The 576,716-nt window shown below is 34.4% G+C and overlaps 3 protein-coding genes across 3 annotated transcripts; all 3 read right to left on the reverse strand.

Annotated features, from left to right (window-relative positions):
• Positions 1-78,130: 78,130 nt before the first annotated feature.
• On the reverse strand, positions 78,131-342,266 carry PHEX (phosphate regulating endopeptidase X-linked). The gene is made up of 22 exons (XM_051985113.1): positions 341,787-342,266; positions 332,000-332,068; positions 316,398-316,559; positions 276,976-277,062; positions 270,069-270,295; positions 257,459-257,527; positions 255,536-255,652; positions 250,692-250,775; positions 249,686-249,831; positions 239,439-239,532; positions 216,225-216,353; positions 194,469-194,570; positions 162,720-162,797; positions 149,423-149,526; positions 138,508-138,566; positions 110,673-110,727; positions 104,315-104,386; positions 100,761-100,887; positions 93,722-93,787; positions 92,010-92,114; positions 85,067-85,143; positions 78,131-80,801 (listed from the first exon to the last, which is right to left on the reverse strand). Exons 1-22 carry the CDS (start codon positions 341,908-341,910, stop codon positions 80,699-80,701), a joined length of 2,256 nt encoding a protein of 751 aa, XP_051841073.1. The 5' UTR covers positions 341,911-342,266; the 3' UTR covers positions 78,131-80,698.
• Positions 342,267-381,575: 39,309 nt separating this feature from the next.
• SMS (spermine synthase) lies at positions 381,576-448,860 on the reverse strand. The gene is made up of 11 exons (XM_051985114.1): positions 446,163-448,860; positions 418,374-418,494; positions 415,674-415,767; positions 414,963-415,027; positions 408,952-409,127; positions 407,396-407,552; positions 406,502-406,589; positions 400,996-401,110; positions 397,671-397,750; positions 388,657-388,772; positions 381,576-381,961 (listed from the first exon to the last, which is right to left on the reverse strand). The coding sequence occupies exons 1-11, from the start codon at positions 446,209-446,211 to the stop codon at positions 381,922-381,924; spliced, it is 1,101 nt and encodes a 366-aa protein (XP_051841074.1). The 5' UTR covers positions 446,212-448,860; the 3' UTR covers positions 381,576-381,921.
• Positions 448,861-522,646: 73,786 nt separating this feature from the next.
• On the reverse strand, positions 522,647-573,043 carry MBTPS2 (membrane bound transcription factor peptidase, site 2). Its single transcript, XM_051985115.1, has 11 exons — positions 572,601-573,043; positions 570,021-570,169; positions 569,313-569,451; positions 564,183-564,286; positions 563,642-563,769; positions 551,633-551,751; positions 550,137-550,317; positions 541,615-541,709; positions 538,850-539,045; positions 532,409-532,484; positions 522,647-530,889 (listed from the first exon to the last, which is right to left on the reverse strand). The coding sequence occupies exons 1-11, from the start codon at positions 572,673-572,675 to the stop codon at positions 530,667-530,669; spliced, it is 1,485 nt and encodes a 494-aa protein (XP_051841075.1). The 5' UTR covers positions 572,676-573,043; the 3' UTR covers positions 522,647-530,666.
• Positions 573,044-576,716: the final 3,673 nt, after the last annotated feature.

Genomic DNA, 576,716 nt, shown 5'->3' on the forward strand with positions numbered 1-576,716 from the left:
AGGAATGTGTTACTTTACCTGTGATACACATCTCTGTTGCCCTTAAAGTGAGCCACAGTTTTAATTCTTAAAAAACTGTAGTGTTCCATGACTCATAATCAATCAACCTCAAAAGAAAAATAATATTGCTAAAAAAGAAAAATTGGTCTTTGTTTCATGAGATCATAAAAGGTCCTGCATGGTTTCCCATGGGTAATCCAGCCCAATCTCTTCAGCTCTTGAAACACATCATTACCCACCTTAGGGTCTATTGAGGCTGTTAATAGGCCAGTCCTATATTTGGCTATCTGCCTTTAGTAAATAATAGTCTAGACAATATTTGCATATGCATACACATAAGTATTCATATTCTATAACTCAATTTACATAAGTCTTTGCAATTTACAAAGTAGTTTTGAATTTATTATTAACATGGAGCCTTACATCAACTTTTCAAAAGGCACAGGATGGAGGGGAAGGAGAGAAGGAAGAAGAGAATTTACAACTCAAAAATTTTAAAAGCAAATGCTAAAAATTGTTTTTACATGTAATAAGAAAAAAATTAAATATTTGATAAATATTTTTTAAAATGAAGAGATATGCCTGAGACTGGAACTGGTCCTTGGTCTTTTCAGGATTTTTCCAATTTGCTATTTGTTACATATGCTACTTTTAATAAAAAACACATCTAGAGCTAAAATATTTTGAAAGAAACAATCACAACGGATCCAACCATTCTGGAGAGCAATTTGAAACTATACTCAAAAAGTTGTCAAACTATGCATACCCTTTGATTCAGAAGTGTTACTCTGGGGCTTATATCCCAAAGAAATATTAAGGAAGAGAAAAGAACCTGTATGTACAAAAATGTTTGTGGCAGCCCTTTTTTTTCTTTTTTTTTAATATTTTATTTTATTTTATAATAACTTTATATTGACAGAATCCATGCCAGGGTAATTTTTCTACAACATTATCCCTTGCACTCGCTTTTGTTCCGATTTTTCCCCGCCCTCCCTCCACCCCCTCCCTTAGATGACAAGCAGTCCTATATATGTTAGATATGTTGCAGTATATCCTAGATACAATATATGTTTGCAGAACTAAACAGTTCTCTTGTTGCACAGGGAGAATTGGATTCAGAAGGTAAAAATAACCCGGGAAGAAAAGCAAAAATGCAAATAGTTCACATTCGTTTCCCAGTTTTCTTTCTTTGGGTGTAGCTGCTTCTGTCCATCATTTATCAATTGAAACTGAGTTAGGTCTCTTTGTCAAAGAAATCCACTTCCATCAGAATATATCCTCATACAATATCGTTGTCGGAGTGTATAATGATCTCCTAGTTCTGCTCATTTCACTTAGCATCAGTTCATGCAAGTCTCTCCAAGCTTCTCTGTATTCATCCTGCTGGTCATTTCTAACAGAACAATAATATTCCATAACATTCATATACCACAATTTACCCAGCCATTCTCCAATTGATGGGCATCCATTCAATTTCCAGTTTCTAGCCATTACAAACAGGGCTGCCACAAACATTTTGGCACATACAGGTCACTTTCCCTTCTTTAGTATTTCTTTGGAGTATAAGCCCAGAAGTAATATTGCTGGATCAAAGGATATGCACAGTCTGATAACTTTTGGGGCATAATTCTAGATTGCTCTCCAGAATGGTTGGATTTGTTCACAACTCCACCAACAATGCATCAGTGTCCCAGTTTTCCCACATCCCCTCCAACATTCATCATTATTTTTTCCTGTCATCTTAGCCAATCTGACAGGTGTGTAGTGGTATCTCAGAGTTGTCTTAATTTGCATTTCTCTGATAAATAATGATTTGGAACACTCTTTCATATAAGTGGTAATAGTTTCAATTTCATCATCTGAAAATTGTCTGTTCTTCATGAGACTCACTTCCTACAATTCTATGTCTTTCGCAATAGGAGTTATAATAATTGCCCCAAGAAAAAAAGTTTTTCCTCATCCTCTTTCTCTTTGTCTTTTTCATTTTGTCTCTTAATGAAATGATGCGTCTTTGAAAATAACCTTTAATTTCCAAAATGTGATTTCCATAGCAATACACTTGGTTACAGATTCTGTAGTTTCTATAGAAGAGCCTAATTAAACAGGTCTCTACTATTTATAATAAAATGTTTGATTTGGTTTTTAAAAAAGAAGAAAGGAAAGGAAAGGAAAGGAAAAGAAAAGAAAAGAAAGGAAGGAAAAGAAAAGGCAAACAAAAAGAGAAAAAAAGGAGAGGAGAGGAAGGAGAAGAGAAGAAGAAGAAAAGAAGAGAGGAAAGGAAAGAGGACTGAGATTCCTAGCTCTTTACAAGTCCCCTTATTTGTAGCTTTAAAAATACTAATATAGATGAATAGACTTTATAAGGTGAACAGTAAACAGCAGGCTCAAGTGTTAGAATCCTAGTGTTAACTCGATGGAATTGACACAATGCTTATTGGTTCACACATTAGAGCAAATACTTACAAAGTGTTAAGTCATTAATATTGATAGAAACAATGCTTAAGTTAACACCTTTGAGAGTTCACACATTAGCTTACACATTAGTTCACACGTTTGGGAGATTTCAGGGTTCAGTATGAAATATCCACATTCACACCTCCCATAATCCCACTCTCAGAGGAGGAGTCAACCTTTGAGTTTACACCTCTAAAAGAGCATAAAAAGAACTTCAGTCGATCAGTCAGTCAGTCATTTCGGAAGATTGCCAGGAGTCGGAGTTGAGCTAGGGGCAGAAGCTAGCAGAGACAAAAGACAAGCTGCAAGAGCTCGTGGAATCAAGGAGGGAGAGAGGCCTCTAAGAAAGCTAACCAGGCCCAGGGAAAAAGACAAGACTTGGAAGGAAAAAATAAACGTTTGGATTTTATCAGCTGGCTGCATTTGGGGTGATTATTATTCTGAACTGAAACTAAGGCTGCCTCCAGAAAACCTCCCCAAGAAACTTGCTCCCACAGAGAACCATCATATTATACAAAAAGAAGAACACCACACTCAAGAGTTTTTTGATATTAATCATAAGTATCTACCATTTTTCAGTCTTTTACAAATTACTCATACAGAGATTTAAAGTATTTGGGTCTACGCAATAAAAAAATACCCATCACAACTTCAATATCATTCATAATCTTTTCTATTCAAATTTCTGATCTCTCCTTGTTTATTATCTGTTTTGCTTTCAACTGTTTTCTTCTGAAGACACATTTCATCCTCTTGAAAGGCTGTCACTTGCAATATTTATCCTGTGTCCTGTTGCCCTTATCTTTTCCCCTAAAGGTTTTTCTGGCACAAATAGTTCCTTTGTACCCAGACCTCTATTTAATTTCCAGCAGTAACTGGCATATGGTTTTCCCTACAGATATTTCTGAAGTTCCTTGGAAACCCAATTTAAAAAAAAAATCTTCACATTCTTATTTCAGAGAAACTATAGTATTTTTCTTGCTTTCAGTGACTGGCCAACAATAGGTCCCAGGTCAAGCCCCACTTGATCATTATTTCAGCCCAGATTGCCTCAGAGTGAATGTAAATAGCAATATTTTTTTTCTGTTTTTCCCCTCCTAGGTATATATTTATCAGTGTGTGTGAATACACATATATATGTATATATACATACACACATATATGTATAGACTAGATAAAAGAGGCCATTCTCTGTCTTATTTCTTATCTAGCCTTAATCACTGATTATGCATTGCTTCAGTCAAACTGAGGCCTGTTAAAGATCTTAACTTAAAAAAGCCAAAATCTCCCACTGCATCTGGGAACATCTAGATTCCTGCCACCATATCTTGCCACTGGACTCAGATAATTCTGCAGGAGAAAGTAAAGCTTCTGACTTTGCCTAGCCCTCCATTACTTAAATCCAATTCAAAATGCAAGTCATGGCACCATCTCCCTGATAAAATGGTTCTCTTCTAGAATGAAGGACAAACAACAAAAAGTACTGTTTTAATCCTAAGCATAGCATTTGATGGCTCAATATAGGTTAAGAGAGGGTCAAGAATACCTGGGTTCAAATCTTTCCTCTGATACATGCAGATTATTTGTGCCTTGCATATAATAAGATAATAATACAATATTATTATATAATAATATAATAAGATTGGTTGATCTAAGGCTATAAATTACAGATGATATGTTCTTCTGCATCAGTGATGGATTCCCCTACCTTAGAAATCTTCAAACAGAATCAGAATATTATTATTTGATTGAATACCCAAGCTTTGAGAGGGAAAATCTTTTTTTTTCCTTTCAATGATTCTTAGAAACAATGAGGTTCCTTAGATATAAGTATCACATCAACAGTGAGACTTTTCATGTTGTTCAAATCAAATTTGTTTTACCTTTATATATTTATTTGTTGAGTTTGATGTTCCAAGATGACCTTCTGCTCTAGTTTTCCCAATAACACTGCTTAAAAGTGATCAATTCTGTCAAAAATTCTTTTTTACTCCCAAATGTCTCTCAAGTCTATAATTGAACTACCTCCAGGGGGAGCTCTCAGGCTTCAATGAACCCTCTGGTATAAAATGGGAATAAGAAGTTCCATGGTTCTTCCAGCTTTAGTATGAAACCTTTCATCCAACCCTCAATATAGATCCTTCAGCCTTCAGCACAGAGCCTTCCTTCTTCCAAATTGTGTGTGGGGAGTAAAAAGGAAAGGGTAAAGAGGAGGAAGGAGTAATGACTTAAATAGTTCATTGTAGTTTATAGTATTATTATTTGGGGGGTTGGAGGAGCAAAAAGGTATTTGGGTTTTTGGCTGGAATTTAGCCCACTTTAATTAGTGTTATAATTTTGATAAAAATGTGCCTCTTGATATGAAGATGGTCTAAGCATTCAAATTCTTTTGGAATACCTGTGACCACAGACCAGAATACCAATATTTTAGAGTCCCCTGAATCCCAGAAGTGTGTTTACTTTTTCTACTTAGGAAGCAGTATGAAGAGAACTGAGTTCAAATCCAGCCTCAGTCATTTACTGGCAAGTCACTTAACTCTGTTTGCCTCAATTTCCTTATCTGTAAAATGAGCTGAGGAAGGCGGCTAACCATTACAGTACTTTTGTCAAGAAAACAGCTAATGAGGTCACAGTCATATACAACTGAAAAACAATAGAATAATAACAAAATAATAAGTAACATTTAATAAGTAATAACCCAGTACTGGGCTAAGCATTTTCAGTTATTTCATTTGATACCCCTAATAACCCAAGGAGGTAGGTGCTATTTTTATTCCCATGTTATAGATGAGTACATAGTTAACTGATTTGCCCAACATCTAAGGGAGAATTTTAATCCAGATGTTCCTAACTCTGGGCCTCGTGTTCTATCCATAATGCTGGAGTACCCTTTTCTTGGACCAAAATTAGGTCCAAAATAACATTTATTGCTCCCTCCATTTAAAAAAAGGTATTCTTTTCAAGACAATAATTAATTAACTAGTCTTGTTTGGATATAGAATTATATCAGATTCCAAAAAAACTGGTCTGCCATCACTGTTATATAGATGGATTAAGCTACATGAATTTTGTAATACCTTGCAAATTGGAAATTCTTTGATTCTGTATCTACATTTCTTGAATTTATGATTTATATTTTCATAATTAAATATTTAAAGATTACTTTAATATCTCTACCTCTTTATTGTTGAAGCCCAGAGATTCAATGGCATCAAGTAATTTATGCTCCCAAACTTGTCAATTTCATGTTTTATATATTGTACATTTTAGGTTGTCCTATTCCCTTTATTTGAAGCATATCCTAAAAATGGAGCATTGTATCTAAGAAGAGTTGTGTTTACATCTAGGTATATTAGAAATACTGCCATTATAATTATACAATTCAATTTCTAGTCTTTTAGTATTCATTTAGGTTTTGTTTTATGCAAAAATGTTCCCAGCTAAACACCCAAAAGTCAAATCTGAAAAGAAATGACCATTCTCTATTTCATCAAATTATGAATTGTCTTGTGAACTTTCTTCTTTATCAAATATTTATTACAAAACTTGCTTTGCAGTCTTGAAATAGATCCATGTTTTTGTATGTTGTATATTGTATGAAAAAATAAGAAAAGACAATGTTTTGATGCTTAATTGGTTTCATCCTGAGTCCACTCCGTAGACAGAGGGGAAAATATTATTAGCAGGATTCAGAATGAGAGCTATCATTTAAGAATGTCTAGGAAGACAATTTATGTGCCTGTTTCTACCTAAATCATTTAATTTCTTGTGTATAAGATGGATGAATGGATAAATGAGTTAATGAATAAATGAAAAGGTATTTTTTTAAGTACTTGACATGTGCCTAACACTATGCTGAATACTGGGGATGCAAATACAAAAATAAAAACAATCTTTCAGGAGCTTCCATTCTAAGTGGAAGAAGCAATACATATAGTTAAACTTGTCTAAAGAGAGGCACTGTTTAAACAGGTTTGTGTGGAGACATGGGATAGGATGAGGTAGGGCTGGGATGGGAGCCGTGCGCCCCCCCCCCCATTACTAACACAATGCTTCCAGGAATTTTAGCAGAGATTATTTGATCCAGATCATAGGCCTGAAGGGTGGGAGGGGAAAAAAAAGAGGGAAGTGAGAAGGGAGGGGGGAGAGAGGGGTGTGGTGCAGAGGGAATGGACAGAAATATGGTTGTCTACACTTTTTTAAAGAAAACCAACCAGTAGGGAAGAAAGTGAAATTATGGGCCAGTCACCAGTCAGGATAGGAGTCACTTAGGGAAGACATTTAGGAAATAAAAAGGTTAATATATAAGGCATGGCTTTTGGTCTGACTGACAAAGCTAAAAAGTGGTCAGGGAAGTAAAGATATTAAAAAAAAAAAAAAAAGGCATCAGGTGTACTGGCTGATGAGTATACCCAAGCATGAGGAGTCATAAGAAATGGTATCTGATGTTTTCATCTATATATGACGTCTTATTGATTTGATAGCTTGTTGAAAGCAATGTATTTCTTTTCAATTTCTTAAAAGCAGGGTCTTGCTGATGTCTCCTGGAGGTAATAATCTGTTCATAGTGCTGAGAAAATACTTCAGTTCAAGTGCATATTATTTACTTTACACAATAAATAACCCTCTCATAGTAGGATTATAGCTAAATATGATCTTGAAATGTTTCCAGTAGGAAGCTAAGGGAGGTGAATGGAGGGGTGTCACTTAAAAATCTCTTATTAAAACTTGGAACTTTTACTATAGGGAGAGATGGGGAGAGGGAGCAAGAGAAGAAAGATAAGAGAATAGGAGATTTGATTAAAATAACAAAAATAATATCTTACATTTATATATTACTTTAGAGATTTTCAAATGTTCCCATATTCTCATATCTGGAAATTAAAATAAAGCTGTATTCCAGAGAAAGGTATAAAAGTGAATGGGTAGAAAACTTGCCATAAAGCTGTAGTAGCCTAGCTAAAATCCTGCTAGTTTTGTGAGACTGAGTAAATTAAATAACTTGGGGAAAAGTTATTTAATTTCTCAATACTCTAAGCAAATCTCCTAAAACTATATTGCAAAAAAGTTACTAACCTCCATCAATAGAGGGATTTTTCTTATCCCAGAATTTCTGTATTAGTAAAATCATAGGTTCCTTTTTTGTGTTTTCTAAGAGGCTTTTGACTGAGTTAAGAGTAGTTATTGCTATTACTGATCTAAAATGACCCAGTAGAGGTCCAGAAACATTCCTTGACTTACCTAAAGAAGGCCTTCTTAAATTTTTTTCTACTCTTCACTCCTTTTCATCTAAGAAATTTTTATATGATTCCAGATATATAAAATAGATATACATATCAAACATTTACTAATTATAAATCAGAATTTCATGAACCCCAAGTTCAATTATAGACACAATAGTATCACAACTCACATTTTGAGTATCTTTGAACTAAAATGCCACACCATATTTATAAGTAGAAATTAAATTAGGGTGTTACAAAAGGTAGAAATATTCTACCACAAAGAATCCTTGGTTGTATGTTAGAGACAGAACATTAGGTTAGATACATCACAGACCTGACCTAATCTGAAGAGTTCAATGGCCAACCATGTTCATAATTCATTGAGTCTAAAAGGCAGTATGACATTTACATTTTTATGTCTAATATAATAGAAAACAGGGCCAATTATCCATATGTTAATGCCAAGCCATGCTTCCTCCAAAAAAATCTCAAAATAAATGATTCAGAAGACTTGAACCTATTGCCTAAATAACCCAGCTAATTCTCACTATGACAATTCCTTCTGCATATGCAAATATTGCCTAAATAAAATAATATATATATTGCTCCTGTTTTAGAATGTCCTCTGCTGGGGCAGTATGTCTCCCTCTTAGTGCCTTAGCATTGTTGAGTCCTTCTAAACTTCTGATGTTTGCAAATACATTGTGTGAGAGAGAGAGATACACATATGTAAATATGTACATATGTGTATGTACATATTTTGTGTGTGTGTTTATATATACACATGCATATATATGTTTTATTATGTGTCAATATAGATATACGGTGGGTGGTGTATGTGATGAGGTCCCGGGTATCCAGGTGGGCATTAGCAGAGAAAGCCTGAATCACTATAAATCTGGAAGCCTGGATACTCCCTGAGGCAAGTAAGAAAGAACACTGATGGCACCATCTCAGGATTAAGTGGGCCTTTTGTTCCTTGCATTGACAAAATCATCTTAACCCCAGAATTTAATGTATCCAAGTTATGATGTCAAATATATTGGCTTATATTTTCTCTATAAAAGAACTTGACTGTATCTCACCAACTCACTTAACTTCTCTATGAATTTAGCCCACCAGTCAATAATGTACTCCTTATTATATAGTCCACCATAAGCCTGCATTATGGCATCTTTTACCTTGCTATAGTTAACTTATCTGTGGATGTTGCCCACTTTTAGGAACATAATAAAATCTTTGTCCCTTGAGTTGGAGGATATCTAAGCTTACAAATTCTTTTGAGGCAATCAAAGACATTGGCCTGTAAACCCCATATACTTTTGGTTCCAACACTCATCATTTTGGTGGCCCAGTATAGTGAGATACTGACTGCATGCTGTAACTTCAACATATGGGTGTGAAGGTATGTGAATGTATATGTACATCTCCTACTAAAAATATTTACATCAAAACTATATTTTCAGGCAATTAAGAATAGGTCTTAAGTCAGAAAGACTTATGTTTCAGTTCAGCCCCAGACACATACTAGTTATGTGACCACAGGCAAGTCACTCCACTCCTCTTTAGTTGTAGAAAATTCTCTTAACACTATGTAAGTTGTAGTCAAGATATTAATCTGTATAGAAAAAGAGGGTGTCCATACCAGGATAAACTTACATCAAAGAAATCAGTCAACAGACACTTATATAGTTGTTCAAAGCACTATGCTGGTTCTTTTTTTTTTTATTTCAATTTATTTTTTGTTTAATATTTTTCCTCAGTTATATTCAAAACAAATTTTCACATTTGTATTTAAGATTTTTGAGTATTCCAAAAAGATCATAAAAAAGCGAAAAAGACCTACATGTACAAAAATGTCTCTAGCAGTCCTTTATGTAGTGACAAGGAACTGGAAATTGAATGAATGCCCATCAGTTGGAGAATGGCTGAATAAATTATGGCATATGAATGTTATGAAATATTATTATTCTATAAGAAATGATCAGCAGGATGATTTCAGAGAAACCTGGAGAGACTTAGATGAACTGATGCTAAGGGAAGTAAGTAGAACCAGGAGAAGATTGTACTCAGCAACAAGAAGATTATTTGATGATCAACTATGATTGACTTGGTTCTTTTCTACAATGAAATGATTCAGGCCAATGATCTTGTGATGGAGATAGCCATTTACATCCAAAGAGAGGACTATGAGGACTGAGTGTGGATCACAACATAGTATTTTCACTTTTTTATTGTTATTTGTTTACATTTTGTTTTCTTTCCCTTTTTTTTCCTTTTTGATTTCATTTTTCTTCTGCAGCATGATAAATGTTTAAGTGTGTATAGAAGAATTTCATATATTTAACATATATTAGATGACTTGCTGTCTAGGGGAGGAGGGAGGGGGAAAGGAGGGAGAAAAATTTGGAATACAAGGTTTTGCAAGGGTGAATATTGAAAATTATCTATGCATATGTTTTGAAAATAAAAAGCTTTAATAAAAAAAGAAAAATTCAGTGACAGAAACAGAAAGAGAGAAAGAGAGAGAGAGAGAGAGAGAGAGAGAGAGAGAGGAGAGAGAGAGAGAGAGAGAGAATGTTTCCATCTGTATTCAGATACAAACAGTTTCTTCTCTGGGTATGAATAAGATTTTTCATTATAAGTCCTTCAGAATAGTTGTGGATGATAGTACTCCTAAGAATAACAAAGTCATTTATAGCTGGTCATCTCAGAACATTGCTATTATTTTGCATATAATATATTTCACTTTCTTCATGGAGAACTTCCCAGGTGCTTTTTTTCCCTGAGAACATCCTGATCATCATTTCCCAGATAATAATAATATTCCACCAGAGAAACTTGCTTCAATTTTTTTTTTACAATTATTATTGCTAATTGTATTTTCCCCCAATTCTCTCTCTCCTTTTACCCTGTCCCTCCTCAAAAGTGTTTGGCTACTGAGCACTCCCTCCCACAGTATGCCCTCGCTTTTATCATCCTCCCCCCTTCCCATATCCCATTCCCTTCCTATTTTCCTGAAGAATAAGATAAATTTGTATACCTCTGTGAGTATGTATGTAATTTACTATTTGAGGCAATTCTGATGAGAGTAAGTTTCACTCACTCTTTCTTTTCTCTCCTCCCCTCTACTGTAAAAACTTTTTCCTGCCTCTTTTTTATGGCAGATAATTTGTACCATTCCACTTCTTCCTTTCTCTTTCTCCCAGTACATTCCTCTCTCGTGCCTTAATTTCAACATTTTTAAAGATATTTGCCCTTCATATTCAACTCACACCTGTATCCTCTTCTATATATATTCTTCTAACTGCCATAATAACAAGAATGTTCTTTTTTTTTCTTTTTTTATTTTAAATAACTTTTTATTGACAGAACCCATGCCAGGGTAATTTTTTACAGCATTATCCCTTGCACTCACTTCTGTTCTGATTTTTACCCTCCCTCTCTTCACCCCCTCCCCCAGATGGCAAGCAGTCCTTTACATGTTAAATAGGTTACAGTATATCCTAGATACAATATATGTGTGCAGAACCAAACAGTTCTAACAAGAATGTTCTAATGAGTTACAAGTATCATTCTGCTATGTAGAAATATAAACAGATAAACTTCATAAAGTCCCTTATGATTATCACTTTCCTAATTACCTCCTTATGCTTAGTCCATATTTGAAAAATCAAATTTTCCATTCAACTCTGGTCTTTTCATCACAAATGCTGGAAAATCTTCTATTTCATTGAATGATACATTTTACTCTGATGGATTATTTTCAGTTTTGCTGGGCAGGTGATTCTATCTACCCACTGTAATCCTATCTCCATTGTTTTCTGGATGCTTGCAATATTTTCTACTTGATCTGGAAGTTCTGGAATTTGACTATAATATTCCTCAGAGTTTTTATTTTGGAATTTCTCTCAGTAGTTGATCAGTGAATTCTTTCAATTTCTATTTTACCCTCTGGTTTTAGAATATCAGAACAGTTTTCCTTGATAATTTCTTAAAATATGATTTTGAGGCTCTTTTTTTGATCATAACTTTCAAGTAGACAGATAATTTTTAAGTTATCTCTCCTGGATCTATTTTTTAGGTCAGTCATTTTTCCACTAAGATATTTCACTTTTTTTTTTTTTGGTTTTACTTTATTGTATTTTGATTTCTCATAAAGTCATTAGCTTCCATTTGCCCAGTTCTATTTTTTTAAGGAATCATTTTTCTCAGTAAGCTTTTGTGCTTCCTGTCCCAATTGGTCAATTTTGTTTTTAAGGCATTCTCTCCTCATTGGCTTTTTATATTTCCTTTTGAATCTCTCTCAATTCTTTCCCTAATTTTTCCCTCTTCTCTCTTATTTGATTTTCAATGTCCCTTTTGAGCTTTTCTGTGGTTTTGTTATCAACTTCTGAGTGTATGTTTTGATCTTGTCAACATAATAAGTTTCAATGGTGAGAAACTTTTTTTTGTTTTCTGCTCATTTTCCTAAATACCTAAACTATTCCTCTGCTTTTAACTATTTGTTAAAGCAGGCTCTGTTTCAAGGATGGAGGGTGCACTGTCCCAAGCTTCAGGGGTTTTGTGCAGCTCTTTGTTTGGAATCCTTCTAAGAATCTGACCACAAGCACTCTTCTGCCCTGGAGCTGCTAGGTGTGTCCCAAACCCACTGTAGCCATAAGATCTAGTTTGCTGGCTGGGGCTGAGGCTCTGCTGACCAGGGTTGCATTGGAACTGCACACCAGACTCCCACCCCACTCTACTGACCTTCTAAATCCTCTCTGATGTCCCTGGGCTGAGAGATCCAGAAGCCTCCAGCTCTAAAGCTGATTCAGAGGTTCCTGGGTTGCTCTAGTGTAATGCCGGAGAAACTGAGGCAGGAGAAAGATTAGAGAGTTTTAATATTTTTATTAATGGGAGAGTAAGATTGACTGGACAGGACTCTCGTCTCAGATTATCCAGTCAGACAGAGATAAGTATACTGGGACCAAGGAATCCATATTGGTCCCAGGGCTGGAGGACCCAAAGAATCCAGTGTCCAGCATACAGCTGCCAGACGCCATTCTCCAGCAATGAATGGAGGAACCCCAACTTCTTAAATACCTTTTTGGAGACAAAGAAGAGAAAGGGAGGGAAAGTTTTTATCAGGGAGGGGAAACCATAAAACCCTAAAAAATCTGGAGACAAAGAAGTAAAGATATAGTGGGTTATCTTGGAATATTCTAAAGGAATATTGTAAATCCTTGAGGACACAAAACACTCAGGAATCTACTCTCTTATCTTGCTAATTTATAAGAGATTGAGACAGAACAGTTAAGGAAACTGAGACAAGGGAAACTTTTACAGGGAAACTGAGTCAGGACAGTTAAAGAGAACTGTGGCATAACATTCCACATTCTTTCTCCTAAATATTCAAATCATTGAATCTTAGCACCTTCCTCTAGATACCCAGGAGGTCTTTGACCCACCTTATGTAAAGCAAGTGAGCCAAAAATAAAACTAGAAAAATGTAAGGACTCATATGGCAAGAGCCAGTCTCTCCCTGATAACCCAAGAGTTAACAGCTGTACAAAGGCTCCCTTGTTGCAAGCATGTCAGGTCCTTTCCAGTTCTGGAGCACCATCTCAGCCAGAGAATCCAATTTGAGATGGACAGTTAGGTCTGTGGTCATTCTGCTTACAAAGCAGCAGGGTCCAAGGCCCATTCAGAGAGGCAGCCCTCTCCATGGGGGAAGGATGAGGCTTATAGTAGCTCCACCCATCCCCACCCAGAGAAACAGGGCTGCTATTAGAATACAGATTTCTGAGCAGATTATGCAGTTAGACCATCAAGGCAGGCAAACTCCAAACTTTTTAGGTGCCTCAAGCCAAACTTCAAGGTCCTTTGAAATCCTGAAATACTTAATGAACTGCGGTTACAGGAATGGAAAAACAGATCAGAGACTGCCAATGTCACGACAGGTGTCTGATTTCTAAAACTTTTCTAAAAAATAATCCCCAAAACTGAGTCTGCCAGGGCAATTTTAACAAAATAAGGGATTCTAAAACTAAAGCATCCAAATTCAATCTGAACAAGTGAGATAGTGGGTGGGGCAGAAATGCCTAAAGCAAAGTGAATAGGAAGCTAGGGGTTCCCATTCTTTCAGGTAGTTTGAAAAAAATATACCAGTTTTCCCAATGTTCTATCTCTACCTCCCCTTTTTTTTTTTCTCACAGAAAGGAATTATCAAATGAACATTCCCCATATAAATCCCAAGAGGGAATCAAAATCCCTATACATAACAGACTAATACAGTAGCATTTCCTAAAAAGCCCTCAAACATAACAGCAATAATTACACAGTTTTAACAAATCCCATCCCAAATCTTAAACACACAGTAATAGATGATCCAGGCAAGGTTCAACAGTCAGTCATCAACCATTCCCAAAGTCCCTCATATCAGTCCAAAGTACACTAGATGCAGGGTCCAGTCCATGGTCTCATTTTAAAACTGCTGCTTCAGGCTATGAAATGACAGGAGGCTCTCATTCCTTGCAGAGTGGGTGTGTGCCATGGTGACAATCAAAGCTGATCAAAGCTGATCCAGGTTCCAGAAGCAAGTCAATATCTGTAACTTGACCAAAATCTAGAACAAAAACACAAATCTAACACATAAAGATTGGATCAGTCTCAGATAGAAAGACTCAGTTCACCAGAGTGTTGCAAAACATGAGGAGGCCAAAATAAATTGGCCAGCAGTTTCCTTTGTGAAGAGATGAGTTTGCTTTACAGGCCAAGCAAATGGCTGCAGTCTTACAGACCTCTGTTAATTGTCCACTTATCATGTAGAAACCTTAAAGGAACAAAACACAAATATCCAGTAACAGACAGATGACCAGGCGAAATACTTAGTTGCCCAAGCATTTAGGATACATGATTACATATGACCAGACTGAAAATAGCAAGGCATGACATAACTGAATTGCATTAACAATTCTATTGACCATTGCTCTGATCAGAGAGATCAGTTACAGAAGGAAAAATGCAAGAACATAACTATAACATAACATAAGCAGTTGAGTTTTAACAGCTTATCAATCAATTGTCCCAGTAACTGTCAGAGGGTGGAGCTTTAAAACTCCCAAATAGCATTAATTAATTAACTCTAAGCCCAAAAACTTTTACCTCCAATAACAAATTTCATTAATCAAATTTCTGATAAATCTTAAACAAAGATTTATCATAACTTTATAGTAATAACAGAAAGAAATTTTGTCTCAGTAAGTTCACAACTTAGAACAATTATATCTAGGTAGATGTTACATGAGTGAACATTATACATACAAATCATTTTGCTTTTAAAATACCCAATACATAGAAAAACATCCCAAATTGCATATTGTCCATAACAAACATTTTCAAAAGGACAAAGAAAAAAAACTATTATGTTCAGAGGCCCTTTAAATAACCTCAGGATGACCCAATATAATCAATTTAAACTTATACAAAAGACCCAATTCCACATAAAAGAATTCAAGAAGGTTTTTTTTTAACATAGCAATTAAACTCTTAGAAATATTCGTACCAAAGTATGGATCACATTTACGACCATTTTCTTTTAACCAAAAAAAATTTATGTATCAAGAAACAAATATTCAATCAATTAACCTAAAAGGAAGCATGTCCTTAAAAATCACAGTTTGCTGCACTGCCACAATCAGATAAGAAAAAAAGCGGCAGGAACATACTTAGAAAGGAGAGGGGAGGAGAGGATTCCACGTGGCCACCCTTCCCCCACTCCTGCCCTCTAGGAAAAACTTCCCTCAGGTTCCCCACTCAAATTTCCTAATGGGGATCCTTTTCAAGATTTAGCCCATCAGTTTCCCAAGATCAGGTTTCTTCCCAAATCCACCCATTTCCAACTTTCTCTTTCTCCCTGACTACATGAACAATCTCCTTAAAGAACTTTCCTTCCAGATGCTCCTTTGGTAAAGTAGCAGAAGGCAGTGGGGGTGGGTGACTTCTTCCCCCACCTCTTCACCTACTCCCAAAAGTCTTTCACCTTCCTAAAACCATGCAAACCTCTAATTTCCCTACAAATCAGTCCTTCCTAAATCACCTGCATTCCTCTTTCCTTTTTCCTTCAAAAACCTGTAAGATTCACACTATAGTGAATAACCCAAATCTCCACAAAACCCACACATGTCCAGCAGAGCTGGATGTAAGGTATAACTTATATTAACAAATAACTCAATATATTTCAGAAGGTAACAAACTGAATCAAACTAATACAGCTGTCTTTAAAAGTTTTTTTTTTTTTCTTTTCCACCACATTTCTTCTAACAGCTATTAGCATCTTATCTCCAGAGCTTTTTATTGCCCAGGTCAGGTAAACTTGAATTTTATTGCTCTTTACTGTAGTAGGCTTTTCCTTAAAAAAGTTTAAAATCACAAGCAAATTTTCCTTAATCATTGTTCTTAAAACTTAACAAAGCTTTTAAATCAGCAAAAACAGACTAGAGGCTGTTTCCAAGACCTCCACCCCCAGAGAGAAGTTAGTTTCACCTTGAATTCCCTTTTCCCATTCCAGAATCCAAAGGGGTTTCTGTGAACTTCCAAGCCCATTTAGTGCTTTTCTCTGCCTTCACAGAGAATGCCTAGATATTCCATTCAAACTTCTTTCCTTTAAATGTTAGCACACTACTCTTCTATATATATTTTTTATCTTTCCGAACTTTCAAATCCCTTTCAATCTATTTTTTTTTCTTCCTTTCTCTCCCTTTTCTCCCTTTTTCTCACAGGCTGCTGCAATCAGCCAGAGACAGAGAGAGAGAAAGATTTTTCAAACTTCTTGATATTTTCTAAGCCTGCAACATAGAGGCTGAATTCTTATCTCTTACAAACTTGCTAACTTTTAACACAGACACACACAGACACACGTGGAGCTCCATTTTACTAAACACAGTTGCAACATTGTTCTTAAAAATTTTCAACCAACAAAACAGACAAATCACACAGAACATAGAACACACATCACACAGATTACACAGTTACAACATTAAACAAACATATAGCATATACCCAGAGGATATTTTCCAGCATCCCAGAAAATACCCGTCTCAGAATTTTTAAACCCGTCGGTATTTATTCTGAGACCACAGGTTGCTAGCAACAGAACAGACCAGAACCAGAACCAGAACCAGATGGTACCCCAAAAGGTACCCAGACAGACTTACTCTCCCGAATGCCGAATCAAATGCCGAATCGATTTCGTTGTCCACTGTAGGCCGGACTGAGGCTGAAGAACCACTTCCTTTTTTTTTTTCTCAAGGATCAGACTCAGGTCCTGAGCCCCCCTCAGGCCTAGGTGGAGACTGAGAAGTCTCTAATCTCTAATCCAGTTCTCAGTTTCTATTATCTCGGTGGGACCTCCAAATTGTAATGCCGGAGAAACTGAGGCAGGAGAAAGATTAGAGAGTTTTAATATTTTTATTAATGGGAGAGTAAGATTGACTGGACAGGACTCTCATCTCAGATTATCCAGTCAGACAGAGATAAGTATACTGGGACCAAGGAATCCATATTGGTCCCAGGGCTGGAGGACCCAAAGAATCCAGTGTCCAGCATACAGCTGCCAGACGCCATTCTCCAGCAATCCCAACTTCTTAAATACCTTTTTGGAGACAAAGAAGAGAAAGGGAGGGAAAGTTTTTATCAGGGAGGGGAAGCCATAAAACCCTAAAAAATCCGGAGACAAAGAAGTAAAGATATCGTGGGTTATCTTGGAATATTCTAAAGGAATATTGTAAATCCTTGAGGACACAAAACACTCAGGAATCTACTCTCTTATCTTGCTAATTTATAAGAGATTGAGACAGAACAGTTAAGGAAACTGAGACAAGGGAAACTTTTACAGGGAAACTGAGTCAGGACAGTTAAAGAGAACTGTGGCATAACACTAGCACACCATGAACTGAGACTGCACATTGGACTCCCACCTTGGAGCCACATATCTTTTTTTGCTGAACTTGTAAGTTGCCTTCAGTTGCAAAATAGTCTACTCTGCCTTTTGGGGTTTTGTAATGCTTTAAAATTTGTTTAGAATTTTTATTTAAAGGAGTTTGGAGCAGTTTGGGGAAAGAGGTAGGGCAAGTTCCTGCCTTTATTCTGTCACGTTGGCTCCACCTTCCCTCTGTTACTGGATTTTTGTTATTCACAGATCCAAGAAAGAAAAGAAAAGAAAAGGAAATCATATTCATCATAATGTAAAAAAAATCCCAGGTTCTGAGTAAATCATTTAGGATTTGGTCTAAAAAGGGGATTAAGGAATGTGGCTAAATCTGAACTAAATATAAATTTCTGATATGCATGATGTTACTGTCTCTTTAAGAAAATGCTGAAATGAATGGAATCATTCACATACTTTTCTAGACTATTCCCTTGACTCTTTAAATTACTCTCAATGATACTTCATTAAGGTATTACCAAAGTATTTAAAGATCTGACCCTTGAAAATAATAGTTTAAACAAATTAAAATTTCTGATTAGATTTTCTATGTAAAGGTGAGCCCATAGTGATATTTTATTTTAATGAAAATATATCATTCACTCAGTCCCACCTCTGAATGGGGTTGGAAGTATCTTGTTCTAAAGAGCAGAGAAAAATTATTGCAAAAGAATTGCTAGTTCTCTTCAATAAGTATCCAAAATGTAGATCTCAGATCATAGAATCTTTCTTAGTTCACTCAATATAATTGTCTTATAATGACTTTCTCCACTTCCATGGTAGCCCCCATACTAGTGTACCTTGGATTTCATTGGCTGGTAGAATTTTATCACTCCTAACATTCAGAACTATCCTTTAATCCAATAGTGTTTCTACTGGACCTGTATCCCAAAAAGATCTTAAAGGAGGGAGAGGGACCCACATGTGCAAAAATGTTGTGGCACCCCTTTTTTTAGTAGCAAGAAAATAGAAACTGGGCAGATGCCCATCAGTTGGAGAATGGCTGAATTAAATTATGGTATATTAATGTTATGGAATATTATTTGTTCTATAAGAAACTATCAACAGGATGATTTCAGAGAGGCCTAGAAAGACTTACAGGAACTGATGCTGAGTTAAATAAACAGAACCAGGAGATCATTATACATGGCAACAGCAAGATTATACATCAATCAATTCTGATGGATGTGGCTCTTTTCAACTACAGAGTCATCTGCACTCAGAAAGAGGACTGTGGGAACTGAGCATAGATCACAACACAGTATCTTTACCTTGTTTGTTGTTATTTGCTTGCATTTTGTTTTCTTTCTATTTTTATTTGATTTTTCTTGTGCATCTTGATAATTGTGGAAATATGTATAGAAGAATTACACATGTTTAACATATATTGCATTACTTTCTGTATAGGGGAGGGAATGGGGGAAGGGAGGGAAAAATTTGGAACACAAGGTTTTGCAAGGGTGAATGTTGAAAATTATCTATGCATATGTTTTGAAAATAAAAAGCTTTAATAAAAATAAAATGTAAAAAAATGATAATAAATATCCATCCATTTCAATTAAAAATATATATATTGCCCAAGGCTGGACATCTTAGAAGTAAATTATGTCACAAAATTCATTAGAATAAATCTATTCCTGATAGTACTATTCATTCTCTCTCATTACTTCTTAACCTATCAAAGTTGATTGCTATTCTCAGGAATACCAACTCTTTCAATAACATATAAACTGTGAGCCCACTGCCATGAGAGGTCTTTGGCACTTGAGAATATCACTGTATATATGTGTGCTCCACTCAAGTATTATTAATAAAATGATTAATTACACAGAAACTCTTGAACTTTTTAAGCATCACAAGAGTGCCACTCAGTTTTCCAAGTTTGAAAACTTAGTTATCTCTTATTATTCTTTCTCCTTCCCATCTCTCTCCTTAAGTACCCAAACCCCTTGGTTCTATGTCCACAATATTTTTACCATCTACCCCTTCTTACATATTCTTAATGTAACAACTAGAGACAACATCATCTGGATGGAAGGAGAAAGATGCAAAAAATCTGAACTTCCCCTTAATGATTCCCTGTGCAATTGCTGAAATTTGCTGACATATAAGTCTTTCTACCCTGAGAAAAGAAAGAGCAGAAAGCACAGTTTAATATATGTTCCCTTGAGATACTGGACCCATGGATGAGGATGTAAAAGATCCAACAATGAGCTGATAAGGAGGACTCCTGGACATTGGAGCTGACAGCTACAAGAAAATGGAAAGTGAAAACTGGGGAGCCAATGATCATCAATGGTTGCAGTATGGCCTTAGAAACAATAAAGGAACCATAAGGAGCAAAAATCATTCAAGGAAATAGTTCAATAAGCAGAGCAGAAGAAAGGAAGTTCAGAAGCCAAGAAGGCAGGAGAGGAAGGAGAAACAATGATACATCTAGAAAACTGGCCTCTTAGAAGGAAGAAAAAAGGAAAAACATGGCCAGTTACATGCATTCCTTCTTTAATGAGATAAATTAGAATATTGTTAATTTAATTTCATTATGATATTTTAAAGTCTTAAAACTGAATTTCTTTACAAATATATTTTGCCAGTCTCCCATCCCTGCTGCCCAGAACACACATCATGCATGTACACACATGCTTATTTGTCTGAATTAATAAGAGTTGATTATATTTCCGTCTTCTCTCGACTTTCTCATCTGTGCTTTTTACTGATTACTACTGGTAGGTGCCCATTATCTCTTAGTCTAGTTAGTTGGCCAAGTTGAAAGAGATAAATCTGAATGTCTCCCAGACAAATTTGTTGGCTGTTTTTGGTTCCTGAAAATCATTTAAGAAGTTATCTTTTGGGGGCAGTTAGGTGACATAATGAAGATTTGAGCTGAATTTTGCCTTACCCTAACTCCTCATCATAACCAATCAATTGCCAAGTCTTGTAGATTCTTGTCATTTCTACCTTCATAATATACAATCCCCTTTTCTCCATGTATACTGCAATTACCTTTGTTTAAGTCCTCACCACCTCTCATCTGAACAATTATGATAGCCTACTAATTGGTCTGCCTATCTCAATCCCTCCTGTCTCCACTCTATCTTTCATAGAACTGCCAAAGAGATATTCCTAAAGCATAGCTCTAACCACTTCATTCTTGTGCTGAATATCTTTCAAGTCAAATATAAATTTTTTTGGCAATTAAAGTCACTTACAACCTGACTCCAACCTCTATTATACATCATTTCCCTTCACGTGGACTCGAGTTCATACCGATATGCCTTGATATAATTCTTCATATAGGATATTCCATCTCCTACCTCCTTGCCTTTGCACAAACTAAACAGCATGCCTGGGCTATATACATCCTCCACACCTCTGTCTCTATCATACTTCAGCCAAAGGAGTAATAGAACTCTTACTCCAAACTGATTGATATGAGTCTCTCCATTAATTGAAAAGAATATTCTGTCTTGTGGCAAAATGAAGTTGATGAGAACAAAAGAATTTAATTTTCTTCAGTCTTCAAGTCCTCTTCAGATCTTTTTTAATTTCAAATCATTTTGGTCACTTTTGGCTTCTAGCTTCTAGAAGGAAGATGGAAGGAGCCAATCCCATTTCAGGTTACTAAAGGAAAAGACTGGGAAGACACGAGAGGAGTTGATGACTCCAATATGCCTTCATAACTACCTTTCTACACTAAAGACTTTGGGGAATTTTCCTATGAGTGAGATTTAGGATTGTCTTTCTTGGTTGATCTAAGTTTTCTCACTGCCTATGAGAGAACTCTTTTATTCTGTATTATCTGGTGTATATTCTTCTCTATATATGCTTTCTGATTTTTTTTGTTGTTTTTTGTTTTGGTTTGTTTTGGGTTTTTGCTACCAATTTTGGTAAACAAATTTCTTGCGATATATATGTTCATTGTGGAACTGGTATTTAGTAGGAAAAGGATCAAGTCTTGGATATAAAATTTGGAATTCTCCCAAAGCTAGATTAAACCTGATCAAATCCCCCAGACTAATAATATTTAAGGGAATATAAGATAAAGGGGATGCTCTACAAAGAAACAAAGTGGCTTTAGGCCCCAATTTCCAGCTTCCCTTTCTGGCAGGAATTAAAATCTCCCTTGAAGAAAGGTGAGAGAAGAAGCTAGAGGAATCTAGTCTGTCTCTCTCTGAAGCATACAACCTCATCCCCATGCAACTTCTTGGAGAATAGTCCTTCTTTTATATGTTTCCTTGCTACTCATGGGGCTCCCTACAATTCAAATTTCAACTCACATTCTACCTATTATATGAGTCTTTTGTTGATTGCTCTAGTTGCTGTCCTAGTTGATATTTTTCATGTATCTTGTCTAAATTCAATTTTTGATATTTATTTGTGGATATGTTATCTCTCCTTGTAGAATCTAAGTTCTATTGAGGGAAAGGATTCATTCCTTCTAGAAACTAGTACAATGCCTTGCACATAGTTGGCACTTAATAGATACTTGTCAATTGGCTTACTAAGAATCTGACAGTTCTAAGTTCAAATCTCATCCCAGACACTTGCTAGCTATCTAACCATAGATAGGATATTTTACCTCTCTCAGCCTTAATTTCTTTGCTATAAAATGGAGTTAATAATACCTATAGCACTTACCTTATTTACATATTGAAAGGTTCAACTGAAATAATCTATGTCAAGTGAAGTGAGTTATATGCACATATAACTATATATCCAAATCATTTTATTCCTGAATTCCTGAATTAAGATATGTAACTAAGGTTGGTTACAAGCCAAAATTTACCCTTACATCTAAGCCATTGCTTTTCTTCAGTAAAAGGAAATTAAGGCTTGATTAGACTTCAGCTCTTCTGATTTTTCAGTCAAATGTGTTTCCTCTCCACTAAAAATACATTGAGGTAATATATGTAAAGAACTTTTTAATATATTTTGTAATGGTTATTCAGGTATTTCAGGCATGCCTGCTTTTTTGTGATCCCATTTGGGGTTTTCTTGGCAAAGATAATGGAGTGGTTTACCATTTCCTTCTCCAGCTCACTTTACACATGAAGAAACTGAAGTGACTTGCAGAGGATCACCCTACTAATAAATGTTTGAGGCCTGACTTGAACTCAGGAAAATGAGCCTTGTTAACTGCAGGTTCAGCACTTTATCTACAATGCCACACAGTTGCCCCTAATCCATAAAGCCTTACAGGCACATAAACTTTTTTTTATTATACCATGACATAACTTTGAATCACAGAATGTCAGACTAAAAGAGATTCTAGATATTATCCAATTCAAATTTTAGTTCTCTTTTTAAAACTTAAAGAAGTAAAAATTAAGGGGAAGGAAGTGAAGTGTCCAAATCACACCTGATATATGACAGAAATGGTGCTGAAAGCCAAGTCTTTTAGCTAATTTGGACATTTAATTAATTGATTGATTGATTGATAGATTAAGGGGGTGCAGAGTCTCTGATTGCAAGCCACCACCTTTTCTGCTTTAATATATACTTTGTTGCCCCTGTATCAATGCCCTGCTTTGCCTAGCTAATGCTTCAGAAAAGTTTCCTCTAAATTGACTCTAATTTATAAGAAATCAATCCATTCTCCAATTGATAAATGGTCAAAGGATATGAACAGATAATTTTCAGATGAAGAAATTGAAACTATTTATAGACATATGAAAATATGCTCCAAATCATTATTAATCAGAGAAATGCAAATTAAGACAACTCTGAGATACCACTACACACCTGTCAGATTGGCTAGAATGACAGGGAAAGATAATGTGGAATGTTGGAGGGGATGTGGGAAAACAGGGACACTGCTACATTGTTGGTGGAATTGTGAACACATCCAGCCATTCTGGAGAGCAATTTGGAACTATGCTCAAAAAGTTATCAAACTGTGCATACCCTTTGAGCCAGCAGTGTTTCTACTGGGCTTATACCCCAAAGAGATACTAAAGAAAGGAAAGGGACCTATATGTGCCAAAATATTTGTGGCAGCCCTGTTTGTAGTGGCTAGAAGCTGGAAAATGAATGGATGCCCATCAATTGGAGAATGGTTGAATATATTGTGGTATATAAACGTTATGGAATATTATTGTTCTGTAAGGAATGACCAGCAGGATGAATACAGAGAGGACTGGCGAGACTTACATGAACTGATGCTAAATGAAATGAGCAGAACCAGGACATCATTATATACCTCAACAACGATACTGTTTGAGGATGCATTTTGATGGAAGTGGATCTCTTCAATAAAGAAAGCTAATTCAGTTTCAGTTGATCAAGGATGGACAGAAGCAGCTACACCCAAAGAAAGAACACTGGGAAATGAATATAAACTGCTTGCATTTTTGTTTTTCTTCCCGGGTTATTTATACCTTCTGAATCCAATTCTCCCTGTGCAACAAGAGAACTGTTCGGTCTGTACACATATATTGTATCTAGGATATACTGTAACCTATTCAACATGTAAAGGACTGCTTGCCATCTGGGGGAGGGGGTGGAGGAAGGGAGGGGAAAAATCGGAACAGAATTGAGTGCAAGGGATAATGCTGTAAAAAATTACCCTGGCATGGGTTCTGTCAATAAAAAGTTATTTTAAAATAAAAAAATAAATAAAAAAGGAAATTGGCAAATGATACAAATCAGGAAAAAAAAAAAAGAAAAGAAAAGTTTCCTCTAATCTATACCTAAGGAAGTCTCTAAAAGAAAGAAGTAATAACATTATCAGAACATATTTCCATAGCAAAAGAAAAGAGGGCCTGGCAATACCAATCAGATCAATAAAGGTAGACTACACAGTACAGTATAAGGGACTCTGGGTTTAGAGAAGAACATCTGGTTTCAAAGTTGCTCCCTATCTCTTGCTACCTGTTTGATATTGGACAAATTATTTAATTTCTCTGTGACTTATTTTCTTCACTTATATAAAGGTGTCTGTCTGCTTAATGACCTCAAATTTTCCCAATCATCTCTAAACTACTATCCTATCTGTGGTTATGTATGTAGTATCAAGTACTTCATATACAAAGTCCAATATTCACAAAACACACTGTACAACTGAACAAAAGAACAAAGATATTACCAGGAAAACAAGGATAGTCACCCATAAGACAGTTTTCTGTGCTGCTGAAAATCCACATGAAAGCAGTTATGTCTTCTTTGTGAGCCAGAAAGTTAACAAAGATGGAATTAGTCCAAATAAGACCTAATCTCATTTGCTGTAACCTTGAATCAGCCTCCAAAAGAAAAGGTTCACATGTTTATTCCTTCTCAGGCTTCTTGCTCATGACAGCCCAATGTTGTCACTGTGTGAGAACTTCTCATACAGAGGAGCCACATTGGTCTCCTTCTCTCAGGATACTTCATTATTATTTTGCATGGTCTCCTTTTAAGAAATGGCTCATTATGTCTTCCATGGGAAGGGTTAGCATTTAACTTTATATTTGGTTGCCTTCTAAACATACAAAAACGGCCATCACCAAATTCCTTCCTCATCAATGATCCTCACTTCTTAACACCTGTCAAAAACCTTTGAATCTGCAAAGCTGACAAAATGTGTTTTTGTCTGAGTCTGTGTCTAAAAGAGGTAGAGGGCAAGGCAAAGAAGACAAAATACTTGTTTTCTTCTTTTTGTAAGCTTTCTATCTTTTAATAAAAAAAAAACTAATATTTTAGGCACATTTGTTCCAAAGAGAAAAGTGAAGATTATGCAAACATCTGTCACTAAAACAGATGTTTCCCCAACTGCCTCTTCCCTGACTGAAATGAAACTGCCTGAGTGGTAGGCAAAACAATGTTGGCTTTGGTGACAGACATCTGTGCTCATGCACAATTGTGTGGCTAATGTCTTGGACAGATGTGATTTCTGCAGAACAGTGGAGAGGTAGAAAAGGTTAGACTGAGCAGGGGAGAAAAGGACAAACTAAGAAATCTAGAACTCAAAGTATGAATGCATTATGCAATGTTTACATGAGGACACTAAAGGACAAATTTATAGGGATCTTTACGATGTTCTTATTTCAGGCTGTGTCCCTTATTTTCATAAGAAATGAATGTTGTTAATTATCTCCATAGGGGGAATATACATCTCTCAGTCACAAACAGGGTGTTTGCTAAGGAAGTGCTGTTTGTATCCAAATGTACTATTATTTGTCCAAGGGAGAAAGGAAATAAACAAAGATTTATTAAGCACCTACTATATCCCAGAAATTGTGGTATATGCTTTATAAACTTTATTATATTATATTTAATATTATTAATATGTAATTTAATTATATTTTAGTTAATATATTATTACATACATAATATCATATTATAGTAATATTATAAATATTAACTCATTTAATCCTCACATGACTCTGAGAGGTAAAGGGAAAGTGAGGAAAGGAACAACTTGTAATGGGCTGGGACCTCAGTGCATCAACTCAAGCCTCAGCCCATTACAACAACTATTTATTAAGCATCTGCTATGTGCCAAACGCTTCAAGTGGTTTACAAATAGAATCTCATTCAATCCTCACAAAAGCCTTGAGAGGTAAATGATATTATTATCCATGGTTTACAGTTGAGGAAACTGAAGGAAACAGATGAAGTGACTTGTTTTAGGTCAAACAGCTAGTGTCTGAGCTGGATTTGAACTCAGGTCTCCCTAATTCCATGTGAAGTGCTCTATTTACCCACCTGCTCCCATAACATTGGGAACCTTGAAGCCAAAGGTCATAAAATATCAACTCAGCAATCTAAAGTAAATGTTGACCCAGTTTTAGAGATAAATAACAACTAAAAGAACCTCTTAGATCATTGTGTGGTCTAATCCCTGCATTAAATGACTTGTGCAAGATGACAAAGGTCACACAGAGATAGGATCAAATTATATCCTTAGATCTCATATCCAGCATACTTTCAATCATGAACTCTTTAAGATTTAATGATATATTCACATGAAATATTTCTTTTAGCCAAATCATTCAACTTAAAGATCAGGAATTTGTTAAGGATTGACTGAGTTGTATGGTTCTGATTAATGACAATCACAGTAGCAATGACTTTAATTTTATACTCTTTAGTTTAAAAAGAATTATCTCTTTGGATCTTCACAAAAAAGTATAACATAGTTCTTATACACATTTTAAAAAGAGAAATATGAAGTTCAGAGAGCATAGGTAGAAAATTAAAGTAGGAAAATACAAAAGGAAATGCAAAGAAAAGAAGAATGATTTATCTAATAAGCAGTCTTCTTTTTCTTTCCTGATATTCATATTGCCCACCTAATCTTTAGTTTTTGAAATTATGGTAAGGTAAGATGATAGAATATTAAAGATGCAACAGACTTTAACATTTTTTCTGGAATCTTTGCTCAAAAATCTAGAAAGCATGTGACTTTAGATGATTTTTTTAATGAAGCATTTAAATTGAAAAATCATTCAGAGAGAACTGGTCCATTTCGGTATTGGCATAAGGTTTGCAAATCACTTTACAAATATATCACAACCCTGAAATATTGGTATTATAATACCCAGATAAAGAAACTGAGGCATGAAGATATAAATATCTAAGTAAGGACTTAAACTCATCTTCCACTGTAAGTCTGGCAGTCTATGCACTGTTCCACTTAACTGACTATCTATGCAGTGTTCCATCTAATCATGCTAGATGATAACGCTATACCCTAATTTTAACACTTTTTTGTTTTCCAACCAACAGCATTTCACATCTATCACATCTACCCTACGAGGAGTTCTCATATGGCTAAAGAGCAGTCATTGGAACTAGCCTTTCTATACTCTATAATCACCACATAAAAGATGTTTCCCTCTTTTCCAAAATGTATTGTTGTTGTTCATCTTTCATTTACAAATATCATTGATATACTGCCTTGCACATGAATTGTACCATAGTGAGCTAATGTGGGACAAAGTGACTCTTCCAGAGTCATGACATTCTGATTGCAAGACAAAACTCACAATGATTAGCAATGGCTCAGGATGCAATGGATAACTGGAGTCTTCCATTTCTGATCAAGTTCTAAGGAGAATCTTCACATGCTTGGAGTAGACAATCTCCTTAATTCACCAAGGGGTTTGAGACTTATTGGTTATCCTCAACCCGATTTAATTTGTCTGCCAAGGCAGGATGTACCTGCTGCACATGCTAGCTTCTTAGAACCACAAGTGAGAGTTGGGTGAATGTGGACACCAAAAGTGAAGGAGCAATCCTGAAAATGGCTCAGCAAGATCTCACACCAAAGGTGTTAGTTCTCCCTGAATATCCCATACACTCCTTTCCCAAAGCAGTTGTTTTTATGAAAACACAATTTGGTAGGATTCACTGGGAAGTTACTTGCTGGTGCAGATAACTGAGTGAGAAGACACTAGAAACTTCATGTTTGGATAATTTTCATCAAGGAACTCCAAGTCCTCAGACTTCTGATTTTCTGGGAATTATATGAACAGCGCTGGTACCTTTGGGAACAAGCAATAAAGAGTGGCTTCCTTTGTCCCCTGAGTTGTGATTGAGTTAATTTTTGAGTGAACAACCTAGACGCTGATCCAGAGCAAATGAGTCTCATCCGTCCTCTTCTAAATACAATGAAATAAATGTCCTTGGGGGCATTTGCTTATCTACTGATCAGTAACTACTGAAAGTTGACTTTGGGTAGGTCTGATGGATAAAAATCTTCAGGTGTGATTCTGAAAGTTCTAAGAGGCAGGACCCTTGTAACCATGCACCTCTGGAATTGCAGCTACTGCTCTATTGATTCTATCATTCAGACAATGTACAAATACCCCTTCCACCCTTTCTGCTACTAAAACTGACAAAAATCTTTATCTTCGTAATGTTTTAAATTAGCGTGTCTCAACTAAAATTGCATATTTGTTTTTAGTTTATAGCACTCATCTATTTGTACTAGCACTACTTAAATCCTCATGTCTATTTGCAATGAATTGGCAATCTGATTTCATATTTGTCTGAACAAAGGGAAGGGACCATATAATTTATTTTGGAAGATCAAAGAGGGATCAGAAACCTATAAGCACGGGTTTCTGGTTTCTGTTTTAAACTACTCTGTACTGTTATTTCTATAAAATCTATTACATTTTTCAGTGGTTTAAAAAAAAATCAAACACTAGTCCCAATAAAATAAATGCAGGCATCCCTACCAGTCTTACTTATAAACAGAATACATTACAATATTTTAAAGAGCACTAGGAAGTTAACTTCCCTTTCTCTGGAGGGGAAAAATATCTTTCTCTAAAGAGCAGAGGTATTAGGTGGCATAGTGAGTAGAATAATGGGTTTGTAGTGAACAAGACGAGTTCAACTAGCTTTGCGACCATGAATAAGATATTTAACTGGTTGCCTCAATTACCTTAACTGTAAAATGGGGATAATAATAGCACCTGTCTTCCAGGATTGTTGTGCAGATCAAATGAGAAGATATTTGCAAAACATTTATCTTAGTGACAAACACATAGAAGATCCTTAGTAAATGTTTATTTCTTTTCTTTCTTCCTACTGTGCCTAGCATTTTACCATTAGTGAGTCATTCAGGATTGTCATAAATTTACATATGGCTCTTCTACTGTGACTCTCTTAATGTAAATGCCCCCATGAAGACAAATCTATCCATTAGCCAATATGTCATCATAGAATAGGTTTTGTCCAATCATCTCAAGGATTTCTGACTCTCTGTGACTCCAGGTGGGGTTTCTTGGCAAATGCTAGAGTTGTTTGCCATTTACTTCTCTAGTTCATTTTATAGATTAGGAAACTGAGGCAAACAGGATTAAATGACTTGCTCAGAGTCATACTGCTAATTAGTGTCCGACAGTAGATTTGAATTCAGATTTCCCTGAGTCTAGGCCTGGCACTCTATTCATTGTGCCACCTAGCTGCCCACATAGAACAGTTTACCACATGATTTTTTGAAAACTCTAAGGCAATATTAAATTATCATGTAGTGGGCCTGTTGAGGAAAGAAAAGAAAGAAGATAAAATGAGAGTGTTAAAATAGAAGCAAATTATATATGTATATATATATATATATATATATGTATGTATATATATAAAATAAAATTTAGAGGCCATCATTCCAAAAAGTGATTGAATAATGAGGCATGAATTTTTAGCATCTACTATAATACCTTGCATATGATGGGTACTTAATAGTTCTTGGTTAAATTTAGAATCATGACTTTTTTTTTTCAACTAATAGTTCTCCCAGTTTCACTTCCCCAATTGAGAAGGAAGGGGGAGAAAGAAAGAAAAGAAAAAGAAAACCTTTATAACAAAAACAAGCAAAATAAATTTCCACACTAGCCATATCCAAAAATATGTTTTATTCTATATCTTGGATCCATTACTATTCAATCAGGATGTAGGTAGTGAATCCTAATTGGACTTTGCATTGAGAGAATTGTCTTTACAACACTGTTATAATTGTATAAATTTTTCTCAGAAGGTTCTGATGCCTTCACTCTGCATCAGTTTAACCACAAAATAATATTTCACTATGTTCACAAATCAAAATTTTGTTCTTCCATTATTCACTTGATAGGAACACCCTTAATTTCCAGTTTTATTTTCCCTCTACAAAAATAGTGACTACAAATATTTGTAGACATATGAATCATTTTTATTTTTTCTTTCATGTCTCAAAAGTTATGCACAATTTAGTGCTTTTTCTTCGAATAATTCCAAATTGCTTTCCAGAATGGTGAGTTTAATTCATAGCTTCACTCATAGTGCATAAATATTCTCATTTGCCTGCAATCTATGCAACTTTTGTCATTTTCCTTTTTGTTTTTTTAATCAACTTTGCAAATCTGATGGGTATGAAAAGGAACATCAGAATTGTTATAATTTCCATTTCTCTAAATTATTAGTTAATTGGACCATCTTTGGTATAGATTTTTTTTTAACTATTCATTAAAGATAGAGCTAAGATGGCAGAATAATAGTAGCAGTGCAGCAACCTATCTACCCACCCATCCAACCCCACCAAAAATAAACACTCCTCCAAACAGATCTAGAAAGTACACCAGGCCAGATCTTGATAGGAATATGCAAGAAAAAACACAAGTTGTGGAGGTGGAAGGTGGGGGGAGGTAGGTTCATGTCAACAGAAAGCCATAGAAAGAAAAATTTGCAAACTACTAAGGATAAGGTCTGTATTTCTGAAGCAACTATGGAAGATTCCAAAGCCCAGAGAAAAGCTGAGGACTTGGAATTTAGGAATCATGGAATACAGGAACAAGTGTCAATTGGATGCTATTCAACCATTCAACATGTCCAACTCTTCATAACCCCATGACTATAGCACTCCCAGTCCTTCTATTCTCCATTATCTTCCAAAGTCTGTCCAAGCTGCATTCATTGTTTCTTTGACATATCTATCCATCTCACTCTCTGTCATCCTCTTTTCTTTTTGCTTTCAATCTTTCCCAACAACAGTATGTTTTCCAACAAGGCCTGTCTTTTCATTATGTAGCCAAAGTATTTAAGCTTCAGCTTCAGTATTTGATCTTTCAGTGAATTAATTTCTTTAAAAATTAACTGATTTGATCTCCTTGCTTTCCAAGGAACTCTCAAAAGTCCTTTCTAGCACCATAATTCAAAAACATTTTCAAATTCAATTCAAAAACATTCAAAAAAAGGAAAGCATTCAGCTTTCCTTATAGTCCAACTCTCCAATGCATGCATTGTTACTAGAAAAACCTTAGCTTTAAGTATATAACTTTGTCAGCAGTATGATGTTTCTGCTTATTAGTCTGCTATTCAGATTTTTCCATAGCTTTCCTTCCAAGGAGCATGTGTCTTTTAATTTCATGGCTATAATTGCCATCTGCTGTGATCTTTGAGCCCAAGAATATAATTTTGTCCACAGAGTTTTCTTAGCAAAGATACTGGAGTGGTTTACCATTTCCTTCTCCAGTGGATCACTTTTTGTCCAGAGTGTACTACATAAAAAGATCTGTGCACATGAGTGACATTCCAGAGTAGGTAATGAATTTCAGGATCACTTACAGAAGGGAAGAACACTGTTCAAATATGAAAATCCATTAGAACATGACCCTATGAGGGTAGAGGTGTGTGATTCATTGCAATCTTATCCTAAGCACCTAACATAGTGCTTGAAACATACAAGGTGCTTAATGGATACTTACTGGTTGATTAATTGCTTAACATCTAATAAATTTAATGAGAAATTTATAATGCCATGGAAATAGCACTGGCTTTGAAGTCATTGACTTCATTTCACATTCCCACTGTGTCATTTTCTACCTGTAGGGGCTTTCACAAATCAATTTATCACCCTGGGACTCAGTTTCCTCATCTCTAAAATAAAATCATTGGAATCAATGATCTATAAAGTCATCTTTAACATTTTGTGATCCTGTTATATAAGATATTATCACCACAGTAGTAAAAGTTAGTCAACAGCAGTCCAAGAACCATTTATTAAATATTTGCTATAAACCAGACACAATACTATGCAATAGGGACAAAAATTAAGATGGTCAATAAGCACTTATTAAGTGCCTTTTATGAATCCAGTACTGTGCTAAGTACTGTGAATGCAAAGAAAGGCCAAAAAAAAAAAAAAAAAAGGATACCTGAATTAAAGAAGCATTATTCTAATAAGGAAGGTAACATACAAATAACTATGACCATACAAGATATATTCAAGATAATGGAGGTAATCCCAAAAAGAAAATATCAGCATTCAAAGGTACTAGGAAATCTTTGGTATAGATAGCTTGTTTTTTTTTTTTCTTTTGAAATCTGTCCATTAAAGATAGAGCTAAGATAGCAGAATAATAGGAAGCAGTGCAGCAACCTCTCTACCTAACCACCCACCAAACCTCCAAAAAAGTAAACACTCCTCCATGTAGAAGATGAGATTTCAGGTAAGACTTGGTGGCATCCAGGGAAGTTAGGAGCCAGAAGTGAGGAGGGAGAGTATTCTAGGTTTGGGCCATAATCAACAAAATTCATGGAATGTCTTATTTCAGGAACATGAAGAAAGACGCAATTTCATAATGTTTGAAAGGAAGTAAATTATAATAATTCTGAAAAGGAGGAAGGGGAGGAGATGGCTCAGTGGATAAAGCACCAGCCTTGAAGTCAAGAGGACCTGAGTTCAAATCCAGCCTCAGACACTTAATAATTCCTGGTTGTATGACCATGGGCAAGTCAATTAACCCCAACTACCTCAGCAAAAAAAAAAAAAGAAAAGAAAAGAAAAGAAAAGGTAGGAAGAAGTCAGGGCTTTAAAAGCCCTGTAGTAATGTAAGTAGTAATGTAAGGTTGGGGTTTAGAAATGTGTTATTAGTAATAGGACCAAAAAGCTAAGGGATTCTAATATAGTGGATAGGGAAGAGTTAAATTAGTTCTCTAGGAGGTCTTAAAATAGGGAAATGAGAATACTGTAGGGTTAAGAAAAGGTGGAATGATAAATATTATGATCTAAAAGAATTTCAGAGTTAATTGACATGGAAATGTGTAGCTTTTTGCATGAGAGCAAAATCAAGGCCATCTCTAATTGTAGGTGAACATTAGCTCCTAGTAACTGAGTAGGCTTCTGAACTGGGAAGTTGCATATTTGAGGGAGCATCAATATATACATTGAATATATAAGAGCATAATTTGATGTGGAGAGAAATACAAAGTAACACTAAACTCACTGAGAATAAGAAAGGACAATTCCTGGGGATTGAGAGATAATGTCCACTAGGATGCTTTGCCTGAAAGATTCAGATATCATGAACTTCAAAGGAAGAGATATTGCTGAGTTCTGAAAGTGGCATGGGGAAATAAAATTATTCCAACTTCATCTCAACTACTGATTTGGGAAGGGGTAGATTAGAGGAGTACATGAGAAAGCATAACCAATACTGGATAGGATTTTTAAGGGAACAGATCTAAGAAAGTTCCAAAAAAAATGAAAGGAATAAGAAACTAAGAACTTTAGGATGAAAGAAAGTTTGTTAATCATGGAGCAGGAATTCTAGAGGACACAAGAGGGACAGAACTGAAATGGTATCTGAGGAGAATTAATATAGCAACCTATAAGCTTACTTTTTTATCTCTAAAAACTATTTTAGAATTATGTGTTCATAAAAGATGCTGAGTGATGAAAATATAAGGGAATAGATTGTATTTCACAGAAAATTTTCTATAGCATACCATCTCTTCACTGTAACTCAATTACTAAGAATTGAAGAGAATATAATATCCAACTGTATCTAATGTTTCTTGAATACTCCCCAAAAATATCCTCCTCCAGCAAACTTCTTTACATATTAAGCAAATCGAAGATGGCGGAGAGGAGGCTCACAGCTGCATAAGCTCCGCGCTTTCTCTCACTATCCATTTCATTACAAGCCTCTGAATTAATGCTTGACTGAAAAAAAACCCACATATAGTTACCAAGAGAAGCCCATCCTTGAGATCCGCCAAGAAAGGTTTGTCTTTACTGGAGAGCTGGGACGGTTTTAGATCGGGCGCGGGCAGCGGCAGGGAGAGCACGGGAGCAGACTGGAGAGGGGGTGGGGAGTGATCGCAGCTGTCTCTGTGGGGAGAGCTTCGCTACAGGTTTGGATACTTTGCTCCGGCAGCAAGTCAGCAGCCCAGCAGAGAAGCTAAAAACACCGGGGCTGAAGAATACAATCCCAAACAGCTGGAGTCTCTCGGGACCTGGCCGCCCCCCCCCCCCCTTCCTCCCCCACAGTGACTCAGCACGCTCTGGGATCTCAGAGCGCAGGCACAGCACAGTCCTGCTAGTGCCTCACTGCTGCCCCCTGCAGTCTGGAGAGGAAGCTCGGTAACACACCCAGCCCTTCCCCCAAAGAAAGACTCCAGTTTTTTCTGTTTTTCTTTGCTAGTTTGTCTCTGATTATTAGACAGAATGAGCAAGAAACTGAAGAGGACTTTAACCCTTGACAGCTTCTATACAGATAGAGAGCAGACTCTAAATCCTGAGGAGACTAAAAACAGACAGTCTCCAGGTGAATCCCCAAAGGAGGAGATCGTCTGTTCCTCAGCACAGATGAACCTCATAGAAGTAATTAAAAAGGCTCTCACAAGGGAGCTAGAAGAAAAATGGGAAAAGGAGAGGGAGGCTTGGCAAAAGAGCCTGGAGAAGTCAGTTAAAGAGAGAGTGGATAAAGAAGTAAAATCCTTGAAAAATAGGATTGGTGAACTGGAAAACAAAATTGGCGAAATGGAAAAAAATTCCACAGAACAAAAGAACTCAATGGGACAATTAGAAAAAGATTTTTAAAAAGTGAGTGAAGAAAATACTTCACTGAAAATCAGAATTGAACAAGTGGAATTGAATAACTCGAGGAGACAAGAAGAATCAGTCAAGCAAATCCAAAAACATCAAACAATGGAGAAAAATGTGAAATACCTTCTGGGGAAGACAACAGACCTGGAAAACAGATCCAGGAGAGACAATCTGAGAATCATTGGACTTCCAGAAAAACATGATGAAAAAAAGAGCCTGGACACTATTTTCCAGGAAATTATCAAAGAGAACTGCCCAGAAGTCATAGGAACAGAGGAAAAAATAAACATTGAAAGGATTCATTGATCACCCACTGAAAGGGATCCTAAAATCAAAACACCAAGGAATATAGTGGCCAAATGCCAGAACCCTCAGACAAAGGAAAAAAACATATTAAGCAAATCAAGTGCCTACTATGTGACAGGCATTGTGCTTTAGGCAGGTGATATCAAAAAAAAAAAAAAATCAAACAAAAAATCAATTTCTATTTTAAACCAGTTTGCATTCCATCAAGGACTATGACATATATATATATATATATATATAATTACATGTAAGTATATATAATTTCATATATACATAAAATTATATGAAATACATATATACAAAATCAATTGAAGATGTTTAAATACAAGATAGTTATGGAGGAAGAACATTTGTTGTTGGGAAGAACAGGAAAGGTATTGTGTAGAACAGGAGTAAGGACACAAAAACCCCACAGTGGGGGGGAGGAGGTCAGTGGAGTGACCTCTCAGAGGTCAATGAAAGGATGTCAAGGGTCTGAGAACTTGGGAGTGGGAACTTTATCTTTATTTTTAATAACTTGTAACAGAAATACAATATTTTGTTTTATTTTGGATTAGGGAAAAAATTATTATTCTAAGAAGAAATCCTCAGGTTTCACCAATTGTGACCACATATTTAAAATCAGCCAGAGTCAGGAATTCAGGTTAAGGGAAAAATCTTCAATCTTTATTCTCAGTAGAAGTGAAGAAGAATTGTGATAGCAATATGGGCAGCTGCGACAGGAAGCCAGCTAGCAGAGGGGGATCGTAGGTGAAGGGCAGTTGTGAAAGCAATGTGAGCTGCTGTGTTAAGATGCCAACCAGGACTCTCTCTTGCCTCTTCCCTTTCCACTCCCCTGCCTCCACGCACCAAAATCATCATTTCCTATACAACACATCAGGGCTTGCACAAAGTGGGGGGGAGGGGGAGGGACCGGGGGAAACCATTCTTTCTCCAAGTATATATATTAATAGAGTGTGGTCCAATTACTATTTAGCTTCATGTGCTTGGGACCTCAGTGCATCAATTCAAGCCTCAGCCCATTACAACCAATATACTATATCACACACATACACACACACACACACACACACACACACACACACACACACATACACACAACACAAATTTTAAAATGGTTGCAAGTGGGTGCTTGATCTGTGTCTTGGGAAAAAAATGAAACATCGGATAAGGAAGAAGTGATGTATGCATTGCAAAGGCTCAACAAGAGAAGATGAAGAGTCATGTGAGAACCAAAAAGAAGACTAATTTGCTTTTTCATAGTTTGGGAAGGGCAATGATATATATTTGTGCTGGTAAGATCTTACAAAATTACTTGATTTTAATCCTCATAAGTAATTATCTTTTGTTGTCAATATCAATATTTTCAATATTTCTTCAATGATCTATGATTTCATCAAGGTAGGCATTCCATCCATCAGAAAGATAGTAAGTCTTTGATGTTTTAAACACTGACGTTGTTGTTAATGTTCTCCCATAACCCAACAAAGGATAAACCAAACATGCCATAAGCATTCTTTCTTTGGTTTAGTGTAATTCTTCATTTTATCTACATGTTTTCTCTTGCTCTTGATACATAGCTGACCCACTTATTCTACCCCGTAGGTTATAATTAGAATATATCACAATTCACATATGTCTTTTTTGACCCTTCAATATATTTTGAGTGAGCCACAAACTACTGGGGGCTTTCTCTGAGATTGTGATGTTCCAAAGTTTAAAAACAATATTAAGTAAAACTTAAAATAAGGATGCATTCTGACAATGTTAAGGATGTGTTCTGCGTGGAGGAGCGGGAGAGGGAGAGAGAAAGAGAGAAAGAAACAGAGAGAGCGAGACAGAGAGCAACAGAGACAGAGCTGGAGACAGAGACAGAAAGACAGAGAAACAGAGATAGAGAGAGACATACAGAGAGACAGAGAAAGAAACAGAGAGAAAGAAAGAGGAAAAGATGAAGTGCCAAAAAGAAAAATAGAGACACAGAGAGTAAGATACAAAGAGAGTTCTACTTCGAAAGTTTAGAAGATATGGGGTGGGAGGTGGGGGAGAGATAAACTAATCCAACAAATACCAAAAAAAAAAAAAATCCTATTAGTGAAATCCAACAAATATAAAATGATTCTGAAGGAGCATTAACAACTAGAGGACTCAGAAAAAAATTTCTTGATGGAAGTAACACTTGAACTAAACCTGAAAAGAGCTAGGAGTTCCAAAAGAGAAAAGGATTGAATTCATTCCAGAAATTCAAGACATCTTCTGCAAAAGCAATAAAACATGAAATGGAATCTCCTGAACTAAGAATAGCAAGTGGGCCAGTTTGCCTAGAACCCATGATGAGCCTGGAAAGATAGACTGGAGCCAAATTTCAAAGAATTTTAAATGCCAGAGATTATATTTTATCTTCAAGTTAATAGGGAACCACCAAAGTTTCCTCAGCAGGGGATTGCATGATCAGACCTATACTTCAGGAATACTCATTTTTCATCTGTGTAGAAGCTGACTTAGAAAAGAGACAGAGAAATTAATTGGGGAGCTATTGAATTATCTAGATGAGAAGTAGTGAGCATCTGAAATAGAATGGCTAGTTTGTGGGAAGAGAGATAAGGAATGATATAAGTGATATTGAAGAGATAGAACTGACAAGACTCAGCATTTGACTGCATATGAAGAATGAATCAGAGTGCAGAGTTGAGGATGACTCCTAGGTTGGTGAACCTAGATATCTAGAAAAATACTAGTGTCTTCAACCAAAAAAATATATATGAGCAAAAAAATATGAGCAAGAATGGTAGATTTGGGGTGAAAAATATTGAGTTATACTTTGGACATGTTAAATTTAAGGGACATGCAACTAGAAATGTTCAGTAGATGGTAAGAGATGTGAGACTGGAACTCAGGAGAAAGATGAGGCTAGATACATAGATTGAAGAGTTGTCTCTATTAGGCAGTCAACAAGCACTGTGCTTGGGACTATCCTAAGTTCTTGAGATAAAAGACAAAATTGAAAATAGTTCTTAACATCAAGGGGACTATTCCTTAACAGATAATATGACAAGCACACATAAAACTATATGTAAAATAAATACCAAGTATATTCTTTCCTATTTAATCTTATGCATTTTAGGCACTTAAAAACATTCTCAGAAAGGGTTTAGACATTCCAACAATGAAGAGCCTTTGGGTTGGATGATTTGAGGTATGAGAAGGCAGAAAAACTAGGGGCCAAGAGAGACTTTGGGAATCTAGCATTCCAGTGGAACCTTGAAAGAAACTAGGGATTGCAAGAGGCATAGCTGAAGGCATGAATAACATAGCCACCTCAAAGTGGCTCCACAAAAAGTGTAGAGTGTTAGGTGTCAAGACCAGAGAAGACCTGTTTGGTGGGTATCTAGAAGGCAGTAGATGGGAGTGATGTATAAAAGTGGTATAAGGCCAGTTTGTAAGAGCTTCAAATGCCAAACAGATGAACAAATCCTAGACATAGACTTCAGAAAAAATCACTTTGGCAGTTATATAGACTATGGATTGGTCTATATCTTAGACCATTTAAGATAAAGTTTTCTTTTGGGGAGGAGTATTAGGATAAGAAGAGATTTGAGGCAGCTTTGGAGACCAATTAGAATGATATTATAATAGTGATTAAGGCTAGAGAAATGATTGTATCTTTTTTTCTTTTTTGGCTGAGGCAATTAGAGGTTAATGACTTGCCCAAGGTCACACAGCTAGGGAATGTTAAGGGTCTGAGGCCAGATTTGAACTCAGGTCCTCCTGGCTTCAGAGCTAGTACTCTATCTTAGCTAGTTGCCTCTAGAGAAATGATTTTATGAGTGGAAACATGAAATATGTTGAAAATGATTAATTTTTGCAACTGTTTGGATATGTAGAAAGAAAATGAGTGTCATCATCCAAAAACTGCTAGAATATTATGGCTTGGAAGTATTTTGAAATCATCCAATCCAAAGGCTCTTCATTGATTACATGTCTAGACCCTTTCTGAGAACGTTTTTAAATGCCTAAAATACATAAGATTAAACATGAAAACAATTATCAAACTTTTTAAAAGCAAGTTTACAGACTCCAAGTTAAAAATTCTTGGTCAAGTTTTATTTTAATGATTAGCCACACATGTGGAGGTGGAAGCACATAGATAGGACCACAGAGAGATTAGCTTTGCAGCCGCATGCTTAAATTAGAAAAGAGAATATAGTTAACCTAGATTCATAGCATATTCAATATAGACATACAACTCTGAAACTGGCTTGTATTTTGTGAAATTTATGACATAAAAGCAGGACTTTGTTCCTCATGCAAAATGTTGCTATTGGGCTGAATTATTATTAATTACTTTTCTAATTAAAAAATTTAATAATCTATTACATAGGCCTTTCAAATCCTACTCTAACACTTCATTGTCACATTTCATGACCTGCATTCTTAAAAAGCTGTGTCAGCACAGAATAAGTTCTGACAGGTCCCAGCAAGCTAAAAAGGCTACAAGTAGAGCCTGGTGACAGTCTGTCTATCATGTGAGGATTAAATTGTCTAAGTTCAGAGATGTTTATCACCAGGTCGCCTTCAAGAATATAAATTTTTCAACCCCAGTTTATCTGGGCTTTATACATGTCCAGATTATCTAAGATGCTGGCACCCACATGGGAGATAGCAGGGATCTGCATTTTGTGTTCACCTACTGGATGGATGGGAGTAGTCGCTTTCTATTCGCTAAGTAGCCAAAACAGGCTGTATCTTTTAAACTTCCAGATTAGAACTCTCTCTGTGTCTTTTTTTTTTTGCATGTCTGTCTGTCTCTGTCTCTAGTTCTCTGTCTTTTCTTTCTGGCTCTTTGTCTTTTTCTCTGTTTTTTTTTTTCTCTATCTGTCTCCCTCCTTTCCTCTCTCTCTGTCTCTGTGTGTGTGTATGTATGTCTGTCTGTCTCTCTCTCTCTCTCTCTCTCTCTCTCTCTCTCTCTCTCTCTCTCTCTCTCTCTCTCTCTCTCTCTTTCTCTCGCTCTCTCTTTCTCCATGCAAAGAAATGAAGGTCTTGTTTACTCACAATATGGGCACTATGCACTGAGTTATGTGAAGGAATAACTATCTCCTCTGTGACCCCAAGAAAAGAACCTGGAATTTTGTTCTTCAGTTCTACATTAGAAATATAACTCTCCAGCCATGGCAATCTTGGAAGCAGAATTCTAGCCTGGAAATTGTTGCCAGCTCAGCAAGGAAGCCCTGAGAAGCCAGTTTGTCAGGAAACAAATCATGGTGTACTTTGTATTTAGAACTTGGGGATACCATTATATAGAAACTTAATTAAGCTTATCCTAATCCTCTTCCCCAAAAGAAGACTTTATCTTAAATAATTAAAAATAAAATAAAATAGTAAGCTTTTTTTTTTTTTTTACTGAGTCATCCCAGTGGATTTCTTTCATTGAAATCTGAGATTGGACTAGATAATAATAGCTTACATTTATGTAATGCTTTAAGTTCTGAAAATTTTTTTCTTACATGTGTTGTCTATTTTAATCTCACAAACAACCCTATGAGGCAGGTGGTATTGTTATCCCCATTTTATAGCTGAGAAACCTGAAGCTGAAAGATACTAAGTAATTTGCCCAGCATCATCTAGCTGTAAAAGGTATGAGAAAGAATTTGAACTAGCCTTTCAAACTTCAAGTCCAACCCTCTATTCACTGTACCACATAGCTAATAATAATAATCATAATGTAATAAAAATAAATATCCTTTTATATGCTAATCATACTTTTCCAAAAGTTTTCACATAAATTATTTTACTTGAAACACTATTATATTTTTGTTCTACAAGCCAGTGAGACAGCAGATAGAGTGCTAGTCTTGAAATCCAGGAGAGAGTTTGACACTGATTATTTGTATGCCCATAGCCTGTCATTTACTTTGTCTAAGCCTTTATATTTCCTTATCTATAAAATGGGCATCATATTTTTTGTATTTATTTCATAGGGTTCAAGGTATGATATGCATACAAAAACTTTACAAACTTTAATATGCTAGATAATTTTTTGTTATTATTAACAAATATGACTGAGACAAGAAGGTTATTATTATACCATTTAAAAACTTAAGAAATTGAGGCTCAGAATTTTTTATTTTGTTTTATTTGTTTTTGCAAAGCACCATCCCAAATTAAGTTTCAAAGCTGAGACTAAAGTCTTAGTCTTCTGAATCTTATTGTCATGTTCCTTCCATTTTCATTACACTTTGATGACTTCTAAAGTCTCAATGAACCTCTAGATTCATAAATTTAAACTCACATCTGTCTAGGAAGAAAAGTCAACTTTATTTGAAAAGTCAGTTTCAGAACTCTATAAGGGTACCAGTCTTCAAAATCCAGTAGAGAGAGCCCTACACCCTAGGGAGAATTTCATACAAATTTCACAAAGGGAGAAAAGGACATCTAGTAACCAGGACCAGTTAGGTACCTTCTCAGTTATGTATCCTGCATGCCTGCCTTACCGCCATTGGATTGTAGTTCTAAGCCTACTTTTTTCCATGGATCTTAATTTACTTGTGGAAGAGTATGTCACTTGAGTAGTATTATTTTTATACCAACTGTCCCTGATCTATCTGCTTAGTAAATACCCTCTCAAAAAAGCTAATTGACTCTGATTTGTAATCAGTGGAGAGCATACTGGTGGCATGTTGTGAGCAGCAGTACTAGAAAATACAGATCCATAGGGTCACCCCTAAAAGCTAGAAAGAAGCAGTAATCACTATCTAGCAATGGGATTTGCTAAAGGAAGTAAGGCTTGAGGAAGGGGTCCCAGGCAAGATACTAATTTCCAACAAATTTCCAACATTTTGGGGGAAATGGTTACTTGAAACTTACAAGTGCTATATAATTTGGAACTTAGCTAAAAACAACAATTTTTCTATGAGCTGAAATATTTGTCACAAATCATAATATATTTACTTTTCACATGCTTTGTCACTTCTATAAATGGTAACCCAGAATATGTTTATATTTCTAGTCATGGCTTAGAATGCATTTAAATAAATACCAGCACTCTTGTTTTACAATTATTTGTCAAATTTCTCAAGAACATTAAAACATTCAGAATTGTTCGAATGATGTACACATATTTCAAATGTCAATTACACACTACATCTTCAGCTAAGCAGATTTTAAAAGGAACAAGAAGAAATTATGTTAGATGGCATCTTCACAATGCAGATCTTCTCTTTTGTTTCTTTAAACCAGGAGGAGCTTTTTTGTGTGTCATGGGCCCTTTTGGCAATCTGGTAAAACCTAGGGCTCTTTTGCCTAATGATGTTTTGATGACTGCATTCATAATGAAGGAAATGCTTCATTTCAACTAGTATTTAATAAAAATAAGGACATAATTTTTTCACATTCAAGTTTAATGACTTCTTCAAGTCCATCCATGACCTCTGTGAATCCCAGGTTAAGAACCCCTACCTCAAACTGATGTTGCTATATCTGAATGTCATTTTTAGGAGACTAAATTAGCCCTAACACTCTACAGAGTTGGGCAAGCAGTGTTCTGCAGTGTTTAGATTTTGGTCAGACATCAAAAACACCAAAGTCATCTACATCATCCTAGGCAATTGTCAGTTATCTTGACTTTTATTTTACCACTAGACTTTACTGAGTCTAGAAGAGAGGGTGAGACTGATGACTTCGTGCAATTCCATCTCACTTAAACCCTAAATTAAATTAATAATGTCATTGGTCCTCCTAGAAAATGAGGGATGTTTCTATACTATCAATGTGCTATTAAAATATATAAAGTAAACTAAAGAGACATAATTCACACTAATGAGTTTATGAGATCTTGTAGGAAAGGCAACAGGAGGTTCTCAATGGCTCTGGTCTGATGGTTTTGGGTTTCCTTATCAATTCTCTTCTTCTTTTGTGCATAGCCCAAGCTATCACAAACCTATTTTCCCCTGGAAATCTGCATGTAGTCCATGGCAAAGATCACTTTACTTTTTCACAGCCGAGACATATAATCTAGTAAAGAGTAGAAATGAGTAGTTAGAACATGCCCTCTATATCTATCAGACATATCTGACCTTCTGCAACTGAGTTTAATTATCTTTTACCTAGAAAAAGTACCCTGCAGCAGCAGCTATATTATGTGAAACTAGAAAAGCGAGATTAGGAGACCTTGCATACAGCTAGTCTTCAGTAGAACTAGAACGAAAATTTAGGTCTCTTGCCTCCAAATTTAGTTTTCTTTTCCAGTCTAATGACTCTACTATACCATCTTTCAAATGAGTCATTTTCTAACCTGCTGATTAAGCTGGTTAATGGTTCTACTAGACTTTTTAGGGATCTTTCCACTTGCCAACTTCTATTTGCAGAATTCTGAACATTTCTTTGGAAGATAACTTTCAAGAAAACACACCCAGATGTCATTAGAACCAGGAAAAGAAGAATCAATCAACATCAATCAATAAGCATTAGTAAGTATATTTGTTAGTTTACCTCCTACCTGGAGCCCATGTCCAATACAACCTCAAATAATTGTAGTTCTTGGATAACTGGATTTTTATTTGTTTAAACTGGAGTTATGATATTATCAATAGAGGGAACTCCTATGTGAATCTTCTTCCTTTATTAAGTTAGATAAACAGTTCATCTGTGACATTATTTTTAGAGAGAATCCTGGAAGATAAGAGAATAAGTAATTTGCCCATAATCACACAAATAGTATATCTCAGAGAATTGACTTGAACTATGATATTTTTGATTTCTAGAATGGTTCTTGGTCCTTGATAGTAGTACCCTCCCTCTCATAACTAATTTCCTGTTCACTTTTTGGCAATTTAATCAGATCACAAAGAACCTTCTGTAACCATTCTCATATTTCTCAGAGAAACTATTTATTTTTAAATGAATTTTATCTATATATTTTTTATACAACCTGTATTTTTTACTCTAACTCTCCCATCCTCCTCAGAGAGCTTCTTTTCATCAGAATATTTTTAATGAAGAAAAAAAATATTCTGTAAAACTAATCAACATATCAAAAAGGTCTTTACTCATTCCCCCCTACCTCTTCAAAGAAGTAAAGGAAGATGCTTTCTCAAATTCAGAAGAATTATTCAACTATTCCCTTTAAAACATCCATAATTTTTCATTTATTCACACATTCAAGCATCCAACAAATATTTATAGAGTTTCTATTTTATGATCATTATTCTATGATAGATCAAATACATAAAATAACCTAAGCAGACCTAATCTCTATTTCTGAGCTTATAGGAGATATCTTGGTATTCTTGAAAAGCTGATTTTCCACACTGATCTTTATTTAGTGTCTTTAAACAAAAGGTCAAATGGGCTTTCCATTCTCCTACTCCTTAAGACTCCTGAAACCCCAGCTGCCCTTCGATCTCATTGCTCTTATTTAAAAAAAAAAAAAAAAAAAAAAAAACACCAGACTTACATTCAACTTACAAAGGCAGACTCTGTGTCTGTCAGTCTGTAACAGTGATTGGATTCAAAAGGTGGTTTGGGGAACTTAAAAGAAATTGAACTCTGTGAAATGGTTTAGATTCATGGAAGTTTGCTAAAGTTTGGCTGCTACCTTACAAAAAGAAGCCAATGAATTTGACAATGAAGAGTTATTGACTGTATGGAGACTGAATATCAAAGTGAACAATTAATAGGAAAAACAGGTTGAGAAATCTCAATTTAAACAATATGCCATCTGGCCTGGAAGCAGTCATTCTATCAGTGTGACACCAACAGGTCAGATGGGGCAAGAGCACTATGTCCCGCTGCCAGACTCCTGAGTTTTATTTCTAGTTTAAGAGAATCTGATCTGTCATTCCTCTGGCTCCTGTGGGGCTTTAAATTCACATAATCAACATATCACTGCCAGAGATTTAGTAATAGCCATGGCAGTTTAAAGGTGAGTAAAGAATAATCACTCCCAAGCCAGATGCCATCACTTCTAAAAGAAAAAAAAAGGGGGGGAAGGGGAGGCAGACACTCTTTCTGGCCCAAAAATGGAAGCAAATGGCCCAGTGTGAAGGAGACCGGGTTTCTCACTGTAGTCAGGTTTCCTAGGTTCCTTAGGTCTAAAGCTAGATGCAATCAAAAAGTGGAATTTTCTTGATTGATACACTATTTACCATACAAGATTTACCTTTATCATGATTGGGAGTTTGTTTTATTTTTTAGTCAGTCCTATGGAGGGCAGATCAAGAAGTCAGAGTACTCCCCCATCCACCCACCTCACCCCGCCCCCCCCCCCAAAAAAAAAACCTCGAAATACAAAAAAAAGCATTGAATCCTGATGGGAAAAATCCAAGAAAAATTCATGAGTCACTTTTCCAGGTTGACATATGAAGACAGAGGGATCTGCAGATATCAGGGATAGAGTGCACTAGGATTAGTGTTCATAAAAGACAACCAAATAGAGGTTGTGTGCAATGGGACAGGATAAGATTCTCAGATTTATGTCCCAGATCCATTCCAGGGTACCTCATTGGGGACAAATCATATCTGGCCAATTTGTTGCCCACTCCTCAGTTCTAGGTGTCAGATCCAAAGCAGACTGAAGGAGGATAAGGAGCAGTCACAGGCTCTAAGTGGTATATCCAAAAAGAGGAAGTTCAGACATAAGCAGCTACAGTGTGGCTCGAATCTCAGAACTAAAATATTCCAACTTATAACCCTATCTGCACAAAACTAACTAGGACTAGTAGGTCATATCACAAGAGAGCCTGCAGTTCTATTACTAAACTACCAGAGTTCCCCAGTGAACTAACAGTATCTGAATCCAGTAGAGGTCTACTCCTGCTGAAATCCAAACCCAGATCAGGAATTTGTAGTAAGGGTCAGGAAGTTGAAGGAGAAATTGGGGAAGAGATGTAAGAATGCTTATACTTTATCTGGATCAGACTATTTTGGTTGCAATGAAATAATGAGTTCCCTAGCCCAAACCCTATCCCTGAGATCCTGGAAAAATACTACACTCAATATACTCAAGACAGCAATGATAGAACCAGTTCAGATATTTCCTACAGAAGTGTACAGAGCCTTACTCTAACATTCTTCTGGAAGTCAAGAGGTAGGGTGGGAGAATAAGCAAAAAAAAAAATTAAAAAAAAATTAGAGTAATCAAATTCCGTGAATGCTATGACAAAACAACAACAAAACTTAGATACTCTGTTTCAAGAAATCCTAAAAGGAAATTGCACAGATTTTTCAGAATTGGAGGGGGAAATGAAATAGAAAGAATTTAAGAATAAAGAATTTAAATTGAAGAGGAGCAGGAGGAGGAGGAGGAGAAAGAGGAAGCAGAGGAGGAAGAAGAGACAAAGGAGGAGGAGGAAGAGAAGAAGAACAAGAACAAGAAGAAGAAAAAGAAAAGAAGAACAAGAACAAGAAGAACAAGAAAAAGAAAGAAGGACCTATAAATGGTGGGGTAAGGGAAAGAAAATTTATTTTACATAATTTAATTTGGGTACACAAGTGGATACATATTCAAACAAGGAGAATGGACTGAGATAAGTGGCCAACACTTGAAATTTATTCTTATTTGAATTAATCCAAAATATTGAAGAATACACATGCACATACACACCCAATTTGGGTACAGAAATATAATTTACTCTTGGAAACAGTAGGGAAAGAGGGAAAAAAAGAAATAGAAGGAGGATAATAGAAGGTGGATCATTCTTGATCAAATGACTATATAGATATAGATATAGATATAGATGCCAAGAACATCTTATCCAAAATATCAAAATAATTCTAATGACATAACATATTTCCCTTTTCGAAGTACCAAGGAATAGGAATCTGAGGGGGGTACCCAGATATTGGGGGAAAGCTTAACAAGTTGTGGTATATAAGTAAGATATAGTATTATTACCCTTAGGAAATGACAAAGACCATGGTTTTGGAAAAAACTGGGAAGACTTATATGAAATGATGCAGAGTGAAGCAAAGAGAACCAAGAGAACAATTTATATGATGACAGCAAAATAGTAAAGACAAACACTTTGAGAGAGTTGGAAAATCTGATGAGGGTAATGACTAATGACAATTCAAGAGAACTTATAATGAAGCATATTAACAACCTCCTGATAAGGAACAAAACAAATGCATATATGTGTGTGTGTGTGTGTGTGTGTATACAAATGTGTGCATGCAAATATATGTATATTTTATAAATGATTACTATATAGAATGCTATATAATCATATATTACAATATTATTTATTATATAAAATTACTATATCTATTTCTGTGGATACAAATATACGAGAATCAACTCAAAAACATTTTTGCTTACCTTTACATGTTTGTAATAAGAATTTTCTTTTTCTCTTATTTCTTCTTTCAGAGGGAGGAAGAGAGAGTAGGCAGATTTTTGCTGGTTGAAAATAAAGTATATTATAAATATATATATGGGTATATATATATGTGGATATGTATAGATATATATGGTATATATATCTGTGTGTACATGGGGGGGGGTGTAAAATCAGACCTGCAATTTCATTGCAAAAGCCCCAAGTGAGGAAAATTCCTCTCCTAAAGCAGACAAACAGCCTCAATTGCCTAGGGCACTGAGAAGTCAATTGACTTGGCCCTGGAGACCCAACCAGTTTGTATCAGAGGCAAAACTTGAACACAAGTCTTTCTGATTTCAAGGATGGTTGTCTATACATTTCTCCTGCTGTTTCTATATTGATACAATACAATGCTAATGCATTGTTGTTGTCATTAATAATATAATAATAGTACTTGGAATTATTATAGCTGTTTAAGACTTACAGAATATATATGAATCTCACAATAATTCTTTGACTTAGGTACAAAGGCATAATTATTTCTGTATTAGAGATGAGGAAATTGACTTCAGAAAATTATGATTCTAACATAATTATAAAAATATTTTAAAATAATATTTGATGTTTCTGTATTACTTTAATATTTGTAAAGCATATTAGCTCATTTAATAGTCACAGTAACTCTCAATCAGTTGGTCATGACAGTTAATAAAATAGAATTTATTAAGTGACTTTTATGTGCCAATATTTAGGACACAAAAAAGGGGGAGGGCATAGAAAACCAACAACCCTGTCACTGTTCTCAAGCAGCTTGCATTCTAATGGGAGAAACAATGCACAAACAGTTATAAACACATAAGATATAATACTGAATAAAATAGAGTTAGTGCCAGAGAAAAGGCACTAAGATTAAAGATGATTGGGAAAGACTATTTATGAAAAGTAGGACTTCAGCTGTCACTTGAAGGAAGACAGAGCTAAAGAGAAAAAAGAGTTTCAGGCATGGAGGACAGCCAGTGAAAGAAAACAGAGAGTTAGAAAATAGTCATGTGCAAGAGGTTATGAGGAAGATGCTATTTTTATCACTATTTTACAAGGAAATAGGAGCTCTGGGAGATTATATTATTTGTCCATGTCGGTATAATTCTATCCCATTGTGCATCAATTGAGGAATGGCTGAACAAGTTATGATATATTAATATAATAGAATATTACTGTACTATAAGAAAGGATGAACCAGCAAATTTCAGAAAAATTGGAAAAGACTTACATGAGTAGATACAAAGTGAAGTGAACAGAACCAGAACATTATACAAAGTAACAACAATCCTGTAGGATGAACTATGAAGGACTTAGCTTTTCTCAGTAATGCAATTATCCAAGACAATTCTAAAGGATTTATGATGAAAAATGCTGTCCATATTCAGAGAAAGACTGATAAATTCAGAATGGAGATCAAAGCATACTATTTTTTCACTTTCTTTTTTTAAATTTAGATTTGTATCTTTTTTACATGACCAATATGAAAATGTTTTACAAGATTGTACATATGTAACCTATATCAAATCATTTACCATCTTAGGGAGGAGAAACTTAAAGAAAAGAAAAAGGAAGAAAATTGGGGACTCAAAAAAATTTTAAATGAATGTTAATTTTTTTTCTTTACATGTAATTGGGAAAATTTTTTAAATTAGTAAAAATTGTTATCCCATTATATCCCAAAGAGATCTTAAAGGAGGGAAAGGGACCCGCATGTGCAAAAATGTTTGTGGCAGCCCTCTCTGTAGTGTCTAGAAATTGGAAACTGAGTGAATGCCTGTGGTGTCTGGACTAGCTTTCTGGGAGATCTCTGGACAGGCCTTGGTTTTAGGTGGAGAAGGGTTAAAGGCAGGAGAGCCACCACTAGGATGGTCAAGGATGGAGTCTGGAGTCTAGAGTCTGGAGTCTGAGTATGAGCTTGAGCTCTCATTCTTGTTTCCAGTTTTCTTAGCCCTTAAATACCTTAGTATGATTATATCACTACAGCACACTGAATATGTGCCAACTGTAGAACCATTACATCACCATATCACACTAAATATATGCTAACTAGAATGATTATATCAGTACATCACACCAAATATATGTGAACTAGAGAACCATTATCTCATTAATCACAATGAGTAAACACCCTGTTGTAAGTATCCTTGCTTCAAGTAGAACACAGGGGTCATGCCCTCCCTGACTTCTCAGGAAAAAGTGTAGAAGGAGGTGGGAAGTTCTAATGTTCTTTTCTAAAGTGTAATATTCTCTGAGAGCAGGTTTCTCTGGGGGCTTCTGGGAGCAGCCTTAGTTTCACTTCAGTAAATACCCTAATGCAGCCAGGAGTTAAAGTCCAAATCCTTTATTGTCTCCTTCAAAATCTTATCTCCTTCACTTGGGGCTCAGCTAGTTTTTCTTAGAGGCCTTCTGTAGTCTTGGTTCTGATAGCTTAAACTGCCTTCTCTGGCTTGTGAATCTCCTCCACTGAATCCTGGCTGAGGCTCCGAGAGCTTTTAGTGGGCTTTTGTCCTCTAGTGGGCTTGTGTGTCTGGCCCTGAGAGCTTCTTGCTTATATGCTGTACACTGAGTATACATGAATCATTAAATCACTAGGAAACCATTATTTGTTGTAGGATTAAAAAAACGCTAAACTAGATTTAACCACTGTCTCCTCAATTCCAGTTACTTAGCACCTTGTAAGAATCCTAACAGGAAGCCAAACCAGATATTGTCAGCAGGTTTCCTCTGGGCTAAAAGGGTCTTATAATTTACCCAGAGTCTCACCCACTATCTGAGGCCCTCTACAGATGCCCATCAATTGGAGAGTGGCTGAATAAATTCTGGCATATGGATGCTATGGAATACTATTGATCTGTAAGAAATGACCAGCAGCATAATTTCAGAAAGGCCTGGAGAGACTTACATGAACTGATGCTAAATGAAATGAGCAGAACTAAGAGATTATTATACACGACAACAAGAAGATTATAAGAGGATAAATTCTCTCTTCAATAATGAGATGATTCAAACAAGTTTCACTTGTTCAGTGATGAAGAGAGCTACCTACATGCAGAGAGAGAACCATGGGAATAGAGTGTGGATCACAACATAGCATTCTCACTCTCTGTTATTATTTGCTTGCATTTTGTTTTCTTTCTTAGTTTTTCTTTTTCTTCCTTCTTGATCTGATTTTTCTTGTGCAACAAGATAACTGTATACATATATTGGATCTAACATGTATTTCAATATATTTTACACGTATTGGTCAACCTGCCATCTGGGGGAAGGGGTGGGGGGAAGAAGGGGAAAATTTGAAACAAAAGATTATGGAAGGATCAATGTTGGAATAATTACCTATGCATATGTTTTGTCTTTTTTCATTTTCTTTTTTTTTTTTATTACAGCTTTTTATTTACAAGATATATGCATGGGTAAATTTTCAGCATTGACAATTGCAAAACCTTTTGTTCCAACTTTTCCCTCCTTCTCCCCACCCCTACTCCCAGATGGCAGGTTGACCAATACATGTTAAATATGTTAAAATATAAGTTAAATACAATATATGTATACATGTCCATATAGTTATTTTGCTGTACAAAAAGAATCGGACTTTTAAATAGTGTACAATTAGCCTGTGAAGGAAATCAAAAATGCAAGCAAACAAAAATAGAGGGATTGGGAATTCTATGTAATGGTTCATAGTCATCTCCCAGAGTTCTTTCGTTGGGTGTAGCTGGTTCAATTCATTACTGCTCTATTGGAACTGATTTGGTTCATTTCATTGTTGAAGAGGACCACATTCATCAGAATTGATCATCATATAGTATTGTTGTTGAAGTATATAATGATCTCCTGGTCCTGCTCATTTCACTCAGCATCAGTTCATGTAAGTTTCTCCAAGCCTTTCTGAAATCATCCTGCTGGTCATTTCTTACAGAATAATAATATTCCATAATATTCATATACCACAATTTATTCAGCCATTCTCCAATTGATGGGCACCCCCTCAGTTTCTAGTTTCTGGCTACAAGAAAGAGGGCTGCCACAAACATGCTTGGACATACAGGTCCCTTTCCCATCTTTAAAATCTCTTTGGGATATAAGCCCAGTAATAACATTGCTGAATCAAAGGGTATGCACAATTTGATAACTTTTTGAGCACAGTTCCAAATCATTCTCCAGGATGGTTGGATGTATTCACAATTCCACCAACAATGTATCAGTGTCCCAGTTTTCCCACATCCCCTCCAATGTTCCATGTTATCTTTCCCTGTCATTCTAGCCAATCTGACAGGTATATAGTGGTATCTCAGAGTTGTCTTGATTCATGCATATGCTTTGTAAATAAAAAGCTTTAATAATAAAAAATAATAATTTAATAATAAGCATATATATCAATATAAAAAATAAAACTAAATTAAATAAATAAATAAAAAGAAATAAATGAAGATAAATAAATGAATGAATGAACAAATAAATAAGTCTGGAAATTGGAAAAAAATTGTTATCCCATCACTCGTTCATCAGATCTTATCTTGCCTACTTCCCACTTCACCCTCTATCCCAAAGCTTTTCAACCTGGGGTCCATGGAATTTGTTAAAAAAAAAAAAATTCTAATAACAATATTTCAATATAACTGGTTTCCTTTTCAACCTTATGTATTTTATTTCATTTATTTTTAAATATTATTCTGAGGACTTCATAGAGTTTCCCAGCCTGCTGAAGGGATACATGATAACAAAAAATGTTAAGAACCTTTGATCTAGGCTCTGTCTAAAAGCCTCCAGTCCTTCCCAGGATGTTAACTAATATCTAAAAGGTTTAAAGTGTGGTCATCAGGGCAATTTGCATTTTAATTAGAGATCACAGATTCTAAGGAATGAAGCTATAATCAATCAATCAATCAACAAGTATTTAGTGAACAGCTGTTCTATATCAGGCATTATTCTAGTGCTGTGTAAAATGCAAAAGCCTGAAGCACTGGTTTTCTTCCTTCAAAGAACTAAAACAGAAGTTGGAGCTTCTTGATTCAGGCTAAACTCAGCTATTTCTTTTCTTCTCAATTGAGAATTACAAGTAGACTCTTCATAATAAGGGCATACCCATGTAAGCTGCTGTCAAGCAACTAAGACCCAGGTTCATAAGTGCATATATTTAGAAATAGAAGAGAGGAGTTCTTAGAGATTATCTGGTTAGATGTGATTCAAATAATATTGTACCTTAACTAAAAAAGAGATACTTGGTGAAAACACTTGGTAATGAAGAGTTCAATCCAAGATTCTGATTTTCAGTCATTTTTTTAGTCATGTCCAATCTTCTTGACCCCATTTGGATTTTCTTGGCAGTTACTGGAGTGATCTGCTACTCCTTCTCCATCTCATTTTATAGATGAGAAAACTGAGGCAAACAAAGTTAAGTGACTTGCCCAGGATCTATTATACATCAACTGAGCTCAACCAAGAGCAAAAAAGGAATGTGCCCTAATATAGCTGTGTTAAATATTTAGCACCAGCTCTTCATACACATATACTTTTAAAAATCTACATTATTAATACTTTTTTAAGTCTATACAATCAATAAAACAATAAATCAGACTTTAATTTGTAATGACTGCCAATTTTTGAGATGCAAATTCTCACAGTGAAAATTTAAGACTCAGCTTAGCCACTTAGGGCTGGCTTCAGTTCATCCCTGTGTGGGCTCATAAGTAACCATCAAGTATGAGAGATTGCAAAAGCAAGAATTCCAAGTTTGAATTAGAGGACCAGACCTTTTAATAAGAAAAGGAAATTTCCAAAAGCCATGTACTTTTGGGGGGGGAAGAGAACTACATACACAGTTCTCATACACCATCAGCAAGGACAGTGAGTTTCTCAAATAGTACAAGTCTAGAGGGGGAAAAGAATTACTTATTTAGCAGCAATCATAGTATGCTTGCCTTCCAGGAAAAATCTAAAGTACAAGGTAATATTAAGAGTCAGGGAAAAGAGATTGTATATGGCTCTGTAGAAAAGAGGATCTCATAAGAATGTTAAAGGCTTGTCTTGATGGCAATGTCAAATTCAGTTTTTCTTTGTTGTATCTGATAGGCTAATTGGATGCTTTCATTATTTATAAACTATTGAATTTTTGCATCTTATGAATTTTCTATGAAATAAATTAAAGGCTAATATATACCTAACATGCATCTTGAATGCTTATATGAGGACTGGGAACCCCTTTTGCCTACATTTGGGCAAACCTAAATAGGAAGATATTGAAGGATTTTGAGAAGTAGAATAAGAGAGAAGAAAGCCCTCATAGCTTAATAACCTCTGTTTTCTTAGTAAAATATAAAGTGAAGTTATCTGCTAAGAGACAGGAAGAAACATGAAAAAGGAGATTTAAGATGAGAGAAAAAATTTCATAACAGCCTTAAGTAAGTGTTCTAACGAAAAAGCAACAGAAGGTCTGTTAAGGAAGCATAACCTTCCTTAACTTCATTTCCTTTTATGTAAAATGTAGATTAAGAATCCCTGCAGTACCTAATTTACCAGGGTTGTTGTTGAGATTCATATGTCATAATGTATTGTGTGTAAAGTACATCACATCAGAAATTGTTATTAGAAGGTGCCTTTCTCTTTTCAACAATGAAGTGAGACTGGCCAATTCCAACAGAATTATGAAGGAAAGAGCCACTGAATGTGGGTCACAAGCTAATATTTTCACCTTTTTTGTTGTTGTTTCCTTTTTTCTCATTTTTTTTCTTTTTGATTTGATTTTTCTTGTGCAGCATGATAAGTGTGGAAATATATTTAGAATTGTACTTGTTTAACCTATATTGGATTACTTGCTGTCTGAGGGAGGAGGGAATAGGAAGGGAAGGAGAAAAATTTGGGGCACAAGGTGAATGTTGAAAACTATTTTACATGTATTTTGAAAACAAAGAACTATTATTATTTAAAAGAAGAAGAAGAAGAAGAAGAAGAAGAAGAAGAAGAAGAAGAAGAAGAAGAAGAAGAAGAAGAAGAAGAAGAAGAAGAAGAAGAAGAACATGCCTTTATTTCATTTGCTCCTCACAATAACTCTAGATTGTGTTGTCATTCAATCATTTCAGAAGTATTGTGGCCCCATTTGGGATTTTCTTGGAAAAGCTATTGGAATGGTTCACTTTTTCTTTCTCCAAATCATTTGCAGATGAGGAAACTGAGACAAAGAGGGGAGTTATTTTCCCAAAGTTATTCAGCTGATAAGTGGCTGAGGCTGAATTTAAGCTTGAGTATTCCTGACTCCCAAATTTTACAATTTATTGAGTTGCCTTTGAAGGTCAGTTTTAGGAGTTTGAACTCTTGAAGACATTGGGATTTCTGGAAGTTTTTGTGTTTTTTGGTTTGTTAGTTTGTAACAATGGAATGAGATGATTGGAATAGTGCTTCAGAAAAGTTTTCTGGTTTCTGAATGAAGACTAGATTACAAAAGAGCAGCTAGAAATGAAGAGATCAAGTTGGTTATTGTTGTAACCAGGCTTAGTGGAAAGGATCATGATATAAGGTAATGGTAGGAGGAGAGAGGAAGATTGAATGTTAAGAGACATTTAATAGGAAAAAACTGCTAGGGTTTAAAATTTATTTTTTTCTTCTTTCACTCCCCACAGTTAAAGATGATACACAAGTTTTGAGCAGAAAAGGCTGAAGAATCTCATTTAAAATCAATATGAAAAATGAAAGGCAATTAGATTTGTATTTAGAGGTGGGGCTGCCATCTGTCTACTCATCTGTTTATAAAGAGATGATGCTTCATGGCTGATGAAAGGTGTGAGAGATATTTCTATTTAGTTCCTAACACTTATTTTAACTTTGGGATTTATAAATGGCATGGGCAGTCCATGAAACTTTGTGTTCTCTATTGTTTAAGTTTTCTGGTACATTGTATTCTACTCAGAGATATAGAGAACATGGAATCTATTCAAAGGAACACTGGAAAGATGATTGAAAGCCTGAAAAATACAACTAATGTTAATAAAAGAAATATAATTATGCAATAAGAAATGACAGAGGAGAACATATTGTATATGAATGTGATGGAATACTATTGTTGTAAGAAGTGTTGAAGGTGATGGTTTCAGAGAAACTGGGAAGACTTACATGAACTAATATAGACTAAAGTGAGCAGAACCAGGACAAGTTATACAATAGCAACAGCACTGGAAAGGCAAACAACTCTTTACAAGCAAAAAAAAAAAATTTCTCAAAAAACAAATAAGAACAATAGAGGAAAAATGATAGGGAGGATTAGAACTATGCAAGAAAGTTGTGAAAAGGGAATTAATATTGCTACTCATGAATAATGTAAAAACAATACAATAAAATTGACAATACTATCATGATTGATTTACTTATTTAGGGTCATATCAATCAAATTACTAAAGAATTACTTTATAGAGCTGGGAAAAATATCATAGCAAAATTGGTCTGAAGAAACAATGTCAAGAATATCAAGGAAATCAATAAAACAAAAATAGAAAGGGAGACTAGCAGAACCAGATCTCAAACCCGATCTACTACAAAGCTATAGTCACTAAAACCAATCTATACTCAGTACGAAATAGGCTGATCAGTGGAATAGTTTGAGTGTGCAATATAGAGAAGCAAATGATTTAAGTGCAATAGTGTTTGGTAAACCCAAAGATCCCAGGTATTGGGGGGAAAAACTCACTGTTTGCTAAAAACAAAAAAAAAAACAAAAACAAAAACAAAAAAAAAAACTTGAAAAGATTGAGAAGTAATCTTACAGAATCTTGGCATAGACCAACAACTCAAACTACATAACAAAATAAGTTTGAAATGTGAGTTTTACATAACAAGTGATATTATAAACAAATTAGATGAAGCCTGGAAGAAATCACCTGTCTGATCTATGCATACGGAAAGGGTTCATGACCAAACAAGAGCTAGGGAAATTTACAAGGAGTAAAATGATAATTTTGATTTCATAAAATGCACAAGATTTTGCAGAGATAAAAACAATATAGCTAAAATTAGAAGGAAAAAGGCAGGAAATCAGGACAGGATGGGATGGACTTTGCAGCAAGTTTATCTGATAATTTCCTGTGTGTTTTAGAAATGGGACTTTTGAGTCAAATTTACAAGAATATTAAACCCATTTCCTAATTGGGAATCAAAGAATATGTCAAAGAATATGAATCAGCAGCTTGCAGAAGAAATTAAAGCTATCAAGAAATATTAAAAAAGAAATGTTCTGTCACTAATAATGAGAGATGTGCAAATTAAAAAAACTCAGCAATACCATCTCACATCCATTAGAGAGGATAAAATAAAAAAAAAAAGAAAAGAAAATGATAAAGACTGGAGAGAATATGCTAAAAGAGGAACTAATGTCTCTTGCCTTGAACTTGACTAATAATTCTGGAAAGCATTTTAGAACTAAGCTCAAAAACTACTAAACTTCATGTACCTTTCAACTCAGTAAGGCTGCTTCTAGATTTTTACTCTCAAAGAGGCCAAAGGAAGAAGAAAAGGGTCCATATACACAAAAACATTCATATCAGCTTTTCTCTGTGTGTGATAGAAAAGACTTAGAAATGTAGGTAATGCCCATTAATTGGGGAATGGCTGAATAAGCCATAAAAATGATAAAGGAAATGGTTTCAGAATAACACTGGAAGATTTGTATGAACTGATATAAAATGACATTAACAGAACCAGGGGAATAATTAAACAGTAAAGAAAATCAACTTAGCAAGACCTAGTAACTGTGATCAACATAACTAACCACAATTCCAAAGGACTTGATAGAGAACAGATAGACTCAGAATACAGATTGAAGCTTATTTCCTTCTCTCTTCATTTTTCTTGCTTTTTTCTTTCTTGTAACATGACTAATACAAAAATTTATTTTGCATATCTATACAGATTAGTAATGATTTTTGTTTTTCTTACCTTCTCAGGGGAAGGAGGAGAGAGAAGTTTGAAGTGAAAATAAAATAAAATTTTAAAAAAGAATTAAAAGTAAGCAACTTTGAAAGACTTAGAAACCCTGATCAATTAAATAGTCAACCACAATTTCAAAGAATCAGTAATAAAGTATGTTATCTATCTCCTGGCAGAAGTGATGAACTTAGGGCGAAAAATGAGACATACCATTTTTGAACATCACTGACACTAGAATTTCTTTTTTTTTTTTTGACTACGCATTTTTATAAAATAGGTTTTCTTTTTCTTTCTTTTTTTATAGTGTGGGAGAAGATATAGAAGGATCAGAAAAAATGCTTGTTAATTGAAAAAATGAAATCTAATTTACAAAGTGAAAGAAGTGCAGCTTATAAATAAAGATACAAATGACTAAGATACAATCTGGAGAATAGAGGACAATGTAATATAGTACAAAGAATATATTGTACAAAAAGAAAGTATATTGTACTGTATTTACAATTTAGAAGGGGGTTTGGAGCTCTTTTCTAGCAATGGCAATAGATAGTATTATATAATCTTTGAAGGTTTGCAGTACTCTTTATAGATGTTATTTCTTCCAAATCTCCCAACAATCTTGTGCAATTATCATCATCTTTGTATATGTCAAGAAACAGTCTGAGAGAAGTTGAGTAACCTTGTTCTGACTCCTGTATGACTTTAGGCAAAATGCTTAACTTCTCTGAGACCTCCATCTTTTAATTTAGAAAATTTGAATGGATCATAGAATTAGAGCTAAATGTTACTTTACAGACCCTTTAGTTCCATGCATCTAAATATGCTAGTCTTCCTTATCCAGATTATTTTTCAGATGGGGAAACTGAGGCAAACAAAGTTAAGTGACTTGTCCATTGTCACACTGTTAGTAAGTTTCTAAAATCAGATTTGAATTCCTAAAGGTGAGTCTTCCTGACTGCAAACTCAGTACTCTTATCTACTGAGCCATTTGCAAAAGCACTACATTCTAATTTATCAAAAAAGTTCAGCCACTGAATCCTAGGATCAGACACTTAGAACTGAAATCCATCTGTGGTAATCTAATCAAACCCCCTCACTTTATTAATAAGTAGACTGAGACCTAATCAAAGTCACACAAGTAGCAGATCCACATCTAGGTTTGCTGATTCCAGATCTAATCCTCTTTCTAGACTAGCCAGACAACACCATGAATTAAGTAATGAAATTGGGGATCAGAAAGAACTGAGTTGTAATCCTGCTTCAGACCCCAAGTAAGTCACTCAACTTCTTTCAGATGGGTTTCTGCCATTGACTGGCAATTTAGCAGAGTAATCAGAGTTAGCCCGAATAAGGAAAATGGCACCATTAGAGAGAAAACACTATGAGGAGGCAGAGAGAGCATCTCGTAACAGGTTTAGTCCTAAAAGGAATTTCATCAAAGATCTTCATTATAAGCAAAATTTTTATAGGGCAAATATAGCCTTGGATTTTTTTCAGGTGCAAAGGTGGGAACTCAAGAGAGAAGCTCATTAAGCTAGAAGATCTGCACCTGGCGAATCAGGTTCTAGACCTGTCTAAAGTTATGCTAATCAATATCTTAAAGGTCTCTGTAACTATCTTTGAAGATGCAGCTGGATTGGAGACAGGACAGATGAATTAAAAATAAACTCTGACTTCCCATTTTTCTATAAGAACAGGATTGGGGCTTCTTTCTATTGGGGGGGTCACTGTATAATTGCCTTCAGAAGAGATTATTTAAAATCCAGCAGATTCTCTCTGGATGGAAGTTTCAAGGTGTGATCCAATTGAAGGTAGGAGAATGGATGAAATCACCTTTTAGTGTTCTCCCCATCTTTGTTTTCTCTTTTCTTTTTATTCTCTGGATATACGATTTAGAATTAGACTCATGTGGGGGTTCACAGTTGTGCGCCTTTCATAAAGTGAAGGGCTGCATGGCCAATCTCTGGTATTTTCAGAATGGAATCAGCCAAGAGAAGCTATGGCATGAGCAGTGACCAGATCATTTCAGGGATGATAATTCCAAAGCTATGTAGGCAATTTCTGATTAAATGATAGCCAAGGCAGAGACCAAAAATTGTTTCTTTAGCTGAAGGGCTGCATGGCTGATTTTTAATTAAAATGAATTAATATGGTGCTCTCATTTGTAAAAAACCGAAATGAAAAGAAAGAAATACAATGAAGCAATTTAGAAGAGGAAAATAACCCTTGGTTGCCAGCTTAATTCAGGATTCCCACTCTTCTTGGGGGGGTGGAGGTAGAAATACAACCAAGACCATTTCTCCCTCTTTTTCTCAATCTTTCTGTATAAAGTTCTCTATTACATCAGAGCTTTATAAGCTATTTAATATAGCCCCATGTAATTCCACTATAGGGCATGGAGATTATATATTGAAATCTTTGTGTATTCATTTACATTTATTCTTTTCTTTTCTTTTTTTTCATTTTGTTAAGTTTATCCCAGGAAAGTCAGTTCTGTGATTAGGAGGGAGATGGGGCAATGCAGAAGAGCTAGGAGCATTTGGGAAGGGCAAAGGAGGAGGAAAAATAATTCTCAGTGTCTCTGGAGAGTCATCCTCTCTGGCAAAAAAGCAACACCCTGACCACAAACAAATGGACACTGAAGGAATCTCCAGTGAAGATATTAAGGGAAGTTTGTTTTATATATAATAAGCACTTCCTAATGTAGATGATGTAAATGATGTAGATACTAAAAGTTGGGGTCTGTCATGTGAAGAATTCATAATGGCTATTCTCTTTATCAAAAGGTAGATTTATTTAGGGAAGAGGTTACAGACAAAATGATGGGATACAATAGATATCAGGAATAGTAAATATGAAATAGAGTGGGAGAATATATGAAAGACAAGTTCCTCAATGGAATTCATGATTACCCAGTAAAAAGGGAGCACCCCATGAGTTTGGGGCATGTTCTTAGTTGACAGGCTAACTCCTGAAAGGGACATAGCACCCTAAAAGAATTAGCTGTATGGAGGAGAAGTGGACTTGAGAAGCATAGGGGAGCTACTAAGTGGCATGAGTGAGGGGTAAAGAGAAAGACACCATGAGCCACAGTGCCCTGGCAGACTGACTCAAAGGAGGGCAGCAGCTATGGGATGGCCCATAAGTAGGTTTTATATGAAAAATTCAACCTCAGGGACATGACTGGAATTTCTGACAAAGCATGCAAGGTGAGACTGCTGGAGACCCCTACAGAAGATGGGTCTCAGGGGGTTGACATAATTTCAGAGTGGAGAGCTCCCTAGAGGGTGAGACCATGGAGATAAACTGATCCTCTGCCTTCTCCCTGCCTACCCCAAGGATTAATTTTTATCAATTCCTCTGTTAACTACACCTAACATTGCAGACTTCATCACTTCCTATGTATGCATCCAACTGACTTAATCTGCCCTCTTCTACAGAAACCTTTATATTCTAGAAAGAGTGTTGAACTTGAACCAGGAAGATCTGAATTCAAATCTTGCCTCTGACCTTTCCCAATGGTAGACCATGGGCATGTCAACTTTACCACTTTGAGACTCTGTTTTCCCCATTTTATATATATGTAAAACGGTGGCCAACTTTAAAGATTTGTATGTCAATTGTTGTTATTATTGTTGATAACCATCACCAAAAGGCGTGGAAGAGGGAAGAGGCAGTTAGCGTTTACAAAGACTTTACACATTTTATTTCATTTGATCCTACTCTAGAAGGTAGGTACAATTGTCCCCATTTTATTGATGAGAAAATTGAGGCTGAGAAAATTGAGGCTGAGACAGGTTGACTTGTCCTGGGTCAACCTAATATAATTAAGATATCATTTATAACAATTCAGCTAATATAATTTAAAAAAGGATTTGAAGTCAAGTCTTTGAACTTCTTAAGTGCCAAAAGCACCTTTCCCATTATTAAGGGTATTTGAAGAGTAATTATAACTTATGAGGTTTTCCACTGTTAGTTTTAGTCTATAATAACAATAAAATGGAATTTTTGAGCTTTCTTTTCCTGAAAAAACATTTCTCCTGGAGGAGCTTCTGACTAATTCCTTTCTCCAGTGCCTATGTACTTTTACTTAGATTATTCTCCTCTTAGTTACTACATGTTCAAATTGAAATTGAACATAAATCTCTGAAGGATAAAATTTGGCCGTTATTGATCAGTAAAATTTGCTCTGAACCATTTTGTGACAATTTACTGTGTTTTTCTCCTTGTTTTATTCAGGAGCAATTTTGCAGCACTCTTTTATCTTAAATGAATTCTTCAACCACTAAGTCAAACCTATTGAGAGTAAATGGAAAATACCATAGACAAGATGTTCACACATTATCATACTTTTAAAATAACCAAGTTGGAAAAAAAAAGATAAGATGCTTGCCAAAAAGAATCTTTTTAATATGCAACAGATTTAAGGTATCCTCATAGATTGTTTTATTCCATATGTCTCTCAGCAAAGACATTAAATCAAGAAAAGGTCAGAAACTACTTAGAGCAACATTTCATTTATCCAGTAATTTCAGCTATCTGGGCACATAACAGGAACCAGGAAGGAAAAAAAAATAGACTTGGTTAAAAAACAATTTAGATATTACAAAATACATGTTTTTTTTTAATACCCTATTTATTCTTATTTTGAACATAATTCTAATTCAAATCAAGCTAACAAGTACTTATTAAGGGCCTTCTAAGTGCTAGCTTCAATGTTAAGCATGGGAATACAAATACAAGCCAAATAAAAGAAAGCTCTTTGCCCCCAAGAAGCTTAAAATCTAATAGTAGAAAACAGGATGTAAAAGGAACCTGAAAGGGGAGAGGGGAGTAAGAGAAGTCAGTAGAGAAAGTCCTGTGGAAATGAATCAGAATTATACCTTGGAGAACAAGGCTTTATTTAGTTTTCCTTCAAAGTGGTTTGGGGAGGAATCAGAGAAAAAGGTTTCCGAGTTGAGGTGGGTATTTCGACTATAGTCCACAGGAAGAGTGAACTTTAGGGCCAAAGAGGTCAGTATGGTATGGTATGTGGTATGGTACAGACACTCCTATAAAAATAAATTTGTAGTACAACACGGAGAAGAATTCTGATGAGCTTCATTTTCTGTTTCCCAACCCTAAGATTTAAAATGGTACCCTGATGCACCAATTAGTACAGATGGTGTAATAATGTATGTGTCATTAGTATCACTTGAGAAGAGGTCATAAATAACAGCTTAATCTGTGTGAGGTTAGAAAAATGTATCTAAGACATAGTCCTTGCCTGGTTGAAATAGTTGAGGAGACTGAATAAAATAGGCAGTCACCTATTATGGAAGAAATATCTCCTTTTTGAATTTCTATTGAGTTTTGAGTTTTTGAGTTGCCTTTGAGTAAAGGCAACCATTACTAAAATAAATCTACCATACTACAGAAATGTATAGGTAAGAAAAACCTAGTTTTTATTATTATAATTAAGCATAGATTCAGATCTAAGACAAAAAATAAATAAATTTGAATGATGATTAGAATCCTAACAAGCCTTCTTATAGATAAAATTATATCAGTGCAATAGATACTTTTATATATTGAATTCTTATACATTTTTCTTAAGACATATACATTAAAGAAAAAATAGATTCTTAACTCCATGCTTCTATCAGTGTCATAAAAGTTGAACAAACTTATTTAAAGTCATAAAAATTGAACAAACTTATTTAAACAGAGCCATAATCTCATACATAAACAAACTTAAACAGATTCTAAATTTAGATTGCAGATTAAACTATAGAATTTACAAATAGACTCACTAAGGATTCAGGGACAGTTGAGATTCTTCCTTTAGTTTCTTATCTAAGGAATACTTAAGGCCCTAAGTAAATGTTTTAAATTAGAATAGGTTTCAGGCACCTGATTAGCCTCTCAGGTAGGAGAAATAGTCCTGACCTTCCTTTAACATTATTATTGCATGAATCGGGTTTTGACCAGGTAAGGTTAATATTGACAAAAGATAAATTTTTATTTAATCAAAAGTTGCAGGAGGGATGACCCTCAGACCCAAATAATAAGTATTAATAAAAAGAAATTCAAAAATTCCCACATCATAACAAACTCAAGAATATATCTGAGGTTACTAGAGAATGAGAAGATTCACCAATGGTGCCATCCTCCCTTCCCTTATCTTTTTTCATGGGTTGCTTGACTGTTCACAGGGCTTGGATGAGATAAAAATCAATATATATATTCTTTCTGATTACACAGAAAACTACCAGACCATTCCAGCTGTCATAAACCTTACAGTTCCTTCATTACCATCACCTTACCTATTTATGTAACTTAAATCTACCTCATCACTGAGCCTTTAGAACCTTTAGGCTTTTTCATCTATCCTACGATGAATTTTCTTTTATTGCTATCTCCCCACTTAGAATATGCTTTCCTATACCTTAAGAGCATACCCTATTTTGCCTTTTCTATTTGTGTCCTCAATTTTTAGTATACTATTCAGTACATGGATGAATATAATAAATGTTTGTTTTTTATTCATTCATCTTTTCTCTTGATAGCTTATAGCCAAACAAATTATTGAATAATTAATTACCTTCTCATGAGACAAATATATTAATAGCCCTTTCTAAGTCGGATTTTCCCTCAACATTTCACTACTAGTCATGTTGATCCAAGACCTATATTCTATTTTTTTGAAGAGATAAGGTTAATATTCCATGACTTTCTCCTTCATTTTTATCTCTTTGATGATTCATATTACATTCTAGTCTCATATGTTTTCACTTTCCTTTCAATTCTCTCCTCCTAATTTGGAAACTCCTGATCTCAGATAAAATACATTAGAAATAAAAAGCCATAGTTCAGTTTTTTTAAAGGTTGGAGAACGAGCTACTAGAAATGTAGAAACTGGAATTCAGAAGTGTGAGAGGTTGTAGAAGGGGGAAAAAATGGTAGTCCTTTGTCTTATTTTTCACCTAACCTGAAACTACAAGGAACTGTAATCCAAATCAGAGTTTGCTGGCAACTAAGCACATTATACTTACAAAGCCCAGAGTTAAAATGCTCCACATCCTATATCAAATGAATCACTTTTCTGGAAGCTATGCTGTATTTGAAAATGAACTTGATTGGGAGAATACTTTCTAGTGATCTCCTTAAAATTGAGCTCACTATCCCCAGGAAATGAAAAGGTAAAGGACAGAGTATGCTCCTATTGTAAAGGAAATTATTTTCTATCTCTGATCTTGCTATATCATTTCAGTAAATGTCTCTAATTAATGTTATTTGATTCAATGTGTTAATCATTGATAAATCAATGCTATGGGGGAGATCATAACTAATACTGACCATACTAGTACTGATAAATGATACTGGGGAGAATATACTAGAATATGAAATCTATCTAGCATTAGAAAGATAATTCCAAACCCTCAAGAAAATCCTTCAAACATGAAAGAGAGATAGCTACTGTAAATCTGGGGATACAATGGAGGGTGAGGGAGGAGAGGGAATAAAGTATATAGGCTACATAAGGAAAAAAATTAGCCTAGAATGCCAAGTATTAGAAGTTGCTCTATGAGAAAGCCTAAAGTTATAGTTATTTTTGCATTACTTGCATTTTTCCAATTTGCTTTCACAAAGAGCCTACCAATTTCAAATCCTAGCAAGAATATATGTATGCTTGTTCTAACATAACCTGGGAAGTATTGAATTTGCTTACTTGCAATTATTTTTTATAGTGTAATAAATTTGAAAGCTATATCACAAAATTGTTTTAATTTGTATTTCTCAGATTACTAGTGAAGTTGAATAGTTGTGCAAATGTCTATGATTTTTATAGTTTCCAACTGGCTGTATTCCTCTGGATTTCTTCACTAAAATCCAAGGATTTCTTCAAACTCAAAGAAGACTTCAACCTTAGGATTTATACCTGCCCCTGAGGTTCTTCCCTCCCATTAGAAGGATGGCTCTGTCCAGGACTCTGAAAACTCTCCAGCTGGCCATGTCTTCCTTTCCTATCAGATTGCACTCCTCTGGAGTTCTTCAATATACATACAAATTCCTGATTTCAGCTTCCTTTTATGGATTGTCTTCTCCATTAGGATAAAATCTCCTTGAAGGCAGAGGAGTTTTTTCTTTCATACTTCCCCAAAATGCCTCTGCACCCTATCAAATAATACCCTCCTTTCAATAAATAAGATCAGTAGCATATTGAAGTGGGGGAAGATAGCAATATATTCGCTATTTCTGAAAATATATATACATTATTCCAACCCTACTGCACATATCATCTCTCTATCATGAAGCAGGAAACATGTTTAACCATCAAATCATCAAATCCACCATTTTCCCTTTTATTTTGAATATATTTTTTATTTTACATCTTATGTAAAATATTTTATTTAATTTTATTTTACATCTTATGTAGTTAAATTTGCCTTGCCTCAATAATTTGTTCTTTTTTATTTAAATTGCATTTATATCTTTTTTATATTACTTTTTTCTCAAATATGTCCCTTCTTTTTTTACTCACCAAGATGCCACTTGTAGAAAAAATAAAAAGAAAAAAAAAAAAAAGACAAAAATGGACAGGGGGACAGCAGTTCAGTAAAAATAACCAATGTGTAACTAATTCTCGTAGTAAATATAACATTCCATACAAGTTTAATCTTTATTATTTTTATGCAACATCCAATTGTATTTTTCATTTCCATTATTAGAATAATTCTGTGCATCATTTTCCTAGTTGTGTTTACTTCATTGTCAGTTCATATGTCTTCCTATTCTTTGAATTCTTCATATTCTTCTCTTTAACAGAAAAGGTCTTTGGATTTATCAAACACTAGGTTACTATAGTTATTGACTACTGTGTTTCGTCTGGGTACCACGTCTATTGCTGTGTTACATCATTCTATTTCTGAATATCAGATAGATTTGTGAATACAGATAGTTTTATTAATTATTTCTTTATAACATAGTTTGAGATCTGGTATTGCTAGGCCATATTTAATTTTGTTGTTATTTTTCTCCAGTTCTATAGGATAATTTTTTAGTAGTTTGATTGATGTGGCAACTGAATAAGTAAGTTAAAGTGGAATTGTCATTTTTATTACATTGACTTAGCCTCCCCCTGAACAATTGATGTTTTCTAATTATTTAGATCTGTGTTTATTTATGTGAAGAATGTTTTGTAATTGTGTTCATATAGTTCCTGGGTTTGTTTTGGCTGGTAAATTCCTAAAGATTTTATATTGCTTACAGTAATTTTAAATGAAATTTCTCTTTCTATTTCTTGTTGCTAGTCTCTATTGCATATCAAGAAATGCTAATGGTTTATGTTGGTTTATTTTATATCCTATAACTTTGCTAAAGTTAATTATTTCAAGTAAAATTTTGGTTGATAATCTAGGTCTTTATATTATCAAATTATCTCCAAAAAGTGGTAATTTTGTTCCCTCGTTGCCTGTTCTAATTTTTTCAATTTCTTTTCCTACTCTTCACATAGAAATAGGTACTATATTTTGTCAAAAACTTTTTCAGCATCTATTGAGAAAATCATATGATTTCAGTTAGTTTTGCTATTGATGTAGTCAATTAATTAGATAGTGTAACTATTATTGAACCAACCCTGGAATTCTGATCATAGCATATAATCCTTATAATATATTGCTGTAATCACCTTGTTAGTATTTTGTTCAAAATTTTTGCATCAATATTCATTAGAGAAATTGGTCTATAATTTTCTTTCTCTTTTTTAGCTCATCAGCACCTTATTTATGTCATAAAAGGAATTTGGTCCTGTCTCAGCTTCTTGTGCCAGTAGTTGCAGGCTCCAGCTATTTACCTGATGCTGCATTGATATTTCCCTGAGGCCCACAGGGAACTCTTATGTCTGGTATTGTGCTGAGGGGATGGACTGGAAAGGTAGGTGGCACTGCTGGAGACTGTAGGAGTCTGGAAGCTTAACTGGTGCTCCCTAACTTCAGCTCACTGTGCTGAACTGGGCTCCTAGTGGTGATATCTGGCATGTGCTGAAGCCTAGTGGGTGTTTCTACATTTCCCCAGGACTAGATTGAAGCACAGTGATAGTTTTCAGAAATGGAGTCCACTGGTTCCCCTCTGGGATTAGCATTTGCTTGCTCTACCACATTGGGGCTCAGAATTTCTGAGTTTGCTGGTTTGCTGAGGTGGAGGCTACTACTGGCTTATTAGGAAATAATGGGTTTGTGCCCCATATTTAACCAAATGAGATGGATGGACCCCTCATGAAGATTCTCCTAGTTTTCTGAGCTAAAATATTTTTTCACCCTTTCTTCTTACTGGTTCTATCATTGTAGAACCATGTTAGAGCACTATTTTATAATTGCCCTGAAGTGAACATGGGAGAGTTAAAGCAATTTACTGCTTATTCCACTATATTAGCTCTGGGAGGTAGTCCTTTACCTCAAGAATTGTTAATGATGCTCCTAACATTGGCTAAAATCAAGTCCATTTTTTGCCATTTAATTTATTTTTTCATTTATCTATCTTCCAGTAGGTAGCTAGATCAATTATTGCATGAAATGCTCAGGAAGTAAAACAAATGGAACAGTAGATAGCAGTCAAGATTACAAGCATTATACTATTTTTTTCTTTATGTTCCTTTTTCCTATAAAGGTGTAAAGGGCAGGAACTTTGGAGAAATATTCTTAAGGCTCAGTATGATTAATTTAATCCTACAACAAGGTGTTAACAGTGGAATTGATAAGACAATGGTTATCTAGTTTAGCATGTGAGTTCTCTAGTTCAGTATGATTGATTTAATCTTACAACAAATAATGGTTCCCTAGTGATATGATGATTGGTTTATAGTCAGTATACTGTAATGATGTAATTGTAATAGAGTATATAAGATGGGGACAAACTCAGCCAGAGACAGAGTTCAAGATAGAGATCCCCATGGTGGCTTATCTGTATTTCTCCACTGAAACCAAGACCCATTCCCGAGGGCCTCCAGAAAGCTAGCTCAGGCCTGAGGTAAAGGAGACAAATTGTGAAGAAGATAATAAAGACTTTGGATTTTACCCCTCACTATTCTTGTGGGGATTACTTCACAAACAAGGCTGGTCCCAAGATCTCCACTAAACTAATCAGAACATTACATTTTGGCACCCAACATGGGGCAAAGTCCAGATTGACACAATCTTGAGTTCAGTGGAAAAGTCTCCATGACCCAGAAATTAGGGTGAGTACAAAAATAGACAAGCGGGAAACTTTGTTAAGGGCTACACTAGTATTTCAGTGGAAATAGGACAAATGCTTAAAAAAGAGCCTTCCCCAACCCAAGGGAAGTGTGCAGAAAGCATAGTTAGGCTAATAAAAAAACAAGGTTTGATTAAAACTTAGAAGCAGATCATTTAACTCTTCAAAACATTAAAATACACATCTCCTTGGTTCTCTAAGGAACCACTTGTCAAGTGGAATCCAGTAGGAGAACAACTAATTGAATATTACTATGATAATGGTCCTGATTCAATTCCTAAAGAAACATTATATATATATATATATATATAAATATGTATATTATATATATATATTAGACTTTAGGAAATTACATAAATATTAGAATAAGGAAAAAGAAGAAAGAGCAGGAGGGGGAGGGTACTGATAAAACAGTTGAAAAGCATGAAGAATTAGATAAAAAAGGAGTTAAATACAGTGCTGATGAAATTAAGGAACATGGTGCTTCACAGCAGGAGCCATTAGGGCATTCCCCATCCCTTGACCTATCTCCCTCAATTAACATTTCATGGGTGGAGGGAGAAGGAGGAGGAGAAGAGGCAGTGACACCATTAGCACAACCCATGCAGAAGCTTTTTCCACCCTCTGTGATAAGATTACAAAAGGCACTAGTTAAAGCTAAAAAAGGACAGGATATATCTGATTTAAGAATAGAAGAATACCTTGTTATTCAAAAGTTTGACTCTTCGGGTCAAGAAAGGAGAAGATACACTCCTTTTGATCCAGAAATTATCAAAGATCTGAAAAAGCATTGCACTTTTTATGGGGCTACATCACCTTATGTTAAGATGGTATTAGAGAATTTGGTTTATGAAATTTTAACCCCTATCATTGGAAATCTATATCAAGGACATGTTTAGAACTTGGACAAAACTTGTTGAGGCTTTCAGAGTATAGTGAACTATGTATAAGACCAATGAAAAATGCAAACTGGAGTTAATATACTAATCACCTTTGATCAACTAGCAGATATAGGTCATTATGCAGACACTTTAGCACAGATTGATTACCCTTTGATATTATATGAGCAAATTGCTGTAGCTGCTATCAAAGCATGGGGCACCCTCCCAGGAAAACAATATAGAGGGGAAGCCTTCACGAAAATAGAGCAAGGTCCAAATGAACCATTTGCTGATTTCGTGGGACATCTGCAAACAGTTGTCATACAAACTATTGGTGAAAATGCAGCAACAGCAATAATGATAAAACAACTTGTTAAAGAAAATGCTAATGAGGTTTGTAGAAGAATTATACTAGGATTCCACAAGGATGCTCCTTTAGAGGAGATCATAAGATGCTGTGCCACAGTGGGCACAAATACCTTTTATAGCCAGGCTATGATACAGACTTCCCAAGATCTGAACATGGGAAGACAAAGTCCCTTTTGACAAGGTACTTCCAGAGAGATTCGCCAATGCTTTCAGTGTGGTAAAGTAAGACATCTGAAAGCTAAATGTTGACATAGAGATAGAGTGAGAAAACAGGGTGGGAAAACAAGACCCAAAACCCTATGTCCAAACTGCAACAGAGGCTTTCATTGGTCCTCAGAATATAGATTGACTCAGAGAAATGGGAAGTGGGGCTGAGCTCTAGGATCCCAGGCAAAAAATAGGTGGGGCATGATGGCAACTGAAGTTACACTCAGAGAGTCTTTAGAAGTTCAAGATTCAGACATGATAAATCAGCCAAAAAGCAACCAGATGGGAGAAAGGGATTACAATTGGGGAGAATATAGGTCTTATAACCCAATGGAAGGACAGTGTCCAGTGCAAGCAGCTCCAATATAATCATCAGGTGATGAAGAGAGATCCAGAAAGTGGTGAATAGAAGGGACCAGATAGGTCAACTGCTTGGGGGAGAGGGTTTGCTTGTATCTCTACAGATGGAGAAGGAATCAGATGGGTGTCAACAAGCCATATTTGTCTTGTCCATTGGAGAGAGACAGAAAAAGAGAAAGAACCTCGAAACCAAAGAGAAGACCTAAGAAACATCTGACACTGAAAGAACATGGCTGATAATGAGACTGTTACAGAACTTTAAAACCCACAGAATCATTGGATTCCCTAAGATGAAGAATTATTGATAAGATTGTTGCAGGACTTAAAAACCCTTAGGAATCCTTGCATTCCCTGACACATGATGAGACTATTTCAGGACTTCAAAACTTGCAGGAATCATTGGACATGTGAAATGATGGACAATAGATTGGTTTTGGACTATCTCTTGGCTGCTGAAGGAGGTTCATATGTGGTTGTTATTTATATACCCTCCTTCTAGGATTTATGGGCATGTACAATTCTGTGTGTTGATTCATGTTGTTTAGTGTGTTATATGACTACTAGCCTGTGTTATATTACTATGTGCTTGTGTAATACTCCTATGTTGATGAGTTTATATATACCTGTTTCAAGTGAGACCCTTCAGAGATCTGCTAACAAAATCTTTTTTGACTCCACACTTCCATTTGGTGCTTTCATCTCCCTTCCTGAGATATCAGGGAGGGCATGATCACCCTCTTTCTGAGAAGTCAGGGAGGGCATGACCACCTATGTTCTAAAATAAAAGAAAGTGGGAGATGTAAAGAGCAGGAACTTTGGAGAAATATACTTAAAGCTCATTATGATTAATTTAATCCTACAACAAGGTATTAACTCAGTGGAATTGATAAAACAATGGTTATCTAGTTTAGCATGTGAGTTCTCCAGTTCAGTATGAATGATTTAATCTTATAACAAACAATGGTTCCCTACTGATATAATGATTGGTTTATACTGTGATGTATGTAATTGTGATGATGTAATTGTAATAGAGTATTTAAGCTGGGACAAACTCAGCCAGAGACATTTCATCTTTGATCAGGCTCCTGGTGGCTCTCCTTCTTCCTGCACTTTGGGAGAGACTGGTTCAGACTCAGAGGAACTCAGAGAGAGAGATTCACTCCATCTCACACCACCATGGTGGCGGTGGTCTGTCCTCCTGTTTCCCCCACTGAGACCAAGGCCTTTCTGAAGGGCTTCCAGAAAGCTAGCTGAGCCCCAGTTCAGACAATAAAGAATTTGGACTTTATTCCTGGCTATTCTCATGGTGATTACTCTACTGAAACTAAGGCTGATACAGAGACCTCCAGAAAACCAACCAAAACATTAAAGGAAACTAACTAGATCTCTAATAAATTATGAGCTAGTAAAGTTCTTTGGTATGGTAATAGAAATTTCCAGTCAAATCGGCAAAAAGTAAGAGATATCAATCCAAAAAAATTAAATTTATTAATCAAGCTTGGTAGTAAAAGGTAAAGTGGAAACTGGAAAGTAGTTAAAGTCAGAATCTGTGTTCTTATAAATAGATTTGTTCTTCAGTTTTTCTATCAGTCAAGTGGAAGGGCTATCAAAAAGTAATATGTAAAATAACTTTTGTCATCTCATCTTTAAGAGAAAAATAAAAGATTTTTAAATATGTAAGTCAAAGAAATATCAATTCCTGTAGAGTGACATTCCATTTCCTATGACATTTTCCTTGTTCAGTAATTTTTTTAGCCATATCCAATTTTTTATAATCCTGTCTGGTGTTTCTTGGCAAAGATACCGGCATGATTCATCATTTCCTTTTCCAACACAGATGAGTAACTAAGGCAAACAGTGTTAAATGACTTGCCCAGGATCACACAGCTAATAAATGTCTGGAACCAGATGTGAACTTAGGAAGAGGAATCTTCCTGACTTCAAGCCTAATACTCTACCCATTGTACCACCTAGCTGCTTAAGAGCTTAGAAGAATACACTAAAAGTCCAACACAGAGACCCAACTTGGATTCATTTATCCTATTAATTGTAGCATTTAATGAAAGAAAATACATAAAACATATTCAAATGAGGGATATATCTAAAAATCATTTAGACCTGATTAAAATTGCATATCAGATTTTTTTTCCCACTTATCTTAGACTATACAATTCTTTCTATTTGTACTTTCTGGTTATAACTCTAGCACATATACATGCACACACATTATACACACACACACATATATGTATATACACATGTGTGTGTACACTAACATACACACAAATGCTCACACACATAAAACTGCCAGATTTACTGAGACTATCTAATATTCATTTTTGTATATCTAATCCTAAAGGGGATTAAATTATCCAATTAAGCTGTTAATTAAGAGGATTCCTGCTGGGTAAACCATAGGCTACCAATGGCATTTTTAATCTGTTTTGGACCAAATAGACATAATTTTCTAAATCAAGAGAGCTCAAAGTTACTGCCTCTTCTATTACTTGGGCTGACACATGAATCTGAAGAATATGTAGGTGCCTTCAAGCCAATTTAATCCTGTACTTTCAAGCATATTTTTTTTCAAATTTAATTATACAACCAGACTATGAAATCTACTCAGTATCTCTTGGCAGTAGTAGAGTTAGTGATGTAGCAAGAAAGATTCTCTGTTCTTTCTATATCCTGGTCTCTATTTCTTCCCAGCTAAGCTTTTTCTTCTCCCAAAGAGATAAGAAAGGGAAGAAGATATAAAGCCATTCAAAAATTAAGCATTTAGGGGCAGTTAGGTGGTTCAGTGACTAGAGCACCTGACTAGAGCACCAGCCCTGAAATCAGGAGGACCTGAGTTCAAATCTGATCTCAGATACTTAACATTTCCTAGCTGTGTGACCTTGGGCAAGTCACTTAACTCCAATTGCTTCAACCAAAAAAATAATAATAATAAACATTTATTTTGTGTCTATTATATATGTAATCCCAAAGACAAAAGTGAAACAGTAACTGCCCTCAAGAAGCTGACATTCTAGACACTAAGTGGCATAGAAGCAACAAAGTGACTTCATATATAGGCAGTTGTAATAAGCTGGAGTTATAATAAGGAAAAGCTGAATTCAAATTCTCCTCCATTATTTACATGATCATGGGTAGGTCATTTTACTTCTCATTCCTGTTTCTTCATCTGTAGTAATAGTACCTATAAATGTAATAATATACACCAAATGCTTTGCAAACCTTAAAGTATTATTCAAATGCTGCTCTTTCATTTCTTACTTCTTCCCTACTTCCCAATCCCATTCCAGGAAGAACCTCCAAAAACATAACAGCTTCTAATGCCAGGACCCAGTCACAGTCATGCCCATGTGCCCTCTGATATACATACATATACACACAGTGCATCATAATAATCCCTCAAGTTTGGAACTGAAAATGCTGCTTTTAGTTTCTTACACAGGATAAGATACTCAGACACTTGTTGCTTAAATACCACAATTTGTCCTCCTAGGCTAAATGTAACATGTTTTGAGAAATGAACAATTACACAGAATGAATAAATCAGCAGAACTCTTTTATTAAAATTTGGTAACCTAAGGTCACAGAGACCTCAGAGGCCATCTAGCCAAACTTCCATGTGTATATATGTGTGTATGTATTCACATACATGTGATAGAAAGAGCCATCCAATTGATAGGTGAATATATCTTTATATACATAAAGATATGTATCATGATACATATAATGTATGAATAATTTATTATAAATTATGGATGACATCAGAATTGGCTCAAAGAAGAAATGACACACATACTGAATATGGATATACAAATCTATCTTACCCTACTGGAAAATAGGAAACAAATGGGATATGGAAAGGCGAGGAGGATGATAAATGATAGGGCATATTGAGGGAGGGAATGGTTAGTACCTACCTGAGGAGGGACAGGGACAGTTAACAATAGTAATTGTAAAAAGACTTTCAAAGCAAGTTTCTTCAATAATATCTAATTTGTCAAATATAGAGGGAACTGAGTCAAATTTATTTTTTTTAAATATAAGATTTATATCCCAATTGATAAATGATCAAAAGATATAATCTGTGCTCAAAGGGCTATAAATTCACCAATATCCTTTGACCCTATAACACCATTACTAGGCATAAATAACAAAACAGAGTCCAAATAAAAGGAAAATGATCTATATATACAAACATATCTATTGTAGCTCTCTTCTCAGGGCAAAAAAAAATTGGAAACTGCAGGTATGCCCATCAATTGGGGAATGGCTCAATAAACTGTGATCTGTGTTTGTTATGGAATATTATTTTTCTATGAAAAATGATGGCCAGGATGTTCTCAGGGAAAAAAAATCTGGAAAATCCTCCATAAACTCAAGCAAAGTGAAATATACTGTTTACAAAGTAATAGTGATGTTCTGGGATGGTCAGCTATAAATAACTTTGCTATTCTCAGTAATATAATCATCAATGATACTCTGATGGACTTAAGATGAAAAATCCTATCTATACCCCTGATTGTGTCTGAATAAAGATTGAAGCATTCTCTTTTTCTCTCTCTCTTTTTTACTTAATTTTTCTTGATTATTTTTAATTTAATAGGATGGAAGATCTATGTTTCTTTCACGGCTTAACTTTTATGGAAATGATTTGCATAACTTCATATAGGATTTCTTAATTGTGAGTAGGAATAAGGGAAAAAACTTAGAACTCAAAAAATTTTAAAACAAATGTAAATTTTTTGTTTGTTTTGAATGTAATTGGGGAAAAATATTAAATAAATAGAGGAAAAATGAGAATGGTGTACAGATTTCACAAAGCCAAATTCAAACTTTCTTTGCTCCAGTTTGCTGCCAGATTGACGTGGAATCCATGATTCTGATCATGTTATTTCCCTGCTCATAAACCTTCAAGGTTTCTTATTGCCAAAATTCTTGACATTAAGGGTCCTTCACAAACTGATTCTAATCTTCATCTGATATTATTCCCCCTAATGTGCTTTTTGCACCAGACTAGACTGTTACCCTTATGCCAAGTAATTTCCATATTTTTCTATTTCCATGCCTTTAGTCATGCCATTTCTTTACCTGAAATGTCCCTCTTTAAAATTTACTTTTCTCTGAAGGAAATCCTAGCCTTATTCTGTGAGCCTCCATACCAACTGCTAGCTTCTCTATGAAGCCTAAACTAATCCCTTATTTTATCACCCATCTGAGAAGCTTTCTTATCCTTTTTAATCCTTTTCGATTATAATTATTTACATATATGGCATGTCTCCCACTAAATTGTAAACCCTGTATGGTAGGTAAATGATTGTGTCATTTTCATTTGTATCTTTGCCACCACTGAGCAGTGATTAACTCATCATAGACAGTACATGTGTGTGGTATAATTCGATCCCTAATGCAAAGCTACATTATTAAGACTTATTATTTCTTCCTAAGCTACTTTTCCTGAATATACCTATAACTGAGTAAAGATTCCTTGAGGGCAGAGATTATTTTCTTCTTGGCTTGTATCCCTACCACCTATCACTGAAACTGGTATATATTGAGCATTTAAAATATGTTTGTTAAATTTAATCAAATTTATACCAAAGCTATACATTATAGCTGCTTCCTAGTCTTACCAATGAGATAATCAATGACTATTTCCTTTTACCCATATCTCTTTCCTTGCCTTAAGAAAAGGTAAATTCATTCCCTTTTACAGTCTCTGAGTTAGAAAGTCTTGTAGAATTCAGTATCTTCTTTTCACTTGATAGTATATCCAATTAATTTCACCAGATATAAGGAAAGAACACGAGAAATAGAACTAATTTTTATTGTCATTAAAATCACTGTACACATTATTAGGAGGTGGGAAAAGAATACAACCAAATGAAACTTTAGGTAAAAATTCAGACAATTAAAAAGTATAATCAGAAAAAGACCTTTTTTTCAAACCAGTGCTACACTGCCTCTGGAGTCAAGGATTATTTCTTATGAGATAAGCATATAATGTCTCTCAGTAATTTTATACGCAACTGAGTGTTTATGTAAAAGGTATTGACTAAAAAGAATATATTAAGTGATATGTGACCATCAAAATAATGATTGTATAAAAGCATTTAGAAATAGCAGTGTCTAGGAGAGAGAATTTTAGATATCTGGGATCTGAAAGTTGCCAGGGGTCCTGAGAATCTGTACCTGTTTTGCTCTGTGATGCTTGACAAGCCACTAACTTTCTATTCCTCATACATTTGCATCTCCAGTTTATAGATGACTGTCCCTGCTCAACCAATTCCATTGCTTGGCTGTTATGCTGTGGTGCCATGAGTCTGTGACATTATATTTACAAGCTGGACTTAAAGCTCCTCCTGAAAAAGGCACTAAATAAACTCCAGAGTAGTTTATGAATTCCAGGCTTGTGTTAGTCACATCAAAGCCCATCTTATAAAAGGAAAAAGAGAAACTGCAGCCCAATACCAGATACCCAATGGAAGCTACATAGACTTGTGTGATTGAAGCTCCCATCTACGATTGAAGCTCCCAAAAGACTCACGGACTTGGAAAACAAACAAATTACTTAGTATACCTTCAGGTTCTTCACTTATAAATAGGAATTATATAAAAATTCCTTCATAAGAACATCCTAGAGAAGCATTTTATATACCTTAAAGTGCTATGGAAAATGCAAGTTATTGTTAAACCTAGTCAGCATTTCTTAGTAATAGCACTCCGCACAATAATTGGTGAGATCTATCATAGCAACTCTACACAAAGATCAATTATCATTAAATATCATTTATTTCCTAAAAGGCAAGAAGGTGAAATGGAGAAAGCATTGCTCTTGGAGACAAAAAGACCTCCATTCAAATCTTATCTCAGACACTTACTAGCTATGTGACCTTGGACAAATCCCTTGATCTCTCAGGACCTCAATTCCCCATCCATAAAATAAGAGGGGTGAACTTAGTGGACACTAGGCCCCTTTTAACTCTAAACCTATCATGCTATGGTAATCTTCATTACAACTATCATTTCACAGTAATATATATATCGCATTTTACCATAGTCAAGGCACTTGCATGGAAGAGTGGGGTAGGGATTCTAAAGGTTCAGCCCAGTCAATGTGCTAGTTTCCCAATTCCACTTCTCATCAAATCTATATTCTTAGAACAACCTCTACCTTCCACTCCAAATTGTATCGGGTTACCTTTTCCTGCATCTTACTTAACATCTATTGTGTTCAAGACTCTTGACAAACATATGAACCATAGCAGCAGAATGGTGACATGAATATTTAAGTAATTGTATATGGAGTAGAAGGAACATGATGTCATGGATAGAATTCTGGGTATGGAGTCATGAAAACCAACATTTAAATCCTATTTATGACACTTATGATTATGATCTTGGACAAGTCACTTATCTATTCTTGAGCAACTCTACAATCATTATCAATCACAGGTGGTTATATTTTATGTTGATGGAGTAATGTCCCATACACTGAGTTGCTTGGAAGACAAAATTATAGTTTCTATGGCTGATATATATATATATATATATATATATGTATGTACATATATATGTATATATATAAACATCATATATAAGAAATGGATGGCATCATCTAAAGAACCTTGGAATCAAAAAACTCATGTTCAGGTCAGCTCTACCAACTGGTTATATGTCCTCAGACAAGTACTGTAATTTCTTTGTCCTCAGTTTCTTCATCTTTCTTGTCTACTAGGCAGAGATAATAATTTTAATTCTACCTCACAGCATTGGTATAAGGAAACTATGAAGGATTCACAAACATGAGCTAGTATTAAATCCTATGTTATTGGGGAAATTGTCCTACTTAGGACTAGCCAAAATAAATATCTTGCAATATTGTATACTACACAACAAAAATTTATAAAGAAAAATACATTTCAAAAACTGTGTAAGCCTCTGGCCTCTATCTTTCTAGATAAGTGATCATCAGCATCTTATAACAAGCAGATGAAATGATATATTTTATTCCCACTGTTTTCATTCAAATATTTTCTCTGACCTGCAGGAGGACATTCATTTAGAGTTGAATCAAAGGCATCCTGGAGAAAAACACAATTCAAATGCACTCTCAATGCATTCCTAAAACAGTATTAAATGTCCAAGTTCAGTGACAAAACAAATAGTAATTCAAGTACATAAACAGAAGCAGATGAAGAAAATGAATTCATCAGCACCTTAAGTCCAAATCAGTTTCATAATAGAGTAAAATAAACTAGTGTCACACTGGAATTCATGACCGATAAAATTACCGAAAGATAACCCTCTTTCAGCAAGACAGCTTTTTGCAAAATCAAATAGGAAAATGCACCAATCCTTGCCCAATTTGATGTCAAGGTTTTTCTTCTGATGGCAATCATTCCTCAAATCCAGTCACATAACTGGCCAGTTTCAAAAAAAACAAAAAACACATAATAATTGATAGTATATGTCAATGAGAATTGCATGGATGTCTCTACCAGAGATTAACACTGAAACATATTCAGTTTATCATTTCAGAACCATTAACAATGCTTCAGATGAATCAAACAAAACTGTTACCAGTAATTATTCTCAAGATTTGATAGTTCTTTTGAGATCTTAATATTTCTTTTCTCCTTTCACCCTATTCTCTCTCATTCTGCATCCAATGAATTAAGGTAGAAAATGAATGGTAAGTAGAATATGACAAGTGAATTGACTACTTTAAGATGGTTAAGGTCTTATCCTTGCTGTTACAGGGGTAAGGAAAAATGATTCAGCTAAAAGAGAATCTGCATAAAGCTAAAATCCCAATTTAAATATGCTGAGATTTCAAAATAGTGTGTTTGTTTTTTACTCTAAGTTTCTCTGCAAGGAACTGATTTTTATATTATATCTTTCTTTCCCTGTGGATTTTTACAAAAAACTTTTAAATAAATCAATATATCTAAAATGCACAGGAATCAAGGAATCATCCTATGTTTAATGTCTTTGCTTTTAATGATGAAAGGAAAATGAAGTGAGATTATAATAACAAAAATATAAGGGATTTTGGCTTTCCCTAAAAAAAGCAAGGTCCTCGTGATTCTGAGTTGTAAAATCAATGAAAACTAAATTTCTAAATGAGAACTTGGAAACATTTTCTTGACATCTTCTGTCTTTAGAAAGTAACCCTAGAATTGGAGAGAAACATATCTAAGAATAACTTGATGGACAGAAACTAAACAGAACAAAGCTTTTAGAGCTAGGACATTTCTTATTACATCAGTAGAACCTTGAGTTTGTAAGGTGAGGAACTAAATAATCATTTGGAAACCTCATGTCCTTTGGATTTTTCTACTGCTTCCATGTCTTTGGACAAACTTCCCTTTCTGGGTCATGGGTATCCAATTTTACCCAAAAAGTTATAAAATCTAAATGTTTTCCTTTTTCTTTTTTTAAAATTTTAAACCAAGGAGAAGGAACTTTTGTATTTAGTTAATATTGATTCTAACATGGTGGTCACTCTAATGAATTCTTGTTCTATCTTGAGAGTATCCAAAATAGAAGGCCAAAGTTTGATTTGAAAATAAAATCCTCAAAGTCTCTTCCATATTTTAAGCAATTGTTTAGGAAATACTATGTAAATGATGACTAGATATCATCAAATATTGTATCCTACATTATATAGCAAGACCTCCTGAGCCACAAGAAAGGTGTCTTCATCCTGGGGACTTGCAGGTTTGAAAAAGTGAATTTTTTATATGCACATTTGTCTTGGCCCTCCTGCAAAGTATAAGATTAAAATGGTGCTATTCCGCTTAGCTGTTGCTAACAACAAATGAAGAAGTAGCATGGATAATGGCAGTGATCCATCATAGTTCTACAAACACAGCAGGGTTTGAGGGAAGATGTATTTTTTTCCTTAAGAAACTTATTCTTCTCTTTTTTTTAATTTTAATTTGAAAAGTCCTAAAATTCTGATCACATGGTGATTAGTTTTGCAACGTACTGAAATTAGGAAGATGCAATCAAAATATAGCCATATCTGTAGAGAAACATGTCAGAAGTAGTGGTAGTTTATAATTCAGTCTTGGAGATTTTCTCATAATAGAATCTTGTCAGGATGAGATGAAGAAAAGGATCAGCTACCAAAGCCGGCAGGACTCTGTACCTCTGTTCATTGTTGAATTGACTGGACAGTTAAAAGCTTTCTGGAATTCCTCAAAGTTACTCACTGCACCATTAACTCTGGAAAAAAATGACAAAAACATTTACTATTTATTTTATGATTATTTGCTGTATAGAATCAGTGATGAGGGAAACACTGGGTCTAGAGCCAGAGTTCTGACTTCAAATCCTGCTTCTGACACTTACTATTTGTGTGGACATTGGGCAAAGGACTTGATTTGCATATACTTCAGTTTTTTCATCTGTAAAAGAAGGGAGTTGGACTACAAGGTTTCTTCCTCCTCAGATGTATGATTTCACTGGAAAGTCTATTTTAACTAAAAAATATCAAGCACTGTAATCTTAGAGCTGGGAGAAATGTTAAACAGAGATTATCTAATCCAATTTCTTCAAATTATAGGCAAGAAAAGTGAGGTTTAATTAGGCTATGTAACTTTTCTTTGTGGTGGTGGTTGTTCAGTCATTTCAGTCATCTGATTCTTCATGACCCCATTTTGGGAGTTTTCTTCACAAATAAAAGTGGAGTGGTTTGCCATTTCCTTCTTCAGCTCATTTTACAAGTGAGGAAATTGAGGCAAACAGTTAAGTGACTTGCCCAGGGTCCCACAGCTAATAAGTATCTGAGGCCATTTTTGAACTCAGGAACATGAGTTTTCTTGACTCCAAACCTATCACTCTGTGCACTGCAGTACCTAGCTACCCTTTTAACTTATATAAGGTCATACAATTAGTTTATGATTATTGGGACTAGAAACCAAACTTAATATACCATAAAACTCCAAGAAAGCAGGAATTATTTCTTATCTAGATTTCTTCTCTCTTGCAATATTTAGCAGAAGGCTCTATACAAAGGAAGTCATTAATTGAATTACTGAATTAAATCCCCTTACTGCCATTCCAGTGTTCTTTCCATCATGCCAAGTATATGATAAACCTCAAATTACAGAATAAAATATGTAATTTTCAATATTCTATACTTGGAATTTTTAAAGTTTTTTGAGTTTATGACTTTTTTAATGATACTTCCCCTTAATTGGCCTCTAGTTTTGAGGTTTCATTATTCTATACACACACATACCTTGTATTACTGCCTGTTATACTCAGATGCATAAAAAAGAGCAAAAAAAAAAAAAAGTGATAGGTTTGAAAGAGATGGTTGTTACTGACTAATGGTGTAAAGATGTCAGAGGAGATTTTGTACAATACATGACCTTTGAATTGGGTTTTCCACAGTCAAAGAAGGTAATTTTAGGCATAAGAAATGTTGATGGACATATCCATAAATAGTGCTCAAGAAATTCATGTGTTGTATTGGCTCGTGGTTTATTTAACTAATTAGGACTATTTACCACTTCAAAAAGTATTCTCACTCATATTTGGTATTTTTCTTCATTCTGATGATCTTACTTCTCTGGTGAACTCCCGACTACAATTTCTAGGGAAATTCCTGAATCTATTTAATTAAAGCTCCCCTTTAAAAGAAATGTTTTTATTTCACAGCTTACCAGAATTCTATCTATCTAGAGATGTCATGATGCTGGTACATCTGTGATCTCATCTACTTGGCTATTCCCTTCAAAGTTCATACATACCTATTCTCTTTCCCTTTCGAGTCTTTCCAAAAAGTCCCCAAAAAGAGTCTATTAACCAAGTTAGAAGGATTGCACCAATGAATCATACAGGCCCAATAGTAACACAATTTTAGGAACATAAATTAAATAAATGTTTGTTGATTAATTGATTAATGTGGGATATCAGATGACTGCCCTTGCTTTCTCTGGTTATAATAGAAACTCCAATGTGACCTTATCAATGGGGGTTTTATCCCAGTGATGTAGATTACAATTTATTCATGATTATCTATCCTGTGTAACTAATAAGTTTGCCATGGAATTATCCATTCACTGCTCTGAAGGGCATGTATTTCTTTATAATGCATGGATACCAATGATATTTTTTTCAATTATGACTAAAAAACATGGAACAAACTATCACCTCTATTTTGCTTCTCATCCAAATGTCCATTCAAAGAGTTAACCAAAGATCCTAAATTCTAAGTTATTTTTCATTTTTTTCTTTAAGAATTATTACCTTCAAGTATTCAAATAAATGTAATAGCATGTGTCAAATTTAAAAAACCCTAATTATAGCTTATTTTTATTGTATCATAATTAAAATAAAAATTTATAAACAAACTTATTTGTGATTATATAAAATCTTATGTTGTAGGCAACTAGTTGGTAGTACATATAGCAGTAAGCTTTAAAACCATTTTGCTACGCAATTAATCAAATGTGTTTTTTTTTTTTTTTATCTTCATCCTTTGTCAGTGGGAGCACACTTTAGTCCATTACATGCAAGCTGCCTTTCGGGGTAGTTTAGCACAGTGGGAGAGAATTTCCAACACAATGATTAGATTTTTATGTTGGATAGAGAATTTACTATCAACTTCTGAAAAGTTTATTATGGTTCATTTACTGGAGAGAATGAATAAAATCCCTAAAGTGTAGAAGAAATTTTGGAACATTATCTTTCCAAAATACTAAGGTTAAGACAGCTAGATTCAAAATATGGAAAATAAATATTCAATAAATTTAAATATTTGAATTAAATTACTTCTTAGCTACAAAACATGCCTGAATTCTTTTATCTTCGTGCCTTCATTCATGTTATTTTCTATGGTTAGAATGCTACTTCTTTGGCTGTTGAATTCTTGTCTAACTGGGGGGGAAAGCCTAATTGAAACCTGTATGCTACGTGATACTCTTACACCACAATTTAGTAACAACCTTCTCCCTCAGATCTAACAAAACACTTGTTGTACCACTCTAACGTACTTAATTATAACATACAGTAATATAAAATGTCTATATATCTGGCAAAGCTCTCTACTTCACCAGAATATAAGCTCAACACGGAAAATAATTTTATTTTATCTATCCCCTCCTAGTATTAAGCATACTATTATGTATGTAGAATATCAGTTGAATGTTATTGAATGAATTGTGCTTTTTTAGATTCCTAACAAGTCCACTCCCATGGAGAACTAAAATTAAAAAATAGATAATGTATTACAGAACCAAATAATTCTAAGCTTAATTTTGTATTCTAATTGATATAGTTGTGACAAATAAAAAATATTTAGAATTCAGAGTTCATAAAAGACTCCATTATGACTTTGTAGTTTCTGTATATCAATCACAAAATAGACATTAGAATAGAACATGGAGTAGCTTTTAACTGTATGGTGTAAGCTGTAATTATTATTATCAATCACTATATAACCTTGAGAAAACATCTAGTTCAATAATGGAATCATGGCAGGTACCCAATGAATGATTTTTGAGAGAATGAATAAATTAGTGAACAAATGAATTCATGCTTTAAATTGGATTGTTCTTCAATATTAATAAAACATACTTGAGCATATCAAGACTTCTTCCATTTCTAGTCTAGAAAACTGTGTCATCTGCCAATGGCACAGGTTGAAATATTCTGGTTAATCAAATACTCATAACAGAAACTTGTTATATGTATTACAAATTTTAAGAGTCTTAGAAAACTACATAATTTTAATAGAGGTGTAAACTGAAGTACGAAAGCAGTTCCCAAATCAGATTTCCTCACCAGGAGAGTATCCAAAGGACATTTATTCCAACCTAAAAAAATTTCAAAATAACCTCTCTATATCATACCTATCAAATAATATTTTATTCTTTTGTATAAAGACTTCCATTAAACTTGAACCTCCTAAAAAAAAAAGAAAAGAAAAAAAACTACAAAATCCACCCACATACTAGAATGACCATAATTTAATCTTTCTTTGATAATTCAAAAGGCACAATGGCCTTATACAAGACTTTAAGTGCTTATTTTAAATGAATATAATATTGACATTGAAAGGTTAGTAGATTGTAAGTTCTATTAAGGCAAACACCCTATTTCATATAACTTCTGTATCTAATGATATGATCCTCTGCACATAGTAAGTACTTAATAATTATTTTAATTAAATACCTGTTCATAGAGTATTTACTTAACATAAGGTGATAGTATTAATTCACCATGATATTCTATGAAAAAATCACTTGACTACTTTTTGAGTAAGGTTGTTATTTATCAAGTAAGGTATTCTACTAAGTAATTCATTGATCAGTCAACAAGAATTTATTAAATGCATATGATGTGCCAAACCATTTGTTAGAGAGAATTCAAATAACAAAGAATAAAACAAGGACTACTTAAAAGAAGCTTACATTCATGGAACTTTTGAGGACCAATTACTTTGTAAAGCACATAAGGAAAAACCATGGTGTGCATATTACCTAAACTGTGGAGGGCTATGAGCACCAATCTGGATTTGTTCTCTTGCAGCTTCTGGTCTGTAGGAGTTGCACCTCACCTGACACAGAGAAATCATCACATGGATTAAATTTCTCTATCAGTTGCACATTTTTACAATACCAAAATTATAATGAAATGTCATAATGCAGAATAATTATATGGCCAATGACCGACAATTGTTTAAAATGGTCAACAGTTCCTTTGAGAATAGCAGGATCCTCAGAATGGAAAGTTTTGTCAGGCAGAACACTTCTACAATTTGAGTCAATTATGAAGGATAAGACTTGAGATCAAGTCTTTTAAATTAAAAGAAAATATATGCTAAGATAATTTTTATTCACTTCATTGAAGCATAAATTTATGTAATATATCACCAACTTTTTTTAAGCATTCTCATTCAATCCAATATTGAAATATCATCAGGTATTAGACAAGATCATGGAAAATGATCTGACTTCTGGACCTAGTTCATAGTCATCCTCTCCCTTCTTTATCCTGCCATCACACTTAGAGACTCTAATATCTATATTGATACTTCTAATACCCTGTCCTTATAGTTTCTTCAATTCCTTTTAACTTCCATTCATCTCCAAAATCTAAACTTTGAAATCTACTCTATAGTTATCTGACCTTTTCCCTCTCCTCTTATTCTTCCCATATATATGTTGTATGCCCTATAGATTCATGATATCTAATTTCAATTGTCTGCTGCATAGCAATCCTTTTCTTCATCTATATTTCCAATTACATTCTTTTCTAAAGAATGTTTTACAGAACCGAATAATTCTAAACCTAAATCTTTTCTCTAGTCTCTAATTCAGCCCCTCATTCCTCACTTTAAATAGATAATCCCACCTCTTACTTTACTAAGAAATCAGAAGATATCCACCTAGAACTCTTTCAGTTCCCTTCATCCACTTTTCTATTTTTTTTTTCAATTTCTACATAGACTCTCCTCCTTTCTTCTAGTTTTAGAGAAAGAGGTGGCCCTCCACCTTAACAAAGCTAACCCTTTTCCCTGTATCCCAGGTTGCATCCTTACTACCTACCTGAGGAATTAAATCCATTAATATATTTTTCTTATTTTTCTTCTCTTGACCCTAAGTAAAGGAAGTTATTTTAAGTATATCTTTCCTTTCAATCAGAATATAAATCCATTAGAACAGACTGTGTTTTCCTTTTACCTTTGAATCCCCATTACTATTGAATATAGAGCTTTGCATACCTTCTCTCAAGACCCTGATGGACATAGCCCAAAACCGTGAACTGAAGAGCCCTGGGGATTTTTTTAGTTATTTTTCAATCATATCCAACTTTTTATGACTCCATTTTTTTGGGAAGAGATGCTCAAATGATTTGTTAATTCCTTCTCCAATTAATTTTATAATACGGAACTGAGGCAAACAGGGTTTAAGCAAAGTACTTGCCCAGGGTCACACAGCTAGTAAACATCTGAGGCTGGATTTATACTCTGAAGATGAATTTTCCTGAATTTAGCACTCTATCTTCTATACCACCTAACTAACCTGGGGAGAACAAATTCCCCCCAAAATGGCAGCTGTGTTTCTAGTGTGGCCTCTAAAATTATTACTGAGGTATTGAATTGTCATAATCTCAATGAAAGAGCCCCCCTTTTACCATCTCCAAATGTATCTGCTAATTAACTGCAAATTAGTTCAAGATTCTCAGGAATACAGTGCCCCTAAATCACCAAGCTTGCCTGCAGACTAATTTCTATAGCCATGATTGAATAATTTCTGGAGACACAACCTGTTAACTATTTCTTCCACTGCTGAAACTCCTGTAAAAGGATAAAGAAGTCATCAGAAGTCATTAGCACTGTAAAATGGTTCAAAATTGTAAACAGATATTTTTTGCTTTAGAAATATTTTTAAAAATACATTTTTTATTTGATTTATTAATTATATTGTATAGACTATGGGAGTTTCCATCCAATTTGCAGCTGAAATTTCCTATAAATGTTATCTCCCTAACTATATTGTAAACTGTTTGAGAGAAGGAACTGGATTTTTCTGTTTGATTCTCAATGCTTTGCACACAAGCACTTACTTAACACTTTTTTTTCTCTTTCATTTACTCATTCATCCATCCATTTTGTACATAGTTGATTTGGGCAAATATTTGACAAGGTTCTAAATTCCAACCTCACCACTTACTGCCTCTACAACCTTGGACAATTCCTTTAGTTTATGTTTCTTCATCTGTAAAATCAAGATTTAAGAGTAATGTTCTTGTTTCCATTCAAGCATTAACGTATTGATCACAGTCCTGGTAAAGAGCAGTCAAAGAAGGAATTGAGTAGTTTTAGTATAAGATTAAGTGATTGTTCTAGAATGTCAACCAAAAACTTTATTGTAATATACTGTGACCTTTATTTATTTAAGAACCCTATAAATGTTACTACAAATTGCACTTAGTTAGAGAGCTATCTGGTGCTATGGGTAGAGGAATGATGGTCAGTTTGGTTAGTTTTCTGTCTAAGTTATAAATATTTATATGGAGAAAAATATTAAATTAATAATAATATAATAAATAATTATTTATTAGCATAATAAATAAGTAATAATAAAATAATACATTAATAAGAATTATTTGCAATAGACAAATTTAAAACAGAGTATAGCATTAATATTTTATTTCTACAATGAGAGTTTTAGAAACATAAAAAATAAAAATGAGATATTATCATTAATGAATTAAAAGATGAAAGAAAAAGCATTATGTTACCAATGTGAATCATGAGATAGTAACTACTAAATACCTTGAAGCTCCTAAGCACAAAAGTATAATGTTTTGGATGTGGTAGGTGACTAATAAATGCTTAATTGCTTAATCAATGCAATGAATGAATCCCCAGTAATACTCTAAATTAACAGGAACTTACTCTCCAACTGGGGAAAGAAAAAATAATATACAAAAATATCAGAGAACAAGTACACTGCTTCACACATAGTAAGCATTTAAGATTTTAACTGATTTGAAATTGTGGAATAACTTTAAGAACATTGAGACCTTCATAGGTGAACTAATAAAACTTGAAACAAAGGACTGAATTGTACAAGTAAAAAGGATTCTCATTCATTTCAAAAGACAGACTATCAACATAACACCTATGATATTCATTTTCAGTATTCTAATCATACAAATTAATCTCTTAATCCATTTGACTATTTACAATGTCAAATAGGTGTTGTTGGGTTTTTTTTTTTTTTTAATTATATCAGGAAGAATCAGTGAAGTTTCTGTTCATATGAATAGAAAGACACTAGAACTCTGAATTGCAATTTTTTAAATTCCATTTTGCAATTTAATTGTTTACTTTTTTCAGAAGCTATGTAAAGCAAATTTGTTTCTACCATCCTCTTTTCCTCATTATCTTTTATATCATTTGGGAAATTTCTGAAAGAATATATCATATGTTTTACCAATCTTTTTTCAATTTTCCTGGAAGAAAAAAGAACTCTGTCCAATTCTTTATAAAAACAATTTCAATCCAATGTGCTATGAGATTTTCAAAGTCACTTTTCAAATCAAAATTGATTTACAACTGGTTCCCCCTGTCAGTTAGAGTCTCCCTAAGGCAAATTGTTCATTAGTAATGCTTTGGATCATATGAGATCTTTTTTTCTTTTAGTATAAAAATCTTATCTTTTTTTTTAAAAAAATCAGAACTGGATTGTAGGGGTTCAAATGTAGACTGTATATATGCTATGAATTACTATAGACACATTATAAATTAATTTATTGTTTCTAGCAACATCAATTAAGAGTTTGGCTATAAATTAAAGGAATGTCCAATACTTCCCATTCTTTCAAAAAATAACTAATGTCCTCTATAAGATTCAAATCAATTTTGCTTTTTATTTCCATTTTTGGTCCATTTCTGATCCAAAAACTTATATACCCAGCAATAATCAGTCAACAAGTACTTATTGAGCACCATACTGAGTAATGGGGGAAACAAAAAAAGTTATATCCTTAAAGTTTCTTTAAGGAACTCATTTTCTGAAGCAAAGAGAAAAATGTAATGTCAGAGAAACAGAGACAAGATAGAAATTAGAGAGATTTAATATTTTATTTGAAAGGGAGAGATTTACTAGAACCAAATGGATCCATGGTTTGGTCCAAGGCTGAATGAGACTATGGTTTCCAAGAATCCAGCAGTCAATGTGAGTTCTTAATGACATATATATCCATGGGGCTCCAAGCTATCAAGTGTTAGACCAGGGCAGGGACAGAATCAGAGCACTGAGAGGGGACAGACTATCAATCCAGTTCTGACAGGATGGAGGAAAGCAGCAGACATTCTGATAAGTTGGGATCAAGAAGAAAAATGACAGAATAGGGGGAGGCACTGGACATTCTGATATGTAGGGAAGGTCTGGAGTCATGATGTCTAAGACAGAAGGTCTTTCTCCTTATCTGGATCATGATGATTAGGAGGGAGGGATAGTGTTGCAGAATTGAGCAGAACAATTAGGAACTGAGGCAGAACAATTTGAGAAAACTTAGGCAAAACAATTTAGGGAAACTGAGTCAGCTCAATAAAAGGGAACTGTGGCATAACACAACTAGCAAAGTATAAGATATGTTAGAGTAGATAGAAAGTAATCTTACAAAAGAAGGCATTAAGAATTAGAAGACCAGGAATAGTCTTCTATAGAAAATGGTATTTGATCTCAGCATTAAGTATCAAATCCTTGTGAGAAAACTTGTTATGAGCCAGAACTCTGAACTTGAAACAAAGATTCTTACAAGGTGGGAAGTCAGTGGAATTGATAAAGACAATGGTTATCTAGTTTAGGATGGTGCTTAATAGTTCTCTAGTTCAGTACACCTACTTAGTACTTAATATAGTTCTACAAGATTCATACCTATGATAATGTAATTATAAGAGAGCATATAAGCTTGAACAAACTCAGCCAGATTCAGAGCCAGAGAAGATAAAGGACTGGAGACAGAAGCTCAAGCTTTTGGAGCCAAGGAAAGAGATTCATTCCATCTTCCCTCAGGCTCCTGGTAGCTGGCCTTCTGCACTTCCCCCACTGAGACCAACACTCTCCAGAAAGCTCCAGGCCAAGGCACGGAGGCAATAAAGAATTTGGACTTTAACACCTGGCTATGCTCATGGAGATTACTCAGACTGAAAAGAAGGCTGCTCCCAAGACCTACAGAAAACCAACAAGAGCATTACAAAAACTAGGGCTAAGGGACAGAGGGATGAAGAGACTTGCAAAAGAGACAAAGAATAGTCAGAAAGATACAAAAATGAACGGAGACACATTGGCTTAACATGGTAAGTAAATGAAATAGTAAAGGAAATTGAAGACTGAAAAAAATTTTTTTTATGTGATTGCTTTATAAAATAGTAATTATGCCCAATTCTGCTTCTGATACATATGACTATCTATAATGTCATAGTTCATAATATTTGGGACTCAATTAAAGAAATTGTAGTTCTTTAGCCTGAAGAAGAGAAGACTGAAGGATACATCATACTATTATTCTTTATTTAAAGATTTGTCATATAGAAGAATAATTAAGTTTAATCTTATCTCCAGAAAGCCAAAATTTAAGCAATAGGTAGAAGCTTCAGGGAGACAACTTGAGGTGCAATGTAAGAAAAAAACCTCCAAAACTTAATTGAGACTCCTTTTCCAGTAATGCGTGAGGACTTATTGGAATACAAATAGATACACACATGGATTAGTAGGTAGATGGATGGATGGATAGATAGATAGACAGACAGACAGATAGATGTCTTATTGAAGATAATGATGTGTCAGTGTTTGTAGAGGAAGATTTTTATATAAATATAGATCCATACTCTTTAGGGGTCCTTTTAGCTTGAAAATTATATAATTCTATGATAACAGACATAGGTAGAGCTCTGGGAAAATGATTTATGAAGAATTTTGAAGATTGTCTAGCATGAGGCCTAGCCATATCCTAGCCTCCATCTCTTTGTAGTCTGAGCCATTCAGAAACTATTTTATCATCTCTCCAACACACAACACATGAATCTTCAAGAAAAATTTCACTCTTATTAACACGTAAAAGTCATTGTCCTCTTCAAGTATTGGGACAAATTGATACACATGGCAAAGATCAGAAAGAAATCATGACTGAACTATATTCCTATAGATATTTAGTTCCACTAAGAGTTGATTTGTTTTGTCAGGACTTGAATAACCCTGAGAAAACTTTCCCAGAAAGCTAGCTAATAACCTTGTAAAATATAACCAGCATTGAGGAAAAAAATATAAAAATAAAAATTAAATATTAAAAAAGACATACAAGCAGCAAAGCCTAAACAATTTGTTGAGTTCTTTCAGCATCTTTCAGGTAATAAGGAGGATAGAGCTATTGTAAGAAAGCATATAAAGCATCCAGCATTGTTATGGTTCAGTTATTTCATCATGTCTGATTCTTCATTACCCTATTTAGAGTTTTCTTCGCAAAGATACTGCAATGATTTGCCATTTCCTTCTCTAGATCATTTTACAAGTTAGGAAACTGAGGCAAAAGGATTCAGTGATTTGTCTGGGATTGGAGAGCTAATAAGTGTCTAAGGCCAGATTTCAGCTCAGGAAGATGAGTCTTCCTAACTACAGGTCCTGCATTATATCCACTGCACCATCTAGCTGCTCCACTGTGTAGCTCCAATATTGGGGTTCAGAACCATGGACAGAGCTCAGAAGCTATCACAAATCACTAGTCACAGAGCAATTTGTTTGGCAGCAAAGGAAATTTACTAAGTCAAACACTGAAACTCTTTTGCATGTTGTGATGCTAGTGGAAACTTGAAATTTATCTCATTTATTTTTTATTAGAATTTTCATTAAGAGAACAACCTTAAGTCACACATTCCATATTTAAAGCTTTCTTTGTAATGCTACTCACATGAGCATAACTCAGAAAGAAGAGTTGATTATTGGTGAATTTAATGCCTGGTAGGAGGTCCTCTTCCACTCCTTGCCTTTTATCATTTATCCATTTCCTATAAGCCTAGAAGGAAAAAATAGAATGAAAGATGTTTATTATTTTTGTTAGTAACTTCAAGTTCACAAAACCACGGTTCTGAGATTAAAAGGGACTTTAGACATCATCAGGTCTTAGGTGACTTGTCCAGGGTTACACGAGTAATAGTAGCAGATCTGGAATTCAGACTCAAATCCTATGACTAAAAACTCAGCACTATTCCTACTATACTATTTCTCCTCAGTAATAATTATGTCTTGATTTGAGGAAATTTGCTATGCAAAAATTTACCATCTTGCAAATAATATAACCCATAATATGATGATATTTAATATGATATACTATGAGGCATTTAATGGAGTCTGATCTGTCACCCAATGAGGAATCTAGGATTACTAGCAAACTTACAAAGGATACCAAATCAACAGAACAATCATACTAAAAATAAAACAATTATAAATAAAAAATTATCACTTAAGGAATTACAAAAGTTTGACAGTAGATATAACAATTGATTTTGGTATTAGGAAGAACTAGATTCATCTTGTCTTATGTTATTATATGACTTTGAGCAAGTCATAGTTATTTTTCATGAGCAGAGGATGTTTCTAAATTGTTTAGGTGTCTTTTACACCTCTGAAATCATAGGTCTGGACCAAAAATAAGATAACTAAAAAAATTTAATTCCCTCCAGGGAATAAAAAGGTATTAACCATCATAATTTTTAGCCAAGGAGCATGAGAATTTTGAATGAGAATATTTATAATTAGATAAAGAAATATATACTCTCCTGCATATTAATCTCCAGGCAGAAGCATTTTATGCAATAGAATACCATTCATGAAATAGATTGGATTAGTAGGTAGAGAGATAAACTTGAAGCCAGGAAGACCTGAGTTTGAGTCCTATTCTGACACAAAAATGCTGTGTAATTCTGGGCAAATCACTAAAATTCTCTGTGTTTTAAGTTACTCTCTGAAATACTGAGTAGTATAGAACATGCCAGTTTTAAATGGTAAAAGAAATGTCCCCTATACCAGTGAAATGACAGTGCCAGCCCCTATCTCTATGTCCATTATGCTATTTGATTTCTTTGATTTCACTAGTATGATTACTACCTCTACTTCTATATGGATCACAATTCCTTAATATTTAGTAGAAATTATTTCACATATTAAAATGAGAAAAAGTTGGGGGGAGCAACTTTCTAGTGATGAATATCTTGAAAATTAGCTAGACTCTGACAATTAGCTCTGACAATAGACATTTAGACATCTCTAGATCCCTACATGAAGTCCTTCCATCTTGGAAGGATCTGACAGAAATTGCAACTTGCTAGTACAAGAGAAAAAAAAGGCTCTTGAGAATCCAAGGTCACCTCCATGATACATTGTGACATTATTGCAAAATTTTCATGGAGGAACAATATTTCATGGAGGAATAATATATTTTAACACTACCATGAATGTGCTACCTGGAAACTGTAACTTATTCATTAAATATATAAAATTCTTAATTGTGATTTTGTACCAGAAGCCAAGACTTTAGAGAGAGGTATATATATATATATTGGTATATTGGTATAAATTTTATATTCTTCTTTTTAAAACATCATGGAAAACAGTAATGCATACCCTAAAAGCTTCTCGCAAACCTCCATTATCTGCAATATTTTCTCCCAATGTCCTCTTCCCTTTCACCTAGAAAACAGGAGTGGGGAAAACATCCCATTAGACAGCTCCACAGTCAACTATCATTCAAACTAAGTCACAATATATTAAAGCAAACACCATGGTAGGCATGTTTTAAAGGAAAAATTATGTCTAATAAATCAAAGTAAGTCATCGTATATTTTGTGATCTCAAACTAAGCCTTGGAAGGTACTCTTCGGTGTAATAATTTATTTCTTTTTATGCTACTCTTTTGTAGGATAAAATAAAATGTAACAAAATATCAAGTGGCTCAGACTTTAGGGAAAAGAGAATATCAATAAAATTGATTATTCTCTAATTATAGCTGATTATTCAAATAGTATTCTAAATGCAGCCATGCATTGTTCTGCACAAATTAACAAAGCATACAGAGATGACAGCTTGCAGGGGTGACCAACCTTTAACCTCCATTAATCTTTCTTCCAGAATTTAAAGGAGGAAGCAGCTTGGCAATGTGGAAAGAACTTGGGAGGCCAGAAAGGCTTAGAATTGAAATCCTTTATTAGCTGGATGAATTGAGTGAAATTCTATCATCTCTTTTTGTCTCAATTTCCTCACATTAAAAAAATGAAAGAATTAACTAGAACTCTTCTACTATAGCTCACACTGATGTGATATTTTAAGGTCTTTTCATCTATTACTTTCATCATTAAATCCTGACAATAATCCTGTGAGGTAGATGTTATTATTATTCCTTTTTTACTGATGAAGAAACTGAGGCTTAAAGAGCTTAGTTGACTTGCCCACAATCATGGTAAGAGTAATATAATCATATAGACTGAGGCAGAATTTGAAGCCACATCATCTTAAGTCCACTACCCACCAGCATAGATCATTCTACCCACTATTCCATAGTATCTCTCAGTTATGTATTTGATTAATTCTGCTGTCTTGAATCCACCTTAACCTGTCTTTTTTTGGTCATATTATTTTCCAGAAGCAATGAACCCAGAATGTGCAGGATGGCCTATTTCAAGAACAAATACCTTTCCCCAGATTGGACATCATTTATTATTTACAATTCAAGCTGGAATCCCCGTGTGTCCTTGGGAGTCAAGACAGGAGCCAATCAGTCTCAACTAGGTTGAGAAACTGCTTGTGCAGCTGAGATCCTCATAGATAAGCAAATCATCCCATTTTCACAGCCTAATAGCTCCCAAGGGAAAAAGAATGACTCTTTTGCCATTCCCTAGTTCCTTTCCTTTGGGAGGGGTTTTGTCCTTTTCCCATCTTTATTGCATCTTCCCTTCTTCCTTGCCACACCCTTTTAGGAGGAGATTTCTATTTTCTCCTCCTTCCTTTATTGTATTATCATAGATATGCAAACTTCTGTGTGGACCATGAATTCTTTGCTCTGGTTTAGGATTCTACATGCATGTTCAAATCTAGTTTTCATGAAAGTTTCATAAAGTTGTGATTATCTATTGAAAATTCTAACATAACTCAATAAATTCAATTCATAAACATTTATAAATACCTAATATGTGCCAGACACTATGCTAAGTACTGGTAAAATAGTAAACAATGCTAAGGGGAAATTTCCAAAATTCGTGGAAATCATATCACACAGCTCCTCTTTTAATACCAGTAAGATTTTGTTCCCAGTTATAATCAACAAAAGTTGTTCATCAGAACATTAAATTAGCCTGGATCAAGATATTATGAATTTTTTTCAAGTCAAGGATAGTCTAAGGCTAGGCTTCTGAAACTGAAACTCATTCCAACAATATCAACAGAATCTAAATCTTATCCTCATTATGCAAAAATGAGAAAGATCTATATCATTTGAGTTAGCTTTCCAGTTGCAGAGAAGGATTTGTGCTGTGTCAGCTATAAATACTTTCATTCTCTCCCCCTCTGGGACCAAAAATATCCATCTGCATAATGACTCTTCAGATGAAGTATAATCTGTAGCTATTGGCAAGGAGCTAACTTGGGGGGAGGAAGGGGAAAAGGAGATAGGAAGGAGGGAAAATATCTATTGAGTCTAATACCTTCATTTTACAAATTAGGGAAACAAGTTCAAAAAAATGAAGAAATCTGCTCAACTCACATAACAGCAAGTATCAGAGCCAGAATCTGAACCCCTGACCCCTGACCCTAAAGTTACATCTTTCCATTATATTACATTGCCTCTCCATATATTGTTAGTGTTCCATAAATGCTGAACTCTAAATGAAGGAGAAGGATAACTTAATTTCTCTCCACAGGGTGTCTTTTTTGTTTCTTTCTACATTACTAGCAGCCCCAACCTCAACCCACTCTCATTTCATCCCTGCCAGTAACAAATACCTTTTTAAATCACATACTTCTTGAGTTAAAGATGACCCTAAGATTTCTGGTACATTTTCAACAAATTTTAATAGATAGTCATCCAGCCTACACCTAAAAAACCATCTAGTGATAGAAAACTCACTACTGAAGCAAGCCTCTCTGTTTTTTTTGTATTACTCTGACTATGGAGCAGTCTTTTCCTTATATTAACTAAAACTTTGTCTTCCTACAAGGAAGGAAATAAACATTAAGTGACTGCTATGTGACAGACAATGTGCTAAGTGCTTTACAAATATTATCTCATTTGATACCTCACAGCAATGTTATTATCCCTATTTTACAGTTGACAAAATGAGGCAAATACAGTTTAACTTTCCTAGATCACACAGACAGGAAGTGTCTGAGGTCAGGTGTGAATATAGATCTTTCTAACTCTAGGCCAACAGCTCTATCCATTGCATCCTCTTGTTGTCCTTATATATTTGTAATTTCTAGTCATTGCTCCTACATATAGCCTCTGTCAAGTAGAACAGGTACAACCCTTTCAATATTTGAAGACAATAATTCTTTTCCCTTTAATTATTTTCTTCCCCAGGCTCAACACTGTTAGATAGTTCAATTGATCCTTTTCTAGAAAGCATGGTTTCAATAATCTAAATCATCCTAGCTGCCCTCCTTTGTCAGAGTATCCAAAATTGCTGGGAAAAGCTAGATAGGGTCTGATAAAGACAGAATATTTTCAGATTATCACCCTTCTTATTTTGGATACCATACCACTTAACGTAGCCTAAAATCACTTTGTGTGTGTGTGTGTGTGTGTGTGTTAGCCCTAGCATATAACTGTGAGCTTACAGAGATATATCTGTGTATGTGCATATATGTATAATATATCTGTATGTGTGTGTACATGCAAATATGTATTAGTCCTGGGATACAACTATGAGCTTATAGGGATATATGTGTGTGTATATAAATATATATATATATATGTAAACTACAATTTAATCATATAATTAAAACCCCATCATTTACTTCAGCAGTAAGTGATTTTTTTAATCTACGTGGTAGAATTTTCATTTATTTCTACTAACACTCATCTGGTTGGATTCAACTCATCATTCCACCATCTAAGATTTTTTTTCTAGATTCTGCTTATGCCATCTACGATATTAGCACCACTCTCACTTTTGCTGAGAATCTTCTGAAAATATGATAAATTTCAATTTACAACATAAGATGAAATTTTATTATGTGAAAAGTCTAGGATGGTAAATAGTTTTAGATTCTCTACATAAAAGGTTCTAGCTTAGGCTTTATCCTGCCAATTCCTAATAGCATCATGCATATAGACATATTGGCAGGAAATAAAATGTGTTTCTTTGAGAATATGTATTATATTCTTATAAAAAGCATTTTCAAAATGTTAAATAAGTTAAAATAGTTATTGTTGTTTTTTTCAATTGTGTCAATTCAATTGACTCTTCATGACCTCTTTTGGAGTTTTCTGGGCAAAGATACTGAAGTGGTATGCTGTTTCCTTCTCCAGCTAATTGTATAGATGAGGAAACTAAGGCAGATAGGATTAACTGATTTTCCCAGGGTCATCCAGCTAGTGTCTGACATCAGATTTGAATTCCCGTCTTCTTGACTCCAGGCCTAGCATTCTATTCACTCTACCACTTAACTGCTTCCTCCATACATTTCTATCCCCATCCGCACAACATTTGCTATCTATAATATTATGCAGTAACTTCAACAGCTCAATCAAAGCCTCTAAGATTTTCAACTGTGCAGGACAGGGATTACAGTGGAAAAAATAACAAAGAAACATGTCATTGATAGAGGTTATTGGCTTTGATATTCTAAAATTCAGGATGACAAAAGTTTGCTGAATGGCTACTCTGTCATCCTTGTTTCTGAGTTGTGATTGACACCTCCACAGTTTTATGTTGTTTACTTGTAGATCAACTAGTCTGTAGATTTTCCAAGCTTATTTTCTCATTTACCTTCTACTTTTCCATTAACATATTTCCCAGAGGGCAGATAAAGGAAGAAGGTGTAATGAAAAGTAAAATTATTATTTCCAGGCTTATAATCACATAGTTGAGATACATCAGGGAATTACTTAGAAAAAAATTTAAAAACCATCTTTACCTGTCAATCATGTTTCTCTTTTGAAGTAAATTGGGGTTTCTATAATACTAACAGCATAGATTTAGAACTAAAAAGGCTATCTTGTTGAAACCCCTCATGGTACAGAAGAGGAAACTGAAACCTAATGCTGAGCTCTTGAAAGTGAGAAGCATATATCTGAGTACAAAGAAACCAAATTAATCCAAATTCTACCCTAATATACAAATGCATGATGCCTACCTAGCCTCCATGAAAGGCAGTGGGGGAAAATTTATAAACTGAAGCCCCATTTCCAAAGCCAGTACTCTTTCCACAGTACTATATTGCTCCTCATCATCACCATTACCATCAGTGACAAGGGGAGCCCCGAAACTCTTTCTCTTTCTCTCTCTCTGACTTTGGGAATGAGCTATGAGATAGAACACTCGCGAATTTCCTTGAAGGAGAAATTCTCCTTGAACCCTGCCTCTGTGAGACCCACCCCAGGGAATGAAGATAAAAATAGTTTATCTAGGTGGGGATAGTTGAGTCCTAGAGCTGGAGAATGCCAACCCTTTTGAAGTAAAGATCAAACCTAGAGATACTCATTCAATTCTATTCAAATTCCAGCTCAAGCCCCCATCAAGAGCAAATCCCAGCTTGTAGCCAAGACTTATATTATTAAAAAAAGCCAACTTGGGGCTCAGTCCTGGCTTAGGACCTAACATGGTAAGCCATGGCATGCTATGCCAAGGAACCCTCTGCCTGTTGAAATGATATTCTCTTTCAGCATTATCTTCTCTTTATCTTTCTCACCTATTTCCTTAACAAGACTTTATACCTCTCTGTAGGGATTTCTCTACTAGAAACTTTACTTCTCTGTCAGACCTTGCCCCTAAGGAATTCAATATTTCTATTCATGCATAGCAAAGGCTGACTTCCCAATAATAAACTTCTTTTTACCAATCCAGCTTTTCAGGTTCATAAATTCCTTTATGAAGGACCTCTGTGCCTCCAGAAGGGGGTTTCCACAACTCCCTGCCATGCACCAAATCCTAAGAGACTTAGTGGAGCCAAACCTCTTCATTTGATTCCCTGAATCCGGAACCTGACACTACCCTCATCATTTAACTCCCTGACCACCAGGAACCCTAATCTCATAATCAACATTAGCACCATCATCAACATTTTATTTAGAACCTTAATGTTTTCAAAAGATTTTATTAGGTCTGCACAACATCTAAAAAGTAGGTACAAGAGGTATAATTATCCCTATAATACAGATTGGAAAACAGAGGCTCAAAGAGTCTTTCAGAGTTTTGGGGTAGAACTGCTACCTCTATTTTGATTAAGATATATGCAATATTTACTGAAACTTCATTGTTTTAAATGCCATTCATTTAGAATTCATGATGATTCATAAGAGCTAGTCTATAGTTGACCTTTGGCATTTTTTTGAAGATTTAATAAACAAATTAATTGTATAAATAAAGTTGCTAATGTTTCATCTATTTAAGAAACCGGAAATTTAGCAGTATCATTTGCATATAAACAATTAATGTGCTTATTTCAAATGTTCTTAACTATTAGCCTAGATTAAAGGTATATTTGGAAATAATAAAAATTATTCCCTTTTTTAAAAAAGGTCTATATTATTGATATGCTAACTGATTCACTAATTAGTCCAAATTACTGGTAATTTAGAGGAAAATTTTTATAAATTATAATCGTAAATTATATGCCAACAAAATAAGTAGCCTGGCATATGAATAAAGATCTGTTCTTTACTCTAGAACAAACTGAGTTCAAATACTGTCTCAGACATATACTGGATATGTGATTCTAGATAAATCATTAAATCAGTAATATAGTCAACTTCTTGGTCTATATTTTTGCATATGGCTAATAGGGAATTTGTTTCACTTGACTATATCCATACATACATATACATTTTTATGTATATAGTCAAACAAAATAAAAGCTTTTTTGATCATACTATGTATATATATAATATATATATAATGTATAATATATATATATATATACACATATTTTTAAAAGGCTTTTCTTTTTCTTTTACAATAGTAGTAAATACAAAAAGAAGAGAAATAAATCCTTATTAATTAAACATTTTAAAAAAGAAAAATTCCCTACAAATATATGTAAACATATATAGATATATATATGCATGTGTATGCAGATATAGATATATATGAAAAAGAGAAGTTGCAAAATTTACTTATATTGGAAGAATGAGTTTCTTCATCAAGAATTTCCCTATATTAAATAAATCACATACCATAAAATTTGCTAGCAAATTCTAAAACCTATTAATTATCCATGTTTGGGAATTGTCTTCTTTCTGTTACTTTCAATAATAGTTAACATTTATATTACACTTTGCTAAGTACTTTTTAATTATCTCATTTAATCTTCACAATCTTGAGAGGTATATATAACCAAAAAACAATATGTTTATTAGAAGCATAAAATGTGATCAACTGTCATCCAGAATGGGGGAACTACACATGGGAGAAATCACCTGGATTTTTAAAAACTCTATGATTTTACTTACATTTAATCCAGCTTTCTTCCAATAATAGCTGCTATATTGGCTAACCATACATTTTGTTTTCTCTTTAAACTTTTCTTCAGAGTCATTAGACCACCAAGGATCAAGGTTTCCATTCTTATCATACTTTCTCCCTAATTGAAAAAAAAAGAGAATTTTGGTGTTATGTAATAAAACTAATTTTTTCCCTGTTCTCTATGTCCCATCCTTAGGCTACTCCCCAACCCCTTTCCTCATTTATGGAAAACTGTGGTTTAGTTGCCCAGAATAATTGAGCTTGCATAACCTTGGCAGCTGTATCTCAGAGTGGGAATAGCCAGAGATGGGGACAAAGCAAGGTCAAGAGTATGGTGGCCCAAGGCCCCTCCCTGTGCTTGCAAAATATATGCTTAGGAAGAAAAGTTTCCAGAAGACAACTCCTGTAGTCAAGTCCCTGAGGGCAGTTGGTTTATTTCTCTTCAATGTTGGATGTAAGTTCAGGGAAATAGGGGGCAGATTGCAGAGGAATTTGAATTTTTTTTAAATTCCCCCCTGTTTTTAAATGAATGTAGAATACACCTTTAAAATAACAGAAATGAAGAAAATATGGTAGAAACCCTGAAGAATAAAAGAAAAAGTACCAATTTGGAAGGCAGAAATACTGGTCTCATATCTTAGTTCTACTACATAACAATTATGTGACATTTGATCTCCCTAAATCAGTTTCTTCAACTTCATTATTGTTCAAAAGCAGTACTAAGACATATAGCATTTTACTTCAAGGAATTCTTGTGAGGATCAGCCTTTATGTGATGCATGGGAAGAAGAGGAGGGATGGAAGGAGGGAAGAAAGGGATGGAAAAATGGAGGAAGGAAGGAAGGAAAAAAGGCAGAAAAGAAGGAGGGAAGGAAAGAAGGAGAGAGGGAGGGAAGGAAGGAAGGAAGGAAGGAAGGAAGGAAGGAAGGAAGGAAGGAAGGAAGGAAGGAAGGAAGGAGGAAAAGGCAGAAAGGAGGAAAAGGAGGGAGGAAGGAAGAAGGAAAGAAAGGGGGAAGGAGGAAGGGAGAGAGGGAGAGAGGAAGAAAGGAGAGAAGGAAGGAGGGAAGGAAAGAAGGGAAGAAGGAAGGATAGAAGGGGAGAAGGGAGAAAGGAAGAAAGAAAGGAAAAGAGGAAGAAAAGGATGGAGGGAAGAAGGGAGGGAAGGAAAAAGCACCTAGTATGTTCCAAGCATAAGCATATCACAATTATTATCTCATTTGATCTTTACAACTCTGAGAGTTGAGTGTTATTAGTATCTTTATTTTAGAAATGAAGAAACTGAAGTTAGGCAATTTATACAGAGTCACACAGCTAGTAAGTATCTAAGGCTAAATTTTAATTTATGTCTTTGTGACTCCAGCTCTGTCATTCCATCCACTGTGCCATCAGTTGCCTCTAAAAGGCACTGGATCTGGAGTCTAAAGACCTGGAGTCTGCTCATACTCCTGTGCCTTACCACCTTTGTGATCTTAGTCAATTTGTTTCCCTCTCAGGGCCTCAATTTCATCATTTCATGTTTGATGGCCTCAAAGATCCCTTCCAACTCTCAATCACTTTCCAAGCTCTATAAAAAAAATCAACTATTACTCTTTTGTTTAACTCTACAAGTAGTCTAGCTAATTCTGGATACTTTGCTTTTACCTGATGTGACTTGTTCAGGACGGAATGACTGGTTGTCAGTGAAATATTCACTTGAGCCAAAAGAATAAGCTAGCCATTCAGCTGTGCTACAGATCCTGGCTCAGTTCAACTGAAATATGTTTTTTCTAAGTTTCCAGGCACTGGGAGGCATATTGAACCTCTATTATGTATCCCTTCCCAATTGCCAGTAGGGATTGGAGGGCCATCTGCCCTACTTAGATAAGGAACTATGACATAGACTTAGGGCCAAGACCCTTAAAATTAAATAAATGACAAAATGTTATCCTACATTTTTTCATTTCACTTTTAAATTCTTTACCCTTTCCCATTTAGACAAAAGTCAAAGTCTTAATGCATCTGAAGTAGATTCAAGTTTCCTACTGAAAACACACGGATATATAATAATTAAGATTTAATGATATAAAGAACAATCATTAACTTATCTCACAAATATGCTCTCTAAATAATTCTGTTGACTAATTCAAAGTGCTTGAGGTAAAGCTAGATACCACAACAACAACTTTGCCCCCAAATTTCTTTCTTCTTGGATTAAACTGAAACCACCATTCTTCTTATGCTCACAAAGAAAACTGAATAATTCAATCAATCAACAAAGACTTACTGAATATTTACCATGTAGAAGACACTATAAAGGACCAATATTCTCACTATCATAGTACAGTGATAAGTATACTAGAAGTACAGTGAAAAGTATACTAGAAGTCATATAACCAAGAATATAGAGTTCTCTCTGTATCTATTCTATCTGCTACTAACTCTCGGTTGGTTCTGGATTCTGCAGTGCCTTCACTGACATCTGAAGAGACATGGTAGTCAAGATGGTGGTAGCAGGTTGACTTGTCTGGCACATGATGCTTCATAATTCAATGGAGTATAAAAAATATTGAATCTGGAGTCAAAACACCTTGAGTTCAGATAACAAATCTGTACTTGTTTCCAGTATAAGTTCAGACACATCCTTTCTCCTCTCTGGCCCTTAGTTTCTTCATGTATGATAAAATGAAGAAGTTGGACATATAGAAAACCATATTTATATTTCTTATATAAAGAAATATAAAATAGAAAATTAAATACAAACTGAGACCCGGAAAGGCTTTAATTTGGAAAGGTCAAGATCATAGATAGTCATCCTGATTCCCTTTTGCCATAGGACTTTTGTTGACTCTGGAAAGAAGAGTGAAGCTGACAAGCTTGCACAGCTCTGCCTCACTTCAATCCAGTTCAGATTCAAGATATCACATTCATGACAGCATTGGTACTCTCTTAAAACAAAGAGCAAACAACAATTTTCACAACTTGAAAAACATGTGCAGAGTGGATAGAGAACTAGAGCTGAAATTAGGAAGATTTGAGTTCAAATTCATATCCAACAGTAAATTGCAAGACTCTAAAAGTCTCATTAATTGCCATCTCTCTGTTTCCTCAACTGCCAAATGAGAATTGTGAGTCATTTTTTTTTTTATGTAATTGTCTCAGATTAAGTTCAGAATAGTTGCAGTTGCCTATATCAATAGAGTCACAGGTCCAGACTCCCATCCAAAAAAAAAAAAAAAAATGTGATGAAATATAAAGAGATAATTACTTGGGAATAATAACAAGTTATATGAGCTAGACAGGGTTAAGCAACCAGGATTTGTCTAAGGTTGAACTTGATCACATCACTTACTTGAGTAAGGCTGACAACAAAGAACTAACACAAACTGAATTTGGAAGTAATTCCTACAACTTCTGTTCAAGAGATGTCTATTCCTCTCTGATTATCAAGTAGTCCTCTCAGTTTGACATTGACCACAAAGGGACAATTAGCACTCATGCCTTCAACACTGTTCTTTAAAAAAAAAAAAAAAAAAAAAAAGAATTGTAGAAGAAGAAACATTACTTGCCATTGTTATCAAATCCGTGGGTAAACTCATGGCCAACAATGACTCCTATAGCACCATAACTCAGAGACCTATAACATTGACGTGTAAAGAAAAGAAAATTAGATGGGTAAATCTCAGAGACCTATTTTTCCAAATATCAAATAATTCCCTACATTCAAACCAATTACAGTGAAGATAATCTAAAACAACCAATGCCCCAAAACTAGAAGAAAAAACTTGAAACCAGTAATGTTTTTCTCATTGAAATAGAAAGAAAAATCTAAATCGTAAGACAATTTTAGGTACATATCTTGTATGGCAGTATACATATACATGTACACATATATGTATACATACATATACACAGTTCATATTATATATAACTAAGCCTCCAGCAGGATTGAAAGGGTCTTGCCACTTATCTTGCCATTTATTTTCTAGTTGAGAATTCATCAGAAAGACACTACAATATTAAAAATAAAATTGTTCTCCTAATGTAGTCAAACAAAAAAAGCAAGGATCAAAGATTAAAAGGGATCTCTATGTTGTCAACTCTAATCATTCTCCTTTGGCTTATGTGATAGACAGGCCTGCAAATGCATGACACAGATTGTGAAGCATTAAACAAATTTCCATTAAGTTTTCAAAAAGAGGTGTTAACACTTTCCTTCATCTTTGCAGAAGCCAAAGAAAAATTATATACAATCACATCTAAAGTACTAAAAAGCCATAATTGAAGATTTAATCATTCTCCAAGTGGCAGATTATACCTACTTCTTGACTATTTTATTTGGTTTCTAACCTTCTGAAGAGGACAATAAAAAGCTGCTTTTAAAGCTGTAATTCATGAGATGTATACCTTGAATGGGGGGCTACAGTTGCTTAGAATGCTTTAGTATTTTTGTTGTCTACTGCCAACACACCACAACTAACGTCATAGGAACCTTGGATACAGATAATACCCATTACCCCATAAGAGCAGGCAGCTAAACTTTTTGAAGTAACATGTTATTACAAGACATAATGATCCTTAACATACTAATTGTTTGTCTTAACTGTACCCAAGGAAGTGTGCTCAGACTCAATTTTTCCCCTTGGTAACCATTCTTTCCTTTGTGATTTCCTTCCTGCAAGGTAATTTGCATTTGATAAAATGTTTCCTACTGTTTTTCCATCATTCCAAACCTTCATTAAAGAAATAACAGTAAAATTATGCATTTCAATCATGAAGCTATCATGCAATTTTACATAGTGAAGGCTTTTATCAACAGTAGTTAAGTATCTCTTCCAAGGCCTGGTATAGAGCTTTTCCTGATCTCTAAACCAAAAATAGTCTTTTCTTCAGTGAGTCTTGGTTCTATACGAATTTCAAACTAGCTGAAGTGAAGGGACAGCTCTCAAGCAATTGTTCTGGAAGTAGGGGGGAATACTTTAACAGGTCTCTTTCTGGAGCAACAAGTAGAAAAGAATACAACTATGGTGAGTAGTCTTATAGAACTAGAAGAGGAAAGCCTTCAGGGCTATTTAGTTAAATCTTATTTTATAGTTGAAGAAACTGAGGTACACTTTGTAGAGATTCTTGAATCTGTATGTAATCTTTCTATTTCAGAATTGCTTAAGGACACATACAGGCAGAGAGAGAGAGAGATTATAATAATAGATAGATATAATTAAATGATATATGGGAATAAAAATATTCCACTAGAGTAAATACATATTCTCCTTTCTGAATAAAATAATGTTTGAAATCAATAGATGTTATAAAAATATGTTTCTAAAATCTAAATATACTCACAAACTTCCTTAATAATGACTTGCTAAGGACCCACACTTAACACCACATACCAAGATAAGATCAAAATGGGTCCATGATCTAGGCATAAAGAATGAGATTATAAATAAATTAGAGGAACATAGGATAGTTTATCTCTCAGACTTGTGGAGGAGAAAGAAATTTGTGACCAAAGATGAACTAGAGACCATTACCGATCACAAAATAGAAAATTTTGATTATATCAAATTAAAAAGCCTTTGTACAAACAGAACGAATGCAAACAAGATTAGTAGGGAAGCAACAAACTGGGAAAACATCTTTACAATTAAAGGTTCTGATAAAGGCCTCATTTCCAAAATATATAGAGAACTGACTCAAATTTATAAAAAATCAAGCCATTCTCCAATTGATAAATGGTCAAAGGATATGAACAGACAATTTTCAGATGAAGAAATTGAAACTATTGCCACTCACATGAAAGAGTGTTCCAAATCACTATTGATCAGAGAAATGCAAATTAAGACAACTCTGAGATATCACTACACACCTGTCAGATTGGCTAAGATGACAGGAAAAAATAATGATGAATGTTGGAGGGGATGCGGGAAAATGGGGACACTGATGCATTGTTGGTGGAGTTGTGAACGAATCCAGCCATTCTGGAGAGCAATCTGGAATTATGCCCAAAAAGTTATCAAACTGTGCATACCCTTTGATCCAGCAGTGTTTCTATTGGGCTTATACCCCAAAGAGATACTAAAAAAGGGAAAGAGACCTGTATGTGCCAAAATGTTTGTGGCAGCCCTGTTTGTAGTGGCTAGAAACTGGAAAATGAATGGATGCCCATCAATTGGAGAATGGCTGGGTAAATTGTGGTATATGAATGTTATGGAATATTATTGCTCTGTAAGGAATGACCAGCAGGATGAATACAGAGAGGCTTGGAGAGACCTACATGGACTGATGCTAAGTGAGATGAGCAGAACCAGGAGATCATTATACACTTCGACAACGATATTATATGAGGATGTATTCTGATGGAAGTGGATTTCTCTGACAAAGAGACTTAACTGAGTTTCATTAGATAAATGATGGACAGAAACAGCTACACCCAAAGAAGGAATACTGGGAAATGAATGTGAACTATTTGATTTTTGATTTTCTTCCCGTGTTATTTTTACCTTCTGAATCCAATTCTCCCTGTGCAGCGGGAGAACTGTTCGGTTCTGCAAATATGTATTGTATCTAGGATATACTGCAACATATTTAACATATATAGGACTGCTTGCCATCTTGGGGGGGGGGGAGGAGGGAGGGAGGGGAAAAAACGAAACATAAGTGATTGCAAGGGATAATGCTGTGTAAAAATTATCCTGGCATGGATTCTGTCAATACAAAGTTATTATTAAATAAAATTAAATTTAAAAAAAAATGACTTGCTAGCTGGGGTAACAAATCATTCCCAAAATCTAGCTCATTAAATGTACCATTGGCAGCTTTTAAAAACTAGTTTGAACAGTGTATTCAATGTTTTACTCATTTCTGGGCTGGTCCTGGGACTGAAAATAACATATCTTTATAGAGCTATCCTTAGGAATGATGCTGGCTCAGTATTTAAAAGCATAAACAGATTTGTACCTCTCAATTGAAATTTAAAATGTTCATTATTCCTTTGTTTAAATGCAGATTTTTGGAGGAATTGTCATTAATGCTTCATCAAAGATTAGTTTATCAGATTACCTTCCATCTTAGGGGTAACTGAGATAGAATGGGACAAAATACAAAGTGAATTTGGATTTGGGGGTAAAAGAAGAAAGAGAAATAAGGAGGGAAAGGTTAAGATCATGGACCAAAAGGGATAGGCCTGTCCAGAAGACTAAAATGGGGAAGAAAATAGGAGGGAAATAGGAGCACAGGCAGCTAGATGATTCAGTGATTAGAGAGGTCTAAGCCTAGAGGCAGAAAAAGCAGAGTTCAAATCCTTCCTCAGACATTTAGTAGCTATGTAATGTTGGGCAAGTCAATTAGCACTGTTTACCTCAGTTTCCTCATCTATAAAATTACAAGAAGAAGGAAATGACAAACCAGTCCAGTTTATTTGCCAAAAATAAAAATAAATGGAGTCACAAAAATGTTAACATCATTGAAACAATTAAACAAAAACAAAATAGAATCATGCCTAATACTTAGAAAAGAATCTTTAAAGTGGCCAAAAAAAAAAAAAAACAGTGGAAAAGTAGTGGTAAGAAGATAAAAAGCAAACTCTTCAAGTTTACCTCATGATTTTGACTAAAGTTGTTTCAAGTATCCAAACATACTTAATAAGTACTAGCTGTATGACTCTGGGGAAGTCCTTTAACCTAGACAGGTATTCTGTTAAAGAGTAGGTTGGACTTAATTGTCTCCAAGGTGCTTTCCAGCTTTAAAGTTATGATCTTATGATACAATGAAGCAGTGATATTAAACTAATAGAAATGGGGTCCCTAAAAAGAATATAAGGATCTCTGTGTGCTACATGTGGGCTTAGAAAATAACATGTTAACATTATCTAAGTCCAACTGGGTTGTTTTCATTTTGTTACATTATTTTTAAATCTTAATAATTTATATATTATATACAATAATTTATAATATTCAATAACCACATATAATATAGCATGATATATTTGTAATTAACATGTTATATATTAATTATTTTGTTAAATATTTCCTCATTATATTTTAATCAGGATATTGCAAGCCACAATTAGCTAATCTGTTATCGTCCTCATATTTGCAAAGCAACCTGGGATTCTAGAGGATCCCTTAACCAAAAAAAAAAAAAAAAAAAGCAAGCTCATGTTTGTGATTTCAAAAGTAAAGTGATACCATCAAAGCTGAAGTCCCATTCCCCTGATCATTTTACCTGGCATTAGGATGCCTGGAGATCTCATAGATTTCTGTACTTAGAAAAAGACAGTAAGCATAGATAGGACAAGAGAGATCAGACACTTAGCTAATGCTAGATTTAGAGGGATCAGTAACAAGAATGCTAAACTGAGACTCATGAAGTTCCCTTTAAGTCCCAACTAAAACCTCATCTCCTACAGGAAATTTTCCCTAACTCTTCTTAATTCCAATGCCTTGTCTCTACTCATTATTTCCTATTTATCCTTTATATTGCATACTGTATACATATTTGCTTGCATGTTGTCTCCCTTTTTTTAATCTCTTTTTGTATCCTCAGTGCTTGGCACAGTGCCTAGCACATAATAGATATTTAATAAATGTTCATTGAATTCCCAATCCCTATATTTTTGCCTGCCTGCATTTTTGATTTCCTTCATAGGCTAATTGTACAATATTTCAGAGCCCAATTCTTTTTGTACAGCAAAACAACAGTTTGGACAGGTATACTTATTTTGTATTTAATTTATACTTTAACATATTTAGCATGTATTGGTCATCCTGCCATCTAGGGGAAGGGGTGGGGGAAGGAGGGGAAAAATTGGAATGAAAGGTTTGGCAATTGTCAATGTTGTAAAATTACCCATGCATATAACTTGTAAATAAAGAGCTATTTAAAAAAAATAATAAATGTTCATTGAATGATAAATAATAAAAGGAAGGAAACCTAAGTTTAATTCTCCCTTCAGACACTGATCTTGTACAATTCATTTACTTTTTCTGAGCCTTGGTAACCTACTCTTTAAATAACAAATAAATAAATAAAAATAATACTAGTGCTACCTTTCTCACAGTGGCATTGTAAAGAAAGTGCTTCAAGAACCATAAAGCACAATGGAAACAGGATTTGATTCAGCCAACTATATAAATTATCAAAACACACACAGGCATGCATGACCCACACACATAGAGTTGGTTTTGTTTTTGTTTTTATTTTTTAATTAGATCTGTGATTTCATTAGTATAGAGAATTTTCAGGGATGAATTTCCTCTATCAATGCAGATAGGCAACTTTTCTGAAATTTGTAGTTCTGGACAGTTGCCTGGAATACCAAGAGAGTAGGTGACGTGCTCAAATTCACACTGTCAGTATGATCTGGGTCTTCCAGACTTCAAGTTCAGCTCTCCACCCACTATTCCACACTGTCTCTCTATTTAAAACATGATAGCCAAACCCCAACAACATTGTCTAAATCTGTGCCTTTTCTCTTTCCTCCTTTATTTAGCCCTAAGACCTTAGTGACCACCAACTTAGTGACCAGCATCAAATATAAATGTTCCTTTTGGTTGGATATAAAACACTCTATTCATCCTGGGTTTCACGAGGAATAATAAATATAATGCTGAAATTCAACCCAGGAAGACTAAAGTTTAACATTTGCCCCTAATATTAGATATATGACCTAGGACAAGTCACTTAAGTGCCTAGCCTGAATTTTCTTATCGGTAAAACAGAGATAATAACATTCATCATAAAGCTCATATGAGAATCCAATAAAATCATTTATATTAAGTGTTTTATAAATATTATTACTATTTTACTAGGTTCATTCATTCATTCAAGGAATTCAAAATACATTTACTTTGTTCTTTCACTTTATATTCGCTTTCTTGATGAATTTATTATTCCATCCTTTTTCTTTTTTATTTACTCACCGTGGATATGCTGTTCCCCAGAAGAAAGGCTTTTGGAGTTCCCCTGCTGGAAATCCTGGGAGAAGAAAAATGAAGTGAATTTAAAGATTTGTGCTTCTTTCTATCTATATCCAAATAGTTTCAGACAATGAAGCAACTTCCAACTATAATTCTGCAATTTTATTTGAAAGCTATCAAAGAACCATTAAGATACCTTGTTTGGATCCAGCCTGCTAGGACCTTTGCTCCTGAATCATTTTGTTTTAGGCATTTTGCCAACTAATAGCTTTATCTTATAGAGAAGAAGACCAGAAATATCTTTGCTACATGTAAACAACCCTACTTTTCTATGCATACCCTGGGGTATTTTAATCATACTATTCCAAGATTAAGTTACCAAAAAAAAAAAAAAAAAAGAGAGAGAGAGAGAAAGCATCTTCAATGCCTTTTATTGATCCAAAGCAGAAACCCAGGGATCAGTGACATTGAAGGGTTGGTTTGGTTTGAGGTTTTAGATTTTGTTTTGCTTTTTTTTCAGAATGGGAAGAGATTGAACTCTATTTTCTTCCTTCTCCATTTTTCCTTTAACTTTTACAGATGTGAATGAGATCAGAACTTAGAGTCTGCTAGATGGTAGAGTGGAAAGAGTACTGGACCTAGTATAAAGTAGTCTTGAGTTCAAAATCAGCCTCAAAATAGTCACTAGCTGTGTGACTCTGGGCAAACCACTAAATCTCTGCTTACTTCAATTTCCCCTTCTGTAAAAAATGAAGATTAAAAATAGCATCTACTTCTTAAGATTGTTATAAGGATCAAATGAGACAATATTTGCAAAAGCAATTTACAAACCTTAGAGAGCTATAGTACCAAGGCCTAAAGCATTTCAGAATAACATCTTTAGTGTATTTTTATCATTATTGTTCATAACAGCTAAACATGATGCAAGTTGAGGTTACCCTGGCTTCTCCATTCTCACCAGAGCAACTCTACTAGGTCTGTACTCCTCAGAACTATTCCTATGAATTTAATTAATCTCATGACATAGGATCAATAAATACAATATTTTCATGGAACTAGTTAATGACATTGAGTAGATTCTATATTTTTATCATCAGATAAATTAATCTATCTGGCATAAGGGAGGCAGAGTGATATAACAGAAAGAATACTAGATTTGAGATCCAGCAGTTCTGCCCCATCCTAGCTAGACCTTGGACAAGTCACTTGAATTCTCCAGACTATGGTTTCCATATCTATAAAATTATTATCTTGCATGGCTGTTGTTAAATTTCAAATAACACTCAAGATAAAACACTTTGGAAAATTTAAAACCTATGCCAACAGTATTAGCCATTATTATCATTTCTAACATTCTACTTTTGTTGAAAATGATGTATTATAGTATGAGTTTTCTGGGTATAAAAAGTAAGTTCAAAAGGCAGATTTCTCAGTTCAGAATGTACTTTCCCTTATGTCCCATAATCTCTCTGATCCTCTCTCCATCTCTTTACTTCTTCTTGTTTCTCTCTATTTCTGGCTCTGTCTGTCTCTGGCTCTACCATTCTCATTCTCACTCTTCTTTCAATCATGCAGAAAATCTGTCAATCATGAATATCCTCTACTCAACAATTTAACAAATATTTATTCAAGACCTATTATGTGCAAGACAATGACAGGAACTGTGGATAGCAAAGGTGGGAACAAAAAAAGTCACTGCCTGCAAGAAATTCACATCTTTTTTAATTTTCAGAGACTGAAAATCTCTTAAAGAGGATATATTCTCTCAACTTTCATAATATTTATTGATTTCCAAATATTGCTGACTTTTGCAAATCAGTCTTTCATCTCTTCCTTCAGCACTGTGTTTGCTTTGAGAATTTCTCCAAAGTCCAAAATAGAGGCAAAGTCTCCATGCTTTTATAAAGATTCACTTGCCCATTGTATATCACTCCAATTTTGGCACATGTTTTAATCAGCAGAAAGATAACAAAACAAAAATATTCACCCCTTCTATTGCATAGGCCTCTCTACACATTATTGTGTGTAAAGAATTCTTAGACACTTCCAAACCCAGAGCAAAGAAACAGCTGACATTTCCAGGCACTCTTTTTGCAGCAATTCACTGTTACAGACCTCAAAATCACATCACTGCCATGATGTTACTCTGATCAGCTCTATCTGTTCACCTTGTCAAGTTCAAAGAACCCAATGCTGATAAAAAAAAAAAAAAGATTAATCTGATGCCCCTCTGCCTGTTTTGCTTGAGTGAATGAATAAATGGCTTAAACCAGGTTTTTGGCAAATGCAGACTAGCTAGAATGATAATTCCAAATCCTGACAGGGTCAACTCAATATCTTATCTTTTGAAGTAGATAAGTTGTATTAAGCAGAGCTGGAAAATAAAAACTGAAAAGAGTGTTTTCTTTTCTTTGGAGACTTCTATTACACTCCCATACATGTGTTTGTGTGTGTGTGTGTGTACATAAATATGTAACACAGAAAAAGAATATTTTCCTTTAGCTTGAAAAAAAGAAATAGAATGTGGTCATTGCTTTCTTTCAAATTTCCCCTGCAATATAGCTGCTATACTGTGTCATATTCTTATATTCAATAAAAAAAAGTCAACCATGAAACATTAACTTAGTACCTACTATGTGACAGGCAGTGTGGTAAGTATCAGGGAGACACTACAAAAGAAACAGTACTTGACCAATAACATGTATACATATCAGTATGTACAATATTTTTGCTGAGTTGTTTTCAATTATATCCAATTCTCCATAACCTCATTTGGGGTTTTCTTGGCACAGATACTGGAGTGGTCTGCCATTTTCTTCTTTCACTCATTTTACAGATGTGGAAACTGAGACAGAGTTAAGTGACTTGCCCAGGGTCACAGAACTAACTTGTATCAGATTTCAACTGAAAAAGCTGAGTCTTCCTGACTCCAAGCCAAGCACTCTATCTACTGTGCCACCTAGCTGCCTAGATAAAATTTAAAAATCAAAGTAAATAGAAGTTAACTGATGTCACAAAAGACTTTTATGGAAGATGGTGCTTAAGTCAAATTCACAAAATCATCCTAGGTCAGTTCTCTAACAATCCCAATTTTGCCTAGACATCAGGACAATTAAAAAACCATGGTCAGAGATAAAAAAATTTCTTTAGGAAAACACACTCTCTCACATGAATCCTAAAAATAAGTGATATCCTAAGAAATATATGGATGCATCTTGCCAGTTAATCTCCAAGTAAAGGAATTTGAAAATAAGGAGCAAAAGGGAGAAAAAACCTTCTATTTCTGAACATAGCTTTTCTTTGTGGGCCAAGTAGAAAAAGTTATAGAAAGTATTCTAGCACGAATTGTAGGATGAATTAGGTGACTACCTACAACCCCTTCCAGATGTCAGATTCCACAATGCCCAAATTTTATGGAATTAGGTTTCCCATAAGTATATGAGTTCAATATTAAAGGTTAGGCTTAAATTTTCAATAAGCAAAATATTTTCTAGGCTTTACAGTGTTGTAATAAAACATTGGTGGGGAAAGGGCATTTGATAGCTTCCTTCTATTTAATATACCTTTTGTGCTTTTAAAATAATTTTAGTCTGTCTCTCCAGCCCATGTTTTACAGAAATTACTATCATCATCCTTTCTAAAGAGAGTGTTCTATACTTTAAAAGGAGAAATATATTTGGACCTTTTCATATCTCCTCCATAAGCAATTTTAGATTCCATTGGGAGGAAGGGTGGCAGTATATATGTTTTTATGCTAAAAGAGGAAAATTGAGTTGAATTATTATCTATAATTCTATGAGAATAATTATATGACATCAAAGTATATTGATACATTTAATAGGATACTTATCCTCTGAAGTATCTCTGTTCAATAACAAACTCAGAATGTATTTATTTAACTTTTCCTTTCAAAGGCATCTGCCATTCCAGTAGTATTGCTATTACTGCAGACTAGAGGTTGTATAAAGTATATACTTAAGAACATAAATGAACAAGAAGCAAGGAAAATAAAGATTCAAGTATTTAAAAGTAGAGAATTTCAATAGTTAATGACCTTTAGTGAAAGTTCTTAACCCAGGGTCAATTAACGTTTTGTTTTGTTTTGTTTTTTGCTGAGGCCATTGGGGTTAAGTGACTTGCCCAGAGTCACACAGCCAGGAAGTATTAAGTGTCTGAGATTAGATATGAACTCAAGTCCTCTTGACTTCAGGGCTGATCCTCTATCTACTACACCAACTAGCTGCCCCGTCAATTAACATTTTAAAAATATATATGTTCTGAAATCTACATATAAATTTAACTGGTAACTTTTTCAGTCTTATAGATTTTATTTTATGCAGTTAAAAATGTTATTTTAAGAAGGGGTCCATAGACTTCATTAGTACACCAAAGGGGTCCAGAATATCAAAAAAAGAAATGGGGCCTCATGCTTTAGAGAATGGGGTTTCTCTGTAAAATGGCTTTCATTTTCATTTATATAAGAAAAGTACATTTCTACTTTCCTCCACACATCTATTTTAATTCTTTAGCCCACAAATCAAGGCCAGAATGTCCTAAATTCACAAAGGAAAATTCTTCATTGGTTTCTGTAGAATCCGATACTTAATCTCTTATTAATTAATTAATTAGGAATACTTAATCTCTTATTTCACCCACTCTTCTGTATTGCACTTATATTCCAAAGAACAAGATGCTTTGGGAAGGTAGACATTGTTGAGCTATAAAGATTCGAAGCATCCTGATCTAGTGGAAAACACACTGGATTTGGAATCCAAAAATCTGAGTCAAAATCTTGGCTAACAACTTGCTAACTTGCTAACAAAACTTGCTAACAACAAGATAGAGTTTATCTAACTTCTCTGGGCTTCATTTTCCTTATTTGTAAAGGGGTTGGACTAAATGACCTCTAAGGGCAGCTGTAAATCTGTGCTCCTGTGATCAAATAAAAAAGGATCAAACACGTGAGACATGAGATATGTCTAGAATTTATAACATATTCTTTAAGTCCTAGCAACTCCCCTTTAAGCTTATAACTCTTATCTATAACTTACCTATTTATCTCCTGAAATCCTAGGCACATTATTTAACCTCCTCATGATCTCCAACTTACTCAGCCTTATAATTAGAGTGAAAGGAATCATGATAGTCTTTTAGAACCACCAAATTCTAAGATTTTTCTGTTATTTGAAAGGTTTTATTATTGTTATTCACATTTACATGATGCTAATTAGGACTAAATCTCTCTCATTAAATTGAATGAGTTCATACCTCCTGTTTACTTGGATTCTGGGATTGACTAGATCCAAAAAGATGACAGTGACTTCAGTGCTCACTGCCAAATATCCTAAACCCAAATAGCTAATTTCTTCTTTTTTAAAATTCTTTTAAAGAAAAAGCTGGTTAAAAAAAAAAAAAAAACTTAACTATAAACCTCCAGAAGATCTAAATTAACCTAAATTTGAATTATTTTATTCCTGACTTATTTTATTGTTTGCTTTAGGAGCATCAGTATTATAGAATTTATAATTTTGAAAATCTATTATGAGCCAAAAAGCAAAAGTAGACTAGAAAGGGAATGAATGTCCCTAAACTATCCAATCCCAGAATCACAAAATGAGCTCTGAGGAATATTAAGCTGGGCATAGGGAAGTTCGAATGTCAGCTATAAAGGAAGCCATACATGTAGAAGCCTATCTAAACATGGGCAATCAGCCCCATACAAATGCAGAGTAATATAAAAGAGCATTCAAAACCTCTCTACATGTTCCAAAAGACCTATCAACAATACATTATGAACTTAATTGCACTTTGTCATAAAAGTAATCAACAGCAACAAATAAAAACTATTAGACGGGAGTTATAGAAGATAATATTTGCCAATTTCTGCTATTTCAATCAATCAAAAAGTTTTTTTTTTAAATTTTATTCTGAACCTAAGAAATAAAACAAGTATTTTCAAAATATAAGTAGAAAAGGGGGACAGGGAAGATAATTACACATGAAACTACAAGCAAATCTATACTATGCAACTATGCAAACTATGCAATTTCTTTTAAATATACAATAAATTTATCACATAGAAAGTTACATAACAGCAAGTATTTACTGAGCACCTATTATGTTTCAGGGACTGGGAATACAAAACAACTCCTATATGCTTTACATTCTCAAGGAAGAGGCAAGTGCATATCCACGTAAATATACAGAATAAATATGAAGAGAACAAATTTAAAATTGTTAAATATAAGGTAGCTGTGGGAGGTCCAGTAATAAATTGGGCACTTAAGCTTCCTCTTGAAGGAAAGAGGGGTTAGCTAAGGCAGAAAAAGCAGGAAGTATATTTCAGGCATAGGGAAATAGCCAGATGAAATGCTATGTGTGAAGTACACAGAGATCATTTTATCCTGATTATAGAATGTGAGACTGTATTAGAATCAACTTGAAAAGTAAGTTGAGGCCAGGTTGTAAAAAGCTTTGAAAGCTAAATAGAAGTATTTATATTTAGAGGCAACTGGTAACCACTGGAGTTGAGTAGTATGAAATCTAATGATCAAATCCGTGTTTTGACAGCACTTGTTTTGACAAGTTATTATACTAACTTGTCAGTTTGGTCTCCTTGCCTATATTCTATTCTCTCTCCAGACCAATCCTTCACATAGCTTTCAAAAGAATCTTCCTGAGTCACAGATGATGTCACCTTTCCAGCTCAAAAATCTTCAGTAGTACTGTATTGCTTTTAAGATAAAATACAAACTCTCAAGGGAGAGACAAATTCATATCCAAGTAAATATACAGAATAACTACAAAGAGAACAGATGTAATTGTTAATCTCAGTGTCCATATATCTCAGAATCTTTATCTCCTTGAAAGACTCAAAATAAGACCATCTTCTTCATTAGACTTCGCTGATCCACACAGAACAAAGTATTTTCTGCTTCTTGCAATATTTCTTCAGTGCATTATATGCACTTTATATGGATCCTTTCTTTAAAATGTCTCTCTTCTGATATGGGACAATTGGAACACTAATGCACTGTTGAAAGAATTGTGATCTAACTGAGAAGTAATTTAGGTCCATGCCCACAAGCAACCAAACTACATATACTCTTTGATCCAATAATAACACTATTAGGTCTGTATCCCAAAGAGATTATAAAAAGGTGGGAAAGATCTAAATGTGCAAAAATATTTATGGCAACTATTTTCATGTGGCAAAGAATTGGAAATTGAGGGAGTGCCTATTAAATAGGGAATGGCTGAACAAGTCATGGTATATGAATATAATGGAATACTATTATGCAATAAGAAATGATAAATAGGGAGATCTTAGAAACATCTGAAAAGACTTCTATGAACTGAGAGAAGAAAATAAACAGAGCCAGGAAAATATTATATACGATATCCACAATATGGTGTGGTGATCAATAGTGAATGACTCGGCTCTTTTCAGCAATATAATGATCTCAGACCAGTACAAAGGACTCATAAACGAAAATGATATCCACAACTAGATAAAGAACTGATAGACTCAAAATGTAGAACAAAACATATTTTCCCTTACTTCATTTTTTCTTTCTCATGTTTTTTTTCTTTTGATCTGTTTCTTCTTTCACAAGTGTGATATTATAGAAATATGTTTTACATGAGAGCACACGTATATATTATATATAACTGTCTGCCATCTTTGGAAGAGGGGAGAGGAAAAAGGAAGGAAGAAAAATTTGGAACTCAAAATCTTGTAAAAAGGAATGCTAAAAATGTAACTGGGGAAAAATAAAATAAAATTCCCCTCTCCTTAATAGTGTACATTTGCATATTATCCCTCTCTAACTCCAAGATAAATATAAATTCTTTGATGACAGGAATTTTTCCATTTTTGTCTCTGTAGCTACAAGTTGACATGTTTTTTTCCTACAAATGAAGCCAGAAAAAAAGAAGGAAATAAGCAAGTTGCAGATAAAAGAAATGATGGCCTTAAAATACTATTTTGAAAGGTAAATAAAGCAGTTTGAGCGCTGTAAGAAATCTCAGAGGTCCCCTTATTTTACAAATGAGGCAACAAGGGTCAGAGACATTAAGAGGCTTGCCCAGATTTTCTGGCAAATATCTGGAACAATATTCGAACCCAAGTTTCCATGACTCCAAGTCCAATGCCCTATTCACTATGCCATACTGCCTCTAAATTGGTAGTGTGGGCTTTTCATATATCCTAAAGTAACATGAAATATTTCCTGGGATACATTTGGATATCACATATTATAATATTTATACTAAGTCTTTTCAAAAAATATTACCATGAATATAATTATAGTTTATTCACCAACATTAGTTCCTAAAGATGTAGTAGAAAAATTCTCAAATGAACTTGAAAATATTCTCTAAATTAAATCAATATGTTCTCTTATACTCAATGACTTGACTGTAATTATTTGAAAAGGTGAAGATGGAGAGAAATATATAGATAAGCATGGGACCAGAAAAAGCAAAGAGAGAGGCCAAAGATTAGTCACTTACCTGGAAGCCTCATCATCATTTAATCAATCTACAAATCTTTAAGTGTCTACTACTTGCCAGGCACTGTGATCAGCAGTGGGGACAAAAGTTTAAAGAATTAAACAGTTCTAACTCAAACAAATTACATTTTAATGGGTGACACAGCGTATGAAAATATATGGAGCATAAATAATAGTTAAATACAGAATGTTTGAGGAGGGAAGTGCTAGAAGTTGGGATGTTTCAGGAAAGTCTCATATCTCTATATCAAGAATGGTGTTTTTGTTTGTTGTTATTGTTTCCAAGAAAAGAATTGGTAAGTTCTAGACCTCAATCTAAATATCATTGCAAAAATCAAATTGATTATATTACTGAACCCAAGATTGACGTGGGAGACATCCCTAATCATTTGATATATATTCAGACCACTGATATGTCAGAGCTAAACCAAGAATTAGCAAAAACCAAAAATAAAAAATAATAATGAACAAAAGATATAAGGTACAATTGAAATAAAAATCTCAAATTGTTTAAACAAGTAATTGGCCATCAAAATGGACAAGAGAAATAATACTGACACCAATTAAAATAATTTTCTATACAAATTTAATCACTTGAATTGTTACAACAAGGAGCCCACAAGAATCAAGAAACCACCCTAGTCAACTAATGTCTGCCAAATGGAGAGGGATGGCTGCCAAAGGCAATACCAGATTAGAAAATAGACTCATTTGTATAATCTTGTAAAGTGTGATAGACAATTTTTGAGTAATGTAACATCATGAAGCAATGGAATATAAAACCAGTTTGAAGAAAGTTTGGCAAAATATCCAATTAAGCAAAGAATATAAGACCCCGCTATGATTATTATTTGTCAATTTGTCAAAATTAGGCCATTAAAAAAAAAAAAGAACAGAAGGACAACAACAGAGTAAACTAAAAAACATTTGCAAAAATTACCATAAGAAATATTACTTAATTCCGAATATCTTGGTTTGAAATATGTTTAAAGAGGGTATAGAATTGGCACTGAAGAAAACAAAGATGAAAAAAATACAATTAGATTGGATCAAATATATAAAGAGAAGATCTGTGTGGGATATTTGATACCCATTTATTAAGTACCTGCTTTGTACCAGAAACTCTAGGGACACAATAAGGAACAAAATATAGTCACTGCCCTCAAGGAAATGACAATCTCATTGACAATTATAAGGACATTTAGGGAATAATATATAATGCATAAAAGAAGAGAAATACTTACCGTGTATGAAAATCTCTAACTTTATTAATATCCCAAAAAGACAATTAATATGCCTATTTTCCTCTTTACATGACATTTTTGTGAGTCATCTATATCTGAATGGAGGACATACTTTCTAAAGGCATTAGTATGTTTAACATATTTAACATGTATTGGTCTACCTGCCATTTGGGAGAAGGGTGGGGGAAAGGAGGGGAAAAGTTGGAACAGAAGGTTTTGCAAGGGTCAATGCTAAAAAATTACCCATGCATATATCTTGTAAACAAAAAGCTATAATAAAAAAAAAGGCATTAGTATGGAACTAGTTGACCTTCATAAATAATAACACTCAATCACAAATTTACCATTTTACATTTTATCAAGAGATGTAGAGAATATAAGACCCCACTATGTTTATTATTTGTCAATTATGAAAAAGTTCTTGGAGCAAAAAACTGGTCAATGATCATCTTCTGGTGATAAATATTAATCAAAGTACAATTCAAGGAAGTGTTTGCTCACTAAAATTGTTCACTGTGATATAAGAGATCCAGAAGATTCCCCGTAGATGCTGAAATCTTCCAGTTGCTTCTATTTGCAAGTGAGATTGTTCCAATTACATAAAGTACCAAGATATCTGCAGAGCCTATCAGAACAGATCTGTAATCACTTGAAAGTTTGGTCTGGTCACATGGAAAAAGCATTTACTCTTCAGAATTACCTATTGCAATCAAATCCAAAAAGTAGCCTTGTTATGGACTGCTCATTAGAACATGGCAATCGTTTTGTATTGATGGAACATTTTATATTTTCTCATAAGGGGATCTTGCTATCACTCCTGACAATGATCATTTTCATTTTTATATAATCATTGGCATCTTTTAGAGGTTGTATGAATGTCAATCTCTTCCTTTATCAGAAAGTGCAGAGTTCTAACAGATGTGACTCATGTCAAGCGATACAGCAAAAGATAACTTGGCCATCTTGGCCATCTGTTGTCTTCCTGCTGTTGCCTTCCTGCTGTAATATCCATCTGTTTAGAACTGATTTATAGGAAACAGCTTCTTAAAACAGCCCCCTTCTCGGACTCTCTCTTTTCCATCCTACATGCCTGGCATGAAACCTTAAGGTTTCAATGAAAATAATTCCCCCTTTACTAATTTTGATGTAACCTCATGACACAATGTTCAATACCTCATGCTTTACCTTTAATCTTTACCTTTCCAATAGGCCCATTCATATAGACAGTGATTATGTTATTTTTCTATTAACTAGTTTGTATATATAAACATTATGTTTATTAACTTTATGCTTTCTAAATATTTGTATATTCTTGTTGTCTTCTCCATTAGAAAATAAACTCATTGCAATTAGGGATCATTTATCAATACAGTACCTAGCAAAGTGCCTGGTATACAGTAAATGCTCAATAAATGCTTATCAGTTGATTCTATTACTTAAATGTAACAGTACAGATAGTGATTAACTAGTACAGGCATGGAGATGATATTCAGTTAGTAAGTACCTGTTAAAAAAGATAGAATACAATGGACATGGCTATTTTTCTCCCATGGTGCAGAGTACCATGGAAGAAAATACACATTTTTATATAGTATCTACTATATGCTTCAGGGAAAGCAAGAAAAGGAGAGAACCAAGACTCCGTTTTGTGAAAGTATATTTCTTCACAATCATAATGATGAAACTGAATTCTATGTGGGTCATAACTAAGCCTGCTCTCAGAGATGACAGATTGACAAAATATACTTCCCTCCCATAACTGAAAAGGTAAGGGACAATGGGTGTGGAATATTATGTGGATTGTGAAATACAGTCAATGCATTGATTCACTTTGAACTGCTTTTTTTTTTTTTGTCAATCTTTGTTATTCTAAGGTACCATCTCATACCTCTCAGATTGGCTAATAGTAAAAAAAAAAAAAAAAAAAAAAAGTTGTATATTGGAGGGATGTGGGAAAACTGGGATACTAATGCACTATTGTGTTGGTGTTCTCCATTAAGGAGAATAATTATATATATACAAAAATGTTTATATTAGCTCTTTTTATAGTGACCAAGTATTGGAAATCAAAGGGATAATTACTGGATCTGTATCCCAAGGAAATCATAAAGGAGTGAAAAGGATTCATAAGTGCAAAATTATTTGTAGCAACTCTTTTTGTGGTAGCAAAGAATGGGAAAATGAGTAAATGTCCATCAATTGGGGAATGGCTGAACAAGTTGTGGTATATGATGGTAAGGGAATATTATTATTCTATAAAAAATGATGAACAAGCTGATTTTTAAAAGGCCTGGAAAGATTTACATGAACCGAAGCTGAGCGAAAACAAGCAGAACCAAGAATAAATTGTACACAGTAACAGCAAGAATGTGCAATAATCAACTATGAAAGACTTGGTTCTTTTCAGTAGTTCTGTGATTCAAAGCAATCCCAAATGCCATCTGAATCCAGAAAAAGAACTAAGGAGACTGAATGCAAATCAGTACATGCTATGTTCACTTCTTTTTTTTTAATCTCTCCCACAGTTTTTCTCTTTTATTCTGATTTTTCTCTCCCAGTCATAAAACAATGTGTGTTAAAAAATAAAATAAAATTTAAACAAAGGAAATCAAAGGGATTCTCATGAATTGGGAGATAGCTAAACAAGCTATGGTATGTGATTATGATAGAATATTATTTTGCTATAAAAAATTGCAAGCAAGATGATTTCAGAAAAACTTGGAAAGACTTACATGAACTGATGCATAGTGAAATGAGAAGAACTGGGAGAATGTTGTACATAGTAACAGCAATGTGATTCAATGAAGAATCATGAATAACTTAGCTATTCTCAGCAATACAATGATCTAAAACAATCCCAAAGGATTGATGATGAAGCATACCATCTACCTCCAGAAAAATAATTGATATTAATTTAATACAAACTGAAGCATGCTATTTTTCACTTTCTTTTTTCTATTTTCTTTTATTCAAGTCTTCTTATTCAAAATTACTAATGGAAAAATGTTTTATGTAAAAAAAAGTCTTTGTTGCAAGTGATGGTTTGATAGATTGGATAGAAATATATTCAGAAATTAAAGTGAAGTGAAGCATAAATAAAAGATATCACAATAAGACATCATTTTCAACATGATCAATGCCATGTCAAACTTTGTTTTGCTTGACCATGCATGTTTGTTACAAGAGGGTTTTTTTTTTCATTTTATTCAATGAGAATATGGGAGGGGAGAGGAAAAAAAATAAGTGTTTGTTTATTGGTAATAACTGAAGTAAATTAAAAATAAAATATACCACTAAGCTTTAAAAATGCATTTTATAAAATCATGTTTAATAATGGTTTTCCCTATCTTGTCTGGAATAAAAATTCTGTGCAATGGCCAGAGGGTTCCACTACTGATCTAATTGAAGGTTTTGATCTGCTTCATTTTTGACCTACACCTACAAACCTAAACTTAGACAGCCTACTGATCGGTTCCTTCCCAAAGTGGAGTGTCACTAACTGGTACCCAACTTAGTTTGGATACCTGATCAGTTTTAGCCTGACCACATTTCAGAAATCCTGAAGTCCAGGAATTCACCAGCTTCAGTTTCTTTGACGTATAAATGATTATAGATATGTAATACTGCCAGCCAAAATGAAATAATTTTTAATTATTCTTTTCACAAAAGAAAAGAAAATGCATTTCCTCATATTGGAATACAAAAGTTTGTTCAAATTTTTTTTCTATTTCATAAAACTCAATGAATCTGAAATTTCCAGGTGTCAACTAAGACCACATGCCAGACATGAGGTAAGAAAAAAAAATCATTTGTTTTCATAAAAACAACAGGTTCTTATCTCCAACCCTTAAATGTCACTCTCTTTTGGCTTAGGGAAGCCAGCAAAGCTTTCAAATTCCCTTGCTAGCCCATTTGCTAAAGCAATCCACTTTAGTGAATTGTATAGTTTCAGGTTTTTATTATGGCTACTTCCTAATTGTTTTCTTGGGATGGTTGAAAGGCCTGCAATAGGGGATCCAGCTGTATCTCAACAGGGAACAGCCATCTGTGCAGAATCATCTGAGGAATGTGCTCAAGTGAGGTTCACCTTCCAAGACTGGTTTTGATGAGTTTTATTAGTAGTTATGCACATTTAAGAGAAGATCTCCAGAACTGCCTGTAAGGCCCTTAAGTATTTCTTTTAGATTGTCTAATTAGTCTTCTGGTGAACAAAACTATTTTCCCAGGATTCAAACCTTAGTTTGATCATTACTTAATTTGAGCCCTCCCACTAAAATTTCTAAATTTGCATAGTGATTTTTATTGAAATCTCAAGTTTAGGCCAACTTTTTAAGGCCTAACTGGGATGTCTAGTATAAACTACAACATTATCCTAATTCAATTTTTTTCTTAAAAAAAACAAAAAAAAAAAACTAGGAATCATTAGGGGAATTCCAAGAGATTTGTGGAAGTGACAGAAGCAAAGAATCACAAAACTTCCAAGTTTCAAAGGACCTCTAAGGGCAAAGAGTGCAAAGCATGATTGAATAAGAAACTGCTCTGCCACAAAGCAGACAAATGACCATCTAGCCTCTGCTTAAAAGGCGCTAATAAAAGGGAAAGCATTACCTCTCTCCCTAGGTAGCCCACTCTGCTTTGAAATAGCTTTAGTTATTAGAAAGTGACAATGAGCCTAAGTTTATTTCTTTGAAGCTATCATCCTTGATCCTTTGGTGATGGAGGCTTTCAACCTCTAAGATCTTGTATTGATGATAATAGGAAGACAAACTTGGATTTTCTTTCTGGATGAAAAGGGTGTAATGAATAACAGAGTAAGAATATAACAACTATCATGAAAATTGTTACATTGCATCTTTGCATAAAACTACTGGCTTTTTCAGATCACAAGATAACATAGAGAGAGCTGCAACAGACTTTAAAGGTCATCAACTCCATCCTTTTCCTCAATTTTGCAGAAGAGGAAATTGTCACACAAAAAAAGATTTAATAGCTTGCCCAAAGGCACACAGATATTTGATTAGAGTTGAAAGTCAAACTCAGGTCACCTGATCCCAAACTCACCATTCTTTTCATTACAGTCTCCCAAGGACAGTTAACCACAAGAGCATGTTTGCAAATGTTAATTCATTAAAATCTCAAAATAACCTGACAAAGTCAACCAAGACTTAATAGCCTTATTCTAAGAGAGCCCTTCAGACAAGTTATTGCTGCCTTTTGAATCCAGTTATAATCCACATTAGATTGTGGAAATATAACAGACAGGGAATCCTAGGCTCTGTAACATGCAAGTATATATTAAGTACATGGTTAAGAACTAGACTGTGATTTCATTAGTATAAAGAACTCCCAGACAAGGAAACTGAATCTAATAATGAAGGACTGTTCTTTTCTGTTTAACCCTGAACAATCCAATCATTTAGATTGTTTAAATATTGTCCTATTTTCCCTTTGCTTTGACACTATTTAATTTGAGCCTACCTTATAAAACTTCTAAATTTACCCAATAAATTTCTACTAGATTTCAATAAAATTCCCAACATCATACATCTATTTTAGATGACAGGTAGGATTTAAACTCAGGTTTTCCTGTCTCTAAACCTGATTTTCTATCTACTGTTCTATACTGTCTAAATGTGTGATCCCAAGGAAATTAGTTAACCGCTCTGAGAATCAATTACACCATTTGAAAAATAAAAGATTGGACTAGATGAGAAAAGCACCAACTGTGTTACCATGGCTAACTCACTTAAGCTCTTTGAAATCTATTTTTCTCACTTGCAAAATGGAGATTATCATGTTATAACATTTAGAGTTTTAAACCTAGAGTTTCTAGGTAATTTAATTATGTTGTTAATAATATCAACATGTTTATTAATAAAAAGATAGGTATCTTATTATTTCTCTTAGACCAAAGTCCCCTTGTGGTAATGGGATCATAGTTCATATGCTCTTGAAAAAGAAAATGTTCTTAACGTGACAATCGACTCTGATTAGTTAACAATTAATAAGAAAATTAATATTATAATGAAAATCTGGGCTACATTACAATGAGAGTTTGGGAGTACACAACTTGGATCACCCACATTTTAGTTAAATTTATCAATATGCATATCACTTTTACAATAAAAGGGAGAATTCACATTTTCCCAAATCTGCTTGAGTAGACACAATGAGCATGAATTCATCTATTAGCTTAAAATTAGAATTTCTTTTTACTATTTTTGATTTAGATCTTTAGTCTAGATAAGTCTTTAAGAGACAACATCAGTTATTTCAGGATGAGAAAGTCAAAAAGGGGAAATCTTTGTTCTAATTAAATAATTAATTATTAGTACAAGAGAGAAATAATCATTTCTCATAACATTAATGGTACCTACCTCACAGGGTTATTGTAAAAGTTAAATAAGAGTATATATTTTTTGTTTTTATTTTCCCCCAGTTATATGTAAAAAACAATTTTAACATTTGTTTTTAAAACTTTGAGTGCTAGATTCTGTCCCTTACTCCAGCTCTTCACTCTTTCAGTGAGAATGCAAACAATTCCATATAGGTTATGCTTGTGCAGTTATGCAAAACATTTACTTAATAGTCATATTGTGAAAGAAAACAGAACCAAAATATTCCTTAAGAAAAATTTTAAAAGTTTTTTGTAAAATATGGTTCAATCTATCCTCAGACTTCATTGTTTCTTTCTTTGCATATAGATATCATTTTTCATCATAAATCTTTCAGCCTTGGATCATTATATTGCTAAAAAAGTTATGTCATTTACAGCTAATCATCTTATAATTAATATTGCTGTTATTTTGTACACAGTCCATTTCACTTTTTATCAGCTCATGGAAGTCTTTTCAGCTTTTTCTGAGAGCATCTTGTTCATCATTTCTTATAGCATAAAAGTATTCCATCATAATCAAATACCATAATTCATTCAGCTGAAATGGACAAATCCCTCCTTCCTGCCTCGGGCCAGCAGAAGAAAGTTTGCTTAGTTAGATTGGGGATTTGTTTTGTATTTCAAAAGACCAGGTCAACAATCCCCTTAAGGTTATCTGTTCCAGGTGGGTGGTGCTGGGGGGGTGGTGCTCAAGATTAATCTCTTTATGCAGAATACCTACTCCCATCCTGTAGTAAAATGCTAATCACAGATTCCAATGTAACATAGCCGAACAAAGAAAAACGTTTATAAAAGCTGTCCTTAGTCCTGTGAAGGTACGGAATTTTGACCATTCTGTCCCGAGCTCGGTACCAAATAAATCCTAAATCTTCCTCATTACGGCTGTCTTGAATTTTATTGCCTGGGCTATTTCATGCCATTTGTCAATTGATAGACATTCCTTGATTTCTAATTTTTTGCCCTCAGAAAAGAGCTTCTGTAAATATTTGTGTACACAGAGGTTTTTTTTTTTCCTTTTTATTTGTTTTTTCAGTCTCTTGGGATCTAGATCTAGTAGTGGTATTGCTAGATCAAAGGATATCAAGGTTTTTTTAGCCCGTTGGGCATAGTTCTAAATTATTCTACATAATAATTGAATGGGTTCACAATTCCATCAACAGTGCATTAATGTCCATTTTTCCCCACATCCTTTCCAATATTGGTTATTTTCCTTTTCTGTCCTAATAGCCAATATAATAGCCATGTGGTAGTACTTCAAAATTATTTCAATTTATAATTCTTCAATTAATAATGAGTTGGAGCATTTTTATATGGCTATAGATAGCTATGATTACTTCATATGAAACTGTACTTATCTTTTGTTGATTTATCAATGGGAGAATGGCTAATAAGATTATTTATGTAAAGCACTTTGCCAACATTAAAACATTATACAGATGTCTATTATTATTATATTTGTAAAGAGCAAGTGAGTGGTGAGCAATCTGTTTTTGTATGTGGTTCAAAGATAGGAGAATTTCTAAATTCTTCTTTGACCCCTCTCCAAAGGGGACTTTTATTCTTGTCAGGAAGAGAAGCAGGAAGTTGGGGTCAATGTTCACCCTATTGTCCTCAAGCATATCTATCTGCTCCCTTAAATATTGTTAGTCTAAGGGATATGATTCGTTTTGAGCTAACTTCTGATCACTTTGTCACTTCTGGGGGGAAGGAGGACCCCAAACTCAATACCCAAGGTTTCACCCCTTTCTCACCAAAGACCAATTCCACAATGAAACACAGAGTGAAGAGCAAAAAAAAAAAAAAAATCCTATTTATCTAAATTGTAGCAAAATTTAAATCAAAGAAGAAATATTTAGAAGAATATATCAAAAATAGAGAAAGAGGAAGTGAAAAAGTTGTCCCATAGAGAGTAAGATAACTCAGCTTCACCAAGAGAGATAATCTTATATCTCACCCAAAATCTCTAGAGTGGCAAATCAGGGAACATAAGAGAAACTGCTCTTTCCTCCCAGTCTTTTCCTTCAATAATCTGCCTCCTCCATTCCTTTCTTGTACCTGAAAAAGAGTTTTACTTGGAGAGTCACAAAGGGAAGTCCCTTTTGAAGAGTCCCCAAAGGGACACTGACTGAGAATGGAAGTTCTCATCTCTTTCTATCTTCATTCTGTCCTTCATGTAGAGTTCATTTCCACCAAAAAGGAACTCCTTAACAATGGGCTTTGGGACAGAGGTTAAATGTATAAAGTTCTCTCCAACTCTAAGATCCTTTAGGACTACTAGACAATAATCGCTCCACCCACTATCCTACCAGAGAATAGAAGGTTCTGAAGGCAGGGATTATTTCATTCTTTTCTTGAAGTAAGAATTATTTCTTTCTTTCTTTCTTTCTTTTTAAACTTGGCAATCAAGTTTAAATGACTTGCCTAGGGTCACAGAGCTAGTAAGTATTTGATTCTAGATTTGAATTCAGTTCCTCGGGATTCCAAGTCCAGTACTCTATCCATTGTGCCATCTAAATGTCCTTATTTTACTCTTTATCTTTGTACCAAAGAGTGCCCTGCCCATCATAAGCATTTAGTAAGTGCTTGCTGATTTAAATACAGAGACCCAGGCTTCTTTTTAGAATATCAAGTGAATTAAAGTGTAAATGTCAGGAATATGGAGAATTAAGGTGATTCAGACTCTGTTAATTTGGTTTCCAATTTTTGTACTCAGGTAGATCCCAAATCTTGACAATGAATCCTGAGGCTGCCTCTATCTCCAAACACTATTATTTCAAATCCTATTATTCTGTTAATAGAAAAAGCCTACCTGTGACTTTCCTAGATTAATTGTAAGGTTTTCAACTAGCTCAGGCCCTGGCTTTGAAGAAAATATTTCTCAGATTTGTTAGGTACCTTATCTTGTAAATAGTGGAATATGCTTGATTAAATTAAAGCAATCAACTGCTCTGTGTACTTCAAATAAGCTAATAGAATTACTCATTTAGCCCTTAGGGATGCTTGTTTTCAATGCATTGGTTTATTTGCTTATAATAATTCAAGAATCTATTCAGATATATTAAAATGAAAGCTAATTTTAGACAAGGCCTTTACAGATATACATCCCATGCTGAATAAATTAAATTATATAAATTTATACTAAAGCTCTGAGTATGCTAAATAAAAAAATAAACATTTTTCAAATTAAAACAAAAAACAAGAATCAGATGTGCTGAGTATATTCATCAACCTAACTATTTCACAAAGAATTATAGTTACTGCCTCTGTGAGAGATCCTTGGCTTGGGACCTAAATTCCATCTACCCATGGAGCCCCTCATTGAGAAAAACAGTCTTTATGAGAATGGAGTTCAACATTCCTGCTACCATCAACATCAACAATTAACCAATTGTCAGTGATGAACAATTAGTCCAAAAGTCCCAAGAATAATAACTGTCTCACAAGTTAACTTCAGCCACTATTTTACACATTGTAGGCATTTAATAGATACTTTTTCATTCATTTATTTATTTAACTCCAACAACTAGGGAAAGAAAACCCAAATACACTATTCTCATTCAAACCAAAGTCTGGTAAGCAAACACCTAGATTTCTCTTGAATACTAGAAAATGCAAGGAACTTAGGATGAATACCATGTTAAGCAAGAGCAGTTCTTCTCTTCTCCTTAATTATCCCATAAAACCTCATTCTTATAGGATAATTAATCAAGAAAAATCCAAATTCTAGAGCCTCCATGTATATTGTATTTAAATTTCTATGATATCATGATTTAAATTTTCTTGTATTGCAATGAACTATACTATCCAGCTTGAATAAGAAAAATTCCCAGCTATCCCAACTACAGAGTAAAAGATTTTAAACCCTAGGCAAAATTAGAGGGTTTCACATCAAATCTAAATAAAAGTCGTGTGCTTCAATGTCTGCAATGTACAATATATACATTATCTCATTTAATCTCTCCAACAACCCTGTGCAGTAGATGCTATTTTCAACTCCTTCATCTCTCCTGCTTGCACACACACACACACACACACACACACACACACACACACACACAGAAATACATTTCAGTTAAGGAAATTGAAGTCTTCAGAAAGATTCAGGGACAGTGACTTGCACAGGGTCTTTCACAAAGCTAATGAGTATATAAGGCAAGAAGTGATGGAACTCAAGCTTGGTTCACCAACTACAACAAGCTATCCAATAGAACATTCTGCTGTTCTGTACAATAACTATGGGAGCTCCTAAGAAACAGAGTTCATAATGTTTTTACTAGTATCCTCTAAAGTTAACACAGTGCTGGTAAACAGTAATTGCTTAATAAATACTTATTTGAGTGACAAAGTAAATAAACAGATATGAGTACTGAGCTGAGACTCAAGACAAAAAGATCACATTCTAGTCCCCTGCTCTACCACTTACCACTGTCACTCACCACCTTACTACAACTTTGGCCAAGTCACTTTGAGACCTATTAGTATTTCATAATTGGCAATATGCTTCTACAAATGGTATTTTCTCTGATTGTCACAATAACATCATGAGCTAAGTATATGATATCCATTTTTAAATGAGAAAACTTGAAAGAGAAACTTCACAAGGTTGTTGGAGAAATTAAATGAGATAACGTATATATTATACTTTGCAGACATTAAATGAGCTGAAATAAATTCATTTGATTAAAAATTAAGTCCCACTGTCTTGTCTGGAAATAAAGAATTGTCTAGAATGAAGAAAGGACATTTTATAAATGGGCCACCATTAGACAAAAGACAAAAAGAGAATTTTTGAGACAGTGAGTTAATTCATTGAAACAATATCTAAAAACACATCACGCTAAGTAGTTCTGTCCTTCTTTTTAATCTGGCCTCTACATAAAGCCTTAAATTTCAGCAGTCTAAAAACTGGGAAGCCACTGTCTAAGTGGCATAATTTTTAGTCCAGCTTTGGCTCCATGTCTTGTTCATTTTTATTTGTCAAGTTATATTTTCTATTTTGATGTTGGGGAAAGTGAAGGTAAAATATTCATTAAAATATTTTGGGGGGGGAAATGAGAATGATTTGAAGATTAGTCATAATTTTCCTAGAATTTACTTTTTTTTAACCTCCTCATGGACTTATGGAGTATTATTACACTTACACAATATAGTGTATATTGTGCTAAAATTTAGATTGTATGCATGGAATTCTGTATGTTCGTGGGTTGTTTTTTTTTTTTTTAACAAATTATGTAAATACCATGCTTAAAAAGAAAATTAAAATAAAATAATTTGAGGAAAGTGAGACAAAAAGCAATCACGTGACATACCTGAATAAGGAAACAATAATTTATTAAGTACTTACTCTATGCCTACCATATTGCAAATATTGCCAATTGGATCCTAACAACAATCCTCACAAAAATGAAATGACTTGTCCACACACAGCTAACAAATGTCTGAAGACACAAACTCAGGTCTTCCTAACTCCAGGTCTAAGATTCTATCCAGCATAACTTCTAGCCACCTCAAGGTAACATACCTAGTAAAGTGTTGCAAAATAGATATTCAACCTCAAATCTTCCAAATCCAAATGTAGCATTCTCTCTACTACTTAAGTTCTCTAATTTCTTCTCAAGTCTCTTACAAGAACAGAACTAGACTTAAGCAACATAAATCAGAAGATGATAATGATACCTGAAATGAAATACATCTAATAATGTTACTAAGTATAGTTACTTATATGTAAACCAATTAAACGGATGGCTACATGCTTATATGATCAGTCTACAATCGATAGAAACATTTACTTTGGGAAGAATTTCCTATTTCTCAGTGAGAAAAAAAAAGGGAGTAAAGTAGTGAGGAGCTGAGGGAAGTCACAAGGAAAAAAACTCCACCATTATTTTCAGACAAGAATATTGGCTAAGAAAGAAGGAAAGGAGAAAGGGGATATAGACACCCAAAGGATTACTCATGCTCTTGCCTGTGAATGTAATTTACAATGAGAGCAAGCACTGGTCATTAGGAAAATAGGAACAGCTTGAATCACTTAATTAAAACACTGCTCAAAACTGTTCATTCCAAAACCATTCTACCCATGAGGCTGCAGAAAGCCAATATACTACTTTGAAACATCTTCTTCTTTTGATTAGCTCAGTTCTTCCAAGGTAAGAGCATGGAGGATTCTTGTAGGATCTGACCCTCTCTAAGCATCAGTGGACATCGAAAGCTGAATTAAAGGCCACTGCCCTCGTTACACATTCCAAACCCCAAAAGAGCAGCAAGCACACACATTTCATAATGGGAACTCTTATAAAAGCAGTGTTGTTGGTAGAAGTAAAAAAAAGTTAATTTGTACTTTTTATTGCAAAAACTAATTTCAACATAATTTTAAATTTTCCTTAAAAATCTAAAATTTAATGAAATAGTACCCCAAAGGTAACCATACACTTCTTCCCTGATGCTAAAATCAATCAATCCATGAACAAATATTTACAATCAATGTAATTTAGTGAAACTAGAGTTACTTCATTCATTTTCTTCATGCTGTGCCTGTTGGCAGAACCTTTTTTCTCCTATTAGAGCTATAATAGTAACAAAAACTCTTATTCATATAGAACTTTTAACTCTGGATACATCATTTCATTACACACAACAACCCTGATAGAGAATATTATGAGCTCCATTTTGCAGGAGAGAAAATGCAGCAGGGTTAGGTGACTTATTCGAAGACACACAGTTACTAAATATGTGAAACAGTATTGAAACTTAAGTCTTCCTGATTCTAAGCATAGTGTTCCACTGTACTATTTCATAACTAAATATTCTTCCAGGAAGTTTTTGTCTTTGGATGCCAAGAATCTTGGGTTTCAAATAAATAATAAGAAAAAAGAATTTCACATAATTTGAATTTTTTGTAAGCTTCTAACCAATACTCTTTTTGTTCTATTGAGTATGTATGTTAGGGCCATATCAGATTTGTCATACCTTTGTAAAATTGGACTAAGATTTATTCTTGGCTAAGCAAGGGATTGAGGCAATAGCAGAGAGGAAAAAAAGATCATTTCAATTAACTGAAATTGTAAGGTTTTTGCATGAACAAAATCGGTGCAACTGAATAAAGAAACTGTCAATTCTGCGTGAAATTTCTGTATCAAATATATCTGATAAAAATCTAATGTTTATAATATGTGGGATATTAACACAGTGGTTAAAAAAAAAAAAAGCCATTTTCCAGTGGATCTGAACAAACAGCTCTCAAAAAAAGTGTATACTACTAACAATCAAATGAAATACTGCTCCAATTTACTAATATATCTGAACAAACAGCTCTCAAAAAAAGTGTATACTACTAACAATCAAATGAAATACTGCTCCAATTTACTAATATAAGAGATTCAATCTTACAATTTGGCAGAAGACAAAAAATGTTGATGCATCTTGGGAAAGATAAATACATTAATACACTTTGGGTGGAATTGTGAATTGGGTCCAACTATTCTGTAAAACAATTTGAAATTATTCTTAAAACAAAAATGTTGCTAAAACATCAACAGTCTTAGACCAGTGATTTCACTGCTTGACATATACCCCAAGGAAGTCAAATGCAGAAAGGAAGATGCTAATATATACTGAAATTTTCATCCTTCAGCATTTCATTTGTGTTAACAAGGAATAAAACTACCCATCAATTAGGTTTTTTTAAGTGTATGAATATTACTGGGCCACAAGTTATAATGAATATGAAGAATACAGAGAAGTATTAGAAAATAAAATGAATTGATGACAAGAGAACCAGAAAAATATTATATACCCACTATCCACTAACAGCATAAAAGAAAGGATTACAACAACAAAAAAAAAAAAAAAAAAAAAAAAAACTCAGTGCTTTGTGAAGATAATTACCAAAAAGCTTTAGAAAAGAGAAGAGTGAAAAAAACTTTTTTTGTTGTTGTTCTCTCAACTTTTACAGAGATGGAGGTTATGAGTATGCAGTTTTACATATGTTTACATATATTATCAGATTTGGTTGATGTGTTAATTTTGCTGAATTACTCTTTTCTTTTCATCTTTTTATTCTTTGTTGCAAGAAATGACTCATTGGGTAGTTTGTTGGAGGAAGAGGTATATTTGGAAATGTAGGTAACATAAAAATAAAAGCCATCAAGAAAAATTTAAATCATAGAAGTAATCACTCTCCATAGCCACTTCACAACCTGTTGTGAAGCTCCAATGAAATAATGTTTAGAACTTCTCTGTCACCAGAAATAAAAACTATTATTTTGTCAAAGATAAATAAATGAACTCATTCTTTAAGAATAGATTTAGTTGTACTAAAATGATCACAATATTAAGAAACAAAAATACTTATTTCTAAGCTATGATAACTCTCAAAGATCTTTCCAATACATTAGCATCCTCTCAGTCAAATTTGAAAGATTAGGAAAAAATTTATAGTGTTTTCAAAATAATTTTAATGTGTGATGATTTTATATTTATGAATTATTTCCCCTTCCACTGTTCATCAAAATAACTAAATTATTGCTTCTGCCCTTGGCCATTATTATATTTAAATTTGCAATTATATAGGAGCTTTTTTACTCTAATGAAAAGTAGTGATAAAAATATGAGATTCTGAGAGGTTTTCAGACATGTAGGACAAAGCAGGAACAGTTACCCCAATACCCATGATGAGTGGCAGCTGTCTATTCTATCCTAGGATAAATGTCCTATAATCAAAAGCCATCTTGTCCCTACTTAGGAAAGATGAGTAATCAGATCTTTAGTCACTTTTAGGATGTAAAATCAGAATACTTATACATGTTAACAAAGTAGCCAAGAACTGAATAGTATTGACACTAAGATCTGCCTCTCCAAATACCTACTATCTCCTATAGTACAAATTTAATTTAAAAATCATCATGCTCAACATGTACTCAACTTCAATAACAAGGAAAAAATCTTCCTGATTATTAGTGTTGTTATTCATTCATTTACTTTTCTGTATGGATATTTATTTTTTTCCAGAGAAAGAAGCTTATGATTTTGATAAGTTCTCCCTATCTATGTAACAGATCAGCCATTGTTTGTGATTTATAAGTCTTCGAGTGTTGCCTAGGATACTGGGAAACTAAATGACTTGCATATGATAATATATCCAAAATCAATTAATCAATTCATCCATCAAAAAGTATTTTTTGAAGTTCTACTATGTGGCAGGTACTACACTAGCAAATAGGTGCTGATTTCAAAGAGCCTAAATATATATATGTATATTGTGTGTGTAAAAAAATACATATATGTGTATACATATTTATATGTATATACACAAATATGTCTACACAAAGTATTTATTATATATATATATATATATACACATATGCATGTATTATATGTAATAATAGGTACACATTTGTGTGGAGATATGCATACACATACAAAAAAAACAAGGTATCTATATTACTTATATAAAATAATAGATATACATTTGTGTATACAAAAAATATATACAAAATTGACAAGGTAATTCAGCAAGGAGGAATTAGCAGATGGGAGAATCAAGAAGAACCTTATATAAGGAGAATATGAACTTAACTTTGAAGGAAACTGGGGGTTCTAAGAAAATGAGGAAAGAGAGGTTTATGTTCTAGACAAAGGGAGAGGTTTGTGAAGAAGTACAGACAAGAAGATGGAGTATTGTGAGTATCAGTAAGAAAGGCAATTTGGTTAGTGTAAGAGGGCAGTGAAGGGAGGGATATGTAATAAAGCTGGGTGTGTAGGTGGAATTTAGGTCATGAAGGGCTTTAAATGCCAAACGAAAGTTTGTATTTTATTCTAGTGCAAACATTTTTAATATTTTTGGAGTCATGGACTCTGCCGTTCTGGAGATACTTATGAATCACTTCTCAGAACACTATTTTTAAACAATTGAAGGAAATTCTAAATTTTAGATAGAAATGAGTGAAAATAAAATTTAATTTTTTCCATCCAAGTTCATAAACTACCCCCTGAAATCTATCCAGGATCCAGTTAATAATCTCTCTCCTAAAAGTAAAAGGACATGAACCTCATCTCTTACTGAATCTAAGGCTAATTCTCTATCCAGTATTCTGTTAACATAATTGCATTACAAAATATAAAAATTAAATATATACTTTTTAATTCTAGTAGCAGAATTTCTCCTCCTCATTCCCCTTTTGGCTCCTAAATACTTAAGCAGGCCTGGGTATCTTGTTTATATTTTTTTCTTATCAACTCTAGTAGGGATATGCATTCCAAAGACAAAAATTTATTTTTAACTTTTTGCATAGAGCCTCATAATTTACAAAGTGCTCCCACCTCTCAATTAATCATTTGCTCAAATGATTTTGTAAAATAAAGTCTAGTTATCATTATTATTTTTATTATTACCTCCATTCCCCATTATCTCATCCTCACAACAATCCCATAAAATGGCTGTGTTATCATCATTTCCATTTGCCAAATATGTTAAGAAACTTGGGTTTCAAATGACAGAGACAATTAGAGTCCAATCCTAGGTCTTTTGATTCTAGATAGAGCATATTCATCCTACTATATCAGATGTTTTTATTTTTTTTTGATGTGTCTTGTGCCCCTTTGAAAGTCTGATGAAGTTCATGAATATTTTGTTAAAATAAAGTTTTTACATAAATAAAATAAAATAAATGAAATTACAAAAAAATACATTAAACTAGGTTATCAAGTCCTTTAAAAATCAAGTTCATAGGAGCAGCCCAGAGATCCAGTGGATGAACATTAGCCCGAAAATCAGAAGAACTTGAATTCAAATCTGACCTCGGATATTTGAAACTTATTAGCCATATAACCCTGGGTAAGTCACAACCTCTATTGCTCCATCAAAAAAAAAAAAAATCAAATTCACAAACCCCAGGTTAGGAATTTCACAATACTATGGAGCCTTGTATAACACTTCTGTGTTAACATGAGAAGAAAGTATTAACTTTCTCTATTTCATGATTAAATTTTTTTTTGGTTATAAATTTTGAGATTTTAATAATTTTAAATAACAGCTTATTTTAAATGTAAATGAAGTGAATAAATAGTTAAATCAAAGTGAACAGGAGAACAATTTACATGGCAATTACGATATCATATAGCTAATCAACTCTGAAAAACTCAGTAACTCTGATCGATAAAATGATCTACTACAATTCAAAAGGACTGATAAAAAAAACACTGTTCATCTCCACATAAAGAACTGATGGTTATAGAGATTAAAATATTTTTTCCTTTCTTTTCTTTTCTTTTCTTTTCTTTTCTTTTCTTTAGAACTTGATCAATACAGAGCTATGTTTTACATGATTTCATATATATAATAAGTATTGCATTTTTTGTTTTCTCAGTGGGTAAGAAAGGGAATAGAGGGAGGGAGAGAATTTAAAACTAAAAATAAAAGACACTTAAAATTAAGTTAAAATTATGTTCGTTTCCATGATTTCATTTGATATTTTAGTGCATGTATTAGATTCAAGAGGTCATCAAACTCAGGAAAATGCTTTCAGCACACTGAGAGAGATGAAGGAATGAAACATGTATACGGCCACAAGACCCAACAACCTCCTCACCATATCTGTTCCTTTTTTTGAAAAACATGCTGCAAAAATGTGTGATGAGAAATACATTTCAGTGGTGTAATAAAGAACCAAGAAGTAAATACTTACTAATCTGGTTGGTAGATGCACTATAAAAGGCATTGACTGTTGTTGGATTGGTGAACCACCTGGAAAGAGAGAAAGAAACACAACTGCCAATTATCATGTGATTAGCAAATACCCAAAAGAACACAACATACATTTGGGATATTGTTCAATAAAAACAGAAAGTTAATGGTCATATGGTACATCAGAGTAGTCATATCAGTTCAATGTTGTTGAATCGTGCTAATTATGAACAATTAGCATTCCTAGTTATATGTAATTGAGCTATATTCTATAAATTTCAAAAGAAATAAAATAGGTTTATTGAATTTTAATAATTTTAAAATAAAGTTGGGTTTCTGCTTTTGAAAGAGACTAAGTCAATAGCTCTAGCACTGAAGTATTCTCTTTACAGATAAGAACAAGGCAATACTGTGGGACCTTTTTGAATTTGCCAAAGTAAGCAAGACTCTGCCTAACAGGATTGGGTCAGGCTTAATTCTCCAAAAGTTCTTTGCTTCTAATCTGTTGGTTAGAAGTCCTTGAGGAAAGATAAGAACATTCAGAAAGTTTAGGGAGAGATATAGCAATAAAACTTCTCTATCTACTCAGTCCAGACATGGTTATATATCCTCCATCTGAAAGAAACCCCAACTTGATCTTTCCTTTTTTGCTAACTACAATTCTATAGTCCTTTATAATTAAACTAGAAAAGGTACTTCTACTTTCTCCCCCTCTTACTCTCTTCTTAACCTTTTATAATCTAGCTTCTGACCTTATCATTCCACCAAAATTACTCTCTCCAAAGTTAATGGTGATCTCTTAGTTGCCAAATACAATGGTCTTTATTCCATTATTCTCCTTGACCTCTCTGAAGCCTTTCACAAAGTTGATAACTCTCCCAGATAGTTCAGAGTTAGTTTAAATAGCAATTGTTTCTGTTTTGGCCAGAAACCCTGAGAGTCTTCCCCTCCCAAATTGATTTCCTTTTTTTTTTTTTTTTTTTTTTTTTTTTTACTAGTTAAAAGAGGTTATTCTTTGCCTCATTCTTACCTAACTTTAATAACCGAATGGGCATTGCTTCAAACTGAGACCTGAAAAATACTTTAGCTTAAAAAGGCCAAGGTGTCCCACTGAATCCAGGGTTTTCTTCAGTCATCCTGATCTATATCTTGCCACTGGACCCTGAGGGCTCTGGAGGAAACTTTACACAGCACAGCCCTCCTTCACTTAAATCAAATTCACTGGCAAGTCACAAAATTACCTTATAAATGTCATGGTCTTGTTGGAGAACAAAACACAAATAACAGCTCTCTGCTTCTTGATAGATTTTTCGCTCTAAGTTTTGGGATATCACTACTCCTCCTTCTCCTCCTATCAGACAGCTCCTTCTCTGTCTTCTTTATTGGATCCTCTTCCATCCATAGCTGTCCCTCAGGATTAGGTGCTGATCCATCTTTTCTTCTTTCTATATACCGCTTTACTTGGTGATCTCATCCCATAGATTTAATTACAATTTCTATGCTAATGATTCTCAAATTTACCTTTCCTGTTTCACCCTCTATGCTGACTTCCATTCTTAAATTTCCAACTGCTTTTTGGATTCAGTCTTAAACTGAATGTCCAGTAGACAATTTAAAATCAAATTGTCCAAAATTACTCCTCTCATTTCCAATATGTTACCAAGGTCTATTTCGTCTTTCTAACATCTTTCTAATATTCCTTCCCTTTTCTCCTCAGACACCATTACCATTTTGTGCAGGCCTTCATCACCTTACATTGGATTATTGCAATAACTTGGTAATAATCTGCTTACCTCAACTCTCCTCCCATTCCAATCCATATTCCATTCAGCCACTAAAGTGATCATGTCAGTCCCTACCCAGTAAACTCCAATAGCTTTCTATAATCTCCAGGATCAAATTCAAAATACTCTGGCATCTAAACTCTTCATACCATAGTGCCTTCCCTGCATTTCCAGACTTCTTATACCTTATTCCCTATCATATATTCTTTGATCCAATGTTCTATGACTGTTCCATGAATAAAACACTCCATCTCTTATCTCTGGGCATTTTCCCTGATTTTCCAACTAAAATCCCACTTTCTACAGGAAGCCTTAACTTCCTCTTAATTCTAGTTGCAGTTCCCTCTTTATTTTTTATTTACCCTGAATATAGTTTGCATATTTGTTTGCATGTTGCTTTCTCCAGTAGATTTTAAACTCATTGAGGGCAAGAATTAACTTTTGCCTCTTTTTACATCCCAGGGCTTAGCACAGGGTCTGGCACATAGTAAGTGCTTAATAAATATTGATTGATTAATTACTAAACTGTTTTACACAGACCACTGAATAATTAAATAATTAAAACTTTCTGCTACTATTATTTAAGATTTCTCACCAGCCTCATAAAAAAAAAAAAATGTCAAACCATTATTGGTTATATTGCTCAAAAACAAGTCTGGTTTCTAATTCTTTCAGTGCAAGCCACTCTAAATCTTCCACAGGACCATGGAGTCATTAGACCATTTATGTCTGTCACAGCCTGAAATAAGAAGATACTTTGGCTAAAGGTCAATTCAGCAAATTAGACCACTGATTGTGACCCTAAGACTACTTTGCCCAGCTCCTAAGCCTTCTGTCAGAATGACATTCTCTTCTTCTCCAGTCAATTACAGATTACAAGTCTTTCTCAGTTGTCACCTGAAATGACACCAGCTTCTTAATCAGTGACTAGTAAATGTTTCTACTAAATTGGGATTAGACTTGAATTAAATTCATTTGCTTTTAACCTGAGTTCTCTGGATGGCTTATTTTCCTGAGAAAACTAATTGAAATCGCTCAGTGATTTGGTTCTTAGTTGTACAATAGAAAAAGGAAGGAGAACCCAGTATTTAAATTCAATCTCTAATGCTTAATATCTCTGATTTTCAGCAATTTCACTTGAGTTACCTTGGCCTCAGCTTCCTTAGTTATAAAATGAGATCCTTGGATTAGATAGCTTCTGGGATTCCTTCCAGTTCTGTATCTATGATCTTTTGAACTCTGTCTACAATTTAGTCCAATACTGGAGGATCCAGTAGGATTTTTAAAAACATTGCATGTAAGGTAAAACACAAGGAAGAAGGAAAATCCAGAATGTTAGAGGAAATCTCAATTCAGGCTGTCACTCTGTGAGTTCAGGTTCAATGTTAGGTTGAAATAGAAAAGTTGACAAAGGAAGGTTTATTTAATCCTAATATAGAAAAAATGTTCAACAGGAATATAGCATATTTGCTCAATAGACATGATTCTCCTTGTCTCCATATTTCCATTTGGAAGTGCAACTGGTCATAAGGGCACAGAGTGCTCACCTCCATAATTTTGGAACATTCAAAGATCTGAATGGCGAAATGACTGAATGAGCAGATTTTTTTATGCCCTGAGACATAAAGCAAGCCATGTTAATATGACCAAAGACAATCAGGAAGCAAGCTGGTCAAGAGAAGCTGAAGTTACCTAACTTTGTTGAATTTATGGGGAAACTAGCTTAATCCAGTAGGAGGAGAAATGTCTTTAAATAATGGCCCTATCACACAAATACCAGGCAATTTGGCTTCCCTAACTTTACATTTGTAAAAAGCTTACATAATTCTACCTTCTCTGTCATTATCACCATCCCAATGTTTTCTGGATATATAACTAAAATAAGAGAGGATATCCAAATATATTCTAAACTGCTGGAATGTATGAATAAAAAGTAATCGAAAAACCCAAACCCCTCCTGGATCCAGAAATATAATTTCTCTTCAGGTGGTGGGCCTCTTTATTTATTGATCTTTGAGCGTGAATGTTTTTATCTTACTCAGGTTGGGTTAGTTAAAAGAAGCCAAGACTATGCATGAGAATTCCATCGCTGACCAGCACAGAAAAATTGGCCAGTGTTGTTTGTAGCCTAGGCCAATTCACCCCTTAAATAAACAATTTAGTATCCACCACCACCATCACCACCACTCCTGAAATCTCATCATATTAATGCTGAACTTTGTGTGTGGATCTACATAGCCCACTGTAGCTCATAACTCTTTAGTTCGAGAGATCTACCAGCTTCAATCTCTCTGATAATTAAAATTATAAGAGTATACTATTATGCCCAGTCAAAGGTTTATTTAAAGAGCACTTGAAAACCTGTGACCAGTGGCTTATCCTTATTCTCTTATTTTTAGCAAACTTTCTAATTCTATTATTCTAACTATCCCCATAGTATCTAGTATTACAGATACACATGATTATATTCCATTTATTATCTTTTTATAGAGTTTGTTATATACATGGAAATATGTCTCATCTCCCTACCAAAAAAAAGCTGTTACTTTTTTTAAATCAAAATATTATTTTCTATAATACATAGTACAGAGCTGGAATAACATAAGGAAATAAAATGAATACTCAAATAAATTACATATATTTCTTTTCTAAGATGTTTAGAAGACAAAGGGAAAACATAGAGATAAAGATATTATAAGGATGGATGAGAACATAATCTTAATAAAGAAACTCAACAAAAAAATTAAACTAGTTTTACTATAAGATGGTAAAGAATAGCTTAAAATTCAATATTGTTATTTTTTCCTATATTTTATATGGATATTTGGACTAGTTGGATTATATATGAATGAAATAGATAATTTCTAAGTTTTATGATTCAATTAACTCATATCATAAACTGAAATTTCTTATACTGCTGAAATCACAAGTATGGACCCCCAAAAATTGTGGAGAGGAAAGATTATTGAATTTGCAGTGGGGAAAATATTTGAGTCCCCACTCTAATATTGTATAATTAGGTCAAGTCATTTAAGCTTCTAAGACTCAATTTCCTCATTTTCAAATGAGTGACAATGATATACTATTTACCTCATAAGACTGTAGAAAATAAGATTTTATAAGTCTTAAAGCAATATATAAATGAACTATTATTATCTACTTATTTCATAAGGCTGTCATAAAAAAAGCTCTTAGTAATCTAGATATATACAAATGAAAGTTATGATCAGGGGTAAGCTAATAAATGTTTAATAACTAGCTTTGTGAAGTTTTATGCTTAGCCTGCACTATTAAAAATTTCCCATCACTTTTTTAAGTATAGATCATCAACTTAATAATAAATCTAGACCTGATTTGTATCATTTGCCAGCTTCTGGGGTGTAAATGTTCCCAATTAATATTTAACAAGTGGCTCCATGACAGCTCTTATAGTTTGGATCCAGCACACCTCTGGCTATTATGATTATTATTACCTTCATGAAAGAGTTGCTGATGTCAGTATGATAGAATGGGAAAAGGATTGAATTTAAAATCAGAGGACTTGAATTTATATATTTACTATTTTTGTGATACTATTGAGTAAGGCACTTTTTATCATTGAATCTCATTTACAAAATGAGACATTTAGATAAGATAACTTTTGTGGTCCTTTTTAGTTCTAAATCCATCTTATAAAATAAAGAGAAGAATGGCACTTGTGTATTCATTATAATAGGTAACTCAGAAGAAGAAACTCCAACTACCAACACAGAGCACCTTTTCTGCAATTTATAATCTTAGCTACCTCAAGCAATACATATGACTTGCCTGAGGTCACACAGCCTGTATGTGAACCCAAGTCTCCTGTCTCCAAGACCAGCTCTCCAATCCATTCCATGTTGCCTCATATATGAAATTAGATAATTAATGTAAAGTACTTTATGTAGCTTCTTAGCAAAGAGGATGATGGGAAGAGTAGTTATTTCCAGCTGGAAGGAAGATTCCAGAACCATTAGAGACAAAAACTGCCTTATTCAGGAAGAGGATGAAACCCAGGGGAATTTTGGAAGTCCTTACTGATTGGGAATGAGTGGAGAGGGGATATACACAAGCCAACTGCAAGTGAAAAGTGATACTACCCCAAATTGAATATAATCACAAGAAGTTAAAGTTTTATCTTGGAGATGTAATCTGTCTGGATAGAGTGTTAACAGTTTCTCTTGACTATCTCAGTTACTGGGACCTGGTAAATATATCTCTTCTCCATTTCCTTCCCCTCTCCTACTTCAATCATTGGCTGGTAAAGGGGTATCACCTTTGGAAGTTTTCTAATTTCTTTTAAGTTTTGTTTATATTCTGTGTGTATTTATATAATGTATTTTGTCTCAAGATAAAGATAAACTGATTTTTATTTCAGTTGAATAATTATTTACTATATAGGAACAATGGAGAAGGGTATAGGGGGGAAGGGGGCAAGGGGATAGGGAAGAAAGCATAGGTTCTCAGCTAAGAACCAATAACTGAAATTTAACCTTGAGCCTATATTGAAGTGCCCCCTCCCAACATCCCTGAAGATACAAATGAAGGGATTCATTTTAAAACTGGAAGGTTTTACATAAATGCAAACTACTTTTATTATTGTTCCTAAAAAATTTCCTGACCAATATGCCAGTAACAAATACATTTTAAACACTATTTTTCATATACTATGAGAGAGAATATAATACAAAGTAAGTGAAAACTTAAGAAAATGAAAAGATTCTTTAAAGTGGGGATTTGATCTATTTATAATATAAGCATATTTTAAATGGTAAAGGAATCGAGTCCAAGAGTGTTTTGTTAGAGTAGAAATGAAAATGAGTTAATGGGGAAACTGCTTTAAAGTAATTGCTGAAAAAAAAAGGAAATGATGTGATGAGGAAGAGAAATTACATTCTGACATGCTGAGCAACAGAGTAAATCCTTTATTTTTAAGCCTGCTGGTAATGTGACAATTTGGAGGATGGGACCCTAAATATATATCATTCAGGGATAACCTGCCAATTAATTTCCTTCTTGCTGACATTCCCATCATGCGAGGGACCTCTTCAATGCACATTAGTGCAGCTAAAATGAATTCCAAGAGAATGAAAGATAAAGAGTGTTTATCTCCCATGGCCACAAAGAAGCAAAATGTTATTTCAGTGCTTTACAAGCATTTATGTTGGGTTAAAGGAAATATAGAATCATGACCTACTGTTCAAAGTAAACTGCTATAGAGGAGATACTTCAGAATCATCCCCACTCAATTAACTCATGCATTTTCAAAGCCCTGAGATGGCTATTAAAGTCAATGGGCATCATAAAGCTAAAACCCCATGTAATGCCTCTAAAAGGTACCAGTTGGCAATATCCAGAAAAGAAACTTTACAGTACTATCTGGTTATTGTGCAGAGAAAGCTCCCAACATTCTAATGCTGATTTCACTGGATATGCCTATATGTGACAACAGAAATAACCACTGTGGATATCTAACATTCAAAACCTTCCAGAAGAAATTCCTCATGTTTATAAAACATGGGGAAGTCTGTGTTTATCCCATTTGCAGATGAGAAATTTGCACACTGCAAGGGGGAGTCAAGCTAATGTCAATTGCCTTTTTTTCTTAGCTTTATAGTTTTTGAAGAAAGGCAATCATTAAAATATCATTAAAAATAATCATGATTTTCCAATAATTCCATTGTTGGAAAGATGTTCTGAAATGTTATTAAGAATGACCAAAAAAGTTATTTCTTCAAAGAATCTTAAAAATCATTGCACATAGTTGCAAAAGAAAAGAATTTAAAACTATAATTAATCTAAATGTATAAAATAAAGAAAATGGCTAAATAATTTGTAATACATTAATATGATGGAAGGAAAAGATAGCATGGAATAATAAGAGAATCTACCTTTCAGTCAGAAAGAACCTGGGTTGAAGTCCTAATTCTGACACATACAAACTGGTGTCCCCAGAACATCACAACTTTTCAGTTCCCTTTGTAACTATATAAGTCTATCCTAAATTGTAGAATAATTGCAGGTGTCCATTAAAGGAAAGTTCTTCTTTCTTATTTCTCTATTCTGATGAAATTACAAGTCTGGTCTAAAATATAATTGAATGCTATGAGATCTGTTAGTGCCAGAAATACATTGAAACCTTAAAAAAAAAAAAAAAAACCCTTATAAAATAATACAAAATTGGGGGGGGGGGGGGAGGGGGAAGAAAGTAAAGCAGAATCAGAAAATAAAGTATACACTATGACCATATAAAAGAAAAAATCAATGAGACTGAAGGAGCAAAGAATCCTAAGTAGGACTTAAGAAAAAAAAAAAAAAAGACTGAAAATTATTAAAGTAGCTGAACATGTGAACTTCCATATAGTAAGTAGTATATACTATAGTTTAATTAGCTATTCAATATTAAGTTTTAAGTAAAATAACAATAGCTTACTTTATGATTATAAACTGTTTTCCCCGAAAAATTGCAGGTAATTATTTCAAGTAGCATATTATCACTGTTTGGAAGAGAAGGAAACATATTCAGAGATATAAATATGCCATAATTTAAAGATTTAAAACTGATATTTTATGTGTTATCAAATTATGTCAAAAATGACATATTTAGAAATATTTGTAGTCTTCACATGCACACACTAATAAACTGATTACTTTTTACTGAAAATTTAAAACATTATAGGATGTAGCCAATTGTTTAGAAGTAGCAAGATAGAAGGAAGTCTTGATTTCTAGCTAAGTGAGAATTAGTTATCTCTCCGACCTAGTTAAAAAAAAAAAAAAGCTTACCATTCTCTCTCTAATCTCATTATGATGACTACAGAATTCTCCATTTGATCTGGACCTTCTTTTTCTCTATCTCTTTTATACAAACTCATTGATAAAAATTAAGCAACCTCCTGCAGTATGCTTAGTTTACCTCTGTTTATTTTTCACTTAAAAATGCATGACTGATATATCTGATTCCCTAACCTTTGGGATCGGACACTGGTTCATGTAAACATACAAGGTTTTATTGCAGGGATGGAAAGACCCTGGACATCCAGCCAAACTCCACATTTAACATACACAGGCACTAAAACCCAAGGGTATTCTCTCTATAAACAGAATGATCCTACAGGCTTCACCTATGTCAGTTCTAGACAGATGTCTCAGAAATGAATGGCATGCTAGGACTGCCTGCTCAGGGTCAGTGATTTACTGTCTAAACCAGTAAATAGGCTTATTTTGAGCAGAGTATCTGGGAGAAGACAGAGCAAAGTAGTGTTCCCCGCTAAGCCAGAAGGAAAGAATCAGATATTTATAAAAAGACAAACTAAAATTCCAAGCTTTGAATAAAGAGACATTTTTAAAATTTCACCTGCAGAATAGAATTGTCTTTGTACTATCAAATGCTAAGTAACCACAAATATAACTGCTAATAACCAATATACCCTCATCCATTATTATTAAGAGAAATCGTAGTCTACCACTTGGAGGTATGATTAACCATATAAGAAACTGATTACATTTCCTTTACAAATAACATTTGTGAAGGCATTGAAATTAAATATTGTTTAAAAAAACTTTTTTATCTAACATATTAGAGAAAGGAAATGCCTTAATGAATCAAAAAGATTTCTCTAAAATATTATGGTAGGATACTACAAACTACCAAAAACTACCACACTTATTTAAATTTAATCAGGCAAATAAATATTCCTAATAGAAATGTAAATCTCAAGTTGCCTCTGGATCAATTTAGTGGAGTCAAGATGGAAGAATAAAAGGGCTCAATACAGGACAGAGATAATACAATGAAGAGACCAAGGATGAACAATGAGGAAAAGAGGCCAGTTTAGCAAAGGATAGGTTTGTTAATCCATTTATCTGCTAAATTTGAGAATTTGTGAAACTACCTTTTTGCTTGAAATCTATAGAAACTACAGTTTTAAACTACAAGGAAAAAAACTATTCATCTTCCAAATTTATTCTGTTCCTCATGTGATTCAGGCAAAATAATTCCATAGATCTTTGTTAATATTGTGAGGTGTCAGGAAAAGAAGCCAAAACCAACGGGTAGAATCAGGCGAACATCTAGATTTAATTAAGCAAGAGATTAAAGGGCCCTAAATGGACATTTTGAAAGCCAGAGAATCAGAATAGAAGATCTGAAGTCCAAAGGTATTAATTAAACAAACAACATTTATTAAGTATCTACTATGTGCTAAGTACTATTTTCTAAGTGATGAGGATACTAAAAGAAGAAAAAGGACCTCACAATCTATGGGAGAAATCAGTAGGAAGAAACATGAGGACTAAAACTTAGGAAATCAATCAGTGTTGAGACAGAACAACAGTTTCAAAGTCGTATCAAACATGGATCTAGATTGTCAAAAGATAATCTTAGCACTAATGATCAAATATGAGATCAGTCTAGTCCTGAAGCAAAGATCTGATCTGCATGCCCCCTGTATCACCAAATCATTGTATTTTTGACTCATAAAGGACTTCAGGAAATATCTAGTCCAGCTCTATACAAAGTAATACAGGCTTCCTAACACTCTCCAAAGTAATGGAGGTGAAGGAAGGTCAGATACTACAAAAATGAGGAAAGCATTACAATTGGAAGCAACTCTAACAACATCTTGAATCATTTCCTCGAAATTCATAAATCCTTTCAAATTGTTCTATTATTTTCTAGCATCACCTCTAACCTCTTAAACTTATTTCTTCAGTTTTTTATTATTTCTCAAAGTCTTTTGAATCTTTCTACTTGACAGATTGGGAGAAAGCCTTATTTTTCCTTCTTGATTGATTCTGCTTAGCTAAAATCAGAAGCAACTGTAATATTTGCTTTTTAATCTTTCAAAGTGTGTTAATAATATTGCAGGCAATTACTAAATCAGAGTGGGTTTTGTTAAATAATAAAAGTGCTAATTTCTAGAGTTTGGGAGTAAAATATCACCAACTCAACTTTTACTGCACTGTGAAAATTGCTATCATATATTTTTAGTCTTAAAGGTCACAGTTTCAACAATTGTTTTCTTCTGTTTCTTCCTACCCATCTTATCCATTTCAATTTACATATACATATCATGTATGTGTCATATATATATATAACATTTTTTTACTCACTCTGTTTTTGGAACTTCTTTTCTCAGCCAGAAGAAATCAGATTGTGCTAAATACTTGCGAGTTTGTAAAACATTGCCGAAATAATCACTTTCTGAAAATTTCATCTGAGGAAAAAATTATAATCATCATTATTCAAAATGAAGACAACAGACATATATAATTTGAAAGAAGACAATTTAAATTCACATATTAATTATCCCCCCCTCCCATCAGAGGAACTGTGTTCACAGTAAAGGAATTTTTAGATATTCCCAATTCCAATATTTTTCATGGACCTGTGCTTGGGTTTTTTTTAAAGAAATATTCAAAAAATAATTTGGTGATTTCCAAGTCACAGTAGAAAACAGAAGCTGCTGAAATGTACAATGTATTTCATTTCTTTATAACTGAAAAATGTACTTTGATCTTCAAAAAGAAATAGTTATTTGTTTTCAGTCTGTATGCCTTGCAGAAATACTTGGACTCTACCAAAATATGTGAATTGCGGTATCCTATTTTTCAGTAATATGCATCTTTTTCATCATAATCCATTTAGCCGAAATATTGCCATCCATTTCAGCAAATAGCATTAGTGCATGAATGGAACAAAATAGCCAAAACAAATTTAGAAAATTCTTTTCTTGTGTTTCTATCATAGTAAAATAGTATCTCCCCCCCCCCATCCCCAAATGAAGAATTTTTTTTTTAATTTGGCCATTAACTCCAAAAGACAATTCTGTTAAAAAAAAAAAATTATGCAACTGGGGAGAGATAATGTTAATTACTGTTTACCCTAGAAAAATTAGAAAATGAATGCATCTAAATAAGATTTTCTCCTAATAATTGTACATGTGTAATCTATTTATCACGTTGCTTGCTATTTGGGGGAGATGGAAGGGAAGAGAAAGAGGGAGAAAAAATTCCATGGGCAAGAAAATAAATACAGCTTATCCTAAGAATGAACTGTCTTTCCTCCCAGTACTCATGGGAAATCCCAAGGCTACATGATCCTGACTGGAGACTCAAAGAAAGAGAAAGAAATGAAGAGAATCTTTTCCCTTTTTAAAAGCCCATAAAGTTATCTGATCTTCTCAATTACCAATATCTCTTGGAGATTTCATCAACAAACAAAAGTTGATGGCTTCATCAATCCCCAAAGTGCTATTCCATATTGAGTCGCCAGAATGACCAAGAACTTCATTAGCCCCAAAACTCTCAAGCTCTGATTCATATTTGGTCTGCAGAAATCAGCAATAAGAGCTGTGTCCATGTTTTGCTTATTCCCTGGTTGTGTGTATATATTGAATCAACACACACACACACACACACACACACACACACACACACACACACAACTAAAATAATAGACTAAAAAGCAAAAGAATCATTGACATAAGTCAAATGGTTATTTTCAACTTATAATAGCCTGTGCTAATATTTCAATTATCTTTCAATTTTACTTTCAATTAACTCTTCTGATGACAATTTGCTAGAAGATAATTCACTTTTAAAATATTAAATATTAAAAATTAAACTATATAGTTTTCTTGTACCAAGAACTCCTCCCTGAATTGTCATTGGAAGAAGTTACAAAAGTATAAATGTTTTAGGAAAGAATATCATTATCTCTGTTTAGAAAACAATCCACAAAAGTTTTATAGAATAACAAACTATTTTACAAACATTTTACTTATTACTCATCCTAACAATCCTCCCAGGTTAGAAGGATAAAAAACTGCGGCAAAGAAAAATGAATGATGGCACGAAGTATCCCTCCTCAAATTGTTAGCACTTTGGATGTCTCCAAAGAGAGGTGGCTATATGGCACTATAGGCCTGGAGTCAGGAAGGCTTGAGTTCAAATCCAGCTTCAGACATTTACATTAATACCTGTGTGACATTAAGCAAGTCACTTAATTTTGTCTGCCTCAGGTTTGGAGATAATAATGGCACCTAAATCATGGTTTGTTTCTGAGAGCAAGTAAGATATTTGTAAAACATTTAAAACATTCCTAGCACTTAGCAGATAATTACTATTTGCTCTTTCCATCCCCCATTGCATTTCTCGTATGCTGCTTTTTATTACATCTATTCTGTATTTATTATAACTTTTATTAGAATATGAGCTCTTTAATGGAAGGAGTCATATTTCATCTATTAATCCAGCTCCTAGTAAAAGTACCTAAAACATATTGGTCATGTTTGGTAAGCTGAGTTATCTCTTACATTTATAAATACGTTATTGTGTCAGTGTGTGGCTAATAAATATTTTTCTTACAATAGGAAATTAAAAGTTCAATATTTTTAGATGCTTTATATATATATTACCACCAAAAAAAGAAAAACCATTAACATTCAAAGATCAGATACCATTAATTCAGTATGCATATATGTGTGTGTGTGTGTGTGTGTGTGTGTGTATACTACTTATAGTAGTAAGGTTCTACTTACAAGCTAGAAATAATGGTCACTAAATCTTAACTAGTTTCTGGTCCTCACATATATAACAGGCTCTATCCATCTAATTGTTGACTATGGGCTGCTTTTTTGCTGAGCAAATTTAAAAAATCTACGTTTCCTATAAATTACAGGAATTAATCTGTTGGAAACCTGAAATATAAAAATATAATTTTGGTTAGCTCAAACAATTATCAAAGTAAAAAATATTTTCTAAGTTTTGCTAAAAGATTCTAGGTCAAAATAATATGCTAGTGCTCATATTTCTCCCTTTATTCCTAACTCACATGGTTAATGGAGGGTTATTTCTTTTAAGGAATGATTCAAGATTTTCAAAGCATAAGAATGCAATAAATGAGTTTTAATAATAAAACACTTAAAATTCTATTAAATACAATTTGATCTTTCTCTGATGATTCAGATGATTCTTCTGGATCAAGGAGCAATGTAATATTCCCATTTTGAAGATCATTTGGAAAAATATCTGCTATGACATGTCTTAAAAAATGCTTCTTATAATCAATCAATTTATTTTTCAGTCACAAATAAAAAATGTAAATAAGTCAAGATACAGAGGGGCAAATCTGATTATTTTAGATGTTTATATTTATGATAAATGTTCATTTGCTATTTACATGACAAAAGCTTATATGCAAACATATTATTCTTCATTAAAATAATCCTATTCTCAGAGTGTTTTAAATTAGTTTCTGTTAATGTCTTCTGCTTCTTATATCATCAGGCTTATTCCCAGAATTCTTCACATCCTAAAGCAGTATCCCATATAACAAATATTATTTTATTATTAAATCAATGTAATTGAATAGTACATTGAAAAGATACAAAAACATGTGTAATGTGTGCTACCTATAAATCTCACACTTTCACAATTCAGTGCATTGGGGATGCTCTCATATCTCTAGACTGTTGTTTGGTTTTTATAATTTTGTTACATTCATATCTGATTTGTTGGTGTGTGATTGCTTTTTCCATTCACATCATGGTAGTTATTGTGTATATTGTTTTCTTGACTTTTCACTGCCCCATACATCTCTATATGATTCTCTGTGAATAAACATGTCATTTCTTATGACATAATAATATTACATTATATTTATATGTCATTTGAATAGCCATTCTCCAATTGATAATATAATATTTTATATTTATATTTTTATATATAAAATATATTTTCCAATTTGTTGTTATCACAAAAAATGCTACTAAAAATAATTTAGTATACATCGGGACTTTCTATTGATAGCTTCCTTGGGGAGTAAGTTCAGTAATGAAGTTTTGGATTCAAAAGGTATGAATAGCTTAGTGACTTTAGTTATATAATTCTAAATTGCTTTTCAAAATGATTGTATCATTTTACAGCTCCACTAAACTGTTTTGGTTACAATATTAATGATTGGCATATTTGATCATCTTTACCAATTTTCAGAATGTGAAGTAAAACTCCAGGATTGTTTTGATGTTTTCTCTTCTTAATTATGATTTTAGAATACTAATTTCTTCATGTGCTTGAGAATATTTCACAATTCTTATCCTTGTATCACTAATCTAATGGTATCCCTCAATGCTCCAGGATCCTCTTCTCTACTACCTCTATATTACTTTTCTTGGTGATCTCATCAGTTCCGTTGGATTTTATTACCATGCTTATGTTGATGATTTTCAGATCTACCTATTTAGTCCCAATCTATCTGCTGACTTTCTATCTTGCATCTCCAACTACTTTTCAGGCATTTCAAATGCTTTCTTCCTCAGTGATTCCTCAGAGAATCATTTGTGAAGTACCATTTGTTTGATCAAAGTTTTATAGAATTCTCCAGTAAATCCAGAAGGAGGTAGTGGTGGTGGTGGTAAGGGGTGGGATGGTGGTGATTGATCCCCTCAACCCTTTTAGTGGTATTTCATTAGGCAGCTAAATGGCACAATGGGTATTTCTTGTTATATAGAATGTGTGTGTGTGTGTGTGTACATACATATATAGATCTGATGTCAGGAAAACTTGAGTTCAAATCTAACTTTAGATATTTACTAGCTAAGTGATCCTGGGAAAGTCACTTCATCTCTGTTGCCTAAGTTTCCTCATTTTAATATGAGGATGATAATAAAATCTACTTCTCAGAGTAAAAATCAAGTGAGATAAAAATTGTAACATGCTTAGCATAGTATCATAAATTTTTGCTCGTAAATTTTGGCTTTTATTATCATTATTATTAATTTCCTTAAAGCAAGGTTTATTTCATTTTATGAGATTAGATTACTTAAGATCTCTTTTTGGCTTTCCAATAACCTGGATATTTTATATTTTTGAAGATATTTTCCTCTATTTCTTTTTGCTAACATATAACTGTATATTAGGTTCTCTTATGTTTTTATTTCATCTGGTTTTGTTGTGATTCCATTTTGCTCATTTACTTGATTCACTGATTTGATTTTCTAATTTATTCTTTTTAATCAGATTAGTGGATCAGATTAAAGAATAATATTATACCTTAATTTATCATTTCTATGGGGTTTCTGCTTCTAATGTATTTTTCTCTGATTTTTAGTATCTCCCCTTTTGTGTTTATTTAAGGTTGGTTTATTTGTAGGCTCTCTGTTTTTAAGATGCTAAGAAATATATATATTCTTTTCCATACCATTATAAAGAGTACATATCTTTAAACTCCAGTCTTTCCAGAAGTTTGTTCAGTTTCATGTTTTCCCTTTTGTTTATCTTTCTATTAAATTTATACAGAACTGTGAGAAAGATATTGAAGTCTCTTTTCACTTTTATGTTACTGTCTATGTGCTCTTGTAACTTAATGTTTTCTTTATGAATCTGGATACTAAGATATTTAGAACATATAAGGTTATTAATTAATATTGACTTGTTTATAGTTCCATCATAATGTAATTTCTTTGTTTATCCATTTTATTTAATGTTTTTGACTTTTCAAATAACACAATTGATACTCCTGATTTTTTGGATGTACCTGATGCATAGCATTTTTCTTCATTCTTTAAATTTCATTTTGTATATGTCTTTATTTTTTAAATTTGTAAGCAACAGATTGTAGATTGTGGTTTTTTTAAGCAACAGATTGTAATGTGTATTTTTTTCCTTACCCAATCTATTTTTTTTTGTTTTACTGAATTGTTAATCCATTTACATTGTTATGAGCATTGTGTTTGTGAGCACCCCTTGTTTCTCACAGCCCTCCCTTTTTAGTGTCCCTCCCCCCGCCTTAGAGTTCCTCCCCCTATCTTACCCCTTTCCCTCCCAGTTCCCGTATTCCCTTCCGCTTAACTTATTCCTTCCCTTTCCACTTTTCCCTTCTCACTTTTCAATGAGATGGGAGAAGTTTCACCATAGATTGAATATGTCTTAAGATTTTTCACTTAAAGCCAATTCTGAAGGCAGTAAGATACCCACTATATTCATCCCCCTCCATTCTTTCTCTCAGATATAATAGGTTTCCTATGCCTCTTCATGAGATGTACTACCCCCACTTTACCCTTTTTCTGGTACAATGTCCTTTCCACATCAATTTCTAGAACAAGGTATACATGTATTCTTTATGCATCTATATAATCAAAATATAGTTCCCAAGATTAATCTTTACCTTTTTAGATTTCTCTTGAGTTCTATATTTGTAGATCAAACTTTTTGTTAAGTTCTGGTTTTTTCATCAGAAATAGATGAAATTCGCTTACTTCGTTGAATGTCCATCTTCATCCCTGGAAAAAGATGCTCATTCTCGCTGGGTAAGTTATTTTTGGTTGCATACCAAGTTCCTTAGCCTTTCGGAATATCATATTCCAGGCCCTTCGATCTTTTAATGTGGATGCTGCCAGATCCTGGGTGATCCTTATTGTGGCTCCTTGATACTTGAATTGGGTTTTTCTAGCCGCTTGCAATATTTTTTCTTTCATCTGAGGGTTCTGGCATTTGGCCACTATATTCCTTGGTGTTTTGATTTTAGGATCCCTTTCAGTGGGTGATCGATGAATTCTTTCAATGTCTATTTTACTTTCTGTTTCTATGACTTCTGGGCAGTTCTCTTTGATAATTTCCTGGAAGACAGTGTCCAGGCTTTTTTTTTTTCATCATGTTTTTCTGGGAGTCCAATGATTCTCAGATTGTCTCTCCTGGATCTGTTTTCCAGGTCTGTTGTCTTTCCCAGAAGGTATTTCACATTTTTCTCCATTGTTTGATTTTTTTGGATTTGCTTGACTGATTCTTCTTGTCTCCTCGAGTCATTCAATTCCACTTGTTCAATTCTGATTTTCAGTGAAGTATTCTCTCCACTCACTTTTTTAAAATCTTTCTCTAATTGTCCAATTGAGTTCTTTTGTTCTGTGGAATTTTTTTCCATTTCGCCAATTTTGTTTTCCAGTTCACTAATCCTATTTTTCAAGGATTTTACTTCTTTATCCACTCTCTCTTTAACTGACTTCTCCAGGCTCTTTTGCCAAGCCTCCCTCTCCTTTTCCCAAGCTTCCTTCTCCTTTTGCCAAGCCTCACTCTGCTTTCCCCATTTTTCTTCTAGCTCCCTTGTGAGAGCCTTTTTAATCACTTCTATGAGGTTCATCTGTGCTGAGGAACAGACGATCTCCTCCTTTGGGGAATCACCTGGGGACTGCCTGTTTTTAGTCTCCTCAGGATTTAGAGTCTGCTCTCTATCTGTGTAGAAGCTGTCTAGGGTTAAAGTCCTCTTCAGCTTCTTGCTCATTCTGTCTATTAATCAGAGACAAACTACCAAAGAAAAACAGAAAAAACTGGAGTCTTTCTTTGGGGGGGGGCTGGGTGTGTTATCGAGCTTCCTCTACAGACTGCAGGTGGCAGCAGTGAGGCACTAGCAGGACTGTGCTGCGCCTGCGCTCTGAGATCCCAAAGCGTGCTGAGTCACTGAGGGGGGGGAAGGGGGGGGCGGCCAGGTCCTGAGAGACTCCAGCTGTTTGCGGTTGTGTTCTTCAGCCCCGGTGTTTTTAGCTTCTCTGCTGGGCTGTTGACTTGCTGCAGGTTCCAAACCTGTAGCGAAGCTCTCCCCGCAGAGACGGTTGCGATCACTCCCCACCCCCTCTCCAGTCTGCTCCCGTGCTCTCACTGCCGCTGCCCGCCGCCTGCGCCCGATCTAAAACCGCCCCAGCCCTCCAGTAAAGACAGACCTTTCTTGGCGGATCTCAAGGATGGCTTCTCTTGGTAACTATTTGTGGGTTTTTTTCAGTCAAGCATTGATTCAGAGGCTTGTAATGAAGTGGATAGTGAGAGAAAGCGCGGAGCTTATGCAACTGTGAGCCTCCTCTCCGCCATCTTAACCGGAAGTCCCATGAGCATTGTGTTTATATTTTCTTCTATTTGTCTCTAATATTGGGTTTTTCTCAAGTTATGTTTTTCTCTCTTCTCCAGTAAACACAGTACTACTTTTTTTTTCAATTACTTCAGTTCATTCTCTTTTAATAATTTAATAATTTATAGCCCCACTCTATTGTTCTCTCGTTTCTTTAGAGAGATTTATGATTTCAGAATCCATGTTTTTTTTCTATTCAAACCATTATTTTTCCTGTGTAGGACTTAAATTCAGCTCTCATAATTTTCATTTCTCTTTTAAACCTCTCAGAAATAGCATTTTTTGATTCCATATCCTTCTCAAATTCCACAGGGCCTACTATCTCTCCAAGTGTTGCATCACTTTTCTTTGTGTTGCAGTATTTATTCATAGATGCCTAAACTCATTTACAAGATCTGGAAGCTATATTTCCTCCTGATGTTAAAATTTTCCCTGTTGATTTATCTGTTTATGTTCAAAGACTTTGAGATTTCTTCTTCCAAAGAAGAGGATTTTTTTCCTTCCTCATTTTTTCCTATTACTCACTTTCTGATACCCTCCTTTCTGGTAATGGTTTCCTTGAGTACTGAATATCAAAGACTCTCAACCTTTTCTCATGTTGGTCATATCCTGGATCACTAAGATAACTGTTTGCCACAAGTGATTTGGGATGGGGAAGTGTCTATAAAACTGATCCTACTGAATATTGAACTCTTTTCTTCACAAATGCACACACACACACACACACAGAGTGATGAGTTCTAGTTCTGATTTTGTCCTGCTCTCCCTATTCCTCAGTTCTCTGGTCCAGCACCAGTAGTTTAAAGAGCTACCTTACTGATGCTATAGGGTTTATTTCTTTAGTTTACGTTCCACAAAGGGCAACGGGTATATGATGTGATGTTAAGCTCTATTTTAGACACATGTTCTGCTTCTTTTACTCTTTTCCCACATCTGAAGAAATTTTTTGCAATACATACTACTGCCTGAAGGGGCACTGGCTATGTGGTCCAGCAAGCTTCACCTAAAACATTGCCAGAGCATCAATCCTGCCTGTTTCTCACAACTTGAGCAAGCTTCTGCAAACTAGAGTCAATATCTCCCTAGCAATAGAGAAAGAAGTGTGACCAAGATTTGGGAGCCCATCTTTTTGTTTGGTTTTTCTTTTTTTTGTGGGTTCATATGTTGGATCTTTGGATTAGCTAATGTAGACTTGCTGCTGGCAGCAAAAAAAAAAAAAAAAAAAAAAAGATGGAAGAGGGGTGCTGAGTGAGCTCAAGGCATTAATTCATGGATTATTTTAGTTTGGTGGGGTTTTTTAAACTTTCCTTTGGATTCTGAATGTCCCATATGATGAAAACAGCTGAAGATACTTTATCTTTTATATATAATTTCTATTTTAGACACATTAAGGGGATCAGAGAAAATGTCTAGTCCTCCATCTTGATCAATTGGCTTCAGATTTAATCTTTAGTAGTTCAAAACACAATGATTTCTATGAAGGGTTCTTCTTTTCTGGATCAAGCTGACACTACTATAAAGATATTCAAATCAGTAGGGTAAAGGGAGGGAGGAAATATTATTCTGACTATAAAAAAGTCTACTCCTGGCCTTCCTATATTTATCATTAGAGGTTGTTTCCTTCCATGAAAGTCTCTAACTCTAATACCTTATCATGGTTGGGAGGCAATGCCATACCAAATAGGTCAGATCTGACAGAATCTGCCAATTGGTAAAAACCAATGTTTGGGAAAAGAAAAGAGATAACCTGGTCAGACCTGACCTAGAAGAAGATTAATTTGGCCACTATGTGAAGGATGGACTGGAGTGGAGAAATACTTGAAGAGTAAGGATAACAAATAATCAAACTATTTCATCCAGTCCAAGAATGACCCATGACCCAGTGAATGACCCAGTGGTAGAAATGCTAGAGAAGAGAAATTAACATATGTGAGAGATATTGTAAAAGGTAAAGTCAACAAGCATTGGAAACAGGTTGGATATGGGGATAGAAGAGGTAGTTAATAATGAACTTTGTAGTTTTTCTCAATTGTCTTACATTTTCCTTAATTTATTTTTGGAGTTTATTCCATTGTGAATAAGAGATGACCCATCTTACTAGAGTTATTGTAAATCTTCCACTTGAATAAAGTAGAATCATAAAATATAGAAACTATTTTTAGATACTTGGGATATATCATCTTCAAGGTATTTTTCCAAAACTTTGTTACATATTTACCATAGTTATACTCTGAAGTCATCAATTATCTACAACAAATCATTGCTTAAATACTGCAAAGTACAAGTGTTTTAAAGAGTTTCCATCATTCAGTTATTGTTGAAAAATCCAAGCCAAGTTGGTAATGACTTTCAATCAATCTCATCTTTCAACTTTTCAATTGAATGACCTTTGTGAAGCTAATTGTAAGCTCAGACCATTTCCTAGGAAACAGCTAACAGCATCACAAAATTCAGTGTAACAAGGAGCTTCCCTTCTTGGAAATCCCAATCTAGATGCCAAGAGCAAAATGCCAAAGATTAAATGGAAAAATAAAACTATTGCCCTCAGAGGTTACAAGGACATAATCAGTGAAAGGAAATGTAGTCAGTTTCACTAAAAGATATTAAAAGACTATGAATGTTCTTTAAAAAAAGGAGTGAGTATAATAAAACAAATAAAGCATTGCTATTGCAAAGTGTCTCTCAATTCCAAATTGATTCATTTTAAATCATGCTCAGAAATAAATCTGAAAATGTTAATGTTATAAAAAGTGAAGAGGGAAAAGGGATTGCTTATTTCCAAAACACCTACTGAAGCCTTTTTAAAAATTAGGAATGGTGAGTAGACCTGCAAGTTTTTCTGTATGGGGGACTTCCAGGTAAAGAAACTCCTTCTATCAATGCAGATCAACACCTTCTCTACAAGATGCAGAATTAGAGAATTGTTGAAAGTATCCATTCTCAAAATATGGTTCAGGGAACACTGAGAATCTCCAAGACATGAGGACAAAACTAAAGATAATTTCATTCTAATATCCATTTCTAATATGTTCTGAGATCAAAAGATTTGAGACCCACTAGTTGAGCTCACTGAAAGCTTAAATTAATTGCCCAGGATCACACAGCTAGAATATGTTAGAAGCAGGACTTGAACCTAATTTGGAAGTTGGCTCTTCATTTACTCCAAAATTCTGCTTCTTTCTAATTTTAGTTTACTCTTAGTTTTTATTTTTAAATATTCTTCTATTTAAATGCTTATAGGCAACATAAGCAATTTAGTATTTCAAGAGAAAAATGAAAACCTATATTGAGCATTTCAAATGACTTGCTTGTCTTTAAGACCAATATGTACCAAATACATTTATCAAAAATATATATTTTTTTAATTTTTTGGAAGCAATTGTGGTTAAGTGACTTGTTCAGGGTCACACGGCTAATAAGTGTCTGAGTCCAGATTCAAATTCCTGACTCTAGGACCAGTGTTCTATCCACTGTGCTATTATCTGCCCCAAACTGAAATATTTCTTGAGAAAAAAATTAAACTAGACTATATTTTTTCATCCCAATTAACCCTTCAGTAAGGTACACAAATTTTTTTCTTATTTAACATTATGCCTTTCTTCTTGGATCAGCTAAGAGAAGAAACAATGTAGTAGAACTGAATTGGCTCTGGATTTGGCATTCAAGAATCCTAGATTAGGATTCAATTCCTAATTCTGTCTCCTACCATACTTCAGTGGAGTCACAGAACCTCTCTGTGCTTCAGTTTCCTGATCATCAAAAGAGAACACCATACTACATGACTTCTAAGATCCCTTTTAGCTCTAAATCTACGAGACTATGATGAGAACCAATACAGTTTGAAAAATTAGTCATGAATTTGTGATTGATTCTACTATCAATTATCCTTTCCCCATCCCCACCCCCAAGCAGACTGGAGCAATGTACTTCCTACCATCCAGATACATAGTCCCAGGAAAATAGTAAGCACTGAATAAATATTTGTTGTATTGAGTTGAACCCCATGCTGGAAAACAGGACTAATACCCACCTGATGGGCTAGCTGCATTATTTTCGTCTTTTCCAATATGTACTGGTGTTTCAGGTGAAATGATCTGACCTGCGGCATATCCAAATCAATGTGTACTAGTGAGCCATGATATAAAGGGGCTCAATTATATAAACTCACAAAGGCATTTCTTAAAGAGAGCCAAGTTTGAGGATTTGGGAAGTCTATTTTACTGTCATCTGATGCAATCAGAGATACTTTGTATTGCCCATCTGGGAGCACAGTAGAGAAAATTCTTAATTAAATCCAATAAATCCTTTGCCTCTGACATCTTGTGGTGCAATAAACAGAGCCTGGATTTTAAGTTAGAGGAACTGGGTTTGAATCCTAGCTCTTCCATCTACTAGATCTGTGTTCTTAGAAAGATTAATTAATCTCTCTAGCCCTCAATTTCCTTATCTAGGAGATGAGGGATTTCAATGTGATCTCAAAGTTGGCAATGTGAAGTCCCATTATCCTCCAAAGATTCCTAGACATTTTCTTACCTTTCTGGTTTTTTGTTTGGGTTTTTTGCAAGGCAATTGGGATTAAGTGACTTTCCCAGGGTCACAAAGCTAATACGGTTAAGTGTCTGAAGCTGGACTTGACTCGGGTCCTCCTTATTCCAGATCCATGCTCTATCTACTGTGCCATCTACCTGCTCCTTACTTTCTGGTTTTAAAAAAGCTTAAACTTTTGACCTAAAAGATAAACACTACCATCTCACAAGAAGAAAATTCTAAATTTTACCTCAAATATTATACTTACTTCAAAAGTATCTTTTATTATGGTTAAATAATACTTAAGGGTTTGAGGAAAGAGGCATTGTTTTTAGTAAGAAATCGAGTCATAACTTTTATAAAACTGCAGAAATTTATATATAAAATAAGCAATGACAGGGGCTATAAATTTATTTATGTGATAGTTATGGGCACAAATCCTCTTCTCTGAAAAAACTCAGTTAAAAATAATATCTTTTCTTCCATAACCTCTATATAATATGCTATAGATATATAACATTAATGATATTGAGTTACTGAGACATATATGCACTTAAGTTGCCAAAACACTCATAAAATTTAATGATACTCTCTCTGTGTAGACAGATTAATCACAATTAATTCAATATGATGACACAAATAGGAAAAAAATTGTTTAAAAAGTCCATATGATTATCTGGCTAAATTAGACAGGACCTATTTTGTGAAATATTGGACATATTTAATTTTTAATGATTAAACTAGGTGAAAACATGCCAACTGTGTTTCATGGTACCCACTTAGCTCTGCCTTCATATTGACACTTCCTTGATTTTGAGGTTGATCTAAGTTTGTTTGGCAAATTTCATCTTCTATCAAGCCAAATAATGAATTTAAATGTCAGTGCTTTCTGGCACAACCACACTTAATTGCTTGGACTTGGGTTAGTTGAAAGAAATAAAGCCAGCAAAACTTGCCAGGAAAAAATACAGTAAATTTAACACTTACTGCTTTGAGGTCTTCATTAACATAAGTATCATTCATTATAAACTTGGGGTAGCCAACCTTTGCCAGAACAGCTCTTGCCTTGAAAAAGGAGAGAGAAAAAGAAAGACAGAATTTGATCATTTAAATCATCTGTAATAAAAAGTGCAGTGTATTCAAAAGGGTGACTTTCATCTGAAAATTTTAAGGAATTTCATCATTCTTTATATAGGAATAGCCCCTTAATATTCAAAAGTAGAAATTAATATCAATGTGTGACAGCACTGAGGAAATTTGTAGTAAACACTAGACTTAAGCACATTTAGTGAGAACTTATTAAAACTTGACAATGTGGTCATTAAGTTTGTGAGTTTCCACACAACTCAGTGAAAATTATGAGATTCTCACAAGCCTCCTAAAACCTTACTCATAGTATAGAACTCCAAAATAAACTGAAATATAGACTCTCAAGATGGAAGAATTGAAAGGGACTTCAAAGTCATCAAACCCAATTCCATCATTTCATAGATGAGACAATCAAGGCTCAGAAAGAAGTAGCTCATCCAAGATCCCATGAGATCCAAAATAAATTCTTAAACTGTTATGAACATATTGAATAAGAAATGTGATTCACTTAAAACTGATCTTATTTTCAAAATGAGATATTAAATAGCATCTATTTTAAATTATAGTATCCTTGAAACCTTTTATCTCAACAATAGTCAATTCATATCAAGATCAGAAGAGATGGAATTAAGATAGTAGGAAATCTGTCCCCTTGTACTTAGTGGTAGATATCAGTTTTTGCTCCAATGAAAATGCAACACAGAATCTCTGAGTTTTGTTCACTTCCTTTACTGTTCACCCTTTATTACTAAAGATGAAGAAAAAGACTGACCTAAAGTTGCTACATAATGCAAACACCAAATGGCAGCAATAAACAATAAAGCAAGGAGATTTAAAATTCAAACATCAATCGAAATTTTTTGACTACCACAGAACCTAGTTGGATACAAGTTATTATTACACAGACTCAGACATAACATAGATCAAATTCTGTCTTTCAAAATACTGCAGCAATCTCCATGAACACCTTGACATAAGAGCTTTCTGTCCTATTTTCCAACATTAGTTCCTAGGATTTAGCCCTGTAAGAGACCTCAGGAGAAAACTCCTTCAGCTTCTTCCTTTTACAAGCTCCAATATACTGAGAATTTACCATTATATTTTTATTGTATTTATAGCTTCTCCCTAGCACTAACCTGCATAATAGTAGCAACTGATAAAAATCCAAAAGTAAAAATAAAAGTTGGGACATAAATACAAAATTCCTGAAGAGCATAATTCTTCTGGAGCATGCTGATGAATTATAATGGTGCATTTTCATCACCCACTCTGGGAGACCAACTCTAAGTACTCTGCACTATTTCAAGTTGCAAAGAATATATCACATTTTGCACAGTCCTTGTAAATCACATAACCCTTTTTGCATTGTTATGACATGTAAGGAAGCAAGAAATTCATCAAGAAAAGTCGCATAATTCATGTGTGGGCATAAATATTTAGTCTCTCCTCATCTCACCCATCATCCGAGAAATGCATAACAACTTGAGTTCTTCATGATTTGACCCTTTATTCATCAACATTCAATGGATCATCCCCAGTGGGTGAAGGTGTTTAGGTTCCAACCCAGGTCACATATGTGAGTACTCATGGGAAAATCATAATCTCTTAATCACTTGCTATAAATATATGTAAGTACACAATGAAATATTTTGCCCCTAAAAGATCAAAGAAACAGTAAGATGACCCATTAATACAGAATTCTTTATAGCAGTTCTTTTTGTCATAGGAAAAAATTAGAGAATAAGGGAGTGCCCATCAATTTGATAATGTTTAAACAAAATATGGTATGTAAAAGTAATAGAGTATTATTGTACTATAATAAATTATGAAAGGAATGGTTCAGAGAAACCTGGGAAGATGTGGATGAATTGATGCAAGATGAAATGAGAACAACAATTTCTATGATAACTGCATCATAAAGGCAAACAACTTTCAAAGACTTAAGGACTCTGATCAATGTAATGATCAACCATGATTCCAGAGGATTACTAGAGAAGGGATGGACTCAGGGTACAGAATAAGGCATGAATTTTCAGACTTAACTAATTGCGGAAGTTTAATTAAATTTGCTTAATTATAAATATTTGTTATAAGTGTTTTATTTGTTTGTTTTTTCCTATCTTTTTTATCCTATGGGATTCTTGTCTACTCCTTGTTATATAAAACCTCTAGTGGACTACTAGCCAAGTTATATAGTTTATAGTTTACCCTAGTTCACAGGTATTGGTCATTCTAGCCAACCAATGAGGTCATTTCCAGGCACAGATCAGAAACAGAATTCTACATTTATATTTAATTTGTTACTAATAATAGTAATAGCAGACATCTACAAAAAAAAAAAAAAACTTAGAGATCTACAAAGCATTTTTTCATATATTGTCTCATTTGTCCCTTCCCAAAACACAGTGAGGTAGGAAATAAAAGTATTATCATCAGCATTTTACAAATGAAGAAACTGACATAATATCATTAGAAGGTGACATTTTTTAAGTCACTAATACTCAACCACCACCAATACCCTTCCCATTATTGTAACAGCAGGATTTAAATCTAGATCTTCTGAAGCTAGTACTCTTTCTACTACATTACCAGCATAGCCTACTTAGATTAAGGGATTAAGGAAGAACAAATGAACTCTGGAGCAACAAAAAATTAAGCCAGGATTCCTAAAAACAGACCAATTAGTGAAAACTGAAATAGAGTATATTACAGGAGCAAAATTCTCCAATTGTTCCTTTTTTACAGAATTTCAGAATAAGGCACTTTATTATTTTTATTTTTTATTATTTTTAATATGCTACAAAAAAATCTTAGTTTGTTGTAGTGTGAAACCCAATGGCATATTGTTTTTACACAGATGACTGAACTGTTTGAAAGACTGGATAACTTAAAGGCATTACTTCAGTTTTTCAAAGCCGTCTACTATTAGACGGTCTCAAGAAAGCAAGCAGGAAAACTCATTTGTTTTAATTCTTACTGACTTGGCTATTTAAATGAGGCAGGTAAATCTCCAATGTCTTGCATATATTTTAATTTGATCACTTTAATTACTTAATTAAACAGCCTTAGTGTTGCTTCGACATAATTGAGCCTCTTAACATTTTTTTTTAATTTAACCAACACATGAAACAAAATACAACAGTTGATGAATGATTGCCCTTTTAGAAATAATTTGCAGGGCAACTTTCAGGAATAAGCAAGCACACAATAGCTTCACTGATGAGTTCTATTTTGTACTAAGCAGTAAACATCAGTCAATACTAGTAGAATATATGTCAGCAAGAGGTTCTGAAAGAAAAGAAATGGCAACCAAATGACTGGATATTTAAATACTGTGCTCAGTATCTATCATTCTAAGCCCAGCTAATGGTGTTTCTAATAATTAGCTAGAGAACTAATGCAAACTTTCACAACATTAATATCCTTTGGGGCTATCAAGATCCCACACTGCAGTAACATTGTTATCAAACAAATCAGATTTTCATTTCTGGGTAAGAAGAATGGCAGTGATTTATTATGAATCTATGAAAAACTTAATTTAATCCCACATATTTTTTTTCCACCTGCTTTACAAAAGGGGGCATCATAGAGATAGGAAATGAGTTGAGGAGGGCAATGGGAATAGTATTATCATAAATGTGGCTTATCACTGGGCAGACAAGTCATAATGATGTTAATGTTATATATATGTGTGTATATATATGTTATATGGACCATCCAATATATGGAAATGTGGCTTGCTGCAGATACCCTCCTGATTATGACTCAAGGGTCCTTAGAAAGCCACAGGAAAAAATGCTATTTTAAGACCATTTATTCTATTTTAAAAAATACATATATTGATATCATTTTTTCCTTACTTGATTTTCCCCTAAATCCCTCTGAGGACTATTCCTAATAAGAAATAATTTTAGAAGAAAAAAATTTAGAAGAAAGAAAAGAAGGAATAAGGGGCAGGGGGAGGGGGGAGGGGGAGGAAATCAGCAAAACTAAACAATATGTCAAAAAGATCTAATATTATAGACAATGTTCTTTCTACACTTACTTCAAAAATCTGGGAGAGAAGTAAAACCTTTCATTTTTTCACCCTAAGTGGCTAACAATACATCTTTTCCTCATCCATGAGTCTGTTTTCTAGGAAAATGGGAAGTAGAAAGAAAGATATTTGTATTTTAAGTGCAAGTTTTTCATTCTTTCTCCTGAAACAGCAGGAGAACTATATAACATACATGTGGCTATAGCAATTTTAGGATTGGTGACAGTTTTCCTGAGTAGTCAGTGAGCATTGTACCCAGAAGTATAAAACCCAGTTTACAAATGGGATTTATAAGGAGAGATGTGTGTGTCTTTTTATTTGTTGTAAAGGGAGAACATGGGATGTGGCCCAGGTATCAGATCCAAGAACATCTCACCAGCCACATGATTACAGGCAATCTCCAATCTTTATTTCTGTCCCGCCTCATTTTTATATCATCCCTCTCACTAGATACATACAAGGTAGAAACAAAGGCTCTGCAGACCTTAAGGCACTGTACCAATATGATCTAATTGTCATTCACCTGAACAGAAATAGCAATTAATACTGCTAACTACAATTACACATTGAAATGATTATTTTTTTTCTTTAGAATAAACATCAAAATTGGAATGAGGCCTACAAAATCCTTTATACTTCACCTGTAAAACAACATCTGTCCTTCCTGAGGATGTGAATAGTCATCTTCTTACTGCATTCAGTCACCAGTGTTCTCTTTCATTAACATATACATTGTCCTGGAATACTCTCTTCCCAAAATGGAATTTGAAATATCTTAGAAAACACCCAATTCATTTATGGATGAGAAAAAATCTGATAATCAGACTTTCATTGGTGTTCTCTTTGTGGCATTAATAATGTGTGCAAAATGAGAGAGGGAAGGCAGGGAAGGAAGAAGGGAGGAAGGGAGGAAAGCAGAGGGAAGAAGAAAGAGGGAAAGAGAAAAAAGAGGAATTTTAAGAAGAAGATGGAAGGAGGCTTCAGAAACCAGGTAACTGTTATTCCTGTATATCTTGCCCTGGCACTCACAGGCTTCCATAATATATATATGTGTGTGTGTGTGTGTGTGTGTGTGTGTGTATATATATATATATATACACACATATACATATATATTCATAGACATCACTCTCACTTCCACTAAACTTGTTTCTCCTACCTAACCATGAAATCCAATTTTCTCCCATATCATATGTAAAATCTCTAATCCCTCTCCATCTTTAATCATTTCCAGTCTCTTGACATCTAATGAGCCCAAAAACCAGCCCCAAGCTAGATGATGTTACTATAACCAAAAGGGGGAAAGAGGGCTCTTCATTTGTTTCAGCTGCATGGCTCCAAATTTAATGACGCACAACTGCAGCTCCTATCTACCTTAGCTCCATAGTGTCCCCAGCTCTTGAATCCCAGATGCAAGTCTAAGAAGATAGGTAAAAGGTAGCCAGTAGAGATACCAAAGAAAAATCAACTGTAGGATTTAAAAAAAAAAAACAAAAAACTATTTTATTAATTTCAGATGCACACCATCATCCCCACTAACTAAACACAAAGTATTTCCAGGTAAAGGTCCAGCTGGGTCTGATTTAATGAATACCTAGGGCCCATTTGTAATCAGACATATTCATTTCCATAGAAACAATTAACATGTCTTGGACGCCTTTCATTCTCTGATTCAAGTAACTGCACAGTCCTCCCACTCTAGGGCACTCCATTAACTTGCTCAATAAAACCTTTTTTTTGCCTGAATAGTACAAAGATGAACTTCAGCCTAGCCTAAACTGTCAAAAAATTATATTAATGAGCATAAATAAATGAGGTCTTACTGAATTCTTCCAACATAGATACCTTCACATGTCTATAATATTCTTTCCCCATAATTGGTGCTCAAAGTGGTTGTTGTTCCTATGGTTGCTGCTGTTGTTGTTATTGTTTAATTGAAGAAGAAAAAGAGAATGGGGACTACTAATAGGTACAACAAAGATGTAGTAAATTTAGAATAGGAGACCATCTAATTCCAAACCCTCACTCTGTGAAGAGGAAACTGAAGTCCAGAATGGAAAATAACTAGCCTGGGATTAAAAAAAAAATAACAATAATAAAAAAACAAGAAAACATTAGAATTAGAATTTGAACCCAGATCCTCTGACTCCAAGTCTAACATGCTTTCAAAATGCTATTGTATTACTGTATTACAATGCCTCCCAAAATGATTTAAAATTCCATCGAAATGTAGAAAAGTAGCCATATGAAAAAAAAATGTGCTCTGAATCATTATTCGCCATTTTATATCTTTCAGATTGGCTAAGATGACAGGAAAAGATAATGATAAATATTGGAGGGGATGTGGGAAAAAGAACACCAATGTGTTGTTGGTAGAGTTGTGAACTGATCTAATTACTCTGGAAAGCAATTTGGAACTATGCCCAAAGAGTTATCAAATTGTGCATACCCTTTGATTCAGCAGTATCTCTGCTGGGTCTTTTATCCCAAAAACATCATAAAAGAGGAAAACAGACACATTGTAGCAGCTCTTTTTGTAATGGTGAGGAACTAGAAATTGAACGGATGCCCATCAGTTGGAGAATGGCTGAATAAGTTATGGAATTCTATAAGAAATAATGAGTAGACTGATTTCAAAAAAAGCCTAAAAAGAATTACATGAATTCATGCTGAGTGAAATGAGCAGCACCAAGAAAATACTGTATACAGTAACAAAAAGATTATGTGATAATCAACTATGATGGATTTGGCTCTTCTCAGCAATGCAATGATCCAAGGCAATTCTAATAGACTTGGAATGGAAAATACTATCCATATCCAGAGAGAGAACTATGGAGACTGAATGTGAATCAAAACATAGTCTTTTCCATTTTTGTTTGTTTACTTTTTCTTTTTCATGGCTTTTCTCTTTTGTTCTGATTTTTCTTTTACAACATGACATGTGGAAATATGTTTAAAATGATAGAACATATTATAATCTATATCAGATTGTTTTATGTCTTTCAGAGAGAGTTAAGAGAGGGAGAGAGATAAAACATTGAAACTCCAAATCTTATAAAAATGAATGTTTTAACTATCTTTACATGTAACTGGAAAAATAAAGTACTATTAAAAAGATAAAATAAAATGTAGAAAAGATTAAAGCCATGCTAAAATACTTGGATTTTTATTGAAACCAACACCTATTAAAAGCAAAGAATAATTTTGTTGCCCTTTAAAATTTTTTATTGGGGATGAGAATAAACATCAAAGTATTTGGAGTGGGGAAGAAATCGACAAAGTAGAATAAAAACATTTATTTCTAAAAGGCAAGGTTCACATGATTTGAAAAAAACATATGTAACACATGAACTCCATGCCTCCTACACATGCATAGCATTTCTTGAAGGAATTTTTCAGGTGCTTAATCTCCACAAGATGTCAAATTAGTTATTTAAACAAAAGAGAAGTTAGAAATGAACTTGAATAAATGTAATTCCCTCATCAATTTTACATTCCTACTGCATGAGAACCTTTTCTATTAAATTTTATCAATAATTGAAAAACTTCCTTAACAACCTTAAAAAAATACTTGTCTCACTTAGAAAAACTAACATCAGTAGTGTTCCCACTGACCCTTTCCCAAACTATCCATGACTGTGTTTGATTATATGTAGAGAAGGAAAAATGGGATCCAACAATAACTGGTTTTAGCTTCACATATTGATAAAGTCTCTAATGGGTACCCTATATAAGTAAGAATAAGAACAGCATTTATATAGCATTGTAAAATTCAATGTGTGTTATTTCATCTGATATTCATAATGATCCTATGAAGTAAGTACCATTATAAGTAATAATTTTAAATAATAAGGAAACTAAAACTGGCATATCCTAGGCCATAGAGCTAGCAAATGTCTCAGGTAGGATTCCAATCCAACTTCTGACTCTAAGTCCAATATTCACTGTGGCACCTATATATATTGCTTTTTTTCTGTCTTAATTTACAAATCTTGAGAGAGCAGCACTTGTAAACTAAAAAGCTCTAAGGTGATCATGGGTAAATTACATCCTCTCTTTCCTCAAAGTATAAAATCATATATTGTATTTTTATCGTATAAAATAATACAATAGGCAATGATTTCTGAAGCCCTGCCTTTCATGACATTGCTTAATTTGGGGGCTTACAAATTACCATCCCCTGTGAGGAAACTGGCCAAGCATTATTATCCCATTTGGTTTCAATAATTGTTTTAACTAGGTTGGCCAATTTTAAATCACTTTAAATGAATTTTAAGATGGGGAGGGGGGAAAGGAAAAGGAAAATAGCAAATGCCTTAGAGAATGCATGTATTAGCTACATGACATCATCAGAAACTCTACTCCTCTTTTTCTGTCTCAGTATCACAGCCAGGTTGTAAGGTATAAATTTTGTGACAATTCAGGTTTGTTAGAAATTATCCATAAATGGATTGGTTTGTTTTGACTCTCAGTAATTGTAGTCAAGATTAAACAATCTTAATATCTGGAATTATGCATTTAAAGGCCTAATTTATAGTACCAAGGGTTAAAAGCAGCAGAGAAAGGATGATCATGGGAGAGCTATCCTTGCTGTACACTGAATGAATAGAGAGATTTGAGCAAGGATGCTTACACTCATTCTTTTCTAGCTCAAAATATAACAACAAAAATCATAACACCGTAGAAAATGCACTAGACTAGAAGCTCAAATAACAGGTAGTAATTTATTACACGACTTTGTGCAAGGCATGCAATCTCTCTGGATCTCATTTTCTTCATCTGTAGAAAAAAGAATTTGGATTAAAGAATCTCTAAGGTTCTGTTGTGCCACAGTTTCCTTTTGATGTCCTGACCTAGTTTCCCTAATTGTCCCATTTAGTTAGTCTGCCTCAGGTTATAACCTTTCCCTCTTAATGTTTGATGAGATAAAGGTCTACCTCAGTTGCTCTACCCCAAAAACCCCAGGCTATAATCATTCCCTCTTAAGTGGTTGATAAGATAAAGGTTTTATATCTTTAGGCTATAATCATTCTTTCTTAATGTTTGATAGGATAAAGGTTTATTCATTTTAGATGTCATTAGAATATTAGTAACCTCTCCAGTACCTCCCTCCATTGTGTCATCCTAGGTGCCTCCCCCCATTAGGTTATCCCCATCCAGGTACCTCCCCCATTATGTCATTGTTCTTGTTATCCTATAAAAGAGTCTTGCTGTCTAATGCTCACTGCTGGATTCTTTGAGATGATAGTTTTGTCCAGCCCTGGGACCAAGATCCATTTGGTCCCAGTATATTTCTCCATTTAATAAACTATTAAATTAGTCTCTAATTTCTGTCTTGCTCAGTTTCTCTAGCATTATACTTCCAGGCCTATTTGTGCCTATGTGAAGATCAAAATAATCAAATTGATAGAGTAGCCAATAGTTGCCAAGCTTTCTGTGACCAATTATCTTGAAATCTGAGGTTCCATGTTAGCTGTACAGTCAAGACTGTAACAGAGAAGAGCTGTATATTCCTAAATGAGAGGTCTTCCTAGGAAACTTTGGTTACAACTTGGAACTAGTCAGTGAGGTCCCAATCTCAGGAACGTGTATAAGGGGATTAACTGCTTTTGAAATTCTGAAATGCAATAAATAGAATGAAGAAACTTTACCTCTATAGAAAGAATGCATAGGTATTCAGGGATTGTTTCCTGCCTGTAGATGGCAATGAAAAGAAAATCCTTTTGAGCTAGTGAATGGATATGTATATAAAAGGCATTAACTGACCAGTTGCCTACATCAATCGTTCTTTCCTAGTGGAGATTGTGGCAAGAACTGGTGGCAGCTTCCTGATGGGGAAAGAGCCTTATAGAAGGCCATATGAAACAATGATCTGGCACAATTATTATTTCCAGTATCATTGAGTTTATTCTCTCCTATTTTTAGATGAGGGCATATTAGAAATGGAGCAACTTAATAATCTTTAATAGATCAGAAGAGTCAGCATGTTTATTATCAGCCATCATCACTGCAACCAATCAAGCAGCAAATTTTCCCAGCCACTGATGTGTGTGTTATTAATGCAAAGTAGCAACATACCCATCAATAATCCCTCAGAAGCGATTTTTTTTTTTGGGGGGGGGAATTGTTTATAACTGGCCCTTTAAGCTTGAGCCCACTCTCCCCAATAAATTAGATAATCTCTAAAGGAGCTAGGTAGATAATCTTTCAACTCTAAAGTTTTCAACTCTAAAAACAGGTCATTTCAATTATAAAACCACGTGGAATTATGAAAAGAATGCTTCAGTCTCACGACTTTCCATGAGTTTCCCACCAACACCTCATAAATTAATCTCTACACTAATTCTAACCTATTTTATATCACTTATTAGATAGCTATGTCATTAGAAAGCACTTTGCAAGTAAAAATCACAGTCAAAATGCACTATCTGAAAATTTTCAAAAACCTACAAAGAGGTGATGAATACATAAAAGTTCTGACATTAACTTTTCTGTCAGTAGCTTGGCAAAGTCTACTTTTATGCACTCTGAGACTTCTAAAAATCCATGTTAATATAATTACAATTCACTGAAAAATTAGCATGAAATCTAGTTTGAAAGCTAAAATCATTCATAGCAGGGTAATACTCCATTTAATTATAAAGATTAATTCAACCTTCAGTCATTGGTGCATGCGTTGGGTCTTTTCATTTTTCACCGAAAACACAAGATTCAAATACCATCTGGTGCAGTAACTGCACACATATAAGCAACATCTCTTTGGGTTGCAGATTTTCATTTCAGGCCAGAAATGATACAAAGAGAAAGGAGGAGAAATGAAGAATGGCAATTGTGATTTAACATGAAAAATGAAGCTTGATCCAGAGATGATAGTGATCTATCCTCTCCTCAGGTGGCCCATGGCTTCCCTACCATCCCACCTGCCTTGGAAGCACACAGGCCACATGTGCTCACACCATTATTAACTGTTTTCTGAAGTAGCTAGGTGACAACAGGTGTGAGGGATCCAGCTAATGGAATTTTAACTATGTTATTTCCATGAGCAGGAGGAGGTGAGCAAGCTAGATTACCTTTGGGAAATCGTTGAGTACTTTTCCAACTATAAAATTCTCTTTGAAACAAAGGTCCATTTATTAACATCAACACTTTTCAAGCTATGCTCTGTGGGTATAAGACATGAATAACATCATCTCCAAAGAATTAAAATTTAGGTCACCCAAAAGGAAATATAAAGACACTCAGTAGGCTTGAGTAAACTCCAACATACTACCAACATAGAAGTACACATGAGAACCAACCTAAGAGAGATCAGAGAGCTATATGACCAGTAAAGAAGATTGGGCCAGTCATATAGCAAGAGATGACCAATCAACAGATGCCTACTCCACTGGTATCATGCAAGGTCAAGAGATCAAAAGAAAGCATTCCAGAATATTACATGATCCCACTACAGAGAATTTATGAAAGGATATCTGCAAGAATTACATTGGAGGCAAACTATTGAAGAGTTACAATTTAGGTATATCCAAAACAATGAGATAACTGATTCAATTAAGTATTGCCATGCTTTTAAATTTTGCATAACCCTTTGCTGTAATCACTATATTTTAATTACACCAAAAAAAAAAGTTTTTTTTTTTTAATAACACCTGATTTAGTGGAAGCTATCAGGTGCCCAGCTGTCTTGCAAGTAATGAGGATTTAAACGGGGGTTCCTCACCTGTAACATAAAGGGTTAGATTAAATGGTCTCTGAAACTTTCTAGATGTAGAGCTATGATTGTCTAATCTAGATTTGTGTTTGAAGTGCAACTGCATCGGAAGAACAGGAGAAAAAAATCCAACCCCTCCTCTGATGCTTTAAGTAGAACACAAGATGAAGTAATTCACTTTTTGAAAGTTCAGTTTTTTAAGTACAGTCAATCAAATGTCCCTGGGAACGGGACAACCTTCCATGGACATTGATAAAACTTTGGATGGCCTTCAGTGTTCATTTGCAAACAACTCCAATTAATATAAAAGTGATAGAATTTAAACGTCTGCTACTCACATGTCATCATCATTGGACATATAATTGGCTGAGGTCTTCAAGCTAGATATAGAGATCATTATATTATTTCAGTGGTTTGGTTTTTTTTTTTAAAAACCCTCAGAAATGAATAGTGAAACATACATAAATCTAATCTTTTCTCTGTCACTCTATTCAGAAGTGGTTCTTGTGGGTTGCCTACATGCCAAGTTTTGAGGCAGATCATGGCCCAGCTCTAAAAAGGCAATCTTAGGAGGCAAGCCTAAATTTCCACTTATACTCAGGGCAAAGCAACCAACCAAAGTTAGGGATGGTATAGGCTATTTGTAAACAGAGACCTAAATGCCATCATCAATTATTCATCTCTCATCAAAGCTGCTGTGTAAGAGCTGACAAAGCCATTTAATTTTTATTAAAGATTTAACCTAATAAGAAAAGGAGGAAGGAGTTCTTTCCTACCACTGTTGAAATTAAAGTCCCTAAGGGTCTGGGTAAAATGAGGCCAAAAGCCATCTGAAATAAGCAAGGGAAACCCCATTTCCCTGGTCTGGGCCCACATTACAAAATAAATTGTTCTCCAGCTTCAGTGCAAAAAAAAAAAAAAAAAAAGAGCTGCTGGCATGGCATTTACTGCTAGAGAGGAGAATCATCATCAGAGGAGCCCCTCCCCTTGCTGGGATTCCACTGTATTCAATTCAGTCCTTCATTTTCTTCAAGCAAACTAGAATCATATAAATACTGAACCTCTAACATCTAAATAACTGATCTTCAATAAGGGAGGGGTGGCAAGGAAAACCTTTATCTGTTTAAAAAATTTAAATAAAATGACTATTCACATAAATGCAGGGTTTTTTTTTTCATTTTAAAATGTTTATTTTAAAATAAGTTCATTTTTAAATGTTTCTGATAATATTATTGGATAAACAGACTTAAAAAACTCACCTGTATTATTTTTCAGAGCATACACTATAACATCTAGTCAAAGAATTAAATGTATGCTTTTATTATTATTATCTTGTAATAGCTAAAATTCATATAATTCTTTAAAGTTTCCAATGCATATATATGTTTATAAAATTTCATTTGATCCTCACTCTGTTAGATAGGTATTAATTTCACCCCATATAAGCAAACCAAAACTGATCAAAATTTAGTGACTTTAGTGGCTTTAGCCAAAACTCCATAGCTAGTATTTAAGGAAGAATTTAAATTCAGGTCTTCCTGACTCAGAGTCTATTGTTCTATTCCCAAAATCTCGTAGATTCCCCAATTTTAATAACTACTCTTGTTAATAATAATATCAAACTTCAGATAGTTCTTTAATGTTTAAAAAATGCTTTATTTACAGTAATTCATTCAAACCCTACCATAAATGTAAGATAAATATGACTGGTATTACTGAGCATACCCATAGTAAGAAGTTGCCTAATCCATTAAACACACAGTTATATTTGGAAAAAGGAAGATAAGATGTAGTTCAAGATGCAGCCATACGTACTAATAACTTGCATATTTGCAATACCTATGAACACTTAAAGCATTTTCAGCTCTGATGTATCATTTGATTTACACAAATCACTCATCCCACAGAGGTAAGCCAGAGTTATTATCCACATCTTGCAAATTAGGTTTAAAGTAGTACAATTAAAACTTCTAGCTAAGGTGCTTTAATCAGAGAGGATCTTAGCTTTCTCACATATACTCAAAAAAGATCTAAAATAACTCCATGCCAAATAATGATTAAAACACTCAAAGAGAAATTCCCAAAGAGAAATTACAATAAGTACCTTTTTCTGATCCTAATAAGCCCAGAATTCTTAAAAGTCCAGATGAAAGCCAAAATTCTACAGACCTTCTATTCTAGGGAAGCCTGGGAAAGCATAGTTAAACAAACCTGAAGCTTGAGATGCTAGACATACCAGGAAAGGTAGAAGTTAGTGGCATGAAGTCAGGTAATCAAGATCAACACCAAACACAACCTGTTTCAATCAAAGTACAAGATGGTCAGGAGTCTAATCTTAGCAAAAAATCCAAAATCAGGAAGGCACTGAATACTATGAATAAATAAAATATGCCCAAGAGGTACACACAGAAAAAGAGAGTAACTTCACAGTAACTACATCTCCTAAGGGAAAAAATGGCTTGGCCATGACATCAAAAGTATCTCAAGAAATCAAGCAAGAAGTTTTCTGTTTTGTTTTTTTTTTTTAATGAAAATCTAAATTGATTAAGAGCCTTGATGGAAAGAATTGAAAGGAGAATAAACAATTTAGAATAGAAGGCAGAAACTTTATTTAAGAAATGTACTTCCTGAAAAATAAAATGGAACAAATGGAACTCAATGGATTTATAAGAAAATAAGAAACAATAGAATAAAACCAAAAGATTAGAGAAAATGTAAGTTATCTCATATTAAAAATAAATGACACAGAAAACAAAAACATGTCAAGGAGACATTTTTAAATTTCATAATAATCAGATTCCCTAAAAACCCATGATTAAATTTAAAAAAAGGTTATATTTCATGAAATAATAGATGATGATTTCCTATATTTATTAGAACAGAGGATAAAATAAAAATAGAATCTACAGATCATCTCCTGAAATTCTAAAATGAAAATTCCTAGGAATTCTTCCAAAAAAAGAAAATAAAAATAATGAAACATCATACCAAAACTTTTGGGTGAGAACCAAAATATTCCTTAGGTAAAATTCATATCCTTCAAGACTTTTCAAGAAAGGAAACTCACTATATCACTGTAGGTCAGCACCTTCTCTACTACTTGTAGTCTTAAAAAGTTAAATAAAGCAATGAATGATTAAATAATTTGTTCAAAGTTATACACCCAATCCATGTCTGAACCTGAACTAAGGTCTTCTTGATCCTGAGACTTGTTCTCCCTCCCCCCAAGGAAAAATCTCATTTATTCAAATAGATAGTAAACTAAAATCAAAGTAAATATATAGATTTGATAAGCTCAAAGAATATACAAAGTGAATGGGTTCTCCTATTGGGAGTAAAATATTTCAGTTCAAATGAGCAAAAGTTCCTAATTTCACCATAGGTGATATTCCCAAATCTGTGAGGAAGCAAACTGGAAATTAGGGACATGTCAGAGGTCCACTTTTCCTCTACCTTTCTGTCTTCCAAATCTGTTCTCTTTCTTTGAGATGAATTCTCTATCCACTGATAATGTTGTCTCTCCCTCCTATTTTACAAAACTTGAAAGGATTATATAAAGTTGACTATTATTATAATTGTAAATAATGATGAAGACAAAGTATGTTATGTGCCCGTGAGTAACAACATATCAAATTTCAAATAAATAAGTAAAGGGGACAGCTGGATGGTGCAGTAGAGTTCAAATCTAGCCTTGGATATCTTAACACATACTATCTGTGTGACCCTGAGCAAGTCACTTGATTCCAATTTGCTTGTAGGTCTGAATCCTCTAATCCAAACTAGGCCCAATTCTTCTATACATGTGTATATTAAAGAACTAGAATATTGTAGATTGTTATCTGGTTAGCTACTGCCCCAAATATTCCCAAAGTGCTTAAAACCAGAAATTGTCTTCTAGACAATTTAAAAGTTCAAGTGGCCAAATCATTGCAATGCCTTCTCCTGTGGTTTGCACAACTGAGAATATCATTCTCTTTTTTCTCTTTTTCTTTCCTTTTTTAGGCAGAGTTTAGTCATACAGTGAATGTCTGAGATCAGATTTGAACTTAGTTTCTCCAGGACTGATGCTCATCCAATATTACTCTATCTTGAAATATAGCATTTATATAAAAGTACAGAGGTGGCTTTATAAGTATAATAGCTATTTGATTTAATTAAGGCAGTAGGAATAATAACTATGATTCAAGTAAGCCACCACAAAAAGATCTGATGGCTGTACTTGGAATCAAATCTTTGCTCCCCAAAGTTATATTCGTACTTTTAAATAGACTGGGGATATTCTTAGTATGGGGGCTAGCACCAAAATATTTACCATATCAAGATTGGAGAACCAAGAGACTTAGCATTATCATCAATGACAAATAATGATTAGCATCCATCTAAATATAGCATGGACTCTTAAGGAGTTGTGGGTTTATAATATTCTCAGGAATACAAACTATCCCCAAAGACTCCATATCTATAAGCAAATTAGGGAGATAATGGAGAATTCGGCATATCTACTGCCTTTATAAGACATAGCTAACTTCCAAAGTGACATGTTAGCTCTATTTTTAATAAAAATATTTTACATTATATTAAAGATAAATAGACTAACCTTCGATGTATTTGAAGTATGACTATCAAAACTGGGAATTCAAATTTCTTACTCTGGGAATTATTTGAATTCTGGTATAAGGGAACTTATAAGAAGGCTGGGTCTTTTTTAATGCTTTATGGATAGATATTATTCTAGTTTAAATGAGTTCATTGAGTAAATGGGCATATGGGAAAAATAACATAATTTTCCTTTTTTGGTTAACTATCTCTATATTGACAAGAATTTATTGTTTAATTCTAGACAAAAGAATCATTATTACCTATTTCTCAGGTGGCTAAGTAGAGGAAGAGGCAATTACAATATCTCTAGGGTAAGCAAATAATTCAGTAACCATACAAAAGTACTGAATACAGCTTACTGCACCAGTCAGTTCTGAGTCAGTACTCATATACCTCCAAGATTATCATGAATAAAATTGTTTCTATCCCTCCAGTGTAATGAGGGTCTAAAAGAAGAAAGGCACAGAGGAGAAGTACAACGTGGACTCCCTTTGAAGGATCAATCCTTTTATAAAATGTACTTTTTTAAAAGATAATTCAGTCTTTTTGACACACAGGACCAATAACATTTAAAACAAAAATTAAATTGATTTTGCAAAACTATGAGATGTTCTCTCAGAAAATTTGTGGTCACTGCTTCCTCACAGGGCCCTGCTTTTGACTTTTTAACTCTAAAACAAGGGAGTTAATGGTATAGCCAACAGAGCTCCAGGACAGAAGTCCAGAAGACCTCAGTTCAAATCTCTCCTCAAACACTTACCAGCTGTACAAGTCACTTAGCTTCTATTTACCTCAGTTTATCAATCTGTAAAGTCAGAATAATAATAACACTCATCTGCCAGTATTATTATGAATACCAAATGAGATAATAATGATGAAGTGCTTAAGTTCTACATTTTGTTGTTTGTCATTCAGTCATCTCAATCATGACAATATTTTGTGATTCCATTTGGAGTTTTGTTGGCAAAGCTATTGGAGTGGTTTGCTATTTCCTTCTCTAGTGGATTCCTTTTGTCAGGCAAAGGTTGATTGATTTGCCCATAGTCACAGAGCTCATAGGTGTCTAATTCCAATAGGAACTCAGGTTTTTCTGACTCCAGACTCCATGCTCCATACATTGAGCCACTGGCTACCTCCAAGTATTTCATAAATCTTAGCTGTTATTAAAATTTTAAATGAATGCATTTCCTTTTTTCCCTTTTCTTGATATCTGACTCTCGTGTTCTCTAGGGTCTATGTGAGTTTTCATCACAAGTGGTTTAGATGTTAGCTTCACTTAGGCTTTTCACAGTTATGTTAGGATCTGGAAAATGACAAGTCCTAGTACCAGGTTAAAGACAATCTCTTTCCCCTTCACCCATCCCCTGCTATCTGCCAGTACTGCCTGGGTTATTAATGGAACTGACATCTCTGCACAATTGACTGAGCAGTCCAGCAGCTGGATAACAAGTGGGGAAGCTGACAGCAGCAGATCTAACCCCAAAGAGATAAGCAAATGTGCTGCAGCTATTAGTTCAGTTCAGGGCAAAGAGAAAGAATCCTACACGGTGTTAAACCTCAACATAAAATTTCCAGATTTCTCAAGGAATATGACCCCTTTTCCAACAAATTTATGATGGGGAAAGGATGGGAGAAACAAAGAGGCAGAGGCAGGACTTACTTCAGAATAGGAAAATTCTTCCCCAGAGACAATGGCTAGAGGGCTAAGGTTGTAATTGAGAAGACCTGATTTCAAATCTACTGCACTTACTACCTATGTGACCCTGGACAAGTCACTTAACCACTCAGCTTCTGTCTCACCTCCTCAATCATAAAGCAGAAATTCCCAAGATTGTTAAAAGAATAAAATAAGATAATATTTGCAAAGTACCTGGCATATTTTATTATTGTTGAGTCATATTGATCACGTCTGACACATTGTGACCCAATTTGGTATTTTCTTGGAAATTTTTTTTCTCCAGCTAATTGTACAAATGAGGAAACTGAGGCAAACAGAGTTAAATGCCTTGACCAGAGTCTTGTAATTGTTGAAGCTAAATTTGAACTCAAGAAGATAGACTTCCTGACTTCAAGCCCAGTACTTTATTCACTATACAACCTAGCTGCTTCTTTTTACGTATATGTATATGTATACACATATAAATATATACATATATAGCACTTGTTTGTGTATATTGTATGTATACAAGTGTATATATGTGAGTAAAAATATGCAAGCAAATTTCTTATTGTAATATATTGCATATATTCAATCATTTCAGAAATACGTAATTCTTCATGACCTAGTTGGAGGTTTTTTTGGTAAAGGTACTGAATTGGTTTATCATTTCCTTCTCCAGTTTCTTTTACAGATGAGGAAATTGAAGTAAACCAAGTTGAATGACTTGCCCAGAATCATATAACCAGGAAGCATCCGGTGTAAATTTGAACTTAGCTCTTTCTGATTCCAGATTCTGCCCTTTTTCCACTGTATCATATAGGTGCCTATATTGTATGTGTGTGTGTGTGTTATTATATATATATATATATATATATATATATACACACACATATATATAGTATATATGTGTGGATGTTTGAATGGATAGATTAGTTAGATAGAAAGAAAGATGAATGGAAGGAAGGTAAGAAGGAAGGAAGGAAGGAAGGGAGGGAGGGAGGGAGGGAGGAAGGAAGGAAGAAGGAAGAAGGAAGGAAGGAAGGAAGGAAGGAAGGAAGGAAGAAGGAAGGAAGGAAGGAAGGAAGGAAGGGAGGGAGGAAGGAAGGAGGGAGGGAGGGAGGGAGGGAGGGAGGGAGGGAGGAAGGAAGAACAATACCTTACAAGTAAGAGGCAATATGAAACAGCAGACAGAAAACTGGTCTCACAACAAGGATGTCCATTTTCCAAAATACATAATCCCTGAAACCATGGACAAATCACTTAATTTTCAGGGCTCTGAGAAGATCTCTAAGATATTAAATTATGAAGAAATTGCTGAACTATACCAATAGTGAGAATCCTAGATCAAAAGAATGTCTGGCACAGGGCATACTTAGTTGCTTGGGGATCATATACCTAGGCAGTATAGAGTAGTGATTGAAGAACTTTAGATAAAAAAATCTGGGTTCCTGTACACAAATACTGACTGTTTCAACTCCCTCAGTGTTAGGGTCCACCTTCTAATAATGTAATGATACAAGTTCCCTAGAATGATGAAAACACAGCTCTAGGTCCTTTCTCTGGTTTAATGGACTGGATCTAGAATCAAGAAATCCTCAGTTTGAGTCCTGTGACTCATTGTCCCTAGTCTCGGTTGTAAATCAGTGTTGAAGAAGGCTCTATGGGGACAATATCACCCAGTTTGCAGCTTTGTACCCCCATCTGATAACATCACATATAAGCATATGGGGAGGAATTGAATTAAAAAGGTCCAATCCCCTTTTGCTGACTTAGACCAGTCCAAATTGCCTATATCCAATTACAAAAACTATCAATAAAAGCCAGCTCCAGCTTGAATTCCTTGCTTATCTCTAGTGATCAGACCATCTATGTGCTTCTATCTGGACATATTTTAATAAACACTTTTTTCTTTGTTTTGAGTTTTGCCTCACTAATCAAAGAGAAAGACTAAGCAAAGAATTTTCCTTTAAACCTTAGCTCATGATTCTAGTGAATCATTTAACCTCCCTCATTTATCTAATCCCTAAAATGGGGATAATGATGGCCCCTACCTCGCAAGCTTATTATGAGGATCAAATGAGATAATAAATGCAAACCTTAAAGATCTATATAAATCCTAGTTATTGTTTCATTACCCTATATAATATATGTATATGTACACATATGTATATATATGTATACATATATGTATATATTTAAATATGTGTATTCTCTAGAAAGAATGCAAATTTCCAGATGGAAGAGACTATTTCATTTTTATCTTTATGTTTATATTCCCAAATCTTGGGAATCATGATGTCTATCATGGTGTCTGGCATATAATAGATATGTTTGTTTGTTTGCTTCATAATCTAAAATTTTAATTAATCAATGGTCTTATTCTTCTGGTAAGTCCTTTTAATGTTGTAGATCAATACCCATTCATACCTACTTAGCCATGTTTTCTCACAAATACCCTTCCAGGGCTCAACCCAACATTTTGGAGTCCTTCCTTATACCAGGAAAGAGAGTTGCATAATTTGGGACTAGCTTGTGAACAAGAAAATTAAGCCTTAAAATTTTACTATCTGGAAATAAAACCAGGGGACATTTTCCATCATTTATTAAAGGTCACTCACTTGTTTCCCACTTTGAGAGTACTTCTTAGGTCATATGGCTGTCTCTGAATTGCTTTCCAAAGATATAATAATCCCTTGTGTTTATCTTGTGCTTTGGAGGTTGAAAAGTGCTTTCACATGTAATGGCATTTGATCCTCAACACGATCCAACAAGCAATATAGAATAGTTATCAAGATCACCTCTCTACAGGTGAGAAAATGGATCTTCAGAAAAGTCCAGTGACGTTTCAATGTCACACAACTTTTTAAGTGGTAAAACCAGGTGTAGAACTCTAACTTCCCCACTCATCTCAAACTATCTTTCCCTCCTTAGACATCCCCCTAAAAGTTCACACTAAAATATCAGATTTTGATTGGTTAACCAGGTTATTAACTCTCCAGTATGTATTCTTGATTCTCCTGGACTTTCCACAATACCACAGAAACCTCCTCACCCTGTAAGTTTACTTCACCCTGGATTTCTCACACTAAACAGGACATCTGTTTTAAGGTGGGTGCCTTAAGGTTCCCAAAGTATTTTGCATTTATTAACCCATTTAATTCTTATTATCATCCTATAATATATTGGATCTATTAGTAAGAAAGAAGAGAGACTGTGAATGCTTATATTAATAATGAAAATGAGGAGGAAGAGGATAGTATTTTTGGCACCTACTGTGTTCTAAGTGCTATTTTAGGAACTTAACAACTATTTTCTGGTTTCATCCTCACAACAGTCCTACAAGATACATGGAGAAAATGGAGGGAAACAGAGGTTAAATGACTTACCCAGCTACTAAGGATCACAAAAGACACTGACTGCAGGCCCAATATTCTATCCACCTATATTTGTCTCTTTGTCTCCTAGAAGTATATACAAATATTTAAAAATTATGGACCATGTGTTTGCATGTTTCCATTTGCAGCAAGAAACAAATATTATGAAGATCTCAAATTGGAATTAACCCAGTAATCTATATTTATGAACATTTCTATTAGCATAGAGTGCCCTATATAACAAGAATGATATAACTATGAAAAGAGCCTCAGAAACATCAAAGTATTTCTTTGAGGTAGAAAAGGTGATTTCTGGCATTTGTTTAAAAGACTGAATCTGAAAAATCTTTAGAGTTAAAAGAGACCATAGAAAGCTATGCATAATAGAAGCTTGAAAATACACTAAATGTAAACAATATTCCATCTTCCAAGCCACAAAAATGTTATCCATTTATTTTTTCTCATATCTCCAAATATTGCTATCCCTTCCCAATTTTGTCCTCATATTTTTTCTATCATGTAAATGAATATATGCAAGAAACATGATAAAAAAAATTATCTTGGTTCAAGTTCTTCCTTTGACATTTTGCTATGTGGGTGACTTTATACTGGTCACTTAAATTTCCTTATCTGTAAAAAAAAAAAAAGTGAGTTAAATTCAATGAGATCATATTTAGATCCATGATTCTGGAATTCAATTTACTTAGTATATTCCTCTTATTTTTTTTATATTACATAATTAAAAATATAACTAATAAAGTAAAAATGTGTAATAGAACCAAAAAAGAACTAAAAGGAAAGAAGCTTAAAAACATAAAGATGGAGGAATCCATCTAAAATTTTAATAATTGCCTGGCAACAAATTTCTCAAAATTTATTTTAGAATTCTACTCTCATTATTAGAGAAATGAAAATTAAAACAACTCTGAGGTGCACCTCTTAGAAATGACAAATGCTAGAGGGGATATAAAAAATAGGACACTAATGTATTACTGATGGAATTATAAACAGGTCCAATCATTATAGAGAACAATATGGAATTGTGTCCAGAATATATAAAAATATATTTCTAGGTCCCTTTGACCTAGAAATACCACTCTTAGGTCTATACAGCAAAGAAATAAAAAAAAAAAAGAAAAAGACCTATATGTACAAAATATTTACAACAGCTTTTTTTATAATAGCAACTGTGGAGAGGCCTATCTTGTATGAACAAGGTGTATGACAGGGACTCTTGAATATATCCTATCTGCTCAACTCACTATGGATTTCCCTTCTCATCAATAGTCTTGCCTTTCCATTCTTTTCCTATTCTATTCCTCCCCATGGAAATATAAGCTTTCTTGTATGCTTGTATTTGTATGCTTAGCACTTAGCACAATTTCTGGCACATATTAAGGGATTAAAAACCTCTCTCTCTCTCTCTCTCTCTCTCTCTCTCTCTCTCTCTCTCTCTGTCTCTCTCTGTCTCTCTCTCTGTGTCTCTCTTTCTGTGTCTGTCTGTCTCTCTCTCTCTCTGTCTCTCTCTCTCTCTCTCTCTCTTCTCTCTCTCTCTCTTCTCTCTCTCTCTCTCTCTCTCTCTCTCTCTCTCTCTCTCTCTCTCTCTCTCTCTGTCCCTCTCAACTGAGGAGAGGCCTATCAATTTGGAATGGCTGAACAAGTTGTATATGATTATGATGAAATATTATTATGCTATAAGAAATGTCAAGCAGGATGATTTCAGAAAAATCTGGGAAGACTTATATGAACTGAAGCTAAGTGAAGTGAACAGAACTAAAATTTTATACAAAATAACTGCAATAACATAATGACAATTAATCGTGAAAGACATACACTGATCCTAGAAAATGCTCAAGGAATCATGAAATACTATCTGTGAAGCAATCTTGATTTACCTTCTTATTGTGTGTCCTTTGTTGCTTTCTACTAGACTTTCCGATACTGAACTTTCTAAAATCTCTATCAAGACACCTGTCCAAATGCCTTTGGAGCCAGACGGTCATATCCAGTATGTTAGTTCTCCTTCTCAGTTTTGCATAATTGCAAATATGATGAGTGTACCATCTATGCTTTTATGTAGCCATTAGATTGGGTTACAATGGATTAAAATACTTATTAAGTACTTTGAAAAAAAACCTCCATAGAGAGAACTGATGAACTCAGAACAGATTGAAACATATTTTCTCATATTTTCCTTATTTTTCTTGTTTTTTTTCACCTACCACAATGAGGTTAATGTAAAAATGTGCTTTGTATGATTTCATATGCAAAATGGATTTTATATTTCTTGCCTTCTCAATGAGTGGGAGGAGGAAGGGAAAAAAGAGTAAGTTAAAACCAAAAATATTTTTTATAATTTTTGTAAGAAGAATGCTGTCTACTGACTTATTTGTTGATGCTAAATAACTCAAGAGCTAATGAACTTTTACTTGAAAACTAAACTTATTATGAATATCTATATACTCACTATAACACAAGTCATAACATGCATTTAACATTAATGACTTCCCTTTTACTAGAAATACTCAAGTGAGACTGGGTTCTTCTTGTCAAAGATGTTGTAGAAAGAATTAATGTTTTAAATAATGGAGAGAGAGAGAGAGAGAGATTTTTTAATCCCTTAATATATACCAGAAATTATGCTAAGTGCTGATGATATAAATACAAGCATACAAGAGAGCTTACATTCCCAAGGGAGAAAGAAATCTCTCACCAAAAGGAATGGAAAGGCAAAGCTACCGATGAAAAGAGAAATCCATAGTGAGTTGAGAAGATAGGATGTGTCCAAACAGCTTTGTCATTCAACTTATACATGCAGCAAACATCTCAGTTATTAGAGGTATCTGTATCTGTACCTCTATGTGGATATATGTATGCAAATAGGTTTCTATTTATGACCAAAAAAAAGGCAAGAAACAATTTTGCCGGTATATTTAATTTGCATTGTCTGGGCCCTTCATAAAATGGTTGTCCAAGCTAGGGACTCATCAATCTTGAAACTGGGACTCAGGAATTCTATGAATCTCAGAGAAGTTATATATGAATATATCACAAATTAATATAATGGCAAAAAGTCACCATATTAGTAATCCCAGTAGTAGCCCCTTTTAAATGGTCTCTTTTAGTTACTTTGTATGTATAGTGTTTATTGGCTTTTGTAAATCCTATGCATCCCCTGAATATTCTGTGTGAAATTAAGTCTACTCCATACCCACTTTTCTTGTGCTATCTTCAGTGTTTCTCCAGAAGTTGGGAATTCCTTTTACCTATATTTGGAAAAACCCTGAAGCAAGCTACAACCAAGTCTAATTTTAGAGATTTCCTAGATTAAGACCAAGCAGGAACAATGAGTCAAAAAGGAAAACTAAATTTCATGGTGTCAATCTCCAGAATCAGACCCAGTCTAAGTCAGCCAGAGGTTTTTTGTTTTTGTTCTGCTATTGTTGTTGTTGTTCTTGTTTGGGGGGATGTAGGGGGTAGAGGTGGTTCTAGGCCATCATGCATCATACATAAAAATGAAGGGACTAAACAAAATGACCTCTAAGATGCTCTCTCCCTCAAGAATCTATTATCCCACTGAAACTAGTTACTAAAATGGAATTTCATGTAAATCATAACATAAGGACCCCAAAGATATCAGGTTGGTAACAATCTAGTCCACTAAAGTTCAATTCAAGTAAACCAACATTGGAAAATCAAACAACAAAGCCAGACATTTATAATACATGTATAATAAAGCTGATTGAAACTTTACAATTTGATTTGATCTAAGACTATATGTTGCAGACAAGTTACCTGTCTACTTAGTGGAAGGAGTTGCCATAATTAGTGTTCCTCACATCAGTTAAATCCCAGGTCCCAGATTCCTTCTCCACACAAAGCAAATAAAATTTTTTCTTATATCTTTAAAGTGTCTCATAATGTTTCGTGTAAAGAAGGTCATTCATTTTTATAATCAGAGGTTTCCAAACCCTACGTGGTGGCTCCTTACACAGACATCACCACAATCTGCCACCACCTATGACTGTCTTCTTGTCCATAAGACCACTGTGGCTTACAAGGAGAGGAAAGGAGGAAAAGGGAAGAGTACAAAAGGAAAATAAAAAAAGTAAATGTATATTGGCATCCTTAGGCTCCAATTTCCTCATCAGTAAAATGAGGAAGTTAGATTAGATATTCTCCATGATCTCTTTTAGCTCTCAAATGCTATAACTAAACATTTCAAAAGAAGCTTATTTTTGGTATTTGGACAGATAGAAGCTTAGAGCTTAAAACATTATTCTTCTTTATTCATCATCCTATTCAATATGAAAAACACTATAACTCATTCCACAGGTACAGAACAATCAAAATTTCACTTTCATTTGCTACTCCTGACTCACTCTTCCTTAACTTAACATTCCTAAATAAAGACGGCAGTTGCAAACCAAGAAGGAGGAGATAAAAATCACACCAAGAATATAAGGCTGGTGGTGGGGAGGCATACATACTTGTACATGCAGGAAATATCTCAGTGTATTTGTCTCTATGTGGATGTATATTTATAGATATGTTTCTATCTATGACAAAAAAAGAGAAGAAGTCATTTTTGCAGGTGTACTTATTTTACATTGTTAAAGAAAAGTCAAAAATTCACAGACTGAAGGTTAATCAGTTACTAATAGTCAGAGGAGTATTAAGTCAGAAGAAAAAATATAGATAGAAAATAGTACAGGGAAAAGCTTAAATTTCATAGAATGTGAGAACAAAAGGACCTTAAAAATCATTTAACTCACTTCCTTCATTTCAAGATGAGTGAACTGAGATCTACAATGGTAAAATTCCACACAGATTTAGTAGCAAAGCCAGGATGAGACCCCTATATTTTTAGGCTCCCAGTTTGGGGTTCTTTCCACTGGGATGCATTAAGTGAGTTGAGAAAGAAAATAGCTCAGGATGGTGAGTGAGATGTGGGGGGGAAGCAGATAACTAAGGAAGAGAGGTGGGAAACTAGTGAGTCTTTTCCCTTGAATTAGGTGCCCTGTTTATGATTTCGTTTTTATTCTCATTGGAATGCCTTCCTTCTTTATCAATTGGAACCCACAGTTCTCTCAAAGGAGCATACTTAGTCTTTTCCTTATTATAGCACTACCACTCATACCCACCTCCTACTTCTCCACCCTTCACTCCACCTTCAATCTGACTGTTCTGTTTGTGTTTACTTATCTCTGAACATATTGTTTCTACCTTAAGTTTATCTTCTGTTTAGGGCAGAGAAGGCTATCATATTTGTCTTTATATCCCTAGCACCAAGTATATGCAAATATACAAAGTAAAAGTATATTGGCATCTTTAGGCTCCAATTTCCTCATCAGTAAAATGAGGAAATAATTAATAAATAATTAATTTATAAATTTATAAATAAATGAGGAAATAATTAACAATTCCCACTTTGTGGAAATTCCATTCAATGTCCCAAGATCAAATTTATGTTCATAAAGCACTTAATAAGTTGCAAAGCACCTCTCTCAAAATAATCCCATAATAAGGTAGGTAATATAAATATTATTCACCCAAATTTACAGATGGGAAAGCAAACTGGGTCATGGGCCATACAGCTCCTAAGTGGCAGAACTAGAAATCAAATCAAGTTCTGATTCCTAGTACTACATTCTCTGCTTTGTTTTTGAAGCTATAATGGATCTGCAGCTGCATCCAAATACACTATTGTGCATGGGAATCATTACAAAATGACCTCAAAGTTCTTGGTACTTTGATCAAGAAAAAAGATTAATAAAGATTGTTTTTTAAATTGTTTTAAATTGTTGTAACAAAAAGAGGGCTGACCTTGGACTTAAGAAGACCTGGTTCAAATGTATCCTTTCACACATATTAATTAACTGGATATATTTGGGCAAGTTGCTTAACTGCTCATGACAGCCAGGCCACTTTTTAAAACCAGAAGTTATAGAGACATGGCAAATCTGTGTGCATTGAGGAAATTATCATGCTACACAGCTCATAGTGCTGACAAAAAAAAAATCAGCACCTATTTGTGCTTTTAAAAAAATTAACAAATTCCTATGACCTGATATTTACTTATAAAAACTTTCTAATCATTTTCAAAATACATGATCACAAAAAGGATATTGCACTTAGTTCACAAGACTAGTTTTTAAAAATACCTTACCACAAGATCTAGAACTGGAAGGAGTTTTTGGAATTTTAATAGCTGGGAACAACATTGAAAACTAAAAAGATAATGTGACTTGCCCAAGGTTAGATAAATACAAAAGATTCAAATTAAGATCTTTTTATTATAAATTCAATGTTCTTTCAACTATGCAAGACTGTAACATAAAAACTATTCATGATCTCTTTCTAGAGGTGAGAAAGAAGTCAGAGATAACCAGTGTATTCTGCCCAGGAAGTAAGGCCACCATTGCTGATTACTCACCATGATTGCCTCCAGAAAGTGGACAAAACATTATCAATAAATTTCCTTCTTCAAAACAGCACCACTGTTATAAAAGTCATAATAATAAGCTCTTGCCCATTTTCACTCTCTGTCTTTGTTTTCTTCCCAGTTTCAAAAGGTTTATTACTATGGAATATTGTGGTCACCATTTAATGCCATATAGTACATAGTCAATTTAGGATCTTTAAACTGGTAGAAAAAGTAGAGCTTCTTCCCTCTCACTCATTATTTTCCAGTTTTTCTTATAAGTTTCCCAGTGACTCAGCACTAGTCCACCATACATACTGTTAACTGATGAGAAATCTTGGGCATAGAAGTAATGATAAATTTAAAAAAAAAAAAAATACAAGCCCAAAGAATAGTGCCAAGGTTTACCATGGGATGCAAGAAAATTATGTACCTCCATTTAAAATGTAGGTGAAAGTAAAGAATTTCTTCTTAAGGTAGGGATTATTAAATAGTAACAGAAAGTATCTAGAAAATAATCAGAGATTTCCATGTAAAATTCAAGTAATTAGTAGATAAAGCTCCCCCATTCTTGTTGGTTATTAAAAGGCAATCAAGTCAGATACAGCAGAGGAAGAATGACAAAGAAAAAATAATAATTTTCAAAAAACAGACAAGAAACAAAATACTGCATAAAAGTCTTTAGCTCTTCAACTATGTATGTTCTTTTCAAGTACCGAGAGCTCCATCCAGAGAACTTCTTGAGAATTGCACTTTATTTATTCCAGAGAAAAAGAAAAGCCAAATCTTTTGTAGTCCAAAATAAGACCCACCTTCATCCTCCCTAGAGAGCCCTTCCCTTTTATTGGATGATGAAGAAGAAGCATCCACATTTTTATTTTCATTTTTTGAGCATTCTGATATTCCAAATACAATCAGCACTTCAAGATACTTCCTGAGGCTTCCTGGGGAATCTAAATAAAATGATAAGTAGGTGCTTTTTCTTCTTCTACCTGTTCTGTTCATCTCTAAGAACTCTCAGGTCATCAGAAGCAAGTACTTTGTTAAAATAATAACAATGATGTAGCAGCTTCCACAGATGCATAATGAAATTCAGAGCAATCCTGTTGGCAAACAGGAATATATAATAAGAATAGAATTATGACTAGTTCTGTGTAAAGTGGGATCCCCAGTCACCTTGACTAGAATGTCAAACAGTGATGCAGCAGATCACTTTCAACCTTTTGCCATGTCCCTGAGATAAACACTGTATGGGCTTGTTGAAGAAGAGGTTATTGTTCCCAGGACATTATGTTTATATCACTCACACAATTCACATACTCAAGTCAGTCAGGAGAGGCTCTCTTCTACTAGAAGAGGTCAGGCTGCTAAACACTAAGCTACGGTAATAATATTCATTTTCTCTTTCCACACCATAACAACCAAAGATTCTCTAAAAGAGACTCCAACTCCTTAAATAAGTGAAAAAAAAAATCTTCTCAAAACAACAAACATCATAATGCTGAGAGGTTCCCCTACCCTTTCACCAGCTTCATACCTCAGAATGTAATTTAGTTCCCTCTGTGAGAAGCCTCTGCCCATTCTCTATAAGATGATGGACAGTCTTGACTGACAGGCTTTGGGGAGGGGCGAATAAGACTTAACCTTTATTCTGTTTTCCCCCCTTTTGTTCTTCTTCACTGTCAAACACCAAGAAAGCTTTTCATGTATGTTGACAGAAAAATGCACTGAAGAGATTACAGCCCTGAGGTGGGAGGATCCTTGCTGACACACCATCCACTCCAAGGGCAATGGGCAGGGAATATACAGTCCAAGAGCTTGGCTAGATTCACTGAAGGACAGAATTTCCTTCAGCACAGAAAATAAGGTGAGATTATAAAGTAATGACTTGGGGAAAGGGGCAGAGCTCTATTCAGAAATGAAAGTGATATGAATGCAAAAGATGTCCATTTAAAAATTTAAAGAAAAGAAAAGAAAATGATGGGATTGGTTGCCACAGGTAGTGCATGGTAATGTCTCATTACTTTGCAGTAATGCTATGTGTTAGAGAACATGTCAATCAGAAAAACCTCATATTTAGTGCTGGAAAACACTTCAGAATTCATCAAAGTAGCTAGGTAATAGCTATTATTCTATAGAATAATATAGAATGAATGCTGGAACTGGAGTTAGGAAGAACTGAATTCAAATACAATCTCAAACACTTTCTAATTGTGTGACAATAGGCAAATTACAATCCCTTCAGTTTCAGGTTTCCCAACTAAACAAAGGGATGATAAAAGCACCTACACTGCAGGAATCAAATGAGATAATGTTTGTGAAGTGCTTAGTCTAATGCCTAGCACATAATGGGCAATAAATAAATAAACAAACAAACAGATAGATAGATAGATAAATGAATGAATAAATAAATAATCGAGTAGATAAATGAATGAATGAATGAGTAAATAAACAAATAAATAGATACATAGATACATACATAGATATAAGTATATTTACACACATATATGCATAATGTCACTGCTGATTAGGCCAAAAGCTTTTATCTGTTCAATTTTTGACCTGAGCCAGTTCATCTCTCCTTAGATACATAGTAAGAGCTTAATAAATGTCTGTTGTCTTTCTTCCTTTCCTTCCTTAATTTATTTATAGATAAGAAAACCGAGTCTTAGTAAGCTTGAATGACATGCTCACAATCATAGAGTTAATAAGCAGCAAAGCTGCAAATTTAGAGTCAGGTTTGGAAATGGAAAATTGCTCCTTTTCCACTGTACTAGGCTTTGATCACTTGAGGGCTATCCCTAGCAGAGTCACTGAAGCTTAAAGTGATCACAGAATCATTAAACTGGTAAGAACCTTGAAGTTCACCTGATACAACCTCCCCATTTTATAAATAAAGAAACTGAAACATAGAAAAGTTAGATATTTTGCCTAAGATCATACAGGTAGTCTTAGTGGTCATGCTTTTTGGGTCACCTCTGAAAAATAATGCAGCAGGATGTGTTTCATTTGCTTACAAAGGCAGCATCATCCATAGAACCTAGGGATAACGGCATGCAGCAGGACACAGAGCCAATATAGGGTTTTCCCTTTTCTTTTGTCATTCAGGTCTTTCCTGCCAGATGTTCCTCTTAGCTCCCTGCTGTTCTGCATGCTGCCATATACACTAAGAGGCTTATGCAAAATCACTGGCTAACAGGAAGTGTGGCTAAACAGAATCACTCATAAAAAAGCTGAAGACCATGCTATAAAGTATTTCAAAAACACTAAAATACATGAAAAACCAATGGTTACATCAATTTGGGGAACTCCCAGTGTGGGAACTCTTTGCACAGATCTATTTATGATTTAGAACATAGGATCTAAAGAGTCCTTAAACTGAGGTTTGCAAGACACACACACATACACACACACACACACACACACACACACACACACACACACGTGTGTGGCTGACAAAGGGGTGTGTGACACAAAAAAGGTGAAAAATCCTTGTTCTAAAGAGATTATGAGGCACAGAGAGGTTAAATCATTTGCTTTGGATCATACAACTAGAAAATGTCACAGTTGCGATATGAAGCTGGGTCTTCCTGAGTTTATGCCCAGCATGCTATCCACAATACCATAACTACTATAATTTTGAAAATCCCATTAGAAAAAATGAAAGGGCAGGACTCATTTCCTCTTATTTCCAGAGAGTAAAATCTATTTGTACATTTCAAAACAGAATTTAGTTTTATAGGTGTTTAGAAGCTTCAACAACAGTGCAAACATCAAAACATTAAATCAGAATCAAGCATGAAACCACTTACCAAAAAAATTTTAAACATGAGATTTCTTTACCTTTTCTCTGGCTCTCCTCTTTGTCCCTGCATCCATCCACTCATTTTCCTTATCCAGCATGTCAATGAAGGCCCAGCGAACTCCTTCAATCAGTTCCTCCATCTAAAAAAAGAAAGTCACCCTAATAAGAAAGTCTGGGTATAAGGTAGAAAGACAAAAGGCAATGAGAAGATATAGAAAGCAGGAACCTCTGAAAGAGAGCTTCAGGGGCGAGCCCCATTTCAGGAAGACACAGTTTAATGAAAAGAGAGGTGCCTTCTTTGTACTGAGACTGGGACATTCCAGAAAGACCCTGCAAAGAAAGACTCTTCCTCAACTCAGCAGAAGTAGAGAGGAGTTGTAGTGACTGCAGCATTTACTTCTCCAAATCATTTCAAGGACCAGCAATAAACAGATTACATGGAGAAATTACCATAGCTCCTACCTTGTAACCTAAATCTGCCTGTGGCTATCTAGCTCTGACAACTCATTTCAATTTTCTATAAGAGCTGAAGGGGAAAAGAATAAAAAGTCAAAAAGTGAACAGAGAGTTGGGTATTTCAGAAAAATGACTGAAACTGAAAAGATCCAGAGTTAACAGAAGGCCAAGTAGAAAGACAAGGAACCCTGAGGGAAAACTTCTCCCACATGAATCAGAGCTGTTCTGGGTACCCCAGTCAGTTCTTTTCAAGTTTGATCCCTAGGGCAAACCAGATATTTTCTCAGTATCTTTGTTCTTATCTTCTCATTCACCTCACCTCCTCCCTCTCCCTCTCACTTTTCTTCTCCCTCTCCCTCTCCCTCTCCCTCTCCCTTTCTTCTTTTCTCCCTCCTTCCCTCCCTCCCTCCCTCCTTCTCTCTCTCTCTCTCTCTCTCTCTCTCTCTCTCTCTCTCTCTCTTTCTCTCTCTCTTTCTCTCTCTCTCTCTCTCTCTCTCTCTCGTCTCTGTCGCCCGTGAGCGCACATACACACACAAACACACACACACACACATTTTACAGAGGAAGAAGTTCAGAACCAGAGAAATTTCTTGCCTAAAATTAACAAAGGAGCCAAATGCAAGAACTAGGATTCAAACTCAAGATTTAAGGGTTGGGTATTTTTTGTTTTTTGTTTTTTGTTTTTGTGGAAATAAGAAAGGAACCCCTCAGGTCTTAGGGGGTGGAAATATAATAAGAAAAAAGTTCAATGCCTGAAGTAGGAAAACAAAAAAACAAGAAGGGTATTAGAAGTAGAAGACCAGGACCTCCGATTACAATTCAACCATTAAATGTAGAGATTCATCTCATTCACAAGATTAACACACTTTTTCCAGCCCTTAATAATTACACTCAAAAAGGTGAGATAGTAAATAGTTCTTGTCCAGGGATCTAACATCATAGGGAATTTCTCCATCTTACAAATTGGAACTAGATCCTGTTCCCATTGTCCCTGTCCAGACTACACTCTCTACTTATTCCCTCAGTTTGTTTTAATGCCAAGACAGTATTCATATCTGTATATCTAGATGCCACTGAGGACCCTAAAATTTAAAGCAAGAAAGGGAAAGGAAGGGAAGGAAAGGGAAGAAGAATTTACATAATAGTTACTATGTACCAGACACTGTGTTAAGTGCTTTTTACAAATACTGTATTTCATTTGATCCTTACATCAACCCTGTGAGGTAGATTCAATAGAAGTTCAATAACTTATCCAGGGTTATATAACTAATAAGTATATGAGGTAGGATGAACTCAGGTTGTCCTAACTCCAGGCCTGGTTGCTCAATCCACTGTGACAGATAAAAGGACTTATCTATTCCAATTTCCTCATTTTTACTAATAAAAAAAAAATTGAGACCCAAATGAAATGCATATTCTCCTACTCAGTCTAATCCTTGGGATTCTATTTACACATGCTGAAAGTCTTTGATTTGGCTCCAAAATCTGGATTCCAGTCTCAACTTTACTCATTGACTTTTTAGTACCTTGAGGTACCATTTTTCTCTACTAACTAATCAGAATCATCACATCATTTCACATGTGCCTCATTATCAGGAAAGCACTTCCAGTCAAGTTGGGCATCCATATCTGGCCCCTTCTAGACAGCCACTATTCATGTATGCCCCATTACTGATACTTGAGTTTCTAGAGAGGAAATCTTTAATTAATCTTAGAATAAGATCTTCCTCAAATCTGGTTTAAGCTTGGTGATAACAATTAATTGGTAAGGAGTTAGCACGAAAAAATCTAGCTGCTTAGATAAGAATTTTCTACTTTTTCTGGACAAAACGCTTATCTCAAGTTAAGTTTTATCTTGCCTTTCTGAGGTTTGGTATTTTTGTTGTTCTTTTTTTTAAAAATGGAAACATTTTCATAGAAAAGGAAGCTGTGTTTGAATTGTTTTTCTATCCCACAAGCTTATTTGTTTGGAATCATGTGTCTGATGCTTTTCAATAATTGGTAGGAGGGGAAAGATTTTTCATTTTGCAAAATTATAACCTATGATATAGCAGCCAACAAGAAAATCTCAAATGGCTTCAGGAAAGGAAAGAAAAGAAGCTACTGTAGGTATCTGCCTAATTTGGTTATTCTAGGACAGTTATCCAAATGTATAGCAGGTATTATATACAATGCTATATAACTAGGGCATAGAAGCTGGAACTTTGTCCATGGTCCTGACAGCACTTTCATTCCTTCAGAAGCATAAAATTAACAGTTAAGCATAAAGACCTAATTATTAAGAATAACTTGTTAAGACATGATACTATCAGATAGCATACTAGAGTGACATCCTTCCCTACCCTTTCATGCTCTCCCATTCAGCTGCATACAAGCTGAGATGGGTCTGCTGGGACCTGGATTTGTCATCCTCCCCTATCAGGCTAGTGTTTCTCCTCCATAACTAAAGCCATGCTTTGTGCTGACTGCCCTAAAACAAAAATTTCCAATTGCATTTCTTAATATATAAGTGAGGCGCTCTAGTGTAATTTAAGGCAAATAGCAGCCTCACCTGTCTTTGTCAATTCTGGCTAGAAAAGAATCCATGAAGTACTGAGTCTACATCTTTGGCTCTTACAATGAAATATATGCTTACCAGTGAAAGACCTGTCAGTTTTGGAAGGCTACATCTTAACTGCACCAGATAAGATGGTCTACTATACCAGGGGAAGGGCCAATTCAATGGATCTTAAAGATGGAGGGACTTCATTTTTTGTCTCTCTCTTCCTATCATCTGACATCAATTCTACACTCAAGAATGACAGGGGGGGGAGGATTCTGGTGTTCTTTTCTCACTCTAGAAATATGACAATATCTACTAGCTAAAATATATGGGCAATAACATTTAGGGAGTGACTGAACAAGTTGTGGTATATGATTATGATGGAATACTACTGGTCTATAAGAAATGATGAGGATGCTTTCAGAAAAAGATAGAAAAACTTATATAGACTAATACAAAGTGAAGTGAGCAGAACCAGGAGAACATTATACATATTAATAGCAACATTGTAAGTATAATCAACAATCTGAAGACTTAGCTATTCTGTTCAAGACAATGATCCAAGACAATACCAAAAAAATCATGATGAAAAATGCTATCTATCTCCAGAAAGATAACTGATGAACTCAAGAGTGCAAACTGAAGCATAATTTTTTGCTTTATTTTTGAGGGGTTTGTGCATATTTTATTTTACAAAATGGCTAATCGGGAAATATGTTTAGCATGACCACTTATACAATTGATATCATACTGCTTTCTTTCTCAAGTGGTGAGGTAAAAGCAGAAAGGAAGAACAAAATTTGGAACTCAACATTTTTTTTTAAAAATCAATGTTAAAAATGTTTACATGTAATTGTGAAATATTTAACAAAATAATAGAATATATACATGTATATTTAAAATACATGGACTGTTAGATAATATAATGGACAAAGCACTGAGTCTGAAGTCAAGAAGACATGAGTTCAATATCTGGCTTCAGATACTTACCAACTGGGTGACTCTGGACAAGTTACTTAATTGCTATTTACTTCAGTTTCCTCAATTATAAAATGGGGATAACAATAGCACCTATCCCCTGGAGTTGTTGTGAAAATCAAATGATACAATATTTGTAAGGCCCTTAGAATAGTAATTGGCACATGATAGTAAATGCTATATAAATATTAGCTGTTTTTATTGTTATATACCTAGGATGTAGCAGCCAAAGAGCAAAGTCAAAATCTCAAGTAGCATCAGGAAGGGAAAGAAGAGACATTATTGTACTATTTGCCTAATTTGGTTATTCTAGGACAGTTGTCCATATGTATAGCAGCTATCATTTTATACAGAGGCATAACTAGGGCACAGAAGCTGGAGCTTTGTCCATGGTGCTGACAGCACTTTCCAACCTAAGTTTGGAGTTGACTTTTTGTTTACTGAGTTTAGTTTACAGAGTAACCATTGAAAATGGATATTTCCAGTCTTAGAAGAACTTTGTGAGTTCATGAGGTCAGATATCCTAGTTTCCTCATTCAATGATAACAATGATTATCAGCCCCTAGAAGAGTTCCAGAATTAAAGAAGATGACAACTGATAGAAAAAGGAACTCTATGTCTGACTGACTTGTCTAAAGACATAGATCTTGAGAGAAATGTTTGGAAAGTGCAGAATCAAGGTAAAATGTAAAATGCCTATTCAGCAGCACTGCAAACTGCTTCACTTTCTGCTGTTTGTCTCAACTAAGAGACTATAGTAGTTTTTATGTCACTGTGGCTATTTAAGTTTTTCTGTTGATGTCAATGTATACTTATGAGATTTTTATCTTTTTAATATTTTTATTGTGGTTGGATGAAATAAATAGCTATTCAATATGTGATTTATATTGTATGCCAAATACCTTTTTACTTCCTCCTTTTGGAAGTCTACAAATATGACTCAAACCTATACTTAAGTAACTTTTCATAGGGCAAGCATATGAAGAGACAGAATTAGAGAAAGCCTAATCCCTCTCATCAGAAAAAGAGTTCCCCAGGAACTGAATCTCACCTCTATATATAGATCTAAAGCTAAGAGGGATTCCTTAGTGAGGAGGAAGTGGGTGAGCCCCATAGTTCCACCCAGCACCATCATTCCTTCCTAGATCCAGCAATACTTTGGTTTGTTTGTTTTTTTTTTAATTGTTATACTAGTAATTTTATTATAATATAAAATTCCTTTTTACATGTTTTCAATGAGATCATGTGCAAATTCATGTACCCTGAAATAGTTTGAGCCTGATAATATGATTAGCCTATAAGGCAAATGTTAGTCCGATCACCTAGATGCTATGTATGGACCATCAAGATATCTCCTTGGATGTTTATGTTCATGCCTTTGCTGATGCTATTTTATTCCTTCCAGGCATTCTTATCTCTCTTAATCAGCATTATCTTATCAGTCTCTTAATTATCATCCTTAATTACTATACTACAGAATTCTTTTATGGACATTTGGTACAATTTGTATGCTTTTTTTCTTTCTTTTTTGGTTTTTTAGGGACATTTCTACCTCCTCTAAAAAAACCATCCAGGACTATAATATTAGAATTCAGGAGTGATAACTTTAAGATCTTTGGTAATGAATAAAAGGTTTGTTATTGGGGGACAGATTTTTCTTTTCTTTTCTTTTTTGGTCTTCCTTCCATTTTAACTCTTACTTTTACTGAGACATCAATTGGTTGGATGAAAATTAATTTAGAACTCTGATATTTTAGAGACTGCCTACATAGGAGCTCACTTACAGTTATTCTGCTTCTTGAAATGGCTAAAATTTTTACAATATTTTAAAAGAATGAGTCTAAAGTATCATTAGGATATTCAGATATAATAATAGTAACAACAGTATTAGCATCTAATATTTATATAGTATTTCCTATATGCCAAGAACTTTATAAATATGATCTCATTTAATTCTCACAACAACTCTGGAAGGTAGATGCTATTATCATACCCATTTTATAGATCAGGAAACTGAGGCAAACAAAGGTTAAGGTTTTCCTGGGGTCATATAGCTAATAAGGATCGAAAGCTGGATTTGAACTTAGATTTTCCTGACTCCAGTCCAGCATACTATTCATTGTACCATACAGCCTATAGGCATTTGGAAATACAGGTCTGGAGATCAGAAATAAGAACAGAGATTGAGAAAAATCTAGTAATTATCTACATAGATATAATAAAGATAAGAGAATAAAGAGACAGAAGAAAATAGATTTAAAGATAGATTTATGGGAATTAACCACAATAAGCTTGTAAGTATAGAATAAGGAACCAGAAGAGGAGAAGAAAGAGAGTCAAAGAGAGAGAAAATTGAGAAAGGAAGGAAGAAAAGAAAGAAGAAAGAAAGAAGCCACAAGACAATAATAAGAAAAAAAGATGTGCAAGCCATTCTCCAATTGATAAATGGTCAAAGGATATAAACAACAATTTTCAGATGAAGAAATTTAAACTATTTCTAGTCATTTGAAAAGGTGCTCCAAATCAATATTGATCAAAGAAATGCAAATTAAGACAACTCTGAGATACCACTACACACCTCTCAGATTGGCTAAGATGGACAGGAAATGATAATGACAAATGTTGGAGGGGATGTGGGAAAACTGGGACACTTGTACATTGTTGGTGAAGTTGTGAATGGATCCAATCATTCTAAAGAGCAATTTGGAACTATACTCAAAAAGTTATCAAACTGTACATACCCTTTGATCCAGCAGTGTTACTACTGGGCTTATATCCCAAAGAGATCTTAAGAAGGGAAAGGGACCCGGAAATGTAAAAATGTTTGTGGCAGGCCTTTTTGTAGTGGCTAAAAAATGGAAATTGAATGGATGCCCATCAATTGGAGAATGACTGAATAAATTGTGGTATATGTTATGGAATATTATTGTTCTGTAAGAAATGACCAGCAATATGAATACAAAGAGGGTTGGAGAGCCCTGGAGTCAAATAGATCAGAATTCAAAATCAGCCTCTAACACTTACTACCTGTGTGATCCTGGGCAAGTCACTTAATCCCAGTTGCCTCAAAAAAGAAGGGAGAAAGAAGAGGAGGAAGAGGAGGAGGATGTGTGTTTAAGCTCACAATTGACAAATTAATTGTACAAAATTAAAATATTGTTTAAGGTTAAAAAAACCTTTTTTAATATATTATTTATATATATGTATATATATATATATAATATTTTAAAAAAAAAGATGTGAAGTTCTCTAAGCCAAAGGGAATGATTGGGATCAATATTCATAAAGGGTTTGATGAACACTATCAAATACTGCATAAGAAGAATCAGAACTGAGGCAGGGAAAGCAATTGTATTTGGGAATTTGGAGATCACTAGTGACCTTTGACTAAATAGTTTCAGAAAAGCAACAAATATGGAAGCCATATTCCAAGGAGTTCAAAAGAGAAATGAATAGTAAGGAGAAAGAGGCATTAGTAAAAACATCTTTTTCAAAAAGTTTGGCCACAAATATGAAGAGACAAACAGGTGAAAAAGTAGCCAGATAAACCTTCAGTCAAGCAAAATGTGCTGTTTTTTTAAATTGGAGTGACTTGAATATGTCTATAAGTAAATGGAAAGTAGCCAATAATAAAGGTGAAATCTAAGATACATGAGAGAGAGAAATTATTGCTGGGAGTTGATGCTAAAGAAGGCAGAAAGGCATGGAACAGTTCTGTGGGAAGATTTAGTCTTAGAAAGTCATAACATTGCTTTTTCTCTTACTAGAGGGAAGGAGGAAAGAGTGCTGAATCTGAGGGGTTTTAAGGATCAGTCACAAAGGTGAGTGAGGTCTCTCCTTGATTACATCAGTCCTCTCAGTGACACCTAAATCTTCTGCTAATAAATGTAGGGATCAGAGGTGTTCTGAGGGCTTGAAAAGAGAGGAAATGATTTAAATGAGTTACTGTGGAGAATGAGTCCATAGGAGAGAAGCAGTTAAGGCTGCAATGATGTAATGTGCTATCAATTTGTAGTGAGTGAAATCATTTGGATTTTGTGAATTTACACCAGAATGCTCAGCAGCTGGGAAAGAGAATCAGAGAAATCAGGTGCTGAGTGTTAGCAGGTAAGATTAAGTAAAGCCCTATTTCTTATTCATCTCTAAGGAACTGTGAACTATTTACAAGTACCTTGTAAATAGTGGTGTTGAATGAATGTGTGACAAAGGAATTTCATTATGCTACAAACACTGCTTAAAATGAGCAAACTAATACAAGTTTTATGTAGATTTTGTTTTAATGCTACCTGTTGTAACAGGACTTGACCTATCAATAATTATAAAACATGGATATGACAGAGATTATATTTCCTTTCTCTCTAAAAGTAAATAGGGCACTGAGACTGGAGTCAGAAGATAAGTTCAAATCCAATCTCAGACACTTACTTGCTCTGTGACTCCTGGGCAAGTCATTTAACCCTGTTTACCTCAGTTTCCTCATCAGCAAAATGAGCTGGAGAAAAAAATGACTAACTATTCCAGTAACTTTGCCAAAAAAAAAAAAAAAAACACCAAATAGAGTCACAAAGAGTCAGACTTGACTGAAAAACAATAACAAATTTCCCCCAGGAGGCAGAACTAGAAACAATAGACAAAAATTGCAACAGGTAGGAATTAGACTTGAAGTAAGGAAAACTATGTTAATAATCAGAGCTGGTCAGAAGGAGTTTGGAAAGAAGCTGGTAACTCAGTGTAGAGAGTACTAGGCCTCAAGTCAGGAAGAGTTGAATTCAAATCCAGCCTCAGATACTTACTAGCTTTGTGACCTTGGGCAAGTGACTTACTCAATCTCAGTTTGCCTTAATTCACTGAAGAAGGAAATGGAAAATCACTCCAATATCTTTGTCAAGGAAACCCTATGGGCAGCACTGGAGTTATTTGGTCAGGAAAAGCTGGATATGACTAAACAAAAACAATATGGCTCATGAGAGATGCTCATGATATTGCTCAAGGAGCTAGATGTTCTTACAGGCACAGAAACAGAAAAGTTTCTGTCTCACAAGTTTCACAAATATCTACAGGCTAGACCTCCCAGCAAACAAATGCAGCACAGATAGATCTGCTGATATTCAGTGCTTGAAGGGGGAGAGATTTATGTAGCTGAGATTGATTGTCACTGAACATCAAGATCTTCTCAGAATCAGTTATATAGGATGAGTGCAGCTTTTTTCTGTTGGATGTCTCACACACAGAGAGGGTCTGTTCATGTCTTTGTGTCATCTCCATAATACAAATACTAATCTCAGCTGGAAGCATCATCTTTCCCTCATTTTAAAAATAATCTCTTATATAGCAACTTCCATCTCTCCTTCACCTTACTTTGCAAAATGCCTACTTATATATCTGAAATATCTTTCCACCAGAATAAAAGCTCCTTGGGCAAAGTCAATGTCATTTTTATCTTTTTTTATCTAACAATGAGCACAATGCTCATTGGGGTCTAAGCCTGTCATTTCATCAATATGGATCTCAATATGGAAACATCCTCTACGCAAGCAGAATGCATTTGATGATAACTCTTAGTCTTGGAGAGTTGTCTGAGCCACTGAGAACTTAAGCAACTTGCCCATGATCTCACAGCCACGATGTATCAGGCACCAGCCTTGAATCCAGGTCTTTCTGACCAGCTCAGTTCAATAAATTAGACTGCCTCTCAGCCTCATCCATTTCAAGTTCTTAATAACTGGTTGCTGAATTGAATTGAATCTTCAAAAGATGAAGGATAGGCTTTATAGCCTAGGCTATAAAGTAATAAAAACTGGTTTTCACTTGTGGTTTGTGAAATCCATCTCATTGCTTTATAGCCACCCCTGAGATAGACAACAACTAAGGGAAACTACATCCCAGGGAATAAGACAACTTAAAAGATATTGATGGCAGAAGAGCGACTCAATTATCTTCCAGCTCTAATGAGGTGAACTCCTTGTACTTGGAGGTTGCAAGTTCAAACTCCACCACTGCGATTGGACCCAGGTGAGCACTTAGTTTTTCTGCAACATGCTGCAGCATGGGGTACAAGGAGAAACCTGCTTTGGCAGGAGATGTACTGCTCATGCTGAGCCATAAGGAAAAGGCAAAAAAGAGATTGCAGGTCATCTGCAGCAGAACAGGAGATTCAAAGCCACATCTTTTTTCATAAGAGAAGGGAAAACAGAATGAATCAGGTATTAGCACAGTAAGATAGAAAATTTGCAATCTCATTCAAATTTAGCTTAACTCAAAAGTTATCATACATTTTTTTCTGTTTAATTTTATTATCCTGCTGGAAACTGCAGGAAATGTATTCATCTATAATAAAAGAGCACTGAATAAAGATGGGGCAATAATGTTGCTAAGGGGAAGACAGACGGATTGGAAGTCAGGAAATCAGGGCTACCACTAATTATATTCTTTGGCCCAAATCATTTTGGATTTTAGTTTCTTCATATATAAAATGAGTAGAATAGACCAGGGCTTCTTAAACTTTTTCTACTCTCAATCCCTTTTTGTCCAATAAATTTTTACATTATCCCAAATTTACATTACAAATTCCAAGTTCTCAATGGCTCTGACTAAGAATTATCATCTAATATATATCCAAGACTAAGAGTTATCATCAATTTTTCATTATCCCATAAATATATAAATTAGATAAACAAATCAAACATTTACTGATAGTAAATCATTATTTCATGACCCCCATATTCAATTTTGACAGCTAACATGGGGTGGCAAACCACAGTTTAAGGAATTGGGAAACTAGGTTATCTTAAGAGTCTCTCTCACTTTAAGATGCTCTAATACTATATTTATCATATAAAATTCTTTAGCAAGTATACAAAAAACTGAAGGCAGCTATAGCCCACAGGATAAAATATGAGACCTAGAGACATGATAAACTGAGTTCAATTTACTAGATGTGTGATCCTGTCCAAGCCACTTAATTACTTCCTGCCTCAGTTTTCTCCTTTGTAAAATAGGAACAATACTAGCACCTGCCTCCCAAAGCTGTGTGAAGAAAAAATAAGATAAAGCTTTTAGAAATCTTAAAGTTATCTAAAATACTGTTATGTAAATGCTACCAAATGAAGAAACTCACAGAAATTATAGGTATTTTAAAAAGGAGCCCATGATGGATGGCAAGTATGGGGGAGGAGGGGGGAGAGTTATAATACTAAGTGGAACAAGTTGATGAATCATTTAGTATAGTGAAACCACAATTGACAAAATGTTTAAAGAATGAATATTGTGGTTAATTGAATTTTTGGTTAAAGTTAAAAACCTTTTCCCAAAGGTTTTTAATTTCAACTTCTTTGAAAATCCTTCTAAAATATATCAATTTACTTTCCTGCCACTAATGAGGACAAAATATGAAATTTATTGTATTGATCTAAGTGTAGGTCCCTCCCAAGCAGAAAATTTACCCCTAAATTGAGATTTCTTTGAAAGGAGCATGAGTCTGTATGTATATTTTTAAAGACACAAAATTGCTAAAGGCCAGTTGCTATCTTTTATCTACCATCATGGCTCTCCCTTTAGCAATTTTGTGTCTTATTTAGCCAAACACCTTTAAATAATATAAAACAATTCCTGAAGTGACAGAATCCACAAAAAAAATAGGGTGAAATAATTTTCCAGTCAAAGACAACTTTAGAAGGTCAGCATGAAAGGTTTGTCACATTTGGGTGAGACTGGAACATAGCTGAACACAGGCTGTGCCAGTGGAGACCAGGCCCCAGGAAATCATGAGCAAACCTTGGGAGCTACTGAATCAGCAGTAGCTATAGCCACTTCCATGGCCCTCAGACTATATATACAGTAAGGGGATTTAAATAACTGATCAGAAGGAGATTACAGGAGTTGCTTTGCTGGCACTTGGGGCAGGACTCTATTGCTTTCCCCATTCTCAGATTGGATCTGAGTAATACCCTGGGTAATAGTCCCAGGGTAAGAAGGAGCACTAGCCCACAAGAGCTTATGGCCACACTGGAGCTACTATTGTCCTAAACCATGGGCATCTCCTCCCCAGCAAAGGCAGCAATGAACAGGCCTGTCAGGTTGGAATCCATGATGCTGAGGTTGTGTATAGTGGCAAGGCAGGTCACTTGGCAGTTCCTGTAAGATGATGTGGCTGTATCATATACTCTCCCTGCTCACAAACCAGTAGAACTGGAAGGAGCATAGAGTACCAATATGCTGAGCAGAATGAGAAGCAGAAGGATTAGTGGCAGTAGTGAGAGCAACAAGTTAGAGATCATGGCAGCAGTGGAGGATGAGGGCAGTTAGATAAAATTAAAGTGTGAGAAAAGAAGAATGCACTGGGAGTAAGGGAAAGGGAGAGGTAGAATGGTAAATTATCTCACATAAAAGAGGCAAGAAAAAAGTTTTATAGTGAATGGGGAAGAGAGTGGAGGCAAGAGAGAGTGAGTGAACCTCACTTATCAGAATTTCCATCAAAATGGGAATAACCTACACACTCAGTTGGGTATACAAATCTGTCTTATCTTATAGGAAAGTAGGAAAGGAAGGAGATAAGAGAAGGGAAGGAGAATGATAATAGGAAGCACAGATTTGAGGAGATTTGCTCAGAAGCAAAACAATTCTGAGGAGGAACAAAGTGAAAGGAGAAAGAGAATAGAATAAGAGGAAGGGAATATGATGAAAGGAAATACATTTAGTAATCACAACTATAAAAAATTGAAGCAAATTTCTTTGATAAAGTATTTATTTCTCAAATCTATATAGATTCATTTCTCAAATCTATAAAAATAGGAGCCATTCCCCAACTGATAAATGATCAAGAAATACGAAATGATCAAGAAATAAGTCATCAAACTGTGGCCATATGAGAAGATGCTTTAAATCACTATTGATTGGAAGAATGCAAATTGAAATAATTCTGAAGTATTATCTCACATCTCTTAGATTGGCTAATAGAAGAGAAAAAGAGAATGACAGATGCTGGAGGAGATGTGGGAGAAATGAGACATTAATGCATTGTTGATGGCGTTATGAACTGATTCAGCTACTTTGTAGAGCAATTTAGAACAATGCCCAAAGAGGTATGATACTATGTATACCCCAAAAGGTATAGATCAAAATCTAGGAGTGCCACTATTAGGTCTGTATCCAAAAAGATTTTTGTAAAAGAGAAAAAAGCCTGTAGCTACAAAAATATTTATTGAAGCTCTTTTCTGGTGGCAGGGAATTAGAAATTTGGAGGATGCCTATCAATTGAGGAATGTCTAAACAAATTGTGTTTTGTGAGTATGATATAATATTGTTGGATTATAAATGAGGAGGATTCTCTCAGAAAAACTTGAAAAGACTTCCATGAGCTGATACCAAGTAAAATATACTGTGTATAAAGTAACAGCAATATTGGATCTAGGACAGTTTTGAAGGACTTATGATGAAAAATGCCATCCATCCTCAGAGAAAGAACTAATGGTATCTGAATACAAATTGAAGCAATTTTTTTAAACTTTCATTTTTCTTGAGGGGTTTTTTTTTGGGAAGAAGGGTCTATGTTTTCCTTCACAAAGTGATTAATATGAAAGTATGTTTTGCATATTTTATATAGAGATATAACATATCTAATTTATTGCCTTCTCAATGAGAGGGGGAGGGAGGGATGGAAAGAATTTGGAACTCAAAAATTTTTAAATGAGTATTAAAAATTAAAATGAATATTAAAAATTATTTTACATGTAATTTGGGGGAAATTAAATACTAAATAATTTTTAAAAGAAAACCAAAATTACGATATTAAAATATATTTATTAAAAAAAAGAAATTTTAATTTAAATAAATTTTCCCATTTTTATGAAATCATCAATGTATTTTCCCCAAAATGCTATTCTTTTACTAATAGTATAATTAGAATTAGGGCAGCTAGATGGCATAGTAGATAGAGCCTGGAGTCAGAAAGATTCTTTTTTCTAAGTTCAAATCTGACCTCAGATATTTACTTAGCTGTGTGATTCTAGACAAGTCGATTAACCCTATTTGCCTCAGCTTCCTCATCTGTAAAATGAGCTGGAGAAGGAAATGGCAAACCACTTCAGTATCTTTGCCAAGAAGACCTCAAATGGGATCATGAAGAGTCAGATGTGACTGAAATGAATAACAACATCCTCCTCCTACTCTTAAATTTCCTTAGTTCTCTTTCAGTTTTCTCTAAGTCCATAGGGAAAGAGATATCAGTATATAGTCATTATATTTACAGATTCTCTATTCACATTAATAAAAACAAACAAATGAAAAGAAAAGCATAGATCAATCTCTGTAGTAGGATTTCAGACTCACTGCTTAATTCTTGCTCATTGGACCTCTGATTTCTTTAAAGCCATAGACATATGGGTTAGTGCAATTTTTAATGAAATGGAAAAAAATCATCTTTTAAATCATCACGTGAGCAGGATTATCTCAGAAAAACCTAGCAAGACTTGCATGAGCTGATATCAAGTAAAATATACTGTGTACAAAGAAACAGCAATATTGTAAAATATTCAGCTATGAATGATTTAGTTATTCTCAGCAATATGATAATCTAAGACAACTTTGAAGGACTTATAATGTAAAACGTTATCCATTCTGAGAAAGAACTAATGGTATCTTAATACAAATTGAAGCATTGTTTTTACTTTATTTCTCTTGAGGGGTCAGCTGGTTGTTCTATATGACTTCTTTATTTACCTCTAATTTTTGAATTTATCAGAAGTGATATTCTATTATTTCCCATGTATTTATTAGTTATAGGTTATCCCAAACATCATTATATGAAGGAAAGGAAAAAAAGAAACCTTTTTTTAAAGCTGATATGAGATGATAAATTATGTCACCAATATCCTCCCACCCCCACCTCAAGCTATATAATAAACATCTATATAAACAAACATAATGATAATGCCATGTATCCATTTCAATACTTTCTGTGAGTATGCCCTTTGGCAACTTACTTATATGGACATCAATTTCTCAATCTTAGCTAATTTCTAATTTCTGCTAATTCAGCTAATTCAATAATTTCTGCTGGGCCTGAGAGCACTTGTATCTATTTTTTCTCCACTAAGGTGACTTCTCTGCTCTGTGCCCACACACATACAGTCATATTAGTATTAATCCTGGGGGAACCTGAATTTTAATAAGAGGGTCTTGCACTTATTGGCTTATTATATCTTCCAATTCAGTGCTCAAGAGAAAAATTATGTAAAGCTTAAATGTTCACGTCTTGAGTCTCCCCAAAAGGGATGAGTAGGTTAGTGGGTATAAGTATACAATATGAAGCAGGTATGGGACAGGTATTTATTTCCCACTAACAAAGTAATGTTTAAACACAAACAATATGAACTGACAGTAAGACTTAAACTAAATCAATCAATAAACATTTATAAAGTGCTTATATGTTTCAGGGATATAAAGTATACTACTAAATTTGTTCTGCCTGGATAAGAAGACCATTTAAATATGAAACAGTTTATGGAATTATTAATTAGGCATTTCACTTTTCACCTAGGCTCTGCACTGTGCTCCTTAGATTAGGTACTTCCTGGCAAGGCAAAGGGTTAACCTTGTTCCTTTGTCATTGGTCAGCTGCTCCTATACAACTCAAATTATTCTTCTGACTCTCCTCTTGGTTATCTATAAGTTCTAACCAAAGGATCTGGGGTTTATTGGACCTATCAGACTCAAAAGCTTATCCCATAGCCTGATAATCATTCACTTACTTTAAAAGGGCAACCCAAGATAGAAAAATCAATCAGGGGCCAAAAATCCACTAGTTGAATTCCCTTCCCCTAATTGCAATATGGAGCAGTTATATGTACAGTATATAGAGAATTGAGCTAGGAGCCCGGAAGAACTTCAAATCTGAGTGACCCTGGGCAAGCCACTTAACCCTGTTTGCCTCCATTTCCTCATCTGTAATATGAGCTGGGGAAAGAAACAATAAATCACTCCAGTATCTTTGCCAAGAAAATCCCAAATGGAGTCCCAAAGAGGCAGAACCAACTAATTGGATAAAAAAACAACAAATTACAACGTGGGAGTGGTCTTAATGCTGGCTGTGTGGAAAACAGCCAGCCCTCCTTTACCTCTCACTGCAAATCTGGAGATTATGCTATCAGAAGGGTAGTCGTAAATAGGAAGAAATGAAGAGTTATTTCCTTCTCAAGGTCCATTGATTCTTCTAGATGAGTGTAGCCAAGAGCGTATTGCTTCATAAACACAAAGCTCTGAGCCCCTACAGCACTAAGTTACCAGACATATATGGTGGCCAGAAATAAGGAAGGAATCTCTACAAATTCTTTGAACAATCCTGTGACATGAAAAATGAAGGTTTGGTCTAAATGACCTCTTTGATACTTTCCAGCTCCAAATGTATGATCCTGTCATCTGGGCAGAGCAGGCTGGAAAACTCTAATAAGCAACTGAAGCTGACTTTCTGGGAAGAGGGAGGTTAAATATTCCCCATTTCAGTTAGAAGCCAAAGTGATGCTAAACAGCCCCACATTAAGAGGAAACTATGCTCTTGCTTCTATTAACTAAAAGCAAGCTTCTTCCACTTTTTTGTTCTTGGACAATGACAACAGCAGATTGTGAAGGCAGAGGACTCCTCCAGTGAACACTTATGCAAAGATTACTTTTAAAATTCATATATTGTGTCAGCCTAACATAAATAGTAATAATAATAGCAAGGATTTATTTACATAGTGTGGCTTGGGGATTTTTTAGAGTTAATTGGAATTAAGTGACTTGATTAGGTTCACAAAGCTAGTAAGTATCTAAGGTTAAATTTGAATTCAGGTCCTTCTGACTCTAGGATGAGTGCTATATTCACTGTACTACCCTGCTATTTATATAGTGCTTTGCATATGTTACAACATTTGAAAAAAGGTATCTGCAAAGTGAGAGGGAAAAAAGAGAAGCTAAGTGGCACAATGAAACTGCCTGATTTGGAGTTAGGAAGTCCTGAGTTCAAATGCTACATCAGATACTTACTTGCACTGTGACTCCAAACAAATCACTTTAACACTCTCAGAAGTTTTCCAGTTGTTTCCAACTTTTCATAACCCATTTTGTAGCTTTCTTGGCAAATGGCAAACCCATTTTACAGATGAGGAAACTAGTGTCTGAAAACACATTTGAATTCAGGTTCTTCTGAATCCAAGTTCAGCACTCTATGTACTATGATGCCATCTAGCTTCCCCATCTCTCACCCTTCCTTTCCTCCTCTATAAAATAAAAGGTTTGGATTTCATGGTCTCTAATGGACTTTCTAATTCTAAATCTATAATCATAAACTTCTTTAAGACTTTACTACAACTAGGAGACATGGTTGTAAGAGTGTCTAGCCTGAATTCAGGAAAACTCAGTTTTCTGGCTTCAGATATTAGTTGTATGACTCTGAGCAAGTCACTTAATCCTGTTTGCCTAAATTTTCTCATCTGTAAAATAAACCAGAGAAAGAAATGGCAAATTCCTCCAGTATCTTTGCCAAAAGAACCCCAAATGGAGTCATGAAGAATCAAACACAACTGAACACCACCACCAAAAGAGGCTTTCAGATCAAGAAAGGAAAAGGATTTATCCATAAACCCTGTCACAAGGCTATAAAATTCTAATTAGAATAATATCTTAATTTGTTGTTATGTTTTTTGGGTTTTGTTTTGTTTTGTTTTGTTTTTCAGTTTTTCTTACTTGCCATGATTAATTCAGGAATAATTTGTAGAGAGCCTGAATTATAGGAATTTTTAACAGCTCTCTAACTTTCTAGAAATATGATAAATTGAATTAGCTGAACAAAAACCACTGATTGAATAAAGGGCTGGGGTTTACCTGGCCTACTCTAAAAAATAAATAAGACATTTTTCATTCGTTTTTAATCAATTATTTGCAAATATGTAAAAGTGTAAAACTGAAAGTCTAAACTACATAATAAGAGGGGAAAAAATTACTCTGCTTTGTAGTCTTATACCATTAACTGGCTTAGCTTGGCCTTTCTTCAGGGGGAAAACAAAGGCATACATCATCCAGCCCTAGTCAAAACACCATGAATTTTGAATCAGTGTGGTCCAAGTTAATAGTTCCTTACTTAATTGCTACTTCTTAAAGAATATTAACAAGACCTCTTAGCAGTTTCTGAGTAGGGACTGTAATAAACTAGAAAGCTTAAGAGGCTACTGCCTTGGCATATTAGAAGCTGAAAATCATATTATTCTTGGTCTATATTTTTTTTCCCCATTTGTGTCTGACTCTTCATTAGCTGATTTGGGATTTTCTTGATAAAGATATTGGAGTGATTTGCCATTTACTTCTCCAGTTCATTTTGCAGATGAGGAAATTGAAGCAAGCAGGATTAAGTGATTTGCCATAGATTACATAGCTAGTAAGTCTCTAAGGCTGACTTTGAATTCAGAGCATCCCAATCCCAGAGCCAATACTCTATTTACTATGTCACCTACCTACCAATCACGTAAAAACAAAGCTTCTTAAACTATGGGTTCCAACCTCAGTGGGGTTGTATAACTGAATGTAGGGGTTGTGAAAGATTTGGCAACAAAAAATATCAAATTTTTGCCAAGATTTCATTCTTTATGTAAAAATAAACAAGGATATCCAACTCATTAATATGCAAATTTGCTTTCATTTGTAATAAATGGTAAAACTAAATGTGCCAAAGAATTGTTTCAAAATAAATTTCTTTATCATTTAGTAACAGCAAATTTTTAATTTGTATACATATTGTATATCCAGGGCCATTTCTCAGGTAAAAAAGAGTAGTGAGTGGAAAAAAAGATTAAGAAGCCCTGATGTAGAATAGATGAATATTTGTGCAGCTTCTATGCTACTCCCAAAAATGACAAAAAAGAGTGTAAAGATATTACAAGAATAAGTTTTATTTTAGGTTGTATAATAATTATAGTTAGCCTTTATATATAACATTCATATAAGAATTCATGGTATCTCATTTACTCTTATAAGAACCAGAGAAGTGCTAATATTATCCCCATTTTCCAGATGGAAAACATCTGTTTCCAGAGGAAACAGAATCTGAGAGAGATTGTGTGATTTCCCCAGGGCCACAGTGGAATTTGAGTATTTGAGGTAGAATTTGAATTCGGTTCTTCAGATTCTAAGCCTAGCACTATCACACATTGCATCTGTCACCTGACCATGCCTAATCTTGACTTGTGGCAAAGAAACAGAAGGAATTATTTTTAATAATTCATACCTTTGATATTTAATTTTTTGCTGCTAAATATTCATCAACACAAAAAGGAAATGTGATTTTTGTCTTCAAAGGAGACTCCTAGGGCAGAGAATCCTTTTGGTAGGGTAGACTGCAACCTATCTATCTATGCCTTGAAATTATTTAAATTCTATAGAGTATTGTGAAGCATGTGGAATTATAAATAATTTAAAGGTCACATAGTTAATTGTCAAAATGGACACTGAACTAGTACTTATGGATTTTAATGATGCTCTAGCTAAAGTTTTTTTTTTTAATATTCTTAATGTTCCTTAGTTTATTCCATTATCCTGTCCAGAATTCATGATAATAGCACTATAAGCATTTTACACTAATGCATTCTTCCATTTACTATTTCCTAAAATTTGTTGTTTTGGAGAAGCTAGGTAGCACAGTTGATATAGGGAAGAGCCTGGAGTCAGGAAGACTGGGCTTCCTGAGTTTCAATTCTGACTTCAGATACTTACTAGATATGTGACCTTTGACAAGTCACTTAACCTCACTTGCCTCAGTTTTCTTATCTGTAAAATGAACTGGAGAAGGAAATGGCAAATCACTCCAGTCCAAAGAGGGTCATAACATGAATCAAACATGATTGATATAACTAATGCAACATTTATTAAATATAAAAATACTATAAATAAATAGTACTATATTTATTAAATATTATTTAATTTCTATTTAATAATTTTATGATATTGAATTTCCATTTATAATATTAATTACTATTTTCTATTTACTAATGCGCATTTTGTCAAAAAACTGTTTTGACATACTAAAGTAGAGATGAAATACTTGCCTTGTTGATTATTTCTAAAAGAAAAATCTTTGGTTTTAAATATAGATTATGAAGTATGATAAAGAGAACAGAAGGCCAGAAAATAGTAAAAATTACATTTTGTCAATTTTATAATAATTTGTAGTGTTTCAGAGCATGTCATCTTTCCCAAATTATCAAGTATTTGTGGCTCATACAGATTTAGTAAAAACTTCATTATTATTACTTTTTCCTTTAATTCGATGGTCAAGTTTGAGCATCCAGTTGCAATATTGTTCATCATTCTTGAAGAGCACCAATAGCATCACAAGAGTGATGTTTTGATTTGCAAAAGATGGTAATTAAAAGAAGTAAACTTAGGCATCCTAAAAAATTAAAGATATCTAAAAGTAAACTTGAGAAATGGTAGATGACATTTTCTTTTTTGGAGGTCTTCAAGAAATGGTTGCATAACCATTTAAAAGTATGTAGTAGAGCTTCCTTTTGTGTGTGAATTGGACTAGATGGTTGCTGAGTTTCCTTGAAACTCTCAGTTCTATAATTCCATAATACTACAATGTTTCTGTACTAAACACTAGAGCATTTCTGTTCAATTGGAGTCTCATCTGGGAATCAGCAAATTTAGCTCCTAGTCTGTTGTGCCAACTATTGTTCTAGGCTCCAGTATCTTCATTTCTAAATTAAGGAGATTGGACTAGAGGATTGGACTAAAGGATTTCAAGATTTCTTCTAGCTCTGAAACTCTACCATTTATAAATGCAAATGATGAAGCATGAATTAGCCAAATCTTTTCTACTTCTTAGCTAATTCTTGAATTCCACACACAGGAATCACAGTAACCAAAGCCTGGCTCAGTAAAATATGACTTAATGTTTCTTTTTATTCCATCTAATTTTAACTTGATCCTAGTTATATTGCTTGCTTTCTGTGCATTTTTAATATGGGTTAAGTTTCTTCTTCAAATCAAAATTGTCATCTGATCTAAATATCATAATAATTAGGAGACAAAAATTGACCAAAAATCTCAAATTAGTAGAAGAGGTACCATATTAGTACTGTACTCTGAGTTTTAGGCACAAATATGTCCCAAAACATTTTTAATTTAATTTAACCTTAATGTAATAGCCATGTTATTTCTGGACTACAAAAAGAGAGAAGTGTCCAAAATGGAATTATTCCCTATTTTCTCTAACATGCTTCTTTCCCCCCAAGATGACTACAAGTAAACATCGCAGTCTTGAACAAAGAAAGATCCTAATATATTAAAATACAGTTTTGAGGTTAGTATTAAAGAATGTCAAATAACAAAATCATCATCTCAATCCTTTGTAACCATTCCCCAGGAGGAATCGATGGTACTCCTCTCAGAGACTAGTATGGAAAAATCTTCTGAATAGAAGAGAGTAATCTCAACTGAATAAGAGAAGAGAGTGCTTATTTCCCTTTTAATTGAATCAAAGGAACTTTCTAGGACAAATTCACTTCTGGGAATTGAGGAAAAAATTGCCCTTCTGATGAGTCACTAACTCAATCACTTCAGAGTGGGCAAGGCATTGTTTTTGTTGAGAGTAATTCTTTGTTCTAAACTTTGGTTGCCCTCTTTAATCTATTTCCCTAAGAAAGGTCTTTTTCTTTGACCTGACCAACTTCTGAAGAGAAAGTATATAAACAGCATTTTTAGACCAAAGAAATATTATTTAATATTTCAAAAGAAGCTTTAAAAAAAAAAGAGGGTTTCAATACATTTCCACAAGAGGGCTTGGACTTACCATTTCCTTTTTATCTTCCTGGAAGTGAACATCCACAAACATTTTTCCCGCAACATAAGGAAGGGCACTTTCAATGAAGTTTACACATTTGTCCCACTGAGGTAATAAAATTGTAGTCCCTTGGATTACCTGTTGAAAATAAACATAGACATCCCTTTGAAAAAGCTATAGACTAGAATAATGGCATTCACCATATTAAAAAAAAAAAAAGTAGGATCTCCAAGACATAATAAACTCCTGGAATATGAATAAATTACATGACTTTTCTTGTTGGTATTTTCAAAGATGCCTTAGGACCAGGAAATACTTCAAATCTCTTTTTAAGTACAAAAAAAAGTTTCTATCTCATTTTAAGAATTAAGTTTTGTGGATTTTTTTGTAGTTTCTTAACTAATACCATAGCTTCAGCTAGCAACCCAAGTTATTCTGATCAGTTAAATCACTCTGTGAATCATTAAATATCACTGATTTTTTTTTAATGTTTTGCTCCTTTTACAAAGTTTGCAAATTTGGGGTCCTTGAGATGAAGTCCCAGATAACTAGATGGCATTGGCTTTGAAAGCCAGAACTACTAATAGGGTTGTAATGTTCCCTGAGGCAAACAGGGAAAGATACTGATGGGATCAGCTCAGAACAGTCCCATCCCTGTAGAGGTCTTGAGAAACCCTACCTTAATATATCCAATCAGAAAGCTAAGAAGTCAAACCCCCAAAGTTAAATTTCACCTATAAATTTATAGAAATAAATAAATAAGCTCAAAGCTTATAAATTTATAGAAATAAAATAAATTTGTAGATTGTTAGGACCTTATCACATTAGTCTTCCCCTGGCATAGCCTTTGAAAGTCACCTTCACTCCTTAGATATGATCTTTCTTCAGTCCAAAGTGTCAGTAGCAGTATGGCAGCCAAAAGAACTAATATTGCCTGAGATTGTATTCCTGAAGGAATAGCTCCCAGAGCAATGGAAGTGTCAAATTCACTGTGCTCTGCCCTGGTAAGCCTTGAGCTTGTGTACATTTCTAGGAATCAAAATTTAGAAAGCATATTGACAAGACAGAGTGAATCCAGAATTGGAGTAAATGATCATTTATAATTCCAATTTCCACTGAACCTGTGGTGGTTAAGAGATTAGAAACTAAAATTAATGTTACCTGACTGAAGGAACTAGAAATATTTAGCTTGAAGAAGAAACTATTTAGGGAGATAATGATAATAATTTTCAAATATTTGAAAGACTGCTGTACAAAAAGGGTTTGGACTTCTTCTGCTTAGTCCTATATGACAGTAATAAGTCCAATGAGGGAAAGTCATAGAAAATTGGGTTTTATTTCAATTTAAAGGAAAGTGCCCTAAAAATGAAAGCTATAGTTGGAATATCTTACTGTGGTAAACACTGAGTTATTCATAACAATGATAATCATAGCTATCAAGAATTGTCTAGGTTCACAAAGTGCTTTCCAATGCATAGAATGGTAAGGTTTATTTACAAAGTGCTTTCCCCACAAACCACTGAGCCTAGTATTATAGAAATGGTATCATCCTTACTTTGCAAAAAGATAAACTGAGGTCCTGGGAAGTTAAATGGCATGCTTACAGTTACAAAGCAAGGGAGAATCAATTGTAGGATTTGACCACTTAGTGACAATTCTTTTAGATCACATCAAAAAACAAGATTATAGAATGCCATTCTAGAAGTTTATCATCACTATAGGTAGTCCCCTGACAAATCAGAAGTCAGAAAGATTCATCTTCCTGAATTCAAATATGGTCTTAGATACTTACTAATTGTGTGACCATAGGCAAGTCACTAAACCCTGTTTTACCTCAGTTTTCTCATTTGTTAAATGAGCTGGAAAAGAAAACATCAAACCACACCAATATTTTTGTAAAGAAAATCTCAAATGGGGTCACAGATAAACAAGGCACAATTGAAAATGGCTTAACAGCAAAAATCATCACTTTCTCATTTTTTCCCCAGACAGAAAGTTTGTCCCCAAAATACAGCAATATAGACAGACAGGCAGACATATACATGTATATATGTGCATTTTCCAGTTTCTAGTCTTCTACTCTGAATTAATACAGCAGAAACTGTATTTCTCAATTTGGGTCAATCCTGTTGAAAATCAGCAAACTCCTTACATCATAAATAATCATAAGGGAAAGCAATAAGTTGTACAGGCAATTTCTAGAATATCTTCCTCATTCTATACTACTTTGATTCAATAGAAGTTTCAAGCTCATTAGTGGGTATAATAAGAATCATAGAAAGTTAGAAGTCATCTAGCCCAGAACCTTTATGTTAAAGAGAAGAAAATGTAAATCCAGAAAGACAAAATGACTTGCTCAAAGTTACATAATGAGGCAATGGCAAGGGAAGTATTTGAATTCAAGCCCTGTCTCCTTACTTCTCCACTACTTTGTGCTATGTGAATATGGAAATATACCTAATAATTACCTCACAATCAAAATCAAATTGGTTGCTGTTCAGTTATTTTTCAATTGACTCTCTATGGTCCCATTTAGGGTTTTCTTAGCAAACATATTAGAATGGTTTGCCATTTCCTTCTCCAGCTCATTTTACAGATGAGGAAACTGAGGCAAACAGGCTTAAGTGACTTGCTCAGGGTCACACAGTTAGTGTCTGAGGCTGGATTTAAGATGAATTTCTGATTCCGGGCCCAGCATTCTATCTACTGAGTTATCTACCTGCCCATATTCCAAATATGGTTTCACTCTATTTAAAACAGCAAATCTGGCAGAAAAACATTAAAAAATTTTCTTCACCAAAGCAATCATTTTTCTATGAAAAGATATGTGATTCTTTAAATCACCCACTAAAAAGAATTCTCCTTTCTTTGGTTTCTATTCTCCCTCCAAAACAATAATAATAATATTTAGCACTCACAAAATAGTTAGAAGTGATATAAGGATACTCTCAAGGTATCTCTTAAGAACTTTGGAATTGATTTATGATACGGGAGACACTGACAGAAGACCACCCAGCACATCACCTGTTCTTTAAAGAAGGTGCTATGCTCCATGAGCAAAGCAAAATTGAATTAGCTCAGAAGAAATGCAAGATGCGCAAAAATTACAGAATCCACCCCAAATGTTCATAGGGACTATTTGTATTGGTTTGATCGGTCACAATAGGATACACTGAAATTCTATTGTAATACAGTGAAGCCATTGTGGTCCTCTTTAACAACAAAGGACAACAACCAATCTCCCTCAAACAATCAATATTTATTAAGCACTTTCTTTTGCTAAGCACCAAGGATTCAAGCACAAATAAAAACAAAAATAGTCCTTATCCTCAAAGACCTTACAATTTAAATCTCTTCTTTAAAATTGTCATCACCATTCCAAGCTTCTGACACATCAACAGAACAAATCAATAACTATTAAATCAGATTAGGATTTTATGTGTCGGTAGACACATGTAGCAGGTATGCTTTGCAAAAATAAAAACGGTCTCTATTTTATTCAATCTATTATGTGTAGCACATATCTATATTTTCTTTACAGGTGATCATGTAGGAAACAGGATTGTGTTAAGTATCACTATGCACTTGATGGCTTACTTGGATATCCACCTTTGATTAAAGGCTTTGGTACAAATTATCTTTGACCCTGGCTAGAGTGACTTTGTGTATCTCAGCTTCAGTTACTGCATTTATAAAACTTGGATAACAATGCTTGTATTCTATTTGTATTACTACTTTCACAGAGGAGTTGAGAAAAAGCACTTTATAAACATTAATGTTTATTATTATGTAAATGATACTTAATCTTCTTATTTTACTTAGAAGCACAGCAAAGTGGAGAAAGAAATGGATTCCAAGTAAGGAAGATGTGAGCTCAAATTTCACTTCTGACCCATACCACGCATGTATTTACCATGCATGTTTTTTATCACATCACTTCTTGATGTTTGTCCTTTGTTTGAAGAAGACCAGTGACATCATAGAGTCAGGGATTGTGTGGTGTGTTCTGCTGTGGCTGATCAGTCCAATATGAGTTTGGAAGGCAGGACCACAGATTAAGCATATTGAGAATGAAAATGGCTCTGAATTTGCAGTTCACATTTCTTTTGTCATTTAATCTGTGTCAAGCAACTTTCTGTAAATAGGCTATAGTATATTATGTACTGCCTCAAATACTTACTAGCTATATGACCCTGGACAAGTCACTTAACCTATTTGCCTCAGTTTCCTTATCTGTAAATGGGGATAATAAAAGCATCTACCTCTCAAAGTTGTGGTGAGGATCAAATGAGATCATAATTATACAGCATTTAGCACAGTGCCTGGCACATAGTAAGCCCTATATAAATTTTACTTATTATTGTTATTATTACTGAAGGAGGAAGTTCATTGACATATTATAGAAATATAATATTTAATGAGAAAATGTCCAAGATGGCAAAAGACTGGATTTGTTTATTGTTTAATCCAAGATGTGCAGAATACAAAATAGGTGCTGACCCCAGAGACCTTCCAGATCTAATAGGTAGCATGTCTTACTTCCACAAAAGGATTGTATATTTTATTTGAAAGTACCTCTCTTTAACATATGAGAGTCAATCAGCTTAATTTTCTTAGCTTCCCTGTCTCTAAACTTGAATTCTTATATAAAATGTAACTCATAGAATCTTAGGCAAGTTAGCCTCCTATTTTGTGTATTCTCTCTGTTGGACAAATTTAAAAATTCAGAATTGGGATCCCTGATGGTTGATTCCAGAAGTTCCAAAATCTACCAGGACTATGACAATGAGTAAGTTTCCAAAGTCTCAGGATCAAAATAGGTGGGACTAGCTTATAACAGATCAACCAGCTCAGGTGTAATACAATAAGTTGCCCCTAATTCCAATCTAGATCTTAAGACTGAGGATTCTGGATGTCCAAAAAATTAGCTTTAGTCCAAGGAGTTCTTTAAGTGTATTTATTTTTGGATAGTTGTTAGTTTTTTGTTTGTTTGTTTGGTTGGTTGAATTTGGAGGGGAGGATTTGGGGAGAGAGTGGTGTGTATATATGTGTATATTTAGGCAGTCAGAGTTAAGTGATTTGCACAGGGTCACACAGATAGTTAATTTCTGAAGCCAGATTTGAATTCAGGTCCTCCTGACTCCAATGCTCCACTATCTACCCAGCCCCACCTTTTCTTTTTGGTGTTTTGTTTTGTTTAATTTTATTTTTCATAGTTAATAGTTGGTGCTTAATCTCTGTGAGCTATTTTGTATTTTTAGAGTTAACAGTTGGTATAATAACCTCTATAGATCTTTGATAATTTACTTCCAAAGTTTAAGAGATCTAAGAAACCACCGAGTATCCTCCCCTTATTTATCAGGAAATAACAGACCTGGAGAGTTAAACTAGAAAGTAGAAAATGGCATAGGCTGCTCTCTATCTATTCTCCTCTGACTCCAGAACCAGAGTTATTCTCAAGGGCCCATGTTTGAAGGACATGGAAATAAATACAAAGTTATATCAAGCGGTCAAAAATAATAGTGTGTGAATGTTGAAAAAATGTAGGATACTTGTTAAGTACCCTTGAAAATCTATCCTTGGAAAGAAGTCAGGGAGTCTAAGAAATAGGGATGGAAGGAAAATATGGACAAAAAAAATGAGTGAGGGCAAAAAGGCAAAAGGTAAAATACATGAAAACAACATCAGTCTGAAATGGGATTGTAGATCTGTAGTTTGAAGAGACTTTAGTGGTCATCTAGGCCAATCCCATCATTTTAAAAATGAAAAAACCTATGCTATAACTGATATGGTATAACTGAAAGAGAGGGGAAATAAGGTCTGAAGAAGGAAAAGTCATTGCCAACCAGGAGCAGGATGATTGTTGGATAAGACAATCATCATAGAAGAGGTAGAAGGGGAGGGAGGATGTCAGCTATCCAAGAGTTAGAAGAAGGGATTCCAGGAATAGAGAATGCCTGAGCAAAGTCAGTGAGGTGAGAAAATGAGAGAGTAGTTGTTCAACTTAAAATATTTAGAAACTTTAATAGCAAGTTAAGGAACTTGGTCAGAAGATCATCATCGGCAGAGAAACAGACAGAACTTAAAAAGTTGGCTATTCTTTCTATGAATGAGAAAACTGAGACCAGAGAAGTTAATTAACTTGCCACCAGGTTCAAAGGCCTTTTGACTCCAGATGCACTGATTCCTTTTTCACGCTATCTCTAGGAAATGAGGAGAGAATGAGTTTGACAATTTGGGGAGAGGTGAAGAAACAGTAAAAGGAAGATGATGTCCTTAAATTCATCTTTGCCAGTGACAACAGAGTACATTGAATAGATGTGGAGCAAGGCATATGATTAGGAGGATAATGGATAGGAAAACCAGAAGTAATCTGTGATGATTTTCTTCTTTTAAAATAATATATAATGGTTCTCTCTAGGAGCAGGTTTTCTGGAGGCAGCCTTAGTTGCAGTTGAAAGTAATAATCACCTCAAAACACAGCCAGGCGTTAAAAGTTCTGATCTTTTATTGTCTTCAATATAACCCGGTTAGTTTTTCTTAGAGGCCTATCTTTCTGCTTGGTTCCAAGAGCTCTTACAGCTTGTCCTTTGCCTCTGCTTTCTTCAGCCTCCAGCCAGCACAAAAATGGAATGAATCTGACTTGCCTCCAAGAGTGGGCTTGTGGGTTTCCTCCCAGAGTGCTCCCCTCTCAATCTAATTCAGCTGAATTCCCTTGACTGGGCTTATATATGATCTCCTCTGAGAGAATGGGATTATGGGTTTTCTCCCAGAGTGCTCTCTGGCCCTAAGAGCTTCAAGGGAGGTGTGAATTTACAAAGTTACAAAGTTTACTTTGTGAATCTCCCATACTTGTGAACTCCAATGAGTACTTAAATACTTCTTGCTTATATATGAGCTCTCTAAAGGTGTGAACACAAGCATTGTATCAATTAGTTCTACTTAGTACCTTGTTTCAGGTTCTGGCCCAAAACATCTCCTTGTAAGATCAGATCAATGATACTGAACCATGCTAAATTAGATAATTATTGTCTCTATCATCTCTAATGACTTAACAGTTTGTAAACATTCCAACAGTAATCAAAAACTGAATTGACCTAGAAGTAGTGGGAATAAGGCAAGCTATAGTGATATGAAGACTTTCTGGTTCTGAAGAAAGTAAAAAAGGAAGAAGTAGTAGAAGGAATGGGCTAAAGTAGGGAGAAATAAACCCATCTTAGGGAAACCAAGGGAGGGAAGATGATTAAAAAATGACTTAGTTGTGTCCATTGCTCCAAGACTGATCTGACAATGTCTCAAAGCCATTTATTTGAAATTGGATCTAGTAAGAGAAGGAAATGCTACTGTCATTCTTCAAAACTTTTCTTCTTCTGTCTCATAGCTCAAGCTTCTGCCTCAAGAAACAAACCCCAAACTATATGCAAATTAGTAACCCTCTTGGATTGTACAGTTAACCCTTGTTAACTCAAGGGCTCAATAAGTAATGCTGCAATCTGTTGAAATTTAATGTTCTCTCTCTCTCTCTCTCTTTCTCTCTCTCTCTCTTTCTGTGTGTGTGTGTGTGTGTGTGTGTGTGTGAGTGTGCATTTCTCTCTTCAACCATCCCTTGACTATTAAGTATAAACCATCTGAATTGTCTTAGAAAGACTCTGAAGATTGCCTGGTAAGATGAGATTGCAGATACTAAGACCGTTTTTCAAGGTAAATTTCCAAGCATTCAAACTCTACTGCAGAGAATGCAATTCCAATAGACTGACTACATTGTTTGAATGCCAAATGTACTTTTGCCTAAAAGACAATTTTACAGAGAAATCATACAAGTCAAAATGCTCACATGATGATCAGAAGTGATGCAAGGACATTTTCAAAGTCTCTCTGAAGATTTTTGCAATAAATTGCATGAAATGGGAGATGCTAACAAAGGACCACACAGCATAGCATGCCTGTATCAAAGAAGATGCTGTATTCTATAGTGAAGCAGAATTGCAATAGCTCAAGAAAACTGAGATATATAGATTAAGAGACATCTCCACTCTAAATATTCATATGGAATATTTGTGCCCAACCTATGGTGGAGCTTTCCAAGCTTATTGGTCTGATCAGCCACAGTCAGACATCTGATGTCATCTTTGTCCTCTTCAAGAAAGGACAACAACCAACCAACCAGAAATGTAGTCTGTGACTATACACTGACCAGTGGCCACTCTGATATCCTGGTGGACAAGATATGATTTGGGATTCAAAAGCAAAGACTGACAGTTGAGTTGATCCTCCCAAAAAAGAGACTCCTTTTGCTAATAATTGTGTCTTGTCTTCTATTAGTACTCATTTAGTAGATTAAATGACCTCAACAAATCCAACATCAATACTGCCTTTAATCATTCACTTAGGATGACTATAAAGGGCAGGAACTCTGGAGAAATATACTTAAGGCTAAGCATGATTGATTTAGTCCTACAACAAGGTATTAACTCAGTGGAATTGATAAAACAATGGTTATCTAGTTTAGCATAGTGATTAATAGTTCTCTAGCTCAGTATGATTGATTTAATCCTAAAACAAGGTGTTAACTAAGTGGAAGTAAGATAATGATTCTCTAGTTTACATGTACTTAGTACTTAGTATAGTTCTACAAGTTGACACCTATTCTACAAGATTGACACCTATGATGATGTACTTGTAATAGAGTATTTAAATTGAGGACAAACTCAGCCCAGAGAATTCCATCTTTTGTCAGCCTGCTGGTGGCTCTCCTGCCTCCTGCACTTTGAGAGAGAAGACTTGACTAGCCCCAGGTGCTTCTCCTGACTCCTGCATTCCTCCACTGAAACCAAGACCCATTCCAGAGGGCCTTCAGAAAGCTAACCCAGCGTCAGACGAAGGAGACAGACTGTGAAGGAGATAATAACAGACTGAGAAGGAGATAATAAAGACTTTGGACTTTATTCCTAACTATTCTTGTGGTGATTATTCTGCTGAGAGGAAGACCCTCTAGAAAGCTAACCAGGACATTACAGATGATCCCCCACAGACCAATAAGGGAAGCTTAAAACATGTATTAGTTAAATGAACTTGTCCAGAATTTAGGCATTCACTAAATGAATATATCCTAAAGAAGAGATATTCTTTCTCCCTTTCTACCTTCTTCCCCTAAACTTCTCTGCATAATCTGTCTTGTGTCATATCTAGTATTGTTCATGTATTTTTCTTTCTTATACTGAGTTGATCAAGCTCTAAGATGTCCCCAGGGACAACCAAGGACAAGATTGTTCCCACATTGTGAAATATATTTTGCATTTGCATTTTTATACCAGAGAAGACCCCACTTTGAAGTTCCTGAAGGAAAGTTCCTTTGAATTACAAAAATTAGTCCATCTGAAAGGAGCAATCCAGATCAATTACCCTTGCCAAAAATAATCCTTTTCTCTGGTATTAGGAAGCATTTAAAAAGAAAATTCCATTTATTAGTCAGCTTCAAGAAAAAGGAAGAGATTTAAGGAAGAGATTGAAAGAAATGACTAGTTTGAAAACTAGTTGAGGCCAGTTGAAAAATAAACACTATTGACAGTTGTCATCAAAGGCTATGAGGCACCTGCTCTGAATGCCCCAGAGCCTTTTCCAAGGGCCCTAGCTCCTTCCTACTCTATACTCCTGGAGGACCTCTTGGATATGTGATCAGGACCATGGACAACAATCTCTATCTCAGTGCCACTGACCCCTCCAAAAGTAGAGACTCTAAAAACTACAACACATAAAGGAATCCCAGACCTCTCCTAGATCCAGCTAGGAGTTCCAGCTCCCTCATAATGGTAGAGGTTAGATGAAGAAAATTCAAGGAAGCAAGTAGGGAGGACATAAAGGTATTTAGGTATTTTTTCCATTGTGCCTTTAAGAGAATTCCCACAGGATAGATACCAACCATCTTCTAACCATATTATTGAGAAAGGATTTATGAAATCAGGACAAATCAGGATGGCCCAAAGAAATTCCCCCAAACCTTAATCAAATCATGGGACCTCAGATTAAGCTAATTAGAAATCTCAAAAAAACATGTTCCCCCAGAAAGTAAATTAGAGTGAAATAAGCCTCTGTAACCAACAGAAGGATAAACACTTTAGGGATTATTGCTCCTAGTTTCAGAGATGTCCAAGGGAACCTAGGGAAGAAAAGTCCTGATTAGTGTGTGTGTGTGTGTGTGTGTGTGTGTGTGTGTGTGTGTGTGTATGTATAATATATATATAAAACCACTCTTGAAGAAGTATTACAAGCCATCTTTGTTTTTTTTTAACAAGTTAAGTTTAAAATGAAAAAGAGGGAAGTACAGTAGGCAGTCTTCAGAGTCTTTCTAAGACAAATTCAGATAGTTTGTACTTAACAGTCATGGGGGTTGAAAGGAGAAATACAGAAAGAGAAAGAAAGGGGAGGGAGGAAGAAAAAAAGACTTGAACCTCAGGATATCAAATTTCCTCATCCTCCTATACCCCTTGTTCCTCATTCCTCCTGATAAGAATTCTGTGGGATTCTCTTGGCACTATACAGTTGTGAAAATGGAATGATCAATGACTTTATTAACTACCTTGATTTCCTCAAGCTCCCCTACTATCTGGAGGAGGCCACATTGACCTAGAAATCAGAATCAGCCAAGCAGAGCCAAACTGAGCATCTCTTAAGCTATACATATCAGAAATTCTTTGCAATGTCCACTTGCTGAACCCCAACTTCCTTTGCTATGACAGCAGCCACAGAACCAACTCATATTGGTTTATGTTAATCCCCAATGATCTAAGGAGTCCCTGGGAATTTTCCACTCCAACCCAATTCCCTGTACTTAGTGGATATTTTAGGTAATCTCTAACAACAACCCAGATGGGTGACCAATGGCCAAAGTTGAATAGGACTCTATGTCATTACCCACCACCCCTAAATTGCATTTTTTTTGTCTTTATAAATCTTGCTGCCTAAACCCACTCCATTCCATGCATGTCTGCCTGCCTGAGAGGAATAAAAGCAAGTATATAATCTCACTCTGTTGATCTTTCTTGGATCCAGTCCTGGGAAAAAGTTGATACTAACTTTTAGGAAAAGTGACTAATTCTCTTTAGGATTCCTATGTCCAAGGGGACTCCACCATCATTCACATAAAAAGCACTTGCCTTGCTCCTCTCATAAATAGTGCCTTTTATTCCATGAAGTGGAAAAAAAAGTATTAGAATTGTTCGGCCTGTTGTCACTGGGGTTATAGCAAGGAGTAGATCCCTTTGCAACATCTTTATTTTACCTTTCCCAAAACTAAGAAGCTTATGCCAGAGAAAAAGGAAGTCTATTGCTTAGTTCAATATCTACAACTTCATTCTTTTGTGACACTTTACATCCCATGGTACTCTATGCATTGACAATTCTCAGTTTTGCTCCCTTGTGCATCCTATTTCTTCAGTTATTGACTTATGCTTTGCCTTTTTTGCTATCCCCCACCACCCAGATATCCAGGTTTTGTTTTTTTTTTAAAGCTAAGGTATATATAGTCCAAGACATTGCCAATTTATAGCCACCCCAAAATAAGAAAGAATAATGAACCCTTTGGGGGAAGGCAGCCACTGCCACTGTATATCAGAAAAAACTTTCCACTAAGGAGATCCCAAATTACCTGCTCCCATGGTCTCCAGAGGTACAGGAGACACTCATTTACCTCTGAAACTCCCTCCTTGCTATTCTTCCCCTAGGACTCTCCAAATATAACAAGCCTTTCATGTTCTTTTTTTTTTTTTTCACGAAAAACAAGGATCTCCCTCAGGAGTTTAGACTGTAACTTACTACAGTCTTCTATCTTGACTCAGTAGCCAGGGTTTCCTTACACTGTAGCTGCAGTCCTGGTAGAGGAAATCCAACCTTTTTTTAATTTATGGAATAAAACAAGTATTTCTATGATATAATATAATTAAAATGTAATTGTACATGAAACTGCAAATCTATTATGGGCTATACCTTTTAAATACATAATAAAGTCATCATATAATATTTTTCTTTTTCTTCCTTCCCCAACCCCACCCTGGAAATGGCTATCATCACACATAAATAGTTATATGTGAATATATATATATATCCACACACATGTACATATATGTATGTGTATAATATATAATTATGTTTTATTTTAATTTTATCATTTAAACTTATTTCATATTTAAAATTGAACAAGGAAACTTTCCTAGCTTAAAAAGACCAAAGTCTCCCACTGCACCAAGGCAATCTCTAATCATTCTGATCAATATCTGACCACTAAATCCAAATGGTTCCAGAGGAGAAAGTGAAGCTGGTGACCTTGTACAGCCCTTCCTCACCCAGATCCAATTTACTTGTATGTCATGGCATCACCTCCCTGATGTCTTGGTCATCTTTGAGAACAAAGGACAAACAACATCAATATTTAAAATTATATTTTACAATTTGTTCATATATGTGTATATCATATATAATTATTCTATATATACGTCTATTTATCAGTTTTTTCTCTAGATAAGAATGATTGAACAAATAAGTCATCTTGACTATTATAAATACCCAAATTAACTATAAAGTCTCGTCTTTGGTCTTAGATACTTCCCTCCGGTGCAATTCCTACATGATACTTAGCAGCTTTTACAACATGAGACTACCGAATACCCCTCTTACCTAGGCTCTATCAGCTCTAACTCTCTGTCCTCATCTCAGGCTAGCCAGATCTGAGCCTCTCACCAAAAAAAACTCTCACTTATTCCTAATACCCTGACTTCAGGCCAGCAAGGCTACACCTGATCCCCCTAGATCCTGAGGATATCCTTCCAGATCATGACTGCCTCTCTGCCTGTCAATAAGCCTTTTCTCTCTGTTCCTTCTCTTGGACATTGTTCTTGATAGCCAGATCACATCTTATTTGATGTTGGCTCCTGCCACTATTTACTCTGATAAAAATGCATGATTTTAGCTACCTTTGGAAGCTCCAAGATTTCTTAATGGCAGCTGGAATGCCTATCTGCAATGCTGCATGTTTTGATTCCCTCTTAGAAGCCATACAACTCCCTTCCTCCCTTGCTATTTGCAAATACCAGGCTCATATATCCTCAACTGACTTTTTCAGCCAAGAATATGCTCAGCACTGACCATGCAGTCCAGAGGCACTTTCCTCTCACCATTTCTTTTTTCAGTTCCTTGTTTCACTGTTTCTGTGACTTCTGGCCCTCTTCCATATCTCTGGGGCCACCTAGTGACTGCCCAGGCAACCGTATAAGCAACCTGGAGGAAGCTTGATTTGGCTCCTGATGACATTAGTATCTTGGTCTCCAAACAAGACCACAAAATGATTCCTATGGTGTTCTCCACTCCTGGAATCCCCCCAAAATAATCTCTGTGAAGCATGCAAACCAAAAAGAGTAATGGACGAAATCCTAAGGGATTGAGAAGCTCCTGGGCTCATACTATTAGATAAATTAATCTGTCAACAATACTTTATTTGCAAGCAGTATTATCCAGTGATTAGAATTAAGACCACTCCAGGAACTCATCCCCTACTTTGGGGACCTTTTGTTAATATCAAGATGAACTTTGAATTTCTTCCTAGGGAAGTTATAATGGACATATTGGACATGTTCTCTGGATGGACAGAAGCCTATCCATGCAGCAAGACTGATCCCAGTATTATCATAAAGAAATTGTTCATGGTTTGAAGTCCCACTAATCATAGACTCAGACAGGGACACACATCTCTCCAATAGAAAAAAGCCTGAGCATATTATGAATACCACCCTGATTCTTCAAGAAAATATGAAAAAGAAAAACCAGGACTTTAAATAACTGGCTGAAATATGTTAAGAAGCAGGGCTCAGTTAAGTCAAGGCTTTAACACTGATCCTTTTACTAGACTAGAATCTGGTCAACAATATTATCGCTCCATGAAGTCCTCTTTGGAAAGCCTTTAATAATGCTCCAGGCCTACTCTACATAGTTTGGTAGTTGATGATGACTATTAACTGACTTCTCTGCTTTCCAGATAGCTTTCAAATACTTTCAGCCCCATCACAACTACTTTATCACAGCCACTCATAGACTCAAACCACTCCCTGCATCCAGGAAACTGGGTCTATATTAAGCAGTTTAAGATTAAGCATAATCTTGAATCACATTGACCTCAACTCTTCCAATTATTCCTTATCATCCATGCTGCAGTCAAGGTATGAGGGAGAATTAACTGGATGCATACCAGTCATTGCAAATAAGTCTACCTTGACTTTTTACCTAACTGAAGTTATAGTCAGAAGGGAAGGTCCACCAGCCCTAGACCATGCCTCAGAGAAAAGGGAAACAGCCTCCCTTTTGAGCCAAGAACTTCAGCGAGTCAAGTACCTGGAGGTGAAGAAGCAGCTATGAATGAGAACTATCTAGAATGGCAAGTGTACCATTTGAGGGAGATGTGTACATGGGTCAATATCACTGTGTTCCTCTAGGAGCAGTGATTAGGTACCTTTTTGGCATTGATGAGTGAGACAAATCACAGTCACTAAGACCATGGGCAGACTTTTTACAAATGTGGACTTTTTAATAGCTTCTAACCTTACTATGGCTCTCACTACCTGTCATCATCATCATCATGGAACACTTCATTCAAGTGGGGCAAGGGATTCACTATCAACCTGAATATTTGTCCCTTCTGAAAGGAAATATGTGGATCATATCATCTCAATGTTTTAAACACTAGTAGCTTTTTCAGTTTAACGTACTGTTCTACACCACTGTTTGCCATTTGGTCAGCTAAAATACACAAACACATTTCATTATTAACTTTACTGTAGCAATTTCAATCTATAATCATTTCTAAGTAGAATGAATTCAAGTCATCCTAAGTCATCATTCTTAAATATGATGACTAAACTTCTTGTTGCTGTTCAAACATTTCAATCATGTTTGATTCTTTGCGACCCTCTTTAGAGTTATTTTGGAAGGTAGTGGAGTTGTTTTCCATTTCTTTCTCCAAATCATTTTATAAAAAAGGAAATTGAGGTAAACCACATTAAGTTAGATTTGAACTCAAAAAGAGGATTCTTCTTGATATCGGACCTGGCATTCTATCAGCCACCACCTATTACTAAATTGAGCTTCCCTAAGGAGTAAATGCCATAAAGCCAGAAGCCATGTCTAATTTAAACTTTTTTATTTCTATCAGTTAACAAGCAGCTGGGAATAGCAGATACAGGGAAGGCCTTAGAGGCAGAAAATTTTGTGACATTGCCTTTGGCAATGCTAGCTGTGTGACCCTGAACAAATCACTTAACCTTTCAGTATCCCCTAGACAACTTTCTAAGATTATCAATTCCAGACAAGTTACTCCATAAGTAGAGAATTCCCTGAGCCAATAGAAATCATAAGTCCAGACTTAGAAAGAAAATTCCTCCAGCACCTGACACTTTGTCCCAGACACTTAGTACTTTTTTCCCCACATGAACTGAAATTGAATACCAAATTTCAAATATAACAATTTAAATTCAAAATTTCAAGATGTGGATTTACAAAGGTTTTACTTTGTGTCTGACTCCAAAATAACTTGAATAAATGATAACAAAATTTGGCAGCAACTTTACAAATCATTTATAGTGATGGAAAATTCAATCGAAATTTATGAATGATTGAAATTGAATGAATTTGGGGTCTCTAATTTCCTATGTAATTTTTAATAACGTATCCATGATCCAGACCCCTTAAGTGACTCAATGGCATCCTCATGACAAAACTTTTTTTTCTACCAAAGATTAAAAAAAAAAAAAAAAAGATGCTCAGGATTGGAAGGAATCTTAGAGATCATCTAATTAACTATCTATCAAAGCTAAACAAGTAGTCATTGAGCTTCTCTAGTTCTAAAAAATTAATAATTTATTTATTTTAGAGTCAAAGAGAAAAAAATCCTATTAATCAACACATATCTATAAAAAATATTTATTTATTTCTAGTTATAAGAAGAAATACTGTTTCTCTGTTGTCAAATTCAATATCCTGCCAAATCAACCCATATTGGGTTGCAGCAGAGCCAGGGAAAATATCAGAGGAAAAAATATTGCATACCCCTAAATGTCATGTTGATAACAAATTGAAAATGTTTTGACAGTTGATGATATTTCATTCTTCCCCTTTTTCCATTCCATCTTTCCTGCCTTATGCCTTCCTCCCCCTATTACTAGAAATTTTTAGAACAATGTGAATTCTCTGATGTAATCAAGAGAATGCTGGGTTTCAAGTAATGAAGAACTAGATTTAACTTCTACTTACTAGCTTACTAGCTGTGGGAAGTTGGGTAAGTCATTAAACTCATGTCTCAGGCATCAATTTAAGACTGATCTAGACAATAATAGAAGCTCATTTCTCAGTCAGTAGAAAAACTCCCCAAGCAAACAATCAAAAATACTTCTGTTGTTTCTCTGAAATTTACAATGAAATGGGTGGACCCATTGGTGGCTGACTTCTTTCCAAGAATAGAACTCTGGTTTACTCAGGGGAATCAGATCCCTAGTGTTGTTGCAAAGGTTCTAACCCAGAAAACATTTACAATGTCTCATTGTTATAACAAAATATTTCTTAGTAACCAAGCAAATGGCAGATACAAACATTTAACTCTGATAGGATGTAGAATTAAGGAAAGAGCAACAAAAGAGCACTAGATTTGAAGACAGAGGAACCAGACTGGGATTTGGCTTTCCACCTATGTGATCATAGAAAAGTTATTTACTATCTCTTGAGCTCAGTTTCCCTCTCTGTAAAGAGAAGATTAGCAATCTCTAAGGAGTTATTAAAGGCAGCTAGGCAATGGATAATACTGGGCTAGAGTCAATAAGATTCAATTTTCTGAGTTCAAATCCATCCTCAAATACTTGCTAACTGTTTGAATCTAGGTGTTACTTAATCCTCTTTGCCTCAGTTTCTTCATCTATACAACGAGCTGGAAAAGGAAATGGCAAAGCACTCCAATGTCTTTTTTCCAAGAAAACCCCAAAGACTGAGATGCTACTGAAAAAACACAACTCAACAATAACAAAGGACTCATACAACTCTAAAATCTATGATGCTTGCAGGAAATTTTTCTAAATAATTCAGAAAGCTTCTAAATCAAATTTGAAGATAGCAGAGAGATGTGACTTTCGAATTATAGATCAACATACTAGCCAAGAAAAACCTGTAGTCTCTGGATCCATCAGTCAACACCTACTTTGTGCTAGGCTTTAGGAACATAAAGGCAAAGTCAAAATAGCCCCTACCCTCAAGGAGCTTGTTTTCTAAAGGAAAATACACTGAATGAGTGGCTTATAATCAGGAAGATCTCAATTAAAATTCTACCTTTGATACTAGTAATGACCTTTGATAACTTTATATTTTTATAAGCTTTCATCACAATAAACTTTAACAGAATACATGTATTTGGACCTCATCCTAGACTTATATTTTAACTTTGCGCAAATTTTATTGAATGTTTAAACTTACCTTTTGATATACATCTCAAGTAATCCACATTCCTTATCTGGAAACTGCTTAAGTGCAGCAGTCTGTGTATTTGTACCTTTTTTGGAAAATGGGCATATGGAGGCTATTCAGTTGATCCAGTCTTTGTACTCTAGTTTGAACTTTACATAATGTAAAACTTACATAGGTTTAGGATGGACAGGTTCTACCTGACAGTGTGATTTCAGGAAAAATCACTTCATTCACTCATTCATTTGGTAAGCATATATTAAATGCCTATTATATGCCAGGTAGTATTCTAGTCTCAAATGATACAGAGACAAAGATAAAAAATTCCCTGCCCTCAAGAACTTTACTCCTATGGGGAGTAGGGAAGAACAAACTAATAACATTGTCAAAGAGACATATGCAAAATCCAAACAGAGAAAATATAAGGTAACTTTAAGAGAAGTCATTCAGAGGAAAAAGAAAAGACCATATGCTGAAGGTAGTACTTAAACTGAATATTGTAAAGAAACCAAGGATTCTAACAAGTAGAGCTCAGGTGAGAGAGGAGCAGAGAAGCCAAGTGTATAGTGAAGGTAATCATGAAGTTGCTGGGATAAACAAGCTTTGAAAATTGGAATTATCAGGGATGAATCATAATAACTCATATTTACATAGCACTTTATGGCTGTCAGAGGTACAATTATCAACATTTCTTTCTTTGAGAAGTGTTTGGCAATGTGCTCTTAATTGGCGGGGGTGGGGGAAAGGAGGGTGGAAAGGGTGGGTTCACTGAGACACAATGAGATGGAGTAGAGAAATAGAGAGAGAGGAAGATAGACAGACAGAGACAGAAAAAGACAAAGAGAGAGAGAGAGAGAGAGAGAGAGAGAGAGAGAGAGAGAGAACGAACAGTTTGGACAAAGCTCATGAAGGGTGAGGCCACCATCTGGAAGCTTCCTATTTTAACTAATTCTTTTTGCTAAACTCATTCATTTCTAAGTGCTGAGACTATAAACACTGTCAAAAACCCTGGGACAAAATCCCAATGTCCCTCCCTTGTTATGGTTCAGAAGGTTACAAAATCCTTCCCAAATATAACATCATTTGAGGTTACAATAGCCCTGTGAGGGAATCATTCTCATTTGACAAATGAAAATAGTGAAGTGAGGCTTAGAAAGAATAAATGATTTGCTCGGTCTCTCAGCTGATAATATACTGAGCCAAGATTGAAATCCAAGTTTTTTAATTTTAGAGATCATTGAAATCAATAGCTATTTATAACAATACTTTAAGGCTTAAAAAACACTATAAATAATATCTCATCCAGGTACAATTATTATTACCGTTTATAAATAAAGAAACTGAGGCAGAGAGAAATTAAATGACTTACCAAGGTCATTCAACTCATAAATTTCTGAGGCTAGATTGAACTTGTATCTTCCTGACACTGTCTAAGGTAGAGGGCTGAAACTATTGGATTGATGCACTGAGGTTGAGACTCTTGAGTGCTTGAGGCTAATTACTGATTGGACAATACTCTATTAGCATATGCTTGGAAAATGGTCCTTCCCACTATCCTGTGCTGGCTCAATGATTGGTGTATATAGAGGATTGTAGGAGGGACTGGAGGTGGAGTAAGATGAGCCAGAGTCACACTTTGGCGGTAGACAAGGGAGAAGGTGGTTGAGAGATTCTGCTTCCATCCTGTTCAATCCTGCGTCTAAAGACCAAGAATAAAGACTAAGGACTTTTGCTTATCCTGACTCAGGCTGATTCTGGGGTGTCCTGGGTGCTAGCGCAGTTGTTACAGTCTAACACTCTATCTAGTTGTTTCTCAATATAGACTCTGAATATAGCTTAAAATCTAATCCACCTAATCCAATCCTTCATTTTATAGATGAGAAGACTGGGGACTAAAGAGGTTAATTAAGTTCCTTGCCAAAAAAGTCACATTGTGAGAGGCAGGATTTAAACCCCAGTTACCTTCCTCCAAATCCAGTACCTTTTCCCACCCAATCATACTGCTTCTAGTCTAGTGTGATTTCTGCCACAGTGGACTGCCTCAGTCACTTCTAATCTATCTATCCTTAGACCACACAAATCATCACAGACAGATGAACATTAATGCTCATTTTAAATTTCTTCAATGAGCTTCCACAACTTTCTTCAACAATGAAATCCATAACATATATATTGTTGAATGTATTGGATTCCATTCCAGAGGAGAGGGTAGGAAGAAGGAGGGGAAATTTTGGAACAGAAGGTTTTGCAAGAGTCAATGTTGAAAAATTACCCATGCATATGTTTTGTAAATAAAAGCTTTACTTAAAAAAAAAAGAAAAAATAAATTTTAAAAAAACAGTGAAATCTAATCAAAGTTTAGTGATACTGACCCTCAGAAAATTCCATTTTTATATTTAATTAAAATTTTCAATGTTTTGCTACTTATAGTTCTTATTTTATCCTTAGTGGTAATGAAAAACATCTGGTTGCCATCTCCTACATGCATCTTAAAATATACACATACACAGAATCTATTTTGTTTCTCTTATTTAATCCTTCCATAGGCAAAAAAAAAAAAAAAAAAAAAAAAAAAAAAAGTCTTGTAGCAATAAACTTTTTGCTAAATCTATCAATAGAATGGAAGCACTAAAGGGCAGAAAGTTTGATAATAAATGATAATAACACTTGACACTATTTATATAGCACCTTAAAGTTTACTTTACAAACATCTCATTTAAACCTTACAACCATCTTAGGAAATAAAGACTATTCTTATCACCATTTTACAAATGAGAAATCTGTAGCAGGTAGAGGTCAATAGATTCACTTAGTCATGTAACTAGACTGGATTTGAAATTAGGTCCAACTAATGTTCTTTCATTTTTTAATTTCTATATCCATGGCTTTTAGTAAAATCTTTTGGCAGATTGCACTTTGTTAATATTTGTTCATTACAATTGTGTTCTCTTGGTTTGAGTCCTCTGTTTACTAGTGTAGGTGTCAGATGTTCTATGCCTTCCCATCTGGGGCATCCTCATCCATGTTTTTCTATAAATCTTCAGTAAAGGATCCAGTTTACCAATGGTTCTTTTAACTTTGGAAGCACCAATGTTACATTTAGACTATTCATGTGTTTTCTCTCGTTTTCATTATTTAATGCATCCTTTTCCTTTTCTGATCTTACATGTCCTTGATGATGTTTTTTATTCTACTTTTCAGGTATAAATCATTATTAATAATGTAGAGGAAATGCATAAAATGTATAAACTATGAGTTTGGGAAAAACATCTCCTCCCCAGAAAAAAGTAATCTTAGATCCAAAAAAAAAAAATCCAGATCCAGGTTGTCAAGGACAAAATAAGCTTGACTGATTTCTATCATGAAGAGAGACTTCCACTCTCTTGGAATTTCCTGTTCTACCAGAATATTCTGACAACATTAAATTCAGAAAAATATATTATCCCTCTGGAACAAACCTGGTCTTTGGCAACTCTGGTTAATCAATTTTAACTTCAAGGTTAAAACATTCTTCCCCAAATCAATTGATTTCCAATTGATTTCCAATACCTTTTACTCAGTCTCGCAGTCCCCTCAGTCTCTGAAATAACTTTGAGTTGTTTAGTCGTCCAACTCTTTCTGATCTCATTTGGAATTTTCTTGGCAGAGATCCTGGAGTGTTTGGCTGTTTCCTTCTCTAGCTCATTTTTACAGATGAGGAAACTGAGGTATATGAGTTTAAATGACTTGCCTGGGGTCACCTTGTTGGTACTTGTTGGAGGCCATATTTAAATTCAGGAAGGTGAGTCTTAGTGATTTCAGACCTAGCACTTTGTGTATTATGGCACCACTTAGCTACCCACATACATGTTAAATCTATCTCCATTAAGTCAATGCTAAACTCTTTTAAGAATAGAGACTTTCATTTTTCAATTTTATATCTCTAGTACTCAGTAGTTAGTATAGAGAGGGCATTAGGCTTTGAATCAGAAAGGTTGAGTTCGTATCTTGTCTCAAACCTTTGTGAGCTGTAAAACTGCACTGATCCCTTAATTTCTTAGTCTCAGATTTCTCATCTATAAAATTCAAGTAATAATTGCACTTATGTCACAGGGCTATTGTGAGAAGAAAATGATACAAAGCATATAAAGCATTTGGCCAGCCTTAAAGTACTAATTAAATATGAGTTATTACCAATTATTATTAATTACCATTACTTCATAGGAGGTACTTGCTAAATTTTGAATGAATTTGTTGCTTTCTTTCCAATATGTGTCACTTACTTATATGGCCTAATTTGTATACTTAGAATCTGAATATATAGCTGTCAGTTTCTGAAATAACTTTGAGCCTCAAATTACAAAATCACAAAATTGTAATCATAATTACTAATTACAAAATTCCGAAATGGAAATAATAATGACACCTCAAATTGTTATGATCAAATGAGAATAAAAAATAATAAGTATTTTGTCAACCTTAATGCACTAAGTAAATGCTATTATTATTATTATTATTATTATTCCTATTAAGTCACATCTATGTTTTATTATGTTTTAGCTATAATTTTATTAAAATTGAAGGAAAGTAAATAAAAGCAACTTTTAAGTTTGTTTTGATTTTTACTTTTAAAGATTTTTGAGAAGACGTCAAATACTTTCAGATTTTGCTCATTATATCAAACCAGAATCCTCAGGTTAAAAAAAAGGAAATGGACCAAAATCTCTTAACCATGGATATAGACTCAAATGAGAAGAAAGAAGAGAGTAGATATTGAGAGTTGAGAAAGGTCTCAAAAGAGATTAAGGTTGAACCTGGACATCTCTGACAAAATTCAACAGGACAAACTAATGCCATGGGACCACTTTGTCCCTGAAACTCCATGAGGGGATACAAATTCATTTAAGTTCTAGTTTATGTCTGATCTGCCACACATCTCCCAAGAACATTCATCCCTATTTTTAATCTACTTTTATTCTTTAATGTTTAGAAATGCTAACAAACTGATCAAGCTAAAACTATATCACTCTTGTATAGTAAAATCATTTGAAAAAAGAAATTAATGTAATAGCCTTTCTCACAGTGCCTAACACAATATCTTGTCATGTTCCTTTTCTCCAAACCCTGGACCTACACAAATAATCCCTTTACTCTTCCCTGGAGGAGCCAAGCCACTCAGAATAGAACTCTATTGGAGGGCACAGTTGTCCTAACTGGTGAGTGAGTATAAATTCATTTCACCTTCTCTATACAGACCATCAATCCTTGTAGTCCTCCTTCCTCTCTCTTTCCCCAACAGTAATTAAATCAATCTTGCCATTGCTTTTGGAAAATGTCTTAACTCCACATTCTTGTGACTCTCTGAATCATAGTATCCTTCCCTGGCCATCACTCCCACATATATTGACTTCTCAATTTCAAGGTAATAGTCAGGGTAAGCTCTTTGGAGGTATTTGTATCTCCTGTGCCAACATTTGTATCTGGGACATGGCTGATGTTTAATAAAATGCTACTTCATTCAATCATTCCCAATAGGCATTTAATAAATGATTATTGAAATAAGTGTAATGACCCCAAATTTAGTTCTAAAAATGTCTAAACATGGACCTTGATAAATTATAATATGTCAGTATGTAGTGAGGAGTTCCATCCTTCAGTACAGTCCCTAAAGATACATTTTTACTGGATCTACTAATAAATATGAATGTTTTGAAGGAATATTCAAACTATTACATCATAATACAAATTTCTTATACTCACCCGAGAGAATTCAAGCCACCTATATTGAAAACGTCTGCTGAGATTTAATATTCTCGAATAAACCATTCTCCACACCAAATAGTTGGCAATAGTCCTGTTAAACATGAAAGAGACAGAAACATATGACTTGTACTTTGACTCAGGACTAGATGTACTGCAGACCACCCCTGAAATCTTTCCTGGAAAAGCTCTACCAGGTTTCTTAATACCGAAATAGAAATTTCACTGTGGATTATAAGGAAGGGAAGAGTGATTTTAAATGGTTCAAACTCAATAAATTAAACAAATTAACAGACAGTCCAATCTTGACTTGATTTCCCTCATTTAACTCCATTAGATACTTTTGTGAACATATTAGTTTAAGTTAAGGAGCTTGTCTGTAGATATGGGACTGAAATGAAGAGAATTAGCCTTCCTTGGGAAGGAAATTCTATTTCCTAAGGTTTTAGGTTATAGGCCTCCTGTTTGAATAGGGTTAAAAACTATGTGTGCATATGTACATATATATGTGTGTGTATATGCACATATATAGATGTACATATATATATAGTTTGTCTCTGTATAGATTTTGTTTATAACTAGTTGATTGCTTTTTGGCTTCCTCATTAAACTATAAATTCCTAGAAGCAAAGATTGGCTTCTGTCATTATCTGTATTATTCTGTAGCTATCTTTAGTGCTAACAAATATGAGTTTTGAAAAGATAGTCAACCTATGACACCATAGTATGGGTTCCTTATACTTACCCAAAAGAATTCAAGCACACTACATGGAACTAATAGGTACTAAATAAATGTTATCCTACTGACAATATCTAACACATATTTTTGGACATGGACAATGTGGGAATTTATTTTGCTTAACTAGGTATATTTATTTCAAGTTTTTTTTTTCCTTTTTACAGGAAATGAGTGGGATGGAGAGAAAATGATAATTTAAAAATTTAAATAAATTAAAATTTTAAATGTCTGTATTTAAGAAACAGAACTTATCAAATAGACTACTAGATCTAACACAAGTTCTTTTTTTAACCTTTTAAATCCAAAATATACTAGCTCATACTTTTGGTTTTGTTCAAACATTTTTTGACATTTCAACATAATTTATTAACCATTCCTCACTGATTAATTGAAGCTATAGTGATTCCACGGATAGAGTGCCAGGCCTAGATTCAGAAAGATTCACTTTCCTGAGATCAAATCTGGCCTCAGAGACTTACTGACTGTGTGATCCTAGGCAAGTCACTTAACCCTGCCTTAGTTTCTTTATCTGTAAAATGAGTTGGAGAAGGAAATGTAAAACTACTGCAGTATCCTCTATAAAGAAAATGCCAAATGGGATCATGAGAAGATGGATAAGATGGAAAAGCAAATGAATAATAATCATTAAGTGGGGAAGATAGATTAAGTGTGAGCATGGTAAAGTAGGAGAGAAAGGGACTAAAAGGTCCTGAATCATACTACTGAGTCAATTATGTTTTTTATAATATAAATAAGGGAAGTACCTATATGACAATATTTAATAAAATGTGCAAGTCACAACCCATTTATCACTTATAATCTTAAAGAACTGTCTCAGCCTCTCAGGTCTAAAAGACTAGACTTGTCTAGTGTCCCATAGCTGTTAAGTGTCAAGGAGAAGGATGTAGGCTCAAGACCTCAATCCAAGTCCAGCATTTTTATCACTGTGCTATGAGGCTGATTTAGTAAAGACTATTCATGCAGACCCTAGAATATTCAGAAGAACACATTTGACAGAGATTTTTGGGTAGAGAAGAGAAAAGAATTATATGCAGAATACATTAATAGTCAGTCTAGTGCTAACATAGTAGTATAACTAAGGCCTGTGCTATCTAGCATATGGTATATGGGGATATTTACCCAGTCAGACATGGAGCTGATGAGTTTCCTTAGTGTGTTATAAATATTGGAAGAGAATTCCATCAAGCTCTACTTCCGAGAGCTCATATTACCATGTCTGCAACAGTTATCACCCTAATGGCTGAGTCACTGCAACCTAATACTCTGCTACATCAAACAAATAAAAAAAAAAAAAGCTCAGCAATAGTCAATAAAAATAGCAATAAATTTTTTTTTTTACAAAAAGCTTTTTCAGCTGTGTGGTTATTTCCCCAAATGGCAATAAATAAAGTAATGGAAAATAAAAGTGCCCAAGAAGAAGGCACTAGACAAAAACTATACTATGAGATTGCTTCCTAGGGCATCCAGGTTTTTTTTACATAATAGTCCCTAGTTATCAATGTTCATTTTGAATACTTTTTTAAAAACTGGCAAAGCATGAGTACCATATCCAAGCCCTTTGAGGCTGTTTCTTCATGAAATACCCAATTATTAGAGACAGGCATATTGGGAGACCCACACTGTCAACAAACAATCCTTTCCTGAGCACTGTTTAAAAGCTTCAGACCCATAGGAGTCTTTCTTCTTTAGTGTGTTTACTTTGTATTTAGATCAGACTGTAGCCCATGGAGAGGAAGGATATGCTGGGGTCTCAAAGATTCCCTTAAGGTTAATGGAGGGGAAAGGCTCCTCCTTAGGAGAGTCTTAATACGAGCTAGCCCTGAACAGGATTCAAGGCACAGGACTAGACTTTTCTCAAATTAAAACTGATGTTAAAAGCAGCCTTAAAGCCTGGAAAGTATAGGACAAAAAAAAAGGCAATTCACTTCAAGGCAGTCATTTATTAAAGATCTGCTATGTGTAAAACACTGCTGGAGACATAAAGATACATTCCTCACTGTCCTGAATTCCTTGAGAACAGGGGCATTTTTGGTCTTTCTTTGTGTACACCGCCTAACACATAATAGGTGTTTAGTAAATGCAGGATGACTGGCTGACTTTTATGGAGCTTACAATTGAGTATGGGGACTGGACTAGGGCACAAGGGTTTATATTATGATGAAGAGTGAGATATATCTGTACAACAGGTCCAAGCAAAGTGCTAGAAGAGGAATTTGAGAAGGGAGAGATCATTTGCACCTGAGGGAAAGCAGGCTTTGCCTTAGGGATGGTGGTGGTTTGTGAGTCATATAATGCTTTAGGAGCTTAAATAAAATAGGCCATCCTCCAAACATAAAGATCCTTCAATCCACCCACCATGAGATCATTTTAAAAGGAAAAAAATAGATATCTATATACTGAAAAATAATTAGATAAAAATTCCCATATAAAAATCACTAACCTACTTGAGAGAAACCTGTTGTTTGTCCTAAAAATAATGAATTTTTGCAATACATAATAACTGGAAGATCAGAAATGGCAAAAATCAACCAAACAAACAAAAAAACTGCGTCCATGAGAATCTGAGGGCAATGATAGGTTTCATTCAAGTTTTATACTAGTAAAATTTGTGAAAATATATGATTGATAACCTTCTGGATGGAGCACTAGCTTCAGAGTCAAGAAGACCTAAGTTCAAGTCTAGCATTTGATCTGTTATTGAGACTTGATCTTGGACAAAACACTTAACTTACTTTTTGGCTTAAAATCCCTGGCCACTCTCTAAAATGATTTCTTAGTGGCAGAACAGGGATAGATTTCCATTGGTTCAGACAATTTTCTTGTCAACAATTCGTTATATCAGTGAAACCACCAGTCCCCCCCACCAAAAAAAAGGGGGAAATTGATGATATTAGCAATTCAATATATATTATTTATGGTTTACAAAATATTTCACTTCCAAAGACCCTAAGAGGAAAGAAGTCCTCCTGTTAGCACTCCCATTTCACAGATAAGGAAACTGTCACATGGCTAATAAGTGATAGAGCTGGAAACTCAGACCTAAGCCCTCTGAAACCAAGCCCATAGGATTCTTTCTATTACAACCTAAGGATTTCTCCTAAGGGAAGAAATCTCAAGTCTCTTTTTAGCAACATTTGATGGAGCCACACCCTAGTCAATATGTCATTCTCCCTACCCACCACCTCCTAAATTCATGCCTAATTTCTAGTCATTACACAATCTTTGGGACCAGAAGGTCAATTCAGTTCCTCAAAGTCAAGATGAACCTCTGCTCAATATACGATCCTACCTGTAAGTCACTGTAGTGACTAATGCTATGGCTCTTTTCTTAGACAAGAGGCTTTTTCCTACCAGCAAAGTTTCAGTTATAACTCAGGTCCTACAAAGTCACAGGTACTACAGCTATAACAGAACTATGACTACCCCTTTGAGTGTTCTCATTCATTCTCATTTGCCACCATTAAGGCCTCCACTTACTTCCAAGTCCTCTTTTCCAGGTATCTGCTAGATCTTCCTACTTGGATTTTTTGAAAACCCTTCAAACTCTACAAGACCAAAACATAGGTCATCATCTTTCCCCTGAAATCTAGTCTTCCTTCCAACTTCTCTATTTCTGTTAATGGCTTCATTATCTTTCCAGGTACCCAGGCTTGAAATTTTAGAATTATCATTAACTCTTTCCTGAATCTCAGTCCCTATATCCAAGCTGTTGTCAGTTCTATCTTTGAAATATTACTCATTTCTCCTTCCTTCCAATCTTCTTTTGCTTTCCATTTACACTATTGTAGCAATTTTCAACCAATCTTGTTACCTCCAGTCTTTCTCTTAGCTAAGCCATCATTCATTTAACTTCAAAATTTCTCCATTATACATGCCCCGCCCCCACCCAGGAACTTATTATTCTTTAAGATCAAATCAATCATTGTATTCACACTTCAGTGATCTTTGCCTCTGGGACCCCAGTGATTAGAGGATGAAACAAAGAGCTTCCCTACACCTCCATTTAAGAAGGATTGAGACAGACCAGCTGGCTCTTCATGTTCTTTTGACTACACTTCTTTTGGACTTCTTTTAGCAGTGTACCTTCACTTTTTAATTTTTCTTTTGTGTATGTCTTCTACCATTAGAATGCAGACTCCCTAAGTATACCATGAGAGCAGAAAATGTCTTTTTTTTATATTTGTATCCCTATCTCTTAGCACAGTGCCTTGTACACAGTAGGTACTTAATAGCGGAGTGCTTAACAAATGTTTACATAAATCTGACCATTTCATTTATCTACTCAAAAATCTCCAATGGTTCCCACTATCTACTGAATAAATAGCTTGGTATTCATGGTCTTCCACAAGCTAGACTATAGCTTAGGATCAAATATTTGGAACTAGAAAATTGGAGACAATTGATTCCAATCTATTTTCTGATTTTATTTCCAAACTGGACAATTTATTGTTTCTAGCTCTTGTCTTGCCCTCTTACCTCCCTGATTTTGCAAAGCTCTATCTCCCATGGCTATACTGGATTCCCCTAAAAGTTCTTATTGGATCATGTTTCCTTCGAGATCCAGGTCAATGCCATCTTCTGGATGGAGCCTCCCAGATTCCTCCAGTTAAGCGACCCCACCTTTCCTTCTGATTCTTCTTTGGTCTCTTCTATCAATTTATCCCTACAACTATGTCATTTTTCTTCTTTGTACTCCTAGACCCTCAAGTGTTCATTGGTCTGAATTGAATATGTTGAATAGGGTCAACAGTGGTGGTGATGGGAATAATGAAACCCAAGAAATAATAAATGGGCAAAGTAGGAATTAGAATAGACTTGGAACTATTAGACAGTGTCCAAATTTTGTATATTCAATGATCTGTTAAATGTCTATTAAATGAGATAATACTTGTAAAGTTCTTAGCACTGTGCCTGGAATTAGTAGGTGTTCATATGCATGTTGAATCCCTTTCCTATCCCCTTCCCCTCCATTCAAGCCCCACAACATCTCTCCATCTGTCCTCTATACTCACAAAATCTTCACCCTGGTTCAGGTGTTCATGCCCTCTTGCCTGAATTATTGCAATAACTCCTGATTGATATCCCTACCTCATGCCTCTCCTCTCTCAAAATTATTTACAATTCAGTTAACTACACTGAGCTGTCAAAGATATCTCTCTAAAATATTGGTCTGACCATGTCACTCCTCTGTTCAGTAAACTCCAGTGGTATCCTGTTGTCTCTCTGATCAAGCACAAATTCCTCTATTTGGCATTTAAAACCCTTCAAACATGGATTCAGTGTGCCTTTTCAAATTTATTATACATTATTACCATTCACATACTCCTACATCCAACAGATTGATCTTTTTGCAGTTTATCACATATAACTTTCTCTCTCTGTTCATATAGTAGTTCCCTCTCTATTGAAAAAATCTATTCTGTTTGCCCATGTGCATGTTCTCTCTCTGTCTCTCTTTGTCTCTCTCTCTCTCTCTCTCTCTCTCTCTCTCTCTCTCTCTCTCTCTCTCTCTCTCTCTGTCTCTCTTTGTCTCTCTCTCTGTCTCTCTTTGTCTCTCTTTCTGTCTCTCTCTCTGTCTCTCTCCCTCCCTCCCTCCCCCACTCTGTGTGTGTGTCCTATGTCTCTCTCTTCCTCCTCCTCCTCTTCCTCCTCCTTCTTCTTCTTCTCTCTCCCTATGTCTCTATCCATATGTGTATGTGTGAATATATATATGCATGTAGACATATTGCTACTTATCAAGCTTTCCCCCCTCCCTCTCACCACCTCCTAGTTAGAAAAGTAAGAATCTCCAAATGACATAAATACAGTCAAAAAATATTTTCCCACATTGATCACCCCAAAATGCCTTTCTCACTCTCTCTGTCAAGAGGTAATCATTCTTCTTTATCAGTCCTCTAAGATGATGATCACTTAATAGACTGGAGTTCTTAATTGTTCATTTTTATAAGTATTGTAATTACAATATAAATTGTTCTGATTCTGATTACTTTAACCCACATTAGTTCATAAGTCTTCCCATGTCTCTCTGACATTTCATTTTTATCTTTTTATTTCCATCAACCCTAAAGATGAATTTTAAATATTTTGATCCCAAGATGACAATACAGGACTCATAGGAAAAGATCCTAATGTACAGAAAGATTAAAGACAAAAGGAGAAGGTGTTGGCAGAGGATGAGATAGATAGAGAGATAGTGTTATGAAAGCAACAAACATGGGCTTTGATGGACTTCAATAATGGAGAATAGAAGGACCTGGAGTGCTATGGTCCTTGAGTTCACAAACCATCAGACACAACTGAATAACAAGAAAAAATTCCTATCAATTAGCTTCAAGACTTACAATAAATGCTTATTGATCAAATGATAGAATGATTTGAGAACACCAAAATAAGTATTTGCTAAGGCACCATCTGTCCTCAGTTCTACCATATTTCCAACATAGATAGTAGTTGAATACCATGTGGCAAAATCCTGGAGTTGAGAGACAAATTATCCAGGTTGTCTCAATGCTATACTGATTCTCTGTGTGACCTAAGTAAAGTCACATATCTGACTCAGTCTCCTTCTCTAAGTCACGGTAATAATATTCCTCTATCTAATACACAATGTTCTTGTGAAGATAAAATAATATGATAAGTGCATATGTGCAAGATAAATGTAAAGCCCTACCATTACCCTGGGCAACACACAGAGAATAGGAATTTCACTGCAATTCAGAGAATCTAAATTATTTCTGTCTCCTTTGAACCTGTCCCTGGTCAATGCAAATTGCATGGAAGAATTTTTGCACATATTTAAAATTAAAGTTTGAATACATATGGTATAGCTCTCTGGGGTAAATTTTCTGTCTGTGTTTTTCCTTTTGAACTTTACTGTTTACATTTGTTCAAGTTATCATCTTGACAAGAACCAGATTAAAATCCTCTCTCATTCTATTCTCTCACCATCTTTCTTTGTCCTTCTTTAAAATAAAAGGAGCTTTGAAAATCTAAAATATAATCATTATTACCATATAGATGAATTTTCTAATACAGTGAATTCTCCCAGGTCCTAGTCTAGCCACTGGTTGTAAATTAGATACCTTTAGAAACTATATTAATAAAATTTCCCGAAGCACCTATGAACTTGCAGCTGCTCAGTATATATCCAGGAAAGAGAGAAACTGATTCATTGAGTGCTAATGCATTACTGTGGTATGGAGAACTATAATTTCCCACTGAAATTCCTAGGTAAGTTAAAAATTAACTTAAAATCAAGTTACTTTATTGCTATGTGAAAAGTAAATGTGTCCTAGTTGGGTTTCAAAGAATATTAAATAAGCAAAGAATATGAGAGCCCAACCCTTTCATTTTACAATGGAGTTAAATGAGTTGCTCAAGGTCATAGATTCAAATCACTGTCTCTCTCTAGACCTCTGTTCTTGATGTCACAATAAAGATATTGAGATAAATGATCTCTAAAGTTCCTTACAATTCCAACATTTTATTTGTGTCCTGACACCCAATCTAATGATTTTCCCACTAAACTATGTTCATCTTCAAATAGCTGGGCAGATATGGCCATTATATTTTCATTTATGTACTGTACATGTGTACAATTATTTGTTGCATGAATAGCTAAACAAGTTGTGGTATATGATTGTGATGAAATACTATTCTACTATAAGAAATAATGAGCTCTATGATCTTAGAAAAACATGGAAAGGCTTGCATTAAAAAATGAAGAGCAAAATGAACAGAACCAAGACAATGTGGTATACAACAATGGCCATATTGTTTTAAGAACAACTTTGAGTGACTAAGTTATTTCAAAAATTATAAATACTACAAAGGACAATACTATAAAGACTAAGATAGTACCTGTATCAAGAGAAAAAATTGATCAAAAAAAGTATTTATAGAATGATCTTATATATGTGTGTGTATATGTACATATATACACAGATATATATAGAGATATAGATATATACATATATATATTTGTGTCTAATGATAACCATCTCTAGGACAGGGATATGGCAGGGGGAAGAAAAAAGGGGGGAAAGAAAGTTACATGATATGCTTATTATATATTATACATGTGATATAATAAATATGTATTATATATGGAATAACAAGTTGTACATAATAGATTTGCAGTTTCATGTACAATCATCTTTTTTTCTATTTTACTATGTTATGAAAATGCTCATTTTATTTGTTAAATTCAGAATAAAAATTTCTTAAAAACCAAGTATTTGTTGAGGGTTTTTTTGTTTGCTTTGTTTTGTTTTGTTTCACCAAGCATTGTGCTATACAACAAAGAAATTGTCCTACCCCTCAAAGAACTTATTTTTAGGGAAATCAAAATAAATTTTCCCTAAAAGGTAAATGGGCAAGGGCTGCCTTATGTTTGATGTTCAATGATTTTCCCCCTCCCTGCCTCCTACTGTCCTGCCCCCAGAAAGTCACTTAACTTTACTCAATTTCAGTTTCTTCATTTATAAAATAGGGGATAATAATAGCACCGAATTCCTAAGGATAGTCTGAGTATGAAATGAGATAATATCCATAAAGAGCTTTATTAACCTTAAAGTGCCCTATAAATGCTATCTGTTTAGCCAAACCTTCTCATTTTATAGATGACAAAACTGAACACAAAGAGAAGAGGTGACCTATTTGACATCCTTTAACAAGTAAGTGACAGAACCTAAATTTGAACTCAGGTCTTCTGACACTTGATCCACTACTCCTTGTGATTGTGGCACACTTGTCTGAGAAAGATTGGCAAAGAAGATCTGAGTTCTAATGCTGGCTCTTTTTCTGAGAATGAGAGATTCTACTTCCTAGGCATCCTAAAGATTTGTAATTACTACATGCAGTTTGTTATACTAAAGTTACAAGGTATTATCTTCTAAATCTTATTTTTTTAAACTGACACTTCCTGAAATTACTTTATTGCTGTTTGTATTTTCCCTTCCCATTCCCACACACACACACACACACACACACACACACCCCAAGAGGTTCCCATAATGGTTTTCTATCTTTTCATTTTTAAGTATGTTTAGTGTTACAAAATAGCTGATCCTTATGAAAAAGGGTTGGCTTTAAGAAAATTGAATAAAGCAAAAAACTTGAACAAAATGAAACGAAAAAGGAAGAGTCCTGTGGAAAGCACAGAAAAATAACATCATTACATAGCTTATTCCATAAACATCAGGGGAGATAATAAACAATTTAGGCCATTTAAGTAATTTTTACCCAAGAGGGCTGTGAATTGGGGTAGAAACATCATGAATGTGTTATCATTGCCAGGAACACATTATTTACACTCATGTTGCAGTACAGGCCTAATCTTCCTCAAAGGGCCACACATTTTTCCCTATGAGTTTTTTTTTAATTTTCACTAAAGATGATCTTTTAAAATAAAAACACTTTTACAGTGGCAAGAAAGAGACTTGAAATTTAGCACTAAACAAAGTGAAATTCATAAGAAAGTCCTTACTTTTTCCTCTCAGATCCTAGTATCCTGAAGAGATCTTTGAAATACTGTGGTACTCGGACTACCACGTTTTCTGATGGGCCTATATCCTTAAGTTCAGGGTAGAGTTTCGTATCTATGACTTTTTGGATATAACTGAGCCAGTCAAACTGAAAAGAAAAGGGTGGAGGGGGGAGAGAAAGGCAGAAGTTAATTATTGAGAACCACAGACAAAGAAAAATAAGCAAGCTGGCCACATGCATTCAGCTGTTTGAAAACAAGATGATAGACCCAGAGCTGGAAAAGGCCTTTGATACCATCTAGTTCAATCCCTTCAATTTACAATTGGGAATCTGAGACCCTGGGAGAAAATTTGGTGTAAAAACAATATTTAACTTAAAAGTACCTCTCCTCTAGAAGTAATAAATCAAACCTAAAAAAAAAAAACCATGCGCTCCCATTCCTTAAAATCTATAGCTTTATGTTACATAAAACAAAACACGTTCCTTAGCACTGCACAGATTTTGGCAGCATGTTAGATATGTCCTTTGTCACCTTTCTATGGGGCATCCTCCCAAGCAAGATTTAAAAAGGACCAGAGAAGCCTTAGATTATAGGATCCAATACTTGAAACTGTAAGGAATCTTGAGGATTACCTAATGCAGCCTTCTCATTTACAAATGAGAAAACTGAGGCCAAAAAAGTGAACTGATCTGCCCAAGATAACACAATGGCAAAGTCAGAATCTGAATTCAGGTTTTCTGTGTCCAAATCTGGATTTGTCAAATGGGAGTAAACCAGTTACAAATGCTTGTAACAACAGGAAAGGCTACATCTCCTCCATGTGTCAGGATCAACACTGTATCACTCAAATCAATCAAGCTAATGGACATCCTATTTCTCTAATTGCTGGCAGAGATGGTGATCACAAGAGATTGACAAGGCATTTTTTCCTAAGCAAAAAATTCACACATCTTGCTTTTTAAACAATCAGTTAAAATGAAAAGTTTTCAGATTATGTTTTACTAACCTGTGGTATCATGGCACTCAGTTCAGAAATATTCATTTTATTGTACATAGCTTCACTGGTCCGATTTTCATGTGGAATCATTATCTGTTGAAAACAAACCCAAATTATTTTTCTAAGTGCTTTTTTTGGTTTACTATGTGACTTCTGAGAACCTAGCTATGGCTTCTAATGACCATTCCAATCCAATTAAAATTCTTCATCATCATGGATTTTAATGATAGGTTCCTCGAGGGTAAAAACTGCTTCCTTTTTGGAAAACCCCTATCTTTCTAAATTTTCTTTTGTGTCATATTTAATTTTTGAGACTTTATCTCCCCTACATTCTCTCCTTCTTCCCACAGTTAGATACTACCCAAAACTTCATCTTATGTTGAACTAAGCTTAGGAAAAAAACAGAAAAGGCGAGGGAGGGGAAAGAGAGAGAGAGAGAGAGAGAATGAGAATAAGAGAGAGAGAGAGAGAGAGAGAGAGAGAGAGAGAGAGAGAAATAAAGAGAAGAAGAAAAAAAGAAAGTGAAAGATAGAAAAAAGAAAGAGAGAGAAAAAGAGATAGAAAAAAGAAAGAGAAAAAAGAAAAAGAGAGAGAAAGAAAGAGAAAGAGAGAAAGGAAAGAAAGAGAAAGAGCGAGACAGAGAGAGAAAGAAAGAGAGCAAGAAAGGCAGCTAAGTGGTACAGTGGATAGAGCACCAGCCCTGAATTCAGGAGGACCTGAGTTCAAATCTGACCTTAGACACTTACCACTTTCTAGCTGTGTGACCCTGGGCAAGTCACTTAACCCCAATTGCCTCAGGGAAAAAAAAAAAGAAAAAAACTTTCTGTTTTATTAAGCATAAAATTCCCTTAACAAGTGAATTACATGTTAGGAAAATTAATGTGAAATACTGACAATGATGACCATAACCTAAACAGGATTAGATTTCAAAAACTAAGTGAAACTAGATAATTCTGATAAAAACACCCCTCTTTCACCTGAAAATTTCTGGGGGTGAATGATATAAAGGAAATGGTGGAGTCATCCACATTTCTGATTTTATCAATACAGTGAATAGCATAGTTTCCCAATACTGAAATTCTCTGGAACCAATGCACATCAGCAAGTAATCTACCATTCTAGTCTTATAAATTTTCCTGGTGCACTGAGAAGTGAAATGACCTGCCAGGATGACACAGCTTATCTGCATCAAAGTCAAAGCTTGAACCCTCGTCTTGTGAACAAAAATTTTACTCCTCTTTATCAGAATTACCCAGAAAATTATGGTGTTAATATAATCGCAATATATCAATAAGAGGATCCTTTTTTCCTAGATTGAGAGAAAATTATTTTTTAAGATGAGCAGACTATCTGGAAACCACTAGTTCCCAATATTTTTATTATTTCTCAATATTTCTAATATTGTTATAGTCAATGATTTCTCTTTTCCTACAAGTTCCTCTAGACTTGAGATTCCTCCTAGATCCCTCTTCTAAGAGCATGGTTTCCAAATCATCTTTTGCACATATTCCCAGATTTCTATCTGTAGCACTAACCTTTCATACTCTCCCAGTGTCACATTTCTTGCAGTCTATTTTACTTCATCACTTGAATGTCCTGCTTTCATTGAAACCAAACTTTTAGCCCTTCCCATATTGAATATTTTCCCAGCTCAGCAACAAATTATCCCCATGGAATACGTTATCATATCATCCATTTCAATACACCACCATAGTTCTCAGTACTCCTTTGAAAAATAAAAATAAAATTTATTTTTCTGAGAGCCTTAGAGTTTTATATTAATGTGATCTCCTCATACTAAATTTGCCCTATTTTATCTCTGAACTATCACGCACAAGCCATTCTCCCTTTCTAGATATATATTCCTTCCCATCCCATCCATCACCATCTTTTACTCTTCCATATTTCAAAATTTTGTTCCAGAGAGATGTGTTTTAATTTCTCTTCAGTTTTATATTACAGTTCATCTTCCTATTCAAAATTCTTTCTCTTCCCTGGATTTTTGTGATACTGATCTCTCCTTATTCTCTTTCTGCCTGTCTCTTTTTCAGTCTCCCTTGCAGTAGCACCAGCCATGTACTGCCCTCTATGTGTGCTACCTGAGATCCTAGTACCTAAGGATCTGTCCTAGTCCATCTTCTCTTTTCTCTAGACCCTCTCTGGGTAATGTTCCAGAGGTTCTACAGACTGAACTAATACCTCAAGTGCAGTTGTCTCTCAGATCTACATATCCAGCCCTAGTTTCTCTCCTGAGTCCCAATCTCACATCATCAACTGACATTTTCATAAAACTCAATTCAACATATCCAAAACGCAATTGATCATTTCCCTTCTGAACTTTCCGATTTCTGACAACGGCACTAGCATCATTACAGTCAGTCAAAGTTACATCTTCTTATCTCACTCACCCCCCTCCCATAATCTTGTTAATTCTATATCTACATCCCATATCATCCTCTTCTTTCTACTGACATGTTTACCACTTTAGCTCAGGCCATCATCACTGCCATTACTAGTCTCCCTGAATCCAATCTCTTCCCTCTTCAATTCATTCTCTAAACAGCTTTCAAATTCATATTCCTAACACAGAATCCTGACCATCCCTGCTCATTCCAATTGCAAGAATCATAGAATAAAGCAAGAAGGCAATCTAAAGATCATCATGTCCAATTGCTTCAGCGCTTCCCTGTTGCACCTAGAAAAAAAAAAATACAAACTTCCCATCTCTTTGGCCTTGAACACTTTTCACAACCTATCTTTTTTTGTGTGTGAGAGGCAAATGGGATTAAGTGACTTGCCCAGGATTATATATCTAGAAAATGTTAAGTATCTGAGACCATATTTGAACTCAGGACCTCCTGATTTCAGGACCAGTGTTCTATCCACTGTACTATCTAACTGCCACTTCATGGACTATCTTCAATTTATCTTTTAAAACTGATCTCACATTACTCCTCATGTATTCTAAATACAGCCAAACTAAACTATATAATATTCTCTGTAAATGGTATTCCATTTCTCACCACTATGCTTTTGCTCTCTCCCCCACCTGAAATGTTCTTCCTCCTCACTTCTTGGAATCCTTCACCACTTCAAGGATCAGTTTTCAAATACTTCCCTTAAAAGAGATCTTTCCTGAACCCCCTCTCAAATATTTAGTACTTCATTTAAGCGAAGATGCACAAAGTCTCCTGCCTCATTCTCTCCTCTAGAATTATCAAAGCCCAGAAGCAAGGTAAATATCAAGACTACCAGTGCTGACCCAGGATGCAGAGGATGAATATCCTCTCACTTAATTAATTTATCTCATTTAATTCTCACAATAACTTTGGGAGATAGATGCTATTATGATCCCCATTTTTATAATTAAAGAAGCTAAGGCAAACAGAGATTGAGTGACTGCAGAACTAGTAGATATCTAAGGCTAGATTTGATCTCAGGTCTTCCTGATTCTAGGTTCTATACTCTAATCATTATGCTACCTAGCAGCCTCAATGAATAACTAAATGAATGGATAAAGGGAATCTTCTCCATGAAGCCTTCTCATGCTAAGTGTATACCTGTCATTAGTCCTATACACATTTCTATAATTATATTTAAAAGGATTTATTGTGCTAAACTGACTTAACTTCCCCTCCTTCCTTAATGTATAAAGTTCCTCAAGAAATATTATCATACATTTTGTATCCCTTTTAGTTCCCTAGTGGTATGAAGGGCAGTAGTTAGAGATAACTATATCTAGGCAGCAGCAATCAGGCTCTCCCAATAGAATGCAGTCAAGTTGCCTATATATTTTTGGAAACAGAGCATAGAGTGGAGAAAAAGTAGCAGCCAGCTGCCAAGTTCTGCCCCTGGTGGCCTCTGATGTAAATCAGAATCAATCACACTTAGACACCTGCAGTTTCACAAAAAGCAGAGCCCTATAGGCATTTAATAGAAAATAGAGGGTAAACCATAAGGTCAAAAATCCATGACATGCAGGCTTTCAAGATTATCATTCCTGGAGCAACAAATAGGAATGTGGAGGGAGATATGTTCTAGTCATGGTGGGAACAGAAGTTATGGTGAGCCTGTTATGTTCTTTCCATCCCACACACAGACTTGATAAGTCACTTCAAAAAAGTTGCCAAACCATAGAGTATCAGTAAACAATCATATATTCAAAAATATGCTTGTTAAAAAAAAAATCTCCCTTTTCCCCCCTGGAATCATAGGTGGTCTCCATAACTCAATTTAACTGTATTGTCTCCCACTGGTCCCAGAAATCTTTTGGAATTTTTCCCTCATGATTCTGCTAGCAAAGAGCCACAAAGCAAGGCCAAAATCTTGGGATTCCCATGACTCCCCATCACAATGATCCATTCAGTATTTGCTGATTGAGTTCTCCCAAACCAAGATCTACGCCCAGGCTTCTTCCTGTGACATAATGGGAGCAAGAATGGGGTTGGATAAAAGTGTGTAAGTCTTCTTTGTTCCTGTGTCAGCAGGTATTTTCTAAAGACCTTCTATGTCTAATTGCCTGGCACTGTACATTCCTCACACATATGGAAAATCTCCATAGGCAATTCTCCTGTTTGCCATTGCACATCTCCATAGTGCTTCTGTAGGCAGTGATAAATACATTCTCTCACCAGAGCCAAGCATTGGCATAGGCACGGCCTAAAAGTAGCGGGAACAAGGGACAAAGTATCCAATTACTCCCAGATGACAGTATCTTCTTGAATACAAAATAGATGCTACATGGTGCCATTTTCATGTCTAATAGGTTCTTTGAGCAGGTATGTTTCATAAATCCAAGACCTGTTTCTCAAACCAAACTTTTTAGAAGTTTTTTTTTTTTTAAATTTACTCACCTCAGCTATTTTAATTTCCAGCCTAAGCACTGATTTCATATCATGTTCAGCTCGAGAGACATTAGCACCCAAAAGCACTGCAGTATCCACCATGAACTTGTAAAGGGCATCTCGGTACTGGAAAAAATGGAGAGTCAAGTGACCATGACAACAAATCTCCTAAAATGTCTGGATATAGAACAAGGGAGGGTAGAAATGCCAATTGAAATAAATATTTTATACTTTCCAGTCAGCAATCATCATGCAGTTCCAGCCTTATGTAACACCACCTACCTACCCACCCACCACTTTGAGAGAGAGACAACTGATAACCACTCATGAACTGTTGCCATGGGAGACAGAGGCAGTCAGCCATCACAGATCAATGAGAACTATTTTTCTAGAAATTTATGATACTTGTTATAAATAAATGGATATGATAAGTGGATGTAATGGGTTTGAACAATTTAAAGTAAATCCAGAATAATAACCAAAAGTTCAAAAGTCCTCTTTCCAAGCAAATGAAACTTTAACAACAACAAAAAAAAAAAAATGATGGAGAAGAATAATAATGTCTAAAAGGGAGCATGATCTAAAAGCATGGGAGACAATGGAAAACTGATTCACCAACCCTAACACTAATATATAAACTAAGGAGATAGCTTGTTTTCCGGGTTGATTGGTTTGTTTACTTGCTCTGTTTTTGTTCTAGTTTATGAAAAATTCATTTTCACAAAGAACCTCATTCTCATCTCAGAGGAGACCAGGGAGAGGATAAACCTCCATTGAAGCATTAACATTTACTCCGTGACTATCCATTGTGTTCCTGATAATGTTATTTTGAAAGAACTTAATAGTCCAGCAAATAAAGGAGGTTCAAATGGCTACCTTCCTTTGTAAATATGAGGTCTCTTATTTTTGAAATCCTTTCTATCTAGGCAAAAAGTATTATGCAAGATAAGACCCTCAGCCAAAAAGTGAGGTAGCATTTCGGTACTTATCATGAACATTGAGGGAATTCACAACTCAACAGATGTTCACTCTATTCAATTCCAAAATGAAAGGCACCTGCCCCCTGCCTTTGATATGTGTCACCAAGTTAGTGAATCTGGCATCTGAACTCTTTCTCCAGTCTAGAAAACTACTTCAGGTTTCTAGGAAATGAGGAGAATTATGGGGCAGGGGACAGGCAAGTTTTTATTGTGCTTCAGTTCAGTAGTCTTACACTAGACCGGTAACCCTAATAGCTTGGGGATAAAGGGGATTAAAAGGGAATGGAAGGTTAAATATCTTCTGGAGGAATTAAATTCTTCTGGAATCTCAGAAGATATTTATAATTTTCCATCTCTAACCCAGTCTCCAGAGGTTCTTCAGATTAGGCTGACCCAGGACATTCTGTCTGGTTAATGCCACCTGATTCTTCCCTTTTCTATTAGAAATTCCTTCAGCACTTGGAAACTCACTTTCTACTACATTCTCATTTGTATCTGCTAATGGATTCTGTAATGAACTCTCTCATCTCTTCCATTTATTTGGAATATTCCACTGTTTTCTTGGTAGAAAAAAAAATCCTCTAGTTGTGATTTCCTACAGAATCCTTTTTGTTTGTTTTGTTTGTTTGTTTTTGTATTCTGCTATATGTATGGAAAGGAACCTTTATTTAGAGGAGAGAAGGATGTGTTTAAGTTCAGAATAAAATAACAAAATTTTAAAAGAAAAAAAATCTTTTCGAGGAAAAGGACTAATATAATTTAGACACCTATGTCTTCTAAAAGACCAAAATCAGAGGAAGGCAACATTTCTTGCTGTACAAAGAATCTGGAATGGTAAATTCTAATACTCCCAGCTCAGGGTAGCAGCATAGTCCATTTCTAATATTGAACTATGAATTTGAAGAGTGTTCCGCTTGTCAAAGACAGGCAATAAAAGACAAAGACAACTTACAGCTTTAGCTTCTGTGCTGTTATCAAGGTAATCTTCCCTCACTGCTAAGGAGAGAGTTGCTTGATCTAGCTGTTAAAATAAAAATATTACCAAGTTAGAAATTCACTGCAATTTCTTATATTGTAGTATACCATGGCTATGCTGAAAGCTTTTTTCTGTTGTCATAAAAGAAAAAAGATTATTCAGTTCTGGGTACAAATAGGAATTCAACAAATAATAATTTTTATAACTCAAGGAATTATCATTATAAATCAATCAGCCAAGAAATATTTATTAACTATCCACTAATATCAAGCAAGTAGGTATTTCAAGAGAAAAAGGATGCAGCCTGGAATCAGGAAGATCTGAGGTTAAAAATCTGGTTTCAGATATTTACTAGCTTTGTGATCCTGGTCAAATTAGTTAACCCCTATTTTAACTTTCTTTCTTTGTATTTCCCAGAAACTGGGAGATACCTATTTACCCAGTATCTCCCAGTTTCTGGGAAATACAAAGAAAGAAAAAAGAAAAAACCCTGCTTTCAAAGACTTCACAAACTAAGGAGGAAGACAACATGAAGACAGAAATGGATATGAAATAAGATACATATATGACAAACTGAGATGAATGGTTTTCTATATTTGCACTAGACTAAGAAACTGCTTGTGGAGCTGGAACCTGTGCACATAAGCTAACTCTCCAATTCTCATAGTCTAGCAGCATTGAAAGATAAAAAATGCTACCCTTGCCATCCCCTTGCTCCTCTCCAGAAGGGGTTTTGTCCTTTCCTCACCTTTACTGCACTTTCCCCTCCTATGCCACACTCCTTTAAATGAAGATTTCCAGTTATTCCCTCCTTCCTTTGTCCTGTATGGAATGCTGAGTTCCATGCGCATGTTCATTTCTCTTTTAATAAACCTGATTTTCATGTAAATTTCATGAAGCTGTGATTACCTGTTGATAATTGTAAATAATCTGAGAAGGAAGGCACTGAGTTACTCTAAAATCAGGTGCCAAGTACTTGTGTACTTAAAAGTACATTTTTAAAAAATTTCCAGGGTAAGCATTCACACCTCAGAAATCATGACTTGATTTATTGTTTTGTTGATTGTATACACTTAAAGTGTTAATTATGCAAAGTAAGCTTAAAAGTGCCTTCATACTTTTTTTTTAAATCCAGGTTGTTACATATTTTACAAAATACCCTTGTCCCAAATACTTCTTTGCATTTAATTATGTGTATATTATTTTCTCTCAGTAAAATGTAATCACTGAATGCAGGAATTATCTATATTTTTTGTCTTTCTATTCTTAATGCCTTCCTTTTATTTTCCTTTACTTTTAATATTATTTTATTTTTTCCAATTACATGTGATAATAGCTTTCAACATTCATTTTTTATAAGATTTTAAGTTCCAAATTTTCCTCCCTCCTTTCTTCCTATTATCCTTCCCCAAGATGGCAAGCAATTTGATATAAATTTTATGTTATATTATAATCCTGTTAAAAAACACAAACCTGGAAAAAACACAAAAGAAAAAAAGTGAAAAGTATGTTTCAATCTGCATAGCTCTTTCTCTGGATGTGAATAGCATTTTCCATCATAAATCTTTTGGAATTATCTTGGATGATTGCATTGCTGAGAAGAACAAAGTCAATCATAATTGATCATTGCACAATGTTACTGTTACTATATACAGTGTTTTCCTGATTCTGCTCACTTTACTCAGCATCAGCTCATGTAAGTCTTAGAGAAGTCCTTTTTAGATTAATGTTTTTAAATGCACAAAATAAAATACATCTGATTACAAAGAAAACCAATTATATGAAAATGCAGCAGCCAATTTTAAAACAAAAAGTTCACACTAAATCTAGATTGACATTTGTTGAAATTGAATTATTACAAATTATCAAAAAGGCAATCACAACATAACAAGCTGTGAAAACCAATGCCAAGTTCTAGTTATGGTTTCTTTTAAGATAAGAGCTGTTCCTGAAATTTTTAAGGCTTTTAGAGCCTTTCCTAGGTCATCCAACCTCCTTCTCTGAATTCCCCAACCTTATTCCATTCCTGGTTATCATGAATTAAAATTTCCTGCTTCTTTGGTGTCAAGGTACCCCCAGAGCCACAATACAAAAGGGATCCTGTTCATGTTACCTCCATGAGCTTGTCTCCTGAGCCTTTATGAACTGGCCCTGAGTAACAAAAGCTCTTTCTTCCCAGCTAGAAAAGCAATTTCTCGCTTGCTCATGCCTTAGGACATGGTAGGCTGAGCAGGTGAGGACTGATACAACGTCCTACTCTACATTTTCCTACCTCTTCCCTAGTGCCCTTTCATTTTATAGCACTTACTTAATAATCCCTTTTTCTCTTCATTTTCTGGCACTCAAAGATACCTAGCTTCCCATGAAAGATAACGCATCACTGGCTATCTCTTCACTGCTGGTTGAACCTTTTCTCATATTTTTAATTCTCTACTTACAGCAGGAGAGTCAAAATACTACTTGATCTCCATTGCCACTTCTAGGTTTTCCCTGTACCACTATAATTCATCAACCTTTCTTCTTCTGAGATTCATTTAATCCAGATTTATCAACGAATGCAAAATCTACTACCTATCTTCTTTCTCTCTTTCCCTCTCTCTCTCCCTTTTCCTTTCCCTCTCCTTCTACTTCTCCCTCCCAGTATTATCCACTGTACCACTTAGCTGTCTTTATGATTCCTTAGAGAGTGCCAATTGTCTCTTTACAAGGGAGAAAATGAGCTCAAGAGAGTAAATAGCTTTTCTATGATCATATAAGTGGAAAGTCTTATCCCAATCTAGTTCCTCTGACTTCAAATGTAGTGCTCTTTTGTTGCCTTTTCCCTGATTCTTCATCCTATTAAAGTGTTAAATATTTGTATCTGCCATTTGCTTGGTTACTAAGAAATACTTTGTTATAACAATGAGACATTGTGAATGTTCTCCCAACATTACCAATAGTCTCTAAATTCCCCAAACAAGTAGACTTTTCTCAATCCTTATACCTGATCTTTCTTCTATGTTTGATTTTGATGATCACCACCATCCACCATCTGGATACTCTCTCTTCTCTGGTTTTTTGGTGACTCATTTAATTCTGTTTCTACTTGTCTGATTGGGCTTTCTAAATCTTCTTTGCTGGATCTTGCACATTCATTCATTCATGACACATGCACTAATCATGAAAACCCCACAAGACAAAAAATAAATCTCTGTGTACTCTTCCTTTTTTCTTTCTTATCCTCTTATTTGAAGGTTTCTATGTAGATGATTCTCAGAGCTAATTACTTTCCCCTAGGATCTTTCCTGGACTCCAATCATCACCTATTAGCTGCTCTGTAAACATTTTAAGTCCTGATTGTCCAAAATAGAATTTATTTTCTTTTATCACAAAACTATTCCTATTTCAAATGACCTTACTACATATTTCTGGAGGCAGTCAGAATTAAATAACTTGCCAGGGTCAGAAAGCTGGTAAGTTTCTGAGCTGGATTTCAAATCAGGTCCTCCTGACTCTAAGACTGGTACTCTATTCACTGTACCACATCCCTGTTATATTTAAGGTTACTATCCTACCAGTTATCAATGCTTCACCCCTCAATGGATTCCTCAATTCCACACTCTCATTCATTATATGTATTCATTATATATGTGACATATAATATATAGATATGTATATATATACATATGTAATATATGTAACCATATATGTTATAAATGTACTTTCTGCAGGAGACTTTTCCTGATTTTCCTGTTCCTGGTGCCTTCTCCTCAAAGGATATCTTCGTTCTATATACCTATGATTTCTCCCTTTAGTAAATAAGTTCATTGAGGGAAGGGACCTTTTTTTTCTTTTTTTCTGTTATCTTCTTATCGTTTGGTACAATACTTGGAACAAAGTAAATGCTTAATAAATATCTGTTGGTTGATTGATTAAATAATTATGGAATCCTGGCATTTCAAAGCAACATTAGAGCCCTCATTAGGAAGGGAACCCTGAATTTTTCAGGTAAGAAAACTGAGACTTGGAGAAATGAAGTGACTTGCCTGCAGACACAGCCCTTTAGTGATGCTAGCAATGGAATTGGAATATGTTTCCTATTTCTTAGCCTAGTACAGTCATCCCTTTTATATTGAGATTTTCCCCATCAAGATTTCAATATATCACAGAAGAAATTAAATGGGAATTTGTGGGAGTTTTGTGGAAGCCACAGATGACACAGAAAAAGTTTAGAAACTCAGAATAGTATTATATAAAATCAATCCAACTTTTACAATAAGGTACTATAAACACCACATAAAAGAAAAAAGAAAAAATTCACATTTCTTCTTTGGTATAAAAGGAGGGCCAAAAAGTTTTATGAGGGTTTTCTAGATCACAGAAGTGCTGTGCCCCCCTGAGATGTGGAAGGGATAACTATACTATTTCTCATCTCTTCACTAATTCCTCTTCTTTTTTACTTGCCTATGAAAGCTCAGTCACAGAGCCAAGTACTAAAATCAAACCAGCATTCTAGAATTTCTTCAAAATTCTTGCTGTAGCCCTGGGTCATTAAATATAGCATTACATATATGTTTTCTTGGCTTTAAATCTAGCATATTCAAGCCATTTGGCAGTACTCCTGAGCAAAATAACCTTCATGGAAAGGAAATACCCAAAGCAACTAATACCAAGAAAGGTAATATTAAAATTGAACATAAACACCAAATGTCTGATACTTCAGATGAAATTTAGTTGAACTTGAGGTTGTTTATGATTTCAAGAAATAATTTTAACATTGAATAAGACTAGTTAAATAATGTCACAGGAAACTTAAAAAAACCCTTTGCAGTGATGGCAGTCATTTCACACTGCTTGTTTTTATGATTAGGAAATAGGCTAAGGTTATACTAGTTATCTTCTTCATTCTCCAAATCAATTTTAAAGCTAGGTTTTTTGAAAAAGTATGAAAAATTAAAACAAGTATTAGATATTAGTCAGAACCAGGATGTTTCCCAGGTAGTCTTAAACTGACTATCTTGACACAGGGAGTGTGTGTGTGTGTGTGTGTGTGTGTATGTGTGTAAAGTTCTTACATTTGTACCAAATCTGAACATTATAGACTAAAGGGGAAAAATGAAGAATCCAACACATTCCACTGGAAATAAGACTTTTCTTTAAGTTATACATGAACTAATATTTTAATTATAACAAATGCCTACATAGGATTCACCAAGGGGCTTTGGAAAGAAACATCTGGCAAATAATGATATAGAAAAAGGCAGGACAAAAAAATTAGAGAGATTTCATTTCTAATAAAACAACATTTTGCCATCTTTATGCTTCTAGCTGAAGTGTTAAACAAAAGTGAGCTGTTGAGTGATAATGATTTTACATCATTGTTTTCCCTAAATAGTAATATGCTCAGGCAGCTTCAACTGTCCAAAACATTCAGTCAAGATGCAATTTACATAAGACTTCCACTTTCCTTTAAGCCACAACTCTTACCAATCCCTCAGATAAAGTACACTGGAGGACATTAAGATAGATTTTTTTTTGGAAGGAAGTTTATATCCCTAATGGATTTTCTAATATCCCTAATGGATTTTCTAATATCTCAGCTCTACACACACACACACACACACACACACACACACATACACACACACATATATACATATACATACATAAGTACACACATGTACATATACATGCAAAGCAAACAGTGCTTATTTTGTGAGCAACTTTAGATAAGCCATAACAGTAAAAATTGACTCCTTGAATTGTTAGAAGGCACTCTCTCTGCAAGTATAGGTAATATCTCTTTGAATACAAAAAAAAAAAAAAAAATCTCAATTTTGCATAACAATGATACATAAAGATTCATAAGGTTCTTAATACTCAGGTCACATTTGAATTTCTTGAATATAGTCCCTTGCTAGTCAAAGAGGAAGGTCTCATTTGACAAGTAATTCTAAACATCCCAAGCTCTGCTTGCTTCTAAAAGTTTGACAATAACATAGAAGTTTTTCAGCTGAATGCCTTAGGCTTGACATTCTAATACATACAAGGTAGCCAAGGTTGCACTGGTATTTGGGTTGCTGCATAAATTTACATCCTACTTTGCCAACTATTATAATTGAAAGTAAAATGTTGAGATCCTCTGCAGATTTGTTGTCCTGAAGCAGACCTCCCAGAGAATCATATTTCCAAAAAGAAAGCAAGCCAACAGTCATTGAGGAAAGCTTCCAGCTGGGAAAAGGAAAGCTCGAAATTGAACCACCAGAGATGGAATCTTGCAGTCAGAATCAGGAGAAAGCAGGGATAAGGCTTTAGCCTTTCATATAAGTGCATCAGTACACATTCTGAGATTGATCACACACATACACATACACACTTGAATTTATTAATGAGAATACAGTAGCCTCATAGGATCCAAGCTGAGTTTTTCTACATGCAAACAAGTATGCTTTAACTGTGATTTGAAGAGTATAAAGAATAACTGGAGTGATCTAAGTACAAAAATGATAGTGATAATATAGAACTTGGAGGGGAAAGTGGCACTTATTATTGTGGTTTATAAAACTAATTGGCACAATGGATAGCGCACTAATCCTGTAATCTGGAAGCTTTGAGTTCAAATCTAGTCTCCCACTCCTATTTGCTGAGTAACCCCGAGTAAGTCATTTAACCTTTGTACACTTCAGTTACTTTATCTATAAAATGAGGATAATAGTAACACTTATTTCCCAGGATTGTTTGGGGGATTAAGTCTTAGCACAGTACCTGGAATATAGTAAATACTATATAAATGTTAGTTATTATCATTATTATTAAGGAATCTACTCATATTTATTCTTCTATTCAATGCTTTGTGTGATGTGACTGATGAAAGTATTCCCAACAAAGGTACTACCCCTCAGCATCTTCTCATCTTGTGCAAATTTTATCTATGTTCTCTGGAAAGTCCTCCAGGTAGTCACTGAATATAGCTTCTTCTAAATATCTTGACATTCTATGACTCTCAATGCAGAAGATATTTTTATAAAGATGATGAGGTATTTGTGGTTATTTTCTTTCTCCCTTATTCCTTGCCCTTCCCTTGTATTTCCAGTGCTTGACACTGGAGAAGAACTTCACAAATGCTTTCGCATTCTATTCTATAGCAGAACTAAAGGAAGTATTAGGAAAGTAAGATATATAATTGATAAATCAATTTCAACATTTCTAAACTTCTCAGAATAATTAAGTGAAATCCCTAATCATATTGAGTCTAGTTTTCTCCCACCAACCCAGTATGTCTTTTACTTTCTTCTAATACCATATTCTAACTTGTTCCTGTGGTACTGCTAAAATTATATATAATAGAATAGATTATGACATAATCTATTATATGTTTATGTGTAAATATATGTAATATAATTATACTTTTGATAAAAATTATAAATTTATATTTTATAAATTTATAAAAATACTTTTTAATAAGTATTATAATGGTATTATAATATTTTATAGAATAACCTACATTTATATAACTCTAAAATTTTCAAAGTATTTTCTTTAATTCTGTTAGTTGCTATTATTAGTAATAATATTCACATTTTACAGAGGAAGAAATTAAGAAGTTAAAGTGACTTGCTCAAACTGACATAACTAGTTACTCTGAAAACCAAGAATTGAACCTGTCTTTCTAACTTCAAGTCTAGAAAACTCTTTCCATTACAATATAATTTGCACTTTTTAATCCTGCTTTAGCCATAATTTTACTTTTTATGTAAAATATCTTTTAATTTATTTATTATTATCTTGTGAAAGTTGTACATTAGTCTCTAAGAGTCAGTTATGTCTATATTAACTTTTCAAACTTCCATTCTTCCTGAAATCCTAGAATAAATCAAGATTGTTTTCTTTTTTTGTTTGTTTATTTCCCTTCTTTTCCCCAGCATCTAAAAGTTTAATCTTCTTTACAAGATCCAGTATCTTGAAATATTTCAACTTTCCCTATATCATTCCTGTCATTCATGATTCATCAAATGTTTAAATTTCTTTAAATCTGGATGATAGGGTCCCCAGTTTACTTTAAATAGCAAATAAATATCTTTAAAAGAATGGAATAGTTGTGGAATTGAAAAAAGAACCTTCTTAAAACTAAATTCTTTACAAAGGGCATGATCTGTCATCATGGAACAGAAGTAGCATTGGACTATCATATTTCATTTTTTTCAATAGTAGCTTTTTTTATTTTTAAAATATATGCAAAGATAGTTTTCAACATTCACTCTTTCCAAACTATGTTCCAAATTTTTCTCCCTTCCTTCCTCTCATCCCCTCCCCTAGACAGGCAAGTAATTCAATATATGTAAAACATATACAATTCTTCTATACACATTTCCATATTAATCATGCTGAACAAGAAAAATCAGATTAAATGCTGGCAGATAGGTGCTATTATGAAACCCCTTTTATGGTTGAGGAAACAGACTCAGACGGGGGTTAAATGATATTTTATAGTTGATTAAACTGAGGCAGGCAGAGATTAAATGACCTACACAGTTAGCAAATTATATAAGGTTGGATCTGAATTTGAATCTTTCTGACTTCAGTCCTAGCACTCTATCCAGTGCACTAATTAGATATCCCAATCAAAAACTGAAACAGTGACTGGGCTAAAAGAAGAGAAACAACAAATATAGGAGGGAATTGTAAATGGACAGGTTCTTTTGGGTAAAAACTATGAGTAGATGATCTATATGCACTATGTCTCTACAGTCATGGATTATAACAAACCTTTCTAGAACAATGCAGGTAACAGACCTTAAAAATCAGATCTGAAATTACTCTTATTTGCATCTCCTTTACTCAATGATTCTTAAAGTTTGAAAGGACCTTATAAATAAATAAGGTGACAAGGATTTAAGTCCCTGTTATACGCCAGGGAAGCAATTTTTACAAATATCTCATTTGATCCTCACAATGACTCTATGAACCTAAATGGACCATAATGCCACTTTTGAAGTGAATTTAATGAGGTAGAACCCAGCTTTTTAAACTGTGGTTTGTGACTCCATGTGGGGTCTTGTAACTGAATGTGGGGATCACAGAACTATGATTTATTATCAATAAATATTTGATTTTTACCTATTTTATATACTTACATACCTGGAGTAATATAAAAATTTCTTGTGCAAAAAGAGGTCACGAGTAGAAAAAAATTAAGAAACCCTGACTTCAACCACAATTCAGCAGCTATAATAGCTGCTTAATATATCTGCCATCATATAATGGTAGGTCTGAGGGAGTATGACTTAGCTCACTTTTACATAATTAAGATCTAGAGAGAATAATAGAGATATTTTCAGGGGATTTATAGATACATAGATATGGAATACCGCAGTCTTTGAAGAATTAGTACACACTTCCTAGTTGTGTGACCCTGGGCAATTCAACCCCAATTGTCTCAATAACAACAAAAAAAAGAATTAGTTACAGGTCACCCAACTCACAGAGAAGAAGCATATGAGTAGGTGATAGCTGCAGCACATTACTAGAAATGACATGAAGCATGTCATCTGAAAGATGCAAGACTAGAAAAGGAGATGTTACTGAAGCAAAGAGGAGTCAGAATAACAAGCTTTATTTTCCTACGGCTTTCTTTTCTGGCTTCAATAAAAAAATATGTTGAAGTCTTGAGAAACAACAGTTTTAGAAAAACACTCCTAGTCATAAAGTCCCTGAAAGGATGAGGCTTAAATACAAAATGTGATGCTTATCTTTGGATATTTAAAAAAAACTGTCACAAAAAAAAAAAGAGAGAATTAGAGTTATCTCTCATCTCTCCCCAGGGAAGAATTAAAACCAATATGGAGACATCATAAGGAGATGCAACATAAGTGAAGAGGAGACTGAATGAACCAATGGGGCTATTCCAGGGAACATAGATCCAGAACATACCAGGAACTTTGGGAGGCCTCCAAGGAAATGGTAGTTCATTGCTTGGGCTCTGGTGAGTTGAAAATTCCCCAAGTTATTTGTGTGGACTGTTAATACCTCTCCCTATTTGGAGCATGATCTCAACTAGGTGAGTTGATACCTGAGACACTCGAGAAGAGTTCTACCTGTTTTGTTTTTCCTCTTTCCTATTAGGAGAATTAGTGTCCCAAGAACCTTTTTGGAGTCTAAAAGATGGTTCAATGCAGAATAATTCTAATTCCCTTTCTTCATGGAAGCCTTGTCATTTCAAAGCTTTACAGACAAAAATTATTTCTGACACTGTAGTGAGCCAGAGCTGAAAAGAATTTGGAGTTTTAGAATGTTGTCTCTTGGTAAAGTCCCTTGGTATTACTCCCCCCTCACTGGGAGAAGGAAGGAGGAAAAAGGAGAAGAGAGAGAGAGAGAAAGAGAGAGAGACACAGAGACAGAGAGAGATAGGGAAAGACATAGACAAAGAGAGACAGAGACAGACAGAGACGGAGAGCAATGGAGAGAGACAGAGACAGACAGAGAGAGAGACAGACAGAGACAGAGACAGAGACAGAGAGAAAGATACAGAGAGAGAGAAGGATGAAGAATGGAAGGGAATAGTTAGAGAAAGGAAAGAAGAGAAGAGGAAGGTCAAACTTGGCCCTTTGGACTGTAACTCTCCAGGTGACAAAATGTTATTCTGATGAGGGATGGGGAAGGGTGATTCCTTCTTTATCTAATATTATGGCTGAATTTATCATCTCTTTTATTTGAAATATGGCCTAAACTAAATGAATTTATATTTAGGAGTTTATATATATTTGGGAGCAGAGTTCTACTTTTTAGTGTTTCTTCTTTCCCAATCTTAGGTGAATTAGTATCTCAAGGACCTTTTGAGTGTGAGAAAAGGGAGCCCTTTCTTACTAAAGGCCAAGTTCCCCATGATTAAATCTGGTCAAGCCACATGGTTGGATATAGGAGAGGGAGAGGCAGGTACCCAAGCCCCGGTGGGCTCAGCAGCAGTTCTAGATAAGAAAGAACTTATCAACTAGGGCTATCCCAAAAATGGAACAGATTACCTTAGGAAGACTGAGCTCCCTGACTCAAGCTAGCACATTTTATATATCTGAAGTGTTTGGTAAATATTTCTTGAATTGATTTTAATGTTGCAATGGTGGTATAAACATTGATTGCTTAATCAAATTGATCAATTTGATTAAAAGATCTTTAAGTTCACTTCATCTTGGTAAGCTCTGTGATCTCTCATTATTAAATCTGAGGTGACCCATATGGTGTTGATGATCCAATGCTGGATTTTTATGATCCTTTGAAAGCTCAGCCAAAGCAAATTGTGATACGTTAATAGAAGGTCTTGTTAGCGTGCTGGAATAAACAGTGAATTTGAAGCATACAGATAAGTATGGTAAAATTTGTGTAAATTGATAAGTGAAATAAGCAGAACAGAAAAGGAGTAAGAGAGTCTTGACTTGATTTGACTGATGAATTGATAATTCACTTATGAAATTATGAAATGGAGCAGGCACATGAAGTTCTTTGGATACTTGCTGGGAAAGACTACAATGGCAGTGAGATGTAGGTCAACAAACATTTTAATAAGGCACAGAGGATGAAGGGGAAAACAAACATAGAAAGGATAGAGACAAGCAGTGAAAGGAATAGAGAGGCTGACAGGGTGGGGATGGGGATGAGGTAAGGGAAGAAGTCAGGCAGCAATGGGAAATAGGAAACAGATAACAATAAAACTATGGGTAAGAATTGGGAGCACTCAGCAGCAGAATTACAGATAGAGATCAAAAAGTGCTCCATGAGGGAAAATTTGGGGTCTCATTTTTATAGTTTTGGTGGAGGATATACTTTTATCTGTGCAACCTTGGGGTTCATTCATTAACATTTCCAAATTTTCTCAAAGTTGTTTGTAAAACTTTAAAGTTACACCTACATCATCACCTCAAAGTTATCAGCACCATTTGTGGTTCTGTTGGCCTTCCAGAACTTGTCAGAGATTTACATATCATAGGACCAAAAGGTCCCAATAACAAAGCCAAGATGGTGTCCCCTAATTCAGCAGAATAAGACTTTTGGTTGCTCTATGACATAATTTATAAATTATTCTCATTTGAACTTTGGGACAATTTATATGGAATTTCTAGATTTCCCTTTGCAATCCTAGTTCAGGCTATTGCTACTTTATACTGGCTCCTAATAAACTTATTATACTGACTAGAAGAGGGTAGAGGGTAAGCAACAGGACCAGAATACAACTGATGGGTCAGTTTTACTGAACACTTCCTCCCCATCACCTTTTTTTAATTCTGTTATTCTATTCTATGTTACTAGAAATGGCTCTCTGGTAGGGAAAAATAAAATGATATATTTGAAAATGAAAATGATATGTCAACAAAAAACTTTAATTTTCCAACAACAAAAGGAAAAAATGCAGTACTTCCAAAAATAAGCAATGTAGGTTAATAAAACCTGACTACCAATAATATATAAAGAAAAGTTATATGGCTCAGATCCAAGTCCAACAGAAGATGGAAATTTTCAAAGCTGGTGCTACAGGTTGACTTTTGTCTTCTCACAAGAAAACATGCTAAACATCTACCATGGAATTCCCTAAACAAATATGAAAGGACAGTCATCATACCTTCAATATGTGTTTGTTGGATTCTCTGTCATCAGGTGAAACATACAAACGGATGAACACAGAGTTGCTATATTGTCCACGGAACACCGCAAGGGTCTGAAGGAGGCTGAACTTCCTTTCTGACCACACACCTTCTGGACCAATGTTAGATTCTAACACAGGCCAGCGGAAAGGAGAATGTCTCAATATGTGTAACAGTGGCTTAGCATCAGCTTTTTCTATTGCCTCTGAAAGAAAAAGAAACCACAGTTGTTGATTTGTTCCCTTAAGGAGATTTACTATCAGGGCATTAGAGACTAAAATTTTATACTTAGATCTCAGAAAAGTTTTAGCGAGCAAAATGCTTATTACTTCAGAAGAAAAAAAGCATCCAGCTTGTACATGATGTAATTATACTCCATGATATCTATACCAAAAGAGATGCCTAAGGAAATTTTCTTCCTTTAAAAAAGAAAAATCCCAATGCTCCAATTCTCCAATGGATTTCTTCAAAGTAAGTATCCTCTCCAATGGTGCAGATTGCATTCCATCTACACCTACCCATTCTGTGCAATTCACCTTCTGTCTGTGTATTCAAAAAGGCTTGCTATGATGGAGTAAGGGAATAAAGTAAAATAGATAAGAAAATAAAACTTTTTTCCTTCCTAAAATATTCAGAACTCTATAATCTTTACCAAATAAAATCTTTACCAAAATAAAATGTTGGATCATACCAGGAAACTGTACTATACTCTATTAAGAAACAAGCTTTACCAAAGGAATAAATTTCTCACTTCATGTATTTTAAGTACTCATTAATTCATTTTGAAGCTTAATTTTTAATTAATGACCATTTATTTTCTCTACTTCCAACCTCTTCCACTCCATCTCTTGATATTAAAAAAAGAAGAAAAACAAATATACAGACAAGCAAACAATTTTCCACATCAGCCGGGTCCAAATTTTTTTTATCATGCTACAAAATGAAATGAGCAAGACTAAAAGATAAAACTATACAATACAATAACATTGTAAAGACAAATAACTTAGAAAACTCTTATCAATGCAGTGATCTACTACAGTTCCAAAGGACTGCTGATGAAGCATACTAATTAACTTTTTAGGGCCAGTGAGTCCACTAGTATCTCTTTGTTCACATATGATGCCCAAATAATCTGAATGACTGAATATATTTTCAAGAGTATCTAAGCTATAAAGAATGGGAATTCTTGAGAAAGCTAGAAAGGTAAATGTCCCTTCTCCCTGCTACAATCAGTTCTATAATCAGGTTCAAGCCAAAGCTGCAAAGCATTAAAGAAAGGCAGGCTTGTGAGCCCTTATAAAGCAGTACTAAAATTGCTGGCTTGGACTCCTGATATAAGGACAAGTTTATTTTAGTATGCCTGGGAATCTGGGATCTCTTCAGAATCTTGACCTAAATTGGACTCTACTAGGATCATCCCCAAACAAATCCAAGTTAGATGACTAGGAATTATCTTGCTTAGGATAATTCTTAGAACAGATTTGGACAAGCTGATGCACAAATAATTACTGAAGTTCTTTATATTATTTTCTTTTTTCTCAGTTACATGTAAAAAAAATGTTAACATTCATTTTTTTTTAAATTTGAGTTCCAAAATTTCTCCTTGACTCCATTCCCTATCCTCATTTAAAAAAAAAGTGATACAGATTCATGCAAAACAGCTTTCTATGTTATCATATTGCAAAAGAAAACTGTCCTCCAAAAAACAAAAAGAAAGTTTAAAGCTTCAATCTTAATTCAGATTCATCAATTTTTTTGAATGTACATACCATTTTTTTTCCATCAAAAGTCCTTTGGAATTATCTTGGATCCTTGTATTACTGAGAATAGCTAAATTGTACACAGCTGAACCTATACAATATTGTAATCTCCTGGTTCTGCTTACTTCATTTTGAATCAGTTCATTTAAATCTTCCCAGGTTGTTCTAAAAACATCATTTTATAGCAAAATAATATTCCATCATAATCATATACCACAACTTCTTAAGATATTCCCCAATTAACAAAGATAATTCCCCAATTCCTCAATTTCCAATTCTTTATTACCACAAAAAGAGCTACTATATATATGTATATATTTAAGAAATGAAGCTTTTATCAGAAAAATTTGCTGTAAAAAAATTTGCCAGTGCCCTGCATTTCTTCTAATCTTGTTTGCCCTGGTTTTGTTTGTACAAAAGCTTTTTAATTTAATATAATCAAAATTATACATTTTGCATTTTTAATGATCTCTATCTCTTGTTTGGTCATGAACTCTTCCCTCATCTATAAATCTGACAAGTAAATTTTTCCATGATCCCCTTATTTGTTTATGATTTTACTTTTTATATGTGAAATGTGTATCCATTTTGATCTTATCATGATACAAGGTATGAGATGTTGGTCTGTACCTAATTTCTGCCAAACTGCTTTCCAATTTTCCTAACAATTTTTTTCAAATAACTTCTTGTCCCAAAAATTTGGATTAATCAAATGGTATGTAACTAATATCATTTTTATTACTGAATAATGTCTATTTGGTCTATTCCACTAATCTATCACTCTAATTCTTAGCTAATACCAGATATTTTTAATATTTACTGCTTTGTAATGCAATTTGAGACCTAACACTTCTAGGTCACTATTCTTCAACCTTTTTTTAAATTGACTCCTTTGGTATCCTTGATTTTTCTTTGTTATAAATTAATATAATCTCCTTGTTAGTTTTTTTTGTTTACAATTTTTGCATTAACATCAATTTGATTAATATCAAAATTGGTCTATAGTTTTCTTTCTGCTTTTACTCTTCCTGGTTTAGGTATTAGCACCATATTTATATAATAAAAGAAATTTAGTAGTACAACTTCTTTGCCTATTTTTCCAAATGATTTATATAACAGTGAAATTAATTGTTCTTTAAAAGTTTGCTAGAATTCACTTGTGAATCCATTTTCTTGGAAAATTCAGTTGTGACTTGGTCAATTTTTTTTCTAAGACAGAATCATGTGAGTATTCTATTTTCTCTTCTGTTGATCTGGACATTTTATAGTTTTGCATATTTACATTTCATGTATATTGTTAAATATGAATATATAATTAGACAAAATAACTTCTAATAATTTTCTCTTCATTGGCAGTGAATTCACGCTTTTTACTTTCTATATTAGTAATTTAATTTTTTCCTTTTTTTAATCAAATTAACTAATGGGTTAATTATTTTATTAAAAAAATTTTTTTTAAAAACCATAAAATTAGATCCTGGTTTTATTTATGAATTCAATGGTTTCCTTAGTTTCCATTTTAATTATCTCTCCTTCAATTTTCATGATTTCTAATTGGTGTTAAATTGGAGATTTTAGATTTGTTCTTTTATTTTTTTTTTAGCTTTTTAGTTGTATGTCCAATTCATTGATCTGTTCTTTATTTCATTGATTTAAGAATTTTGAGATATAAATTTTCCCTTAGGCACTGCTTTGGCTGCAAGCCATAAATTTTGGTATGCTGTTTCATTATTGTCATTTTCTTTAATGAAATTATTCTTTAAGATTAGATTTTTCAGTTTCCAATTATTTTTTAATCTATGTTTCCACAACCCCTTATTAAATGTCACTTTTATTGCATTGAGCTTTTAAAAGATGCATTTAATAAATCTGCTTTTCTGCATTTGGTTGTAAGGCTCTTATGCCCTCATGTTTCATTATTTTTGTGAAGATGCCATGTACACTTGAGAAAAAATGTATAGTTCTTTCTCTCTTCATTCTATTTTCTTGAAAAGTCTATCATCTAACTTTTCTAAAATTCTATAAATCTCTTTACCTTCTTTCTTGTTTATTTCATGGTTAAGTTTGTCTAGTTCTGAGGGGGAAAAGTTAAGATCCCTCCCCCAACTAATGTGGTTTTACTATTTATTTTTTCCTGTAATTTATTTAACTTTTATTTTAAGAATCTGTATGCTAAACCATTTGATACATACATGTTTAGTATTGATATTACTTCAGTATCTGTGGTACCTTTTAGCAAAATGTAGATACCCTGCTTATCTCTTTAATTAGGTCTAGTTTTTTTTTTTCTTAATCTGAGATCATACTTGCTACCCCTGGGTTGTTTTTGTTTTGTTTTGCTTTTAACCTTGGCAAAAGCCTAACCAGATTCTGTTCTATCCCTTCACTTTTACTCTGTTTATATGTGTTTGTTTCAAAAATGTTTCTTGTTTAAAACAGACAAACATAATGTTGGATTCTGGTTTTTAATACATTCTACTATCCATTTCCATTTTATATGTAAATTCATCCCAGTAGTATTAACAGTTATAATTACTGTGTATTTTTCTCCATTCTATTTTTGTCTATTTATCTTTTGCTCTGTGATTTTACCCTATATCTTTTCAAAAGTCTATTTTGCTTCTGAAAATTGCATCCTTTAATCCACCCAGTCATCTATCAGTACCCTTCCACCTACTTTTCTTCTTACTTCCCTGTTGGGTAAAATAGATTTCTATACCCATTGGCATATGTATATTTTTTTGTCTATCTTTCCTTCCCCTAAAACCTTTTCTTTTCATACCTCTTTTTAGTGAGGTAATTTTCCTGATTCCACCTCTCTCTTCCCCCTTCTCCCAGTACATCCCTCTCTCTTATCTATTAATTTTATTTTCTTAAATCATCACATCATAGTCAACTCACACCATGTCCTCCTATTATTTACTCCTAAATGCCCTAATAATAAGAAAATTCTTAGGAGTTACAAATGTCATCATCCCATGCAGAAATGTAAATAGTTTAACCTTATTGAATCCCTTGCTGATTTCACTTTCTAGTTTACCTTTTTATGGTTCTCTTAAGCCTTGTGTTTGAATATTCAATTTTCTATTCAGCTCTGATTTTTTCATCAAGCATATTTGAAAGTTCTTTATTTCATTGACTATGAACATTTTTTCGCCTGAAAGATTATACTCAGTTTTGCTGGATAAGTGATTCTTAGTTATAATCTTAAATCCTTTGCCCTCCAGAATATCATATTCCAAACCCTCAGATCCTTTAATGGAGAAGCTACTAAATTTTATGTTATTTTGACTGTGGCTCCATGATGTTTGAATTGTTTGTTCTTGGTTGTTTGTGATATTTTCTTATTAATCTGGGAGCTCTGAAATTTGGTTATAATATTCCTGGAAGTTTTCACTTAGGGATCTCTTTCAGGTAGTGATTGGTAGATTTTTTCGATTTCTTTTTTTCTCTTCTATTTTAGGATATCAGAGCAGTTTTTCCTCAACAATTTATTAAAAGATGAGTCCAGGCTCTTTTTTCTCATGACTTTCTGATATCCCAATAATTCTTAAATCCTCTATTTTGAATCTATTTTCCAGATCAATTGTTTCACAATTTCGTATATTTTTTCCTTCTTTTGATTTTGTTTTATTGCTTCTTGATGTCTCATGGAGACATTATGTTCCATTTGCCCATTTCCAAATTTTAAGGAAGTATTTTTGTCAGTTTTTCAACCTCTTTTTCTATTTAGCCAATTCTATTTTTTTAAGGAGTTCTTCTCTCCAGTGGATTTTTTGTGCCTCTTTCACCATTTGCCAATTTTTTTTAAGGTATTATTTTCTTCAGTGTTTTTGTGCCTCTTTTACCAAGTTATTACTGACTCTCTTCTCATAATTTTCTTGTATTACTCTCATTTCTTTTTTCCAATTTTTCCTCTACCTCTTGTGTTTGATTTTTTAAATCTTATTTACGTACTTTAAAAAAATGATCTTGTTTCCAATTCATATTTTTCCTTTTGTTTTTGCATGTCGCTATTTTGACATCATTGTCTGTTTTCTGAGTTTGTGTCTTTATCTTCTCTGTCATCATAGTAACTTTTTATTATCCAGTTCTTTTTGTTGTGGTGGTTGTTTGCTCATTTTCCAACCTATTTCTTGACTTTCAACTTCACATTAAAGTTGGGTTCTTTTCCTAGGGTGAAGGAAGTACTGTCCCAAGCTTCAGGTTATTTTTTTTTAAAGCTAGTTCTGGTGGTTTGTAAATTTTGGTGCTTCCAAGGTGATCTAAGGAAAGGTATATTCACTGCTCTCCCAGCCTGTGCAGAAGAGATCTTCTTGTCCTGCAGCTACAAGCATTAGTGCTCTTTTTTTCACTAGAACTGAAACCAAGGTCTCTGCTCCCTTATGAACAGCCACAAGTATTCTTCTCTGTCCTGGAATTGTGACTGAGATACCTGTTCCCCTGCAGTAGCAAGTACTACTGTTCCTCTTCACCCTGGGAGTTACCCAGAATTGTGTATGGGTAATGCAACCAGGTCCTGAACCCAGCACCAACAACATGTCCTCCAAGTTGTTTTTAACCAATTGTCTGGCCCTCTTGCTCTTTGTGGACTGAGAATTCCCAAAGCTACAGCTGTCACTGATGCAATTGCCTCTCAGGCCCCCTGCTAAGATTGTCATGCATGGCCTATGCTGTGTTTAGGGCTTGACCCTCACCCTGATATGACAGATCAACTTCCTAGGTTTTCTTGGGCTGGAAAATTGTTTCACACTGACTTTTCATTAGTTCTGCCACTCCAGGATTCAATTTGAGTCATTGTTTTAAAGTTTTGGAGAGGAATTGGGGAGAGTTCAGGTGAATTCCTGCCTCTATTCTACTATCTTGATTCCAACCCCTGTTGAATTTCTAATATCCCAATTTATATCCAAAGAATATTTTAGATCTTTTAGAATCCAGTTCCCATAACTATAAATATTCCCTGCATCATCCTAATATTAGATGTGGTAGGTTCTTTCCAAAATTTAATTGTTGAAAGTTGTCAATAGCTTTAAACTTAAATGACACTTTTCAAGACACACAGAATTTCAAAAAAATGTGAGTTGTAAATATTCATTGGATTTTGAAACTAAACCAGGATACTCACTCTCATTCATGCAAGATGCATAAAGAATTTTGGCTTTCTGGATGGCTTCAGTGTCCCTCCTTCTGCTTATTGATTTCTCTAGAAGTGCTGTGAAGTGTAAAAGAAAAAGTATTAAGTGCCCACTTGTGAGTGGTATTATGCTGGATGTCACATAAATCAAAATAACAGTGATGATTCCTAAAGTCTAGAAATTAACAATGCAGAACAGCCAGCGAATACAAAGAAAGACAGAGATGAGGGTGGCAGAGGTGGGAGGAGGGGAAGGGGAATATTCATACAGAGAGCATATTCCAAGCAAATTCTTTAGGAAAACAAAAATCTTTTCTCCAAGATTTTATTTCCAGGTTCAAAATTAATGAATTGCCAGTTGCTTCTAACTCTAAACTAGAATGTTTATGTCCTCCACCAACAATAGAAGAGTCAAGAATTCACTCCCACTTGAATATGATGCCTAGCTCAATTATAGGATGAGAAATGGCATAGTGGAAAGAATGTTTGTATCTAGAATCAGAAAGGCAAGGTTCACATTTCAGCTCTGGCAATGATGATCTCTTAATTTCCAAATCTGAAGATCTTCTTTTGGTCATTATGCTTCTCTACCTATTGCATATGGCATATTAAATTATTTTCTCCTGAAAACACTCTCTTCCGAGCTTTAGTGACACTACTCTCTTCTGGTGAGTCTCTTACCTGGCTGATCCCTTGTTCTGAGCCTGCTTTGTCATCTCATCATCCACATTTCCTCCTTTAACTGAATTTTTCCTAAAGTTTTGTCTTAATTCCTCTACATTTCCTCTCAATGACTTCATTTGCTTCCATAGATTAATTATCATCTCTATGCCAATGACTTTCTATGAACCCAGGCCTAATCTCTTCCCTGTGCTATATTCCAATTGCCCATTAGACATTTCAAACTTAATAACCCAGAAACATATTAATCTAAACACATCTATAACTAAGCTTAATATCTTCTCTTATTTCAAAACTTCCCTATTTCTATCAAAGATATCATTTTTATCTTTGATACAGCATCTGTATCTGACATAGTGGGAGCTCAATAAATATTGATTGATTGAAAAGTATTAACTATTTCAAATTTTGGTTATATAATTTAATTCTATCTTAATTAAAATTCTATCTCAAATAAATGCCATCTTGCATTGATAGGTCATTTTTTAATTGTGGATCATGGGGAGAGGGTCAAAGGAAAATGAAAGCTTTTGTTCAGTTGCTAAATAGATGGTGAATCCTAACAAGTTCTAGGAACCAGGAGGTGGGAGTGAGAAACTACATATCTATTATTCTGACACTTAAATAGGTTAAATAAATTATCCAGTTCACTTCATTACGAATATGGCAAGAGTCAGAACCTAAAGCCAGACCTTCTGATTCCACATCCAGGAAATTGTCCTTTTCCCCATAATCTCTTCAAAGAAGATTCATAATATTTCATCCAAAGACTTTCCTAAACAATCTTGTATTCAACTACTTTGTGTATATTATTCTCTTTACATATATATGTATGACAACAAATGCATAATATATGTGTAAAAAAAGGACAAAATGTGTATATGTATATATGAATACACAAAAATTTCATATTTTGTACCTGTTTTGTTGTGCCACAGTTATCTTTTATTATGCTGACTCAGTTTCCCTAAATTGTCCTGCTTCAGTTCCCCTAATAGTTCTGCCTCAGTTTATAATTGCTCCACTCAATCCTGCAAAGCCACCCCTCCCTCTTAATCAGAATATTTGATAAGGATAAAAGAACTTATATTTTAGAATATCAGAATGCCTCTGCCCATCCCAAGCTATCAAAATATCAGATACTATCTTATCAAGATGCCTCTCCCCATATCTGTGGTGCCCCCCATTATGTTATCCCCATCTCCAGGGGTTCCCCTCATCCTGTCAGAACTGGATTATCAGAGTCCTGTTCCACTCTCGTTACTCTGACTCCACCTCTGCCTCGGTCTACCTCCTGTATCTGAGCCACGTGTATAAATGTCATTGAGAACTCAGATTGTTTGCTGAATGTTGGAGATGATAGACTCATTCAGTCCTGCAACCAAACCATGGATCCATTTGGTCCCAGTAAATCTCTCCCTTTCAGATAAAATAAAAATAAGTAATATCTAATTATTATTAGATAAATAATATCTAATTTCTATCTTGCCTCATTTTCCTCAGCATTACATTATCCTCCAAACCTAACACAGTACCTAATAACACAGTTGGTGTTTAATAAATACTTGTAGAAAAATTAGTTGTACTACATGCAAATATATTTGGAACACAGGACTGGACTCATTTGATCATAAAAAGATTAGAAAGTTTATCCAACTTGCCTTAAAATTGACTTGCTTTAAAATTGCCTTAAAACTAAAATGTTAAAAGCCTGTTTAAGATGTAGCTACATAAACAAGATGGCTGGCATGCAGCTATTTTGAAGCTGCTTTCAAAATGAATCACTAATTTAAAAGCACTGATGTATTTTAAAGAGAATAAGCTAATTAGCCTTTCGGTTCCTTTATGAACGAGGGAGACTAGGGCTCAGAAAGAAAAAAAAATGCTTTAAATGCATTTAAAAGTAGTGATATGACATAATGCATGTGAGACAAAGACTCCCAATTTTATTGGGGAATTATAGCAATTTCTAACTACAGTGAAACTATTTTCAATGGCTACTGCCTATCAACTTGAAAAAAAGCTATTACTTACGAACCCTGAGTATAACATGTTTCTGATACATCCTGAATAACCATGAGACTCACTGTAGAGATAATCAGATTAATAAAAAATTACATATTCACTGAATAGAATCCTACTCTTAATCTAAAAATCATGCTTTTCAAAAATCTGTAGCAAAAGCCCTTCTCTTGTTGCATAAACACCTAAGTAAGAGAAATGCAAGAAGATTTTTTGAAAAAGGAAAAGGAAAGGAGAAAGAGAAGGGCACTGAATTTATTCCATTCATTATTTCTTTCCTGTGGGCTATCACACAACAATACAACTGACTAAACTCTCCCCAAAAAAGGGGGTGAAAGGAATGAAATTTTAAAGAGATAACTGTATTCACATAAAATTTCTGTTAAAATCTTTTCACATGCTTTTTCAGTTTATCGTTTCAATGCAAATAAGAATCTGCTACAGTCTTCAAATTGCTCAATTTCATTTAGGTATTTGATATTGTTCAGGTATTGCAAATAATGTGCATACTACATACAACAGTAAGGAGATGAGTAGGAAGCCAAGGATTAAGGAAAATTTAAAATAAGTATTTACGAAGGTGTGTACCCAAGATAAGCTGTCTGTATAAGAAGTTAGGTAGGGAAGAGGGGGGAGAAGGAATGAAGATGATAAATAGTTCCATTCCAATGTAGAAATTATACACAGATCTAATTTGCTCTGCCAATTTTTTGTATTTTTTTGTATTTGTATATGACAAAATTTGTTGTTGTTGCTCCAAAGCAGATTCAAATATCCAATGTTCCTGGAATGCCATCATTCTCATCTTTTCTCCCTTCCACATCAGTCCTCCCAAATATACCCCCTCCCATTCTGAGAAGAGGCAGCATTTATATGCAGACCATGAGGTAGCAATCAGTGGGTAGCCATCATGTTTATGCATCTGTGAATGTGAATTAGTGAAAAGAGAGAAAGAAAACTAGACTAGGGATTCATTAATGAATGGGAAACAAAGCCTACCACAGACAGCTCCTCTGGTCATTAAAGTGTCCCAAAAGCCTTCTAAGTATAGTTCTGCAGTACAGCTACCTCTCCACAAAACTTTTATTGTTTAAGCAAAGGAACTTTCAAAAATCACCAGACCTTCATTCAAGTACCTTTTATCATGTTACCACAGAAACTGAAACCTCTGATTTATTCAGCCCTCTAGGCAGAACAAAGCTCAAGGTTTAAAATGTGTTCACAGTCACAAAACTTGTGCATTATAAATGTAAGCTTCAAACACCCACTATCCCTACCTAGAGAAAAACCATTTAAGAATAAAACAAAAACAATCTAAAATGGCACTATAGGCAGCTCTGTAACAAATAAACTAGACTGTTGTTTTCATCATCCTTCCTTTATCTACTCCTAATGGCAGCTTGCTAATTCAGTGGAATCAGGAAGATTCATCATCTTAAGTTAAAATCCAGCTTTATACACTTACTAGCTGTGTGACCCTGAATATGTCACTTAACTCAATTTGCCTCAGTTTCCTTCTCTGTAAAATGAGAAGGAAATGGTCATCCAACTCAGAAAAGAAAATCTCAAATGGGGTCATAAAGAGAGAATTCTGAGAAGTCTAGGTATTCTACTTTCACTACCCCCAACCCCATTTTACATATGTAAAATCTGAAGCTAGATGATTGTATTAGCCAAGATCACACAGAAAGTAAGAATCAGAACTAAGATTCATCCTTGGTCCTCTGACTCCATATCCAATGCTCTTTTCACTACATCAAGCTACTTTTCTTTCCTTCAAATAGCTACAAGTTACATAATAGTGGTCCCCCATCTACAAATTGAGAAGGTAGCATCAGAGAATTTATCCCTCAAATATCAATAGCTAGAATTTACAAAGCATGCTAAACCTTACACAACATCTTACATATACAATCTCATTTGATCCTCATGAACAGGAGAAATGCTATTATTATCCATATTTTATAATTTAGGAAACTGAGGCTAAGAGGTTAGGTGATCTACCCAGAGTCACACATTTAGTAACTTTCTAAGGCAGGATTTTAATTCAAACCTTCCTGATTCTTTAATATCTACTATCCCATTGTTGTCAAACTAAGTAGAAATAGGAAGTTAGCAAAACATATATAAAAGAAAATTAGCCAGCACAATAGATAGAGCTCTGGGCATGGAGTTAGGAAGACCTAAATTCAATCTGACTTCATCCACTTAGTAGCTGTATGATCTGAGTAAGTCACTTAATCCTGTTTGCCTTGGTTTCCTTATCTATAAAATGAGCTGGAAAATCATTACTGCAGTATCTTTGCCAAAAAAAAAAAAAAACAAAAACAAAAAACTCCAAAAAAGAAATCACAAAGTTTCAGACATGACTGAAAACAATAACAACAACAAACTTTATACAAATATCCTTGTGGAGTTCATATTGACTTACTCTTAAAATGTAATGCTATTTATATTTTATTGTATTTTTATTCTGTTAAATATTTTTCATAATTAATCTGGCTATAGATGCTATATGCAGCCAGTAGGTCATTTGTTTGACATCTCTGTACTATCCCATCCAGCAGCCCAAAAGGATAATGTGGGGTGAGTGGGGATGGTTATTACCAACAAAGAGGATGAGGGAAATCTCACTAGAAGAGATAGCACTTGAATTCAATAAGTAAAGAGGGGGAAAAGGGAGTTCTAACATAGGAAGAATATGAACCAAAGTTAAAGGCATGAGAACACATTGGAATCAGGAGTTCAGTTAGTTAAGAGCATAGCAATATGGTATCGAATTATGAGGGCCTTGATTGCCAAGAAGAATTTTTTGAAATTTAAGAGAAAAAATATGAATAACCTAAGCTTCTTTGATGTTTAAAAAAAAACTCCATGATTTCATCAATTAGGGCATTTTTTTCCACCAGCAAAGATTGCAGATGCTCAGTACCTTGGTCAAAATTTGTAATTACTTTGACCAAAATAATTAATCACCAATAGTGGTCATTATTCTTATTCTGGTATTTTTCTAGGCTGGTCCACAGATAACAGATAAACACTCATAATGAGGAGGTCCTGAGTAATAAGGTGGAGTTGGCAGATGGAATTATTCTTGGAGGCAAGCAGGGAAGGGTATTGATGGGGATCAGTTTAATTTTATAACTTCATCTTGCTGTGTCCAGCCAGAAATCCAAGTAATGTCAAACCCCTGAGGTTCCCCTACAAATCTATCCATAGCTCATTCCATCTTTGCTGAATCCCTTTTGGGTCAGTCTGCCACAGCATTCTGCCTCATGGTGTCTTTCTCCTCACTTCTCCTCTATGTCATGTGGTGTTTCTCCTCATTCCCTTACCATGCTTCATGGTGTCTCTCTTTTTAATAATTACCTCTTTTAGGATGCTAAAATCCCTTTTAGGATTTAGCCTGCCAACTAACAGCATACTCCAATCTCGTGAGATGTTTCCTTTCTCCTGGTTAATTGTGAGTTCCACTAAGGAACTTGTCCTTTCCATCATTAACTGTCTCTTTCCTTGCTAACTATAAGCTCTCCCAAGTCTAATTCTTATTTACTATTCCTGATGTCTATTGTAGATAACAGAAATGAAGAGATCTTCATTTTGTCCATAGCTCCTCTCCGAAATAAACCTACTTTGCCAAAGAGAATAACCATTTTAAATTCTTCACATGACTGAACGCCAACATTTGGTGCCTCAATATTTGGTGCTTAAACATCAATCTTATCATTTGGAACTAGAAATTGTTTACCTAAATTACTCAATTTAATTAATACTCAAAGATTTTCTTGAGAGAGTTTAGGTTCTACCAGTATAGCTTTAAGAGTCTGGGTCACATTCAGATCATTAAAAGATGATTTTGGTTAAAAAATGGAGGTTCAAAAGGACCAAACCTTTCCATCTTTCACAGCCAAATGGATATTAGGAATATGCAAGAGTTAAAACTTTTAAAAATTATTTCTTGAGACCTAACTGAGTTTCAATTGATAAATGACGGACAGAAGCAGCTACACCCAAAGAAAGAACACTGGGAAACGAATGTGAACTATCTGCATTTTTGTTTTTCTTCCCGGATTATTTATACCTTCTGAATCCAATTCTCCCTATGCAACAAGAGAACTGTTCTGTTCTGCAAACATATATTGTATCTAGGATATACTGCAACATATCCAACATATAAAGGACTGCTTGCCATCTAGGGGAGGGGGTGGAGGGAGGGAGGGGAAAAAAATTGGAACAGAAACGAGTGCAAAGGATAATGTTGTAAAAAAAAATTACCCTGGCATGGATTCTGTCAATATAAAGTAATTATTAAATAAAAATTTTAAAAAAAATAAAAATAAAGATAAAAATTATTTCTTGAGCTTGACTCTGTTTTTGATAATACTTAAAATCTACCTTTAGATGGCATTATGGCTGAAGGTCCCCTCTAATCTTACTATTTTTAGTCCTTGTTGATTTTCCAGACTATAAACTTCAATTTGGTTTACACACTCCTCATTTTATTTACTATCCTGAGAAATTTCATTTTTCTAACTCATCCTGCATAGTTATTAAACTCTTGTTGCGTCAGACCTAGAAAATCCAAATCAGCTTGCAAAGCCTGTTGTCATTCACATTTTTTAAAAAATAAAATTCAAGTTAACTAAGTCATGCTTCATGGATTCTATAAACTTTCTGCTTTCACATGGTTTGTGTGACACTCATCTTTTTAACTACTCAGACAGACAATCAGCCAAGCATGGGATTAACTAAGTCTGTTTGACATACTGAAAAGACAATAAAAGATGATATTCTCACTCTTCTGGAAAACTCATGCCTACAGATAGCAAGAGGCTGCTTGAATTGTTTATTTTTTTCTTTTATTTTCCACGATCCTCTTATAAATGATCATTGTGGGTACACATCAGCTTGAGGGAGAAAATGGGGTAAGAAATGATTTAGGAATCTTTAAGTAGCTCTAAATAACCCATCCAGATTGTATAATAACATTCTTTTTTAATGCAAAAAGTATACCTCTTTCTCTATAATTAGGTCTATTTTGTAAAACTGTCTAGCCCTAAAGGAAAGCTTAATGGAAGGCAACTTTTTTCTGCTATATTTATTATTAAGTATTACACTTTAGAGAAATGAAATGAAATTTTAGCATTGCACTTTAAAAGAAGAACATCAAAATAAATCTACCAATGCAATTTTTAAGCTCATGAAAACTGCCTCTTAAAATAATTTCCATCACATCTAATAATATAGCAAAATATCTAACATTTTCCTAAACTTGTTATAATCCATGCTAATTTTTCCAATAAAACATAGGAAAGGCAAATAAGAAAGTCTAGATGTATACATATACATGTATACATATATAAATACAAACATATAGATAGATAGATAGATAGATATAAACCTTTATATCTATTTATATATCTTTCTTTTTATCTTGGGATTCATGGACTAGATTTCTTTCTTTTTTTTTTTAAACTTGTTATTGACAGAACCTATGCCTGGGTAATTTTTTACAACATTATCCCTTGCACTCACTTCTGTTCCGATTTTTCCCCTCCTTCCCTCCCCTCCCCCAGATGGCAAGCAGTCCTTTACATGTTAAATAGGTTACAGTATATCCTAGATACAATATATGTGTGCAGAACCAAACGGTTTTCTTGTTGCACAGGGAGAATTGGATTCAGAAGGTATAAATAATCCGGGAAGAAAAACAAAAATGCAAGCAGTTTATATTCATTTCCCAGTGTTCTTTCTTTGGGTGTAGCTGCTTCTGTCCATCCTTGATCAATTGAAACTGAGTGAGATCTCTTTGTTGAAGAATAGATTTCTTTCTTAAGGACCATGCCTTAAACCCAAATCACTCTGGCTCTCATTGATTGGCCAACAAAAATCCCAGGCCAAGACCTCTTGGTTTATTTGGGGGTCCTGACTGCCTCAGCGCAAATGTAAATAGGAATTGTTTCTGTTTTGTCCAGAAACTTTGAGGGTCTTTCCCCCCAGATGGATTTTTTTGACTAGGTGAAAGAAGTCATTCTCTGCTTCATTTCTTACCTAGTCTTAATCACTATTTGAGCATTACTTCAATCAAACTAACACCTGTTAAAAAACCTTAACTTAAAAAAGTTAAGGTTTCTCACTGATACAGAGCCACATTCAATGGTCCTGTTCTATATCTTGTCACTAAAAGTAGAAAAGAATTCACACAGCCCTCCCTCACTCAAATCCAACTCACTTGCATGTCATGGCAACACCTCCCTGATGTCATGATCATCTTCAAGAATGAAGGGCAAATAATATGTATATATCTACATATATGGATATAGATAAATATAACTTTCTGCCTACCTTGCAATTAGAAATAAAATAATCATAATAGATATACCATAACAATAAAATATGCTTTCTGATCATTCCTGGACTATCTCAGTACTTAATATTTATTAATGTCTGAGAAAGATTTCAGGCAGTAAACTGAAAGGGCAAACATCATTTACTTTTTCAAGATGTTTCTCAGCCCTATTCTTGGAAAGACATTTTATATATTAATGATGTCTCATATATATTGATCCACAATTAGGAAGGTACTCAATTTAACTTGACAAATGTTTGCTGAATATTGCTAGGTGCAAGGACCACATTAAGTTTTGCAGGACATATAATAATAAAAAGAATACTAATAGCTAGCATTCATAGAGCAGTTATGGTTTACAAAGCATGCTTTACGTACTACCTCATTTGAATATCACAACTCTGTGAAGTAAGTACTATTATTATCTTCATTTTACAGCTAAAGAAACTGAGGGTAGAGATAGGGTAGGTGATTTTGCTAGGGTTACATAGCTTGTTAGCATAGGAGTTGTCAACTGGACTTGGGACTTCCTGACTATATTAGGGAATTTTTATCATCTAACTGCCTACAGATGAATTAAGTCACAGACTTTCAGATTCTTTCCTCAAGGATCTTAAAATCTAGTAGAGAAATGTAGAAATAATGCAAATAATTCTCTACAGGGGTTCAAAGGAGGAAAAGACCAGATTCTATTGCAGAAGTATAGGATAAAGGAAGGGAAAATCAGGGAAAACTTCATATACAAAATGGCTTTGGATGTGAGTCTTGAAGGATGCATATTAATTTAATAGGAAGAAATAAGAGAGGAAAGCATTTCAAACAGAACTCTAAGTAATCTGGAGAGGATAAGGAATGGTCCAAAAATGGGAAATACAGTTTGGAGCATAAAGGACATGAGAAGTAGTGTGAGATAAACTGCAAAAGGGAGGTTGTTTATGGAGGAGTTTAGAGACAAGAGGGAATAATTTAAGGTTTCTAAATAAGGGATTGGGCAACTAGGTAGCACAATGAGCAGAGTGCCAGGTCTGGAGTCAGGAAGACTCATCTTCCTGAATTCAAATCTGGCCTCAGACACTTACTAGTCATATGACTTTGGACAAATCACTTAACCTTGTTTACTACAGTTTGTTTAATGAGGGGAGCCCCAAAACTCTTTCTCATTCTCTTTCTCTCTGACTTTGGGGAGGAACACTAAGCTCTCTCCTGAGAGACCTGCCCCAGGGAATCAAGATAAAATGGTTTTCATTCTGTTATCTGGGTGGGACTGGTTGACTCCTAACTCTATTGAGTTGGAGATGAGTCCAGGAGTCATTCAATTACAAGATTTTCTATTCTGATTCCAGTTCAAACTGCTCCCAGCCTCCACCAAGAGCTGCCCCCAGCTTCTAGCCAAGGTTTCAATTATAAAAAGAGGCAACTTTGAGCTCACTCTTTGCAGAGGACCTAATATCCCACGTCAAGGAACCCTTCTCTTCCCTTGACCTAAGCTGCAACCATCTGCCCACTGAAATGATATTTTCTTTCAGCATTATTCCCTTTTTATCTTTTTCTCTCTATTTCCCTCACAAGACCTTATTCACTTTCTCTGCTAAGATAGAATTTTTCTGCTAAAAAGTTTATATCTCTCTGTTGGGACCTTGCCACCAAGGAATTCAGTCTTTCTAGTAAAGGCTGACTTCCCAATGCCAATAATAACCTTCTTTTAACCAAACTAGCTTTTTGGGTTCGTAAATTCCTTTACAAAAGACCTCTGCAGAGACCAAAGAGGTTCCCACAACTCCTGCCCTCTGTCAAACCTCATCATTTGGGGACACAATCCTGAACCGCTTCGTATTCATCTATAAAATGAGATGTATAAGGAAATAGCAAAGTACTCAAAATCTCTGCCAAAAAAAAAAAGTCCAAATGGGATCACAGAGTTAAACACAACTAAAACAAACCAAACAACAAAAAACAAGGGGAATGCATGCAGCTACACATGATAAGCACTTTAAAATGTTTTATCTAAATCAATAACAAGCATTTATTAAGCACTTACTATGTTCCAGCACTATGTTAAACACTAGGGATACAAATACAAGTAAAAAGAAAAAATAGTTCCTGCCCTTAAGGAACTTATATTATAATAAGAGAATATAACACTTAAAGAATCTGAAAAGCAGGGATGTTGGGGAGGTAACAATGTGAACCATGGTGAAAAAAATCCAGAGAATGGAGAAAGGCTGGTCTGGGCTCTTTTTCAAAATGGAGGTTCAAGGAAGAAATAGAAGGGGACCTCAGGATCAGAGGGAGAAGGCAAATAACAGATTACATTTAATTCAATTCATTATAATAGGGATTAAACACATGCTATATTCAAAGGATTTTTCTAGACATCATCTACACAAAGACAAAAATTAGACAATTTATGTTTACATTCTATGGGGAGAGGAGTAAGAGATGAAAAATGTACATAAATAAATAGATTTTAATTTGAAGACAAACAACTAGATAGAACAATGGATAGAATGCTGGGCCTGAAGTCAAGAAGACCTGAATTTAAATATGACCTCAGATACTTAATAAGTGTATGTTCCCAGAAAAAGTCACTTAACCTTACTTATTTGCCTTCACTTCCTCATCTGTAAAATGAGCTGGAGAAGGAAATGGCAACTCAATGCCAAGAAAACCCTAAATGAGATTACAAAAAGCTGGACACAACTGAAATGACTGAACAACAATAAATTTGAAGACAGAGAGGGCGCTAATAACAAAGGGAATCAGGTCTGCTCCACAAAAGAGGTAGCATCTTGATTGAGCTTTTTAAAAAATGATTCTAAGAAGGCAAAAGGAGACATGTATTCTAGGGCAATGTCTTTTATGAAAGAATGCAAGTAATTGATATAATGTTCAGTTAAGAGACCTGTTGGCAGTCCAATTTGTCTGGAATTTAGAGTTTAAGAAGTTGAATAGAAAGCTAGGTGAATACCAGATTGTAAAGAGCCTTAAATATAAGCCTAAAGGGTCTATATTTTATCCTAGAGGAAATAGGAACAAATGAAATTTTGTGAGCAAGGGAGTAATATGATCAAACCTGTGTCTGAGAAAGATTATTTTGGTAGTTGGATAGAGGTCCCAAAGATACACTGTGTCTACCTTGGATATAAATATAATCTATCATATGGTTTTCTTAATATTGCACTATCTGGGCATTCTTCATATAAATTCTGCCTTATCATAGTAAGTAATCTTTAGAATATATTAGATATCATCATTGCTAATATTTTACTCAGTTTTTGTGCATCCAAATTCATTATTGATGCTGTCTAATAATTTTCTTTCTTTTCTTTCTCTTTTCTTAGGTGAAGATAGATATGAGCTATTAACCTTTTTGTAAAGACCACTTTGACCATCTGGTCAAGCCTGGAAACCCCTTCTCAAAATCATGCTTTTTAAACATATTTGTAAAAATGCATAGTAAAACAAAGGAAATGAATTATATTAAGTTGTTGTCCAACTGTGTCCAATTCTTTGTGACATGTCTCCTTTTACTTGAGTTTTTCTTGGCAGAGGTACTGGAATGGTTTTCCATTTCCATCTTTAGCTCATCTAACAGATGAGGAAACCAAGGAAAATAGGATTAAATGACTTGTCCAGGCTCACACAACTAGAAACTGTCTGAGGACATTTTTGAACTCGATGATGTGGCACTCTATGTACTGTGTTACTGAACTAACCAATTATATGATGTAAAATTGTCAAAATATTTTTAAAAATAGGTTTATGAACCAAGGTTAAGAATCCCTGAGCTAGGAGAAGTCTGGTATCTTCTATTTCTATTTCTTCAAACAATTTATATCATACACGAATTACTTATTCTTTGAATGATTAATAGCATTTGTTTGTAAATCTATCTGGGCTCTTGTTGTTTTCATAGACACTTCAAGGAATGATGACCACGACTCATAAAATGCTTTGTCAAAGCATACAAAAACCAATTCTGCTAGCTCCATTTTTTTCCTCTCCAAAGAGGATCTCTGAATTTTCCATTTAACTGTAACATCTTTTGTCTAATTTCAATTATAGCAAGAATGTTAAGATTAATTTGATTGAATTTTCATGTCTACTAGGTTGCATGACAAGAATTTCCCTTTTAGAATAAAAACAATGTTTAAAGACAGCCTAAAAATGATAGGATTCTTGGTACCTTCTGCTCCTTTCCTATTATTCTGCTACCATGATTGGCCAAGATTATCCATAACAAAGAAAAACACAAACTAGCCTTCATCTTGCATGGCTCTCTTTACTTTGGCAAAAGATTCATGATGTGGTAGCCATTCTGTGATGAACCTTTCTCTCCTTCACAAAGTTGGTCTTCAAAAAGATAAAATATCCATAGTAATAGAAAAATAGATAATTCACATAAGTAAATTTCAACAAGTCACAAATGAACAATTAAAGTAAAAAACCATGATAACAGCCCAGATGGATTTACTAGTGAATCATTCAAAGAACAATTAATTCTTATGTGATATATTCTTTGCAAAAACAAACTAGAAGATAACACACTAGTTCTAGCTCAGGAGTTCTTAATCTAAGGTGAAAAAACTTGTTTTTAAAATATTTTGACAATTGTATATTATTTAATTGGTTTCCTTTTTGTATTTTAAGATTATGATGTTCAGTTTCTCTTTTTGAAATTTGTGTGAATTATCTATTTTTTGTCACTCTGGATATTTTATCTGCTTTCTGAGGACCAACCTAGTGATGTAGGATAATAGATTAGACACCATGTGATAACTCCTTTTAACTACAACCACTTATGAAACAAGGAAAAACATAAACTAATCTTCAACCTTGCATGGTCCCATTTACTTCTACAGAGATGATAGCAAAGTAGTAGGAAAGGGGCCAAAAGTGCCAAGAATTCCACAGGCTTTAGATTCTCTCTAAAAACTACTTCTTTTTATCCTAAATGTAAAATACTCATCTACTGAGAGTACTTGCTCCTGAGGGCAGTCAAATAAGTCGACATTCTTGAAGCCAGAAGACTAAAAGATGTACAGTAAAAGGAAAATTCAGAGTTCTTTTTTGGAGAGAAAAAAATTGAATTGGTAGAGTGATTTTGCCTTGACTCCACAAAGGGCAAAGGCACTAAGAAACATCATGCTATGATACATGTCCCAAAATATAAATGATTGCCATTTAAGCATCAACATGTTTTAGATGATAAAGAGGTAGGATAGAAAAAGGATGCAAATAATTCAATAAGACCCTCCATAATAAATCAATATATATTTTAACATTAAATCACTTCCGTATAAACATGGGCATAGGGGAAGATACTGAAAAATATGTGACAAAAGAAAAAAAGGTAAAGACGTAAAGTATACAGACATTTCATAGTTATATCTCATGCTGCCTTCAAAAAGTAAGTTGAGGAATGTTCACCTTTAGAGCAATATACATATATGTGTGTATATGTATGGATGTATCAAATATTTACTTTATAATTATATGAACATATAATGTAAGTAAATAACTTCTCTAAATGGCACCCAATTCAAATGAACTTCAGTGATCAATCTATGAGGAAAAGTAAAACTAAACTAAACAAAACCTCTCCTCGACTTAGTAAAGAGGTGGTGGAATATAGGTTCAGAATGTTGTATATACTGTAAGGTACTCATTGTCAATTGGTTTTTCATAATTGCTTCTCTGGCTTCAAGGGAGAACTATATGAGGAATAAATATATCAGAAAATGTCTGTGACATAAGAAACAAAAGTCACAAACTGAATTTTCTAATAAAAAAGAAGATAATCTATGTGATTCCTTTATTTTCACTTTACCTAAATCTTCCCATTCCCACCCCAAGTCGGCCAAACTAAATTATATAGTTTCTCTCCTACCTTCACTCAATCTCTCAGTCTCCACTTCCATTTTAAATTAGTATATGCCTTTTTCATCTAAGATCTAAAATAAAGTAATTTTAATTTTTGGTTTTGTATCCCACCCTTTCAGTCACTTTAATCTGTTTGCCCTGAATTTGTTCAGTACTTTCAACTCCTACTCACAAGCTTATTTTTTTAAAGGCAAGTTGTTATTATTGAAGGACAGTATACCAAAATGAAGGTTATGGAGTGTATTTGACTTTAAAAGAAAATTAATGCTGTGAAATTCCCCAAAGTCATGCTAGGAAAAACCTCTGAAATGGGGCAAAAATTATATGTGTGCATGTATGTATATGTGATATGCACTTGTTCACAGGAGCAGAGACTGTTGGGGGAACTGGGGAGTTTGGGGATTTTGTGGAAGTCCAGGAGGTATTGTATACCTGTATGCTTATGCATGTGCACATTAATACACATGTATACATATGCATATATATATACACACATAAACATACATATACATCTTATAGATAGATCGATCCATCATTTAAAAAAAAAAATTCTTGTTGTATTGGAAGGAGGAAGGAGGCAGGGAAAAATACAGGTAACCACAAATTCCCTGAGATTCTAGGGAATCTGAGCTCCAGACTTCCTGATTCCTCCCCTGTCTGTGAAAGTAGCATCAAAGACACTATAAACATAGGCTTGGAAAAAGCCACTTCCCAACTAAGCCCTGCTTTCTCTCTGTCACTGGACTAGGTGTCAGAAGGAGTAACTTTTCTATTCCTGGCTCCATAACCCACAATGTGGGGTTTAAGTAAACTGTCTTTTCTTTAATGTTCTAGTACTCAGTTTCCCAATCTGCCATTGAGGAATTGGGAGCCAGACTCTCCCCTCCTGACACTTTCTGTCATGAGAAAAGTCGACATCGTGCCTTGGACAACACTCGGAAGCCTGCCTTCCGAGCACCTGCCTGGGCAGCAGTACTGTCCCTGAGCCAAAACCCTAATTCAAGAAATAAAGATGCTAATGCTGGGGAAGAGTCTCACAAGACAAAGTACTTACCCCCGCAGCGTGAACCCACCACTCTTTCCAGGAGAAATCATTCCTAAACCACTTGTGAAAGGTCTTGCTCCCTTAAGCCCTTTTGCCAATACCTTTGGAGGCTTCTTCCAGAGCTTCAGCTAGGCTTAAATAAGAGCAACAATAATAACTAGCATCTGAATAGTCCATTAAAGTGTGAACAGCTCTTTACATATGTTATCTCACTTAATCCTCACAACTCTGGGAGGTAGAATGCTTGCTTGAAGGCAATATCAGATATACCATGAACTCCAAAATGACATTCACCATATAGAGAGAGAAGATCAAGAATGAGACATCAAAGCACTTCTGGGCCTCCCAGCTCCACCACAATTTCCCCTGTGCCATTTGGCTGCTTTCTCCAATTCTACAATTACTGAGAGAATGATAGCAGTAGATCCTAGTATGATAAGAACTCCCTCTACCAATGCAGATTGCATTTCTCTGTGATTTATTCCCATAATGAGTCATCTGAGTATTGAGAGCTGAAGTGACCCACCTCAAGTCTGCCAACCAATACTTGGTAGAAGTAGAATTTAAATACATATTTTCCTTACTCTGTGGGTAGTTTTTCCCATTATACCCAGCTGCTTTCCATGGCACCCAATACTCTGCTTACTAGTACTGTACACATATTCACATGTGTGTATGTATATATACATATGAATATCATTTTCTTGGTAAAATAAATGCAAAGAATCACTTAAGTTTTATGAGAGTGAATTAGCTATAAATTTAGATTAGATCAGCAGGTAGCAGGATCATTTCAGTTCAAAACTCCGAAGTATTTATTCCAGGAAGAATTACCAGCTGTGAATGTAAGCCAGTGAACTCTTAAGTATTTTCTTTCTCCTCTCCACATTTTTTGGTTTCCATATATGCCTTACTTATTCATGGAAAAAAAGAAATTTCTTTCTCATTTTATAAATGAAAATGCCCATAAATGTTTCCAAAATTGTCTTTCCCCGTGCAAACATTAACACTGATATGTCTTCCTAAACAAACATATTTTCTTCCTGACAAGTTATTATCCAGCCACAGCATAATTAATATTTCTCTTATGGGTAGTGCCTTTTTTCTTGAAATGTTCCCTTGATACTTTAAAGCAAACAGCCCATAATTACTAATTCATTGAAAGCTATGCATAGGTGCTATTACTCATGATGAATTAATGTGGTATTAACAGGCATGTAATTAATCTGTACATATGAGCAGAATCCACAATAAATCCAAAGTTCCTGAGAACTTTAAGAAAGAGGAAGGAAAGCTGAGAACAATAAGAAAGAAGTAAAAAAAAAAAAAGATTCAAAGAAAGATTTTTTTTCTCTGTGCCAAAAAACAAGGATTTTGCTCTTTTAAGGAATCTTTTTATTCTCTACCACATCTAGACTATAAAATTTAGCACTATAAAAGTTTTCATCAAAAATGATAATTACACAGACAGTGTAAAACCAGAATCCAAACACAGAACAATGGTTGCATAAGCAAAGAAACATTAGCATTCTCTTTCAGGGACAAACTCTGACTATAATTTAAGGAGGTTGGGGAACAGGAATTCTATGAATAAATGAAGATGTTAAGAGATCTAGTGAAATGTTATATTGAAGTGAGAAAACAATGTATGTCCTAATAAAAATGTTGAAACAACTAAATATGAGTAAAATGGTAAAAAAATAAAATAAATGAATTATTCAGAAGAATATTTTAAACATTACAATTGCTAGAACATTTAGGGACTTCCTACCAGTATTTGTATACCCCCAGAATAGAAGACTGATGTTAATTTTAGACTAGCTAAATATAAGGGACAGCTTATACTTAGGCTAGCTAAAAATAATATAATGGAATTACCTTTATTTAAAATGTAATCATTCATGAAGAATATAATTTCGATTCTTGAAAATAAAAATGGTTAGTCACTTTGAAGTCATATTTTGAATAAGACAATAGACTAAAATTATTGTAAAAGAGCAAAAATGAGATTGAAATATTCTAGTGAGAAAAAGATGTTGTTTTTCCCCCATCAAGTCTCTCAGAAGGCAAGTTGGGCAGAACAGGAAGACAGCGATGAGATTGTTCTGGCCTGAGCATGCCTGTGGGCGGCCTGTGGTTCAGCGGCTGTGCAATCATCCAGAACCAAAACTATCTTCTTTCCTCGCCCAGGGTTTCCCACACATCCACCAGAAGATGATACTTAAAAAAAGTATTAATGATTCTGGCTCCCACCTGTGATAGCCAAAGTCCAATTGCCCTTGTGTCCTGCTCAGGTGTTCTAGATTGATGCTGACCCAGCTGGCCTCAATTTAAATAGTGAGCTCCTGCTTTTTGTTTTCATTTCACTGGCTTGTCCCCATACGACCCTCTCTTTCACATTTTACATTTTTCCATCGCCTGACTGAAATGGTGGAGAAAAGGGAAATTGAGCAAAATGAGCAAATTAGCTCAGCTGTTGATGGTTGCAATTTAATATCAACAGTGCTAGCTGAGGAACACTGCCAGTGCTGACTAAAGGGATCACGATCAACTCTCCTCTTTCCAAAAAACTAAGAAATCTTTCTCAAGGGGCAAATTATTTTACAAGTTCTTTCTTCCTTCTAGACTTCCATGCAATTTAATTCCATAAATACTAAATATTCACTATGAGCAAAGACATACAAAACAAATATAAAATACCCTTTGCTCTCAAAAAAAGTTTACATTCTATTTGGAATAACAGACAACTAAGCATAATACAAACTAGAGAGTAAAGAAGAGATCTAGACAAAGTCCTCTAGAAAAACTTGAGACATGGATCACTAACAGCTGAGGAAATCATGGAAGTCTCCCTCTAGAAGATAGTGCCTTAGCTGAGTTTTGAAGAAAAAGGACTTTTCCAGCAGAAATGCAAGCCGAGGGCATTCCTGTCACTGAGACACAAAAGCAAGACATGGTCAATTGGTATGTGGAGTACACAGACAAATGAAATAAGAAATACTCCTAGAAATATAGACTTCAAATAAATTGTGGACTATTTGCCCATCTATGAAGATGGCCTAGGACATAACCTAAAGGAAGTCATGATAGGAATCAAGGAAATGATATAGAGTGACTACCATTATAGTTTTGCAACTATTATGTTAAATGTATGATATTATCCTTCCCCTTCCCCAAAAAAACTCACTGTGTAATAGAGATTCATAGACAATCTTCTTTCCTATTGATTCCTTTTTCATGGTGAAGCAATCAGAGTTAAGGGACTTGCCCAAGGTGTCATACATACTGCTTAGTTTCCCATGTACAATCCAATCTATTTTCTTCCTCCTACTCAAGTTTCTGAGTTAAAATTTGAATTCAGAATGAATGGATGCCCATCAATTGGAGAATGGCTGGGTAAATTGTGGTATATGAATGTTATGGAATATTATTGTTCTGTAAGAAATGACCAGCAGGATGAATACAGAGAGGACTGGCGAGACTTACATGAACTGATGCTAAGTGAAATGAGCAGAACCAGGAGATCATTATACACTTCGACAACGATATTGTAAGAGGACGTATTCTGATGGAAGTGGATTTCTTTGACAAAGAGACCTAACTGAATTTCAATTGATAAATGACGGACAGAAGCAGCTACACCCAAAGAAAGAACACTGGGAAACGAATGTGAACTATCTGCATTTTTGTTTTTCTTCCTTCTGAATCCAATTCTCCCTGTGAAACAAGAGAACTGTTCGGTTCTGCAAACACATATTGTATCTAGGATATACTGCAACATATCTAACATATATAGGACTGCTTGCCATCTAGGGGAGGGGGTGGAGGGAGGAAGGGGAAAAATCGGAACAGAAACGAGTGCAAGGGATAATGTTGTAAAAAAAATTACCCTGGCGTGGACTCTGTCAATATAAAGTAATTATTAAATAAAAATTAAAAAAAAAAAAAAAGATTTGAATTCAGATCCTCCTGACTGCAGGGTCAGCATTCTATCCACTGTACCATCTAGCTGACCTCCATTATTGTATAACATGGAAATTATCATGTTTATTAAGGCTTGTCAAGTTCATTGTAATAAATTTATACATATATGTATATATACCATGCACATGTATATGTACATGTATTGAGATAGATATTTGGATCCATGTTTGTATATGTGTGTATAACTCTATAAGCATATGAACCACAGTCTGTTCTCAGCCATACTTTAAAATTAATGATCTCAGTCATTTTCTCATTGTAATCCATGGCTACTTGAACAAATCTGAGTTCTTACAGAAATTTTTCTTCCATGTCTTAATGGATCCATAATCTCAATGATGTAGGCATATTTATTATATATAAGAACTTATCCATGCTTCCTTATTTTATGCAATTTATATTCATATCTTCCCATAAATTTTCCACTAGATATTCACCCAACAGACTGCTGATATTCATCAAAGTTTCTAAACATTATGTAGCTACCAATGTAGCAGTAAAATTATCTGTTCATTATCTCCAACTCTCTACACACAACAGGTCCACTTCCCTTTCTAGCAAGACATCTTTTGAAAATCTTTCAAGTCACTTCTTATATACTGACTTTTTGATGATATTCTGAAGCCTACTTAAACTCAATATATGTCTTTCCATTTCTCTTTGAATGATACAATTTTTACTGCCCAAAGATTATAGTCAATATATTATTTGCAATCATACCATGTCAACAGAAGAATCCTGTTGTAGAAAGGAAGGGATTTTTAAAATTTTTTGATAAAGTTTGGAATTGTTGAAAACTCTACACAATTTTCCAAACCCAATCTAGCCTACTTTCTTCCCCCTACTCCATTCTAGACCAGATTATTGTCCTTCTGCAGTATCTATTTATAAACTGTGTTCTGTGAACAGCTAGATTAGTAATCTGTCCATCCAACTACATAACATAGTCTGAATACAGACGTTCTTTACTCACTTTTTCTCCCCAGGATGGATTGTTAGCTCAAATCTATATGGAGCCTTTCTTCCATTTAAATTCTGTTGGACATAATCCATGAAAATTTGCCATTGCCAGATAATTTTTGATTGGCACATGTCTCCCCATTTTATGTCTCACTTTATATTGTTGTTAATATTATTCAGTCTATTTTGAGTCATGTTCAATCCTTTATGATCCCAGTTAGGATTTTCTTAAGAAAGATACTGGAGTAATTTGCTTTTTGATAAGGAAATTGAGGCAAACAGAATTAAGTGATTTGCCCCAGTTCACACAGCTACTAAACATTTATGGCCAGATTTGAACTAAAGAATATGAATCTTCATGATTCCAGATCTGGTGTTCTAACCACTGTGGCATCTAACTGCCTACTTTATATAATAATCATTAGACTTATTTTTATCTACCAAAAACTCAATCTTAACACATAGCTAGAAGAACCTTATTAGAATAGTCTGCCTATTTTCTTATCATATTTTCATCACTGATATCCTTAATACATCTATAGATAATTCATATAAAAACTGAAGAAATGACAAAGACATGTCAACAGTCATTGATGATCTCAATAGTGTTTCTTTCAGTAGTAATGCATAACTTGATTTCTTTTCAAACATTTCATGTCCTGTTCTTTTACTAGATATCTTTACCACTGATCCTTCAAATGGTCTACAATATTATGTTACCTTGTGCACAGACATTGTCTGGTCTTGTGGCTCCTCTTGTCTACCTTTTATTGATGCATTTTGTATTATAGATTAAAATATTAGAGCTTAACGATAATGGCCCCATCCTTATTGTTGTAAAAAATCACATTTAGTAGAAATATTGCCTGACCCTCTCTGTTTTAATCCATTTTGTTGTCCTTACAATTTTATCTTTGAATGTTCTGAAATGCTCATAAGTCCTGAAGTTGGTTTCATGCCAAGCTGTTTGCAAATTCATTTTTGCCTCCGTGGTTCTTCAATTGAATGAAATATGATTTTTAAAATGCATTTTAAAAACCTAAAAGAACTATATGCATGATAGATATTATTATTGGCTTAATGATGAGATAATACTGTTTATAACTTCTATCACCCTCATTCATGATGCTGTACAAAAAAGTTTATATTTTAAACTAATGTTACCCTAGACTGCCATGTATCTCCACTTGGAGGGAAGAATAAGTGTTTGCTAGCCAAGGCTGTTCCTGGGCTCCTTTGAACTTCTTATAGAAGAAATTGCTTTGTATCAGTTAAAATTCCCTAGAAAATGATAATAGTATATGTTATCTTGGAAAAGATATTTCCAGCCTTGGGTTCTCCCTTATGAGTCTAAGAGGACAAAGTTCCTGAATTGTTCAATTAAAATTGAGTAATAGCTGGAGAAGTTTCTGCCTCAGAGAAGCTGGCCATTTGCAAGAGAGAAAGTTTGTACCCCATTCCCTGGCCTTTCAGCAAGGCATGCATCTGAAATGAATTGTTTGAAAAACTAAGGGACAATCTTCAGCAGCCCCATAAACTATTTCATGTTCTGTTGATTGCCTCGAGATCTTAGGAAACCATATTTGTAAATAAATGTTACTGGTGCATGCTTAAAATATTTTCTGTCAGTGAATGCTTGTATTTGTGATTCATATTTCTTGGGAGTGGAGGAGAAAGACACATACTTGTGCTATAACTGATTTTCAGTGGACCTTGAGTATTTTCCTACTCTATTTTTGTGAGACCCTGCACTACTGTTCAGTCCTTTAAGATTCTTTGTTACCATTCTTTGAGCTTTCTTGGCTAAGATACTAGAGCATTTACTATTTTCTTCTCCAGCTCATTTTATAGATGAGGAAACTGAAACAAGCAGGATTAAATGACTTGTCCAGAGTCACATAGCTAAAAATGTCTGAGCCAGATTTGAACTTAGGAAAATGAGTCTCTACCCACTAAGCTGCTTAGCTTCCTGAGGAGATCCTAAATGTGAGTCAAATCTAAGATTTTTCTCTCCATGTCTACATAATTAGGGTAAGAAAGGCAGACAGACAATGAGAAAAAAAATGACTTTTCTCTTTAGAAGCTAGATCTCAACCCCATCCCCCCCCCACCAAGTCTGAACCCAGTTCCATGAGTCCATAAGATCAGAGCCAAAAGGCGTTCCTTATTGGAGAGGGATTGACCAGCTCCCATCCAGCAGCAGCATTACCATTGTTACATAACCCTTATATCAGGGTTGCTATATGGCAACAAGGCATGGAACAATCCTGCTTCCAAGAAACTAAAAATGAGTATCATAAAGAAGAAGACAGAGAGACACTGGGCTGATATGATCTAGTTGCAACATATGATCAAAAAGGAACATTGAAAAAGAATGGGAGATAAGATCAGAGGTGAAACAAGGTTGCCCACTATCACCATTACTATTCAATACTGTATTAGAAATGTTAGCTTCAGCAGTAAGAGTCAAGAGAGATTAAAGGAATCAGAATAGATAATGAGGAAACCATATTATGACTCTTAGCAGATAATATGATGGTATTTTTAGGGAATCTTAGAGAATCAACCAAAAACTACTATAAACAACTCACAACTTTAGCAAAGTTGCAGGAAACAAAATAAATCTACATAAATCATCAGCATTTTTATATATTACCAACAAAGTCTAGCAGCAAGAAATACAAAGAGAAATTCCACTTAAAATAACTGTTGACAGTATAAAATATTTGGGAATCTTATCTGCCAAAAGAAAGTCAGGAACTATATGAGCAAAACTACAAAATACTTTCCACAAATAAAGTCAGATCTAATTAGTTGGAAAAATATCAAGTGCTCATGGGTAAGCCAAGCGAATATAATAAAAATGACAATACTACCTAAATCAGCTACTTATTTAGTGCCATATCAATCAAACTTCCAAGAAATTATCTTACAGATCTAAAAAAAATAATAATAACAAAGTTCATCTGGAAAAACAACAGGTCAAGAATTTCAAGGGAATTAATGAAAAAAAATGCCAACGAAGATGGTCTAGCTGTACCAGACTTAAAACTATATTATAAAGCAGCAGTCATCAAAACCATTTGGTATTGGCTAAGAAATAGAGTAGTCGATCAGTGGAATAGGTTAGGTTCACAGGACAAAATAGTCAATGACTATAGTAATCTAATGTTTGACAAACTCAAAGACCCCAGCTTTTGGGATAAGAACTCACAATTCAACCAAAAACTGCTGGGAAATTTGAAAACTAGTATGACAGAAACTAGGCAGTGATCCACACCTAACACTTTATACCAAGATAAAATCGAAATGGGTTCATGATTTAGACATAGAGTGATATTATAAGTAAATTAGAAGAACAAAGGATAGTTTACCTCTCAGATCTGTGGAGAAGGAAGGAATTTGTGATCAGAGAAGAAATGGAAATCAATATTGAAATGCAAATATATAATTTTTATTATATCAAGTTAAAAAGCTTTTGTACAAACAAACCTAATGCAGACAAGATTAGAAGGGAAACAATAAACTGGGAAAACATTTTTACATTTAAAGGTTCTGATAAAGGCCTCATTTCTAAAATACATAGAGAATTGACTCAAATTTATAAAAATTCAAGACATTGTCCAATTCATAAATCGTCAAAGGATATGAACAGACATTTTCAGATGAAGAAACTGAAACCATTCTAATCATATGAAAAGATGCTTCAAATCACTATTGATCAGAGAAATGCAAATTAAGACAACTCTGAGCTATCACTACACACCTGTCAGATTGGCTAAGATGACAGGAAAAGATAATGATGAAGGAAAATGATAATGGAGGGGATGTAGGAAAACTGGGACACTGATACATTGTTGGTGGAACTGTGAACCGATCCAACCATTCTGGAGAGCAATTTGGAACTATGCTCAAAAAGTTATCAAACTGTGCATACCCTTTGATCCAGCAGTGTTTCTACTGGGCTAATATCCCAAAGAGATCATAAAAGAAGGAAAAGGACACACATGTGCAAAAATGTTTGTGACAGCCCTCTTTGTAGTGGCTAGAAACTGAAAACTGAGTGGATGCCCATCAGTTGGAGAATGACTGAATAAGTTATGGTACATGAATGTTAGGGAATATTATTGTTCTATAAGAAACAACCACCAGGATGATTTCATGGAGGCCTGGAGAGACCTACATGTACTGATGCTAGGTGAAATGAGCAGAACAGGAGATCATTGTACACAGCAACAAGATTATATGATGATCAATTCTACTGGATGTGACTCTTCAACATTGAGATGATTCAGACCAGTTCCAGTGATCTTGTAATGAAAAGAGCTACCTACCCAGATATGGGAGTGTAGGAAATGAGTGTGGTTCGCAATGTAGCATTTTCACTCTTTTTGTTGTTTGCTTGCATTTTATTTTCTTTCTCATTTTTTTCCTGTTTGATTTGATTTTTCTTGTGCAGCAAGGTAATTGTATAAATATGTATGCATATATTGGATTTAGCATATATTTCCACCATGTGTAATATATATTGGATTCCTTGACATCTGGGAGAAGAGGTGGGGAAAGGGGAAGGAAAATTGGAACACAAGGTTTTGTAAAGGTTAATGTTAAAAAAAATTATCCATGTATATATTTCAAAAATAAAAAGCTTTAATAAAAAAGGAAATTGAAAAAGAATGGGAGTAAAAATCATCATCAAGGAATTGTGTAATAGGGAGAGAAGATGGGCTGGTCATAAGGCAAGACTGCAGGATGATAGAAGGATAGTCAGAATCCTCTGCTGGTACCTTTGCAATGTTGGAAGAAAACAAGGAAAACCTCAAATATCTTGAGTGAACTCTGTGGGAGGAACTTTTAGAGATCATGGGCAAGGGTTACATAAGATGGGGAGGTGTGGATGGACTGCAATTTACATAATTGAAGAAATTTTCTGACCTGATAAGATTATAGATCCATTTGAGCACTCTCTGTGTTCAGAACTTCACAATTCTCTTCTTAAAGAATATATTTCTATCATAGGCACCATAGTTAGTTAGTCTCTTGCCTTCTTCATTTCTAGAGGCATATTTTTATTTTCTCACACATTTTTCTCCATCTTCCTCTTTTTTCCACCTTTGTATTGAATTCTCCAATTAAATATCAGTATGTCAAGGATTATTGATGTCATAAATGTAGGAACTCTACAGATCACCATCCTTCTATAACTTAATGAAGTCTTAGAGAGTTGACTAAGGATAACACATTAAGTGATTTGCCCTTGGACACTCAATAAGTGAAAAAGGTGGTATTAAAACCCATTTTTTACTCCAAATCCAGCACTCTCTCTATTATGTCACACTGTTGGCTATGTGTCTGCTCCAATATCAAAATATATGTTGCTTTCATACGAAGTTTCTTCACAAAATCTCTCTAACTCCTCATTTTCAGGATGAGGTATTAGTGCATGAGCTATATTTTTAAACTGTGGTCCTTTTTGCTTATGCCTCTCAGAAATATGGGAAGGCAAGATGATCAAGTGTTCCATGGAATGGTATTTCATGTTGTCTTCGGATACATGCTCAGGCCATTTCAGCCAATTCATTTATTTGTTTCTCCAAGTAGAATGTGTGGCCCTGCCAATCATTTGGCTATAACTTACATCTTCAGGTTTCATTTATAACTGAAAATGGCAATGATGTGTAGACTCAGTTCCCCCAATAATAATAAAAACTCAATATTATAAAGGTTTGTAATGTACTTTCATCACAACAATCCTGAAAATTAAATATTGTAAGTACTGTTATCTTCATATTCCAGATGAAGAAACTAAATCATCAGCAATCAAGTCACTTTTCCCAAGATCACAAAACCTATATTGGAGACAATTTTAAAACTCAAACTTCCTGATTTCAATGCAGCATATTTTTTATCATTATTCCATGCTGCTATTAAGTGAAAAGTTGATTTTCTGGTTGCTAAGACAACATCCTTATTCCTTTTTAAAAAGCTGATATTAATATGTTGTCACAGGAAGAAAGTATTTAGGGATTCTAAACTGCACATTGACTAAAATTTTAAACATTAGAGAGATTATAGATTCCTGATACACTCAACTTGTCCATAAGTCTTTGAATTATCAAGATATAAAATTATGAATGAGATGGATTACCATTCTAAAACTTACTTTTTTTAAGAACAAGTCTAAGTGACTTGCACACACACACATATACATGCATACACACATACACAAACACACACAAGATTCAAAACTTCCTGTTATTGTTCAGCTGCTCTTTGCCCTTATCTAACACCTTGGGATCCCATTTGGGGTTTTCTTGGCAAAGATAGAGTGATTTGCCATTTCCTTCTCTATTTCATTTTGTATATGAGGAAACTAAGACAAAAGGGTTAAGTGACTTGCCCAGGATGACATAGCTAATAACTATCTGAGGCCAGAGTTATACTCAGGAAGATTAGCCTTCTGGACTGCAAGCTCAATTCTCTGTTCACTGAGCCATTTAACTGCCCAAAGTATCGTAGCATGGTCCTTTTTCACTGATCTCTAGTATCATGAATTTAAAGATTGAAAGGATTTTAAAGATTGTTTATTCCAAATCCTTCATTTTTACAAATGAGAAAACTGAGAACCTGAAAGGATAAGAGTATTTATTCAATGGACAAAGTTATTGAGCAATTATCTACCAAGCAAACCCTGGTAGAACAGCTATCGTAAGAATAATTTTGACAATTGTACTTCATCGATTTGCGAGGTAAAGCAATGAACAGAGTGCCAAGTCTGGAGCCAGGGAGATTCATTATCATGAGTTCATCAAGTTTGTCTCAGTTCCCTCTTATGTAAAATAAGTTGGAGAAGGAAATGGCAAATTTCCATTTTTTCTCCAATATTTTCGCCAAGAAAACTCCAAATGGGGTCATGAAAAGTCAAACATGACTGAAAAAACAACTGAAAGTATAAAGATAAAAACAAGTCATGGACATATATATATATATATATATATAGTATTTAATTATACTTTAATATATTTAACATGTATTGGTCAACCTGCCATCTTGGGGAAGGGAAAAAATTGGAACAAAAGGATTTGCAACTGTCAATGCTGAAAAATTACTATGCATCTATCTTGTAAATAATAAGCTATAATAATAATAAAATAAAATAAAATACTTGCAATGATAGAAAAAAAAAAGTCATGGAGGCATTAAGTACGAAAGGAATAACTTGAATAATGCTTTCTGACTCCAATCCTATATTCATTTCCTCTACACCATACTGAAGTTCTTTTCATTTTCATTTTCAATATTTTTCTTGTTCCTCCCCTGCTTTTTCCCTTATTCTTTTTTCTTGACCAGAAAGATAATAATAATAAACATAGCAAATACTTGACAATGAACATTTCAACCCTCCCAAAACACAAGTACTATTTCAGGCAGACAGATCATCAAAACATACCAAGACTATTGCCAAGGTCCAGCAGGGTCATCAGTACAATCAGAAAAACATAAGCATTCCAGATTTATTCTTTTAATGGTCATGATGACAGATAGGCCAACAGATAAATAGCTAGATAGATGGATAGACACAATATCTACGGACACACAGATTTTAAGCAATTAGGGAACATTTTTAGATATCTGGGAAATTTTTCTAATTAATAAGTGCTGTTGTTGACTTTAAGAAAAATGTCCTTTATAAATTTGTCTTAAATTTGAATTTCTTGAAATGATACTTAAAAGCACATATATATATATATCTTTAGATATATATGTGTACATATCTATATATAATACATACATACAGTATTGTTGCAATGTTTAAAAGAAAGGTTTTCTTTCATTTCAACTTATTTGACTTATATATATTTTACCCCAAACAGGAAAAAAAAGGACATAATTCAAAGTTTTGGCACATAAAATGTTGAACAGGCTATTGTCAAGATCAGCCAGCTAATTTCCAAAATTGGCTGGCAGATGCCACTGGCACGGGCACTGGCAGTACCACAGAACTGTGACTATTAGAAAACAGTTCACTTAATCTCTCCTGATCTCAATTTCCATATTCATAAAATGAGGAGGTTGACCTAGAAGACCCCCATCTTCTTTCTAGCCCTGAAATTCTATGTATTTCTATGAACCTATTTGTAGGTGAAATAGATGGAACTGGCAATGGCTAAGCAAGAATATATTGCCATGGTCAGTAAAGAGTATAGGGATTGCATGAAAAGGAAAAAGAAAGCTCTCTATATGTTTATGAAATAAAATATAAGTTAATGCAATAGAATGCTATCTTCCAGAAAACAGATTTCCCCACTATGGAGCACATAAACTCATCAATTTAGTTCTTGAAGGGATCTGGCAAGTCATCTTATCTACTGAAAATGGCTAACATACAGGATGTCCCAAAAGTCTTAGTACAGTTTTAAGCATAATAAATTAAACCTACACTAAGACTTATGAGACATACTGTGGATAGACTTATAAAGCACTTACCAAAGATTAACCCATTTAATCCTCACAACAAATCTGTGAAGTAGGTGCGATCATTATCCTTATTTTGCAGATGAGGAAATTGAGGATGAGGGCCCCAGGAATTTGCCCAGTGCCATAGAGCTAACAAGTGTCCAAGGCAAGATTTGAATTTGTGTTTTTGTGACTTTGAGTTCAATGCTCTATCCACTGTGCCAGCTATTGCCTTCATACCACCATTTTATAAGTGAAATAACTGAGGTACAAAGAAGAGTCGAATATTGCTTGGGGTGACACAAGCAAATTGTGGTTAAGCAGGAATGACACAAAATTCAGAGTTCTATCTATCTACTCCACAATGCTGTCATGTTGGATATTATCTATTTCCCCTCAGTTCAGGAAATAAGAATCTACCTACACTAGGGAATTTTTTACATTTTCTCCAGGTCCTTTAGAGGAAAGTTAATTTAATGGAAGCAAATCACCTGAATGAAATCAAATCCAAACAGATTTCAAACAGTTTGGTGACTCCACTTTTCTTACCACTCCCTTTTCCTATCCCTACACATTCTGCCACAATCACAACAATCCCTACCCCACACACACATAAGACATGAGCCTCTCTCAGCAAGTTGGACATAGAAATAAGATTCCTAAAACAATTTTAGTTAAGCTAAGTGTCTCAGAGACAGACAGAAATCTTCACACAGCACTTCTCTATACACGCAATAACCATCAAGAAGGTTTGCATAATTTGACAATTTATTACTTCCTGTGTGACCACATGAAAAACAGCTGCACTGAGACCGTAGTGCTGGGGCTATTATCTAAGGAAAAGGAGTACCCATTTCTGAATCCAGTTCAGAAAACTTGGTTTTTTATCTTGCATTATAAAAGGAAGCTCCCTTTAGACTGTTAACCTAGGATCTCTGAACTTAAAAAAAAAATTCATAATTATTTTAAGATAATTGGATTCCTTCTTAATTCCACATATTTTATTTTATTCATTTAAAAGTGTGCTTCTGAGATGGAGCCCATAAGCTTCACCAGACTGCCAAAAGGTTCATAGCACAAAAAAAAGGTTAAGAACTATTTTTAAAGTCTATCCAAAGAAGTATTTTATGGATTGTTTTTTGTAAACCCATATTTATTAGGTCAACCTTAGCCTCTGTTGTTTCAGAGAAGTTAATAGACAGCTCAATTTATTAGTTTAACTACTGAATAAAACAGTTCCCAATGTAGTCAGACTTTATTAATATGAACCCCTTCTCTCTAAATTCGTCAAGTCATTGAGCACTTACTATGTAACTATATATGGATCACCTTGCTATAAGCATCGGATTTGGAAAGAAAGGCCAAAAACCAATGCTATCTTTAAAGAGTTCATAGTTTCATAGAGCAGATAACAGAAAAACAACTATGTACAAACAACATATATGCAGCATAAGTTGGAGATAATTTCAGAAGGAAGACACTAAGATTAAAGAAAACAGGGGAAAGCTTCTTGTAGAAGGCAGGATTTTAGCCAAGACTTGGAAACCTAGGGAAGCCAAGATGTAGAGGTGAAGAGGGAATCAGTTCCAAATTTGGAAGACCACTAATGCCTAGAGGCAGGAGATAGGGTGTCTTAGGAAAACATTTGACAGGAGTTGGAATGAAGGTTTAGAAAATAATTTGCTAATAAAGATAATACTTGATTATGAACAAAATTCTCAGAAATCCTGTTTAACTACCTGTGGAATTATTTTCAGCTTTGTGAGAAAGCAATTCTAGACACTGTCATGAATCCTTCCCTGGTTCCAAGATCTCTAAAGGTCAAATTCTGCAGTCCTCCATTCAGTTCTATTCTTGTCCTTTTGTGTGTGTGTGTGTGTGTGTGTGTGTGTGTGTGTGTTTATTTTAGAGTGCTTTTTCCAAATTCAGACCTTTCAATTACTTGAATTCAGACATCCCTCTCACCAACTGCTATCAGAGACAATTTATTTTGTACCTTTGACTCCATATTTCTCTTATGCAATATTACAGTATTTAAGATTTAGATGTGGAAGGAAGTTTAGATAGTCTTCTTCATTTTTCACATTAGGAAACTGAGGCCCACATGCTGAGTAACTTGCCTAAGAGCTCCAAAGTTATAAGTAAAAGAATTAGAATTTGAAGCCAAATTCAACCCTCCAATTCCAAATCCAGGTCTCTTTACCTCACATCACAATTCCATTTGATACAAAGAGTTCATCTTCCTTCTTACAAGGTCATAGTTCTGCCAGAGGCTTTTCTAAGTCCTAATTTTGCTGAATTGTCACAGACTTGCTCTCAGAGAATATGACTTTGAACCACTGTGATGTCCTGATAAGAAAAGTATTTTTCTTTTGGGTAATAGAAGCAAAGCAAAGCACTTACCTGGGTGTTCTTTGGCCATCCTCCCTGAAGGATTCAAAGATGTTTTTATTTTCCAACTAGAACCCCATATTCCACTTAAAGAAAGGATTCACTAAACCAAGCTGCTGACTTCAATAGAGAGCAATTTTTCATCAACCAAGTCTGTCAAATTCATTTCATTTTATAAATTGAACAGTCGACTCTTTGTGTTTTCAATCAACCATAAGAAAATGGCATTCTTTTTGACTGTGTTTTATTTTGGTATATTCTGTCTTTTTGTTAAGGATTAGAAAAAAATAACTGGATAGTGTGTTGTTTTTTGATTTGTATGATATTTACAAAGTCCAACAAAATCTAGTTTTTTGCAGGCAAGAATATATGACTTTCTTCCCACGTTTGAGAAGATGATAAGGATATCAGTTATTTTAAAGGTATGAAAACAAAGGTATATTGTAGTTTGAGAACCTGAGTCAGGCAGAGGAATTAGGAACTATTCAGGACTGAGCTCTAATTAGCATTTGTATTTTCTTTTTTCTACTCTCAACCTTTTTTCACCTCATGATTCTCCTATGGAAGGTAAGATCAAAGTGGGAAAAGCCATGGGCTTGAAATCAGAATCACTAGATTTGAATACAGGCTCTGCTATATTACAACAGGCTACAATTCCCTAAGACTATTAAGTTGTAGAACTGATACCAATCCTTACTGTCAGGAACTTACTTCCGAGGGAATTTATGCTAATAATGACATAGGATCAAATGAGGGGAAAATGGTAGATGATGGAGCAGTGATAAGAGTACCTGCTTGGTTGGAGTCAGATGAACTCTGAGTTCAAATCTAACCTCAGACACTAACTAGTTGTGTGACCCTGAGCAAGTCACTTATTCCTGTTCGCCTCAGTTTCCTTATGAACTGAAAAAGGATATGGGAAACTACTCCAGTATTTCTGCCAAGATAATCTCAAATAAAGTCAACGAAGTTGGACATGACTAATTCATTAAATAACAACAGGCAGCAAAGAAAAAAGTTTTTAAAAAGAGATAAAATGAGAGCCAAAGGGAGCATGAATCAAGTGCACATCTTTTGATATGAGAACAATGAACCCCTGCATGGGTTTCATCCATTCCTACCTTTCATGGTTGTAAAAAAAAAAAAAAGTCAGGACACCTCAGAGTGAACAACTCTACTTTAATGTACCCGTAATTTGAGCTCATCACCATTATCCTTGTCACCTTCAAATAAGTAGCTGTCTTGTGAACAGCCTGATTTTAAGAAAACTGCATCAAATGGGTAAGGTTTTTCTTCTTTATTAAAATTTTTTTCCCTTCTTCATATCTGAAGAAATTAATCTGAGACATGTGGTCCTATTATAAGAGAACTAGAATATTAAATATAAACCAAACAAACTGTTGGACTTGGAATGACCTAAGAAATCAAGCTGTGTGGCCATAGACAATTCATGTAATTTTATTGAGCCTCAGTTTCCTCATCTGTAAAATGGAGATAATAGTACAGAGTTGTTGAGAAGATCAAATCATAAAGTGATTTGTCAACCTTAAAATGTTTCTTAAAAGTCATTTATTCTCCTAATTAATATATCTGATATGAAAACTAATTAATTATGCCAAACTCTAGAATAGGTGTTTTAGTCAAAAAGGTATGTGTCAGCTAATATTTACTTTAGTTATTTGGGGTAAATGCTATTTAGCTTGAAAGGCAACATGACAGAGTGGATAGAGATCAGGCCTCAGAACACGAAGGTTCATGTCCTGATTCCAATTCATACTCTTTAATAATAACTAAGTCACTTAACCTCTCAATGACCAAGGCAACTCTTCAAGATTATAAATTACAAACTGATGATCATAGAAGATCTAGTCTGGACAAAAATATAAATATTATTAAATATCAGTATTACTAGCTTGTTTTTCTTTGGTTTTTAAAGACCTGAACATTTAAGAGATGTCTGACTATATTATGATATATGAATGTAATGCAGTATTATTGCACCATGGAGATTTGAAGCTCTATCTCTCATTTCATTAGTATAGGGAACTGCTAGGTGAAGGAACTTCTGCTAATGGAAGTTAGCACCTTCTTTACAATTCATTTTCTTACAGAGATGCCAGGAAAGCAAAGGGGTTAAGTGATTTAGCTGTATCATCACATGACAAAGTAAAAATGAGTAAGGCAAAACTTTTTGGTTCTGAAACTAGGTCTCTGTTCACATCATGGGGCCTCTATATTTAACCATAAGAATTGAACCAGAAAAATAAATGAAATAAAGAATTCAGAGAACATCAGATTTGAATCAACTGATACAAATAAAGAAGAACCAAAAGAACAATATACCCCCCAGATGAGGGACTCTATGGCATTGTGTCTGGGTTGTCAAACTCAGTCACTGAGACATTTCATTTTATTTACCCAGTCTTCTTACTTCAAAAAAAGGTTCTATGGAAGTCAAGAAGTGGGGGTAGGAGGAGAATCAATATTGGGAGATATTTGTAATGTAAAAAATAATAGAAGGCTAAATACAGTTTTTTAAAAAATAAAGGCATAAAAAAAGGAAAACAGCCTGGCATAGTATCTAGAGATTTGGCTTTAATCACCTTTGGCACAAACTAGCTTTGTGGCTGTGAGTAAGTCATAATTCAGGCCAAGTTAGCAAACTGTAAATTTAAGAGAAGCTATTGATCTGAATTGGTAAAAGTAGTTTGTTTTTTTTACAGTGAAATCCCTAGACCAATGGAATCATAGGTATACTACAATAAAAATTTAAAAGATGCCATTTGGATGAGCATTTGTTGAAAAAACTGGCTATCTGTATGACTCCAGGCAAGTCACTAACTCTGATTGCCTTGCCAAAAAATAAAACAACAACAACAAAACAAATCTGACCATACAAGTTTCCTATAATGCCAGAAAGTCTTACGTAATGGAAATAACCTCCATTTTATATCAAGGCCACAAAGTCACATTTCCTCTATTTTTCCATTCATGCAGAAGAAGCAACATATTTATATCATGCTTTCATTTCAAAGCATTTCAAGGATGATACTCATTTCTGAATGACAAAATCTCAATCCAGTAAATGCCTACTGCAAATACCGAGATTACAAATACAATAAAAATTCCCCAAGGTAGCTTCAGTTTTGGAGAGAATCCTAAAAAGTCCTTTAATAATTTCTAACTCTCATACTTTCTAACCCCCTAATACTTATTGAAGTTGGAGATCATATACAATTTCATTCTTTTTTTTTCAATTTTCAAGTACCAACTATGTGATAACCACTAAAGGAAATAAAAAAATAAATAAGATGGGAGAGGGGCTTATATAATAACCATAAATAAGCTCCTGTTCTCTGCCTTCCAGGACCTTATTATATATGGTTAATATTAGTAAAAAAAAATGATTGACAAAGAATATGTAAAAGTTATGTCATGTTCCCCTTCCCTTTTAGTATTTATTTTTAAAAGGAGAAAAAAAGCAAAGGGAAAAGAAAACTGAAAACTAAACTTAGACTAATATTCTACATGAGGAACAATTATTAGCAAATCTATTGCTTTGATCTTGGTAATTCTTCTTTGTAGGTTAATCATTTGTGATTTCAAGCCAAACTTCATGCCTGGTTAAGAACTGTCCTTCTGGAAAGGGACCTGTATGTGCACAAATGTTTGTGGCAGCCCTCTTTGTAGTGGCCAGAAACTGGAAACTGAGTGGATGCCCATCAATTGGAGAATGGCTGAATAAATTGTGGTATATGAATATTATGGAATATTATTGTTCGGTAAGAAATGACCAGCAGGATGATTTCAGAAAAGCCTGGAGAGACTTACACGAACTGATGCTGAGTGAAACGAGCAGGGCCAGGAGATGATTATATATTTCAACAACAATACTATATGATGATCAATTCTGATGGACCTGGCCATCCTCAGCAATGAGATGAACCAAAACAGTTCCAATGGAGCAATAATGAACTGAACCAGCTACACCCAAAGAAAGAACTCTGGGAGATGACTAAGAACCATTACATTGAATTCCAAATCTCTATATTTTTGCCCACCTGGCATTTTGGATTTCCTTCACAGGCTAATTGTACAATATTTCAGAGTCCAATTCTTTTTGTACAGCAAAATAAGTTTGGTCATGTATACTTATTGTGTATCGAATTTGTACTTTAATATATTTAACATCTACTGGTCATCCTGCCATCTAGGGGAGGGAGTGGGGTGAAGGAGGGGAAAAATTGGAACAAGAGGTTTGGCAATTGTCAAAGCTATAAAGTTACCCATACATATAACTTGTAAATAAAAGGCTATTAAAATTAAAAAAAAAAAAAACGGTCCTTCTGACCTTGCCTTTTATTAACTGAGGTTCAACTCCAAAAAGAAAAGTAAGACTGTGATTCCCTTGTCTTTTTGAAATGTATGCCTTCTCTCTAGAAGACAATAGATAAGTAAACATGATTCTTTTTTAACTAATTTTCTAATACTTGTTCTTTTCCAGAGACATTAACAAATTCAGTTTTTATCCTTAAAAAACAGGAGACAGAGGCTTTACAACACCTTCAAAACTCATTGTGGGTGTGGTTGATTCAATTTCATGACCTGACTCATTGTCTGGGGGAAAAAAGAAACACAGTATTTTTGCATTCTCAAAATAATTAAGTTTCCATGTCTGAAAAACTTCCTGCTTTCTTGGGTGGGAAATGGGATTTTATATTAGAATGCTCATCCCCAAAGGAAGCCACTTCTAATGAAGAATTTTTAACATGCATATTTCCACACTTGAATGTCACCAATATTCCACCCTTTTCTTCTTTCCTATTCTCCCCTACCACCATATTTGTGTAAATATACTTATATATGTAGAAAGGTGTCTCTAACTAGAACATCCACAGCACAAAAGCTAAGTTTTACTAGTTTTCACAATATAGATAGCAATATCAGAAAGCTACAAGGAAATTATTCAATCATTTTGCCTTATTTTGTCTTTTGCTCTGATTAAACTTCACTAACCCATAGCTAGTGAGCTTGAAATCTAGAAGATCTGAATTCAGATTTTGCCTGAGACATTCACTAACCTTAGAACATGAGCTTCTCCCTTAGACTTTAAGCCCCTGGAGAACCTTTCTTTGTATCTCCCAATGCTTTGCACAGTACCTGGCACATAGGAACTGCTTAATAAATTCCTATTTGACTGGCTGACTGATGGACTGCATGATTCTGGGCAAATCATTTAACCTATAAAATGAGAGGAGTTGGATTCAGTGGTCTCTAAGATTCTTTCCAGCCCTAAAAATAGACTCAGTCTATTTTTTAATTTTTTATTTTTTAACTAAATGCCTGGGGCATTTTAACTTGTTTTTATAAATACAGTGGTTCACTGCCTTAAAGAGTTCAATCTATCCTTGTCAGGGAGAGGCTTTCTGACTACCCACTCTTTGCAGATGGTAACAGAGTTCAAGAGCTCATTGACCAGGGATGGCTATTAGAGACAACACAGTGCCTAAAGGAGATACAACATTCAGCTAGATACAATATTTTCAGTGGAGGGAAGAGACAGGATGCTCATTAAAGAGCAAAGGAGAGTGGAAAATATCCCCAAAGGACAATGGCAGTCCTGTAATAAGGAGCAAAGGTTTGCCTTGGTGTGTATCTGTGTGTGTGTGTGTTCCTTATGTTCTAACCACATGGGTTCTGATGGATGTCTCTCATACGCATGTTCCTTACAGATGAACCCTTAAGATGTATTTCTTGATCATATGTATTCCCTATCAAATGAGATTTAGTACAGTACCTGGTATACAATAGGTACTATAGCAACTTTCCTTTTATATGTGCAAAATGGTTATCTCTGGGAATGTCACTGTATTTACATTCTGTTTGATTAAATACCATTTGCTTTGAATGAGTGAACTTTATCAGATAAAAATAAATACATTGGTTGGAACTCAGGGAGTTACGTTTTGAGTGGGTATCCTGACTCACAAAGTTCCAGAACTTGGAAAAGTTTTTTTCTGGAATTCTTTGTGTGAAAAGAGTGCCCAAGTGCTACATGTATTTATATAAATATAATAAGTGCACATACTGGAGGAGGGGTCTCCCCACAGGGATGTCTCATAAATTAACAAAAATCATATGAGCAACTATCTTGTTTACCAACTGCCAAATGCTTACTTAGGTCATCCAAAGTTCTTAAAAACCTGATCTACAACTCCAAGAACACATAATGAGGTGTTAAGTACACTTTGCAAACCATGAGAAACCAAAAGATATTAAGAGGTACTCTTTACCCTAAAGAACATCATATATTGATTATAAAGTAAATGTAGAATATACTGCTTTATTGGATTCTGGGACAATGAAACCTCAGTTAAACACAATCATAATTGTTGATCACTAGTCATTAAAACCAACAAAGAAAACTACTCCTAAGATAATATATAATAAAGTATTTCTTTGAGAATTCAAAAAGCCAGCTAGTCTAATCCAGAGCTGGAAAAAAATTATCTCTGTAACATTCCTAGTTAAGCAAAAGTGGGGGCCATAGGGAAAGGTATAGTAGTGAAGAGTACTATATCTGTAGTCAAAGGACCTCAGTTCAAATCTTGACTATTACTTCCTACCCTTGTGACTTGTGAAAGTAACTTAATTGATATCTAAATGACTCTTTTGGTTCTAAATTTACTCCTTTTTTTTTTTTTTTTTTTGAGATTGAGTCTCTATATCTCACCTAAGCTGAATCACACTGTCAATTAGCACAGAAGCTTTGATCCATTCCACTTCCAACCCAAATAGATTCACCATTCCCAGACATCCTGATAGTCCCTCCCTCTCAGGGCGCTCATTATATTGATGCTGAACTTAATCCAAAAACCCAATGGATTGGAGACCAACTGCAGCTCAGAACTCCTGAGCTCAAGTGATCCTCCAGCCTTAGTCATTCCAAATGGAACAATTACACACTACATCCGTTAGCCGATGTTTAAAAACTGATATACCTTTTTTTAATTATTACATATTTTTAAAAGGAACTTCAGAATTAAACTTGTTTAACGTATATTGGTTTGCTTGCTGTCTAGAGGAAGGTGGTGGGGGGAAGGGAGGGAGAAAAATTTGGAATAAAAGTTTTGCAAGAGTTAATATTGAAGACTATCTTTGCGTGTATTTTGACAATAAAACATTATTATTAAAAAAAATTTAATATTAAGAAAAAAAGAAAAAGGGTGACTTCAAAAAATTCATCTATTAACAAAACCAGTAACCCCAAACCGATTCCATTTCACAAACATTTATTAAGAGCTTACACTGTGCAAGTCCTTGTCCTAGGACCTTAGGAGTACAAAATAATATAATCTAATGGGAAAATAAAAATATACACATGTAAGTATGTCACAAGGCAGAGATGTGTCCAGACTCTGAGAAATATGCAAAAGAAAATGTTGCTTTTAGATGGTAGAAAAGATCCGGAAAGATTTTATTAAGGAGGCAACATCTCAAATAGGATTTTAAAGAAGAAAAATATTTAAAAGAGAAAATATAAATGGAATACAACAGAAGAACAAGAAACAAAAGAGGAACTATTTATCTGGTCAACATTTCCCCTGTAAAGCATACTACCAAGACCCAGGAGAAACTTACCCTTTAGTTTAAGATCAACATTGCGTCTCAGCCAAGGATAGATTCCATAGCTTGGCATATCTTCTGGAATTGGATTATCATTTATCCAGCCATCACAGGCAAACTGGAAAAAGTTTTCACAGGGATCCACAGACTGATTTATTTTGCTCAAGATGGCAGCCGCTGTAAATTCCAAAGAAATTAATCAAAATTTATTAATTGATTAATTAATTATTGGGTTTTATGCAATATTTTTCACAAAAAGTACATATTTAAAATCAGCTAATTTTTTTTATCCTTGGTGACTTTTACTCTCCTGGTGAGAATGAATTTACTTGTTTTCAATTACTCCATTCTGATGTTCCTAATTACTGTAAAGATTGAGTACAGAGACAGTGATATTATCATTATCATTTTTGTTATTATTATTGAAATTTTGGTATATTAATTTGATTAGCCAGCAATAAAATAATTAACAGTAACTGATTTTTCTCTTACTAATATTAAAACAAAAAGACCATGTAGTATCATGGACTAAGAAGTTCTAGGTTCAGGGATTTAAGAAATTCTAGGTTCAAGTCCCTTCTGTGACACAAACTAGCTATCTGACATTGAGTAATTCCCACAGTCTCTCAGTGCCCCCGGAAAACTCTTGAAGACTTTAACATACTGCAATTTTCCTATAGAAAGAGAATTCTCTCTATTAGATTGAAGTCTTAAGTTTATATTCCAACTCTATTTTTTGGTTAGCTGGTTAAACATGGGTCTCCATAGGCAAGCTGTGGGTAGAAGTCTGGACTTGGACTTAAGAAAACCAGTTCAAATCTGATCTCAGACATTTATTAGCTGTGTAACCCTGAACAAGTCACTTAACTTTTGTCTCAGTTTTCTCAACTATAAAGTGGAGAAAATAATAGCACCTGCCTCATAGGGTTGTTAAGAAAATCTAATGACAAAGTTTGTGAAGCACTTAGCATTTATATGGAGCACATAGTAGGCTCCATATAAATGATCATTCCTTTCCTTTCCCTATCATTTCACCTAGAAGATGAATGCAATCATCATTTAAGGAACTAAGGTCACTATTGATTAGTATGGAAGCTTTGACCTGCTCTATTTCTGATCTGAGCCAGCCCACACCATCTTAAGATTCTGGTGATTCCCTATTTCCAGGGGTTTATCATATTGATACTAGACTTGGTAGGGACACCTGATGAGCTTTAAGTCTATTTCAGCTCAAAATTCTAGAGCTCAAATGATCCACTAGCCTCAATATCCTTCACTTGCAGGAATTATAGACATGGGCCATCATACCCTATCTTCCATCTCTCTCTCTCTCTCTCTCTCTCTCATACACACAGCATTATTATTGGATACTAATCTACCTTGAATATATGTACTCAGGACATGCGAAACTAATTTTTGTCTAATTTGTGTTAAAAGATTTCCATTTTAGCTAAAGAAAATCTTTAGCTTGCAGCTAAAGATGAATAGATTTGAGAAAAGTGAGACATCTGAGTCAATTTAGGTAAACCTCCTAAAGTTTAGTTGCCTACCTAATCCATCCAGTTTGAAAAATGAAATTTTAAAAGATCTTTAGTCAAAAATTAGAATTCAATTTATCTCCATAGACATTTATTAAAGATGTGCTATGTTAGGTATAGAATAAACAAAAACAAAAATAACCTCCCTCAAGAAACTTACTTCTTAAAGAAGGCCTGAATAGGGCTGATGGTGAGAATAGAGATTTGTTTTTGTTTCTGTTTTTCTCTTAATATCCCCAGTGCTTCTCATACTGTCCTGTATACATGTTAATTAGAAGTTGAAACTGAAGTTAAATATGAGTGGAAAGAAGAAAAGATATATGACAGACATAGATGTAGAATCAATAGGACTTCATAACAGATTGGCTATAGAAGGTGAGAGAGATGGAAAAGTCAAAAATAACTCAACTGTTTCCAACCTCGTAAAGTTAGGGTTAAACCAGAACAGATGGTACTCCTTTCAACAGAACAAGATAAGTATAGGAGAGAAAGGTGATGAGTTCAGTTTTGAATATGATAAGTTTGAAAAGCAAGAAAAGTAGTCACTCACACTACACATATATATATATACATACATTTACAAAATACCTGCAGAGAAGTAGACTCTTGGGAATTGATTAAATCATTAAGAAATCAAGAATGAAGAGTAAAGAAATTGACAAAAGAATGAAAAGAAAGAAATCAAGATAATAAACATTTGTTACATGCCTACTGAATGCCAGGAAAAGAAAAGAAAAAAACTCCCTGCCTCAGGGAATTTATAGTCTAATGGAGGAGACATTTAAACAATTGTACAAACAAACTATGTACAAAATAAATTAGAAATAATCTCAGAGGGAAAGAGTGAATCAGGAAAGGCTTCTTGGAGAAGGTGGGATTTTAGCTGAGCCCTAAAGAAAGTCAGAAAGGAAAAGGAGAACAAAGGATTCTGGAAATGGAGATCAGACAATGAAATCAGGAGATGGAATATTTTGTGTGAGCAATAGCAAAGAGGTCCATGTCACTGATCCTAGGGTACATGGAAGGAAATAAGGTATAATAGAACTGCAAAGATAGGAAGGGGCCAGGTTTTGAAAAACTTTTAGAGCGGTGTTTTATATTTGATTCTAGAGACAATAGGAAAATACTGGAGTTTATAGCATGAGAGAGTGACATGGTCAGATCTGAGCTTTAGGAAGATCTACTTGATAGCTAAGTAAGCAGAAGATGGACTAGAAGGAGAGAGCCTAGAGGCTGTTAAACTAAGCAATAGCCTATTCTAGGCATGAGGTGAAGGTTCACCCTAAATAGTTGCAATTTCAGAGGAAAGAAGGAGGAACATGTAAAAGATACGATCAAAAGGAAAATATAATTTTAAGATGTATAACATATAGTGGATTGCTTGCCATCTAAAAGAGGGGATGGGGGGAAGAAAGAGAAAATCTGAAACACAACACTATGCAAGGGTCAATGTTGAAAAATTATCTGTGCATATGTTTTGGAAATAAAAAGCTTTTAAAAAAAGATATGACAAATTTTATTAAATACCTTGCTGAAAATCTTAAAAAGGGAAAATACATAGGCCTTGAAAACAGATTGGATGAGGGAGACAAGAAAGAGTGAAGAATTAAAGATGACACTTGGGTTATGAGCCTGGGTGGCAAGAAAGATGGGAGGAATTGGGGCAGGGGAGAAATAGTGAATTCAGTTTGGGATTATGTTGGATTTAAGAAGCCCGTAGGACATCCAGTTTGAATTGTTCAGTAGATGATTGAAAAGATAAAGGACCAAAGGCAAGGTCAGAAATGGCTAATTCTCTAACTGAAGATACTAAAACTGGTGAGCAAGAGGGAAATGCTAAAGCCTAGATAGACAAGAATACGCAGTAAGATTAGAGGGAGGGAAAGGGAGAAGAAACAAATAATTTACAGGGTGGAAAGTTACAGAGAAATCAAAGATAATAACTACCACAAGGCCATCAGATTTATTAATTAAGAGATCAGTAGAGTTCTAGAGTTGGAATGCAGATTATAAATATTTGAGGCATGAGATGTAAGGAAGACTTTCACTCAATAAGCATATTTTAAACACTTCCTTGTGCCTTACATCGTGGCAAGCACTGAAAATCAAGAGAGGAAAAAATTGTCCCTGCCATTGAAGAATTTATATTTTAACGGAGGGGATAAAGACATGAGTGGGACAAAGAGAGGGTGAAGACAATATATAAAAAACAACTACATAAAAGATCCCCAAAATGGTTGGAAGATAATCCAAGAGGGGAAGAAATCAGCAAAAGGACTAAAATATAGATTTGCAGCTCAGCCTGTAGGAAACCAAGAAAAGTAGGACAAGACTATGAGAGATAGTCAGTGCTAAAGTATGTAAACAGTAGATGACAATGTTATATTCAAAAAAGATCAAGCAGATGAGTTCAGCTCTCTGTAACTCTACAATGAAGAGTAAAGTAAGAAAAAAAAAATGTAGGATGGGATCAGGTTCTGAAAAGTTTCAAATGCCAAAGAAAGAACTTTTAATTTGATTCTGGAAGTACTAATAAACCAGTACTAATAAGCCACTGAATTCAATGAATGAAAGCAGAAAAATATTTAAGAAAAATCAGTTTAGATGCTAAGTGAAGTGAGCAAAGCTAGAACACTGCACACAATAATAATAAGCCACTAAATTCACTGAATGAAAGAAGAAAAATATTTAAGAAAAATCAGTTTAGATGCTAAGTGAAGTGAGCAAAACTAGGAGAACACTGCACACAATAACAGCAATATTTTGTGATGATTAACTATGACAGATGTATTTCTTTTCAGCAATACAGTGATCAAAGACAATTCCAAAAGACTCATGATAGAAAATGCCATCTATATTCAGAGAAAGAACTATAGAGACTGAATGCATAACAAAGCACAATTTTTTCATTGGGAGAGGGGGGCTGTTTTTCATGGTCTTTCCCTTTTGTTCTGTTTTTTATTTCACTACATGAATAATGTGAAAATATGTCTACATAATTGCATATGTATAACCTGTATCATAATGGGAAGAAGGAAAAATTTGGAATTCAAAATCTTTTTAACAAATTTAACAAATTAATATTGATATGCCCAAAGAGCTATCAAACTGTATGTATTCTTTGATCCAGCAATATCACTACTGAGCCTATATCTCAAAGAGATCATATGCAAAAATGTTTGTAGCAATTCTTTTTATAGTGGCAAGAAACTGGATATTGAGTGTATGAACATCAATTGGGAAATGGCTGAATAAATTATGAAACATAGATGTAATGGAATATTATTTTTCTAGAAGAAATGGTTAACAGGATAATTTCACAAAAGCCTGGGAAGACTTACATGAACTGAGACTGAGTGAAGTGAGCAGAACTAGGAGAATATTGTACATAGAAACAAGATTATGTGATGATAAATGATAATACACATTTCTCTTCTCAGCAACATGGTGATCTAAGAATTTCAATAGAGTTAGAATGCAAAATTCCATCTGCTTCCAGAGAAAGAACTATGGAGACTGAATGCAGATCTAAGCATACTATTTTCATCTTTTTGGTTTTTTTTTTTTCTTTCTCATGGTTTTTTTCCTTTTGTTCCGATTTTTCTTTCCCGGAATGACATATAAAAACATGTCAAAAATGATTGTACATGTATAACTTATTTCATATTACTTGCTATTTGAAGGAAAAGGGAGGTTAAGGATTGAGAGAGAAAAATGTTGGAACACAAAATCTTACAAAAATGTATGTTGAAAACTATCTTTACTTGCAATTGGGAAAAAATACTATTTAGCAAAAAAAAAAAATCAGTTTGGCAGATGAGTGGAAATGGATTGGAATGGAAAGAAATTTGAGGCAGGGAGACTTGTTTATAAATTTTTATTAATTTTATTTTTTAATTTATGGAATAAAACAAATATTTCTATAACATGGTATATTTTTTTAATGATTGCATATGAAACTACAAATATATAATGTACAACTTGCTATTCCATATATATGTGCATATATATATGTAAAATAAAGTTTACCATATAAATTTTTTCTTTTTTTCTTCCCTCCTTCCCCTACCCTGTAGTAGAGATGGCTTATTAGACACAAAGTAGGAAGATTTAATAATACAAATGAGAAGCGAAAAAGAGTCTGGATTAGGGAGGAGGAAAAAAGGGGGCATATATCATGTAGGGAGAAACACACAATATTTGTCAACTGATTTGGATATATGGAATGAATTAAAATGAGAAATCAAGGTTAACAAGAGATTGTAGGCCTGAATGAATGGAAGGGTTAATGATATCTTTGATAGTACTATTGCAGTTCAGAAGAAGTGTTTAGAGAAAAAGTTCCATTCTAGACATGTTGAGTTTGAGATAACAAATATAGGAAATATGGGACATCTAGCTTGAAACTTCCAAAAGGTAGTTTTTAAGCTCGGTAGAGAGACTAGTACTGAATATAAAAATCTGTGAATCATCTGTATAGGAATGATCTTTGAATCTAAGAAGCTAAAATCACCAAGTGAAATGATACAAAATAGAAGTACAAGGAGTAGAGAAGAAGTTCTTATTTAGAAATTTGACATTGAGAAGGAGGAAAGCTGCTGGATGATGATTTTAAAGGGATGACAAAGATTTTTTTGCTTTTTGTTTAAGATTAAGGAAAACCTGAGCCTAGATATAGATGGTGGGAAAGGAGTTAGCATAGACAGAGAATTAGAACATGAGAGAAGAGAGAGGAGGAGTGATTGATGAGATAAGTTTCTAAATGAGTCAAGAAGGGATCAGGAACACAAGTGGGATGCAAGGAACAAAAAAAGAGAAGATGGGTAGTGATCCAGAAAGGTTTTGAAGTATGGAGAAGGGGAGATAAGAGAGATCATGACAGATGTTCTCAATTTCTAAGTAAAGAAGGAAGCAGAATCACCTGCTGAGAGGCGAGGGAATAGGAATAGCTTTGGAGATTTTGAAGATAGAGAGGTTTTGGAAGAGTTGTTGTGGGAGGTGTGATATAGATTCAATAAAATGAATGAACAAAAGGACTCCTAAGCAGCAAGGAAGACCCAGATGCAGATAGTTAACAAGAAGCCAAACAGCATAGCTTTTATGACCTTCAGGATTGTTTCAAACCTTGGCAGTGGGAGTAAAGAAGGCAAATGGTGCAAGTAACCAAGACTGAGGACCAGCAGGATGTGAACAGTGAAGGAACAAATCAATTTCTTTTTTTTTGCTTTTTTGCCTGTGAAGATAAAGACTGGATTTATATAAGTTATGAAGTGGTAGAAATCATTGCTGGTCCCACTTCTGCACAATATTTATAATCACTAGGGCAGCCTTCATGTTCATTTTTCTTCACATACCCACATTATTTTCTGGCTTCCTTACAGAGTTAGGAAGGAAATACAGGGAAAAAAAATAAAAATAACGGGGGGGACTCAAACCTTAGAGTGTTTCCTATTTGCTCCCCAGGTGTTCTTGCAGGTACTTAGAAAAACTGCAAGATCAGCTCTGACCTAGGCCCCAGGAAAACACAAGAGAGCTACATCATTCACAGAGAATTTGGAAAGAAACCCATTCAGTCAAAACACTTAAGCTTCAGCTCCACAATCTATTATTAAAGAAAATTCACAGCTGTGTGTTATGGAGCACTTTTTTGCTGAGAAACTGGGATTTAGGCTTCCAAGGGACTGAAGTTGTCAAGATACCAAAAACCTCCTTTCCCCTAATTCAACTCTTAGTGAAGGACAAAAAGAAGCCTGGGTGGCCTTGCTTTAATAAAAGAAATACGATGATGTAGTAAACCTGTAAATGTTCAAGTTATAACATCTCCCAAGTCATTCAATTTAAGTAAAATTGTGGCTAAGCCTCTATCTCATACAATCGGGGTCAAGAGAAGTGCATGACATTATATCTTGACACAAGGTCTTATCAGATAGACAGAAGGGTAGGAGGGGGGGAGAAGGAGGGGGAGAGAGACAGAGAGAGAGGGTGAGAGAGACAGACAGAGACAGAGAGAGATAGGTAGATAGATGGGTAGAGATAGACAGACAGACAGAACTGGGGATAGATAGGTACACAGATAGAGAGAGACAGACAGACAGAACTGGGGATAGATAGGTACACAGATAGAGAGAGACAGACAGACAGAACTGGGGATAGATAGGTACACAGATAGAGAGAGAGAGACAGATAGACAAGAACTGGGGATAGACAGGTACACAGATAGAGAGAGACAGACAGACAGAACTGGGGATAGATAGGTACACAGATAGAGAGAGAGAGACAGATAGACAAGAACTGGGGATAGACAGGTACACAGATAGAGAGAGATAGACAGACAGACAGAATTGGGGATAGATAGGTACACAGATATAGATAGATACATAGATAGATATAGTGATTAAAGTAGGATCTTAAATGCTCTTCATATTCCCCCACACCACAGTACCACCTATCCAGCTCACACTTAAGGAGAAACAAATGATCCTTATTCAGGAAAGATGAGGAAACGAATAATGGAAAGGTAGAGGAAAAGAATGGGGTAACCCTTTCAAGATGCTAGTTTTTGTTCACACTGAGGAAGTGGAATTAAAGGCACCAAAAAAGCATTGGAATACCTTTCCCCCTAATCTTTATCTGAGGGGTATCTTGGTGACTCAGTGAATAGAATACAGGGGCCTAAAGTCCCAAGAGCTGAATTCCCAAGAGCTGAATTCCCAAATCCAGTCTTAGATTATTAGGCCTGTTATCCTGGGCATGTCATTAAATTCCCTCTGTCTCAATATCCTGATGTATAAAATGAAACTAATAATAAAACCTATTTCTCAGGGTTATTTGTAAGGACCAAATGAGATGGTAATTATAAGGCACTTAACATAGTATCTGGCACACAGTAAGTACCGTTATCATTATTCTTATTATTGTTCTTATTATTAAAAAGGGAAAGAGAGATCAAAAGATTGGGATTCTAGTCACAGCTACAACATTTATTAACAAATATGATCATGATGGGGGAGGGGGAAGGAAGGGGGAAAATTGGAATACAAGGTTTTGCAAGGGTGAATGTTGAAAATTATCTATATATGTTTTTAAAATAAAAAGTTTTAATAATAATTTAAAATATAAAATGGAAACAATCATTAAAAATGCAACTGAATTCTGTTTAATTATAACAATAAATCTTGGCACCAAAGAAGAGACAAGAAAAAAAAACACCATCATGGCTAACTCACCAAGTATCTCTGAGTGTCAAGTTTGTCATCTTCAAAATTGAAATAATATTCATATCTTACCTGCCTCATAGAGGATCAGAGAAGTAGGAAAAATTAAAGACAGTATCTATCTATCTATAAAATATAAATAAACTCTTTTAGACCATCTATAAACAGTCTGAAATTTTGAAAGCTCCTTCATTTTCCACTTCCCTTCATCTCACATCTCCCAGATATCATTACACATTAAATATGAAAATATGGCTCTATTCATTGCCAAGGCCAACTTCTATATATGTAACTGTCCATCTTCTCCTGCAGATTGCCCTCCTTCACTATCATCCCTCTTTTCTCAATAGTTTTTAATCCCTCCCTGTGTATTGATTCCTTTCCTGCTGATTACAAACATTCTATAGTCTCACATATTCTTTTAAAAAAAGTAGTTATGATATATCTCTTTTCTTCTTTACTAATCAATGGAGAAAAAAGTCATCTTCACTTAGCACCTCCACATTCTCTCCTCTCATCCTATTTTAAAGCCTTTTCAATATGATCTCTGACTTCATCATGCAACTAAAGTTGTTCTCTCCAAAGTTACCAGTGTTCTCTTAATTTCCAAATTTAATGGTCTTTTCTCAAATTTCATCTTTCTTAACCTCTCTGCAGCTTTCATCATTAATTTCCTCTGGGTTTTTGTGATACTATTCTCTTTTTGTTCTCCTCCTAACCATCTAACTATACCCTCTGAATTCTATTTTTGGATCTTCATCCATGTCACATCCGCTGACTTCAGGTGGTCCCTAGAGTTCTGTCTGGAGTTGGGGTTTTTTTTCCTCTGTATTGTCACTTATCCCCACAGTTTGCACAGATTTCATTATCATCTTTTATGAAGATGATTCCAAAATTTATATCTTGGTTTCTCTCCTAAGCTATAATTCTACATGCCATTTGAATTAACCTAAATATCCCAAAGTCATCTCAGACTCAAAATATCAAAAATAAAACATCACTTTTCTTCCAAAACCCTTCCCTTCTCTGAATTCTCATAACTGTTGAGGACACCACCATCTTATAATTATACAGATTCAAAATTTCACTTTTACTCACTACATATATCCAACCAATTATTTTTCAAATATGGCTCCATTTCTCCACTCACATAGCAATTACCCTAGTTCCGGCTCTCGTTAATAGATGCTAGTTGGTGTAATGGATAGAGTACTAGCCCTGAAGTCAGGAGGACCTGAGTTCAAATCTGGTCTCAGACACTTAACACTTCCTAGCTTTGTGGCCCTAGGAAAATCACTTACCCCCAATTGCCACAGCAAAAAAATAAAAATAGATGCTGGTTTCCTTCTCTACTTCTTCTCTCTCTTCTTCTCCCCTCTCTTAGGAAGGAAAGGAAGGAGGGAGAAAAAGAAGAAGGAAGGAATAAACAAAGAAAAAGAAATAATGAAAAGGGAAAAAGAAAGAAGAGAGAGAAGGAGGGAAAAAGAAAGAAGAGAGAGAAGGAAGGAAGGAAGGAAAAAGAGAGAAAGAAAATAAAGGATGAAGAGAAGGTACATTTATTTATGTATTTGTCATCTACTTCATTAGAATACCAACTCCTTGAAAACAAAGACTATGTTTTTCTTTTTCTCTATATCCCAACACTTAGCACAATTTCTGGCACATAGTAATTGCCTGATAAATGCTTGTAGATTGGCTGAATAATTGCCCACTAACTTAGCTATTAATATCCTAAATATAAAATCCTTGTTCAATGATCAACAAATGGACATACTCCTGGAGTAAATGAATAAATCTTGATATTTTCACTATAAATTAACCCAGAGATTTAAAAAATATATGCTGCTTTAGGAAGGGTAACTTATAAGACAAATGGCAAATTAAGAAACTCCAGGAGTTTCTTTTAGCTTGGATCCAATGGTAACAAGAAATATATCTGTATGGAACACTTTGTCTTTTTGTATTTCAGTATTCATAAGCATTTGCAAAAAAACAATTATGAAAATAATTGTAGCTTGAGCATCAATGTTTATAGATAATGAAGGTAGAGAAATTGCTTTGAAGAACTTATTAAGAATTTTTCAATTAAATCAACATATGCTACTGTAATGGGATGAGGAGATGTTCAAGGGCTGATCAAGAATCCTGACCCCCATCTACCTGTTGAAATGCAGAATGTAAGGAACAGATGGATCTTCCAGATTGAAAGGGGAAGATAATAGAATGGTTGAAATATAAGAATAGCCTCTATTGGACTTTGATTTTCCCAATTGCATCTTACAAAGCAGGGATGAAAAACATCCAGCGCTGGGTAATATAAGGTCCACGAAATCCACAGGCAATTATGACGTGAAAGCTAGGTACAGTAACCTCCCACTGCTTGAGTTCTATAAACTGATAATTTTGTATGTCCCAAGAATGATGTTATAAATAGCCAAATGGCTGTTGACAAAAAAAAAAAAAAAAAAAAAAAGCCTTCTCTACCTCTGTTATAAAGGATGCTACTTTCAGATTGATTGCCCAATCACCTGGAGCATAAATACATATTAAAGGACTTTTAGCTCAGAGTTCAAATGATGCTCCTGTTTTTGAAAGATATTGTTCTGAAAATGTCAAGCTTCAGAATACTACGGAGTTTCCTAAATTGGATCCATAATCACGCCAAAGAGTTTGGCCTATCTATATTTAGGAAAACAAAGTGAATTGAAGAATGCCTATTGCTCAAACTATAACATTCAAACAACCCATAGAATTGATTCATCTGTATACATGTCTTGGACAGAGTCTGCAAGCTGACAATGACCTGGGACATAATTGAAGAGAATTAACTAGATAGCCTTTAGGAAATTGCACGACTTCAAGAATTTCCCTGAAACAAGAGCTATCTTTTAACAATAATATTCTTCTAGGGATGGTGCATGGTTGTGAGTCACGGAATGCCACAGTCGACAAAAAATTAAAGTCAAGCATAACCTGAAGGACAATGGAGAATGCATAATGGATTTATAAAAGCTGCAACATATCACCAATGAAAAGCACGAAAAGCAGCACAAAGGCCATCATCAGAGAGATATATGTTTGAGAAAAGAGATGGTCTATCCACAAAGCAAGAATAAGTGATTGATATTCCACATACTCCATTGATATCTACAAATTGGTGATACCTCTTATGGAGGAGGTATGGGAAGACATGAATCACAGTTGCATAACATGAATAGGCACAAATGAATTATTTTGTGCATCAATGAACCACATTGATAAAATAACATTCACATATGTTCTGAAGAATTCATCTTGGAGGACTATTGTGAGGAAAGCATTTTATGACTTATTAAGTAACAATAATAACAATATGATGTTACCATATATATATAGCCCAACTTCTTTTTTTAATTTATTATTTTTTATGAAAGCTTTTTATTTACAAAACATGCATGGATAATTTTTCAACATTGACCTTTGTAAAACCTTCTGTTCCAAATTTTCACCTCCTTCCTCCCATACTCATTCCTAGATGGCAGGTAGTCCAATACATTAAATATGTTAAAATATATGTTAAATCCAATATATGATACATATTTATATAGTTATCTTGCTGCACAAGAAAAATCAGATCAAGAAGGAAGAAAAAACTGTGAAAGAAAACAAAATACAAGCAATCAACAACAGAGAGAATGAGAATGCTATGTTGTGATCCACATTCAGTTCCCACAGTCTCTCTCTATGTAGATTGACCCAACTTCTTAAACTGTGGATAGTGATACCTAATATGGGGTTTTATAATTGAATATGGGAGTCATGAAATTATGATTTATTATCAGTAAATGTTTGATTTGTATACTTTTTTATATATGCTTATATACCCAGGATCAGAAAAACTTCTTGGGGAAAAAAAATGATTGTGAGTAGAAAAAGTTTAAGAATCCCTATATATAGTATTATGAAGTATAAGTGTGAAATGTTGTTATTCTTCAACTCCAACTCACTTTATCTTTCCCCAAGCCCTTTCTCAGTACCCTGTTTCTAAGCCCTGAGTACAGACATAAAACCTTAACCACTGTTTCTTGCATAAACTCTCTAGTTGGCCAAAGCTCTTCTGATGATGTATACTAAACAGGTGTTCCCAGGGCCTCTGGGACTTCTGGGTTTCAAATTACATAATAGTGGAATGTATCTTCATGTGCTTTTTCTATAGAAATTGTAAAATCTCCATTTTATTTTTAAATTCATAAGTCAGTCCCACAAGTGAAAATTGAAAACAGAATTGCAAAGAGGGAAAAAAAAGCCAACTACATGGCAGGTGGCCTTATTATCAAGTGTCTTTCTGGAAAGAAGCCTCCAACACTATTATTACAGTTTATAAACAAGGGATGGGCAAAGTTTAAACAAAATAAGTGGCCTATGGGACAAAAAAGAATTTATAAATATTTATGAATTTTTTTAATGTTAGTAAACTCTTCCACCTCTCCAAATTTTTCTTTGCTCTCTCTTTCACACTCCTTTACCAATGTGTTAAACTATAAACAGAGTAAGTCATTGGCTAAGGTACATATTAAAACTGATACTTATTTTCTCAAGTGGGTTTCCACAGTCAACTAAAGAAAATCTATTTTCAGAGGCCACATACATCCTTCTGAGTAAGAACAGGGTGAGGACTGGGAACTCAAATAATTCTGGGACTAAAGATAGGATCAGGGGCTCCTTGGGTCCCTCGTAGAGCCCATTGCTAAATTTACAGGGTGAGCATTTACATCAGAAATCATTAACTACTACAAATTAAAGGTCACATTAAAGTTTTGCTCTTTGTCTATAACTAAAGTGTCAATGCTGCAGATTGAGCTTAAAAGTATATGTGCATAGCTTTCACTACCTTAACCGTTTATTAGCAAATCTATGAAATACTCTGTAAATCTTGCTTAAGTTCATCAGGAGTGAAGCAGGAGGCTCAGAGAATGAAGTCATCACCAGACTAGAGGCCTAGTGATTATAAGTTAATAATACCTTTTATTATTACTATTATTATTATTATGTAACTGGCATTTATAGAGTATTTTAAAGTTTGCAAAGTACTTCATATGTTACCTCATTTAAGCTTCACAACACCCATGAGTGGGGAACAAACCTAGTGGGTTTGTCAAGAAAATTGGGAAGCTCTAACCTGATTAATTTCTGAAATGCTCAAAAGAGAAACATGGATCAAAACCAAGATTTATGCCAGACAACTGGAGATCACTCAAGAATTTTTGTTGTTCAGAATTTTTTATGTCCTGATTCTTTATGACTCTTTATATCTTAGATTCCTTGTTGGATTATAAGATTCTAAAAGACAAGGATCACATCTTATTAATTTATGTACCATATTAACACCTAGCCTAGTACATTGAAAATATTTAGTTTATATAATATACAAATATTGCAAAAGGAAGGGAAAAAGGAAGGAAGGGAGGGAAAAGAGAAGGAAGGAAGGAAGGAAGGGAGAGAGGGAAGGAGAGAAGGGAGGAGAGAGGGGAGGAAGGAAGGGAGGAGACAGGGGAGGAAAGAAGGAGAGAGGGAAGGAAAAAAAGAGGTAGGGGAGGAAAGAAGGAGGAAGGGAGAGAGGAGGGAGGGAGGAAGAGAGGAAGAGAGGGAAGAAGAAAGGGAGGAAGGAAGAAGGGAGGGAGGAAGAAGGGAGGGAGGAAAAGAGGAAAGAAGAGAGGGAGGGAGAGGAGGGAGGGAGGAAGGAAGGAGGAGAGAGGGAAGAAGGGAGGGAGGAAGAAGGGAGGGAGGAAGAAGGGAAGAAGGAGGGAGGAAGGAGGAGAGAAAGGAAAGAGGGAGGGAGAGGAGGAAGGGAAGAAGAGAGGGAGAGAGGGAGGGAGGAAAAGAGGAAAGAAGAGAGGGAGGGAGGAAGAAGGGAAGAAGGAGGGAGGAAGGAAGTAGGAAGGGAGAGGAGGGAGGGAGAGGAGGGGAAGAAGGAGAAGGGAAGGAAGGAGGAGAGAGGGAAAGAAGGAGGGAAGGAACAAGGGAAGGAAGAAAGAAGGGAGGGAGAGAAGGAGGGAGGGAGGGAAATAGAGAAGGAGGGAGGGAAGAGAGGAAGGAAGAGGGAAGGAAGAAAGGAGGGAGGGAAAGAAGGAGGGAGGGAGGAAGGAAGGAAAAAAGGAAAGAGGAAGGGAGGGAGGAAGCAAGAGAGGGAGGGAGAGAGGGAAGAAGGGAGGGAGGAAGGGAAGAGAAGATAGAGAAGAAAAGGAAAGGAAAGGCGAGAAGAGGAATTTGACATTGTAAACATTCTTTGTGGGATATACACTCACATGTGACTTGATTGATTTCAAGACATTTAATCTGTAGGAATACACATGAGGTCCAAGGAAACTATAAGTCAACATCTTAGTAGCAATATGTAAAACGTCCCTCCAATGTAGCCAAACCCAAATATCAGAAATAAAAGTGAAAATCCATTGACTTCCAACAGTCTGTTGCTTAAGAAAAAATATGAAGTGAATTCTGCTCAACAATAGTATAAAAGCTGGTAGTCTCTATCTGTGGAGTACTTTAGAAAGGGTTTGTCAGGGTGAGATGAAACTGTCCAGAGTGAATTGCCTCAAGACTTGTTTGAGAAGAGATTGTTCAGCTTTCTCATTTCCATCATAATTTCCTTTCAGAGATGCTCAGAATACAATGCAGCTATTCCCTGTGAGCAAAACAAGAAAACCGGATACCTCCTGTCCAGGATTTCACACATAGGGTGGTTTTTTTTTGGTTTTTTTTAGCCAAACTTAACATTTAATCAAAACTCCAACAAACAGAAGTCTAAAAATGTCACCTGTTTTCTATTCCTTTCCTCAAGGTACCATAATTACAACTCAGTACAGGATGGGAAATTGTTACTTACCAACTTCAATGCATTCCGGTGTCAAGCAGTATTTCTGTTTAGCTTGAAGACTTAAAAAACCTTGGCTAACTGAAAAATAGAAAAGAAAAATAAATAAGTTTATTATCTGTGGTGCAGTGAGCCACCAACAGTGATGGATTCGCATGAGTGGGTTGTTTGGGATAGTACTTAGTCCCTTGGTTTTTCATACATTATGCAATAACCAGCAGTTTAATCCACAGAGTATCTCTTTAGAATTATATCATACCCATTTTAAAGAAAAGAAAATCAAGTCTTAGAAACAGTATGGAATACTGGAAAGAGAGTCCTGGATTTGAATCTTAGTGTAATGCCAGAGAAACTGAGGCAGGAGAGAGATTAGAGAGTTTTAATATTTTATTAATGGGAGAGTAAGATTGACTGGACAAGACTCTCATTTGGAATTATCCAGTGCTGAAAAGGAGAATCTCAAATCTTTAAGTACCTTTTTGGAGACAAAGAAGAAGAAAGGAGGGAAAGTTTCTATCAGGAAGGGGAAGCCATAAACCCTAAAAAAAAATCCAGAGACAGGATGTCTGAATACAAAGAAATAAAGATATCATGGGGTATCTTGGAATATTTTAAAGGGATTTTGTAAATCCTTGAGGACACAAAAGTCAGGAAATCTACTCTCTTGTTTATCTTGCTAATTTATAACCTGAGAGCGAATAATCCTTAGTTTTACTGGGTCAGAGGGGGATTTACAACTAAAAAGATTGAGACAGAGCAGTTAAGGAAACTGGGACAAGGGAAACTCGTACAGGGAAACTGAGTCAGGACAGTTAAAGAGAACTGTGGCATAACACTAGGTCTGCTAACATTATCTGTATGATCTTGAATAACTTATTACTGTCTCTGCAACTATTGTTTTCATTTATAAAATCAAAACATTTGATATTTCCTAGTTCCCTTTCAACTCTGAATGAACTATCTTAATGATTACATTAAATTGTCTTTTAAAGGCAGGAACTATCTTTTGCTTTACTTTGTTTTTTAGGGGTTTTTATATACCTAGAACTTAATATACTAACACACAAAGTAGGCACTTAAGAAATATTTATTGACCAACTGACTAACTTGTTATTTGAGCTACATCCATAATTTCTGAGCTATCATTGGGCATATAGAGTAATATGCATACACACGCACACATTCTAATCAGTGCAATTACAGACTGCATATTTACTATTCAAAGTCTAAATTGGCCAAACTGGAATGGTTCCTGATCAGGTTACTCCCAAAAGTGATGAACTTTTAGTTAATAGCAACTCTCAAAGATCATCTGGTAAGTGAGAAAGGAGTTGCAATATTCATTAGTGAAAAAAATATATAAGCCAACAATTTAACAAGCATTTTTATTAAGGTTGGTATTATACCCACAGCATCAAGATATTGGTGCTGGGGGCTTACATTTTTCTCAGAAATACAAATATAAACAGCTAAGTGTATGTGATTATTTGAGGAGGGAAAGAAAGCTAGTATCTTAGAGAAAGAGAAAAAGATTCCTTAGGAGGTGAGATATGATCTTGATGTGGGAAAGATTCCTTTCTAGAGTTCCATCCTCTCCTAGTTAATAATGTAAATTACTCTTTGACTCACAATTCCTGGTGCCTTTGAATTCCAATAGAAGATCCAGACCTGTCCCAGCCCCACCCGGATATGAGCCAACTTTGGGGCTACACCTAAAAGCCCCTTGAGCTAAGTATCCTATTATAAAAAGGCCATGCTGGGAACCCCTCTTTGCAGAGATTCCAAACATGGCTACCATGTGAGGACCCTCTGTCCACTGGACCCTCTGTCCAGTGCCCTCCTTATCTCTACCTTCGCCTATACTTTAACTTTGCTTATCCAAAAATAAACTTCTTTTATCAATCTAGCTCTCCGGGCCAATAAATGCTTTTATTGGGAACTCGCGCCGCTACTAGATCCCCTTGCACTGAATCTGTACCCCAAACCTGCCACTAGACCTTAACCCTAATTTCATTTAGGTACCCCAAATCTAGACCTCAACAAGCTGAGCCTTCAAAAGAAGTAGAGATCCTAAGAGACAGATGCAAAAAAGATGTTTCAGAAATGGAGACATGTATACTGCGTTTGTAACAATGTAGTCAAGTTAATTCTATTATATGAACAGCAAGGAGACAAGTTTGCAACATAGTATTAGTAAAGAAAAATAATATAAAATAAGCCTTAAAAATCTGAAGACAGCTTTAAATGATTGTTTGAAGCATTCATATTATGTCTCAGATGCAGCAGAAAACCACTGGAATTTATTGATCAGGGGATTGTTATGGTTGGGCAAAATCAAAAATGCTTTATTTAAATGAATAGATAGATATGTAGGGGGGACAATAAGGTTTTTTCACTAAACTGAAAACAGTGCAAAAGCAATGAAGTTTTGTTGCTAATCCCCAATAAGATAGTTATCTAGAACAGGGGGCTTTGATGTCCAACTTGAATTAGTCCCAACTTTGGTGCACTGTTCCTTCTCTGCTCATTCTAGTTACTCTGCTCTGAAGGTTATGAAAGCTTTTATCTTTTGAGTATGGTGGTTTTGCCCACTTGCCCTTAGCTGGAGGAAATATTTAAAAACTAGAATTTGATGGGGAAAAACTAATCCCACAGCTAAAATGGTAAGGGGGTGGCCCTTTAGAAAAGAGCACATAATCTGCAGCAAGAAGCTGTATTCAGCAGACTACATACCCAGAGGGCAACAACTACAATGAGCAAGCAAAAACCACCTCAAGACCATCTTAGGCTAGAAGACTCACCAAGACTTAACAACAGAGTATCAGTGGTGCAACAAGCACAAAGAAGTCACCAAATGCATTGTTACATAAATCCAGTAAGAGCAGTCAATATGGCCAGAAGGCAAGAGGGATGCAATAGCATCGGAGACAGAAATACCCTGAACATTTCCAAAATATATGTGCCTCTCATGCAATGATCTCTGTACATTCTCCTTGTCTCCAAGGAACATGATTCAGTCATGTTTAACTTTCATGACCTCTTGTGGGGTTTTCTTGACAAAAATACTTGAATGGTTTGCCATTTCCTTTACCAGCTCATTTTACACTTTGACTGGAAATTGAGGCAAACAATTAAGTGACTTGCCCAGCATCACATAGCATGTGATATGATCACATTGCAGACACATAGCTAGTGTCTGAGGCCAGGTTTGAACTCAAGAAAATGATTCTTCCTGACTTCAGATCCAGATCATTACCCATTGAGCTACCTAGTTGCCCAAGAGAATTTTTGTAGGAAAAATGTTACAATGCAACTTTTCTGACTGTTCCATTTCTTTAAATGGCTTTGCTTTGAATTAATTATATCTTCCAACTAGGGGAGAAAAAAAGGTAAACACATTAGTGAGTGCTCATAAAGTATAGCTTAGAGTGGAAGAAGAACTACAGAGTACCTTAAGCTTGAGTTAGCCATTCTGAGGGCCCTGCATCTGAAAGTGAGATGCCTCAGCTATGAAAGATTGATAATTAGAAGGATAGTGTGTGTGTGTGTGTGTGTGTGTGAGAGAGAGAGAGAGAGAGAAAGAGAGAGAGAGACAGAGACAGAGACAGAGACTGAGAGAAGTGGACAGACAGACATAGGTCAATAGAGAAAACGAGAGAGATGGATGGATAGACAGATGAAAGAGAGAGAGAGATAGATAAAATAGATAAGATAACTAGACAGAAAGACAGATAGACATAGAACTAGAGTGAACCTCTAAGACCATTCTAATTCAATTTACTTCTTTTTACAGATGAGGAACCAGAAGCCCAAGAAGGTTATGAAATTACTGTCACAAAGGTCGTAAGTGTCTGAGGCGATATTTGAACTCTAATCCTCTAACCAGAACTTTTTCACTGTGTCTAGATAAGTACACACATATCAGAGGATGCAAGGTGTCATAGTGGATAGAGTTCTGGAGTTCAGGAAGAAGTTAAAAATCATACTGATGCGGGAAAGATTACTTTCTAGATTCCCACCCTCTCCTAGTTAATAATGTAAATTGCCCTTTAACTCACAAATCCTGGTCCCTTTGAATTCCAATAGAAGATCTGACCTGTTCCCAGCCCCACCGGGATCTGAGCCAACTTTGGGGCTACACCCGAAAGCCCCTCGAGCTAAGTCTCCTATTATAAAAAGGCCACGGCCACGCTGGGAACTCCTCTTTGCAGAGATTCCAAACATGGCTACCATGTGAGGACCTTCTGTCCACTGGACCCTCTGTCCAGTGCCCTCCTTATCTTTACCTTCGCCTATACTTTAACTTTATCCAATAATAAACCTCTTTTATCAATCTAGCTCTCTGGGCCAATAAATGCTTTTATTGGGAACTCGTGCCACTACTAGACCCCCTTGCGCTGAATCTGTACCCCAAACCTGCCACTAGATCTTAATCCTAATTTCATTTAGGTACCCCAAAGCTAGACCTCAACAATACCTTAGACACTAGCTATGTGATGCTCTTAATCTGAGTTTCCTCATCTGAAAATGGGGCTGGGGGTGGTGGAGGGCCTTCATTGCAGTATTATTATTTGTATCTTATGTGAAATGATATCTGATGTGAAACATTCTTCAAACCTTAAAATAACATAAATGCTAGCCATTATATATTATAAATAAAAAAATATTCATCTTTCATCTGAGTCATTATCTAGTGTCCTCAAAAAGCAAAGCAACTTATTAAAATGCATCTCAAGATGGTCTGTCATATAACTATGAGGATTATATTATGTGATTCCATCAAAATAGCTTACAAGTTTCCTGGCAAGTGATCCAGATGTGGAAAGTCTTTCTAATTGGCCTAATTTCCCTAGCTTGCTAACAAGCATCAATCCAACTGAGCCTCACAGAAGACCACTATACTATACCATACAGGAACTCACAGGAGTTTTACATGTTTTTTCCACCATGGGATTTATAGCAGCTGCAAGGTTGAATTTCAAAAATATTTTTGGTCATTGGGGAAATCATGCTGATCTCATTATTACCATTATCTGTGAGCGGAAACAAGGAGTCATTTGGAGATGTCATCACAGGGGAATAGATAATTCCATAGCAGTGTGGGGACCTTTGTCTAGATCTCAGCTATCCAAACTCCCAACAAAATATCCAATGGAGAGAAGAAAACTTGCTTACACTAATCTAGTAAAGAGACTCAGTGCACAAATTAATATTAATGTTTCATCTGAAAGTGAAATATCTAGAGATAATTTGCTAACATCGTGATTTCTATTTTTTTCTTGATAGAATCTTGAAAAGGGTGGGGAAAAAAAACCCTACTTTTCTTTCATCCTTTCTTCTCACACAACTCATGAAACAGCATTTTTATCAGGATACTATTACAATTACCAGTAAATTATCCTTGGTCTAACACCAGCAAAAGGCCTGTCTGTTTGCTTTCCAGAAATGAAGCTTTTAAAAATGAAGTGCATTTTGTGTTTTTAAATTTAAAAAATAGTGCCTGTGCTCTTACATTTCTACACAAATCCTTCCTGTCATATAAATCACTCAATTCACATATTATTATGAAGTGATCTATTGAGATGTCAGTTGAATAGGTTATTAGACGTTAATGCATATAAATAATTAAAAACTAAACTCAATTATTTTCTCTCAAAAGAATTTAAGTTTCTTGGGAACAGGAACTAACTTTTGTAATCAGGGGTGGTAGCCCGAGATTGAAAAGAATATTTTGTTCTTTGTCCTTAGCCTCCTCTATTATCTCTTCCCCTCTAGAATGTAAGCTCCTTTGGGGTGGAGATTCATGTCCTATAACTTCTGTAACATCCAATTAATGAAGAATCAGGGGAGGGACTTGTGCTTCAGGATAGGAAATAAAATGCTGCCTTTGGAGTTTCAAGGCAACCATTCTTGCAAGAATGTAAAATAAGCCTTTCCTGTATTCAAAAGAAAACAAACAAACAAACAAACAAAAAACTAAAAAACTAAACCTAAGAAAAAAAATATTAAAAAACTAGAATTTGATGGGGAAAAGCATTCTACAACAATGATTTTGTGACTTAGGCAAACTTTTTGTAAACTTCCTCCTACAACACCGATCAGCAATTTTGATTGAATTAATTCATTAACAAAAGGAAATGTGACATTTTACTAATGGGGTTTAAGTGAAAATTTAAAAAAAGAAAATTAAATCTTTCTTTTAGGCTCCTCTTTACTAAAGGAAGCAAAGGATGAACAGAGACATGGAAAACATAGATGGGTGTGGAAGGAGCCAAACATGGAAAAATTTAATTAGGAATGTTCACATCTCCATGCCCCGATATTTAAAGTCTTAGATAACTAAAATAAACATCTGAAATCATTGCATAACCACTAAATGTAATAGTGGTAGTTCCTTAAGAGAAATAAAAAGATTTTTTAAAGAGTTATTATACTATGATCACAGAGAGGAGCTAAAATTGGAGTTTACAAATAGAAGATAGTAAGGTACAATACAGAAAGAACCGTGGACTGGGAAAGCAGGAGATCTGATGTACTGTCACTAATTCACTATTAAGATATTCTACCTAATGAAGAGGGAAAATGAGGAAGCTAGCATAAATAATTGCTGAGCTTCTTTCCAATTCTACCATTCAATAGCTATATATAGGAATATACAGAAGCCAGCTTGACAGTTCTGATTGAAATGATTGTTAAAATTTTTAGTGTGAGAGAGCATTTATACCTCAGAAATAAACAAACATCATAAATCAGGACTTGATTTATTGTTTTGTTGAGTTCTAGACTTAAGAATGTGGAGAAAATGTTAATGATGCATGTTAAATTGTCTCTCTGTCTCCATTTCTCTGTCTCTCTCTTTCCTTGTCTCTACCTCTGTGTATATGTCTGTCTCTGTCTGTCTCTTTCCATCTCTCACTGTCTCCATGTCTCTATCTCACTCTTTCTTTGTCTTTCTGTCTCTCTGTCTCTGTTTGTCTATTCCTCTCTCTCTCTTGGTCGGTCTCTCTCTCTCTCTCTCTCTCTCTCTGTCTCTGTCCTCTTTCTGTCTCTTTCTGTCTGTCTCTCTCTGTCCCTCTGTCTCTCTATGTCGTCTCTGTGTCATCTCTGTGTCCTCTCTCTCTCTCTTTCTCTCTCTCTCTCTGTTGTATGTTTCTTTGTGTGTATGTGTGTGTGTGTGTTTCTTCTCTCTCTCTCTCTCTCAGTCTGTCTGTTTCTCTCTCTTTCCCTCTCTCCCTCTTTTCTTTTTAAATAAATTCACCAGAACTTATATATTCAAATGAGAATTTTCTTTCCAAGTTGTCACTTTAGGAAATTATACTTACTCCAATGAAGTTGCTTTTGATCAAAACATGTGTCAACTCCCCTTTGGGGAAGTGTATTTTTGGAAGCAATTTGGGATAGCGGAAATAGATCCTGAAAGATTTTAATGTGAGTCCCACTTTTCTGAGTGACTCCACTACTTATTAGACATAGAGTCATGGTCAAAATATTGAATCCCTCTAAGTTTCAGTTTCCTCACCTATATATTTGGTGATGGTATCTGTCTTGACTGTTCATTGAATTCTTATGAGTACCATATGGGAGGCTCTCTATGAAAATTCTTTGTATATCAGTACAATGGAAAGGAATAGCTGGAGAGTCAGAGGATGTGAGTTCAAATCCCTTTTGGTACATTACCTGTGTGATCTTGGATAAATCATTTAATTTCTCTGCATCTAGATCCTTTTCAGTTCTAGATTTATGATCCTATATCCTATAAATAATTTGATTTAATTCAGCAAGCATGCATGGGATGAATATCTCATTTCTTTGTAATCATGCTTCATTTTTTGATGAAAATTATTATTCTCCAATTTGATATCCTAATCTGTCTCCCATTGACTTTTTTTTTTCTTTTCGAAGAGGCAATCAGAGTTAAGTGACTTGCCCAGGGTCACACAGCTAGTCTGAGGTCACATTTGTATTCAGGGCCTCCTGTCAGTGCTCTATCCACTATACTACCTCACTGCCCCTTTCCCATTAACTTTTATGTCCAAAATCAAATCTGACCACACTTCCTAATTCCTTGAACCCCAAGGACACATATTTTCTGTTAGTAGAGACATTTAAAAGAATATGCCATAGACTCTCAAGACAATTCCAAAGAAGGAGGTCCAAAGAACTTAATGTGAGATAACAAGATCATGAAGATAAATACCCAGCCTCCTTTGAAAGCAACCATTCTCCCTGAGATGTCTGAAGTCTATTTTGTTTGCATTCCCCAAATCAATCATAGTCTATTCCCCATCCCCAGTGGAATACTGACCTTTTGAAGACAGAGACTGTTTTATTATTTGGCATTGTGTCCTATGCACCTAGCACAGACCCTGGCTCCTAGTAGCTATTTACATTTCTTGAGTTGGACTGACTTCCTTTACACTTCTGTGGCAGCATATTATAAGCCCTTAGCATAGTTTTATAACTTTCTCCATAACATTTCACTAAAACACTGAATAGTGAAAAACTTAGGATCATTTTAGAGAACCACAAACCAAAAATCCCATTAGAACAATTTGTTCTCACAGAAAGCAAGAGATGCAACCAATTTTCTAAATCTACAACAACATAAAATGTAGAAAAATTATTTTCTTCTTTGAACAGAGCTTTCAAGCCACATAATTCTTACTCTTTTAAGACAAAAGCAAATCAGCAGTTTTGCTCTGCCAACACAACTGTGGATCCCTAGATTCTTTACATGCCACAGAACACATTTTTCTTTAGCCATGTGAATTGTTAAATATATTTAAAACTTTCTAAGTATAAACCTTGCTCCTATGTACCTTTTTGAGATAATCAATTATATTTAAGCATGATGATAAATTTAATATCAGAAGAGATCTTAGAGACCATCTAGGTCAGCCCATTTTACAGATGAGGAAACTAAGGAAAAGAAAGGTAAAGCAACTTGACCTAAGTCAAAGAGATGGTAAGAATTAATGGAGAACAACAAAAAGATTGCTTTCAGCTTCATAATTACTAAAAGCCTAGTATACCCCTGAGATATTTTATTTATATTAGGAATACATTTTTCATCAATGCCCACAGACTCAGGATAGTCTCATTCTAAAAGCAAATCAAATCAACAAATATTTATTAAAAATCAAATATATTCCAGATTCTGTACTAAACATGGATATATAAGGAGAGACAAACAATAGTCCTTGCTTTCAAGGAGCTCACATAATTACTTTACATATTTGATTATTTCTTCAAGAAAATCTCCATTCATCTCAACATTATGAAATATAATGGAAATAATTGGTTTTTAACTCCTCCCCACTTTATTTCTTGAGTATAGTAAAGGAATCATAAAAGTGTCTACTTTTTTAAAAAAGATGATTCAGTATATATGTCACTTGGACAAACACTTATAAAAATCAAAATGAAAGTTTAACTTGTTTCTGTTAAAGTTTCAAATAAATCAGGATTAATTTTGGTTTTCTTTTTTTAAAAAATTCAAATTAAGCAGATGAACTTGATTCTCTGAATCTATAAAATCTGATCCCTCGGTGGAATACTCAGAAAGATATTGTTTAATACCATAAAATCTTCCAATCAGTCAAAGTAGTTTTCATTTAGATCAGTGGTCTGAAGTATTTTATTCCCTTTTCATTTCATTTTAATAGAAACTCAAGATTGATGCACACATCTTCACAAACAAACCCTAATGGACCTATATTTCAATAAAGTTTACTATGTCAAACCCAAAGAAAGCCCACACTGCCACCACCTTTTCCTTTGCTTCCAATGGAGAACTTACCCAAAAAAAGAAGGGTCCCAAGCACAGCAGTTCCAGTGATGAATATGACCAAGGCAATTCGAATGGCTTTGTTGGCCGTCTTCCCAGTGCCTTGCTTTGCATTCTTGCCAGCCTCTGCTTCCATCAGATGAGCTCTAGATGGGCTTCTGGAAGAAACTGGCTTTCTTTTACTTGGTGATTGATCTCAATGTATTAGTAACTATCTGCTTCCATGGGCTTGCTCACTCCTTGTTATTTTTGTTATTGACAATTTAAAAATACATTCCTGTTAACACGTCTCTCTTTGTCCTTTTCTCTCAAGCAATTAAAAAAAATAAAAACAAACCTCCAAATATTGATCGTTCTAAGGATCACTCTGGCTAGGTCTGGTAAAACAGACAGTGGCTATTTTATCCAAGTCTCTCTGAAACAGCTGTTCGTCAGTCCCCTTTATCAGGAGTTCTGAGTATACATGGTTTACAGTGTTACTGAACAGATGTTTTAGCTATTTAAAATGTATAGTCACTTAGAAGAGGAAAAAAAAAAAACACAACACTTGTATTTATCAAATCTGGACTCATGTCAAAACTCCTGGAAACCACAAGACTGACAGGCCAGGATTTTCTCTACCTACTCAGAAAACTTAATTAACCACTGACCTCAGTTCCTTCTCTTTGCTGAAGCCATTCAGCTTAGCTGATTGGTCTTCATCAAAGAGATGCTGCCGGTGTGTGATTCTCTTTTTAAAGCTTCCTAAGAGTTCTTGGGATATCCTGTAGCACTTTATTTTAGGAACTTTTTGTATGATTGCATGTGCCAAAAATCAGTCATACTCAAAGGCAGTGCAAAGTAGCAATTAAGACAACCTACCAAGGATGGTGTTTTAACATCCTTTGAAAAAAAAAATTTGAGGTGAGGGGGGAGGGAGAAGAACAAAAACCACCCTCCTTCTGGTACTATGAATCTTAAAAAGACTCCAAGTATATGAATTCAGCCCTTCAAAAGAAATTTCAGAGGAAAGAAAGAGGGAACATATTTACACTGTCTTCAGCAATTTTACTAAAAAATAAACTCACATATTTTTCCTTCTAGTCAGGAGGAGGCATTCACTAGTTAGTCAATTTGTTAAAGAGAGAGAGAAGGAGGAAGAGGAGAAAATGAACAAGAAAAAGAAGAAGCTGTATTCAAGGTTCTTCTTTAGAACTTTTTTCTAATGCTAATCTGAGAATGTTGGTTTTATTTGGAAGACAGATTCTCCCATAATCTTAAAAATCTCTTCTCCTGAGTTATCCAATTATTTTTCATTATTGTTTTTATTTTATTTATTTATTAAGTTCCTATTACATGCAAAACACTGCTAGGTGCTAGGGATAAATAAAACATACCTTGACATCAAGAAGCTTATATCATTCTACTGAAGGAAGGAGGAAATTCAATATATATGTTTCCTATGTAAGATATGTGCATGTGTGTATGTACTTTTGTGTGATACACACAAACACACACAATATAATTCAGTGGACAGGGAGAGGGCCACTAATAACAGGAAGAATTGAAAATGATCATACAGGAACATAGAGCTTGAATTGCACTTTGAAGGAAACTAGGAATTCCAAAAAGCAGAATTAGGAGGAAGAGCATTCCAAGCTTGGGAGGGCAGCCTATGTTAAAAGTAGGGTGTGGGAGACCTTCCTATTTCAAGTCAGGCACTCATGTCCCTAGATGGAACTACACATTAATAATCCATTTAAGGAGAAACAGATTGGAGGTGATCAATTTGGAACAAGCCTTACAGTCATGAAGACCATATACTTGGGCACACACTTGCTATGTGATCTGAATCAAATCACTTAATCTTTCAATGCCTCCAGTCACCTCTCTAAGAATATAAATTGTAAAGATGGTGTTGATCTTCATTAGTAGAGGCAACTTCCTCACTAGGAATTCCCTATACTCAAGAAATTTCAAGTCCGAATAAAAATAATAATATTTATTGAGGGCAGCCATTTGTGGATTTCAGGACTGGAGCAGGGAAAGGAGCAGCAGACGGTGTTGATGACTATAAGACTTCAACCTGAGGCTTCAGAAATACAATTTTGTCCCAACAAATCCCACCTCAATATCGGATAAATATAACATCCTTGGAGTCCCATTTTCATCTAAGAAATCTTGGACAGGCCTCTCAATATAGCAAAAGCTCTTCATGATTTATATGTGTTTGTCATGGAACTCCTTTGACAGCCTGGTGAAACCTATGGACCCCCTTCTCAGAATAATGTTTTTAAATGCATAAAGTAAGTCAATTATATTGAATAGAGCTATGATTTTTTTTAAACAAGTACATGGGCCTCGATTTTAGGACCCCTTTCTTACATTCTTCTAGGAACTGTTTTGAAGTTCATAGTAATAATAATTCATATTTTTATCACCTCTTAGAGTTAAAAATATGTGATGAAAAAACTGATAGTTACCATTTCCATTTTACAGATAAAGAAACTGAGGTTCTGAGAAACAAAGCAATTTGCCCATAACTACACAGATAGTTATAGCTATAGCTATTGTCTCAGGAAATGATAGTCACCAAAAATACTGTTCCAACCTTACTCCTACCCTAACTATAGCAAATCTCCTTAGATCAGTCCCATCAGAGACTAGCACAATAAATAAATAAAAAAAAAAAGCATAAAGGAATATACTGGGGGTTGAGGATCCTTGTTGAAAGTAACATTTACTAATCAGGCATTACCAGGTCCAGCAACATATTAGCACCATGCCAAACTTTGTCTGTAAAAAGGAGCATAAGACAATGTCTTTGACTTAAGGAGTTTCATTATAATTACAATTATATGTATAATTATATGTAATTATAAATAGGTATAAATAAGTAAAAAAAATTTAAACATGAAGTGATTAGAGGATTGATAAATTATATGGTATAGACAATAAAGGTAATAGAGTTAAACAAAGAAAGACTTGGTACAGTACAGTTTAATTAGTGAAGGTATCCTGGAGAAGATGAGCTGAGCTGAACTGAAAACAATAGGTAGAATTTGATTCGTTGGAAAAGAATGAAAGTGTTCTAAACTAAAAGGAAACTAGAATAAATTTCTAAGGCTTGAAATGTACTTCCCCATACCTGGAACTCAACTATCTTTATCTACTTCTATCAATTTATTTTTTTCTGCTTCTTTCTTCAATTCTACCTGTTTCTTGAATAAGAAGACCACAGGTGGGACAGGGAAGAGATATGGGAATGATAGCCATCAAAACTATCAGATATTTGAGGAGATATTTGCATGAAAAAGAGATTAGATTTGATCTATTTGGCCCCAGAAAGTAAAATCAGGAATAATGGATAAATATATGTTACAGAGAGACAAACTTAAACTTTATGTTAGGGAAAACTTCTTAACAATTGCCAAAAAAAGTGAAATGGAATAGACCTCCTCAAAGGATGGTGGTTTCTCCCTCACTACTAGAGGACTTCAAGAAGAACTGGTTGTTATTTAGTGTTTTTCAGGCATATCCAATTTTTCATGATTCCTTGTGGAGTTTTCTTGGCAAAGGAACTGGAGGGACTTGTCATTTCATTCTCCAGCTCATTTTACAAATGAGAAAACTGAGACAAATAAGATTAAGTGACTTACCCAACAACACACAGCTACTAAGTGTCTGATGCCAGACGAATTCAGGAAGAGTCTTTCTGACTCTAGGTCCAACACTCTGTCCACTATATCACCTCGCCCCTTTAAGAAGAGGTTAGATGACTACTTTCAGATTTAGGTTTGATTAGATGAGTGAAGAACCTTCAAAATACCTAATGATTCCAAAAAGCTTCTCCCATCTCCAGTCCAGTGTCCTTCACACAACTATCAAAGTGATATGCCTAAAATACAGATGTGACTTTTCCCCTTCCCAGCTCAATAAACTCTAGTAGCTCATCACTTCCTGGATCAGATACAAACTCCTCCCACATTTAAAGACCTTTAAATTTAAATTTAAAGTCCTTGGTTCAACCTTACCTTTCCAGATATTATACATGACCCCCTTTCACACAATATATTCTAGTCCACTCCCTCTTCACCTCTCTTCCTTCTGATATTCCTCAGAACATGAAAACCTATATTCTCGTCTTTGAATAAGGCAGTTTCCACATCTAAAATGCACTGCCTCCTTACCTCAGCCACTGAGTTTCCTTCAGAGGTCAGTTCAAACAGCTCCTCCTGCATAATGTCCTTTTTAATTCTCTCCATATACTAAAGCCCTTTCCCCTTGTATATATTTAATATATACTCTTATATAGAGAAAGTTTTCTCTGATACAGAGTATCAGAAATGTTTTCTCTTTTTTATTTCTATCCTGCCTATCACACTGAGGAAGGAAGAAAACAAATATTTCTTAAGTACCTACTCTGTGCGAAGTATTTTTCCTTATTAATATATTATTTTGTCTCACACACACACACACCTCGGTTGCTAGAGCCTCTCTTCTTGGGGGAAAAAAATATGCTTTGTATTTATTAGGTATATAATCTATAGACATTTTTGCACTCCTTGAAGGTAAAAAAAATTTATTTTTGCTTTTGCCCACATAGTAGGTTCTTAATAAATGCTTGCTGACTAATTTGATGGGTCAAAGGACCTTTGTCATTTTTCATTTTTTTATCTCTAGTGTCCAGCACAATGCCTGACTCATAGTAAATGCTTTAAAATTGTTGATTTTCAGACTATCCAGATAGATACCTAACTGTGGAGTTTTCACATAAGATTACCTAATTAAGATAACTGAAACTAGCAACTTTATCTAGCATTAATAACCAACTAAGGTAACAACTTAAGTTTAATTTCTGAACTGGTTATATCTACATCTGGTCATTAGATGGTTATCCTTCTATTTCTGTCAGTAAAATCCCATGTGTGTCCATGAAAAACAAGGAAATGATTCAAATCCTAAAAAATTTAATGACTGAACCACTGGAGAGAGACAAATACAGTGTAAGAACCCCCAGCTGGGAAATCAAGAGATCTAGCTAATCATAATTATATGATGGTCCTTCAAGAATTCATGACTATAGATATCTGGGCACCTTTTACACCAAACAGAAAATCATGTTTTACCTCAACGGTCATCTAATTCAGCCTTTTTTCTTTTTTCTTTTTTTAAACAAATGAGGAAATTAAGATTCAGAAAGGCACAGTGTATTACCCAAAATTACACAGGTAGAGAGAGTGTAGAATTTAAATCCAGTACCAAGTATATTTTCCTTTTGCTGTCTTTCAAATGAGTCACAATGGGCTAAAATAAAATAAAAATCAGCATTTGTTGGCCACACTTCAACAGAAAACGTTGTTAGGCCTTTGAGCTTAAGAGGGCATCCCCAGAGCTCATGTTTCTTTACCACAGCCTTCAAGAAATGTGGGTTACCATGATGAGATAAACAAGTCATTTACCCCAAAAAGTCCCTTGAAAGCAAGGACTTTTTGGCTTTTATCTTTGTTTCGTGGATGCTTATTGTTGAGCCTGGTTACAGAGTATAAACATTTACTAAATAAATGCTTGTTGAATTAAATGAATGAATAAATAAAAGAATTTGTTGAAAAGTGATAACAACAAAAAGTTGTTCATGTTTATTTGATCATGGCAATTTATAAAGCACTCTCCTCAATGCTGTGAGGTATTATAATTATTTTGCATAAATTATATATGTGTATATAGAAACATACATACACATTATTTTCTTTAGTTTACAAATAGTGAAAATGAGGCTAAAATGCTAAATAACATATAGAGCACATGAAACTATTAAGTATAAGACTGAGAATATGAATTCATGTTTCCTGATCCCAGATTTAGGACTCAAATCATCTAAGAGAGCAAGCTCTCCTGACATATGGACTAAGCTAGTTTTTCTAAGTCCTGACCCCACATAGGCTAGACTAAGCTTTTCTTTTTCTTATTAAAAGCAGCCTCAAGATTTAATTGGCTCCCAGGATCAGGGTTCAAACAATTGATGTAGTTTCCTGGCAAACTAATTACAAAGCCAATGCACAAAAAATTAGGGGCTTCATCCTTAGGCTTCCAACCAATAGATCACTATAGCCAACAGAGAAGTGGCAAGAAAGCTTTGCCCTACTGAATCAATGTGGAATCTTAGCTGAATATTCTTTCCATGCTGTGATTAAGTAAACATTTTCTGTTAACTTCTAAAAGGACTACAAATATTCCTTTCACTACAATTCCAAACCCAAATTACCAGATTAACCTCAGTTAGGGCTGGTTTATGGCATCACAATAGCACATTGTCTCCCAGCTATGTAACAAAATAAACTGTAAATTGAACATTTCTTCTCTAGGTCTCAATGTCTTAATCTGTAAAATGAGATGGTTGGACTAGACATTCTTTCCCCTAAAAACATTCTGTGACTTCTCTTATAGGTAAACTGCAACTCCAAATCAGAAAAAAAAAATTTAAATACTAAAGATGAAATATAAAATAAAATTTAATATTTTTCATATAATTGTATTTTCTTACAATCTCAATTTGTCCTATTTTTAAAAATGCACTACAATCAAACAATCAATTGAATCCCCAAAAGAATAAATAACTTCAGTGTCACCTAAAGAACACTTGACAGAGTATCAGAAGCCTTTGGTTTGGATTCTGGATATTCCATTAAGTTGCCATGGGATTTGGAATATGCCTGTGGGTCTTCATTTTCTCATATGTAAGATTAGGAGATAAACTAGACAACTTATAAAGTTTTTCCCAATTCTAGCGTTTTATAATTCTTTTATTCCCTCCTCTTCTCAAGTTGGCAGCCTCCAAACCTACAACAAAATGGAGAAAGAAACAATACTGCAGTCAGTGCCTTTTAAAATTATAGCCTGAAGAACACGGGTATTTCTACCTACCAAGTAACAGATAAGATTTTCTACCCAGGCTCTCTTAGAAGTGGAGCATTTAATCAAGCAATCCTTTTTGTGAATTCTCTAACCAAAATACCCTTGCAATGATCAGGAAATATCTTCATCGAAGCAATCTCTTATCTGAATGTGAGAACTGTGGAAATCCTTGAATCCTGTTCAATCCTACTGATTTTTCAGATGAGGAACTAAGGCCTAACTATATAACTAATAAATATCTGAAGTGGAATTTCAACTCAAGTCCTATGGACCCCAAGTCTACCATTCTATCCACTGTGCTGTGGCCAAACCACTTCATTGCAGAATTTCTAATTAGGCTTAATATTCAAAGTGATTCCATAAAATGTGGTTCAAAAGTGTGGATCACTATATGTGGCTTTCTGGAAAAACTCCACCCCAATGAATGGAATTCAACTATGAATGCATTTTTATACCTAAAATCTCAGTATAGACATGTCCTTTGATGTAACAATCTTTAATTTTCTTTTCTTGGATCACTTATTTTCCTTTTTCTTAATTAATTTTTTATTGATAACTTGTTTGCTGCTGTTGTTCAGTCATGTCCAACTTTTTTCTTGGCAAAGACACTGTAATGGTTTGCCATCTCTTTCTTCAGTTCATTTTACAGATGAGGAAACTGAGGCAAATAGGATTCAGTAACTTACTGAGGGTCACACAGCTACTTAATATCTGAGGCCATATATGAAGTCATAAAAATTAGTCTTCCTGGCTTCAGGCCCAGGATTCTATCCATTGTGCCACTTGGCTGCCCCCTTTTGTTTTTTTACATCATCATAATTATCTTCCATATGCATTCCCTTCCCCTCCCAAAGAACCATCCCAAATAATAAATAGTAGTTTTTATGATAAAAAGAAAAAAGGAAAAAGTGGGAAGTGAGTATGAGGAGAATTAGCACAACTGGTTGATACATTGAAAAACCCTAAAAACATATGTAATGTGTAATACCTGTAGCTCTCCCACCTCCCCACAGGGTTGGGCTGGGGAGGATCATTCTTTCAAAGTATTAAACTTGCCAGCTGTAGCAAACCAACCAGTTACTAAGCACTCACTAGCTATGTGAGCCTGTCAGTTAATTTCTCTTGTCCTATGTTGCCAACTATAAATATAATGAAGAGATTGAACTGGTTGACCCCCAAGAGCCTAAATCGATAATCTCATGAGTTTATCATGATCATAGAGGAGGGATCATAGAGGAGACAAAGACGTATAAAACATTAGTGCCCTTGAAGAAGTTAGCATTGTTGTTTATTAGTCTTTTCATGAAAAGAAAATCTCTCAGCTCTAAAGCTCTCAAACTCTTTTTGAGAAGCACTTATTTCTGCATGGTGTAGACTAAATTTTTTCTTGGATGCAATTCCATTTCACAAACATTTACGTACCCCCCATTTTAAAAAGCCCTCTTTTGGGTCACAGAAGAACATACAAACTTTAGAGAAGATACAATCCCTGCATTTCTGAAGCTTACTAATGGGGAAGACAACACATATGACAATAATTATAATGAAATCAATATGTATATGCCATCAATCTGATTCAGCAAAAAGGATTCTGGATTCTGAAAAGTTTTTGTTCACCCAAGTTGTTTATAGATGTACCACTAAGGGGGGAAATTGAGTAAGTACTATGTGTTCTGTTTTTCAGAGGATAGGTGACTTTCCCTCAACTCCTCCTTTCTCAGAGAGGACACCCCAGCCTCTTCTGTGAAGAAGTCAGTGGATTTATCATTTACCAGGTCAGAAATCAGTTGAGTATCAACCAATCATTTGTTAAGTTTTGTTGTTTCCAACTTTGTTACATGTCTTCTTTACATTCCCCCTTCTCTTTGCTAACAATGCTAACTACCCTGATCCAGGTCCTCATCACCTCAAGTCTGAAGTATTAAAATACGGTTCCAGTTGGTCTCCCAGACTTAAATTTTTCCTCCCTCCAGTCCACTCACCACTCAAGATGATCTTCCTAAAGTGCAGATCTGACCATGTTACTTCCTTATTCAATAAACTCCAGGGGCTCCCTATTACCAGTGGGATCAAATATAAAATCATCTATCTGGCTTTCAAAGTCCTTTCTAGCTGAGCACCTTACTACCTTTCAATCTTCTTATACTGTACCCACCTCCAAGTACTCTGAAATCTAATGACATAGTCTTCTTGCTGTCCCTCTATCTCCTATCATTTTCATTGCCCAATGCCAGAAACTCTCTTCCCCTCTGTCTCCTGTCTTGTCTTGAAGTTCCCTATTCTGCAAGAAACCTTTCCCCATCCTCCTTAATTTTAGTTCTTTCCCCCTCAAATAATCTCCAATTTATCATATATATGTATATGTATAATATGTACAAATATATCCTATTTGTCTCCTGTATTAGATTGTGAGCGCCTGAAGAGCAGAGATTTTTTTCCTTTTGTCTTTCCTTCTATCCTTGGTGATTGGCATAATGTCTGGAACATGGTTGGCACTTAATAATAAAGGTCTTGACTTGAGGTTGGCAAGGGTCCTCAAACTTTTTAAATAGGGAGCCAGTTCACTGTCCCTCAGACTGTTGGAGGGCCGGACTATAGTAAAAACAAAATCTTTGTTTGGTGGGCCTTTAAATAAAGAAACTTCATAGCCCTGGGTGAGGGGGATAATTGTCCTCAGCTGCCACATCTGGCCTATGGGCCGTAGTTTGAGGACCCCTGTAAACGCCAGTCTCTCAATGTACTCAATTCCCATGACCAACTCTTCCATTCCGCCATAGCTATACTTATAGATGTTCAGATCTCCAATCTTGCTATTGCTCAAAGATATTCTACTTCCATATTTGTTAACTTAAAAATTCCTTTATTTGATCATACTTTTTTATGATTCCAACTTTCTTTCTGCCTTGAGTTACCTGGATAGCATCTATTTCGGGGACAGACCCAGTCTGGCCATGCTTCATTTCCCTTCCAGCAGTCCTAATTCACCATACTGGGCTACAATGATTCATCTGACTTCTTCCCCTGGAACATCCTTCTGCCATGCTGGCTCCCTTCTCCCATTGCTGACCTCCTTTCAGAGTATCCATGTAGGGAGAGGCCTAGGCTGCCCATATTTCATGCCCCTGAGAGCTGTGCTTCTGACTCTCTAGACTTTGTCACCAAGCCCCTGCAGAGGTACTTCTCCATCCCCCCTCCTTTTCAATTCCCTTTTATGTGCTGTTTTTTCCCCTTAGAAGGCAAACTCCTTGAGAACAAGTCTGTCTTTAAAACAAACTTGCATTTATATTCCCAGTACTTAGACCAGCGCCTGCACATAGTAAGTGCTTAATAAATATTTGTTGCTTTATTGTTTGACATAACCCTGCCTGTCATTCTCTAGTGCCTTCTAATCCCTCCACCCCACAGTTTTAGCAAGGTCAGCAGGAGAAGATTTAAGGGGAAATGTAATAAGCTAGATGGTCTATCTAAGACTTGATGAAATTACTGCCTAAGGAATAGATTTTAAATTTTGCTATTTTAGCTAAATAAATGAAGGTAAAAGTAAAACAAAACAAAAATATAAACTTCCCCCATCCCAAAACAAACTCTCATTGAATTATTTTTAAAGCAACCATATCTTGGTGCTGAGAAACCATATTTGTGACTGGCCAAATGTCAGTTCCCTAGGGAAGAATTCTGATAGCTAGACAAAATAACTCAGAACGTGCCTGAGGCCTGGGATAAAGCTGCTCCCGAGTGGCAACAGTATCTATGCTCTCCCTTCTTTGTTAGATGCAGCATTGAGGGAATGATGGACAGAATCAATGACTTGTCAGGTAATTAGTGTATGGTGAACTTGTTTGGGGTTAGGGGGGTTGTCTCAAAATGTTTGAACCCAGGAACGTAAGAAATAATGGTTTTTTTTCCCCTTTGTACCAAAGGCTAATTATTAGCAAGGTTTTTTTTTTTTTTAATTGCAAATGTGAATGACAGCCAGCCATATATAAGGGACACTAGGGAGGGAAATTGAACAGAAATGTCTACATAGAATGATTCACTAATTTGATGAATTAATGAGGCTTTAGTCACTAAAAAAGGCATTATGGAAAGACTCCTCATGATGGTAGAATGAATAGAAACAAAACTATAACACAAAAAGACAGGGCAAATCCTATGGGCACTAGGAAAGAATAGGACAGAAAGATCTAGCCTGAGAGTGCAGCTCTCAAAAGACTTCTAGTTCATAGACAAAGAGTAAGCTAAGGAAACACAGAGCCTGAAGGTTTATAAAAGGTCGAGGAGACAGGATCTCAGACCAAGGATTATCCAAAGACACCTGGAGCCTACAGCTGTGTTATTTTGACTTCACATTAAGACTCAGAAGGCTTCATGCATTAAAGTAGGAGGGCAAATGATCAGGGTGCACCAAGAAGCTGGTTACTCCACCACAAATGGCCTGGCATGGGCCATCCAGTTATGTCCCAGAAGAGTGTGCTGACCAGCTAATCCTGAGGTCCTTAAGAAATACAGCACTTGTTATATTGTCCCCAAATTATATAAATCAATATCATAGCAAGCCCTGCCGTTCTTTCCAGTAGTACACTGAGTCTATTCTTGATACAATGTCCCAATTCAATAATTCTGAAAAAAAAATAATAAATCGACTGAATAATGTACTAATAATAAAGACAAAAACCCACAAAAAGAGAAAAACCACATCACCTTCAAGCAAAGCCTGAAAGAAAATCAGATTTTTGTCAGTTTCTACTATGATTCCAGAAAGAAATGAAGCAAGAATTTAAAAAATAATGAAGCAGAACTCTAAATGAAGGAATAGGAATGGAAATGGAAATAAGAAATCCACAGGAAAGACATGGAAAGACAATAAACTTAGTACAGAAGGTACAAAATCATAATCGAGTTACAGACTCCCTAAAAATTAAATTGATCAAAGATCAATTGTATAAGATAAGAAATCCTAGAAGAAAATCAAAAGATTGAAAAAGAAATGGAAAATGTAAGATATTTCTTATCAAAAGCAATTGACTGACTTGCAAATGAAACAAAAAACCCAGCCATCAAAAGCCATTTTTTAAAAATCTTCCAAATAGCTAAGAATCAGAAAAATGAAAATAAAACAACTCTAAGGTTCTACCTCACACCCACTGGATTGGCAAAACTGACCTTCCCAAAAATGATACTCCTGCATTGGAACAGGCATAAGAACTCACTATTTGACAAAAACTCCTGGGAAAACTGGAAAACAGTATGGCAGAAATTAGGCATTGACCAGCATTTCATACTCTATACCAGGATACAGTTGAAATGGCTACACAATTTAGATATAAAGGATGCTAGCACAAACAAATTAGGGGAGCAAGGAATAGTTTACCTGTCAGATCTATGAAGAAGGGAAGAATTTCTGACCAAACAAGACAGAGAGAACATTATGAAATACTAAATCAATAATTTTGATTACATTAAATTAAAAAGGGTTTTTTGTTTTGTATTTTGCTGCTGAGGCCATTGGGGTTCAGTGACGTGCCCAAGGTCACACAGCTAGCAAGTGTTAAGTGTCTGAATCACATTTGAACTCGGGTCCTCCTGACTTCAGGGCTGGTGTTCTATCCACTGCACCAAGTAGTTGCCCCAATTAAAAAGGTTTTACACAAAATCAATGCAACCAAGATTAGAAGGCAAAAAGCTGAAAAACACTTTTTATAGACAGCATTTGTGATAAAGGACAGATTTCTAAAATATAGAGAAAACTGAATCAAATTTATAAAAATACAATTCATTCCACAACTGATAAACTGTCAAAGGATATGAATAAGCAATTTTCAGATGAAAATATCAAAGCTATACATACTCATCTGAAAAAAAATGCTCTAAATCATTATTGATTAGACAAATGCAAATTAAAATCAACTGTGAGGTATCATCTCACACCTCTCATTTTGACTACTATGACAGAAAAGGAAAATGATAAATGTTGGAGAAAATGTGGAAAAATTAGAACACTAATTCATCTTGGAGTTGTAAAGTGATCCAACCATTCTTTTTTTTTTTTTTCTTAATAGCTTTTCATTTACAAGTTATATGTATGGGTAATTTTACAGCATTGACAATTGCCGAACCTTTTGTTCCAATTTTTCCCCTCCTTCCCTCCACCTCCTCCCCTAGAAGGCAGGATGACCAGTAGATGTTAAATATATTTAAGTATAAATTAGATACACAATAAGCATACATGACCAAATCGTTATTTTGCTGTATAAAAAGAACTGGACTCTGAAATATTGTACGATCAGCTTGTGAAGGAAATCAAAAATGCAGGTGGGCAAAAATATAGAATTGGGAATTCAATGTAATGGTTCTTAGTCATTTCCCAGAGTTCTTTCACTGGGCATAGCTGGTTCAGTTCATTATTACTCCATTGGAACTGATTTGGTTCATCTCATTGCTGAAGATAGCCAGGTCCATCGGAACTGATCATCATATGATATTGTTGTTAAAGTAAATAATGATCTCCTGGTCCTGCTCATTTCACTCAGCATCAGTTCGTGTAAGTCTCTCCAAGCCTTTCTGAAATCATCCTGCTGTTCGTTTCTTAAAGAACAATAATATTCCATAATATTCATATACCACAATTTATTCAGCCATTCTCCAATTGATAGGCATCTACTCAGTTTCCAGTTTCTGGCCGCTACAAGGAGGGCTGCCACAAACATTCGTGCACACACAGATCTCTTTCCCTTCTTTATGATCTCTTTGGGATATAAGCCCAGATCCAGCCATTCTTAAGAGCAATTTGGAACTATGGTCAAATGCCTAAAAAACTGTTTGATCTAGCAATACCATGACTAAGTTTGTATCCCAAAGAGATCATATATGTGCTTAAGTTATTTTTTTTAATTTCAGAAGAAAGGAAGGAAAGAGAAAAGGAAGGAAAAAGAGAAGGAGGAAGAAAAGAAGGAAATAAGGAGTGAGGGAGGAAGGAGGGAAAGAAAGAGAAGGGAGGAAGGAAAAAGGAGGACAAGAGGACTGAAGGAAGGGAAAAAACAAGGAAGGGAGGAAAGAAAAAGGAAGAGATAAGGGAAGGAGGAAGAAAAGAAAGAAAGAGAATGAACCTATGATGGAGTATCGAATAGGAGGAATAAAAGAAGAGTAGTGAAACAGAAAAAAATTATATAAAATATATAACATTAGTTCTGTGCACCCTCTTCTCTGAAGACCTATTCATTCTTTATAAAGAGGAAAGCAATGGACACATAAAGGGAAGAATGTAAAGAATACAATAGAGGAAAATACATAATTCATAATCTTAATTATAAACATGAATGGGATAAACTTATAAAATGTAGAAAAATAGCAAAATAAATTAGAAAAAACACACACAAAGATTCTCAGAGTTAATTTAAGGAGCTGGAATTAATTCTATTTTACTCCAAATGAAGTAAAAAATCAGGAGTAGAAATCATGATCTTAGAGAAGACAACAATAAAATATAATTAGTTAAAAGAAATAAAGAGAGAAATTACATTATGTTTAAAGAAAACATAAGCAATGAATTTAGTATCATTACTCTGTGTGTGTGAGTGCATACACACTGAATGGCATACTACCTAAGAACTTTAAAGGGAAAAAATTAATCAGTTTATAGGAAAAATTAAACATTAAATTATTGTAATTTTGGACTTGAGTGTATGTTTTCATAAGAACCTAATGAAAATATAAACAATAAAGAAGTTAAGGATCTAAGTCAAATTTTTAAAAAGCTAGATATGAGAACTCCCCAGGAATTATTGAATTAGGAGAGAAAAGAATATAAATATTTCTACTACTTCGTGCATGTACCTTTTCTTTCTTTTCTTTTTTTTTCTTTTTTTTGTTATATATCTTTATTTATAAGATATATGCATAGGTAATTTTTCAGCATTGACAGTTGCAAATCCTTTTGTTCCAACTTTTTCCCTCTTTTCCCCCACCCCTTCCCCCAGATGGCAGGTTGACCCAAACATGTTAAATATGTTAAAGTATAAGTTAAATACAATATACATATACATGTCCAAACAGTTATTTTGCTGTATAAAAAAAGTCGGGCTTTGAAATAGTGTACAATTAGCCAGTGAAGGAAATCAAAAATGCAGGCAGACAAAAATAGAGGGATTGGGAATTCTATGTAGTGGTTCATAGTCATCTCCCAGAGTTCTTTCCCTGAGTGTAACTGGTTCAGTTAATTACTGCTCTTTTGGAACTGATTTGGTTCATCTCATTGTTGAATGCATATACCTTTTCAAAAAATTACCCATATACTAAGATATAAAGACATTGGAAACAAATGTACAAAATCAACTATATAAAACATCTTATTTATTGATCAGAACATAATAAAAATCACATTGAATAAAAAGTTCTTAGTGATTAAATAACTTAATCCTAAAGAATTAATGGATCAAAAAATAAATCACAGAAACAACAGAAAATTTCATGAAAGCAAGTAACAGTCAGAAAATACCTCAAATATTTGGTTTTTAATCAACACAGTTATGAAGGGAAATTGTATATCTCTGTGCACTTTCATTACCAGGATCAAAAGTGAAAAAGGAAAAGTAATAACAAGTAAAGAAGAAATAAAACTATTTGTTAGAATGTATTTTGTTCACTTAAATATATACAAAAATATAAACTATCCAAATTATTGCAAAATATTATTGTAAAAAAATTACAAAATTGCAAAATATAAATAATTCAACCTTAGAAAAATAAGCTGAACTCTGAAAGAAAGAAAAAACCCAGAACCAGATAGACTGTTAAGTGAATTTTATCAAAGAATATTTATTTCTATTGTCATGTAATATATTTGAAGAAATACTACTCAAATTCTCATATAATACAAAAATAGTCTTGTTATCTAAACCAACGAGAGACAGAGAAAGAAAATTATATTTTTAATAAATATCAATGCAAAATAATAAATATTTGTCAAGAGACTACAAGAACATCTAAAATAATGTACTAATGTACATTAATGATTAGGATTTATGCAAAAACACAAAAATGATTCAAAATTAATAACATTAAAAACAAAATAGACTCCATTATTATCAAAAAAAATCCACATGATTATATGGATACAGAAAAAAAAAATTCTAATAAAGTACAACATCCATTTCTCTTAAGAATCCTGAAAAGCAAAGGAATAATGGACTATTACTTAATGCGGTAAATGATATCTAAACCCAAGAATCAGCAGTCTATGAAATGGAAATAAAGAATAGGCCTTTCTAATAAGATTAAGAATAAAACAAGGATGTCCATTCTCACTTTTTTAATATAGTGTTAGAAAAATGCTAGATTATAAGCAATGACAAGACAAATTAAGGAAATAGACATGGGCAGAAAGGTAAGAAGTCAACAAGAATTTCTGAAGCATTCAGCATAATCTTGCCTTTAATGGGAGCATATTTTAATGGAAGAGACAACATGCCGACAACTATATACAAAAAAGTAAATTGGCAGGAACTCAGAAGAATGTCACTAGCATTAAGTGAGAGCAGGAAAGGCCTCTTACAAAAGATGGGATTTGAAGAGAATCAGAGAAACTAGGAGATCCAGGAGGAAGAGGCAAGGAGGGAGAGCATTCCAAGTCTGGGGGAGAACAAGTAAAAATGTCAATAGAAATGGGAATCTTGTACTAGGAACAGAAATGAACATTGTGTACTTGGGGGGAAATAAAATATGAAGACTGAAAAGATAGTAAGGACCTTGATCATGAAGGTTTTTAAAGGCAGAATCTCTGATTCCAGACTCAGAGCTCTATCTATCCACTGTACCACCTAACACAAGAGAATAGTTAACACAGTATTAACTAATATGGTAATTCATATATTAAAAAACACTATGAAAACATATTCAAAAAATTTTAAATTCTGACCAATGCAATAATCAACCATAATTATAGAATAGTGTTGAGAAATGACAAAGGAATGGTGGATTCAAATCAGAATCAGACATGTATTTGGGAGCATAGCAAATGTGTGGGTATTTAGTTTGACTATGATTCTTTAATTTAAATTTTTAATTTAATTTATTTTTTTAAATTTGAAGTGGGATGGGCTTGTAGGAGAGAGGGTAGCTAGCAATAGTGTTGAGGGAGACAGAGACACAGACACAGACAGAGACAGAGACAGACAGAGAGAGAAAAGGATAATAAGATCAATGAAACATTTTTAAGAACCCAGAAGGATATAGAAGCAAGTCCAGAAGAAAGCATGCAAAAATCATGATAGCTTTGAAAGTAACATGTTGAATTTGCTATATATGGTGGTTGTTTTTTTTTTTTAATCAAGTTGTACATAACGGAGATTTATGGTTCCACACATAATCTTCTTTAAGTTTTTTGGTTATGAAAATGGGTTTTTTCAATTCACATATCATGGGACCATTGTCAGTATTACACAGAATTTAGCAGCTTCTACATTAAAGAACTGGAGGGTTTGGAATATGATGTTCTAGAAGGCAAAGGAAGGAGGATTACAACTAAGAATCACCTACCCAGAAACACTGAGTATATTCCTTCAGAGGGAAAATGGATATTCAATAAAAATAGAGCATTCCTAATTCTTTTAATTAATTAATAGAATTTTACCACAGCTGAATAAAAAAATCTGATTTTCAAATACAAGTCTTAAGAAAAGCATAAAAAGTTAAACAGGAAAGAAAAAATAAGAACTTCAATAAGGTTAAACTGTTTATATTCCTGCATGGGAAGATGATAGTTGCAACTCTTAAGAACTTTATCATGATATTAGAGCAATTAAGAGTATACAAAGACAGAAGGTGCAGATATGAGTTGACTATAATAGGATAAATTTTTTTATCCTAATTTTTTTTAAATTAAGGGGTGAGGAGGATTACACTAGAGAAGTGGGAAGGGAGAGATAGAATGGAGTAAATTATCTCATGTAAAAAAATTATCTCATAAAAAATTGTTATACTTAAGAAGATGGGAGCAGCAGGGAATGGTAGGCATTGATTAAACCTTATCCTCGTCAGAATTGTCTTGAAGTGAGAATATCATACACAAATCAGTTGGCTTTAGAAATCTATCTTACCCTATAGGGAAGTAAGGGAAATATAAAAAGGATAAGGATAGGAATAAGAGATTACTAAAAAGGAGGACAGAGAGAAAGAGAAAGAAAGATAGAGAGGAGAACAAGAAAAACAAGAACAAGAAGAAGGACAAGAACAAGAAGGAAGAAGAACAAGAAGAAGAAGGAAGAAGAAGGAGGAGGATAAGAAGAAGAAGGAGGAGGAAAAAGAGGAAGAGGAGGAGAAGGAGGAGGGAGGAAGAGGAGAAAGAGCAGAAGAGAGAGGTGGGAGGGAAGGGAGACAGCGACACAGAGAGAGACTAAACACGGAAAAATAAGATGGAGGTATAAGAAACACAGTATTATTGTTATCATTAATTATCCTAATTGTAAATGTGAATGAAATAAACTCACCCTTAAATGGAAGCAGATAGAAGAGTGGATTAAAAAATATGACATTTGAAGCACAAAGACACACATAGTAAAATAAGAAAACAGAGCTGAATCTATCATGCTTCAGCTGAAGTTAAAAAAAAAATTAGGGGTAGAAATCTTGATCTCAGACAAAGAAAAGCAAAAATGGATCTAATTTCAAAAATAGATAAGGAAGGAAAGTATGTCTTGTTAAAAGATAGTACAGACAATAAAGTAGTATAAATACTAAACATATATGAAAAGAATGGTATAGCAACCAAATTTTTAAATAAGTAAAATGAGCTATAGGAAGAAACAGAGAATAAAACTATACTAGTGGGAGACTTTCACTTTTCCCTCTCAGAACTAGATAAATCTAACCAAAAAATAAATAAGAAAAAAGTTAAGGATATGAACAGCATTTTAGAGAAAAGTTAAACATTATATATCTCTAGAGAAAATTGAATGGGAGCAGAAAGAAATATACCTTTTTCTCAGTGGTATATGGCAACAACATAAAAAATGATTTTGTATTGGGACATAAAAATCTCACAACAAAATGCCAAAAAACAGAAATGTTAAATATATCCTTTTGGGATCATAATATAATAAAAATCATAAGAGCAATGGAAAGATAGATTGAAAATAAATTGGAAATTAAATGAAAATGTTTTTTTTTTTGGTATTTGCTAAAATACAGGGTTTTTTAAATAGAAAATTAAAAAGAAAAGGCATTATGAAGAATGGAAAGTTGGAGTAACCTATGCAAGAATGGTAAATAAATGATAGAGTTGGCTTTGGAACCTAGGAAGGTCTAGATTCAATATCTACCTCAGATACGTGCTGGCTGTGTGAACCTCACAAAGTCATTTAAATTTTTAATACTTTAGGCAACTTCTATAAGTTGAAAAAAATCAAGGGACCCATAACTAGGTCTGCTAAATTATATAAAAATCTGTAGCCACTGCTGATGATCCCTTTTTTAAATGTGAATGAATTCTTGGACTGACTTAGAAAGCATATCCAAAAGCCTAGTAAAAACTGTCCACACTCCTAGAGATATTTAAATATATAAGCCTGCTAACATAGGACTCAACCCATGAAGTTAATCAATTTATCAGTCCAGTCTAAGAGCAGCTTTGTAGGATGTAACTTCTATATCTACACCAGAGGACATTAGGATACTATCTCCTATCCCTGTACAGATTATGGCATCAAACAGTAGAACTACTTATCCAATATGATATCCCATGCATTAGTTGATGTAGTTCAAGAGTTTATCAAGAGTCAGGTTCCAGGAGGGACCTAGCTCCTGGAAAGTCATATGGAAGACAAATGGAAGAGAAGAGGAAGCCATGATAAATTCTGTGTAGATGGGAGAATACATAGAGGCTATCACCATAAATAGCCAGATTAAGTCTCTAGGATTGGGGCTCTGTGGGACAATGTGCACAAAAAGAATCAAGGCAGATGTTGAGTTGTTAAAACTCCACATCCCACACTAGACTAGAAACCTCAAGGCAAAAAGATTGTTTCCTTTATCTTTTTCACTACTTCATATTAGTATGAGCATGGGAAAGGTCAGTTAACATTTCTTTATTTCAAACATTTACTTTGTTTTGATAAACAATGTTAATTGAAGAAATTTTCTAGGGTGAATTTATTGGAACTGAGGTTGGGAAAAATTATTGAGGAAGAACATCTCAGGAAAAAAAGGAGACAAAGATTTATACCTAAAATGTTTGCCATAATACTATCGCTGATAAAGTCTTAGAGATAAAGAATTATAGTTTTCTTTTGTTCTAACTTATCAGAGCAGAGAGAAAATGGTTAAAACAGGAAAGTCATCCAAATAATGAATCAGAGTAACAATAGGAAGTGGAAAGAAGTAAGAATGGCTAAACAATACTGCTCACTGTATCTCATTTACTATTGTTTAAATATTATTATATTGTTTAATATAATATGTATTTATATATTATATATAATATTTAATATAATAGTACATATGTATATATGTATGTATACATAAATATATATTCATTTATATTTATACATATATATAATTTCCATTATATAATATGTGATTTTCATCCTGTACACACATACACAAAATAAAAACAAAACTATACAGAAGATAACTTAAGGAGAAAGAGCCCTAGTAATTAGGATCAAAAACTGGAAGATATTTTAGCTAGCTCTTGAATGAAGTGAGAGATTCTAAGGGTCACAGATAAGGAAGGAATACATTACAAGTATGAAGAGCCTGGTCAAAAGCATGGAAATGAAAGGTGGAGAGCTGTACATGAGGAATAACAAAAAGGCTGATGTGACTATAAGACAGAGCATAAAAAGAAAAGTAATATATAATGGGGCTAGAAAGGTAGGTTCAAATAAGAATATGAAGTACCTTAAAAATCAAACAGTAGAATTTACATTTAATTCTGGAGATTGAATGAAATAACCCAAATTTGCATACATATATACAGAGTTTATATTTAATTCTAGAGATTGAATGAAATCTTCTGAATTTACATATAATAATTAGAACTGGAAGTGACTTTAGAGGCCAGCTAATTTAACCCCTTCATTTTATAGATGAGAAAATCGAGATACAGAAAAGTTAAATAACTTGCCCAAAGTCCAATAGATTTAAGAAGCAGGATTTCATCAGATCTGTACTTAAGGGAAATTACTTTAGAAGATGTGCCAAAAGAATTGGAAAAGAGAGAGATTTGAGACAAAGAAATCAGTTGGGAGGATTTTTGCAATAGTTCAGGTGAGAAGTGATGAGGTCCTGAACTAAAGTAGTGAATGTGGGAATTGTAGAAAGAAGATATGGGAGATGTGTAAGTAGGGGGGAAAAAAGTCATAATTTACTTAAAAGGGATGGCAGATGGGTCAGGGAAACTGAGAAGTCAAAGAAAATATCTTCATTGTGAACTTGGAAGATTAAAAGAATGGGTGTATCCTTGACAGCAAGAGAACTTTGGGAAAGGGTAGGATTTAGGGAGAAGTTATGAGCTCTGTTGGGGATACCTATAGAACATCCAATTCACACAGCAAAGAAAAATCATTTATTAAGTGACTACAATGCACCAGTCACTATGCTAAGCACTTTTACAAATATTATCTCATTAGTGTCTCATAACAACCCTGAGAGGTAGGTACTATTATTATCTCCATTGTATACATGAAGAGACCAAGGTAGACAGAGTTTATGTAACTTGTTCTAGTTCATAAAGCAAATAAGTATCAGAGGCTGGCTTTAAACTCAAGTCTTCCTGGATCAAGTTTAACACTCTATCCATTTTGCCACCCAATTGCTTCTAAATAGGTTGTTTACTAAAGCTTAGAGAGAGATAGAGCAAGATGTGCTTAACTCTTGGGAACTAATTAGATAACCTAGAGATAGTATGAAGTAAAAAGTGAACTTATGAAAGAGCCTTGGGGAGAAGGATGTGGACAATGAAATAGAAGAGGAGGTTGAGCAGTAATAGATAGACAGATAGGAGAACAAAGAAAGTGCAGTGTCATGAAGAGCCAGAATTAATAAAACATCCAGGAAGAGACAATGATGACCAATAGTGCAGGGAGCAAATAGGTCAAGAAATATGAGAACTAAAAAAGTGAACATAATCATTAGATTTAGCAATTAAAAACTCATTGGTAACTGAAAGGATTGTTTTTGAGTGGTGAAGTCAGAAACTGATAAATGAGTGAAAGAAGAGGAAGTGATGGTAATAAGAATAAAGATCTTTTTTCTAGGAATTTGACTGAGGAAGAGAGGTTAAAAATATGAAAATTTAAGGGGCTGGTAGATTCTCGTGTAGGGATTTCTTAAGAATAGGAAAGATTTTGTATGTTTGTGAGTGGCAAAGAAGGATCCAAAAGACAGGGAGAGTCTGAAGATTAAAAAAGATTCTAATTTGGCCCTGCTGAGGTCTAAGAAGGTAATACAATCCATAATGTCGCTGTGTGTGTGTGTGTGTGTGTGTGTGTGTGTGTGTGTGTGTGTGTGTGTGATTTATCTGTCAGGTGGGAGCACATAGAGATGAACTAGTAAATGTTTAGCAACTAGCTCTTGGAATAACAAAATGTACACACAACACATTTTTAATTTTCATTATTAACATTTTTGTCATCACTTTCTTAAGACTAGTCAATTAAAGACAAAAAATAAATCAATTCCTAACTTGCAACATTTGCCAATTGCAAGGTGCAATTGCAATAAATCCAACTTCTTTACAAAAAAAGTATTGGGAATATGACTGGGAAAAATCTGCTAGAGAAGAGAGAATCAAGGACACCTCTTTCTTTTTGAATTTGAGTCTCCTGCCTCTTTTTTTTTGAGACAATTGGGGTAAGTGACTTGGCCAAGGTCACATAGCTATTTAAGTGTCAAGTGGCTGAGGTCACATTTGAACTCAGCTCCTCCTAATCCTTGGACCAGTGCTCTATCCACTGTGCTATTTAGCTGCTCCTCTTAAGATTACTTCTTGCAACAACATGTTGTTGCTATGGATTTAAGTTGCAGGAAGGCACTTTTGGCTCAATGTAAAATAAAATAAAATTAAAATTAAAAAATAACTGTAGAATTGGCTGCCTCAAAAAAAAAAAAAAAAAAAAAAAAGAATTGGCTGCCTCGGGTACTAGCAGGCTCATCGCCAGAAGTCTACAAGAAGCTTCAGAAGCACTTTTGAGGGATTTTATAAGAGAGAATTCCTGTTCATTACAGATTAGACTAGACTAGAGACTTACCAAGTCTCCAATTCTGATATTCAAGGATTGTATGAAGGCAATTTTTTAAATAGTTTTTTTATTTTCAAAATATTACAAAGATAGTTTTCAATATTCACTCTTGCAAAACTTTGTATTCCAATTTTTTCTCCCTCCCTTCTCCCCAGATAACAAATAATATCATATATGTTAAATATGTGCATTTCTTCTATACATATTACCACATTTATCATGCTACACAAGAAAAATCAGCTCAAAAAAGAAAAAATGAGAAAGAAAAAAGCAAACAAAGAACAAAAAAGGTAAAAATATTATGTTGTTATCCACACTCAGTCCCCATAGTTCTCTCTCTGGATGCAGATGACTCTCTTCATAAATCTGACCTGAATCACCCCACTATTGAGCCACATCCATCGGAATTGATCATAGTATAGTCTTCTTGTTGCCATTATGATGATCTCCTGGTTCTGCTCATTTCACTCAGCATCAGTTCATGTAAGTCTCTCCAGGCCTTTCTGAAATCATCCTGATGGTAATTTCTTATAGAACAATAATATTCCATAACACAATGAAGGCAATGTTTACAAAGAACCAAGGACAGCAGAGGCTAAACTGTTATCTCAGCATAATACTAGACATTCTGCTTTTGATCATGAATTCTTATAGTCTTCACAAATGAAATGACTGAAGACTTAGGACCCACCACAGTGCTGATGTCAAGTAAGCCATATGTAATATGAATTGTCCATTCATGTTAGACAATATGTCCAATTTGTCTTTAAGTTATACTAGAGTCGCAAAATTGGATAAGAATTTAGCAGTAACTTGGTCCAACAACACATGACTCATGCTTCATGACTTAATTTTCCATATAGTCACATTCTAGGCATGAGTCACATACTACCAAGTCTCAGTGAGACTTAATATGCCTCCTTGCATTAAGCTCTCGAGTTCATCTCAGTTTATTATCCATAACAGGCTCATTTGTTTAGGGATATGTCCAAGGCCAAAAGTTTTATTGCCGCCCCTCTTCTTGGATACTGTCCCCTGGGAATTACTGGGCTTCTCCATCAATATTTTCCACTCTTAGTTATACTTGATACTCTCAATGGTATACAACTTGGAATAAATGTGTCAGCAGTTTTCTCCTTTGCCCTCCATTTTCAGTTTAAAGCCATCTCCATCAGACCAATAAGTCTCAAGGCAGCTATATTTTTACCAGGTCTCAGAAGATGCATTCCATACTTGGTCAAGAAGCTGACATTCCTATGTCTTAATCCAAGATTTCGAAATCCAAATACTGTTCTCAGATACCATCTTCTTAATAAACTGCAATGTTCATTTTCCAAGCAAGAATTCAAACAATAGGAAAAAGGAATGTTTCTTTCTAGTGTAAAAGCTAATAAAATCAACCCTAGATAAAGCGAAATTGCTCATGTCATCTTTGGAAGTCATCTGTGATAGGACTAATACCTACCTGCATTTGTCTAGTTTAGGCCTGCCTCCCCCTCTTCCCTTTCCTTCAACATGAGTTAGGTCCACATCTTAGAGACTAGGGATTAGTTTTCCCTGAAAGGAAACAAAGCTATCAGGGAACCTGATTGACTTGTTTCCTTGAGTCTATTTTCTGGTCATCTAAGGATATTAAAAAAGTCCCACCCATTAAAAGGTAAGGCTCCCTCCAACTCAGTGAATGTCTGCAGACTACAAAAGTAACCATACCACCATACTTTGTCCTGATAAACAGATGTACTTTCCATATGAAGATCTTTTTTTGCCTGCACTTGAAGTGTTAGGGTACAGTAAATATTTTTGTTAAATATTTATTATTAAATATTAAATGTAAATTCAATGATTTGAATAACAATAAATTCAGTGACAATTTTGTCCCCACATCAAAATTTTTTCACATGATACTAATGTTACCTCATCCCCCACCTTTCAATCTAATATTTGGCATAATAAATCAGTGAAAGAAGATGAGATGGCCTTATGATTTGCATCATGGTTGAATGGGGGGAAGCGCTCTATTAAGGGGGAGGAGGGTGATGGTGAGATAACAAAAGCCTGTGTGTTTGGGGAGTGTTCCCAGTGAACCAGGGAAAGGTTCCTGCTCAGGAAGAGAGATTAGCTTAAGGGACCTGGATTCCAATCTAATCTCTTGACACTTTGTATGATTTTAGGCAATACCTGTGTCCTCATTTATGAAATAAAGGAGTTGAACTGGATGCCCTTTGAGGTTCCCTCTAACTCTAGATATATTTTCCTGTAATCCTCGAAGAAAAGGTTGATGTGAAACAAGTTTTACCTTGAAAAGAGCAAAGGAGACAGTTTGCATTACAGTTGAAGTATGAAGCAAACAAAATAATAATAGGGTTTCTTAAATGGCCTTTTCAGCTTTCAATTTTTTAAAAATCAAAATCAGGCCCCTTACAAGGTAAATGTTAGAAATATAGATCTCATACTCCTTGATGTAGCCTTGGGGATGTTTGGTGGGGGGTTAGGTAAGAAAGAAAGAAACTAATCACTCAGGAAAAGCATTCATTTTCACTCCCACAGAGATGTATGGTAGGCATAGCTGGTTGTTAAATACTGAGCCTGGTGGAAGATAAAAATGAGGCCTAAAGGTGCCACTGATAATCTTGATGATATCTTGAATTCTTCCTGCACCTTGAGCCAAGAGCTGATAAAGGGGAACTTCCCTTAACCTCTCCCTGTGGAAGGGCATGTCATTACTGTGAAATCTGGGAGAAGCTTGCAGGACCATGGGAGCTGAGAATATCCACACATTGTTTAGTATACTATTTCAACTAAATTCAACTAAACCAACATTTAATGAAGGCCTACATTGTGCCAGGCATGGAAATACAAAGACAAAAATAAAAAGTCCCTTCTACTTTGGGAGTGGAAGAAGGAGATTCAATATACACATAGATAAAGTAAAAATAAATTTCAAGAGGGAGACAGCTCTAAAAATGAATGATCAAAAAATGGTTTTGTGAATATGAATTGAGATTTAAAGGAAGCTAGGGATTCTCATTTGACTATATTCTGAAAAAAGGTGAAAAGAAATGAGGAAAAAAATGTTTGTTTCAAATTTCTCTGATAGAAGTTCAGTGTCCAAGATTTATGAACAATTTATATATGTGAGTGTACACACACAAAATCAAGTCATTCTCTAATAAATGGTCGTATATATACATAGATATGTACATATATGTGTGTGTATACATATATATGTACATATATACATATATATGTATACACACACACACACATATAAAACCAATAGTCATTCTCTAAAAAATAAATGGTCAAAATGGAAAAAAATGCCCCAAATCACTAATAATAAGAGAAATGCAAATCAAAGTAATTCAGATTATGTTTATGCCTTTTGAACCAAAGACTTCTTCATTGGGTTTATATCCCAAGAAAACTATTGATAAAGAAGGAAGCTCCCATATGTATTAAAATATCAAAACAGTACCTTTTGTGATGGCAAAGAATTTAAGAATGGCTAAATAAATTGTGGTAAATCACAATAACAAAATACTGTTGTCATGTCTGACTCTTCATAACCTCTGGACCATACTGTCCATGGAATTTTCTTGGCAAAGTTACTGGAGTGGTTTGCCACTTCTCTCTCTACTGGATTGAGGCAAAAGCGATTAAATGTAACCAGTAAGTGACTAAGGACAGATCTGAACTCAGGTCTTCCTGACTCTAGGTCCAATGCTCTACCCATGGAACCACTCATGGAACCATCATGAAGTCTATGATGAAAGCAGGCCAATAATAATTGATGCAGGCCAAGTCCCCCCCAAAAGCATACAATAACTTCAACAATGTAAATGGGGGAAAATACATTAAAAATTCAAAAAGAACTGTAAAAAATTATAAAAAATAAAGCATGAACATGATGAATATAGAAATTTGTTTAGAAGAACTGCACATGTTTATATCAGATTACTTGCTGTCTAGGAGAGGGAGGAAGGAGAAGAGAGGGAGAAAAATTTGGAATACAAATTTTTTAAAGGTGAATGTTGAAAACTACCTTTACATGTATTTGGAAAAATAAAATACTATTAAAATTAAATAAATAAATCATGACCCAGATGGAGAAATATGACAGGATACCCTCAATCCATTGCTTCATAGTGGTACTGCACATGTTTTAGGATTTTCTCAATTTGATCAATTTTATTGATCAGTTGTCCTGATTTTATTCCTCTTTTTCTTTAATTTTTTCCTCATTAAAAACACTATTTCTTATATGAAATGGCTCTCTGGGAGAAACAGAGGTAGGAATACTGAAAAAATAATTTTGATATTTAAAAAACACAATAAATATTTATTTAATAAAAGTCATGTACTGATCTTATGAGTTACTAACCTAATCCATTAATCAAAAGGCTAGAATTCTTTACTGTTTCACACTCTCACTACTGGCTCTAAAATCCATCTAAATCTAGAAGGAGCATCAAGATGACTCTGACAGCAAAAGATGTCCCTCAACTCTGTCTGTCTCTAGTGACTTCAGTCATCTAAGGAATGTAATTAGTATAGAACTCACTGACCAGAATGAATCTTTTATATTATGCTTTTTTTGCACTGAATTAGAAAATGGAATAATTTTATGTATAATCAGTGATCTGTCATTTGACTAGCACCTACTGACTCTCTTTTATTTAGTTCACTCCCAATCAGTACTAAGCCATGTTGTAAGGCCAGGAATTTGAGGACATAATTTAAGATACTTATGTTCAAGCAGGTGTTCCAGAAAGGGAAGTTTCAGAACATATTTGAAGGTACCTAGACTCAGGCTTAGCTATTCCTAAAATGACAAGTATATCCTAAACAATACAACTTTTCCAGGTCAATATTTAGAAAACCTTCTCAATGGAGCAACCGCCATTTTGATCTCTTATACTAAATATTCTATGGTCCCAGTTGAATTATCTGGATCTTGCCAGATACTGATGTTGATCTTTTGCCAATTCAGGAAAAGACCTCTAAGTGCTTGAAATTATGTTGAGCCATTGCTCATGGAACACAGTGAGAGGGATCCATGGACACTACAGTCATCTAATCCTCTCATCTCTAATCCTGAGTTCATATTATGAGTAGCCAAGAACCATTACACTCATTTTAGAGTCTTTTGATTGATACCTGAGCTTGACTGCTTCCTGACAAAGTAGAGTCAAAAAAATGGAGTGCTACAATATGAAGGTGAAGATAAAAAGGGAGGGAATACATTCTAGGTATGGCAGACATCACAAAAATGAGAGATGACATGTTGAGCTCAGATAACTAGTAAGACTATATCTTAATACTGACAATGTCTCCTAGCATCCTTCAAGGACCACCATTAGCTTTCTTATATAAAGAGTTATAGCTAATGACTAAAGAGAGAAAAAAAGGTGCTAATTTAGTCTCCATAGTTATTTCTGCAGATACAGATGGCATTTTCTTTTTCTTTTTCCCCTTTTTTTGGATTTTTTTAATAATAGCTTTTCATTCTTCTAAATGTATGCAAAGACAGCTTTCAACATTCATCTTTGCAAAACTTTGTATTCCAAATTTTTCTCCCTCCTCTCTCCCTTCCTCCTCCCCTAAACAGCAGTCAATCCAATAGAGGTTAAACATATGTAATTCTTCTAAACATATTTCCATATTTGTCATGTTACACAAGAAAAATCAGATCAAAGGGAAAAAAAGGAAAAAAAACAAGCAAACAACAAAGATGAAAAAACTATGTTATGATTCCCATTTCTGAATGCAGATGGCACTTTACATCACAAAGACTATTGGAATTGCTTTGAATCACCTCATTGTTGAAAAGAGCCAGAGTTGATCATCACATAATCTTGCTGTTGCTGTGTACAATGTTTTCATGGTTCTACTCACTTCACTCAGCATCTGTTCATTTAAGTCTTTCTAGGCTTCTCTGAAATCAGCCTACTCAACATTTCTTACAGAATAATAACATTCATATACCATAACTTATTCAGCCATTCTCCAATTGATGGGCATCCACTCAGTTTCCAGTTTCTTGCCACTACAAAGAGGGCTGCCACAAACGTTTTTGCACAAGTAGGTCCCTTTCCAGTTTTTATGATCTCTTTGGAATACAGATTCAATAAAGGTACTTCTGGATTAAAGTGTATACACAGTTTGATAGTCCTTTGAGTATAGTTCCAAATTGTTCTCCAAAATGATAGGAGTTCATAACTCCACCAACAATGTATTAGTTTTTTAAATTGTTTTTCCATATCCCCTCCAATATTTATCATTATCTTTTCCTGTCATTTTAGCCAATTTGAGAAATGTAAAGTGGTATCTCAGAGTTATCTTAATTTGCCTTAATCAATAGTGATCAATGCTGATTTAGAGTATTTTTTCATGACAGAAATGACTTTAGTTTCTTCATCTGAAAATTGCCTGTTCATATAATTTGATCAGTTATCAGTTGGAGAATGGATTGTATTCTTATAAATTTGAATCAATTCTCTGTTAGTTTTAGAAATGTGGACTTTATGAGAAACACCGATGTAAAAATTTATTCCCAGATTTCTGCTTCCCTTTTAATCTTAGCTGCATTGGTTTTGTTTGTACAAAGTCTTTTTAATATAATCAAAATGATCTATTTTGCATTTCATAATGTTCTTTAGTTCTTCTTTGGCCATAAATTCCTCCCTTTTCCTGTGAGAGGGAGACTATCCTTTGTTCTCCTAATTTGCTTATAGTATCACCCTTATGTCTAAATCATGGACCGAATTCAACCTTATCTTAGTACAGGGTGTTAGGTACTGATCAATGCTTATTCTGCCATATTATTTTCCAGTTTTCTCAGAAATTTTTGTCAAATAGAGACTTCTTATCCCATAAGCTGGAATCAAATAATAGATTACTATATTCACTGACTATTGTCTTGTGAACATAACCTATTCCACTGAAGGGGTATGCAGACTTGTAGGATAATGGTTGTTCATTCTATAATGTCTATATTGTTTCCATCCTTTTAATACAATCCTCTGTAATATTATGAGTTCTGTGTTTATAAGTTTGCCAGTCTGCTAAAGGATCTTCTAATCTAAATTTTATGATTCCAAATATTTGTGGGCATATTGATGATAAAAGGGTTGGCTGTCAGATAAAGAAATTGTTCCTTCTCTCTAGAGCCTTTTATTGTTTAGATTTACTGAAAGGAATAAAAGGGATGAATTGATTTGTGGTATGGTATTTTCTAAATAAGAACTAGGCTGAGAGACCAAAAGAAAAAGAGTTGTAAATATTTTGGTTGTCACAAAATTTAATGACTCCTTTCAGAGTTGTATCATTCATGAAGATATTTAATTACCTGTTTATTCATTCATGTATTGTTATTTATGTTCAAATAATTATTTTAGATGCTAGGATAAATACAAAGATTAAAGAAAAAAGATGCTGATTCAAATTTCATTTTGTACTTGTCTTCCTCAAATGTATTTAATAGGCTATTCATCTAAAACAAAAATTAATACCAAAAAAAAATTTCAGAGTCATTTATCACTCGTCCAAAAATCTAAACCTTTCCTTCTAGACACATATACTAAAGAACAAAGACTTTAAACAAGTCACAAAAAAAAGTAAAACTTTTTTTTGAATGGAAGAGGTAAGAAATCTTAGTTAAGACAAATTTCCAATAATATTAGAAATCCAACATCCCCTTTCCCCCCACAAAAATAAAACCCTTGAACAAAATGAAAATGTTCCAACTGATTTGAGTGAAAAATGTATTCATCATACTAGCTCTGAGTGCTTTGAAAAAAAGATGCTAAGTACCTTTTGAGTATACTTAACATTTAATCTCTAACATGCAATGTCAGAGTAGGATATGGGTTTGATTCTACTTTTGAAAGCAATAAACAGATTTTCAGATTATATGTTAAATGTTGAAAGTTAAAATAATATTCAGGATCACTTTCTCATTCCCTTAAATCCATTTTTTCTAGTATAGAAAAAATTAGCATGTGAAAAAGAAAAGTTCTCTACAGTTGAAATTTATTATTCTATATTAACTTGCTATCTTGAATTAGTGGGTTATTTTCTCAATAATTTTCATGGCCACTTCTCTTACTCTCTCTAAATCTCAATTTACTCCTATAGGAAATACAGATGTTAAATTAGATGACCTCTAAAGTCTATCAATCAATCAATGAGTATTTGTTACCTTCTATGTGCCAGGTACTATTGGAGGCACTAGGAATGCAAAGATAAAAAGGAGTCAGGCCCTTCCTCAAGGGACTGAGAGGCAATTTGTGTATTTTCAATGGATTATTTACAATATAAATTAACAAGGAGGTAGCTAAGTTGGGCAGTGGATAGAGCACCAGCCCTGAAGTTATAAGGACCTGAGTTCAAATCTGGCTTCAGACACAATACTTCCTAGGTGTGTGACCCTGAGCAAGTCACTTAACCCCAATTGCCTCAGCAAAATAATAATAATAATAATTAATTAATTAATTAATTAACAAGAGAATTGGGGAAAAGATTACACACTAGCAGGATAGGGAATCAGGAAAGGCTTCATATAGAAGGTACTCAAGTTGAGACTTAAGGGAGACAAAAAATTCTCAGAGGAAGAGATGAGGATGAATATTCCAGGCATGGCAGATAGCCAGAGTTACAGTATAGAGACAGAATGATGAATATTCTATTAGGAACCAGAGATCAGCAATGAGAGAATGTATGATAAGGCAAGTCAAATTTTAAAAGAACTTCTGTTTGCTTCTGGATACATTAGGGAACCACTTGAGTTTATTCAGTAATGGGGTAACATGAGCAGACCTATCTTTTAGGAAAATGGCATTTGTGTAAAAGAGAGAAGAAATACTGGAAGCAGGGAAATCTTTTCTGTTCTTGTTGTTCAGTTGTTTCAGTCATATCCAACTCTCTTGACTCCATTTGGCAGTTACTGGAGTAGTTTATCTTTTCCTTCTCTAACTTGTTTTACAGATGAGGAAACTGAGGCAAATTGGGTTAAATGACTTGCCCATAGTGGATCACACAGCTAATGCCTGGAGATGACTCCAGACTCAGAGTTCTACCTATTGCACCACCTATTTTAATGCCCTAAAACCAATTATTCCCTGATGGTGTGTCTTCCTTCCCATAAATAATATGGGAAAGATCTATCCAAAAGACAAATTTGCTCCCAAATCCCTGACCCAACTTTTTGGTCAGCAAAATGTCGCTGCATTGTTGTTGCAAATTTTTGCAGTGTTAGGGCAAAATGAGGCTCCTTCTATTAAATGTTCAGTGATTTCCATAGTGCCTTGACATTTCTAACACAAGACTGCAGTAATACAGGTGAGAGACAATGGGAACCTCAACTAGGGTTGGTGGATGTGTGAATGACAAAAGGGGTTCGGATGTGAGAGAGATCCTGAGAGTAGAAATGACAAGGTCTGGACATGTAGGAAGAGGTGGAAGAAAGACCAGAAAATGTTGAGGAAGCAAAGAGGATGCTAACTCAATTGAAATAGGATCTTATAAGGGATAGAGTAGGGGGAAGGGAAAAGAGAGGAGACAAAAATTATTCAGTTTTGGACTTACTGAATTTTGTGTAATTTTAAGGTGTATGGTTCAAAATATGCAATGGGCAAATAGTAATATAGAGCTAGAGTCTAGAATACAATCTAATGCCCAGAAAATTAATACATAAATATAATTAATAAATAAAAGTATAAGTTGTTTCCTGTTACATTGAACTAGTTGCTATTTACTGGGAATCATGGAATAAAAAATGTTAAGTTCATGGGAGTCAATTAGGTCACAGAGAATGTTTAGAGAAAGAAGGAGGAGACAAAGCCCTGACAATTTGATATTCTGATGTGAATGAGTAACTAGGAAAAAAAAAACTGACAAGAATTCAGACTGGTCCAAGAACTAACGCATTGAAAATTCAGAGAACAGTTTCTAGGAAGAAAATTTAGTAAAGTGTTTAATGCAAATCAAGAAAAATGAAGATTATTGAAAAACGATCATTAGACATTACTAATATGAGAATTTATTTTGCCAGACTACATAGCTATGTACTGAGGCATTAGTTTGCACTTTTTTTATTGCTTAGTAAGAGGTCAATAGGAGGCAGAGAATTTTTTTGTAATGTTCTTATTCAGCAATATTATTCAATGATCAAATGTGAACTTAGCTATTATCAGCAATACAATGTCAAAGGATTTATGATTAAAAATGCCATCCACCAGAAAAGGAACTGGCAGAATCTGAATGCATATTAAAACATACCATTTTTACTTTATTTTTCTTATTATCTTTTGCAACATGGCAAATATGGAAATGTTTTATATCAGTGCACATATTTAATTTATACCAAAGTGCTTGCCTTCTTGTGGATGAGGCAAGGAAGAGAATATAAAACTCAAAAATTCTAAACAAATGTTAAAAATTGTTTTTGTGTAATTGGAAAAAAATTAATAAAAATGTGAAATACTTGAAACAAACATCATACATATATAAAATCCATTGTGACACTAGATATGTATATACATGTACATGTATGTACTATATATGTAGGTGTGTGTCTGTATGTGTATGCATGTATATGTATACATATACACATTATAAAACAAAAAGATAATAGCTTTTCAACTGAATCTTCTGGGGAGGCTGGATCATGGAGAAGAGTTAGCCTTGGAAAGCAGAACATCCACTTCATCCTCAGAGACTAAGGAGATGGTTTACAATGACATGATTTGAATGTGAGTGCTCTAGGAGTAGAGTCCTATGAAATATGAGATTTAAGTCCTCAGCAGAGAAGGTAGGGGAAAGAACTGGTGTAGAAGAACTGAGTTTTGGATCACTACTGTTCTGAGTAAAATGAGGAACTGTTTTGGGAGTACAATAGTCTTGCTGTAGTAAGAACGTGGTTAAGGTAAGCTTTAAGCCATTTTTCCTGAACAATTTTTTGTCCATTGGTCATATGGCATAACCTACTAACATCTACCACCATAGCATGGTATAATCAGGACCAAATGTTTACTTTCCTTAAATCAACATCCCCCCACCCCTACCCCAAAAGCTAGACATTAGAGTACTAAATATAATGATCTTGGTAAACCAAATTGCTATGTTCCTGGCAGTCCTTCCCTGCTGTTTCCCTTAAACATTTCTATCTAAAATGATGGGGGAAAAAAGCCCTGGAAAATATACAGCTATTCCTTGAATATATTCTTCCACCCACCTTCCGGAATTTCCATTTTAGACCTTTAAAAAAAAAATCTTACTTTATCCCTTCTCCAAAAAAAAAAGGAAAGTTATTTTATATCATGGTCCACCTTGTTTCAAGAATTTATGAAAAAAAGAATTTATGCATAGAACATGCATAGAAAAGAAAGTCATAAATAATCCAGTGTGACACTAGATATGCTATTGGACTTGATCAGAGCCTGTTTTCTTATCTATAAATGAGACAGTTTGGACTAGACAATCTCAAAAGGACCAATCTTGTACTAAATGTCCGTGAGACTAAACATTGATAAGTCAGTAAACCACTTCCACACATGACATTCTTTTGGTTCACTAAAAGAATACAAATGAAGTAGTTCAGATCCACCTTTGCTCCCCACCTCAAAGTCCTGGCTGCTTGTAGACATGAATATAAAACAGCAAAATATGATGTACAATATTCTTCATCTTAGAAACTACCTAAGCAACCAAAAAACATTATGTACTGATTATTGTCTGGTTGGGTCCAACTCCATTTTCCATTTGCAAAAGATACATGAATAGTTTGCATTTCCTTCATCAGTTCATTTTGCAGATGAGGAAACTGAGGCAAAGTGTTAAGTGACTCACCCAGGTTCACACAGCTGGTAAATATCTAAGACTAGTTTTGAACTGAATCCTGACACCCTACCCATTGTACCACCTAGCAGCTGTATGTGGTGGGCAAATTGGGGATATAAAAATAGATTAAGAACAGTCCATACCCTTAAAGGGTTTACAATCTAAAAGGAAAAGACAATCCACAAAATGAAGCTGAAAAGCAAAAAAGGAAGGGTATCTAACATGAAGGAATGAAGTCGTCCAGGGAAATCTAGGCCAGGGAGGAAATAACAGCCCCTGAGAGCCCACTTTAAATGAAGGCTATAGCTCTCCACTGTGTCTCCCACTAGAGGGATGGAGAGGTCCTAGGGGCAGGGGTACACTAGGGAGGTATGTTTCAGAGTTGAATGTCTCATGGAATGAGATTCCAGAGGGTATGAAGTTGTACAGCCAAATGGGAAATATGCATGTATATACATAACACCTTTTTATAAATTAATACACAAATTACAGTGTTCTTAGTGACTGAATTTTCAAGACTGGTAGAACAAAAAACCTACTGCTGCTGGATGTACTCCATAACAAAATATAGATTTTATAGTTAATTTTTTTTTTGTCATGTCTGACTTTTCATGAACCCTTTTTGAGGTTTTTATGAACCATCCTGGAGTAGTTTGCCATTTCTTACTTCAGCTCATTTAACAGATGAGCAAATTGAAGTAAACAGGGTTAAGTGACTTGCTATTAAGTGACCTAGCTATTAAGTATCTGAAGCACAATTTGAACAGAGGTCTTCTGATTTGTAGTCCCAGTGCTCAATCCACTGCATGATTTAGCCATCCTATATTCTCTAGTTATACACATGTAAATTCTTTATCAAACATTACCATATCATGTAAAACAGGCAATTGTTATTTTTGTGTATTGCAAACATATTCATTTTTACTCCATTCAAACAAACTCCTTAAATCTAAGGACTGTTTTCTCAAATTTGTATCCATAGATACTGGATACTTAAGTGACCAATGGGCCAGAAATGTTAAGATTTCAAGTTTGAAACATGATGTCACTGCTTAACAAGTGAAACTAGGAAAATAACATCTCAAAACTTTGCCTTTTTTTTCCCCAAATGGAATGGCTGGAATTCAGTTGTATTTTCGTGTATTGCAAACATATTCATTTTTACTCCATTCAAAGAAATGTTTTCTAAAATTTGTATCCATAGATACTGAATACTTTCAAGTTTGACTAGGAAAATGTCTCAAAACTTTGCCTTTTTCCCCCCAAATAGAATGGCTGGAATTCATCGACACAGAAAAGGTTCAAGTCCCTCCCTCCCCAATCCCCCCAATCTTCCATTGGGATTATATTCAAGTATGAGGATTATCCTTGGCTGTTGTCTTCTATACAAACTCAACTGGGGGTTACTACACATTACATACTCAAGATTCTTGGGGGTTTTACAGATTTAGAAAACCACATTATATTATTATTTGTGAAGTATTTCCGAATTGCATTTTAATCTGGTTCAGACTGCACTCTGGAGTGTGATGGGCCACTTGGAGTTGAGGGTTGACACCTGGGGCCCACACAAGCTGCAAAGAAGTGATGATCCATTGCTAAAGGGAATTCCCTCACCTGGGAGCTCCACATACCAATGAAATCATGTAATCTTTTAAAAAGGATGAACAAAGCACAATGATAACTGACAAAGTTCTGACTTTCTCACAACCTCAAATCAGAATTGACATATTAACTCCCTCCAGATTAACTCATCCTGGATTTCCTGGATTGGACTGGAACCAGTCTTGGCTGGAGCCGAACAAAGCAGGATACAAACAGGAGAATCAACTTGCAAGTGTGGACACCTGAACCTAGTGGGGGTGACACTTGATTATATCTTTGGCGTATGCAATGAACTGTAGCCCTGACTAGGAGAGGCTTCTGATTTATTTTGTGAACAATCAAAAATTGAAGCAGGCTTCATGATCTGAAACCCATCTTCTCCAGAGTGAGTGCCAGGAACAGATCGTTGTTATGCTAAGTTCAGGGCACGGCTTGCTCGCTGGACCTTCCTGGAAACTGACAAGCCTGACCATCAAGGCTGGCTAAGAACAAACAATAAAAGAACATCACCCATACTCTCTTCAGGGCAAGGACTTTCCTGTGTTAAGGGTAGAGAAAGAAGAAAGCAAAATTAGATTAGCTCTATGGCCACTGAATAAAAAGTTTTTGAGGAATCAACTTCTAAGGAAGAGTAAGCAAAATAACTATAGCCATGGTCAGTGCCCAGCAACTGTTCCCTCCCATGCCCATAAAAACAAAAACTACTTTGCCCCAGGAAGAAAAAAAAAGGGGAAGGGGGAAATAGGAGGTCAGAGGGAAATGAAGAGGTAGGTAACCAAATTAGACCGTGACAAAACCAAACCACTGCACAAATTTGGAAAAGCACAAGGAATAAATTAATATAATAAATAAGGCAACTACCCAAGTGGTCATAGCATACCTTTATTTAACATATGCACTGCACTAAGGCAGTCAATACAATGCCAGCAGTCTTTTCTTGAGCACAGTCAAATCACTATCAATCAAGTTTTGTTTTGTTTTTTAAATACTTAATCACATTTCTAGGTGGAAGCAGCATTTGGTGCAAAGAATACAAATAAACACAAATCAATTCTTCGTACTTGTTGATAGGTATGGAATTGAGCTCATAACCATGTCCACATTTGCCTTTCATTGTTTAAAAAAAAAAAATCTATATATATTGCCCTATATATAGTATGTTCCATTCAAAAGTTCCCTGTACAGAGGGAATTGAGCTTTAAATTTTACACTACAGCATTAAAAATAAATCTCAAATGACAGTGCTTCACTCTTTAAACATTTCTTCAGAATTTCTTCAGCAATAGCAAATAAAGTCACCAAGATTTCAGTATTTGCATGCTATTGTTTTAAAGTAACTACAAAATATTTTCAAAACGACAAAGGTCATTCTTTCTCCACGCAAATAATGACAATAAGAAAATTATAGGTTGTGTGTATTAGTTTCACACAACACATGAATTTCCCTCTCCCTCCCCCCTTCTCCCACACCCTCCCCCTTACTCCCCTACCCACCCACCCCATATACCTTTGCACTGAATGTACCTTTCCAGGACCTGAATATACAAACCCACCACACACATTTCTGACTTGGTGTTTTTGTAGCAGACCTGTGTTCCCAGACTGATCGCTGAATATGATCTGATCATCAGGTTTAAAGTTCAAGTTACACCTGGATGCTGGTCATACCACAGCTCCAGCACTACACAGGCAAGCACAATTATTTCAAGTTGGTTTTTGGTGGTGGTGGGTTTTTCAGTGAAGAAAAATGCTCCCCCCTCATTGTTTGAACTCAAATGGTATTTGAACATTAACAGCACCATTATACATTATGTGTGTATAACCTGTATGTGTGTGTATTCTATAATGTTCACATATAAACATATATGAACATTATACCCAGCCTTTGTTCTGCAAGCATTCTCAAAGATAAGCTTGTCCATTTTACAAAGGCTGTCAAAGACAAATTTTACTACATGTTTAACACAACAAAAACTATTTCATGTCTAAAAAGACAGGTCCAGTTACATTATGTTTTATCCTATATTACTTAATAAGGGGACCATTAACATCTCTTTTCTTTCCTCTCACCCAAATAAACCAAGCAGTTAAAACATCTTACTTTTTAAAGAAAATTTGTTTCTTCTAAAATGCAGAATAAAATTTGGAATACCACTATAAAAATTTCTCCCTTAAGCTTTATTTAAAAAATTATCTTTTTTTCCCTCCCTATAAGTGAGTGGTATAGAATACATCATTAACAATAGTCTGCTTACAGCAAAGTTGCCATAAATGAATTGACACAATCAAGTATCAACTAAATGAACTTTTCACAAAGAGATAGGTCAGAAGTGGCCAAAGAAATAAATCTTAAATTGGAAATCTCAAATCTTAACTTGGAAATCTCAACAAATATTAACAATCAGATATAAACTGTAATCTATATGAATTGCTGAACTTGGAAAACTGATATTTATGCTTCTTAAGATCCACCAACCCCCTCTACCAAACCTTATCCCTTAATAATGTGAGAACTGCTGAGTTTTGGCTGACTAGTTCTCATGTATAAATCTAAGTTACTACAACTCTCTGAAACAAAAAGTACTCCTATAAATTCATGGAACAGTGCCTCATTTCAATGTCTCACACCAAAGTGTGACATGGGATATGGAAATATGCTTTTTGACTTTCAGTTTGAAGGTATCAAAATTAGATTTACTGAGTTCAAGTTCACAAGAAAACAAATGTACATATATAATGGGAATGGGGGAGGGGAAGACAAAGGAAAGATGTCTACAAGTTGGTAAATTATATATGCCTTATGTGCATATGTATGTACATAAACAAAAACAAGTACAGTTACATCAGGGTAAGAATATTTTATGAAAGTAGAATATTAAGAGTAAATTTTTTAATAAACACACACAAAATTACTTTTTATAATGGAAGCACTGTTACTCACTTTAAAGTTTCCTTTAACCCAATTTCCAAAACACAACCAACTTTTGGAAAAGGAAAAAAATATATATATTCAGATATCCCTTAACAATGAAATTTTTAAAAGAATGAAACTTAAAAAAACAAAAAAAACCCACGCCCATTCATTTTCATTCTCTCAAACTCACTCCCTCTCCCATGTCTCTCTCTCCCCCGATCCCTCCCTCTCCTCTTCTTTTTCTCTCTCACACTCATCTCTCTCTTCTCTCTCTCTCTCTCTCTCTCTTCTCTCTCTCTCTCTCTCTCTCTCTTCTCTCTCTCTCTCACACACACACTCACACACACACACTCACTCTCAGTCTCTCTTACTAATGAAGCTCTATCATAAAAGCCTACATTAACAGAAAAATACATGGATCACATTCTAAAAGGTTCAGTGCATTTAGCAGCAGAGCTGCCAATTCATCTTTAAGTTGACTTTCAAAAAATAACACCCTAGAGCTCATCAAAATATACATTTTCCATTTGCTTTTTAAATTAAAATAATAATAAAAAAACTTTTTAAGGAATTCACAATCAATAGAACGACTAATTTCAGGATCATCTAGAGCATATAATTTAAAAGATTCAAGATGGCAATATGCAGGCATGAATAATCTTCAAAATTCAGTTTTCTTCCAAACAGTGTAAAACACCCACCTGAGGGAAGGGGAGAGAAGGTCAAGGAATATAAACATTCAAAGAAAAATTCTTAAGTACCAGTTAATACCTCATTCAATCAGTCCAAATGAAAATTTGATCTTTTTTTTTTTTTTTGTACTAAGAATGACTAGTCCTTTATACTATCTATGAAACGGCATGAATGAAGGTCTATGTTATATAATTAAGTTGGGAGACCACCTCAGAGACCCTTCATATCAAATGATCTTTTCCCCATCCTAGTGAACAATAACATAAAAAGTAAACAAATGGGAAAGAAATATCAAACAAAATAATGCATTAATGATTTCCAAAAATATATGTTGTTCTGTAATACTGTTTTAACAGCTTCTGGAGAAAGAGAACCAGAAAGGTTTTGAGAATATAATTATGACACTTTGAAGAAATGTTCAATTTAGTCATTTTTGAAATTTTTCATGATGGACATAATTTAAACTGCATACCTGTAAAAGCAAGAGGGAAGTGAAAAATATGGCCAAGAAAATTTAGATGCTATGAGAAAAACTTCCTAAGTATCTGACATACCCGAAAGTAGAATGGACTGCTTTTAGAAGATAGGCAGTTCCCCATTACTGGAAACATTCAGAGAAGCTAAATGATTTTGAGGAAATTGAAAATAGGACTACTATTCAGTTTGGGTCGAGCTATATGGAGCTATTAGGAGGAACTGCCATTTGTATGGGGAGAATGATGGTCTTCTTTGTATTGATGGTGGTCTATATTGTACTAATTTTTTATTAGTTTTTCACATCTTGTGGGGCTCACTGCTATTGCAATTTTAGGGCCATATACAATTCCAATAGTCTTAGGATGGAGAGCCATCTGCTCCCAGAGAGAGGACTGGGGAACTGAGTATTATTCACAACAAAGTATTCATTCATTTTTACTGTTCTTGTTTGTTTGTTGCTTTTTTTCCTTTCTCATTTTTACTTTTGTTGAATGTTGAAAATTCACATATAGACATATGATATGATATGATACATTCAAAATGTGATATTTTGAAAACAAAAAGCTTTTAAAAAAAAACAAAAAACAGGGCCATCTAGTCAAGAAATGATATAGATATAAAGAAAACAAATTTGGTCTCTAATCTTTCCAGGAGATTATTTGTACTTCCTTAATGTATAATAGGAATGGAGAAATTCCTTTTTTTTTTCCCTGAGGCAATTGGGGGACAAATTTCTTTTAACCACCATTCAACAATTTTTCTAGACCAAAAAATTTTATTTTTTCCCATCCTGTTCTCTAAAGAAAGGAATTCCAAAAGAAGTATCCAATGATGCTACCTTAATTATAAGGTAAACTCAAAGTAGAAAAAGTACTACACAAACCCATAGAATTGTCATAACAAATAAACTTCTCTTATCCATATTCAATGTCTAAAGTAAACTACCTATTTTACTACTGCTATCATTAAAAATTCCCACTGAGAAACAATAATAACTAAGAACTAAACTGTCTTCACATACAAAAACTGGCATGGCAATCTTGTTTATTCATATTCAAAGAATGAATGAGATGAATCTCAAATACATGAATTTTCCAAATGCCTAAATATCACTCATTTCAAGCATTTCTCTAAAAGAATTAATGGAAATCTTTCTAAATTATTGATTTCCTCATCTTCTTAAATAATGTTAAACCTACAGCACTTTCAAACCTAATTTGTCTGGGAACTGAGGGGATACCTGTGCATGGACACAACTGGCTATTCCTTTTACCCTGGCATCTGATGAAGAAAGGAAGACTGAATCAGGAAGAATTAAGTCAATGATGAATTCAAGACTAGAAATCTAGTTCTGTTTTTGGGTAATTCCTATACTGAGTAAATATTATTGGATAATTACCCCTGAGAGGCAAGTGAAGGGAACAGCAGAATAGTTAGATGCCACCAGCACAATGGCACGGGAAAATAGAATGACTCTAGGAAGGTTACAGGCAAACAGAAAAAAAAAAAAAAAACATGTATTACAACTGGAAGAGTTTATTCCTTTAAAAAAAAAAAAAAACGGGGGGGGGGGGAATATTGTTAGAAACGGATGGGCATTTATTTCATTTCCACGATAATGAAAATTAAATTGGAGAAATGAAATTTAAATTAGAAAATTGAAACTCACAAGGCCATTGAGAATAATCAAGGGTGAAGGTTATCTTCCTCCAAAAGAATGTTAATTCCTTGGGGGCAGGGCCTGACTTTTGTAATCAGGAGTGGTGTCCTGAGATTTGAAAAGAATTTTTTCTTCTTTGCCCTTAGCCCTCCTCAGTTATCTTCCCCTTTTAGAATGTAAGCACCTTTGGAACAGGGATGTATCAACAGGGACTGGCTATGATAATGAGAGAGATTCAGGTCATGTCATATCATTTCTGTAATACCCAATTAATGGGCAATCTGAGGAGAGATGTGCTTCAGGATAGGAAATTTTGGAGTTTCAAGAGTGTGTCTACCTACCTAGGTACTCATTCTTGCAAGAATATAAATCTTTTCTCATTTAAAATAATAATAATGTTAAACTTAACTAATTCCAAATCAAGAAATGGATAGTGCATATAAAGATAATAAAGTCATACTGCCATATTTTACGGATAAGGAAACTTAGGTCCACGAATTAACAGAGTTCTGAAACATAATATACTTAGAAGCTACACTATAGTGTAGAGATGTTTCCTTCTACAATATTGTTGCACTTTGCTAGTGCTGTGGATTCTTTTAAAGTTATCTCTTTCCTCCTCAAATTCATAGGGCTGGGAGCTGGTAAAGTTGTCAAATAATCTAGCCCAAACTCCTTCATTTTACAGACTCAAATATTCCCAAAACAAACCCAATTTTTTTTTAAACCACTGCTTAACACATCATAGACAGTTAATTACTGTGGCCAGCTTGCCTCTAGAAACCTCCCCTTTTTTATCCCCATATACCACTCTACTTCCCCCTCCCCTCCCACATACAATTTCTTACTTCCAAATGTATAAGCTAGGTAACCAGGCTAAATCCTAATTTTTAAAGAGGCAATTCTAAGTAAGGCTCTGAGTGACTATATTCCATAAAATAAATGAGCTTTAATACTCAGGTTTTTTTGGTTAGCTTTTGAATTCACAGTTTTTGTGGATTGTTAACATTACCAAAAAAATCATAGAGTAATATATTTAACACTTAGTCCTATCTGTCAGTCATAGTAGTGAAAATAAACCAAAAAAAATTATTTATGCACAGATTTTAAGCAAAAGAGCTGAGATTTGAACCCAGGTCCTAAATTGTAAATCTAGTTCTCTTACAACTAAATACATACTAAAAGTGATTTCTAGTTAAGTGGGCCATTATTCTGAGATTTTGACAATGTTTGGAATAGCCCTAATTAGATGTCATTTGACAGCTTTGTTCTCCCTCATTTCTTTCTCATATATATATTTACCCCTTTAAGGCTAAAATTCAGTAACAGGAAGAAATATCTTTAAAACATGAACCAAATGCTAATGTCTTCCCAAGGCATGAAAAAATGTTCTGAATATCCTAAAATACTGGTTGTGCATTATTCTATTACCAATACTGGTAAGCATTGTCTGCAGACAATGTGGGAGGCCCCAAGACCCATTCAAGAGAGTTTTAAAAATGTATTGATAATGTGAGATGTTAGTTGGTTCTTGCAACTACATATCTAGGAGGCCAGATTTTCTTCACATATTATAAAATAATATATTAAAACAATTTGAATGTAGAAGCAGCTGAGAATCCAGCTGTCAAAAAGCCAGACTGTAAAGAATTTTGCAAAACATGTAAAAGAGTAACCCTTTTTTTGGTTACAATATTACTTAGGTATTTTTCATTAATTTTTTTAAATTATCAGTTTTAATTTCTAATACAGTACATATAACCTACATAAAAAGCTCTTTAAATTGTTTAACATATATTGGATTACATGCTGTCTGGGGGAGGATGGGTTGAAGGGAAGGGAAGGAGAAAAAATCTGGAACACAAGATTTTGCAAGGGTGAATATTGAAAACTATGCATATATTTTGAAAATAAAAAGCTAAATAATTTAAAAACAAAAAGCTTTTTGGAATCCTCAATAATTTTTAAAAATGTAATGGGGGTGGGACGGGAGGCAGCTGGGTGGGCAGTGTGGATAGAGCACCAGCCCTGAAGTCAGGAGGACTCGAGTTCAAATCTGATCTCAAAATATTTAACATCAAATAGCTAGCTGTGTGACCCTGGGCAAGTCACTTAACTCCAAATACTTTCCCTCCCCCCCAAAAAAAAAATCAGGTAAAAAATAATGGGGTACAAAGGCAACATTTGAGAAACATCAATTTAAAAAAGAGCTAGACACTAATCATAAAGGAAATGTGAGCAAATGTATAGATGGGACTAAAAGCCCAAATTTTTATGAATTAAGTTAGGAATCAATAAAGAACTAGAGGACAGAAGAAAGAATTATAAATGTCTGACAACTTTACTGGTGCATCCCTGTTGTAATAGGATTTCTGCCAGTTTCATTTAATCCAAGTTTCAGGTACCTTTCAGTTTAACAGAGCAGCACAAATGTCCCTGGGCATCCAAGAAAGAAGTATTAGCTGTAAAATGCATTGTACTTTTTAAAAATAGTTTATACAAAAAAAAATTCACTAAAATTTTGCTGTTTGCTTAAAATTTATATTGGGCCCTCTATTTATTTACAATCTTTAACTTTCCACATTTTCATCCTCGTCCTCACTCTACTTCCAACTCTACCATGAGAAAATATCCAAATCAGAAAAGAGGTTAAAAAGCTATATAAAAAGCAGAAATAAGTTAGGGAAATTCCAACAAAGTTATTAATATGGTCACAACTGGAGTTGTAAATTGAAAAAGCTACAAAAACTATACACTTTTTGACTCAGCAATACCCCTAACTAGCTTTGTATCCTAAAGAAATTTTTTAAAAATAAGGATAAAGGACCTTTACATACAAAAATCTTTATAGAAGCTCTTTTTGGGTAGAAATTGAAAAGATATCCATCAATTAAGGAATAGCTGAATAAGGTACAACATATGATTATGATGGATTACTATTGTGCTATAATAAGATAGTGAGAAGGATGCTTTCAGAAAAATCTGAAAAGCCTCACATGAACTGATGAAAAGTAAAGCAAGAAAAATCAGGAGAACATTGTATCAGCAATATCGTACTAGCAACAGTGGTGAATGACTTCTCTATTCTCAGAATACAGTAATCCAAGCCAGGACTCATGATGAAAAATTATCCATCTCAAAGAGAAAGAATTGATGTAGTCTGAATGCGAAGTAGCATACTATATATTTCACTTTAATTAGCAGGTTTTTGCCTGTTTTCTTTCACAACATAACTAAAACAAGTATTTTTATGATTGCACATGTATAACCTGCATCAAATTGCTTACCATCTTGGGGAGGGAGGAGAAAGAATTTGAAACATTCAAATTTAAAGAAAAGAGTGAATGTTAAAAATGTTAAAAACTTAAGAAAATAATATATAAATTCCAAAAATTAATCATCTTACATAATACCTAAATTTTCTCATTTTTATTTCTCTAATATGACTGAAATTGATCAAAATAAAACTTTGGGGAGATACAGAGATTTAGTCAACAAAACATCTCTTGGTTCCTCTGGCTTCCTTTAAGATTGAGCTCAAAGCTTCTTCAATAAGCTTTGCTTATTAGCAAGTAATTTCCTAAATAACACTTACCTCCTAGGGTTGTTGTAAGGACATAATGACATTTTCAAATCACTTAGCACATAGTACATGCTAAATAAAAGGTTGTTATAAGAATATATTATATTATAAGAATTATATTGACAACAAATTATAATTTCCTATTACCAGTTTCTATCTCACTGCAGATGTTTTCAAAATTCCCTCTAATTTGCTAAACTAGCATCTTTCACTGTTCTTCCTACTATCCTAAGTCCCTATTTTAATTTAGGACAAAAAAATTGGAATAAAATCATGTACATGATAATTGATGGAGTTAATAATAATAATAATTGATGGAATCTAGGTCCTAAAAGATTAGATCCGTAAGGGTAGATGAGAAGCAGCTAGTATATTGCACAGACAATGGCTTTTAGTCAGAAAGTTAGCAAGAGCTAACTAAAGACAAGGTCTACCTCTGACCCATTTGATGTCAGACTGACTGGTTCTGTGACCTTAGCATGAAGACAATTTCTCTGAGCTCTTGGCTTTCTATTCTCTAAGACTAAGAATTACAAAGAGGGGTACCAGTCTGCATAAGTAGAGGGAGTTTTCTCCCTGCATAAGTTCCTGATGCCAATGAAATCATATGTCCAGTCACCATCCCAAGACTGAAACAGGTGTTCAGAGTGCCACTTGAAAATGCCATGTGGGGTATGTAATGCATCAATTTAAGCAGCTGTGATGAAATAGATAAAAGACTACTGTTAGCTCTCAGAATCTGGATGAGCCGGATTCAAGTCCCTGACCATGATCAGACTACTATAATATGTTACCTCAGAGCTTATTTACACTGAGACAATGCCACAGACAAATTTCTAAGACTCTAACTTCTTCAATACCTGCTCTATAAAAGGAGTCTACTCACTGGAAGTTCCACATACCAGAAGACAGTTCTGGTACTGCTTAATTAGATGAAGGGTTCTTGGGTATTGCATACAGTACCTCATCTTAAAAAAGGATACAATTCCATATATGAGGGAACACATACAGTTTCCTTTGAGAATTCCACAGGACAATAAAGTCGGCTAAGTTGTTCTTCATAGAGATTCAAGGCTTCAGTCAAATTGATACAGTTCCCCTGAAAAGCAAGAAGAAATATAAAAGTTCCTACTTACAAAAGAGATATGACAAAATAGTTCAGGCTAAAGCTCCATAAATCTTTTTATTATCTTTTCTTTTTATACAGTCTAAAGTCTCTCCTACTGGACGGGGGATGGAAAAAAACTATCAGCATTACTTTAAAAAATCTGAAAATATATGTATCTAAGGATAAATATAAACCTAATGGTTAAAAAAAAAAAAAGAAAAAGGTCCCATACACATGCACCTCTTACCTCTAAAAGGAGAAGATGGGTAAAGGAAGGGCATTTCTTCTCTGCACCATGCTTGTTCTCTATATATTTTGCAACATTCATTCAACATTCAACGATTTTATGGATGCTGTTCTTTGTGTTTTCATTGTTATAGTCATTCTGTACGCTGTTCTTATCTCTGTTTACTTTGAACTAAATTATCTTTTCTTACTACTTTAATCTTATTTTACAAATATAAAACAGTAAATATTCTATTTCAATATTTTATTACAAATGGCATTAGATTCCATTCAAGAATCAGCTTCAAATTGTTCCACTTCACTTACCAATCCACTTCAAATGGTTATAACATAAATAATAAAGTAGCCACAGATGCTTAAACTTCTCATTAGTAAAGGATTTATTACATCAATAACAATTATAACATTCATTTCATATACTTTGTTGTATATACATTATGATTTTTCTATCAAACATAAAAGTGCTATAAAAGTATAATTTCTCTTATCTTCAAAAATATTTCAACTTCTATGGTTCTAGTTCATTGTTTTAGTCATCCTCCCACTTAAATTTTAAAAATAATTCTTTCTGCGTTATGGATTGGACCAGATGGCCTCTGAAGCCTTATTTAAAGCTTTTTTTTTTTTTTTTTAATTTTCACCAAACTATTAAGCTTAATGATACAAAAAAAGGCCTCACTGTATACTGAGAATTTGATCGTTGAATTTGATAAGAATAACTGATTTTACTACTCTGTGTGTATCTATATATACTTCATCTCTCTAGTTACTTTTAATTTATCTATATATAGAGACAAATTATAGATACCTTGCCAATATTTGTTGTTACTGGATGAGTTGACAGTGAATATATCATTAATAATTTTTTTAGCACCCAGAAAAGGATCTGGCTATTTTATTAGCATTATTATATCTACATTTCAGTATAGACCTATGGGTTGAATTTAACTTATCTGAAACTCCAGCCATAGAATGCTGCCTGAGGACACCCAGAGGTTAATTGTCTTTAGACATGGTCACAAAACCACAGCATCAAGATAAAACTTAAACCCGGAATTTCCAAACTCTTTAGACCTACTCCATTAGGTCTAATATGGAATATTCTTCAGAAAATTTTTCTATTGAAGTTTTGTTTTAAAAGAAGCTATCTCCCCCAAAATTAAAAGGTGTTATAGGAGCCAACCATGATTTTATATGGTTCTCAGGAAGATTAATGCACTGAATAAACAGTGATATTTTAAATGTTCAAATCTTTGAGATGGAAACTCAATTCAATTCTCATCTGTTCATTCCACATTTAAAGAAAACCCATCAAGAATCCAAGGAATTAAGAGAATCAAGGTTCCAGAACAATAAAGACTTATGTTATTATCCATTCACTGAATAAAATCTAATTGACCATAGAGGAAAAAAATAAGATTTTCACCAAAAAGTGGGTTAACTCTGATTGCTTCAAATGTGATTAAATTAGATTAAAGAGACAATCTTAATTTAGAGAAAAACAGTCTCTGGCTGTAATTCCTTATTTTACCCTTTTCTATGTCCCAATGAAATTTCCATCTTTTAACTAAAGGGTGTGGGAAAGAAAATTAAAAATGATCACCAAGGGTTTACACTTCAATAGGTCAGATGTTGTTGCAAGCAGCTTGTCGTATGGGGAAATAAAACATTGGAAAAAAAAGCAAAAAGAACTCCAAATCTAATGTTTTCTCTACCATTTTATCTTTCATTTCTATAAGATTTTTAGTGAAAAGAGCTTTTTAAATGACAAAATTACTTTCTTAACTTCCCATTATTATTTTCTAAGTCCTTCAGGAACTTCAAGAGAGGAGGAAAAACCTATTCTATTAAAATAGTTGAACTCACCCCTCTCACTTTTTTTTTTTTTTTTGGGGGGGGGGGAAGTGTTAGAACTATGATTTCATTCACAACACTAACATGAAAAGTTTTTCCATGGTTTACTATTCAGTAAATAGAATTAAAATGTTCTTGTGACACCAAAAGTCCCCTTGCCAATGGCCAAATAGCCAAATGTATCAAGATCCTCATTTTGCTGCCAGCCCTCTAAATATGTGATTAAGCCTTGAAAAAAAATAAAAAGGCATATATTGTTAGATTAAGTTCATTTAAAAATAAACTTGTCACAGTCTTCCTAATATTTCAGGCCTTTAAAATATATTTGCAAATAACTACAGTGGACAGACAAGAAAAGATTTTATCCTAAAGAAAAACTAAATGGTTTAATTTAGCCCAATCACACAAAATGACGTTATTTTTTAAGGTCTGTTTGTTTAGTAACCTATTATCATCTGGAAGGCTTCAGTGGGTATTTGGCTCAACTGCCCTTTGCTAAGCATATAATTTTATTTCAACATCAAGTTCACGGTGAGAGTACACAAACACCACATGTGTAATTTAAAATTCACAAATAGAAGATACTGCTGGGTAATTTTTAGAACATCTCACCACTGTGGAAGTCACATAATAGCAATACAACTAAGGTACAGTAATCTAGTCTCCAAAGACCTGTTCCTTGTCATCTTAAAATTCACAGTTTTTTGTAAAGGCCACATGGGACTATCTCTTTAGAGTGACAATGTGGCAAGATACAGGAAGGAAATGGGAAAAGTTTTAGCACTACTTTTTTTTCACTTTGTCAAACATCCTAAAAAAACTTAAACCACTGTCACAAATCAAGGTCTACAAAAAAAGAAACAAGATGCACTTCTTTTCAAATCCACTTATTTTTCTCAGTACTTTATCAAAATTAGAAATATTATACTTTTCCTATATACTAAGAAATGAATTGTGGTAGAGTATAAAAGACAATGAATTTGGATTCAAGTTAAAATATATCAAACCTTTGCCACCAAATACCTGACCAACCAGTTCTACATCCTATTATCTATGAATGCTATTTCAATCAAAATAATCAATAAGCTCATGCTAAGCACAAGGGATACAAAGAAAGACAAAAGTTCACACTCTAATGGGGATGCAAAAGGGGGTGTGGGAAAAGGAGGAGACAACATGTGAATAATTATGTGCAAACAGGATAAACAGAAAAAATGGGAAAGAACAGAGGGAAGAGATTACCACATATAATAATTTATTCATTTTAATATTCTGTCAGAGCAAATAATTGACAACATCGGTAACCATCAACTGGGAAATGGCTGGACAAATGTTATTATGATAGAATAGAAAAACATGGGTGGAGGGCCAGCTAGGTGGTGCAGTGGGATAGAGCACCAGCACTAAAGTCAGGAGGAACCAGGTTCAAAAATAGTCTCAGACACTTAATACTTTCTAGCTGTGTGAGTCTGGGCAAATCATTTAACCCCAATTGTCTCAGGAAAAAAAAAAAAAAAAGGTAGGATTTGTATAAAATGATACATACAAAATCAAGGAAAAAAAACTTTAAAAAATACACCTAAAATGAATAGTGTTAAAAACACTAATGATGTGAAATTGCAATAAACTTTTTTTTTAATGGTCCTCTCTGTTTAAAAAAAAAAAAAAGGATGGCTATGAATGTGGAATAAGACATACACTGTCAGTTATGGCTCCTCTTGCTTGTAAAACCAATGTTTTTTAATTATAAAGAAGGTTTTAGTGGAGAGGGCATAAGGGCCCTGTAATGATGATTTTAAAAAAAGGTAACAATTTTTAAAAGATGCGAAAAAATTTTTTTAAAGATCTGATTTTAATCACTAGTATTTTCAGGAAGGAGAAAACTACAGAACTATTTCAGTTTCCCATGACATTTTCCAAACTTGGCCAAAAAACAGGTTCAAGGGAGGAAAAGATGAGCATATATCCCCTTGGGATAAAAAAAGCTTATAAAAATTTTTTTTTAGAATTAAAAGAATTTAAGTGAGTAAGTTCTAGGACTTCTTGGTCTCATGTTAAAAACATAACTTTACATGATTTCTCAAAGCAAAATTCACAAGATTGAAGGTAAATTTCAATTCATAGTAAATCAAACTTCCTACTGGATAGGATTCTACTCTACTTATAACCACTTTAGGAACCAGGCCAGGGCCTAACCCTCAGAAACTTTTGAGGGTTCTGATAGCTTATGTATCTACTAATTGCTAAAACAAATACATTCTAAGGGGAAGGGATGTTCCAAAACTGGGAGGGAGAGCAGAGAGAATGAAAAGTAAGAATATGAAAGAATCATACATCTAGAACAAAAAGGGATTTTAGATCTAGCCTAATCCTTCTCATTTTACAAAGGAAAATGTTAAGTGGCCCATCCAAGGTCAAGAATTAAGTTGCATAACCAGGATTTCAATCATGTCCTGACTCCAAATCCAGTAATTCCTTTTATAGATATCATGTTGCCTTCAAAACTCAGCTCAATTCTCATCAGCTCCACTCAAGCTGTCTCCTAATCAATGGGCTTATTAGCTTACTCAAATATACTATAAAAAGTTTGCATTAATTGATACTCTAAAACTTCCCAACTACAAAATAAAGGAAATAAGAAAAAGAAACTCATTTAGAAGAGAGGCAACATAATACAAAGGAGGAAAAGAAGAAGTAGTCAAAAGAGAGAGAAGGTGGATTTGGAAGACCAGATATCCAAATCCTTACTTTTACACTTACTAATGTAATTTTTAGGCAAATCACCTTGAAAATGTAACTTGGAACACACACACACACATATATATACCCCTCCCTCATCTAGCACACCTCAACTTTCCCAATGCATTAATTTTTTTGGCTTCCACATTTTGTTCTTAAGTTGGTTTGTACTGACCTTGCAGCCCACAAACATTTCCAGATTTTTTTCCCACATTTTTTACTGCTATCCTACCTATCTCCCTGTAGTGACAGGAAGGCAGCTATTTTTTCCTTCAAACTGCTAAACCTCTTCAAAAAAGAAGTCTATTGGTGATGTTTTCAATTTCCATCTGGTTTCTAATGCGGCTGGAACCTTATAACTATTAGAAATGTATTTAATCCTCAAAGAGGATTTATTTTATTTAGCCCTATATTCTACTCTAACTTCCTTATGCTTAATGATAACCACATCTCCCAGTCACCTGAAACTGAGGTGCCATCCACCTTCTACTCATCAAAATCTTGGCTCGTGCCTCCTTTTGCATTTCACTCAACTTCAACTATATCAATTACATGATTTTGTCTGACATCAAAAACAATCCAAACATAATCCACTTTGTTATTCACTCATTTCAGTTATGTCCAACTCTTCAGGGCCCAATTTGGAATTTTCCTGGCAAAGATGATGGAGGTCTACTACATATCAATCAATATCTTTCCTTAATTTCCTTAACATGATTTCTACTGACAAAATCATGTGTTTCTGAATCTAAATTACTGATGGGACCCAAAACTCTAATGGTAAGAACTTTCTTTTCTGGGTCTTCGGTTGCTATGTGGGGTGAAGATGTGGGGGCCCAAAAACACAATGGCCAAATTGTATCTTCTATAATGTTGTCTCCCAGGATGAAGCTGGGCTGGAAGCAGATCCATTCCTAGAGCTCGTGTTTACCTCCTCAAACAGCAGCAATTGGCTAGTAATGATGGTGATAAAGATGACCTCAATCACAAGAAACAAGATTTTTTTACTTCCCCCAAGAACCAATGCAGACCAATGATATAGGGCCTAAAGGAACATTTGCTGTTCCCAGGATTCTGGAGGTTCATATTCTAGCTGATGGGAGTTCAAGATCTTAAACTGCTTTTTTCATTGTGGTCTAAGAGCAATGGATGAGAATGAATCACTTGCCACAAGCTGTTAACCTAGACTAGGGCTTTCTGCCTTGTGCAAGGCAATTGAGGATGTTGGTCCCTTCTCCATAGTAACTATTTCCCCAAATAGCTACAGAAACTGGGCTGGAAGCAGGATTCAGTAATCCAGGGGTATCTGGTATTGCCAGGGTTCTTGGGCTTTCTTGCTTATCTATATGAAGAGAGCCAAGTGCTCAATCTTCTACGGGAAAATATTCTGCAAGATACTCTGATTTGTTTAAATCATTACAGTATTTGGAATTTTGTTCATCCAGGGCTGGTTTCTTCCTAAACATAACCTCATCCATTTTCCTAGCAGTTCAAAAGTCAAGCTTACTGCCCCATTATTTTCAATGGTGATATCTTCTAGATATGGATATAGGAAATTCTCATACAGTCCCTTGACCAATGAGGGTCAAGAGCTATTAGAAACTAATAATTTTTTTTATTTCCATTTATGGAATTTTCACAAGAAATTACTTAATATTTATTTTACTTAATAATTTAATTTTTTAATTACTTAATATTTGTTTTTGGTTTTTCCTTCCCTCTACAGAAACTGAGTATGGAACAATATTTTTTTCTTTTTCCAATTTGAGACTGACTGAAGGAATATCCTTTAATATGTGACAACTACAGAAGGCATATATACCTGCTGATTTGGGGGAGGGGAAGGGAAAATGGGAGGAACAGTCATTTTTCCAATATAAACCCTCAAGATACCCTAGATTCTTGGGCATTTTTAAGAAGACAAATGGCATTAATTAGGCATTCACTAGCTGAATGAAGGTCTCTTTCAGATGCTTTATCATAACTTTACATAAAAACTAAGAATGAATTTATTCAAAAATCAAATAATAAACTATCAAATTTTGCAAAACAAGACTTTTAAGAAGGGGAGCAGAAAGGCAATTCCTTCACATTCTTATGTACTAAGGTTGCTGGAACACAAAATTCCAAAGCAAGGTTATTTTAAAAATATTTATTTTCTCCTTTCATTTTTTAGATTTGTAAATATAGAATTTAAAACATCATTTGCATCAGCTTTTTTAGCTCTACATTTCCAGAAGAATTTTTTTTAGATTTGTCAGTTGTGCATGGGCAGGGTACAATCAAGTAGTTCTAATGATGAAAAGGAGTTGTCTAGAGAAAAATCATGATCATTGTTCTCCATCTGGTGGTACAATATCATATTGCAACTAAGGCTCAGCTTTGCTGTTCAATGTCACTTTGGGAAGCTCTCAGGATCACTACCTTAGCCTATACCCATTAATTTAGGATTTGATATCACATAATTTAGGCTTTACTGACACCTACTGGCTATGTGACTCTAGGCATACGACTTAATTTATCAGTTCTTTATGCAACTCACACATAAATGGTAGAGAAGATGCCTACCCCTTCATAGATAAAAGACCCTATACCAATGAAACCACAATGCCAGTTCCTGTCTCAATTTTTTGTGTATATTATGGCCTCAGTGAGAAAGATGCAAATATCTCCTAGGGCTAGGAAAATGCAGTAGGGTTAAATATTTAATGCACACTTATTGAATTAAACTAATTTGGAATTTTTCTTGCTTGTGAAGATTATGCAATATTGCAAATAATTTCTGAAAAACTCCAGTGCCACAAAATATCGATTATTCTGTAAATGTATTCCCTCACTTACCAAACCCCTCTGATTCTAATTTTTCTAAATCCTATAATAAAAGAAACAATGAGCCTTCAAGGTTAAACCAGGTTTCAATGGCATAAGGAAAAACAGAATTCAATAATAGTCACAAGTGTTTTAGCACATAGTTGCATGGCTTAATGAGTTTTTATTTAATAACTGGCTGAAGTTTTTGTAAATCGATGATGAAATGCAGATCAAAAAATAAAACGAAAAGTGTTAACATTTATTTGTAAAGCTCTGTTTTGCAAAGTGCTAACTCACTTATCATAACAACTTGGGCAGCGAGATGGTACCCACCCCTACCCTCACCCCAACACTCCTCCCCTTCAATCTCCAAAATAGCAAAACCAAAAAAACCCCCACCAAGTTTATTCAGATACATATTATTATCCTCCTTTGACAGATGTTGAATAACTTGCCCAGGGGGTTCCTTGGTAGGAAATGCCTATGGCCATATTTTCAACTCTTTAGCTGAAAATCCTAATTTCTATCCCATTTCACATTGGTTCGGTGGACAGAAAGCAAAGCTTGGAATAAGGAAAATTCAAATTCAACCTGAGACAGTAGCTGTGCAAACCTGAACAAATCATTTAACCTATTTGCCTCAGTTTTCTCATTGATAAAATGATATAACACCTACCTTTCAGTTATTTTGAGGAGCAAATGAGATAATAATTGTAAATAAGTATTACAGTGTTTGGCACACAGTAAATAATGTAATGATGTTTTTCATCAAACTGGATTAAAAGGCTAGCAAAAATAAGTAGATTAACAATTTAGTTCTAATTTCTTAGAAAAATTTAAAGACACAGAAACTGGGAATAGAGATTCCTAAGGTACCAAAAATGATACAGCATAAATAACAAGAGAGCTAACTCCCACAAAACTAGACTAGATAGTTATTATGCACATATATGCTACTGTTCTATTAGATAAAAGAGAAAATTAACTTTTTTTCTATATCAAATTTCATGATTACATACTTCAATTCTTTCTTTCTTTCTTTTTAGTGAAGCAATTGGAATTAAGTACCCTGGATCACACAAGTAGAAAGGTGTCTGAAGCTGGATATGAAGTCAGGTTCTCCTAACTCTAGGGCAAGTGCTCTTTCTACTATATACCATCCAGTTTCTCCAATTCATTTTTAAATATACTAGATTCTAACCTGATGCAGGGAGAAGAGAATAAAGTAAAGAAGCATACCTGTGTAAAGTATTTTCCATCATGTTTCAAAACTTTCATTGAAAGATCAAGAATCAGTCTGAGAAATTCCCATGTAGAATCTAATAAAGAAAGGAGTTATAAAAAGCTTAATTTTTTAGATTCTCATTAAATTTTTTTTTACTACCTAAAAATCAACAAAAATCTGACTCATCTCAAGTTTAATATTCCCTTGATATTCTTTTATTTTGATGATTTTTTTAATATTCTGATGATTTTTTTTGATATCTAAAAACCTTTTACAATCTTACAATCTGACCACACTCTTATCAATTTCTTAACATATATTACTCTGCTTCATATACATTTTAGTTATGATGGATCTTCTTGCTAATCCTCACACCCAATACTTCCTCTAAAGCCAGCACCTTTATACTGACTGTGACTCAGACCTGCAACTCTGGTCTCTTTATCCTGGAATATCTGGTAGTGCTGATTTCCTTCAGGGTTTAGCTCAAGTGATCCTTTCTACAGACTTTCATAGATCCTTAGCATCATTCCCTCCAGATCCAGACCTTCCTTGTTCAACAAATAAAAATTTAAGTCCTATTATCTATCTTCCTACTAAAATTTATTTGTTGAGGGCATATGTTATTTTTGCCTTTGTATGGAAAGTGTCTTTGTATGTGCACTGCCTAAAACAGAAGGAGATTAAAAACTATTTGTGATATACAGCAAAAAATATTTACTACATAACCTATACTTTTTATGTATGTGTGTATATGTATAGAAAGAGTACATTGTGTCTACATGTGTAACTACAAATATACAAAATGTATTTGTTGTGTGTTTGTGTATATATATACATATATATAGAAATATGCTTCTAGAACTTATGTGCAAAATACTATAAATGGATTTACAGATAAGATATAAAAAGTTATATATAGCACAATATACATTTCCTATAGACAAAAATTTATATCTATAGAACCTTCGTGTCATGTTCTACGCATGAATACATATTTATAGATATAGATATGTACACAGAGACATTTGTATGTATAATATAAAACATAATATATAATGTAGTTTTTCTATATATACATATACATATCATCTTTTATGTGCCAGGTGCTAAGTGCATATATCCATTTAATTCTTACATGATACATGTCATTATAAATACCCACCAAGTCCAAGAAAATAAATGGCTAAAACACTAAATTTGTAGGATTTTAACTCATGGTGAATTTGAGTCCTAGGTAACTTCAATTTAAGAGCCAGAAAATATATACAAAAGCCCCTTCAACATGCAATTTATGAATGTTTTTTTAAACAATGATAAAACATTTTAAGAGAGTTGGAGGTTCCAAACCACAAAGAAAAAATTTCTAACAATTCTTCTATGTATCTATGATCTCATTGGTGTGCATATAGAAAACAACTAATTCCCATCTGTTCCTGAGATAAATTAACCTTGTCTTTCCCAAAGTTTTTTATAAGAGATACCCTGCACATAAGACCTTTCTTTCTTACTATTAAAGACTTCATTGTTACTACACTCTCCATCTGTCAGACTTTCTTTCCTTCTTATTCTGTTAATTAGCCATGTCTTCATATCCAAGTCATGGCTGGCAATATATTACAGCAAAATTCTGCAAACTAGCCCCACCACTTACTTTTGTGTAGCTTGCACTAGCTAAAAATGGTCTATAATAAATAATAAAACTTTTCATACAAAATTAGGCAACAAGCTGTGATTTGCTAATCCCTGTGTACTATAGCAAATTTACACCAATATAAACTCCTTCCATTAGTCTTTGGGCTGCTTCCATTGAAATGGGGATGCTTTCCAATTTGTAGCCATAAAGAACTATTGAGGAAATGCTAATATTTTAAAGATGGCTCTTCAATTTGGAACTATGCTCAAAAAGTTATCAAATTGTGCATACCCTTTGATCCAGTAGTGTTTCTACTGGGCTTATACCCCAAAGAGATCATAAAGAAGGGAAAGGGATCTGTATGTACAAGAATGTTTGTGGCAGCCCTGTTTGTAGTGGTCAGAAACTGGAAACTGAGTAGATGCCCATCAATTGGAGAATGGCTAAATAAATTGTGATATATGAATATTATGGAATATTATTGTTCAGTAAGAAATGATCAGCAGGATGATTTCAGAAAGGCCTGGAGAGACTTACATGGACTGATGCTGAGTGAAATGAGTAGGACCAGGAGATCATTATATAATTCAACAACAATACTATATGATGATCAATTCAATTCTGATGGACCTGGCCATCTTCAGCAAGGAGATGAACCAAATCAGTTCTAATGGAGCATAATGAACTGAACCAGCTACACCCAGCAGAAGAACTCTGGGAGATGACTAAGAACCATTACATTGAATTCCAAATCTCTTTTTTGATTTCCTTCACAGGCTAATTGTACAATATTTCGGAGTCTGATTCTTTTTCTACAGTAAAATAATGGTTTGGATATGTATACTTATTTTGTATTTAATTTATACTCTAATATACTTAACATTTATTGGTCATTCTGCCATCTAGGGGAAAGGGTGGGGGGAAGGAGGGGAAAAATTGGAACAAAAGGTTTGGCAATTGTCAATGCTGTAAAATTATCCATGCATATAACTTGTAAATAAAAAGCTATTAAAATTAAAAAAAAAAATAAAAGATGGCTCTTTGGAGTTTTTTGATATGGCCAAAGTGGTGCAATTTCCTAAAGGCAATCTCACACTCTCAATTAACAAAGTTTTATAACAAAGCTCACTTTTATATAAGAATTAGCAAAATTAAAACTTATTTGACCTAAGAGACCAACTACATCCTTCTCAGCTACTTTAATTTTTCAGTGGTTGTACATTATGCCTATTTTTTAAATTTTATTTTGTTTTATTATTAAAGCTTTTTATTTTCAAAACATATGCATGAATAATTTTTCAACAATGATCCTTGCAAAACGTTGTGTTCCAAATTTCTCCTCCCCTTCCTTTTCTCCCCTCCCCTACATGGCAAGTTATCCAATATATGTTTAAAAAGATTTTTAAAAATGTGAAAATCCAATGTTTGTATACCTATTTACACAATTATGATATACTGCACAAGAAAAATCAAAAAAGGAAGAAAAATGAGAAAGAAAATAAAATTCAAGCAAACAACAATGTTGTGATCTACCCTCATTTCCCATAGTCCTCTCTCTGGGTGTAGAAGATCATTGAAACTGGTTCATATTATGCCTATTTTAATAAAAATAGCACATTTCTCCAAACAGTATTGTCGAACTACAAAGTGTCACAGAATATAGAAAGACCTTCAGCAAAAAAAAAAAAATCAGTGGAATTCACCTTCTTCTGGAGATGTGGAGATTGGAACAGCTGTCAGATCATTAATCACATAATCAAACATTCTCCCTTCTTTGGCATACCTCTTCAATACTGGAATACAGTCTTCTATAAGAACCTATAAAAGATTAAAAAAAAAAAAAACCTTTGGGTAAGCAAACACTTCTGTATTGCCACAATGCTGAATCAAAAACAAATATGACATTGACTGGATGGATTAGGAGACTTGATTTCCAGTGCCAGCAAGAGGATGTGGACCCAACAACAGACAATATTTGCCTAAGAGCCAGCTGAACTAAGTTCAGAGAGGCTCACCATCTGCTTGGCTGCAGAGTAAATTAACTATGATAGACAGTTTCCCCAGATGTTTAAAAAGAGTGGGGGAAGGGGACTGGAGAGGGAAAGCAGAGAGCTATATTGTTAGAAGAAGTATCCAACAAAATTCTATGATTTGAAACACTCATGTGACCATAAATGAGTCATTTCAGTTTGAAGTGTTTTCTCATCTGTAAAATAGGAATATACTTAGATCAAGGGTTTATTTTGAATAAGGCATTAAGATCCTTTAGTTTACCAAGTGTATATTATTGAAAAGTCATGCTAAGCATCCAGATAATGTTTTATAACCTAAGAGATTGCAGGTCATACTAACTGGGGAAAAGAAAAAGGGAAAAAGAAAATGCCCTATCCCAAATTATTTTACCTGTTGTGCTTCCAGTATTTTTGACCACTCTTTTCTACACATGCTTCTATTAATACTGGCTATAAGGAAATTACCCTATAAGTGCTCTAGACTAATATGAGGGACACTAATCCCTTACTTTTGACGCATACTAGCCATATGATCCTGGGCATGTCATTTAACTTTCTGCCTCAGTTTCCTCATCTATAAAATGAGAAAGAAATGGAAAGCCAGTTCAATATCTTTTTTTGCCAGGAAAACCCAAATGGAGTTATGGAAGAGGCAGACATGGCTAAAATTGGTGGAAAACAAATTTATATTAGGATTCCTATATATACTGACCACATATTAACATTTTCTAAGTTTTATCTGTCTTGTTAGGTATTTTAATTTGTTTTAGCCCAAGCAATTATCACGTTCTGATACCTCTCACCTAATGCCTAAGACTTTAGATTGACTTCTGGTATCATGATGGCAGAATGAGGAAGGAATCCTTTCAAACTCTGACCAAAATCCCCCTGCAAACTAGAAAACTACCTCAGAATTGACCTAGGAGCAGGAAAACAGATCACCAGTGCGGCAAGAAAAGTCTGTATTATTGGAGTGAGAAAGGACAAAACTAAGACCAGGAGCAGCCAGCCTCACAGCAGGCCTGCAGTAAGGCCTAGAGCACTCAGGTCTAGCAGCAAAGTCCTACACCTCCTGTAAGACAGCAGTCCCCTAGCCTAAGCAAGTAAGCAGTCTGTTCAGGGTAACAATTTTACTTGAAAGCCATGGTATAAAAAAAGGCAGGGCAATATCTTTCAGAAAATTATCAAAGAAAACCAGAGGTTAAAATAGAAATTGAAAGAATCCACCAGTCACTAAGTGAAAGAGATGCCCAAAATGAAAACTCCCAGGAACATCACAGTCAAATCCCAGAGCTCATGGATCAAGCAGAAAGTATCAAGTAGACAAAAAGAAACAATTTAAATATATTGTTATCACATATGAGTTTGGTAGGTTCCACATAAAGAGCTCAGAACATACCAGAAGGCAAAGGAATTGGGATTACAACCAAGAATCACCTACAGAGCAAAAATGAATGTAATCTTTCCCGGGGAGGGGAAAATAGATATTTAAGCTGAATAAAAAAATTTGACCTCCAAATACCAAGAATCAAAGGAAACAAACATGAAAAGGGAAAAAAGAAACAAGGGAAAACATTCAATAAAGTTAAATTTTGTATTTCTATATATCACAAGATAACTTAACGCAATTAGAAATATATGTAGATAGGGTATTTATATAAGGTGAATTTAGTGAAATGATATCCCAAAATAAAGCGATGAGAAAGAAAACTGCACTGGAAGAAGGGGGGGGGGGGGAGATTGAATAAGAGAAATTATCTCAAGAAAGCTATTATAATGGAAGAATGGGAGAGAGTGATTGGCAAACAAAACTTAAAACCTTACTCTCAAAGTTGACTCAGAAAGGGAATAACATACACACTACTCAGCTGAATATAGAAATCTATCTTGTCCTATAAAAAAATTAAAGAGGAAAGGAAAACTAATAAAACGAGAGCATATTGGGGTAAGCTGTGATCAAAACAAGTTGTATACAGAAAACAACATATTGTTCACTGAATATGAACAATAATGAGTGACTGTTCTCAGAGTGAACAATAATGATCCAAGACAATCCAAAGGATTAAAGATGAAGGATAGAGGAAGAATTGATATTGTTTGAATACAGATTGAAAAATTAAGAATTTTTCTTTTTAGTTTTGTTTTTTTATTTGAGATTTCCTATACAAAATGAATTTGAAAATGTCTTACAATTTTACAATAAAAATGTTTTTAAAAATTTCCCCAATTAAAAAAATTTACAGATTACAAAGGTGCCTAACTATATTGGTAGAAGGGATTTACTGTTCTAAGAATTTCTTAAACCAATGAAATCAAATTCATACCTTATTCCTCTTACTTTTTCTGTACCATTTCCTAAGTATTAAGTAATTTCTTATTATATACTGCCTTTAATACAATTTAATTATCTTCACAGTCTCAATATACTTTTTAATTTTATTTAATAGAAATGTATTTTATCTCCTTATCAAAACTCTTATGCAAAAACAACAGATCGAATCCTTAGTTTTGTCAGAACAACTAGCTATGATTAAATGGGAACATAAATTTCAACAGATAGGGTCAAATAAATAAAATTTCACGTGGGTTATGTTAAAAAAAAAAAAGTCTCAATTTGCATTCTGAATCCTGCATTTCTCTGTCAGAAGTTGGAGAGGATGCTTCACTTTGGCTCCAATGGAAGCATGGTTGGTGGGTTACTGCATTGTTCAGGTCATCTCCCAAAGCTGTCTTTATAACATTGTTACTGTATAAATTGTTCTGGTTCTGCTCATTTCATTCTGCCTCAATTCTAGCAAATGTTCTCTCTGAAATCATTCCCTCCATCATTCTTATGGCACCACAGTATTTGTTTTTTTGATCCACTTTTGACAATGATGGTTTGAGGTACAACATCAAAGTAGTTTTAATTTTCATTTCTCTTTTTTAAGTAATGTAGTTATTGCCCTTGATCCTCTGGTTCAGATATATGGAAAGGTTAGTTTTATGGTTTCTGGGCTCTTTTATATTTTTCAGATCGTCCAATGATCCTTTTTTTTTTTCCTTTTGCTGAGACAATTAGAGTTGACTTGCCCAGAGTAACACAGCTAGGAAGTGTTAAGTGTCAGATTTGTTAAGAGACCAAATTTGAACTCAGGTCCTTCTGAGTTTCAAGGCTGGTGCTCTATCTACTGCACCACTTAGCTGCCCCAGTCCAATGGTTCTTAAATCATTTCTCCTTGACCTATTTTTCTGTCTGTTTTTTCTGATAAGATGTCTCACATTTTCCATGATTATTTTTATTTTTATTGTTTTTTAATGTTTCCTGTTATTATTTTGCAGCAACATCATGTGGTCCATTCTAATTTTCAACAAGTCTGGTGCCTGAATAAAGTTTTATACCTCATGTTAAACTTCATTCTAAGTCTTTTCCTTTATAGTTTTTGTTTTTTAACAATTCATTTTTTTTCTAGTGCATTTATTTCATTGTTAAAATCATTTAAAACATTTATTTTTTCTAGGAATTCTAGCTGAACTTGTGTCCAAGCTTTGCCTGTCAATGTTTTTTGAATCTATTAACAACTCTTTACAGTGGGATTTCTCCACTTAACTCCTACTTTGGAATTTGCACTGGGACCAGGCTCTGCATAGTACTGGAGTAAGCTATCTGACCTAATGCTTTTAGTCTTGTTTTCTCTTGAGTCCAACCAAGAATCTCAGGTTGGAGCCATGCAACTTTTTGGTGTGTCTAAAGCTTCCAAACTCCTGACCTATTCTAAGCAATACAACTGTGGGGTTGTTCAGCGAGCTAGCCATTTTACAAGCTGACCTTTCCTTTGGGCTGAGGCACCTGATCCTCAGAATCACTCTTAACATTCAGTTACACTTTCTAATACTCAGGGCTGCGCCTGCCCCAGGCTCAGTCTGTTCCTTGCCCTGAACTACCATTTCCAGACACAAGTCTGCTTAACAATCCATGCCAAGTTCTGGCATATGACTAATCTATTCTTTTTCTTTTAGTATTAGGCCCTATTTTTCACTCTCCAATCTAGAAAGCTCTGCATGGTGATCCCTTGATATAGTTTAATACAAGTCTCACACTTCCTTCAGTGCTTTACAGAGCTTTGTACTATAATAAAATAAACTCACTGTTTATTATGACAAGGTCTTACCAGATGTATATATAAACATGAGGCTAACACTTTAAGCACTCTGTATTTAAGATTTGTAGTTTACTGAATATTCATTCCATTCAACAGTTATTTATTAGTAATATTGTAAAGGCACTAGGGAAAGATACAAAGAAAATTTAGATATAGCTCCAGCCCCTAAAGAATTTATAAAGCCAAGGGTGGGTTTATAATCTCTACTGTATAAAACAGAAAGAGCACAGAATAATATATAAAGTCTAACAACATTCTATGTCACTCCCCTCAAATTATCCTGGATTTTCATATTTATATGTATGTGCTGTCTTCTCTAACACAACTCTTTAAGGGCAGAATTTGTTTTTCCATTTTTGCTTCCTCATTACTTAAGTACTACACAGTAAGTACTTCATAAATACTTTTACTGATGGTACAGCAATTTTTATAGTGCCTTGTCTCCATGTGGACAAAAGTCATACAAATGATTTAATTTTACATCTCCTCCAGTGCCTACGACAGTGCAGTGTATACAGCTGACACTGCTTACTACTGTCTGCATTGATTGTTAATAATTTTTTTTAAGACTCTTCAGTGTCCAGAAAGTAGTAGTATCTTATTTCCCATTTATCAAGTACCAATTTGAAAAAACGGTAATATTTATATAGCTTTCCTGGGCATGTTTATAATTTATTTTACCAATGATATTATACACTACTTACTGGGCAGCTATAAAACACTTGCGGTATTAGCAGTAAAATCAACATCACAAATATAAACAATCCTAATGTAGCTTCAAAAAGCTACATGGAAAGAATGGAAGATATGTCCTCCTGAATACAAAAGTGGTTTGACTCTTACTATCTGTGTGACCCTGACCAAGGCACTTATTCCTGTTTGTCTCAGTTTCTTCTTCTGAAAAGTGAGATGAAGAAGGAAATGGCCATCCATCACTCCAGTGTCTTTACCAAGAAAACCCTCAAATGGGGTCACAAAATGGAACATGACTGAAAAATAATTAAACAATAACAAACACTGCTTTTAACATTTAAGGTGAACAGCAAAAGGATTACCTGATAGCATTCTCCTTTAAGATTGTCTAAGACATCTCCGCATGTTTTACGCATGTATTTCTTACACCCGTCAATCACCATTTGGTCAATGTTTGGAACTTGTTAAGGAGCATGAAAATTCTTCTGTTAATAATCATTAATTGATTTTTAAGCAGTCAAATATTTGAAAGAAATTTTAAGATAAAGTTCTTATAAACCACAAGTTTTAGTATCATGATCCAGATATATTTCAAAAACCTTATTTTTCTTTCCAGAAAAAGATGATTATTTGGGAGGGAAGAAAAAGAAAAGGAAAATTAGCTGTCAAGAGAGACAAAGCTTTTTATTTTGCACCAAGGACATTCAAAAGAACAAAGATTTCTTCCTGTAAATTCCCTATGGGCTCTGGCAGGCCATTACAATGATTACAGGAGACAAAGAGGCATCCTGCCAAAGACTGTTCATGTTTGCTGCCCTTGGGTAGATTATTCTTGACAATATGAGAGACAGGGAGATAGCCTACTTGTTGGTTACAGCAACCAAAAAAAAAAAAAAAGGAAAAGAAATAAAAGGCTAACAGAATTAAGCTAGAATGTTAGGATGTCTTTATTTTTTCAAGCCTAGTTTTTAATGACTGCTACACCTTGCTAAGGGTTCTTAAACTTTTATGTTTCATGGAAACACATCATATGCTTGGCATTCTGGTAAAGCCAAAGGACTCCTCAAATTAATGTTTTTAAATGCATAAAAATATAGTGATTTGCAAAGGAAACAAATTATATTGAAATAATAAAAAAAAATTTTTTAAGTTGGAAAAAGTTAAAAACTCCTGCCTTAGTCAAAAAAGGAAAATGCATTATAGCATAAGGTTAAGAAAAAATAAAGACATTATAATTTGACTCATTTAAAAAGGATATCTCTACCATAGTGACCATCTTTGGTTTCAACTTGACTATTTCATATAATATACCCCCATCTCCACCGCCCAGAATCAGCACTTCTTTGTCAGTATAATCTTCTTTCCCACTGCCCATTATGGCCTGTGTATATGCCAAGTCACTCTCTGCCAAATCTAGGAATCAGAAAATATAAACAGAAAGATGGTTAGGCATTTTGATCTTATCAAAATTCAGTTACAGCTTACCTACACTGAATGTTTTATACAAGTCTTAGAATTTATCATTAAAAGCAAAACTATTTAATCTGCTTTCCTATCATTGTAATCCCTAAGATTTTATTTTCCTTTAACAATAATTATTTCTAAAAATATCAGTTTATTCTGTGAATTGTCCAGAGATTAAAGTTCATCTCTCTGCAGTTTAGCAATGATGATTCAAGTACAATCAGGCCATTGATATGTGGAATTACAACTATATTAGTATTCATAAGCACTTACTTTGTACTAAGGAATGAGAAATAATGTAAATAAGAAAGTAAGACAATCAAAGGCGAAAATAAGACACACAAGAGAGTTCTGCTGCCAAGTGAAATAAGAAGGCCTATGGTTCTTAGTCAATCAGATATAATACACCTCTTTCAAGTCATTTCAATTAATAAAAAAATTCTGCTACTGAGCAATTTTGATAGTACAGGGACTCTGCTATCAGAAGAGTTTCAGATGCAAAACCATTAATTCAGCTCCCTCTTATTTATTCATCATTTCATTTAGTTAAAAGTAAAAACTATTTTTTTTTAAAAAGTCCCTATTTGAAAACATGAAAGCATGATAGAAATGCTAGCTGTTACTCTATTATCATGCTACAAAAGAACAATAAATGAGGACTGACCAGAAAAACAGGAAATATTTTATGAACTGTGAGAATAATAAACAACATCAAGATAAATGAGACAAGACAAAATAGGTCAAAAACCATTACTGACAATGGAACAAACTGACTTCTTGGCAAAAAGATGGTAATATATACATTCTGCATATTGTAGCCAACATTATTGATTGATTTTGCCTACTTTTTTTTTGTTACTCTCTTATAGAGTGTCAATGTACAAAAAAGGCAAATTGTTGAGAGATGAATGTAATAAATCAAATGTAGAAAGTAAATATAGGGGGCAGCAGTAGAGAGAGCACCATCCCTGAAGTCATGAGAACCTGAGTTAAAGATGGCCTCAGACACTTAACACTTCCTAGCTGTGTGGCCCTGGGCAGGTCACTTAACCCCAATTGCCTCAGCAAAAAAAAAAAAAAAAGTAAATGTTGAAATCAAAATGCATTTACACCATATTTTAAAAAATATATGTACACCCTACACCAAAAAAATACACCAAATATGTATACCCTGACATGAAGATTAAAAGGGCTTCCATTCTAAAATACTAAAATACTTTAATTAGATACATGAAAAGTCTTGTTATAATTGTAACATTCTGAAGGCAAATTTGAATACAGTTCTAGGAAGTCCAAAATATGAAGGGACCATTTCAGCCAGTTTTGATTGAGGGGGGAAATTACTTACTGACATCCCCACTGAGGATAAGGATATTTCCAAACTGCTTTGAATGCAGAATTTTAATGTTCTGATACGGTGAATCTTCATCATACACAACTTCATCTATGTCATATTCCACCAGGCGTCCATCAGCCGTAGGCCAATACTTATCAATCTTGCCGCCTCGTACAAGAGCTGGTAATCTGAAGAAATAAATATAATCCTTCAGTTTCTGTTTATAAGTCATGTCTGTTCCATCTTCCCTTTCTACAACCAGGAAATGGTCGAAGGATTCCAAATAGCAAATGGCCACATTTTCTACAGAAGTTTTTAAGAACTAAATCTTGATTAAATTATGAGATAATGACTAGGAGTAAACACACATACACACACACACACACACACACACACACACATCACTCACTCACTCTCTCTCTCTCTCTTTCACACACAATCTCTCTTTCACATAACCACACACATAAAAACTAATTCCCAGAAGAATAGACAGAACTTATTTTTGATACATGACAAAAGCAATGTTTACAAAAAGTAACAGAAACTGCATTTTATGTGGAGCACCTTTCTATAAAAAGCTATCTGCTCAAATGCTTCACTATAGCCCTAAAATTATAGATTTAGGTGGATGACACTGAATCTTCAAAAGATTATATCAATGAAACAAATGCTCTAGTATATTCCATTCAAACTAAAAAGATCTTCAATATGGCTCCAGCAGTCACATGATGATAGATATAGGGCTGGAAGGAATCCCAGGAAGCCATCTAGTCTACTTCTCTCAGTTTACAGTAAAAAATAAATTGAATTCAAAAGAGAATAAAGTAAGCTACCCTGAATTACATGTGATCTGAGGAGCTTATTTAAAAATTCAAGGAAGTTCACATTAGAAATTTGGCCATGACCGCCCATATATACCACATATGTTAAGATGTTTATGGGTTACAATTGGAGCAGTACACATGCCCAAGTAATTTAGACATTAATATAAGTGAAGTTTTATACTTGAGGGATTCAGATATTAAAATGAGTAATAGCTAAAACCTAAAATTCTTAATGCCACAAATACTATTAGAATTAGAAAAACTGGTTGAGTCTAAACTTATGAACTTAAAAGCACCAAGCCTGGAGACAGGAAGACTATAACCTCAAATGTTTACTAACTGTGGGACACTGGGCAAGTATTGTTACTATTGTTGTTGAATCGTGTGGCTTGTCATACCATTCAGGATTTTCTTGATAGATAATGAAATGGTTTGCCATTTGTATCTCATTTTTTAAAATGAGGAAACTGAGGCAAGCAGCATAGTGACTTGCCCAAGGTCACAAAGCTAGTAAATATCTCTGAGATTTGAACTTAGAAAGTTTGAATTAGCCTTCCTGACTCCAGGCCTGTGACTTTATGCACTGCACTGCACAACCTAACTGCCCCCATCTAAGGATGCTACAGAATTTCCATCTCCCTCAGTTTCTTTCTCCCTTTGAAGTCTCTGTGTGGACCAAACTTAAAATCTGTAAAGTGTTTGTCAGAGTGCCTGGTACACTTTAGGCCCTTAATGATTGCTTATTATCCAGGGTCACAAAGTGAATAAGTATATCAGACAAAATTTGAACTCTTCCTGAATGTTGAATAAGTCTGACTTTCCACTGCTCCACCTAGGTGGTAGCATATAACTTTCTGATAATTCATAAGGTGGAAGACGTGGTTCAGTAGTTACTCAGATTTGAACCAAAGATGCTTAGAACTAGTAGTGAACCACTTTTCTTCTGCTCACACTTGGGGGCACTTACATTATGTTAATGCATATTTTCTGTCTTAGTGTCGCTGTGAAATAACAACCCTAGATTAGACTGTTCATAAATGGGATTTTCTATTTTCTATGATCTAATAAAGGGACCCTTTTATTATCTACCCTTGGAAACATCATAAAGTGATCCTGAGCCAGATTTTTACAAAGTCATAGACATTGTAAAATCTATTGTTTCCTATTAGCACCTATTGAGGGACATCAGGACTTGTTTTTGTATTTAAGGATATAAGCTTTTCAAAGAGATCTATACAGACTGATAAGTTAATCCTAAAACTATAAGGGAGAAAAGTGAAAAGTATCTTTTAGCATATATGGAAAATTTTAGAAGAGGAAATAGCCACAAAAAAGGGCTGAAAGTAAAGACAGATTCTATTGGGTTCTGATTTCTTATTTTGATAAAAAGATCTAGAGGCTAGAAAAGTGGTCCGGAAATGAACTCAAGCTGTTAATTGAGCATTTAGTTAATTGGAAATGAGAGTCACTGGAGTAGATATAAAAGTAAGCCAAGTAAAGACATGGTATCCTGGTATTAAGGAGCAGTAACAAATACTTTTACTACTTTTAACTCTCACTTCTTATTTTAAAAATAACAACTTTCAAGCTTTCTCACTGAATAGAAGTTTCAGAGAGAATGTTTAAAAACCTCCCTTCAAAGCGACAAACTGGGAAAACATTTTCACAGTTAAAGGTTCTGATAAAGGCCTCATTTCCAAAATATATAGAGAACTGACTCAAATTTATAAGAAATCAAGCCATTCTCCAATTGATAAATGGTCAAAGGATATGAACAGACAATTTTCAGAGGATGAGATTGAAACTATTACCACTCATATGAAAGAGTGTTCCAAATCATTATTGATCAGAGAAATGCAAATTAAGACAACTCTGAGATACCACTACACACCTGTCAGATTGGCTAAGATGACAGGAAAAAATAATGATGAATGTTGGAGGGGATGCGGGAAAACTGGGACACTAATGCATTGTTGGTGGAGTTGTGAACGAATCCAACCATTCTGGAGAGCAATCTGGAATTATGCCCAAAAAATTATCAAAATGTGCATATCCTTTGATCCAGCAGTGTTTCTATTGGGCTTATATCCCAAAGAAATACTAAAGAAGGGAAAGGGACCTGTATGTGCCAAAATGTTTGTAGCAGCCCTGTTTGTAGTGGCTAGAAACTGGAAAATGAATGGATGCCCATCAATTGGAGAATGGCTGGGTAAATTGTGGTATATGAATGTTATGGAATATTATTGTTCTGTAAGAAATGACCAGCAGGATGAATACAGAGAGGCTTGGAGAGACCTACATGAACTGATGCTAAGTGAAATGAGCAGAACCAGGAGATCATTATACACTTCGACAACGATATTGTATGAGGACATATTTTGATGGAAGTGGATTTCTTTGACAAAGAGACCTGAGTTTCAATTGATAAATGACAGACAAAAGCAGCTACACCCAAAGAAAGAACACTGGGAAACGAATGTGAACTATCTGCATTTTTGTTTCTCTTCCCGGATTATTTATACCTTCTGAATCCAATTCTCCCTATGCAACAAGAGAACTGTTCGGTTCTGCAAACATATATTGTATCTAGGATATACTGCAACATATCCAACATATAAAGGACTGCTTGCCATCTAGGGGAGGGGGTGGAGGGAGGGAGGGGAAAAAAAAAATCGGAACAGAAATGAGTGTAAATATAATGTAATTATTAAATAAAAAAATTAAAAAAAAAAAAAAAAAAAAACCTCCCTTCAAAAGCAAAGTGTATTTCTAAACCATTTTCTCCAAGCACTCCTCTACAACTCCCCAATTTTTTCTATTTTTTTCAAGCTTTATTTTAAAAGACTTGTTAATTCTTATGAACAACTCATATTTCTAACTTGTGTAATTATGATTTAGACTTCTAATTCTGCTTCTTAGCTTCATTATCTTAGAAAAGAATGAGATAGTTTTGACAAATGAACAATGGCTCTGAAGTATTCTTTTTTTTAAATGGCCTGACTTACCAAATAAATCATTTTGTGTAGACACATAATGACTATAGTAATCTAGTATTTGATAAATCCAAAGACCCCAGCTTCTGAGATAAGAACTCAATAAGACAGGAACTTTTGACAAAAATTGCTGGGAAAATTGCAATACTATGCCAGAAACTAGGCACTGACCAACACCTAATCTGTTTATCAAGATAAGGTCGAAATGGAGTCATGATGTAGACATAAAGAGTAATGCTATAAACAAATGAGAAGAACAAAGAATAGTCTACTTCTCAGATCTATAGAGAAGGAAGAAATTTATGGCCAAAAAAGAACTGGAATACATTATGAAATGCTCAGGATAATATTAAGTTAAATGATTATTAAATACAAATTAAAATGGATAGTTTTGTTTATTATATACAAGTTAAAATGGATAGTTTTTATACTAACACAATTAATGCAAGATTATAAAGGGACAGAAAATTGGGTTAAAAAATCAAAGGGTTTTGATAAAAGCTTCATTTCTAAAATACACAGAGAATCTAAAAGAATTCACAATTCAAAACTAAAAGAATAAAAGCCATTCTCCAATTGATAAATATCTCCAAAAGATATGAACAATTTTCAGACAAACTAAAGCCATTCCTAGTCATATGAACAAATGCTCTAAATCACTATTGACTAAAGAAATGCAAAAAGACACCTTTGAGGTACCACTATACACCTCTCAGATTGATTAAGATGACAGGAAAAAGATAATATATTTAAAAGATTAATATAAATATATATAATAAAGATAAATATTAAAGGGATGTGGGAAAACCAAGAGACTAATATATTGTTGGTGGAGTTGTGAGCTGATCCAGCCATTCTGGATAACAACATGGAACTATGGCTAAAGGACTATCAAACTGTGCATATCCTTTGATCCAACAGTGTTTCTACTAGATTTGTACCCTAAAGAGATCATAAAAGAGGGAAAGGGACCCACATGTGCAAAAATGTTTATGGCAGCCCTTTTTGTAATGGCAAGGAACTAGAGTTGATACCCATCAGTTGGAGAATGGCTGAATAAGTTAGGGTATATGAATATTATTGTTCTTTAAGAAATGATCAACAGGATGATTTCAGAAAGGCCTGGAAAGATTCATATGAACTGATGCTAAGTGAAATGAGCAGGACCAGGAGAACATTGTACATGGCAACAAGATTATGTGATGATCAACTGTGATGGACTTGGCTCTTTTCAATATTAAGGCGATTTCAGGCCAATTCTAATTAGGAGTTGTGATTTGCATCAAAAAAGAGAGCTATGGGGACTGAATGGGGAATCATAACATAGTATTTTCACCTTCTTTGTTGTTGTTTGCTTGCTTTTTGTTTTCTTTTTCATCTTTTTTTTTCCTTTTTGATCCGATTTTCTTATGCAGCACAATAAATATGGAAATATGTATAGAAGAATTGTACATGTTTTAACATATTGAATTACTTGCTGTCTAAGGGAGGGAGGAAGGAAAGGAAGAAAAATTCGGAACACAAGGTTTTACAAGGGTGAAAGTTGAAAATTATATATATTTTGAAAATAAAAAGTATTTTTTTTTAAGTTAATTACTTTGGGAAGAGAAAATCTGTTTTTTAATATGTACAAAGTCAGAGAATATCTCTTTATAAATAATTAATGAACAGAAACCCTCGGCTAATTGGAGAATCCATCAATGCCTTAATAGCAGCACTTACAGATTAGAAACGCAATCAAAAAGTTTTAAGAGTTGACTCTAAAAATCTAGATCCTCCGATTAAATATTCAATGCTTTATAACCCCTGGCTTTGAGAAATTAAAAATCAAGTAAACAAACATTTACCAAGCACCTACAATGTTCTAGGAATTCTGTTAAGGTAAAAACTTTTTTTACTGAGATTTCTATTTATTCCAATTAGAATGTAAACTGATTTTTCCCTCTTTTTTTGTATTCTTACAGGCAGTGCCTGCTTTAATAAATATTTAATCAACATAAATTCCTGGTAACATCCAAAAAGAAGGTCAAACCTAAAAACTAAGCTCTAGAACTTGCCTGATGATATAACCAGGACCTCATAGCATCATCTACCATTTCCTGTCTACTTGAGCAATCTGGGTTCCTTTCTACATCTTGGGTAGATCATGTCTGGATATAATACCAAAAAAAGGATAAAACAATATTCAAACAGACTCAAGACTCACCGTTTTAATCTTCCAATACTGCCCTCACAGAGTTCTTTCATTCTTTCTTCTAATTTGTTTAATAGCTACAAAAAAGAAAAAAAGGAACTTATTATACAGGCAGCTTGATATGTTGTCAACTGGCAAACAAGCTATCAAAATAGCCTTTATTTCCAAAGCATGACAACAGACTTATCTGAGCTTATATGAAATCTGAATTAGGACAGATTTCCCACTCCAACCAAAAGGAAAAAAAAAAAATCCAAATATCTAGGCTTGTTGACAGAAATCTAAGTTAAGAATTCAGAAAGGGATTATGACTCTATTCAAAGACTAGAATCCTGAGTCAATTCAGCACCATGCCCAACCCAACCCAGTTCTCTGCCTCTCCTTATTCCTGAAATAGATTAAACTTCAGGTAACTCCAGTCAATGTTTAAGGAGAGGGAAGAAGATTAAAGGGAAAAAATATTCAGATTTTCACCTTTCCTTCTGTGTCCTCAAAAATCAAAGACCAAAAACAACTATTAAAAAAATTTTTTAAAAAGGGGGGTGGAAGAACAATCTGTCTATAAGTCTTAGATCATCACTGGCAGAAAACAACTTTCAGTAAACTACAAATGAATAGAAAATAAATTTTAACATAGGATCTAGCAAATCAAACCAAAAAAAAAAAAGGCAAAAAGTAGATAGCATTTAAGTTATAGTTGGATAAAAAGCAAGTAATACCTACATTGTCAATTTCTTCTCTTTCTTTCAAATCATTGTTGTAACTTTGTACGTCCATCAACACTAATCCATGTGGGTAAATTCTCAGACTGGCGAAACTAAAAGAAAAATTTCAAACTTTAATGTTTATGTATGGCATAAAGTAGAAATGGATTGCAATTTCTGTGAAATGGACTTTTTTGCTTTTTAAAAAATGTGTCAATATCCAAATGCCATCAATTTAAGTGTTCTCTCAGCTAGTCTTTTCCTTAAAGCAGGAAAACTATTTTAAATTTCTCCTAACGGGATGGCTAAGATAGATATGGGGCTCTTCTCTGAGTACTTTTAAGTCTTAAATATGACAAGATTTATCATTTTTGGTATATACAGGAAGACCAATGGGGCAAAAAACACTGAAAATTGTCATGGACAGACAAGACATATTACATTTAAATTTTCAAGGGTTTAACTATCTAAGTAGAACCAAAAGAACTTTGTACACAGCAACAAGATTAAGTGATGATCAACTGTGACATACTTGGCTCTTTTCAACAATGAGGTGATTGATTCAGGCCAATTTCAATACACTTGTGATCTGCCTCCAGAGACAGGACTATGGAGATTGAATGTGGATCACAAAATATTTTTTGTTGTTGTTTAGTTTTTTTCTCATTTTTTTTTTCTTTTTTGATCTGATTTTTCTTATGCAGCATGATAAATGTGGAAATATATTTAGAAGAATTGCACATGATTAACCTATATTGAATTACTTGCTATCTAGGAAAGAGGGGAAGTGAGGAAGAAAAATACTAAACAAGGTTTTTGCAAGGGTGAACAGTGTGTATTTTGCATGTATTTTGAGAAATAAAAAGCTATTATAAAAAAAGTTTAAAAAAAAAAAAGCTTTAATTATCCATTTCAGGTAAGAAAGTTATAAAAGGAAAACTCAGGAATGTGTACTAATAGTTTAGGAGTACTTAAAGATTTGGAGGGCACAATTAAGACCTTTGCATCACAAAGGGGTGGTAACAGGAAAGCAAAAACACAGCCCCTGTGATGTATTTACATGCCTACTTTTCTGACTGGTAAGGCAAATTTACTCCAATTTGTATGTGTCCATAAATATACAAATATAGATACAGACAAATATAAATAATGGGCATACAAGCAGGGACTCTTGATAATATAAATGAAAAGAACAAAGTATAAAAGTGAATACTATATGTAATAACAGCTAATGAGCTTGAGTTTAAGAAATGTATTTCCCCTATACATTCTCTGCCCAGGACAGGAAGATCATAGGCAAAAGATTAGGATCAGTTAAGTGTTGGTTAGTTTTGCTGGAATGATTTTCTTCCCTTCTCCCTTCATTATTAAAAGGGATGACTCACTGGATGGTAGTAGAATATCTTGAATATCTGATATTTGAAATAAAAGGGGAAGAAGATTCTTTTTTACTAATGCTAAATCTTTCTAATCCTTCCTTCAATAAAACTGATTTCAACAGTATGTTTTCTTCATATATCTTCTTCCACTATTCCCACCAATCATTCACTTCCTCCTTTTGTGCATCTTCAATTTCTTCTTCATGACTTAATTACAGAAGTACCAAATTAATTGTTTTGTTTGAAAAATCAGGGAAGGCTTCATGGATCACATATTTGAATTGGATTTGAATGTAAAAACAACTCAAAAAAGGTTAGACATTTTAGTCACAGCCTCAGTAAAGGGAAAAAGAGATAGCAAAGGGTAATGTTCCAAGGATAAAAAGTATGAGTTTAGCTAGAGTGTGTACAAAAGGGAGTGGCATGATATGGTTGGAATGGGAGGCTGGTGCCAGGCTGTGAAAAGCCTTGACTGCCAAGCAAGGGAGACTAAATTTTATTCAAGAAGCAAAAAAAAAATTGTCAGATCATAGATTCGAGAAAAGAAAAAGTCCTTCAAGAAGAAACTGAAATCCAGAGACATTAAATGTCTTGCCCAAAGTCACACAAAACAAGTTTAAGAGGACAAATCCCATTTACTATACCTTGCTATCTCTCAGGAGTTAGAAGAATAATATTATGAGGAAGAAAAACAAAAGAAACAGATCAGATCAATTGAGATGGGGAGAAATCAAAGCCTGCATCAGAGTGTTAATAAAGATACTATAGGAAAAAAAAAATTTTTTTAAACATATCTTTCCTTTTTTTGTGAACCTTGGAGTCTATCTGGCCCTGTCTTAAACACTACAGGGTGTCTTTGCTGATGAAAAAAAAAAAAAAATACATGATATCCTTTCATGTCTTTTGGGAAAAAATACATGTTGTTTAATGTATATTGGACTGCTTGCTGTCTTGGGAAGGAAGAGGAGAAGAAAAATGTGGAACAAAGTTTTGCAAAGGTAAATGGTGAAAACTATATTTACATGTATTTGGAAAAATAATGTTTTTTTTAAAAGAAAAATTTTTGGACATGGCCATTATGCTAATTTGTTTGGCTTAACCATACTTCTGTGTTTCAGTGTTTTTTTCCTGTCAATTTTTAAAGGAAGAGATAAAGTGGTTAACAATGGTGAACTGCTGCCCCAAAAGGAGAGACCACTAAAACTCTTAAATACACAAAAAAAGCACAAACAAGTTATATGTAGATTTATTCTTTTCTCTAAAAATTTTTGATTTCATATAGAATCCTGTGTTCTTCTGTGTTTAAGTCCAAAATATTTTTTAAAAAGATATTTACTTACCTGCCATTTTTGTTAATGTAGGTTGCTAAATATCCATGTTCTTCCCAAGAATGAATTGTTTCTGTCATTGCTTGCTCTTCAAAAACAGACTGTAAACCTTTAAGAATGGCATCTCCATCAGCTGTAAGAAAATAAGGGGCAGGGGAAACAAGGTTAAAGAGAAAACAAAAAAAAAAAGGTCATGATCAACTAAGAAACTTTAATATTTCACTCATAACCTACATTGAAAGAGGGACACTAATACCTGCTAGATAAAGCTATGAATTGAACCAACCAATCTAAAAACTCATTTATGCTGTGACACACATCCTTTTTGCCCCAAAAAACCTACCTATGGGCACATGAAATCAAAGACTGAAAGGAGATCAATTTATATTTTATAACACCTATATATATATATATATATATATATATATATATATATTCAACAGTTTTTAACTAAGCCATTTATTTTTTATTTTATATAAAATAACTTGATGTAAAGAATATAATGAGTTACTTTCAAAATTTTGTAACTTTGAAATTTAGTTTTATTATGGAGTTAAATCCACAGTAAAAACAGTATTTGAAGCAGTTCTTTTGTTGGAGTAAAGAGCTGGAAACAAAGCAGATGCACAATGATTAGAAATAACTAAAACTGTAGCTCACAAATAATGGAAAATTACTAGGCTATAAGAATGAATAAAGAAGCAAGGGAAGAAATGTTTAGTGATTCGAAAGAAAGCACACAGAAGCAGAAAAAACTATATATATCAACAATTACTATTATAATGAAAATGAAAAAACAACAAAGAAAACCTAATTACAATGACCAAGTTAGGTCATTGTTAAGTTGAGTTGAGAATATATATATCTCCTGTCTTTTTCAGGAATGGGGAATTACATACAACAATGCACATACTATCTTACTTTATTGTGACCCTCAGGGCACACAAACCAGTCTAGCTGAAGCACCAGAAGCACTCTGAAATAGGGATAAGATGGCATGCCAGTTAAAAACCACCTTGCCAAACACCACTTTTCCTTAGGACCCAGTAAAGTTAATAGTTTTAAATGCATGAAATACACAAAATCAAAAAGAAAACCAATTACATTGATATAGTTATCAAAATATTTTTTAAAACAAGTTAACAAACTCCAGGTTGAGAACCCTGTTATATAGATGCACAGAAAGAATAAAAAAGGAATTCTTGAAAGTCCACACAAAGTTCGATGAGTATCAGAAGAGCTAGCTCAAGAGATGAAGAAATAATATGGTATAAGACAAAAAAAAACTCTCAAGAATACAATCATTAAATAAAAAAATCAATCAATAAATAAATAAATCTACATAAGGAAAAAAAAAAAAAAGAAATGAGTGCAAGGGATAATGTTGTAAAAAATTACCCTGGCATAGGTTCTATCAATAAAAAGTTATTTTTAAAAAATAAAGAAAGAAAGAAATATTTAATTAAATTAAAAAAAAAAAAAAAAAGAATATAGGATTGGGCAAGTTCAGAGAGCAAACATAAAGCCATTGGACAGCCAAGCAGAAAATAAGAGAAAATGATTTAAAAAGAAATAAATGATCTTTGTATGTAATTTTTGAGCTGCAAAAAAACAAAACAAAACAAAACAAAAAACCTGAAAATAAATAGAGCTAAAGAAGGGATAGACAGTGATGAACCACCTGTTTATGAACGCCAGTGAAAGTAAAGAGAGAAACAGGAAAATGGTTCTTAAAATCTACAAATCTCACTTTTACCCACTGGTGACCACTAAACTTTCATGAGAAACCCTTCTATATTTGCCTTATAAGTACAGAAAGATGTTTATTTCAGTCAAGGGCTACAAAAATTATCTTCCAAGAGAAAAATTAGTAAAAATTTCAAATTTCTTTTGAGTTTCAAAGAGTCCTGACTTGGAATATTTTTAAAGGGAATAGACTGAACTGAATGTACACATATGTGGGGTTGCCATACAAAAGAGAAAAATGATTTTTTTTAGACAAAAACATACACATATTATTATGTTATATATATCTGTATTTTTAAAAAATACTTATCTATATGTTCTGGATAGGATAAATGTCCTTTTCCTAAAAGGGACACATCTGAGTGTCTTTCCAAATGAGACAGAAAGAACCAATTAGGAGGTAAGCTCCTTATAAGAAGAGATTTATTGTATTTTTACAATATGGCACACAGCTTAATAAATGCTTATTATGTGTCACATTGAGTATTTCAGCTCCTAAAGCTTCCCTTTCCTCTGCAAAGTAAGGATGTGTTTATTTGACCCTAAAGTCCTTTCTAACTTTAAATCTAATTCTATTCTAGTTTGAAATTCCTTCCTGGACTTAAGGAACCAATCTACCCACACTGCTTTTACTCTCAAAACTCCAAATCTTTCTAAATCATTCAAGAAGCATTTACTATGACAAAGACAAACAGAATAGTAGTCAATTCCTGTCCCTAAAGCTTAGGCTCAATCCAGTCAGTTTATAGGGAAGGAAACAGGTCCAGAAGTTAAAAGTGACTTTTCTAGGTTCAGAGAAAGTAAAAAGTATTCAAAGTGGAATCTGAACTCAGGCTTTTAACTCTTAGGTCTGGCACAACCTCCAAACACCCCTGTTCTTTACTGAACATTTTGCTCTTTACCCTGCTATCTTGTGTTTTTAATAGTCTTAAGTGTCATCATTTGGGGAATGGTTGAATAAGTTCTAGTACATGAATGTTATGGAATATGGAAACAATCAGCAGGATGATTTTAAAGAGGCCTGGAGAGACTTACATGAACTGATGTTAAATGAAATGAGCAGAACTAGGAGATCATTGTACAAGATGATTATGTGATGATCAACAGTGATGGACTTGACTTTTCAACAATGAGGTGATTCAGATCACTTCCAATGGACTTGTGATGGAGAGGGCCATCTGCACCCAGAAAGAGTACTATGAGGACTGAATGTAGATCACAACACAGCATTTTCACTTTTTTGTGGTTGTTTGCTTGTTTTTTGTTTTCTTCTCATTTTTTTTCCTTTTTGATCTGATTTTTCTTATGCAGTCTGATAATTGTGGAAATTTGTATAGAAGAATTTGTATAGAAGAATTGAATATGTTTATCCTATATTGGATTACTTGCCATTTAAGAGAGGGGGTGGGGAGAAAGGAAGGAGATAAATTTGGGACACAAAGTTTTCAAAACTATCTTTGCATGTGTTTTGAAAATATATTTTTTTGAAATCAACATTCTACAACATACACACCCAAATGACCTGTAATCTGTATCAAAACTAGTCCCTTGGGAAACCTAAACAAGTCTAAAAACGCTTAGCTTAAGATTTTGTTCTAATTCTACTTTGCACTGCTCTGTCCAAATTCTCCTGACTGGCAAATCTTAACTCTACAAAGATAGAATCAACTTTTTTTAAAAAGCACAAAGTCATATAAAACAAAATTTGGTAAGTTGTGAGATCAAGATGGATATATAAGAATAGCTTTTTGAAAAATAAAAAAATGCTCTGAAAATAATTAAAATAATTAAAAATCTATCCTCCCAGTAAGAATGGAACATGCCTGAAAGCTATTCTGTAATGTATAGCCTGTCTTATTATATTTAATAAAGTCAACATTATTTACAATTTTATGATGCTAGAATAGAAGGAAACAATGAGTTGATACAAAGGTATGCTGCAGGTTGTAGTTGCTTTATGTCCTGTGACCAATTACTAGAGAATACAAAGGAAAATGACAGTCCCTATCTTCAAAGATTATTTTATTTTATTTTAGAAATTTTTTTATTTTAGAAATATGCAAATTATTGTGTTATTATGCTATTTATGCTACTATGTGTTTGGTTATCCTTTGTTCTCAAAGAAGATCATGACTGTAGTCTACAAAGCAAACAAAAAAAAAAAAACCAAAAAAACCTATAAAAAGATCATTTCTATATAATGACAAATCTAAGAGACAACAATGGAAAGGGAAATACTATTCAAAAGAGTGACCAAAAGCATAATATATTGAAGGATCATTCTATCAAAGCACAAACTTGTATATATCCAATTACCAAGTGATCCTTAAAGAAATTTAGACCATCTAAAATGGCTGAAGGTAGACACATTAAGTGAAGCAAAAAGATATAGAAAGCTGGCCCTGGAGTCAGGAGGACCTAAATTCAACCTTGCTGCCCCACCCTAACATAAGGTATTCAAAACAAGAATTCTGATGAAATCTAAGGAGGAATCCAAGCCCCCAGGAAGCAAGTCTTAACTTAACCTAAATTAAGACTAAGACACTTATTAGCTGTAGGATCTAGGAAAGAAAGATACTTTCCTAGATAAAGTTTGCCTTAGTTCCTCATCTGTAACATGAGTTGAAGAGGGAAATGCTAAACCATTTCAGGATCTCTGCCAAAATGGCTATGTGACTATAATACTAAAGATCATACCATTAAAAAGTTAGATGATCAGATAAATTTACCTTTTCCCAACCATAGGTAGGAGATTTATTTTTTATCAATAAAGGGATAACCTGGGTACAATCACATATTTTAATTACATGAAACTGAAGAACTTCTCACAAATTAATGCACCTAAGTAAAACCAGAGAAGAAGTAGTCAAATGGGACTAAAATCTTTTGATCAAACTTCTCAGATAATGTGCAGCACGATAAATGTGGAAATAAATGCACATGTTTAACATACATTGGAATAACTTACTATCTAGGGGAGGGAGATGGGGGAAAGGGAGGAAGAAAAATTTGGAGCCCAAGTTTTACAAGGGTAAATGTTGCAAACTATCTTTGCATGTATTTTGAAATAAAAAGCTATTATTAAAAAAAATTTCTCAGATAAAGGGTTGATATTATGATGGAGAGAGCCATTCACATCCAAAGAAAAGAAGGATTATGGGGACTGAATGTAGATCACAACATAGTATTTTCATCTTTGCTGTTGTTATTGTTATTTGCTTGTTTTTCTTTCTCATTTTTTCCCCTTTTGATGTGATTTTTCTTAAGCAGCATAATGTAGAAATATGCTTAGAAAAATTGCACATGTTTAATCTGTATTGAATTACCTGCTCTCTAGGGGAGGGGAAGAGGGGAGGGAGAAAAATGTGGGAACACATGGTTTTGTGAGGATGAATGTTGATCTGATGGATGTGTCTCTTTTTAATGATAAGGTGATTTAGGCCAGTTCTAATAGACTTGTGATGGAGAGAGCCATCTGCATCTAGAGAGGACTCTGGGGACTGAATGTGGATCACAACATAGTAACACCTTTTTTGTTGTCATTTGCTTGCTTAGTTTCTCATTTTTTTTCTTTTTGATCTGATTTTTCTTATGCAGCATGGTAAATGTGGAAATGTTTAACATATATTGGATTAGTTACTGTCATGGGGAGGTTAGAGGGGTAAGGGAGAAAAATATGGAACACAAGGTTTTGCAAGGGTAATGGATGAAAACCATCTTTACATATATTTTGAAAATAAAGTTATTAAAAAAAATAAAAATAATGAATGTTGAAAACTATTTGCATGTATTTTGAAAAATAAAGCTATTATAAAAATTAAACATAAAAATAAAAAGTAGCCTGGAGGAGACTACCTCCTACATAAGGGCTTCCTGATATCCCTAGGTGTTAAGCATCTTATCCTGCAAGTTTATATGTATTTTACATCTTCCCAGTAGAATATGAAAAGTTCTTTTCAGACTTCTTTCCCATATTTGTACCCACTACTTCAATTAGGAAATATCTTGGGACAGCAGCTAGATGTTGCAGTGAACAGAGCACCAGCCCTAGACCTAGGAGAATCTCAGTTGAAATGTAGGCCACACTTAACACTAGCTGTGTGACCCCTAGACCCTAGGCAAGTCACTTAACTCCAATTGCCTCACACTCAAAAAAAAAAAAAAAAAGCCAGGAAATGTTTTAACAAATATTTGTGATAATGAATGTATAGATTTATTCTCTGAAGCATTAAGGAATACTTCTTTTCTCCTTAGTTGCCCTTCAGCTATCCTCAGACCTCAGAATGTTCATTTTCAGGTGCACAGCTCTACAACTAAATACACAAATCAAAGCTCAAAACTAAGAGGGCTCAGTTGAATCATTTAAATTGTATTTAATCATTCAGCATTTTAGAAACATATCTGGCATTTAAAAGGTATGGCAGGTAAGAAAGCTAACTCCTAACCACTTAAAAAAAAAAAAAAAAGCCCACCTTAAAGTGTTCTGCTAACTCTAAAGATCAAAGACTGCACAGAATGATGACTACACTTGGCAAAAGATGAAGGGATTTCTACCAAGCACAAGGACAAAGTATAAACATTAGCACAGTGGTGGAAAGATGCCCAAAACTCTTTAAATCCAGTTCTGTGCTGCTTTTAAAGTTTTTTTATTTTATTCATATTGAAGGATTTCATAGGGAGAAGTTATTTTAATAGTGATAAGTGACTTTTGAACTTTAAATTATGTTCATGACCATAGTAATGGCAGAATTCTTTTCAAGGCAAAAGCAAAAATTAAATTAAAATGGTCTTCTCTTCCTGATCACTAGGAACATAATTCAAAAGTTAGAGATTACCCCCAATCAGGCAAATACACCTTAGTTTTTTGCTGAGGCTCACTTTAATGGGAATTAAAATTTTCTTTAAAATCTCAAATGTTTTGAGTCTAGTATAAATATGCTCAGGTAAATATTCCTGATAATGTGACCCTGAAGTCCTGAACGGTGTAGAATTTCTTATCTCATAATAGATGGAGAAGTAAAGGAAGGAAATGAAAAAAATGCAGGACAATGTTACCATTAACAGACATAAAGAAATGATCTTAAACTTTGAAAGATATGGAATCAAAGTAATGAAAAACCAAGATCCTAGAGGACTCATCATAAAACATGCTACCCACTTCTTGAGAGGGGAGCCATTTTTCTTTTTGAACTTGATTTGATTTAAACATATCTGCAAGAGAAGCCTTTTGTTGTTGTTGTGGGGAGAGAACTTTTTATGGAAAAACAATTAGTTTTGGGGGTTTTTAGGTGTTTCAGTAACACAAGATCTTAGCTCTTCTCAGCAATACAGAAATCTAAGAGAAATCCAACAATTGGGATGGAAAATGTCATCCACATCCAGACAAAGAACTATGAGACTGAATGTGGATTGAAACATATTTTCACCTTTTTATTTCTGTTGGGGGTTTTTTGTGTTTTTTTTTCCCTTTTGTTCTGATTTTTCTTTCACAACATGACTAATATGGAAATGTTTAAAATAATTGTACATGAATCTATAACCTATAATCAGATTACTTGCTGTCTTCGGGAATGGAAAAGTAAGAGAGGGAGAGAGAAAAAAACTCAAGTAATAAAGCCTCATCTAAAATAGAGAATTGACTCGAATTTATAAGAATACAAGCCACTCCCAAATGATAAATGGTCAAAGGATATGAACAATTTTCAGATAAAGAAATTAAAGCCATTTCTAGTCATGGTAAATCACTATTGATTAAAAGAAATGCAAATTAAGACAACTCTGTCTTAGAAGATACCTCTTTACACCTCTAGATTGGCTAAGATGACAGGAAATGATAATGATAAATGCTGGAAGGGATGAGGGAAAACTAGGACATAAGTTGTGAACTGATCCAACCATTTTGGAGAGCAATTTGGAACTATGCCCAAAGGGCTATAAAACTCTGTTTACTCTTTAGATTAAAGGAGGGAAAGTGACCTACACAAAAATGTTTGTAGAAACCCTTTTTGTAGTGGCAAGAAATTGTAAACTGAGTGGATGCCCCAATGCTTAGGGAAGGGTAGATGACTGTAATGGATTATTGTCCTATAAAGAATGATTGGCAAGCTGATTTCAGAAAGGCCCGATTTCAGAGACTTACATGTGAACTGATACTAAATGAAATGAGTAGAACCAAGAGAACATTGAACACAACAACAATAAAATTGTGTGATGATGAACTGTGATGGACTTGGCTCTTTTCAACAATGAGATGAATTCAGGCTAATTCCAATAGACTTGTTTTGGAGAGAACTATCCACAGGTCAAGAGAAAGAATTTATGGGGACTGAATGTGGATCACAATATAATATTTTCACCTTTTCCTGTTGTTGTTTACTTGCTTGTTTTTTTCTTTCATTTTTTCTCCTTGATCTAATTTTTCTTGTGCAGCATGAAGAATATGGAAAGAATTGCACATGTTTAACCTCTATTGGATTTCTTGCTATCTAGGGAGGGGGGAAGAAGGGAGAAAAATTTTGGAACAAAATGCTTTGCAAAGGTGAATGTTGAAAACTATCTTTGCATGTGTTTAGAAAAAAATTTTTGAATGACATCATTTAAGCACCAAAAAACAAAGAAACAAAACAAAGATACCATTATTATCCCCATTTTATAGATGAGGAAACAGAAGTTCAGCTACTTGCCCAAAGTCCCACTGCTTAGAAATATCTGAGGCAAGTTTCAAAGTCAGATCCTTGACACCATCGTACATTGCTCTAACCATTGAACTACTTGGCTATCATATGTTAAATGTCTAGACAGAAATCTATTTCCTGGTTCTAATAATAGAGAACTCATACTTGTTAAGGTGGAAGCATTTATACATTGGAAGATCACTGTTCTCAATTTCCTGATATGGAACCGAATGAAATCAGCCTTTTTGTCTGGCACATTGTTAAGCATTATGTTAGCTATTATGACTAGGAAGTTCTACATTCGGGTTTTGTCTCTTGAGGAAAAGCAGAATGAGTAAGATCCTTTTACATGGCAGTTGGGTGGCTCAGTGAATACACTGCAAGTTCAAACCCTGTCTCAGAACTTCCTAAGTGTGTGAAATGGAGCAAGTCCTTTAACTTGTTTGCCTCAGTTTTGTCAATTGTAAATTAGGGATAGTAACAACAGTTACTTTTCAGAGTTGCTCTAACAACAAGACATTTTTAAAGAGTTTAGCACAGTGCCTAGCCCATAGTAGGAACCATTTAAATGCTTGTTCACTTTCTCTTTTCTTTTCTACTTAAGGGCCCTTTCAAATACTTGACAGCAAAACTAACTTGACTTCATTTTGGTCGTGTTAGTTTTGAGACGACATTCTATCAAACTGTCTACTAGACAGTCACTGATGGAAACTGGAGTTCAGGAGAGAAGCTAGGAGGTGTGAATATTAAAATAGACTCAGGACACAGCCTTAGGGAATATTTAAAAAGTAAAGATACAGCAAAGAATAGCACAAAATAACAAGGTAAAAAGAACCAACAATATCACAAAAACCCAGAAAAAGGAAAAGGGAAAAAAGTTAAAAAGGATGAAGACCAAGAAAAGAACATCTAATTTAGCAATTAGGAGGTTTCATTATAGTTTTGAGTCAGAAGTCAGATAACAAGACTGAGGAAGGTAGGGGAGTGTGGAGAGGGGGAGTGTGGAGAGGGAGAGTGTAGACACGCTTTAAAAAAAAAAAAAACTTAGAAGAGATGGGGAGAAAAAAATATGTTGGAAAACATCCCATGGGATGGTACTAAGAGGCTTGTTTTCTTTAATTTTGTTTTAAACATGGAGGGAGGGGACGGGATAGATTTCTAAGTAATAGGTTAAGGATCAGTTAATAGGGAAAGAAAGAAAACAGAAATTAGCTGAAGATAAAAGAAAGGATCAAAGGTACAGGAGTGGTTACATTTGACAAGAAGCGGTCTTTTCAGAGACTGGAATGGGAGATGTGTTGAGGGGGTGTGTGTGTGTGTGTGTGTGTGTGTGTGTGTGTGTACACAGCATGTGCATGGAGGTGGTGTTATGAGAGGCTGAAAGAGGTTTGGAATTGCTGCTGTTCAGAGTATCAATTGGGGACAACTCTAGCCTAGTTGAGAGTAGACAGCATATAAAGGAAACAATCATAGCTTCATGATTTCTTCCAGCTCCATTCAGCCATAGAGGGGCAGAAGTCGAACTAGGACTAGGACTAAGAATAGGAGGAGGAGTAGGGCTAGCTAGGGCTAGGAGTATAAGTAGGAGTATAAAAGCATAAAAAGGAGTATAGGAGTATAAAAAGAACTAGGAGTAGAACTAGGACCAAGACTAGGAGCAAAAGTAGGACTAGGAATGGGGCTAGAAATAAGACTAGGACTAGGAAGAAGAGAAGGAGAAGAAAGAGAGGAATAAGGAAATAGCCCAGCATGGCAAATAGAGTACTAGACTTACAGGGACCTGGGCAAGTCAAGTTAGCAAATATTTATCATGTGCTGGAGCACAGTGCTTTCTCTCATTTGATTCTCATAATAAAACCGGGAGGTAAATGCTATTACTCCCATTTTACAAATGAAGAAAACTGAAGCAGATAGAGGTTAAGGAACTTGCTTACCCTGGTTAATCCTGATCTGAGCCAAGATGTAAATACAGGTCCTTCCTCATTCTCCAAGTTCAGCTCTTGGCCTTATTCAGGTTTGTTTGATTGACTTCATGATTATTGCTGCTAGCCAAAACACTGGGGTTTAGGGTTGGGTTTGTTTTTTTTGTTTTTTTTTTTATCTTTTTTTAAGGGGGAAGAGAGGCAGACAGTAACTAAGAGCTTGAGTCATTTTTACCTTTTACCTTATCTAAGCTAAGATAAGGGAAAGAACACAGCTGAGGTCCCAAGCAATGAGGCAAGTCCTTAAAAGTCTAAGAAAACTCAAACTACAAAGAAACAGTGAAAAAGGAAAAAATAAAAGAGTGATTAAAGCCAAGGAAAAAACCTGAATGAAAAATACAGCTTTAAGGAAATTTCATATATATATATATACACACACTTAAAAATTAAACTGTATCAGACAAGTGACTCATTTCAAATCAGAACTGAAAACAATGAGACAATTATTGACTGAAAAAAAAATTTAGAGTAAAGCATAAGAGATATGGATATGGTTCAAATAAATATTGCTTTTGAAATTCAAGGGCTTTAGTGTGTTTCATAAACTGTGAAAATACGATCTATTAAATGTAAATTATAAGCGTTATAAAATAAGTCAAAGTATATAAGCATTTTTTTTTTTTTTTGCTGAGGCCTTTGGGGTTAAGTGACTTGCCCAGGGCCACACAGCTAGGAAGTGTTGTGTCCTTCTGACTTCAGGGGTGGTGCTCTATCCACTGCACCATCTAGCTGTCCCCAGTTCATTTTTTTAAATTGAAAACTATTAGCAACCATTGAAAGTATGCTCCAGATCACTAAAAATCTAACACTAATCATAACAAAATGATTGAGGACTCCCCAAAATTGGAATAACCAATATTAAAGGTGTTGTCTGGTATACTAAATGTATTATCAGTGGAGCTGTAAATTTTACACTAGCCAATCTGGAAAACAATATAGAATTAGGCAAATGAATGATTAGTCTCCAAATCTTTGACCCAGAGATCCCATTACTAGGCATATACTCCAGGAAAGTTAATGACCACAAGACCCATAGACAATAAAATATTTATAATAGCATTTTTTGTAATAACAAAGTAGAAGACCATTAGACAACAGTTCAACAAATTGTTTGACAAAGAAGATATGTACCAACAGGGATCCTTATGCACATATGGCGGCCAGGGCTTCTATTCAAATCAAATCAGCAATGGTGAATGGAATGGTTACAGAGAAACCAAGTAAGAACTAATGAAGTGAGCAGAGAACCAGAAAAACAATAACAACATTTAGAAAAACAATTTTGAAAGACTTTAAAAAATCTGGTCAAGCAATCACTACTCCAGAGAACTAATAAAGTTATGTTATCCTGACAAGAAATACTCAAGATACAGAAGAGGACTTATTTTTGGACATGGCCAAAAATAATACGTATTATTTCTATTTCATAACTTATGGGCCTTGGATTTGCAAAGTTTTATTACTATGTAAATGTGTTATTTCTACCCAGACTGTTCTAGTGTTTTATATGCATGTTGTGTTCACTTGCTTCTAGTATTTTCCATGTAAATTGTGTTCACTTGCTTCTAGTATTTTATATGCATGTTGTGTACACATGCATATAAATCCAAGGAATTTGATGGTGAGCACAAGAATTTAAAATACTAGAAGCAGTCTGAGTGAAAATAACGCATTTACATAATACAAATTCATGGCTGATAGTACTGAAGCTGGAATATATTTACTATTAAAAGACTGAAACTGACCTAGAGTTCATTTTAAATGGCAATAGGTGGAGTCCTAAATCCTAGTATCTATATCAGGTAACTCAAATTGCCACTGGTTTTCATCAGGTGATAATTAGGATTAAGGGAGATAATGGCTACAAAAAGTGATTTGTCAATAGTAAAAGTCTAGTAATCTAATGTTTGATAAACCTCAAGATTTCAGCTTCTGGGATAAGAACTCACTATCTGACAAAATTGCTGGGAAAACTGACCAATACTTAATACCCTATAGCAAGATAAGATCAAAATGGATCTATGACAAACATAAAGAGGGACACTAGAAACAAATTAGGAGAACAAGGGATATTTTCCTTCTCAGATTTGTGGAGAAGAGAGAAACTTATATCCAAAGAATTAGAGAACATTATAGAATACAAAATGGTTAATTTTGATTATATTAAATTAAAAAGCTTTTGTACAAACAAAAACAATGCGGCAAAGATTAGAAGGGAAGCAGAAAGCTGGGGTTTTGTTTTGTTTTGTTTTGTTTTTTTTAACATCCAGTGTTTCTGGATTTCTAAAATACAGAGAGAATTAACTCAATTTTATAATACAAGTCATTCTCAAATTTTTAAATGGTCAAATTATTAGATGAAGAAATTAAAGCCATTTCTAGTCATATGAAAAAATGTTCTAAATAACTATTGATTAGAGAAATGCAAATTAAAGACCACTGAGGTACCATCTCATACTTCTCAATCGGGTAAGATGACAGGAAAAGATGGATAAGGGAAAACTGGGACATGATACATTGTTGGAGGAGTTGGGAACTCAATCAACCATTCTGGAGAGCAATTTGGAATTATATCCAAAGGACTAACAAATTGTGCAAACCAAAGAATCATAAAAAAGGGAAAGGGAGACATGTGTGCAAAAATATTTGTGGCAACCATTTTTATAGTAGCAAGGAACTGAAAATTGGATGGAAATTGGAACTGATGGATGCTCTCAGGTGGGAAATGGCTGAATAAGATATATATATATACGTATATGAATATAATAGAACAATAACAAACAGACTGATTTCAGAAAAGCCTGGAAAAGACTCATGTAAACTTAGTATTTTCATCTCTTTTATTGTTTTCTTGGGGTTTTCTTCCTGTTTTTTTTCCCCCTTTTGATCTTTTTTTTTCTTGCATTACATGAAGAACATGGAAAGAATTGTACATGTTTAACCTCTATTGGATTGCTTGCTGTCTAAAGAATGGAGGGAAAAAAAGAAAACAAGAAGAAAACAAGACTTTACAAAGTGAATGTTGAAAACTCTGCATGTATTTGGAAAAATAAAAAGCTATTTTAAAAAATACAAGCTACTACTACTTCTTTTCCACACTACTACTACTTCTACTACTACTAGATGAATGAATTTCCTGACAAAGACATCTTTTCATCCTGTGGAATTTTTGTCCTTATTGTATTCAAAGCTCCTACCCAATGGGCTGGAAAACCTTCTTTTCAGATATCTCCACCGGTGGGTTCCTGCTAAGCTTTATCACATTGTCTAGTACAAATTTTTTAATCCCAGCTTTCACATAGTCCAATCACTAGTCATATACTACTCCCAATTTTTCCCAACATGTGTTTGTTCAACTTGTTTGTAATCAAGTCAGGAAACTATAAACTCTCATAAAAATCATTAGAAGACAATATTTCAAATGCAACAAAACCCAGTTTCATCCACTTTCATGGGACCTGAAAACTAACAATACATTACCTTATATAATTTCTTTTGGAGTTAAGTGTCTAATATATCACCCTAGATCAAAAATGATTTCAATAACAGCTGATACATTATTTTAATGCTTATAAAGCACTTCACACAAATCACTTTCTTAAATTTTCAGAGTAAGGCATATTCTACAGGTTATCCCATCGGTTCTCAAATTGTGGTCTGAAGACCCTTGAGAGTCCCTTTCAAGTAATCTGAGAGATCAAAACTATTTCCATAATAGTAAGAGAATTATTTTTCTATTAAAAGGCTTTCAACAATGTATGTGTGATCAGATCTTCATATACATCAACCAGATTGAATGTAGAAGCAAATGAGAATCCAATGGTCTTTTAAGCTAGACATTAAAGAAATTTGCAAAAATATGTAAAATAATTCCATTCTTCAACTAAATTTTTAGAAAAGTTTTCATGAAAAATATAACAACATACGTTGTTACTTTTAAATGAACAATTTTTTTGGAAAACTTTTGTTTGTGCATATCCTTTTTTTTTTTAAATTTCATATTCCATCACATTATTTTTTCCTAATTTTTTTATTATTATAGCTTTTTATTTACAAAACATATGCACAGGTAATTTTTCAACATTGATTCTTGCAAACCTTCTGTTCCAACTTTTCCCCTCCTTTCCCCCACCCCCTCTCCAAGCTGGAAGGTAGTCCAATACATGTTAAATATGTTAAAGTATATATTAAATACAATATATATATATATATATATATATATATACATATATACACACACACACACACACACACACACACACACACACACACACACACACACAGTTAGCTTGCTGTTGTACATACCCTTTAAGCCAGCCATCACTGGGATTGTATCCCAAGGAAATCATAAAAAAGGGAAAAGACCCACATGTGTAAAATGTTTGTAGCAGCTCTTTTTGTGGTAGTAAAGAATTGGATAAAGAGTAGATGCCCACCAATTGGGAAATGACTGAACTAGTTGGAGTTTATGAAGATAATGGAATATTGCTATTCTCTAAAAAATGATGAACAAGCTGACCTTTTTTTAAAAAAACTTACCATCTAGGAGGAGTTGGGGGAAAGAGGGAGGGAAATTGAAACAAGGTTTTTTGCAAGTCAGTGATGAAAAATTATCTTTGCATGTTTTGAAAATAAAAGGCTTCAATAAATAAAAATAAAGTCTGAAAAGATTTACAGGAATTGATACTTAGTGAAACAAGCAGAATCAGGAATACTTTGTACACAATAATAGCAAGAATGTGCAGTGATCAACCAAGAAAGACATGGTTCTTCTCAGAGGTTCTGCGATCCAAAGCAATCCCAATAGATAGAAAACATCATATGCATCAAGAAAAAGAACTATAGAAACTGAATGTAAATACATGCTATACTTACTCCTTTTTTATTTTTTTTCCTCTCCCATGGTTTTTCCCTTTTGCTCCGATTTTTCTCTCCCAACATGTTTCATAAAGCAATTATAAGAATAATTTTTTAAAAGAGCATCCATTGTGGCTCTTTTCAACAATGAGATGATTCAGGCCAGTTTCAATGATCTTATGATAAAGAGAGCCATCTACACCCAGAGTGAGATTGGTGAGAACTGAGTGTGGATAACAACATAGCATTTTCACTTCTTTTGTTGTTGTTTACTTGAATCTTAATTTTCTTTCTCACTTTTCCCCCTTTTGATCTTTCTTGTGCAGCAAGATAACTGTAATAAATATGTATGCCTATATTGGATTTACATATGTTTTTACCATGTTTAACATATATTAGATTACTTGCCATCTAGAAGGGGTTGGGGAAAAGAAGGAGGGAAATTGAAACAAGGTTTTGCAAGAGCCAGTGATGAAAAATTATCCTTGCATGTTTTGAAAATGAAAAGCTTCAATTAAAAAAAATAAAAATAAAAGAATGCTAATTTTAAAAATCCAAAAAAAAAAAGTCAGTTTTAATTTCTACCAGATTCAACTTGCAAATGGGGTTTCTGTTGCATGCATGTGAAGTAACAATCTATCACTAAATTACAGTAATTTATTAGGAAACTCAACTTTAAATCGGGCTTCTGACATATACTAATTGTGCAACCGTAGGTAAAACTTCTAAGCTCCCTGGGAAAATAATACTGTAATTTTACAGTATTTAGAAGACTTGTTTATATGCATGGGGTTCCAGATTTAAAACAAAGAAAATAAATCAAAGTTGGGATCAGCAGTTTTCATTTTTTATGCAATGTCAGTAGATATTGCCCACTTTCTTTTTTAAAAAGGCTCTTTGGGAATCTCAGTTTGAGAATGCTAGAGACTCAGGTCAAAAAGTTCCCAAATCACCACATTGACATTTGGCAACTCAATCATGGGCAATATTGCCAACTCAAGTTCATGGACACAATAAAGTTATGTTTAAAAAAGAAGTCATACCTTTAGCAAGCTTTAAGTTCATATACGTATAAAGTTGTTCTCTGCCCTATTACAGAAAAAAAATCAGCAACATCAATCTGGTAAGAGCTTAGAAGTCTTTTAAAACTTGGCCTACACTAATATGGCCCTTTAAATAGTTATTTCAATCTTCAAATAACCTAACTCATTAATTTTACCTGTTCATTTGCCAATATAATTCTCTTTTATCTTGAATGAGACTAAAAATAGCATGGTATGATCTACCTTAATTTACAATACCTCATTATAATTGAGTATCTTTGTACACTGGCAAGATTCCATGTATCTTCCAAGGCATTCAGCCCAGAAAGTTTATTGAAATCATTGTTGAATCTGTACATGCTATTTTTTTGTTGCTAAAAATACTTTTTGTTATTCTCTACAAACAACAGTGTGGGGGCATTTTAATAACATGATCCTCTAATCTATCCTAAAGTCATGGTAATTTATTAAGAAACTCATAAACTTTAAATCAGGCTTTTGGTATATATTAATTATGCAATCCCTAGTTAAGTTTTCTAACCTGTAAACACTAAGTAATAAATACTATGTTGGGGAGAGAAGAGGGAAGGAAGAAAAAAAACTGCAACTCAAAATCTTACAAAAGTGAATGTTGAAAACTATCTTTACATGCATTTGGGGAAAAAAAAACCACTATCAAGTGAAAAACAATTTTAATTAATAAATACTGTAATTTCAGGTTCAAAAATTAAAAAGTAGAAAAAAAAGTAGAATTGGCTCAACCAACTGTATAAAATAAAATGGATATTTCTAAATAATGTATCTTAAAATAAAATCACAGATTTAGAGTTGTAAGGGAGCACAAATCATCTGGTCCAACACATGCATTTACATACAAGGAAATAGACCTAGAAAATATGATTTGCCCATGGTCACCATGCCCACAACCAGAGTTATGGTCTAACTCAAAGTGAATCAGGGGACACTTGGTTGGTCACTTGTTCCAAGTCTACAAAAGTTTCAGTCATACCAGTGATTAACAAAAAAATCATTTTTCATTTACACACTGTCAAAGTTAGCTATATGATTATACCTTGCCAGTTAATCCTTTCACTATTCTAAGAATTTGCTTTACCCCCAAGATTGTTATCCCCAAGAAAACATTCTAATTCAATTTAAAAACTTTCTGGAGTGAATGATAATAATAGCTGTCATGGAGAGATAGGGCTTATTTCCATGCCAGATACTGTGCTTAAGTGTTTTACAATTATTATCAAGCCTGAGAAGTAGATACTATTATCCCCATTTTACAGATAAGGAACTGAGTTGGAGATTTCTCCTTACCTAGCTGGGTTGGAGGAAGGGCATGTGACACTGGCTAAAGGACTTTAGGATTGCTAATCATAAGAGATTCATAACTGACGTGTGTCATTTCTTTATTATCAACATGTAATCTGTTCATCTGCTAGAGTAAGCTAATCAAACGGTCCTTAATTGGCCTACTTATTATTAGCAGGCTCACACCAGTAAGGTTTCCTGTTCCTTCATATCCTTTACATCCCTCTTCTAAGTAGAGAAAGAAAAAGAAAATAACTTTTAAGGCTCAGATAATATTTCACTATAGGACATAAAACCTCACTAATGAATTATCCAAAATGGGCTCTAAAAAGCAAAAAATTCTGCAACTTTCCCTCACCACCCAAGAAGACATCAAAATCCCCTTCCCCAGAAACACAACTTCTACTCTGTTTCATGAAATCCACATACTAAGAAAGAAAAATAAAGGGTAATTAGATGGCACAATAGACAAAGCACTGGCCCTGAAGTCAGGAGGACCTGAGTTCAAACCTCAGACACAACCCTAAATAGCTGTGTGACCCAGGGCAAGTTACTTAATCCCAATTGCCTTGCAAAAAAAAGAAAAGAAAAGAAAGAAAGAAAGAAATCTATTGATATTTTGGGGGCAATTAAGTGGCACAGTGGATAGAGCATTGGCCCTGGAGTCTGGAGGACATGAGTTCAAATCCAACCTTAGACACTTCACACTTACTTATTGTGTGACCCTAGGCAAGTCACTTAACCCCAATTGCCTATTCACCCCAAAAATAAGAAAATAATAAAATAAGGAGGATCGTTGAAGCATTTTTTTAAATGCACACAAGAATGGAATCAAACAGCTTTGAAAACTACATGTTGAATTTATTATATACTTTAAAAAGCTCCACATGATAATGTACTGTACAATCTCTTCTATTCTATTCTATAAATTGAAATGCTCATTTTATTGGGCCTCAAAACTTCAAAAGAAAAAAGAAAACAGGATATGGATGGGAGCAGTCCATAATATGGCTAAGGATCTAAGTTCAAATCACACCTATATATACACACTATGCAAATCATTTAGTCTGTCTGTGCCTTAGTTTCCTTATTTGCTAATTAAACTATATTTGACAGTATAGTCAAATTCTGAGGTATCGTTAGTATTGGGGTTTTTTTTCTTTGTCTATTTCTGTTTTGCTACAAAGAAGTGTTAAGTAAGTAGGGAGAAATTTTTTTTTTTTAAATTAAACTCAAATACAAATAATTCTTATGTTAAGATCACCCCTAACAAAAACCTACAACTTTAAAAAATTACTGATTCTGTTTTAACATATATTGGATCACTTGCTGTCTAGGAGAGGGAGTGGAGGGAAGGAAGGGAAAAAATTAGAACACGAGGTTTTCTAAGGATGAATGTTGAAAATTATCCATGTATATATTTTGAAAATAAAAAGCTTTAATTAAAAAAAAACTACTGATACTTTTAACAACCAATTTCCTAAAACATCTCTTCTTTAATTGCAAACCCTCAAGTTTTTTATGAACTGCTTTGTTGTTATATAGGCAACAGTTCTGTAATTAAGTGTACATTTAAAAAATATAATCAAATTTAATAACTTTGTTCACATTCAAAAGTAAAAACTCTTCTTAGAAATTTTAGAAAATAAGTAAAACCTGACTTTCATACAATCTTCATGTTAAAAATCACAAAATGAATTTTTCACATGGAATTAAAAAAATTTATTTTTAAGTCCAGTTAAGCTCTTGTTGTGGAAGTAGTACTTAATAAACATAATAAAGCATTTAATGCCAAACTTGGCAGATGTTATAAGCTATACTAGTCATGCATTGCTTTTAAATATTTGCCTCTCCAAATATCCAATTCATAAATCATCTAAAAACATACATACAAGTAATATTTTAATTCAAGGGAAGTTGGATATCTCACTGATTTATGCAACTATAAAGAAGTACCATAAAGATCTGGTACAGGTGATCTGCTTGGAAAGTATTGCAGCATTTTTTAACCTAAATCAATGAAATTGTTTTAAAAAAATAATCTGATCTCCGCCTTTCCTTTATAATTCAATGTATTTTATTGTGTGCATTTTTGTGCACTTAAAACAATTCTGAGAAGAGTACCTGTTACCTTCTTCAGAGAGCCAAAAGGGTACATGACACCAAAATGGTTAAGAACCCCTGAATTAATAAAATCCTTAAAGCAACACCTCTGACTAAATTATCTCTTCAAGACAGGTAGGTGGCACAGTTGATAGAGCACCAGCCCTGAAGTCAGGAGTACCTGAGTTCAAATCTTAACACACTTAACACTTCCTGGCTGTGACCCTGGGCAAGTCACTTAACTCCAATTACTTCAGCAAAAAAAAAAAAAAAAAAAAAAAAGTATCTTCAAGATTTTGGAAGCAGAAGTAGGAAAGTAAGTGGGAGTTCACCTTCCTGGCATAGTCCATCCCTCCCCAGTAAAGAAAGCTAAATCAAGGAGCACTTGGCTGACAAAGACTAAAGGAATTAAACTAAATAAATAACAAAGGAAAAAAAAAAACACAACTAAATCTAACACACTTCTCCCTATATTTATAGATGATGAAAATCACCCAAATTCTTATAATTAAATTAAAGGTGAAGTCCCCATTAAAAACTAGGTCTCTCAATTCCCATTTCAATGTTTTGCACTTTGTGCAATCCCACCATATTGTTTGCCTTCTTTTACCCCATATTCCCACATAACTATCCAAACAGAAAAGGTGAGGGATTCCAGTTCATGTCTATCAACTGAACTAAAGTGTTAAAATGAACTACATCCTTCAGATAAAAGGAAATTTTAACAATAAAATAAAATGTAAAGGGCCCAGGACTAATTTAAGACAGTCTTGTTAGTAATGTGACCTTTGGTTAAACCCTAATCTCCCTTTATTCCCATTCTTTAGGCAGATAAGCAGTATCACATTGAAATTTTTTTCCCCAAAGAAATTTCCTCTCAAGTTGAAGACCTGGGTCAAATTCTGTGGTCACTGCTATTTCCTATATCCTTTGAAGCCCCAGTAAAATAACTATTTTTAGTATCTGCAAATGAGGAATGGTTAGGAAATTTAGCTAATTGGTCATAACAAGAACTGAAGCAAGGTCTTCAGATTTAGAGTCCAAGTACTCTTTCTAGTAAATCATTACTCCACAGGCCACATGTTTAACCTCCTGACCATAAATGGAAGAGTTAATGACCAATACAAGGAGAATCTTATGACTTGAAGATTTTGTGCTATAGAGCATATGAGATGCTCCAGAACATATAACAGACGGCCTGCCTAGGAATTAGGAGGACATGTATTCAAGAGCAGCAAGGGTAACTAAAATCCACTTGCAGGAGATGCTGATTCCTGGTTTCCTTTGGTTTAAGGAACTCTTTTCTTGTAATATTCCATTACATCTCTTCATGAGTCCATTTGGCATTTTTTGGGCAAACACATTGGAGTAGTTTGCCATTTCATTCTCTGGCTCATTTTACATGTGAAGAAACTGAGGCAGCAGATAGTGTTAAGTGAATTGACATGGGCCACACAGAGCTAGTAAACCACTTAAGTTTCCTAAAAGGTCACTGAATAGAAATATGCAGTAGTTTTGTGGTAACTAGCCATATGACACAGCCTCTCTATTTGTTTCCTCATCTGTCAAGTACTCCAATATTAAAGTCTCATAGCTAGTCTTCCATATTATTATGGATATGACAAGAGCCAATTAGCTGTATATAGAGAATCAGTGAAGACTGAAGCTGCAATGAACATTCATCTAGAGGCATTTTTAATTCACCAAAAGGTTGACTGAACTATTATTCTCCCTTCCCTCCAAAATAATACTACCTTGTTTCTTTGCAAAAATGAATGCTATTCCATGCATATTCCAATACATACATATTCCAATTCAACAGTTTTAACAATGAGGGAACTGAGGCAATTTAACAATTTATCAACTTGATATCACTCAATCCTGATTTTATATACTGTGGAAAATAAGAACCAGTTTAAGTAATTTAACCAAAATCATTCCAGTTCATGGTAAGGTAAAGCACAGAAACCTAGGTTTCCTTATTGTGATGACCGCGTATTTAAAATCAGCAGGAGGCAGGAATTCAGGTTAAGGGGAAAATCTTCAATCTTTATTGAAGTGAAGAGGTGAAGGATTGCAATAGCAATATGGGCAGCTGTGACAGGAAGCCAGCTAGCAGAGGGGGATTGGAGGTGAAGGGGGGTCGCGATAGCAATGCGAACAGCTGTGTCAAGATACCAGCCAGCAGTCTCTCCTTCCACTTCCCTTTCCACTCTCCTGCCTCCACCTACCAAAAACGTCATTTCTTATACAACACATCAGGACTTGCACAAAGAGTGGGTGGAGGCCATTTTTTCTCCAAGCTTATATATTAATAGAGCATGGTCCAATTACTATTTAGCCTCATGTGCTTGGGACCTCAGTGCATCAACTCGAGCCTCAGCCCATTACATCTCCCTCTTTCTTTTGTTTTAGAACACAAGGGGTCATGCCATCCCTGACTCCTCAGGGAGGTCAGAGCCCCCAAGGGGAAGTGATCACACCCTCCCTGACTTCTCAGGAAAGGAGGTGAAAGCACAGAAAAGGAGATGATCATGACTCCCCCGACTTCTCAGGAAGGGAGGTGAAAGCACTAAAAAGGAGATAATCACGTCCTCCCTGACATCTCAGGAAGGGAGATGAAAAGCACCAAAGGGAAGTGGGGGTTTCTAGCGGGTCTCTGCGCTGAAGGGTCTTATTAGAAACAGGTATGCACAAACCCATCAGGACTTGCACAAAGAGTGGGCAGGGGCCATTCTTTCTCCAAGCATATATATTAATAGAGTATGGTCCAATTACTATTTAGCCTCATGTGCTTGGGACCTCAGTGCATCAACTCGAGTCTCAGCCCATTACATCTTATTCCAAGTTTTCGGGGTTCCATTTTGCATTTGTTTCAAACTATACCAAGTTTTATGGTTTGCTTTTTTAAGGAACATCAGTATGGGTAGGGTTTATGAATCTGGAGCACCTTGACTAAAGCAATTAAGATTCTAGAAGAGCCAACAGGCATTGATTAAACGCCTACTGTGTGACAGATACTCCATTAAGTGCTAGTGCTATCCAAAAGAAGAACTAAAAAATAACAATTCCTGCTTTCCAGGAGAGTTCAATTTAACTGGGGAGAAAAAAAAAACAACTACAGTTATGGACAAACTAGATATGTGTAGAAAAAAACTCAAGAACTTAAAAAGTTATATTCCCAGAGAAGCCAAAATGTTCCACGGGGTCATCATTATCGTTGGGAGAAAACACTGTTTGTTCTGTAAGGATGTCTTTATAACAATTATTATTGATATCTTAATTTCAATTATTCAAAACATAACTATTATTTTCATATAAACTATAAAACTAATTCACATATAATATATAAAATTAACACACAGATAATGAGCACAGCACTGGGAAGGGATATCAAAATGAAAAAAAGGCACAGGTTCTCAAAATCCCACAGGATTTTACAGGTTAATGGGAAGGAAAGTAAAGAGATAGAAGAATAGAACAGGTAAACAGATAAATATGGCGACAGCAGAAAATCACTGAGAGCCACACAAACTGAGGGAACAAATAGGTCTCAGATCTGCTAAAAAAGGCTCAGCTTCATGGTGAGGGCATCATGCTTAAAGCATTGGACCTGAAGTCAGGAAGATCCAAGTTCAAATACAGTCTTTACTAATTATATAACCCTGGTTGGGCAAATATAAAACTTAGCCAGTCTACTTCAATTTCCTTATCTGCAAAATATGGATAATGGTACTTCCCTGGATTGCTGTGAAGATTAAATGAGATATTATAAACTGCTATATAAACAGATAATAGCTATTTTCTCTTAGCTCAAATCTAATTGCGAAAAATTTCTGGCAATGATTAGAAGCCACATGGAAACAAAAATCTTGTTTTCCTGAAGAAATCAAAATCTATCATAACTACCCATGTTGTAGTAAAATTCCTCATCTAAGAAAATGCATTAATAAATTCTGGTATTCAACAACAACAACAAAAAAACCTTAGCCCTAAATGAGACCTAAAAATAATTCATCTAACTTTTATCTTACAGGAAGAAGCTAAAATTGTAATTTTCTTATAGTCCCACAGCTAATAGGTCATGAAAGTACTAATTGAGGTTCTTGATATTCATGAAGCAATTTACCACTTACAAATCCATTATCTCTGTTTTGTGTAAAGTCACTTAGCAAAGATGAAATAACTAAGCCTCAGTTTCTCCCCATGGAACATGACTGACAAGAAGGGACTAGAATTAATGTCTCTCCCATCAATTCTTTTTCCATTTCTGAACTTGAAGATAGCTGGTTTCCAATGAGATAAACAAGACTCAAAAATACATTGTAAAATTCCATCTTCTTCAGAATTCCAGTGATTTTCCCTTTATTTTGTCTAGTGTAGTTGTTCAGCTTATTATTACTAAAATAAGTCAGCAAGAATTTATTGAGTGCCCACTATATGCCAGGCACTGATATATAATGTTGAACTATTTTTTTGGAGATAAAAGAAAAGCAAAACAGTCCCAACAAGCCAAGTATGTACAAACAAGAAACATACAGGATAAGTAGGAGGTAATCATAGTGGGAAGACATTGTTGACATTAGGGAAGACTGGAAAGACTTTTGTAAAATAAATTTGCATTCCTAGAGCATAAAAACTGGTCAGACCTGGGAAGTCTCAAGGGAAGGCCATCCTCAAACTTCATTGCCCATAATCATTGATGTCTTTAAACAGAGTTGACAAGGACATTTTTTTTCAGATACACACCACAGAAGAAAAAAAATCTAGTTAAGTACCAAGTTATTTTATTTCAGTCAAGCATACCCTCCAGGAGGCTAAACTTTGTTTTGTTATAGGGGATTTACCCTATAAAGGCTTGTAATTCCACTCTCCATATTCACTCTGCCTTGAATCTGTTTTTTCATCTTTCAAATTTTGTTCTTCTGGGCATGCCTTTAATGGTATTTGGATAATACTTCCTAAACACTGCCAAGTTGAGATGACTCTTCACCTGGCTATTCCAAGTCCAAGGGCCTATATTTTCTTTCAGTTTTTGGCAAGTGGACCAATATTAAATTAAGTAACTCTCCTTTCACTTTGTTTCTTATGGTTTTGGATAGTTTGAGAAATAAAAAATATGTTCTTGCTTTTTAAACAACCTAGACACTAGGAAAAAGAACATCTGGACTTTAGAAGTTAATTTTGTTTATGTTCTTCCACCTGCTGTAGGCATTTTGGGGAAATCAAACAATCACAATTAAACTTAGTATTAGAGTTATGGTAGGGAGTTGCTAATCTAAGGCCAAAATAAATTATAAAAATGATTCAAGTACTAGCCCTGTCTTGTATCTGTTCTGTGAATAAACTAAAATTTTTAAAAAGCAATAAATACAGAATTGACTTAGTTTTTTAAACAATGTATGCAAAAGTTTTTAAAATCAACGTTTTATGAGCAAGTATTACTCAAGTATAAATCAAAAGTTCAACCATGTCACTCTCCTATTCAATGGCTCCCTATTGCTCCCTGGATCAAGTACAAAATGCCCTGTAACCTGGATCAAGTACAAAATGCCCTGTAAGGCATCATTGTCTAGTCCCCTAGTTTAGTCCTATTTTCTTTGACCTAACTCCTAGAAACTAGCCTTCTGACTATTCCACAAATAAATTAGTCCCTTTCTTACCTGTAAGCATAATTTTGTCCCCCACCAAACCAGAAAAACTCTCTGCCCTCTCCTCTCTTCCACCTACTGACTTCCCTGATTCTTTTGGTCCCAACTAAAATTCCTTTTCCTATAGGAAGATTATCCTGTGCCCTCTTATTACTAGTGTCTAGTGTGATAATTGTGTATAGATTGTTTTGTATGTTTGTATATTTGTTGTCTGAGATCTCCATCATTAGAATTTAAGCTCCTAGACAGTACAGTGTGTCTTTGGTCTCTTTTTGCATCCCCAGTACTTAGCACAGAACCTAAAAATGGCAAATGGTTAGTAATTGTTTAAAATGAATTGATTAGTAGCTAGGTGTCACAATGGAAAGACAGGGAGAGTCAGGGATAACAATTCATCTCCAACTTGACTTTCTAGCTTTGTGACACTGAAAGTTAGGAAACCCTACTGTTTTTAGTTTCTACTTCATAAAATGGATATAAGAATAGGGCCCACCTCCCTAAACTGTTGTGAAGATAAAATGAGGTGTTTATAAATCTTGCTTGGATATATAAATACTGGCTATCAAAAACAATTTCTTTGAAACTTTCTTAATAAGAAAGAATTTCCAACATAAACACAAGTACTTCCTTGAACTGAATTACATTTGGAGATTCAATCATTCTTCAAGTCCAATATATAAGGTCCCTTTAATCTCTTATTAATAAATAATCCCTTCTTTATCTTATTATCTCACTTCCCTTTAGCTTCAGACCAAATAAATCCCAATACTATTTATAGCTCTTCTTTCTGAACATCATAAATCTTCATCTAGAAGGACCTGAACAATCTAACCCTAGGCTAATTTACAGTCAGTCCAATGAACTTGACCATTGGTTAAATATTCCTTCAAACTTAAATTCTAAATCCTAAAGGGGAGAAAGGGGGTGGAGAAGGGAAGAGGAAGAAAAAGTGGGCATTAAACTGAGGCTATAAAAAAAGTGAAAAAGAAAGTCCTTCCATTTACCAACAATCTAGGAAACCCACATCAGCTGACATTTGAAATGGAAGCAATAAGCAAGCTACCTGCAAGTGGGTCAGATGGATCCCTCTCATTCCATCTCTTCTATGGGACTAAGGGTACTATCTATGCAAATCAGATCATTATAATAATAATTATTAACATTTTTATCTGCCGAGAAAATTTTAATACCAACTCTTTACTGAAAAGGACAACTTTCCAAAACACTTCATTAACTTTTTTTTTTAGCCCTATGACTAAAGATCGCTGGAGGAAACGGGGGAGTGTTCTTCATAACTTAAAAAAAAAAAACCTCAAGTTCTATCGTCTTGGCAATAACTTTGTCAAAGATGCACTGACTCTCATAATTACACTGATTATAAATCTAATAAAAAACTGAGAGATGGGAAAGGAAACGGAGAACCTGCCTCCTATAAGGGTAACTTACCTTCCAAGATCATAATAAGGTCATGCATGCGGCAAAGACAATGTTAACAACCATTACACAAGCACCTTCCTGTACGGGGCAGTTCTGCACTTCCTCACTACACTGGGTGTCTCCCCATACCCCTAACCCTTCCACTCAGGCGGAATCCCCGGTACAAGATCTTCGGTAAAAGCCCACAGGGGGAGAGGAGTCAGAGAGCGGGGGAGAAACAGAGGGGTGCGCCTCCAAAGGGAAGATGCAAAGCTGAGGTCGCGGATGGAGGAAGGGTGATGCAGGAAAGGACGGGGATGAGCAAACAGAAAGAAGGACTTCGGGAATGGGATGATGCACACGCGCGCGCACACAGAGATACACATATACATTCCCTCGCCAACATATATAAAGGGGATGAGATAGAGAGGGGTAGCGGTGGAGAAAGACCTGTCAGGTCGGCGGAGAGAAAAAGCAATCAATGCAGCAGGAGAGGAAGGGAGGAGGGCACTCTAGCTTGCAAGCAAGCAAGCAAGCATGGGAGGGAGGGAGGGCGCAGTGAGAGCGAGGGCCCGGCTTTGCAAAACGAGAGCGAAAGAGCAAGCGCGGGGCAGAGAGGCGGTGGGGGAAGGCGGCGGCAGCGGCAACGTGAGCGTGGCCTCTGCAGCGAGCACCCGGCTGCCGGCCTGCTCGGCCCCCTGGAGCTGGCCCTCCCCAGGGCTCCGACCAACCCTCCTTCCTCTTGGGGAGAAAGAGTGCCCGGGAAAAACAACTAGCTTAGTGGGGAGCAGGAAAAAGACGCCCAGATCTTGGGGCGAGGAAGAGGAAGGCGTCTTTGCCCTCTTCCAGGCAATCCTGTATTGTTCAATCTTTGCAACGCCTACCCCGGCAGACCTTCCCCCCCCCCCCGCCTCCCCTAGTTCCTGGGAGGGTGGGAGACGAGGGTGGAGGGGTTAAGATGGGAGGCGCGGACGCGTTTAGACCGAGCGCCCCAGGGGGAACCGCGTGTTACCTTTCGCACTGAGCTGGAAGTCGAGGGTGTTGTGTCGCGCGGCTGCCATAATGAGGTAGAGCCCAGTGCCATGCCTGGTGGAGGCGGCCGCTGCTGCTGCTGCTTGCTGCTCCTGCTGCTGCGTGTGTAACCGCGTGTGCGTGTATCTATGTGTGTGTGCGCGCGCGTGTGTATGTGTGTGTTAGGCTGCACTGGCGAGTGCGCTTCGCTATTTGAGGCCGGGGAGGGAGGGAGGGACGAGCCTTGAGGGGGGTGGGGGAGCGCGCGAGTGAGCCAGCCCCGCAGCTGCAGAGCGCAGGGCAGCACAGTCACACTGGAGGGAGGAGGGGCGAGGCGCGACCGTGCGCCCGCTCCGAGGGAGGGAATGAGGGAATGAGGGAGGGAAAAAGGACTCCTCTGGAAAAAAAAAAATATGTGGGAGCTTCGCTTAACCCCAAAGGGGGAAGTGAACTGAAGGAAAGGGAGGAGGCGGCGGCCTGAGACGTGGGAGAAAAGGCTTTCCTATTCAATGCGTGTCTGGCTAAGAAGGACTAGTGGTTGCTGGGCGCGCCAGCATCTCTCCCAACTCCACATCTTGGGTGCAAAGCTGATGGTTGCAGCTCAAGGCGGCTGTGGAACAGCAACTCAACCTAATCGATTCTTTCCCGGGACAGGGTTATATAAAAAAGCAAAAATGCTCCACTACCCAGGAGCGCAGAATTAGGCTTGAAAGGGAAAAGAGAATTGGCGGTGGGGATAACTGCAGAATGTAGTCTTCTTAAACCAGTGCAAGTAAGGGAATGCATATTTTTTCCTAACTCTGCCCTTTTGCTACTATCTCATCGAAAAAAAGAAAAGAAAAGAAAAGAAAAAACAAATATCCCTTGTTGCCCTACACCGCTCCGTAATTGCGGCTTGAGTCATCAAGTGCTGCCCTTCTATTTTTTCTTGCAGATCCAGAATAGCACAGTAAGGTGCAGGAAAAACAAATTACTGCGGATCAAGCCCTTGAGATGGGAATCGACCAATTTTAATGACTAAATAATTGAGACAACATTGTTTAGAGATCAGTAATTATTGTCCTGCTATGCTGGACGTGGAGAAGTTTAAATTAAATGTCTCTAGGTGAGAAATAATATGTAAAAGTGACTTTTTTACATAAACGGCAGAGCTTCCTATTTCACTGAGGGTTGTTTAAAGGTCAAATTATTTTTCAATTGCTTGAACGCAAAAAAAGTTCTTTGAAAAGAGATTCTAAATTCTAAACATTCCATAAAAGTCATCAGTTACAATGAGAGTAATTTCAAAGGCACAATTAAGAAATTTGCTACAATATTAAGAAGCAATTGGATAAATGGTATAAATAACTTCCTTGGATTTACCCTAAGATCTTATACCTGGACTATGAATTTTTTATGTCTAATTCCATTTTAAGTTTGATTTTGTTGTTCAATGTTGAGTTCATTTATCGTCCAATTATAATTCCATTGTCTTCATTTAGATGGAAAGTAAACATTCCCCGTAACAATTATAATCCTGGGTCGAATACCAACTCTTTTGTTGTTCCTCCTTTATGGGGACATCCTGTCACTTTAGAGGATCTTTCCTCTACCAAAAAAAAAAAAAAAAAAAAGTCGGGAAGAAAAACAAGATCGTAGATCTAAGTGCATTTAATCTTCGTGGCTTACTAAAAGTTTGTCTTTAAAAGCTTTTTTTTCTCTCTTAGAATTACTGTAAGTTTAAATGATTCAAGATGAAAGGTACAACAGCAAAAAAAAAAAAAAAAAAAAAAATGTTCCATGCCTAAGGCATGAGAACTACACATGCTTATTCTAAACAATGTAAGGTTCTCCTCCCATTCTTGTTCCCAGCCTTTGTTTTATACAATAAAAACAAGTTCACGGAGAAGCATATGATTTACTGCTTTAGTGTAATGGAGATTCAGAAGTCTGTTTCCTGCTGTTCCAGTAAGTCACTTTCTGTCTTTGGGAAGGTCAAGATCTCTGCCTCAGTTTCCAAATGCAAACTGGAGATTCCAAAAAGTACCTCAGCAATAACCTTATATTGTTTATTTACTGTTTTTAAGGTGATCCAGACCCAGAAGAATGAAAAATTGAGTGGATAAAGTCAGAAAAAATTTCAAGCACTTAGCTTGCTAAGTATCATAATAAAATATAAAAAAGATATGGTTCCCTGCTTTCTGGGAGCTTACATTCTAATTGAGGTTGCCTAAGCTAGGGGGAAACTAGGTTCTGACAGGAAAGACCTGAAGTGAGCAGAATTATAGGGCAATTTACTGATATTCTTGCCAAAAGGTGTGTTAATGGTAATTGTATTATAATTATCTGAGTAAAAATTGGAAAAGGGGAATGAAGGAAATATTTGGAATTTTTTTAAGCTATTTATTTGTAGATAGTTTTCAACTTTCACCCTTGCAGAATTTTGTGTTCCAAATTTTTTTCTCCCTCCCTTCCCCTCACCCCCACTCTTACATGGCAAATAATCCAATATGTATTAAATTTATGCGGTTCTTCTATACGTATTTCCACACATCATGCTGCACAAGAAAAATCAGATCAAAAAGAAAGAAAACAAAATGCAAACAAACAACAACAACCAGAAAAGTAAAAATACTATGTTGTGATCCATACTCCTTCCCCACAGTCCTCTCTCTGGGTGCAGATGACTCTCCATCACAAGTTCATTGGAATTGACCTGAATCACCTTGATGTTGAAAAGATCCATGTCCATCAGAATTGATCATCACATAATCTACTTGTTTCTGTGTACAGTGTTCTCTTGGTTCTACTCATTTCACTTAACATCAGTTCATGTAAGTCTCATGTAAGTTCATGTAAGTAAGATCATCCTGCTGATCATTTCTTATAGAACAATAATATTCCATAATATTCATATACCATAATTTATTCAGCTATTCTCCAACTGATGGGCATCCACTGAGTTTCCATTTTTTGTCACTACAAAAGGGCTGCTACAAACATTTTTGCACATGTCGGTTCTTTTCTTTTTTTTACGATCTTTTTGGGATACAGGCCCAGTAGAGACACTGCAGTATCAAAGGATATGCACAATTTGATAGCCTTTTTTAGGCATAGTTCCAGCCTTAGTAGACATAAATTCCTCTTTCACATTCTACAATCTAGTCAAACTGGCTTTCTGTTTTTCAGGAACAGTTTCCTTTACTCTGAATATTACATATTCCTAAAGGCACCCCTTTACTTCCTTCTCACAGATACACACACACAAAATATATATGTATATGTATGCGTATATATTTACATATACAATTTTCTTACATTCGAATGCAGCTTCTTTCAAGTAGGAATTGGCTTATTCTTTGCACTTGCATCCCCCAGAACACTTTTGTATGGCCTATAATATGTGCTTAATAAATACTTGTTAAGTGACTGGCTTTTCAGTTACTTTCTTTACCCTTACTTCAAACTTATCTTTTCAGAATTTCATTCCTTATTACCTAAAATTTTCGTTTTAAAGATTTTTTTTCCTTATTCCATTTTTCTCACCTGCTTGTTCTCTTAAGAGTTTTGAAATGTCTGATTTTAGATATATCCAAAATCAGACATTTCAAAACTCTTAAATATTTACCAAAATGGTAAATCATATTCATTCTCCTTTCCTACTATTAACTTGTTTAGATAATGTCCATATATTGTTTCAGCCTTTACACTATCATTTTGTATCACTAACTGAGTAGTCTTGGCCATAATTCTGCCAGTAGCAGCATCTAGTTAAAATATAAACTAGAGAAACCGCTGATATGATAATCTGTAGAGCTATCATTGACAGTCAAATTTTTGTTCCTATTTTGTCTTTATCACTGTCAAGAATAAGCTCTACTTCAAGGACATAGCAATACAATCTACTCCAGCATCACAGCTTTCCCAGCCCGCTTGATTGATGTAAAATACATACTCAAGTAAATACATTTAGCTTAAGTAGTATTAATTTCATAATAGACCTTATGACTGCTAGGAAGACAGCCTAAGTCTTTGGTGTAGCATGAATTGTGTTTTATTTTATGTCAGAATGTGTCATTTATTGCTTTTGCATTCCATTTAGGAAACTTAGCCATGCAAGGAACTGAAAATTGAGTGGCTGCCTATCAGTTGGGGAATGGCTGAATAAGTTATGTTATATGAATGTAATGGAATATTATTGTTCTTTTAGAAATGATGAGCAGGCTGATTTCAGAAAAACCTTAAATGAATTTACATGTATTTTCATGTAAGACTTACATGAATTGATGCTAAGTGAAGTGAGGAGAATCAAGTGAATATTGTATATAGCAACAAGAAGATTATGTGATGATCAACTGTAATGGACTTGTCTTTTTCAACAATGAAGTGGTTCAGCCCAATTTCAATAGATTTGTGATGGAAAAGAGTCATCTGCACCCTGACAGAACAATGGAGACTGAATGTGGATCAAAGCATGGTATTCTCACCTTTTTGTTGTTGTTTTTGTTTGCTTGCTTATTTTATTTCCTAGTGTTTTTTTTTTTTCTTTCAACTTTTGATCTGATTTTTCTTGCACAATATGACAAATCTGGAAATATGGACCCTTGCATATCAACTCAAATTTACAAAAGCCATTTCAACTTGAAACCAGAGGACACCAAATTATTAATAGTTGCACTTTTTGTACAATTTAAAATTATAAATGAACAAGAATTAGAAAGTTCAAACAAACATGAACTAATGTATTCCTTAAACTCACTGAAGATCCCCTCCCTATTAACCAGCATGCTACCAGTTGTGAAGCTGTACTAGCTGAGCAGACCCATAAATCTTGAAATAAAATGCAACTTCAGAACCAGGAGATTCAAGCTCCTACATGCAGAAATTTGATGAGGCCTTGATAGCCAAAACTATGGTAGCATTGTATGTAACAAAAGATTTCTGCAAGAGAGTAGAGGAACACAAAGAATGTCTGGGATTGAAATAAAACTTCATTGAACACTCTGAGGGTCTCAGAGACCCATATACCTAGCCCCACTCCTAGAGTTTCAGAAATCCAAATTCCAAGTGACAGAAATCATCTTTGGCTACAATGGTATTAGCATGGCAGCACTCTGAACTGATGAACCAGAAAATTAAGGAATAGAGGAAACCAGTGGAGATACTGATTGGTAGAGGCTTTGTGGCATTCCATTAAACCTGAGGTAGCTGATACCAGTTCTGTTCTCATAAAATTCATTTGAGACAGACACCTGGGCTGGTGACCTGAGAATTACTCAGTATAGAAAGAGGCTAAGGTGCCTTAAGATCCAGTCCCTAAGGATACCACCATCAATGGGGAGGAAGTCAGTGAGCAATATCAGGAAAAAGAGATTAAAAAAAAAAAAGCTGAAATTGCAATAAATCTCAAGAGAGAGAAAACTCAAAGACCTTAAACAGATAAATTAACAGAAAAATATGGACTCTAGATATAGTAAATGTGTTCAGACATTTATGAATAAATACTACAAAAGGAAATGACAACACTTGATGAGACAGAACATCCTGTGAAATTTGAAAGCAACAAAAAATCACAACACTGCTATAAAAGAAAAATGAGAATTTATGGCCTGCACAGCAGAAGCAATTGTCAGAAAAACTTGAATCTGTAATGACAAGAGTCATCATAATGCAAGAAATAATACAAGAAAACCACCTAGAACTTCTAAACACAGAAAATGAAACACTAATTGAAAGAACTCATAAATCAGTTTCAGAAAAACAAATGAGAAAAAAAAAAAAAGCCAGTGACAAACTCTAAAACATATAGTAGTTGAATTTAACAATTCAATCCAGGAACTACAAATTTTCAAGCAACCAGGAAAAATAAAATTTGAATAATACAAGACTATTTGAATAATACAAGATTACTTGAAAATGCAAGAATTATTGGTTCCAAAAAGCAAAGGATTTGGGATGCAGCCCAGGGTGAACCACATTGCAAATCTGAGCTTAACATAAATCAAAAAGGTTCAGTATTCAACAATAAAAAGGCATTTAAACATTTTTAGTAGGCAAACTAGACCTGGAGAATTCATTTGCTTCTCCAATACTCCAGATAACAGAAATGCAGTAGGGGTGAACAAATATAGCAGCCAAGGACAGGAACAGCAATAGAGAGAGCACAAAGAGATCAGCAAGAAGTTTCTTTCTAGCCATCTGCACCCAGAGAGAACTGTGGGGACTGAGTATGGCTCACAATGTAGTATTTTCACTTTTTTTGTTATTGTTTGCTTGCATTTTGTTTTCTTTCTCATTTTTTTACCTTTTTGTTGTGATTTTTCTTGTGAGCAGCATGATAATTACAGAAATAGGTATAGAAGAATATTTAGCATATATTGTTTAGAGGAGGGGGTTGGAGAAGGAAGGGAGAAAAAATTTGGAACGCAAGATTTTGCAAGGATGAATGTTGAAAATTGTGTAATAGAGAAATAAGGTGAAGTACTTACAGAAATATGTGAATTCTTTTTCTGTATTTTGTTTTCATTATTTCTGTGTTGCCCCTATGACCTGTATAATATGTGCAAGCCCATATGTACTAGAGCCTTGGCCAGCTGTATCTGAAGCCTAAAGGCCTAATTTTCTGTTTCCTAGAAATCAGGTGATTTCAGGGAAACAGAAACCTTCCATTCCAATCTCTCCGAAAAGCAATAACCAATTAGATACCTCCCCCTCCCCTTCTCAATGCCTTCTTACTTGTGATGTAATCTCTTGTGTAAAAGCAGGGTATCTTTACTACTTCTTTAGCCCTCTTACCATGAGCTTTCTCTTTCCCTTATCCCATGATAGAATAGCTTAATAAACGAACTTTCTGCTTTCTATTTTGAGTGATTTCTGAGTAGTCATTTTAGGTAAAGGTCTTCTACATCCCACACAAAAACTATTGTATGTTTTGAAAATAAAAGGCTTTTTTTAAAAAAAGAAATTTCTTTATAGATGTGCAAGAGACTGGGTAAAAGTGGAAATCAGATGGAAGTAATAGTAGAGAGGCAGGTTTGGGCCATTATCAACAGTACTTTGTGACATCTCATCTACAGATGAATCAGTGTTTTAATATGGGTCTTTATAAAATGAGAAAGTGCATGGGAAAGGGGGAGGGGAGAAGGGAGACAAAAGGAAGTGAGTAATTTGCTCAGGTAATGAGAAGTTTAATCCCTTAAGGACCATTACAGATTTACACCTAGACATATAAGAAAAAGAAAAGCATGAAAAAGGTTAAAACTTTGAATAGAATTTTGAAGAGAGAGAAAAACAGAATTTTTTTTTTCCAATTCAGATGAGGTTCATAAGGTCAAACCAAGATGTCAGAGTAGTAAGGAACAATACAGCAAACTTCTTCCTACCAGAATTCTTCCAAAAAAAAAAAAAAATCTAGAAACATACCAGACAGAATCCTGATAGAGAAATCCAAAAAAAAGTTACAATCCTTTTTCAGCCCAGCTTGTCACGGGGAGGCAGAAAGAGAAGTCTCTGGACACTGCAGACAGGGTATCTCTAGTCCCTAGGGAGATGTTTTGCACCAAGGCAAGAGAAGGCCTCATCCTGGGGCAAGATAAGATGTGGGAACAGGTACCAACTAGCAACGTGCTTTGTTCACTACTGTGCGGGGCAGGTGCTAGATCCCCTTCCCCAAATTGACTAACTGCCCAGAGACAACTTCAGGTACAAAAAGAAAGCATTTATTTAGTCCCTGCAGGGAGAGGCCCAGGCACACCAAGGAAGCATCTCAGCTCCCAACATGCACCCGATCTGACAAGATGGAAACAGGAAAGCTGGTTAAATAGAAAAAAGACCCAAGTCTTCAATCTTTTCATTGGATAGACTAAAAGGAAGTAACCATCACTGACCAATGGTCACCAATGTTGTCTGCTTCGTGTGGGTCAGGTCACCTCCTGGCACGTCCTGTAGCTGACCTAGGGTTTTGGCCTTTAGAGATCTTTAGGCTTGAGATCATGTGACTTCCTATAACCTGGGGCCTAAGGCCTGTTCTTCCGCAGACCTCTGGGAATAGGGATCATGTGATTTAGGATAGGGTCTCATAGACTTTTTGAGAAAACTTCCCCTGGGCTCATTCACTACAAAGCTTTGAGTCACAGATCCGGGGTAAACTGCAGAGAGAGGGACCTGTGCGCAGGGGTGACATTAAAGAGTAAGAAGTAGCAGCGGGACCTAGGCTGAGAGCTGCAAGTTTAGAGATGTCCAACCCAAAGAGCATAACAGGATCGCAGGTCCAACTTCTAGTCCAATCTGAAGCTTAGAGAAAAAGTCATTAAATCAAGAATCCCAGAGGAAAAGTTCTAGTTCTGTGCTCAGAACCAACAAAGATTCCCCAGCAGATGAGAGCTGGACTTAGCTACTCTCTCAGCAATAATTCATAGACTCAGAAATCATTGTCAGGATTATGCAAGAATTAGCACCCATTTTTTTAAAAAAGAGGAAAATTTGGGATATAATAATCCAGAAAGCAAAAAAGAAACCTTATAACCAAGAATAATTTGCCCAAGAAAACTGAATATAATCCCAATGGTAGAAAAAAATTGATTTTTAATGAAATAGAAGACTTCTAAGCATTCTTGATGAAAAGACTTGGAAGTTCAACACATAGGAGCTAAGAGATGCATAAAAATGTAAACATGAAATAGCAATGATAACGGAATAAAGAAGAATAAACTTTGAGTTATCATTACAGATCATAGAAGTGACAAAAAATGGGAATCTGCTTGGGTACCCATAAATTAGGCAATGGCTGAATAAAGTGTATAAATATGGTAGACTATTGTTGTGCTAATAAAAATTGGTGAAGAGGATCATTTTAGAGAAACTCTGGAAGAGTTATATGAACATAAAATCAATCCATACAAATCATCAACATTTCTGTTTGTTACTAATGAAGCCCAGCAGCAAGAAATAGAAAGAGAAATTCCACTTAAAATAATTACTGGGCCTGTAATTCCAAGGAAATCATAAAGGAGGGGAACATTTGTAGCAGCTATTTTTATGATGGCTAAGAAATGGAAAATGAGTAGATTCCCCTCAATTGGAGAATGGCTGAATACGTTATGGCATATGAAATAATGGATTATTATTGTTCTATAAAAAAATGAACAAGAAAGGCCTGGAAAGATTTACACAAATTGATGCTGAATGAAACAAGGAGAACCAGGAATACATTTACACAGTAACGGTAACAGCAAGATTGCGTGATGATCAACTATGAAAGACTTGATTTTTCTTAGTGGTTCAGTGATCTAAGGTAATCCCAATAAATTTTGCACAAGTCTATTGGAATTGCCTTCAATCACCTCATTTTAAAAAGAGCCAAATCCATCACAGTTGATCATCACATAATCTTGTTGCTGGGTACAATGTTCTCTTGGTTCTGCTTTACTTCGTATCAGTTCATATAAGTCTTTCTAGGTTTTTCTGAGATCAGTCTAGAATATTTTTTCTTATGATTATAGGTGGACTTATTACATCATCTGAAAATTGTCTGTTTATATCCTTTTACCATTTGTCAATTGAGGAATGACTTGTATTCTTATAAAATTTTTTATATATTTTAGAAATGAGACTTTTATCAGAAACACTGGCTGTGAAAAATTTTCCCTAGCTTTTTGCAATCTAATCTTTATTGCTTAATTTGTACAAAAATTTTTTAATGTAAATAAAGTTGTCCATCTTGCATTTCACGATATTCTCTAGTTCTTCTGTGACCATAAATTTCTCTTTTCTCCAAAGTTCTGATAGGTAAACTATCCTTTATGCTCCTAATATGTTTATAGTATCACCCTTTACACCTGAGTCATATATCCAGTTTGACCTTTTGGTATGGGGTATGAGATAGAGTTGTTTGTTGAATTTCCAACATTATTTCCCAAATTTCCCAGCAATATTTTTTCAAATAGTGAGTTCTTATCTCAGAAACTGGAGTTTGGGGATTTATCAAACAATAGATTATGATAATCACTGATTATTGTGTCAGCTCTAGGACCAAACCATGGCTCCCTTTGGTCCCAGTAAATCTCTCCCTTTCAAATAAAATATTAAAAACTCTCTAATCTCTAAATTGCCTCAGTTCCCCTGGCGTTACGTCTTGATCAGAGTAGCTAAATATTTCATAGTTGATTGTCTTTATAATATTGCTGTGTGTACAACATTCTCCTGGTTCTTCTCACTTCACTTTCCATTAGTTATATAAATCTTTTTGTGTTTTTCTGAAAGAATCAATAATATTCCATCACAATCATATATCACTTGTTCAGAAATTCCCCAAATGATGGAAATCCCTTCATTCAATCTTAAATTATTTCTCCTAAATTCATTTCCCAGGTCAGTTGTTTTTCATGGATATATTACATTTTTCCTATTTTTCTTTCAATTTAATTTTAACATTTATTTTTGCCTTATGGAATCACTGAGTTCCAGTTGCTCCATTCTGTTTTTCAAGATGGACAAAATTTTACTTAGTCACAGGAGTTTTCTCCCTTCTGTTCCAATCAATTTAACCTCTTTTTAATTTTTCTCTTAGATTTCAAATTTTATTTATAATCTCATTTTTTAAAATCTCTTGTTTTATTTCTTCTAGGAACACTTGTCATTTTTTTTCTCCCTTTAGACCTTCTCTCAACTATTGTATTTCTTCATTGAAAGTGTTTGAAGTTTTCTTCTTTTTAACCATATTTCCAACCTCAGTTCTTTAGTTTTGACTTTGGGCCAGGACCAGGCTCTGTCTCCTCCAGCATTCTTGTCTTAAATAGAGTAGATCTTATTTGGTCCTAGCCATTCTGTAATCTGAATCCCACTGGTATTGTCATTCTAAATGTGGTGACTTGTGTTAGACCCCATACTCTGCCTTAGTCACTGTCTTCTGTCCTGATGCTAGGATGTTAATTTAAGCCTGTCTCTTTCTCCTTCTGCTTACACACTCCCAAATCAGGAGTTAATTCTGTCACCTTCTAAGGTCCTTTCAGGCACCAATTCAATGTTGAAGATTCTCTAGTCTTTAGAGAGAGTAACTTCCAAGGCTTTGAAGAATATGTGTCTAGGTCCTGTCTGCCTGCACACAAAGACTTGCTCTGTTTTACTTTTGTTACAATACACCAGAATTCTGTCTGGCTTTTGTCTGGCTGTTTTTCTAGCAACTTCAAGTTTATTTCTTTTCTTGTTCAGTCATTCTTAACTGTATCCAATTCTTCATGAGAGTTTTGGACATTTGGAGTTTTCTTGGCAAAGATACTGGAGTAATTTGCCATTTCCTTCTCCAGTTCATTTTACACATGAGGAAACTGAGGCAAACAAGTTTAAGTAACTTGTCCAGGGTTACAGCTAGAAAGTATCTCAAGTCAGATAGAAAGATGGAATCTTGCTACTCCAATCCCAGAATTCTATCTACTGCACTATCTAACTGCTGTGTTCTTTTCTTAGAGCAACCCAAATCTTTAATGTAAATATGATGGAAACCCTTATGTTTTCTGATGGGGGAAGTAGGACTGCCTCACTATAGGTATGTTAATTGTTACAGGTTCCTGTGAGTCCTTTGTGGTTTATTGCTTTGTTTATGGGTTCCTCTGAGTCCTGTGTAATTCTGAACTTTGTGTGGAGTGAAAAAAAAGTTGTGCAGTGTCTAATATGCATTGTTACCTTGTGTGTTTATACAGGAACTTAGAAGCTTTTTGCTCACATTAGTGGAGACCTAGATATGAGATAAATTCTGAGATTTCCAGAGAAATCTGGATGCAGGTAACACAAACCAAAAAATAATTTTGCAGAAGTCCACAAAATTGAACCCAGTCCATGAAGCAAAGAGTTTGGAGAACAGAGGCCAAATGAATACAGTTAAGTGCTGACACATAGCCTTCATTCAGAGAAGGACAAATTGTGAAGTAAAATAAATCAGGAGGTTTGGGTTGCTTTCATTTAGTTTTGTTTTGTTTTTAGAGAATCCCCTAGTGATTCTTAAGTAGTAGCATTGTTCTACACTTACTTCCTTATTTCTCCATTTGAAAAGATCTTGCCACTTCCTTTTTTTTCTCACTTTTGGTTCTAAATATGTTAATACTTGGTAGAAAATGTTGTTACTAAAACTCTCACTTTTAGAGATATTGTAATTGTTAAAATGTTCCATCAACATATATTGTTGCTCTTGATGTACTTCAAATTATAGTGGTCAGAAGCATCTTTTCTTTATTTCGGTTATCTAACTGCCACTCAACTACAAATGTTTTCTGTAAAAATCAGTTCTCACTTTTCTCAACAGCAAAAAAAAGAATGTTTGGGGTCATTTGCAATGCTTTGCTTCTTCATCAAAGTGTGAAGAACCAGTGATATTACAGGTTATGTTTACTTCAACAGTCTACCATTCAGAATGACATTTTCTGAACAGTTTAATTGAAGAATGCCCTGTACCTTACAGGTAACCCACAAATGATTTGGTACAGGTAAAGAATTTGAATGATCTCTCATTTGGCTGTAGTGGTTTTTGATCTATGGTAAGAAAACACTTCAAAGGAAAGAGCTTTTTTTTTTTTAAATAAAATTATTCTCCTAGAAAAATGTTAGTTGAAAAAAATAGCTCACTCTTTTTACACAGAGACTTTGTTCTTAGGTGATAGTTAAGAATGGGATGTTGTTTTCTTTTAGAGCACATGGAATTTAGCCTAGAGAAAACCATTGAAGTGTTAATTTAAAACCACAGATTCATTACAGCATAGGCAAAGGACTGCTCTGTTAAAAAAAAAAAATAGAACAGAGACAGATTACAATTTGGCTTAGAGGAAACAATACTGAATACTACCTTTTCTCTGTTTCTGGGTCTCTTTACAGATTTTTCAAAGCAAAAAATAAATAAATGAAAGCTAGTCCTTTTCACACATCATATTTTTAAGTCATGCCTTGATAAATTTCCCATTTCTGCCACTTAGCACAAATATCCTCATGGCTTTGTTTTAATATTTTAATGTTTTATTGTGTTATCCAATAGATAGTAAATGTTAGGATCCAGGAAATTGTCTCTCCTTTCTAATAGAACAATAGGTCATTACTTGTTCTCTAGTGCATTTTGGCAGGCACATCACAAATATAATTCTAATAAACATTCATTAATCACCTACTATGTGTCAGGTGCAGTGCTATGGATATAATTAATAAAAAGAAAAGCAGTTCCTACCTTTAAAGACCTTGCAATCTAATGTTTGGAGATAGCATCCAAAAGGAAGCAGGAGATCAGGTGCAGAATTGAAATCAGGAAAAGCAAGAGATGCAGAATAGGCTAAAAAGTCCAGGCTCAGGCCTTTGCAAAAGAAGGCATTGAAAGGAGTTTGGTATACCACATTTCAGCTGTCTTTTACTGTTAAAGTCTTAGTGGTACATAGTAGTATATTTTAATATCACCAAATGTGTGCTCTATATTAGGAATTTTATCTCTCAATGAACTTAAACTGTTGTCCTGCTTTTTCTTTAACTGTATCACATATTGTAATATTCAGCATACCTGTGACATTAAAACATCCCCAGGAAGCAGCTAAGTGGTGGAGTGGATAGAACACCTGCCCTGGAGTTAGGAAACCCTGAATTCAAATGTAGATTCAGGCACTTGACACTTACTACTTATATGACCCTGGGCAATGATAAAATTATTCATCTGTAACCTTTCTCAGAGAAATGTACCTCTTTTTTTTTTTTAAACAAAGAATGTGAGATGTTCAAGTTAATTCATGAAATAGCTAAAGATATAACTAATAATATAATATCAAATAAAATATAAACTATTCTTCATTGTTCAATAATTTTTTAATCATATCTGACACTTGGTGACCTCATTTGGGGTTTTCATGACAAAGACACTGTAGTAGTTTGTCATTTCCTTCTTTAGAACATTTTACAGATGAAGTAACTAAGGCAAACAGGATTAAATGAGTTGCTTAGGGTTACACATATAAGAACTGAGACTAGATTTGACTAATGAGCCTTCCTGAAGATGAGCCTTCCTGATTCTGGGCCCATCACTATCCACTATACATCCTAGCTGTTCCTATAAACTATTATAATTCTCCATGATGTAAAACATCTCCATAGACAAATTAAATTTATTTTTATGTACTATGATACTTCAATACTTATTTAGTCTTGTAATTTCATCAATATAAGCTGTCCTTCCAGTGTTGCAGATCTCAATCTGACATTTTTGTCCATGTCCTTCAATAACTCTTCTATAGGAGGGGCCATCCACCCAATATGTTAGAGGCTTTCTCCTAAATTTCCTGGCATCCAATGCATTCACAAAGCCTTTCCTTCCATCTTCTTTTTTCCGTGATTCCTTCTTTTCCTATCGTATATTTCTTTGACAACTTTTATACAGCTTCACATTAAGTCATCCACCATTCATGGTAATATCCAGCTGCCTAATTATATCTATTTGGCAATATGGCATTTTTCCATTGCATTTTCACCTAGGTATCTAAGTGGATAAAACCCTGAACTGAGAGGCAAGAAGACTGGGTCTGGGTTCAAACTCAGCTTCTAATACTTAACAGCTATGTGACATTGGGCAAGTCAGGTAAGCCTGCCTCTGTTTCCTCAACTAGAAAACAGATAATAATAGCATCTATCTCACAGAGTTATTGACAGAGCAAGAGAATTTTTTTTTTTCCCCTTTGGCAATGAGGGTTAAGTAACTTGCCCAGGGTCACACAGCTAGGAAGTGTTAAGTGTCTAAGGTCAGATTTGAACTCGGGTTCTCCTGACTTCAGGGCTGGTGTTCTATCCACTGCGCCACCTAGCTGTCCCCAGAGATAATATTTTTAAAGCACTTAATACATATTCTTAATTTTAGTAAATAGGCAGGGGACTGGTAAGAAAATTGGCCTTTTAAAAGAAAAAATGTTGTTGATTTTTTTGTCTTAACTTAAAGATGTCACTACTTAAAGACTAGATCAGTCCCCTCCTTTTTTTTTTCTCCCTCCCCTTTCCCCAATTAAATCCTCCCTCAGAACAAACTAGTACATTCAAGCAAAACAAACTAACATTTTGTTGACCTGTGTTGCCTTGATTGAAATGAAGGAGCAGGTTAAGGTAACTTTAATGGCTTTAGCAGAAAACAATGTGTTCTTTGAAGAAAAAGTGCCACCCTCTGCTTTCTGTTTCTTATCAAAAAAAAAAAAAAAAAAAAAAAAAAAGGAGATGGAATGTTGAAGTGTAATAGTTTAAAGGGTGGGTAGCCCATAAGAGAGACTCCTAAAAATGTTAAATTAGCAGACACATCTGAACACTATCAGAAAGATCATTAGCAAGAATTTACTGACTGCTTACTACTGTAGAGTCCATCTTAGCCACTAGTGGGGAATACAAAAGACCCAGAAAATGTGTTTTTTGTTTACAAAAAGTTCACAATCTATAACTTAGAATTCCTTTGTTTTTCATTACCAATATGATGTAAGAGAACTTAGAAAAGTCAAGGGACCAAAGTTTAATAATATCCATCTTGACTACCTGTCAATATATTCTAAAACAAATTATTTACTATTTATAATTAAATGCAATTTAATATTTTAAAATAATTTTTATTTTTAATTTATGAAATAAAAGAAGCATTTCCATAACATAGTATAATAAAAATATGATTATATATGAAGTATAAATCTACTATTCACAATTTTCTCTCCCTCCCTACTTACTATCATTAGACACAAATAGTTTACATATATATACACATATGCATGTATATATATATAACATATGCATACCCATATGTAATGATTATACTTATATATATATATGCATATACAAATATCCATTATGTATATATTATATAAAAAATTGCTACAGATACCTCTATCAATTCTTTCTCTGGATGCATTTTCTTTCTAACATGTGTCATGGCTCTTCCTAAGACTTACCATAAAGGCAAAAGCTTCCCTTCTCAGGAGTAAGATTGACCTGTTTTTTTTTTTTTTCATTTTTATATTTAAGAGTTCTGATAAAGGCCTCATTTCTAAAATATATAGAGAATTGACTCAAATTTATAAGAATTCAAGCTATTCTCCAATTGATAAATGGTTAAAGGATATGAACAGACAATTTTCAGATGAAGAAATTGAAACCATTTCTAGTCATTTGAAAAGGTATCCAAATCCTCATTGATCAGAGAAATGCAAATTAAGACAACTCTGAGGTACCATTACATACCTCTCAGACTGGCTAATATGATAGGAAAAGATAATGGTGAATATTGGATTGGATGTGGGAAAACTGGCACATTAATACATTCCTGGTGGAACTGTGAACAGATCCAACCATTCTGGAGAGTGATTTGGAACTATGTTCAAAAAGTTATCAAACTGTGCATACTTTGATCCAGCAGTGTTACTACTAGGCTTATATCCCAAAGAGATCTTAAAGGAGGGAAAGGGACCCACATGTGCTAAAATGTTTGTGGCAGCCCTTGTTGTAGTGGCAAGAAACTGGAAACTGAATGGATGCCCATCAATTGGAGAATGGCTGGGTAAATTGTGGTATATGAATGTTATAGAATAGTATTGTTCTGTAAGAAACAACCAGCAGGATGATTTCAGAGAAGCCTGGAGATACTTACATGAATTGATGCAAAGTGAAATGAGCAGAACCAGGAGATTATTATCGATGGCAACAACAAGATTATAAGATGATCAATTCTGATGGATGTGACTTTCCAACAATGAGATGATTCAGGCCAGTTCCAATGATCTGTGATGAAGAAAGATGTTTGCACCCAGAGAGAGTTCTGTAGGAACTGAATGTGGATCACAATATAGCATTTTCACTTTTTTAATTGTTGTTTACTTGCATATTGTTTTCTTTCTCATTTTTTTTTTACTTTTTGATCTGATTTTTCTTGTGCAGCAAGATAATTGTATAAATATGTATGCCTATATTTGATTTAATATATATATTTTTTACCATGTTTAACATATATTGGATTACATGCCATCTAAGGGAGGGGGTGGGGAGAAGGGGGGAAAATGGGAACACAAGGTTTTTCAAGAGTCAATGTTGAAAAATTATCCTTGCATATGTTTTGAAAATAAAAAATTTTAATAAAAAAATTACAACATACACACAAAAGACTAGCATGTTTTTGGTTTTGTTTTTATTGGATGGTTTAATAAATAGCGATCCTGATACATTTTTGGTAGTGGAGTTAATAAGCTCAGGTGCTCATAAGATTTGGAAGCTCCTGGATTGGTTTATCAGAATTGACTAATCCTAAGAGGAATTTTCTGTAACTGCCTGTCTTTGTAAAGAATATGGTCCACCATTAGGAAGATGAGCCATGGTTCTCTTTGTTAGAACATGTGAGTTCTAAAGCAGTTGTTTAGATAGTACAGGATCAAAGCACCTAATCATTAGTCTTATTTAATGTTCTGTGTAATAATGTTTTAGTTAGCATTTATTTTTATTAGAAGAAATAGCCGCTTTATGTCTGATCTACTCTGTACTTTAAAAAACTTTCTATTCTTTTGACAAAACACTAAGTAGTTTTCCTAGTTGCTCCTGGTTGAGGGAAGATGTCAACAAGAACCTAATTCTGGTCTTTAGAGAGATGCTCCTAAAAAGATTGCTTGAGGCCAGAACGAGGGAAAGAGAGAGGGTTCAGACTCCAGACCTCTTGGGCCCAGAGGTGGAGTTACCATTACATATTATTTGTAAATTATAAATTATATTATATGTAATATATTATACACAATATAAATTATAAATTTATAAATTATGCTAATACATGACTATATTAATCTATTAAATGTATTGTAAAGACATACAAATAGAAATGGAAAAGAATGAGATAAAGATCAAATAAGCAATATTTTAAAAATAATTTTGTTTTACAAATGGCACAAAACCTCTTTGTTCTCACTAGTATATTACTGTTAACAATTATAATTACAGAATGAAGAAAAATAATAATTGTAATGTTAGTAGCATTTAAATAATATGACAAAATTCTTCACTATTTTTAAGAAGCAATATTTTCTGATAGTGACACAAAAGTTTAACTCTAAATTCAGTTTTAAAAAATACTTGGTTTTAGTGGTTATCATGGCTGAAAAAAAACTACCTCTTCAAAAGAAGTCAATAGAAATTAAAGAAATGCCCCATTGGCTGTGCTTACTAAATCATGATACTCATTTTTAAAAATATTTTATTTTATTTTATAATAACTTTATATTGGCAGAATCCATGCCAGGGTAATTTTTTTTTACAACATTATCCCTTGCACTCACTTCTGTTCTGATTTTTCCCCTCCCTCTCTCCCCTGCTCCCCTAGATGGCAAGCAGTCCTATATATGTTAGATATGTTGCAGTATATGATACTCATTTTTAAACCCATCCACCAATTGTATAAAAGTTTTTGTTGTAAGTTAACAAATTTCAAGGTTCCCTGATGCCAATCAGTTATCCATGCAGACTAGAAGGTGTTGAATTTTTCTACTTTTGAAAAATGAATTCAAAACCCACTGAGATTTTTCATCTGAACATTATTTTGAAGTTTAAAAATTGTTTCCAAGCTGCAAGTGTGCAATTAGGAGTTTTAATAGGTGATATATGTTGTTTTTGCAATAAAAGCTTAGCTTTTAATTGTTTTGTTAATTGTGATAACCTCATCATTATCTAATATTTTAAGGTAAAATGCACACTTGGGGTGAAATTTATCAATAATGACCATATATAAATCTGTATTTCAAATAATCTTGTTAATTTCTTTCTCTCTCTCTCCCTCCCCATCTCTCTTCATCTCTCTCTTTCTCTCTCTCCTTTCTCTTTGTCTCCTTTTTGAACCTAATTATACCATATCGTTTTCTCCCTTTTATACTGGCTGATGAAGAGCTTATATCAGAAGAAACAAAAATGTCTCTTTTGACATTTGTTTGTGGCTTTCTTGTCATCACACTATTAGTGATTCTCAACTTGTAGTGTATGATAAACTTTTAAAGCTATTTACTCATTTACGAAAGGGTTAATTTCAACTAAATAATCCAATTCATAAATTCACTCAACCAAACACAATTGTAAGATTTTATAATTTATCAAAAGCAAACTGGAAACATACTTTTCTCTCAAGATATCCCATGTGACATGGGATTGTTTGGCATATGAGTGGAATCAGAATACCAATGTAATTATGTCTATTAAATTTTATTAAAGCTTAATTTCTTTATTTTAAAGATGTTTAAAGATGAAAAAATAAATAAAAATTACGTTTTCTGTATTCCAATGGACATCCTGTGCTCCCCATTTTGAGGACCACTCCTCTAAATAATCAATCACATCAGCAAATTACTATAGTTTTTTATTTTAACTAGGTATTAGTATTTTGACTTATGAAAGAATTATAAACAAGAGTTCTTATTCAAAGAGTTTAAGGTGATTGAGTAAAGACTCATGTGGACATATCTGGAGCAATTACTAGAAAAGTCAGGAACTAAAGTAATTATGAAGCCCTGTCTTACATTTGCAGTTGAAAGGTAGAGAGATCTACTATCAGGAATAGACATACACCTTAAGAATAAGGACATTTTAAGGATAGTTAGCAGAAAAGTAAAAGAATTGGAAGGCTCTGATGATATACAGTACGTTAAGAACAGCATATTAAGGCAGGTGAGGCAACCTGGGAAGTTTTTGTAATCATGCTTGAGAATTTTGCCCATGGAGATGTATCTGAGGAACTGATGATAGGAAGCAGTTCCTGGGAACCTCAGACTTGAGCATGAGGATTTGCCTAAAACAGTAGGAAGCCAAAGGGTATTCCCACTGAGAGATGGACTGTCAGAATTAACTCCAAGCATTCCATTCCATCTATGAATAAGACAGAGGTTGTATACCCTGTGATTTATAGATATTATAGGCTCAGAATTGGCATTTTCTGTGGATGTGAACTCTGTCTCTCGAAGAACAATCTTGGGAAACTTGGGCTAGATTGCAAGGCCCTTTTCCTGGAAGGCCCTTAAACCAAATGGAATGATGAGACACAAAGATAGTTCAAGGGGATAGTGAAACAAAGCCAAATGTTCCTGGATACACACTTTTAGTTGAAATAATGGGATGGGAAGCGCTGATAAGAAAATCCCTATTATAATGTTCTCTCTATCATTGTGTATAATGGGCTGAAAACTCAGCAGATACACTGAGGTCAGAGCACTAAAAGCCAATTACCAATTGGACAATACTCTGTCAATATATGCTTGGAGAAAGAATGGCCCTGCCCACTACACTGCAGCTTGATCAGTTGTATAGGAGGTTGGGTGGAGAGTTGGTGGATGGAGTGAGAAAACCAGTCACTCCTGGCAGATTCGTGTCGCGATTGCTCTCACTTCGTATCACCATTCTATTCATGTCCACAAAGAATAAAGATCAAGGACTTTTGCTGATCCTGACTCTGGCTGATTCTAAAATATCCAAGGTGCTAACACAGTCTTCACAACTGTGCACAAGGGGAATAACCTTGAATTCTTGCCAATTTTTTGCTCTCTGAGACTCTGCTTGTTACTCACTATAGAATTATTCTTTTCTTCTAGATTTATCTCTTGGCCTTATAACCAATATATTTCTTCATTGAAAAAATGTTCAGTGTTTTCTTCTGTTTGATTATAATTTCAGTCTCAATTTCTTGATTATTACTTTGTGCCAGATTCAGGCTCATGTTCTCCTAATCAATATTCTTGCATAAAGTAGAGAAACTTTCTTGGGAAAAGAAGTCCCTATTTAGTTCTGTCTCTATTTGGTGTTGGCAAATCTATTGAGTAATTGTTTACAAAGTAGTCTCAGAGAATGGAGTACCCACCTATAGCTGATGGAAGAGTTAGTTGAACTTTCTAACAAGCAGCTGGAGAGAACCTGAGTAAAGGCTGAAGACAAGAGACCATCCACCAGTTGTACAAAGACTTTCTCATTCAAATATGGGCGTTAAAAGTGATTCACCCAGTAAAGAAAATTATGTTTACTATTAAAAGGTAGGAGAACTAAAGACAGAGACAATTCCTTTCCTGCCCCAGAACTGCTAGAGAGCCTCCTAGGGTACAGATTCAATTTACAGAGCTCAAAAATATTGAAAAACAATCTAGTTGTCAGCCCAGGTACAGACCTAAGTCTGTAATGATCTTGATGATTAGTCTATACCAACCATTAGCTCTGAGATAGAAGCTAAGGGATCAGTCAATGACAGGAGAACCAGACCTATTAGACTAGTAACTATGCTATGATATTAAAGGTAAACAGAAGATACAGATACATGGATATCTAGGTGACAATATTAGAGATTATCCATGTAAAAAATACCTTGCAAGAGATTGTATGTTTGCTATTGTACATATGAATTATTAAATGTTTGAATATATATATTTTTAAATTTGATATATTTTTCTTTTTTTGCTTTTTCCTTATACTCTAAGTATCTGTTCATTATTTTGTGTATATACTAATAGTTATAGTTAAATTATACTTAATATATGGAACTATTAGTATTTTTTATGCAGTAGTTAACCTTGCTTTGTTAATTAACTATGTTTATTGCTATGTATTAATTGCTGCATACCATGGATACCTATGTATTTTCCTCCTCCTCTCCTTTTAAACCTCTGTTCAAGAGAGTCATATCCTGACATGTCTCCTACTGCATCCTGGGCCGTTATTAATTATCTTGACTTATGTCTTGCCACTAGACTTTGGAGGAGAGAAATCAGCCTAACTTTGCACAGATCTGTCTCCTTTAAACCCAATTCACTCCCAAGTCAAGATATTTACCCTCATGATGTCATTGATCCTCTTTGAGAATGAAGGACAAAGAACAAGAACAATTCTAGTTTCATCAGTTTTGCTTCTGCAAAATCTTGGAATTTCATGTAATCAAAATTATCCATTTTACATCCTGTGATGTCTTCTATCTTTTCTTTGGTCATAAACTCTTTCCTTATCCATTGACCTGAGAGAGATATTTTTCATGCTCTCCTAATTTATTTATATCACCCTTTGTGCCTGAATTATTTATCTATTTTTACTTTATCTTGGTATATGATGTAAGATGTTGGTCTTTGCATAGTTTCTGCCAAACTTTTCCACTTTTCCCAATAATTTTTGTCAGATCTTAAGTTTCTACCCCCAGAGCTTAGATTTGGGGGTTTATCAAAATCTAGATTATAATGATCATTTACTACTGTGTATTATATACCTTTTTGTTCTACTGATCCACCACTCTATTTCTTAGCCAGTATCAGGTTGTTTTTTGTTTTACTATTACTGCATTAAGTTACTTTTAAAAAATACTTTGATAATTTCATAGCAATATAATTGTCTTCTTTGTAATTCTATATATTTTATTACATATGTATATGTATATATTTGAAAACAGTATTCTGAGAAAGGATATGTACGTTTCATCAAACTACCTAAACCCATGAAAGTCATGAAAAATTAAATGCTTTAGTTAATATTCATTAATTGTGGATGCTACTGTTAACAATAAATATTATATTGATGTAATTATTAGACACCAAATAATGATAGTATGAATTTCACCCACTAATTTGCTGGTATAATATTTCTAGTTATATGTTCTTCTGCTGTTATTATAAACTACAAATCCATAAATAAACACTGGTTTACAAAGTTGATTAGAAAAAATGTGTGAGCTAATGTGTTGAGGAGTTGGAAATAACTTTTTGGCTTTCTGACTGTTTTTTGATTCCTAAGATAGACATATAAGGCAAGCATCAACATAAAACTCTTGGCCTAAGACATTTAAAAAATCTTTCAATAGACATTTTGTATGTATTATGGAATGCTCAAGCCCCTTCTAGTCCATGGTTCACATTGTGATTCAGAGGGGAAAAAAAGCCTTTTAGAGGTTGGGGGTGGAGATGGCAATATTCTTAGATGATTCAACAGGAAATGATTTTCAAAGGATAAAATTTATGTTCAAATTTGGCACACATATAGCTTCTTCACTTGGGTGATGATCAACTTAAAATTTCTCTTCTCCAAAAATGTGAAATGTTTCACTTTTTCAAAAAAGGATTTACATTACAAATAAAAAAGTTTAAAGCTTATAAAGTAAAAAAACTCTTATTTTAAAATATCTTATTAGTAATAATTTTCACAAATATAAGTTCCAAATAAAAGCAACATTTATCAAAATAATAAGAAAAAGTGGTTGTTTATTCTCTATCCTTTGTGATCTTATGTCTGTCTGTATACTTAAAACTTTTGTTGTATTTTTATTGGATTCATAGTTGAGGTAGTTGGTTTTTTCATCACTTACTATACCTTTCCATCATTTCTTATATTCTCCATATTTATTATTTATTATGGCACAATCACCTTCCTTTATATAAATGCCACAATTTTTACAATCATTTTTGAATCACTGATGTGTTCATCTATTTTCAGTTTTTCATTATTTCAAATATAGTTATTAAGAATATTTAAATAAGTATGTTTCCTCCCCTATTCCTCTCTAATAAAATTCTTTCAGAGCCTTAGATTCCTTATCTATAAAATGGAAGGAATGTACTCAATGTCCTTGAAGGTCCCTCCCAAATTTAAATCTATGATGCCATGATCTTAATTTTTTTTTTTTCCCCTGAGGCAATTGGGCTTAAGTAACTTGCACACAGCTAGGAAGTGTTAAGTGTCTGAGATCAGATTTGAACTCAGGTCCTCCTGAGTCCAGGACTAGCATTCTATCCACTGCACCACCTAGCTGTCCTCATGATATTAATTTTTCTCTGAGGTAAATATGATGTTTATTTAATTTCTATTTTTAAAAATGATTTTTAAAATGTTAACATAATTAATAGGAACTGTTATTATATTATCTGGCATAACAATATGGATTTATCTAATTTTTCCAATTGTTCTTATAAATGACTGATTCTTTCTCTGGCTATTTTGTAATCTTGAATTTACAAAATCATTGGTCCTTTCATATACATTTGATTCTATTTTTTAGATTCTCCTTTTTGGCCCCATGGCATGTTTTTCTCTGTTTTATCCATTATCAAATAACTTATTTTCAGACATGATCAATAAAAGATAAGTTTATTTTGTTTGATTTTGTTTTAAAGTAGGATTTTAATGCGAAGGAGATTAGAGGAATAATATTAAGAAGGAATGGTATACCCCCCTCTAAAAAAAAAAAGAAAAGAAAAGAAAAGAAAAAAAGAGCACTTATAAGCACATAAAATATAATATGTTTTATATATAATGTAATATAAAAATATAAAAAAAATAAATAAAATTTACTGTTTTAGTGAACCCTTAGTCCTAGATTTAGGAGAAAAATATGCCAAAGTTATAATTTATCATAAGGTTTAGTCCCAAGGGAACTGTGAGAGATTTCTAGGACTCTTAATCCTTAAAAGGGAAGGAATAAGTATTCCCTCACAGGTTGTAACATACTTACATTCTCAGTCACATGAGAATCCGTTATATCCAACAGCAGGCAAGACCTTTCTTGGCAAATATAAACTCTTCAACTTTATTCTAGGAATGGGAAAAAGGAGTCAGAGATCATGTGGCCTGGTCCTTTGACCTCTTCAGATCAACTTTCAACATAAACCTGGATATTTCTTTGACATGAAGAAACTACATTAGGAGATGAAGTTCTGTGGGTTGAGATTGAACATAATGTCTTGCCAAACTTTTGTTGGAAGGTAAGAGGTTGTACCTGAGCTAAAAGTAGGGGAAAGTGTGAACAAAATATACCTTCACTAAGAGATTCTGATTTAAGTGAAGTGTAAGAGTTGCATAAACAGTTGAAGCTCAAGGGAGATTTCATTTTTGATTGGTAAACTGGGAGCAACTATAGATGATGGTGAGTCAGAAACACAAGTGGTGAATAAGGTCGATGGTAATTGAAACCATTTCTGCAAGCCATGACCATATGGGACATATCTTGGGCCAACATGAGAGCCACATTTGAACTCCCACATCACTTTCAAAATAATTAATGTAAAATGATAATATTTTACTTCTCTCTTTCCTTCTCCCCACACTCCTTTCCTTTTTCCCACTAGGAAAGCTTAAGTAAAAAAAATCCAAAATGTTCTCATTTCTTAAAGTTATATTTATAATTTCTATTTACTGTTTGGAATTTGCTTCCTTTGTAAATAGATTGATCATAACTGACCCAGTTTTAAAATTTCCATTATTTGTTAAAAGAAGGCAGAGAAAATAGGGTGGCACAAAGTCTGGCAAAGTATAAGAGGTTTGGATCATCTGTCTAAATTTCCCAGATTCCATTCTGGCTGAGGGCTCCTGAATGAAAAGAGAGAGAATTTTATGTGTGATGATATTTTGTAAACTTCCTAAAACCAGACAAAAGCTGAATCTTGGATTTTCCTTTGACAAAAGTCTAATCATGAAGAAAATTTAAATAATGGAAAGAGGCCGGGTAAATATTTCTTCTCTAAAAGGCTTTAGGGAAATATCCTCAATTCTTTCTTCTCTTACTTACTCCTAAATGAGGAATAATGAGAAAGCATTTTGTTGAAGTTCAGTTGTTCAGATACTTTATTTGGTTTGCCCTTGGCAAAGATACTGAAATGGCTTGCCATTTCCTTCTCCAGCTTATTTTACATATTAGGAAACTGAGGAAAGGATTAAGTGACTTGTTCAGGGTCGCACAGCTCTAAGTGTCTGAGGCCAGAATTGAACTCACCATGATAATACTCCATTCACTCTGCCACCTAACTAGGGAAAATCATGCCCCATGGCAGGGATGGTGGCTTAGAAGGGGAATTAGGAAATAATGCCTCTTTTCACTTAAAAATGGAGGCTAGTGAAGAGAGAAAAAATAGTTAGTTTTCTTGTTAAACAAACCACCTCTAACTCTATATACTATTAAATCAACAAGAAGCACAATTCAGAGGGCAATACTGTTGTCATTCATCATGACTATGTAAATATTTGTTATGTGCTAACCTACATGTGAAAATGAATTATGTCAAAAGGGAAAAAATGACTCTCTTCTCCCACCCCTACCTTTGGAATGTGGACAATGCAACAAGCAATAGCCACACCTTTTCTCCTCCCATGAGGCAGTTCCTATGCTTTAGTCATCACCCTCAACCCTTACAGAGAATGGGCAGAAGGGAAGGATGACTGAATTCACATGACCCAAAAGCCCAGCCTTGTCTCAGAATTAAAAATGGTTCTCTGACTCATTTTAACTTAAAGGGGAGGAGGAAAACCTTGGACCTAGTTTAGTTCTAACTATTGGTAAGTTTATCTAAAGCCAATAAATCAGCACCATAAGATTCCCTCTTAATTTAATTCTACCCCCAGCAAATTCCAAACTGATAAAATTGAAATGTTAAACATAGCTTTAAGGAAGCAGAGAACTTTGGATTTTTTTTTTTTTTAAACATATTCTCTGATCACAGTTAATAGAAAGTCTGGTTTTCAAGCCTTTAGCATTTCTTTATATTAAAACCAAACATTATCTGTGGCTTCCTGTTTACAATCAATGGATATACACAAATCAAAAGAATTTAAAATTGATCAGATTTTTTTCTATATTGAGTCAACTTTTAAAAGTATGATAATACAACAGTAAAAGAAATACAAAGACCAGAAAATTCTGGACATCTTCATCCTTTTGGACAGAAAAGGAGTGGAATAGGGAAAATTTATAATGCAGTTTTTTGGTCTCACATTTTGGTCCCCGTTGTTCTGTCTGCCCCAGTGAAAGAGGGTATCAGCCCTATTAGTCCATTCTTCTACAGCTCCTCATTCCACGTCACTGATTACCATCACTACAGCTATTGCTCCATCATCTAATAGTCAGCAGACATTCTCTATTCAGCAGCTACCACAGCCAAAGTTTAACATCCCCACCCTATCACAATACCATTCTGGCTAAAAACCTTGAATATCTAAATTCTATTTTTCATTGATAATTCCTGCATCTTCTTACCATGACCTCACACTTGGATTTACCCCCATTAGAAACTTGGACTCTTCCTAAGAGTTTGCTGGAACAAGCTCCAACTAGCTCAAAAGAACTAATTGTTAAATTTTCAGTGTAAGCATTTATATCTCAGAAATTTACAAAAGTTACAAATCACATTTACCATATTCTAAGCATGGCACCTTTGACACCACTATTCTAAGATTCTTTCCATCCTCATTTCCCAAAAGAGAGTTCTTTGCCTTATCCTGCTTCTCTGTCATTGTCTCCCCATCATGACCCTCATGGGGGTCTCTCTTCCGAATTTCCATCATCCCTTTATATATTATCTTTCCCCTCTCCATTAGAATATAAGCTCCTTGAGGGCATAGACTATCTTATTTTGCTTTTATTTGTATAGCCAGCACTTAGCACAATGCTTGATATCTAATAAGAGCTTAAAAAAATTTGATGTGTATTATGTATATATGAATACATGTATGTATCTATCATCTATCTCTCTATACCTGTTTCCTTCAGAATTTGTTTGGTCACCCTCCATCTCTAAAGTCAGCTACTCAATATATTTCTATTAAAATCACAGGCAGGACCTGAATTGACCCCTCTGACCAGCCACCAAAGCACAAATTCCAGATGGCAAGAATGAAATAAAAGAGTTCTCTTTTTTGAAATCCTGTGACTTGGAATTCAAATCACAAGTTGGCAAACCTACATAGAAACTGTGATGTTCTGTTTTAAACACAGTCTCTCTTAAGCTACAAATAGTCTCAACTCTTTGAGTCACAGCTGGATTTCCACTTCCTATGCCAACCAAGAAATTTCCTGCTGTGGATCATTCTGTATTCTCCTGTGAATTTCTATCTGTATTCCCAGGGAATTAAAATAAGCATTTCTATACATAAAATGAAACTAGAAGGAGAAAGTTCTCCGTTAAAATTATTTATCATGGTCTCATCTTTTGTAGAGACAGTGATTAAAGGCTGAATAATTTGTATCATAATGTATGAAATGTAATGTATTCTATTATTGCCTTTAACTTTATGAGATGATGAGTTCCTGTCATCAGAAAGTTAAGGAGTTGTCAAGCTTTTATGGAAAGGATTCATGCTTCTAGTAAAGATTAAATTATATGTCCTCTGGAATCCCTTTCAACTCTTTAATTCTATCAAGGTAGTTAATTTTATTCTTATGTGATATTTCATTTTTTCATATAGAAATGGGTGCCCTCTTCAACTAAAATGTAAAGCACTGTAAGAGCAAGGATGGTGTTTAATATTATTTGATGCTGGACCCCTGACAAGTCCTAGATTTGCTTATAGTGATGCTCAATATGTATTTGTTGGTTTAAATTGACTTTTCTTTAACGAGAATGGCATGATCATTGTTAGTACAAAATTTAAAAACACAAATTAAGCAAATTAGGAAAAAATTAAAGAGCACAGGACAAACCATCCCCACTCTCATTTTGTTAAAAACAAAAAACATGTATGTTTTCCAATACTCATATGGAAATTGACTCTTCACCAGTACCACCACTCTCCCTCACCCCCATCAAAAGGCAGAATGGAAAATTTCAAAATAATTTACTTTGAATTAGAATTACCTAAAAATAACGGCTTAGGCAGCACACAAATTCCAATCTTGACTGGAATTCCCTGAACTTGGCTCAGAATACAAATTTTCTCCTAAGGAACTACTGAAATAGTTAGGACATTGAATCCATTTAGGAGCTTTCCAGTGTCCTCATCACCTTAAGAACAGCAGTTCAGGGGACCTTCCTTAGTGATTAAGATTTTTTAGTATTCTTTTTGGGATTTGGGAGGCTTTCTGAGAGGAAGATACTAAGGAGATAGCAGTTTGTTCCTTTTGATAGAACCCAGTAGGTACAATGGTGAATGAAGAACCACCTCAATACCTATTAATACAAATAGGTGTATGCTGGAGATGGGCAACAAGACTTGCCAAAAGAGAAGCAAAAAGTTCTTGCTAGGGACACACCTACATCTTGTCATAAAGGTTTTCTTTTTTTATGTGTGGAGCTACTATACTGTCTTAAAAAAATAATTGATCTTGAGTTCAAATCTGGTCTCAGACACGTAATACTCCCTAGCGGTGTCACTTAGCTCTGGTTGCCTCAGCAAAAAAAAAAGAAAAATAATTGATATGATTTGGGGGTGCAATTGCTGGTTCCAAATGATGTGTTTAGGGTTTGCACCAAATGGTGAGATTGAGATTCAGGCATGGACTGTTGGAGTTTGGTCATGTGAAGAATTCAGATTGGCCATTCTCTTTGGCAAAAAGTAAGTTTATTTAGGAGAAGAGGTTATGGAGAAAATGGAGAGGTATAATAGACACCAGGAGAGGTAAATATGAAATAGAGTTGGGAAGACACATAGAAGGAAAAGGGTTTTAACAATTAATGATGGAAAGGACAAGTTCCCCAGAGATACTCACAATTAACCAGGAGAAAAGGAACACCCCTATGAGGCTAGAGTATGCCCTTAGCTGACAGGCTAAATAGCAAAAGAGATTTAGCATCCTAAAAGACTTAGTTAGCTATAAAAACGGAGCAAGAATAGAGGCATGGTGGGGGAGTGAGAGGAGAGATACCATGAGGAAGAGGGCCATGGTGGACTGACCCAAAAGGGATTCAGCAATTATGGCATGATCCATGGAAAGAGTCATAGAGGAAATTTAACCTCAGGAGTTTGACATATATCAGATTTCTGACTGGATATGGCAAGGCAAGGCTGCCTATGACCTCCACGGAAGGTGGGATTATGAGGTTAAACTGAATACCTTCAAAGCCCTTCCCTGCCTGCCCCAGGGAGAATTTCATCAATATTCCAATCTCTCTCTGTCAACTGCACCCAGTTACTCAGGACCTCATCAATAACAACATCAATAACTCATGTTTATATGAAGCTTTTATTTGCCAAGCCCTTTATATACCTGGAATTCTCTCCTTCAGTGCTGGGTTTCTGATTTCCTTCCTATATCAACTAAAATCCCATAAGAAATTTTTCTTGATCCTTTTTAGGATTATTTTCCTCTCCTTTTTATTCTGTATCCCATTTATTCACCGTTATTTGTTCACTCCCCAATTTGACTGCTTTTTACTTTTCTTTGTAGCCCTAATACTACTACAATGTGCCAGAGCACATTTGTTGTATGGCCAAGTCTAACTCTATGTTATCTTGGCAAAGACACTGAAGTGATTTACCATGTTCTTCTGTGTGTTTCCATTTTAGAGATGAGAAACTGAGGCAGTTAGGGATTAAATGGCTTGCTTAGGGTCACACAGCTAGTGAGTATCTGAGGCTGAATCTGAATTAAGCTCTCCCTGACTCTAGACCTGGTTCTCTATCCACTGTACCACCTAGCTGACCCTATATGTCTTGCACGTAGCAAGTGCTTAATAAATGCCTTTAAAAGGCAATTTCAACAGACTTTTGAGGAAAAGTGCAATCCATATTCAAGAGAGAGAACTATGGAGACGGAATGTAGATCAAAGTATAGTATTTTCACCTTTGTTGTTTTTGTTTGCTTTTTTTTCTTGTGGTTTTTTTTTTTTCACTTTTGATCTGACTTTTCTTACACAGCATCACAAGTATGAAAATATGTTTAGAAGAATTGCACAAGTTTAAACTATATTTGATTGTTTGCTGTCTTGGAGGGGGGAAAGTAGGGAGAGGGAGAAAAATTGGAAGGCAAGGTTTTGCAAAGATGAATATTGGAAAAAAATCATTTAAAAAATAAATGCTTTGAAAATAGATTATGTCCTGTTAGGTCTTGAATAAAACTGAAAATGGTAAGGGCCTGAGACAGAGAAAATGAATTGTAAAATTGAGGCTTTTCTAGGTGTAAATGAAATATTTTACATCTTTGGAGGGCTATGCAGCTTTAAATAGGACTATCCAATGTAATAGTCACTAAATAAATGTTTATTGCTTGATTACTATTCTCCTTATGACATTTGAATGAATGCCTTTTCTAAGAGGAAAATGAATCTGTCGACTGATCTTTAATTGGAAGCACATTAATTAAACTCATAAACTATCAAATCAAATGATTTTCCTTAGGACCTGAAGTAGCCATCACTTCCCTTGGGATGCCAGTGTCAGTGCTAGTTAGGGAAGTGATCCTAGAGGGTTTACCACATAAATTATTACAAAAACCATGTGAGCTAAAAGTTACTTATATTATCATCCTTCTTGTTCAGATAAGGAAATTTGTTCAGATATAATAGTACAATAGTATTTCTTACAGATAATCATAACCTGTCCTAATGAAAGCATTGAGTGAATTGACTTCAGAGCCATCATCAAAAACTGTTTATATTCAATGTGTTTTTTAAAAAATAAGAAAAAGTTAAGATTAAAGTATTTGCATAGCTCCAACATTAAACATCTCTAAATAAAAAGAAAGAAAGAAAGAAAGAAAGAAAAAGAAAGAAAGAAAGAAAGAAAGAAAGAAAGAAAGAAAGAAAGAAAGAAAGAAAGAAAGTAGCTGTTGTGAATAGTTCTAGCAAAGGCACTCATCTTTCTCCCATTCTGAGGCTGTCTATAGTGTTTAAACTTTTAGGTTGGTATTAGGCTGTCCTATTATATGGTGATAGTTGGTTGACATATTTTGGAAGGAGAAAAAAAAAAGAGAAAAGATACCTCTTTGTGGCAAAACAGTGAAGCTCTGAGGAGTTGGGTTACATGGGTAACCTCTCTCTGTGTTTATGTTTGTTCTTATTTGCATGTGTCTTTGAGAAAAGTCTTGAACTTTGAGTTGTATTATAAAATGCTTGAGTTCTTAGATGCAAAATGTTGTTTGTCCTTCATTATGAAAAGGACAAATGATATCACAGTATGATAGTGAGGGAGACTTGCACAGGGTCATCAGTCTCAATCTCTCTTCCAGTGTCTGTGAAATCCAATGGGAGGATTAATCTGGATGACTCATGGTAGCCCAGAATGCAATGGATGACCTTGGCAATGATCATGTCTGACCAAGCTCAAAGCACTCCGCAAGACCCGCTTCAGCTGCCTTCAGTGGAACAAATTGATCTTGTTCATCCATTCTGCTTCTTTCACATGCTTCAGGTAGACATCTCCCTAACTCCCTAGTAAGTTTATTGATTATTCTCAACCAGGTTTAGCCCATCTGCTGAGACAGTATTACTGGAGTATAGTCACTCCAAATGCTATAGCTTCTGGGAGACACAGGTGAGAGTTGAGTGAAGGTGGACATCCAAGGTGGATAAACAGTCCTGAAAAGAACTTGGCAACAAGCCCTCCCACTGGAGGTGCTAGTTCTTTCAAAACATCCTATGATGTGTTTAATGGAAAGCGTTGTAGCATTTAAAGGGAGAATTTTCCTATTTGATCTGATTTTTCTTGTGCAGCATGATAATTGTAGAAATATGTAGAGAAGAAATGTATGTTTAACATATATTGGATTACTTGCCATCTAGGGGAGGGGGTTGGGGAAGGGGGGAAAGGCTTTGTAAGGGTCAGTGTTGGAAAATTATCCATGCATATTGAAAATAAAAAGCTTTAATGAAAAAAGAATACATTGAAAGTAATCTCAGAAGGAAGGCATGAATACTAAGAGGAAGTAGGAAAGGCTTCTTTCATACTGTGAGCTGAGACTTGAAATCAGGAGGCAGAAGTGAGGACGGCGAACCTAGGTATAAGAGGAAGTCAGTGAAAATGCACAAAGATGGAAAATGCAATGTCTCTTGTAGGGAAGAATGGGGAGGCCAGTGTCATTGGATTGTAACGTATGTGGAAAAGACTTGAGTGAAAAGATTGGAAAAGGTGTTGAGGGACTTTAAAAGCCAGAAGATTTTATATTTGATCCTAGAGATAATGGGGAACTCTTGGAACTTATTGAGTATAGGGCTGATGTGGTCAGATCTGCACTTTATGAAAATTACCTTGACAGTTAACTGGAAGATGAACTGGGATGACAATGAGCTTAATACAGGGAAATTAAGCGGTAGACTATTTCAGTAGTCTAGGTGTGAGGTGTGTTTGTGTGTGAGATAGACAGAGACAGAGTTTGAGGGACAGAAAAAAAAAAAAAAAAAAAAAAGACAGACAGAAACCGAGACAGACAGAGCCAAAGGGACAGAAAAAAGAGACAGAGAAAGAGAGAAAGAGAGAGACAGACAGAGAGACAAAGACAAAGACAAAGTCAGAAACAGAGAAAAGATAGAAACACACAGAGAGAGAAACAGAGATGAAAGAGTGTATCTTTTTTGTCCTTCCCCCCAACTACTCTAGTTTACCTCTAGTTTACCTGCCTGTGTCTGACACATGCTGGGTCAAGATGTATTCAGTTCCCATCATTAGGACAGCTCCTCCCCCACTTCCCAGTCCCCCTGGAGTCTTCTCAGTAGCTTGATCAGATTACTTCCTGAATAGCTGTTGTCATGAGCACCAAGATTGGTAAAGGAATGGGTGGTTCTATGTTTCTGTGATAGGGCTGCTTGAATTTCTCCATTTTTTGTTTTCTAGGCTGAAATGCTAAATCATTCTAAGGTATTAAATTTCTCAAATGATTTTTTTCAAAACATTCTTTGCCGTGGAACACAAACACTCTCTGATTCCCACTTTCTATGCTGTTTTCTTGATTAGACCTATGAGTTATTAAAGGATCTCTATGGCTTCTTTTTTGTGTGTGTTTTCAATAGCTAAACAACCGAAAGCTTGATATGGCAAGGTTCTTGTATTACATACCTTGAGTTATAATAAAAGATTCCAGAGAATTTGAGCTTTTTAATCAGATGATACTATATTCCAGCTACAAATAAATCCTATGGTGAACCAATTCTCAAAGTAGACTTTGTTCTTATTACATTATTCTTTTTATTACCAATTTTCCTCCAACCAAGAGAATATTAATTTGATAGGTAGCATTATATACATTTTGTTCATATTTTTCAGATCCTTTTTATTGTTTCATTCCAATCAAGTAATAAATTAGTTTACATATACACATTTGCTACATTCCTTGAAGTTATATCACATTTGACTAAGCCTTAGTGATTACATAAAGTTCATTCCTTTAGCAAAATGATATGCCAGCTCAAATTCTGCAGACCATAGTAGAGTAATAACTTGTGAAGATTAAAGAACAGTGATCAGACACTCGTGACTTAATTTCACTAGACAAACCTGTTTAGTAAATGGCATCTTTAGACTTAGTGCACTACATGACTCCAGATAATGGTCCCCAGGGAAAGGTAATTTACCAGAAATGAAACAGTTTGAAAAAATCTGATTCTCATTGTAACCGATTCCTTTGTTACTTGATTTCCTGACTCAGGTTATTGTTTTTGCTCCCTTGATATCCTTTTCCGATACCCTTTCTTACCTGATTGCAGCCTCTTCTACCAAGTCCCATCCTCTGGAAAAACTCTTTGAATTATACAGCTTCTAGAAATATCCTGCCCTTTTTGGAGTCACCAACGTCATTCAGGTTACCAGGTTCCTTTGCTCATGACGAGCTAAAATGATAAGTGTGAATTGTATTTAATTTTTGTCTCAATTTTTAAATAAAATTTTCCTTTTTATTGGTATAAAATCCACCAAAAAATGAGTAATCATGAATAATTCTCTACACAAAGAAAAACAAAATTCAGAATTGCATATGGAACTCTGAATCCCTTCTTTGTGCTCATGTTAAAGTCTAATTCAAATTTAACATGGTAATTCTGACTCTGCCATACTTTCTGTCCTCCTTTCTGGACTTCTTTCTTTCTTTATTTTTGTCTTTTTCTTTTAATAATAGCTTTTTTATTTTCTTTTTTTTTCTTTCTTCCCCCCCCAATAAATTATTCTTTTTTTAATTAAAGCTTTTTATTTTCAAAACATATGCATGGATAATTTTTCTTTTCTTTTTTTTTTAATTTAATTTTTATTTAATAATTACTTTATATTGACACTCGTTTCTGTTCCGATTTTTTTTTTCCCTTCCTCCCTCCCTCCGCCCCCTCCCCTAGATGGCAAGCAGTCCTTTATATGTTGGATATGTTGCAGTATAATGGATAATTTTTCAACATTGACCCTTGCAAAACTTTCTGTTCCAAAATTTTCTCTCCTTCTCCCCACCCCCTCTCCTAGATGGAAGGTAGTCCATTATGTGTTAAATATATTTAAATATATATTAAATCCAATATATGTGTACATATTTATACAATTATCTTGCTGCACAAGAAAAATCAGATCAAAAAAGGAAAAAAATGAGAAAGAAAACAAAATGCATAGCTTTTTAATTTTCAAAATATGTGCAAAGATAGTTTTCAGCATTCACCCTCGCAAAACCTAGTGTGCTAAATTTTTTCCCTCCCTTCCTTCCTATCCCCATCCCTAGACAGCAAGTAATGCAATATATTAAACATGTGCAGTTCTTCTACACATATTTCCACATTGATCATGTTGCACAAGAAAATCAGATCAAAAAGGGAAAAAATGAGAAAAAAAAAAAGCAAGCAAATAACAAAAAAGGTGAAAATGCCATGCTGTGATTCACACTCAGTCCCCACAGACCTCTTTCTGGGTATAGATAGATGGCTTTCTCCATCACAAGTTTATTGGAATAGGGCTGAATCACCTCATTGTTGAAAAGAGCCATGTCTATCACAGTTGATCATCACATAATCTTATTGTTGTTGTAAACAATGTTCTTTGGTTCTACACTCTTCACTTAGCATCAATTCATATAAGTCTCTCCAGGCTTTTCTGAAATCATCCTGCTGATTGTTTCTTATAAAATAATAATATCTCATAACATTCATATACCATAACTTATTCAGCCATTCTCCAATTTATGGGCTTCCATTCAATTTTGTGGATTTTTTGCTTTTCTTTTCTCTGAATTAAAAAAAAATGATTCATTGACACTTTTCTTTCTTTCCATCCTTTCTTTAGGAACTATTCCTAATCTATCTGTCAAAGGCTCCTCCACAAAAATAAAGTAAAATAGAATAAAGGTTCTCCTTTGTAAAAATAAATGTAGTCAAATAAAACAAATCCACACTAAACAAATTTCAGACTTATCTGAAAATGTAATTCTTATTCTGTAATTCTAGTTCATCATATTCCTGCCAAGATATAGAAAGAGTAAGCTATCACTAATCATCTGGAGTCATGATTGTTGATTACATTAATCACAGACTTAAACTCTTTCAAAGTTGTTGTTTGTTACACCATTATAGTCATTAAATAACTCTTTCCCTGGTTCCCTGGGAACCCCCCATTCCTTTACCAATCTTGGTGCTCATGACAACAGCTATTCAGGAACTTATCCTAAGATAAGGGAAGAATTAGCTTCACTCTTAGTTCATACAAGTCTTCCCAGGTTTCTCTGAATTTGTCCTTGTCATAATTTCATACAGCACAAGAATATTCCATTATACTCATATCCCATATCTATTTGATAGTAAAATATTTTGTTCAAAGTTCTTTGCTACCAAAAAAATACTACTTTTGTACATATTGTAATTTATTTCTTTTTGGGGCCTCTTTGGGGATATATATTCAATAATGCTCTTGTTAGGTTAAGGAATATTCAAAGATTAGTGCTTTTGAGAATGGTTGGGCCACTTTATAGTTTTTCTAATAATGTCCTGGTTCATTGTACTCTAGCTCTCCTCTAACAATTGTTCTTTTCTTTTTCCTTTTTCCATTTTTGACAATCTGGGCTTGAACTAAAAAAAAGAATTATTTTGATATGGTTATTGATAGTTTGTCTTTCTTCTTTTGAGAACTGCTCATTCCTATGCTTTGATCATCTATTTGAGTCCTAGTTCTTATAAAATTGGATCAATTCTCTATATAGCTTAATGATTAAGATCTTTGTCAGAGAAATTTGCTGTAGTTTTCCTTCTTTCCTGTTAACTGTTCTTCTAATTCCAGTTACATTAATTTTGCTTGTGCAAAAGTTTTTCAATTTTATGTAATCAAAATTTCCCATTTAATATAATGTGAAAGTTTCAATCTCTTGTTTGATTAAGACCTCTTCCTCTCTCTGAAATTGAGAAAGTCATCTCCTTCTTATCCTAATTTGTTAATGATATGACATTTTTTTCATCTAGATTATGTATACATTTGGGACTTTTTGTGGTATATGGTGTAAGAAATTGCTCTAAAATCTTTAAGGCTTTCCAGAATTTTTTGTTAAATTAGTGGATCTTTATCACACTAATTGTAGTTTTTGGTTTTATTGAAAAATGTGTTACTCTTTGTTCACTTTGTGTTTTTTGTAACTAATGTGTTTCATTGATAAATGTTTTCTATTTTTTGACTAGTATCAAATAATATTGTTGATCACTGTTTTTCCGCCATCTGACACAGACTCTTCTGGGTAAAGTGATCCCGTTAGCCTGAATACTACAGAACTCCTTCATTCTAGGGCAAAAACCTTTAGGATTAGAAGATACTATAGCTCAAATCAAAGGTTTTTTAGGGAGGAGAGTCTTGTCTCTCCTGGAGAGAAGTTATTCTTGACTCAAAAAGTCTTTTTTTTTCCTAACCCACCTTTTATTGCCTTAGGATAGGGATTCCTGATGTGTGTAATTCATCTTTTTGGCACTCTGGTGAAGTGTGTGACTACTTTCCTTGAAAAATATTTTTAATGAATAAAATAATTACTTAGGATTATAAAGAAATCCAATAATATGGAAATATAGTTATAAAAATATTTTTTAAAACAGGTTCATAGACTTCAAGTTGAGAACTAGTTTCCTTCAATTATTTTCACTGTCCAAATTCCTTCAGAAATCTTAATTAGATGAATGGCTAGAAATAAAATTGTAAATGCAGTCCATACTTCAGAGGCACCCTTCATTGTCTGGCTGGCCTCCTCATAAGCAATTTGAGCACTCAAACCTCCAGCCCTTTATGGTAGTGATTTCTATTTTGTACCTGAAAGCTTTCCCCTTTGTCTTTGAATAGCTCAGTATTTTAGATTGGCAGATCTTAGATGTTTAGTTTTTCCTGGAATCTCACTTTCTTACTGATAGAGTAGATAGATAGATAGATTGATTGACTGATAGACAGATAGAAAGATAGATCTGTAATATAATCTATAAATATAAAGTAATACATAGCTAGGTGGTCCAGTGAATAGAGTGCCAGGCCTGGAAAAGTCATTGTGAGTTCAAAATAGGCCCTCAGACATTTATTAGCTGTATGAGCCTGAACAAGTTACTTATTCATGCTTCATTTTCCTCATCTGTAAAACAAGCTAGAGAAGGAAATGGCAAATCACTCCAGCATCTTTGCCAAGAAAACCCCAAATAGCGTCACAAAGAGATAGATATGTTTGAAATGACAGAAGAACAATGCACATAAAAGCAAAGATAATATAAATATACATAGATGGGAGTTTTGTCCAGGCCACTTTTGTTCATCTAGGGTGTCATTAGAATAATGAACGGAGCCGTAAGTCAATCAATTATCATACCTTTTCCAATGATAAAATTGAGTTCCTATTCCAGTAGCAAGACATCAAAAAGAGAGAGAGAATAGTTAACTCTCAGTTTTATGCACCAATATAGAGAGTTTTCATATCCAAAGAAATGTTTTCAAAGAATTCAGTCAGTAAATAAAATAAGCATCTGTAGTATTAATTGAGCACTACCATAATAGTCCATATTTCTATGAGGCTTGATGGTTTTTATAATGGTATTTGTGCAATAGTATCTCATTTGATCCTTCAAAATATTAAATCATTTTTATTGATATATTTTGCTTTTTCCTTTCCTTTCCCAATATATTAATTCTTTCTATCTCTCCCAGAGACCCACCACTTATAACACAAAAATTTAAAAAGTCAAAAAGAGAGAAAAATCTAGCAAAACTAAAGAAAATATCAATCAAATCTGACAGTATAGTCTATTTCTATAGCTCTCCATTTTTACAGAGAGAAAAGTTCGTTCTCATATTTTTATCTTTAGGGCCAAGATAGGCCAATATATATATTATACATGTGATTTTATATATAAAATCTCTATATAATTAGATGTTATTATAGTTAGATTTTATTGTTGTTTTTAATTATTATTTTAGTTGTGTATATTATTTAACTAATTTTGATTACTTCATTTTGTATCATATAAATTTTCCCTGCATTCTTTGTATTCATTATTTCTTACTGTACAGAAATATTCCATTACACAATTTGTTTAATGATTTCTTTGTTGATAGACATTTACTATTTTCAAGTCTTTGTTAGGACAAAAAGAGTTGCTGTATATTGTTTTATGTAAATTAGACTTCTTTTTTGACCTCTTTGGAGGTCATATGTATGACTAATAGTGGATATCTATTGAAAATTAGCAACATTTTAGTCCTTTTTAAAATTAGCATTATACCAGATTAGCTTATCAGAATGGATGGACTAACTCACAGCTCTACCAACACTATTAACTTACATGATTTTCCACAGCCTCTCAAACATTGATTTTTTTTCCATCAATCATTTTTGCCAAATTGTTATTTATGTCAATGGGAAGCAAATGAGAGAGAGTGGTCAATAGGGTCAAATACAGCAGATAGATCCAGAAGGATTAAGGCTAAGAAAAGGTTATTAGATTTAGCAGCTAAGAAAAAGAACATTATTAACTTTGGAGGGAGTAGTTTCATTTGAGAGATGAGGTCAAAATTTGGATTGAAAAGTCAAGTTAATAAACATTTACTAAACATTTAATATATGCCAGCCACTGTATTAAATGCTAGGGATACAGAGAAAGGCAAAAAATAGTGTTCATAAGTAGCTCATATTTTGATGGGAGAGACAACATGCAAATAATATTTTACATACAAGATTTATATAAAAGAGCAAGGGGGAACAGGAAAGGCTTCTTGTAGGAGGTAATTGAATGGAAACTTGAAAGAAGTCATAAGAACCAATAGGTACAAATGAGAAGGGAGAACATTTTAGGCATCAACGGGGAGAGCCAACAAAAAGACATGGAATCAAGACAAAAATGCTGTATGTGTAAGAAATGGCTAGTGAAGGGCTTTAAAAACCAAATGGAGGATTTTATATTTCATCTTGGAGTTAATTGATCCCCTAGAGTTAATTGAGGAGAGGAAGGATGTAGTTAGACCTGTCCTTTGAGAAAATCATTTTGACTACTGAGTGGATAATGGATTGGAGAGAGTGAAGATTTGAGGTAGGGAGACTAACTAGAAGGCTTTTTTTTTTTTTTTTAACAGACATATCCCAAGTTGCTTTTAATTTATCTAATGTGTGTGTGTGTGTATACACACAAACACACACACACACACACACACACACATATATATAAACACACACATACATATATATACATATAACTTAATATTTTATTTTCCTCCAATTACATGTAAAATAATTTTTAACATTCAATTTTTAGAATTTCAATTCTAAGCTCTCTCCTTTGTTCCCTTTTCTTCTCCCTTACTGAGAAGACAAGCAGATACAGATTTTATGTATGCAGTCATGCAAAACATATATCTATATTAGTCCAAATAAAAACAGTCCAGATAAAACCCAAGGAAATAAAACACATTTTTAAAAAAGTATTCTTCAATCTTGATTCAGACTCCATTAAGTTCTTCCTCTGGAAGTGATTTTGTTTTATTGTTTCTTGATGTACCATGGAGCTATTAGCTTCCATTTGTTTAATTCTAATTTTTAAGGAATTATTTTCCCCCTTTTTTTTGAGGGGGTGGGGGATAGAAGTGGCAATTGAGGTTAAGTGACTTGCTCAGGGTCACTTAGCTAGGAAGTATCTGAGGCTGAATTTGAACTCAAGTCCTCCTGACTCTCTGGCCAGTGCTCTATCTACTGTACCATCTAGGTGCCCCAGAATTATTTTCTTGAGTGAACTCTTTTTCCATTTGGTAAATTTGACTTTTTAGGTTCTTTTCTTGTTCTTAAATTTCTTGTTAATGTTTTATATTACATTTTAAGTTCTAAACTGTCTCTCTCCATCCTTCCCTACCTTGCACTAGACACAGATTTATAAATACATGTAAAACCATGTTATGCATACTTCTATTTATCAATTTTTTCTCTGGAGGTGAATAGTATCTTTCTTCAAAAGTCCTTGTAGTTTTTTGAGAATTTATACTATTCTGAATAACTTGGTCATTCAAGTTCTATGAAAAATAATTGCTGTTACTTTATACAATGTTTACTTGGTTCTGCTCATTCCATTTTTCACTATTTTATGCAAGTCCTTCCTTGTTTTTCTAAAATCAATTAGGTCTGTTATGTAATACTGGGCAAGTAACTTATTCTCAATTGCCTCAGATAAGTAAAGATAATTAAATAAAATCAGTTCATCGATGTCTTATAACATCATAGCATTCCATCACAATCACTTATGAGAACTTTTTAAAGTCATTCTTCAATTGATAGGCATTTCCTTAATTTTCAGTTCTTTGCCATCACAAAGAGAGCTTCTATAAATATTTTAGAAAATATAGGTTCTTTTCCTTTTTCCTGTATCACCTTTAAAAACAGCTCTAATAGTGTAATTGCTTAGTCAATGAATATAAACACTTTTATAACTCTTTGAGCATAATTTTATTATTTGTTCTTCTAAATGATTACATCAATTCATAGTTCCACCAAGAATGTGTTAGCGTCCCAATTTTTCCATATTCCCCCAGCATTTGTTGTTTTCCCTTTCTATCATTTTAGCCAATCTGATAGGTGTGAGATGATATCTCAAAATTGTTTTAATTTGTATTTCTCTAATTAGTAATTATTCAGAGCAATTTCATATAAATATATGTAGTTTTGATTTCTTCCTTGGAAAACTTTGTATTCATATCTTTTGACCATTTAACAATTAGGGAATGACTTGTCTTCTTATGGATTTGACATTTATTTTATACATTTGAAATATGAAATCTTTATTGTCTACACTGCCCTCCTCTAATTTTCTGCTTTCTTTATACTTTTCATTACAATGGTTTTATTTATACAAAACCTTTGAATTTTAATATTAGAATTGTCCATTTTATATTTTATAATGCTCTCTCTCATTTATTCATATAGTCTTCTCCTATCCAGAAATGCAATAGGTAATGTTCCATGTTTTTTTAATTTTCTTATATTGTCTCCTCTTATATCCAGGTAATATATCCAATTTGATTTTATCTTGATAAATGGTATAAGATATTGGTCTATGCCATTTCTTTTGGACTGGTTTCCATTTTTCCTAACGACTTTTTAAGCAAATAATGTATTTTTATCCCAGAAACTTAAATTTTTACATATGTCAAACACAAGTTTAGTATAATCATTAATTACTATGTTATTGCATGTTTATTCTGTTCTACTCATCCATCTACTGTTTTTCAGCGAGTACCAGACAATTTTGATAATTATTGCCTTATATGTAGTTTAAGATCTGGTACTGCTGAACCTCCATCTTTTACTCTTGTTTTTTCATTAATTACTTTGCTATTCTTGACCCTTGTTCTTTCAAATGAAGTTTGCTATTTTTTTAGTTCAATAAAATAATTTTTTGATAATTTAATTGGGATGGTGTTGAATAAGTAAATTAGTTTAGGTAGAATTATCATTTTTATTATATTGGTTCTGCCCATCCATGAACAACGAATATTTCCTCAATTATTTAAATCTGATTTTATTTGTTTAAAATGTGTCTTTTAATTATTATCTTGTAGTACTTGGGTTTGTCTTGGCAAGTATACTCCAAAGTATTTTATATTGTTTATGATTATTTTAAAGGGGGTATCTTTTATTGTTTCTTCTTACAAAGTTTTGTTGATGATACATAAAAATGCTGATGATTTATCTGGATGAAAATTATTCATTATTTCAACTGACTTTTTAGTTAAATATCTAGGATTTTCCTAGTATGTCATCATATTGTCTGCAAAAAAACATAGTTTGATTAATTTTGTCAATAATTTTCCTTATGTTAAATCATCTCTGCATTCTTGATATAAATCCCATTGAGTGACCACAGAAAATCTTTGTGTTATGTTGGTCTCAGCTAATATTTTATTTATATTTTTTACATCCATATTCATTAATGAAATTGGTTTATAATTTTCTTTTTCTGTTTTGGTTCTTCCTAGTTTAAATATCAAACTCTATCCAAATTTCTTTGCCTATTAATCCAAGCAATTCACTTATTATTAGAATTACTTGATCTCTAAATGTTTGGTAAAATTTACTTGTAAATCCATCTGGTTCTGACACTTTTTTCTTATAAAGCTCATTCATGTTCTGTTTAATTTTTTTTCTTCTATTGTTGGATTCTGGCTTTTAATCCATTCTGCTATACTATAGCTATCATGATTTTGATTGAGTGGACTTCAGAGGAAGAATAGTTACTGAGTAATAGAAGTAAACAGAGTGTCTGGAAGTGAATACTAGGGACATGGAATATTCTAACTACTCCGTGTGACTATGGTGTATGTCATTGGGGGCAATGTGTGAGAGAAAGTACACTCAGGATTGGGGATGATCAGAAAGGGGTGCACTACTGTGGAAGAGAGCTAAGTCTCAGAATAGGCTAATACATGGAAAAAGTGAGAGAAAATGGTACAGGATGAAGGGAAGTTTTTTTCACTATAAGATGGGAATTTTGGAGGTAGTGGAAGCATTGGGCAGAGTTGGATTGGGACAGAGGTGAGATTGAGTTGTTCAAGATTGAGATGAAACAAGAGACAGGGGACAGTTTTCTTCTAAATAAAGTATTACACAGAAAGTTTAAGAAACAGGAGAAGCAAAAGGGCTAACAGAGAAGTTCATAGTACCAAGGGTTATTGCAAAATCCCTTGCTGGGCCTGGTCTGTGTCTACTCCTTTACTTGGAGGCCGATGGAGGGGGCAGAATATTGGGGAAAAGATCCCTCAGCCAGTAATAGGTTTTGGTCAGCTAGGAGTGGACCTAACTTTGGCCTAGTACCTACTAGGTATAGACAATGTGTTGATTTATGTTATTTTACTTTACCTATTGGTGAGTGGGAGGAGGGGTGAGTAAGTTGTTGGGAAATCCCAATGTTATAAATAACAGTATCAAAAAAAGTAACACAATGAAGTCTGTGGTAGATTCTGTCACTGAACAATGTTGACTGACTGGCTTTGTAGTTCCAATGGAATATTTCACAATTCTACCTATTACCTTAAAGGAAACACTGAGATGAGACAGAAAAAGAATAATAAACTAAGGATTAAGTTGAAATATATCTCTCAAGCACAACAGAGAGAGAGTCCAAAACTTTTCTCTTTATTTGACTATCTCTAAATGTGTTAACCAGATTTTCTGGTTACAATAGAATTCTTAAGAAAAGCTTGTAGATTTTGGCCTAATATCCCTAAACCAGATTTAGAACTGTTGCTCCCAATATGAATTCCAGGGAGAAAATGGAAAACAGTAGAGAAGGAAATGGCACACCACTCTAATATTCTTTCCAAGAAAATTCCAAACAGGAACAAGAAGAGTTGAATATGACTGAACAATCAAATGACAAAGAGAACATGGAAAAATAATAGCAACACATTTCTCTGAGGATTTAAGATTTACAAAATAGATTCTCCATCAAAACCTGGTGAGGTAGTCAGTCAGTCAGTCAGTTAATTAATCAATTATTCAACAAACCTTTATAAAGTACTTATTGGCCAAGCGCTGTGCTAAGTATTGAGGAGGCAAAGTAAGGTAAAAACCAAGTTCATGATCCCAAGGTTCACATTCTAAAGAGGAAGACAAAGATAACATAAAAACAATTACATATATGATATATAATTATACTATTTTTGCTGTTCAGTTATTTCAGTTATGTCCAATTCTTCTTGGTCCCCTCTGGTATTTTCTTGGCAAGGATATTGGAGTGATTTGCCTTTTCCTTCTCTAGCTAATCTTATAGATGAGGAAACAGGCAAACAGGGTTAAGTAGGGCTACACAGTCCTAAATGTCTTATACTATAAATAAAAGATATATTCGATGTAAATCAAGAGTTGTTAACCATTTTTGTGAGATGGACTACTTTGGCATTAATTTGGTAAAGCCAAATTTACCACTTTGCTGAAGTCAGTAGATCCCTTCTCAGAATAACACTTTCAGGTTTTTTTTTTTTTTTTAAGGCATACAAAGGAAATAAATTACATTAAAATACAATGATCAAAATATTAAAATAACAAGTTTATAGACTTCAAGTTAAGAACTTCTATTCTCAAATAAAGGGTAAATTCATTGGCAAAAGAGATTAGCATGGGAGAAGGATCTGCTTGAAGGTAGAATTTGAACGGTCTTGAAGGAAGCCAGGGATATTAAGAGCTGTAGGTGAGGAGGAAAGCAGGCTAGCTAAGCAGGACAGACAGCCAGAGTAAATTCCCTGGGGCTGGAGTGTCACACTTTTTCACCACTTACAGGAGAGGAAAGTGCTTTAGAAGACTACAGAGCTATGAAGGGGAGTAAAGTATAATAAGCCAAAACAAAACAAAACAAAACAGAAAGAAGCCATGGGTGTGAAGGGTTTAATGTGGAATATTTTTTATTTTATTGAAAGATACTAGCTAGGTAATGGGGAGCCAGGTGGAGCAGAAGACAGAATACTCAGCTTAAAGTTAGGAAAATTCATCTTCCTTAGTTCAAATTTGGTCTCAGAAAGAAAGAAACGGCAAACGACCTCAGTATCTATGTCAAGAAAATTAAATGGAGTCATAAAGTTGGACACAACTGAAAAACAACTGAACAATAACTATAAGAAACCACTAAAGTTTTTTGAGTGGTAGGGTGAGATGGTTAAATCTAGATTTTAGGAAAATCATATTGGTAGCCGAGAACAGGAAGAGGAAAGGATTAAAAATTTATGTAGTGCTTATTATCTGCCAGGTACTGTGCTATGAACTTTTACATATTTTTACTTATTTGATCCTCACCACAAATCTGTGAAGTAGGTGCTATGAGTATCTTCATTTTACAAATAAGAAAACTGAAGCTGAGAGGGAAAGGAATAAAGTAGGATAGATAAGGAAGGAATGTCAAATAAAAGATTATTGCAATGGACGGTATACAAAGTGCAATGACATTCATTTGATTTTCACAATGACCTTATGAAATAGGTATTATGAATATGTTCATTTTTTGTTATTGTTTAGTAGTTTTGATGAAGTACAAATGATGAGGTCAGTGGTAATTGTAATGAGGTGTGAGAATTGGGGTGGGAAATCTCCTCTGGGAAGAGGCACAGGTCCTATGTGAAAGAATCTGCAAACCTGAAATCTGTGTGGCAAAAAGGGATTTATTGGCATTGAGAAGCCAGCTTGCTAGGAAGATAGACTTCTTAGTGGGCAAAAGTTCTTGTTAGGAAGATAGCAAAGGTTAACACTGAGAAGAGAATATCTTCACCAGTGGGCAAAAGTCCTGGCAGGACAGCTTGCTAAGAAGACAACATTCTTGGTAAGCAAAATCCTATTTAGGACTTCTGCAAAGATATTTGAGCAGGTGGCTGGAGATATATTGGGGCTTGCTTTGATCTTTGTCCTGGAAATGGTGGCCAGCTCCTGAGAGACTGGTTTTCAATTCAATTTAAAATTGAATGAGATTACTTAACTGGGAGTTTGAGCCATTTAGAGTTTGTGGCAATTCAATGGAGGATGATTGACCAAGATCTCCAATTTATTTATTTATTTAATTTTATTTTTTTAATTTATTTTTTTAATAAAACAAAAATTTTTAATAGGCATATGTTAAAAATTAAGATAATACAAAATTGTTAATAGGCACATATTACAATAAACATATAACACAAAGGTTGCTAATAGGCATATTAATAAAGGCATTTTGGGTGGCACAGTGGCTAGAAGGCTGGGCCTGGCATCAGGAAAACTTCTCTCTGGTTGTTGCTCAGTTGTGACAGCCATGTCCAGCCCTTGTTGTCCCCATTTGGCCTTTTCTTGGCAGAGATCTTCCCTAGTGGATCCAGTGGATCCATTTTGTCAGATAGTCAGAGGTAAAATGACTTGTCCAGGGCTAGGCAGGATGTGAGGCTAGATTTGAATTCAGTTCTTCTTGACTCCAGGTCCTGTGCTCCATCTCTTTTTTTTTTTTTTTTTTTTTTTTTTTTTTTTTTGTGAGTGGGTTGGGGAGGAGACATTTATTTGGTCACTCCAAATACAGGATTTGGAGGCACAGGAGAAGATCTCCAATTGAATAACACTATTTAACTGGGAGTTTGTAGGCTTTTCTCAGGGTGTGGGAGCTCCCTGAAGGGGATACAGTTTACATCAGGACTCCTCCAAAAAATCTCAGTTTATATCATGAGTTCAGCCTTCTGGGCAGAAGTCCCAGGAAGCAGTGGCTTAGATGCCAGGGTGCCATTGAGAGTCACCACAGAATATCTCACCTTTCTTTCCTCATTTTCAAGAAAGTTCAACCCATCTGTAAACCATTCATTATCTCATTTGTCAAGAGGAATGTCATTTAAGTTAGGTGGGCTGGAATAGACAGAATCTAAAGCTTCCTCACAATTATGAATAGTCTCCCTACTAGGTGCTATCAGAGAGCAGGATAGGAGAGAATAATAAGAAATGAGCATTTAAATGACAGGTCACCATGTTGGCAAGGCAGAAGAGAGGTCTCAAGACAGTTCTTAAGTTCCCCTGCAATTTTTCAGTCATGTCCAATTCTTTATGACCCCATTTGGGATTTTCTTGGCAAAGATGCTGAAGTGATTTACCATTTTCTTCTCCAGTTCATTTTATAGATGAATAAATTGAGGCAAACAGGATTAACTGACTTGTCCACAGTTATAAAGCTAGTAAATGTCAGAGGCTAGATTTGGTACTCTATTCACTGTACCACCACCTAGCTGTGCTATCTTTATTTTACAGATGAAGAAACTGAGTCTTATAGGGGTTAAATACTTAATAAATAATCATATAAAATTAATAATTAATAATAAGCTAATAAGTGTCTGAACCAGGAATTGAACTAAAGTCTTCATGATTCAAAAACCGACACTCTCCCTTTATGTACTTTGCTGTGTACATTGCTAGGAAAAGCATGGTGGTAGTATGAGTAGAGAGGGAAAATATATGAAAAAATGATAAGATTTGACAATGGATTGAATGTGTGACATGAGAAAAAGTATGAGAAGTCAAGGATGATACTAAAATTGTGAATCTGATTGACTGGGAGGATTGCGCTTCTCTTAATAAAAAAAAATGGGAAGAGGCTAGAATTTTGGGAGAAAATGAGTTCTGTTTTGGACAAGTTGAATTTTGAGGATGCCTGCAGGATATGCATTTTAAGATACCCAAAAAACAATTGGTAATATAGTGTTGGAAATTTGAAGAGAAATCGGGGCTGGATATAAGAAATATTGAATCATCTCCCTAGAGATGATAATTGAACTATAGGAACTGATGAGATTACTGGTAGTTTAGAGGAAGAAGAGAAGAGTGTACACAACAGAATTTGAGGGACACCCAAGATTAGTGGGGATAAAGATACAATAAACGACACTGAGACAAACAAATAGGAAAAGAAACAGGATAGAGTAGCATTGTGAAAACCTAGAGAGGAGAGCATATTCAGGAAGACAAAATGAACCATAATGATAAAGTCTGCAGAGAGGTCTAGAAAGATGAGAATTGAGAAAAAGATATCAAATGTGGCAATTAAGAAACAGGTGACTTTGAAGGAAGCAATTTCATTTAAATGATGCAGTCAGAAGTCAGCTTACTTCTTACTTAGAAGTGAGTCAGAATAAAGAAAGTAGAAAGTAGAGGCACCTAGTAAATATGACTTTCTCAAGAACTATAGCTAGAAAGGAGAAGAGATATAGAATAATAAATAGCAGATTTAATTGAATCAAATGAGAATTTTTTATGGGCATAGACTTTTTAGTAGATAGCAGAAAAAAATAGAAATAGATTTAAGAGAGAGAGAGACAGAGAGACAGTGACAGAGAGACACAAAGACGAAGGGGGCGGAGAAAAAAGAAAAAGATAAGAAAAGAAAAGAAAAGAAAAGAAGAAAAAAAGAAGACTCAATCTGTTAGAAGCAATGGTAAGAGACAGAATTAAGTAATGCAAGTATTTGTTTTATAAATGAGGAAACTGAGTCTTAGAGAAGTTAACTAAACTGTCCATGGTCAAAATTAGATTTGTGTGAGAGCCAGAATATAAACTAAGGTCTCAAGTCCAAGTTGAACATATTTTCATCACATCACAATGTCTCTACTCTAATATCTTGAGTTGGAATGAATGATTTTTTAAAAATCATTCATTAAAAGAAAATAGGAACTTGATATCCATTATATTTTTGGACAGCTCTGATTGGCAATTTGATTGTATTAATATCTGCTCATCCAATTTTTTAAAGTATCAGAAATTTCCAGTTCTGCTAAGTGGAAGGATTAAATGTTAAATTCTATTGTTGTCAGAGGGTTCTCAACCTTATGTCATTCAAGTCCACCTCAATTTTGGAATCTCAACTATTTATTGTGGCAGGGCAGATGTGAATTTGTAAATTTATTCAATCAGAAACTAACTTTTGAGCTCCCATCCATTGGTGAAGCCCTAAATCCTTCTTTGCTTTATTTCAGTGATCCATAGTCATGTCATATTGACATAATGAAGTTGACTCTGCAAGGAAGGAGATATACATGCTTAGATAGATACTATTTGCAGCATTTAAATTTTTTTTTTTTATGATATGACACAGCTCAGCCCAAATATCTCATTTCCCACCTGACAGCATTACTTAGATATGTCCCTGTTATTTTTGAAAATTAAGGCAAAAGGGCAGCTAGGTGGTGCAGTGCACAGAGCACCAGCCCTGAAGTCAGGAGGACCTGGGTTCAAATCTGGTTTCAGACACTTAATACTTCCTAGCTGTGTGACCCTGGGCAAGTCACTAAACCCTTAGAAAAATTGCCTCAGGAAAAAAAAAATTAAGGTTAAATACTTTGATCTGATAATACTATAAGTAGGTGTGTATCCTAAAGAGACCATAGAAAGAGGAAAGGATCTATATGTACAAAAATATTTATAATAGCAGTTTTTGTGTTGGCAAAGAATTGGAAATTGAGGGAATGCCTATCAATTGGGGAATGGCTGAACTAGTTGTGATATGTATGGAATATTATTATGCTATAAGAAATGATGAGCAGGTGGATTTCAGAAAAACCCAGAAAGTGTTACATGAACTGATACTGAGTGAAGTGAGTAGAACCAGAACATTGTACAGAGTAACAGCAACATTGTGTGATATAACTATGACTTAGCTCTTCTTAGCAGTATAATTATCAATTCCAAAAGACTTATAATGGAAAATACTAGTCACATGCAGAGAAAGAACTGATAGAGTTTGGGTACAGATTGAAACATACTATTTTTACTGTTTTGGCGGGGTAATTTTTCCCTTTTGTTTTGTTTCTTCTTTTACAATATGACTAATATGTAAATAATATTACATGATTATGCATATATAATCTACATCAAATTGCCTACTGTTTTAGGGAGGAAAAGAGAAAAAGGAGGGAGGGAGAAAAATTTGAAATTAAAAATACAATTATAAAATATGAAAACCAGCTCCAACACTCAAAATGTTTATTTTCCTTCTATTTATAAGCTTATATTCCACTGGAGAAGACTCTGACATGTACATGAATGAGTCTAATAATACAAAGTCAGGGAATTATGGGGGCAAGGGAAAAATCCAGGCAGAATGTTTTAGAAAAAGAAAATTTTCTTTTTTTTTTTTTTTTTTTTTTTTTTTTTTTTTTATAATAAATTTTATTTTTATTTAATAATAACTTCGCATTGACAGAATCCATGCCAGGATAATTTCTACACGACATTATCCCTTGCAATCACTTATGTTTCGTTTTTTCCCCCTCCCTCCCTCCTCCCGCCCCCAGGATGGCAAGCAGTCCTATATATGCTAAACATGTTGCAGTATATCCTAGATACAATACATATTTGCAGAACCAAACAGTTCTCTTGTTGCACAGGGAGAATTGGATTCAGAAGGTAAAAATAACTCGGGAAGAAAATCAAAAATGCAAATAGTTCACATTCATTTCCCAGTATTCCTTCTTTGGGTGTAGCTGTTTCTGTCCATCATTTCTCCAATGAAACTCAGTTAAGTCTCTTTGTCAGAGAAATCCACTTCCATCAGAATACATCCTCATACAATATCGTTGTCGAAGTGTATAATGATCTCCTGGTTCTGCTCATCTCACTTAGCATCAGTCCATGTAGGTCTCTCCAAGCCTCTCTGTATTCATCCTGCTGGTCATTCCTTACAGAACAATAATATTCCATAACGTTCATATACCACAATTTACCCAGCCATTCTCCAATTGATGGGCATCCATTCATTTTCCAGTTTCTAGCCACTACAAACAGGGCTGCTACAAACATTTTGGCACATACAGGTCCCCTTCCCTTTTTTAGTATCTCTTTGGGGTATAAGCCCAATAGAAACACTGTTGGATCAAAGGGTATGCACAGTTTGATAACTTTTTGGGCATAATTCCAGATCGCTCTCCAGAATGGCTGGATTCGTTCACAACTCCACCAACAATGCATCAATGTCCCCGTTTTCCCGCATCCCCTCCAACATTCATCATTGTTTTTTCCTGTCATCTTAGCCAATCTGACAGGAGTGTAGTGATATCTCAGAGTTGTCTTAATTTGCATTTCTCTGATCAATATTGATTTGGAACACTCTTTCATGTGAGTGGTAATAGTTTCAATTTCTTCATCTGAAAATTGTCTGTTCATATCCTTTGACCATTTATCAATTGGAGAATGGCTTGATTTTTTATAAATTTGAGTCAGTTCTCTATATATTTTGGAAATGAGGCCTTTATCAGAACCTTCAATTGTAAAGATGTTTTCCCAGTTAGTTACTTCCCTACTAATCTTGTTTGCATTCGTTCTGTTTGTACAAAGGCTTTTTAATTTGATATAATCAAAATTTTCTATTTTGTGATTGGTAATGGTCTCTAGTTCATCTTTGGTCACAAATTTCTTTCTCCTCCACAAGTCTGAGAGATAAACTATCCTATGTTCCTCTAATTTATTTATAATCTCGTTCTTTATGCCTAGGTCATGGACCCATTTTGATCTTATCTTGGTATGTGGTGTTAAGTGTGGGTCCTTGCCTAATTTCTGCCATACTAATTTCCAGTTATCCCAGCAGTTTTTATCAAATAATGAAATCTTATCCCAAAATTTAGAATCTTTGGGTTTGTCAAACACTAGATTGCTATAGTTGACTATTCTGTCTTGTGAACCTAACCTTTTCCACTGATCAACTAATCTATTTCTAAGCCAATACCAGATGGTTTTGGTGACTGCTGCTTTATAATATAATTTTAGATCAGGTACAGCTAGACCACCTTCATTTGATTTTTTTTTCATTAATTCCCTTGAGATTCTCGACTTTTTATTGTTCCATATGAATTTTGTTGTTATTTTTTCTAAATCATTAAAATATTTTCTTGGAAGTCTGATTGGTATAGCACTAAATAAATAGATTAGTTTAGGGAGTATTGTCATCTTTATTATATTTGCTCGGCCTATCCAAGAGCACTTAATATTTTTCCAATTATTTAAGTCTGACTTTATTTGTGTGAAAACTTTTTTGTAATTTTGCTCATATAATTCCTGACTTTCCTTTGGTAGGTAGATTCCCAAATATTTTATGCTATCAACAGTTATTTTGAATGGAATTTCTCTTTGTATCTCTTGCTCTTGGATTTTGTTGGTGGTGTATAAGAATGCTGAGGATTTATGGGGATTTACTTTGTATCCTGCTACTTTGCTAAAATTATGAATTATTTCTAATAGCTTTTTAGTAGAATCTCTGGGGTTTTCTAGGTATACCATCATATCATCTGCAAAGAGTGATAGTTTGGTTTCCTCATTGCCTACTCTAATTCCTTTAATCTCTTTCTCGACTCTTATTGCAGAGGCCAGTGTTTCTAATACAATATTGAATAATAATGGTGATAGTGGGCAACCTTGCTTCACTCCAGATCTTACCGGGAAAGGTTCCAGTTTTTCCCCATTGCATATGATGCTTACTGAAGGTTTAAAATATATGCTCCTAACTATTTTAAGGAAAAGTCCTTTTATTCCTATGCTCTCAAGTGTTTTTATTAGGAATGGCTGTTGGATTTTATCAAATGCTTTTTCTGCATCTATTGAAATGATCATATGGTTTTTGTTTGGTTGGTTGTTGATATAGTCAATTATGTTAATAGTTTTCCTAATATTGAACCAGCCCTGCATTCCTGGTATAAATCCTACTTGGTCATAGTGTATTATCCTGGGGATGATTTTCTGTAATCTTTTTGCTAATATTTTATTTAAGATTTTAGCATCAATATTCATTAGGGAGATTGGTCTATAATTTTCTTTCTCTGTTTTCAGCCTACCTGGTTTAGGTATCAGTACCATATCTGTGTCATAAAAGGAGTTTGGTAGGACTCCTTCAATCCCTACTTCTTCAAATAGTTTATTTAGCATTGGAGTTAATTGATCTTTAAATGTTTGATAGAATTCAGATGTAAATCCATCTGGTCCTGGGGTTTTTTTCTTAGGGAGTTGATTGATAGTTTGTTCTATTTCTTTTTCTGAGATAGGAGTGTTTAGGATATTTACTTCTTCCTCTGTTAGTTTAGGTAAGCTATATTTTTGGAGGTATTCTTCTATTTCATTTAAGTTGTCGAATTTATTGGCGTAAAGTTGGGCAAAGTAACTCCTAATTATTGCTCTAATTTCCTCTTCGTTAGTGGTGAGTTCTCCCTTTTCATTTTTAAGACTAACAATTTGATTTTCCTCTTTCCTTTTTTTAATCAGATTTACTAAGGGTTTGTCTATTTTGTTGGTTTTTTCATAGAACCAACTCTTAGTTTTATTAATCAATTCAATAGTTTTTTTACTTTCAATTTTATTGATCTCTCCTTTTATTTTTTGAATTTCAAGTTTAGTGTTTGCTTGGGGGTTTTTAATTTGTTCCTTTTCTAGCATTTTTAGTTGCAAGCCCAATTCACTGACCTTCTCTTTCTCTATTTTATACAAATAGGCCTCTAGAGATATGAGATTTCCCCTTATTACCGCTTTGGCTGCATCCCATACATTTTGGTATGATGTCTCATTATTATCATTTTCTTGGATGAAGTTATTAATTATGTCTGTAATTTGCTGTTTCACCCAATCATTCTTTAGTATGAGATTATTTAGTTTCCAATTATTTTTTGGTCTACTTTCCTGTGGCTTTTTATTGAATGTAATTTTCAATGCATCATGGTCTGAAAAGGATGCATTCACTATTTCTGCCTTACTGCATTTGAGTTTGAGGTTTTTATGTCCTAATATATGATCAATTTTTGTATAAGTTCCATGAACTGCTGAAAAGAAGGTGTACTCCTTTCTGTCCCCATTACATTTTCTCCAGAGATCTATCATATCTAATTTTTCTAGTATTCTATTTATCTCTTTGACTTCTTTCTTATTTATTTTGTGGTTTGATTTATCTAATTCTGAGAGTGCAAGGTTGAGATCTCCCACTATTATAGTTTTACTGTCTATTTCTTCTTGCAGCTCTCTTAATTTCTCTTTTAGGAATTTAGATGCTACACTACTTGGTGCATATATATTTAATATAGATACTTCTTCATTATTCATTCTACCCTTTAGCAAGATATAGTGCCCTTCCTTATCTCTTTTGATTAGATCGATTTTTGCTTTAGCTTGATCTGAGATCAGGATGGCTACCCCTGCTTTTTTGGCTTCACCTGAAGCATAGTAGATTTTGCTCCAACCTTTTACCTTTAACCTGCATGTATCACCCCGCTTTAGGTGTGTTTCCTGTATACAACATATTGTAGGATTCTGGCTTTTAATCCATTCTGCTAACCGCTTCCTCTTTATAGAGGAGTTTACCCCGTTCACATTTATGGTTAAAATGACCAATTCTGTATTACTTGCCATCTTGTTAACCCCGGTTTATGCTTTTCTCCTTCTTACTCCCTTACCCCCTCCCTTACCCCCCTTCCCAGTATTAAGCTTGTGAGCTCCCCTTGCTTCTCACAGCCCTCCCTTTTTCAGTATCCCTCCCCCCCCTTAGAGTTCCCCCCCCCAACTTACCCCTTTCCCTCCCAGTTACCGTATTCCCTTCCACTTAGCTTATTCCTTCCTTTTTCACTTTTCCCTTCTCACTTTTCAATGAGGTGGGAGAAGTTTCACCATCGATTGAATATGTCTAAAATTCTTCTCTTACTGCCAATTCTGAAAGCAGTAAAATACTCACTATTTTCATTCCTCTCCATTCTTTCTCTCAGATTTACTAGGTTTTCTTTGCCTCTTCATGAAATGTAGTACCCCCACTTTCCCTTTTTTCTAGTACAATGTCCTTTCCACAACTAGTTTCTAGAACAAGGTATACATGTATTCTTTATACATCTTTACAGCCGAAATATAGTTCCCAAGATTAATCTTTACCTTTTTAGATTTCTCTTGAGTTCTGTGCTTGTAGATCAAATTTTTTGTTAAGTTCTGGCTTTTTCATCAGAAATAGATGAAATTCGCTTATTTCGTTGAATGTCCATCTTCTTCCCTGGAAAAAGATGCTCAATCTCGCTGGGTAAGTTATTTTTGGTTGCATACCAAGTTCCTTAGCCTTTCGGAATATCATATTCCAGGCCCTTCGATCCTTTAATGTGGATGCTGCCAGATCCTGGGTGATCCTTATTGTGGCTCCTTGATACTTGAATTGGGTTTTTCTAGCCGCTTGCAGTATTTTTTCCTTTGCCTGAGGGTTCTGGCATTTGGCCACTATATTCCTTGGTGTTTTGATTTTAGGATCCCTTTCAGTAGGGGATCGATGAATTCTTTCAATGTCTATTTTACCTTCTGTTTCTATGACTTCTGGGCAGTTCTCTTTGATAATTTCCTGGAAGATAGTGTTCAGGCTTTTTTTTTCATCATACTTTTCTGGAAGTCCGATGATTCTCAGGTTGTCTCTCCTGGATCTGTTTTCCAGGTCTGTTGTCTTCCCCAGAAGGTATTTCACATCCTTTTCCATTGTTTGATTTTTTTGGATTTGCTTGACTGATTCTTCTTGTCTCCTCGAGTCATTCAATTCCAATTGTTCGACCCTGATTTTCAGTGAGGTATTTTCTTCACTCACTTTTTTAAGATCTTTTTCTAATTGTCCAATTGAGTTCTTTTGTTCTGTGGAATTTTTTTCCATTTCGCCAATTTTGTTTTTTAGAGAGCTGTTTTCTGTTTCCAGTTCACTAATCCTATTTTTCAAGGATTTGGTTTCTTTATCCACTCTCTCTTTAACTGACTTCTCCAGGCTCTTTTGCCAAGCCTCCCTCTCCTTTTGCAGAGCCTCCCTCTCCTTTTCCCATTTTTCTTCTAGCTCCCTTGTGAGAGCCTTTTTAATTTCCTCCATGAGATTCATCTGTGCTGAGGGACATAAGGTCTCTTCCTTCGGGGATTCACCTGGGGACTGTTTGTTTTTAGTCTCCTCAGGGTTTGGAGTCTGCTCTTTATCTGTATAAAAGCTGTCCAGGGTTAAATTCTTTTTCAGTTTCTTGCTCATTCTGTCTATTTATCAAAGACAAACTATCAAAGAAACAGAAGGAAAAAAAACCCCTTGAATGGAGGCTGCTTTCTTTGGGGGAGGGGCAGGGTATTCGTGAGGCACAGGTCCTACTGTGCTATGGCGCCTGCGCACTGAGATCCGAGCGCTCTGAGATCCGAGCGGGCTAAGACACTGTGGGGGAGGGGTGGCCAGGTCCCGAGAAACTCCAGCTGTTTGGGATTGTATTCTTCACTCCCGGTGTTTTTAGCTTCTCTGCTGGGCTGCTGACTTGCTCCTATAGCAAAGCTCTCACCGCAGAGACGGCTGCGATCGCGTCCTACCCCCTTTCCGCTCCACCCGGTTCTGAGCTGCTATCTGTGCTCTGGTTGCCGCTGCTGCCCGCAGACTGCTTCCAAATACCGTCCCCGCCCTCGCGCAAAAACAGACCTTTCTTGACGAGTCTCAAGGATGGTTTCTCTTGGTAAGTAATTGTATGGTTTTTTTTTCAGTCGAGCATTAATTCAGAGGCATGAAATGAAATGAATAGTGAGAGAAAAACACGGAGATTACACAGAAGTGTATTTCCTCTCCGCCATCTTGGCCGGAAGTCGAAAAAGAAAATTTTCAAAAGAAAGAAAGAAAGAAAGAAAAAGAAAATTTTCTTTTTCTTTCTTTCTCTTTTTAAATTATAGCTTTTTATTTACAAAATGGATAATTTTTCTTTTTATTTATTTTTAATTTTTTTTCATAATTATAACTTTTTATTGACAGAACCCATGCCTGGTAATTTTTTACAACATTATCCCTTGTACTCACTTCTGTTCCGATTTTTCCCCTCCCTCCCTCACCCCCCTCCCCCAGATGGCAAGCAGTCCTTTACATGTTGAATAGGTTACAGTATATCTTAGATACAATATATGTGTGCAGAATCGAACATTTCTCTTGTTGCACAGGAAGAATTGGATTCAGAAGGTAAAAATAACCTGGGAAGAAAAATAAAAATGCAAGCAGTTTATATTCATTTCCCAGTGTTTTTTCTTTGGGTGTAGCTTCATTTTGTCTTCCTGAATATGCTCTCCTCTCTAGGTTTTCACAATGCTACTCTATCCTGTTTCTTTTCCTATTTGTTTGTCTCAGTGTCGTTTATTGTATCTTTATCCCCACTAATCTTGGGTGTCCCTCAAATTCTGTTGTGTACACTCTTCTCTTCTTCCTCCATTATTTATCAATTGAAACTGTTAGGTCTCTTTGTCAAAGAAATCCACTTTCATCAGAATACATCCTCATACGGTATCATTGTTGAGGTATATAATGATCTTCTGGTTCTGCTCATTTCACTTAGCATCAGTTCATGTAAATCTCTCCAAGCCTCTCTGTATTCATCCTGCTGATCATTTCTTACAGACCAATAATATTCCATAACATTTATATACCACAATTTAAAAATGGGTAATTTTTCAACATTGACCCTTGCAAAACCTTCTGTTCCAACTTTTCCCCTCCTTCCCCCACTCCCTCCCCTAGATGGCAGGTAATCTAATACATGTTAAATATGTTGAAGTATATGCTAAATCCAATATATGTATACATATTTATACAGTTATCTTGCTGGACAAGAAAAATCAGACGTATAAAGGAGGTAAAAAAAACCTGAGAAGTAAAACAAAAATTCAAGCAAACAATAACAGAAAGAGGGGAAATGCTATATTGTGGTCCACACTCATTTCCTATAGTTCTCTCTCTGGATGTACGTGGTTCTTTTTATCACTGAACAATTGAAACTGGTTTGGCTCATCTCATTGTTGAAGAGAGCCACATCCATCAGAATTGATCATCATATAGTATTGTTGAAATATATAATGATTTCCTGGTTCTAAAATACAAAGGGAAAAATAGCTAAATGTATGTGTAGAAGTACAAAATATAAACATTATTCTCTAGTTAAAAATTAGTTCTTTCTCTCATCCTAGCTAGGTGGTGCATGGATAAAGCACTTGAAGACTTGAGTTCAAATCTGACTTCAGGTACTAGCTTTATGACCCTTGTTTATTTGTTTTCTCATTTGTAAAATGAGCTGCAGAAAGAAAAAGCAGTATTTTTGTTGGAAAACTCCAAATAGAGTCATGAAGAACCAGACAGGATTGAAAAGACTTAGCAACAACTTATCTCAGACTTTTTTGGATTTGTCTTTTGACTATCTCTTCATTCATTGTTATTGTTGAATCCATGTACCACATCATCCATAGGATTTTCTTGGCAAAGAAATGGGAGTGCTTTGCTATTTTCTTCTTCAGTGGAGTAAGGCAAACAGGAATTAAGCTTGTACAAGGTCACGTAGAGCTAATAACTAAGGTTGGATTTGAATTGAGGTCTTCTTGACTCCAGACTCGATGTTCCATTGTAATGCTGGAGAAACTGAGGCAAGACAAAGATTAGAGGTTTTTAATATTTTAATAATGGAGCAGTTGGACTAGTGAAGCCATACTAGCCAACTGGCTTGGATGGGACTCTTGTCTCAAAGCATCCAGCAACAAGCAAGTAATTCCAGAGACTTTTATAAGGTTCCAGCCATCAGGGAAACAAAGGCAAGAGGAGACAGAGCACTGGGTGAGTGAAAATTCCAGGAAGGACCATAATTTTGTTCTGACAGGTTTGGGGTAAGGAGGAAGGATCATAAAATTCGGGAGTGAAGAAGATGGTCAAGCAGGGGTCAGGAAGTCTGGGCCAGAAGATGCCCAGGTATTTGAGATAAATCACCTGGAGTTTTATGACTCTTTGGAATGCCAGAGTGGTCAGAGCTTCGCAGTTCTAATAATCTCAGGAAGGGGAAGGAGGTTTTGCCACCAGGGAAACTGAGGCAGAACAATGCAGAGCAACTGAGGCAGGAAAACTGAGGCATAACACCATCTATTGAGACACTGTGTTGCAAGCACTTCATAGACAAGGGCTTTTCAGTTTATCTTAGTGGTGCTCCCTGGCCACATACCATACAATCTTTTGTTTAAAAGCAATCTCTTTATCTACTCTTGAATTAGTGGCACTACCAAATTTCCCAAATTATAATTAAATGACAAGTGTTATCTTTATTAAGAACTACAGTTGGGACTTCTTGATTAAATTAAATCATGTAATTACATGATTAAATTAACATTAACATAACAATACCATCATCAATGATCCTTCTTCCTTCACTAGAAGATGGCCCAAGGGGCATTCTACTACTGAGCTTAATGTTCTAATTCTACTACTGAGCTTAATGTTCTAATTCTACTCCAGTTCTCCACTTCTACTTGTTCTCCACTAGATCTCCTCCCTGAGTTTTTGTCCCCACCTACTTTAGAGATAATAATAAGATAAAAGGGGATAATAGATTTCAAAGTACCTTCATCTCTCTAGCTTTTTGTTATTTAGCTCTTTGGGAAGGCTATCTACATATAGACACCTTCATTTTCTTTCCTCTCACCCTCTTCTTAACTGTATAATTTGTCTTCCCAGATAGCACATTTAACCACTTTTCCAAATAACCAATGATCTCTTAATTGCCATATCTAATAGACTTTTTCTCCATCCTCATCCTTTTTGATCTCTCTGTAGCCTATGACATTATTGATCATCCTCTTCTCTCTAGGTTTTGATGACACTCTTCTCTCCTAGCTCTCCTGCACATCTTGATTATTTCCTTCTCAGTCTCTTTGCTGGCTCTTAATCCAGGTCATAACTGCTAACATTGGCTGTCCCACAGGGTTCTGTCCTGAGCCTTTTTTGTCTTCTATTATTTCACTAGATGATCTCATCTGCTCCTCTGATTGAATTATCATCCCTGTGCTGATGATTTTGAAATCTATTTATCCAGTCCTAATCTCTCTGGCTGCCTGCCAGTCTCATATCTTCACGTGCTTATTGGACATATTTGCCTGAATGTCCTGCATACATATTAAATTCTTAACTCATTATCTTTTCCCTAAACCCTATCCCTTCCAAAATTCCCTATTGTTAATGGCACCATCTCCCCCATTATCTAGGCTTATAACCTAGATATTATCTTTAACTCCTCACTCTTGCCCCTTCCCCTCATATCTAATTTGTTGCTAAAATCTATCAAATATACCATTGGGTGAAGTCTTGAGTATGATGGAATTTTTTCCTGAGGCAAGCAGGGAAGGGCACTGATGGGGATAAGTTTAACCTCATAGTCTCATCCTCTGGGGAGGTCATGGGCAGCCTCACCTTGCTATGTCTGGTCAAAAATCAGATTTATGTCAAGTGCCTGAAGTTAATCTGTTCATTTTTGCTGAACCCTTTTGATTTATAGCCTGCCATGGCATTCTATCTGATGGTGTCTTTTTTCTCCCCACCCCATACTATGAGGTATATCTCCTCTTATTCCCCACCATGCCTCTATTCTTCCTCCTTCTTAAAGCTAACTAACTGTTTTAAGGTGCTAAACTCCTTTATAGATTTAGCCTCCAGCTAAGGGTATACTCCAACCTCATGGGGTGCTCCCTTTTTCCTGATTAATTGTGAGTTCCATCAGGGAACTTGTCTTTTCCATCATTAATTGTTAAAACCCTTTTCCTTGCTAATTATATGCTCTTCCAACTCTATTTCATATTTACCACTCCTGATGTCTATAGTATCTCTTCAATAGTTTAGATATGAGATGATAAGCACTATGGTCTTTTTACAGTTTGCATTCTCTCAATCCAATAACAATAGTCTTCTTATTGTTCCTTGAACTCTCAACTCTGGGCATTTTCACTGGCTGTCTCCCATGCATACAGTGTCCTCTCCTTCATCTTTAACTCCTGGCTTTCTTAAAGTTCCAGGTAAAGTTCCACCTTATACAAGAAGGAAGTCTTTCCTAATCCCTTTTAATTGTAATGTTTTTCTTTTGTTGATTTCCCAATTTATCTTGTATATAGCTTGTGCTATATACTGTAGCTAATTGTATGTATCTATCCTATTGTATTATGAGATTTTTAAAGGGCAGGGGCTATCTTTTACTTTTTTTGTGTCCACAGTGCATAGCAAAGTGCCTAACACATGGATAGTGCTTAATAAATGCTTATTGACTAGTTAACAAAAAGAAAAAGAAAAAAGAAAAAAGAAAGTAATAGTAACTTTTTGGTTGTAGTGACACTTCAAAAATTATTTTCCAGTGTCTTGGGAAAACTAAAAAACCAATCATGGTGGTCAAAGTGACTATCAAGGTCAAATTTTAGAGACAGACTGAGGTCCTCCAGAATAGTGGAAGACCACTTCATTAATGAGTCTGAGACATGAACAAGTTTACATCTAGCTCTTTAGTGAGAGAAAAGGTTATTAAATAATCAATTGTTAATATTGGGAAGATTCATGATTCTATGCCTTCCTATTTTTTTCCTTATTCTCTACTAGGTCACATCAACTTCTGAAAAACAGAGCTCATAATGAGATTGGATTTAAGATTCTCCTCAATCTTGTTCAGACCCTATCCAAATGGGGAAACTTAGTTCTGATTAAAGAATAAACATAATTTAAATCTAAAAGAATTCCGATGTATTGTGTCCTATTAAGGCTTGGATGGGGATAGATCCTTTGCCTAGATTGCTTAGGCTGGGGGTGGTCTGGGAATAAGAGTGACATAATCTAAATCATCTCTTCTCACTCCTCATTAGAATAGGTCTACCTCCTTATAATATTTATTCTTTCATTAATTGTTTGATTGTTTGATTGATTGTTAATGAATCAGAATTAATTGCCACCTTTATGAAAACATACTCTTCCAAGGATATATATATCAAGAGGCCTCCAGGAGAAGTCTTTGGCTTATGGGAGAAGACCAAATAAGCACACTTATTAATTATTCAATCCATAATTAATATAATGATTAATCATTTAGAAATTATTTCTCTTGAACTTTAAATTTTTATATATCACATTGGTTAGTTTCTTCTGTATTCACTTCAAATAAGTTTTAAATAGTCAATGCTTTTCTTCTAGAAGAAAACAGAATAGAAGGAAGCAATTAAGCTAAGTTCCCATTCACAACTCCTCCAAACATTTATAAAATGTACCACATGAATCCCGGTGGAGAAATCCAGAAAAAAAATCACCCTTAGTCCTTTGTCTGGCCCAGGTTGGCATAGGGAGACAGACGAACAGGTTCGTAGATATTGGGGAGTGAGTTGGGGCATGAGCAGCTTGTATGTAGAGCACTCATACAAAAGTGATCCCAGAGCCATACTGGAGCACTATGAAAAGAATAGCTGCCAACTAGTAGTTTTGTTGTCGGCTATCCAATATCGGGTCATAGATCCAGGGTGGAATGAAAAGGGGACCAATGCACTCTTTCTTAGATATGGAGATCTAGGATATTTATACCATCCTGATAGAAAGAAAAGTTCCATTTCCTTCTGAAATGAGAAAGTTCAGAAGCCAGCTGCAACAATGGTATGATTCAAATTCCAAGCTCAATATCCAGCACGGTCCTAACATCAAATCTGAAGTCAGGAAGTAGACCAGAACTATGGGCAAACCAAAAAAAAGAACAGCCCTGTTCTGAGTTGTGATGGCAGGGATTCAGAAGAAGAAAAGAATCATTCCAAAACATCTACAAATTGTGTTTCAGAGAATATCACACCTTGGGCATAAAGACAATTAAAATTCTTCTAGAGATGAAGCAAGAATTTTTAAAAAATAATAAATGGAATGAGAATCCTTGAGGAAAAAATTGGAAAAGAAACAAGAGCTTTAGAAGAAAGAATTGGAAAGAAAAAGTACAAAAAGTACAAAATCTTGACCAAATAATAAACTCCCTGAAAATTCAAATGGATCAAATTAATAGTGTGAGGCAACAACAACAACAACAAAATCAAAATGTAGACAAGGCTGAAAAGATAGAAGAAAATGTAAAGTACCAAATGGCAAAAATAACTAAAATAATAAAAATCATTAGACTATCTGAAAATCATGACTGATAAAAGAGCCTAGACATTCTTTCAAGAATTCAAGATTTCAAGAAATTTTGAAAGAAAACTGCTCACATCTCTTCCAATCAGAGAATAAAGTAGAAATAGAAAGAGTGCATTGTACAACACCTGAAAGAAACCCCAAAATGAAAACTCCCAGGAACATCAAAGGCCAATTGCAGAAGATACAAGTGAAAGAGAAAATATTGTGAGTAGCCAGAAAGAAAAAACTCAAGCACTGAGGAACCACAGTGAGGATCACCCATGATATAGTAGCTACCATATAAAGTAGCAGAGAACTTGCAATGTAATATTCAAGATACTGTGTGACTCAGGACAAATCACTTAACTCTTCTTCAGTTTTCCTCATCTATAAAGTGATCTGAAGAAGAAAATGCCAAATTACTCCAGCATCTTTGCCAGGAAAACCCCAAAAAAGAATCTTATTTTTTAAGAATTGGAAACAATTGAAACAAGTGAACAGCAATAATATTTCAGAGAGCAAAGGATAGGCTTACAGCCAAGAATAACTTATGGAAAGAAAACTGACTAAAATTCTATAAGGGAAAGTAGTTATTATTATTATTATTATTATTATTTTTACAAATGGTGTACAATTTCATTAAAGGCAATAACAAACATGAGACAACATACCTAAACCCCTGGGATGTAGCCAAAACAGTAATCAATGGAGAAACTCTACCTCCAAATGTTACATCAATAAAAGGAAGAAAAAACAGTTCAATTAATTGAGAATCCAACTGAAAAAATTAATCTTTAATGAAATGGAAGACTTCATGATGAAAAGATCAGTAAATAGGTAGAAAGTTTAAGGTTCAACTGCAGGAGTAAGGGGAAGCATAAAATTAAACAGGAATAAGTGATCATTGAAGACTAAATAAGGATAAACTGCTCATGTTTAAATATGGAAATATGATACATATATCCTTTCTGACCCTTTCATTATTAGCATTCATAGAAGGAATCCAACTAGACTAGGATTAAGAATAGTACTATTAGGTCTTCATGATCTTCAGAGAAAGCAAAAAAAAGGGGAAGAGGACTGCATTGTGGAAGTGGAGGGTAGGGAGAAGGGAAAGGAAAGTTAAGGAAAATTGTATCATCTGATTAAAATGTATAAAGAAATCAGTATACAAAAATGGATGAGGGGATTGGTGTTTAAATGTCTCTCTTATCTGAACTGATCAAAAGAAGGAAAAATAATACCCACAAAAGTGGGTATAAAAATAGATTATACTTCACAGGAAAATAGGAGGGAAAGGGGAAAAGACAAAGCGGAATTAGAGAGAGTAGATTAAGGAGAGATTAGTTCTAAATACATCAAAATCTGAAGATGTACAAACACATTTATAGCTCTTTTAGAGGCATCAAAGAGAAGTGCAGAAAGGGTAAACAACTATGGTACATAAATATGATGGAATACTAATGCTCATTAGAAACATGCTACCCACCTTCTGACAGAGAGGTAAAGGACTCAGAGATGAATTCTTTTTGGACATGGACAATGTGGATATTTGGTATGATTACACATTCATGTTTGTAATTGTTTTTTTTTTTTTTATTTCACTTTAGGGGGAAAAGGTGGGGGGGAGAAAAGACAGATTTTAGTTAATTAAAACAAAATTTTAAAATATATTCACTGGTAAAATTGGATCATAAAAACAAAGTATCACAATAACTAAGAAGCTACTATTTTCTTTCTTTTTTAAAAATGAAAATAGTTTGAAATGTTATCCCTCTTATCTTTTACTATTATCTCTGTGATAGATGGGGTTGTAAATATTATCTCCTTCTCATAGAAAGGGAACAATTAAGAGTTTTTTCCTAGTCTAAAGCACTGAAGTTAGCGATAGAGCTTGCTCTAAAGCAAGGGTCCGTAACCTTTTTGTATGTCATGGATTCTTTTGGCAATTTGGTGACACCCATGGGACTCCTTTTCAAAATAATGTTTTAAAATAATTAAAGGTAATGCTAACTATCAGTTAGTGAAAATAAATACATAATTTTTTCCTGACTCACGTTAAGAATTCTTGCTCTGAGAACTATTTAGGGAAAGCATAATGATGAACTTGAGCTCTATCATTCTACAATTACATTTAAAAATAGTAATGTCAGATTCCTTATAAATACAGATAATATATGCTCTGACATTGTCTAAGATGTTTTATGTAGAATATCACATGCTTCAGTTTAATGATTTGTAGTTTACAAGGTGCTGATTACTATTCTTTCCCTGAGAAGCTATATCTGAAATGCAGTGAGACAGCATTCTTAACAACTGTTTCCCTCTGAAGAGAATTGATTGCTAATGAAGAATAACTTAATGTTACATTGTAAACATCCTTTTATGTATCCATATAGCATATTTTACTTTACATAGTCCTTATCTTGAGGAATCAATAATCACATGCATAAAAAAGACAGATGGAAATGTATTTGCGGCTAGGAGTATAACCCTTTGCTATTATTAAGGTATTTGTATGTTTTAATCTTAAAGATGACACCTTTTGAGAACTATTAGGAACACATATTTTAGGAACAAAAGTAAAATGGAGACAATCTCTTAATAGAGTTAAGCAAAAAATGTTCTAAATCTTAAAATTCTGATATAAGTATTCTATGTAGATTATAGCAACATAAAAGCAAAATAAATACAGTTCTCTAGCCAAGCTCAGTGAAGAAACAATGACCTTTTTGTATAACTACAAGAGAACAGTAATATTTTATCAGTGTGACCAGGCTGTTTCATTAAATAAGATACAAGGTCAGACATCTGGGATTTTTAAAAGTTAAAGAACTTCAAAGTTTCTTTGTTCATGTATTCTATGTACTAAAATTGGATAGTTGGATTCAACACAAATACAAAATGTAGTATTTATTCCTCCTCCCCGCCCAACAAATCAGAACAATTTAAAACCCTGTTTTTTTTCCTTTGAGATTGAATAGAAAACACATTTAAATGCCCATCCATCCTCAAGAAAACTCCCAAATGCTTAAGGTTTGTGTACATGGTTAAATCAAATGCCTTTCTTTGTTCCTCACTAAAACGGAGTTTTGGCCTATGTTCCTAAAAGTATGTCAATACGTTTTACATAAAAAATTCTCTAGTTATGTTCCTTTTTCTTTACTTCTCTATAAGTAAAGTATACTTGAGCATATTACACATATACTTGAGTTGAATAATGATAAAGGAACAGAAAAATACTAATAGCATCTTGCTTTTGTAAATACATGAAGAATTAGATAAAGTATTTAGTACTTTTTCCTCCATGAATTTATTTTATTTTAATTGAAAGGTATCATTTTTATTTCAATAATATATTATTTTTCCATTACATGTAAAGATTGTTTTCAACATTTTTGTGAGGTTTTGAGTTCCAATTGTTTTTCTCCTTTCCTGTCTTACCTTTCCCTTCCACAAGACATCAAGCAATTTAATATAGGTTATACTTGTAAAATAATTTTAAACATTTTCCATATTAATCATGTTGTGAAAGAAAAATCAGAACAAAAGGGAAAAATCATGAGAAAGAAAAAGCAAATAAAAAAAGAAAATGTGAAAACAGTATACTTCAATCTGCATTCAGTCTCCACAATTCTCTTTCTTAGATGTGGATAGCATTGTGTAGCAAGTTTATTGAAATTGCATTGGATCAATGCATGACACTGGCCAGTGTCTCCCAGGTCATACAATTGATTCTAAAGTTCTTAAGAGAACTGAAGACTACATAGATCTGGAGTCTTGTTCTTTATACTATAAGTCTATTATTGTTGAAAATCTCTCTTAGGAGGCAGCTTTCAAATAGATGCTAGTCTCACTTCCCTGCACTAGACTTACTCACCATCCTCAAGTATTTTTCAGTTTCTCCCTGATATTCCAAGCGTGTCTTTTACTTGTTTATTCGGGAAGGAGATGGGAAAGGAAGTAGGAGTCAAGAGGGCAATCACTTTCCTGGTCTTTTCATCTCTATGGACACCTAATTGATGTCTTGTAGTAATGCACTCATCACAAATCTCTAATGTCATCTCCAGAGTAGCTTCCGGTTTCAAAGAATATTAATTTCATGTAGACCAAGCACAGATTTAATTAAAGAGAACTCCCCTGGTACACACATAAAAAAAAGTCAGAATCTTAGTCATTACATCAAAAGGTGCTTACTTCCTATAAGTCTCTTGTTCATTTTCTGTTATGGGCCAGAACTTTGAACTTGAAACAAAGGATTCTTACAAGGTACTAAGTCAGTGGAATTGACAGAAAGACAATAGTTATCTAATTTAGCATGGTTCAGTATGATTGATTTAATCCTACAAGGAGATGTTATGGGCCAGAACTTAAAACAGAATACTAAGTGGAATTGAGGAGACAATGGTTAAATCTAGTTTAGCATTGATTTAATCCTACAACAAATAATGGTTTCCTAGTGATATAATGATTGGTGTATACTCAGTGTGGAGCATATAAGCTAGAAGCTCTCAGGGCCAGAAAAGGACAAGGACACTAGAAGCTCTCGGAGGCTGAGACAGATTCATTCCATCATTTTCCCATCATTCTATCATCATCTTTGTGGTGGCTGCAGGCTGAAGCACAAACCTTTGGATTCAGAGAGATTCAAAGAGCAGAGAAGGAGGCAGGAGCTCAGGCTCTCGGAACCAAAGAGAGAGATAGGCCTCCAAGAAAACTAGCTGAGCCCCAAGTGAAGGAGATAGGACTTTGAAAGAGACAATAAAAGATTTGGACTTTAACAGCTGGCTGCACTTGTGGTGATTACTGATCTGAAAGGAAGGCTCCCTCCAGAAACTCCAAGAAAACCTCAACAGAGAACATTACAATTCTCTCTCTTTTTTTTTGTTTTTGTTTTTTAAATAACTTTTTATTGATAGAACGCATGCCAGGGTAATTTTTTACAGCATTATCCCTTGCACTCACTTCTGTTCCGATTTTTCCCCTCCCTCCCTCCACCCCCTCCCCCAGATGGCAAGCAGCCCTTTACATGTTAAATAGGTTACAATATATCCTAGATACAATATATGTGTGCAGAACCGAACAGTTTTCTTGTTGCACAGGGAGAATTGGATTCAGAAGGTATAAATAACCCGGGAAGAAAAAAATATGCAAGTAGTTTATATTCATTTCCCAGTGTTCTTTCTCTGGGTGTAGCTGCTTCTGTCCATCCTTGATTAATTGAAACTGAATTAGCTCTCTTTATCAAAGAGATCAACTTCCATCAGAATACATCCTCAACCAGTATCATTGTTGAGGTATATAATGATCTCCTGGTTCTGCTCATTTCACTCAGCATCAGTTCATGTAAGTCTCCCCAGTCCTTTCTGTATTCATCCTGCTGGTCATTTCTTACAGAACAATAATATTCCATATTATTCATATACCACAATTTACTCAACCATTCTCCAATTGATGGGCATCCATTCATTTTCCAGCTTCTAGCCACTACAAACAGGGCTGCCACAAACATTCTTGCACATACAGGTCCCTTTCCCTTCTTTAGTATCTCTTTGGGGCATAAGCTCAGTAGAAACACTGCTGGATCAAAGGGTATGCACAGTTTGATAACTTTTTGAGCATAATTCCAAATTGCTCTTCAGAATGGCCGGATGTGTTCACAATTCCACCAACAATGCATCAGTGTCCCTGTTTTCCCACATCCCCTCCAACAATCTGCATTATCTTTCCCTGTCACTCTAGCCAATCTGACAGGTGTGTAGTGGTATCTCAGAGTTGTCTTAATTTGCATTTCTCTGATTAATAATGATTTGGAGCATATTTTCATATGTCTATAAATAGTTTCAATTTCTTCATCTGAGAATTGTCTGTTCATATCCTTTGACTATTTATCAACTGGAGAATGGTTTGATTTCTTATAAATTAGAATCAATTCTCTATATATTTTGGAAATGAGGCCTTTATCAGAACCTTTGATTGTAAAAATGTTTTCCCAGTTTATTGTTTCCCTTTTAATCGGCAAAAATGATCTTGAATTTGTCTTGACTCTTAGCAGCACTGACTTTCCACTTAGGGAATAAGAATTATTGTGGATCTGCTTAATTAGAACTTTAGCCCTTGTCTCTGACAAACCCCACCTTTTCTCTGAATTTGCTTTATTTCATAGAGTTCAGTCCTTATGGGCATGTTTGGATACTTTATTTTTGGTACAGAATCAGTAACAATAATGGGAAGGGGGAAGGAGCATCTAGAGAGTTCCTACTAAGTACCAGACAATGTGCTAAGTGATTTACAAATACTATTTTATTTGATTTTCACAACTACTTTGGGAGGCTGATGCTGTTATTAACCCCATTTTACAGTTGAAGAAACTGAGGGAAACAGAGGTTTGTCTGGACTCATACAGCTCATAAGTATCTGAGGCAAGTTTTGAATTAAGTTCTTCCTGCCTGGGCCCAGCACTGCATCACCAATTTGCCAATAATAAATAAAAATAAAGCAACACATCTCAATTTTAAAAAAATGTCCTAATAAATGTCCTCCAAACAACTTCACTGTTATAGACTCTCCTTGATCATAGCAGTTTCTAGATAATATATAAGCTTCTTTGGACCCAAGAGTTCTGGAAAATGCCTATTTCAATTTCCATGAAATTAAAAGATACTTGCTCCTTGACAGTAAAGCTATGGCAAATTTGAACAGCATACTAAAAAGCAGAGACATCACCTTGCTGACAAAATTCGAGTTAAAACTATGGTTTTTTTCACTAGCAATGTTTGGCTGGGAGAATTGGACTATAAGGAAAGTTGAGAATCTTTTGGATAGCAAGGAGATCAAATGAAATTAAAGAAATTAATTCAGACTTTTCATTTGAAGGTCAAATATTGAAATTGAAGTTTAAGGTCCTGAAGACAAGGGTTACTTGGAAAAGACCCTAAACTTGGGAAGATTCAAGACAAAAGGAAAAGGGGATGGCAGAAGATGAGATGGATAGAATGTGTCATTGAAATAACAAACAGGAACTTGGACCGACTTTAGGAGACAGTAAAAGATGGAAAGACCTGAAATCCTGTAGTCCGTGGGGTCATGAAAACTTGGACATGATATAATAACAATAATAACAACAATGGAAGTCAGCCTAGTAGGGATAAGAAATTCTTAAGAATGATATTCTGAAGACACAAAGGGGAAAAAAAATTAAAGATGAGGGGAAAGGGAGAGTTTTCTGAAGAGTATCAGTGTGGATATCCAGGACTCTGTCCAAACTATTTAGGAAATGTGTGTGTGTGTGTGTGTGTGTGTGTGTGTTTTGTTTTTTAGAAAGAAGAGAATCAAATAAGGGATAGAACTGTTGCTTAGAATAGATAGAACTATGATAATTGACAATTGAAAAACTTGTCACTTCATATTATCTCTAACTTATATCTAACACTTCATGTTATCTCTAAAAATGACCTTTGTATTAGTAATAATAATAAATAATAAATGCTAGTGGCTGTTGTTATTGTTATTAATAATAATGATGATTCTAGTGGCTATTATTATTAATAATAATGATGATGCTAGTGGCTATTATTACTAACAGCAACAATAGCAATAGCTATTTGCATTTATATAATAATTTGTAAAGAGATTTACAAATATTATCTCATTTGATCTTCACAATATTCCTATGATGTAGGTGCTATTATTTTCTCCAGTTTTTACAAATGAGGAAAAAAAGCAGACAGAGGTTAAGTGATATGCTTAGGATCACAGAGAGAGTAAATGTCAGAGGCTAATTTTGAATTCTTTCAGATTCCAAGTCCTGGATGTTACTCACTACACCATCAAACACTGAAAATGACTAAACAAAAGTCTAACAGGGAGTTGATAACTAAGATAAATAAGAAGACAGTAATATAGTTCCTATATATTCAGGACCAAGAGATGTTATGACTGAGACTCTGTTCGAGATTTTTTTAAAATTGTAGAGAATGGGAGGGGACAGCTAGATGACACAGTGGCATAGAACCACCAAACTTGGAGACAGGAGAAGTTGAGTTCAAATTTGGCTTCAGACGCTTCCTGGTTGTGTGACCCTAGGCAAGTCACTTAATTCTGCCTCAGTTCCTCATCTGTAAAATGAGCTGGAGAAAGAAAAGGCAAACCATTCCAGTATCTTTGCCAAGGAAACTCCAAAAGGGGTAACAAAAAATTAGACACAATTGGAAAAAAGAGAGTGTGAGAAGTGCCTCAGGACTGGAAAAGGGTGAAATCTCATAAATTTCATAAAAGGGAACCTTTGAACAGAGAGTAGAATTGGCAAACTATAAGCCAGTGAGCTTGACTTGACTCTCCATTCCAGAATAGATCATTAAAGAAATAATTAATAGACATCTAGAAAGAAAAGGTGATTTACTAAAGAGCCATTGCAGTTTTGCTCAGAACTGGTTATACCAGATCAACCTTATTTCCTTCCTCGACAATGTAACCAATTGGTTGATCAGAGGAATGTTATGGCTACATTTATTCAGGTAAAAGTATCTCATATTCTTCTTGTGGAAAAGATGGAGGGATATGGATTAAAAGATATTGCAACTAAATTATTGGGAATTGGATTTAAAGGTTACTCATTATTGGTTTAATTTAAACTTTGTACAGTTTAACATTGTATTAGTGACTTAGATAAAAAATATAAAAGAATGATCATCAAATTTACAGATGGCACAAAGCTGAAGAGATAACTGACAACAGACTAATAGAGTCAAGATCTAGAATCAAATAAGATGAAATTCAATAAGGACAAATGTCAAGTCTTATACTTGGGTTTAAACAATTAACTTAAGTATACAGGGGAGCTGTGGCTATATAACAATTCACTGGAAAAAAAACTTTGGAGGTTCTAATGATTTTAGATTCAGTGTGAATATGGCTGTCTAGTTAACATAACTTAGGTTGCATTAAGAGGAACTTGGATTAAATTTGGATTGACTTGGATTGCATTGTTCTAGGAACAAGGGGTAGCAATTCCTATGTATCTGCCCTTGTGGTGGTGGTACTCCCCTGAATCCATATAATTTGTTTGCCTCCCAAACCGGACTTTCTGTATCCTTGGGAGTCACAACAAGCACCAGTCAGCCAGTGCCAGACTGAGAAATTACTTGGACAATTGAAACCCTTGTAGATAAGCAGACCATTCTATCTTCATGATCTGACAGTTCCAAAGGGAAAAGAATGCCACTTTTATTGTCACCTTACTCTTCCCCTTCTGGAGGGGGTTTTGTCCTTTTTCTACCCTTATTGCTCCTGACACTCCCTCTTAGGAGGTGCTTTCTGGTACCTCTATTCTTCCTTTGTTGTAATATTATAAATATGTAAACTTCCATATAAATTGTGAACTCTCTTTTGGTTTTGAATTCCACCTGCATGTTTATTTCTCTTATAATAAATTTAGCTACAAAGCAATGTCTCATGGACTTGATAGTGTAAATGTTGGTTCATAGAGCCTAGCAATCTAATCATTATTCCATTTCTGATGGAATTAGAATGGTTGGTCATCCAACTTTTGTCTGAAGACTTCAGGTCAGGATAATCCAAGATTATCAAGAACTCCAAGGAGGAAGAATCTCTCCCATTTATTTGTCCATTCCAATTCTAAATACTATAATTGCTGGAACAAACTTTTCTTTCCACAAAGTCTAGATTTGCCTTCCCTCCATCTCATTGCACTTAATCCTGCCCTTTAAAGCCTCAAAAGAATAAACTTAATATCTGTTCTATATCCTTCTTTGACTGTCCCTCTCCCCTGGCCCCACTCCTTCCAATGATTAAAGGCAGCTTAGATATTCCTCTTCTTCTTTAGAGTAAATAAATAGAATTACTTAAAGAATCAAATTCCTTTACCATCCTGTTACTTTCTTCTAGATAGTCTCTAGTTTATCAAAGTTCTTCCTAAAATATGGTACCGGTAATTGAACATAGGATGGCTAGGAGGCACAGTGAATGCCAGGAACCAGGAAGACTCATCTTCATGGATTCAAATCTGGCCTAAAACATTTTCTAGCTGTATGATACTGGGCAAGTTACTTAACCTTGTTTGTCACAGTTTCCTCATCTGTAAAATAAGCTGGAAAAAGAAATGGCTAACCACTCCAGTATCTCCAATATCTTTGTCAAGAAAAGTCCAAATTGGGTCATGACTGAAATGACTGAACCACAACATAACTGAGCATAATAATCAAGTTGTCTGAAAAGGGAACTAAAATCTTATATGTTGAGCTTAATGCTTCAGAGGAGCATCATGAAAAATTCTCTGGGATAACTACTCATTATTAAATTTTAACAATGATAAAGAAAAACATTCAAGAATTACAAGAATACAGCCTAATATTTTGTAAACACAGAATAGATTCACTACAGTAATTCAAACATCTAACTCCCTATTTATATATACTTTTCCTAAACATAGGGCAAATTCCATTATAATTATAGAATCATAGATTTAGATCTAGAGTTTAGAGGTCATCTATTTTAATTCCCTCATTTTGTAGATGAGGAAATTGAAGTATTTGTCCAAGGTTGTATAGGACGTTAAGTAGTAGAGGTTGGCTTTGAAATTTTATCACCTGACTCTAAATCCAGATCTGCCTTGAATCACAGATTTAAAGTTCAATGAGTATGTTCACAAGAAATTTGTTAAAATAGTAACCTAAGTAATAGTATTTTTCTGGGTAGAGGTATCTAACAACATATGTAATATCTATATTCAAACCATGTTGTCTATGAAGTAAATCTCCATTTATGGATATCTATTTCACTTTCCTAATTTCCATTTCTAAACGGGTGATATGATCTGGGTTTACGACATGCACATTCCATTTTTAAGATCAGACAATAAGAAAATGGAATCTCTCCAAGTCTCAATAGATAATTAGTGCAAATATGTATGTTTTATGTATTTTTGTAGTACTTAAAGTTTCTCAGAGAATTGGAAGAACTTTTGTTTATGCTCTTGAAACATTGTACTTTGGCATATACTTAATGCCCTCTGAAAATTATATTTAAATTTACTTTAGTCATTGAATCTCCTTTTGTCTGTCAGCTACAAAATCCATATAAAAATGCTTTTCCATAACTTAAGGAGCATTTCAGTAAGTAATTCTTAAAATGGCTTGTTTATTACACACCCAGCTGACAGGGTGTAAGCCAAACCTTCTAGTCCTTCACTTTTTCCATTTAAAATGATGGAAATAGCATCTTTGATTAGTTCAGATACTTCACAGCCCACATTGCAGGCCCTTTAATTTCACCAACTTTTTTAGCTCAAGGCAAACAATGTTGAGTTTTTCCTGTCCTTTCACAATGTACTCCATCAGCTCCCATTAGTAATGAAAAATTGATATGATGGTAATCAAGCTAGAGGGATTAGTTCCCCATAATTTGTGCTTTCAACCAAATAGAAAATTTAATGTCAAGCACATAGGCTGTATGAGGCTTGGGGAGATATTAATTTTTTTCCTGAGGCAATTGGGGTTAAATGACTTGCTCAGGGTCACCATCCAGGAAGTGTTAAGTGTCTGAAAACTATTTTGAACCCAGATCCTCCTGTCTTCAGGGATGGTGCTCTAACTATTGTGCTACCTAGCTGCCCAAGGGGAGATATTAATTTAGGTACAAATTTTTGCTTTAATGAATATAGAGTTAACCAAAGGAAAAGGTACCCTAAATACAGAGAGTTATAATAGTGATAATTAATGAGATTAACAATCAGTCAATCAGCAATTATAATGATAGTATTTATAAACACTTTAAGACTTGCAAAGTGCTTTGCATATACTTTTTCACTTTATCCTCACAAAAAAGCAAATGGTAGATGCTATTTATAAATGAGGAAACTGAGGTGAATAGAAATGGCTTGCTCAGAGTCACATAGATTAGTAAACAAATGAGGTAGGATTTGAACTAGGGTTCTCCTGACTCAATGAGGTGTGTTCTATTCACTACACTATCTCCTATATGCCAGGTTTATAAATGTTAAGTGCTAGAGATAGAAAAGTGAGATAGTTTTGCCCTCACAGAGCTTATATTCTGCTGGGAGTGTGTAGAATGTTCACAGATAAATAAATACAGAGGACATATATAGTATTTTTTTTTTTTTTGGGAGGAGGAGGTGATGAGTGAGCACTAAGTGGAGTTCAGGAGAAACTGGTGATCTGGATCTGGGAGTCAACTGTATAGAATTGGCAATCGAAACCACTGGGAGTGAGATAGGAGAGAGAGAAAAGCCAGAGAACAGTCCCATTAATGGCTCAGAAGAACATTAAGAAAAAGATGGAACAGTGTGTAAGGTAAGAGGACCAGGATTGTCATGTGTTTTTGCAGCCAGAGGAAGAGAGACAGCCTCATCCAGGAAGAGGTGATCAATAGTGTAAGTCAAGGAGGATGAGGACTCTGCTTTGGTGATTAGGTCTTTGATGACTTTTGAAAGAACTATTTAAAAGGAGCTAGAAGGGGAAAGGCAGATTGTAAAAGGTTGAAGAATCAATAGAGTTGAAAGGGAGGCATTAGAGGTAGAAACCTTTTAAAAAAGTTTAGCAGTTAAGGGGAGGCCAGGTAGGAACACGGGACATCAACTGGATGAGACACAATTATCCAGTGAAGGCCTTTTAAAAATTGAGGATACGTAAGCAATGCTTATTGCCAAAAAAAGGAAGTTACCAGTAGAGAGGGGACTGAATATGTTTGGAGCACAGGACTAGAGGCTATGGCATCAAAGACTTAGTCAGAGAGCATTCATCTTATTGAAAAATAAGGCATATTTTTTATCTGAGGCCAGGAGGGACAATGCTGTGAAGGCTTTGAAAAAGATGGGGAAAGATGGTAAGGGAGTTCATATTCTATGACTCCAGTCTTCTTAGTGATAGCAATAAAACACTAACTCTTGGGGGAGGTTAGAATTGGGTAAATTAAAAAAATTTAAATAAGCAACATTTGTCTCAAAGACGTTAGATAGAAATAAAAACCCAAATGAATTTTAAATAGAAAATTTATTATAAGTAGAAAAAATACTAAAATAAATAGCAACAAATACAATTCAAACACATATACTCAATTATCTTAGTTTTAACATTGTCAGAATGTATCACTCTCTGAAACTTACAAATAAACAATACATGTATGGGACAGTAATCCAGAAATGCAGTATTTCAGAATTATTCATTAGAATACCCAAATAGCTGAAGATAAAGATTACATACTTATTTTAGAGAACCATCTACAAATAGATTTTATACAATTAAGATGAATGACAGACAATCCACAGAGAAAGGTAAAATCACAAAGCATGTGCAGGCAAGCAGATTTTCCAATTAATAACATTGAAATTATATACATATTTAATTATATATATGCATATATATATATACACACATACACACAGAGACATATGTATATATATGTATATAACTGAGAATACAATACCCCAACATCTTTTGAAACGATCTCTATTGTACTTCAATGAAATGTGGTTAAAGGAAAAATCATTTAAATGTTTTCTACATTTTAAAATACTAGATGTTATATTCTTCCATATGTATGTAACAGTATTTGAGGTTTTCTTGGGGGAAAAAGTTATAACTGAGCCAATAAGAATGTTAAAATACATATGTGAAAAGATTTAAACTTTATTGCCAAGTATGATGGGAAGAATCCATGTATTTCTAAGATGCTAAACTGAGAGAAAAATGAATTGAACAGAAAAGCCTCAAACATAAGACCTCTCTTACACAAGAATTATTTTATCTGTTAAGGGGTAAAATTTCCAAGTGAAGTTTCTTTACAATATGAGAAAGAATATTTTTCATTTCCTTAAGTATAGACAGTGAATATATTTTTTGTTAGATTTTAATACTTAGACCTAACATTTTAGTAAAACATACAGAAAATACCCCTTAGAAAATAAAGAGCTTCCAAGTGGAATGAAAGACATTGAACCAGAGTGAATGAAGGGAAAGGAAAGGACTATGGAAAAAAGGAAAGTTATAGAAATGGAAGAAAATAGTAGGAAATGAAAATACTCAGTAACAAATTAACTCGCCATCATTCACTAACACATTTTTTACAGAAAGGAATCAAACTAATTTGTTTCAGAGAGCAAACTCCTGGAGGGATTAAGGCACAGGTTAAAAAAATGATGACTCCCTTGGCCTTGCATTGACTATTCTCTATACCTGGAATACCCTGCCATTTACCTTGGAATCTTTTTACTTAGATTCCTTTAAAATTCAGCTCAAGTCCCATATTTTACAAGAGACCTTTCCTTAGTCCCCATACATGTTGCTGTTATTTTTCAGAGATTCATCTTCTTTTATCCTATATGATTCTGTATGCACCTAGTTATTTACTTTTTGACTTACTGCCTAGGAACTGTTTTGCCTTTCTTTGTTTACTGAGTACTTAGCTTAGTGTCAGCACATAGTAAGCTCTTAATACTTGTTGACTTATTTAAAAAAAAAAAAAAACTAAACAAATCTATTGGGCTGAAAGAAACAACTTTTGACAAGAAAGTGAAACTTCAAATATAGAGACATATCTAAATTCTTATGTTGAGATTTTTCTTTACTTGCTCATTCTTTTTCAAATGTAAAATCTGTAATACTAGGCTGGGCCTTTCTAGTTATTTTATTCTGGAGTATGTCCCTTCTCCTCCAGCAATGGTTAATCATCATGGTTTTAACATGTTAGAAACTGCTGCATCAGCACAAAGATTTCTTTTATTTATTCCTTTTGATTTTTTTTCCTGAAGGATGCCTATTAATCTTTAACCATGGTATGTAGTTTTTGGTTTGCCAATAAGAAACCTGATGCCATTCCTCTAGTTTTTAAGTTTATGGCCCTTTTCTTCTAATGACTCTTCACATTTTTGGTATTTTTACTTCTTTAATATGAAAATACCTTTTCTTTTGAGAATTCCCATAAAATTTAAAATTTACACAGTTCAATTTCTTTTTTCTTATTTCAATTTAGATTTCCAATAGATAAAGGAGAAAAACTACCATATTTCTCTTATAATCCCTAATAATGATTTGGTTCTTTAGAACAGCACAAAGGTCCATTTTGATAAACTATGGTCTGCCTAGACAAGAAGTCTTTTCCTACCAATACATTTTCAATTATTCCATAGACTACATGCTTTCATATTTGGATCATGTCATAGTCTGTCCATGAAGAACAATTGGTTTCAGGACCCAGTTTTGGTAATATTTTAAGCATTATCTGCTCCAACAAGCTTTTTCTGATCTTTCTAATTTTAAACTGATCAACTCCTTCTCCAATATTCCCGGAGTACTTTGGCTCTTTGCTTTGATCCTATCATATTCTACCTTGAACTGTATTTCTGAACATATTGTGTAACTTACCATAGAGCAAGTTGTAAGCTGTGTGGGTGGGATTGTTTTATTTTTTTTCTTGGTATCCCTAGAGTACACAGACTGTACTTTAATAAACAAATTAATGTCTGTTGAAAGAGGGTAATCCAGGTAAGTGTTGGCTTAGAGCTTTAAAAAAAAAATTCTGGAGTCAAAATCAATCAGGCTACAGACAAATAAGAGTATTAATAAAAACCCAAATCAAGTATTCATTGATTATAGTGATGAGACACCTAGATGGGCACAATGGATAGAGCACCAAGTCTGGAATCAAAAAGACCTGAATTCAAATTTGACTTCAGAAACAACTTATTAGATGAGTGATCTTATGCAAGTCAATTAACCTTTGTCTGCTTCAATTTCATCAACTATAAAATGGAGATAATAATATTAACTACCTCCCAGAATTGCTATGATGATTAAATAGAAATATTTGTGAAGTGCTTATTAGTACAGTGCACACATAGGTGCTTAATAAGTGCCTATTTATTTCTTCCATTCAAATATGTTATTTATAGTATTTTACAATGAAAGTCTGATAGGGAAAGAAGTATATATTTGAAAATAAATTTGATGGGAACAAAAATGAAATTGAATTTAAGTTTTTTTTTTTTTTTTTTTTTTTTTAAGAAAATGAATGTGATATAAAAAAGCATTAAGGCAATTTTCTTGGGGGAAAAAACTATTCTACATATTCCATGGGAAGTAGTTAGCCAAAAACTATTTCTAAGACAAAGTAATACTTGCAAATGTTTCACAATTATTCTGTTGAACCAAAGAAACTCAGCTGAACATGAAAATTACAGAATTTTCATCATCTCCTGAAACTGGGAATCATGAAATAAAGGCATTCCCTTTCCTCCTCTCTCTCCCCTCCCTCCCCCCCTTAACACTAAAGTAAATTATACAATAGTGAACCTGGGTAACTAGAGTTGCAGCTTCCTGGATCCATTTTTCTCTATCTCCACCCTAAGGAGTACAACCTATTGTACCATTAATAAGGTCAGAAAAAGAGGTTTTCCTTTCATTGAATTCATTTGCCATGCTCTGATAAAATATACAATGGATCATTCAAATGAGTGAAGCCTCACAAGTAAAATAAACATTTTAGAGACATAGATTAAAATAGGTTTATTGTTTCGTAAATAAAATGTAACCACATAGCCTATTTGATTTTCCCTATTCTTTTGAAATGATGAACGTATTTAATTCATCAGCAAGCTAACAGTCTGGAAAGAAACAGACTCTCTACTTAATCCAAGCAAGATGGGAAAAAAAAAAAAAAAAAAAACTTCGAGTATCAAAAATTACATTTTGATTTTCTTTCTTACTTAACTTTCATTTACTAGAGAAGTCCTATTCCTTCTTCTGTCCCATCATAAACATAGAGCTCACACTTGAAAAGGGCTCAGAATATAAAAGCCTAGAGCAGAAAACAATCATCATTTATTACAATAAAATAAAATATTTCAGGTATGAAAACTTCCCTAGCCAATTGTCCCAGTTGCACAAAGCAAAATTACAACTGTTTCTAATCTGTTTTGATAAGTACAACTTACTGGGCTTTATGAAATATAGGCAAAGCTTGGGTGGAAAACTTTTTGAAAGAAATATTATATGTGGGGGTTTAAGAAATTGATACAACATAAAACAAATAGCTAATATCTTTTTCCTGAAAATCCCTAAAAAACTGAAACATTTAAAAAAGTTAATTGATGTAAATATTTTTTTAAAATTATTTTTATATGCAAATAAAATATTGTTATATCTAAAGGTTAAATACATCACCATACACATAAAAGTAGTTACTGCAAAAGAACAGAATTTAAAATGGGCTTCAGAGTTTGTACCAAGAAATTTCTGAAGTTAACAGAGAACCAGTGATTGTTTTTAAATAGGAATGTTTTCATTTTAGACAAAAATATTAAAGTATTATAGGCAATTAAGACATTATTAAATCAACAAAAGAGAAAATTTGATCAAAAGGAAGTAGAATCAAGTCAGTATAAACATAAAGTAGAAAATTTTATTTCATGTTGTTATTTATTAACATCAGCTGCCAGCAATTAAGTTGTCTTCAAGTTGAAGCATAACTTTTTTTAAGGGGAAGAAGAGAAACTGGCTCTCCTTATTTTGTACAAGCTGGACATTCAGCAGCCACTGATGGATTATTCTCACTATTAATCAATATGGAAACTTTAACCTGCTCTGTTTCTGACTTGAGACAAGTTAGACACTGCTTAGACAACCTATAGTTCTATTCTCAAAGGGGCTAATCAGGTTGGTATCATATTTAGTTTAGACACCTGATAGTCTTTGGCTCTACTACAGCTCAGAACTTCTGAGCTTTAGCCTTTTCCAGAAGCAAGGAATACAGGCATACATTATCATGCCTAGATGTATATTATTATTTTTTTTTTTTTAAGAAAAAGGTTTCATTGTACATATAATACAGTAGGATCAAAAGGCTTTTTAGGAGCTTATGTATTACTAACATGTAGACATTTAACACATGCAATCTGATGACTCAGCTCAACAAGTTGACAAGTAATATGTTCACACATTTCAGTTTGGAATAAGGTAATGATTTCTACAAACATCTACAGAATTTCTACAGAAATAGTATCAGAAAGGTAAAATTCAGTATGTTTTGATAAATGGAGATGTTTTACAGAAAACAAATTTTTAATTTTTTATATAAATAATGTTTTCTAAAGAAAAAAGAAAAAAAAGGTATAAATATGGCACCATAGTTGGAACACTACAGAGTTTGGAAATCCTTGCTTAAATTAAATAGCAGCACAATGACAATTTTCTTTATCCCTAAAATAATTCATTTTCATAATCATGCTAAGCAATTAAAAAATGGACATTATCCCATAAGACAAGTAACATGAGAACTATAATTTTTACATCTTGTGCACAAAGACATATCTTGCAATTTTAAACACAGAAGTATGTTTTCCTACTTCACAAATTTCTCTTTAATCATGATCTTCTCATACACATTTCTATCAAATACCACCCTTTACACAATTCACTAGTGAACTCACTTAATAAAACAAATTCCACAGCTAAAGAAATGATCTCTTTTTAGTTTTCTGTTTTTCTAAGTGGCATCAAGGGATGTTTTCCTGGAACTGTGTATAATTCTATGATTATACTCACAATAACTATGAGGAGTCGTCATCTTCGTTTTTATTTAAATTTGAAAAATCTTATTTCTCTAGTCCTCCAGTTTATCCAGGGTCTTTTGATGCAATTCTTTTCCTTGCATTTTATGGTGCCTTGGAGATTTGAGAAAACTTTTCATTACTGTTCCCTATTGGAGTAATAGAACCAGTGTGGTTGTTTCAATAAAAGATAGACGTCTAGGTCTCCATAAAACACTGTTCTTACATATAATACCCATTTTAGCTTAAGCCTTCTATACCAATGGAACTCTGTGAAGATCTCAAGAGGCTGACTATTACTCACATAATACTTAAATGCTTGGTTCTGAATTTGCATTAACCTCTCTAAAGCATTCTTTAGTTGTTTCCAGAATCTACTAAAAAGACCTTTCCTTAGATTTCTCAGGTGATTGTCAGAAAAAAATCATTATAAAGGATACCAGAACTTCTACTTTGACATATTCATGACAGATAAAAAACCTGGTCCAATCATGGACCATTTCCTTCCTTAGCTACTTTCCAGGTTATCAGGGTAGATTGTGACCAAAAAAAGGATAAGAAGGGCAGCCTAAAACAAGGAGAGAATCATGTTCAAGGGGAGAATTGGGAACCAAGAGAAGGGCTTGCAGTTGTCAAGGATTTCACCCATGTTGAATAAACCAAAGAAAGGATTCAAGAAATATAAGAAACTGTAAATATCAAGTTATTTTGAACAACAAGAAAGAACCCTTGCTCTCAAGAACTCTGTAATAATTACGGCCACAGAAAATGTAGGGAAATTTATTCTATGCATATATTGTGACAAATGGTCATACTATTAGTGTCTAGGGGATGAGTAGATTCGAAGAACTCTTCCCAAGTGACTAATCAACCCTCCCTCTTTTAGGGAGAAAAGACAATCCTCTTGTAAAATCTAGTAGCTGTGAGGCCATGTGTTTCCAGAATGGCTTAGATAATACTGATAAATCATGCCCTAATAAAGTCTTAAGACTTTACTTTGTGTTCGATATCAAACTCAAAGATCCATTTAGGCTGGGATGGAATGCCATTCCCATTTCTATGTTCCCACTTAACTGCCTCCTCGGAAAGGTAGCTCCTGTTGTAGAAGTCTGACACCAAGGCTAGGACTAAGTGAAGTAGCTACAAATGCCTTTACTCTAGGGAAAAACCAGAATCTAGCCAAACTTGCCAGGCACAGCAAAGGAAAGACCCTGAAAGAACATAATGTCCATAGAGCAGCCTTACTATGAGTAGCAGGTTCAAAAACACCGTCAAGGCAGACTGATAAAATGTGGCACAAAGTCACCAATAAAACGGTTTTTTAAAGATAAGATGATACCTTATCCAAGAGTTACCTACTATTACAGTGCTAGAAAGCAAACCTCATGATGTGGTGGGTCCCAGCTTCTACCTTAAAAAAGGTAGAAGAGATTAAAAAATCTCCAAGCATATTTAGAGTCACAGACAGGGCCTGAAAAATGTCTAGATGTTTTCTTTTTTTGTTGTCAATTTACACACACACACACACACACACACACACACACACACACCCCAGAACAATAATTCAGGGAAATTTCTGAATACCACATCTATGTAAACAAAATTTTATCAAGAGAATAATGTTTAATCAGAGCTGCTTTAAAGAAACAAAATTTTTGGTCTGGATCTGTTGGTGCATTGGTGTGGAAAACTTAGGGTGAGGAAACTCCCTCTCCTAATGTTAATCAATAACAATTCTGCAACTTTCAGTCTTAGCACACTAACATAGGGCACTAAGACATTGTCTTGCCTAGTGTTACAAAACCAGTTATATGGCAGATTCAAGATTTGCACTCAAGTCTTTCTGACTCAGAGACCAGATCTGTCTTTATTACCTAAGCTTTGTCTTGTGACACATAATACAGCACTAAACTGAAAACAGTGAAGGTCAAAGATGGTCTGATTCAGTTGTGGCCAGCCTAGAAAATTCTCAGCTTTCCTATGTGGTTACAAAATATCTCTTGCTTCCTTCAAAAATCTGATAAAATTCATCTCTTCACCTTCAATCATTCCCTTACCCCAAGATAACACAATGCTTAGATATTATACTACAATTTTTATAGATGAACTTTAAAAAGTCCAAATTAATGTACATGTTATCATAACCAGACTGAAATAGTTTGAGGTCAGAGATCAGATCTTTCTTATTTCTTTTGTTAGTGGGGTAACAAGATATTTTGGAGAATACCTAGCATAAACCTCTAGGCTTAGTAGCATCTCATTAAGTGTTGCTGATTGAAATAGATTTAATGAAGTTTTTTATATTTCAAAACAAGCAAAAAAATTTTTCTTTTAAATCAGCAACAAATTTTATGGGGTTTGGGTTTTGTTTTTGCACATTATAACTCAAAGAGTTTGTTGACACAGTCCAGATATAGATATCTATACATATCATCTATATTCCTATATATTATCGAGCTGTCACCATCCAGAGCCCCAGGGCCACATTGGCAGCCAAAAGTGTACTACCAGCAAGCAAGATCAAAAATCCTAGCAAATCTCTATTTTGTTTGTCTATGATCAGTGAACTAAGGGTGGCTTCAAGAAAAGAGTTTAACATCCACTGTCCATCTAAAGCAAAGCAGGGCACAGCATTGATGACAGCCAGTGCTCCTGAGAGTGAAATCAGGTATCTGGTTATCAGTAGTTAAGCAGAAAAAATAATCAAGGTTCTAACAATGTGTTTACCATTGAAAACCATAATTCAGGGAAAATTTTCAGTACCACTGAATTTAAGACTATAGTAGTCTTTCTTCCTTAAAAGTAAAAATCACTTTTTTCTAAGATTTTGCAATACAAAAGAGGCTATGTGTTTTTTGACAATCAAATGAACATACTTTAAAGTATGATTAGCTTAAAGACATAGGTAATAAAATATCTTCCTTTATCATTAGTCTGTATAATTCTAACTATAATGATACAAAGAGGAGAACAATTAGGGAGGGAGAGGAAGTAAAAAAAAACTACTTTTTGACCTTGTGTATGTTATGATAGGACAAATGAAAGTTTTTGTTTCTTGAACATTATTCAATTTAACTTCTTAGAGGCAGGGTGTAGAGAATAATTCTCTTAATTATGGCAGCTAGGATAATGGAAGCTATATAAATTAAGATGGCAAATTTGACACCTTTTGAATTAACTGTATATTTAGCTTTTCCCCTTTTATTTCTCTGTTAAACCTTTAAAATTAGAAACACAGTTAAATAGCAAACTAATATAAGTTAATGCACTTTTCAAAACATATGTTCTAGTTGCCATCAAGCTTATTAAAACATTGTACTGTATTCATTCTCCCCCCCTGATGTCTAACTGATATATCATGTGATTGGATATATTTTTCTTTCTTTTTTTTTTTTTAAATTTTATTTAATAATAACTTTGTATTGACAGAATCCATGCCAGGATAATTTTTACACAGCATTATTGGATATATTTTTCAAGCAGTGCAATGGTAACAGATCAATGCTACTCTGCTTCTTTTCTTAAACACTCCTGTTTAGAGCATGCTCCCCCTTAATGGCACAGATAAGACAAAGAGCAAGCTGTGTTTACAGACAGTCTGTAGCCATGACAAAAAGTCAACAAATTAACTGGCCCAAATGGGGGCAGAAAGTATATCTCTGCTCTTGTTAACAACACAAATACTTTACCCATGTGAGGTAAGCAGCAATAAGCCAAATCAATTGAAAGGTTTCTGATTTATCTATCCAGCCAACTCTAAGTGTCTTTCAGACATTTCCAAAATACCTTATCCTTTATTTTTCTCCCTAGCAATCTTGTTTTATATTCAAGCAGACTTTTAATCCCTCCCAGTTTTAAAGTGACTTCCTTCGTCACAGGGATTCCTGTCAGTTCTTTATTTACTTTTAAAGATTAAAAATATAAATTGAGGTAGCATTTCAATACACATGGTCTCAGTTGATCCTTGTGACAAAGGCAAGTATTATCCTGCCCACTTTACAGAGAAAGAAACAGGTTTATAAAAGTTATATGACTTGCCTTATGACATGTCATAATTGATAAAATTGGGACCCAAATCCAATGAGCATTTTTGGTCCTATGCCCTGTTGCCTAACTACTCTGTGTTCATACTCTATGCAGCATACTTGTCATACAAATCTTTTGTATAAAATAACATACTTGAAAGGATACTTGAAAAATGTCTCCATTATCACAGGTAGATCAATGCTTAGAAAGTTGAATCGTGGGATGAAACTGCTGAGGCTCACTAAAAAAATAAAGGAAAATGGTAATAATGAGTGTTATTAATGAGTCATCAAATAGCACATATTTAATGATATATACATTTACTCAAAGTTGATTAGTAATCTCCAGCCTCTCAATCAGAGACTGGGCAAAAATAAATCATGAAAGGAAGTTCTTCAAATATACCTAGGAAGGTTAGGAGTTTTAATAGAAATAGGAAAAAAGAAAAGAATCCCATTTTCTTAGGGTGTTGCTTTGGAGTAATACAGAGTAGTAGAACACAAGGTATAATTCCCAACATACAATCCTATTTGAGGAGAGAATTGGGATAAAGCTTGTGTATACTGGATGTGATTTTTAAAAATGCCAGAAACCAGACACCAAAAATGAATGTTATTCCTTTTATAATATCCATATCTTTTTCTTAGCTTTCTTCAACAGGTGCAAATCATTCTGACATTTAGCTCTCCACATTATTCTTAAAGGACCATGCTATTCTTATATATTCATGTCCGTCCTGGCTTCTATTTTCAGTACACCATCTTTAAAAAATTTAACCCAATTCAACAATATTTATTAAAGCATGTGCAAAGTATTGTGCTAGGTGCCAGATACAAAGACAAAACTAAGAATCTTTGCCCTAGAGGAGTTTATGTCATGCTGGGAGGGAGATAAAACATGTATGTAAACAAGTGCATACAGAGTAATTTCAGGAGGGAGATGGGTTTTGGATATTCAGTTGTGTCTGACTCCTTATAACCCTATTTGGGGTTTTCTTGGCAAAGATACTGGTGTGTCTCCTTCTCCACCTCATTTTACAAATGAGGAAACTGAGGCAAACAATACAGTATTAAGTACCTAGTTCAGGGTTACACAACTACTAAGTATCTGAGACCAGATTTGAACTCAGGAACATGAGTCTTCCAGACTTCAGGCCCAGTATTCTATCATTAAGTCATCCAGCTGCCCTTTTGGGGGGATAGCAACAGTTAAGTTGATAAGAGAATTAAGCCTAAAGAAAGACAAGGATTATAAGAGGGAATGATGAGAAATACATTCCAGAGGCTGGGAATAAAGATAGGAGATGACACATTTATAATTGATCTGGAATAAAAACATGAAGTGAATGAAAGAGAATAATATAAAATGTCTATTATAAAAGTAAGAATAAGCCTGTGGAGAGTTTTAAATGTGTTTGGCAGAGAAATTTGTATTTTATCCTAGACATAAGCAACCATTTAAGATTTTTGAGTAGGGGACTGACATTGTTAGGCAAATGTTTCAGAAATATTTAGTTAGGTGCTATGTGAAAGATGGATTAGAGAAAGGAGAGAAAATAAGTTGGGAAATCAATTAAAAGGTTATAGCACAATACCCTTTTATCCAGCAGTGTTACTATTGGGCTTATGCCCCAAAGAGATCTTAAAAAAAGGAAAGGGACCACATATGCAAAAATGTTTGTGGCAGCCCTTTTTTAGTGATTAGAAACTGGAAATTGAATGGATGTTCATCAATTGGAGAATGGCTAACTAAATTATGGCATATGAATGTTATAGAATATTATTATTCAGTAAGAAATGACCAGCAGGATAATTTCAGAAAGGCCTAGAGAGACTTACATGAACTGATGCTAAGTGAAATGAGCAGAACTAGGAGATCATTATACATTTCAACAACAATACTATATGAGGGTCAATTCTGATGGAAGTGGCTATCTTTAACAATGAGAGGATCCAAATCAGTTCCAATTATTAAGTAATGAAGAGAACCAGCTACACCCAGTGAAAGAACTATGGGAAATGAGGGTGGACCATAACATAGCATTTCTACTCTATCTGCTATTGTCTGCTTGCATTTTTACTTTCCTTCTCAGGTTATTTTTACATTCTTTCTAAATCTGATTTTTATTCTGCAGCAAGATAACTATATAAATAGGTATCCATATATTGTATTTAACATATACTTTAACATATTTATCATGTATTTGACTACCTGCCATCTAGGGAAGGGTGTGAGAGGGAAGGAGGGGAAAAGTTGGAACAGAAGGTTTCACAAGGGTCAATGATGAAAAATTACCCATACATGTTTTGTAAATAAAAAAAAAATTTAAAAAAAGAAATCATAAAAGGGGGAAAAAGGTTATAGCACAGAACCAAGAGAACATTTAAATAGTAATAGCAATATTGTGAGGATGATCAGTAACAAAAGACTTGGCTACCTCTGATCAAGTCAAAGATCCAAAACAATTCCAAAGGACTTGTGATGAAAACTGTTATCCACTTCAGAGAAAGAAATGATGAACTCTGAATACAGGCTGAAGAATTACATTTTTACTTTATTTTTCTTGTGATTTTTTTTTCCCCCTAGGCTTTCTTTTGTAACATCACTTTACATGTATAATTGATATCAAATTGCTTGATTTCTCAAGGAAGGGGAAGAAAAGAGCAAATTTGGAAGTTTATTTTTAAAAATGTAAAAAAAAAATTTCTACATGTAATCGGGAAATATTTAACTATATATATTAACTCTATATATGTATATATGTGTAATTTTTTTTAAAGACTACAGTATATTCCAGGTGTGAAGTGATGAGAACCCAAATAAGGGTGATATATATATGAGTAGAAAGAAGGGTGTGTATACACACACACACACACACAATATTATAAAATAACAGGTCTGACAAGTGATTGATTCTCTGGGGTAAGGGAAAATGAGAAGTTAAAATGACAATGAGGTTGTTGTGAACCTGAAGAATGGAACAAAACAGTGCCCTGAAGAATAACAGAAAATTTGATCAAGGGGTGGGTTTGGGAATAAAGATAATGTAATGAGATGGATGATATAGATTACAATCTGTCTGTCTATGAATCATCCTGAGTGACTTACTTTATTTCACAGAAAAAGTAAGAAGGAGGGACAGGCAGGGCCCTTTCTTCCTCATTGATCTTTTCCCAGAAGGTCTTATTTAAGACAGTCATGAGGTGATACAGTAGGCAGAGGGGGTAGTTATGTGCTTTTGGAATTTTCTCAACACTGTATAGCTGTGTTTGTGGCTTCCTGAGTAATAGGTTATACTTGCCCTGGCCAATGTCCAGCATGGGATGAGGAGTTGGGAACTTGAATAGTTGAGGAAGGAGTTGGCTGTGTTAGAAACAAGTCCCACAATTACACATCTCAAGGAGAGTGAGATGAGACACTTTCTCTTACTGATTGATTGATGATACACTGCATTGGGTGTTTATACACATTGGATAATGATACTCATTGGTGATAATATACTCCATGGTGTCAAGTCATAAGCCCTACTTTAGAGATCACTGTTCTACAAAAATAAAGAAAACTGGAGGAAGTATTGGTTTCAAGGAAATATAATGAATTAAAATATCAAATGTTAGAGTTGAAACAGAGTTCAGTGACATTCTAATCCAATTTATAGTTGAAAAGGAATCCTCACTATCACAATCTGGTCATTTAAACTTTGCTTTTAGGTTTCTTTTTAAAAGCTGATAAAGAAGTTCTTTCATTTCAAGGCAATTGTTGGGAAATGTTTTTCTTCAAACCAAGCCTATATATACCTTTGCAATTTCAAAGTACTATTCCTGATTATATCAGTAGAGTCAAAAAGAATAGTCTAATCATTCTCCCACATGACAATCCTCCAAATACTTGAAGATAGCTATCTATCATGTTTCATCAATGTCACCTCTTCTCCAGGCTATATTCCCAGTTCCTTCAACTCATATTCATTTTATGAATTCAAGATCCAATACCATCCTGGTTGACTTCCTCTGAACACTTTAGCTAAATAATGTCTTTCTTAAACCATGTGTCCCAAATTGAAAACAGAACTTCAGATAAACTCTGACATGGACAGAGTATGAAAGTATTATCACTTTGTTTCTGGAAGTTATAACTCTCTTAATACAACCCCAAATTTCATTAGCTTTCTTTCATATCACAATGCTGATTGCCTCATGTTAGTTTGCAGCTCACTGAGACTACCAGATAATATTCAAAATGCTATCAAATAATGCCTAATCAATTAAGTTGATTTAAAAAAAAATCTACATATAAGATTCAATAAAATCTCTGTTGAATTACATTTTACTTGATTCATTCTAAAGTTCTAGCCTCTCATGATCTTTTTGGAAATTGACTCATTGTCCTAGCTACCCCCTCCAGCTTTGGATCATTTTGAGTTCCATTTTGGATTTGCTGGGGTTTAAGATACTTGCAAAGGGATATCTAAGTGGAAATATCCAACAAACAGTTGGGATGCAGAAATGAAGATCAGGAGAAAGATAGGATTAGGCATATAGATTTGGCAATCATCTAGATGGGAACTAATAATTCAGCTGATGGAAGATGGTAAGATAACCAAAAATGTAGAAAACCATGAGAAATGAGCTCAGGAAGGAGCTGTAGGTAAGTGTCCCATCTTAATGGATAGCAGATTGATAATGAGCCAAAAAGAGAGACTGAGAAACTATGGTTATACAAGAGTAGGATCAAGAAAAGTCAGTTTAACAAAATATAAACAAGGAAAGCATACCCAAGAAGAGAGGGTATTCAAAAGCTTCAGAAAAGTTGCGTTGAATGAAATCTTTAAAAAGGACACCTTGAATACAGCAGTTAAGAAATCACTGGCAATCTTAGGAGACTGAAAGAAGTTAAAAACCTTCCTACTACATCAATCTTAATTCCTAAAACAAATATCTGAAACCATCTACAACATCTGAACCAGTAATGTCAAGCTACCTCAAGAAGTCAAAGATAGAACCAAAGGTCCAACACATGTCATTCTTTTAGGTTCTAAAGAACTAGAAAGTAGATGATCTTTGATAGGAGAAAAACAATCCTCAAAACCATAATTTGGATATTATTTATTACTGTGAAGTAAAATGATGAATATGAGGAATTCAAAGAAATATGGAAAAAGTAGAGAAAATAGTGCAGAGTGAAAAAAGCAGATTCAAAAGAACAATATATACAAGGATTGCAATAATGTAAATGATCTTATCACTATCAAAAAGTAGGACTAATAATGAGAAAACCAATTAACAGTTTAGAATGTCTTTCCTCACAGCACTCAGGCTATATACAAATAGGGTCATCATAATTGGTTTCTTTGCTAATTTTTTCTTTAAGAAAGGATTTGATCTAGATAGGGAAGAGCTTTTTACTTTGGAAACTACCAGGAAGTATGGACAAATGGCATCAGTAGAACTTAATTATAAAATAAACAAACCATAGATCTGATCATGCTACATTAGAGTGATAAATGAATGAAAAAGTTGGTTTGCCTTTGAGAACCTCTCAGGTATTTAATGATGGAAGTTACCGAAGAATTTTCTTACAGCACTACAATGGAAAAAAAGAAATGGATTCGGAATCAAAAGACTTGGGTTCAAATCTTGATTCTGTCTTTTCCAGTGTAACTTTCAATAATTTATTTGACTCTCTGAGTCTCGTTTTCCTCACCCAAGATCTTTCTAGTTCTAAAGCTATGACCCCATGAGCTGCTAGGTGGGAGACCTAAGGAAATGGAAACAAATCTCAACTGATTGCTGAGTGCCTTGCATACATACATGGCTCTCTCTGGACACCTCACCCTTTTCCTCTACATCAGAGTGGTTTTCCTTTGCGTCTTCAGAATTTCATTCTTATAAGTTTTCTTTCCTTAGGTGGTGGTGCCCTAGTTTCTGTCTCCATGACTTTGTAAAAACTCTCCTCTATGATAGTAATGCTATCCTTCCTCTTAATTTTTGCCTCTTAAGAGCCCCTTTAAAGTTGAATTAAAACATTATGAGGCTTATTCTGCATGTACCAGTGCTAGTGCCCCTCTCCAAAATTCCCATATGTTAACTTTGCATAAATTTCTTTTGAGGCAGATTGTTTCATACCTTTTGAGAGACATGTTCTCTCTCTTAACAGAATGTAAAGCTCCATAAATTAAGTCTGTTTGATTTTTGTACTCACAGTGTTATCCTGTTCTATGTACTAGTTTCTTAAGTGGCTCTGAGAGGTCCCTGGGGGAACAAATTGAACTGGTGACTGTCCCACACTGCCAGCTAACACAAAAGACTCTGTATTTGAAATGGACATATAGGAGAGCTACAGCTGGTGAAAAGAGGAAGATTTTTTTTCTCCCCTCTTCACTATTATATATAGTCCAAGGACCCAGAGAAGAATAGCCAGGCAAACATTCTAAGAATGCTTTGGTTGGGTCACCTATGTTTAGTTTGGCTTGCTTTGAGTACATTCTCAGAGGACCTTTGAACAAAAAAAATGTGTTCACTTTAGAATAGAATTGGTGCAAAAGATTTTCCAAGAGTATTTAGGATTTCAGAGATTCTCCAAGGTCCTAACATAATAATTACTAACCTGTATACTGAAGATGCAGTGGATGTCCTACAAACAGCATGTCAATCTGAGATGAGTGTTTCACCCTTATTAATCGAGTTTGATTTTCCAAAGATGGTATTACACATAAACTTGAAATAAAGTCCTTTTGACAATCTGCATTACTTCGACAAACTTGATTGGCTTCAATTGTTTTCCGGGCTGGTAGACAGGCATGCTAGAAATAAAATTTTAATTAGTCATAAAATCAAAAGCATTATATTTTAGGTATGAGTCATAACCATACCAATTATGTCTTGTTATAAAAACAAAAGTGATTCATTTTCAGAAAAAATGTAGCAAGTTATATTTTCTCATACTAGATAATATAGCACGTCTCTTATTTTGATACTCTTTTGTGTCACAGGCTCCTTTGTTTCTTTTTTCAATAGTAGTCCAATTTTTCCAAATAAGATAGAGGCAAAGATAGTTTTCAACATTCATCTTTGCAAAATCTTGTATTCCAAATTTTTCTTCCTCTTTCTCTCCTCCCCAAGATAGGAAGTAATTAAATATAGGTTAAACATGTGCAACTCTCCTAAAGAAATTTCCATATTTGTCATGCCATGAAAGAAAAAGGAAAGGAAAAAGGGGAAAAAAAAAGCAACTGGCAAACAAAGAACAATAACAAACAGTGAAAATACTATGCTCTGATCCACATTCAGTCTCCATAGTTCCTTCTCTGGATGCAGATAGCACTTTCCATCAAGTTTATTGGAATTGCTTTGAACTACCTCATTGTTGAGAGGCAAGTATAGGCCCCTTTGTAATTCTGTTAAAATCATGGCCATTTTTTAAAAAAATTCACAACTGAAGGAATACTATATTTCAATAAAAGATTAATAAAAATAAAAATGTAATTTTTTTTTTCATATCCAAGTTCACAAACTACCTGATATCTATGGACTGCTTGGGGTTCTGTAGACCCCCAGATTAAGAGCTTCTGCTTTTTAAGAATTTGTGATTGCATAGGTCTAGGCACTTGTTCAGGTTTTTTATGCTGTGCCTTTCATAGAAGCTCTACCTAACACATAGGAAAAATCTTCAGATTCTTTTAGTACCCTAAAGATACAATTGTATCACTGTAGCTATCTTTCATTCTTCATATCTGACCAATTTATCTTGTTTCAGTGGTGATACTTATACATTTGATAATGTCTTTTATACCATAACTATTTTAACCTAAATGCTTCAGAATCTGTAAAGCAAACTCATTTCATAAAAATAGAATGGTACCATTATGTACCTAATTATGGGGAATCCTCTTATTAAAGACATCATCATTATTAACCAGTACTTTTTTCCTCTTGGTATCAGTTAAACTATCTGTTAAATAAGGGAATTAAAAAAAGGAGTGGCAATTTTGAAGTTCTGAAATCGCAAATCTGGCCTATATAGAAACATTTTGGTAAAATAAATTGGTATTTAATGTGAGTATGTTCTTTGCCAATCAAAGCCTTGGTAAGGCAGAGAACACTGTCTGTCAAATTAGCACCAGATTAGTTAAGTTCAGAGATATTTATCACCAGAAGTTTGAGTATAAGGTGATCAAAGATTTCAGTCACAATATAATTTAGAAAGAATAGCTACTAAATCATGCAATGTTATGCATCTGTGGAGGTGATAGAAGCTTGGATGCTTGTCATTCCTTCCCTTTCTAGTTTTCTCTAAAGCAGCACACTATATTTTATCCAGGAATGTATTTTTACAAACATGGGACTAGGGAACCATGTCAGTCATATTTTAGTACAGTGGCTGTCTAGGGTCTCCAAGACCATATCCCAGCTCCATACCTTATTTATTGGATTATTTATTCAGGTCTTCTAAGACAAGTGATGTCAAACTCAAATAGAAACAGGTCACTAAATTGTATACAAGGATCCATCTGAGTTGAACATTAAACTTAGAAAACCACATATTATCATATTTTGCTGTATTTTAAATTTATTTTGTTAAATAATCACATTTTAATTTGTTCTTTGCCTACTTGGGAGTGTTGCTCCTGAAACACTTCTGTCCCAAGGCACTGGGATCTGTTTACATTCAAGTCTTAGATGGCCAAAGACACTTATACATTGCATCAGCATTGTGTAATACTGCATAGCACAAAAATATTTCTGATACCCCTGAAGCTCAAAATTAACATCCAATTAAAATATGGTATAGTTCAAAGAGTGCTGGATTTTTGACTAAATATTAAGTGACAAAAATGAAGTAATAGCAATAAAAATTCTATTTTAATTCTTCATGTTCATTTTATCCTTTAAACATTCCCAAAGATCCATGATTTCATCTGGATGGATATTTTCTCCATCAGTGTAGATCACTACCTCTACTTTGTAGATGGTTTCATAAGATGCTATGGCAAAAAAAAAAAAAAAAAAAATCATTTTACTGGTAGTCGGGCAGCTTTTCAGTGAGCAACAACTCTAAATTTAGGCAGGCTGGTTCTCTATCATCAAGGCTGAACTTGGATACTTTTTTAGCTTAATAAGTCTGGACTGAGTTTGGGCTCCATTGACAAATTTTTGAAGAGTTGGAGTTACTTGCATTCTTCAACAAGGCAATATTCAACAAGATATTCTTTTTGATGAAGGTGACACATTTTAAAATAATCATATCTTTCATTAGTTTTTCCATTGTAATAGTCATTACTTTAGGTCTTTTTGAACACTTGGTTCAAATTTTGTTTTTCCTTGTTCTGTTTCTGCTAAGATATTTATCAGTCCACTCCAGGGATTACTTACCAAATGAGAATCCACATTATTACTGTAGGAAAAGCAGATATCGGTGAGGCTGTTGTTATTGCAACATTCAACTGTCCCATCAAGCCTTTTGTACACTACAGAGAGATATAATCAGTTACATGAAAAACACATCTATAATAAACTTCTTAAAGATTGAAAAGAGAAAGGGTTTTTATGAGTTAAAAGAACTAAATGACTTCTAGAGTTGCTATATCATAATTTATATTTTAGCTTAATGATTTTTTACAGTCTAGTTTTGATAGTTTATTAATATTATGAGGTATATGTCCATTTTTCTAATTGATAAATAGGACTGATACCTAGGATTTGGTTTAATTATAGAAATTTACTTATAATCTAAAGTCTCAGGATGTTTTACCAAAATACCAAAATCACTCCCATATCACTCCCAATGAATTAACTAACAAGTCTTTATTGAATACCCATGTACCCATTATACAGTAGGTTTAATGTAATATAATTTTAAGTCTGATATGGCTATGCCACCTTCCTTTGCATTTTTCCCATTAGTTCTCTTGATATTCTTGACCTTTTATTCTTCCTGATGAATTTTGTTATTTTTTTTTAGTTCTTTAAAGCAATTTTTTAAAGGCAATTTGATTGGCATGGCACTGAATAAGAAGATTAATTTAGGTAGAACTGTCATTTTAAATATATTAGCTCAACCTACCCAAGAGTAACTGATATTTTTCCAACTGTTTAGATTTAATTTTATTTGTGTTCAAGTATGTTAGAATTGTGTTCATATAGTCCCTGGTTTTGTCTTGGCAGGTACAGCTCTAAATATTTTAGATTTTAAATGGGATTTCTCTTTCTATTTCTTGCTGCTGGGCTTTTTTATTAACATATAGAAATGCTGATGATTTATGTGGGTTTATTTTATATCTTGCAACTTTGCTAAAGTTGTTAATTGTTTCAAGTAGTTTTTTAGTTGTTTCTCTAAGATTCTCTAAATATATCATCATATCATATACGAAGAGTGATAATTTTGCTTCCTCATTACCTAAGATAGTAGGTTCAATGTGTCTTGGACTTCATACATTCAAGTTTTCCCCTCTAAGTACCATATAGCTGCTAAATTCAGAACATAGTAAAAGATAATGTCTAGGGACTATCTAGAACTATAGACATTATTACAAAAGTATGAAGAGGTATACTACACTTGTTATGTTTAGTCCTAAAGTAAAGAAGGGACAAAAGGTGGAAGCTTCAAAGAGGTTTGATGCCTAGAAAAACTCATAAAAGTACAGTCCAAAAGTAGAAAAAGCTGCCCTAGGAAGTAGTGAGGCCCTTTAACTAGAGATCTTTAAGCAAAGGTTGTATGACTAGTGGTCAGATCTGTTGGAGAAAGGATTCTTGTTCAGGTCAATTTGTCCTGAATGAGTTCTGAGGTCCCTTTGAATTCTTAGATCCTGTGAAGTCTGCCGCTATTGCTCAACTTGGTAACTTTCTCACAGGGGCCTACTTTGACCAAATTGAACTGTTTGTTGCCATTTATATAGAAAGTCTCAGACACCATTTTTACAATGATATACTGAAGGGTAGACTGTTTATCTCCATGGATTTTTTTTTCCAAATGTTCTTTGGTATAATACAAGCAGACATCAATTTCTCTTGGGACAATGTAAAAAAAGCTAGTTTGCTGGCCCACATGGGGAAAAGACATTTTACTTCATCATTTCTGTTCTTCTTCACTGACTTTAAATGTTTAAAATTTCAAATGTATTAGATACAAAGGAGTAATCAGAATTTCAGATTTAACTAAAACTCAACATCCTCAGACTAACACTATATTTCAAGAAGAAAACTATATCTTTTATATGTATAATTCTTGGGTTATGGTACAGTTTTGATGTCAGCCTAAACTATTAGATAATTCAAGAATTTCTTTAATACCATTAACAAATGGTTTACTTCAATAGTTCTTGGCATCGCACAAAAATTCTGAGGTCTCCTAGTGTGTTTAATTTGGATACTTAAAACCTTTATAATTTTTGAGTTTAGTTTTTTCATCAGTAAAATGAGGTGATTTGAAGGTGATTCTGAAGATCATTTCTAGCTCTTTTATTTATGTGTATTAGGTGTTGATATATGATATCCAAATATATATAATGATATATGTAAAAGAAAATATTATGTAAGCTGTATTAGTAAATTAATATATGATTATATAAAATGACTAGGACGAACCTTCAAAATCACCTAATTCAATACCTTCAATTAATAATGAAGAAATTGAGGTCCAAGGTGACAGAAGCATTAAGTGTTAGAGCTGGGGAGACTAGAAGAGTTAAAATTTTCATGCTGACATAAAGCATCTATTAATGATACTGAATAGTCTCAGATTGTTACATGTTGGATTTTTATACTGATAAAAAAGCTAAACTTAGCAATTATAAAGAGAGCTTTACTATTGAATATGTAGTTTTATTAAACTGAATTAGTAACATTTTAATTAACCAAGAAATGTAAATGGTCTAAGATTTAGGTCTTAGATGTGTCAAGATGTACACAAGGAAGCATGCTTGTACATATGTGCAAGGATACACACAAACATACTTTAAATGGAACACTTTGGAAAAACATTTTTCCTGTCTTTCCTATCTATGTAGATTAGTTCTTTCTCTGTAATGAAATACAAAAATTAGGGTAATTCAGGTCAGTCAGTCATGTTCAGATTTTTCTAAGTATGACAATTGTCGTTTTAAATTTCCACTTTATTTTGACTTTTAAGACATGCTTTTTTTCCCTTTTAATTAATGACTAAAAATATAAGAATTTAAGGATGCTTAAAATAACTCTAGGACCCATGATTTTATCACTGTGGGTTAAGGCTAAAAAAAGAAAAAAAAAGCAAGTGTGCAACTTTCTGACCACTAAATGCTCTGAACTTAAGTAGTCTAGTTCTCACAAAAGGCCTAGTTATCACCCTAGGACTGGACTCAAAACCATTTGCTCTTGAGAGGGTTTGCCAGAGTGTGTACTATGCTAAAATAATCTTTAAGAACCTTTATACTAAAATGAAATAAAACATTCAAGGATTTTAATGGAAGTTGTTGATGCTCACCTACTTGAAATTCTTATTGCAAATTCCTAAGTATCTATTGGCAGACATCTCTAGTATATGCCATGCTTACAATTACTTGATTGATTTTATCTACCACCTAATCCTCAAATACCTATCAATTATTAAGAATTTACCAAGTATTTGTTATTTTCCAGGCTCTGTGCTAGTGTTGAGGACACAAAGCAAAAACCAAATAGTCTATGCTTCCCAGGAACATACATTCTACAGAGAGGGACAGCTTGTATAAAACATATGTATACACAATAAATACATGTTTGTATAGGAAGAGAAGGAACTTTTGTTGAGATGATCAAGAAAGACTTGTGTAGAAGGTGATGCTTGAGATGAGTACTGAAGGCAATAAGGAATTCTATAAGGTGATGGCAAGGAGAGAAATCAGTCTAAGTAAAAGGAATGATCAACACATAGGTACTGAGATAGAAGGTAAAAGATAAATAGAAGGTATATAAGAAATATTAAGAATTAGAAATTGGAAATTGCAAGAAAGAATGTACAATGAAGCTAGGGTTAAATTGGGGGACAGATGTGAAGTGTTTTAAAAGCCAGTGAAGTTTATTCCTAGAGACAATAAGGATCTACTATATTTTATTGAATATTATCAGATCTATGCTTAAGACCTAAATCAATTTCCATCTAATAGTGAATAGGAATTGTAATGATATCTAGCATTTTTCATTAACATTTTTCTTTTAAAAAACACACACAAATTAAAATATTGATATAACTGTAGTCTCGGTATACTATATGTATGTGTGTATACATGTACATATGTGTACATACACATAAATGTGTATATGTATATATGTATGTGTGTGTTCTGGTTGGCAGCACTAAAACCAAGTAATCTAGCTAAAGTTAATTTAAAACCTCTAAAATAAGGGGTGCCAGACATGTGATCCCTGAATTTTCTAGCTAATGTTTCTAGTAATGTTCTAGCTTCATTCTTAAGAATGTCTAAAGACCATAAGCTGCTTGAGGACAGAGACTGCTTCATTTTTGCCTATGTATTCCAAGTATATAGCACAGTTCTTTGCACATGATAGGTACTTAATAAATACTTAAATGAATGGAAAGGTACATCTAATTCTGTCTCAGGAAGTAAAAATTAAAGTAGGACTGAAATGAGCCTTAGAATTATTCTTTTGCCTGTGGAAAGTTATAATTTAATTTGGTTGATCTTTTTTGAAAAACAAAATTAATCAGGCCCATAATTCTATAATAGGATAAGTGTTAGTATTCTTAGCTCAAATATACTGCCTATGATTGTTTATTTGGAGATGATTTGGCTCACAATAAATTGAAGAAAATAAATGCTAATATATATAACTCAGTATCATCACTGTTGCTTTATTCTACCAAGGGCACATGTAACAAGATTTTCAAGGAAAAAAAAAAACAACAATGTGCATTTATGTAAAGTACCAAAGAAATGTAGATGAAAGGAGATGAAAAAGCAAGCCAATGTTAGCTGACATGTGCTCAAATTTGTGTTAGTTCGCCTAATAAGCATTGCTTATTGACATGTCATTTGAGATCCCCAAATCAAAAAACTTTTAAGAAACAGAAATTATGCTACACATTCTTATACAAATTAAATCAAATGTCTATAAAACTGGGATGATACATTATTGGGACTTTCCTACTCCCAAATGACTATTTTTATTATGCACTGAAATACTCTAGATTTAGAGAAAATTTTGGTACTGGAACAACTAGTGATGTTACAAGGGTTCAAGGAGTTTTAGTTTTATTAGTTCTAAAGTTAAGTTAGAATGGTTCTTGTTATGTTACTTCTTTGGTAAAGATTAACTTGGATGACATAATAGTCTTATCCCACTCCACTAAGGGCATATGCCAAGGGTTCCCTCACCTCCTTTAGATGGGGATTAAGGTTGTCCAAGTGGGATACGTGAGATCTGACTCATAGCTTCAATTAGGGGTCTCAATTTTCTCCTTTAGTATTCAATCCCATTCTCCTTAAAATAGTAGGTTCATCGAGGCTGGATTTGCTGAATATGTTGCCTTTTAGCCAACACAGTGCTTTCAAAAAAGAAAAAAGGAATTTAAACTCCATAAATATATGAAATGCAATGCCTTTCAAATAATGAAAAAGAGGGGAAAATGTAAACTATCTTCAAGATAAAAATAACAACAAAAATTCAAAACCAATCAACCAAGAATTAGAATAGCATTTAACTTTCATTTCTATTCAAAATACTAAGTGGGAGATGAGTGTACAATCAAAACAGTTCCAAGAAGGGTTTTGCTAATTTACCAGCAGATCCTCAGGAATTTGGATCTAGATGCTAAGTTCAGGGGAAGAGTTTGCCTGCTATTTGTTCTGGCCATAATAAATATAGAAAAGTCCCTTTGAGAAATTTTGTTTCAGAAATACACTGGAAGCTTTAGTCTACGACTGCTGAGAGGCAGTGTGAGAGAGGTGGGTAGAGAGCTGGCTTCAAAGTTAAAGAGACATGGATTCAAGTCTCTTATAAGAACTGGCACTATCACTATGGTCAAATCACTCTCTAAGGCAAAATTGAAGAATGTGCATTGGTATGAGCTGAATTTCCTCTCTAGAATTTTCATGCATCAATGAAGTCACAGGTCTGGACTACAACAAACCCCAACAGACAACTGTTACAGAAGTAGCCCTTCCAGAAACTCAATTTTCCCAAAATTTATTCTGAAATCAATAAATGAAAGACCAATGAAAATCCTCCCAGAACCAGCGTTATATCATACCCCCAACTCTAAAAATCACTTGAGATTAGACTATTCTTTAATGGGCAAGGGAATGGCAATAAATAATATGATATTTAACCTAAATTAAGGGAGTAAAAATTAAGATAACAAGAAATTGATTCTAATGATTTTTATAAAATACATAATTAGGTAAATTATTTACTTGAGCTTACTTATCAGAAATTTAACTTTCTCTCTAAGTGTCTTTTAGATTAACCAAGTACTCTAGAGCTTTTCATACAGATCTCTTATTTTCTGTGGCTCAGTAAAGGACATTTCTTTATTCAAAGTACTTAATTACTTCTATTTCCTACCTAAGGAAGGCAGAGTTTAGTAATTTGTATCAAACTAAGAAATGACAATCCATTTCCAATGTACCAACACAAAGAAATGGAGTGAGGGTAGGGATGAAAGATTCAAGAAGAGAAATCAGCTAAGTTAGACAAACTGGGAAAATCAAATAATTCTTTCCATAGTAGCTTAATGAGTGGAAATATATACTCACATTAAGAAATGAGTTATAATTCATTTTACTGAAAAGGGCAGAAAATCTACTTTTAACCAAAATGTAGGTACAATGCTTATATGAGGCTTGTTTATTACCTTAATGCCTACCCATTTGACATGGAAATATATTTATTTCAGAATATAATTATAAAGCCATTTATAGCTCTTAAAAGAATGGATAATATTTCTATAAATGAACTAATTATCTACATTTAAAAAAATAGACGGTTAAATTGAAACAAATGTTTATCAGAAACCACATAACAAGAATAATGAAGCTGGTATTAAAATCCTAAGTGCTCCATGTTCTAGTCTAGTGTTCAGGCCATCATGCCAAATTAAATACGATTAGTCACCCAAAAGTAGATAAAATGATGGCTAGAGAAATATATTTTGATTCCAACTCTATAATTTTTTTTTGAAAATTTTACACCAGAATGGCAAAATTATTAATCATTTTTAACTATTTAAAGATACCAATAAAAAAACATTTGAACCATGAAAGCAATAAGGAAAAAATTTAGAAAGATTTCTGAGAAGATTCTTACTTAAATTCTATCTAATAAGAAAAGAGTTTTATTGCATTTGGCAATGCAGGTATGCTTATAAAACTTCTTATTAAGTTCAGAATTGGTCAGATTTCTTATTAGATTATTAAGTCACTTGAGATTTCATAGTTAAAGATGGAGACGAATCAAAAAGATGATAAAGAACTGAAAACAAAACTTTTGAACAAAGCTTAACATAACTAGTTATTTATCTAGTTATCTAAGTATTAGAAAAAAGGATAATTTAATAGTCTTCAGTTATCTGAATTTTGAAAGAATATGGTGTCCTTTTTTGGTCACCTCTGAGTCTAGATTAAGAAAAATTTATTAAAATATCAACCTTAAAGAATTGTATTAGGCATAGGGAAAAACGTCCTTATCTTAGGGTATCTTTGTAATCAAGAATTTCTTTTTAAAGCTAAGCTTTCACCATTTACCTTGTCTTGTATAAGCTATAACCAGTAGTATTATCATCTAATCTTTCATCTATAATATTGTGAATGTCACAAAATGCTTTTTAATATCCATTTTCTGATCTGATTCTCACAATCATCTTGCAGATTAACAAAGAGAGGTATTACATCATTTTGAAGATGTGAATACTGACGTTTAGGGAAGTTAAGGGACTCATACAAAGTTATATAACTAATTATGGCAGATATAGACTAGAACTCCAATCTCTAGATTTTATAGGACTGATTTTTTAACTAAACTTCTCAAATTACTCCAAACTGCTTTTGCTTTAAAAGTAACATAAACATCAATGTAGGATACTTCTTTCTAGCAACAAAGATACATGCTATGTTCTTAACTCCTATAGTTGACCTTAGGTAAGATGGGCTCCTTCAGCTTTAGTCCACAATAGCTATGTGATTCTAAGAACCAGAGCAATATCAGTCAAGACAGAGTTATCCCTATTACCCAAAAGACTGTCTGTGGATGTGTGTATGCTCCTTCAAGCAGCAGACATCGCAATAAAGTGGACAAAGTCGGGGAGTCAGAAAATCAGGGCTTGCTTCTCTGCTTTGGCACTTACAAACTGTATGAGAAATTATTTTATTCATCTAGGCTTTGCTTCTTAATGTGTAAAATGAGGATAAAATACCCACTTTTACAAGATCATAAAGTTGCTGAAAACTTCCCATAAGATAATACTTGTGAATAAACTTTTGTGAGTTATAAAGAACTGTAAAAATAACTGATTGTTACTTTCTGCATAGCCACTATTCATATTGTTAGGCCTTAAGATAATGATTATCTGTCTAAGTTTTGATACATTTTTGACAGAGGCAATATTAAGTTCAATTTTTTTCTTCTAGTTTCCTTATTATCACTGTTGACTACACATACATATCTTTGAAAATATAGGGAAGTAACTTTAGAAATTTCAAGATTTAGGAATGAAATAGAAAAATTCGACAGAAGGTTGAAATGGATTTATGAAAAAGAAAGTTTGGATGGCACTATCAAATTTAGCAGAGAAAGACCATTAGTATTTTTTTTTTTTTTAGTATAGTGCTACTGAGTTTTAAGAAAGCTATCTTTGAACAAAGAAATCTTAAAGAAATTATATGCTTAACGTTATGGGTTTATTATATTCAGCATATACACACCTCTGGCTGGGAAGCTTAACTGTTGCAAAGTTGCTGAACTTATACAGTAACCAATCTGTGGTTCCTGTGAAATGATCCCTAAACAGGAATTCCAATCTTCCACTTTATGAACTGAACAGTCTTGTAGCTGGGTGACTAGGTCTCCCACAAAGAGACCTCTGGGTCCATTAGCAGGTGAATCCTTAAGAATGAGAATGGGGAGGAGAGTTTAGGGGGAGGGAGAGAAAAACAGGTTGGAAATAATCCTAAAAATTATTTTCACTTTACTCCATTTACATATAACATGTGAAATCAATTTCTAAGTACCCTAAATATATAGTACTTAAAGAAAGATGAGTTAATTTATCTGGAATATTTTTGTTACTACAGAAAATTTTAGGATTAATTTTAATCGAAGAACAATATTTTTATTTAAATCAATATTAGACTTTTTAGCAACATCAAATATATTTAATACGAGGTAGTAATAGACTGAAAAGTTTTATCTAAGTATAATTTGTACACATTCTACAATTGTTTTTATGAAAGGACAAGTGCTTTTTCTTTTTTTAAATACATGTCCAAACAGTTATTTTGCTGTACAAAAAGAATCGGACTTTGAAATAGTGTACAATTAGCCTGTGAAGGAAATAAAAAATGCAGGAGGACAAAAATAGAGGGATTGGGATTTCTATGTAGGTTCATAGTCATCTCCCAGATTTCTTTCGCTGGGTGTAGCTGGTTCAATTCATTACTGCTCTATTGGAACTGATGGTTCATCTCATTGTTGAAGAGGGCCATAGGACAAGTGCTTTTAAAAAATAATAGCTTTTCATTTTTCCAAATACAGGCAAAGATAGTTTTCAATATGCACCTTTGCAAAACTTTGTGTTCCAAATTTTTCTTCTTCCCTCTCCCCTATCCTTTTCCCCTAAGATAATGTTTTAAAACTCTTTAACATTTTTCAATAGATATACATTTTAAGATTTTTTTCCTTTTGACTAAAACTTTCTATGATTCACTGATCATTATCTATTTGGAAATTATTGTTTGTTTTTTTTTTCCACCTAGAACCTAAACAAAAATGCTAATATAAACACTTATAGTATTTTTTGAATTTAGGGAATTAATTTGCCCTCCCATTAAATCTACCATAAAACAAGTTTCAGTTTAATTTCTTTATTCCTTAAGAATCATCGTATTTGAAAAATTTAGCTACAAATTTAAACAAAGAGAAATCATCTATATTCATAAACAAACAAAAGGCATCACATTCTACTTTTGATGATTCTATAAGTCTGTCTGCTTTTAAAAAAAAATCAGTTGTTTTACATAGCATAATTTGCTAAAACTATAAGGCATGGAGCAATTTCTCTTGAACAAAACTAAGTCTTCTGTACATAAGGATATATAGACAATTATTATTTACATTAAAGAATATGATACTACATAAAGATTGGCAGAATCTTTGTTGTTGCTGCTGCTGTTAATTAAACAATCTGCCTGATTGTTCTTACCTCAGTGACATCAAGAATAAGGGCTCCAACTCCAGTGTAATAAAGTGGGAAAAGAATTACAGGTAGCAGAAAGAGAGCCACAAGACTTAAAACACCAAGTACAAAATTGTGCCAGACACCTGAAAAGAGAGTAAAATCTATGAATATGTGCAGACAACAGTGAAATGTACACCATCTTAAGAGACATCTTAATTGCTTTATACAAGTTATTACAAGTGAAATAATTTTGAGAAACTGATCTCCTTATTTCTTTTTAAAGTATTCTTATTTAAAACTTAAATGTAAAAGAAGAAAAAATAACATAGAAAAAGAAAGAAAAAAATTGTCATGTGCCCAGCAGATTAGGAAGAATTTAAAACATATCATGATAAATTTCCATTTCAAGAAAGAAAATACAATAAAAGAAGACATTACATTCATGACTGTCTTATTTTTTCTTTGCTGCATTGTAGGTTTTTTTTGATTCTCTTCTGTGTACTTACTTCATTCTTTTTTCCCCTTTCCTTGTCTTCCCTCCCCTCCTTGAAACAGATTACAATTAATCAGATATGTTTATGCTTACATATAGACATACATGTGTATGTATATATATACTTGTACACTCACTATATCCATATCTATCCATCCATACACCTACATACATATACACATATGTAGACATACACATACACACATACATCTAAAAAATATTAATATCACTGATATATTATATAGACCTCTCTTAATTCAATCTTTAAGTTTGACTTTGAGATCAAATATTACTAACCCTACTTTTTTCCCAATAAATTCCACTGCTGATCATTGTTATTATGTTTGTATATGATTTCCTTTCCCTGCTAATTCTTCTACTTTAGTTCTATTCCTTAATTTACTTTGCTATTATTAAGCTTTCCATGGATCCCTCCTTTATCTTCTTCCCAAAGCTTTTCCCTCCATCTTTATCAAAGATGATAAATTATTCCCATTATTCTATACATCTTATTCCTTTCCAGTTAATCTACACACCCTTCTTTGTCCTACCTTATCCCATTCCCTCCTGCCTTATTTCTTATAGATTTTGGAGGAGGCTATCCCACTTTAAACCATTCCCAATATTAGGTTTTCTGAACTACCAGCCCTCCTTTCCCAACTAATTCTTCTGTTTCAGCTCTTGCTCTCCCACCTCATACATATAGCATAATTACGATTTTTACCTTCTCCTAGATGGTTTTGCTTTTTAGCTCGGCTCTACCCCAATCTTTCTTTTGGACCACCTAAATGCTGTCAGTCTTTGACATATGCATAAAACAAATAATTTGTCCTTATTGAGTCCTTTGAAATTAATCTTTGACATTAGCTCTTATTTGTTAAATTTTCATCAAATTCAGGTTGAGACAAAAATCATAAAAATCTGAGAGTTTGCTGAATATCAATTTTTTTTTTGTTCAGCATATTTAATTTTACTGGATATGATCATTTTAGCTACAACTCTAGCTCTTTTGATTGTCACTATTTAGTATTCTAGGGCCTGATAAAAATAATAATTTTATCATTAGCTACTAATAAGTTCTGTATAATTCTAATTGTAGCTCCAGCATATTTGATTATTTTTGTTTGTTTCTTGTAAAATTTTCTCTTTGCTCTGGGGGTTTCAAGATTTAGCAATAATGTTCCTGAGTAGTGATGTTCCTATATATTTTCTTTTTTTGTTTTGCTGAAACAATTGGGGTTAAGTGACTTGCTGAGGATCACACAGATAGGAAGTGTTAAGTATCTAAAAGCAGATTTGAACTCAGGTCCTCCTGACTTCAGATCTGATACTCTATCCACTGTGCCACTTAGCTGCCCTCCCCCCCCATATAGTTTCCTTGTGGGATCCCTTCTCTTTGATGTAGTAATCAGTGGATTTTTTTTTTTTTCTATTTCTACTTTCTCCTCTTGTTCTTTTACTTCAGGACAATGTTCCTTAATCATTTCTTGCATTATTGTGTCAAAATTCTTTTTTGGTCACAGCTTTCAGGTAGTCTTAATTATTCTTATGTTTTCTTGACATGTTCTCCAGATCTGTTGTTTTTCTTTTTTTTTTTTATTATAACTTTTTATTTACAAAACATATGCATGGGTAGTTTTTCAACATTGACTCTTGCAAAACCTTCTGTTCCAACTTTCCCCCTCCTTCCTACCCTCTCCCCTAGATGGCAGGTAGTCCAATACATGTTAAATATGTTAAAGTATATGTTAAATACAATATATGTACACATATTTATACAGTTATCTTGGTGCTCAAGAAAGATAGAATCTATAAAGAAGGTAAAAAAAACCTGAGAAGGAAACTAAAAATGCAAGCAAACAATAACAGAAAGAGTGGAAATGCTACGTTGTGGTCCACACTCATTTCCCATAGTTCTCTCTCTGGGTGTAGCTGATTCTCTTCATTACTAAACAATTGGAACTGATTTGGTTCATCTCATTGTTGAAGAGAGCCAAGTCCATCAGAATTGATCATCAAATAGTATTGTTGTTGAAGTGTATAATGATCTCCTGGTTCTGTTCATTTCACTTAGCATCAGTTCACGTAAGTCTCTCCAGGCCTCTCTGAAATCATCCTGCTGGTTGTTTCTTACAGAACAACAGTACTCCATAACATTCATATACCATAATTTACCCAACCGTTCTCCAACTGATGGGCATCTATTCAATTTCCAGTTTCTACCACTACACAAAGAGCTGCCACATTTTTGCACATGTAGGTCTCTTTCCCTTCTTTAAGATCTCTTTGGGATATAAACTTAGTAGAAACACTGCTGGGTCAAAGGGTATGCACAGTTTGATAACTTTTTGAGCATAGTTCCAAATTGCTCTCCAGGATAGTTGGATCCGTTCACAATTCCAACAATGCATCAGTGTCCCAGTTTTCCCACATCCCCTCCAACATTTGTCATTATCTTTTCCTGTCACCTTAGCCAATCTGACAGGTGTGTAGTGGTATCTCAGTGTTGTTTTTCTGAAAAGATGTTTCACTTTCTCTTCTATATTTTCCTTCTTTATGTGTTGTTTTGTTATTTCTTAGTCTCTGAAAGCTTTTTTAACTTCCCTTTGCTCAATTCTAATTTTCAAAGAGTCACTTTCTTCTTTAAGAGTCTGGATTTCCTTTTCTAGTTGGTTGATTTTCTTTTGATAATCTTTTTTTCATATTTTAAAAAAATTTTTTCCTTAATTTCTCTAATTCACTTAAAAATTTTTTTTGAGTTCTTCTATAAATTCTTTTGGGGCAGGTAACTTTTCTTAAATTTTTTTAAAAGTTTTTTTTTTTTTTTAAACATGTATAATGTTCAACATTTACCCTTGCAAAACCTTGTGTTTCAATTTTTTTTCCTCCTTTCCCCTACTCCTTCCCTAGATGGCAAGTAATCCAATACACATTAAACATGTGTAATTCTTCTATACATATTTCCACAATTATAATGCTGTACAAGAAAAATCAGATCAAAAAGGAAAAAAAAATGAGGACAAAACAAAATGCAAGCAAACAACAACAAAAAGAGTGAAAATGCTATGTTGTGATCAGTCCCCACAGTTCTCTCTCTGGGTGCACATGGATCTCTCCATCACAAGACCACTGGAACTGGCCTGAATCACCTCGCTATTGAAAAGAGCCATGTCTGTCAGAATTGATCACTGTATAATCTTGTTGCTGTGTACAATGTTCTTCTGGGTCTACTCACTTCCTTAGCATCAGTTCATGTAAGTCTCTCCAGGTCTCTCTGAAATCATGGCAGGTAACCATTTAAAATGTCACTTTTTGGGGTAGGGGAGGCATTTTTTATTTCATATCTTCCTTTGAAGATGAAACTTGTATTCCTTATTCCCATAGTAACTTTCTATGACTGGGTTCTTTCTCCTTTGCCTGCTAATTTTAAAAAAAGTAATAACTTATAGGGGCAGTCAGATAGAGCAGTGGCTTGGGCAGTGGCCATGAAGTCAGGTGGATCTGAGTTCAAATACACTCATGGCATTTAAGACTTTTTAGCTGTGTGACCCTGGGCAAATCATTTAATTCCAATTGCCTCAGCAAAAAACAAAACCAACAAAACTTATTAGTGTAATCATCCTAGTTCTGAGGTAGAGGGTGGGGAATGGGGCCTCTGGCTTCACTTCAGTTTTCTCCTCTGGCCTAGAATCCAAACCAAGAGTTCCACCCTCCTGCAAATGCCCAAGCCAGTAGCTATCCTGCTTTACTGCTTCTGCACTCACTGGGTGTGTTGATTCTTTCCTGTTCAGGGGTGTAACTCAGCACACAGCTGGGCCAGCACCAGGGCTCAGATTGGTATTTTGGTGGAAGTAGCCTGGGAGGTGTTTATACCTCACACTGGTTAAACCTCTGTGACCTGGGATCTTCTTAGTTGTCCTCAGAGGACCCCTGTTCTGTCTCAAGTCTTAGTTTTTCATCAGTCTATGTTCACCCTATGGTGCAATCTGTTTTGTTTGTGGGAGAAATCTGGAGCACTTGGAACTTTTGGACCTATGTTCTTATCTTCTCAATATTAATCAATATTAATTTCTATCTAGGAAGATATGCCAAAGTTTTAATTAAAATAGTCTTCATTATTTTTAAATTAAATGATTCATTTTAATTAAAACTAATTTTTAAAATATCCATATCAATTTTCTAAAATTTTCCTTTTTACTATTATAAATTCATAAACATAAACAAATATTATATGTCATTAATTTAGGTATAATAGTGGCAGCTAAAATAAAGTCCCTTGCACATTTACAAAAACTATTTAAACAAAAGAATACCAACTTATCATCTCACATTAACATCTAAATGAAATGTCACCTTCATTCTACTCTTGAAATGGATTTAACTTCAAAGGAATCTGGATAGTAAATTCATTTTTAATTAATGTACTTTGGACAAAAATATAAAACTTGTGGGAAAAACGGGATATGTAGATGGCACTGTAGATAGAGACCCAAGAGTCAGGAAGATGTGAGTTCAAGTCTGGCCTTAAACATAGTTATGTTTAAGCAATGGGCAAGTTACTTGACCCTGTCTGCCTTGGTTTCCTCATCTGTAAAATGAGCTGAAGGAAATGGCAAAATCACACTGACAAAAAAACTTCAAATAGTGTCCCTAAGAATCAGAAATAATTAAACAACATATAAGTGCAATGAAAATGTTTGAAAATATAAACTATGTAGCAATATTTTAGGCCCAAATTTGGAGAATAAATCAAACAAAAGAATCTAAAACCCATCAATTTGCTTGTTTACTTAGAAAAATTCACTTAACATGTATTTTAAAATAATTGTTAATATATAAATGATGCTTTAAAGTTTAAAAAGCATTTCACATAAAATATTTCATTTGATCCTCAAAATATGTGAGAAGGATGCTATTATTATCTCCCCTGAGGCCGAGTGTCTTCTCCAGGCTCCTAACCTGAGTAAGCAATAGAGACAGGATTCAGTTAGGTCTTCTAAACCCCAAGTAAAGTTTTCTATTCATTAAGTTCACAAAGTACCAAGTAAAAAACTTATTTATGCAATTTTATTTTATAGGATTAAAAGAATGTGGTACAAAGATCCTCAGAGATCCTTTAATTTTCCTTCTTTATTTTATAGATATGCTAGTTATCCCAGTTTTTATTCTCTTCTTCAACTTAAGACATAAAATCCCCTATTGTTTGTACTTTAGCTAGCTTATAACTTAAAAATCTAACAACATGATTTAACAACAATGATACTCTATTTCCTAAAATTCTACATAGTTGTATAGAATTCCTTACTTTTAGTTGAAGATTATTTTATATTAAAATGTGAGGATAAATACAATTAGAAGGGGCATTAAGCTACAGTTCTATTATAACACTTTGCTTTTGGAAACAACTGCCCATTGCAATGCATTTTTCTATCATCTGCCAGTACTGAAAAGGGAACCATGGTGAAGTGTAGGTGGGGCAAATGAGAAACTGGCCCTCAAGAAGTTTCCATGCTAATAAAAGCTCTTGTGGAAATCACCATGTAGGAACATAAATCCCTGTCCTTACCAATATCATAATATTAGAGAAGGGATAAAATAAATATACAAATGAATACAAGGCCTTATAAGTGTAAATATAAATATAAATAACAATCTAAGTATTATAGGAAGTACAAAGTTCTGAGACAGTTCAAAAAGGATGAGATAATAATTAATTGTTGGGATCAGAGAGGATTTTATGGTTGATGTTGAATTGTTTTCAGTTTTGTCCGTCTCTTTATGATGACATTTGGGGTGTTCTTGGCAAAGGTATTGCAGTGGTTTGCCATTTCCTTCTTCAACTCATTTTACAGATGAGAAAATTGAGGATCAAGTAACTTGCCCAGAGTCACACAGCTAGTAAGTGTCTGATAACAGATTTGAATTCAAGTCTATTTGATTCTAAAGGCCTGGTGCTCTAGCCACTGAATCACCTAGCTGCTTGACTTCATAGAGATGGCAAGTAAGTATTTTAGTTGTTATTTAGTTGTAAGGGAAGGAACTCTTTCTTATGTGAGAGTAATAATAAATATAAAGAAAGAATATTTTCTTTTTAAAGCAAAAATTAAATTTTTTTTTCAATATGACATATTAAACAAGAAGACTTCCAAATACGAAGAAAACTTGAAAAAAAAAAAGAGAACTATATATGGAAGTGTGCACAACAGTCTATGCTTAAAAGTATATATTAACTAACAAACTAAAAATTAGCATAAAAGAGAATATTTTGAATATTATAAGAGAAATAACAGAAAGAATTATAGAACTGATAAACAAAAGTAAACGCTGATTCTTTGAAAAGACTTACAAAATTGATAGATCTTTAGTCAATCTAGATTAAATAGAGGGAAGAAAATCAAAATAACAAAATAAAATATAACAAAATGACCAAAAAAACAACAAATTTGGAAGAAGAAAAAAGGATGATTAGAACCTATCAGTTATTTACTAAGAAATCTGAGCACTTAAAAGAAATCAATTACCTACAAAAATATTTAAAAAATACAAAAATATAAAATATTCAACTTATTAACATTAAACAGAAATGTTAAATAATTTAAACTCAGAAAAGAAAATTAAACTGTAAAGAAACTACCAAAGAAAATAACTGCTGATCTGAATCAAACTTTTAAATAACATTTACATGATCAAAAGTATCAAATTCATAGAGTAGTTGAAGATGGAGACTGAGAAAAATCTAAGTGATAGATGTCCCTCCTTTGAGGGCAATTCTTATAAAGTAATGAAGGCAGACTAGAAGGAATTAAGGAATAGTGAGGAAGTGGAAACTATAGATGTCAACTACTTTTTAAGAAAAGATGTTGGAACTATGCTCAAAAATTTATCAAACTGTGCATACCCTTTGATCCAGCAGTGTTTCTACTGGGCTTATACCCCAAAGAGATACTAAAGAAGGGAAAGGGACTTGTATGTGCCAAATGTTTGTGGCAGCCCTGTTTGTAGTAGCTAGAAGCTGGAAAATGAATGGATGCCCATCAATTGGAGAATGATTGAGTAAATTGTGGTATATGAACATTATGGAATATTATTGTTCTGTAAAAAAATGACCAGCGGGATGAATACAGAGAGGACTGGTGAGATTTACATGAATTGATGCTAAGTGAAATGAGCAGAACCAGGAGATCATTATATACCTCAACAATGATACTGTTTGAGGATGTATTCTGATGGAAGTGGATCTCTTCGATAAAGAGAGTTAATTCCATTTCAATTGATCAAGGATGGACAGAAGCAGCTACACTCAAAGAAAGAACACTGGGAAATGAATATAAACTGCTTGCATTTCTGTTTTTCTTCTCGGGTTATTTATACCTTCTGAATCCAATTCTCCCTGTGCAACAAGAGAACTGTTCAGTTCTGCACACGTATATTGTATCTAGGATATATTGTAACCTATTTAACATATAAAGGACTGCTTGCCATCTGGGGGAGGGGGTAGAGGGAGGCAGGGGAAAAATCAGAACAGAAGTGAGTGCAAGGGATAATGCTGTAAAAAATTACCCTGGCATGGGTTCTGTCAATAAAAAGTTTAAAAAAAAAAAAAAAAGAGAGAAAAAAAATAACATGCTGATTTCATTCAATAAACATTTATGTGTAAAAAAAAAAAAGAAAAGAAAAGAAAAGATGGTAAGATGAGCAGGAGGAAGAATTTTGAAAAATTTAGAGAAAAATAAAACAAAGAGTGAGAGACAATGATAAAGAGAATCTAGGATGAAGGATTCAAATAAAAAGCCTAATGGAACAGCCGCTAGAAAGACATCAAAATAATGGCAAGAAATAAGAGTTAAGGTCCCTGATGAAATTTAGGAGATGAAAAAATAAAAATATCAATAAAACTTATAAACAAAAAAGAAATTAAAACGATCAAGTTTGTCTTTCAAGGAAAGATATGAGAATAAATCACTATTCCTTTCTTGCAGAAATGGAACACTGTTATGGAACATATAAAATAAGACTTGGTTGGGGTGTTACTTAATTTTGCTGGGTGGTGGTGTTTTTTTGGTTGTTCTTATTTCTTTCTTTGTATAAGGGATATATCACTAGAGAGTCAGAAAGAGGAATATACTGGAAAATGTAGCTAAAAGCTATTGATAAACATTTAAAAACCTACGCCCTTCCCCAAAAAAAACAAACAAACAAACCATAATTTCCTAGGAGCATGGAGACTTGAATATTTTTGATGTCTTTCAAATACAGAATCAACATTCCCTAAATTCTCCCAAACTAATTAGAGAAGCTACCTCAAATGTTCATAGGGACTATTTGTGGCAGAGCATTCTGAGGTCTTATTGGTCTGATCACCCACTGTTGGACATAATATAACACAACTCTAACATAATGATGTCATTTTGATGCTTTACAAGAATTCAGGACAACAACCAACCAACCAAGTTAGCTATGAATTTAACTTAAACACAAGTGTTAGACCAAAGTGGACAGGGCTAAAGCAAACCACTCCAGTATCTTTATCACGAAAATCTCCAGAACAAAAAAGAATATATTAGTCTAGCACAGGTTCTAATAAAAATATATATTCTGATAATTGTATATCAATGTATATGACTTTTCTTTGTCATCCATTATATCTTATTTTATTATGAGAAGAAATCCATCACTTTCTGTCTATGAACAGTGGGTGAAGGATAAGAAAGAGGAGGAAGAGGAAAAGAATTAGGATCTTTTTGCTTAGACAGCTAAAGGAATCCCTTAATAAAATGAGGTTAAGGCATTTAAACTAAAGTATATTTAAACCATAGCAAAAGGGATTCAGATTGGCATCAGTGTCACAAAGAAAGAATGCCCTCTATTGGACTCATTTCTAAATAATGCTTCCAAATATATGAATGAAAAAAGCTTAGTGATTAACTTATTTAACTGATAGTTTTTATTTTCTCCAGTTCCAGTCATACCTAAAACAAAGAAACAAATATAATATATATGCTTACATATATACATATATTTATATACATAAAGTAATAGAAAATCATATTTAAAATATGAAAAATTTAAATAAATGTGAATAAGATAATAGAATGTAATGCTTTATATAATCGTGTACCATACCTGAGATGAAGTAAACTACATCTAATATTTCTTTTCTTTTTTTTTTTTTTACAGCTGATATTTCTAATAGAACTGTGAAAAGAAAATACTTTTTCATCAACAATATTGATGATGAAGCAAAGTTGAATTAAAGCTACCTTCTTTTCCAAAATTATACTGGCATATAATCTTACTTTAAATATTTTTACTAGAATTAAAGAAGAATTCATAGTCCATTGATAGCCTCCTCTGAAGGTGGTTTCTAATTCTTATAGAGGTAAGAAGATAGAGCAATGCAGGAGAAGTGTTTAACTTATTTGGAAATAAGTAAAATTAGGCAGCGTTTTTTATGTATATATCTTCTACTTTCACCAATATCTTTTCAAATTTATTTTCTTGTACTCAAAACTCCTCCCTAATTTCCCAAAAGAGAAGGACTGATTAACTAATCAATCAACAAGTATTTATTAAATATGTGCCAGGCACTATGCTAGGTCATGTGGACACAAAGGAAATAGTGCCTCCTTGCAATGAGCTTATATTTTAATGGAGTAGGTAAATGTATCAGCTATACATTATATATGTATGTGTGTGTTGTGTGTGTATATATATATATATCTGTATATCTACATAATATATATGTAAAAATATAAAGCTTATATTTTTACATATGTATATGTATGTGTACATATATACTTTTTTTTTTTTTTTTTACTATTCTGTGTACAAAGATATTCATTATCTATCAAATTAAAACATAATTTGGTTTGGGAGTATATAAGGAGAGAGGGGACTAAAAATAGGGCAATCATGAAAACCTTCACATAGCAGACTGTCTGAACTGTATCTTAAGAAAAATCAGGGACTCTGGGAGGAGGGGGAAAGGAAGGAATATATGCAAGGTATGCACGAAAGCAAATGCAAAAGCATGTAGAAGATGGGAGGCTCACAGTGGGCACAAAAAGAAGGTCAGTCTGACTGGATTACAGAGTGAGGGAGGGAGAGTCAAGTCCAATAAGGTCAAAAAGGTAGGCTGGGGCCAAGATGAGTAAGGCTTTAGAAGTTAAAAAAAGGGGTTTTTATTTTGTTCTAGAGGCAACAGCAATCTAATAGAATTAGCTAAGGATGGGAGTCACATGGTTCGATCTGTGCTTAAAGAAAATTACTTTGGCAGCAGCCTAGAATGGCAAGACACCTGACATAGGGGGTCCAACTAGGATGTTGCAGTAAATATTTGCTTCAGCCTTGGAGTAAAATTTACAAACTCCTTAGTTAACAAAACCTTATGATAATTTAAAAATTAACAAGGGATTTAGATTGATTTATAATGTTCAGGGCTGTAATTCCTAGTATGGAGACTCTGCTGGCACAGATTAGCAATCTTAATTTGCATAATTATAGTCTTCCAAAATTTGCTAAACTATTAAGTGCCAGAGGTAGGATTTGACCCTAGGCTTTCCTGACTCCAAAGTCAACTCTCTATTACATTATAATGCTTTTCACATTTACACACACACACACACACATACACCAGAAGCTCCCCGCGCGAGCACGTGCATGCAAAGACCAGGTGGGATAGAAGTAATTTTACTGTACTACATTAGAGGCAACTGGCTTGACCTAGAGCTCAATGCTAGCCTCAGACATTTCCCAGCTATATCATTTTGGGCAAGTCACTTAACTGTTTGCCACAGTATCCACATTGTAAAACAGGAATAATAATACCATCTACCTTGCAGGGCTATTGTGAGGATAAAAGATAATATCTGTAAAACATTTTGCAAACCGTAAAGCACTACTGAAATACTAGTTAACATCACCATTATTATTATTATTATATCACTCATTCATTCAATCAATAAACACTTAAGTGCCTACTATCAGTATCATTATGAGGTATTATGTTAAGCACTAAGAATACAAAAGAGGCAAAAGAGAGTCTCTACCTTAAGAAATTCACAATCCAATATCACCATCATTATTCTTATTAATAGACTAAAAACCAAAATTAGCATGACAGACATGAATAATTTAAATAATTTACAATGCAGAGGCATCCATTTAAATCTCTAAATTTCTAATTTATATATCCAAATTGACAACCCGCAGGTTGTAATTTAGCAAGTAAGCACATTCTGTAATTTACAATACTCTTCTGGCTTATGTAAGAGCATTTCAATGCACTATGAAAATCAACTTATAACCCTAACCAAATATTGGCATAAATGAATAGTTTATTTTTTAGGTTCAAGTCATATTTAATCTTCTTACCAACTTTTCCCACTAACAGCAGTAATATTTGTTGTATGATATAGACAATCGTTAAAGAAACAAATTCTGAAAAAGACATGATTTTTTTCATTTGTGATGCTTTAAGAGATAGATACAAAATGAACTGATAAAGTTGATATTTAAAGGAACAATTTCAAATCACTTACCTGCACAGAATATTCTTAGCTGCTGGACTGGAGATATAAGTTGCAAATGAGTAGTGAATAGATCAACAAATGCTCCAGGATAAACAATGAAGATAAAAATTCCAAATCCATTAAATCGAACTTGTTCTCTAAGAAACAGAAAAAGGATGAAGAATTTAGCAATGTTATTTCAATTCACAAATCAAGAACTAATACTCAGCTTCTATACACAAATTTAAACTTTTGCTAAAAATTCCCTTTTACCTTAAGAAGTTCTCAATTTTTGTTCTTATCATTAGCACAAAAAACTGAAGGTAATCTATGTGAAAGGCAAACTATAAGGGACTGTCGATTTATATAAAAGCATTAGATCCAGCTTAATCATTTATCTAATAAGATAACATTCTGTAAAAGGGCAAATTTAAAATGTAACAAAAGACTGTAAGTTGAATTTTCCATTTAAAAATTGTCATTGTCAGTCTAAGCAGTTAACTTTAAAATAATAGTTCTTTTAAAAGCTTTGCTAACATACAATAGAGAAGAAAAAGTCTGATTACATTACCGGATAGCTGCCACCCCATGGCCAATTTCATGTATGACACCACTAATAAGGATTGCAGTAAAGAAATAGGTCAGTTGGCTGACAGGTAAATTTACACCAGGAACCTGTTCAAGTAAACAACAAAATACATAGTAGCATATCAAGTGATTAAAAAAAAAAAAGTTATTTTAAGTTGTTCCTACCTCAGTTTATCATCATCATCATACTGTCATGGCCATATAGCTAAAATAGGCATGAAAATAAATGGCTGTTTTTCATTTCTACCTCAGATTTTATTTATTTAAAGTTTTTTATTATAAACTAAATGGACACAATTAAATAAACACCAAATCGATCAACAAGCAGTTATTGATAGTTTACAATATGCCAGGCATTACTAAGCCCTAGGGTCATAAAGATAAATTAAAAAATATTCCTAGGCCTCAAGATACTTTTGATGTATTTAATATGTGCCAGAGACCATGGTTACAATAACAAAAAAAAAGAAATGGTCCCTGTACTCAAGGAGCTTCTCTATTTGAAGGATACAACATATGTGTTGTGTGTGTGTGTGTGTGTGTGTGTGTGTGTGTGTGTGTGTGTGTGCATATACCATGGTAAAATTAGTATAAATAATCATCCCTAATATATGTGCTTTGTAAAATTATAATTAAGATTCTCATTTACAAGTAGTTTCTCTATGTAAAGAGCACCGATATCTTGGCTCTCTTCCAATTTGCTCAAAGAAATTATATGTAATGGAGAAAAGAACCTGTTGGGAAAAACAACAACAATGGCACAAAAGTGGACCAAAGTGGCCAGACAACAAGAGTGGTCCTTCCAGCTTGCCTGCCTATAAAGAAGGTCTTACTTGAATTTATTTATTTACTTTATTTTGTGCTCTAAATTGGTTTGTTTGTTTCTTTATTTTCAACACGCATTGTGCTTTATGAATCATGTTGGGAGAGAAAAATCAGAACAGAAGGAAAAAACCATGGAAGAGAAAAAAAAAACAGAAAAAAGAAATGAACATAGCATGTGCTGATTTACATTCAAGCATCATAGTTCTTTTTTCTGGATGTAGATGGCATTTTCTATCCAAAGTCTATTGGGATTAACTTGGATTTCTTTCTATTTCTACTTTGTTGTAAAGCCTAAAATCTCATCAATTGGAGATTCTTTTAATGAATTATTTGAAAAAAAAATAGTGATGTATCTTTTGTATATCACCTCCATTTCCAAAAGCAAGCTATCCCAAAAGTCTTGGTGCCGTTTTGTTATTAAAGCTTAAAGTATTTGGAAAGAAGATATTAAAAAACAAAACAGAAAGATGATAGGTGAAGGTGATACAAAAAATGCTGGAAGAGTTTAAAATTGCACTAAGATTTGTGAGATGCCCTGCATCTCTCTCCACTTTCTACCTCCTCCTAATCCAAAACACCATCCAAGATATGTAATATTCTACAACAATAGCCCTTCTTTAATCTCCTCTTTTGGTCAAGCTTGATCGTTTATATTTATGATTATAGCATTAGAACCGAAAAGGACAACAAAGGTCATTTAATCCAGCCTCTTGATTAAATGTGGGAATTGGGGCTCAATGAGATTAAGTTACTTGTCCAAGGTCACCCAACTACTGAAAGTATAGCCAAAAATCTAATCCCAGGTCTTCTAAATCCAAATCCAGGTACCTTTGCCATGGTACAAAATGTGCATTTGGTTTGTTGTTGCTGTTCTTTCCATTTCCATTGCCAGAGTTCTGTCTTTGTGTGTATTATTCTCCTGATTTCATGGCATCCTTTTAGACATATTAATACCCATGGGAGGATTAATGGGCTCTGTCATTCATTTATCATTATAAATTAGTTCAATTAAGTTTCTTTAATATTAACATTTGGCTAAGATTAAATAAGCCAAAAATGAAGATTTTTGATTGACAAAATGGAAAAGAAGCTAATTACAAAGTTCAGAGGACTAGGAAAAACCTGGGCTACATTAGCAACCTTGAAGCAGTACCATGACATTGGGTGTCTGGGGATAGGGACTCTAAGAAAATGATTGATAAGGGAAGGCGGGAAGATGAATGTTCTCAAACTTTCTTTCTGGATCAACTAGGCCATGTTTTCTTTTACTGAGAGATAAGCATACACTTATGATAATATAAAAACAACAGCTGGCAAGTTATAATATTTAGCTGACTAGCACCTAATTTGACCCTTCCTATGGTCTGTCTATGCCAGGAGCACACTAGGTATTAGTTGTACTAGATTACTGATCTCTAAACAATTTAGAACCCCAAATGCTTACTCAGTAATAAAACTAGTCTAATTCCACAAAGCATTAGAAAGTAGAAAACATATTCTTGCAGTTTCAGAAATTTAATCTAATTCTGCAGATAAGACATTTAAATATGTAAATAAAAAAAATAAAAATACACAGGGATCTCAGGTCAGCCTAGAAGTTGTCCAAATATAGATCTAACATACAAAGAAATGTTTTAGTGAACTCAATAAAATGAGAGGCCAACCTTGGAAACAACTTGTTCTCCACATGAATAATATGAAGATGAAAGAAAATCACATATCTTTCCTGGATCCCCTCATCCAGATAAGCTACTGACTAGATACTAATTCTCTGTAGTTCTCTGCAACTAATTTCTTTTTAAATTTTTAATTATTATTTATTTTTACATTTTAAATTTTTTTTTTGAAGTATTGCACATATTTAACCTTTATCAGATTGTTTGCTATACTGGGGAGGGAGAACTAAAGGACAGAGGAAGAAATATTTGGAACACAAAGTTTTACAAAAATGAATGTTGAAAACTATCTTTAACATGTATTTGACAAATTAAAATATTGGGAAAAAATTTTTTTGAGTTCCAAATTCTTTCTCTCTTATGTCCCCCAAAACTGAAAAGACAAGCAATATAACAATTATATACATGAAATCAAGCAAAATATCTTACCCATATCAGAAAATATAAAAAAGCAAGAAAAATAAAGTGAGAAAACTATATTTCAATTTGCAGTCAAAGATCTTCAGTTCTTTCTCTGGAGAGTAACTGCATTTTTCAGCATTAATCCTTTGGGACTATTTTGGAACATTATTGATCAGAACAGCTAAGTTTTCCAGTTAATTATCATCACAATACTGCTGGTATAAAATGATCTACCAGTTGTACTGCCTCCACTTTCTGCAACTAATTTCTAAATTCATTCTCACTGCTACTAAACTATAATAATCCTATTAGTGATTATAAGTAACAAGTTAAGATTAGGATCAAATTGCTAGGTTTAAAAAAAAAAAGACCTGCTACTAAAAATTAAAGACATTTTTCAGTTAATGTGGATCTTATTAGTAAGGCAAAAATCCATAACTGAAATTTAGATGACAAATGTAAACATTTCTAATAAAAATCAATTGACACAAGCAAGTCAACAGGGAAGAGGCTATTTACACAGGAGAAATGTAAGGTTGTGTCACTGTTACTACTTACATGATCCATAAATGTTAAACATATACTTTAAATAGACAGAATGTGACTTCAGAAAAGAGTGCAATGAAAAGAGTAATGATCTGAGCTTCAGAAAATCAGAATTCAAGTCTTAGCTCTGATATTTAATTGTTGCATGGCAGAGTCAATTCACTTTCTATCCCTAAGTCCTCTCATCTGTAAAATGGAGAAGATAAAACTTGCAATATCTACTTTCAAAAGGCCACTTTGAGGAAAGTGTTTTCAAATATTCAAAAATAGATGTCATTGAGAGACTCTTAACAAACAAACAACAATGTTTATTCAGAAAAGCATTTTAACATGAATAAAAGGGGCATTATTTCATAGAAATTAAATGTATTCTAAAGACTGGGGAGATATAAAATTTTATCAAGAATGAAATTGTAACTTTCCTGTATATTGATCTGAAGCTAGCTCTATTGTCCCTTTATTATACTACTTTAAATAAAATAAAAAAACCAAAACAAAACCTATACCACTTTCTTTTTCCACTGAGGCAATTGGGATTAAGTGACTTGCCCAAGGTCTCAGAGCTGGGAAGTGTTAAGTATATGAGACCAGATTTGAACTCAGGTTCTCCTGACTTCAGGGCTGCTGCTCTATCCACTGCGCCCCCTAGCTGCCCCTAAACTATGCCACTTGCTTTTTTCTTTCTTTTTTTTTTATTATAGCTTTTTATTGACAAAACATATGCATGCAAAAATTTCTGTTCCAACTTTTCCTCTCCTTCCCTCCACCCTCTCTCCTAGATGGCAGGTAGTCCCATACATGTTAAATATGTTAAAGTATATGTTAAATACAATATATGTATACATATTTATACAGCTGTCTTGCTATACAACAAAAATAGGATTTAGAAAGAAGGTAAAAATAACCTGGGAAGAAAAACAAAAATGCAAACAAACAAAAACAGAAAGAGTGTAAATACTATATTGTGGTCCACACACATTTCCCAGTGTTCTTTCACTGGTTGTAGCTGATTCTGTTCATCACTGATCAATTGGAACTGATTTGGATCCTCTCATTGTTGAAGAGAGCCATGTCCATCCGAATACAGCCTCATACAGTATTGTTGTTGAAGGTGTATAATGATCTCCTGGTTCTACTCATTTCACTTAATATCAGCTCATGTAAGTCTCTCCAAGCCTCTCTATATTCATCCTGCTGGTCATTTCTTAGAGAACAATAATATTCTCTTGTTGTTGAAATGACTATACCACTTTCAAAAATATGTTTTAAACAGCAACATAAATGAAATGTGTTTTCCCCAAAGTATTAATTCAACTTCTTGGTAAATTTGAAGAGTAAAAGAAAAGCAGCAATTGTACACAAAAATACAAGTGTGTAATTTTCCTAGTATTTTTATCTTTATTAATCTAATATTATGATTACTATTAGTCTTCACTAGCCATTAATTATTTCTCTTAAATGCAAAAACTTTCACATTAATTTCTCTCATTTTCAAAAAGAGCTCTACATATATTTTGGCCAAGTCACAGTATTTGGAAAGTTATGAGACTTCTATTTTCATATCTATCTTTGGAGGAGTAGTTGTGAAAAACAGCTATGGGAACCATTTTCAATATACATTTCAAGAAAGTAAGTGGGAAAAAAGAAAAAGAAAAGCCACTAACCACAACTTGTAGCATTCGATCATTCTGAGCTGAAGGAGCTTCAGTCAGCATTTGTGACAAAGTCTGTATCAGGGTTTTCCCAAGGAGGAGAATAGAACTGAACATGGCAATTATTCCAAAGACCATTCCTAAATTGAACCTGTTACAATGAAATTTAGATTAATATGGAGTACTTTACATCTCAAATATCATTAGATTCAATGATCTGTCATATATTTTACTTACTAACTTAAAATAATGACAAATAAAAGAAATGTAGTTACATCTCTGCTTCATTAACCTCAGACATGTCTACTGAAGTAGAAGAAACTAATCAATCTGCTAAATAAATTATACCAAAAAAATTTATGTTTTGTTGAAAAGGGTACCACTGACAAGTCTACCTTACTTTTATAATTTAAGTACAAAAAACAATTAGTGCTTGACACTAAATCAAACAATATTACTGGATTTATTTACACATTAATTTCATTTGTTTTACTGAACATTGGTAATGTATGTGTACATACTTTACCTGAATATAATAAGTATACAAGTGTTCAGTACAATTATTTGTAGGACATTGTACTACATTTGTTAATTGGGCATTTTGCTTTTAAATCACCATACAAAATTATAAGGTTAAGAAATGTTAGTGTTAACTCAAGTAACAAATTAATGTCATTGTCCCTTTCATCAATTAAAGCCAAAATAGCACACAAAGAATACCACTGGTAAAGCAGCCTGGGTTTCCACCGTCCCCAATCATAAAAGAGACGATTGAAGACAGAAGTTTGCCATCGTATGTGAAAAGGGGAGATGCTCAATCCGTAAGATGTCAGCCACTCTTCATAAGAAGTCTTCAAAGAATCTGATGCCTAAGAGAAAGAAATGACTGTGTGATTTTGAAGACCAACTTTTTAAGGAAAATAAATAGAGCATTTCTTAGGTATTATCAGAATCAGGAAAATAGATTTGAGGCTAGCAAGAGCTTTAGTTATCTCCTAATCCAACTCTCTTTATTTTAGAGATGAGTAAACAACACAGAAGTCCCCTGACTTCAATCCAGCATTTTTTTTTCTGATGCCCCGAGTTAGACTGACACGCTCCAAAGCAAAAATGATTCAACTAAATGATTGCCTTTGGTTTCTTAAAGTTTAATAACCCACCTGAAGGTTTAGATTTTCCTCACAACAACTCTATGATGTATGGAATATTAATGTTATCATATATAACATTTATTTTTTTAGAGATGAAAAGAACTAAGACACAGAAAACTTATATGCATTGTCGATAGTCAATTAGGAAGTAATAGGATCTGAACCCAGGGCTTGTAACCGTAAGTCAGTGTACTGATCATTTTGTGACATGTGAAGGAAAGATGCTGCATTGTTTTGTTGGTTTTTTTAAAATCTATAACCACAGTGAAGGTGTTTGTTGCTGTTCATAGAATGGTGAGGCACTTGAGAAGTGATCTAGACCAGGGCTTAAACTTTTCCCACTTTCAACCCCAAAATAGGTATACAAATCAAACATTTGCTGATAACAAATCATAATTCCTGACCACATTCAGTTACAGGACCCCATAGAGGGTCACAATCCTTATTTTTAAAAACTTTGATCTAGAGCAACCTTCTCACTTACAGATGCGGAACTGAGATCTAGAGAAGTGAGGGAATATCTTTAAGTTCACACATGGTGTAAAAGGGAGAGACAGTATTTAAACACAGGCCCTTTTACTCCAAAGTCAGGCCTCTTTCTATTATACCAATTTTCCATTTCATTTTTATTAATGTGGCTAAATAAAAACTGTCAAATTCCATTTAAAAACCGATATAGTATAAGGAGCACTCACTCTGTTCTCATCCCACCAGTGATACTAGGTCTGTGAACTTGGGCAAATTGTTCAAATTTTTTGCCTCAGTTTCCTCATCAATAAAGAGGAGGACTAGAGGGCCTCTGACTATCCAATCATGGCATTTATTTATGGAATTTTCTTTATGTAAATTGGGATCTAGTTTTCTTCCTTCATTGTTAGGGGACTGAGAAAGGAGATTAATGTAGCAGGAAAAAAAAAAAACCGATTGGAAATTAATTAACTTGGCTTTTCAATTTGCTGCTAACTGCCCATGTACTATTGCCACCTCTAAGTTGTTTCTTCTTCTATAAAATAAATCCCAGAAAAGGGATGCTTAACCTTTAGGGGTATATGTGTTTATGTGTGTCCTATGGATTCCCTCTTGACAGTTTGGTGAAGCCTATGAATTGTATCTTAGAATAATAACTCAATAATGCATAAAATAACATAATAACAAAAATTAGGATTTACATAAATGTTTTAAGATGTATATAGTATTCTATATGTTAATTCACTTGATCCTCACCACTCCATGAAGTAGGGGCTAGCTGTGTGAGTTTTGACAAATCATTTAACTTCTGTTGGGCAGTTTACTCATCTGCAAAATGGGGACAATAATAGCACCTACCTCCTTGAATGGTTGTGAGGGCTACATGAAATAATTATAAACCACTCAACACAGTGCGGGGTACATAGTAATTGAGTTCTACAGTAATGTCCTCATTTTACAGATGGGGAAACTGAGGCCGAGAGATGTTATAGTTGCTTCTGTCCAGGGTCTGCAGTTACTTTAAATGTAGGACTTGATCTCAGATCTCACTGACTCAAAGTCCAACCACACGTGTACACTAAGGGGGAGGGAGGAAGTGGAAGAAGGAAAGGAGAGGAAGAGAATTGAGTGAATAGCTTGGTCAAAATCATTACAAGACTTAAGAAATAGAACTAGCAAGGACGTTTTTTAGAGAACTGACAAAAAGACAAATAAAACAAGCCCCCATAGAGCTTGACCCCAAACCTTGCAGCACCCTCCCCCTCCCCACCCAACTCGAGGAAGGTTACATGAATTTCCATACTGGGGCAATAAGTGAGCCCACATGCAGGAAGAGGGAGAGAGAAGGGAGGAGGGAAGCAGGACTGGGAAGGGAGAGAGGAAGGAGGGAAGGGACAGGACTAAGAAGGAGGTGGGAGGATTACCAAGGAAGAGCAGGCGAGGGAGGAAAAGGAAAAGGAGGACTGATAAGAGGGACAAAAGGAAGGACTCAAGAATACAGGAAGACTCCTAGGAATAAGGAAGGAGGAAGAAAGGAGCAGGTCTAGAGGGTTAGGCTTCTCTTAACTTTCATCTCCCACCACCCTTCTCCCGTCACACCACCCTCCGTGTCCCCTTTCATAGCTTGAGCTGCACGATTCCTGGACTGAGAAGCCGGAGGGGTAGGGGCCCGAGCCCTCACCTTCAGCAAGGTGTCGGCCAGGTAAATAGCGCACCAACCCCCCATCACCAGCACCACTAGCGGAATCGGGATCATGGCAGCGGCAGCCAGGAAGGAAGGATAAACCTTCCCTCCGGCGTCCACCAACCCTTCTCCGAACCGTGGAGTTCCTACTGACTCGCCATCTGTACCGGAACTAAATTACCCCCGGTCTATTTGTCTACAGCAACTACTTTTTCCAACCGGATACTTCCGGCTGGAGAACGCAGAGATGAGCAAAAGGACGCGCTAAGTATTTCCTTCTTTCGGCGTATGGCGTCGGCCTGCTTGCGTCTGACGTCACTTCCTTGTCCTGGAACTTTAACCTTTGCTTGGCTGTAGTTTTTCTCTTTCACATGACAGTGTTCTCCCCCCTATTAAAACGATTTGTGTTCATTCATGTCTGTTACCCGCTCCTATTGTGATCAGATATATGACAGTCCACGGAGTTTTGCAAAAAGATTAGTTAAAACAATATATGAATAGTGGAATTTTCTTGAGTGAATTTAGAATAAAACAAATCATTCCTTTCTCAATTATTGTAATTCCTTGAAGAAATTCTGCAGTTTGATTACAGTTAAGCAAGCTTCCATTACAGAAGTAGATATTTAATTGGCCCATTTTGACTCAGTTGAACAAGACATTAATTTTCACTGAAGGGCAGTGCATTTAATTTCCTCTACAATATTAGACCTCATATGTATTAAAAGTTAAAGTTTTGCTGAAAAATAATTATGAATTATATGAAAGTAACAAGTTTCTTAAGTATTCTACAGTGACCCATCATTCCTCTTAAGTCTAGTGCTTTCCCTCTGTTAATTATTTTCTAGTTGTCCTGTGATATAGCTTGCTTTGTATATGTTTATATGTGTTAAATTAGAAACTTCTTGAGACCAGAGTCTTTTGCCTCTTTTTGTATCATCCCCAGCACTTAGCACAATGCTTCCCAATAGTAATTTATTTAATGTTTATTGATTTCCTGATTAATTCATTTTCCTAGATACACCCTTGTAGCTGCAATATATTTTTGCTTCTCTGAAATGTGTCTGTGGTCATCTGCTGCTGATTTTTTTCTTTTCTGCTGAACTAATCAGATCTCTCCCTGTTTTGTTTTTTGGGAGAACGGTGTTTTGCTGCTGGGGCTTCTTTCTCAAAGGGGATGTTATGTAACTTTTATGAGGTTGCTCTGCTACCATATCTAGGACTAATCAACAAAATTTTAGTCTTTTTATTCCTTATGCTGAATCACATCTGGATAGCATAGAAATAGAGCTTTAGAACAAGATCTTTTTATTCCAATTAAGCTCCTCTCTTCAAATAATTATTCCAAGCTCCCTCTACATTTAGGTGAGGATGAGCAAATTTTATCCTCATTATTTCCCTTTTCCCCCTTTACCTACCTCAACTAATCTCTATTGTTCAATTGTGTGACTTTGAGACCCTATTTGGGCTTTTATTGGAAGAGTTACTGGAATAGTTTACATTTCCTTTTCCAACTTATTTTTACAGATGAGGAAACCAAGGCAAACAGGATTAAGTGACTTGCCCAGGGTCACATAGCTAGGAAGTATCTGAGGTCAGATTTGAACTCAGGAAGTTCCTTACTCCAGGAACTGTACCACTTAACTGACTCGAAGAGAGAAGGAGAGTGTAATACAATTGGAAAGTTAGAAAGTGCCAAATAATAATGAGATTTAAATGACAAACAGAAGTTTATATTTGATTCTGGAGGCAGCATTGGAGCTCTTTGAGGATGGGGCTGACATAGTTGGACCTGTGCTTTTAAACAGGTACCTTTGTAGCTGAGTAGAGGGTACTTTGAAGTGGGGAGACTTCAGACAGTGACTGTTATGGGCCAGAACTCTGAACTTGAAACAAAAGATTCTTACAAAGTACTAAGTCAAAGGAATTGATAGAGACAATAGTTATCTAATTTAGCATGGTGCTTAACAGTCCTCTAGTTCAGTACATGTACTTAATACTATAGTTCTACAAGATTCAAACCTTTGATAAGAGAGCATATAAGCTCAGACAAACTCATCCAGAATCAGAACTAGGGAAGACAGAGAAGTGGTGCAGGCTCTCCTCCTTCGCTTCTCCAATGAAACCAAGACTCTGGAAGGCCCCCAGAAAACTAGCTGAGCCCCAAGTGAAGGAGACAAGACTTTGAAGGAGACAATACAGGATTTGAGCTTTAACTCCTGGCTACTCATGTGGTAATTACTGAACTGAAACGAAGGCTGCCTCCAGAGACCCCAAGAAAACCTCAACAGAGAACATTACATTTTGGAGAGAATATTACAAGTGACCTGTTTGAAGACTGTTGCATTAATCTGTATGAAAGGTAATGAAAGCCTGAATTAAGTTAGTGGCTGTGTATTGGTATGATGGTGGAGTCTATTGACAGTAAGGTATCCATCACATCCTCCCTGAGTCTTCTCTTTTCCAAACTAAACATATCCAATTCCTTCAACCTATTTTACATGGTATGCACTCAAGGCCCTTTACTACCTATCAATTGGACATTTTCCAGATTATCAATATCTTTCTTAAACCATAGCTTGTAGAGACTGGGCACAATACTCCAGAGGATATCTGAAAAGGGCAGATTTATTTCTTAATACATTACTTCTATATTCCTTGAAACTCTGACTTTTTTGGAAACTATGGTAAGAAGCAATCCAAGATACTATGAACCCCATCTACATCATCCTGCTGTCCCAATAAACTGATAATCCTACTTCTTTCTTTTTTAGATTAACTATTCTCAATTCACATCTAACCCTCTGAGTGTTTATTACATTCTTACAGGAAGAAGGCATGTCCTTATAGTGAAGGAGCCTACTGGTACAGAAGAGAGCACACATATTAATCAAATCTCTCTCATGTGCCACTCAGTCTCCTCCCAGTGTTCCTGATTTGTCAATATTCTGCTGACCGACAAACAATGCCTGCTTCTCTGCCTTCTTCATGCCCTCCTAGATGTTTCCCCTTCTTTGTCATACATCCCATGTTCAAAGAAGGCATGTGTTGGTTAATATGCAATTAGCCTATTAAGCATGCTCATTCCCCATTTGTCTTTGCCAAGTCATTGACCCCAACTAGTTTGAGCCTGATCAAGATTTGTGGTAAGACTATGGTTGAAAAGGATACAGGGACCCATTTCTGATTGGTTGGATTTGTTGATTATTATCATAATTCTCAGAATTCTAGCTCTCTGTGGAAAGCAAACTATTTTTTTTCCCATCCTGGGGACCATCTATCACAATACCAAACAGAACATTTTATATTTGGTTCTGGAAGCAATAGGAAACTGCTGGAATGGAAAATCATTTCAGTAGTAGCCAAATGGAAGATGAATTAGAGTGGGAAGAGATTCAAGGCAAGCAGATTGGGCCTGCAAAGGAGTGGTAGCAGTGCTGGAGGAGAGAAAGGAATGTATTCCAGAGATGTTATAAAGGTGAAATCACAGACCTTGACAACAGATTGAATATGAGGGATGAGAGATGGTAAAGGATCTAATATGACACTTAGGGTGTGAGCCTAAGGGACTGGGAGGATAACACTGCTTTTTATAATAATATAAGGGTAGGGTCTAGAGCAAATGTAATGAGTTCAGTTTGGGGCACATTGAGTTTAAGATGTCCACTGAACGTCCAATTGAAGATATCTGAAAGGCAGTTGGAGATGTGAGATAAGTGGTCAATGGAGAGACTGGAGCAGGAAAGGTAAATTTGGGAATCATCAGCATAGAGATGCTACGCTTTAAGGGAGCTGATGAGGTCTCTAACTGAAGTAGTATAGAGGGAAAAGAGAAGGGCGGCCCAAGACAAAATCTCAAGGGCTACCCATGGTCAAAAGGTGTAAGCTAGAGGAGGATCCAGCAAAGAAGACAGAGAAAGACTGTTCTCACAGGTAAACAGAAAACCAAGAGAAAGTTCTGTCTTAGAAACAGAGAAAAGACAATATTAAAGGGGAAAAGGTGATTCACAGTGTCAAAGCCTGCAGAGGAATCAAGGAGAATGAAGATCTAGAAAAGACCATTGGATTTAGCAACTAAGAGATCATTAGTAACTTTAGAAAGAGCAGTTTCAGTGG

Source organism: Antechinus flavipes, chromosome 3 (genome assembly GCF_016432865.1).
Source record: "Antechinus flavipes isolate AdamAnt ecotype Samford, QLD, Australia chromosome 3, AdamAnt_v2, whole genome shotgun sequence".
In the NCBI taxonomy this organism is placed as follows: domain Eukaryota; kingdom Metazoa; phylum Chordata; class Mammalia; order Dasyuromorphia; family Dasyuridae; genus Antechinus; species Antechinus flavipes.

What these genes read in the sequence shown, in the direction of transcription:
- MBTPS2 (XM_051985115.1), bottom strand. Translation starts at nt 572,675, where the DNA reads ATGATCCCGATTCCGCTAGTGGTGCTGGTGATGGGGGGTTGGTGCGCT. An exon ending in TTATTCTTGATGTCACTGAG is followed by an intron (nt 550,318 to 551,632) that starts GTAAGAACAATC and finishes CTCATTCTTAAG; the next exon opens with GATTCACCTGCTAATGGACC. An exon ending in ATAATGGAGACATTTTTCAA is followed by an intron (nt 530,890 to 532,408) that starts GTATCCTTTCAA and finishes ACTGATAACCAG; the next exon opens with ATACCTGATTTCACTCTCAG.
- PHEX (XM_051985113.1), bottom strand. Translation starts at nt 341,910, where the DNA reads ATGGAAGCAGAGGCTGGCAAGAATGCAAAGCAAGGCACTGGGAAGACG. An exon ending in ACCGGAATGCATTGAAGTTG is followed by an intron (nt 316,560 to 331,999) that starts GTAAGTAACAAT and finishes TGGAATTTACAG; the next exon opens with CGGCTGCCATCTTGAGCAAA. An exon ending in CTAGGATCTGAGAGGAAAAA is followed by an intron (nt 239,533 to 249,685) that starts GTAAGGACTTTC and finishes CATGTTTAACAG; the next exon opens with GACTATTGCCAACTATTTGG.
- SMS (XM_051985114.1), bottom strand. Translation starts at nt 446,211, where the DNA reads ATGGCAGCCGCGCGACACAACACCCTCGACTTCCAGCTCAGTGCGAAA. An exon ending in TACATTAACAAAAATGGCAG is followed by an intron (nt 415,768 to 418,373) that starts GTAAGTAAATAT and finishes TTTTTCTTTTAG; the next exon opens with TTTCGCCAGTCTGAGAATTT. An exon ending in CTCCACATCTCCAGAAGAAG is followed by an intron (nt 397,751 to 400,995) that starts GTGAATTCCACT and finishes TTTCTTTATTAG; the next exon opens with ATTCTACATGGGAATTTCTC.